Source organism: Nyctibius grandis, chromosome 8, assembly GCF_013368605.1.
Source record: "Nyctibius grandis isolate bNycGra1 chromosome 8, bNycGra1.pri, whole genome shotgun sequence".
NCBI lineage: Eukaryota > Metazoa > Chordata > Aves > Nyctibiiformes > Nyctibiidae > Nyctibius > Nyctibius grandis.
This window is the reverse complement of record NC_090665.1, coordinates 36,496,966-37,008,043: the sequence shown is the minus strand read 5'-3', so window position 1 is coordinate 37,008,043 and position 511,078 is coordinate 36,496,966. Positions and strand designations below refer to the sequence as shown.

General features: G+C 37.9%; 9 protein-coding genes across 32 annotated transcripts; 5 read left to right on the top strand and 4 right to left on the bottom strand.

Moving 5' to 3' along the window:
- Nucleotides 1–10,776: 10,776 nt before the first annotated feature.
- PIGK (phosphatidylinositol glycan anchor biosynthesis class K) lies at nucleotides 10,777–83,136 on the bottom strand. Of its 2 annotated transcripts, XM_068406667.1 has the most exons (12): nucleotides 83,021–83,136; nucleotides 81,276–81,329; nucleotides 78,912–79,003; nucleotides 75,169–75,304; nucleotides 73,782–73,893; nucleotides 73,328–73,424; nucleotides 72,846–72,963; nucleotides 71,955–72,065; nucleotides 67,278–67,450; nucleotides 34,270–34,345; nucleotides 12,155–12,319; nucleotides 10,777–10,934 (listed from the first exon to the last, which is right to left on the bottom strand). In XM_068406667.1, exons 1-11 carry the CDS (start codon nucleotides 83,111–83,113, stop codon nucleotides 12,203–12,205), a joined length of 1,179 nt encoding a protein of 392 aa, XP_068262768.1. In that variant the 5' UTR covers nucleotides 83,114–83,136; the 3' UTR covers nucleotides 10,777–10,934; nucleotides 12,155–12,202. The 2 variants fall into 2 exon arrangements, with proteins under 2 accessions (XP_068262768.1, XP_068262767.1); XM_068406666.1 differs by having other exon boundaries at nucleotides 10,777–12,319.
- Nucleotides 83,137–98,970: 15,834 nt separating this feature from the next.
- AK5 (adenylate kinase 5) lies at nucleotides 98,971–194,558 on the top strand. The gene is made up of 14 exons (XM_068406123.1): nucleotides 98,971–99,091; nucleotides 100,979–101,165; nucleotides 102,138–102,305; nucleotides 108,436–108,605; nucleotides 108,726–108,839; nucleotides 121,733–121,924; nucleotides 148,346–148,436; nucleotides 155,058–155,134; nucleotides 168,649–168,691; nucleotides 169,798–169,842; nucleotides 178,448–178,611; nucleotides 179,602–179,718; nucleotides 183,672–183,860; nucleotides 193,070–194,558. The coding sequence occupies exons 1-14, from the start codon at nucleotides 99,032–99,034 to the stop codon at nucleotides 193,178–193,180; spliced, it is 1,728 nt and encodes a 575-aa protein (XP_068262224.1). The 5' UTR covers nucleotides 98,971–99,031; the 3' UTR covers nucleotides 193,181–194,558.
- On the bottom strand, nucleotides 194,454–263,497 carry ZZZ3 (zinc finger ZZ-type containing 3). Of its 4 annotated transcripts, none has more exons than XM_068406118.1 (13): nucleotides 263,349–263,497; nucleotides 237,499–237,655; nucleotides 233,430–234,991; nucleotides 218,675–218,813; nucleotides 217,138–217,285; nucleotides 216,937–217,055; nucleotides 216,565–216,636; nucleotides 216,284–216,385; nucleotides 214,871–214,966; nucleotides 204,421–204,573; nucleotides 200,885–201,019; nucleotides 198,044–198,144; nucleotides 194,454–197,679 (listed from the first exon to the last, which is right to left on the bottom strand). In XM_068406118.1, exons 3-13 carry the CDS (start codon nucleotides 234,938–234,940, stop codon nucleotides 197,535–197,537), a joined length of 2,721 nt encoding a protein of 906 aa, XP_068262219.1. In that variant the 5' UTR covers nucleotides 234,941–234,991; nucleotides 237,499–237,655; nucleotides 263,349–263,497; the 3' UTR covers nucleotides 194,454–197,534. The 4 variants fall into 4 exon arrangements, with proteins under 4 accessions (XP_068262219.1, XP_068262221.1, XP_068262220.1 ...); XM_068406120.1 differs by having other exon boundaries at nucleotides 194,454–194,855; XM_068406119.1 differs by lacking the exon at nucleotides 263,349–263,497 and adding an exon at nucleotides 262,840–262,917.
- Nucleotides 263,498–275,934: 12,437 nt separating this feature from the next.
- Nucleotides 275,935–320,121, bottom strand: USP33 (ubiquitin specific peptidase 33). 7 transcript variants are annotated; one of them, XM_068406051.1, is made up of 25 exons: nucleotides 319,894–320,121; nucleotides 316,221–316,284; nucleotides 315,480–315,617; nucleotides 314,378–314,431; nucleotides 312,276–312,338; nucleotides 309,649–309,801; nucleotides 307,282–307,381; nucleotides 304,709–304,778; nucleotides 303,269–303,382; nucleotides 302,439–302,517; nucleotides 299,856–300,276; nucleotides 298,192–298,332; nucleotides 295,244–295,356; nucleotides 293,759–293,931; nucleotides 293,553–293,647; nucleotides 292,949–292,982; nucleotides 292,072–292,117; nucleotides 291,147–291,327; nucleotides 289,756–289,882; nucleotides 287,593–287,762; nucleotides 286,109–286,190; nucleotides 283,568–283,676; nucleotides 282,045–282,147; nucleotides 281,264–281,332; nucleotides 275,935–277,134 (listed from the first exon to the last, which is right to left on the bottom strand). In XM_068406051.1, the coding sequence occupies exons 3-25, from the start codon at nucleotides 315,558–315,560 to the stop codon at nucleotides 276,977–276,979; spliced, it is 2,736 nt and encodes a 911-aa protein (XP_068262152.1). In that variant the 5' UTR covers nucleotides 315,561–315,617; nucleotides 316,221–316,284; nucleotides 319,894–320,121; the 3' UTR covers nucleotides 275,935–276,976. The 7 variants fall into 7 exon arrangements, with proteins under 7 accessions (XP_068262152.1, XP_068262149.1, XP_068262151.1 ...); XM_068406048.1 differs by having other exon boundaries at nucleotides 315,480–315,591; XM_068406050.1 differs by having other exon boundaries at nucleotides 293,553–293,623; nucleotides 315,480–315,591.
- Nucleotides 320,122–320,257: 136 nt separating this feature from the next.
- MIGA1 (mitoguardin 1) lies at nucleotides 320,258–361,915 on the top strand. Of its 3 annotated transcripts, none has more exons than XR_011048660.1 (17): nucleotides 320,258–320,454; nucleotides 321,423–321,593; nucleotides 324,350–324,527; nucleotides 325,071–325,207; nucleotides 325,466–325,592; nucleotides 326,080–326,216; nucleotides 326,986–327,109; nucleotides 344,886–344,986; nucleotides 353,048–353,166; nucleotides 353,347–353,419; nucleotides 353,755–353,841; nucleotides 353,965–354,063; nucleotides 354,389–354,523; nucleotides 356,005–356,058; nucleotides 357,062–357,178; nucleotides 357,517–357,899; nucleotides 359,706–359,783. XR_011048660.1 is itself a non-coding variant. In XM_068406609.1 (17 exons), exons 2-17 carry the CDS (start codon nucleotides 321,495–321,497, stop codon nucleotides 359,799–359,801), a joined length of 1,728 nt encoding a protein of 575 aa, XP_068262710.1. In that variant the 5' UTR covers nucleotides 320,258–320,454; nucleotides 321,423–321,494; the 3' UTR covers nucleotides 359,802–361,915. The 3 variants fall into 3 exon arrangements, 2 of the variants coding, with proteins under 2 accessions (XP_068262710.1, XP_068262709.1); XM_068406609.1 differs by having other exon boundaries at nucleotides 357,517–357,561; nucleotides 359,706–361,915; XM_068406608.1 differs by lacking the exon at nucleotides 359,706–359,783 and having other exon boundaries at nucleotides 357,517–358,663.
- A 1,870-nt stretch (nucleotides 361,916–363,785) lies between these two features.
- Nucleotides 363,786–386,578, top strand: NEXN (nexilin F-actin binding protein). The gene is given in 17 exon segments (XM_068406482.1): nucleotides 363,786–363,874; nucleotides 371,157–371,234; nucleotides 372,439–372,530; nucleotides 372,532–372,579; nucleotides 372,581–372,626; nucleotides 372,768–372,848; nucleotides 372,934–372,994; nucleotides 372,997–373,082; nucleotides 374,450–374,464; nucleotides 374,467–374,493; nucleotides 375,616–375,807; nucleotides 375,886–376,059; nucleotides 378,424–378,609; nucleotides 382,766–382,963; nucleotides 384,214–384,435; nucleotides 385,561–385,746; nucleotides 386,207–386,578. Coding segments are annotated over 16 exon segments (2,013 nt in total). The 5' UTR covers nucleotides 363,786–363,874; nucleotides 371,157–371,207.
- On the bottom strand, nucleotides 377,690–414,532 carry FUBP1 (far upstream element binding protein 1). 9 transcript variants are annotated; one of them, XM_068406470.1, is made up of 22 exons: nucleotides 414,322–414,532; nucleotides 413,101–413,191; nucleotides 412,046–412,108; nucleotides 411,168–411,206; nucleotides 410,785–410,824; nucleotides 410,000–410,049; nucleotides 409,835–409,906; nucleotides 409,495–409,552; nucleotides 407,711–407,873; nucleotides 407,534–407,632; nucleotides 407,398–407,451; nucleotides 406,583–406,685; nucleotides 406,398–406,498; nucleotides 405,645–405,786; nucleotides 404,333–404,493; nucleotides 403,344–403,498; nucleotides 403,177–403,256; nucleotides 400,138–400,266; nucleotides 399,408–399,482; nucleotides 393,083–393,228; nucleotides 390,517–390,564; nucleotides 377,690–377,888 (listed from the first exon to the last, which is right to left on the bottom strand). In XM_068406470.1, the coding sequence occupies exons 1-22, from the start codon at nucleotides 414,433–414,435 to the stop codon at nucleotides 377,871–377,873; spliced, it is 2,001 nt and encodes a 666-aa protein (XP_068262571.1). In that variant the 5' UTR covers nucleotides 414,436–414,532; the 3' UTR covers nucleotides 377,690–377,870. The 9 variants fall into 9 exon arrangements, 8 of the variants coding, with proteins under 8 accessions (XP_068262571.1, XP_068262568.1, XP_068262570.1 ...); XM_068406467.1 differs by having other exon boundaries at nucleotides 407,350–407,451; nucleotides 414,322–414,531; XR_011048651.1 differs by lacking the exon at nucleotides 377,690–377,888 and adding an exon at nucleotides 388,012–388,227 and having other exon boundaries at nucleotides 389,491–390,564; nucleotides 407,350–407,451; nucleotides 414,322–414,531.
- A 71-nt stretch (nucleotides 414,533–414,603) lies between these two features.
- Nucleotides 414,604–444,906, top strand: DNAJB4 (DnaJ heat shock protein family (Hsp40) member B4). 3 transcript variants are annotated; one of them, XM_068406475.1, is made up of 4 exons: nucleotides 414,604–414,908; nucleotides 435,741–436,026; nucleotides 438,800–439,374; nucleotides 440,982–444,906. In XM_068406475.1, exons 2-4 carry the CDS (start codon nucleotides 435,816–435,818, stop codon nucleotides 441,213–441,215), a joined length of 1,020 nt encoding a protein of 339 aa, XP_068262576.1. In that variant the 5' UTR covers nucleotides 414,604–414,908; nucleotides 435,741–435,815; the 3' UTR covers nucleotides 441,216–444,906. The 3 variants fall into 3 exon arrangements, with proteins under 3 accessions (XP_068262576.1, XP_068262579.1, XP_068262578.1); XM_068406478.1 differs by lacking the exon at nucleotides 414,604–414,908 and adding an exon at nucleotides 416,311–416,586; XM_068406477.1 differs by lacking the exon at nucleotides 414,604–414,908 and adding an exon at nucleotides 422,704–422,817.
- Nucleotides 444,907–450,137: 5,231 nt separating this feature from the next.
- Nucleotides 450,138–475,207, top strand: GIPC2 (GIPC PDZ domain containing family member 2). Of its 2 annotated transcripts, XM_068406480.1 has the most exons (7): nucleotides 450,138–450,458; nucleotides 450,804–450,971; nucleotides 460,342–460,527; nucleotides 464,099–464,279; nucleotides 466,843–466,952; nucleotides 467,698–467,779; nucleotides 474,809–475,207. In XM_068406480.1, the coding sequence occupies exons 3-7, from the start codon at nucleotides 460,345–460,347 to the stop codon at nucleotides 474,994–474,996; spliced, it is 744 nt and encodes a 247-aa protein (XP_068262581.1). In that variant the 5' UTR covers nucleotides 450,138–450,458; nucleotides 450,804–450,971; nucleotides 460,342–460,344; the 3' UTR covers nucleotides 474,997–475,207. The 2 variants fall into 2 exon arrangements, with proteins under 2 accessions (XP_068262581.1, XP_068262580.1); XM_068406479.1 differs by lacking the exons at nucleotides 450,138–450,458; nucleotides 450,804–450,971 and adding an exon at nucleotides 451,908–452,297.
- Nucleotides 475,208–511,078: the final 35,871 nt, after the last annotated feature.

Sequence of the window (511,078 nt, the reverse complement as noted above, 5' to 3'; positions counted from 1 at the left end):
TATATGGAACCTCACAGTGTGAATTACTGCATTACATTTGGCTTGTGAATAAAGAAGATTTCAGTTACGGTATTATTTTTCCTTTTGCCACACAAATATTAAATCTCTAATTTCTTCGAAGTAATCACTAGGAGTAATTATTGCATGAAACATTGTACCTCAGGTGACGAAAGGTGTCTCTTATTAGGCAAATACTAAAGCTAGAACAAAGATATTACCTTAAAACATCTAAATCCAAGAAGCTAAACCTCAGAGGCAATACGTAGAACTGGGACCAAACTCACTATCATGTAAACCCACTTACAACCCACAGTCTTCCTCTTTCCAAAACTGGACAATAGCTGCAGCTGCCCTACAGACATCCCAAATCTCTGGGGACAAAGTGAACTGCCCTGTCAGGGGCAAAACAGTGTTACCCCTGTAACACTCCATGGACCCAAACAGCAGGCCAAGAGCCACTCTCCTTGCTGCAGACCTCCCCACTATCAAAGGGTGAGAAACTATAACCTGTTTTGCCTTAAAAGATTTCTTTTGGTGTTCTTCCTGGTACACATCACTCGGCATACAAACTGAAAGCAAAGCTCTGCTGTTGCCAGTTGCTTGTAACCTGTCTCTTGTCAGCTGGTGTTTAACTCTCCCTCTTTCACTGACTGTTTTATTCCTTTCACTTGATTTCGCAATGTTCTACAAAAAACAGAACGGATTTTGAACTAATGGTATTTTGACCATCCCTTTCAGCATGTGTGCTGGGGCGTGTATCCAGCATATATTGCTCAAATTGATGAACTCTGTCAAACTGATCTACAGAACATTTCTAATGTGACTGCAAGAGATGGTACAGATCACAGTAGGTCCTCTGATGCCACCATCCTTTTGTTATTTTATTAGCGATATAATAAAAGGATTTTGTCATTCTAAAATAGGCTCTTAGTTTTTCCATTAATTGAGGGCTGCAGGATGTGTGTGCTAAATGTCTAGCTATTGTTAAAACCAGATCATTTTAAAATAGATTACACTGATCTACTTTTAGTATTCAGTGGAAACACAGGGACTTGCCAGACTCCGTTGTGCTCCACATGCTTGTTTCCTGTCTGCAAGAGTGGTCAGTACCAAGTAGATCAGATGAAGTGTTAAGAATCTGAAGACGAAACATGGGATAAACTGGCATTAGATCTCCTAACTTCTGAGAGAGTGAAGCTAAGGATTGTAAATATTCCTTCTTTGGTTTCTGTTAATAACAACTATGTGTTCTTGTTACCCTTACACACATCCAGTCTGCTAAACAAAACAAACCCCAAATCTCACTTGAGTCTCATCGACTTCCTGTGAAGTTTCAGCAATTCCTCCATCTAATTACAAGAAGTATGAAGTATTTTCTAAGAGTAAGTCACACCTGTATATAAAAAAACTCACTGCAAAAGGAATTTGATGAAGCCAAGGAGACGGCAAGTTTTAAATAGGATTGATCACAGAGATTTACATGGAATATAAATCCAAAAAGCACAAGTTATAAGAGTGCAAAAGAAATGTAAATAATTTTTGAGGTGCTGCAATTTTAATTTACAAATTACTGATGTATTTTTCTACAAAAGCACAATTTTGAACTACAGCATATCCTGCTACATTTTGGCCTGAAGTAACGTTTTATGGCCTAGTTATAAAACAGATTTATGATAGAAAATGCTGTCAGACCAGAGATAAGTAGTACAAACTAGGCACTGTTGCCATTCTGTGGTTTATGCTGTCATCTTACACTCTTCGCTATAATTTGGATCGATTTCATGATCTTCAGTGCGCATGATTTTCACATATTAAAAACTGTTGCAAAACAGTGTTTACAGACATCAGCAGTTTTAAGATCTATGTTACTTTAGTTCTGAACTCCTGCATACCTTATGCTTTATGCTTGGCTTCATCAGAGTAAGCTGTTTTTTCATCTTGAAGAAACCGCTCTTTATGCCGTGATACATGCAACTGGAATTGAGAATGATACAGAAAATATCTCTGCAACAGAAAAGAACAGAAAAATACAACCATTGCTTTCTGTTAACTTTGGCACAATGGTTGCAAGATGCCCAGCTAACAGCATGATGGATACAAAGCAAAAAACACGATGCACTTTGAGAAAACCTTCCCATCCAGATGTGGTGCTTAGGAACACGGTTTTCGTGGTGGACTTGGCCAGTGCTGGGTTAACCGTTTGGACTGGTGATCTTAAAGGTCCTTTCCAAGTAAAATGATTCTATGATTCTATCCAAAGTGTTAAAGCACCTCAGAAAGACAAGTTAATACTGTTTACTGCTGAGTAAGGAAACTGAGGAAAGGGGAGGCTGAGAAACTAACACCAAAGTTACAGCCTTAGCACTAGATTTAGAAGAGATTCAGGTCTGCTGACAGCTACTCCTGGCTCTAGCCAGTAGAACACACAATGGCAATTTCATATATTATATATATACATACACACGAACAGGAGTGTAAATGGATAAAATTCTACAGGAGGTGCTTACATGGGTCTTGTCCTGCAGTATTTCTCAGGCAAACTTCATAGGGAACTAAGTGATTTTTTACCTGAAGCAGCTCTAAGAGAGCCAGGAAACATGATACAAAAATAGCTGGAAGAACACTGGGGGATGGGGTGAGGGGAATCTAAAGAGTACGGAATAAAAACACGGTTTGAGCTATCCAGCTATATTCCCCTGGAAATATGAAGATCAAAGTCAGGCTGGAGCTGACAGAGTGCAAAGTTGTGGCTCAAGAGCAATAGCTGCCCTGCAGAAACTTCTTCTCAATATTCTACAAATCTATCACGTGCCACAAAAAAAATCCTTGAAAAATTCTGATAATCGCCTCTGATTAATGAAAGGTTAATTATTTTCTTTGATGCAAGGAGATGTAATACCTAGTTCAATTAAAAACATAGCTTAAGGAATAAAAATACATAAAGGAAGAAACAGTTAAACAGTGAAAGAGTACTTTTTAAGACAACAAAATGTAATGCAAAGAGAAGAAAGTACAGAACACTTACAGGTATCAATAATTCACCTTGCCTGGTGCATCAGTTAATGCTGATCACTTTGAGTTTCCAGCTGCCTACTGCAAGCAAACCTTATACATGACAAGTATAAGATTCTATAAGGAGAAAGGAGGAGAAGAAAAAAAAATTTTTAAGGACAATCTCCTTTAAAAACCCTAGGAAATATGAAAAGGCAAGAGTACGTACATGGTGAGACAATTTCTCTGTACTGAAGCAGAAATGTGTAAAACTCAAAGGACGTTTTATAAAATGGCTGTAAAATTGCTCTTGCTTATGCTAAAATACCGCTAAAACTACTAGACTGTTTAAATGTTTTTCTACACTGAAAATTACAACAAAACATGAAATGTCAAATGATACCCTTTGACCACTGTGAGGATGGAGTTTCAGTATCACAGTGGAAACAACGATGAACTTTTATCACAGCTGACTGTAGAACATGCTCCATGGCAAATGCAGATGCGTGGAAACAGACTGTGAACCAGCATCTCCTTCCCTTCTGTGGCACCTTCCCAGGGGTGCCAGCAAGAGCGCACAGCTGTCACAGGACACACTCCTGCACTGCCAGCAGAAAAGGGAGAAATTTCCATGTGTTGTCTGTCATTGAACACCAGACCAAGACAGATAAACTTACTCAGCAGATGATCAACATACAGTGTCCTTGTTCACTGTGGAGTACTCTGACCAGGAGTTATCTTCAAAATCAGGCAGAGAGAATGACAGGAAACTACAGGCAAGCAATCCTAGCATGTTCTAGACAAACAGATGGAAAACTAACAAGGCACAGAATTATCAGTCATAAAAAAGATACATTGGCTGAGACGTAACGCAGCTTTGTAACAAAAGCCATGCCTCGCAAACCTATTTAGAGTTCTTCCCTGACGCAAGTGGACACAAAGATCCAGGTGGTGAGTCCACTTGGAGTTTCACAACTAGTTTTGCAAGGTGTCTCTCAAAATACTTCAAAAGAAGCTACGGTACTACAGGATGAAAGAGAAGATCCTCACCTATGGAACCCATCTGAACATCAGAAATAATGGCTGAGAAGATACATCCTTCAGCTTAAGGTTACAAGCAGAATTCCACAGGAAAATGTCTCAGTATATTTTCTCTGCTTTTCTGTACTCTTCCCTTGGCATCTACCACAGTCACTCCTAGACACAGGGTACAGGGGCTAGACTCTAAATAAAAAAATAATAAATATGAAAAAAATAAGATCATAAGATCTAACAACAGTAGCCGCATTCTCATTTTACTGAAAGCAGTGTCAAAGCATCTAGCTCAGATGGAGAGCAAGACTGGACCCTTTTTAACAGCCAAGGAAAGTCACCTTAATCATTTGGTTTCTCAGAACAGGTTTATCTCCCTTAGGAGATGCCTAGTGGTATTTAAATCTGCCAGCTTCTTTATGCAACCCAGACAACTGTTAAGGTAACATCAGTAGCTTTTAGAACACTGGATACTTCCTGAAGTACAGGGAAGATAAAGAGAATAATGCATATTCAGCAAGGTGTAAGGTTTTAGGACTTTGCTGACTTCACTTGGGCTATCAGATCAGTTGGAGCTATCAGGATCCAAACATTCAACATGGTGCAAGTCTGTTAATAGCAAAACAAAGGAAATTTTGAAGGGAACCATTTGGTGTGGCTGAGTTTAAGGCAAGAGCTTAGGTTAGGTGTATGTTTAACAAAAAAGACAAAATAAGGGAACAGATTTATAACCTATGAGGATATGCTTCCCCTCATTGCATCCTTGCTTTAACCAAGCTGCACAAAATGCCAAAATTGAAAGCAGTTACTGTTCGTTTGTGCTGGGCAAAACTGGAACATTTCCCGCTACAGCATTTTTTGTTTTCTTTTAATATGGCTATACATCTGTAGATGAGCACTACATGAAACACTGAAAAGCTTTTCCTGGTCAGTCCACTGCAGAGAAGGAGCAGCTATACAGAAACCAGCAACAAAAACAAGTGCAGAAAACTTTCAATACGCACACAAAAAAAAAAAAAGCAAAGATAGGGACTACTGCAGAGAAGGGCACGTAAAAGAACTGTACAAAATACAAACATACACTGATGGTGCTATTTGTCATTCCACTTGCACTACAAAGACCAAGGGAGGTAAGGGGATCCTAAAACCATCACAATTTTTAGCCATAATATTTTGAGCTACAAACTTAACCTGGATAGGAAAACCAGTACAGGAAAAGTAATTAACTTAACAAAAACCAAACAGCAGTATCTAACGCTTAGTGATGCTCTTCATTGGTAAATATCAAAGCATTTGCCAAAGGAAGGAAGTATTGGAACTGGATATAAAGGACAGCCTAAGCTTAAAATGCCCACTACATGCAAAACCAGTGGACCTCGCCAAGCATTTAATGTATAATAGTGTTATTCCAGTAAGTCCTTTTGCAGGCAAGAAAGGAAATATATTTGCTATTTCAGATAGCCAACTTTGACATAGGGACTAGTATGACATGCCATGAATCTCCCAAATAAACGACAGCCCAGTGGCCTGGTCCCTGCTGTGACACCAAAGCTATGTCATGGTCAGCAGGGTGAAAAAAAGTCACTTCATAAGAAATAGCATCTACGCTAGAGCTTTGCCAGCAGCACTGTTATGCTATCGAAACAGTCTGTTCTGGTATAGCTTGGTTTGTTCAATGGATTGCTGTAAACAATGCCACCAAAATAACTTCTGCTGACACAATTCATATCTCTAGTAAGCCTGTTGGCCAAAGCAGCAAAACTGCCTTCCGTTTTGGACAAGGCTTCAGTGTTCTTTGTGCATATACATTAAAAGAAAGAAAAAAAAAAGATTAAATCTGAAATTTGCATGGGGAAGAAGACACGGCACGATCAAACATTAATAGATGTACATAGTCATAAACTATGAACTGAAACCTTAAACACTATCAATTTAATCTCTAAATCAGGCAGAAATCCTCATTAAGGGAGAAAAAACTAATTCATTTTGAAGAACTTGCAAGTGAAATTAGTGCTATGAAACGCTGATTTCAGAGTATGTTATGCAGCATATACAGTTTTCATCATAAAACACCAATGCTGTCAAGATGCATTTCCCTACAGCATATCATTTTTAAAAGTTCATGGAAAGAGGGATAGCAGAAATAATAGTAGAGTGCACACAGCAGAGGATATTATCTTCCACAAGAAACACATTTCCCCATTTTTTTAAAAATTTGTCTTTCACCACTTAAAAAATGCAAAAAACATTATGCTCATTATTGTACAGAAGTGTTGAAGTGATGGTTGAGAAGACACTTTCATTATATACACTGCCATTTTCTTTAATTCATAACTTTATGGATAGATTAGTCTCGTGGGTAAAATAGTTTATGCTTGTCCTCAGTCCAAAGGTGAATTAGTCTGGAAGCACGATAAAATTCTACCGGGTCACACACAGCACTCTGACAGAGACAGAGCTGGAAGATCTGTACCCAGGGACACTGAGTTTTCTGATGGCCCCAGTCTTTGTTCCCAAATTGTACCATATACAAAGGCTGTTGTCTCTCCAAATGCTGCAGACTCCATGAAACACACCATTGCCACCTTCATGAATTGCCTTCCACTTCATCTATTTTTACCAAGTCCAAATAATCCTTAACTTGTAGAAGCTTTTCATTTCACAACACAACAAAGTACTGGATCAAATCCAACTATTTACTAGCAACTGGCAGCATCTCATTTCCTCATCTATATTGAAGGGGTAATTAGCTCAGTTTTTGGAAGTGTTCAGACCAGAAACGTCGTTTTATTCCTTCCCTCTAAGCATCCATCAAAGAAGACAAAGCAGCAGCTCTCATGCTTAAAAAAAACAACCTTGAATGACATGCTGTTGCTATCAGGATTCCCAGGGCTGCAGACTTCGCTTGTCTGCCTCAGTGGGACAGTTAGTCCTGTTTTTATCATCCATGAGTATTCTAAACAATGTCTATGAAATCCATTACAAGACGTGTCAATGCAGTTACACAGTACAGGGTGCAGACATGAACGAACAAGATCTTGCAAGCACGTGCATGCTTGGTTCACAGACCTGTCTATGTAGGCTCACAAAATGCTGAAATTTAATTCTGCTCTGGAAGTTTCTATGCAAAGAAACATCAAGAAACTGCTATCTGGCTTGTTTTCTGTATTCCATTAAAAGATCATCTGTGCACAATGGAGGAAACATCCATACAGCATGAAAAATGCAACTAGTTTCTGAATGAGAACAACCTGGCTGGTTCCCAGAGCCCAGATCCCAAACTGAGTTTGAAGGGCTCTCAGGGAAAATGAAAATATTACTGACTTTAAATAAATAGATATAGAAAACACATTTACCTGCAATTCTGTAACACTTCTGTACTTGCTTTCAGACTAACTATTCAAGGAACATCATTTACATCATGGTCAGGTCCCACACTATCCAATACATCCCTCATTAATCAGCACCCCCTCTCCCATTCTCTGATACAATACACAGATATCATTCCCCCAGTCTATGGACCACCCCTGTAAAATGTCCACAAAATGTCCAGCAAGTTCATTTAGTCCATGACTCTGGGTTCCATCTGTTATAGTGGTCACTCAGGACAGGAGAGGTGGTGTGTTGTGTGGAGTTACTGGGCACCAACACCAGCTCAGGTTGGGTCACTGCTGCACTTGCATTGCTTCTTGTAAGGCTTGTCCTCCATTGGTTCAGGTGGTTCCTGTTGTAATTCATATATAATTCCCACAACATGCAACTCAAATCATGGGTTACCACAATTTAAAGGTATTTCCATTACCGTCTCCACCCCTGGTCCATTTGGGCCAGCTTATAGGGTTTAACATTGCAATGAACTCCTCCTCTTGCCTCTACTCTGGCTTGGACTTACCCACAGACTGCAGTCCCTTAGGGTTGTACCTGCTCCAAGTGGAGCCTTATCTATGAGCCACAGTGTCTCCACGGGTACACCTGCTGCGGCATAGACTTATCCACAGCCACAGTTGCTCTGAGGTGCACCTGTTCCAGCATGGCCTTCTCCATAGGCCACAATGCCTTCAGAGATATACCTGCTCCAGCGTGGCCTTACCCACAGCCACAGTCCCTTCAGAAGTAAACCTGCTCCAACATGGCCTTACCCGTGGCTGCACTCCCTCCAGGGCTGTGTCTGCTCTGTCATGGGCTTATCCATGGACACATGCTTTGAGGTGCGCCAGCATGACCTCATGCACAGCCACTGATGCTTCAAGGTGTACATGCTGCAGCATAGACTTATCCACAGCCACAGATGCTTCGAGGTGTACCTTCTCCAGCGTGGACTTATCCTTGGGCCACAATCCCTTCAGAGGCATACCTATTGTTGCACAGACATAACCACGGCCACAGACGCTTCAAGATGTACCTGCTCTGGGGTAGACTTATTCACAGCCACAAATGCTTCAGGGTGTCCTGCTCCCACGTGGACTCACCCACAGGTCACAGTCCTTTCGACTCAAATTCACATTGGGAGTTCCAGCCCGTCCAGTACAGCAGCACAGAAACAGCAGCGATGCCCTGGCCGGCTGCCAGCCCAGACACATCGCCATTGCTGCTATCAGAATGTTCCCAGGCACAGCAGAGGAAGATGATAAGCACTACAGCAGTACAGCGAGCAGCAAAAGCAAAAAGCAGCCACTAACGAGTACTAGGCTCTAATTTACAATAAGGCAAGCAAGCCCCACGGCAAGCACAGGAGCCTGACAATTAATAGCTAAACAGCAATAACAGCTATAAATTGAATCTAGCACATTCCAATCAAACCTGTCGTTATCTTGAACCCTTCAAGCCTCACGTTGGGCACCAAAAAGGACTGTCATGGTTTAACCCCAGCTGGCAGCTGAGCACCACACAGCCCATGTGGGATGGGGGAGAGAATCAGAAGGGTAAAAGTGAGAAAACTCGTGGTTGAGATAAAGACAGTTTAATAGGTAAAGCTAAAGCTACACATGCAAGCAACGCAAAACAAAGAATTCATTCACCGCTTCCCATCAGTGGGCAGGTGTTCAGCCATCTCCAGGAAAGCAGGGCTCCATCATATGTAACTGTTACCTGGGAAGACGAATTGCCATAACTCTGAACGTCCTCCCCGTTCTTCCCGCAGCTTTATAGGCTGAGCATGACATCATATGGTATGGGATATCCCTCTGGGCAGCTGGGGTCAGCTGTCCCGGCTGGGTCCCCTCCCAACTTCTTGTGCACCCCCAGCCCACTCGCTGGTGGGTGGTGTGAGAAGCAGAAAAGGCCTTGACTCTGTAAGTGCTGCTCAGCAGTAACAAAAACATCTCTGCATTATCTACACTGTTTTCAGCACAAATCCAAAACATAACCCCATACTGGCTTCTATGAAGAAAATTAACTCTACCCCAGCCAAAACCAGCACCAAAAGTCATCACTGTATAGAAAATACTGTGTCGTAAGTGTAGCACAGGCAACTTTATGGTGACTCTGAGAACAATCTATTTCAACTCCTTACTTTGTGCATATAAAAATGTTACAAATGCCCAAAGCATAGTTTGCTGCATTCCAGTCCAATTGTTGTTCTCACTTCAATTTAATCACCTTCACAGGCACACTTACTGAGTGCTTCTATTCATAAATTGTATTTTAATAACCTACCTAATTGCCTCCTTTTCCCTAAGCAGATAAGCTTTTAAAAGGACTGCATCTTTGGTATCTTCTGCTACTTGCAAAATTCAGCTGAGTTCTGTCAATGTTTCTATCTGTCACTTCCTGCAAAAGGTGGCTGAAAGAGGGAAAGAGAAAAATTGAATATGGTCTAAGGAGTCTGAGTAAGTGTAATTGCAACTGAATCAAGGCACAAAGTTCTATCAAATTCACTTTAGCCACTTTTTGAAGTGTCAGAAAACTTGCCTATAAAATAAATATTTGATCAAAAATATTTGTTACAATTGAAAAAGAGTATCAAAGGCTGGATTAAAAAATGAAAGCTAAGCAAATCCTCTAAGAAATTCTATAGGATTCATTTCTATACCATGTCTACACATTTCTATAGTGTCTCTGCATTTCTATACAGGCTGTCTACAACACATCTTAATTGAATGTTGCATTAGAAATAGCTGAGGGGGGGAAAAAAAGGTTTTCTCGTTTTAAGAAAAGTCACCATTGTATCAGATTTTGGATATGAAGTCATTGCTTATGCAGGGTGCTATGCAAAAAACAGCCCCAAAACCCAACACGTTTTGAAGAGATCCAGAGATCCAGTACTGGGAACGCTGCTCAGACCTGTTCAATTCCTCCCCAAGAGAGGCACTTTCAACAAACAGAGCTTTCATCTTTCACAGTTAAGTGGTGGTGTTGTTGGCAGGAGATACCTGTGCATCAGTTATACAAAAAATTCTCATCAGCAAACTGGGAAGAAGTCTCTAATATTTATCTATTATTAGAAGTCTCTAATATTTATATATTTATCATGGAATATTAGTTCACAGAACTATAAGGACAGTGGTGTAGGAATGCTTTTGTTTAAATACAGATTAATTCCTGTTCTTGGTGCTTAGCACATGCTACTGAAAACAACTCCTGCTGTTCACCAAAAAGTGCCACAGAAACTTCTCAGTACCATAACTTTATAGTGAGGTAGAGGTGTAGCAGGCAAGTGCTTACCTCCTGATAAAGGATCATTTTTGTACCTTTATCCTCTCCAAGCCTACAAGATGTATGGAGGAAAAAAAAAAGTTTTTCATACTCGAGATGTACTGCACTGCTGGTTTTATTGTTCTCTGGCATCAGCCCTTAGAAACAGCTGGAAGCCTCCATGGCTGCCTTCTCTGTAGCCCTCCCAGTCAGTGCATACACACAGCTCTCTGACAAGTTCGCTACCCCTAACCCGAGGCTATGATGCCACAATCAATCTGAAAGAGAAGAAAAAAGGACAACAAAAATGTTTAAGCACTGAAATTTGTATGCTCTCTGCAATAGGGAAATGCTCAATACCATATTCTAAGAAAAATATATTGGCCTTGATATTATATATGATTACAAATAATTCCTAATAGCTTTTAGAGATACGTATCTAGCATTTACTCCATGTATGCATCCTGTAAGCTTTATTATGATTAAGCTAGAGAACAGGTTCCAAAAGCATACTGCAAAAGCTTCTCCTTACTGACAGACTTGTTTCTATACATGCACAAATTTGCTCTTCTCTTCACTAATATTAGAACATTATACAGACAAAACCCTTTTAGCATACATTCATCAGTAAATGTCCAAGAAGAACAAATCGATATGCCAAAACAGAATTTACAAAACCTAGGAGATAAAGCTCATTTTCCAAAGGCTCAGAAACTACAATAGTACAATTTATAACATTTTTCGTCTTGAGGCCAGAGTCAATTTTCTTCTGTGCAAAAATCCAGTGCATTGAAAATCCTGAAAGCATCCAACTCCATATTGTATGGAGTGAAAATACCACACCTATGAAGGGTTCCTAATGGACATGGTGAAGTCATAGCTTCACTTTTTTTGGCATTTTTGGGAGTAGATTCAGTGAGGTCATCATATATTTTTGTGTCACTTTCACCAACTCAGAATCCTAGACTCAAAACTGCCTAAGGTGAAAGGACTGATCTAAGGGTTGTATTTAACAGGGAAGAATAAAAAAAAAAAATCAATATATTCTACAGTATTTTTATTTTTGTGAAGAAAGCTTTCAATACGTCATGCCAATGTCTGCAAAGTGGCTTAAGTCTTTATTGATAAAATGACATCTTAAATAACGTTCTGCACAATGTCTAGTTGTTTAGTGACAAGTTGACTACTTCTAAGATTTACTTTGAAGTATGAGGGAAAGAATTTGCCCTTTTACAATCGACCTCGGAAATTCTGTTCTTGTGTTTAGGTCTCCCCTCTTTTTTAAGTTTAACCAGAAGGAAAAATTGTGCAGAAAAGCATTAAAATATGTTTAAAACAAGACAAAGTAAAAAAAAAAAGTCTAACATTAAAACCATTTGTTAGACTCCTTTCAGAAAAAGGGGCAGAAGAAATGACTTCAAAAGAAACTTTAGAAGCGAGATCTCAACACTGTTTTTCACTACAACCATAATACACATACAGAGCACTCGGATGATACCAATGAATCCACAGTAGCCATCAATGCAATCATCTTGCTTGCTTGAATTCAGAAGATGTGTTTCATGTGCTTGATTCCATATGTTCTGAAGAAAACCATGATGATTAATGCCCAGAGTCCCAAAATAAATCCTCCAGGAGGATGCCAATCCTTTTGTTTTGGTTTCTGGAAAAAAGAAAAAAAGAGAGAAAAATAAAGAATTGGTACTTAGTTTTCACATTAAATAGGCACTGTGTTTATCAAATGCAAAAAAAATAAATCTGTGCAGTAGAGAAAAATGCCAATAAACTGTATTTCTTCATAAAGTAGAAGCATCTTTCTTCTTGATGTGGTGGAAAGGCTGATGGGAGGTGAGCTGCCACTCAAGCAGGGAGGTTAAGTACCACAAAAGGGCCACTAGAACTGTGCCTGAGACACCACGTTGACGGTGCCTATCAGTATCGTGGGACATGTTCACACTCATTTGTTTGGACAGAATTTCTCGTATCTGGCCTCATGTTAATACAAGAGAAAATGTTGCGAGTACGAAGAACAGCTCCTACGAGTGAAAATGAAAGAGAAAAGACAGTGTTGTTTTTCCACTACTTACAATGTTTTCTCCAGTTCCTTTCATACTCGGAATTATGTGAATAAACAGATATCTAACCACATAAGGAGCTAAGATTCATTATTACAGGAATATCATAAAACAAAATAGGATTGTTGTTAATGTCAATCACATTTCCCAGGGGCCTCATCGAGTCTAACTGCCTTTCCTTAATGTAGAAATATCTTCTGCAATTCAAATACCTGTCCCTTCAACAATTTTTTCATCTTCAGTAAAAAGCAATACACTGCAATTTGTTAAGGCCTTTTCTATCTCACACTTAGCAGTAAGACAAGATAAAACTTGTCTGTCCCTTTCCTCATCATATTTAAAAAAATCTCAGATACTCCATATTCAGTGAGAAATGGATTGCCGAAGATGAGAGCTGCTATATGCCCCAAGATCTGTCTCTTAGGCTAAGAATAAGGTGAAGCTATACGAACGCAAAATTTCAGTTAGGAATATAATGACAAAAATATAAGAATTACATTATTTAGAAGTATAACTCAGTCCCTCATGTCTATGCCTAGTCTTGCCCTCAGCAGGTATGTTTTTCAGATCTTCTAGGCAGACAGAGATGATTTACCATTACAATAATAAATCCTGAAGTGCTTGCTGAGCTTTTTTTTCGTGCCTTGATGAAAGATTTGCGCTATTTTGTCCTTGTATAGAATGAGACACAAGGAGCACAGAGTATTTTGGTTTTGTTGCATTTAAGTCAAATTTAAAATTCTTTCTGGCACGTGAATAACTACTACAGAAGATGGTACTGTTTCAGTTTCTGCACGAATCTGCGTACTTCCGTACTTCCACTAAATGTACCAGGTGGCTGGTGAACTTTAATGCAATAAGGAACAGTTTGCAGCGTCTGTTCTTTCAAAACAGCTTTCCTATCAACGAGAAAACAATGTTTGTTGATTGCTCAGCTCCCATTTTCTAAGCTACATAGTTTTAGTTTTAGGATTTTTCTTTTAAGTATCATGCCTGTAATTAAAAAGTATAACAAATAGCCATGTCACCTGAGACACCCAAAGAACTTGGCACTCTGAAATATTGATGATTTTACTCTGCTTTACAGGAATCACAGAACTGGCATTATAATTTACATCAACAACAACAAAACCAAAGATACGTGCAGAGATGGTGTCTACATATGCAAACCACTCAATTTCCCAAGAAGCACTCATCAGCCGCAGCGAACGTGCTGTTAGTAATCTGCCACCTCGCTGATGTTCGCAACTACACATCTCCATATAAACACCTCAGAAAATCAGCTCTGCATGTTCAAAAAGGCTGCCTGCACACCTCGCTTCTGAAAGTAACAGCCAGCGACACCTCTCCACACAAAGGAACTTTCTTGTTTAAATCCTCCTAATTAACCCCTAACTTTGTATGCATATTGCAGTGCCCGTTTCATCAATCTCTTTGTACTATCAATCTTTGCTTTCTTGGATCTCAGACAAATTCCTTACCACAAAGTGGCACCTGACCCTTCTAGACAAATTACTTCAATTTGCAGCCAGTGACACTAAAAGCCTCTCTCTCCTATTTTGTATAGAACACGTAATTTAATTTCTTTAAAGAATTTATATGAATAAATATTTATAAGGTGATCTACGAGTATGGTTTTACATTTTGTCATGCCATGTACCGAAGCCTCCATGGAATTCCACAAGCGAACGGATGCCAGTGCAGCAGTGGCTCCGTGCTGGGAAATCAAGGACAGACATATATATAGTCAGTTTAAAGCCATGGGATGCAATCTTAAAATGTGAAGGATTAAAAACATGAAGGCATGACAGAAAATACAGATAAGACTATACAAGAGCTACATACATCTTAAAAATAAATTATCTCAATGAGAAGGATTTACAGACCCAGAAACTGAAATCTACACATAAATATTACACCACAATAAAAGGGCAAAGAGATGCAACTCTATTGTATATCTGTAAGTCAATAGTGAGGTTAATTGAGCACAAAATTATACTGAAATATGCCAGTATTTTCCACTAGGGGCATACAGACATCAAAACCTTATGCCTATCTAAAAGGGGATTACACAGATTTATGTTTAAACCTACAAAGTACACCTGTAAGAGCTGAAATATGTAATTTTCTTTAAATTAACTTGAGCATTGATTCCCAAGAAAGTTCATCGCTGAATTAAAAATGTAATTACCTTTTGAACTGACAAGTTCATCCTTCTAAAATTGTAACAGATATAAAAGAGAAAACTTCAATAACAAATCTTTGACCAGCTGGGCACGTCAGCTAAGCAGCAAACAGCACTGACGTTCCTTTACAAAATGCTGCATTTTGCACCTGTGAATCACACGTGTGAGATGGAGTCACTGCTTCCATAAATTATGCCAGGAATTGTACTTGTAACACAGCCTGGCAGAGAGCTGTCGGCCGGCACCGTTACAACGGCAGACCCAACAATTCTTTCCCCTTGGCACAGTTATGTCACTGCCACAAGCGCTGCCGGTGTGGCTGTGTCAGCGAGGGAGCACGGCATCGCTCCGAGCTGTCACAGCTATGCAGCACTGTCCCGTAACGCGCTCAGAGGCCAAGGCAGGACGCCCATCTACAAACCCACGCGAGCCTCAACTGCATCGCCGCAGAGGCTGCTTTGGCTATTTTGTGCAGGCACACAGGGAGAGTCACAGAGATCTCTCCTAATGGGAAAAACTATTAAAGTAAGAAAGAATCACTTTAATAGCAAATGAAAAAGCTTCCTTTTGAGATCCACATGCTGGAAAAAGGTTTAGAAAGGACAGAATTTCTTTCTATGCTTACACATGTTCTTCGGCCATAAGCAATCCCTAGATAAACTGTCCCTTTATATCAATTTTAGGACTCATCAGAAAGCATTAGTGAATATAAAGTTTTTCCTAGATTCCTAAAAAAACAATAATCAGTATTTATCCTATGATCATTGCCTAGCTTAGGGTCTTATTCCAACTTCTGTGAAACTGAGCAATTTCTGAAAGTCAGGCATTTTCTCACTTGTGAAAAAATGCTAAATGGACAAAAAATGTTAAGTGCTGCAGTATTTTAATTTGCAATTAATTATGTACCTTTATTATGCCTAAATTGATGGGAGAATGTGTACTATGAAAAGACTACAGATTGACTGCAGTACTTACAAATTATCCATAACTTTCTCATATTTGGGACTCATCTGGAGGAGCAGAGGCAGCAGCTCTTTTGGCTCAAGTTATTTTGAATTTCATTGTTGTAATACCCAGCTAAGAACTTACTATACCACGTACTGCTTATGTAACTGATGTCTTTAGGTTTTGTGATCTACGCCACAATAGAACCCCATTATAAACGCCCTCTTTATCCCTACAATCACGGCAGTAACACATAGGTGAAATGCACATACAAAATGGTACAATGTGTCATGGACAAATACATGTAGCAGCCTAAGGGCTAGGCGTTATCGAATTGCTGGAGATTCCAAATTAAAAAGATAAGTAGCTAAGCAACAGCAAGCTTCCTCCTGTGAACAGTTTTCTGTTGTACACTCTCTGCTTCTGGTAGACTCATTATCTAGTAGAACTTAAAAACAGTTAACAGAGAGTTTCTCCAAGTACTGTAATTAAGGAGAGGATTAAACTGTATTTTCAAACGGGATGGGTCTGTAGGGACCCAAATAGAAAGTACGCAAGACTTTCAATGAAGGTGTTTTATAAAACTTTCAATACTCATTAGTCAAATTAAAATGAGTTTTATGCAAAAAATAATAAAAAAATACTAAAGCTGAAGTGGTAATTAGATTAAGAATGGTTTAATTTTAAAATGTTACATCAGAACAGAAATAACGTGTATTAACATTTCACATGGCAAACACTCTGTTAAATATCATTATAATCCAACCCTACAGTCCTCTTTCAACAGAACTCCCTTTGCCTTAGTGTCCTCAATAAGGACAAAAATACCAGTACAGAAAGCTTTGAGCTAAATTCAGAATCCACACTGGGACAGTAACAGCAGAGAAAGCAGTGCACGCACTATTATAGTCAGGAATGTAGTAATTCCCCAACAGAAAAAGGATACGCAAATTCTTCAGTCTGCTCCAGCACCTTATTCCAAACAGGGCTTTAAGAAAGTGGGCAAAACCTTAAAAATGAACGTACACATCATCCTTGCTGTGGGGGATGTTCTCCCCAACCTGAGGCAGAGGGGGTGTGTTTCTACGAGGGCAAAATACCCATATGTAACTGCACAAAAATAAAACACTACAAGTGCTGTGTTCCAACAAGTCAATTAAAGTAGCAGCTATTGTATTTCAAATTAATCCCTGCTTGATTCTCTGGAGTTTCAGCGTAGAGTGCCCTAGACCCAGTTTTGGCCTATTTATGGCAGCGCACGTGGTATAAAATTTCACCCAGGATTCCCAGGCTTCCTGGCAGACAGCGGCAGCGACAGTGCTGGGGGGACATCCTGAGCACCATCCTCTGGGGAGTTCTCCACCCCTACTAGTCTCAGGAGCCAGCAAGCACTGGCAGGGAAGCGAAGCACGCTTGCTGCTTGTCTGTGCAGCGCTCACTGTCATTATTAAATCATTGGGGTGAATTTTATGTATTTTGAGGTGTCAGTTTCCAAGTTTTCTTCTTGGTCATTCTGCATTTAAATGAACATTTCTATTTCTCCCATTGCCATACTAAAGGTTTTCTTTCTTGTTTCTCAAGATACCTAATTTTATGTTAGGGTCTGTGTTAAAGACCAGTATTGAAATCTGAAAAAAAGAAAGATCCACATTTCAAAACAGGTCTTTGAAATCCACAGCCAACCTCAGATCCAAAACTGAAATGACCTGCCTGCTTCTCGTCTCAGAAAAAAAAAAAAAACAGCGATCTCAAACTGAAGGACAAGGAATCTCCTTGGAAAAGCCAAACTCTACTACGCAGTGCACCGTGCCAATAGCTCCTAATATATTTCCTAGAGGCACTCCATAACAATACTGTTACTTGCAATTTAAAATTTCAAACTGGGTAATCCTCTCAATTCTTATGACAAAGCACACAACAAAGTTTAATTTCAGAATGAATTTCTGTGTATCACAAGCAAATCACAGCATTAAGTATGTCCTCAAAGCTTTTGATGGAAATGTGCGCTTCTAATTTGTCAGTTACAGTTTTCATTTGGGGTCCTCGCAGGGGGGTGGGCAAAATCAAATAATTCCAGCCATCTAGTAATAGTTTAATCCTCTTTCATTCCCACAGCACGATTAAAGTCATAAGAGAACTCCAACATAAATGGTGCCTGTGAATCTGCAGAACAATTTAAAGCACTTTTGTCTAATCTCCCAGTTTTTATTTATTAACCACAGTGCCATGATTACTGATATCTCCAATATTAATAAAATAATGAAGAAAGTTCACTCATCAACAACAAAAACTCATGAAGGATACAGGAAAGAACAGCAGTTAAACTAAATTAACATATCAATGCCAACAACTGCATTTTAAATATTTACTTTGAAAACAGTGTAATCACCATAATATAAACTAAAATACTGCTACAATAGCTTTGGTTTTTAATTTCCTTCTAAAATACATAATCTATAAGGGCTCTTTAGAAATGAACTTCTACTTCAAAAATGGCCACTTATTATTTTCTTTCAGTGTTATCTCTCAGCATTACACAGCACTTTAATGAATAATTGTGAAACCACTAAAAGCACTTTAATCTTCCAACCTGTGACACAACACATAATATACTACTTCTAATCAACGGGAGCTTTCCCAGCACCTGGGACCCAGCGCAGTTTAATTCCCAGACAAGCCAGCGCTCAGATGAATGCTGCCCGCCTGGCAAACACAATAGGGATTGTACCAGGGGTCTCCAAAGCAAGGCGTGGGATTTGCTACATCCAGAGCTAACACACACAGCTCTGTTCTGGCAGCAGTAACCATCCGCATCTATCGGCGATGCACTGGCACGGGGTGGAGGCACAAGGGCTGAGCTCGTACCTGCTCAGCTACCAGTGAGTTACATTCTGGAACTCATGTATGCTTTAGAGTGGAGATAAAAAAAGTCACAATATAAAGTTGCATTTAGAAAAAAAAACACAACTGCATCTATTTAAGGTATATTAAGCAAATTGGGTTTTATATTTTAACCAAATTCATACTCTTACGTGAAGCCATGATCATGATTTTACACAAAAGGGCACCTAAGTCCCCAGCAAATATATGAATTACATTTGCAAACACAAAGCTTCATGCCAACTGAAACATGCAGAAATAGATTAGTAGCTTAATTAAGTAGACTCGGTACTCAAAACTTGGCCACTGCTACTTTGAGAAGCATCCTTTTTTAATATGTTTATATTTAATTAATTTAAACAACAAGAGGATTATTAGCAAAAACAAGACTAATGGCATTCAGCACACAGTGCCATGCCACAAACAGAAAGATAAACTTCTTGAGGTCCTTACACTAGAGGAGGTCAGAAAACAACAAAAATACCCACTAGCGAGGCAGACCTCAGTGGAGAGACCTCCAAAAACGATCGGATATAAAAGCAGCTTGCTGCTGCCCAAACTTTGGGTTAAGCAGACAGAAACAGGAGCTGCAAAGAACAAAGCAGGTGAAAAGGGTGTGTAGAGGCTGCTAGAGGGACAAAGATATTTTGTATTCACAAAACTACAATTGTGTAACTAGGGCCACGCTATTCTCAGAGCACCATTTTTCCCAGCAGCATGCGCTGCTCACTTTCTCCTGGGAAAAGATTATCTCCAAGTCTTCTGCGGTGCATCTTGTTCATACAAACAACGTCGTGTTGCCAGGGGACGCTGAACCAGAACCAGCCTCTCAGCTCTGCAGGGACAAGGCAGAGTGTGCGTGAATGGGTCCTACCTGTTCCAGTCTGGGATGACTACTCCAAGCACCAGCCTCACCCAGCCCAACCCTTCTGAGGAGCACAGCACTCCCGCTGCCTCCTTGGAAATCTAACTTGGATTTCCCACAGCATCTCTCTGGACCACGAGATGAGCCCATTCAAATGCTTTTAAAACAATATGCTGTAAGGCAGGTTTTTTTCTTAATCTCATAAAATTAATTGTATGCCTTAGAACTTCCATTATGAAGTATAATTTTGATCATTCAAATTCAAACGACGTTGTTTCTGTTTATATGGAGAAACCACGATGTTCGTAAATTATTATGCTATTCCCTTCAAAGTAGTAGTGATGCTTCTAACCACACTTTTTTTCTGGATATCCCATGAGTATCTATTCATTTATTTCCAGGTGGCAGGCTGCATTAACAACAGATGTTAGACAACATTAGATCTTGTACTCAATATGCCATATTGAGTACAGAATCTAATCAAATATCTCAACAGCTACGTTTTAAGAAACTGGAATCCAAATAAATATTCCTCCAGCTTGCACAACTCAAAACAGCATTACATTTAAGAGGCAGGCATGAAAAAATGGATGGAGGGAGAAGCAGGGCTGAGGCAAAAGGTGCCTGCACATTTATATGAGCAAGATCAAATATGACTGTGTTTTAATTTCAAAACATTTTCAGTTTCAGTGAGAAACCAATGTATTACAGCTGCTGATAGATCAGTTTGCTCCCCACCACCATCGACCTTTAAAGGCAGTTGTTGTTTTCAGCAGTTTTGCACTCATATGCCAGACAAGTATTCTCACCCAGGTTTATTTTGTATATACTCTCTATGTGAGCAGAAAAAAAAAAGGAAAAGGAAAAAGAACTATTCTGAAATATCCACCTAATACTTTTGGCTACTCTAGCTGCTATACAACTTCAAAAACAAATCACAAAATATGGACACAGCAGTAATACAGACACTTATTTAGTGGTTGCACATAATTACACCTACACTCGAAAGCCATTTCTGTTATGCTTGGTATGTCAAAGAACAAGGAGCTGCAGAGAGCTGATCCGTTCCTGTGAAGAGTTTTTGTAGGCAGCTGCCATTAAGAAAGAATAGCAGATTTATGGTATCATAAATATTCACTGTTCCCACATGACATTTGCATGACACTAGGTTCATCAGTCAAATGTTACGACCACCTTTCTGGAAGAATGAATGAGTGTAGCTGAGTATACACCCCCCTAGACTACCACACGTAATATGTACAGTATCAACATCGTTCTGAAAGGGTGAGTCTTTAAAAAAGATAAAACCACAGATGGTCTTATCTAGTGGCAAACCAGTTGCACCTTTCCTGCCTACCATCCAAGCTAACCACAGGTTACTGCCCTACTGATTGATGTCATGTTGTCACTCAGTCCCCTGTAAGTACTACTCACCATCTGTTTGTCAGCCATGTATTTGTAGATGGTCTTCCGTGTTAAGCACTCCCTCCTGAAAATATGCGATCACTCACTAACTCACAGAGCCCCACCACTGGAGTTGCGCTTCTACAGGAACTCTGAGCCACAGGAGACAGCCATCAGTGTGCAGGGCCTCTCAGCCTGGGGGAAGGCGAGAGCTAGCTATGGTAGGGTGCCACACACCAAGCAAGAAAACCAGTCACTACGGGAGTAATCGCTTGCACAAAGCTGAATCACAACCTCATGCAAAGAATTTGCACAGGAACGATGGCATGGGATGCTGTCTTGTCTGTCCAACAGTATGAACACAACTGCTCCATTACTGGAGTCTTCATTCATTTACCTCTTCCATTCATTCTTCAAATGGAAATGATTTCATCAAACTTCAACCCTCTGAATTATTTAGGAAAACAATTCTAGACAGAGCACTAGAGAGCAGCCTGCCAATATCTCTATCTCTGGCCATTCATCAGCCCTGTCAAGAGCTTGAGTTACATTGCCATGCTCCTCACAGCATGCTATTGAAGAGTAAACAAAATATAATTAACTTAACACAAAAAAAATCACCAATAACACCTCACTAAGTTTACATGGTTAAGTGGGATAAATGTGTGAATATATTTGGAGCTAACAGTGCCTTCACCTGAGGAAAAGTGTTCAGAAAGGTATGTGCCATCACAGCACTGCAAAATATGCCAAGCTACAATTGATAACATTTATATTTTTTCCTTATCAATGTGAGCTTATTGTTAACAGCTACTTTTTATGCTGCATAAGCTCAGAAGAAATATAGTAGATGCAAGAAAAAACCTGTTCCTGCTAATTTTACTGCTCACTGAAATACCACTTAAATAAACACTGTCTATCAGAGAAGCTTTCACATGTAAACAATAAAAAAAGTAATGATTAATAAAAACTGTACAAGGTTATGTGAGAAATGAAAACATTACAATACACTGAACTGACACCAGAAAATGGAATTAAGTCTTCCATCTTGGACAACCTACTATAACATACTTCAGTAATCTGCTTTATATAGAAAGGTCCTGATCCTGCATATAGTTTGTTTTACCTGTCACTGAATAAGTCAAGAATTTAGTCTTGCACTCAAATTACACATGTGCTTACATACACACACACCCCAACATTGTTTCTATGCCCAGTGCAATCAGTATTAAGCAATAAAATAAGGAATAAAGACTAATTTGGGACTAGGGGACTTTGCCCTTTGCCTAAGGATCTAAGAGCATCCCCCCTCCTTGCCCTCCACTCCGCACACACATCCATGCACGCACTTGGCTTTCTTATTCCTGGCATTAGTATTCCAGGGATACAAATACAAAACACCAGAAACCTGTAAACTGCAGCACTGCTTTAACAGCCAGAAGGGATGCTGACCCTCCTATCCAGCCCTCAGCTCACAAAAATGGCATGACTGTATTGTACTTTTAGTTGGGTAGTTCCCATTCACAGCTTTTGGGGAGGGAAGAGCGAGCTAAGGAAGAACCAGACCACTCTAAGGTACAAGTTAAAAGAAACTGAAAGCGGGTCTTAACAGAAGCCATTCAACAGCGACAGGAAAAGTGATGATGCAGAATACGCCTCATCCCTGCAATACAGCAGACCTCTGACTTTTCACCAGTTTCTACCGCAGACAAAGCCAAAAAAATTCTGAACAAGTTGGGCATAATTTGGGGATGCCAAACACAGCTCATCTATAGCCCAAAGAGGCTTCTGCAGAGAAATTAGCTGAAAGGTAGGAAAGAGGCCCTTTCTCTGCGCATGAAAACAAAAGTCTTACTGATCAATGACTGCTTCGGACTATTGCTTATTTTCCAGTAAGCCTCATTCCAAATGCAAAGCTTGTTCCACCAAAGACTCCTCCTATGGAACAGCAAAACTGATCATCAAAATGAAAGCAACTGTGGAACTGTATTTCTTCTGTTAAATACTGCATTTACTAGAAGTCATTTAATTTACCATTAAAAGGTTTTGCTAAATCATTTTTTCTTTAATTAGGGAAGTCCTAAAACTTGTTTTAGTTCAAGCATAATTTTTAAACTACTACCCTAGCACTTTATAGGCTGTTATGATATAGACGAGATTTATAATTTTTTAATTCAATAAAGATTAACAAAATAAATGTAGCAGCAGCTCTTCATTCCATGATATTTTCAGGTTTTAATTTACATTGAAAGACAATGAATAAAGTTATTAAGTAACATTTTTTTTATGTAGACTTTTACTGCTACTGTTTACCATAATAATAATGAAGATAAGTCTCTACAACCCCAAAATTCTACTGCTAGGAATTATATTTTCTCACTAAGGTTTTTGTAGTTTAATTGTCTTCATGTAACATTAATATTTGGTACTTGGATGCAATTAAGAATAGGGGAACCACTCTTAGAATACTATTCCAATCCATTAGGTGAATTTTCTAACTATGATATGAAAATTTTAACCTACTTAATTAGCACACTTAATTCTTCTGAGCCTAAGTGTACCTAAACTATGCTTTATGATGGCCCAAGGAAAAAAAAAAGAAACCACACCACATCAATTATGCCTCCACTCAATTGCACAACTATTTTAAAATGTGTGAACAGTTACAACAAAATTGAAAAATTACCATAATAGGCTTTTGACACTTCCCTGCTTAAGCAAAAATTAATTCTAACTCCCTGTTTTTATGCAAAGCCTTTATAATTTCTCTAATCTCGAGTTCCCATGAGAGAGAACACAATACTTTCAAGTACAAGAGTGTGAGGCTTGCCATCTTCTCTTTTTAGTTATGCAGTTCATTTGATGGAAGTCTAAACCACTAAGCCTCCCTTTGTGCTTAATATAAGCCATCCTCAGTGGAAATGCAAGTTAATTTAAGTAAAATGAAGTTTTAGGAAGAATGCATTCTCTTGCACAGAAAGCTTCACTAAAGCAAAGCTTTTTTAAATGCAGCATCTGTTTCCTGAATTGCTCTAGAACCTGTAATAAAAATAAACTAGAAAGAAGCAAAATTTTGAAAAGGTACTTTTACACATGAAACACCATAAACATAAAAACAGTCTAATGGAGTTACTTATTTAACATTTTACTGTATGTTTTTCAGTTTCATCTTGCATCGTGCATGAAGATGCTCTATCAATGCAATGAATTAGCGTGTTCTAAGCGTAAGACATTAAGCATCTTCTGTTTTATTAATGTTGAATAGTATTAAAACCTACTGCTTATGTTACAAAAGTAAATCAGCTACATACTTCCATACCCAGTAAGATGTGTGGATCACATACTAAATTCACAGAGTTATTTCATACATTTCTTTGCCCTCAACCACAGTTGAAATATTTGTACATTAGATACTATGCCACAGCAGCACATGGTGTATTATGATGCTTACAAACCTATTAAGGTCACAGAAAGCTTGTGCATATATTTAGTCTATACCCATGAGAGCCAGAGGTATATTATTTGCATACCATTATGCACTGAAAAGCTATTCAGTTATCCCCACTGGAGACAACTCACCACAGTGACCTAAATAGTATTCACTTTTCCAATATTTGAAGGAACAGCAAATAAATGGGACCCAGTACAGACAAATCCAAAAAGACTCAGAACATCGAAGAATCCAGGCTTATAACTGACAAACGCAAATGAATGCAGACCAGTGTATCACAAAAAATCTCATGGAAGCAAAGAATGATGAAAAAAGTGAATTATATGCTTAATAAAGGACTACAATGTTGAGAGTGAAAATGGCTGGAGAGATAATTTTAGTAAAAAAGCTCTGACATTAGCCAAGCTTATTATGACCACAAAGGACAGCAGAGAGTCTCAAGTCACAGAACTCGCTTAAAAATAACCTCCTTACATTTGCAGCGACAGTAGCAGTTTAATATCAGCTGCTCAAAACAAAGCGAGATGGCTATTGATATTTTATCTATAGCACAGTGCAACAATTCACATGATGCTGGCAATTGAGACCCCTGGGACATGTACATATCGCTTCTTCAATAACAGCTGTAATATCATCTACACTTTCTGTAATCATGTGCCTGTACTAACATGCTCTAATTGTCTTCCTCATTTATATTCCCCCCATAATTACAATATTTTGATTAAACACCTACCAGCTTCTACTCACTCCCTTTTCCTAGTCATCCTTCCTGATTTCAATATAACCACAAAGAAGGGAGAATATAAATAAAGTATCTAGGTACTCTGTGCAGAAAGTCAGCAGAGATTAATATAACGGTCCTTTACAGCCTTCCTCTGCAAATCAGAATCTCTCACTGTTAACCTTGTTTTGCTTTTTGCCCACATGCTATGTGAAGTTTCCTTTAAGCTGTAAGCATTTCTGAACCTGTCTCTGAACATAGCTATAGCACAAGAGAAACAGTAACCACAGTCTTAAAATCACAGTTGTGAGCAGGTTGAAAAGCACAACAAAAGGGGATCACGCACGATCAAATCCAAAGCCAAAATAAAGACATCAAAAGATCAATAGTGTGTATTGAAAGGTTTGTGCATACAGGATCGTCAAACACACGGCTGATTCAGCTGAAAAAAAGCAAAAATCATTTTTTTTAATATAAGAAATATAAGTTTTTAGAGTTCATGGTTATACAGCTACTACCGACCCTTCAAAAGCAGTTATTTGAAGTCCAGGTGAGTGAACCAAGAAGATCTACAGCACTCTATAGTCCGACATGTTACAGGCACTTCCTGAACCTCTTCCTTCACTATTTCATCTTAGATAGTGCTTATTAAAAAGAAACTATTACAGGAATCACCTCTTAAAGAAGCTGCAAATCCAACACGGCACCTCTAACAATTATAGCTACTATAGAGCCAGGGTCTCTTTTAATATATTTTTTAATAGTACATCTGACAGTTCTATATGCTGGTGGGTATGAAACTGATGTCTCATAATCCATGAAAGGGATGGTGTTACATTCACATATAACGCCTCATATTGCCAGCATTCTCAAGGGCAAACTGAGTACTCCCATGATATGCACAAAAGCCTTAAATTTATTTCCATTTCAACTTTCCAGAGTAATAATTATTTTCACTCCCTCTCACCTGTTCATGAGAAATCTAAACAAAAATTTTCAGGGAATATACATGCACTTTGTCAATGTTGGCTGATACCACCTATTCTAGTTGGCTTTAGAAATTCTGTAGTCACATACCCAGCCAGGCTGAAAAATGCCTGCCTTTTTTTTTTTTTAGCAGTAGTTTTCAGCTCACTGCTGTGGTTAATGAGCACATAACTCTTAACAGGAATGGGGGAGAGCAGAGTGTGGCCACTTGAGGGGCAACCCCTAGTTAAATTACTACAACTGATCTCCCACCCTGTGCCAAAGAAGAATGAAGATACAATGCAAATATTTAAATGTAAGGGTTTTCACAGGTCATGGAAAGAGAAATAAAGACATGACCTCAGAAAACTGAACAGTTTGGTGCGATACTTCTTTGTGCAAACTGGAGGATCTGTACAGCCTAAAATGGCCATTTTGAGAACACTGCATCAGTTGCATCCATTTCTGCTACTGCATCTCCCCGAAGAGGTGACTGTCTTTGAGGGATAGCATGGTCCTAGGGGTTACCATCACCCTGCAGGGTGCCGCTTCTATGAAGAAGTGATAAATCCACATTCCAAGACGTAACACCAGAGACTGCACCCTACTGATGCCCAGACAAGCTAATAAGGCACATGCACATCAAACAGAACATTTTGGTAACTGCTGAACTAACTGTTCTTAACAGAGCTGTGTAATAGGAAAAAAAAAAGATAATTCTTTTATTGTTTTTAAAATATACTTTGGTTTCATTTTAAAAAAATGCAAGGAAGGAGGTAAAGTTACATGTTTTAATGCATAAACAGCAAAGAAAGGACAGACCGTGCATGCAACATTTCTGGAAATAAAAAGTTCCCATCCTCCATCTCCAATGTCTCTGGGAAGCTGGAACAGACCATGGCAAAGTTTCCCCTTCTTGGCTTGCAGAAAACATTCAGTGTGGTATTTCTAGTTGGAAACAGTTAAAAACAAGAACCCCACAACTGACTGTTCAGGTTCCTCATGCAAGATACCTTTCAATGCATTTAGTTATTCAATCCATTGTATTCAGCTATAATTGGAAGAATTTAATACTACATTCAGTTCCCCTGTAATGCTTGGTCAGCAACAAAAAACACTGACGCTTCTTTTCTGGCTCTGCCGAGCAGTGTTGTGTGCATTCAAAAGAGTTCCCCATGCACGAATATTTCGGTAGTGTGTCCTTACAGAAATGGAAGTCCCTCATAATTACTGCTAAATTTTTAAGATTTGGGAGGCGCCATTTGAAAGAAAAATAATTCTAAGATACTTATCTTTATTGTGTCTTGAAGACTAAGAGCTTCCATCTAATATTTCAACTTAAAGAGATAAAGAAGCAGAACCTTCCCTGTGGTTGAGAAACAGCAAAATAATGATCCTGGATAGGCAGAGAGCAATCACCCCCAACAGTCCTTTAATAGGAAGACAGAAGAAAAGAGACTGCTTTACTAGGTCTCTGCTTCCAGAGGGTTTCCCTTATGCTCAGATGAAAAACATAACAAAACAAAAGCAGCTGTGCCTTGCCTGTAAAAACAGATCATCACTAATTTATGCTAACTTCACATCATTGTCTTCTGTGATCAGAAAGCACCGATGAGAAAAACAACAGCAAATTAAAAAAAATTAGTTTAAATCTTTTACAAAAATATTTTATGCTACACTCAAATACGCTCTAGTTCAGGAATGTTATGACTTTGTTTATGAGATTTCATTAGGGTAATGTGCTACTTAATTTCTGAATAAGACAAAAAAAGAGAGACAACCTTATTGTTTGTGTGGACTACCAGCTTACGTATGAGGGTGCTGAATACCATCACTGACTCTGTAGTAGTTCACTAGAAAAAATGCCTGAAAATGTTTCTGGTTTAATGTTTTGCCAGTAAAATATCTGTACCAGCTACAACCAAGTCAAGAATGTGTTTGGTGATTTCTTGGAGTGAGTCAGAGAAACAGAGGACTATTCCATTCTTAATTTATTATTTATAGAAAACAGTACTATCAAAATAATTAAGCACTCATTCTCTAGATTTAAAGGTACACATTGCATCCATTACATGACTCATACAAGTCACACAGCAAGACTCTGCTACTAGTAATTTTTTTAATCAACCTTAATATTAGAAGAAATATTAGGGAGTGAACTTCAAAGCACCTATACGCACCAAGCAGCATGCAGCGTGGGGAGGAGTATTGTAGTTGCTCTGTGACGTGTTTGGTTTGGTGGTTGGCAAAACCATGCGGTAGCAGCTTTTCACAGAAAGCTTGTTTTGCTCCTTTCAAGCGCAGAGTTTTCTACCAGGTAGCATTCAATTTAAAGGAAGCCAAAAGAATTTAAATAATTTCTAACTTACACAACAGTGAGAGAAATTAAATCCATGTACTGTATATAATTTAGGGAAAGAAGCAAGTTCTTATTTACTGGATAACATCCAGTCATGATTCCACTTGAGAACACTTCCATTAGAGTTATAAAATGCAGGCAAACCACCTCTAAGTTACACAATTCACAAAGATATATTTAATACACAAAAGAAAAGGAATTGCAAATAACAAAAAAAAAATCTTAGTAAAACACATTAATTTCTAAGTCCTATACATCCCAAGTGCCCTAGATGAAGAAAGGCTGGTTCAGCAGAAGGTGTAGAGCACACCTGGGTTTAGTTCTGCACATGAATATAGTCAGAATGCACGAGCCTCAAAAAGGACTTCAGGGCAGCTGGTGAGGAAGAGGATGTTGACAGATTTCCATGGCATGCATCAGAAGCAGCTTTTCTCACCTCCAGTCTGGAGTAGAAGAGACCCCCTTGAAGCGTGACAACTGCTATAGGGCTGCTACAAGGCAAGGGGCAAGGCACCAGTGTGAGCCCTGAATTTTAAAGTTATGCCTTCAGGACCTTATCAGCATGTGATGGGTTAATTTTCATATTGAGCACTTCACAAAGATCATAAGCCACGGAAAACCACTTTAATTTAATGTTTGTTAAAACATTTAAGTCTGAGAGCTAAAATTATTGTGTTATAGATAATCAAAAAATACTTCAAAAAAATCTATACAACATGATGTGTTCTATTTTCTTAATACTGCTTCAACAACTTCTGCTAAATGCTGCTAAAGAAAACCTCTCTCAATTAAATCAGCGTGAAACAAGAATAACATCAACAAATGCAATAAAGTAACACTCCTCTACTATGTGAGAATGAGGTCCCCAGACTGAATAAAAACTAATCTTCAAAGCAAAAGGATATTATTTGGGGGAGGCTCGTTACAGAAGCACAGAAGTTATGGAAACAAAGACCTTCTTGCAAGACTTAATACAGAACTGCAACTCTTACAGTCATCTTTGATGACCATCAGCCTGTCCATCTATAACTCTGGAGATCCCTCTCCCACCTTCTTTCTTCAATTTCTTATTTAATTTCCCGTATTGTGGACTGCAGTCAATATCCTCAGACTAGACTAAATGTGGCAACTCCCTAACGTCCTCTGAGTCTAAACTCAGCAAAACTAATGGTGCTCACGTGAGTTACTCAACTGGAATCTGGAAGAGACAGACATACTCAACAGGGTTAGCACGATCTCCCAGTAATCTCCTGAGATTACAAAAGGCATTTTCCACTAAGGCTTCTACAGAGGGGCTACAGAAACACATTGGTTAAAAACTCTACAAAACAAATAAACTTAACACATACCTCCAAAAGGAAACACAATCTAAGTTAATCAGAAATTATATCTAACATTCCCCCATACATTCCCCTACATGAGAAAACACCTAGGAACTCTTTATTTTTAAGTAAATGTGCAACTGTTAGCCATGTCAAATTTTAAGTAAATTGTGCAGTCGCCACTATGAGCTGGAAGTTAGTTTCCTGAAATACCATCCAGTTTTAACAGCTCGTTAATTTATCTGCTTAATATTTTACAATGGACTAAAGGAAGTATGCAAGTTGATAGTAGTCCAAATTTGCTGTTTCATTTTGTTTTCAATTATAACAACATCAGGAGATGTGGCATTTATCCACTGAAATGTGCCTTTCATCAATAAAACATTCTTCCATCAGTAAGACGTCTGTAACAATTTAAGTCTCTTCCATATCCTAAATCCCAGTTAGCCAAAATATATCAACACATAGTGACATTCAGAGCATGAGCACTGGCACTGAAGTTAGGTACTTTTATTAAAATACCTTGCTGAATTGGAAGGCCAGCACAGAATCACAGAATGTTAGGGATTGGAAGGGACCTCGAAAGATCATCTAGTCCAATCCCTCTGCCGGGGCAGGATTACCTAGACCGTATCACACAGGAACGCGTCCAGGCGGGTTTTGAATGTCTCCAGAGAAGGAGACTCCACAACCTCTCTGGGCAGCCTGTTCCAGTGTTCAGTCACCCTCACTGTAAAGAAGTTTTTCCTCATATTTATGTGGAACCTCCTGTGTTCCAGCTTGCACCCATTGCCCCTTGTCCTGTCAAGGGATGTCACTGAGAAGAGCCTTGCTCCATCCTCATGACAATGAATATACTTTACGATAAATGAAAACAATCTCCTCAAACGCAGTTTCTCCTGTTCTTTCACCAGACCTGTTTCAACTAAAGACAAGTGCAGAACTAAAGTACTCTCTCCTTTTTCTCTTTTTTTTTTTTGGCCTTACTATTCATAAACTTATTTTAAGTAGCAGCATTGTACGCACAGCTGTACACAAAGAACTTCATTAAAAAAGCTGTCTTATGTGGGTATTCCTCTGAAGGCTTAACTTGCCATTTTCAAAGTTTATATTAACGACTGCATTCCCTTACCAAGCACTAGTGGTTTTTTATTTCAGTTAAAAGCACATGTTATTCCTTTTTGTTTTTGAAAATGGAGAAAGCTACTTTATTTACAAATGTCTGATTTTGGTTTGTGTCTAAAAATTAGTGGCTTAAATGTTAGTATTTGTTTTCATTCTGCTATTTATTTTCATTTCTTCACATTTGCCTTTTTAATTAACCATGGTCTAATGCATTAAATATAACACATTTCTGAGAATTGGAACGGTGAACTTTATAGGGTTGTTATTCTTTTGTTTTTATACTGCTATAACAATAAATAATTACTAGTGCCATAAAGTTTAAGATCAATTCCAAAGTCAGATTCTGGGTCTCCTTTCATTAAATAGTTTAGGATGTACAAAGTCTGAAATTTTCTTGTGGAATAATCAGATTAGAAATCAAAAAGTGATTTCTGTTCATTAGTATAATGTTTTTTAAAATACCAGAGATGAAGTACTGAAGAGAATGTTAGAAATGAGATGTAAATGCCCCAGAAAAACATGTAGACTTTTACTAGTGTTCAGGAGAATAAATTTACAGTGAAATCTGGATAGAATTAGTGGCCATGTTGGCTACTAACTATAATTAAAATGTACTTTGCCATTATATTGATTTAGGATACCTGTCTACCATTGTGAAGTTTTAATATATATTTACGCTAGACACATACATTACTGATGCCTTTATTTCTGCCTAGAGGTAAACAAAACATGGGTTAACATGAGAGAACAACAACAAAGGCCCATACTAAACACAGGATTACCCATTTGGATAAAGCACCATAACACCACAAATACTCTTCACTGTTTTTACTCGTGCTATTTTTTATTTCTTATAATTTCTTTCTTTTTTCTTAAAGTAAAAAATATTTGTTCATATAAACTTAACATGGCCCTTGCACTACATGTCCCATTTGTCCCAGGTCTCTCAGAAATGACACATTATAATCTTTGCAGTGCTAACTCACCAGGACACTGGTGCAGAGAACACTTAGCTGATTACAGCTCCTTGAGGCTCAAAAAGAGCATCACAATCACACAAAACCAGGGCATGATGCCCAACAGCCTGACATAACAGCTAAAGAACGGTCATTTTGTTCTGTTTCTCTACATCAAAGACATTTGCAGTTACGTTGGGTCTCTTTTGCTGGCTTCTGTGGACCACAGCTCTATACTACCGGTAAATTTGTTACAGCAAACAGATAAGAGTACATAAAAAACAGATTTTTGCCTTTCCACACTGCAATATTCTATTGCAGTATAACACACAGGAGCCAAATGGGCCCTCCGTGGTTATTACCCATCTAATGTTGTAAAAATATTACTATGACATTTCGTCTGGTCGACCATCTTAAAGGTTAATTCTGTTTCCTATTTGAGATTTTCCTCTAGGTGAGCCATTCCATGCAGTTTCTATTTACTGATTCCAAACAACCCCCAAACTGTTTCATTGCTCGCTCTCACTGTTAAGAACATATTGACTGGCTGCCTGCTCTGCTGTTTAATTCATTTATGCTGAGAGTCAAGCATGAAGACAGAATTTTAAATGTGACATTTGCAGGCTGTTGGGTCATTTGAAGCTCTGACAACACCAGGGAGTTCCTGACATACAAACTGGTCCTGATTTCCAATCTTCCATGTTCTGAACACATCAGAGATTCTTCCCGAAGGTGCAGATTTCAGCCAAAAGTTTTAAAATCCCTTGTGTTTACATCTCGCAGAAAAGACCTGTACACTTCAAAGTTTTAAAATAAAGCTTATGTTTCATTTAAGGCAAAACCAGCACTGCCTGCAGCGTGTGACTCAACTGCCTAAAAACATTGATTGACAAAGGTATTCAGAAAGATCTACAATAATAATTAATAGTAATAGGATTTTGTAAGCAACTTCAACATTTAGTGGACTTTTATTTGTTCCTGTTGATCTTCAAGCGTTCAAAAACAGCCCAGCCTGAAACCACAGCTTTATCTCACATTGTCTTTCTGGCTATTGCTACCCTGACCAACATGAAGTCCCAGCTTTCAGGTTGGAAGTTTTCTTTATGTCAGGGCAGTGAATGGACTGTACCATTTTGTCTCCCAAGATGAACTGTCATTATCTTCCCCAACTTTCAGGTCAATTTTTCAAGGTATACCTGATTACCTGAAAGATTCCATACTGCCAAGGTACCATTAGGAAAACAGTAATCTGACCTATTCAGTCCTGACTTAGGAAAACTATAGTTGCCTGTCTCTGAAGGAGGACTCACATCTACAAAGTTAAAAAATAATCATTTTTTGGAGAAAATTCCAAACGACTACAACAGAGTAGGTGTTTTTGCTTTCTTTAAAGCATCACCAAGAAGGGAGATGCTAAGTCTCAATATTCATGTTTTACAGTACATCACAAGTTTTATGTATGTTACTTGGCCATGAATGTTTCCACAAAATAGGCAGAGCCCATTGTGGCTAATAGTGAAGAATGAGAATACATGTGAATGCAGGCTGGGCGTCTACTCTACCAGCAGGACAGACTGAGAATCAGACCTTGAACTTTGAGAAAAGAGCAAGACGGGAGTATAGAATCTTCTGCACAGAAAAGATCTCTTCCTCCTCCTTGCCATAAATTGGAAAAAAAAAAAGACAGACATGCTATAATAAAAACTGTAGCCTGCTATTCAATGCCAGCTCAGATGTCCACATCATCATCCCTCATTTGTTTACCTAAATCAATGGAAGAGTATTGATTTTAAATAAAGACATAGTTATAAGGCACAATCCAGGCAAAATCTCAATCTCTGTTTTTTTTTTTTACTGTGCAAAACAAAAAGCAAACAAAAACCTGTGTGCAAAACAGAAAGTATGATGACACTGCTATAGTTAGAAATAGATTTAGTGCTAACACCTCATTTGGAACTGTATTAGGAAGCAAGATTGTTTTCCCTACTCAACTTGTCATGACAATTATTCCACAATAATGATTCTATATTTTGGCTGCTTTTTCAGGAAGGGGAATATGATTTAAGTCAAGATGCAAATTCGAAGAAATTAATGGCTTTTTTCCTTTTATATCAGTAGACATACAACAATTTTAACAGCAACCGCTGAAGTGTCAACTGTGTCATACAGCAAGCATCTTTTCATTGCCATGTTCAGAATAAGATTTTTATAATTTAATAGTTGTCATCTGAACAAGAGTATGTTGTTTTTACATACTTCCAGCATAAGGACATTGATTCTGTATGACCTAGAAAAGCAGTTTAAGTATTATAGATGTTGTTTATTCTCAAAGAAAACTCTTAAAATAGAAAGACATACCTGGTGTATTATCTGAGCTACAGGAAGTTGTTCAGCATATTTTAGCGGTTCTGTTGCCAGCTCATCTTTTGGAAGCCTGGGAAGAAGTGAAGTTAATATTTATCAAAGTTAGTACAATGTTTACCGAGCTAAATTACTGAAATTTAAGAGTTTCAGGTACACTACTTTCAAAAGTGTAGTATCTGGGAGATTACTTTGCTTGAGATGAAGAAAAAGTGTATTTTAAGACCTTAATTGAATATATTTCTTACAAAGTTGAGTGAAAGAATAAATTCATAGTAAACAGAAATGTGTGTAACACCGTGGATTTTTTTCCCTGACCAAAGCCCAGAAAACACAAATTTAGCAGCAGAAACATAAGAAAACCTTTAAATTTAATTTTAGACAAACAACACGTTGGTGAAAGCTGGACTGAAATCCACACAGAAAAGAAGTCCTATGCATTTACAAATTCAGCACTGTTAACAATATGAGTTTCTTCACTCAATCCTGCCAACATAATTCAAATATGACCATCTCAAAAGGCAAGAGGGATTATTCACCGTTTTTAATTTTTGCTCCAAGTGCACATCAGTGTTCATCTGTGGTAGAAGCTCGACACCGCAAACATTTGTGCACTTGCCAGCACAGTAGTGTGTACTACTGGTTTCAAATAAGCCAAAGAACTAGCGTGAACAAAAAGAATATAATACTTCACAAAGAAAACGTATCATACCCCTTTAAACTTCGAATAAACTGTAGTTGCAACTGAAAATTCAGAATCCATAAGCAGTCTCTTAAAAGAATATTTAAAAGATAGTAAATTAATATGAAGCATGTTTTAAACCCTTCAACCATACATGCTTTCTTCTACTAGAACTGCACAGCATGTGCTACATTTTCAAAGTATCATTAAAGGTTTTCATCAGTCATTCCTCAACCTTTCTGAAGAGTTCTGAATATAGGAATTTGAGTAATATGACAAGAAATGAAAGGGGGATAAAAAAAAGATCCCTATGAAAACAAGGCATTTCTATAAAGTTAAAGCAGAATTACTTCCAGACAAAAACTGTGGCCAAGACATTATTTTCCAAGTTCAAATTACTACCTTAGACCCATTCTAGTCAAAAATGATACATGCTTGCTGGGTTAATTTACCTGCAGACTGGCTGCCAAGTAAGAGCCAGAAACTACAGGCTGAGACTCTGCACTGGGAGTCAACGGGCTGTGGAAAAGACAGGACAATAAATGCACATCTCTTCCCTTTTCCATTTCTGAATTTCTATTGGTTTGGAATGCTTTTAAGCTCCAAATAAGTGCCTGAATACCCAGACATTTGTCATGAACAGAGTATGAGAAAGTATGTAAGTCCTACTGTATAATAAATTTAAAAGCAGAGAACAAAAGAAATGTGGTGATATCTCAAAGATCGTAGCGACAGTCTGTCTAGAACTGTTTAATGTGCTTAAGAAAAATTAAGTAAGCAAGCTCTGAACTACTGAAGCTGGCCTCCTGAAAGACCTCATTTACTTATATGGTTTTTAGAGGTTTTGGACTGTTACGGCAATGATGAGTTTGTACTCACAACACGAAACGTACTGCTGTTATAGTCCAATACAACCACCAGAGCTTAGAGTGGGCTCACAACTCCACTGCAGTGTGTAGAAGGAACCTTTCCACTCATTTCCTTTCTACTTTCTATCATTCGTGGAGTCCTGACTGGCAAACATACCACTGTCTATTTAGCTGCCCACAGTCAGTGTGAATTTCAGATGACTTCTGTTCTACTGGGAGCATGCTAGCTGACACATCTTGATTTACGGATACCAGCTACCTAAACCCATTTCTTACCCATAGTTCTAGATAGGAAACCACTGTACACAGAACAAAATATTCATTAACATCTTGAACATTTATCTCCATAGTCTTTACAGGGACACTGCAAACCTGGAAAAAAAAGCCAGTATCTCAAATCCCAAAATTAAATACTTGAAGCTGCAAGTAACAGCTACAATTACTATAATGTGAATGTTAGCAGAAAAAAAGAAAAAGGCTTGTCTGTTCTATCAAGGACTTTGTACATTTGGCAACGTTTTCTGTCTAGACAGAGTCAGCATTCCCTTGCATAGTCAAACACCTTCCTTGTCAAATGCAGAAAAAAAGACCTTTCTTCAAATGTCAAAGGATTAAAAAAGATAGAGAAAAATTATCAAGATAATTTTGAGCTTTAGGAAGCTTTACTAAAAAAACAGGGAGGGAAGAATAGTATAAACAGGTACTTTAAAGCAATTAGATTTAAATTTAAATTAGGCTGATAGGAGCCTTTCAACATCAAGACAGACTAGTTTTTATTTTTTTCTAATTTACTTTCAGAAAAAAAAATCAATTGAACATTGATTCAATTTTATATGATGTATTTTATATATATACATTTTATATATATAAAACTATAAGATATAGATTAGATAGGTACATGTTATAATATATACACATACATGTATCTGCATATATGTACCCACACTATATGTATACACACATGCACACTGGTATTTTGGAAGAAAAGTTCAGAACTGTTATCTCAAAATTTTTGCTTAAATGCTATAAACTTCTTGTATATGTACTCAGTGATGTACTAGCTGTCAAGTCCACAAAAGAGTCTTGATTCTTCTCTCCTGCAAATAAGCCTTCTCAACTGGATGAGCATGTATCTCAATCTTTTATATTAAACTGCATAAATTAAAGCGTGGAATCTCAAAACTCTTGACAAAAAAGCTGTATGAAATATTGCCCAACTATATCCTCTACCTGGAGCAAGTCATTAACTTGAGCTAGCAGGTATGATAAAGCAATGTGTCAATAAACTTTGGGCATTTGAGGCTACTAAATAAAGTGCAAGAATAACTCACAGTAAATGATCTTTGCAAATTTGACAATAATAGTGTAGTCATCATTATTACAATACTGCAGTGCTATCATTGAAAGCCATTGCATGGCATTTTCTCAAGTGAAAGAACATACCACCTCTTCCTAGTACCATACACTCAGATCCGTCTAACAAAAATTAACTGTGAAAAGGATATGCAGATTATTCAGCCAACCTAAAACATAAGCAAGTTCTTACTGCCCATGACTGATTTTTTTTTGCCTAAATTCATAAGCATATATATGCCTTCATAAAGGTTTTCCTGAACGCTTTGTTCCCAGCTCTTTTCTGTTCTTTGATCAACTATCAGAATATTTCAACACATATTTTTCCAAGGTTATTCTCATCCACTTCTACTCATGGTTCTGACATAGAGTCAGATCTGAACTTCTATCATATTCACTGCTCATAGCTATTTACACATTGGAAAATTAAAGCATCTAACACTAGTGACATTCTTTTTAGCTAAAAAAGGGAATTACCCCTAGAAGTTATGTTGTATTTTAAGCAAATAAAAGTAAAATCTTCATGAGAAAAAACACATTTTTTCTTGATTTATCTTTTTAATTTTCCTATCAAGTGATGATACCTGTGACAGAAATGGAACTTTATGACAAGGGTACCTTCCAGGTCTCAGTTTTCAAGTACTTATATACAGTCAGTTTGGAAAAATGTTTCAAAGTGCTTCAAAATGTCCATCACACAAAGTTCTACCAGTATAACCATGTCAGTTAGCAATACCACTTTCAGTATTCATTTTAACAGATGTAAGCAATATAAACTCATTTGAAGTGAATTATATTACTATAAAGGCTCCATAGATCTCGTTTTCATTTCTCAGAGCAAGCACCAGTTTACTGGTCTAAACATTTGTATAACAGGTATAAGGCAACTTCCTCTAATTTTCTTTTTGCTTCTTTTATCTTACCAACGAAACCTGTTATACAGTCATTCTTCCTAACAAAGGTGAAAACTGGATAATGCAACAAAAAATTGCTATCCTATAAGCAGCACAAAGGATGAAACACTGCATACGAAAGGCTTCTATGAAACAGCATCCATCATGAAAACTCCAAGAACAGGAGTAAAGGCAAGACTTGTGTGTCCTTAGAAAAGGTCAGAAACAGCTATTGGAGCCTAAAATCCCCTGCAAGTGGGCACAGAGGCTGTATTTTAAATAGTCTTTTAAATAAGAACCGAGACAGCTCGCTGTCAGTAAGATCAAGAACATGACGTAGCTCACAACTATATGGCTGAATTCTTTCCCCCAAAGCAGGGGCTGCATCCAAAACTGGCTACTCTAGGCACACTTTATGTGCGAACCACACACAAACATTGTCCAGGAGAGTGCCAGCTGGCATGAGCCAAAACAGTGTCAGGGATCGTGCTAACAATTAAACATCACGTACAACTGCAACACAGTACATCAGTCTGTCTCATTTACAAGCCCAGAAGTAGCCTCATATTCTGTCTTTAAGAGAGAAATACATGGGTTAGCTTGGTCAGTTTTGCAAGTGGATCAAAGAAAAGCCACAATCAGGGCAGTTAGTACTGAGAAACAAACTTGTTGCAAAACTGCTACTTCATTTTACACTAGTCTTAAGATTAGTAGCCCACTAACATTGGGCATCCTAGACTGGCAGAATTACCTGTAGGAGGCAATCCTCTTCTAAAAAGCATAAGGGATAGGAAGGTCATGACTAGAGAGGAGAAAAAGGTCAATACAGAAGAGGCTGTTCTGTTCTACTTCCTCCTCTTTTGCAGGGGGGAGGAAGAGAACAGGTCAGGAGAAAGATCATGTTCCTTACAATCATCCTCACCTTGCCTCTCCCTTTCACAGAGGGATGCAAGTAAATTAGTTAGTACTCTCCTTCCAGAGATAATTTCCTGATGCCCGGGGTGGGATTCACTTTTGCTCAAAACCAGCCATGTCAGGAAAAAAAACAAAATACAACAAAAAAAATCTCAGTTGATGGAATTTGTGCTCAAATCACCTGTGGCAATTTGAGGCTGTAACTTCACTGTTTAGTTCACTTATATTTGATACTTAAACCTTTATCAAATTAAGGACTAATTTGTTGTAATAAAAATTTCCTTGTATATTTAATTTCTTTCAAAACAATTCTATTACAAAAACAAAAGTCATTTTTCATGAATTAATTTTCCAGCAAGAAATGGTCCTTTCTGTCTCAATTGAGCATGACAGCAGAGCGCTGCCAATGGTGCCAAAGCAATCTAACACAGTGGCGTATCAGCACATACAGCATCATGCCTGACAGCTGGTAATGCAAAGCATAAGGAGATCTTGATTTTCAGGGAGAAGACCAGAAAGAAACATAAAATCAGAAGAGAAGTGAGAAGAAGTAAGAGATAGCAGAAGAGGAGGATCTCAAGAAAATTCAATTTAAAAGTTATTTTTATACTGCCACTGTGACTGCTCTTAGATGAAGGAAAGTAAGCATGAAACAGAGACTGTGGAAAGTGAATCTAAATCCAGCAAAATGTGTCAAGATATTTAGTGAAAAAATCTTACTTGTTATTTATATTTCCATGCTTGGTCTTATGGGAAAAATCCTGAGAGAGTCAACGTGTGCTAAAGAAAAATAAATCCCTACCATCAAGAGGTGGCACATTTTGCCTCAAGTGCTAATCCAGCCTACGGTCTACTACACAGAATAGCTACAGTGCCTTTAGGGCAGAGATGTATTTTCTCTCATGCAAGTATTACAAAAACACAGGAAAAGAAGAGCAGCATGTGATCACTAACTGGTTTGCTCATGGCAGAAATGGGCTGTTAAGACAATTCAAGAGAGAAAAAAGTCTAGGTAATAGGACAAGCCATAAAACCTGGCTCTCTGGGCAAATACAAACATTCACTAATTATATGAGGCAATAGCACTAAAGCCAATATTTCTTCCTTCCTATACAGTCTCTAGATTTGATGGTTTGGACAGCTCACACATTCTTTCATGCACATGACCCATGCATAGGTAATACTGCACCTCTTTGAAACTATTGTTCCTTGATAGTAAGTCCTAATATATAACCACCTTTCTTGGAAACTACACAAAAATCAAAGTCAGAGTGTGAACAGGGTAAAGAAGAGGGTATCACAGACAAAAATGCATTATGGAAAAAGGGATTTGGGGATTACCTTCTTTATTTGCTGTAGGTGTCCAAGACTCGTACTGCTCCTAAAGTGAAGCCTGGTTTGTCTGACAGATAACTTCTGAACAGTATGAATGAAAATACTGGAACGGATTGTCCCACTTCCAGAAGTGGCTCAAAAGCAGAGAAACTGCAACTGATTGGACAGTCAGCATGTGACCAAAGGGTGAACATAAGACAGCAGTGGCCTAAATCGAGACACCTCAGACTGAAAGGTTGAAATTATTAACCTAAACCTGTGTATATCACTGATAGCTTTACTGACTGTAAATACATGAACACGCTTGCATCTGGCAATAAAAAGAAAACAAAACGCCAGAGCTTTATGTACCACATCAGAAAAAGTTATTAGGTTTCCTATTAAAGAGAAACTGAGATGGGCTATGTCGGGTTTGAGTGAATAGTTTTTAAAATTGGCCATTGAGAAATTTATCTACCATGTCCATACGATGGAAGATTACAAATTAGACCTTGGATTAACGCCAGGTACTTGATCTATCTGCTAAATTCTATCTTCACACATATTTAAGAATAAGGTATGTTTAAACAACAGAAGCACTAACGTACATGGAAAATGCCAGAGCTTAAAAAGATGAGATCATGGTTAACTCTGCTCTTCCCCAAAACATGTGCTAATCAATCCTTTTCCCATCTTTGTAAGGGAATGCAAGATTTGCCTATAAGCATGTTTACCACATGGATAGCCACAAAGAAGAGAAGCAAACACTCAAGACTATGACCATTCCAGGGAACTTCCTCACAACGTCTCCTTCATGGCATCAGTTTCTTCAGTTAAAGGGTCAAAAGAAGTTTTTTGGCTACTTAAGAAAGCACTCAGTGTACGCTTCGTTGCTGTAATCTTTGCTCAGGTGAGTGTGGATGTCCCCCTCTAAAAACCTGATATACCTTATAATGCAAACAATTTCATTCACTACCATAGTACTGAGCTTTGGTAAGCTGGACAGCTGGCAGCTTACCTTGGGTGACCTTGCAGGGCTGTCTAGCAGAATGCTACTGTGCATCTTTTCCAGTTCATTGCTGTGGAGTCTGAAAGTCATGTCTTTGAATAGGTAAGTGATTAGTGCATATTCAAAGATGAGGAGAGGAGGGAGCTATGTCTACAGTGGAAATATGCAGGCCCTTCACAAGTACAGCCAAGCACACCAAGATTCATTTGTCCATGAATGCTGTGACCTCCAGTTCATAATGCCTGTAGAGTCTAATGCAGCAGGTGGCATACTATGAAAGATGGCTTAAAAAGAAGATTGCACAAAAATGAACAATACAATATGGAGATAAAGGAAAAAAAACTAATTGAAGGCAAAAATGATCTTTGATGCAATGAAAAACTAAATCAATGTTAGACACAATCAGTTTCATAATTATCTGAAGAAGGAAGCTACTGACTTGCATTGAAAAGAAAAAATATTTTATTTTGTTGTGCTGGCCTTTACAGAGAGATATTCCTGTAAAATAAAGCAGCAAAGCATCTTACGGTTTAGAAATGCAAAATACCTTCTGTAATCTGTTCATTTCTTTTCAAATAAACGTGAAAGATTTTGACCCAAACTAGTCATACAGACTTACTCCTGGAGTTTAAAAAAAATACCTTAAGTCTCTGAATGCACAGTGATTTCTGTTGGACTTGATCGTAAACAGGTCTGCAGGTGTTCCCAGAGTCTGCCAGACACACTGAGTTATAATCTGTTGCTTCATAAACTGAGTAAAACTAGACTGTAACAAATGTTTCCTTTGTCTTTCCATGATCCACACATAATTTCTTATCTAAAGAATTTCAGGTGATTCACCTTTGTCAAGCCACATATTCTTAAACCATCCCAAGATCCTAAAAAGAGGTAACAGAAGTCTACAGTGTGTTTTAATACAGGTTGACCGATATTGTCTCTCTGCTCTTTTCTAGCCAATGACTTTTGTCAAAATATGTTTAATCACTGAATGGACTCTCTGTTCTTCCTGCTCCTATTTTTATACTTAGGCAAGACACAAGAAAGGAATTAAAAAGAATATTAGCTTAAGTAAGCAGAACTGACTTTGCTGCTACTGGAAAACACATGACCTATAGGGCTTCATTTTGTTATCTCAAATATTCCACATTTTAGGTAAATTAGAAAATCTCTTTTGAATTAATTTAAACTTCAACATGATGATGCTGCTGAAGCACAAAATGCTAATCAAAAATTGGAGATAAAAAGACCAGCTAAGTTTCTCCTCTGTCACTGAAAATCACCATTTGAGTCCACAGCTACAACAAGGTACTCATTGCTTAATGTTAATTCATTCTCACAGCAGGCAGGGTTGGGGCAGGGGGTGGGGAGAACAAGTGCCTCCATCAAATTTCCCAAACTCAGGGCATGTTTATATAGACAAGCCCAGCAATATCAGAGGACCTTCCTCTGATGGTCCAAACCAGTCAGAAAAGAACATCGCCCACCCAGCTGAGCAAATGTTCAATCTAGTCTGAAATGTGCATGTGCTATATCTAGTAACTGAGGCTGCAAATTTCTCCCTTGGACCTGGTCCTTCCTAATTGCATGGGAAAACGTTTAAAAACCCACAGGTTATTATCACCCTATGACTGGTAGCTTGGAAACCCGTGACTGAATTTCACAGTAATCTCAAAGAAAAAAGACCAAATCCTCTCCTGCCACCATATCACACTTTAAATACTACTACCAGTACGTTAGAATTATGCTTTCAGCTGGATAAAAGCAAGCTTGTTCATTTTTCATAACTGAAACTTTATCAGCAGTGCCTAATCTTTACGTAGACCAAATCAATACCACCTGAGTGCACAGAAAGTCAGAAAAATCAGCAGGAAGATGTTTTTAAAACAAAGAATTAACATGGGAATGTGCCAGGATAGCAATTCCACTATTTAGTGGCCACAATTAGTCTTTACAGCGAAGCTCATATTTTGTTCAATACCACTCTTTCTTCCTGCATATGTTCAAATTAAACAATATATCTGTATTTGTTTATATTGTTACACTTTTCAGCAAGCACCTTCTAAAAACCCTGTAATACACACATTTTAAGTCCCAGCATTTCTACACTATGGTACATATTTCTATTTTTTCAGTTCATGAGTCACGTAATGTACCATCCAGCTATAATTTCTCATGAGACTGCTTAGTTCCCTACAAGAATCTGTCAAAGTAGCAGGGGCAACGTCTGTTCTCTGCCCAACACCATCCTCAGACCTTTTACCCTTCCCCCTCCATTTCAAGCTTCCTACTTTACTTTTTTTGCCCCTTTACTCCAATTAATCAATGCAGATAACTACACAGAATTACAGAAATGTTGTTCCTAAGGGACTTCGGAGATCACAGAATCACAGAATCATAGAATGTTAGGGATTGGAAGGGACCTCGAAAGATCATCTAGTCCAATCCCCCTGCCGGGGCAGGATTGCCTAGACCATATCACACAGGAACGCGTCCAGGCGGGTTTTGAATGTCTCCAGAGAAGGAGACTCCACAACCTCTCTGGGCAGCCTGTTCCAGTGTTCAGTCACCCTCACCGTAAAGAAGTTTTTCCTCAAATTTAAGTGGAACCTCCTGTGTTCCAGCTTGCACCCATTGCCCCTTGTCCTGTCAAGGGATGTCACTGAGAAGAGCCTGGCTCCATCCTCATGACACTTGCCCTTTACATATTTATAAACATTGATGAGGTCACCCCTCAGTCTCCTCTTCTCTAAGCTAAAGAGACCCAGCTCCCTCAGCCTCTCCTCATAAGGGAGATGTCCCACCCCCTTAATCATTTTCGTGGCTCTGCGCTGGACTCTCTCTAGCAGTTCCCTGTCCTTCTTGAACTGAGGGGCCCAGAACTGGACACAATACTCCAGATGCGGCCTCAGCAGGGCAGAGTAGAGGGGGAGGAGAACCTCTCTCGACCTACTAACCACACCCCTTCTAATACACCCCAGGATGCCATTGGCCTTCTTGGCCACAAGGGCACACTGCTGGCTCATGGTCATCCTGCTGTCCACTAGGACCCCCAGGTCCCTTTCCCCTACGCTGGTCTCCAACAGCTCTGCCCCCAACTTGTACTGGTACATGGGGTTGTTCTTGCCCAGATGCAGGACTCTACACTTGCCCTTGTTATATTTCATTAAATTTCTCCCCGCCCAACTCTCCAGCCTGTCCAGGTCTCTCTGAATGGCTGCACAGCCTTCCGTTGTGTCAGCCACTCCTCCCAGTTTGGTGTCATCAGCGAACTTGCTGACAGTGCACTCTAATCCCTCATCCAAGTCATTAATGAATATATTGAATAGAACTGGTCCCAGAACCGACCCTTGCGGGACTCCGCTAGACACAGACCTCCAACTGGACTCTGTCCCACTGACCACTACTCTCTGGCTTCTTTCCTTCAGCCAGTTCACAATCCACCTCACTACCCGATCATCCAGACCACACTTCCCCAGTTTAGCTGCGAGGATGCTGTGGGAGACCGTGTCAAACGCTTTACTGAAATCGAGATCATTCGGTTCAATCTCCCAACACCAGATCAGGTCAGCCATGGCTTTGCCTAGCTGAGTCTTCAAAACCTTCACAACTTCTCTCTGTTACACACTTTAGTGCTACTTTACCCTCTTTGCAAAAAGATTTCTCCTGCTGTACAAGCTGAACCTCCCAAGCCACAACCTACCAGCCAATGCCCCTTGTTACCAAAAGAAGAGTTTACCTTAACCATCTCCACAACTGCATTTCAAACAGTTGCAGCCTGCTATTATATTTCCCGTCACTTCAAGGCTAAGCAAGCCCAGATCTCTCAATCACCTCTCACAGGTTGTGTGCTCGACCCTGTAGGATAGGTTGGCCTACCCTGATCATCTTGGCAACCCCTCTCCACTGTCTCAGCATCTTTCTTGAAGGGGAAGGCCAAAAGCCAGACGCAGTATTTCAGGTGGGGCTTCACCAGCATCAAAGAGAAATAATAACAATATTGCTCCATCTGCTAATCATATTCCTGCTCATGCAGCTCAGTAGGCAGCTTGCCATAACTAAGATGATGGCACTCTGTTGGTTCATATTCAACCTGGTGTCCACCACCACCTCCAGATCCTTTACAGCAGGGCTGCTAATCAGCCTGTCGACTTCCAGCCCCTACTGATATGAAATAACAAGAAAAGACATCAATTGAACTTCCTTCTACAGGTGTATAAAAGAGCATATATTGGTATCAATAATAGAGCCAGGTTTTCTTGAAAGAAACATGCTATACACACTGGGCATTCAGAAAATTAATCACAAAAATTACAGTTCTGGGCTTTTGAGAAATGGTTTACTGTGCGACCAAGTCTCCCCTGAACACTAGATGTTGCATTCGATCTTTTTGGATACAACATGATCAGTAACACATTTCCATAAACCAGACAGCAAAAATACACCAAGGACCCCAAAACACTATTACCACAGAAATTAACCAACTGCTTTCCCTTCTTTCACCAGTACTGTTCCTCTCTGTAGCCAACTATAAGAGTCCTAAGGGTGGCCATGGCAGACAGAACTGAGTAGCATTCCAATCAGCTAGCATTCAATGCTTTAGATCTGTCAACACATGCACCTAAGCAACATTATATTGCTAAGCACATTAGGAGGGCTTTTCTTCACAGAAAGCTGCACAGAATGTATGTAGCTCTTAAGCTTTTTATCAGTCTCATCTTCTGGACCGTGCTTTCCTGTTATTTATAGATGACTCATGCACTTTTTTTGTCTGGATTCTGGTTTTATTTGTTCTTGTTAATGGAAGACAAAACCTCAAGTTCAAATACAAACACTTAGCTATATTATGTTCTCTGAGGCCAAGGTACTGCAGGCTACTGAGCCTGCTGATGTTGAACTATGAATCTGTTAATGTTTGACCCTGTAAAGCAGCCACTCTTTTTCTTCATATTGGTATTTTATGGTCTGCCTTTCTGTCCTCACTGATTTCATAGTATCAGGAGAAAGGACTCATCTGTCCACCACAGACCACTGCATATTAAACAGAGTGCCCTATATTAAGTTCAGTGACTTTACAAACTTTACAGCCTTTAAGCCCGAAGGATTTTAGTGGTCCGCTCCCAGGAACAGAAGCAGTGGCAGCAAGTCATATTTTTCCTGGGCCAAGTACATGGCATGCCACTTGCCAAGCTCCCAGCAGGCACACAAACTTGGGAATTCCCCTGCCTATCCAGGCAAGCCACTAGGTCTGGGGTCTGTGGGACAGAGAGAGGAACACTCAGTTCAATGCCGTAGAAGTTCCAGCATCAGCCAGCTATACCTGTGCAAGACACGTGCCTAGATCTGCAAGTTATCTCTGCCTGCAAAGCCAAACAATAGGCTGCACAAGCCAGGTTTCTAACATTCCAAGGTGATTTCTAAGCCAAATACCTGACATGAAATCTGGCATCTCAGACACCTGCCAAGTCCAGATTTCTGATTACCTCGCCCTCTTCTTGCTGGGAAGGGACAGATGCAGTAGCTCCGAGCGTGCCACAAGCTATCAGCTCCCTTTCTCCCCGCAGTCTCTAAGGGACAAGGCTACAGCAGGAACAGAAGCAGCTCTGAGGGCTACAGGCATGTCTTAGTCTTAAAAGAGGAAAGTGGATCAATAGAAAATTCTAGAGCAGGCCGAGCTGGTTTTACAATCATAATCGCTACCAATTGAATCAGGTAAAATTAATTGCCTCCAGTTGCTTATCTATTGTGGTTATTTTTAAGAATTCTGCTTCAGAAAATGTCTCTTACATGAATGCATTTTAAAGGAAGCATCACAAAGCATTTTATAGCTTAAAATGGGTTTCTTTGGAGTGTGGGTGACAGCTGAAAGACATAAATGAAACATTCAATAATTGCACGCAACTGGGGAAACCCTGGTGGTCCCACTAGGATCAATTACAGGCAGATGCAGGGGATGCCGCACCTTGAATACTGTGTCCAGTTCTGGGCCCCACACTTCAAAAAAGATGTTGAGGTGTTGGGAGCAAGTCCAGAGGAGGGTGACCAAGCTGGTGAAGGGTCTGGAGGGTCTGACCTACGAGGAATGGCTGAGGGAGCTGGGGTTGTTTAGCCTGGAGAAGAGGAGGCTCACAGGTGACCTTATTGCAGTCTACAACTACCTGAAGGGAGGTTGCAGCAGAGCGGGAGTCGGCCTCTTCTCCCAGGCAACTAGCGATAGAACAAGAGGACACAGCCTCAGGCTTCGCCAGGGGAGGTTCAGGTTAGACATTAGGAAGCATTTCTTCTCAGAAAGGGTCATCAGACATTGGAACGGGCTGCCCAGGGAGGTGGTGGAGTCACCATCTCTGGATGTGTTTAAGAAAAGAGTGGACATAGCACTTAGTGCCACGGTCTAGTTGACATGGTGGTATCAGGGCAATGGTTGGACTCGATGGTCCCAGAGGTCTCTTCCAAACTGATGGATTCTGTGATTCTGTGGGAGATGATAGAAGGTTAAAATATGCCAAGTGGCAAGGAAAGGGTGAGAAGGGGTGACTGTTCCTGCCACCTAATCTTAGTCTTTATCTCATTCCAGTGGTTGGGTCTTCCATTATTTAAAAGTCATTTCATGCAATTGTTTACAATCTACAGAACATTGTATCAGTAAATCTGAATGTTAAGACTACATTATCAGTAGATACTACCAGCAAGAGACTGTGTAAAGCAGAAAACATCACAATGCCGATCTTTCACCCAGCTTTTAGAACTTCAGGCTCTCAATACACCTTATGTAAAAGAAAAAAGTCTCCAGTGCTGCTAAGGTCCTTCACAATCCTATATAATCCTATATATTGTGTCCTACAGACACAGTATGTATGTGCCTGTGTATGTTTGTGTATATACACATATACGTAAAAGGCAATTATGAAACTAAGGCAAGAATTAAAAGTTTCTTGCTTCATTTAGTACAGATAATGAGGCCAGATTTCTCTTTTGCCACCTGTGTATGGAATAACTATAGAAACAATGGAACAACTCCTACTGCACAGTAATACGCTCAAGAAAAAAAATCCAAAGTGAGGGAAGCAAAAGACATGCAATAGCCAAAAGAAGATTTCTTTCTACAAAATTTTGCACTCTGCATATTATCAAATAGATGAAACTCGTAAAGAGCTTACATTCTGTCCTGCACCTTTTAACTTCATAATGTTTTGTGGAAAATGAACTTGATGTCTAAATCATCCATTTTCTCTCACATTTTCATGAATGTTCAACATATCTGTCACCAAAATTGTTAAGAGTACTTTGAATGTAAGCATCATGGTGGCAGGTGTGTATCTTTCTTGTACGTGTTCATTGCTCAGCTACATTGGATCCTCATTCATGAGTGGGACTCCCACACACTATTGCAATCTAAGTAACCAAAACAATAGGCAGCGATTTTTTTTCAGCAGGAATATCAAAGTATTTTAATATACATACTATGAAGCCCTTCTACTTGCATCATTATATAATTTTACTCTGGTTTTGCAGTTAACGATAACCAAATGTGTATGATGGCAATTGAGTATGCTGGTCCTCTCCCCAAGGAAACTAAGAGAAAACAATATTTTCTTTCTGCATTTTAAATCTAATACCTCTGCAGCAATTTTTCTATGTCTAGTCTACAGAGGCTATACATGCTAACAAAATCTTATTGTAAAACTCAGAGTATGTGTTGACTATTTGTGGCTAGTATATGTATTCTTTATGGCTGGTGGTCAATTGAGATTTCATGGGCACAGGCTTTTTATACTTCAGTGTCTCCCTGCCTTATTTCCTAAGGAAAACACCAAAACAAAACAAAACAAAAAAACAAACCAAAAACCTGCTTCTGCTGCATTTATCAAGACTAGGATGAATGTGGCAAACACACCCACTGATAAATATGTAAGTCACTTTGAAATGAAAAATTTCCATTTCAGTAAATATACTGCACTGTAAAGTACTGAACTTTCACTAGAGAGCTGCTTAGTGACTGCAGCTATTGTCTTATTACAGAGTCCTGGACTGAAACGTGATAATACAGTATTTACCAATGCACTGGATGCATTAAGAGAGAAAGGCCTGAAAGATAGATATAGTGGGGAAAACAGCAATAAGAACACCACCTCCTATCTCAAGCTGACTGCTAACCAGCCGACAACATTTTCACGGCAGCACTCGCCCTTTAGCACAGGCAGGGGTTTTCTCAGTATCACGGCAGAATCCTGATGCCATCGCCTTCTCAGAAGAGCTACAGCCCGGGGACCACTGGAAAGCCATACAAACTCTGGTAAAATATGATTTATGACAAGAAAATGACAGTGCTGATGGCTCTTCATAAGTGGAAGACTCCAGGAATTTCTACTTAATCTCAAGAATCTGGGTTTTTTTGTTATTCAAATAATTTTGCTACTGATCTTATAGCTATAAAAAGATGTTGATCAACTGTCGGCCAGCACATCTTCAGTAAAACCTCCATTACGTAAGAGGTCTTTTCAATGGAGGGGAGGAAGAGGAGGAGGAAAAGAAAAAGCAGTTAAAAAATGAGCTATTGAGAGATTATATAGTCTGAATTCCAGACAAGTGCAACTCAAACTGATAATGTTATATTGTAATCACCTCCAGGAATACAATGAAGGAGTGTTTCCAGGTTTGGGGTTTTGTTTTGTGGTTTGGTACTTCTAAACAAAACATAATAGAACCACTGATCTATCAGACATGCATTAACCCTTGCAGACCAACTGTACACATTACATTTCAAAAATTATTTTCTACTGGAACCTTTTTCACTCCACTTCTACCAGGACAGTAAATTGACAGTACACTATTGTAACTTACTGTCTGAAATCTGTTCTTCTCATGAAAAAATAGTTCTAATTGTATGTAAAGGTAAGCAAATCCAAAGCGAAACTGGCAGAGGATAAAGTGCAACGAGAGAGATCCTGAGAGAGAATTCTCCAAGCAGATGTTAAGTCTGAAAACGCCTCAGTAAGCCCCTAGGAAAGGTACTATTTCACAGCAGCCACTTCTGATAGCACAGCGAAACACAGTGGAAGTCCTCTGCTACTTCCTCTGTGAGCCACCACCCCAGCTATGCATACAGCATCGTGACACGAGCCTACACTGCAAGAAAGGCAGATATGCAAGTCTAAGCCAAAACCAGAATGCACTTTTTTCCTTGTATGTGGTAAGAACAGTCTAAGACAGAGTTATACGTTAAATTTTAATAACTATTGTACATAATCACAAATGAAAAAAACAAAGACTATATTTTAATTTAGTGAAAGACACCCTTTCCCCAAATCTATTCATCTAGAGAGAAGCATTTTGCAAGGTGATTTATTTGCTTGCACCACCTAGTGGGGTTTAGTCTCATCTACCAAAACAGTCAGCGCTCAGTCGTGTTCCTACCTCGTGACATTAGTGACAGACTGCATTTTCTCACAACATGCTTAATATTTCAAGCCTGCACAACTCACTAGCAGCACTACACTTTTAAGTTTCCACACATCTATAAACACATAGCACAAAAAAATGCTAGAAAAGAATACTTATTTTGTTTGTATTAAGTTCTGCACTAAGTTCCGCATTTCACTTGTATTAAGTTCTGCAGGAACTTAACAGAGATGCCATAGAGAACTGTTTCACAATGCAACGTTTACGACTTTCTAATCTGAAGTACACGTCAACAGTATCTTGTCAGAGAGTACCATACACAATCTCAACAGTTTTAACAGATTGCATTACACGATAACAAGGCCGCACACTGAGATTCGGAAGATTTCTACAGCCTTTTGGATCAAACCTCTGCACAGGGTGCAAAGGGCTCACCAGGGAGCAGCAGCCACCTGTGATAAAGTCCAACTGCAGCAGGAACAAGCACCTACGCTGCCTTTGTCATAACGGCTCCTGGTTGTTCCACTCCTCTTTGTGCTTATAAACTGGCTGCTTTATAATGCACTGCCCCAGCAAAAGACTTTACTACGTGAAGTCCAGCCACACTGGAAAGTTATTTTACCAGGTCAAACCCCAACCTGATAATAGACAAGAATTTATTAAATACACCATTTCGGACTTGTATTTAAACACTGAACTGATCCAGAATACGTTTTTCTCATACTTATTCCTAAGTAAAAATTCACATACTGCAGTAAGAAGTCTGTTGCATTTAATACAGAGCAGAAATCATGCTAGAGAGGCACTATGGAATTTCTTTTAGATGGGGCAATTAAATAAACAAGAGATCAGTGCCAAAGTGCTTTTAGATCTCCCACCTGAAGTTTCCAGAGTAGGGATCTTAGGCAGGTACAGAAATTCACATCACCTTTCTTTTTTACAATATTATTTAATGATTTCAGCTTAATTAGTTTCCGTTCTCACTTCTGTATAGACATATATTTGTAACTCATACAATATCAGAGGAGAAAAAAATACTATGCCTGGTTTACAATAAGGAACTCATCACAAATGTTTAATTTGGATTCACAGGAAGACTTTGGGGAATAATGCAAAAGTTTTTATCCTTTCACAAATTTGCGTATGAGAGAACAGGAGCGGAAAACATTTTCATTTCACAGTGGTTTATAAAATGACCAAAATCTGTTTATTCAGAAACAAAGCCCTTTTTTTCCAGAAGAAACAGACACTAGTAACAACTGCACTGACACATATGCAAAGCCCGAGGCTATGGTACTGCACAGGACAGTTAAGTACTATCTACTACTGTACGATAGAATCATATTCCAACAATATCAGAGGATAACTGTGCCGCAACCAAGCAGACGCCAACACAGTCCTTTGAAGAGAAGGCAAGAAGTAAGTCAGACTGTATTTTAAAGAAAGGACAAAGTGTTTTTTGTTTCCCTTTGTGTACTCAAACTTTTCAATTGTTTCAATACTCATAGAAAGCACTGTTCCAGGACAGAACATTGAAGTGCATTTTTCATAGTTTTCTTATTTGCTTAAGGTTTCAACATGGGCCATTTTGCTCTATGAGGACTAAGATCAAATTTAAGACTTAATAGCTGCATAGGAAGTGGAAAAGAAACGATGCTTGCAATTTTATCCCATGTACATTTGATGTTCACCCACATAAAATCTAATTCTGAGCAACTGTGAAGCAATATATAGGAAAAACACTAGACTTCATACTCAGTATCAAATTACTGCAGAATGCTGACTCCATTCAAAAAGACAAAAAAAGACAAAAAAAAGTATCAAAGCTCAGCCTTTAAATTAATCACTGATATCAGAACGTAGGTTCAGATACAAAGGCACAAGCAACTGACTGCACACATTATTTTTCGTAAACCTGTTATGTACGGGCAACTCGCACCCCTAAACTTACCAACACTGCTCTTTCTTGAAGTTTTCATGTCCAAGATTTTTAAATCTGCCTCTGTCACTCCCATACTGAGGGAGTACTACGCAGTCAGTTGACCCAACGTACCATCCCATGAAGAACCTGTGGTATTCCCGCTCTGGGACCATGTTTATTAGGAAGACTTTTGGTCATGTTTATACCATGAAAGGCATTTTCAGAGCCTACTCTACCACACAGTTAGGACTGCAGTTACTCCCAAAATTGTCTGTAGAGAAGATAATAAGGAAAAAAGAAAACAAACCCTCATACAACTTTCACCCATTTCTCACCAAATTCACTAAAGTATCTCCTTAATAGGGTCTAACGGACTCTAACGCTAAAACTTCTTTATTAATAGTGGTCCTCATATTTTTATTTTAAAGACAATCTACTTCTTGTCAAGGATTTCTAAGTGATAAAAGCTGAGCATTAATCATATTTGCCTTAAAATTTCATTTTTATTTTTTAATGCTTTATGAAATGGCCCTCATATTTTCTGTTACATTTCTCCTCTTTTACTTAGCTTCTGCCTAAAGCACGGGTGGTTGCTATGGTAACTTTGGCTTTTTTCTCCACTCTTCATGCAGGTTTTCATCAAACCCAATGACTTTTTTTCATCTTATCTGCTCTATAACAATAGTTCCTTCACTAAGGTGCTGTACACTGTACCAGATGAGAATCCTGCTGTTTCACAGTATTAATAGAAAAATGGTAAGTTTTGCTAAATTCTGAAAACTAGGAACCGAAGTGGGTTTTTTTAGGGGGTTTGTTTGTTTGTTTTTTAAAAGTCTGAGCACATTTCTTTCTTTCTTTTAATCTGAATATTATTCAAGTAAAATATACTAATTAACACACCAGTAAATGTAAGATAAAGCAATTTTTAAAACCAGTAATGCTTAAGGAACAAAAGAGCTTGTGTGGTAACTTTTTTTGAAAGAAAATTAATCACTGTTGTTTCACGTAGACTAAGCAGGACATAACTAAACAAAATGAGAACCAAGCTATTTTCTGCACTACCACTGCAGATTAATATCAGTTCAAATCTCCCTTTCACAGAAAAAAATACTTCTGGACACTTTAATGAAATATTACAGCACATAGTCTGTTATCAAGTTGGTCTATAACCTGCAGAAAACAAGCTGCATATGCCAACAAACAAATGAAGTATGTGCAAAGGCTTGAGCCATTTCCAAACACTCTTCACTAAGATTCTATTTTAAATCTATTTTTCCAAGAATATTTAAGTTTAGGGCTAAATTCTTCAGTGCAGATTTGTTCTTCAAGTTTTGCTTTTCCTTGAATTAATGCAAAGGAGATGCTCTCTCGATATTTCCTACAGGACAATGTCATCTTTTTCTGCTTCAGACAAGAAGCACCTCTCACGAGTACTTACCACCTTAGTCACGAAAAGTAACCCAAACACAGGAATTCAGTCAGAGCTGATTAAACAATTACACAAAATTCATCCAAAATACAGGACATTAAAAACACAAATCCACACCAAACTATTAGCAACAGATTAACTACTTCACTCACTAAATAAGATCCAAAAGTAGCATTCCTGGCCTAAAGTTTTACTCTGATATGGTGACCTGAACCTGGCCCCTAACTTTACTCTGCAGTGTATACAGGCAGGGCACTGCTGGAAAGTTTGGTCCAGTTCAGTTGAGTAGGCTATTGAAACAACCTCTGGTAAAATTAATTCACCTTTACTACTGTCATCCTCTTAAGCAATATCAATAATATGACCAAAACATAGAAAGGCTTTACAAACTAAGAAAATTACTATTTGACAGAATTCAACCCTGAGAATGATTTTGCATTAGTTTGTTTGGGGATGGGCTGCATTCAATATCCGTTTGCCTCAACAATAATAATTCACCTTTTTGTCATACATTACGGATATGGAAATTTTCCTTAATTTCAGGTTTTATAACCAGAAACACATTATGTTTTTTGACTTGGCTAGACTAACATGTAAATTGCTGTTATTTCTGATTATATTGATTTCCTGATTCTCCTCTCCTACTAACTTTTTTGTTTTCAATTCCGTTTGAAAAGAAGCATACCTAAAAATTACTCTTTTATTTTACAAGGGCAATTATCAGTGAGAATAAATAATCTACAGTTTGCTTCACTTCATTTCAGCAATTTTGTTTCTTCTCAAATTTCTGGTGAAGTTAGCTTTATTATACAATTATTCTTTTGTACAATTCTGATTACATTTAGCAAAATAATCCGATTACTAGATGAGCACAGTAGGCATAAAATGTATTAATACATTAATTATTCCCTGTTTCAATTTATATTACACTGGCTTATACTGAGACTTCAGTTTGTCACCACGTGCAGGATGCATATTCATTTGGCACATTAAAAGACGGTGGGATTTCCTCAGTAGGTGGGATTTCCTCTCCAATGATATGTGTATCAGTCATAGTTTCTACAGGTTTCTCTTATGCTCACAGCCAGATATAGGCCACAGTCACATAGCGATTAGGTCTGTTCCACAGCTGCATTTTATGATATAGTCACTGACATGTAAAATGAGCGTCCCCCTCCCCTCTTTCTTTTCCCAGTCTCAATGTGTCTTGTAAAGGACTTCATTTTACATCCAGAGAAGGTGGAAAGAAACAGTTAGAAACCAGTAAGAAACAATTATCTAGGATACCTAAAAACTCAACTAAGTACCTCTTGGGTGATGTACTACCATAAGTAAATTCCATGTCACACTACTAATCACTATTATTCTAAGGCATCTCTTGCACCTATTATTACCAGCCATAAAACTCAAGCATGTGGACACAAAATTCAATGCAGTGATAATGATAATCTTTTAAGAACTGCATTGTAATTTTAAATGCTTTATATTTAGTATTAGCTGAATTTAAGAACAGTCATAATTTGGCACATAATTACCAAATGACTCATGTATACTCTCTCATGGTGTTAAAGAAGTAATTATGTTTGCATAAAACCCTGATAGTGCAATATAACAAGAATTCTGTGACCAGTAATGGAAGCCCTCTGTTTGCAGAACATGTACACCACCAGTACATTTTTTGTCCACACTCCATCACCAAACTGGACGCATGTCCCTCTCCATAACCTTTCAACAGCCACCAGTGCTGCTGGAAGCATCCTCGAGAATGGCAACTGGGCAAGCTGTTTTCATGATGCTTCTTAGATGTTTGCTCATTACTAACTGAACAAACAAACATCACTTAAAATACAACAATTATTACTATAAAATATTTAGTGACCACTGACATAAACCACCTTTGAATCTATGGCATGAAAAGTCTTCCTGCCACAGCTAGCATAATAATTTCTCCTGTCCTTCCTAAATTACTTTATAAACCCACAGATTAATAGGCAGTCTAATATTTTTCAATAGTGCCATTAAATTTGCAAACCACATAGAAATATGCTGTTTTAAGGACAATTTTCCATCTAACCACATTTTCTGTGCGCATACACAGTTTCCAGTTTTAAAACATTACAGCAGAGTGCAGATTTATCCATTTTACAGATACACCATATATTTTTATGGAGACATTTGTAAAAGCTCCTAAGCATCTAATATGATATCAGTCAGCTCAGAATATTTTGTAATAAAGTATCTATTAGTAAAAACTGTATCAGAGGGAAACCACACACAAAGGAAAAAGGAACTAGGGCACTCTATTTGACAGTGAAGGAAGAAACAGAGGTTACGTCCTCTATGGCTGAGATTTAGAGCAGTTTCACTTAGTGGCTGTTCTGCTCCAATTCCCCAGATAAAATTTAGACCTACAGCAAGAAGTCTTCATTCCTATTTTATTCTAGTGGGAAGTCATGGTTCAGACTCTTAAGTAACCAATAGGAAAAAAAAAAAAACAAACCCTAGTCAGTGGGGAACTATGAAGCTTAAATATTATGTTACAGTTAAATTGAGATAAACCTTACAGTAACTACAGAGTTCATTATATTCTTACAAACTAAAATGAGTCATAAACTGCTAAATATGTAGAGATGTAACTTTTGTCCTACTATTTCAAACAGAAGAATACTACTGAAATTTTAGAGCAGCTGAAACATGCCCATGGCAACATGCCTCAGTTATACATAACACAGAACCAGAAATCATCCTGGAATACAAGTAACCCTTTCTGATTTTTATCTCATTTGAATTATTTAATGCAATTATAATATTATATGCACTATTCCACCTGTCAAATTTAAATAGCTACTGTGTAACTACAGGAAAAACATACTCTTATCTGCTTCTTTCCAACAGCTTACACTTAAGCAATCTTTCCGATTGCACAGAAAAATCTAACCAGTTCTATTCACTGCTCAGGAAGAAATTCAGATGTACAATCTGAAAGCCAGATTTGTCCCTAGTTTAGGAAAGCTTCTGCCAGCAGAACCGTGGCCCTGGACTGCAGTTTCAGGAAGGCAGCCATGGGGAAAACATATTGGCACCAAGCAGCCCCAGCCCTCCTGTCCTTCTAAGAGCCCACATGGGGTCTGCGCAAACTGAAAAGCAAGTTGTGCTGTCCAACAGGATGCCTTCAGCCACCTTGGCTGGCACGGCCCAGCCACAGATTAACTCTGCCCCCTCCGTGGCACAGTGCCCTCCGCGAGGGGCAGAAAGACCATCTGTTCTCTCCTCGCCGTTCATCCCCCTCCCAGTGAGGGCACCAGGCTCTGCTATGCCGGCAGAGTACAAGTTATACAGACTAACAACCTACCTGGGACCAGGTATGGTACAGATACGTAACATGGGATACACATCTCAGTGGCTTACTCTGGTAGCCAATGTGGCTTTTCTGAGCAGAATAAATGAGCCAGCTTTGGCTTAAGAACGTGCAACGTCCCAGGCCAGCAAAACCACTTTCAGTAACGGTTAACTTGATGGGGGTACTCGAATTCCTGATGTTAAATGTGAATTCAAACTTTTCGCAGAGTAAGCACAAGAGGTGGCCCACTTCTACAAAGTGCCCTTCCACACACCTTCTGAAGCTGTACGAATCCAATCGTCTGCCATTTATCATTCACGACTGAAAAACCAATGAACATTTTCTAAATTATTGAGATAAGAAACATAGTAAGAGTGAAAAGATACCATCAATTTAAAGATTATTATCCTTCAATCAGAATGTCTAAAAATGTACCAATACAAAGCCAGTATTATTCAGTCTTTTCCTCTGCATCTGGTCCCTGCAGAATTGATTTATTTGTGTTTTTTGCATAGCGATTACAGAGAGGATTACACAGAAAATACCACTGTAAAACTAAAAATCCAGCAACAGGAGGCAGGAGAAAGGTGCAACATTGTTAATTTTTTCAGTTTCTGATCAACCATTCCCCTTAGTATTGGAACAAACCTGTATGTCAGCTAGACATCAGCAACAGGGTTTTTTAACCACTAGGAATAGAAACTTAAAATAGCTACCATATAATTCAAGGAACTTATGCTAAAGCAATTGTGAATACCAATACTCAACATTTATTCTTCCCTTCCCCACAGGAAAGGAAATCCTAGCCTCCGCTGTAGTCTTGCCTTCTCTTGGGAACTACCAGACTGAACTATTCACGCCTGAACGCTTTGCAGGGGTGGGAGGGAGACACACTCTCCCTCTCCAAATTTGCTTCTAAATCCTCATCCCTGCCAGTCATCAGAACGCTATTCTGGTAATGCTGTGCTCTCGCTAATTCCGTATTGCATTTACAAAGTAAAAGTGGAATTCCCTAAACAATACTGGTGGTTTCAATTTATATTTTTGTAAGTCCAATGATTTGAACCATTCCCACATCCATAAGAAACATAAATACAGTTTGGTTACATAAAAACCTAGTAATTTCAGTTTGCAATGAAAATGTGTTTGTTCCATTTATGACATGAGAATATACTGCTTTTGGTGGTAATAAATTCTGGTGCTATATTACAAAAAATGAACACACCTCTACACATACACACACAGTAGGAACTTCCAGTTCATTTTGTGAAAGAGAAATCCTTCCTGTCTTAATGGTCCAAGTCAGATCTGACCTCTAGGCAGATGACTAAGGGGTTTTCAGGCATTTTAGTTCTTTTTCAATGTTATGTAAGGTTGTGGCCAATTTAGTCTTGCTTTTTTAACAGTAACTGGCACAATGGAGATGGGCTGTAACCATTCTATAAAAGCTGAACATCCACATTTGCCACTATATTTCCTTGCAGCCCCAGGAACCTCTAGATAGTAACTGGAGCCAACTGAATTAAGTTTGCTAGGATTCAAAAGACACTACAACATATCCAGCCCCTGAATAGCTATTCTTCCAAGTCCCTTTGCACCCCACTTTCCTCTTTTCTTTTTCTGCTTCAGGGGATGCAAAACACTCTATTGTGTTTCATTACCTTTTGTTTATTTCTCCTGATATTTACCAATACCAACCTTTCGTGCAATCATGGTCTTCTGCCTGCAAAAATCCCATTTTGCAGAAAGTTCTTTGCTTATACAATTACTTTCTTTTCCTGGAAGATCAATCTCACCACACAGCTAATATTCTGCTGTCCTACAAATTTCACACAACAATCTTAGCAGTAGCTTGGATACTTTGGTAGATGTATTCAGCATCTGTTATTTCCCCTCCCACAGTTTCTATAGATTTCTGACACCCTTGACCAAGCACATAAAACAATCTCATTTTGTGAAGCAACATTAAACAGTGTTCAGCAAGCCATCTGTAAATCCACTTCTTTATGTGATCAGAATCGCCTTTTGTAATCACCTCTAGTTCTCTTTCCATCCTTTGATGCAATTGTGACTTCCTTGCTCTCCCTTGCCAGAAATTCACACTAGTCTATTCAAACAGCTAACTGGATAGAAAAGAGATGCCTAGCAATAATGCAATGCTTTTTTGGACTTCAGCTCTGCTCCTCTCACAACTCATATTTCACTTTTTTGCTTAAGAACCAGGGCCTTTAGTACACTCGCTATGAAGCTTAACTTCTCTAAGTGTAGTAGAGCCTCCAGAAATACGTAGTGCAGGGAAACACCTTACTATCTTCCAGACCATCATGCAGCTTACCAAAATCAACAACAGGGCTTCAAGGACTTGTATTTAAGTAATAAATTTAATAGCTCTATGACAAGAGCTTTGGTCTACCAGACACCTGACTTGAGAAAAGTCTCTCCTGTTGGGGGGGCTGGGAGGTACAGATAGACATCATTTTATGGTCTTTCAGCCATCAGCTATACAAATGTGTTGTGAAGGCAGAATGCCCCTTTCTTCCCCACAGCTTTGGACAAGACACGAATTTTCAGTGGCAGAAATCTCTGACCATCTGGAAGGTAATCCCTCAGGCACTCAAAAAACAAGTGTAAGCTTTTTCACAATGTCAAAACAGGGGAAGACTGAGAGCATTTGCATATGCCTTAATACCATATTAAAAAAAAAACAAAACAAAACAGTAACATTGCTTGAGCCCCAGAGACTTAATAGTTGTGTGCCCAGATTAATTTCTGGGGTATAAGGAATGCTAACGTATGCTTGGCCACTAAATTGCAAAGACCTAACAGTCCCATAATCACTGCTTCAAGCTGCCTGTTTGCTCTTTGCCCCCAGTTTTTCTACCTCCTAAAAATTTTCTTCTTAATCACACAAAAACTGTATCCTAACAAACATCAACAGCAGCTCTGGTACTTTTGACAGGAAGTAAATAATAGTAATAGTATTTTATTGAAATTATCACGCTATCTCAAAGTGCTGAAAACATGTCAAAATTACATGAATATATTTCCCGGTCAGACTTATGCCAAATACTACAACTGTTTGCATGGTCCTCTTGAATGGCAACATAAGAGTACACAACTACAGAAGTACCTCTAAGAACAGACATTGATTTCTATTTAGCACCTGGACAGCAAAGCAAGAAGATCAAGCCAGGACCTCCATATGAAGAGCATTAGAAAGACTAACGGGCACTTCAGGAGTTATAGAGCTGCCTACTCAACTGCAAAAATAATAGCAGGTAAAGATCACACAAGGGAGAAGAGGTGAAGAAGAAATAACGAGACAAAATAAGAATGCTACATAGGAAAGGTGTAAAAAGGAGTAGGTAAAGGAAAACAAAATAAAAAACCTAGACTGAATATCCTATGATTTCTAGATAGTCTCAGCTATCTAGATGACATTAAAATTTACTAGATTTACTTAAGACCTCCCTCTAAATCTGCCATGCAACAATTTCAGACATTACCTGTCCATTACCTAACACTATGATGTGCACAAGTCAATTGGCATGTGCAAGTCACTTACGAAGAACATGTAGCTTCCAGACTTGATTCAAAAGCTGAAGTTAATAAAAATATTGCCATTGACTCGTATGTGCTTCACAGCACCTCTACAGACCAAGAAGTTTGTTTTGATGTCAATGCCTACTAAAATTATACGTAGGAACAACTATATGTAGGCTCAGCGAAGTAGCGTTCTACTGAAAACAACGTGAAATGATAGAAGCACAACCTGGTACTAACAGTTGAAGGTTTCTCATAGAAGAAATGCAGGCTGCCGCACAAAACCCCACTAAATGATGGAAGAAGAGGGGAAAAATCATCCAAGACCAAAGAAAACCTGACTCGAGAGCTATAGTTTTGCAACAAAACATATTTTTTAACCAAAAAAAAAAAAAATCTGGCAAAAAGCATGGTCAAAAAAATCCTTCCAAATGAACAAATAATATATTGTTCAAAACTGCTTTTTAAAATACCTTGCTAAATAGAGACTATAATTACCAAGCATAACACTTTAGTGTATTTAAAGTCTTCGCAACACAATTTATACCTGCAGTTTCTTTTGATATTGTCAGTCATCCTTATTTATTTTATACTGATGTTATACTAGGGAAATTGTACCCTCCTATATAATTTGTCCTACTATAGCCTTCATATTAATTTTAGTTGCATTACCTTGAATAGTTCTTTTACACTAACAGGTATAGGAGCATATGTATATGTGCATAGGTATATATTGATCTATCTTTAGGCAAGCAAAGAAAAACCAAACACATTTACAAAATACTTTAAGAAATATAGCAATAATATTTAACACCAAGTATTAGTTCACCCATCTTTTTTAATTACTTGTAGGCTATTAAAACACACATGGATCAAAAAATCCACACCTACAAATTTATTCTCTTATAATGGTAAGACATTAGAGGAAAATACACAACATGTGTAACTGATTAGCGTGTTTCATGACAAAAAAATTATGAAATCGACCTGAAGGTGTTTCCAGAAAAACAACGCTACCTGGAATTAACAGCCTCATAACCCCACTGCCAATTCAATACAGATTAGTAGAGGCTGCTAATTTGTAAGTACTTTTTCTATTTACACATTACTCTGAAACTGAAACACGTTACAGCTCCACGAGGCCGCCGTCCAGTGGGAAAAGTGGAAAATAAAATAAAAATCCTACATTATCCCCTCACATTTACACCGAACAACACAAACAGTTCAGCTCCTCCTTTCCTTCCCCATCTAAAGTCATTTCACACAGATCACACGAGGGGGGCGAGGGGTGGGAAGCACAAAGCCCCCCGCAACCCGCCCCCTGCCAGTCCCGTGAGGAGCCGCGGCGGGAGCGCGCCCGTGCCCGTGCTGCCCCCTGCCGGCGCCTGCGGGCACCGCCGCGGCCACCACAGGGGCACAGAACCACAGAACCGTTTAGGTTGGAAAGGACCTTTAAGATCATCGAGTCCAGCCATTAACCTAGCACTACGAAGTCCACCACTAAACCGTGTCCCTAAGCACCACATCTACAGTCTTCTAAACACTTCCAGGGATGGTGACTCCACCACTTCCCTGGGCAGCCTGTTCCAGAGCTTGATAACCCTTTTAGTGAAGTAGTTTTTCCTGATACCCAATCTAAACCTCCCCTGGTGCAACTTGAGGCTGTTTCCTCTCGTCCTATCACTTGTTACTCGGGATCAAACACTGAAGCCACCTCCTGTACTGCAGGGAGGACAACCCAAACCTATCTCTGCAACGTAGAGCACGTGGTGTCACCAGAACAAATACAGCAACTTTTATCTTTCAAAGCCTTCGCATAAAGGATAGGTGGAAAACACAAAGTGGGGGGGAAAAAAAAAAAAGCGCTGATGTGAATTTATCACTGCCGTAACAGCAAATCAGGATGCAAATGAGAACTGGGAATTTCTCAGAGAACAAGAGCTTTCAGAATTAGTCCTAAAAATGATTTATAAAACTTAAAAGAATCACGGTGATCTCAGAACAAACCCAGCCTTTTTTTATTTTAAGAATAGCCCACTGAGCTGAACAGCATCCACTAGCCAAAAAAATTACCTATTGGTTCACAAACTGGATCCCCATGGATTCAGGAACACACAACAGCAGCTTTCCTTATTAGGCACATCAAACTGAAAATAACTCATGGAAAAGAAGAAAGGACAGGAAAGAGACAGAAAAGAGACACTAACACAAAAAAAATAGATTGAGAGAACATTAGCCATTAACATACTGCAAACGAACCAATTGCAATTATTCTCTGTTACACAAGCATCCTTCTAATGCAAGTGGCCAATTTATTTATTTTTAGAAAAACAGTCACTGCCAGTAGTACCAAAATTCTTCTTAACAGAAGTATTAAATATGAAGCCCAATCCTCAAAAGCAATGAAACTAGGATGGTTTTATATGACACTGTCTTTAATTCACTTCTTACTACCCTCAAGAGAAATATTCATCCCAATTTCTACCAACACTTTCCGCTGACACACATCTTTCCCTTATGATAGAAGCTGAAAAGGAGAAAGTGTTCCAACTGGCTGTAGAGTTACAATCCAAGTTTAAGAGAGACACTCTTAATTTACTAGATGTATTAAACTCTGCAGGTTCCTTCTCCAAAGATGCAGGATTTCTTCTACTCCTTAATGTTTACTTTTTGCTCTTTCATGGGGATTTAGACAAAATACAATCAGCTGAAGCCCCAGAACCCCTGGACTGTCAGGTTTTCTGCTAAAATTGGCAGCTACAAGCACAGTCAGGACTGCAGCAGCTGGAGAACAAGCCCTTTGAAGTGAACATAGCTTAGATTGAAACAGCTATGAAGAAAGGAAACAGCAGAGGATACTTTTTATTTTTTAAAGCTTTTACTCACAAAAATTCACCCACTACTATGTGGATAGAAAGAAAACCTTTTGGTTAATTAGTAGTTGTTCGCCGTAGGAGTCTCAGCCCAAGCCACAGGGAACTTCAAAGGCCTAACTCGTCAAATGTCACGGCTTGTGCTCAACATGAAACTGCCAGTTCTGATCTGGTTGCACAGCTATAGCTCATGCTGAGCTTGGGAGCGGATCCGCATTAGGAAGTAATTGCTAAGCAATTGTGTAACAAAAGAACAAACTTCTTTCCAAAAGATTTGGCAAAGTCACAGCAGTGGGTTAGATGAAAATTTGAACAGTCTGCCAGTAGTATGATCCCAATACGTGTTCGTGCCTCATGCAAGAGCATCTTCTTTACCCATTATCTGTGTAATCAGTGGTTTACCTCTTTTGTTAATTTGTTTTTTTAATGCCCTTATCTGCACATATGACACTTGCAACTTTAAAACAAACAAATCAGATCTAACGTGGACTACTTAAGACTGCATCAAGCTGAGGTCTGTATTTCATTTTCTAGATATGCTCCGTAACACAAATATTCTGTAGCATTCTACTGCCACCAACATGTAAAAGGAAAAGGAAAAAGGTATCAAGCTAACACTGAGGGACGAATAAAACAAAGAGGAAATGATTCATAAAGGAATGAAGCCAAGAGACTATATCAAATATTAAAACCAATAAAACCTCTGCAAATTATCTTTTAGGGGAAAAGAAGTAACTGGAATGCAATACAGAAAAAAGGAAAAGACTTAAGATTCTCTACGATTTTGTCAGAACAAAAAAGATCTGCACATTCAGTAACCAATGTGATACATCAGAATTTGTATTACTGGTATATATTTATGATCTATCAGATACTTCCCAGTAAATACTTCTTGCAAACCTTTAAGGGGCACAAGTTCAATTCTACATGACTTTTTTTCCTCTTCACAAAAGCTTTTAAAACAATATTAGGCATGAACAAGATTACTCATGACTATTTTGGAAGGATTATTCATTTTTAATAAGCTTGGTTTAGGTCTCTCCCAATGATACCAAAAAGAATAAACCAGGCTGTGTTAGCCCCATCTTTTACAGAAGAGTGCAATCTCGGGTGTCAACAGCCGTCACATTCCCAGAAGGTACAGAATGGTTTAACTAACACTAACAAGTTTAAGGATATGCACTCACATTCTTTCATTCAAGGGTCATTCTTATATTAATTTAGGACAATCTGGGTAGTATATATTCAAAGATCACATAATTTGTGAAGTGTTCTGGCTTCTTAACACTCTCAGAAATAGATGCGTGTAACAATCAATTATAATATTCTTAAAATAAAACCAGAGTAACTAGTTCTTGCAGAGTAGACCCTCCAAAACTGCATTTTTAAAAAGCGTTAATATTTTTAATTAGTGAATTCTCTTCAAGCTAGAATTCTTAATTTGTTGCAGCGAAACAGATCTCTGTCATAGCAAGAAGTACTGACCTCAGAATTCTGTTCAAGGAATTTATTAAGTACTCCACATCACTATCTATGCAGATATACTACAATTTTCCAGCACTTTTCGACAAAGTCCATACTTTCTTCTCCATTAAAAACACACTCTCTATAAACTCTTCCAAAGTGGTAACAAGAAACTGAGAACTGAAGCACAGTTTTGGAAAATGGTATCTGAATATAGGGCAATGAATAACTTACTGTTTTACATAAGACCACTTAAAAATGGCCATTCACGTTACAGAAGTGAGGCAGTATTCCGTAAGCTGCTGCTGTGTGCTTCCATTCCTGGGCATACATGTTCTCAAAGACTCTTTCAAGCTAAAGGAGAACTATTTAGTTAATTAAACAGCATGTTCCCATCCCTTCTAATTTCACAGATTTAAATTAACCAGAATTGCCATGATAATGTAATACAGCTTTCATTTAATATCAGAACATTTTACAAGGATAATATTCCTCTCTGTGCATGAGTGCCCGTTTCTCAACATTGCGTCCATGTGTCCAATTCAGTAGTGTGTCAGATAAAAAAAAAAAAAAGCTGAAAATCCCAACCAGTCATTTTCTGTTTCAGAACAGTAACGTTGTCCAAAACCTATTTCTCCTTTTAATTGTCCATAAATTCTAAACCCACATAGGTAAGTTTTCATCATGGTTTTTGACTGGCAAAATGTCTGTTATTTGTCAAAAGCTTTTTTTGTTCTTCGGAGAGAAAACAAATTTAGTGTCACTAAACACTATTCTAAACTAAGAAGTCACAAATTTAGCCTAAGATATATATGGTTAGTACTAATACACATGATACAGTATGAAAATAAAATATGAAACACACTAAATCGTGTAGAGAATTTTAAATATGAGGAACAGAGTTACTGTTATCTTTAGAATAGAATAGACTATTTCAGTCGTAAGGGACCTACAACGATCATCTAGTCCAACTCCCTGACCAATTCAGGGCTGACAAAAAGTCAAAGCACGTTGTCCAAATGCATCTTAAACACTGGCAGGCGTGGGGCATCGACCACCTCTCTAGGAAGTTCGTTCCAGTGTTCGACCACCCTCTCGGCAGAAATGCTTCCTAATGTCCAGTCTAAATCTCCCCTGACTAGTTTAAAATTAATAAAACTGCTATCCACTAACTTGTTCTTTGATTTGAGCAACAGTAAACAACAAAGTAGACAATAGTTTACGGGTTGAAAAATATTTCATCCCTTGTATAGCAGACTATTTCAATCCTTCTTTTTTTTCTCCTCCTAGAGGACAGTATCATGAAACATAAAAGATGCAATAAGAATGGAAGTATAATTCTAAATAAACTCTACAGTACAAGCACATCTTCCTTTACATGTTCCCAATAGGTGGCAACAGAATACCAAAAATACAAAGTAGTTTGTAATTCTTTCTTCACCCACAAAGTAACGGAAGCCCCATTACAACTTCTATCCATGAATCTGCACCAGCAATTTTATTCAGATGAATCGTTGCATCTCAGCAACAGAAATTCTCAGGACAGTTAATGTCAAAAGCCAGAGAATTCACAGGATAGAAACAAAGCATTTACTAAAAAGCTAGTTGTTATGAAACAACTAACTGATTGCATATACTCAGAGCTTATCTGAGGGAGTAAACTATTATAAGCAGGAATTTACAGCAACAAAATGTTTCTGCACATTAAAGAAGAAATGTTAAGGAAGAAAGAGAATTTTAGACTAATTTTTTCATTGTTGACATCCACACCCTGGTGTTTAGCAGTATTTATTTACAAGACTGAATAAAGGGGTGAGCTTTTTTATACAAAGTTTTCAGCTGACAAACCCCAACTTTATCAGTAGTAGCAGACCCATACAAAGTCCCTGATTCTTTGTAAGAAATGACAGGAAATCAGAGTTCTTCTTTCCTTGACAGTTACACAATTAATTTGTTTCTCTGGCACAGAGCTATACAAATCAAGTCTAAATAATGACTACTTACTTGCTTTCAAAACCAGCTAAGTCACGGTCCAAAGAAATCGTCTCTGTCGTAATTTCCACCTTTCTCACACTGCCGAAGAAGTCTGTTATCAGAACACTTTGCGGGTCTCGCTGAAAGAGATCAGTTCGGTGCCCTGGCGTGGAAACGCACAAACTTTTTGGACAGACCTGAAACTGGAAACCAAGATGGACAATCATAACCTGTTCCTCATTCATCAATGGTCTCTACACATATCTTCCAAAATGGAATCGCTATAAAAAGAAAGATAAATGCCACACATAACTTGCATTAATTTCAGTACAAGCTCCACAGCTGAAAAAAAAAAAGATAGAACAAAAATGTTAAAAGGCATAAACATCTTGATTATGCATTTCAGAAAACCTTTATCCTCACAACTATGCCGTTTTGAGTTTAGAAATGCTTCTGTGAAAGCCAACCATCAATTACATCTAATTGATTAAATGCACAAACGTATTTCTGAATATAGATGCAGCAATGCCGCTATAACCTTCCAAAAAGCACAAGTGGGTATAAATTCCTCTCATTTACCAAAGGAAGGCAGTGGATAAGGAATTGGCTGGATGGTCACATTCAAAGAATTACGGTCAACAGCTCGATGTCCAAGTGGACACCAGTGACGAGTGGCATTATTCAGGGGTTGGTATTGGGATTCGGTCCTGTTTAACATCTTTGTCAGTGACATGGACAGTGGGATTGAGTGCGCCCTCACCAAGTTTGCCGACGACACCAAGCTGTGTGGTGTGGTCGACACGCTGGAGGGAAGGGATGCCATCCAGAGGGACCTTGACGGGCTTGAGAGCTGGGCCTGTGCAAACCGCATGAAGTTCAACAAGGCCAAGTGCAAGGTCCTGCATGTGGGTCAGGGCAATCCCAAGCACAAACATAGGCTGGGTGGGGAATGAATTGAGAGCAGCCCTGAGGAGAAGGACTTGGGGGTGATGGTTGACGAGAAGCTCAACATGAGCCAGCAGTGTGCGCTTGCAGAAGGCCAACCGTATCCTGGGCTGCACCAAAAGCAGCGTGGCCAGCAGGTCGAGGGAGGTGATTCTGCCCCTCTACTCCACTCTCGTGAGACCCCACCTAGAGTACTGTGTCCAGCTCTTGGGTCCCCAACATAAGAAGGACATGGACCTGTTGAAGTGAGTCCAGAGGAGGGCCACGAAGATGATCAGAGGGCTGGAGCACCTCTCCTATGATGACAGGCTGAGACAGTTGGCGTTGTTCAGCCTGGAGACTAGAAGGCTCCGGGGAGACCTTCTAGCAGCCTTCCAGTACCTGAAGGGGGCCTACAGGAAAGCTGGAAAGGGATTTTTTACAAGGACATGTAGTGACAGGACAAAGGGGAAAAGTTTTAAACTGAATGAGAGTAGATTTAGATTAGGTATTAGGAAGAAATTCTATACTGTGAGGGTGGTGAGACACTGGAACAGGTTGCCCCAAGAAGTTGTGGCTGCCCCCTCCCTGTCAGTGTTCAAGGCCAAGTTGGATGGGGCTCTAAGCAACCTGGGTCTAGTGGAAGGTGTCCCTGCCCATGGCAGCGGGGGTGGAACTAGATGATCTTTAAGGTCCCTTCCAACTGAAACCATTCTATGATTCTATGAATACAGCATTAGGCTGCTGGTCCAGGGAGACTTCAGCTCACTTTTACCTTTACTTTAACCGAAGCTTATAAGCACACATATCCACTGAGCTCTTTCCCAGTGCCCCTGTTGGCAGAGTATCAGACAGCTGCTAAAGAAATATATGGGCAGATGAAATCTTTCTGTTATCCTCCCTGTGAAGTGAAAATGAACTAGACTTATCAGCATCATGCTTCCCATACAAAGCCACTTGTCAATGCACACAAACCCTCTTAAGTTTCAGTTTCACCAAAATGCAATCAATTTTCTTCAACTCTGCTCCAACTAAGGGCACAAACACAAAAACTAAGTCTCTGAAGTAAGCTATAAAAGCTAAGTATTTGTTTTAATCCTGCTATTTGATGCATAAATCTATGCTTCAGTTATGCCATTGTCACTCTTCCAAGCTCTCAAGAGAGTGCAAATGTCCCAAAACAACTGCATCAGTACTGAAAGTGGGAAATTGATACTGCACCCAAGTGTTTCTAACCTGTCTCACAACAATTTACTACCATAAGATGCTCAGATGAAACTTGAACAAAAATGGGCAACAGCACTGAGAAGAAGACTTCACTATTAAAGATCTACCTATCCAGTGCCAGTGTGAGAAAAGATTTCAAAGCAATTACATCACAGCAGACTAACACTAATAACCGAGGTCTTCTGACAAAAGAAGGCAAAGGCTAGCTAAGTGAAACACATTTGTTCATCAGTTGATTTTTCCAAATTTCTAAAATAAGATGCTATTCAAATAAACCTCAACAATTCCCACAAATGGGAACTTTGTTGACTTTTCTTAACATTTTTAGCTATTTTATGACAAATGATATCTCATTTAGAAATGTAGTTGAATCTTATTTTAAAAGTTAAAATCTGTGACATTTCAATTTAGTCTTTACTTTTTTGGAACTGTGATCAAACCCAAAGTCAGTCATTTGCACAGCTTTATGCCATCCCTTAGCAACACAGATGGAGCAGGTGGGGAGTAGGTGGAGTGGATTATGAAAAAAGATGTCTCATTCTTTGCAGGAATGTAATATCCAAACCTTAGGTGGATGTGAAGAGAAGCTGTTTTAAGAGCGGTTGGAAAAAAGTAAAGAGGTGACATGACAGACGCGGTGTAACACACACACAGTACTTCTAAAAGAGTAGATATTTGACATATCAGAATATTAGACAACTAAGCATTAGCTAATAATCTTAAAGCTAGTTAGAGAGCCACTTAATGTTGTCCTGAGTTTGGAAAGTGTCAATTTTAAAAAATCAGACTTGGATAAGCAGTATATCTTAATTCGTAAACCAGCACAACACTAACAGTGCTTTCCAGTGCCGAAGTATCCCCTGTAACTGTTGGCAAACAAATAGGTTTATATCCTTACCACGAACTAACCATATGTCATTCTGAAACTCTTAGATGAAGGCCTGAAAAGCACTGACTCGAAATCAAGAGGTCGTTTTTGCTGAAATACGTGCGTATTGTGACTCAGTACCTGATTATCACAAATCACAATATATTTGGGTCCATTCTCTTCCCTTCCCAGAGCAACAATAAGGAGATAGACGTATGATAAGTTGACTTACATGACGTAAGGAATTTACCAGTATGGGATAACTTCCCACAGCTCTTCCTGAGTATTTGGCATACAAGCAAAACCAAAAATGCAAGGGAGAATGTTTAGATATCTTCTCCAAAGAGCTCGAAAGATAAACTACTTGGCAAGCTAACAAGTTTTCTATACTTTTCACAACTGGATGAATATCTAGCTGGCTAGACCAGTTATACAACTTCCCAGATGGTGTCTTTAAACAGTAGAAACCACTGTTCATTTATGACCTTTTTTTTAAATATCAATTCGTTTTCTGGTTCACAGAATAGAGTTCTGAAGTGCTGTTTGAATGAACTGGCTAGAAGAAGATACTTAATCAATAAAAAACTTATGTAGTCGTCTTTTTATTTTAAAGTTACCTCTATCCCATGATCAGAAGGTATTAAATTACAGGACAGAATTTCATTCCCATGGTAGTAAAAGAATCTTGAATCTTAGTCACTGAATCAATTCTGTGTCAACATAAAATCTGTCAAGTGTGGGCTGTTTACAGTGAATTCTACTATACATCTAGCAGCCAGGCTAACACCATCCTCTGTAGACAGAGGGTGGCATAAAACTTTTGAGCAGCTGCTCCTTTTACAGAAATGAATCAAAGACAATGTGTTCTGTAAGTGGTGGCTCTTAGATCACTGACACAGCATGTCAGGATTTACAGCTACAAGGCACCAAAGCATAATGTATTACTACAATGAAACTAATATTGGAACAGGTATAAAGGGTTAATAGAGTAAATAAAATATGGTTACTTTTTATGTCATCTCACCAGTGTATATATACACCAGCCTCTATAACTGTTATAGAGGCATTTTCATAAATTCTGTCACAGGTTCTCTGGTTGTGGTAGTTTTTTTTCCTCCTCCCTCATACATGAAAGCTACAATATTTACCTAAGGTATAATTAACTACAAACACTGATGGATTTGGACATATTTTGCTCTGGAATCTAAGCAGATATACAGAGAATTTAGTCTCTGTAGGCATTTGTGAATGCACAGTTAGAATTTTAACTGTTTAATCACCTTTGCAGAACAATATAAATGGTTGCCTTTCCAACATCTGCAAAGTGTCTGCTATCCATTAACCTGATTTTAGAAGCTTCCTACTATCATTTTTCAAGTGCAAATACTTCATTCTTTTGAAATGAATATTTAATTAATACTTTATTCATTTTTCAATGAATAAAAATCTGGCTAATTTTGGTTATTTTTTCTGTAGCCAGCAAACCACTTTCACACTGAGGACAATCCTTAAGGTGTTACACTACGACTACATTTAATAATAGAAAAAAGACCCTCCTCCTAAAGCTGCTTCCATAAGAAACAGCAGGAGAACAAAAAGCATTTGGAGAACCCTATGGACAAAATAAATTAGTTCTGAGACTGTTAAAAGTCATTAGCATATTCATGAATGTTGAGTTTTCTACTTACTAGGTCATTCATATTTGTCTGACTGGCTGGATGAACTTCTTCCAAGAACTCTAGCACATAGAACGTGTATCTGTCCATAAGATGAACGCCAATCCCAAGATCAGGTTGATGCTTAAAAACAACACACAGCAGTTATTGGGCATTTGCAGGAGAGAACACAGTATTAGGAGAGGGAACAGAAGTAATAGCATGTTACAAAAGTTAGGCATAATTTTTTTTGCTCTTAGGCAAATTACGCAAAGAAAATGACTAGCGCTAGAGAAACACATTGTTGACAAGCTGAATAATACAGTTTATCTTCATTTTGCTAGACTATATCCTGGTAATCCATGCTTGCCAAAAAGCAGGGAACTCCTTCTCCTTAATGGTCCAGTACAGATTTGTGGGCTGCCCCGAGCTTCTTAGGACTTGGAAAACAGGGCTGGGAGAGACTGCTTATCTTACAACACTGTGCAGGTTCAGGTAATCCTGACCAGCTGGTTTTGGTCTGGCTAGGATCAATCCCCTATCACTCCTTCTGTAATTCAGCTGGCATATAATTACAGCAGATGAAAGGTAGTGGGTATTTTTTTTGTATATCAAGTGTAAGAAGTCCTAGATGGAATATTCTCCACACCTCAGTAGTCTTCCCATAAAATTTCTTCCTATCCTAGGCAATGCATAAATTGGCCAGCAAGCACAGAAATCCATCATTAGCCTGGTTCTTTGGGACAGCGCACAAAGACAAGCAGGAAAATACACTTACAACGTTTATCAAAACCCCGCTTTGTAACTAAACACTTTACACATTCAACAATTAGAAGGGAAATTTTTAGTTAAAAGTCAATAGGACCTGTGCTTTTAAATCTAGCATTCTGAAAATTGTCTTCAGGATTGCAAAAATCTACTTACTGATAAAGAATCTTCTCCAACTTGGCTGCTAGCCAAGGCCATTATATTAGGTGAATAAAATCGTTCATACATGGATGCTCCTTGACAAGTGTCAATAATAAACAACAATTCATTGTACCTGAAAGAAATAAAACAGTCTCCTTACCCATATCTCTTCAAATTGAAACAACATATACCTATTTTGCTTTTTAGTTACCAGGACAGCTGCTAGGAACCTAAGGAACAGAAGACTTCACACTGATTGACTGTAAGATGCGAGTTTAGTCAAAGCAATACATTTGAGCAGCTGTAACTGCAGGAAGCTGAAAACAAAAATTAAAACTCTTCTTTCTGAATGCAAACTTTCATGAAATTTTATGGACAACAGATGTGCTGAAGTTAAGTGAATTATCACTGCTGAAGGTAACCAAGGTCTACCGATAAGACTTCAGACACGTTCATGAAATACACTATTTAACCTCTAAATAATGCTTTTTTCTTACCTTCTTTTCTGCCACATTTGTTCAAAGGCATCAGCAAGTTCTACATTTGTGATTTCTTCAGAATCTTGAAATTTTAGGAAACCATTTCCACCATGGCCTGACAGAAAAAAATCAGAAGTTAGGTAACTATGTAGATTAAAGGAAGGTATTCAGCCTGGTTGACCATTTTTCTAAAAAAAGGCAAACACAATTCTCTTTTCACCAGACTCCAGCAAAAGAAAATATTAGTACAGTCAAAACTGTACACATACATCATTTAAACTGGAAACAATACTTGCTAACTACTGCCTTACACTTTTTTTCTTAATTAGTATGACATGCTAAAAAAAGAACAAAAATCCTTTTGTTGATCCTTTTGTTTGTTTGGACTCCTGATGGGATTTTGTGCTTTCAAACAGGCCCATCTAACTGAACAACAAACATCAATAAATTGTATACAGAAACCTGTAATTACCTGTCATATATATCAGAATATTGCTTCTGTCATCAGAAAGAAGACGTTTAGATCGTGGTGTGCTTGGTGGGATTCTTCCTGTTAATATGCGCAAGAAATTTTCGACAGTAACCTATGAATAGAAGCATAAAGTAGTTTTCTAAAGAGAAAAATATTGATTAACAACTCTAGGCTCGGTTACATAAATTAAATAATGGAACACTAAAATATGCAGTATATCTAACCAAACGTAATATTGCACAGTATAAACTGCATAAACAGACATTTTCTGTTTAAGGTTTTACTGCAGGTCACAGTCACATGGTACCTTTTACTTTATCCCACTAACATCAGCCTGTTGCTTTATTATATCCAATAAGTCTACTACCATTATAATTTCTAAGTACATTTTCATTGACTTGAAAACCTGCCAGCGTATAGCTTTATTCTGCCAAAGCTGCTCATGTACTCACAAAATGCTCCAACATTAGTGTGTTACCATGGAAAAATAAAAGTTTAAATTCCCTCTGCAACTCAGGAAAGGAAAAACAAGATCAATCGCAGTTACTAAGTCTTTGAGTGATCAGGTAAGACCCATCTGGATAGTGACTGTAAAACATCCTATAAAACACCACTTCCTCTACATGCAGATGTACACAGCTCAAATGCTAGCAATAAATCCATACTCAGGAAAAAAACTGATAAAAGGAACATGTCTCTATTTCAGTATTGTATCTTCACTTCTTTATACAAAGCTTCAGAGAAATAAAACATCTACTAAAGACTTAAATATGTTCCCATAAACCTTTAGTAATGATGATATAGCACTATTAAATTATGCAACTGATGTCCAGTTTAAGATCAACTGGTAAAGACACTGTCTGTCTGAAGGAATATTACACAAAAATGAAAAGGTGATAGAATACAGATTTCTATATAGTAATTGTTTTACAGTAATGATTAGGTTATGGCTTCTGTTTTATTTTGATAAAAGCCATATGCTTAAAATTAGAAATTTAAGTAGGTCTCCCTAATAAACACAAGTTTCACAGGGGTGTTTAAGTGTTTGTAAGATGAGACACTGATCAGTCATTTCCAAAGAAGAGAAATTTCAGTAATATGTGTGTATTCCTAACACATACAAGGAGTTCCATATATTCTTTTAACTGTGGAGATTCCATTATTTAAAAGAGCCAATACACGTTTCTAGTATAATAAATTTCAAATACAAAACCAACTATCAAAGGAGGGAAGGGTGTGTGTTTTAAATCTGTAAGTTGACGATAAAAGCCCATCCCCAAACCAGTAAAGTGAATAGAAAGACTCCCACAGACTTCACAGATGTTGTATAAATCTTTAAACCAATGCTAAAAACAAAGATCCAATTATTTAATTAAAGCGTAGTCACCTCATAGCTTCTGTAATCCACTTCCACATCATCTCCATAGACATTTAGCTCCATGTTTTTATGACTAAACACAGTAGCTGGTTTGGGATTTCTGGGATTACATGCCATATCATCTGCTAGCATCAGGACAATGTGACTATGGAAAATAAGACAAAAACATTTCAGCCATTCTACTTTCACATAACAGTCAAACGGAAATTACACCACCACTGTCCCATGATTACAACAATAGCTTACAACATTAAGAAGATTCCTGGAATTGTAAGTGAAACTTTGCTTAGTTATAACCCTATTTCCTTATGTACATCCTCACTATCATAAAGATACCACATATGGAAATGCAGCTAGCTGATATTTATCTACAGGACTAAGTTGGGCCAAAAGATGAGCACAAGGGTAGTTGACATTAGCAACTTTATGATACGGACTTGCCTGGACCTACGCTGGCAGAATTCTTTATAAAAAATCTGGAGATTTTTATAGGGCACTAAATGATTTCATGCAGCTCCACGGAAGAAATCCCAGCTTGTTTGTACCCTCTCAGACAGATCAATTAAAAACATGACAATTTTTAATTAAATTTGAGGAGCTCCTGAACATTTCTCAAATCGTTATACTACATCTGATGCCCTATTGTATGATTATCTATGTTAATGGAATTTTCCTTGAAGAACACAAGTGGGCTGACACCAGACATTTTGTCTTCTTCATAGTACCAAGAAAAAAAACAACCCAGCATTTCACAGAACCAAGAAAAAAACCCCAGCACATTATAAAGCTGTTCCAAATTGCATGCAGCCAAAGATCTACATTTCACCTGGCAAGGTCAGGTTTGGGTCAATATATGAAATAACAAGTAGCCACTGGAGACTGTTAGCACTAGGAACAATGCGCCAGAGATGTCTGTAACAAGGTGAAGCCAGTGCTTTCTGTGGATAACCCTGTCTTGGATATAGTTTCTCCTAGACTGTGACCTTTGTGTTCTCCAAACAATGTTTACAAACAGAAAGCTCTGTATCCTGCAAAGAATGCTGCTAATTCTGACTCTCCGGGACAGGATTATAAATTAAACTGTCTCCTGCCATTTAAGCACCATTCCTGCGCTTATCGTTGTGCGCCTACATGTCTGCATGAGCACTTTAAGAGTGAAGTTATTCTTTATTAAGTGCTGATACACGCCACACTGCACCAAAAAAAAAAAGAGAAATTCTGTCCAAAATAACATAAGCATAAATCCTCAAAAACAATCAAAGTAAATTATTTCAATGGGAATAAAATACTGGCATAAATATGAACTGCAATGACAGAAGTCAGAGGAGGACAACTACAGAAGAGAAATAAAGATTTTTTTTCTCCACACATGAACAGCAGTACAAAACTATTTTTATAAAAGAGTATCATTAAAAGGAAATTAGTTGGAAGCAAGTGTTGAATACACGCCTCACAGATTTACTGAGACAGTCAGGTGTACACCCATTTTTTGTATTACACTCAGAAGAGAATATTCCAGACTAAGCCATCACTAGGCCTACAGTTTAGCACTGTATTTTTGCTAGGAATATGTCTATTAACAAAAAAAGAATTAATAATCACACGTAGTAGTAGCACAGACAGGTGAACACAAACATTCAAAGTTTGTATACTGTATGGCATTCTTAAAAGCATATGAAATATCCCACGGTTAAACAGAACCACTGTGTACAAGTGGTTCATATATGCAGCAAAACAATCTAGGTGTTAACTTGCAGTTTAACTCTTAAAGTAATCTAACCATATATTATATTAATGCTATTTTCATGATGTAAACCTCATACTGCGTAACGATTCCAGGAATCAAAAAGAATTTCTGGATTCATTCTGGCTTTATTTTAGTAAAACTTTTCTTTTATGAATTGGAGCATTGTGCCCACATGTCAACAAACCAGAGCAACTTACACTTATAAAACCACAAATCATTTTCCTAATGAGTTCTGTTGTTGGATGACAAATCCATTTAAAATACCAAATTGACACAGTTCCATTCAAAATGAGGCTATGCACAAACCCCTCCAAAAAAAAAAAACCCTAAGAATCACAATAAATGTTTATTTTTAAGATGTGATTTGGGTTTTTTTTTTTTAGTGTTATCAATATTTTGAATTAAGTTTTGCAGCAAAGAAAGAAAAACAGGTAGAGGAAGAAGTTTGTCTAAGGGAGAAACCCACTCAAATCCATGTAAAAATTGGTGCAAATGGGAAAAAAACAGGCGTGCTCTCTCTCTAGGTCTTCTCCAATGTCTTATTCTTGACCTTAGTCTAAAGCATTGCTGGCTTTTTGAGATTAACTTCCAGATCCTTGGGTATGGATAAGAGACAGATCAGGCTACTGAACAACAGAAATCTCCAGTCATGCTGTAGTTTTTGCAGTATTTCTAAAACTGCCACTTATTTTGACCTTAATGGTGAAGATGGATTGATGCAGAGAAGATGAAAGTTCTCACGTAAGGGTAGAACTAGTGAAAGAATTTCTAACGTAGTGCCTAGGGCACATATGCTTCAAAGACTATACAGGAAAGAAGACAGATGCTTCTGAACGAGATGTGCAAAAAAAATGCCACATTTCTGTGGCTTTTCAGCCCATAGTGCTTAGGTAGTACATCCCCTTGGATTTACAGCCCTCAAAAGCTTCCAAAAATTAGGTTTCAACATCCCCTCTTTCAAAAACTGAGAAGTCACTCTTTTTTTTTTAAATAAACATGGGAAACGGGATGATACTGCCACTGCATTCACAGTTGAGTGGAAGCTAAGCGGGGACTCCAGATACTACAGTTCTGGACTTGGACGAAAAAATGCCATACAAATTTAATTCAGCAGAATATGCATTTTGCAATGATGGAGTGGGCCGTACCTCTTCAGGCAGACATGCTGGAGAAAACACCAGTCGTCTAAACTAACATTAAAAACCAGGACCACCAGGATTTTCATAGGAGCCTATGGATACATATAGCCTATTATTCAACGGATGTTGGTGCCTAAAATTCGCTTCCACAGTTCTGATACAAGTAAACTGCATTCCAGAACAGCTGGATGGAACTGTGCCAACACCCCCAGAACTTCCAGTAGAAACACAACTAAAAGACACTTCAGAACAGTTTGTTCACCTTCCTAATCCTGTTGTCAAAGAAGGGATACTACTTTAACCATTGTGCTGTCGCTAAAGAAGCACAATTTGATGGACAAAGCTTCTGGTTTCTCTTCAAACATCACGCAAAATGGATTTTTCAAGGCTACTTTCAATATGTAGGAGCTGCTTTGTTCAGAGCCTTTAGTTTAGAGACCCTCAGTGTAGTTGCACATGTGGAAGTCTTACATTTTAGTACAGCTAGCGTTGCGAACATCTCCACACTGAAAGGAAAGTACAGCAGAAGCCATCTCTCAGAGCACTATTGTCATTGCTGAATGCATTTATCAATTTTCACATTATGCTTCCACCAGTTTATTAAGTGGTACATTTTAGTACTCAGGCAGTTCCTTATGTTCTCAATTCAATCATCCATTCCAACTGGAAGTTTTATATAATAACTTGTTACTTTTCCTTTTGAACAACACTGCTGCGCTTTTCAATACACTGATGTGATCACATCCTTCCTTTTTACTTTTATCCAGTTAAACTGGGAACACAAATGTATTTTTATACTGCTTCAGACAACAAGCGAACTTTAATAGCACATTTGTAAGGAATTGTATTCACCAAGATTCACTCACCTATCAGGAATGCCCAGCCTCTTGACACTTCTGTATACTGAAAGAGTATTTGCTACGTGACGATAATTAAACCAGAATCGAGACGTACACACCTTGAATTTTTAAGGGGAAAAAAAAAAAGCATATTAAATAGCGTAAAAGATACAAACTGACCTGGCATATTGCATTAGAAGACCGTGATCACAGGAGAATCAACAAACTAGTAACAAATCAGAACAAACACAGCAACACCAAGAAACTCATGATATAAGCTATATAAATCTTTGTTGTACCAAAGCAACAAATGCTGAAAACAAAAGTTTTTTAAAAAAAAAAAGTTCTTAACATATTGACTCATGAAAAAATCGTCATAAAACCCAACTAAGTATAGAAAGTGGCACTTCAGGGAATAATTCAACAATAGTAGGTGGATAAGCTAAATTTTTTTTCATTTGCTTTCTTCATATCAAATGGAAGAAAAATCAAAGTAAGAATTCTCATCTCAATAGCAAACCCATTCTGGGAGCATCCTTGCACAAAGGAGTAAGTGAATTCATGCAGAAGCCACACATAGGGGAAAATACACTGAGGACGTTTGCATTCAAGGAGTCAAATATAATAAAGTAACAGCTAAGTGAGCTCTAACAGAAATCTGAACACAAATTCTCAAAAATCTCAAAGGAGTTCAGGTTCTACTGTTCTAACAGGCAAAGGGCTGGGGATCAGCCATTCCTGTACTTCAACTATTCCTAGGTCAGATATTATTTAATCTGTCCTCAGAAACCTCAAACCAATGAGATTTCAAAAACCTCCAGAGGCGATCTGCTGTAGTGCCTTACTAGCCTTATCATTGGTCTTGCGTTTAACTTCAGTTCACTGCTTTTTGACTGTTCCACACCAAGCACAGCAATTCTGCTTTGGAGACAAATTTCCTTCGCTTTTACAAGTCTTTCAAACAGACAAAGGAAGCAGCATTGTAGAAGAGGTGACTTTAAAACCACAAAACCAGAGAAGAAGGAACAAGCATTTAAGACAGTATTATAATTTTTCAGCTTTAAAAGCACAGCTCTAATTTAAATAGAAACATCTTTATGTTACACTATGTGACATCTTTTTCTCTAGCCTTTTCATAAAAAGAAATGAGTAGTAGCTTAAATAATAATAGAAATTCAGCCTGAAAAGACCCCCTTGTGTTTCAATCATCCTGTCAGTTAGGAATTTCAACAAAGCCCATGGGAATCAGTCCATGAGAACATCTGCCTTCCAGTGAGATTTAAAGCTCTGAAAACTAACTGTGGCCAATCTAGCTGTGACATTTCACGACATTATCATCTGCCCCTTTCCTCCATTACTTCCCTTACAACACGGTGGAAAAACGTGTCTATGCTCTAAATGTAGCTATTTACACTGCAGCATATTAATTCAAACGACTGATGAGGTGGGACTGCAGTACGATCCTAGCCTTGAAGCGCCTGATAGCAGTAAAACCCTCCCTATTTTACTGCTTAAAAAATTAGTAGCAATTGTTATAAAGCTTAATCATGAACTACTGAAAAAACATAACCAGCAAAGAATCTGTTGAGGACAGAAAGTATAGCTCCTTGGACCTAATTCTCCACGTTCTTTGTGTGTTTTTACGGGTACTAATAAAAGGACCTATTTGTTAACAGTATTACGGTAGTACTTGATGTTTTAATAGTTTCAAGTTTGCACATTGTAGAATATAGAAATTACTCCTTATAATTCAATTAATTACTGTTAACTTTCCTTTTATATTGCTCAATTTTAGTATCTGGAAAACAAACAGCTGCTACTGAGTAATTACACTAGTGTTCTGAAACAAATTAGTCATTAAGACCTGAATTGTGATTAAGAAACAATCGTGTAGAATGATTCAAAGCTAATAAAAGATTCATGGCAAAGAAAAAAAAAACTAGGATAAGAACAGTTGATCTAAACATTATGTTGCCTGAATTTATTTTATTCTAAGCCTGTTAACACAAGTTAACAAGTTGAGTAAGAACAAAAATCAGAAATAAATTGTATATTTCTGATCAAAGAGATATACTTCTCTTATATCAGAATTACACTTTTGTTCAATATGCATTATGGTACTTTAATTGTTTTAATGCTATCCGAACTTTTGTTTTATGAATCCTGCCATGTAGCTAGATGTTTTGAGTACTTGAAGTGCAGTCATACTGAAAAGATAGTTTTATTATAGTGTAATAAATTTGCAGGCACAATTTCAAATTTATTCATTTCCAAGTATTTATCTTTCCATTTCTTTCAAATGAACAGAATTCTTTAATGACTGTTGCAATTACGGCTCCTGATGAAAAACTGTCAACTTTACTGGGAGAAGACAACCTGGACCACACTTACCAAAACTGCCCAGTTATTTGTATGTCCACTTCTAAAGAACTGTTCTGCTTGATCCTGAAAGATGGAGAAAATAATAGATTTTTTTTTTCAGAAATAAGAAAGAAATGACCACTCCTATTTTTGTTGTTTCCACAAAACAGTGTTCAATGCATATGTTTACCACACCTTAACACTGAATAAACCTTACAAAAGCTTCAAAAGAGGTATTTTTTCTTATTCCATTTTGCACATTTCATGCAAGCTAATTGCTTCAAATGTTTCCATGAAACTTGCTAAATAACAAAGGAGAAAGAACTATTAGTCACTTTCAGCTTAGTTAAAACAAAAAGCCCACACATCTCTATTCCAAAGGACACTCCAAGAACAAAATAAAATGATTATTGACCTACAGTTTCTTCCTTAATGAGAAAAGGGGCTTGGATTAATTTCTATTTTTATTGTTCTTCTCATCTTTTCAAAGGCAGGTAAGTGAATCTGCAATTTTAACCATTTTAAATCCAAGGTGGTTACATTTATTTTTCAAAATCAGGAGCTATGACTGCAACAACCTTCTCTATAATGTGTTATCCACAGCTCCCAGCGTGTTTTGCAGAGGAGAGGACTGTTTTTCTTTAATAGATAGCATAAATCAGGACACAGAAAGGGGATATGACTTCCCAGAGGTAAGGGAATGAGCCTGTCACAGGACAAAACCCTGACTTGCTGATTCTTAATCAGTCTCTGTTAGCTCTCTGAGGGGTACTGGGCTGACGCCTACGGGCTCACATAAAACACACAGTAACAGAAAAAGTGTTTGTTAAAATACACATAAAGCACACTCTACTTAAAGCAGAAAACAATCTGCAGTATAATTAGTAATCCAAAGACTCTAAAAATATTTCTATTGGCTACTTTTTGTCCTATTTGTAATTTATTTCAAGTATAACAATTTGTTAATAACGCAGAACTCAAACGCAAACAACACTCCAGATGTAGTGTGGGCACTGCGCAAAAAAAGAGTAATTACTGAAAGATGAAATTACTCCCACTTGAAAAAAAAACATTCGCTCTTTCTGAGTGTGAAATGCCTCACACCTGTGAGAGGGGCACACGGCAACCAAGGCCAGGTGAGCCCGGGCAGCCGACACCTCACCCTGCTTTTTAACTGAAGAAGAAGATCTATAGACACACATAACTTTGCCAGCAAACGTCCGGAAAAGCAACATAAACAGCGACTACCGAAAGTTACATCGCACAGCCGTACGTCTGCAACCGCGTTTCAGAAACCTGCCAACGTATTAAAAGACAGGTTTGGGCTTTTTTTAACTTTAAGCAGTTTAAACAAGTTAGATGTGTCTAGCAAGCCCCGTTGTTTCTGGGACACACCGCAGCACAGCTTACAAACACTGAAACCCCCGGGCCGGGGGGGGCGGCCGCCAGCAACCCCCCGCGGTACGCCCACGGGGCTGGACGGGGCGGGGCCAGGGGAGGGCCCAGGGCCCGCCCGGGGCAGGGAGCGCGGCGCAGGGCACCGGCCGCTCCTCCGCTCGGGGGACCGGCTCACGGCTGGCGGCCGCCGATGCCGGCACGACCCCTCCTAGAGCGCCTCGGGGCAGCCTCACCGGCGCGGCCCCCAGAGCGGCGGCGGGCGCGGGCTCTGCCTGTGGAGGGGAGGAGATGGGGGGAACCAGCAGCACAGAGCCTGCGGCGCGGCCCAGCGCCGGCCACCCCTTCTCCCTGCCAGCCGCTCCCACCAGCCTTCGTACCTGGACGCCGCTGGCGAGCGCTGCGCCGCAGCACCCAAGGAACAGGGCTGCGGCGGCGCGGAACCAGCAGCCGCCCGGCACCGCGGCCGCCATCTTGTCGCGCCTCTTTCGCAAGGCTCCGGCCGCAGCAACTGCCGGAAGGGGGGAAGCGGCCTCTGCGCATGCTCCGCGCCGCCGCCTCAGGGCGGGATGGGGAGCGGGCGCTTGCTGTCTGTGCACCGTCTCCGCCCCGTCCCGTTCCCCGCCGGCGCTTGGGGGCGGCTGTTCAGCAGGAATGGTGCCCCCGCTCTGCGTCATGCCGGGCGCTTAGTCACATATCAGAGCTTCCCCGGCCTGGCCAGCACCTGGGGATCTCGCTTTGAGTTCGGTTTTTACAGAGCGGAGGCAGTAATGGTAGCAGATGGCACCATTGCCTTGAGCGTCCGCGTTCGCTGTGGCACTGTTGTGAGGTGTAACGCAGCCCTACCCTGACCTCGTCCGTCCCTTGGACAGGCCTGGCTGTCGGCAGAAAGCTCTGGCCTCACATCTTGCTTCTGGCTTGGGAGGCTCCTGGGGATGCAAGAAGAGCCATTTCTCTCAGCCTTCTACCAAAAATACACTCCAATCACTGGGCTTTGTTGAAGTCACCACAAGGGCAGGGCGGGGGCATGCCAACCTGTGGGCCAAGGGTGGCCTCAGGCCTTGGTGGCTGCAGGGCAGAGGTGCCTTGGAGGGTGAAGGGGAGAGCTGGGGAGAGGGACCACCTTTGGTGGGGAGAAGGGGGGGATCTGAAAGTAGATCTTTTGTCAAGATGCCTTGCTATAGCCTCGCCTTTGGTGCATACATCCCTCGGAGCTGATGAATCACCAGTTTTTTATTTCAGTCTATTGAACCACTTGGTATGATTCTTTCATTTCCACTAACTCATCCTGTCACCACCTTTGTTCAATTGCCTGATGCCTTCCATTAGTGAAGATTCAGAATCTGCCCTGAACCATGGAAGCTATTTCCTGCTCTGTGTACTTGTCAGCAGTAATGGTTTTCTCAGACAGAAGCATATTTCCATGTATTGATGTTGGAATTTCAATAACATCACGTTTGCTGTTTGAAAGCATCACTGGTTTCCTTGATAAAAACAATCACTTGTGATTAGATCACCTTTTCTTTTTGTGCCTAAAGCTAATGAACTTACTCCCTTTTGAAGACTATAGCAACCAGCTGCTGTCGTGCCTGAACACCTCTCCTGTGTGAGCCTTTTATGAACCTACTGAGAGTGCTATAAGCATATGTCCCTTGGTGGCTGCTTGTAAGCTGTGCTATTTATCTTCTTGCTCCAGAAAACGAAATGAACTTAAGACTAGGACCAAGCCTAAGCTTTTTCCTTGCCCTTTCAAATGCTTCCACTTAGGTCTCCAATCATTCTCGGATGCATTCAAGTTGTGTCAGTAATTCTGAAGGATAGGCAGCTATCTTCCAGAGCATGTACTCATGTAGTTTTACAAACTGGTGAGTTGATTGCATGCGCTTTAACTTGGATAGCTCCTCATTACTTTGCAGCTCCCATGTGGAGTTGGTCAGATAACAGGAGGTCTCAACCTTTGACTGAACTTTCTGTTAAGCTTAGTTCTTTGCCCTTTGCATTTATTACAAATATTCATCCTTTGGTATCATGCGTTTTGGTCAACAGCTTTTCCCATAGAAATAATGTCATCAGCTGTATCCTGATGATGCATCTTTGAACCAGGCGTAAGTCCTGATGTTTGTACCAAATGAAAAGTTAGGTCAAATGTTACCAAAAGGTAACTTCAGCTTACCCAGAAATGTTCCTGACATGAGAAGTAATGAACATCTTTTCTGTGAATAAAACTTTAAAAAATCCTAGTCACTTAAAAACTCATGAACCTTCTGAAATGTGTATCACAAGTGACCTTAATTTTGTCATTCTCTGGAATACTTGACTTTGTAGTTTTAATAACATTCTTTTAAGGTCACTGTGTATGATTTGCTACATAAGAAAAAAAGGAAATGGAAAAACCCCAAATTTCTGTCATGTAGCATTGGAATCATGTAAACATAAGTTATCACCTCTGGACTCTACAAGCAAACATCTGCTACTTGTGCTGAGCTATTAAGAACTGTAGCAAATTATCCTTACATGAAAGTTCACTTATAGGGGATGAGACATTTAAAATACTAGGTTTCAGCAATAGTCAGAGTAGTTTAAGCACACTTGTCCAGTCAATACTGTTGCTATCTCTCATGGGTTATATGTAGTTGGTTCTGCAATCTAGAGGAAGGTTTAGCTGGCTCTTGATGTAAAAACAGAGCTGCAAACTCATCAGTCTTGGGTCACGTGCTGCCTGCTGCAGCGTGTGAGCAATGTTCGGATCAACTACAGTCTCACTGCAGGTGTTATTCTTTGTAGGTGCTCAGGTCAGGTTGCTGCCATCTGAGGGGAGAGAGAGCACTGAGTTAGAGCAAACTCAGTTTCACAAGCTCACTGGAATATTCCAAAAGAATGGCCATTATTCCCTCTGATTTATATGCCATCTAATACAGTGCATAGTTCATTTTTTTAGATCTGTCTCTGGTTTGCCTTCTAGATTCTCTTAGCCTGCTTGAGTGTATGTTGTAATAGATCTATTTCTTCTACTTCTGGCTTTTATTTCTTTATAGTCTCAGTCTTTCATGGGCTTTAGTATTCATCAGACACACATGAGTGTGCCAGTGCTTCAGGCATTATTCCTGGAGGTGGTATCATTTCTTTTTTCCCCATTAAGATAGTACCAAAAGCTTTGCCTTTGTTTTTTTTCATCTTTATTCCCTTAGGCAGCTCTCAATATAGACTTGCTGTTTGCTTCCATGCCTGTACAGGATTTATTTGTCTAGAAATTAAGCTCTATGCTGCCTGCTTCTGTTTCTTCATTCTGCTTTGTTTTCATGCTAATCACAGTATTTTTCATGCTCTTGAGTCTCTTTAGCTTGACCTTTGCCACAATGTTTCTTGTACCTCCTGCTGAGTAATTAGGAAGGACACCAAATGTGTAATTAAAACAACTGTTTAAAAAGCTACTGTAACTGCAGCTGTTATTCACATTAGTGCTCTTCTTGGTGCTCTTCCAGATTCTTTCCTCCTCCAGCAGGTTGCTCAGGCCCTAATCCTCTAATCTATACCCTCTGGATATTGCCCTCTAAGAGCCATCTGTCAGCTTGCTCCTGTCCAGCATGGAGCAAACAAACCTAGCCTTCCTCTGAGGAGAGGCAGCAATCCCAGGTGTAACCCCATAAGCTCCTAAAACAGGGATTTGTGCCTACTGGAGTTTAGCTGACACTTTTTGACCACAACCTTTTTTTTTTCTATGCCAAAAATACCAATTATCTTTAACTGTGTTTGTATTAACCTTTATTGCCTATATGTATCATAGTGTATCTCTTCCTTCTTCTATACTCTTGATCCTTGTTCTGTGTTTCTTTTCCCATTTTTATCAGACTTGCATGTACTGCCTGATAATTTTCTGCTGTACAAGATAAAGAAATATGTCTTTGGCTGTATTTATTATGCTTCAAAAGGAAAAATGAAAAGCAACTCTTGCAATGAAGTACGTCAACAAGACTGATTTTTAAGGAATCATCAATAATAGCTCAACTGTTATTATCTCACAAAAAATGCAAATTTATTACTTTCTTCATTTTGACTGTCAATACAATGCATTAAAAAATCAGAAAACTCCCATTTTTATATTGCTTGAGGTTTTTGTGCCGATCAAACAAGTCTGCTACGGTTTGGTATCTGAGATGATAAAATGGCTATCTGCAAATATGGAACCTAAATGAAACAACAGTAATCAAATCAATGATTGATCTTATTCATCTGGGTTTTTTCCATTTCTGTTAGTGGAGGACTGGCTTGACTACAGAATGTTTGTACTTTAAAAAGATTTACAATAGTAACATAATACTGTTAAGAAATATGCAAAAAGAATATGGTGAGAGTAATAGATACAGAACTTCCAAAGGAAAGTAACTTGAAAGAAGTCTTGCTTCTAATATTATCAAGCTGAAACAATTGTACTGAACTGTGTTTATCAATAGATTCTTTTTGAACACTGGTTAAACACATTAGAACATACACTTTTGTTCATCCATAGCATCAAGTTGCTTACCTCTACATTGGAATCAAACTAGACAATATTTTTTACTGTTATTTACAAAGCGAGATTATAGACATCATTTTGTGCAGTGCCTTTTGAGGTCAGAATAGAACACAGGCAAAAACCTTGAAACCTACAATGAAATTCAGTTGACATTTGTTCTTAATGAATTAACCATTTACCTTGTCATCAGTTCTGTCATTAATGATGCAAATATCACCAGGCATGGAGTTTCCATAATGTTGAATTGTGTAATAACCCAGTATTTCCTTTTCAGAAGACATGAGGTTACAAACTGTTCCAACAGCTTATCCTGTTGGTAAAATAAGTAAAATGTGAGAAAACAAAATATGAAAAAACAGTGACAACTTGTTTACATAGTTTGTTAGGTATAATGGCAGTCATGAAATCTGAATGCACATCACATTTGGTCTCAGTGCATCAGTATTCTTCTCAATAGAAAACATGCTGAAAACTTTTGTCAAAACACTCTCATTTATTTATTAAAATATGTGAAAAATACAGCAGTAAAAAAAGAAATTTATCTTTTTAAATTTACCCTCTCCATTGTATTCTTCCATTAATATTTCAAAAGGGTTCATTCTCAAATAGAAAATTCATGGGCTTCTTAATTAGGAACAAGGTAAGAATCTTAATTAAATTGCCCTAAATAAATCTAAGTTTATAACCATAGCTTTACTCTTGATTTCAAGCAGTGGATATAACACATCATGTCTTAGAATCATTAAGAAGTCATCATTTTTATTCAACTACTAGTTCTGACATCTCTGTGATAAATCTGTCACGTATCCCAAGCACACCAAGTATCTGAATGTCGCAGGAAAGTCCTCCCTGTAGTGAATGAGCTGAAGTGGTCTCAGCTCTGCTGGTTAAATTAACTCAAGTAAAGGGCCGCGTTGCTGATGGACTCATTTTAGCTCCCAAACCATTACTTAAAGCTATTGTGTATATTCTTAGACTACTCTACAGCCTGCAATCTAAATATATCCTTCTGTCTTCCAAGTGATTTTCTTCATTCGCAAGCAAGGGTTTTTTTACTCCACTGAGGACTACTCATCAGCTATATGAGAAAACAAACACAAAAGTTTTGAAAAGTAAAAGCTGAATGCACATCAGCTTTACCTGAAAAAATATTAGATTTAATATTATGAAAATGGTATTAAAGTAATGTATACAGTGAGCACTGAGTCAACTTTAAAAAAGGTTACTCACGCACCAAGTACAATAACATTGATTAACATTAAATATTTGAATAGTAACTAAAACTGAATCCAGTAAATTGCTAGGTTATGTAGATCACTGTGTGAGGAGAGCTGAAATGTTATTAGAACTGATTAGTGGAAGATTGCACTCGAGACACAAAATTTAAGAGAAATCCAAAAATAGGCCATTAAGAAATTTAAAGAAATGTTCTCAACGGAAGGAATAATTTAATTTTTAAAAACGTAAATATGTGTGATTATTTTTGTTTTTCCAGGAGTCATGGGGTAGAGGAGATCAAAACAGCCCCAGACATTTTTAGACAAAAGCTCACTTGTGCTTTTTAGAGTAGCTGCTAGGCTGTGAACAAAAGTGGCAGTGGATCAGCAAACCTTAATAATTTCCCTGACTACTCAAACTGTGTAAAGCAGAGCATTTGGTTCCCCCTTTAGTTTCATTTAGCAGGATACCGTAAGAGCTGCTACAGATCAGGTGGAAAGTACTCATCCTGAACTAAGCATGGAGGATCCTTCAATATACTATCAGTTCTAACTGCATGCTCTTTGAAATTAAAAGTACCTGTTTCTTTGAGCATATTTACGGGAAGCTGTTCCCAAGTAGAAATGCTAGAATGACTTCATAAATTGAAATCATAATGCTTGGGAGCCAGATTTCACTATGATTTATGAAAATGCAGCTTGTTGAGGTTTCCTTCTGTGCAGGAGGTCAGTAAACAGCCTTTTCACCGCGACTGTGCTGCCACTCAGTGCAAGGTGGGATTTTAGTTAAAAAATCGAATGGGCTGTTACTAAGCAGAAAGTCTGGATGAAACCAAATAACACATTCAGCAAGAAAGTAAACTGGTGACTAGGCAATCCCCCAAATTCTTTCTTAAAAGCCAAATTGTGCAGCCTAAGTTGATCAGGATATTGTGCCAGCTGAAGAGAACTGCCTACACGAGAACTCATTCAGTTATGAAATCTATGCAAGTTTTTCTATATTGTTCTGCAACTCTCCCATGAATAAAAAAATCCAAACACTTTCTTTTTACCTGTCTTTATCTTCATGTTAAGGAGTGTATCCTGATGAGATTTTTGTTAACTGAAAGAAACCATCAAGAAAAAGTCCTAGTGATAACAGGAATTATCAATAAATGAATATGTGCCTGTTGTTTCTGTGTATCTGTCCTGCTCTATGACGTGAACTAATTGTTTTAGCTGCTAAATATATATTACATGAAAATATAATACATACAACACTACAGCGTTCAGTGTTAATGTCATGTCATCTCGAAACCAGGAGACTTCAAACCCTATTTAAAAATTTTGGGTGTTGCTACTATATATTCATTTTTGCTCTTTCATCTGATTCTGTTTGCCTACATATTTCCACAAGATAAGGAAAACAATTTCAATTTTTTTGGTTGTTGTATATTATCATGTTATGAGAAGCATTTTTAATACAGATTCTCTTCCATGGATGGATTTTTATCACAAGATTCTAATAGAGTATTTAAAATTAAGGAGGCAGAACATATTTGCCTGCCTTATGTCCTAATCTAAGAACCAAAACAGTATAAACCATCTTTTCCACTTCCTTCAGTAATTCTATATCTAGTCATGATGATCTAAAATCGCCATATTGGTTTTCAAATCCTTTTGTGAAAGAAATTCATCCATTAGGCTATTTATCTGCTCAGAATTCTAGAAACCAAATCTATTTTCTCTCTCAGAGGAGATCTTCATAGGTTCAAAAATGAAAAAATTTGTTTTGGAAAGAGAGTATGTCTGTGTGTGTATTAGTAATATTGAATGGTAAAATCAGTCTTTTTCCCAGAAATCGCGCATAACGCTGTTTCCATAATAGAAGTTAGCTGGGAAAGCTTTACAGTCTACCTCTACAAGTCAAGATTCTCTTTTCCCTAACACAGAGGCTGAGGGAATAAAAAGTTTCAGCAGAAAGACAGCAAAATGCAGTAGAATATCATTAATTGTCAATCAACTTATGCAGAACAATAAAATGTCAGCTACACTACAGGGTAATTTCAAAATTCTGTCCAAAACTGATGTGGAGGTGATCTAGCTGCATAATGTAGAGAAAGAAATAATTTAAGAGATCTTTGAATATTCAAATCTTTTCCAAATAGTACCAACTCAGCTATAAGCCAGCAGCAAAAGAAACAGTAAAGGCTATAGCAAAATACCTGAACCTGATCCATTTGTTATACAGCCTATGCCCACTACAGAAAAAAAAACAAAAAAAAAACAACAACAACAAAAAAGAAATAATTACTTGTTTGGTGTTATTGCTAGTAAATTAATTTCTGATTTATCAGATACAAAGTATTCAAACACATGGTAAAGTTAATAACATCTTAGTTTCTCACTGTCCCAGTGTAGTCTGAGAGCTGTGAAAGACATTTTTAAGACTGCAAACTTTGAGACAGCCGTACTTTCAAGTTTTTTAATAAATCAGGACAAGGAACATATTAGTGATTCCAATTTTATAAGATAACTTGAATAAAAGGAAATAAAAGATGCTGACAAGGCTTGCTTCGTGAACCCACTAAGATCTAGAATATACAAGGAAAAACATTTGAAGCAAGTGATCACTTTTTCAAATACACAGGAGTCAAAATAATACTTTTTTTTTTTTTCTGAACATTTATGAATAAATATGAGAGCTGGAGCCACAGAGTTAGTCATTTTGTAGTAACCTGCCTCTTGAGACAACGAGTTCACATAGGAGCAGAACTTTGTAAGGAGTTCTCCTGGAAACAGCTGTCCTTAACAAGTTTCCTCTGAATCCTGCCTTGTGTCACAACTCCAACACCCAGACAGGGTGTATTTGCTTTCCAGAAGACGATTGCCTCATCTCTTAAGAGATATTAGTGAGACAGGGCCAAGGGTCCTGTTCAGCACTGCAGCTAAACAACTACTTAGTTTTATTGGATAGCATGACAGGAAAAAAAAATTGTGCTGCTGATGATTAGTAATTTCAAATATTAAAAACTATTCGGTATCAAGCTGGATCCAATATCAGGCTAAACTCTTTTCTTCCATTTAGCAAAAAGTTTTCAACCAATGCTTTGTTGAATCTGAGTTCAAGTTCAACCATCATATGACAGTTTCATCAACTTGTTATGTTATCTTTGCTAATAAGCCATCTGGCAGGGTGTCATCTTCTACTGAAAACAGGTGTTTGATCCAATTCTCATTTGTTATACTGTCAAGAAAGCATTCACTGAAGTTGGTGACTAAATTCAGGCAATGTTCTTGTACATCAGCAGAAAGTCAGGATGAATTTTGAATTAACATTAAAATATTTCCATGGTTAAAACTTTTCCCAATTTCTCTCATGTTGTCTCTAAACTCATCTCATTGTATCTTAAGATGCAATTTCTTCATCTTGTCCTTGTTCTATATTCTGATTTTTATCTAATTATTATGTAATGTGCATATTTTAATCTCTATATATTGCATTTTATTCATTGTGCTGCAAAAAGAAAAAATTAAATGACTTCAAGAACTTTAGATCATTGAAAAAGGATTTACCTCAATCAAAATTAAAATTCCCCCCACAAAAAATTTGTTCCTTACAATAGAATTCATAGTTGTGAGCCAATACCTGCCTAAGTTACAGCCTTCCTGCGTTTAGAAAAGAGGGTTTGGACAGTCATTTCCCACTTTATTATGAAAAACAGACAGAGCTTTAGCTCTAAAGAAACTAAGTTCTTCAACATGAAACAACAAACACCAGTGGCTGACTGACATTTTGGCAGCTACTGCTTTGTGGTGAATACTGAATACACACTGAATATGGAAATAGATAACTCTTCACTTTTTACCAGAACACTACAGTTATTGCCATGATCACTCTCAACAAGAGCACATGCCAATGTTATTCCATTGTGAATCTTAATTATAAAAAAATTGCCATGTCACAAACCAAGATTTTTTTTCTTAACTTTTATTTTATTCTTCGGCATACATGTACAACCTGACCAAAATTAATAGTACTTTTCTTTGACTCCAGTGAAACAAAAATATGTATTTGTAAATGTCCTATGGGCCCTTTCCTACTTGAAAAAAGCCCAGTTGGGAATCCTTCTTGACTCTAGGTAAAAAAAAATTATATCAAAGTAACTTGCACCTTTTTCCCAAGGACGTGACATCATAAAGTGTTGTGCCACTGTAAAGATGTAAATATCAAAAAATGTTGAAGGTTTCTCAATGTGAGCAGTCCCTGAAATCATGGTATGACTTCTAAGCCCTTCATGTACGAAGTTGGCATTATTTTCAATTCATTTAGCTTTCTATTAAAAAAAAAAATCAAGAGGCTTATCTTTTCAAGAGCTGTCCTTTGTATCAAGGTGATTTTCAAGTGGGGAAGATTTTCACTGTATGATTGAATAACAGGTTATAGAAATAATGTCATAAAGCACTGGTCCATTACACCACTGAAATAAAATCCAAATGATAAGTAGCAGCAACTCATACTTTCTAACAAAAAGCACATCTTATGCTCTGTAGCGTTCCCAGGACAAGGTGTAATTGCTGTGCTTGAATTCTTTTCTACTCTCACCACCACCACCCACAACACATTATTCAGTTCAAGCCTATTTTATGAACTGAATTTTGCTGTTTCTTTGTGGGTTTTTTTTCTACAGTTACCAAAATTTCCTTAGTTTGTAAAGAGTAAACAAGATGAACTGAAATTGCTTTATTGTCAGTATCCATTTGGGGACAATTCATAGATTAGAAGCTTAAAATCTGTGGTTGGATCCTTAGGATGAAAAGGCAAGGAAATTAAGACTTTATTGGAAAAAAATAGCAAAGCATTTCCAAGTCGTTGAAAATTCAATATCAAATTATTTGGCGTGTTTGTTAATCAGATACTAAAAAATGGTAACAGAGGAAAATAAAATCCTCCCAAAAAAACAATTTCTATAGTAGCATTGGGGGTATGGGGGGGTGGAATTTCAGTTTAAGTGACATCAAATAAAAGCAAAAAGCATCAAGAAGCTGTAATGGATCAGTCTGAAAGTCTGTGTTCTCACCAATAGTGACCAGCTGTCTTAGGGACTGAATTAAGAACAAGGAAAACTCTACAGGATCTCCTGCCTTCCATCGTGCTGAGGCTCAAAGACTTCCTGAGGTGGTAACCTCGAATTTATTATGTTACATAATGCCTGTACAATATCCTCATACTATCTAATTATTATAAGCCAGTTCGAGCATACGGACTTAAATAGAAAAATATGCATGATAATTGGGAATTATTTAAGAAATGCTAACAAAACAGCCAAAACACTAACAACCTATGACTGAAAATAAAAGACAGCACAGATTAAAAAGCACTTTGGCTTGAAAATAAATATACATAAGAATAAGAAAAACATCTATAACAAATACTAGAAGCTGCAAGAAATATATTTGAGAGATTTAAGAACTGCAAAAAAATGAGAAGGGACACAAAATGACATAAAACCCAATGGTCAGACAAGGGGAACAGCATTTAAAAGAGCACGTTAGACCAGTACTTTCAAACGGTGGTGGCACAGGGAATTACAGGCTTGTCCATCTAATATGGAACGTAGACAAAAACCAGAACTGATAAGAACATACCAGAATATAGTTTATATGGAATTGAATTAATGCTCGTCAATGCCAGTTTTTGAAAAACAGATCCTCTCAGATCTATCCACAGACACTTGTTCAAGAAGGTTTGTTTTGGCTGATGAATTAAAAAGTGCTGATCTGAAGGCATTTTTTAGTGCTGCAGGGTATTCTGCTTAGGAAACCTGAGTGAATCAAAATTAATGCACATACATTTTATGACTAATTGACTGGTCTCAAAAGTGAAGTGTAAATGGGAAATATTGAGTTTCTGGTTTGGTCCCTTGGGAACTCTGGTTTGGCCATGTGCTGTATAACAGTTTTATTGATTAACAAAAAAAAAAAAGGAAATCACTGGTACCACTGGCAGGTAACAAAGACTAGGGAGTGGTAACTAGCAAAGGGGACAGCTCATTGGTACTGAGCAAGCTGATTTCTTGGTAAATTGGCTGCAAGCAGATATATGGAGTTATACATCAAAGAATAAAGAGCAGGTGTTGATCCTAGAGTGAAGGAATCTATGTGAGAAAACAGAGTGGAAAGCAGAGCTGCTGGGAGCCTGCTAGATAATCAGCTAAAGGTGAACCCCATTGCAACACCAAGGTCAGTGCACAAATTCGGTCCATCAGTGTGAAAACAACAGAATGAGAACTGTGCGGATGTTACAAGCAGGCTGAAGCGCATCAGTACCTGGCACTGGTGGGACCATTTCTGGAACAGTGTGTCCTGTTGGATGCCTTCGCTGAAGATGACTGTTGATAAATTGGAAAGAGTCCAGGGAAGGGTCACAAGAATGATTACACTGTAATTGGAAAATAAAAGGTACAGCTATTTAGTTTATCAAAACAAAGGTTAAGGAGTGACTTGATCGTAGTATTTTTATTTTATTCTATTCTATTTTATTTTATTTTTCTCAGCAGATTGAAATATGCATCCTCAAACTTTTAAGTGGCACAACCTTCTTTGTTCCCTCCCAGATTTTATTCACCTTGGTGTCTAGAGAAGTTACACAAAATGGCAGTTCTGAGACTCAGTGAAAATTAGATCCAGAAATTAGATTTTTCTAGGTAGAATTTTCACTACCTTTCAATTAGTGATTTAATTCACTTAAGTAACCTGTTTAGATATCAGCAGAAAAGAAAGAAACGTTCAGCAAAGTGGAAAAGAAAGGGGAGGGAAAACAGCAGGCTTAAAGAAAATGTTAACAACACTGTAGCAAAGAGTTCAGAAACAGGTTTCTCATTAAAATGAAAAGATCATTTTAGCAATCTTGGATTAATTTACACCACACTAGGCACAATATGGGGTTGCAAATAAGTTCTGCATTTACATTAAAATGCATATTATTTCTGGACCAGAAGCATATAATTCAGCATATTTTATTAAAAAGCCTAGACATAATTGTTTTCTTTACAGAATCTACAAATTCAAACTGTCCACATACCTTGCATCGCCTGTATAAGCGCATCAATCCAAGGACATCAGTTCTGATTTAAAAAAGACAGCTAGCAGAGCAGCAGCTCATGTGAAAAATGACAGCCAGTAGTGCTCAAACAGGCACTAGACAAAAAACTAGAAGACTTATAAAATACTGGGGGATTCTGAAGTGATTTTTGAAAACATAGAACCTAATTAAGCTTTGACTGAAGGCTATGGGTGTTAGGTAATTGGTTTAACCAAGAAGAAGAGAAGGCCCCCAACAGCCTATTCCAGCTGATCCCATAATAATTTCATATTAGTTCAGCTTCATGTATTTACTGGAGGAACCAACGAGAATGAGAATGGCGTCAGCCCGATGGTATAGGATCCATAAGAAGTTTTCAAGATGAATCTCCAGAACTGTTATCATTTTGATAGCAAAATTTTGTTCTTTCTACTGTAGCTTCTTCCCCTCCAGAAGAGGTAGGAAGTGGTAGAAGTATAACCAAAGTGAGCCTTCAGCCTCACCCCATTGCCGTGAAGAGCTGCCTGTACGATCAGGAATAGGCAGTGCTCTGGACTCCCAATCCATGTTCCCATTTCTGTGGACTTTTTTTGCATCCTGTGTTATTTTCTAAGGCAGTAAGACCACTTGATTTCCATCCCCACTCTTGATCAGATACTGTTACACAACAAACAGCTAACCTAACAGCTGCCTTTATGCCTACATACCTGAAATGACAAATAACCCAGCTTTGTATTTAGTTAATATATTCTTAATCCTTTGCTGCTGATGTTCTTCAGAGCCTTTGAGAAGCATCCACCTGTGACCCTGTTTCAATATGGGGATTTTGCCAAAGGCAAACACATAACAAATTACTTCTAGAAGGAGGTACCATATTATTAGATTGAAAAATATCCTTTCCAGACACATTTCACGCATTCTGTCTGACAGATTTCCTAAATGGCCATATTTTTTCTGAGGTGGTAATTTCTGCAACATAGAATTTGATTTTCTGCAACAAAAATCATATTAGCTCGAAATCACTCTTTTTTGGAACAATAATTTAGATGTGCATAATGATAATAGTTTTACGGCAGAACAGTGAGAATTCTTATTTTCTGTTAGCATTATCTAACTGAGCGAAATGCCTGGGAGCCTACAGTAAAAACCAAACATCTCAGACAAGGCTTTACACAAAAATTTTTCACATTCCTGAGGAAAATGCCATGGAAAGCATGTGAAAGGAAATATTTTTCTCTATCAATCCAGGACATTGGATGAGATACTAATTTACCCATAAATGTTGAATATATAAAAATATATATGTTGAAAGCCTATAAATGGAATTTGTCTGGGACAATGATAATACAGCTGATTTTTTTTTGTATAAACTAAAGAAAAAAAAATTAAAACCACAAAATGTCAAAACCACAGCTCTGTCTTCCTAAATAGAATGGCATCTTCCATTAGCCCTCTTTAGGAAAGATCTTATTTTAAGAAAATCTCGCTTTAATTTAATTCAGTCTTCCTCTTGTCAAGCTTCATTTAAGGACTTTTAAAAGCAATTATATCTCATATCTTTTGATTAGGACATTGGAGCCTACTCTATTATTTTACTCAATCAAAATTAAGATACTGTGCTTTTCAATGAATTTACATTTGGATGTATTAAAATCTTAGCAAGACAAAGTAGGGTTAAAGCCACACCGAGAGTTCATGAGAGGATGAGAAACACTGCAGATTAATGCTGATTAAACTCTCACTGTGATTCTGTGATTCTCCAGCAAAGACTAAGTTTTTCCTTAAATGTATGAGAGGTGCCCGTTCAGTGACATTACTGCAGCTTCCCTAAGTGGACACCACTGGATTCACAGAAAATGGAGCCGGAAAGGATCTTAAGCTGTCTAATCCAAACTTCTGTCCAGAGATACTTCAGCTGAAGTGGAGAACAGGACATCCATCAGGGGACTGCTGCGAAGGGACGTTAGTGGCTGCCCTTCCAATGGAAGCTGCTGAGAGTAACTGGATGACTTGGAAAACTTTCCAGTCCGATTTGTCAGAAGAAGATCATGAGACTGCCCCTGGGGCAGCGTTCAGGAGTTCGGGGAATGAAAAAGGACTGGAAGCCTCTACAGGAGAAAGTGTCTACATAAAAAAGCTGGAGGCAGGGCAGAAGAAGAAGAGGGCAGTTCAACTACAGAAGGAGCAAAACAAGGAACATGGCTGCTGCTGAGAGGGAGAAGCTTGTCAAACTGATATTGATCCACAAATCACACACAAGGGGGAGAAGCTTCTTAAAAGACTCCTGAAAAGACCTATCCTATGTCTGAAAAATACGGTGATATGGAAAGCCGTTGCTCACTGTTGTTCATAAGCTTCCACTTATGTAACCTATTGCTGTTAGGGTGTACACCAGTCAAACTATGTGGATGTTGTGTTAGAAAAGATAACAAAATTAAAATCTAATTGGAACATCAGACTTGATATAGGACAATTAAGCAACTGAAATAATCTCCTCTGACTTCCAGTATGCTGCAGAGTATCACAGAAGCTACCCCCTACTTAGCACTCCTCAGAGCATACCTAGAATAATCTGTCCCGTTTTGGGCTTCCAAGTAAAAGAGAGATGTTGATAAACTGGAGTGAGTTGAGTGGACAGCCACAAAGATGGTCAGGGATGAGAGCACTTGCCCTTGAGGAGACATTGAGGGAGCTGGGCTTGTTCAGCCTGTGGCAGGCTTAGAGGGGACATAATAGCAACTCTCCAGTGCTTGTGAGGAGGTTGTTATGAAGAGGGAGCCAGGCTCTTCACAACGGTGCAGTGGTGGGCAAGAGACAAAGCGAGACAAGGTAGGTGCTAACTGAATAGAAGAAAACCCTTTCTCACCACAAGGCCAACCAAGCACAGGTTGTCCAGAGAGACTATTCAGTCTCCATCCTTGGAGGTTTTGCAAGATGAGACTAGATAAAGCCCTGAGTAACCTGGTCTGACCTCAAGAGCTGCCCATGCTCTGAGCAGGAGGTTGGGCCAGAGATGTCTTCAGGTCTCTTCCTGTGAAGCGACGATCACAGATGCTCATGAGTGATCATAGTTCATGGCCTTTTACCAGCCCAACGAGTATGACATGCCTCGCTCTCCAAAACGCCAAAAAACGATGCCAAAGGCAGAGACCGCGCTATACCGGGAAGCTGCCACCACCTCTGCTCACCCCCGTGCACAGCCCTCCCGGCGTGCGGGTCGCGCCTGAGGACGGCAGCAGCAGACAGTGCCTCCCGGGGAGCCGGGGTCCGGTCTCTCTCGGGGCACCCTGCCCGCGGCTCACAGCCAGGCACAGCCCCTCACCACCCCCGCTCGCTGCCTCACCGCAGGCGCCCCCTGAAACTTTCCCCGCAGCCTGCGCACGCTCTGCCTCCCCGCCGGGGGAAAACGCGCTCTCGCTCCCTCCGTGCCGCGGGGACGGGGAGGCGGGCAGCCTGCCTCCCTCCTCCCCCCGGCTCCGGCTCGCCCGCCCGCGGAAGCCTCGCCGAGGCTCCCGCATTGCACCGCCGCGCCGTGCCGTGGCTGTGCCGTGTGCGGGGCTCGGCGCTGCCCACCCGCGCCCCGTGCCCGGCTGGCGCTATGAGCGCCGGCGAGGCGAAGGAGTATCTGGCCCGCAGGGAGATCCCGCAGCTTTTCGAGGTAGGCGAGGCGGGGGGTGGGGAGCGTCTTCCCGCCCCGTCGGGGGGTGCTCTGCAATGGGACGCCGCGGCGCGCAGCGGGCTGAAGGTGGCTCGAAGGACGGAGCAGCCAGAGGAGGCTGCGGCGCGCGTATCTTGCGCGGGGAGCCGCGCCGCGGAGAGCTGGCCCCCACCCCGGGCCGGGGGGCGCTGCCGGGCGACCGCGGCTCCTGGGGCCGCCCAGCAGCACCCGGCGGGCTGGGGTGGGAGCTGCCGGCTGCGGAGCCGGCGGCGTAGCGGCCGCTGGTGCCCACCTGCCGTGAGCCTCCGCGGGCGCGCAGGCAGCCGGGCGGCCGCGCCCCTCCGCGGCGCTGCGGGCGGCCGCCTCTGCCCTCGGTCAGCCGCCTCTGCCCTCGGTCAGCCGCCTGGGGAGGGAGCGAACTTGGGTGCCCGCAGGGCAGAGGACCCGCGGGGACGCGCTGCCGAGGAGTTCAGGTGGGGGTACCGTTCAGGTTTACTCCAGGTTTTCGTCGGTCTGGGAGAAAAAAAAAACCACAACTGTTCAGTGAGGTTTTGTTTAGCTTCCTACAAGTTACCTGCTGATAATGGTTGATAGTTACTGCTCTGTGAAATGTGGAGATTTTTTTTTTTCCGAATCAGACATCCTGCCATCTATACAAAACACACACACACAGAGAAATATATGTATTTTCCCCGGTCTGTTCTGAGGCTAGGCATTTTCTTATGTATTTGAAAATTACAGGACATAGACCATGCTAATGGTTTACTAACACGTTTAGAATGTGAAAGGTTTAACAAGAGATGCAAACAAAACTGTTCTACTGTAGAGGCTGAGAGCTTGAGCTAGCAATTTTTAAAAAATGGCGCATGTCTTCTGGAAAAATATATGACTAGTTGCTGTGATCGGTTAAGTAGTATAATAAGGGCAGAGATACATACAAATTGTATCCTATTTTTATAAATACAAATGTGTGTAAATAATTATTGTATAAACTGTAGATAACAAATAACTGAGCAAATCCTGAATTGGAGCTATTTATGTTTATTCCTAATATCAACTGTGACCCTCAAGTTTATTTGCACAGAAATTAGGAAAAGCACAAAGGAGCAGAAATCATCCTGAAAGGCATTTATTATTAAGGGAAGGTTGGATGCAGTTGGCTTGTGGAGAGGTGAGATGATGACTTATGTATCACTTTGTCAAGGAAAATCAATTACCATGCGTCAGAGGAGGGCCTGGCATTCCTGCTGCCACGGTCCCCATAATGCCCATAGGTATGATGGGTGCAGAATTAATACTGTAGACAGGGGTTTTCTAATGGCTGGGAATTTCTGGTCAATTAAATCTGGAAGCACCTATGAACTCGGGTTTGGGTTTTTTTCCCAATACTGATCAAGATGATGTTTTGAGTATTTCTTGTGATTTTTAATTTTTTTTTTTTGTTATTTGTGTAGGTGTTGACTCAAGAATATGGATAAGATACTTGTGGGTGCACTGGTCTTTAAGGAAAAGATACGTTTCAGTCATCTAATAGGCTACACAGAACATGTAACTTTTGGGGCTATCTAGCTTGTGCATTGCTCTGCATATATTTGCCACTGGTAGTTCTAAGAAAAATGTAGGGAACGGTTTTACTATTTTCAGTTTTTATTACAGTGCAAGCAGACAAATATAAAGACATAGCCACGAGCTTCCTGTTCTGAATCATTTTTGTGACACTGGCAAACCAAAATCATACAATTTTTGCAGGCCTAACTCTCACGCATTGGCTTGAAATGCTGATTCTGAATATGGGGTTTCTCTGTGTAAAGTAAAATTCAAAGTAAAAGTGCTTGTTTTTTCCTGGCGTCTATCATTATAGTGTGTATTTCTGATCTTACATTGCAGAGTCTGTTGAATGGATTAATGTGTTACAAACCCGATGACCCAATTGAATATTTGGAAAGCTGTTTGCAGAAAGTAAAAGAACTTGGAGGGACAGAAAAAGTGAAATGGGACACTTTTGTCAGCCCAGAAAAGAAGACCCTGCCTCCACTCAATGGAGGACAATCCAGGAGGTCTTTTTTCAGGAATGGTAATGTATTAAGTATAAAAATGATTGTATTTCTTGTGCTGTGGGTGGTTTTACATCCACCACTGAATTATTTTATACTCACTTCTATAGCAGATCATGCCTCATACTGATTTTCCTTAGGTAGAGCACTCAAGGATTCTCTTTCCTTGCATTTTGGCATTTGTTTTTCTCCTCCCATAACGGATGTTGTGCAGGAGAGGAAATTGTGATCATTTTGCAGCCTAATGATAAATGTTTGCTGCGTAAATGTTTGTTTAACACATTAGTGGAGAGATCTCTCGTATCCTACCTAAAATATTTGCAAAGATAGGGGCAAAGTTGACTCAGTGCACTTGGTTTATTTGTAGTTGGTCCTTAGGGATGACGTACATAATAACTTCAATGCAGTTACTCTAGGTTGTTTTCCTAGTTTATATTGGACCTATATGATAATTTACTAAATACAATGTAAATGCTAAACACTTAGAAAAAGATGCGTCTCGTAAAATCTAAGCAAATGTCATACCAATACCTGTAATTATTTTATTTGTAATGTTAACAAAGAGTAATTAGCTCATCTTTCAGTTGCCATAGTTATTCTTCCTTGCCATCCAGCATTTCATTAAACTAATTGTCAAGAATACTATCTCTGTCTCTGTGTAAAACATGTATCACCAAAAGAGTTCTGCTTAATAGCCCAGGTTACCTGCACAATACAACACTTTTCTTCTCAGGGGCCACTGCTGAGCTCTGGGTGCTATGGGCAGATTTTCACAGAAAAGCTGACATGGTTGTAAAGACACACCAAAGAAAATTTACAGTTTAATAAATCAGCTAAATAGAGGCAAGGAATATTTAATATAGTAACAGCAAGCGCATTGTAAAATTAAGAGATATTTATACTTTATTATACTTATTTAAATCTGTGTAGACAATGGATTTTGAGTTTTCTGTGTATTTCCACAATTTCCAGTTTATCTTACTATTTTACAGTGATGCCTGATAATTCTAACTTCCCATACCGACGGTATGACCGACTCCCTCCAATCCAACAGTTTTCAATAGAAAGTGACACCGACCTCTCTGAAACTGCAGAGCTAATTGAGGAGTATGATGTGTTTGATCCTGCAAGACCTCGACCAAAAATCATCCTTGTCATAGGTATGAAGGCGGAGTCATTTTGGCAAGATTTTATCTTTGTTACTTTGCCTTTTTATTTGTACTGCACATACACTGAATGCCTATATGTATTTAAATACAATTTTTCCATCTGCTGTAGCAAGTGGTGCAGCCCAATTAGAGTGTATCAGAAAGTGGAATTGTTAGTGCTGAGGATAATGCATCCCAACTGTAAGCATTTTAGGGGTTACAGTGAGCACCTGTGGTCATGTTCTGTAGACTGGATGCCTGTTAGCAGCAGGAGAGCTTATGGTTTGCTTATGGAGCACATCTGCCTGTTTGGTTTAATCTAAAATGAACCCGACTCATGCATTTCAGAACAGCTTCACCATGTGAACCAAAGTGCTCTTCCAAAGTGTGCTCTGGATCTGAACTAAAACACTATTGTAGATGTAGTCAAAACTGGTCACAAAAAAGGATATTTAAAAATATTGCATAAGCCAGCTCAAAAAGGTGATAGGGAACTGTTGTCCTCCACATTTAGAACCTTGAAAACTGATCGGTATGTCCAGCTGGAGTGAGCGTACATGGTCACTAGACCATTGCATTAATAAATTAATCCCTAGATCTATTTGGTGAATGAATCCTGTGCCATCTTCAGGGAGAGTGAGCGATCAGTTAGCATTAGTTAATTGTGCTTTCTCCCCACGTTCTCTCTTGTGTGCTGTTTAGTGTCCTTTCTAAGCAGCTCGTACTTTCCAGCCTCAGACAAGCATATACTGCTTATTAAGAAATCACTGCAGTTTTAAGTCTAAATCAACATTTTATCTGTTTCTGAATTTAAGTTCTTTGAATTAGTTTCCTTGTCATCTGGGATAGTTGTCTTTTGTATTTTTACCACCAGGACTAATTCTCTAATTCTCTGGACTGTTTAAATAGTTACAGCACAGATGCCAGGTGATGGAGAATCGCATTTTTAGTCTATAAAGCCTGATTCATATTAAAGAGAGATATTGCTTCCATAACAGAGAATAGAATGTAGTATAGTAAAAGAGAATAGAAACGTCTTCTCTGTATTATAGAGTGGGATCTCTAAGATCAGCATGTCCTCTAGGCTCTGCATCCTGCAGTTCTCAGAAATGTGATATTGCAATATATTGAAAACAGAAAACCAGGCATTTTTCTAGATATTTGTGGTGTGCCAAAAGAATTGCTTAGGCATTTGAATTTTCTTAATCTTTTGTTTCGGAATTGCAAATCTCCACATACAAATCTCTCCATGCACCGTTGAACTATAAAGCTTGCATTAGATGGAGAAATAACACATGCCTTTCTTTCATCTTAATTAATTAGCTAGCCTTCCTTTTCATAAAGGAGAAAAACTGTCTCCTTTTCAGTAACTGCAGAAGGCTCTTAATGCATTGAAATCCATGTAGCTCTTTTGCAGTAGAGTGACGAATGAAGGTTTGATCTAGGGGAAATAAAGAGAGATTGACTTTCACCTCTGGAACTGAGTGCCAGGGTATTTGAAGTTAAATCCTTGAACGCCAGCATATAGTGCACAGACCATGGATTTTACAGAGCTTTTCTTTCCCCCCATTATTTAGGGAACATTATAAACATTCAACAAAGGCTATTTCAGGTTTATTTTCTGAGTTTCTCTGAATCTGTCTATTATAGTGTGATCTGATAGAAATACAATTTGTCCAAATTTGTACAGTGTCAAGAAAATTTCTTCCAATTTCAACTTTCTATTGAGAAAGCACATAAAAACACACACCAGGAAGAATAAAAGAATAACTAATACACTGAATGAAAGAGAAAAAATGAATAAAAGTGTACTATTAATTTCAAGAGACAAATATTGTGCACAAAAAATATGTTGCATATTTTTCAGTTTGCATAAAATGTGAAAACTTCAGTTAAGCAAGCTATTTATGTCTAACTAGCGATAACTAACCATACTGCCTAGCTCAGATGGCACTGGTCCCATTCGTTATTGGGGACTGAAATGAATAGAAGTTAAAGACCTGTCTTCTGCTTCACATATTAGGTGAACTTTTATTTAATAATACATTATCCCAAGATCTTTTTAATGCTTCCATAAAGGTTTTTACAACTTCTTTGCTTTATGAAATCTATCATCCTTATAATGAACTAGGTAGCTCCAAGGCAAAAGAGAACTCACGTATAAAGGTGGGGATTTTGTTCTTTTTCTGTGTTTGCAGAAAAGTCTTCTGGTGAAATGTAAAGCTACAAAGCTGCAAAGTGAGTATATCACTGGATGTTAGAAAAATCAGATGGAAACAACCAAGGTAGCACGCATCTGAATCTGCAAAATTAAGTTTCTGAGGCATTATAACACTAGGAAACTAGATTGGGTTTAAAAATGTGCTTCCTAACATATTTTGACAAACACATTTTTACGATTGATACAGCCTGAATACAAAGATCTTAAAAAATAAATTACCTCGTGTCCTTAGCCCCATAGTTCAGTATGTTTTTAAACTGCATTTAATTAAAATATTAGTTAATATTAAAAGAACATGTTTTCCTTTTATAATCAAAGTTTGATGGATAGATCAAAGATAGTGCTGTCAGCAGTCAGCTGGCCCATTGATTTGTTAAATCCAGTCCCACAGCTAGACTTTAAAATCAAGTCTTTTCAGAAATCTTATTATTACATGAATTTATTTTGAATTTACAACATATAAGCAAAATTGAAATTTTGAACTCCCAGTGACAGAACTAGATTAAACCCACTGCTTTAATAAAACTTTTTGGGCATACAAATCTTCACTTGAAACCAATTGGCAAATGTAATTTCAGATGCAACAAATGTTCCCTAGTCTAGACGTCTTCTGAGAAATATGTAAAATAATCACGCTTTTCTTGAATAATGTATAATCCTAGAATAAGTGAAAAGAATGAAAAACAAAAGTGATTTGATTTTCCTTTCTTGTGAACAGTTTGTCAGTATGATTTATGAAAGAGTCAGGAATGGATACATAGTTCAATAAATTATAATGATTTGCTGTGGGAAGTAATTTTGTCCTATCGCTTTTCTCTTATTTTATTACCTGAATGTTTCCTCTTAGATTGTAAATGGATAATCCCAGTTTGTCGTAAAGGGATATTTTTGGATTGAGAAAAACAAAGTATATGAGAAGTTTATGAGCATTAAAGCTCATTACCTTTTTCTGCTTGCAAATCTAGATTGAAAGAACAGAAGTGCTGAAATACACTTTTTTTTCCCTCCGTCTCTTTAATGGCAAAGCAAAGCTCTCCCTAGCAGGAGGGTAAAGTCTATCTACTCGGTTTCAGAAAGTTATTTTCAGCTATTTTATGGTTTTACAGAGACTGATATTTTTTCAAGTAACAGTTCTGTTTTTCTGGCATCTTTTGTATCTCAGCTGGAATAGGGATGCTATTGTCGTTGTTGTGAAATTTTCTGTTTCTAATTTTCTGCATGTTACCTATATATGTTTTGCATCTTTATTGTTTCTGGGGTGCAACATAGTCTGTTTCAAACTTGTCCTGAGTCTCCAGGGAAATAAACTGAATTTCCTTTCTTGGAAGTTTTGTATCTGCAGGAATTAAGCACAGCATTGGCGCCAGTATGTTTTATAAACCCTTTGATCCAAAGCACAGTCACAACGTACCACACTTGTTTTCCAGTATTGCCAGTAGATAAAGCCACATAAATTCATAGTTATAAATGCTACATGTATGTATAAACACACACATATGTATGATACATTAGTTATATGTTATGCTCATTAGATTGCAGTATGTGGCTTTATAGAGAAAGACAGGGTTGCTTATGGAAATCTTTACACAGAGTGAGTAGACATTGCAGTAACAAGTAATAATCCTGCTGTTCATTCACCTGCAAAATCTGTTCCATACAAACTGGAGTAATCATTGAACAATTAACTGCACTTCTTTGTGCTGTTGTTTTCGTCTACGTAAGAAAAAAAGACACTGGGGATCAGTTACTCCAAACCTACTATCATTCTAATTACCAAGAGCCTGTATTAAACTGTAAACTGCATGGAATTACCTTGTTTGAACATTTGTATCAGGTACATTTTTGATACAGGAGTGAAACACAATGTAAGGTTTAGTGAAATGCATTTGTCATGGGGAAGGCTAAGCGTGCCATCAAAGGGAGCGGGGAGAGCTAAAGCAGAATTGCTTTGTAGCTACTTTAGTGGAGGACATGATTCCTAGTATATCAGATGCTTGCGTATCTACAAAAGGGAAACATCCTTTATTCTAATGAAGATGATAGCTAAACTGTCTATGAAAGAAAGAGTTCAAGCTGAAAAACTAAGCCCATCTAGATCACCTAGAAGAACTGAAATGGAAGAACAGCTGTAAAACCTAACATAATCTGCTGAAAGAAGAGAGAAAGCACGTGCCTTCTTAGGAGAGAAACAGCAAGTTGACTGAATGAGGGAAAAATATTTTTCAGTTGTAACCTTACTGTACAGAGATAAGATATAATTTTTCTTTCATTTCTTTGCTTGTGTGTTTTATGAACGTCTGTAGCTGTATTGACTGGTGGGATGTTATAGATAAGTGCTTATATTTGCATGTTAACCTGGCTTGATTTAAGAATTTTTTAAACTAACTGGATAATGATAAAGCCTTTTTTTTCCCAAGGGTATAACTAAACTGTGGGCAGGGTGTGGGAACACCTTAACAATACGCAAGTTTCCCTGTGCATTCTCTTCAAATGGGTGCCAATCTGAGTTGCAAAGGCCAGGTGGAGAGTTACCATCACAGCGTCAGGGGTACAGAAGTGTTCCTAGTGACTACTGCTGACACTGAAAGCTCTCTGACATCTAATATTGGGGCACAGGTTTGAACCTGGTTACACAGAGAGTGTCATAACCGTATATGAAGCAGTATTGTAAATATTATCGTACAGTCAAATCTCTACTAATTATATAAATGCCTAAAAGCTACTTATGGGAATAATACAGATAATATAAGAACGAGTTATGTGATTACTAACAAGAAGCTCTTTGTATTCATATTTACTTCCATTGCATTGCTGTATTTTTTAAACTTTGTAGAAAACATGTACTATATTTTTAATAAATCTTAATTCTTTGTCTGTTGAAATAAAGTTCAATGTTCTCACACACAATTCCCCAAAATATAGCTACTTAGTGTTGGGAATTAATATCAAAGCATTTGGTTTTGTTTTGCTTTGTTATGCTATTCAGTAATGTATACTTTTCTATATATAAATGTTTATTTTTATCAAAACAATTCTGTATTTTTACATGCTGGATTCCAGTTTCTCTGTTTTTTGCATCATAATGTGCACTTTTAGTTCAGACAAAGTCTGAGGTTTTTTTTACATGCATTCTTGCTTCTGCTGTCCAGCTGACCTTCACTTCAGCATTCCCGGCTATGTAATGTAGCTGTTTTCTGCAATTTTGATACCTGTTCCCCCTGTGCTATATTGAAGGGTCTCTTTATTCTTCAAGTTGTCCAGCAAGCTGAACCTAACAAATTGCTTCTCTATCAGATGCTCTAAGCATCAATACCAGAAGTATGTGTGGCTCAATAGAAGACCTCGTACCAAATCACTATGGAAACATCTCAGCTGATTATTTAATATTTTTCTGTATTTTAAAATTAGAAAACCTCAGAAACTCATGCAAGCATATTTAGGAGCAGATTTTATTAGTTCCATTTCATGACTAGTCCATGAATTTCATTGGCTGAATTTCATTGGCTTATTTATCCAAGTATGATTCTTTCTGACATGAATATGCTTCAGACTATCTGGCTCTGTCTTTGGATTCACAGAGTTTAAGAAGGGACCAGTTCGTTTGCCTCTTCCTCTACTACAAATCAAGTAAAATTCCTTTCCAGGAACAGCTTTAAAACGAGGTCAAGCCTAAAAGACCATGTTTGGTTTTAATTCACAAGTAGATTTGTATTTTTTTTTTTTTTTACTTCATTTTACAAACTGTTGCCTTCATGATCAGTTAGATGAGACCCATATCTAAATGGCTGGTAACAAGTCACGCAACTGCAAGATTTGCTCTAATAACGGTTGGAAAATTGGTGCCAACAGCAAACACTTCATATGTGATTGGGTACTTCAGATGAAAGTTTAATTTAATGTTTTGCTTATAATTATCAATAGGTGGCCCAGGAAGTGGTAAAGGAACACAGAGTCTGAAAATAGCAGAACGTTATGGATTTAACTACATATCAGTTGGTGAATTGTTAAGGAAGAAGATCCATAGCACAAGCAGCAACAGAAAATGGAGTCTGATTGCCAAAATAATTACTACTGGAGAACTGGCCCCTCAGGTACAGCATATCCTGTGTTACTGTTTACTTTTGAAGAATTTGTACATGCTGTGTTAATGTACGCCATCAAGAAAACCTCATTTACAATATTAAATAAAAAACTTCTTTTCTCTGTGGAAGGAAACAACCATAACTGAGATAAAGCAGAGATTAATGCAGATCCCTGATGAAGAGGGTATAGTGATTGATGGATTTCCCAGAGATGTTGCCCAGGCAATCTCCTTTGAGGACCAAGTAAGAGATTTTTTTTATTCTTAAAATAACTTACATATCTCTACAATAGTTAAGCTTCTTGAAATCATCAGTAGGTTTCCAAGAAAGACTAGATGTTATTTCTAACTGAGCATTGCTCTTTAAATCTTTGCAAATACGTAATTACAGGTTGACAAAAGGTTATTCTTTTGGTTTACCTTATATTACTTCTGTCTTAGTAGTGAAAATCCTCTCAAGATGAAGAAGAAAATAACATCAAATCTAACAATTAATGTTTTTTGTACCTTAGTGATTTAGAAAGGGGGAAGACACTATATTTCCATATCTATTTGTTCTATTTAATCTACATTAAGCAAAACATACTTAAATCAATGCATACCTTCACAATGCTTTTAATCTCAAGTTTATTACAGTACATTAAAAAGACTGGAATAACATAAGGGTTAAAACTGCCCATGTTTTGCAAGTTTTTGCAAACCAGAAATTATGCTCTTTTTTTAGAAATTTAGATCATTTTGGTTGTTCTAAACTAAAGTTCTAAGGTTTAGTCAGCTAAAACTGTATTCCCGAGTTCTATTCACATGTTGTTTTCATGTGTGTATTTTAAACTAATCTAAAAATACTTAAATTCAGTGGAAAAACAAACAGCTTATGTCTTTTTCTGATCAAGTGCTGTTAACATACAGTTATGGTCACCAGGAAAGGTTGCAGTTTCAGTGCTGAGTTTTTAGAGTGCCCTTCATGCAGAGCATTTCGAAGTCCTTCACAATTGCTGGTGTACTACCATTTCTGTACTTTGAATTCTAAGTGGCACTGCCAAGACAGAAGTAACAAAAGAAAGCAGCTAATGAAGCATTTCATTAGTGTGCTTTTATAAGGTATTATTCTGGGCAAAATTTAGGAGACTGAATTGAGGAAATTAAAGGAAACAGACAAAATAGTTATTACAAAAAATAGCCAATGACTGCCAGCTATATCTCCTTATAATTAACAAAAGAGGAGATTGACTATTTTATAAATGAAACAGCAGAAATTTAGGCTTAATGGTCATTTCCTCCCCTCATTTTTTTGTCCAGTGTATTGTGTGATAGTGTGACTTGAGTGCATTTCTTGGTGCTATAATTTGTGCTGATGTTGTGTTTGATGAAAGAATGGGGGATGTGGAACTGGAAGAACTAACAGGAGTTAAATTAAGTGCTTCGAGTTATCCTAGGGTCAGATTCTCTTTCTACAAAGGAAAACTAGTTCAACAACACTTGAGCACCCATCATAGGGTCAGTTAGTAATACCACTAAGTCCAGGAGGACTCAGGCGATACTGTGCGTAAAAGGGGAGAAAGATGGACACTGTGTTTCCCATATGTCTGAACCCTCCCTTTGCACCACTCTAATATGCTTTTATAGTGTTTCCTCATTTAACTTGAAATATTCCCCTTTGCCAGCCTGGTTGTTGACTATAGAAAACTACGTGGAAAAAAGACTAATAGAATGACAGATGATAAAAATCCTAACTTTGGTTCCTTTTTAGTATGTACTATTGCTTCAAGGATGATGTAGATTGGTCTCTAATTATTTTTTTAGAGAAAAGAGAGGATGGATTTAGTCATTTTAGACCTGACTATATTCTCAGAGCGTTCCTTTGTTTTCAGTTTTATGGGATTTGCTAAATCATATTCCTCAAGCCCTGATTCTGCCTGAAAGATAGATGACCATATGAGTCTCAAAAAATCCCAGAGCCCTTCATATAGGGGCACCTTTCAGTCTTATCTGTTCTAAAATAAATATGGGAAAGGAAAGAAGGAATCATAGAGCTTTTATAGGAGCATAGGAAAGAAAATTTGGTCTGTTTAGGCTCCCTCTTTTTCACCTTTCTTTGTAGCTGAACTCTTATATGAGCATATCTAAGGCCATGGAAATAAATGTATAAAGGATGTACATATTTCAAAGTATAACATCTGTTTAATCCAGTAGGATACGTTCAGTGTTTTATCTTGGCTTTATATTTTAAAGAAATAAAATACGTTCGTTATTTCTTTAAAATTCCGTTTAGTAAGCCATAAGGCTACACACATAAGAAGGAAGATCTTGTGGTAAGGAAAGGGGACTATCAGCAGACGTGGCACCCCTTTTCCTTCACAGAACGAGGCTGACAGTAATCCATGGCATGTCAGGTTATTTACATTAAACGTGCTAACATTTTTAAGGCACTTGGGGATCCTTCAATGGGAAGTGCAATTGAGTTGTGGAGAATTCAGTAATTAACTGTTGTGATAATTTGTGTAGGTCTGCAATGAAAGATGCTATGGGTGTTTTCCACAGCTTAGAAATGTTATAGCTTTCTTGCTAGCAGTGTGTAGAGGAAGAGAACAGAATTGTTCTCATAAGTCAAAAGTGACAAGATAAGAAATAATTAGTTGAAATTTCAGCAGCGAAAGTTTTGATTAAATAGGAAGACACTTTATAATTAGAAGATCTATTAAGCAATGGAACATCCTTCTGAAGAAAATGGTGAAATCCCACAAAATGTAAGTAGTCAAATCACATTATTCTGTAATACGTATGCCTTATTCTTACAAAGACATCCCTGTAGAACGCTGAGATCTGTTGATAAAAAGTTCTGAATAAGAACTATTCTTATTGTTATCATTCATTTTGTCATGGGTGAATACTTATTCTTACACACAATCCCTTTAAGACCATTACATGCTTATGTACCTGAAAACAGCAGGAGAGGTTGTATGACACAAGCCATTTTAAAGGTTACATTTAGGGGAACTACCAAAAGATGCATGAAGTAGGAGTTACTATTTATTTAACTGTTTTCCCTCATTCGTGATCCCTTCACAGCTATTAATTGTTTTGATTACAAGGGTTCTAAAATGCTATTGTGTTCTTTTGAACAGTGACTTTACATTGTTATTTGTTCCATAAAGCAGCTAGGACACGTTTGAGTTTAATGATGTAAATTAAAATAGTGATGGTATGTTTGTGTAAAGGTAAATAGAATATGCTGGCTTTCTCGGTTCTTTCAGCCATATAGGGTATAGAGTAGATGCCAGTGAGAGGAGTAAGCAGCAGGAGCGAGGGTGACTGTTCATTTATCCTTTGTCATTCAAGTGTGATGGGATGGGTATTCACTTGTAGTCCCATGGAAGCTTGAAATAAACAAAGCAGCATTCATTTTAGAAGCAGCATTTTCCACTGTATAGCCTTTCTCCTTTGCCCTTGTTTACGCAGATGGAAACAAACTCCAAGAATATATGTAATAATACCAAAAATAAATTGTGGGGGGAGAATGTGAAGGACAAGTTATTAAACTGAATGGAAATAGAGATGAGTAATACAAGATATTGAAAGAATATGTAAGGCTGAAACTGAACATGAACAAATGTGAGGAAAATAGTCTATAAACCAAACAGGCTACAAAAACCTAGATCATTATAGGTCAAGAAAGCATGTCTGGTCTTTATTAATCATAAGAAGTCTATATCGTTTTGTTACCCATATGTTGTTCCTCTTTGTGAGGCGTGATGCAGTGGAGTCAAGAAAGTATGTGGACCCAATGTCACATAAAGGGCCAGGAAGTCAAAACTTGGACTGTGTGTGAACTGGACACAGTAGTCAGTGAAAGATGGACCAAGAGAGAGCCTGTACGGTTTTTGGTCTAAGCCACATTGTCTGCCCTTTCTCCACTAGTGCACGTTGTGGACAGTAGGTGATGAACAACTGAAAGGCAAAGCACAAAGGGCATAAAATCTGTCTTGCTCCCAAACACTAACACTATAGTTCCCTGAATGCTGTTTACTGAACCTTTTTGTATCTATTATTACATGGCTTTCACCAGTAAGAACTGTGCTGAGTTATTGTAAAGGTAAACTGATTTATATTGGAAATGGTTCACACATGTAACACATTATTTATGCTAAAGTAATCCCTTCAGTTTTATGGCTCACATAACTTATTGAGATTTGACATTATCTGAGGTTTCATCATCTCTTCATTTTGTGAAGAAATTAAATGGATACACATATGTCTGAACTCTAGTTGCAATACGTGTCCTGCATCATATTCTAGTATAGCAATACACAATGATAATGAATTCTTGTTGAACTTAACTTCTGATTGCTGTTGGTACTACCAGCACATTTTTATCCCTTTGACTAATCCAGAAGCTGAACTTTTCTCTGGGGAAAAATGTTATTTTTAGTAAACGAGTCAAAGCAAACCAACTTACACTAACATTCCCAAACATAGGTATAGCTAAAAGATGACGATTTCTTCCTTATTATGTTGCCAGACTCTTGTAAGTTCTCAACGTGTTGCTAGGCAGAATTGTATTAAAACACATTGCATCTCCATGACTAAACTGCTGAGATAAAGCACAATGTATCATTTGCATCACTCACAGTATTTCTCTTTCTGCTCACATCTAGAAACCAGAAGTAACAAACATAGCTTCTAAGCAATAATGTCAATCTGGAATAAGTGGATTAAAAAGCACTTCACACATCTGAGGAATTTTACATTTGAATTAAAGTTTTTTTTTCCCCTCTCTTTTATTGACTTTCGTTAATATCACTGTTCCTATCATGCATATATTATGAGCAGGAAAGAAGTCTTTGAAATGGCATCAGTGATGTTCTCAGATTTTCAGCAGTGCTTGCCAACCAGCAGCAGCTCTGCCATTCTGGTCACTTACTTACACTAGCTTCATTCCTTAATGGTCAGCTACTCATTGCAGACTCATTGCAGCCTGTGAGAACTCATAGCCATGAGCACTGCATTTTTTTCTGAGTTTCTCTCAGTTTTCTCTGAACTTCTTATCTGAGTTGAAACAAGGCCTGTATTTTTCTCTTTGAAGACTGAATACATGACCTATAACTTCTCTCATTGTACATCTTGGGTTGTTGCCAAATCCTGACTCTTCCATTTCTTAATTGCAGAAAGCAGAGTCAATACTGCCAACACTTTTGATAGCGGTACTTTTAATAAAGCCCTGAAGTCATGTGACTATGAGAATCTCAGCTCTCACTTTAAAACAAAGTTTCAAGCAGTCATGGTTGTGGAGAAAAAATGAAAACATCTCTGCTCTTGTGAGACCCCACCTGGAGTACAGCATCCAGCTCTGGGGGCCCCAATGTAAGAAGGACATGGACCTGTTGGAACGAGTCCAGAGGAGGGCCACAAAGATGATCAGAGGGCTGGAGCACCTCTCCTATGAAGACAGACTGAGAGAGTTGGGGCTGTTCAGCCTGGAGAAGAGAAGGCTCCGGGGAGACCTTCTAGCAGCCTTCCAGTACCTGAAGGGGCCTACAGGAAAGCGGGAGAGGGGCTTTTTACGAGGGCAGGTAGTGATAGGACAAGGGGTGATGGTTTTAAACTGAAAGAGGGTAGATTTAGATTAGATATTAGGAAGAAATTCTTTACTGTGAGGGTGGTGAGACACTGGAACAGGTTGCCCCAAGAAGCTGTGGATGCCCCCTCCCTGGAAGTGTTCAAGGCCAGGTTGGATGGGGCCTTGAGCAACCTGGTCTAGTGGAAGGTGTCCCTGCCCGTGGCAGGGGGGTTGGAACTAGATGATCTTTAAGGTCCCTTCCAACCCAAACCATTCTATGATTCTATGAGTTTTAATGTCTTAAAAGCAAACAGAACTTCCAGTTTATGTATTTGTTTTAAACCTATGATAATTTCTGGATTTTGACCATTTTGAAATCCTTCTGCATAGTTGCGCGGATTTAATACTGATATATTTAGCGTTTCAGTTTGAGCCTAGGCATAAAGCTATCCCAAACCACAAATTTCTAAGGTATCCATGATCTCTGCTGAGTGCAAATAGTAGAAAGTTGTTTAGATTCCAAGCACACATTCGAAAATGCCAAGGAGAAAATGGTTTATTTACTATTAACCTGTCAGCTTGAAATTCAGCAAGTCACCTACAGTACCAGCATGCTCAAGCATGCTAAACATCTTCCTTTCTGGTAACACTGTAACGAAATGCCTCTGACTGGTGTATTGAACTCAAATGACTTGTGAAGAAGAAACTGCAGTTTGACTTTCTGTGTAATCTCTCACATGGCAATAAGTTTTTTTACCCTTCCCAGGAGAAACAATGTCTCACTTCAGTATTTTCCAGTTAATTTCAATTACTGCTTTGGTTTGGTTTTTTTTTTCCCCCACTTTCAGTCATCCATGCATAACTTTCCTTCCGATTTCAGTAATTCCTTCACCAACATTAACCCTGTCAGTTTCAATAGGGTAAGTACAGATGAAGTTTGCTCAAAATATATTAATTGTAAGTTTTGTTTGTGAAATGAAATGTGGAACAGGTATTAGAATTAATGAATATTCTTTAATGTACATAATTTAATTCCTTGACAAAAGAGAAAGACTATTTTTGTAGAAATTATTTTTAAAATATTTTTGTGTTATATGGCCTAGATGTCAGGACTATATTTGAAGAAGTAAAATCTTAATTTAAATAATAAACAGAGGCAGTAAATTTTATATGATTCTTTGTTTAAAATGTCCTTAAGAATATTCATAAATGCACTACACCTACAAAGAATAACTAGTTCATCTTAGCTGTGATTTGAGTTAATTTTTTAACTCCCAAGTATATTCCTTATGAAAATTATTATGAGAATTAATTGTGCTAAAGTAGAACAGACTATGTAGATAGCACCATATAGGATGCTGGGAAAGACTGACTTGCCCTCTCACATCCTCACAGTCTAAGGACAGCAGTCCTATTCCTCCAAGTCCGATACTTAAATCTCCAAGCAGAAATGATGCCTGCAGTCCCCTCAAAGTTTGACATAGGTGTTTGTGGCCAACTGACCTATGGCGGTCTGACTGCCAAGCTCATGCTCTGCAAAGAGCTTCTCATAGAAAACCTGCTCTGTCACTGGCCAAGAGTGTGGACTCCAGAACGATTAAAATGAATGCAACCTTTCTCTGAATCTTCTTAAGGGGAAAAGATCTGTTCTTTGCAATTAGTTTTTGTTCTGGTAAAGGTATTTTTTCTGCATGATGGTCTATGTCTTCTTCATTTCATTGCCTCTTCAACTTCTATCTCCTTTCTCCCAAATCTCCACTTCGTTGTTCCAGGCTGATAAGCCTGAGGTACAGTCCCCTCCTGCATATATGTACCCAGTCATCTGTGTGCGGAGTGGGAGGGCTAGCACGTCAGCAGTCTACATTGCTGTGATTCCTTTCATTCATTCTCTTTGGCCCTGTGAGTTTTACATTGCTTTTTTAAAGCCAAGCCTGAGCAGGAAGCCTGTGGAACTGTCTTGTCATTGTCTGTCTTCCCTGGAAGCTAGAGCACTCTCCTGGGAAAGGCAAGCAGTGGTTCAATTTTCTGCTGGGTAAGAGACCCTAGACCTCAGGTTTCCTATTTTTCAGGACAAGGGCTCTTCTCTGCTAGTCAATCTAGCCAAAGAAGAGCTCATCCATTGCTGGTCCTTAACCCTCAGGAGAGGACCTGAAGTTCTGAATTCAGAGTGGATGGAGGTGCCTGCTGAGCAGTGCTGAACCAGAGGTCTGCTTAGACCTTTCTTTGTATTATTAGCATTAGTGTTTACAGCTAGGGATTCATATCTACTAGCTGCCCTACCCAGGTGAAAATCTGAGTCAGTTCTCCCTAAAGACACCTGCCTCTCTCAATCAATTATTAGGGGGCCTAATTATGTAGTCTGGGCAATTTGCTGGAAGCTTATTTCTTGGGCAGTGTGAATACGGTTCAAAAGCAGTTACCAGAAAAAATTCTGTCAGCAGGATTCGTTCTTTGGCAACATAATTCATGATTTTCCTTTTCTAAAACAAGAAAAAAAAATATGCAAACAGTCTAGTAACCCAGCAGTGATGGAACTATAAAAAGCAAATCCATAATTACAAGGGAGAGCACCCATACAATGGACATAAACTAACTTGCTAGTAACCTTTACCAATTAGAATAAATTGCACTGTTAATGTAATGACTATTGTTCATGAGCTGTCACTTAGGTTTTCTCAGGAGTATCTAGTAGAACATACCAGAAATTAAGAAACAGAGCATTTTCGTCTTTTGCCTAATGAGGAATAATGAGAGAGAGTGTAATCATCTAATTTCTAGCAAACCACCACACTGCTCTCACTAACAAGAGGAGATGTAGATAATATCCCCAGAGAGAAGAGAGCATCTCTCCACTTATGCTGCTTTACGTCAATAACACCACTGACTTGCATGAAATTACTTGCAATTTACTCCTTGTTCCACTTCAGGAAGAAGATTCAGACCCAAAGAGAGTAGGATTTACTTACTAGTAAATGCTATCCTGAAAAATGAGAGGATGTACCCACCAGTTTTATTCTGAGTTGATGCTATACGCTCTTTGTCTCATTTAAAATTCAGAAGGTTGTGAATAACCAGAAACCTGTCTGTTCCCATAGGCAAAGATTCTCCCTTCTTCCAGGTTCCAGTTAGTAAGTAGTCAAATTCACTTTCCTGAGCACCACAGTCCCTCCTCACATGCATTTCTGAATATGAATAAGACCCTCTGCCTTCAGCACAAGATAAGCATGCTATGGGAAATCAGCATGAAGGAATCCAGTTCTTCTGTCTGTGCTGGTGCTGTACACCTTTTCTATAAGCTGAGTCTCAGAATAAAACTTATTCCCTAGTCATAAAACTCAACAACAGTTAGTTCTGATTTAAAAAAATAGGTTTGTTTTGAAATGAGTCATAAAAAAAACTTTTCCTGTGTTAGAAAAAAGCACTTTTTACTCATATTTATGTAGGAGAACTAGATATGTTTCCAGAGAAGTAATCCCAGATGTCCATATGTTCACACTAGCCTGTTACATTCCAACTTAAAGTATTTATAAGCATGTCTTGCAGGCAGGTGCAGTTGAGGTAAGTGGAAGCAGAGTAGTTCATGAAAACAGGAGTGAAATATCAATAGTATTTCAAGGGTTTACCCTGGAGGTTGTAAAAGGATGTAGGAGAAATATATTAAGTGCTATTAGGTCTGTATGCTTACGGATATAGAAGAGATGTTACCCTGTTGTGCATCTAAAACCAAGCAGAGGCTTGTGTTTATTAAATGGTTTTCAGCTACTTTCTGATGATAAAGATGCATATTCTGTAGGTAAAAGATGAATTCATAGAGGCATCACATAATCAGAATCTGCTTTGTATTCCTACCTCAAATATGCTTGAATTACTTAAAAAACCTTTTAGACAATACTTCATTTGAAACTAGGCTTCTTGAACTGAGAATTAAACTATTATTTTCATTGACATTTTATTTCTGTGAGTGAAATGTATTTCAAATTGCAAATGCCAGAGTGTCAGAAAAAGTAGTTTTAGTTCCTGGGATTCTGTGTTTTGTATTGTTGCTGTTACTAGTAAAAAAATTAAGAACACCATGACTACTCAGCTCCTGTAGAGAACTTTCTATTTGAAAAAGCAATAGGAAATAATTAAAACCTAATGAATTAATTTTCCACAGTAATTACTGTGTTTTACCTCATTATTATCCTAATTTTACAACTAGAAAAAAAAAAAACAAACAAAATTAGGCCCAGGGCATGCTTTCCCATTTTCTTAAAAGGGAACTGACCTCTGAAGCCAGTACCGTTTGTAGGAACTAAGCCGATGAGAACTGCACGCCTGATGGCATCGTGGTGGCTTTCAGATCCTTCCCTTGCTGTGAGGCTGTGCTTACTTAGCCACAGTTTGTTTCTTTAAAGAACTGAGACTGACTTTGGGAAGCTTCATTTTCATGTTTGTCTGAAACAGGAGGAGACCTTCCCTTTGTCTCCTTCTTCTTTTTCCTTTAGGGCTAATAATTTCATGAGAGATCTATTTATTGTAAGTATTCTCTGTAAGGTTTGATGCTATACGTGAAGTTATGTGATATGCAAAAGCTTAGGTCCTGCACTTGAGGAGTTCCGATATGACTTCACAGATCTGAGCGCGTGGTAGATGCTAGTCCTGAAGTTGTTTGGGAGTGAGCATTAAAAGTGAGGAGAAGGCCAGCTACAACTTGGAGCATCTAAAGATTTCTTACCATCTTTCTTCACTATTATTAGGATCCACAGAAATGGAAATACTGAATAAAACTACTGACTTGTATAAACTCCTTTTGTCCTTCACTTTACTAGTTCCCTGCTTTGCAGTTTTAATTTCTGAGTCCCTGTGCAATGTATGTTAGGAAGCTCCAATCAGCCAGATATCCACACTGGGACTTGAGATGTCTCTGTGCTCAGTCCGCTGCAATGTGCATCAGCCATTCCCTTTCATGAGATAGTGTTCCATGACCTAAAAGGCTTTGAAGTCTGTAGCATTTTTTTTCAGAATCTGTGTCATAATTTGGATTTCTTTGCTTCTGTATGCTCTTTAATTCCCACCTTCTGATTCCTCATTATGCTTCTACTATTAATGAAGCAACCTTAATTTAACAGAGCTGCTTTTAATAATGTCCATATTGCATGGAAGTCTAACACAGAAACTTACTTTCATAGGCTTTCATATGAGTCATTATGTGCCTTAAAGCTATTATGTGGTAGTAAAATTAACTGTCATAATTAATTCATCCCATGAAAGAACAGAATAACTCTGTCAATTATGTATTTAAAATAGTCTGAAAAGGGGGGTGGAAATTACTCTGGTTTTGTTGACATTGAGGTACATGTGTTAGAGGTAGGAGAGAGCTTCTCTCCCACTGGCAGTTATTTTAAAAAAATAGATTACAACGTTATTTGTTTCAAAATCTAATAGGTACTTATTAAAAATTGCCAGAATTTGCATTTTTGAGGTTTGGTTTGTAGTTTGTGTCCTCATGTGTCCAATAATCTACAATGTGCATAAAAAATAATTTGATTTTCTTTAAAACCCTATTTAATTTTCTGTAATGATAAAAAGGCTACCATCCTGCTTGCTAGTGCTGCTTATCAGACTGTCCTTTATTGTTTGAAAATGGCTTTGCTTTTTAACCAGTTTCTACTCGCTCATCTCCATATCCTACTCTATCAGTGCCTTCTTTGTAAAGGCTAATGACCATCACCCCAGTTTTGAGAAGTTGTGTTTGTTTCTTTTGACTTCAGAAGAACCTTTTTGTGCTCAGACTGTCAGGAGAAAAGGCCAGACTGTACTTCAGGTTGTATTCCCCAAATGACAGAAACCCAGCTAGATGGGATTTTTTTTTTAAACTTGGTTACTAATATCCCGGATTGTCCACCTATGAAGTCTTGACTATTCAGTCTCAGATATGATTGTCTTTAAGCAGTTTAACATCCTTGGGTAGGGGGAGCTAGATATAGAGAGTATTCAGAAGCATAATTGGTTTGTTCTGGCCCTCAGTAGCAATGTATTAATAACTGTATAGTGAACATAAAGATATAAATCAGTTCCTTCTTTACATGGTAGTAGTTAGAATACATGTAGATGTTTTGATGATACTTTTGTATAGCTCAAATTTGACTATCAGATTTACTTAGTATCAAGCTGAACAAAGACAAAATTATTCTATAGATAGAAAACATCATGAAAAAAATGCCTGGTTAGCATTCTTGAGCATCCACTATCATTTAATGTAGATCTAGTAATGTAACTAGATTATATCATTTCTAGAACATTAAGCTAATTTTTTTACTAATATTAGTTAAAGTATGAACTTTTTTGTTCAGGTAAGTAAAGACAGCAGAAATAACTTTGTGCTTGTATGTGAGAACAAATAAATCCTTTCTAAGCTGTAATCGGATAAAAACGTGCACAGTACAATAGGGTTTGTTTTTATCTCAAATGCTTCTTACAGAGGATTTTAGTATGTTTTAAAAGGCAACAACATTAAGCTAGTGAGAAAAATATTTTTAGATGAGTCTTTAAAGAGAGAGAATTCTTTGTGACAACCAGGTAGAAGAAAGAAAAAAATCAGATCCTATGAATATGGTTAATACACACTTGTAGCTCCATTTTTAATATCCTGTGAATTCAGGTGTCTGAGCAACTTCTGTTTTCTCCACCATGTGTACTAAATAGTGGTGACCTCTGAAGATTGCTTGTGGACATTTAGCAGCATTCCTAAGAAAGTGGGGCTATCATTGCTTCCCCCCACCCCTCAAGCACCAGAGGTATCTCTTCTATAACTGTTTGATAGCATGAGTAACCCAAAAGTTATGAAGAACACTGGAAGACCTAAGGGCAACCTGCATTTAACTGGGAAAGAGCTAAACTTCCAAAAAAATTTTTTCTCATTGCCATAAGGCTGTACTTCCTGAACTTCGGCGCGGGGATGGGTGTGAGATAAAACAGTGCTTACCACACAGACCAAAAAGGATAGGAGAAATTAAAATCCTCTTAGCTGCTACAATCAACCTCTTGAAAAATGCACTGAAGCTTGGGTGAGATTTAGAGAAACAGAGGAAGTGTTATAAGAAACTGTGGATCTTGGAACAGGTCTGTTTTCACCTGGTCCTACGTGTCAGTCAGCTTCATAGTGGCTGCTGGATTTTAAATACCACCTTATTTAAAGGCTTTGTAGATGGAAGCCATACAACCATTTTCCTGCAGAATATGAGACATTTATATTTTGCTCTTTTTAAAGATTTTAATTTTAGCTGGGAGAACCTTCTGGTAATGCAAATGATGAACATAGTCTAGAGAAGGTTTCTGGGGTGAGGTAAAAATCTTTCATTAAACTTTTTTCTTAACATTTCAGGTGAAATGAATTGACTAACCTTCACATAAGACAAACGAGCCCCTCTTAAGCCTATGAATTTCCCTTAAAAAATGCAACAAAGTTAATGACTTCATCAAGTTCCAACTTATGCAAATGTAGCATATCTGAGCCTCACCTAATAATGGAATTGCTGAGTCTTGTAGTGCTGGATAGTCAGCTTAATCACAGACTTCTTTAATTGCTCTTTCCACAGATCTGTACCCCAGATTTGGTGGTGTTTCTGGCATGTTCCAGTCAAAGGCTGAAAGAAAGGTTACTGAAGCGTGCTGAACAGCAAGGGAGACCTGATGATAACCTGAAAGCCACTCAAAGACGACTAATGAATTTCAAGCAGAATGCTGTCCCATTGGTTAAATATTTCCAGGAAAAAGGGCTAATCATCACAGTAAGTGCTGCAGTATATACCTCTGAAAACTTAAGTGTTTTTGTGGTTATAGTTGACTTCTTAGACCTTTTGCTTTAAGATAGGCTAGATGAGTCAAGTTATGTTTTAGGTATACACCATGGTTACTGAGAGCAAACTTTCAATTTGCTGGGAGAGTGTTTTCTGCAAAACGCAGTAACACAGAGCAAAATTCATGTGCATGTAGATGACATGGTAAGCACCATGTCAATTCTTTGCTGCAGGCGTAATTTGCTTTGCCAACTAGTTGCAAACCCTTTGCTCAGAAATTATTTGCATGAAAGAAAAGCTTGCTTTGAAACACTGGTTGCTATTCCAGTGCCAGCAGTTTCATCCCTTGCAAATAGTCATGTAATCTTTGGGTGGTTGTCTTGAGAGGGGAGGAAAGCAGAAAAAAAATACATTCTGACAGAAAGCACATCTTGAGTTGGATTTAAATCAATACAAATTCTTCAAGGAATAAATATATCTGGCTGTTGACTGTCTCCAGTCAAATAAAAAGTCCTTAGATTATCTTATCGTGGGTTAAACACTATATGATCTCCTACAAGCTTTAATATTTCAGATGAAAATTTTGATGACAAGAAAACTGCAATGTAAATAGACCACTTGGATATCAGTGAGAATACTGATTTCTGCAATATTTGGGGCGAGAGAAAGTATCTCTAAACACAGAACATACCAAAAGCTGCATTCATAAATAAAGCCAGAAGTACTTTATGGAAGCAGGGCTAGCAAATACAGCTGAAGTATTTAAGTGGTTAATGATGATGAATTCAATGAGCAGTTGACAACAGTTGAATTTTTGACATGTTCTAAATTATGGACTGTGTCTGGTTGTAAGAGTGCACCGAACTTCGTACCACATATGGTACCATGAGAGCACAGATGGCCTATTTTGTTTCTTTTGATAGCCTAAATAACTTAGGTAGTGCACATTGGTATGTTCTCCTCATGGCAAATATGACTAATTCTATCTACTGGTCAGATTCATGAAGGGCCAAAGCATTCTTAATTGCAAAGTCATCTAATGATGTTGGTAGCCTTAATAATGCACTTCAACATCTTTCTCAATGTCAAAATGAAAATACCAGGAAATTATTACATTGTTTTCTCCAGAGAGTATTTTTTCTGTTTGAGGATTTTGATTAACTCTGTTTGGAAGGATGAGAGGACTGGAATTCTTGGAAGTTGTTCTTCATTATTAAGGAAGCGTGTATTTTGTGACATTTCTATAGCCTTTACAAGTGCTCCTCCTACGGAAAGCATACTTAGTTCTTCAGGGGAAATGTGCCTTTGTACATAAAGCATGCTTTGCAATGTTCACCTTAGATATCTCTTTTCTTTTTGAAGAATGCAGATGTTTGTGATGGGTATGGAAATAGTAACATGGCATGTGAACATTATATTACTGTCCACTACAGGACAAGGAAACAGTCTTTAATATGAAAAAAATTTGTAAGATTTGAATTTACTCCTTAACTATATGGTATCTACTCAAATTGTGTTAATATAATTTCATAGAGATCTAGAAATTACTCTAGATTCACATCGGTAGAAGAGAATTAGACTTTGGAAGGGAGACTCTGTTGTTCACCTGTCATTAGAGCTGCTACAGTGCAGCTGCCTTTCCCTTGTTGCAAAAACAGGATGCAATAGTAAAGCCAAGCCCTGAGAATTAGATGCATGAGTAATTTCACAGCCAGTGGATAAAAAGATCCCTTTTTGTAGATGATAAAGAATATATATGGCAGACCTAATTTCCATAGAATTTTATTGCATACGGAAGGTAAGTTTTGCAGTTCCCTAAGGCAGCTGAGTTAGTGGGAGATGAAGGAGAAAAAGGAGTAGCTGGGAAAGGAGTAATAAAAAGAGATTAAGCATGCATACTCCAGAGCAAGTATGCAACTGAAAATTTCTACAAAAGGACATTTTTTAAAAGCACACTCCTTGAAACAGAGGAAATGTATGCTAAGTCCACATAGGTAACTACTACTAGAGCGAGTTCTAAATTTTAAAAGTGTTTCTAAAAAATGGTTATATTGTCACCATTTGTTCCTTTACTTAGTGCTCAATTTACAGATCAGCATTATCTATGGAGTTTTGATATTCTTCTAACAACATAATTTCTTTTCATATGTTCATTTTGTTGGAAATTCATTTGTCCAATGGAAAATCTAAGTATGTTTCTGCCAACATCGTGTCCTATTGTTTAAACAAATATCAATGGAGATAACGAATGTTATTCCAAATGGCTTTGATCCCATTGTCTTCTTCACTGAGGAACTTGAGCTTTCTTTTGGTTTTGAAAAAAAACCAAATCATATAATTTTTCATAGCCTTCCATCAGTGGAAAAGACAGAGTTTTCTTAGAAAGACATAGGATCCGAGAACCATTGCAGTCTTCACCACCTTCTCTTGATGGAAGCCTTGCATCTTCAACTTGCCTTTACTAGTATGTATCTGTATAATACACACGTAATATTAACACTTCTACATACATGTGGTGCACTTGTGCATGCTATTTCTCTACAGGAGGAAGCAAGAAAGAAAATCACATTTATCCTGCTGGTTATAACGTTGAACCTGGAAAGCACTGAAATATTATGTTGATGAGAGCAGTGTAAGAACTAGAACAGCATAAAATAGAATTACACTAGCCTGATTCCTAGAGGAGTGAATCCTTGAGGCAAGGTGAGGCCAGGTCAATGCTGACCAAGAAGAAAAAAAAGATTTACATTTTTCTTAAATCCCTACCTGCACCTTGTCACTGCTATTCAAAGCTTTAAATCACAGACATTTCTTCTACCCAGCATCATGATTCTACTCAGGGAAAAGAAACAGAACCGTTTGTCTTAGGGAGAGTTACAGTTTTAGAACCACAGCTCAAATTTTAAACATCTACTTAAATATGTTGTTCTTCATCAATAAACAGACTAAAAGAGAAAAGAAAAAATCACTGAAATCTAATTAAATGATTAATGAGCAGTCTACTGTTAGACACTGTGTGAGTAATAAAAATCTAAATTCCCAAAGAATAGTAATTTTCCTGCTCCAACAGTTATTCCATACTGTTTTTAACATATTTGGTTAATAGAATTAAAAACCATGTTCTTCATCTCAGCTCTTATTGATTAGGTTGCTTAGGTGTAATTCTTTCCCTTCATCTTTTTTTGTTTTCCTCTTGATATTTGATAATTTTATAGAGTACTTAGCTTATTCTTGTTTGCTGCTCTGTATACCTTACATTTTCAGTCTGTGTGTGATGTCCCTGCTCTCAGACTCTGATCCTGATTTCTGTTTTCAAGGAAATAAGTGAGGGCCCAACTATAGTACTTCTAAGAAATGGGAAGATATAACTCTGTCCTTTCTGAAAAACTCCTTCTTTGGAATAATGAAGTTGGAACATCCAAAATTTTGGATTGTTGTTCAAATTGAACAGAACTGTAAATTTCATTATAATTAAGGAAGAGAATATCTGATATTTTCATGAACACACAGTCTGTGCTTAAAATTCTTTTTAGCAATCTACTAATCTTTTAGTAGTTCCAACAAATCAAAACCTTACTCTACTTAATTCAAATTTGATTTGAGGAAGTATCAAGACGACAGTGATAGATATCACAAGACTGGACATGGAGTATATAAATAGATGCATATGCTGCCATTTATTGTATCAGTAACTCTTCAAAAATCTTAGAACATTATATATTGTTTATCTAGACAATAACTAAGAAACAAACTAAAGGGGGGGCAGACGTTAGTTAGATTAAATTACAAAAGGGAGAAAATGTAAATGCCTAGATGATCTGCAAGTACTCTAATGTTTAGCAGAGGACTTCAGATCAGAACTGAATGAGAATCATTGTTAGGTACGATTCTATGATTTTTTTGTGGTAAGGGTGGCAAGACACTGGACCAGATTGCCCAGAGAAGTTGTGGATGTCCTATTCCTGGAAGTGTTCAAAGTCAGGTTGCACAGGGCTTTGAGCAACCTCATCTAGTGAAAGATGTCCCTGCCCATGGCAAGGAGGGTTGGACTACATGATCTTTAAAGGTCCCTTTCAACCCGAACCATTCTACGATTCTATGATTCTATACTTTGTTATTTTGGCTACAGTACTCCTAGAGATACAGTATGGTGTCATTTCAGTTTCTAACACTGATTTGTAGGGGTTTCCCTCTTTTGTTTTTAATTAGATAATAATGAAAAAGGCAAAGAAAGAAAAAACCCTAATCCCTACGTAACTAATATGCTTTATTGCTTTTAATGTGGTTGCTGTCCTGAGAGAGAGCTAGCTTGCTCTGAAAAAATGTGCTGTGAGTTACAAATAATAAAAAGCGAATCCTTCTCTCTACCCCCAACCCCTGGTACCCCAGCCTAGATAAAATGAGTTTCAGGAGAAAACTGGTTTGTGTTAGCTGAAGTTCTAGTCCAGCACATCTTTGTTGTCTAGTGAGAACTTACTGTTAAAGGAGATAATTATTAAAAGATTTCCTTAAGAATCAGCTGAAAAATTCAACTGAAAACTGTTTTATTATTTTGTTAATTACAAAATACATTTCTCTTCTGGACATTGTATTGATGTTTCATCATTATTAGACCTGCTGCTATGAACTTCCTAGCCCTTAAGAACCATCAGATAAAGTTCAAGAAAATCACATTCACTGACCTTTGAATAAATTACTAGGATGTAAAATTATTCTAACTAGGACATTTTTTCATTTACATCCCATCTGATGTAATTCATCCTACTGCAGGGAAGTTTAAAGAACACACCAATACAGCATGGTAGACCATGATGAACAAACCGTTGTAGCGCTTGTATCATAATGTTCCTAACTCTTAAGTCGTGAACAAAATCTCCCACAGAAAGCAGCCTCTTTGCCTACAAGAAATGTTTTTTTTTCCGCTCAACTGACTCAGTTAAGCTGTTCTCAGTCATAGGGATGAGCTATATTCTGGAGAGAAAGAAATGAGAATTCAGAGGATAGTGGATGGTGCCCACACAGTGAAAAATACCAGAGTTATACTTTTTTTTTAACTGCTGATTCACTGAGGAAAATGCAAGAAAAAATTAGGGCTACTTATTTGTATAAAATGAAGCCATTGGTAACAATCAGCCATATTCAGGAAAGTAAAAATTCTGACCATGCTGTGGTTATTGCTGTTGTGTTTTTATCAGAGGAAAAAATTATCAGAGGTGAGGAGGGCAAGATAATATGCAGGATTTGTATCTTCAGATAATCTGTATTTCAGAAACTAGTTGTTTGTATCAAACCAAAACTAATTGTGGGAGGATGGTAGGATAGAGGAGAAGTTAGATAGAAAGGAAAAGGCAATTAAACTTCAAGTCTCTGCCTTGTTCAGATGGATTTTAAATCTCTGCTATTCCCACCACAGTGACACCCATCACCCAGCTATTGGTTATTTTGAAAAGGGTCTCTAAATCTCCACTTTATCTGGACTCTAATCTGGTATAGATATTGGTATAGTTAGTGGAGAGGAGATCATTGGGTTACAAAAATCTTTCAGTCACAGTTATTAAAGCTGTTCTCAGAGAGCTTAGCTGTTCTTTGTAGAACATATCTGTTGGTCTAGACAGAAAAAAATTTTACAGAGCTCATCTTCATAGCAGTGGAAGTTTCTCTTACTGGAGACAGGATTAGGCCCAGTCTACCTTGTTTATAATAATTCTATGTAAGCATAGTGCTTCAGTGTCAACCTTGTTTGTTAATAAGCCTGCGTGTATTTAAAAACAAACAAAAAAAGACTGGATTTAGTGAGACAAAAGTGCTAAACTTTAAAAGAAGGCTCTGGACCCTATTTAAACAGCAAGGACGGGACAGCATCCTGTGGCATAAAATGCTGATTTCACCGATATCTTCATTCTCTTGCTTGTCTTTTTAGGAAATTTACCATGCCTGTGCAAAACATTAAAATGACATTCAGATTAGTCAGAGAAGTAAAGAGAACCCAGAAAAAGCAGTTGAAGCTGGAAATGGATTTTAAGCACATATTTAGAAGTTGAATAGTTGTGGGTGAGGGAAATAGCTTATATAGCTGTCTGCCCTCATTAGCATCAAACAAGCCTAATGGCTGTCAACTGTCACAGAAAAATTCCCCACAGAACTGTTATATAAATTTTTCTCTTGATTTGGTTAAAAAGGGGGTTTTGCTATAGTATTGCACACTGACATGAACTTTAGCTACAGGCTGTGACTTCCCAATACGCTGACGAAAATATCAGTTATAATCCATTTCTAAAGTTTCTATGCTATCATAGCTGTCCAACTTGAGGTTTTGGGTTGGGTTTTTTATTTATTTAGTTATTTAGCTGTGAATGCTGATTCCAAAGGACTTTCAATTAGTCGTTCCTTCTTTAATTCCAGGCCCCTCCCTGGACAAATGTGGGTCCTGAAGTCCATTCAGCAACTCTCAAGATCCATCCTGATCTTATCGATAGCAAACTGTTATGCAAAGGCATGATCTGAACCTCCACCCTACTTCCAGGTCCTGATGGCACCCACTGCCAGGCACCTCTCCCAAACCAGAATCCACCTCCAAGAATCTTCTCCTCAGTGGAGGAACGTGCGTCTGGTTTGGCAGAATGCAGAATGACTGGCTGCTCTTGTTTTTATGATGGTGGTACTTGCTCTCATCTGTGCAGTTTTGCATTAAGCAATCCTTAAGAAGAAAATTAAAAAAATCGCACACCCCCTTCCCTGAAGTAATGCTAGGAATAGAGACTGTTAGCCACCACCTCCCCCGCGTGCTCTCACTTCTCCGCTGCAGGCTCAGGATCTCATTTACATGCCATCTGATGCCTTGGATCTTGCATTTTTGGCTGCAAAGTGATACAGACTTGGCAGGAATGGTTTCACTTGAACATAGGCTTGTCTGTATCTGAGCATAGCCTTTCTCTGCACAAGTCACAGATGTAGGTTTGAACTTGCTTTGCTTTGTAGAGGGTACTGAACTGAGATTTCTTGTTGATTGGCCCAATGCCACCAATATATTTTCAAATGCCTCTCAGTTGTTTTAAAAATACAGTAGTCATGAGCACAGTCTTGTAAGATCATGTTAGATGTGCTTTTGACATGACTACTACACTGGCTCTTCAGAGTACTTCTGGTTTCTTGGGCATGACCAAGTAGGGGTGTGAAGAGGAACCCAGATAGCTTTGAATGTCAGCTGGAGCAAAACATCAATGTTTTAGGAACTTTTCAAATTAAACAAGGAATGTAGGCAGCTATTTGTGGGAACCTCAAGACCAGAGGTTTTGTTTGAGATTCAGGACTCTTCCTCTGTTTTGCTGCACGGTTCCTAAATCTTTATCTGTCTCCATGAATGTATATGCTTATATAATAATGAAAAAAATTTCTATACAGGGAAAATGAGGTGTGGGATGGGAAATAATTACTATCAATTTTTCGTTTTTCAGTGATTCACAGCAATGAAAGGTAAGTTGGAGCCTAGAACAGGTAACCAGGTCTCTGCAGATGCAACAAGTCAGCTATCTGTCATTGCAAATGAAGGGTCTCTGTGTCTATCCTATGTTTGATAGCTCTTTTGCAGAAAAATTGGTATATGAGAAAGGACTTGGAACTGTTTCCTGTGGAACTGCTGGACTAGAGAAAGTTTATGCATGCTCTCATCACTGCTAGGTTTTACACTGTGTCTCAACACTGTGTTACTACTTTATGAAATATTTTGAAGAACACACAAAAGAAGGTATATAAATGAAATTTATGTAGAAATGTGTCTAAACAAACTTTGTAAATATATGCACATTTTATATGAGAAAGGTAGATGAGTAATTTGTGCATATGTGGAAGAATGTGCACCATATACACTTTACAGGCTTCAAAATATTTTCAGTCTCTGATTATATGATTTATGTCAACAAGTTAAGTATATCAGAAATACTAATGTCTGCCAGAGAATGACCAAGCTTGGAAACTTGCCATCTGTGTATACATGCAAGCATGCAGAGAAACCTTGAGGGTGGAAATTCTTTGCTGAGGTGAATAGCATTGGTGCAACACTATGTTCTTTTTTAACTTTGGAAGCATGATGATTTAAATAAATACCAGCTTTTTGAAACCTGCCCTGCCTTCTGTACCCCAGGTAGTTTGAGTGGAGAAGTAGACTATGAAAAAAGAAATAAACTTTGACAAGTCTGGCTGTAGAATTAACCATTGATGAGTGCATGGGCTGAGCTGGTTTAGGAACTCCAGAAAGAGAGAGGGAATGCTGCTTCTGACAGCCATACTACCCCAGATTTATCGATTTCTGGCACTGTGAAGGCTGATACATGTTTAAAGTTAACAGACTTTTTTTACAGATCTGAAGCTGAAGCTGAGATAAGTAATTAAGCCAAGTTATCATGCAGAGAAATGAACTGTAAGACATATTTAAAAGAACATGCCCTATATATTCTGTTAAACAGTTCATCTTAAGGTAATTAAGCTGTGTCCTTTGGGTGAATATTAGCTTCTAATTTCCTCTTTGTAGTTAAAGTGAAGCTTAAAGAAGATTAATTTTTCTTGTTTAGAGGAAACTTATATTAAGAAACCAGCTTGGAAAAAATACCTCATCTCTGTCTAGACCAATGGATATGTTCTACAAAGAACCTTTCATATTGAATCAGGAATACTTGCCATCCATAAGCAAACTTTCCTGTCCTAAACCACATCTGATTTTGTGAACATCCAGCAGAAGAACTAAAACTACATTTCAGCCATGCTTTGCTGTAAATGTTAAAATACCACTTTCTTACCAAAAGTTCCATTAGTGATTTCCAGCTCTGATTACCACTGGTGGATCTTCCCTGTGAAAAGTTTATAGTCAGTGACTTCCTGATTTTATGGCAAAACCATTTTGCTGCCATTTGATGGAAAAAATTTGAGTATCAACTCACGCAAGTTGCCACATCAGTAGAATCAGGATGGTCTTTCAGCTCTTACTCTCACAGTCCTGTTAAAATGTTACATCTGGTGGCTCGTGCCCTACAATTCCAGTATTTAACATCCTTATTTTCTGAATCTTAAGTTGGTATCATTAGCTATTGTTAAGTATTTCTATTTCCTTATGCACATGACAACAGAGTGTTTGTTCTGATATCGACCATACTCAACTTTGATTCAGATGGGTGAAATGAGACTGAGTGGACTGGCCTCTAGTCATGCAATCTGGTATCAACCTGTAATTATTTGAGCATTTGCTCCTGTTCCTCCTTTCCTGTAGATGTACTGCGTGAAAGAGAGGGGAGACATAAAAGATTACAATTTCTTATTTTTTAATGCATTATAAAGATAAATTTATTCACATTTGTGAGTGCTCAGGTATTATAATGATGGAAGGTGTTTAACTGTCAAAAAGGAGAAGAGATGCTCAGACTGTCAGCAGAAAGTCTGATGCAGTTAATCTTCTGGACCCGTTCTGGCATTTTTCTTTAGCATTCTGGAGGCTTATTTCAGCGTTTAGGCTCAACAAGACAGGGTTAGATGCAGCTACGGTGTTAGTAGAGAACTGAGAAAGCTGAAGAGCTACTCATCTGTTGTGTGACTTGGGGAACACACCACACTAGACAGTACTAAAGTGAAAACTTCTCCTAGTACATCTTTCCCTTTGCAGAATATCCTTTTGAAGGTTTCTGATAGCTCTGGAGGATTTTATTGCCTAATATAACTAAAGAATATCTACCAAAAAGTGCTTTGAAGAACTGTATGAAATAATTCAGAATTAGGAAACACCTCTATAGTGTTAACTCAGCACTTCACTGAAGTAATACATCCTTGCTTCTTAAATTCACTGATACTTACACATCAGGTAGCCACTAATATGGCTAGTTTGTTACTTGTAACTGTGGTACATCATTTAGTGTTAGCACAAACATCTCTGCACAGCGTTGCCTTGTATCACGTAGACATAACCTAAAATTCTTGGCAAAGACTCTCTTGTGAATCCTCTACAATTTGTCTTTGCTGTAACTAAGCATGTTTCCTTTATCCTTTTGCACAATTATTATCCTTCCTACTCCCAGGGTTAACATTTGTACCTTTCCATCTGATACAGGACTGCAGTTTTTTTCATTAATGGCCAGTGAATATAACTATCTGTTCATTTTGTTGTCACCATATCACGTTCTGCAATTCAGTAGACTACTTAAATAATAAAATGGGAAAAGAAGGCTCACAAGACATGACTATAACACTGCAATCACAATTATCATTGTAATTTTCTGTGAAGGAAGAACTGTTGTCTCCATTCTCAATGGTTAATCTCTTTTTATGCCAACAACATGGTCATTCATGCCAGTCATGGTATAGCAAATAGAGGACTTGATGTGTAAAATGGGGCATCTTTTCACTGTAACTTGTTATCATCAGTTATTTGTGTATTTAGGATCGTTCACACATATGTTATCCCCTTGATCCGTTTTGTTAAAAATATAATTGCTAAAATTACGTTGGTGTTAGGCAAATCTTAACATTTTTTCATCATGTCCTCCACTGGATTTCTCCTCCAGTCTTTAACAAGAATGTCACATTGAAGCTTCACATTCACGTTTTCAATACCAGCACTCCAAAATTCTCTGCTCTGTCTAGCATGTCAGGTCTTGTCTTTTCTTGCACTCTACCGTGCATTGTGTTTTGGTAATAATATAGTTTTTGTAATGCTGAGGTCATCTCCCTCTCCTACCACTGCAAGATGCCAATTAGGCAATTTAAAAATATACTCTTCACTAGTTTCCTACTGTGTCCTGCCTTCTGTGCTTTTTTGGTCTGCTCTACAGAAAAGAACAGACTTTGTATAAATGCGGAGTCCTTACTAAAAGGGAACCTAGAATGTGGGCAATACAGTTTTTAGTCAAGTTACTTATTAAATTTATCAGTCCTTAATACACTGGAAAAAAAGCGCCAGTAATTCTATTTGTATCTGCACCTTATTGAAAGAATTTCACTATATAGATTCTACATAATATAAATTCACATAAACCCAAGGCAGCTCATTTCTGTTTCTTTTACAAGAACATTATCTCTGCTGTCCTTCAGGCTGTGTATGTCGCTTCAGACTGCTGTAATGGCCATTAAAGGTTTTGTGGGTACTTTAGCTTTCATCTCTGACCCTGTTCATAGGGTACAAGACACAAATGAGCTCAATTCCAATACTGTGAACAGAGGCTTCTCTTCATTTATGCAATTCATGTTCTGTCATATCTCTTGAACTTTAGAAAGAGGGTCAGGAGCCATGTGAATTCTGAAATGAGTTTGGTTTTAAGAACTATTTGTTATATCCTTGAACTACAGCCAAGAGACCACTCCTCAGAAAAATCACTAAATTTAGTAGGGTGAGTATAATACAGAATAAGTTAAACATATCTGGATATTCTCTCTTAGGTTAGGACTTGGTAACACAAACCATGTCAGTGTTTCCTGGAAAGATGTCTCTACTAAAACCCTTAGCTTAACAACCAGTTATGCTAGAGAGAACTTTCAAGAGAATTTATTTGATAGCCTCTTGTTAAGGCTGCACAACAATTTGTTATAACCCCATTCTGATAACATACCTTGTAAATATTAATTATTCTTTAAGTTAAAGGTCACAGTTGCTCTTTTTACATTGAGCAAAGTTAAACAAAATCGCAAAATTCATTTTTTCCCCATGAATTGCACAAGCATGGTGAACTTTGCTGATTTAAAAAAAAGAAAGTGCCCTGAAAAAAAAGATTTACTAGAAAATGACTGACATTTGAGGCATGAAACAAGACCTAAATCTAACCCTTTTTGAGTGCACGATTTGACATGAGGATGAAAAAGGACAAATAAAAAAAGTCTAAAGCAGGAATAAAAGCTTGCGATAATTTATTCACTAGAGTAAGGATGGGACATAAGTATGTAGAGAGTGTCACTCTCTACCTCAGTGACTATGTATTTACAAAAGTTGTACAGCTCTAAGAGAAGGGTATGTAGGAAACCTTTTGCAAATTAAATCACAGGCAAGTACCCAGCATCTTCATTACATGAGGTAAGAGAGTGTTGAGTTCACATCAGGGAATCAGTTAAAAATTATCTCTTTTGCAAAATCAGTTGCTTGCAGAGCCACCATATATAAATGGACTCTGTAGACTCTTGCTTTCCACTCTGGAGGAAGGAGGTAGTCAACAACATCCTAAGACCCAGTGGAGGGCTTTTAATGGAAATAGGATCTAGTTTGTTCAGTGTAGACTGGTCCACATCAACTTTTCTTTGATGGGGTATTTGTATTTGGTCAATTCCACTACTCCCTTGGCATAATTTTAATACAGAGTAAGCTTTACAAATAATTAGGATCTGCCTTTAAATTATTTTTCTTCTTTTACAGTATATACTACTCTCAAAATTAGTAGAATCAAATAAGAGATTACAGTTCTCTGGAAGTTCAGACAGTGACTTCCAAAAGTTTCTGGGAGCTAGAACACTATGGTCCAAGCTAAAGGAAATTTTCCTTTCCCTCTTCGCAATAATGACTGTATGGAATGCAGTCACTGTTTCAACTTAAGATTTTGAAAACTGGTTTTAAGAACTAGCATATCTGAACTGTCTTGAAAACTCTGCAAGTCCTGTCTGTGTTCTATAAATTATCACAAGTCCAGTTTTAGAGTGAGCCTGAGTATTGATACTTCTTGCTTAACATTTTTCATGCTCTTTGGAGAAGAGTGTGTCCCTTAGAATGAAAAAAAAAATTACCTTTGATATAATACTCCGTAAGAGTTAGAAGATCTAATAAGATTTATGATATGCAAAAGGAAGGAACTGGAATTGTATTAATGATTATTATTAGGATGTGCTTGGTGAGACTCACCAACTAAATTTGACTATCTGCACACTGCAATGCCATATGTTGTATTACTGAAAAATGGGACAGGTAGCCAAAGAATGCTAGAAAACTGAGTTAACAGGTTCAGGCTTAAGATCATCTGAAGTTATTTTTTGTTTAAAAAGACTTTTACTGTCAGATTATCCAAGTCATCTTATTCAGAATTAAAACAAAAAAGTTATAGAAAGAGAAAGGAATATTTAAAATATTTTATTTTCCATCTCACTACAGCTTAAACCATGTGAAAGGAGAGTGGGAACCTAAAATCCCCTCCCAAATCCCTTTTGTAAACAAAAGAAATTGGGATGTATGCACACTGTCTTTTTTCCGCTTTAAGTAATTTCACTGCAAAGGTAAAGAAATCTTCATTTTCTTGAATGTCTTTTGTTTAATTAGAATCTTAAACAGGAAAAAATGCAGTAAAAGATATCTTTAAGCCTAGTATCGAATTGAAACTAAACATCACAAAACTTAATAATAAACTTGTTTTACTCTTATAAATTGCATCTTAACACTTCCTTTATTTAGTGAATATATTAAAAATAGACTAAACTGCTTATACCAATTCACACTGCAACTTTTCAAAGTATCTTGACTGATATGAACTATAGATAATTTTAGAATGTCATATCTATCTCATTTCTTATATTTTCATGTCTTAGAAGCATGCAAGAATACCCATTTACACTTGAGTTGCTTTTAACAGTGCTTCCATAAGCTTATACTGAAGTCATTTTCAATTGCTAACATAAACATGCATTAATTCTTAGTCATAATTGCATAGCTGTTCTTTAACTGTTTAGAAGTAGAAAATACAATCAAATAAATGTTTTCTTCTAAAACCTATCCTGAATCCAAACTGAACCTGTTTTCTAGGGTCCACAGGTGTGTCAGAGCCTATGCCATTCGCTCTGTCTGGATAACATGAATGGTTTTAATAATAATTTTATCAATAGTAAAATTTAAATAATAAAAGAAAGGCAAACATAAATCAAACATTCATTATGTTAAGGTAAATAAAAAACAACAGATAATTGTTACATGTTCTAAATAGCTATTATTTCTAGGCACCGTTGGAGTTCTAGTTAGTACTACAACATTGGTGAAGGTTGGAAGAAAGAAGTACACCTTCCGTACACTTTGAGCTGACTTGTATTACAAAAGCAGACACTTTGAAAACACTTAATTTTGCAATTCTCTGCCCAGGTTTTGCCAGAATCCCAGTAGATATTAATATCACTGTGCAGCTGTAAGATTAAAATTATTCTGCTAAAATAAGCAAGGCTTGAAACAGTCAGAAAAAAACCCATACTAGCACTAGGCAGCAAATGGAAAGGTAGAAGCTTCACAGATATTTGTTTGTCTGCAATTTCGCAAGATTACATTGACAACCACAGCCTGAGAAATGCCATGATGTAGTCTCATCCGACAGAAGATTATAGCAATGGTGAAGGAGCTGCAGTGATGGAGAATACTAGCCAGAAGCTACTTTACTACAGAGAAAAACCCCAGTTTATAAAATAATTACTGTTTAGTAAGTGTGAAGTATTGGATTCTCCTTCAGTATATCAAAAGTTCTAATTTTCTGTGTAAACTGAAGCAATGGTCAGTTATAGCAGTTTTTATAGATAATGTATAAATACTCAATATAGGTTGTTTGGCTTGCTTTTGCAATAAATTATTTATAACTCAACAATGTATTAATACTAGTGTTAGAGTTTCAGGTATTCTGTAATTCACTTAGCTCAAACGAACAGGTAGTGAACAGCCAAAGATAAAGTTATGAAATTATGTTAAAGAAAAGATTGTGGAGGCCTCATTTTGATCTTTCCTGTTCTTTTTTTCTTCATCTTTCTCCTGCAACATACGCTATTGTTGCATTACATGCATTTCTTGACAATATCCCTGTCCCTTTGCAGACTTCATTTCCTTAGTCAGGGTAAGTGAGCTGCTCTGGTTTGCTGATTTGTACTTTCTATTTCCTTGATCAATATAGTGGCCATTTTCTGTACTACTTGTTGACAACACATCCCTTGGACATTTCTCATGCATTTTTTATAATAAACCCATTATATTATTTAGTGCTTCCCTAAAATTATGTTTCATTTAATAGCCTCTGGGTAGAAATATTGTCAAAAGCTCCTGAAAAGTTAAATAAATTATGTCAATCAGTTCCACTCCATCCACTTTTTTTGTTATGATATTTAAAAAATGCTTTCAGCCTACATAATCACCTGGGATTTTGTCCTACATTTGCTTCCAAAAAAATACATGCTAGATGCAACAATGTCATATTCCGTGATGACTAAAGCAATAGTTTCTGTCAGTATCTCCTTAGCTTGCCAACTTTCATTTATAAATCAAATAGTCTCCTTTGTGCTCTGAAACAACACGCTCAAATAATTTAGACAGCTAAACAGAACTTTCTGGTGCAGAAATTAAAATAGCAGTGCACTCACTTCTTGCTGCAGGAAACAAATTCATGTCCTTCCTGAGGCAGCGCAATTGGAAGTTGGTTTTATGAGCCCATCTTGAACTCAAACTGACATTTGCTGAATATTGTCCTAAGTTTAGTGTGAGTCATGCTTCTAGAGATAAATAATTTATTTCATGAAAATTTAGCACTCTTCAGAGCTCAGGATGACCAAGGGAGTGCTTATTATCAAGGATTCCAATGCCATTTACAAAGTTTATTAATACGGAGACCACCACTGGAAACACTACTTATCCTGGGTCAGAATTATTTAAATACACAGGAACTGTTTAGCTGGGAAGTAAAATTTATTTTTGTCTTCCAAGGAAAATAGAAAAGCTAATAATTTTCAAATGTTGTAGTTCTTCCAGTCTGAAATTCCACTTTGAATAACTACAACTGTTGCAGATGAAATTATCTATACTGCTATGGTCTTAGACACCTCCCAATGTCAAATTATTTCCTGAATTAAATGCAGATTTTGCATATAAAAACCCCACAGCAGCAAATGTTTAAGCCTATGGTATACCCTATGCTTGTTCTTGCATCCGAGTCATTAGTTCTCATGCTTTATTAACTAGTTAAATTTGCAGTTTAAATTAACGCAGGACTTTTCTCGTTAGCTTTCAGTTGGTAGCATTCTTCCTTAGAAAACTATGATGATACATAGGCAAAAAGCATATTTTTGGTAATAGCTGTTACCACATCATCTAATGGTAAAAGGACAGCCTACAATATTTTAGTATTTTTCATTCAGAATCTCTGCTGCAAAAGCCAACAGAAGAAATGCTATTGATCTTGTAAGGGAAATATTTGGTGTATTTGGCAGCAGTATCAGTGCTTTTCATTGAAGCAAAGTGCAAACTATCACTGGAAGAAAATAGTATTTATAGGAAGAAATGTCTTTTATTTCTGAGTTTTTCTAAAATTTGTTTTAGTTGCCTTATTTGAATTACAGTTGTTGCTTGGATGGACCTTTTCTAGGAAACCAGTGTTGCTATATATTTATTTGGGATGCCTGTCTGCAATCTGTATGTGCTGTGGGAACTGATGCTAGAAAATGATTTGGGTTTGTTTTAAACAAAAGGGATGGTGACACAGGAGCCCCAGGAGCACTACAGGTGGGCGAAAACATACATTTTTAAACTTCATTCAGGGAAAATCTGTCTACACACAAAACATATTGGTTAATGTTTTGTAGCTTTAGGGCTCATTCCCTCTGAGAAGTACTATTGCACTCAATATTAAAACCTAAAGGTATCGAGGAAAGCATTTATTTGAACATATTAGTGATCAGAGCTCTTTCATTGAACTGGGTGCTCTGGGAATGGGAACATTGCAGTACTCATATGGTGGCACTGGAGGAAATAGAGGAATTACACTGTAGCAACTGGTCCTTAGCTGGTTTATTCACAAAAAGTCTCTTGGTTTATATGAAATAGGATGAGCTCCCAGGAATTCTGAAGAGCAAGGACACATCCAAGCCACAACAGAAGTCTTCCTACATAGAGATGGAAGAAAAACTACTGGAGAACAAGCATTATTGCTGTGGCATGAAAAAAACACAGGCATTTGGAGAAGAGTTGGGTGATTCTAGATCTTCCTGTAATGTTACTGGGCTGTGCAAACTGACAACTACAGCTGTTATTGAATGAACTTCATGCAGCTTGTTTGTACTGCTCTGCCCTTTGTTTAGGTTTCAAAACACTGAGTTTTATATTAATGCTTCATGATTTTCAGCATCACTCTGAGCTCCAGTAATGTAAGAGGCAAGAAGGGATATTGCAAGCTAAGACACAGAGGGCTGTTAAAACTGTATGAGGATTTGGACAGCATCCAATCATACCTGACTCTCTGTAATCAATAATGTCTTTCCCCTGCCTTTAGGGTTAGGTGCATTGAAGTAAAAATCAAACAATTTATTCTAGACCCAGTGAAGGTGAGAGTAAGATAATCTCTCCCTCAGGCGGAATGTTTTCCTGGGTTCTACAGGAACAGAGTAACAAATAAATCACGAAGCATCTCCTAACTCAGACTGTAATTCAGTTTTCCGTTCAAGCTCTTCAGTAGTGATCTGTCTTGATGCTTGACACCACTGTTCTGTTTCTTTGTAATACCCTTTGCCTCTTTAAAGGCTATTTCCTTTAAAAAGTAAATACATAGTGAAAATTGCTCTAACAGTGGAATGCATATTTTTTAAAATAACAAAAAGTAAGCGTTTGTGTTTTCAAGGTAGAAAGGGTCGCTATATGTGCATGTGCTAAAGGATCTCTTTAATTAATCTTCAAAAATAATAAATATAGTTGATTTTGCTATAGAAGCTGCTGGACAGAAGTAATACATGTCAAGGTGCAAGTTTTCAATCATTTGCAAAGTGAATATGCATAGAGAGTTTATATGTAGAGATGTTGGCTGTATTTATAGCTTGAAAAATTGCTTCTAGAAGTCGACAAGTCAGATAACCCGGAACAAAGCACACAGAAATCCTGTCCCTTAAATACTATGTGAACTAATGCATATGCTGCCTAATTCAGTTCTGATTTCTGATGACAACTTCAGAGAGAAATAGAATATTTATTTTAGAGGTTATAGTAGTGTAGAGAAATGGCTGAAACATTTTGAATTGTTTATTACTGACTACGTTAAACTGACTTCAGCTTAAAAAAAGTTAGAGATACAAATATAGTGGAGGACAATGCCTACTGGAAGCTCAGAACCCCTCTGAGGAAATGGAAAACATGAAGCAAAAATTATTTCAGGAACAAAACAGTGATATATTTGCTTTCTACATAACAGACACCAGCGCTCCAGATGAATGTCCTTATTGGGAAAAAAATTAACCAGCCAGTGCTCTTTAATATCTGCTCAGACAGAAAGGCTTTACGTCTTAGTGTTATGAAAAGTATGCGTGTTGCAAAACCGCTGTGGCACCACTCTCCGCCTCCATCAGCTTTCCTACCAAACAAGTAATTGCTTTCCCCCAGTTCATTAATTTACTACCTACCATACCACCAAATTATTGATTTCTCCCCTCATCCCCAATCAAATCTAGCTCTCCTTCAATTTGCCCATTTTTTGCTCTACAAGGGCCCATAATTACATGGTGTCTTTCTCATCAGCTCTCACCACCACATTGCCCAAGGCACTCATTTTTAACAACTGAAAACTGATATAAGTCAGAGTGTTGCTCAACATGATCACAGCATAAAGACAGGACTTCCTCTTTCTGCCTATCAAAAGCTATTACTCTGCATAAACCTACAAAGACTGTTAATTGTTTCTTCAGATAAGACACACCATTTACTTGGTCTCATACTGTTATGTATTACATGTATGGATGCTGCCTTGACAGAGTTTTAAGGTGAAGGGAATTAAACTGTCAGAACATCTCTACGCTTGTGTGCCATGGCACTAAGTTCTTGAGTTTAGCATGAAATAACGGAAAATCACTTTAATAACAAAAAACCCCGAAGCCTCTCTTTTGTAGTAATTGAATTGTTTATGTACTGCCAAATTAATAGAAAAGGGAGATGAATAGCAATCGAACAAGTGTCCCAAGATATCCTCTTTTGTACTAATGTGGGAATGGGCCAGTATCTGACATTTCCATTTCATATCAGCTATAACAAAATCCCTAAACCTACTCAAAGTCCACCTCTTTGTTCTAGAAGAGCAGAGCAGGTTTGATCTGTCTGTGTGCATGTTTGTATTCTCACGTTTTGTGGTATAAGGCAGTTAAATTAGCTCATAGTTTCCATAATAACTGTGTATTTACTCTTTTTGAGGGTCATTCCAGTTCTCACTAATGTAACTGGAAGGAGTTATTTGAATTTGATGGTTTAATTTTATTTTTTTCTTACCACACTCGATTCTGTCTATGCACCTAATGTGTTCAAAAAATTACATAGTGGCTTCAAAATGTACCTATTTTTAGTAAATGAGTTTGGGATGTACAAAAGCTAGCAGCAGCCCCTGCAGAACTGTCAGCTCCACTCAGGGCTTGTGAACGTTCACCCTCATGCTTTTTACAAGTAGCACTCACAGCAATAAACACTCAGATGACAAGTGGAACTTGAGAAACTCTAATGATAGAAGTATGGGGACTCTGCAATGATTTATGAATACTCTGTGGAACTCCTGTGGTAAAAAGTAAGGTGTTAAGTGGTTTATTTTAGATAGCCCAGAGCATTCCTTACAATTTTAATAATGGTGATAAAATCTCCAATTCAGTTTCTTTTCTAAATTTCTGTCTGATAACAATTTATGACCTCTGCTAATTGCATAATTTTTTATAAATCACTGATGAGCTCTAGTGTAATTTCAGTTGTAGTTTTTCTTCTGTAAGTGATACAATATCATATAAAAAAAATCTGAAATTTCAGAGTATTTGATATAAAAGATAGAGGATATTAGAATTAGAGAATGTATTACAGAGAAATATCTCTGCCCCATTTTGTGGTGTTTTGGAGGTTTTTTTGTTCATGTTTTTTTAAAGGAGTATCATTGGAAGTACTTTATAATAGGGAAGTGTTCCCTGAGCTCCCAGTCTGCACATTCCAGCTTCGTTCCTCTGCTTATTATTTTTTCTATACAAGTCTTCAACTCTTTTTTCCTGTCCTCCTTTCCCAATGGTTATTATATCCTACCTTATGTTTTTGTCGACATGTATTTCTTACTGTTTTCCCGTGTTGCTGGGGTTTTTTTCCTTTTTATTTTTCTGCAGTTCTCTAGAAGTAACTGCACAAGTCAATTAGCTTGTAGTTATTATGACAAGCAAACTAGGGATGGAACAACAATAATAAAGGGATTTCTGTGTGGGTGTCCAAAAATCATAAAGCAGCACCTATACACTCGAGTGTGTGTCTCACTTCACCTTTTTTACCAAAGGTAAAATAAAACTAGTTATTTGTTTTCACTTCTTCAGGAACAAACCCCTGCCTAAACCAGTCTGAATAAAAATAGGGAGTTCTTCTTGTCACAGTTGTAGCCACTGCCACCTGAAGATCATTATAACTTGCTCAGTCTTATGAATCTCTTTATGTTACTCACTAAAGGATTGTCAAGTTTTCAACCAAAAAATACCAACACTTCAAGGACAGTGATACAATCTAGCTTCTAAACTAGGTATCTCTCTTAAAAGCATGGGATAACTGTGATACAAGAAGCCGTATTCTCTTTTTTTTGTGGCTTACCCTCCTTTTTTTATTTAAAAAGAAATTAATCCTCCATTGCAGGTGATAATACATGGGTGATTTGTCCACTTCCGAAACATGGACTGTGTTTTGCTTCCATGTATAGCTGGTTAATGGATTATAAAGCCAGAAGTGACAGCTATGGCTATGTAGAGCAATTTTTAGACTGCAGACTTTCCTGAATTCCTATTTGAATTTGAATGTATTACTATTTTTCTTTTTAGGAACAATCTTTAAAATTTTCAAATCATGGGGAATCCATTGACACTTATGCTTAATTAAGCAGTAAAGAAACTGTCATCAGAATAAATTTTGCTGTTTACTTCAATTCTGAGTTTGTCTTACTTGCTCTTCATCCTTGCATCTTACAGTTTTGCCTGCTGGATATAATAACATCTTTAAAATTTCTCTTTCCCATGGAAAGGTACAGGAAACACTCATTTTACTGCCTTCTCTGATCTCAGCCCTAATTCTTCCCTTATTATACATGGTAGTCAAGTAATCATTCTCGTAGCACATCTGGAAGTCCCTCCAGTTTATCAGCTGTGGATATTAACACTGCACTGAGCATCCAGGAGCTGCCACCCCTGCGCCAAACACCATGATGTTACATTATCACTTGGCTTACATTCATCATTCCTGTTCATACATCTAATTAGACCCTCTGACTAAGCAGCACAACCCAACTCCTGTTCGCTTATTTGTTCACTATAAGTCTCCCTTCAGAAGTTGCTTTGTCTGAAAAAAAAAATCCCCTATGACTGGAGGTCTGACGGCCTTTTTTCCACGGCCAAAGATCAGTCAAATATCACAGAAAGGACCGTACCTGAGGATGTGACTTAAAAGAACAACTCAAAGCAACACTGTTGGATTTTTTTTCCTGACCAGCATTGACTACAACAGTTAGAGGTTTAGCACTCTGTACTCACTTCTGCTCTTGAAGACCAGCAACAAGTAACTTCCTACTGAGGGAAGACCAAGAGGTCAAAAGAGTACATAGGAATACCATCTTGCTTGTAGCAAGTGGGTCTGATAATCAGATCACCTGTACCTTTAAATGTACAATATTTGAGGCATTTCGTCAAGTGACATAATATACGTTTCAATGACTGAGAAAACACTATGACATCTATGAATTGCAGTTATTGTTGGAGTCTTTGCCTACAAAGAGAGTGAATAGAGCGTTCATCATCCAATTCCTGTAATCCTATTTGATTTTGAAGTGGATGGGAATATTGCCATAGAACAATTAGCCCAATGTTGTCATTTTAATTTAGACATGGCTTAATTTTCTTTTGACATCCATCATGTTCTAAAATAGAGGAAATTTTAATCTACTGTTGCAAACGCCTAGTAGTTAACATGTAGTTAAATAGCTACACCTATTTGCTTGGGGTTTTTTTTATGCTTTCTCAATTTCTAACTTTATTTCAAAGTGCACAAACAAGAATTCCCTGCGAGTCTGCTGCAACCAGATTTCTTTCTAGTTTTCCTGTACTCCAATTTGAAAGGCTGCTATGATCTCCCCCTGTTTTGGGGCTGTCATTTTGGATAAACGACCTGCAAAGACCAGCAGTGTCACTGGGAGTGAAACAGTCCTTGGGGGGCAGTGCCAGGCTGAATGACTTCACCAGCACCCAAAATCCTAGTTAATTGTTGTTTCCTTGATGTTGGCCCTGACAGACATGAGGAAACAGCTGAGCACTTTTTTCTTTAACTCAGTATGTGGTATTACCAAACCTCCATTTATCATCATTGACCAGTGAGATCCGCAATGTTCAACAACTTTTCTGCGAAGCTCCTTCTGTTGGCTAGGATTTGTTGGGTGCTTATTTAGAAACACTGATCATTTTCTCTCTGAGAGCAGCAAGTACAACCTGCTTTCCCTAGAACACTTATTTACAACACAGAAGATCTAGAAAATATTTTCCATCATTTTTATATATAACACTGTGCCAGCATCAAATCCTCTAATTCAACAATGTTCACGTGAAACTGGGATAAACTTCCCAGAAAAATCCATCATTATGCCAGTCATCTTTTTTTTTTTTTTTTTTTTAAATAATCAATATATACTGAGGTACATGACTTCTCCTAGTCATTTCTTTACTAAATCATTATGTCAGAGCAAAGCAAAACAATTTGAAACTCAACTAAAAGGAAATCCTGGAGACTTTAAAGATCTGTTCTTGTTCCTCCTTTAATCCTTGGTATGTGTTCCCCCAAACCAGGCAGGAGCAGAACAGCATATGGTGTAACTGCAGTGTGTGGGCGTGGTAAATTCACATCCTCCCAAATGATGCTGTGTTACCTCTTCCTCCTACAGAAACACCATTATTGAATTGACTGAGGAGAGAGAAGGTAGAAAAAGCCTCTCGTACTTCCCTTCATCACAGGGAGATAAATCTTGGAGGCAGGACCACTTGTAGAAGTGATGTGGAGATTGCTGCCCCACAGCTTCCACATGTATGTGTTAGGCAGGGGATGGACATTACTAGATTCTTACCAAGAATAGCCCCCAAATGTACTTCAGAAAGGTTTGTGAAACCTTTCTTGGCTCAGAGAACGGGGCTGGTTTCTTAAAGAAATGTGATTCTCTTGTCCTCTGAGGTCCTCCCTCATCTTTTTCTGCCTCAACAAAACAGAAATAGCAAAGTACAAAACCCCCATTAGTGCCTCACTGTAGAGTTCAGACTTCAAACTCCAATGACCTCACAGGGAAGAGATACTTTGCTTCTTCCTGCACCACTGCTCCAGATAACAATACAGTTAATGTGTCTTGTGTATTGCAAATGCTTTCAGTGGCATGTTTAATATAATTCTATTTCTATAAAACATAGGCCTTGACTATAATTAAACTGAGCCATCCATAAAGATACCAGTAGATAATTTATTTGCAAAGAGCTATGTTTTGAAGTAAGTAGGGAAAGCAACCTATTGATTTAGACATGTTCTGCTAAAAATATGAGTTTTACAGCTGTTTGTTCTTTATGAATAGGGTTGTTTGAGTACCTTGTATGTTTTATTCAAGCCTCCAATATTTATCAAAGGATTTCATTTTAAAATGTTTAGCAATTTAACAAAAGACAGAACTCACACAGCTACTTAGTTTCTTTCAAAAATATTTTTGCTGTGAAAGCTACCTTGCCTTCCTGTGGCTCAGGGAATTACAATTCTCATTTTGGGAGGGGAAAACTGTGTCTATGTGCAAGCTTCAAATAATTGGTTTTCTTTGGATGACAATATAGGCTTTCATTACAAAGCCCAGATTTTTCAGAGTACTGAAGCACAGCTGGTGTTCTTTGAATGGGGGAAGTTGATGTTTCAAATTCTTGGAACCTTCAGAACGTTTTGACATTGATCATGTGTTTTTTCATGGTAAACTGGATTATTCAGAGGAATGCTACTAATGAGAAAGTGAGCCTGTCATCTCTCCAAGTGTGGTGTGACCTACAGAGTAACAATCAGACACAACCTGATTACAATTTACTGCGTTTTATGCATACACATAACCCACAAACATCATATTATATGATATATCTTCCCTAGCATATCTAATGAAACATGTACATTTTTTGCTGAGAAGCAACAGAAGAAAAGCATATCCCCACGTTTCTTCGGAGACAGATGTGTGCAGAAGAATTCACAGGGATCAATACTCTTTTCTTATCAACAAGGAAATTCCAAAGCAGCTCTTTGTGCATGGATAATAAATTGTCCAACAGTAGCCCACCAGCTTCATTTAAGACCTGCTCTACCACAAGCCTCAGTTTTGACACAAGTTAGGATGTAATCCTTCTGATAGGTAAACACAAATAAATTTCTGCTTTATAAATAAAAAACAATGCTTTGTGTTTTGATGGACACTGAAAGGCAAAAGAACTCCTCAAGAATAGATAAATTTCTGCCCAGACAGGTGTACAGCTGGGCTGCATCACAGGATGAACTTCTTAGTGGTCCTCAGGGTCAGAGCCAGAAACTCCATTTCAAGAACCAGTCAGAAAACTCCATGTATTGATAATTATAGTAGGCTCATCTATGATGGAAATGAACTCTAGGGCTGAGCTGAGCATAAAGCTAAATATTAAGACCTTAAAGATTTAAATGGGGACTAATACCAATTTAAGATTTGAGCACTCAAGTGATGAGAATTAAGCTTGTTGGCAGCAAACTTTCTACAATGGTTGCCTCTCTCTGGTATACTCTGGCCTCCCCCAAGCTTCCATTTTCTTTTGTTCACACAGACCCAGTTTGTAGAATCATTCTTTGTCTCTTTGATGTTCTTTCCCTATTTTTGAACTATTTCTGACATCTGCCACTCTAAATAATTATTCTTGGGCTGATATTTGTCTCTGAGTTTACCTTGAGGTGCTGATGGAAAATTCCATAAGAAAGCAAGTTTCATTACCTGTGACAGAACAGCTTAAGTAATATAGATAATACATAAATCATCATAAGGCATAATGAAAAGAGTGATATTGATTTTGCAATGGTGGGTGTTAGACAAGCAATTCAGTATCTCTCTAAAATTAACTCATTAAGTATCATGCTGTATTCTGAGAGAGATATTTGGAAAACAACTTCATGTCTATAAACGTTAGCTTCTGCAGCAAAGCCCCTAGTAGGGTCTGAACTTCCCTCTCCAAGGCTTTTCCCTGCCTGTTATTTTTACCGCAAGACAGGGAGGTAAGGGTGAGACATCTGAAAAGCTGCTCAACAGTCTTGGACTTGGAAGAAAGAGCCCACTGAAGTTCATGAGCTTGCAATCACTAGTGTAATGCTGTTGACCCTGGGGTCCATTCTGCATCCTAAAACATATTACACTGAAGATACAGAGTGATTGAAAATGGTGATTCTTATACAGGGGGGCAGGCACTGAATGACAATCATCTTGTGTGACCATTATTTGCTTGCTCCTGTAACTTGAGGTTACAGTATTCCCTTTTTCTGTAATAATGTACCTGGCCTCAATTCAAGAAATAAGAAAAAATCCAGAGCAACAGTAATAAAATGTCGAATTTTTTCCCAAAGAAAGCCTCAAGAAGTGATGATCTAAATTAATGAAGCTTGATAAATATGATAAGAAAAACCACAAACCCACTGTCAAGCATGTCACTGGGCCATAAAAAGAACCAGTCAGACAGACCTGAGAAAAAACTTGGGAGAATCAGTATCAGAATTCAGGCAAAAGACAGAATAAATGAAAAAAGTTTAAAATGGTAAGAAATTAATTGCTATTTTAAAGGAGCTTGGCTTTCCTGATTTTATTAATTATTTATCAATGAGACAATACACTTTCTGCTAGTGCGAGAGCAAGGAAAGCTTTCTTTTCTATATAATAGGGGACTTTCAAAAATACTTTACTTTTTCCTAAGAATTTTGCTCAAATACTTGAAGAAATCCTACACACATACATGTCACAAATATTGGTTTCAGACAATTCAGAAGTTGCTGAAAATTTTTCACTTACAAATTAAATAGTTAATTATGCTAATCTCTGAAAAGAAGTGTCAATAAAGTAATCACATTTCTGGTCTCTACACTGTCATTTTTTTCAACCACTCAATAGTTGAAAAAGTAATATGTGTTACTAGTTTTACGTTCTGCTTTAAAACTTAATTCTCCGAGAGCAACAATTCTACTGTAGCTTCTATCCCTGACAAAATATTAAAAATAGGCAAAATGGTTTACAAAATTAGTTTAGTTTTCAGTCAAAATTAAAATTATTCATACCTAAAGCAATGGACAGCACACAGAAAAACAGAAAGGTTCCTATCAAGAAGGCTTGGGGTGAGAAGTCATGTAACACGTTGATGTTCAGCCAAGTAGCAAGCAGTGTCTGATTGCCAACTTTTTTTTTTTTTTTTTAATAGTTTGATGCAGACAGAGATGAAGAAGAAGTGTTCTTTGACATAAGTTCGGCAGTTGACAATAAACTATTTGCAAACAAAGAGGCTGCAGCAGGTGAGTTAATGTAAGATTTAAAGAACCACATTTTTTATACTGCATTTGATGTTAGTGGGATGCTTTTTTTCTTATTCCTCAAGTATGGATGTATGTCCTGCAGCAAAGTCTTGACTGACCTCAAACATTTGCACAACCCAGGGCAAAAAAAAAAAAAATCTCTTTACACTTGGAAATTTCATACAGCCCACCTAACATCTTGGTTATCTACAAGCTCACCTTAAAATACTATAGATAGTCCACTAAACAACTATATGATTAATACAAAAACTTTATAAATTGGTCAACTGTTGTCAGCTATATGTTTCAGTTCCAGATGATACCTCAGTGTTCACCAGAAAACCAGTCCTATGAGATTAATGATCATAATTCCTCCCTAAGAATATATACTAATTCTGAAACTGTGTGTGAATGTAAGTCAGGCATTTGGGGGTTTTATTTATTTATATATTTATTATTTGTGCTTACTGAGGCTTGAATGTCTTCAAAGAAAAAGCCTTTGAGGGACAAAGGACTGCAAAAGAATTGAAGCTAAAAATCAAACCATTGAAAATCCATAACATCCGTCAGAAATGTTTTGCTTGAGGGAAACAGGAAAATACTCCTTGGTAACTTCACAACTTTTTTATTTACAGATGTCATCCCTGTCTGCCTTCCAAGTAGACCGTGAGGGTTATATAGGTAGATGAGGTTGTAAATGTCTTGTGAAACAGCACACACACAAAAAAAGAAATTTCTAGGTGAAATATTTTCCTGTAAAATTTACTAGCTTTATTAAAACAAAGATTAGATATGTATAGTAGAGAAAATTGTGTATCTGATCTCTTCTCTGTTTAAGGGAAAACTCATCTGCCATAAATTGGCAGACAGGGTAGCTTCAGTTATTTATAATCGTGAACAACCGTGTTGGGGCTGCCAAGGAAGGAGGAACTGATGAAGCACAACGAAGTCTAGTAGTAGCAATACATCTATTATCTCTTCTTAACAAAGGGGGGGATTACTTTTCTCTACTAGCAAGGCATTTGCAGAGCAGTGCTTCAGACAGAAAGATTAGGTCATATTTTGAAGATTTGAAGGGGGGTTCCATGCTAGCTAGCCTACAAAACCCACCTATAAGGCTATTTTTGATAATGTTCAAAATGAGATAAAGATGAATTATCAAAGGGGGGTGGCGGGAGAATGATAAAAAGTGCATTAGTTAAAATAACAGGTTTCTAGTGGTCAGCTTTGAAATAAGATGTACACAAGAATAAGGACTACTAGCTTTCTCCGTTAAGTGGCACGCTTACCTCTTTTGTTTTTAGCCTTATTCCTAGATTGATTCCAAACCTAAAATGGCATTCCCACTGTATAGCACTGTATTGATAATTACCTGTGGATTCCCTAATTAAATGAGCTAAGTACTGAATAGCAAGAAGAGGAAAGAAGTGGCACAAAGGTGCTAGCTCTGACAAACAGATTGACAAAAGCTAAACAATTTGCACAAATTGGTTGTGATTCTGGATGAGTTCCAGTCAGCTCCTTGAAAGTCTGATCTACTTAATAAATTCCTCACCAAAATAATTGGAGCACGATGAGCTTTATCAGAAGCCATGCCACAATCATCTGATTGGTGCCTAACCTGAGCACCAACAGTAGTAAGGAGATTCTAAGTAGGATTTCTAGAGATCCTATGAGACCAGATATTTAATTTCTAGAGGTCCCAATTCCAGCATTGCCTTCATCTCACTTTTTGTCTCTTAATCTTATTAGTGATATTGCAATATATTTTGGTTCCTGGTGGCTAACGTAAACATAGTATTTCTAATATTTTCATGCCTTCACAATCTAATTCATATGCTATACCTGTAAAATCCAGTTGTAATCAACTGTGTAACAATATATGCTGAAAGAAAACTGAATATTTTTATAGATTAAAACACAATTTTCTCATTGTTGCCTTATATGACATATTAAGACTGTTGCTAAGAGCAACAACCTGTCATGAAACTCAGTGTAAGACTGCAATAAAATTTATATTAGAAGCAACTTCCTGAGAGCAAAATTAAAATATAATCATTCTAATGCTAATCAGGCCTTCAGTAAATTATTTCTATTATATTCCACTTGAAATTTATCTTCTAAGCATTTGTCTTGCCCAAGTGCTTATATGCAACATATATTAATTGAGTTATTAGACGGTGCTTCAGAGCATTTTCCTTAACATAAAAAGACATTTTTATTTTATTGAGCTTAAACATGCTATTAAGAGATGCAACATGTTTCACACGATAATCTTAGGTTACTTTTATGACAGTGTTGAACAGTGCAAATCCTATAGTTGTTAAAATATGAGTATGGGCATATTTGAGGCAATGAACCGTATTAGATAGAATTACCAGCAGGATTTGAAATAAATAACGGATTTAAGCAAGGATACATCAGCTGATTTGCCAAGACGCAAATGGTCCAAGGAGCAGGCTGAATTAACTCACATGATGTGGTATAGCTACCTTGTAATGGGAAGTTAAACCAACTGCAGATACATTTAGACAGATCAATACAATTTAGTTTCATTGAATATATGAATTTAGTAATCTGAAAAAGCAATGCTCGACATTCACATTCATGAAAACTTAAGGATGAACACACTTTCAGAGAAAGTAACACGCACCCAAGCTCAGAACACTGAAATGTTTTATAGGACCAGAGACATTTATGGCCATGACGCCCTCAGATTTGGGGTGCATTTCTGTGGTAGGAATCATACCTGCCCATAACAGCCATACCCTCTCAGCTCTCCATGACCAATCCTGTGCAATTCAGCTTGGGAGCAACAAACAATATGTAAAATACAGCATAAAATTTACAAGTACAACCTCATGGTGAAGGAAGCAACGGAGCACAGGCCTGCACCTCTCCAGGGACAGGGGAGTCATTCTCCCTGGCTGTCAGACCTGGCAGGGGTAGCTCCTGTCAGCATACCCTTGTACAACTGCAGCCACCCATTAATTCAACTTGTCTCTCAGTGCTGTCTCATTGAATCCTCTTGGGTCCCTAGCAAGACAAATCTTTATAAATGATGCCTTCGGTATCAAGATATCAAGCCTAGCAAAAAAAGGGAATGCATTCTAGCTGATCCGCTGTTTGTTTTTTCAGCAGTCTGCTCCTCCCTTGAGAGCTGATTATTCAGTTAACGGGGATTCAATAAAAACTTCTAACTGATTTATTTTTTAATTGTGCAGTACTGTACCTAATAAAATCCTCTGTGTTTTTTCCCCAAAGGGAAACACAGGGCACATGAAAATGACCACGTTTCCCTTACCTCAACTTTATGCATGCACTGAAATTGAGAAAGTGTATTTTAAGTCATAAGAGTACCTTTTCAGATCACGTGCTTGCAAGCTATTTCTCCATGGCAGTAGAGCTTTCATGCACTTTCTTAATTTCTTTTTAACTGTTGAGTTTCCCCTTTTGAAGTTGATACAGTTATTCAGATAGTTTGCAGTAGGTTCGTACAGGCACATGAAGGCTCTAAGTTAATGAAGAGCTGAGATTATCTGGTGGAATGGGGCATCCCTTCAAAAGGAATTAGGACAATTCAGACTAAGACTTTCCTCCTAATGGTAAACAAGTATTAATTTTTTTTGTGGCCTAGTTCTCAGTGTAACAACTTATCAAAGGAAAAACAGCACAACTCATAAAAGGCAATGGAACTTACTTACGATCAGCTGTTTTATCATCAGAGCATGAGACGTGAGTCTGCAGACTTGCTGAAAGCAACAGGGCATGTTTGCTTCCAAACACTTCAATCAATCCTTCTATTTTCCTTAAGCCAACATTTTATGTTTCTTCTCTGATAGCTGAAGATTGCCACAAATTTTACATAAAATGTTGCTGATTGAAACTTGGGCTTAGAAAACCTGAGCTGAGTTTTGAATTATCTACTCTTTCTAACACTCTCCCCTTGGCGTTAACCTTGTCAGTAGCTTTGCCTACCACCAGTAGGTTACTGACTCCCAGTACCTTGCAAAGTGGCTATCTGGTACGCTTCTGCTGCCACGCATACTAGCGATTAGTTAGCAATCCTGTTGTCCTCCCCTGGAAGACCCATTTTAGCAAGATTTAGTCCAAACTCAGCAAAATATGCTCCCTCCAACAAAAAACTGAGCTGGAGGATAGCAAGCTACTCATGCTTATTCATACTCCTCCAGGGATATCACAAGTACTCTTATGTGTCCCCTCATTACTTTATCTTGTCCTGGGAGTAGCTATTTGCTTCAATTTATTTCTAGTAGGTTTGTCTTTAGGCAATTTGAGAAGGGTAGAGAAGTCTGTATACTTTTCAATGGTAGATGGTTATGGGGTTTGTTAGTTTTCATTGAACCAAGAAAGAAAAGACACACATTTTCAATTTTCCTGACCTTCCTTGAATATACCCTAGAGAAGAGCTATGCTTCCCTGAGGAAACTGGTGTCCTAGCTTAAGAAAAAAGGCCTTAAGATGCTTGACCCTATTAAAATTGTATAACCGTTATGGCTTTTATCAGTTAAGATACATTATGCATGAGTATTCATTTTCAGCCTGACCTTTACATTTAAGTTTGCAGCACCATATTTCATATTAATGTTTCTAGCTAAGGTTACATACTGGTCTTGGTAGTTAAGTGACAGTTAATCAAATACTTGCACACAAGTGCCTTTAAAAGTGATTGATGTGTCAAGGTAGGCCAGTGGTGGTGCCAACTGAGGCTTAGTTAAATTATGTTATCAACAATGACACAATCTTAAGAGTGATATGTCAGCTGTGTAAAATAAATAAAAAATGAAGATTCTCTCAGCAGTTGTAAGTCTATTTGGTTGCATACATCTTTTACAGACAGGTATTTTCAAAAGACCATAAAGTGTATATGCCAGAGAACATGCTGCATACATACATGTAACATTCTACAGTAGCAAGAGTATAATCCCTTTCTGTTATTTTGTTTTTATAGCAATCTGATAAAGTATACGTGAACATTTGCAGGGGATTACGGTGGGGAATCAAAAACACCAGCAGATGGTAGACCCAAGTCTTTCCCTTGTGTCTCTTACAAAGTCCAAAGAGTTGCATCAAAGATTGATTCACCAGCAATTGTAACATAGATTGCAAATTAAGACACCCTGGAATAATCATCTCTACCAAGCAGTTATGGTTTTAGTCATCATGACATCCAGTTCCTCTCCTCTGTTCTCTCTCTTAGTGATGTTTAGTTCACCACCTACATAGATTATTACTATGTAAACTTTAAAGGCAAACAAAAGCAGATAATGCGTGAATGCATCTGGCACAAATTGAACTGCAAAATCTGTTGTTAGTAGTGCTTGTTAGAGAGCCACCCATACAAACATCTCTAATGGTAAGAAAACAACTCCAGGTCAGCAATTGTCTTAAAACTATGTATCCTCAATGCCAGTGCTTGCAGGAACGTCATAGCAGATAGAGACACCTGTAACCCAGGAAGGAGGGAGTTGTTTTGCTCATCAGTGATCTTGTCTGACTGGGGACATGAGGGCACAAAACAAAGCACATCTTGTACTTCCCCTGGTGTTACCTGTTGCTCCCCACATGAAGATAGCGATTGGACTCACCTGTGCCTACTGACTGGTTACAATTTTTAGATCTCTGTGTGTCATTACAGTATTTTTGTTATTCTCATCTTAATAATGCTGTGAGAAATACTCCTGTAGTCACATGCCTATCGACATTTTAATGTGTGTTGAAAATGTGCAGGATTTGGTTTAGGGATACACCATCTGGAGGGCACAGGGGACTCTTTCCTTCCTCATTGCTCAGGGCTGAGATATTCTGAATAGGGTGATAATGCCAGAATACGAATATGATGTCCATGCTACACCCTTCCTATATTTATATAGAAATATGATTAGTGGTTTATGCTTCCATTCTGGTTTAGCAATGACTAACCCTCTACAAGACTTCTTGAAATACCAAGCCAAATTTCTCTTGTCCTGCACCTTCAGCAGTTCATCTGAAGCTGAACTGTAAAGCTCAGCCAGGTCAAGGCTTACCAGCAACTGAATTTTGTCGTCCCAAGTGCAAGAGGCCGCATGACTTACTGATCCTGCCACAGGAAGATGATGGGGGGAAGGGGCGGAGCCACATGGTCACCTTGGAAAGGGGTAGGATAGAAAAGGGGACTGTTGCTGCTGGAAGCATGCTGCTTTGGTTCCCCCATCAGTGTCACTCCAGTATCCTTATCTGCTAATCACCAGTTAAGTCAGTATTTCCTTTCTCTTTCCTGAACATGGTTTGTATTCTGCCCTGAGCCAAGATCCCTGTGGCAATTTTACAATTGCAAGTCGTGGCACGCAGAACACCCTACCCAATAAATTTGCAATCTAGCTGAAACAATTCACCACATAGTGTAACCATTCCTTATTAAGATTTGTGGTAGCTTTTATGGATGCTTTGAAGGCTTTGTTAATGGAGTAACATTCACCCGGGTGCTCTAGCACATCTGAATGGTTCCTTGGATCATAGTTTTTGCATGCATACAGACAATTGGAAATATTATAGTGTTCCGTCACATAAAGTGAAAATTTCCAATCCATTTCTGAAGTCTAATTTTCTTTCCTGTTTTAGGGCCAAATGAACTTGATTGCAGTGTGATTATGGATTCTGGAGATACTGTTTATACAGAATTTGACTTTGAAGACCAGGTAATTTTATGTATATACGGCCTCCTCTAGACAGTTTTCTAGGTTATGTACATACTGTGCTATACAATTTGTCTGAAGAAGATGATTGGCTTAGGTACCCTTAAAGTTCCAAGGGCTTTTTAAGTGCAACATAAGTAAATTCATGATACACAGAGGTTGCTTTCTGGTTATGAGAACAGAGTGAATATTATTGGGGTATTAAGAGCCCATATCTTCCATTACTCTACATTGCTGAGTTTCCTCCACAAATTTTGAAATGTTGGAAAACATGGCAAATAGAATTGCTGGAATGCACTGTAAGTCTACTCTATATTTAAGAAGAGGGAGTAAAAGATTTTTCAAAAGAGAGGCATGAATGTACGAAAAGTGTAAAATGTAACTAAAACCAAATCAAACATTCTCCCTTTGGAAAAGAAATGTGTTTCTAAGAATAAAACAACAAATGCTTACAGTGTGTTGAAACCAGCCTTTGTACTGATCCCATTCTCTCCATATCTAAAAACTAAATTTTGATAGTGTTTTCCGTGTACATAGGAAGAAAGAAGGCTAGAGAGGGAGAAAAAAGGTTGTATACATCTTTCCCCTCAGCACTGCTAAGGCCACATCTGGAGTACTGTGTCCAGTTCTGGGCTCACCGGTACAACATAATGGAGCTAGAGAGAGTCCAGCAAAGGGCCACTAAGATGATTAAGGGACTGGGCCATCTCTCCTGTGAGGAAAGGCTGAGAGAGCTGGGAGTGTTCAACCTGGAAAAGAGAAGGCTCCCTGGGGAATCTCATCAATTTCTACAGAAATCTGAAGGGAGGATGCAAAGAACATGGAGCCAGACTCTTTTCAGTGGTGCCCAGTGACAGGACAAGAGGCAATGGGCACAAACTGAAACATGAGAGGTTCCTGCGGCTTGGATACTGTGCTAAGGATGAGCGTTATTCTTGTTACTGTGCTGTGGATAAGCATTAAAAGAATGACTCATAATTACAAAAAGCATTTTTAAAGCCATCTCTCTATCACACCACCACACTTAAGGGTGGTGGTTTTTTATGTTTTGCTTTCTGCCTTTCACTTTTGCATGACTGCTTGCGTTTTCTTCACAAATACCGTAGACACTTCTCTAGATTTGTGAGCAGCTTGGCAAAGAATGTTATTTTGTGTTTCTGTTATCATTCAACTAAATGCAGTTGCGAATATTCTCACCTTTTTCCTTATTATTCTCAGAAGATATCTTTTCTTGTGAAATTTTAAATCTAGTGACAAAATCAGGACCAACAAAACTGAATTTTCATTCAGTATCATCCGTTCATTCATTGGTTTTCTTTCATAGTATTCAATGCAACACTTTATCCTCACCTGAAACCCTTCGGTCAAAGAGAGGTATATAAATAAGCAGTGGCTGACAATGACTCTCTTCAACTGCAAATTGGTATCTTTGATTCTTATTAGTGATATTTTTAAAAATATAAATATTTCTATTACTAATAAATATTTTTATACCCAGTTCATATGAGATGCCTTGTACGAATATCAAAAAAATATAAAGGAGAAAGCAATTGCAACCAAAAGCCCTTACTGTCTAAATTTTGAAATGGTGCAAGCAAATATTAGATACAGAAGCAAAGAAGGGAGTGGAGATTACCATAAAGTCATAATACCATCTAGCTACCCATTTTGAAAAACAAAATAGAAATTACTCTCAGGAAGAAAAGATCAATAACTAAATTCAGGAGTGAGGAACTGCTCACATTCGAAACTTGAATCATTTTGACTGTGGCAGTGATTTAATACTCCAGTCATTTACCACATGCTGTTTACGAATTGCACGAAGCACCAACAACCTTTACTCAGAGAATCTCAAGTGGAAAAGGAACGCGTGTCTGGATACAAATGTGTCATGCAGTGATGTTATTGCATAGGAAATCTGTCATGAGAATGTGGGGGATAAGAAGGCTGGTTTCTAAGCAACCTTACACAGCTGAGCTGCTAAAAATGGCTGAACTTTAGCAGAACGTCTTGGTAGTCACTGAACAAGAGGAGTTGGGGGTTAGAGCAGTACACAACATGTAGTGAAGACAAAGCCACAGCTGGGGATAAGTATCACTTGGCACAACCAAAGTGGATGTACACAGATACCTTTGCATTTTCTCATTCTTGGAATGAGCCAGGAAAATCTCCAGTGTAAACTAAGCCAACAAAGAAGTATCTGAGTTCTTCACATCTATACTACTTCTTCCAGAATAAACTCTCTTACTGGCAGGCAGGAACAAGGAGGAGTGGTGTGGTTCCAACTACTGATGTAGTCATCAGCTCATCTCTGAGTGCTCCAAAATACAGAGAAGTGCTTCGAGAAACACTTGGTACCCGTTGTTGAAACGGTGCAAAGCAACACTAACGCAGGCTAAGATCTGGATTTTCTTGAGGAGTATGCAGGGGAAATTGAATTAAAAATAACTCAGAATAAACTTGAGCTTTGTACTCTACATTTTATAAATGAACGTTCTATTAAATTCATGTAACTAAATTAAAAGCAAGCTGGTTGTTTTCTACTGGCTATGCATGAATGCTTCAAGAACTAGAACACTTCACTAAGTCCCTGCAGCATTGAAAGGCAGGAGGGAAATACCTACTTTTTCTTCAAAAAACAAAAACCAAACAATTTTTTTCTCCAAATCACTAATAACTATTTTTCTGTTCTTTCTCAGATCTGTGGCTGTCAGATCCTGTATTACAAAAGGAATAATCTAGGTTTTTAGAGTGACTGCCCAAAATACATTCTTCCAAAAAATAAAAATAAAAGCAGACAGTACCTCTCATTGAGAATGCCTTGTGGAAGAACCAGCCAAAGTTTCACGTGGCAGCAATCTCTATAGCTTTTTCTGGAGTAATGATTACATTACCCATGACTTGACTGAAAAAAACATAAAAGCACAGTAAACTGGTAAGTTTCAGATATTTTCACCCATACGAGACATCAGGAATGCATTTTGGGCCACTCATTTTTGGGTGCAACAGCATAGCTTCTAATGAGGGAAGGAAGACCTGTGCTTTATAGAATATTCTCAATTTGTAGAACTCGCTGTCATAACTAGCATCTGGTTTAATAAGGATTGTCTTTTGCTGCTGGAATGTTCTAAAGTGTGATACAGGTTTTCACTGCTCTCTGTGCTCATTTATACTTGCCATTCAGTTTCTCAACTTTGCCAGCGAAGCTGTCAATATAATGCCACTTGTTTCCAGAGATCAGGCAAATTCTTTAAGAATTGGATTTTTAATTAGAAACCTACCATTTGGCTTATTTCAAGTGCATTCAGGCCAAAAGGGAGTATTGAAAAGTTGGCATCAGTTTGATAGGATTCTTTGAATCCTATCAAAGAACTCCAGAAGAAAAGAGCATCCAATTATTTTCTCGTGAAAACAAGGCTTTCAAGACAACCTTAGCTAGTCTGAGGAATATTTAGATTAATTAGAGAAAGAGTTAAAACATACAGTCAGATGACTGTAGAGTGAATACACTCCTGAACAAGTGCTTATAGACTTGATAACTTTAAAATTTGGAAAACATGAAAATCAGGGAAACTTCAAGTAAAAATCTTAAAAATATACTTAGCCTCTTCTAATATTGGGGGGGGGGGAGGGGGGGCTGAATATATTTCACATCTACAAAACATTTTTGTGCCTCAGAGGAAGTTACCAGTTCATAACTGAGGCATTTCCATGTCCTTCCAGAGTCAGACTGCATTTATTTATGCAATTAGGTAAATGCGATGGCACATACAAAGGAGAGATTGCCTTTCCCCCCCCCCCCAAGTGTGTCAAAGACCTAGGACAAGTAGGTGTAAAAAAGACTGAAAGATAATAAAAGGTTTTCTGTTCAGCAGTGACAAGCAATCTATTGAATTAAGAAAATTGCATAACCCAATCTTTGCTGCAAGTGCAGAATGTTTTATAATTAGCAAATGTGACAGCTCACTGGAAAAGCAACAAGCAAAACCAAAATGAAGTGGAGGAAAAAAGCCCTCAAAGAGACTAACTCTCATTGTAACGAGAGGAAACAAGCTGTTGATTAAAAGTTGTTGCCATGTAGTGACAATTCTTCTTACGGCTTGCTGTCATTTCCCACCCAGAGCACATATAAATCTAGGCTTTAGGTGAGCAGGAGGAAAGCTTTAAGTGAACTGATGAAAAACAGACTCCATTGCTACCAAGACTATAACAACATTTCCAGCCTGACTGATTATCATAGCTTGAAACTTAAATATTCAAGAGAGATAATGGAAAGGCCCTGAAAGTCTTTTCAATGTATAAGCAGATCACAAATATTCCTCAAACTGATGGGCAACAGCAAATTGAAAGCCTCATTTAACTAAAACCCTGTGGATTAAGCCAAAGACCATTTTCCTCCATTTATTATGTTCCATATCAGTTGTCACTGTGTTTTGAGTCTGTTTTTTCTACATCGAAGATTCAATCCAAGTAATTTATTTAAAATGGCAAATGGTGGTATCAATTTGAATTACAGATTCTGGGAAACTGATTGAAACGGGTCTACGCAATAGAAAAGAAAGTGGACTCTAGGAAACTCAGAGAATGATTGTGAAACTCTGTTCCCTCAACATTTGTTTTTGTTAAAGAGCACAGAAAGGTGGAGTCCAATCTAGTTTAAAGATATCTGCAAAAAGAGATAATGCATAAGCATCCAAAGAGATGAAAGAGCTGGCGAGGCAGGCCTAACTACAAAGAAAAGATGTTTAATAGAAATGTACTGAAGTCAATGAACAATCTGTTCAGTTCAAGTTGCCATAGAAACTATCCTATTAAATGCTTAAAAAAAATCAGTTCTAGAAACAAAGTACTACAGTTTGCCTGTTACAAAGTGCTCCCTTAATAAGCTCAAACTAAGTGTCTTTTGGTGCTTCTATACCATTTTGTAAGCTTGAAGAATTTTTTTTCTCTTTCACAATCACCATTGTACACTGTAGTAAAGGCATGTGAAAGAAAGCCTGCTGCTCTATTTCCCGCATGCAAACCACAGCAAAGCAGGCAAGAACAATTGCTGTAGACTCAATCTGCACCTTTTCTTTGGAATGCTAGAAACAGTTGTTTGCTCCTCCTTTCACAGGCGTTATTTGGATTTGCTTTCTGATGGTACGTATATTAGGAGGGACTGAACTGCCAAGGTTAGTTGAAGTCTTTGCATCTCCATTTCTTTTATGATTTTGAACAAAAGTTGCTGCCTGCAGCTCCTGTGGGCAGTACAGGGCACAAGGACTTGGTTACAAGGATGGTGAGCTCACATGAGTTACTGGAGATTTAAACAGTGACAGCATCATTCTTCAAGATGTGCTGCATTTATGCACCACTGAATACTTTTGCAGTAACTTTAGAAGCTCTTCTCTGTGGCTTGTGGAAGGTGTCTGTAGAAAAAAGCATTCCAGTTTACAGTATCTCACCCTCATTTTTTCAGGCAATAGCACTAGGATAGTGCATCTCCTTTCCTCACACCAGCTTGCCCCTCCGCTGGCAAACTGAGGACTTATCCTCTCATGCACAAAACATAACTTTTCAGCTAAATTTATAAGTTCTGCGTTTTAGATGTCTACCTTTAAGCCCAGAGAACCTGCGTAATTCTTGGGGAATATCAGGCATCCCACATAGTTGATGCAAATAGGGTCCACATCAGAACATTTCATATTGCATATAAAACTGATCATGAAATGCAAAGGTGTATTTTAAATCCCCTGCTCTCCACCTCCTAGATTTAGACACCTTACTCAGGGCTGTGGACGGGTTCTGTTCACATAGCCCAGAATCCCTAAAGACAGCTACCAAAGCCTGCCCTTAAAAATATTTGTAGCAACAATTCCTATTTTAAAGCACTGAAGAAGAAACAGCATTTTATAAAACTTATTAATATTTCTTAATCACTGTCAAGTACATACTATAGATTTTTACATTTACATATTAAACTGTAGTGATTGCAGGAATGCTATTTTACTATATGGGATACAAAATTGATCTTTAAATAACTTATTTGTATTGTTTTGAAGCAGAAGAGTGGCTTCTCTGTGTACACTGGAAACACTTTAAAAAAAATTCCTCTATGTATTTTTAGGGAGCCATATGTTTCCTAATTGGTATCTTTTTACTCCTTATGTATCCCATGATTGTGCAGTCAGCTGTAGTCAATCTGGGCTTAAATACCGGTCATAAGGAGTAAGAAGTGGCCTAGTTTTAGAATTCTATCACAATAGTGCATCTTAGATCAGTGGACTGTTTATTCCCATTGTTAAATACCTTCTTAACAGAGAATTTCTTTGTAAATACTATAAAAGTTCCTTATTGAAAGATATAAAACTACCTAATATAACATAAATAGCTGTTTTAGTAAACCTAAAATATGCTTGGTCAAACGTTAAAGCAGAGGAGGTGTTTGAGAGGTAAAATTTGAGCACAGCTGTCAACTTTTATTTTAATAGCAGCAAATCATAGGATCTGAAGCCACGCGCTGGCCTTACTTTTACACCACCCTGTTCTTGTCCTCTGTGCCAAGATCTCTCAGACGATGCTCTACTTCCATATTTTAAAAGGTCTGTTCTCATTAGCTACATTTCCTGGGTCTACATTTCTTCCTTCTTTCTCTCTGCTGCAATTCTGTGTGTTATGTGTCCGTGAATTACGTATCTGTGCATGTGTCTTTTTTTGTAAACGGCTAATGTGATCAGGGCACAGCCCTTACTCACTGTCTCAAAACCTGATCATCTGCCACACAAGGGAAAGGCATCTACTCGTTTTTGTGGTGCCACCCTGAAACTAAACAACCTCTTTCTCTTTTTTCACTGGCAGTGCTAAATTATGACTGGTAAGGTAAAGAACAGAGCTTTATATTAAACACGTTACTATATAGAATCTTGGGTGAGTGCTGCAATGTGTGACACTGGGTTTGGGCTAGAAAGAGCTTGGAAGGGGAGCAAAACATTTCTGAGCATACTGCCCATTGTAGACATACATAATAGAGGACAAATACTTTCATCTTAAAGAATGAAATAAAAGAATATATATATATATATCTTAAAGAAAATTAATTGTCCATAGAAAATTCAGATTACAAGTGAAAGTTACATTCTGCCCTTGACTCCTTTGCTGTTTATATTCCTAAAGACAGTTTGAATTCCTGTAACAAATCTCTAAAATTAATGACAGGTTACTACTTACAGGTTACTGCACCTGTCATTGAGTTTGATTTTCATAAAATAATGGAGCTCATGTTAACAAAATAAATGGGTGGTGCCATGGTGATGCACAGAAGCAGAAGCATAACATTTTGTAGGTTATCTGGGGAAAGTAACACCTTGAACTTTCAGTTCTTCCAAGAGGAGCAATTACTGAGTTCTACCACAACTGAATCTTATCAAAGCATTTGTATCTTTTTCTTTTTGGAAATGTAATTGAGATTGGCCTGCAGACACTCTGTGTACAGTGCCAGTGGTGTATGATTTGAGGGATCCATTCATTAGCTTTGTCGTTAGCAGTCTAAGGAAAGGAGCTGAGCAGCGCTGAGTTTGCGGTTTAAATGCACTGAAAGGTCCCCTCCTGCATTTCTCTGCTGCAGTGGCTTGATGTGACAAGAAGCCCCTGGGAGAATTTATACCAAGTGGCATAAATACTCCACATAGAGAAGAATCATTTAAGGAGTAAGGGCTGTTTACAGAAAAGAAGAATGCTAAAGCAAAAATAGTGATATAATGCTGTCCCTTCTAGTTCAGCCTTTTAAACCCAATATAAAAATTGCAAATGAAGTGTTTCATTCACCAGAACACTCTTATGCTGCTCTGATCATCCAAAATGCTGCTACCGTGCTGGGAGGGGTGTTCTTATTGCATACCTTGGTTGGTAAGTTTGCCCTTAAAAGTTAATTTCTTTGAACTTTTTTCCAGTTTTCTAGTGTCTGGAAATCAATGTGAAACTAAATAAATTTTGGTTTCTTTTTCATGCTTAATAATCACATGTATTTTTTTGTCATTAAAAAAACCTACAGAAATTAACAAAAACCCAACCCCCACACCCTGTGGCAAACAGATTTTGATTTTTCCCCTCTGAACAACCGATAGGTACTCTTATTTAGGCTGTCAAAGAACAGGAAAGAAAAATCTGAAAAAAATCTTGCCTCTCTTTAAAAGCTAGATAACTCAATCTTGATTTACAAGTGTTAAAAACCAGTTAATCTTTACCTCTGTATAAGTATAAATTTGTTTTATTTTCAGAACTGTTAATAAGGTTTATTTTAAAAGAATAATGACATAGATTCTTGTAATTAAAAGGGAATCATAACAATCTAATAATCTGTCAGCATTTTGTAGACGCTATTACAAACACTGATTTTTTTCACTTTCTAGTTGTATGCACGGCAAACAAACAAAAATCACCTCAAACAACATTAGTACTGATCTCTCATCTTAATTACTATTAGTCCCTTTTGACACAAATAACTCCACTCTGATGAGTAGTATGAACTGTATAAGAAGATATTCCTTTTGAGGAGAGAAAAGCCTTGAAGTCTGAATGTATTCATACTGTATCTTATCTTATTTACACATATTCATTAGTTCTGGACCAGAGGAGGTCAGAGCACAGCCACCCCTGCCTTCTAGAGGCATACTTTAACACTCAGCTTGCAGAAAGCAGCTCAGCCTCAAAAAGTGATTTGAATCATAAATCAAATTAAATTGCAAGCAACTGTATGGCTCATAAAATCCATTCCCAGGGACCATTACCCATACATAAAACCTGCAGCTAACCCAGCATCTCTCATAAAAACCAAACATTCACTCTTACATGGAGAAAACAGGAATTCAAAAGACAAATTCCACAACTGGGCTCTGACTAGCCCCAAATCATTCTGATGCTTAACTTTGCCTAGCTAAAGCTTGCTCAGGGTCTTACGTTTTGCAATATATGTAAGGACACCACTCAGTGATAACTACATTTTTATAATTAGAGGCTTCATACATCTAATCTGAAAGACCAGCTTCTGTGATTAGGTATATGCCTATTAAATCCAGCTGCAAACACATGTCAAACTCTAAAACCACACAGATTGTGACAGACCAGACTGTGCTGAAGCAGACAAATGGTATATGCAGACAGGGCTCAACAGACATTTCATACTGCTTTCTGATTCCCTAAACTATCCTTAATCAGAGAGAGAGTTTATTCAATTGAGAACTAAAGTTGATTTTAAGGGTAGATGTAGAAGCATCATCTGCAAACATTTGAGATTTCATTTAATATTTCTTTATTAAGGACTAAGAATTCAAAGTATATATACTACAGGGTAAGGGGGTAAAAGTGGAAATCTAAGTCCTAAACCTAGTTCTGCTTCCATATATAACTGTGTTTACATCAACAAGTCACCCAATATCTCTGCTAAAATGGAACTAAAGCCCTTGCCTCTATTCCCAAAGGAAGTACAGGTAAGTTTATGTGGAACTGTAGTGTTCTTTGAAGAAGTAAAATGCTACAGGAGTACAAGTGCTTTGCACACCTAACAACAGCAAAGGGAGAATCACACAACTACAGTGTGCTGAGAAATTGATGGTTATATAGCTATATTCCCATCAAAGGGATGCTGATGAGATCACCATGATAAATCTACATAGTCAGTTCTTGCCTGTACTTTCTACTCTATACATTATGTCATTCTGTATTAAAGTTATGTTTGTCTATGCTGCTTTTTTTTTTTTTTTTGCTTACACATTAAGTTCAATTCTCAACAAATATTTTTAGGCACAGAAACATGTAGTTTTTATTTCTTTAAATAATTTGTGCCTGACATGTTCCTTTGAATATTCAGTCTCAAATTCAATTTTGAAAATTGAGCATAATTTTAAGCAATAATCATGCTGTATTTTAAATTCAGTTTCACTCTACTGCCTCTTTTCTTCTTAATCTGTAATTATTTATCCTCTTCAGTAAATTTCTAGGAGGAACTCTCTTACATTTTAGTCAGACTTCTATCAGGCACTTTTCAGCATGATTTTCATGAAGCGTTCAAGCAACAACAAGGTGAAAAGAGAACTTTTTTCTTTTCCATGTTACAAAAAAAAAACCAAACCACCACACACACCAAGGACTGGAGCAGATGTTATTAGTGGATAACATAAAAGCTTTCTCATTTCATCAGGTAACAAACATTCACAACAGTTGTCGTTAAATCCTAATGAAGAAAATGGCCCATCGTTAGATAAAAAAAAATTTATTGCTTTCTTTAAAGTGATATGACTTGTGAGTCCTAATTCATTGTAGCAAAACTCAAAGATCTGGAGAATTCTGTATAATTTCCTTATTATATGCTGTGACTTACTGTCATTTTCTTTTATTATGAAAATTACTTCACAACCTAGCAATGACAGGCAGTAACTTAAACTTATTAACCTGTGAAGTACCTACTACTAGTCAGATATTTACTAATAATAAGCTAAATGGCAAGAAGTCAGAACACAGTCAGAAGCCTGCATTTTCCAACTCCAAAGGCAAATGTCAGATAGGAGGTTCTTTACAGGTAGCAAACTTCTCTATTTAGCAATCATTTTAATGTACTGTTGAGATTCTTTTAAGCAGTTACATAGTCAGATATGCCCCACTAATTGATATGTTTCCAGATAATTTTTGTAGATATAACCTGGCTCTAAAGGCATCTGAAATGACAGGCTACCCACCTTTCTTCAGAGCTCATTACATATAAGATTCTAATCCTCCTCACCTTGCTTTCAACTAAATGGAAACAGCTACACTGAGAATACAGGGACTGTTCTGCTGCTAAATCACTGTATTCCTGATGGCAATGTGGTGCAAAATACTATTAGCAATCTAGTAATTGGTGGGACTTTTCCTCATGTGATCACTTGCTAAATCCATCAGTTATTTTCCAAAGCACTTTGGTAACCAGGCAGAACAGTGCTTTCAGGCCAATATAGGTTAAGACATTCACAGTTTAGAGACCTACTCACTAGAAAGACACAATTAGAAATAATTGTCAAAGGTAAATACAAGGGGGCTGGCATTAACCAGGATGCCAGTCTCTGTCACTCTCTACAAGCCAAACAGTAAATCTAGCTCCTCACTCAGATCAACAGAAAATCTGGTTGTACTTTTGAGGATGTTGGGAGGAAAGGGTGAAGGGAAATGATTCTGAGTTTAAGAATAGTGAAAACTCTGTAGGAATACCTTGTCATCAAAACCAACTTAATTGTAGCCCAGCTATTCTAATTTGTTCCTCCTGAGTTTTCTTACAGCTCCCCTAGAGACCAGGCTTTCAGGACCTCTTTCCACCCCAGCTGGGTGCTGTTCAATTCTGTCTGAAAAAGTGTTTTTATGGAATAACTTATTCTCTGAAATGTGAGGAAGCTTATTTTGTCACGGAAGTTCAGCAGGGCTAGTGGTCCCACTCACATCAAGTTGCATGCTGATTTGTCTTACAGAATTATGAAAGAGATGAACTTTGAAAAAAATGTGGAGAAAAAAAGCAATTCTTTGAAAACAATATTTCTGCACCTGAAAAATGAGCAGTTACAGTTATAAACAGAATTCATTATTTTGATGTTGTGGGTTCTGATCAATGTCATAGTTCCTGTTTACCCGCCTTTGAGTTGTAATTAGAATTCACTTTAATGGCTTTTCATAGCACTTGTTCCATATGTGAACATGGCTTGTTGGTTAGTTAACCTGTTGTTCTATTAAAGCAGATACAGTTGGTTAAATAAAAGCACCTGATCGCTTACTTAGCTTCAAAGACATGATAAGAAGCTGAATCTAAAACCAGGCCTTTTATATGTAATATGTGCTTTGCAGGGTCAAATATTTTATTGTATTATTACATTAAAGAAAAAAGCATGCAAAGTTAATACTGTCACTTGGATTGTAGGAAAAAGCTTAATCTCTTATTTGAAAAATGTTTTTTTTTTTTTCCTGAAATACTCTCCTGCAAACTTAGTGGATCCAGTTGCTTTTTAAATTTCACAGCCCCCCCCTTTTTTTTATATGATGGCAGTTCTCTTGCTGCAATGTAATAGGCTGAGATTTACTGTGAATCAAAAAATGAATATGTTCTATGTAGCCAATGTAATGGTACTTCAGCCTGATGAAGAGTACTTCTGTTTCAGTGATAATGGGAACACAAGGAGAAACCTGCAAGTGTAGTGCAAGAGCCTTGCAAATTCCAGTGGCCAATAGTTTACCCGTTCTATTCACCATGCTGTTCATTTCACTTTATCTATTCATGCAGCTATACAAGTTTCTAACAGTGGCTACTTCTGACAGCATGCTGAAGCAGGACTGTAAGAAACTACAGCTTGATAACCCTATGCTGTTTTGAGAGGACTAGCACAATGTATTCCATGCTGATATTACACAGTGATGATGCAATACAAACATGTTACTGTCAATGCTATTATTGATATTTTATAGACTAGATTAAAGCACTGATGGTGTGAGTATATCGACACTACATAAGCTAGACTATGTTGTCCAGCACATATATATTTCTGATTTATAACAACAACAAAAAATTCCCACTCTGACACTCTTGCTGGCCAGTATTTGTAATTCCTCATGGTCGTACTATACAGTATGTGACAAAATAATTCTAAGTGGCCAAGTGTCAGGAAAAAAAACATGCCAAGCTCCCCATTTCCCTGGTTTAATCCCTCTTTGTAGTTCAGCAGCCTCTGTAACAACTTGTAGCTTGCGTTGCGTTCTGAAGGTAAACACATTCGAGTTGGTTTAGACCAACCACTAATTACATCTTTATATTGTAGCTCACTTCTAGAACTTACTCCAACATTGCCTTTCCACTGCTAACAGCTTATCATACCATATTTACTTCGGAAGCCATTCAGCACACACGCTGGTTGCTTATATATCATGAAGAACTGTGCAGTTGGACAATCACAGAATCACAGAATGTTAGGGATTGGAAGGGACCTCGAAAGATCATCTAGTCCAATCCCTCTGCCGGGGCAGGATTACCTAGACCATATCACACAGGAACGCGTCCAGGCGGGTTTTGAATGTCTCCAGAGAAGGAGACTCCACAACCTCTCTGGGCAGCCTGTTCCAGTGTTCAGTCACCCTCACCGTAAAGAAGTTTTTCCTCAAATTTAAGTGGAACCTCCTGTGTTCCAGCTTGCTCCCATTGCCCCTTGTCCTGTCAAGGGATGTCACTGAGAAGAGCCTGGCTCCATCCTCTTGACACTTGCCCTTTACAATGATAAAGCTGTTTCTCACAAAACCAGTATGGGCCAGTTAATCATCTCAAGTTGTCTTGAGTTCTCCATGCTCATGTTCTACCAGTTGAAACGGTACTAACAGCACTTCTGTGACATTGTTAACCATATCTCAGCACAGATTAAAACTGAGAGGTTAGAATATGGAGAAGTTATTAAGATATACATATAAGCAGATATAAGAAGAAATGCAAAATATGCAGAATATCCATTTCAATGTGTCAATTGCTCAATTAACAGGACGAGGATCAGTCAAGTTTTTCTGGTTATGAGAGCACAGGAGGTGAGTTTCTTTTTCAGTATCATTTGCCATTTAATTTTGAAAGCTTTGATTTCCCCTTCCATTTAAATAGTTACTTTGAAGGTAAAGTGAATTCAGGTTATTTATATTGTGAAATTTATGTCTCAAAGGATTTTATCATATGAATTCTCTTTGAATGCAAATTAAAGTTCGTAAAAGACATTTCTACACTGTTTAGGCCAGTGGATCCAAAATTATTGGAAAATATTACTGTTAATCAGCATCAGATCTCATAGGTGTTTTCAGAAATTGGCAGTTATGAAAAGCTTGTTGGAAAGTATGAGCTGCTAAGAGTCTAAGAGGAATGAAAGGATTAATCAAAACCTTTTACGGCTAATGATATCATGTAATAAGAGATGTACATGCCACATAACAAAACCCAAAACTGTATGTAGTAAATGAATGTGTCTTATAAGTGATTAACTCAAGATAGAATAAAATTCCAGCAGGCTCAGATGGTGCAAAATCGCCTTCTGTACTGGTATAATCAGGCCAATGACTGGGACTCAGACTAGAAGGAAATGCTTTTTTAAAAAATACAATTTCAGTCAAAGGCAAAGCTGTAGTACATACAGTAGTTTTGGTGCTAAAATGAGACTAATAACTGGATTTTATTTAAGATTATTATTTGGCTGAATTGGAGGCTCAGGGGAATTTAAGACTACATCTCAGATGTAGTGCCCCAAATATAAAATCTGAATGGGATGTGGACAAACTTCTATAGCAATTATAATGTAATGACATATTCAGAGAAAAATACAATGGCTCAGGAGGCACGTTATTACATCGAGATGCATCTGCTTCTCTTTGTTTTTTTCCCCCTCTCTTTTTTAAAGAGCTGATGGGTATATGCAAGGTCTAATTTTCAGGTAAAATATTTTTATCATTTCTACAGTGAGGACTATGAAACTGAGAGATAAATAGGCTTGTGGATAATAGCTCCTTTTGGAATGCAGAGCATTATAGCAGAAAACAAATCTAGTAAAATCAGATCAACTTGCATGAGTGTCACACAATTCAGTGTGGAAAGTAGCTGAGATTAAAATCAGTAGCTCTTGCCAACTAAAGAATTTTTATTTTCATTTTAGATTTTTCAGAAGATCTGAGGAAATCAAACATAATTTTTGTAGTCGGTAAGTAGGATTCCTAATTTAACTGCTACATTTGAAAATCCCCATGTAATTTAGTTTTCATTATATGATTTCTTTTAAAGTTTAACAGAACAGTTTGGTTAAGAGTATTTACATGACAATGGTGGTTTAGTCTTTTGAAAAGGAGTTAGGATTTAATTTCATGTTATTAATCTGGGTCTGACCATGCTAACAACAGTTGTGTAAAGCTCAGAGCAGGAGGTATGTTTAAGTGTGAACATATTTGAAATTACTGTAGTTCTGCGGTTACAGTGTGTGATCTCCCACAGCAAAGCTGCTTCACCAGCGTAAGTTAAAACATTACTAGATTGGATTTATAACTCAGAATTTTAAGGTTTAGATGAAAAAAAAAAAAAAATCAGGTCTCTTCACCTCTTCACTTGTAAGACAACTTTTTTAAATACAGGTTTCAATTCTCCATGTGCTCAACATGCTGTTAAAGAGTCAATGGCCTGGTCACCATACACGATGCTTAGCATGCACTGAGGCTTTGCAGGTTCAAGATTTATTTTATATTTACTTTCTGGAAGTCCACAGAGGAAAAGCACCATGTTAATGCTCATTATTATATAAATTTTACTAATGTAATTATTATAAACTTTGATCAGCCTTTTAAAACAAATTATAACCAGAAAATTGACAAGTTTCTGCTTAAAACTTGGTACTAGTTACTTGGAAAGAATAATTGCTTTTGTACCAAGCAGAATTTTTCAGAACTGCTTTACAATACAGAGCAGGAACAACACATTTCCAAGGACCTAAGGACAGATACTCAAACGTGGGTAATGTTACATAAAAGGAAGTCAGTTTGTGCATTCTTTTTCCTAAGAGAAAAAAAGAAGTGACTTCTGAAATCAGTCATAAATGAATGGAAGTTTCATTCAGAATTCAGAAGGCATCTAAAAACATTCCAATACCAGCAGGTTGAGGGAGATGATCCTTCCTCCCTTTTCAGCACTGGCAAAGCTACATCTGGAGTACCATGTCCAGTTCTGGGCTCCCCAGTACAAGAAAGATAATGAATTACTGAAGCAAGTCCACAAAGCTGTTTGAGGGACAGGAGCATCTTTCATATGAGGAGAGGCTGAGAGAGCTGAGACTCTTCAGCCTGGAGAAGAGAACGCTCCAGGGAATCTTATTACTATGTGTAGATACCTGATGGGAGGGAACGAAGATAAGGGAGCCAGAGTCTTCTCAGTATTGCCCAGTGACAGGACAAGAGAAAATGGGGACAACTTAGAATACATGAAATTCCATCTGAACACAAGAAAACTTTTTTATTGTGAGGGTGGTCAAAGAGTGAAACAGGTTGCCCAGAGAGACTGTAGAGTCCTGAACAGCCTGCTCTAGCTGACCCTGCTATAACAGAGGTGTTGGACTAGATGATCCCAAAAGGTTCCTCCCAATCTAAGGATTTTGTGAAAAGATAGCATGTTTATGCGTTGTATTCATATCGCACTCTATCTTATACCAAATACAAGTTGCCTCAATTTATTGCAAACCTATGTTGGATATTATGTGTTTGAAAAAGTAAAATTAGGTTACTAAAGAGCTCATTGGAGACTTTTCTTAAGGGAAAGATGCATAACACTTAATTTTCAGTCTTTAAGCAAACTGTAATTAATTCCATGCTTACTGAAGTACATGTTCCTGCTGTTTGCTACAGTGACAAATTTTCATTCTCTCTGCCTCACATCTTATTGGAAAATTATGCTTGGGTTTGTACAAACACAGATTTAAAAAAAAAAAGTGAAGACGCTCAAGGAATTTTGCCTCTGAAATTGTCAAGCTTGGGGTGGAGGAAGGGTGAGGGGAAAGGGAAAAATAAAGCACCACAAATTCTCAGTGGCTAAGTACTCCATCGCAGTGGACAGCGCTAGAAATGTTCGTCCCATGATACATTGACTAGAAAGAAAGCAGACAAGATGGGTTGGAGCATGCTGCTGTAGATACTTGAATGCAAAAACCTGTGTCAGTCTCAGGTGTCATTAGGAGTGTTTACTCATTATATGGATGTATTCATGAGGAAATAAGATGCTTATAAAGATGTTTTAAAACTAGAGTTCTAAACATGAGCATTTGAAGTAGTTTACACGCTAATTGAAATAAATACATCATCTGCCGTAGCTGACAAATTGAGATACTGTTTGTAAAACAAAGGGGAGAAAAAAAGCAGACATTTCCCTCCCCCACTAATGTCCCTTGAAAATTGTCCAAAAAGGGAAAGAAAAAAAAAATCTAATTAGCAAATATTTACATTAGAGCTAATGTAGGAATTAATTGGAATAATAGTCAGCTCAGATTAATTAAGCAACAATGTCAATGTTTTATCCAGACAGCAAAGCAGAGATGTAGAACCAGCAAGTCAAAAATATGGGACATAAAACCAGGGTAATAAAAGAGGCAAAACCAAGTAAATTTTGCCTGTAAAGTAAAATTCAAGAGAAAAATAAAAAATTAAACAGATGCAAAGATAAATTTGGGTGATGCTCCAATATTCAAAACTTACTTAATTATTGCCAGTCACTGAAACAAAAAAAAAAACCAAACACAAAGAAAAAACACCGCCCACCAACCAAACAAACCTGTTTCATCAGAGCAACATGAAAAGTAAAATCTTAACCACAATGAACAATGTATGATTTTATCATTCTTAACTAATGAGATACTCTATATCACATCCAGAAAATTGTCGTACATAAAGTTACTGGGAGCATTATCCCTCCCTATCCTCCACAGGAGTTTCATAAAACATAGCCACATTTGGCTTTGGCTGAGGCTGAAACCAAGGGAGTTTTCAGGCATCTTTCTGCACTTTGGATCAGAGACAAACTCCCCACTTACTCTTAAATGTAGTGTTTAAAACTTAGTCAATGTAACCAATTTTCTCTGCAGAATCCTTGTCATATTCTTGCTGATGAACCAAAGCTGGTGGTGGTTTAAGCCCAATGTAACTAAGACCAGCTTTTCAGCTGACAGTCTGAAGATATCCTTTACAAGTAAAACATAATCCGCTGCAGATGCTAGCTTCTTGTGCATACAAAAACAAAACAAAAAATCCACCACCACCAACAAAAAAACAAAACGCTAAACCCAAAACTCTTTATTTGTCCAAGGTATGTCAGACTTTGAACAACTTGATCTTTGAATTTAGCTCTGCTTTGAGTAGAGGGTTTTACCAGATGAGGTCCCTTCCAACCTAAATTATGCTACAGTGCCTGTATTACAGCCCCTTCTACAATCAGATAGGCATAGGCTGAGCAGTGCCAATACTTAAAACCCCAGTCAGTCCAAGCACTAACTGTAGAAGGTGATGAAAGCTGCTTTCTCTGACTTTCCATGAAGTGAACTCCACGTTTCCTTTAAGAGGGATGAAAGCTCAGTGATGTCTCAGGACATCACATCACTCTGCCAATACGTGCTCCATATATTGGGAGATTTTTGTTGGTGTTTTTAAGTAACAGCATAATTTCTGTATGGCTTCGCTCAGACTAAGATCATATATGAACAACAGTTGAGGTGCTATTGAGAAGCCTTCAAAAGCCATATTCTGAAGCTAAGGCTTATTTTTATTTGTATAAGTAATCCAAGTAGCATTGATAGAATTGCCAACCTGATCAAGTCCTCCAAAATCATAGCTTAAATACAAGGATAGCTTGACTGGGGTTATTTTGATTTCAATTCTGACTTCTGAGGCTCTGTTGTGCAGATAGGTTTCCCCTGCAAGCACCTTTCTATGATACAGGGATGATACTCATTATGAAAATAAGGTCTAGAAATTCAAACATTTTTAAATGAATGGTGGGACTCTCTTGTAAATCCTGCTGCTGGCATTTTATGTAAATGTTCATAGTATTTTGGTATACGATAAACTCATAAGATTTGGCAAGTTTAAAATAGAGACATCCAAGTCTATTTGTGTGACACTTCTGGTTCATTAACTGCTCACATTGCTTGTTCCTGTCCCTGCTCTCTCCCAGTGGCAGTCCCAGCTCCCTCTAGCATCATTAATTCATCTGCTTGTGATATTGTGCTCTCAGCCAGCCAGGTGCATTTGAATCACACGCCTAGGCTTGTGGTCTTTCACAGTCTGGGGGGGATTGGGGCATGAGGGAGAGCAGGTGTAAGAGACTCAATTTCTTGAACAGATCTTTCACTGATCTAAGGCAGGCTGCAGTCAAACATTCAGAAGTGCTGCTTGGGCAGTTGTCATTTCTCCCCACCCACTGAGACCACTCTCTTTCTCCCCTTGAAGTGCTCTCTGTGAAGCATTTCTGTGTTCAGTAATTAAATGGAGAAAGGTAACCACCTAAGTCAGCAGTGCTGCCAGAAGGTTATTCACCAGAAGATCCCCTTACACAGTTTCACAGGCAGCTGAATCAACATAATGGAAGGGAAAACTGCGCTAAGGGAGTACATACACCTTTTAATCCAGCCTTGCCTACAGAAAAGCAATATGCAGAACTGCATTTAATTTTTATGCTGTCTAGTACCCTGATTCCAGATACTTGCTTACTGTTTCTATCAGAAAGCACAAAGGGACACACAAAGGATTCAGTTTCCAAGAATAATCTCATTGATTGATACAACATGCTTAATTTCTGAATCTGCAACTTATTAATTGAATGAATGGTCTTTAAAGCAAGATGTGCTTGACTTAGCAATGCTAGTACAATACAAAAGCATGCTAATATTGAAGAACTGCTGGTAGTTCATCTACGTTCTCCTACAGGTCACAGCACACTCATAATTCCTCTGGCCATTTTCTAGGGTTTAACTCTTTATCTTCCTGTCATATATGAAAATCGGAAGACAACATTATTCATCTGAATAGCAAGTTACTGTGAATCAGTCTGTCACTGGTTAACACATTTTTTTTCCAAAATATACGTAGGCAGAGTAAAAGATGACAGCACACAGAAAAAATGACAGTGTTCACAAAGAATCTTGTGCCTTCACAACAAAAGTGGGAACATATTTTCCTCCTCCTAACAACTGAGCCATTGGGAAAACTTCACTACCTTTTTCAGTGTCTCAAGTTTTTTCTGTTTGAAAAACAACATAACAAGTTGCAGTGAAAGCTTCTTAACCGAAAATATCTTTGTGCCAGCTTTTGTTATATTTAATATATATTTGTTATATTTAATATGCAGCTGTTGTTCCTTATAAACTTGCTTCAATAAAATTATTAAATTTTTCTCATTTTTTTAGAAAGATGCATAGATTTAGTAAAGAGACCCTCTAAAAAGAATGAAATACATATTTTGCCACACTACAAATTGATAATAAGCCTTATGACTGCAGGGTTAATTTGCTGTTAAAACTGCTTATGTAGCAGTCCTACGAGTATGCACCCTCTGCCAGAAGGAAGTATCTAATGAGTAAGGAAATGCACTTTCACATTCTTTCCCACCTAAATAGCTCTTTTTCAGTCACATTAAATACTGGCCTTCAGAGGGAGACAAGACATTAACTAATACTTGAACTTTAGGCATGTAAATTAATACTGGCATAAAAGCTGAGTATGTGTTCAGCCTTCAATGCTGAATTTCCTGGGGGCATTCAGCCTCTTCTCAGATAAGGCCAAGCAAGAACTGTGGTCTCATTTGTTGATAAGAAAGCACAGGACTTTGTCAAGCGGGTCCTGTACATTTATCAAGCAGTAGGATGCTTTGCTACTCATCAAATGATACTAAATTAATTGCAGAGGCCATAAAAATTACCATCTTCAGCACATAACTTATTTAATTATGTCTTTTCATCTTTAAAGAGCTCAGCATTTTAATCTCAGCTTTGTTGGAACTCTTCTTTAAGAGATAAACATGGTCAATTTTAATTAACGTTTTGGAGGCATGGTAATGCTGGCTATGGTGTATGCCCTGCATAATGGTCATTCTGACAGCATTCTTTTTAAAATACTAACAGATAAAGATATTGTGGAAACACATCAAATTTTCTGAATATTTACCTTCTAGCTAAGTAACCAAAAATTGTCCTTGTATTGTTACTTCTAAGAAGTGTTCTAGTTTATTTATTATATGAAGGGACATAATAAAATTTCTGTTTTGGCTCTACATTCAGAAGAGAAACAGTTATATAAGAAACAGAATAAAGTCATCTTTATAGCTGTTTCTTTCTAATACTGTGCATATACACCAAATACATAGGATTAAATTACCTCACTACTAGTATATTCAAGGCCTGGAGACAGTATGTGTAAACAAGCACATGCACACACAAACTTACTAATCTAAAAAAACCAAAACAGACCAGAAATAAAATTAATTGCCGCTACAGATATTTAATGGTCTCATTACAGATAATTTGCCTATAATTTCTCTGTATCTATTTCTCAGTAGCCACACTTATTTATTCCTTGCTTTCTTTCAATCGGTGCTTTTACAAAAGAATAATTTTCTTTTTATTAAAGCAATAGAAAAACAACATGCAACCCACATTGAAAAGGAAATGAGACTGGGACAAAGATATTTCTAGCTAAAACTGTAGCACAAGTGTGATTCTCACACCATGGGCTGATAATTGTCTTTGTGAAGCTGACTCCAGGTTACAGTAGACAAAACTGTTCCTTTGATGCTACTGCCTTATGACCCAATTTTTATTCTCAGCTACAGTACTGTAACTTCTCTGAAAATTATATGCTTGGAGCGACTATTTCTTAAACTGAATGCAAAAGTTAGTTAGACAAAAGTTCAAGTCAGGAGGAATTGGTGCCAAAGTCACTCCATTGTGAACACGTTATTCCTATATTTGTTCATGGAAATATAAACAAAAAGGAAAATCACATGTTTTCTAGCATCTTAAATCCACACAATAGAGCCGTGTAGTCATATTTGCAAGTCCCAACAGTTGATAAATACACAAGTCACATACTTAAAAAACTTGACTGAAAAGAGGGTTTGCTTTTTTTTTGGGCCTTACCTCTCCTTTTGGTTTCTGAGCACTGTCTCCCTACAAGGGTATAATTACCTCCTACTGCAGTAGATCTTCTGAATAGATCCATCAAAGATTGTAAAAATGCTGCCACACACCTTGAAATTTCTCCCCAAATCCTGATATTGTCACAACAGAAGTTTGCTTTCCTGGCCTTCCCCACCCTTGGCACCAACATGGCCACTCAGCCCTCCCTGCCCGCTTCAGCCCCCTCAGGGTGCTCACCTCAGCTCCGCCGGCAGCTCTGGAGGCCACAGACACAGACACGGGGTCCCCAAGAAGTAGCTTCCAGCAATTTCCATGGACTGCCCATCTCTCCAGCCGGGTTGGGGCAGCTGCAGCCACTGTACGAGCAGATGAAGAGGTGTTTGGCATTTCACAGGGTCAGCCTTCAGGGTAAGGAAGAAAAAGTGGCCACCTCCATTGAGGAGGTGGGACAGGGCAATGCCAGCACCTGCAAAGCCAGGAGGTGTCTAGAGCCTCTGAGGTGGCCCCAGAAAAAGGGCACTTGCCAGAGAGGCATCCAAGAGAGGCAGAATTTTGGGACTCTTGAGGTGGTGGCAGCTCTCGTGCTGAAGAAAACAGGGGGGCTTGAGGTGCCATTTCTGACAGGAGGCACCTTCAGCAATCGCCCAAGTCACTGCCCTTCCTCTCCCGCCCTGTCTCCCCCCAGGCCCCCGGGAGATGCCAGCACCCAGCCTGCAGCTGTGGTGAGCAGGGCAGGGACCAGCTGCAGGTGCCTTCCCTTCAGCCTGTGGAAAAATCACTTGAGCAGCTTCACCTGAGCACCCTGTCAGCTGACGCTGCCCTGCATCCCTCTGGTTGTTTGACTGGGCCTGGTCAGACACCATTTCCCAGCTCCTGACTGAGCAGTTGTGGAGGCAGAAAAGCAGGTGGTGACAAGGTCTCCCTGTGCCCTTCATTGCAGAGCACTTTACCCTTATGCTTCCCTGCAGCATGCACGGAGGGCTAGCCAGTACCACAGCTGCATGGAGCGGCATGACCCAGCCTTCATCAGCGTTTAGCAGCTTCAGTCCCTGGCTCTCTGTTATCGGCAGACACACCAGCACACGAGAGCTTTCCAGCTCAAAGGGAAGGGGCACAAGCACAGCGAAATTTTGCTCTTACATTTACCACAGTGCAGAAGGGTTTAGTTACTATACACCTACATGCATCCCACGTAACAGAGGCAGGTTTTGCCATCTCTTTGCCTATACCTTTCCATTCCATAAAGGACAGCAAAATATTTCCCTCACGAGGATGCACTGAACATTAGTTTGCTAATATTTGTTGCAGCTGTTGAGCTGAACATATACTGAGTCAAATACCCTTCCCCCCAGCTGGCCGTTTCATGTTTTTCCTTTTCATGGTAATGGTGTTTTAGGAACAGATTCTCTTCTGCAAGAGATCTCACACTGATGTGACTCCTTCAACTCTGGTACACATTTTTGAGTCAGCAATGTAGTGTATCGGAAGGGAAGTGTATAACTGTCCTACTGTATAGAATGTCTTTGCAAAAAAAAGAATTGCAAAATAGGCAGTCTCATCAATTTCCTTCTGTTTTCTTGGTTGCTATAGTTTGAGAAAAGGCAGATATTTATTCTTTTCTAATTCTAGATATTTTTCCCTCACAAAGGTGGTCCTGGCTCTGGCAAAGGTAGCCAATGCGAACAGTTAGCCAAGAAATATGGTTTTACTCACCTGTCCACTGGTGACCTTCTCCAAAATGAGTTATCATCATTATCAGAGAGAAGTAAATTGATCAAAGACATCATGGAATGTGGTGAACCTGTGCCTGGCGTAAGCGATGGTTTTATTTGGGGTCCTAATTGTTAAACAAAGGCAGTGGTGGATTGTCTAAAAGGGTGGAAATAAGAGACTAGAGCTGGTGATTCCCATTTAAGTAAAATTAATCTGCAACTTGAGGGAGAAGTTTCCTCATTGCCAGATCTGTGACACTTCTTTCCCCTTTCTATGCCAGTATTTCTTTACATTTCAGGCTCTCATAGGCCACAGATTAGTCATGAAATACAGTGAGACAGATGCTGCGCTATGCATTGCAAAATGCACAAATAAGTACAGGAAACAGAAACTTTATAGCTTCACATTTCAGATTCAGAGCTGGTCCTCCTGGCAGCTATTTTAATTTACAATACCTGCGGCAGTTCCCTGCAGAGCTGGCTGACATCCCAGAGTAGCTGGACTACAGTTTGTTGTTCTCAGCTGGACTTTTACATGGCAGGTCCACAGCCCCAGCTCTGGGTGGGTCTTCAGCAAGTACAGCTAGATCGTAGGATGTGTTTGTTAATGAAAGATACTGGGAAGTGCTGCTCAGGGGAAACTAAAAGCTGTGCTGAGGCTTGATTTTGATTGCTTTGCTCTTCAGTGTGTTTTGTCAGATGGGTCTCTTATCACTTTCCATGTAATATAATTATATCAATGACATAGCAAAGTGCAATCAGATTGGAAAATGGTGCAGCAGTACTCCAAAGTTGCAGAGGTATTAACACTAATTTTGAAACTATGAAATATTCCCAGCTATCTAGAGGACACTTTGGGAACTCTTGTATGGGTTGCAACACTAGATCTGTGTAGCAAAGCTGGTCCTGAGAGAAGAAAAAGTGGGGTGCCCTGCTACCTGCAGGACAAGAAAAAATCCTGCACTCACAGGACCTGCTCTTAGCAAAACGAGGCAGTTCTTGAGGGTGTAGGGCCAAAGTCAGATTAACAAACGAAGGTCTCAGTCTTTCTTATTAATTAACGAAGTAACTCCCTTTCTTTCCAATGCAGGGTATTGTCCTAGAGCTACTGAAGGAAGCCATGATTTCCAAGTTAGGAGACACAAAAGGATTCCTGATCGATGGGTATCCCCAGGAGCTGAAAGAAGCAGAAGAGTTTGAGAGCAAGGTGACCATATAATTGTAATGACGTTATAACTCCTGCTAAGATACAACTGTACTTCTGATGCTGCTTGGGTCCCCATCTTTAGCTGATTGCAACAAGGGCATGTAAAGAGCCAATCCAACAGTGTTGTGCTGCTGACCACTGAAACTTTGGCACCCCATCAATATAGCAACTCCAGCTTTTGCCCTCACCTACGCAGACTCTGTAATACCAGAAGTAAAGGCTGATTTTACCCAAATTTAATATAAACCAGGAACAATTCACATTTAGTTGAAAGCACCATTTTTAGAATCAGTTTTCTAATTCTAGCGGATGGCTGCTGTACTTCTCATGAAAATCTCATCAAGCGCTATTTGATGTAGGTTCATGAAAGCATGTATCTTCACAGTTATTATCTCTTACCATTGAGCCGGCTCTGCTAAGGCTTGCTGCCACTTTGAAACAGCAAAACACAGATTAAATTTTAGTGATAAGTAACAGGTGGCATAGCCATAAAAAGAGCATTTTGCAAGTGACTGCGTGCCAGTTCAGAGCGTTATCGATTTCCTCAGTATGTGCTAAGACCTACTGAGAAGTCTCAGCTGTACATTCCTCAATCTGTAGAAAATAGTCTATATAAGCCCTATGAATGAATTTGCCAGCGTTTAGGAGAAAATAAGTGGTGAACTAGGGGAAATAGTTAAGTGTATATTCTATTATATCACACTCCACAAATGTCCTATACAAGTTTGAAAGGTAATAAAACTGCTTTATTTAGTTGATTACCACAAAAACCTAGCAACATTTAGGCATCAGAAGCTGGACAAAATAACAGGCAATAGGATTTGCGATAGAAGCCATTCATAGAAGTGTTGATCTGTTAGTTCTTTTACTAAAATGCCACAGACTATTAAAAAGGCATTGGAGATTTCTTTCATTTTGTGTGGAAAGAGGAACTATTTCAGCAGGGCAGCTTCTCTGTCAGGCATATGTGTCGTGTCCTGTGAACACTGGTGTAAGCTGTGAAGTAGGACTTAGAGATTGGAGTGTCCTGGACTGACACATTGCGTGGTAAACAAGTCTTGATGCATCCAATGCAAAAGCAGAGCCCCTTTCAGTTCCCGTTGACACTGTAGCAGCAAAAGATTCTGTAGTCCTGATCTGCCTTTGACATTTGGATTAAAATACCAGGACCCCAAGTGATAATTTTGAATGTGCTAAGTCATCCCTGTTGTATCCATGTATCCGCTTCAGTTTTCACAGGGTGAACTTGGCTGGCTGTAAGCTGCTCTGTAAGGCTGTGAAGTTTTTTTAAATGAGTCATTATTGAGATAATGCTTTGCAGTTCTTTCTAAAGGGCGATGAGAAGTTCTTCCTACATTATAATTGAATGAAAAGCAGTGGACATCAGGCTTTATTAATTGGTGGCGGCAAAGTGCAAATGAATAACGCTGCTTATCTACGTGATGTGTAAAAAGCATTATAATTGTTAACAAAGAGCTGTTCTATTTAGAAGATATCGGGAATAGTGCTTATACTTAAAAGCTTGACAGCCCTAAATAGAATTAGCTGTGTAGGAACAGCTTATTCTCCAGCCAGTTTTGCCCAGTTCCTTTCTATGATATAATTGTACTTTTACCTAGCCATAATTTTAGAGAAGCACATACCTCCTCATTCCCTCCTCGGTCTTTCTTCTAGGTGAGAAGTAGAAAACAATATTAAATTATAAGTTCCACATCCCCAGGTGGAAGATACCCAATAAGATAAAGGCCAGTACCTTAGACTTGTTTGGCTTCCTGCAGATGTCCCCACAGCATGCCTTATTTAAGCTAAATTGTGTCAGGAAGACAGTAATTTAAAAAAAAAAACCACAGTAGTAAAAATTGCTGTAATATCTGATAGGGGCATTGCTTTTACTTTTTGCAATTTTTAACTTGGAAGAACGACATTTCTGTAACGTTTTGAATGCCAGAGAACAGCAATATTGAAAGTTTTAAGAGAACCACATAGATTTTTTCAAAGGGAAATCAGACCTGGTCTGTCAAGCAAGATACTATTACCTAATCCTACCAGTCAGTAGCCTCCTTCATATGCTCATTGTAAGGTGATGATATGACTATAACTGATGAAAGGAATCATTCCTCATTTATTTTATTATAATTTAGAACAGACCATGGAATTCCTCATGTGAAGCTGAGAGGAAATAACTTCTCACCATCCTAGTCCAACTGTACAAAAAGGACATTTGTTTTAATCATTGATTAAGCCCACATCTTTCTTAACTTCTTGATCTAAGTGTCTTGCACTGTTAAAACTGCCTTGTTGGCTTTTTTAATCCCAAAACCCCATACTGCTGCTGCTAATAGCATTAATGTTTTCTGAGCTGTGTGGAAAAAATGGACAGATCAAAGCCTGTCATTGAACTGTCTGATATAATCTTTTGGCTTCAGCTGGCTGAAAGAAAGTTGTTAAGGTAGGAGAAGGGTCAATATAATCCAGACACCCTCAGTCAAATGCAGAAGGCCTAACATGAAATATTTACCTTTAGAATATTTCTTCCTTTAAGGGCTGTTAACAAAGGTAGCAATGGCAATTTCCATGTATCAGTCATTTAGACTTTCTTTGCTATAGCCAAGGTAAAGGCATGAATTTCTAATGGTCACTAGTTTGAAGAACAGTCATCTTTTCTCAAGACAACTCTTGAGACTCACTTTTTCCTAAAAGGTGTTCTCTCAATCCCTGCTGGAAAGGGAAGGAATGAGAAAAAGCCTGAGAGCATCACTGAAGGATTTAATACATAACTGCATGGAAAAATTATCACATTACTTGTCTCTGATCCTGTAACACCTTTACTTTACTTGATAGAGTGGAATTTACCCCTTTAGACTCAGCCCATCAGTTCCTCAGATAAAACCTTGTGTCACAGAGAGCTGTGCTTGAGCAGTGTGCATGACAGGGTATTGCAAGATTTATGCTAAATGACACGCATATTTTTCAGCATCTTGGGGAAAGAATTATGGGGATTTGTGTTTAGAACTTTTGTCTCTCTCGTAAAATATTATAAGGAACATTTTGCTCTTTCTTGCCAGTTCTGTTTCACCCATAAAGTACTGCAATATCTACTACGAAATGTAGATAGAGACAATTATTTACTATCTTTGCCAAGGCCTGGGGATAAAAATAAATAAATCCATATTTATTTTGTTTATAGAAAAGGACAGACTCTCCCTTACGACTCTGACACTAGCCAAAAAGCACTAAGTGATGGGCTTATAGAATTCGGAAATTACTCACCAATTTGAAAATGCTGAGAAATACATCACATCCTTCCTTTATGTCATGGGTGGTAATGATGTAGAGTTACACTGCAAATATTGACATAAAATCGTGTGTGACATAAGTAATTCACAGGATGCATTCATCTGAATTCATCCATTAACAAGCATTTGATGGTGTCCCTGAGCCTGTGTGTTGCTACTCATTTCAATTTCAAGTGGGCACACTTTAATTTGGACTTTTCCTTCTATTGCCTCTTGAAATTCTAAGCTGTAGTTCACCACTCCCTGAATGAAAATATATTCTTCAGAGACTGAACAAAGGTTAAAAAAATAACTGTCAAGCATTCCATGAGTCCAGTGTTGTTTACATCAAGCTTTTATCAAACAATTGCAAATAATAAATGAACTAATAATCTTCAGTCCAAGTAGCCAGAATATTTCAGATCATGTCTCTTTTTCTCTGTATGTGCAGAGCCCAATCAAGTATAGCCTTGATCCTGAATATGGGGATCTCTAAGTGCTGCTGCAATAAAAGGTGTTTGTTACTAAGCATAATTTCTGCATAGACAAATATGAAAGTAATTTGCTAATAAATTCCTTGATGACTCTTTTGGCAGCATTTCTTTTTGAAATTATCCAAACAAAATCAGTTTTACCAGGCCAGTGGTTTGAATACTTATTGTTTTTCTTTGTCTCTAGATTGGGGAACCAAAACTTGTGTTCTGCCTGGACTGCTCTGCAGAAACCATGAGCAGTCGCCTTCTGATGAGAAATCAGAGCAGTCAGCACTCTGATAATGCCGAAACCATCAAGGAAGGAATCGAAAGCTATTACCAAGCATCAAAACCTGTGATTGCGTACTATGAAAGGAAGACACAGTTATGCAAGGTAAATTGCTTGACTTTTTGAATTAAATTATTGCTTTTTAGTTCCCTTATATGAGCCATATTTGTAAAATACTGATGCGACACAATTTGTGAACTCGTATTAGTTTCTGCGCTTCCCAGTTTGTTCTCATCTTACGCTTCCCTGGTTTGTTTGCAACTTCTACAAACTTCTGAGTTCCGCAGTACAGTTTGAAAGGATAAAAACAGATTTATCCTGAGTCTGAGAACATATCCTGAATCACTACCTCATCTGTATAAAATCTCTTATTAAACATTAATGCTGGAAAGCTTTTCTTTAAGTATTAGGATTTATTTCTCTATAAGGGCTTTCAGAGTTAGGATGAAAGATTATGTTAATCCAAAGACCTTTAGTTAAATTACAAAACTGACAGTGCACACAAGACAGATCTTTCTGCTGGAACAAATGGCATAGTTATATTAATTTCAATGAATTACTTCAGTTTACACCTGCTGAGGATGTGATACTTAAAGCATTCTTTTTATTCTGTAACCAATACTTTACAGACAAGCAATAAAAATTCCACCAGTGCAATTAACTGATGTATATGCTGGCACATCTGTAAACTCATTTACGTGGGATGTTTATATTTCTTCTTATATATTTCTCTGCTCTGTCATGGCAAACTATCTCTTATGTTCAGCTACAGAAAGATCTAGTCCTTCTGATCCTTCTTGTCCCAAAAGGGAAAGAATCCAGTAACAGTTTCTGGTAATATTATGTGAGCTTTTTTCTAGAGGACGTAGCAAGCATGCAAATCACATATCCCAAACCTTTCTCCTCTGCAAAGTTCCCGAAAGAGAAACATGCAGCTAATTTATGCACTTATATCCTGACCTGAGAACAGAGTAAATGACATAGTCCTGAGAAAAATTATATTCAAAGGGAGAGTCCTGATTTATGGCCTTTGCTAACCACACAGAAAGTGCACAGAAGGCAAACTCTAGAGTGGCAGAAAAAAAAATCCCCAATTACTTTTCACTTTAAGCTTAAGAATGATTATCTGGTTTTATTTGTATTTTCTTTGACAAGCTACCTTGCCAACATTGCAAGGATGCGTCTAATTAAGAATTCAGTACAATACACCAACACAGTGCGATGCAGAGGAAACCAGAGCTCTCCGTATCTCTAAGATCTTATTCCAGTGGGCTGTGCCTACCACAGTGTTTCCCTTTTTGAAGCATCAGCGACGTGACAGCCCCAAAGAGAATGAAACTACACTAAATACTTTCACACAGATTTTGCATTCATGGTCTGCCTTATTTCACATGATGTGGACTCTCCTTGCCCTTCCTTCTAATTCTGCTGCAAGTTTCTGTTCCACCTCCTATGCAATCTATGCAATGGCAAATCATGCCGTCTTTTTTTGAAAGCTCATCACTCATTAGCTCCTTACGGGACTTGCCTAGTCTACGGGTCAGAGCTGGATATGTGCTTTGCGCTCGTTTATCATTAGTTTTTGGGGGAACTGACACTGTGTGTTTGCATGTCAGAAAATACTCGTGCATTGCTTGAACAGTGTTTACACTTTTTCTTACAATGTCTGTACAGTGTCTGTACTTGCTTCTGATGAATGCAGGTCTTCAACATACTTCCATCTTCTGGAGGGAATTATTGGGTATGAAAACTCTGTAAAAACAGCTTTATAAACATTACCATGGAAAATGTCCTTTTAAGGTTGAAAAACGTGTTCTGTTTTTCTTGAACACAGGTACTCTGTATTGAAATGTCTGCCTCAGCCACTTTGTACTAAACTGATAAAATACACATCTGCTATCGAAGATGTGATTCCATTATGGATTTAAGTAAAGTAGGGAGATGCCCCCTCCCCCCAACACTTATGATGTAAACAAATACATGTCCAGTTATGTATCAGCATTTAGAGAACACTGCCAAGATACTCAGCAGAGGTAGGGTTTTAAAATTAATCCTCCCAGGCTATCCTTGTCACCCTCAGCCAGCCTCGGGTACAAGCCTGCAACCCTGGTGCCTGCGCAGCAAGGAGCAGAAGCAAATGTAGTTTTCATACAAGAAGCATGTTAACGTTTTATTGTTCAAGGGTGAGAGAAGTGAGTTTTTTAACCAAGTGGTGTTGCACAGTTGTGGGAATCAATTTTAAGGTTTACTTTGCACCTGCAGTCGAAGTGGAAAAGTAGGTCTGAGCACTTTTTTGCAGGGGGCAATAGACTTCAATAGCTATTCTGATCCAAATATTCCCTGTCAGTTCTGCAGTGGACAGTGCTGGAATGAAAAAAAAAACACTATTCAGTTTTGGAAATACACTAAATAGTGTGAAACAAAGTAATTTCTTTTCTGGAAGGAATGCTTGTTTAGGAAATCTTTCTAGTCAGTTTTCCTGGATAAGTGAACTCAAAGAGTTCAATCATACATTCTGACTTGGTCAATGACACAGCTCAAGCAGAGTGCCTGGCATAGTGGCATCCTTCCAGTGCCCAGTCCTGCTTTGAGCAGGAGGTTGGACTAGATGACCCACTGAGGTTCTTTCCAACCTGTATTATTATTCTGTAAATGCACATCTTACAAACCTATACATTATTTGGCTCAACAATTTGAAGAATAAAGACAAAGAAAAAACAGTTAAGACTTGGTCAACAGCTGTTTTGAAACAAAGAGAACTCGATAACACAAAAAGTGTAACTGTTAGCTATGTGGGAAATTAAGAGAAAATAGACATTTAGATTTACAGTTTAAAAACTATTTTAGTGGTGAATGTGTTTAGGCTGCATGTGTTGAAGAAAGCAGAGAGTAAAGGGGAAGTTTGCAATTCCCAGGACACAGGGTTAGTTTCTTATTTATAGCAACGTATTTTACAGGCTGATAAATGTTGACTGCTAATGTCACTCTAATGTTCTCTGAATGAAGAAAGGAAATTCAGGTAGAAAGCAGAAAAATTATCAGTAATACTTCTAACTGCAATTTTTTTTTTTGTGTAGGCTAGTCTAAAATAGTCCTTGGTTTTTGTTATTTGTAGTATCATACACATACACAGAAGATTGAGACTTTACCTAGAGGCAGTCTAACATGTTTAATATTTTTCTTCCTGATTTTAATTATAACACTGCATGTTTTCAGCTTTGGGAATCTGTTCATTCTTAAGTGGGTTTTATTACTATTGAGCACTGACCAGCACTGGTTGAAGATGTTAATGCTCCCATTAAGATGCTGCTGCCTCTATAATTCTGCTCACTGAAAGAACTGTGTATGTTTCCTAATCCATTTCAGGCAAAGCCACCAAAGTTAATTTACAAGTGTTGATTAGAAGACCCCTTAAAATAAATTATCTCATCTACATTAATGGATTTTTTAAAATAATCCATGGACCTTAATGTAAATACAGACCACAGGCTTGTGCACTCTTTTTCTCAGGCAAAGCTGGTGGGATCCCATAGCTTCAGGGAAGTGATGTCTTACCTGCAGGTGCTTTTTGCAGATCCAGATCAGTCGGTGATCCCAGGATAAGTGATGGCCAAAGCATCTGTAGAGAAGCTATACAAGAGAAGAGAAGAAGGGTCTAAAAGAACCTTTAGTTGCCACCTTCTGGAAAGTTAGTCCTGCCCAGGCTTGTTTTTTCAACAGAAGCAGCTCTTCAGTGGAAGGCCCTTGTGAGTTTCATGTCCCATGAGATTCCAGCCATGCACTTTCTTAAGAATTCAGAGGAGTGGATGCTGAGATTTTTAAGAGGAATATTAGAGTGTAAATCCTGCCTAACTGCCATGAAGATTCAGCATTAACCTTTTCTAGACAGCTTACTGCAATATGTGACTAAGCACCACTAATAATTGTAGGTGAAATAGTGTTTAATTGTATAAGTGATCGTGTCTTGTAGGGCTTTACTGTAGCACCCAGTTCCTGCTTTGCCACATAAAAGAAAATCAGAATTGTTAAGTAGACTTGTTTAACAGGAAAATAGGGTTGGCATATTGGTATCACTTGATTTCTCCATTTTAAGTGTATTTAGAGCTGGGCAAAGTTTTCCACAGATTGGGAACAGTACATGGCAACGGTGCTACGTGTTTATTGTCCTTTCCAGCCTAAAAGCTTTCAGTCCTGAAACAGGCAGATTAAATATGCAAATGTAAAATTCAGTCCTGGGCATAAGGCCAGCGGAAGGTCTGGTGTGGGAATTAGATGTTGGCTAAGTGCTCAGTGGAGGAGGAGCTGATCTGTCACACCATATCAAGGTGTGCTTGAGACTACGTTGTCAACTTAGCTTTCTCACTCTCTGCATTGGAACGAGTGTTACAGCACAGATGGAAGGAGCCTAATAAATACAGTAGACAGAAAAACTCAAGTCTGACCTAGCTTCCTCTGCAGTCGTTAGGAATTCTCTCTTTGCTTTACTTGCACAGAAGAGACAAGGGTATATGGTTGTAATAGTATTCCCATTTTAATCAGTGAGAATTTTGTGATGTTCGCTAAACATCGATGCATTCATAGATAACTAATATGATATTTGGAAATGGAACATTTTTCGATTCCGCTGACCTCAGAACAAGAACAGTGACCTGATAAGGCTGCCAAGAGATCAGGACTCTGTTTGAAATTTCCCTTTGACCAAGATTACAAGGGAAGATAAACTGACTGAAGAATGAAGGGCAAAGAATGACAGTGTCCTGTGCTCACTTTTGTGCTGAGGCATTAATTTTCTAAATTGTGTTCTGGAAGGTAAAGCAGTCGTAACAATAAGTTAGAATTTTTCCAATTAATTTTTTAAAAAATCATGTTTTGGAGATATAGTTTAATATTCCATAATATCTTTCATAGTCAGTTATAGAACACCCACCTGCTGCTAAGAACAGCAAGTGGGTGCTTGTTAACAAAGACCTCACACTAGAAATGCAAGGGCTGAAAGCACTACTCACAAAAACAGTTGCAAGCTGCCTGATTCTGTGGGAATCACATGTTTCAGATGAATGAAATGAAACAAAACCCACTATGGAAGCTGTAGTAAGCAGGTAGATACTGTTGTCTTTAGATTTATTTCTCAGTGATTTCCAAGGCAGCTTGCAAGACAGAAAAGTGTGTCTGAAAATTTAGTAGGCACCTACTTGTGTTTTAATGTGGCTAAATGTAAATACCTTTGAATATACGGCCCTCTGTCAATTGAGAAGAGAGGGAGAAAAAAACCTGATTGCTTTTAATATCTGACTCATCCTTTAAAGCTTTTTTGAAGTGACAGTATGTAGGAGGGTAGTAAGTAATGGAGAAGAGCAATGCATTGGTAGTCAAGCAAGACAAAACTGATCCTACCTAGCTAACGTAAGACACCTAGTAGGTGTCTTAAATACAAGTTCCCTATTCAAAGTCATCTGAGGAAAAGGGGCATGAGTATAACAAATAAGGTAGGCAGTCCAGAGCAGAGGATTTTCAAGGATGTCCAAAAACCTTCACTATTTCAGATCATGCACTATGGAAGCTTAGCCTACAAAGTTCAACCAAAATGCATTTCTTTTTCTTTTTCTTTTTTTCTTTTTCTTTTTTTCTTTTTCTTTTTTTCTTTTTTCTTTTTCTTTTCTTTTTCTTTTTTCTTCTTTTCCTTTTTTTTTTCTCTTTTTCTTTTTTTCTTTCTCTTTTTTCTTCTTCTTTTTTCACAATGTTGTCCTATTGTTTCTTTTTAAAATCAGTTGAAGTCACATGCTGGGTAAGCAGTAGTACTAGATTCTTATCACAAACATTTTCCATAACCATTATGAAAGAACGAGTGACCATCCACCCTGTAACGATTTTCCACTTTGCAGCCTTCTCATACTGATACCCTGTTAGAAGTTTCTGTGGGGAGGGGCAAACGTGTACTTTTCCCTTTAGAGAAGGGATAATCAATGGTAATAGTGATAGCAGGTATGTAATTTATTTCCGTCTTTTGAAAGGTTGTCAGAGAATCATTAACCCTGGTAGGTAAGTAGGTGGGGAACAAAGGAACAAGTGTTTCTATGTTGCCCCCCTGGGTGGTTTGTGACCCATTAGATGAGACACCAGTCTAGAAAGATACATCAGAAACATTAGCAGGGGATTATAGATAAAATGCAATGGTAAATTCATGCCAAATGTGAACAGGTATCAGAGCAGCATGTTTCCATGGGATTTCCAGACAGCTTGATCCATTGCTTTGAGAACCAGGCACTGCACTGTCTCCGAGACATTTTTAACACTCTTTTTCATGATAAAGGCATAAATGTTAGTGCCAACACAGCTGAACCCGACTGACTTCCAATAGCAAGCTTCTAACTAGTGAGTTTATTCCAGTCTCAGTCTGTCTTGCTGAAAACAGTGGTTGGTCCTCGGACGTCGTCTCTACAGACAGTCGGGTTTTTCTCAGTGGAAGAATACTGGGTTCTAAATCCCGAAACCTACAACAAATGGAGATTTGATGACAGAAAATTTAATTGGCTGATTTTAATGCCAAAAGGAGCAACACTGTACTATGAAGATGATTACTCCAGTCATTTTTCATATGAGCTCATTAAATTTCTCTGTATTTGAAGTTACCTAAAACCATAGTGGCATTTCAAAACTGGAAGCACTATGAAAAACTGTATCTGGATCTTGCTTTTATGAGAAGACAGTAGCCTTGAATAACCTTGAAAACAGTCCTAATTTATGAGGTTTGTTATAATCTGGAAAAGAGAAATACAGTTTTCTCTCCTGGAGCTGCAGAGAGTGTCATTGCATTCCTGTGGTACTAGCTGTGAATTGTTGTCACATTAAGTTAGTTTTGCGCCATGACTTTAAGTTAGTTTTATGAATTGGACCTTTGTTATCTAGGAGGCCAGCATGGGAAGCACTGGGGCTGTCATTAGTCACACTCATTCATATTTTACTGTGACTGTTAGGAAGGCAGCGCTCCAGCCAGTCATAAAGGGCAGCTATTTCCACACTCACAAACCTAATTCTTCATCATAACTGCCCAAATCTAGACCTGAGTATCAGTTCCAGTTCTAGAAGAGGTCACCGAAAGCCAATGGCAATCAGCTGTGCTGATTAGGTTAGATCGGTTATCCAGTGCAGATGTATTTATGGAATAAAGGGATAATAAAAATACACATTAAGACAAGAGAGCTTTGAAATAGCTGCAGCCTTCACCCTGTGCGAAATATATCTCCTGTGGGATAGCCATATGAAAAAAGGTGTCTTGGCAGTTGAGACGCACAACACAAGCTGCTTTACAGCAGCTGAGATGGGAGTTGCTAGTTTTATTGTAAGTGGAGAAGGTAGGCATTTGGTCCAGAATGGTTCACCCTTCCCCTTTTCTCTTTGCTGCTACTAAGAAACCCCCTCCTAAACCCTTTGTTTCTGTGGCATGAAAAGCTTCTGAAAGACATGCAGCCCTTGTTTGAGACTGACCTTTCTAAGGCACTACCTGCTGCTTCACAAACTATTCCAGCATGCGCCTACTTCAGCATTACATAAACAGCAATGTCAGCAAACACCAACGTGACAGAGAGCAAGGGAAGCGAGAGAACCGTGCTTCTGAAAGCTCGCCGGGAGGGGAGAGGGTAGTTCAGCTCAGACTGTAAGATGCCCTTGTGGTGAGTGCAAGGGGACTGAACCCAGTCAGGCATGGCTCCTTAAAGGCTGGCCAGGCTGGTCACTTCCAGTGCTGGAACTGCTGTGTGTGGAGGTAGACTGGCTGGGTGTGCCAGCACTTTTGGCAGGATGCAACGAGGGACCAAACTTTGCAGCATGTGTGAATGCCACCAAGAGCAAAACCAAGCTACAGAGCATGAATGCAATTCCTTGGTGGATCTCTGCAAGGAGCAGCTGCTGACTCCCACACAAGACTTAGCACCGAGGGACTTAAATGTACACAGAGTGCAGTCAGACTGTAAGGGAGCAGGCTGCAAGCCAACACCATATCTGAGAATAATTTCATGACCTATTTCAAAAATACATTTTTTTGAATTTGAAATTCCTTTTATTCTGCTGCAGAATAAAGAGGTGGCAGAAAGTATGATGGTCAGGAACATTCCCTTCAAACACGGCAATCTTCTGGCATCGTAGTCAGCAACTTGGAGATGAAAATGCAGCACGTAGTTCAGAAAAACAGGCTTTAGCAAAGCTGTTGCGGGTCCAGTTAAATGTGTGCAAACTCCATGGCATGCAGGCATGAAAGAGAAGCAGAGAGGAAGCTTGCTTTTGAGTAGAAAATTGAGGCTCTCATCAGGCATTTGAGAGGAAAGGAATAATCATCAGATGCAATCTGCGTGGTGTACCCAGTCAGCATGAAAGCTTCTTCTGTCACTACTGTGAAGGCAAAAGACAGCTCTCCTTGCTCAAGTAACGACCCGCATGACGCTCACTGCATGGGATGGGCATGCAACTCATCGCTCAGAAAAGCTCGGTGCTACATTACGTTTTCTAGGGAGCACACAGAAGTATTACTGGCTACAAACATCATTCCTCTTTGCTAAAATGCCGCTCGCTCTCCTTCAGCATAGGACAATAAATTGTTCTTGTTTTTGTTGAAGTCCAGTCATGAAAAACAAACTCAAACAGCCTGGACAACCTCTGGCCAAAACAGAACCTTTGGGGTGTTAAAGAAAAAAATTTCTTCAATGAAAGGGAGTTCTCATACAACAAAACCGGTGCCACTGTAAAACATGCATTGCCCAATGGTCATCATAAAACCAGAACCAGTTCACCCAGCTTGCAAATACAAATGCACAGAAACACACAACCTCGCTGAGTTACTGCCATTTGAAAGCTTTTAGGTCACTCACAGCATTACATACTCTGACACTTCAGGCGACAAGAAACAACAAGTCAGTGCTATTCATCTCATTAATGGTGCGATATCGAAGTTATTCTATGAGGTTTCTTCTGGAGGGTATTAAATGTTAAAATAATTTCTAGAAATCTTTGGAAACTGTTCTGTATATCAAAGGTGTAATTTTACTTTAACACGAGTACTTAGGAAAAAGAGCTTAAGCTCCCTCAACTCATTAATGTACTTTGATACAGGTGATGGAGCCTACAGAATCTTCTCATATAAATCTGTGGTAACACAGCAAATAATTTGGTTTATGGAAGCTGCTCCTCTACAGTAGCGTCCTTATAACATGAAACAGAACAACTTTTATTTTATATTGGACCAGTTTTTTGTGCCAATGTTTAGATTCTGAGATAATTCTTTGTAACTTAATCAAAAGTAATGGTTTTTGCCTGCTTCACAGGTTGATGCAGAAGGAACACAGGAAGATGTTTTTCTGGAAGTCTGCAAGACAATTGACTCTTTTCTGAAAAAGGAAGAGGCAGAGTTTTCTTTTTCAACAGAAGCGCAGTAATGGTGTGTACACAGCCTCACCGCACGTGCGCTTGACAGTCACAATTAAAATGCTGTTCAAAGCAATACTGCTTTCTTGAGAGGTATCTGGAATTTGTGCGTGTGGTATGATACTTTAGATGAAACCTTTTTTCTCTGTGCTGACAATACACTCAATTGAAAATGGTCTGTATGCTAACGCTACACTAAGAACTGTATCGTGTTTTATTGGTTGTTTGCTCTTCAGGGGTTAAAAGCAGCATGGGGAACAGCAGCTCTGGTTTGTATTTCATGATCTCATACGTTTGATTGGAAGTCAGACAGTGCCTGGCCAGCAGTGAGCTCTTCAACCATATCGTTCACCAGTTAGCATATTAAGATTACCGCGTACAAGTTTCCCATTGGTTATTATTTTAATTACCAGTATTAATTTTTGTGGTATCACTTAACTTGTTCTTGGGTTTTAGTGACTAAAACCTGTCCTCTGTTACATGCAACTATAAGACAGCTGGAATCAGTCAAGCTAAAAGTTAAAATAAACTTTTCACACGTCCCCAGAACACTATTACAAGAGGCAGAAGAATTAATTGAAGGTGAAGATACGCTTGAATATTGTGAGTCTGTCAATCCATTATCGTGGAGCAGACACCATTTTTGAGACAGCCTTGTCTGCTGCTGGGAATTGTAGGATATGATAAAAGACAACTTCCCAGTTTTGTGAGCTGAGGTGAAAATAATGGTTGTATTGTTTAGTTAAATCCAGTAATTATGCATATTAACAGCATTTTACTATTAATGAAAGTCTCCATATAAAGTTGACTATGAGACAGAATGTATGAAGATGTCTTTAAATCATACTTCGGAAGTTTTTCAAATGCAAAATTCAGATCATCATCTGTTGTCTTGTACTGGCATTGCCAAAACTTGGGCGGGGGAAGGGGAGAAAATGTCAGGGATTATTTGATTCATATTGCTTGCACCTTTAGTAAGCCATTTATCTGTAATAACTGCAAAAAAGTCTGTAAAAATCATATCGTATTTCCATTAGGTTAACCAAAATATTGTGGAGTTTCTTTGGTATTCTGATAGCTAAATAAAAGCTTGTTTGACATTCCTGTAAAGTAATTGCATCCTCTTACTGGAACTACTGGTTGAATTCACAGTTGAAGTGGGTTGCATGATTGCTCTTACTGTCCAAGGTGTACTTCATGCGGCAGATTTGTATTTTTAAAGTTACCTTTCTTGTAATGAAGACATAATACAAATAAAACATGTAAAAAGACAAGCAGTAATGATTTGTTACAGTATATGTGGGTTTAATCCTTTTTAAAGCACAGTACATGACTTGAAAATATAGTTCAAATTGGCATGCTTACAGAATAGGTCCTTTCTCCATTCACAGCAGGTTCTTCTGTTTTCTTTTTCTTCCTTGGCATTTGCCCTGTAAGTGCTAGTTCAATTATTTTTTAAGGGACTGTTCTTATCCTTCATATCCTGGATATTCCTTCTTCCCTGGGTCCTTTTATAACCTAGATTTTACCTCTGATGCTCTAGGAAGTGCTTCTCCAGCTCCAGACCAGTAACGTCTGCAGTACAACAGCTGTAAGCGAGAGACTTTCATAATGCATCAGCTTGAGAAGGCAGGTTTTTCTAAACTGAGCCTTGATGCACTAGCAGCTGTCTGGTGTGGTATTTTTCTAAAGAAAAAAAAAAAGTAAAATATAAAATATTCTGGATTTAACCATGGAGTTGCAAATGCATCTGGATAGGCTTTCTGGAGTATTTTTTATTACTTCTAATTCAAATATAAGTTAAAACGTGGAGTATCATACTTGTGCAGGATGGAAACAAAGGCAACAATCAGCTGCTTTTTTTTTTTTTTTAAATCAAATTACAAAAATTATTTAACACACAGTTTCAGTTTAATTTTTTCTTTCTGCTGCTTCTGGTCTTTTCTGTGGAACAAAACAAAAAAATTCCCATGCTTGATTGGGCGTATGTGCATTAGATTTCTATCTGCATGTGTTCATAATGTATGCAAGAGAAATAGCTGTATATGCATGCATATGGAAATATAAATATTTATACATATTCAATAAAAAGAGGACTTATCCAAGACACTTCTTTCTTGGGTGATTCAGACTTGAAATTCTCCTTCTGCTTCCAATCTCAAATTATACCATGGCTTTTTGTTCTCCCCTAGCTATCCTAAACTGATGACTGAATATTTGCACTTATCACATCTTCACTAATGTACTTTCATTTTTCTCTTCCAGTAATTTTTTCAGGGTATCAAAAGAAAACAAAGATTACCACAGATTCTCTCCCTGATAATATGCTTTCACCAGCTCTAGCTTCCTATAAACAGCCTGAATGATGTGGAAAGCACATTTTTTATTCTCTTCGAGAGCCTCTCAGAGCAGTATCTTTTCCAATTAAAAACTAAAATACATCATGTGAATTTGTGTTGTATTTTTTTAACGTTTATTAAATTTATCTTAAGTATACTAAATACGTGAGATATGTTTACATATGATACTTGCTCAGTGTTTTAGTAACTGTACTGTATTGCCTTCTAAATAGATTAAATGCTTAAAATTATTTTTTTCTGAAGCAAAAAATAACTACACCTAAATTTATTGCAAAACTTAATACTGATCAGTTTATAATTAAAGTTAGTAGGTGCAGCCAGCCAATTATCCTTCTTATTGCCATCTTTTTAAGTCAAATTAGTTTCTTTTCTAGCTAATTACTCCGAGTATTCAAGTTTCAAAGCAACTGGAAGTCTACTACAGTTATAAAAGTCAAGTGTTTCTGAATCACAAGCTATACATTTCAATAAAAAATATATTAACTAAAATATGTCACAATAATTACAAAGCTTCTCAGACAATAGTATACAATGTACCAAGGCTACAAAATCTGAATTTTGTGCAATCTGAAAAAGAACAGTCTGAGTAAGAGATGAGAGAACTAAAATGCTAATCCTGCAAAAGGCGAAGCATATTTTAGTGGGCACAGAGCACCATCAGTTCCCATTGCAATTAACAACAGAGGAAGGCGCTGGGCATCTTGCAGGTCTGCATAGTGAATATTTGTATGACGTACTAAAATGTCCTTTTAATGTTCTGCATCTTGATTAAAAAGTCAGAACTACACAGAAAGGAAGTCACAGCAAGCATTCTATATATAAACAGACTGTATCCACATAGTTTATTTCTCACAGTTCTCCTGACAATTGAACATTATTTAAGAACATACTGTATACACAGATAAGAAGAAACATACAAAATGTTTTAAATGATGCACAACAAAATCCAGCAGTATAAAAGAATGCATGTGAACCCTTGCTCACTGCTCAGGCTAAATTTAATCACTGTTTAAACAGTAATAAAAATACAATCTTTCATGGATCTTGTGCAGACTACAAAAGAGGAAAAATTATTACCATATATATGATTTATATTAGGCAGTTTTCTTTGATGAGTTGCACTAACAACTCCAAATACAGAGGCAGAAGGCTGTGTATTTTATTTTAAAGGAGTTAATGTTGAGTATTAAGAGACTTTACACAGTTACTACCACTGGCACTTTTCACCATATTTTGTACACATCACATGATCATCTTATATAACATTACATTTAAAAAATATATCTGAGTGACAATTTTATAACATTCACACACCATGAGCTGGTTAAGGAAGCAATGCCACAGTTGCCCCCTGTAGTGCTTCACTGTTGGTAAATAGAGTTCATCGTGGTTTTAAAAAAAAAAATTAAAAAAATTGAAAAGTCAATGTGATTAAGCAGCTCCAATTTAATAAAGGCCTGTAACTGACCATCGCTGAGACAGTGAGTATTTTTTAGAGTACATCCTAGAAGCAAACACTGTCATTGGTTAAAACCTTGCCTAAAGAAGTCAGTTACTGTGCTGAAAACTATTTCACAACAAAACTGCAAGCTACTAAACTGTTTTTATATAAATACTTCATCTCCTCTGGATCTCATTATAGCCAAGTTCTTCAAAGCCTTTGGAATTTACTCTATCTTTAATGTGTGCTCTCATTTCTGGCTCACCCTTTTGTATGTTTTTCTTTTGTGTTTAGATTCACCACCTACAAATGACTAATGTGGTGAAAGAAAAGTCTCCCAGCGAAACCTTCTGCACACTAGGAATGTTCAGCTGCTGTTCAGTGATCTAGAACCATGACAGCTCGAAGCTGTAGTTTGACAAGTACACCCAGGAAGCTGTCATGCTGTGAGCGACATTTTAGGGAAAGCAGAGTCTTTCCAAAATGTGCACAGAATTAACAATGGTGCCATTGTTATTTTTCAAAGAGGATAGTAAACCCAAGATGGTAGATCTGCTTCCCATGTCATCTATTTGCTGGAAAGTAGTTTGGGTCAAGATAATTGTAACTGGTGCCCTGGGACATGCAGTAGTCTCTGTCTAAAAATGTCTCTGCTCTGTAAATAGGTTCTAACTGATGATCTTCCTTATGAATCTCTGTTTCATGCAGACTGCAAGGGAAAGAAAAAGATAACAGTTTAAAAGTCAAATATTTTCCTTATCTTTAACTTTCAGAAACAGTGACCATATTAACAGATTCATACCAAATTTGATACAATTAATTCATAAATATAATTTCCCCCACTATTAACAGTACCAAACCTATCTGTCAACTGTATTAAGAAAAAAAAAATTATACATCCAGAACACATAAAATATATCTCCCACAAATATATGCTAAAGTATCTTCCACTTCACCCAATACAGGACGTATGTCCTATGCTGGAGCAAAGATTTCCATCACACACAGCAATTAAGCCACAGAGAGATACTCAAGCTAATTACAAGTAACAAGTAGAAGCAGATGCTGCTCACCAGTCAGAACAAGAATCACAGAAATCCAAGGACATTTCTTGAGGGCAGTCTTGGCAGTGCCACCGAACACCCTGGATAGGTTCAATTCCGCAGTTATCACACTGTGATGGAAGAACGTTGAAAAAACAGCAATGCTCATCACTTACGTTAGTAACAGTATACATCAATACACCATATAGAAAGGCATGTATGTAGGTCAATTACTACTAGCCCACACAGCTGAATTCTTCTCACCACAGTCCATAAGGTGTTCATGGACAAAGAAGTCCTCATACTGGAGGAGAGGCCCTCCAGTGCCCTGAGAAGTGATCAGTCTTTCTCTCACTTTGCTTCCCACTCCCCAAGTGCCCCATGTTGACATTATCCTCCTGCCCAACAAGAGCAGACCTAGTCCTGCCTGCAGTCATCACTCCTTATCCTCACACGGCTGTAAGAACGGCTGCGACACATGAATGGGATGTTTCTATAACTTAAATCCAACCATGTGAAATGTTTAAGTATAGATTCACTTTCCATGGCAGAAGCAAGCAGTGGGACTAGACCAGCAGAGCTTGTGGGAGCCTGCTGATGGGCTGCAGGTCAGGACATGACAGGTCAGACTGCTGCACTTTCAAATTCAGGAAATACAGTAACACATTATAGGTGGGCTGGAACTAAAAGCCAGGTGGCTGAGAAGGAAGTGGGACGACATATTCAGGGAAGGGGACAGAAGTCTAAAACTAAAGCTGAGCAGGAAGACAAGAACTAATCCCCTGAGAAGAATCAGGGACAACACAACAGCAGCTAAGTGCAAGAAGAGTGTGGCACGAATAGGATGAAATCCTGTCTGTAAGGTGTTTGTAATCCTGAGTGGATTAGTGACAGCTGGGAATGAGCTGCTCTGAGAGTGGGTTTCGAAACATCAAGACTGGATGAAAAATTCATGATGGTAGAGAACAGGGGCAGAAATGCAAAGGCATTTCATTAAAAAAAAAAAAAGGAAACCTGGAAAACTGGACTTGGAGGCAAGGAGAACTTTTCAAAAATCTAAACTTCGTAAGAGTGCTGCAGAGACAGGATTGAAAAGGAAAAAGTGTGGGAAACAAGCCTGTGCTCCCATAGCTCATCCTCCTTCAGAACCTGAAGTTCTCTCACAGCATCTGTGAAACCCACTCGCAGAGCAGCTAGTTCCTGGCCACAAGTAATCCACTCAGGGTTACAAACACCTTATACCTTAGTCACAGCTCTATCGCTTCCTTCCACAGATGGCTTTCAGAGTTTGAAGGCTGATCATGAGGAGGGACTAAGCATACTTCAGAGCGGTTCTCTGAAAACAAGTTCAGTATAATGCTAAATACTTTAAAAAAATAAAAAATGGTTCCAGTTATCTCAATTTGAGAACCAAGATAGTGGAAACCCTTGACCTTAATTTCTGTGCTCCTGCTTCCCTCTTTCCCCTGTGAAACAGAAATAACACCGTGCCTTTCGTTTTCTTAGAAAGAAAAGGATTTGCAAAGTGCTCTGATATTATAGCAATGAAAGCCATAAAAAGCCCACGAGGGATTCAATAATTCAATATTCAAAATAGAGTTTGAATAATGTGTAGTAAATGAGGCTGAAGGCCATGCAGAACCAAAAGTGTTCTGCATGATTGCTTATCAGGTGAGTTCTATCCAGCCTGTGCACTAAGCGAGGCAGGACTCCTGAGGGAAAATAGTATATAATCATGTAATTACTATAATGCATAATAAAATCAAATTCAGATTGCAAAGAAACTTTTAAACTTTAAATGCTTGACACTGCATAATGCCAATTTATTTTTCAGAGTAGTTTCATGTAGAAAAAGCAACTAGTTTGTTACCTAGAAGTCTGGTCTGCCTCATCAAAGTTTTAAATTCTGGGGAAGACAATGCTAACTTAAAAAAAACAAACAAAACAAAAAAAAAAAACACAAAGCCCCCCAAAAACCACCCAAACCCCAAACCAAACACACCATGCTAACTTAAAAAAAAATAGCAAAAATAAAAAGCACCTTGGTGGTCTAACACTGTGATTAAGTCTGTCAATGTCAACTAACGAGGCTGTCTTAATTTTCCAGTCATTTTGAACTAAACTTTAAACTGAATATCTTTGCATTCTTATATAAATGGGTACTAGAAAATAAATCTAGCTGCATAACACTAAACATGGTGAAGAAACTGTTCCAACATAGCAACCAGTTACACAGAAAACCCCTTGCAAACCTGAAAATATAATTTAGAGAATACCCCTTCTTTCACGTCAACTATTTAATGGTTGATACTGAGACAACACAACAGTTTAACTTAATGTTTATTTTCTTAATTTCACATAACTATTGTTTCGTGTCCTTGCTTCAACTTCTGCTAGTTATTACTTGATAGGAAGTTAGTACAAAACAAAAAAATTACTAAACTATTACTGTTCTGATTAAAAATCTTTGTCCCTTCTTTGGCCTCAGATGGAGGCAAAATGACTCCAAATTCATAATCAGAGAATTATCATCGATGAATAATAGTCAAAACAGACTGTAGTGTCAAATGGAATTCTATAATGATTTAACCTAGCACTAGAGCTGTATTTTCATAATATGAATGAGGAAAAGACAGCATGCTTATTAATTTTCATACAATATCAGTATTCAGTGAAACCTGAGCTATCGGAAAGAGTGAATTACTTGCGTTGTTTTTATTAAAGAAGATGAGATAAAGCAGACACAGTGAACAAGAACCAAGGAACCAAACTTGCTATATTAAACAAAGCCTTTTTAGGAAATCCAAACCATGTTATCTTTGAAACCTTCTACAGTCCACTGAGTAACAGAAGATCATCTCTTAAACTCACCTTGAATCCTACATGCTGTACAAATCCACTTTCTGCATGCATCTGCTGGAGTTTCTGTTTCTTCAATTTTTTAAACTCTAACAGTTCTTTGTATTCAGGTAACTCTCGATATGTTATTGGAATACTCTCTTCATCCTGTTCATGGTTAAAAATAAATGAGAAACATTCTTTACTTTAGAAATATAGTAACTAGTAAGAGATATATTCCATAATCACTATGTATGATTACCTTTGAGAAAATGCTGGCAATATATTCTAACTAAGAAACATACTGGGAAATTATTTTTAAAAACATAGCACAAAACAGCACATACAGCTAACTTACATTTTAATTTGTATTATTTATACTTTATTGTTTGCATTAAAACAAAAAACCATTATCCTACAAACAAGTTTCTTCTGGTGAAGAGCTTAGCTGTAGTATAAAGGAGGCAGCAGAGCCTAACTAATTCCTAGGTTTTTTCTCATCTTAGATGCCTAACTGCAATTCGCATACAATCCACTTGTCCATACACTGCAGGCAAAATGACAGCTGCCGTGAAAGACTTAGCTTTTGTTTAAGACAAAGCTATTTTATTTCGGTTTTAAATAAGTGGCAACAGATATTATACTTGAGAATTCAAATTTCAGGTCAGTTTTGTCAAGTTAATTGATCTTTCTCTTTACTATTCTGTGGAATGGAATGGAATACTACTATTCTAAGGACAGTTACCATCACTGCTTTGAAGAACTTTCAAAGCTGTGAAAATATTAAAAACAAAGGACACCCAAAAACTTTTTACAGTTTTAAGAATTTTTGCACAAACTCAGACTTTTAAAAGATCCATAAATCAAGACAGTTCCCAGCTTCCATTATATGTATGGAGACAGTCAATCTTAACAGTATTAACTTCTCACCTTTACCTGTAAGAATAAAAAGTGATCAGAAGCATCATTCCATGACCGGAAGAGTAGAAGTTTCAGCGTTATCCAACTCCTTCATCCCTTTACTTCATGCTCTCTCTTAATAGCTTAAGAAAATAGATTGCTATTTTTCCTAAATTATGAAAAAGTTTGTCTCCCTACAGGCTGGTGCATACAACTTTGACAGAGATTTATAACAAAGGATTCTCTCTTTTTAAAGAAACACACCATGTCTGTTTTTTCTCATCCAATTTCCTTCAACAAAGGTTGAGGACCTCTACGCTATGAGAAGACAGAAGCTCTCATTCTAATTCAGATGCCCATTTCAAGATGGCTATTTAATTGTAGGAGCTGTACATGGTAGATGTCAGCTGTTTTCAAAGATGCCAAGTGTTTATTGATGTAGAGCAGTTTTCAGATCCTGTGCTGATAGGAACATTCAGCTATGGAAAACAACTACAAGATAGTAATCAAAATTTTTCTAATGTAGCTTAGATAATAATTTCAATTGCTTTTTACAAATCCATGAAGATTAAAGAATCTTTATTATTTAGTAAGTTTATTAAAGGAAGTGAGGGAAAGAGGCTTGCTCTGTAGCGTTAAATTTCTAAAGGCCTAAAGGTAATTATGAACCTATATAAAGGACTAGACTGCAAATGTTCAGAAAAATCAAGGTTAAATGACATGATTAAATTGCGTGGTGATAAGCTATATTCTCCTAATATAAAATAGGGATTCACCTTCCATGCAAATCTCAGAAGTTTTTCTGAGAAAAACTGCCTGGCACAAAATAACTGTGTATTGAATAAACTACGCTATAATAGCTCCCTGTGTGGACACTTCATTCTGGAATAGTAAGTAGTTCACTTAGGAATAACTCATTTATGCTAAAACAATTTTTCAGGAACACTTATGCCAGTCAAGCTGACTGGTAATACCCAGGCAAAATCTTTTGTCTTTACAGGGAACAGCACCTGGTACTTCCACTGGAAAGAACTCTAAGAAAACCTTTCCCATAATTTTCTTGCTACACTGAATCTCTCCTCCACCATGCTGATGCAAAGTATTTTTCTCCACGACAGTGACTGTCACTAAGAGACCCGACTTTTAACATAAGAACAGAATCTTGTACATTCATTTTGAATACAGTTCATGATCTCTTTTTTCTTCCAAATTGCTTCTATTTTGCACTGATAATGGGGATCTTTTTGGTAACTGAGCTCACCTGTGTCTTTCCAGAAATATATCCATCTGGAAATGCTGCACTAGTGAAGAAAGAAAAGATTAAGCCAAATTTCCAAAAAAAAAACCAAACCCCAAAAAACCCAAAAAACAAACAGGGGCACAAGTCCACCATTATCACTGCAAAAGAGCAAACCAGTAACTTCTACCCAAATTAAAATAAATCCCAGTTAATTTATGGTGCCTGTATTTATTAAGAAGTAGGACACCATAGCAAAACCAAAATGTTTTAGGAAAATATTCAGAGGAGTTAGAAAACACGTATTTAAAAACAATACAAAATGAAAGAACATTTGCTCAAAAAACAGTTCCATTGAGATAAATAATAGTAATCTGCATCTCTTCTAATATGCATTTTTCTTTCAAGGCCTTTTAAGGTTCTTATTGGAATATGCAAAGTTATCAGGAATGTCTGTAGATGAATCAAAAGACCATCAGAGAGAGAATACAGAACATGAGTGAAGATGGGATTTAAGACTGAGTAACAGATTAGTAAATTTAATAATAGGGAAGATTATGCAATGCATGTAAAAAAGTCAAGAAAGAAAATGAATGGACTTATACTGGGTGGCCTTAATACTTCTGTTATGCAACAAGCTTTTCACACAAAAGATGTCACTAGGCTCACAAAAAAAAAAAAATTTAGCAAGTCAGGTTCTTCAGTCTAAGCACAGTAAAGCCACAGTGCTTCACACCAGTTGTGATTCTTGTCCAGTATCCTAGCAGTAGGACATAGCCCCTCTGTATGGAAGTGGGAAAGACATATGTCTAAATTCTTGAAGTATTATCACATGTGATAAATTAGGAAAGCGGTACACTACATGTTGTAATAATACATTGGGTTAGGATGTCTACTAGAATTTGCCTCTAAACACACACACATTTGCTGGTTGACAACTCAGTCTGTTAGTTCACGCTTTGAAGCGGATTTTTAAAAAATCCATAATTAATTCAGTCAGTGAAGGAAGACAAAGAGCAATGATGCCAAAAGCATTCAAGTTTTACCACGGCTCTGTGTAACTTTTCTAATACAACACATCTTTAATAACCAGAATTGTAACTATATAGTTTATATGATTTTCAAACTGTTCTCATGTCAGATCACTTTTTGAAAATATGGAACTAGACTTTTTAGAGCTGTTTCAGGACAAAACCATTTATTACTTCTTTTACATACTTCCCTTCTGATTTGCTCTAAATTTTCTGCAGTTGGGGGCCTTTATATTAATGATGTGTTTATAATTCAACATGGCTCATGAATCTTACCACGGCTTAATACTTACTTGATGATATTTATTTTATGGCAAAGATGCTTAATCCTCATATTATTCATTAAACAAGGTTAAAATGACAGTAAGCAATACATTCTCTGACTGATTTAAATGACATACCGATACTTCCTCTTCTGCTGCAGTATCCATATGGCTCTGAAAACTGGATCTGTCATCATCTTCATCCATATAAACTGGAGGTTCATGAGATGTCATGAAAGTTGAAGGTTTGAAGAGATGTTTATTTAAAGGATGCTGCCGCCTACTTGACGACTACAGTGAAAAAATGATATATTTTTTTTAAAATTCCTTGGTTATTATTTAAGTAATCCTCATCGATAAAACCTTAGCAGAAATTTGCTCTTCTGCACTAAACAGTCTATCATATTTCCAATTATTTTTAGTTGAACCTCTCTATCAGAGCCTCATACAGATGGAGACTTTCTCCCTCGTAACACGTGAAATCAGAAGAACAGTGCAACACTTCTTTGGTAAGAACCCAGTAAGAAAGAGCTCTTACCATAAAAACCCTGCCATCTAAATAAATGAGATGGACAACAATAGAAAAACAGAAAAAAAAAGCTGTTAGAATTGTGAAGACTGAGAACCAAAGTGCAGAGATACCAAAAGACTTCCAAGAGTCATGAATGGTATGAGTGCAAGACTAAACAAAAGTAGTTTTGCACAGGTCCAAGATCCAAGAGACCAGTTCATGCTTGACACTTATCATCAACTTCTTGTATTAATTTGTGCCTTAGAATATAGAAGTCTAGGCTAATTGTCCAGATCTCTTTCCTGGTCCAAGGAGACAAAAAGGCAATTCATTCCACCATAAAAGAGGTTTCTAAGAGTTATAAAAAATTGCTCTCTGAAGGTTCTTTTTCATTGCCACTGACTGGAATATGAACCTAAAAAATGTTAGATGAGATAAATTACTCCATTAGTGTATATCTAAAACCTTTCAACTTTAATGCTGTCTGAGGGTGTAGAATGCACGGCAGTTTAAAAATAGATTACTTAAAGGCACTCAGCCCCTATTACTTATTCCCCATGGAAGAATATTAAATATAAAAAAAAGAAGAATTTAGGGTGAATGAAACCGACTCAACTTTTTACTTAGCTACTTTCCACACCAGCATTTTGACATCTTAAATGTGAAATCTTACATTTCTCAATTTAAAGAAAACAGTGTGAATCACAATTCAGCAGTAATAACAAAGTAAAGAGAGGATTGTCTTACGCTGTGTTTAACTTCTGTCATACAGATAAAGCATAAGGAATATTTACAATAGTTAGTACTTTTGCTTTTTACGTAAGACTTTTTATCCCGAAGGTTCCTAAATCAGTTACAAACCTGTAATGCTGTAATACAACCGTTTATTCCTAAAGACGGATTCAACCTCTAAAAAGCGATCTAGCATTATTTTACAGTTGTGCACAGTTCAAAAAGTAAAGGCAAAGATCACACAAATTTTCTTAGATGGAATGTAGCTATGCAGACAGAATTGTAACACGGAACTGAGACTGGCCCCATTCACTCTTAAGGGAAGAGATGAAGTTTGTAGTCACGATTGGAAGCTGGTACCTCAGATCTGCTGAACAACTACAGTGCATAGAATAAAAATGAACATTTTGTCCTAAGACTAATGTACTATCCTTGTGTAGTATCCTTTCCACCTTCTGCCTCATGATCACCGACTTGCTGTGTTTTGCTGCTTTTCTGGCTTCCTTTAAGATTTCAACTCCCCCAAAATCCTTTCATTTATAAGGCTAGACAGTATTCCAGCTTGAGCTGACACAGTGATTTAAATTTTCTGTTAATAGAAAAGATCGCAATTCAATACTACATCTGAAAATCAAGAAAGGAAAACTGTGTCTACACTTAAATAGTAGCAGTGTTATGCATACAGTTATGACCTAGGAATTTAACTGAGGATTTAAATTCTCTTTTTAACATGATTCTACTTCTGGTGAAGAATGAACTAAAATACTACATAAAAGCAGACAGTTAAAAAATAATTTTTCCTGTGGGAAATATATCTTCTGGATTAAGCTTAAAAGCAGGTGCACTAATGATATTGTATAAGCATTAAATTGAAAATGATAAGCCATAACTGAAGAACTGAATACTAGAGTCCTAAATCTCTGTTTCAGTTTTATTTTCACCAGTAGCAGATGATGGTTATACAGGAAAATAAGCGGATGCATCCTGTTTAATTTCCTGTATCACTTATCGGAAGAGACATTATGCCATATGAGGAGATATACACAGTAACTTCAACAAGATGTTCAAGAACTGAATAGGCTTCTCACCTCCCCCATAACCATTTAAAAAAGGCATCCTGGGCAATCCCCATGGAGAAATGCAAGTACCTTCTTGTGAAGCATTTCTTTTGACACAATTATTTACATTAAATACATCTATGTTTTTTATTCTCCCATAGATATGTGCTTTATGTATCAGCATCCAATTTTCATACTTCTGTTACTGGCAATAAAGCAGATACCGCAGTTTACAGCATATGTGCATACTCAATATCAAAATAAGGACGAGCACAGCATAAGCATTGTGGGGTTCCCACGGGACAATGGTGGGAACGAGGTACTGAACGAGCTATGTCCAGGCATGTCCAGGGGGTGGTAATGGGGTGGTAATGAACTAGCCAATCATAATAAAGAACAAGGACTTTGGCTATGAGAAAAATAAGATATGGGGAAGTTGAAAAATAAGAAAGAATGCTGCACCTGCAAGATATAGCTTTTTAGCATAAGCCAATCAGAACTAATATAGAGGCGTGTGAACAAAGCATACTAACCAATCATAATAGAAATGACATGTACACAGAGTGTGTACAAAAATAGAACAGTATAAATGCACCCTCAATGGAATAGTATAAATGTACCCTCAGATACGTAAATAAACGAGATCTGCTTAACGATCATATTGGTCTGCGTGCATTTACTCCACGCCCTCTCAACAAGTGGCGCCCGAACAGGGACTTTCCCCCGGACCAGGGGCCTTCGGCCGGAGACTGCGGAGAAGCAGCGGACAACGGCACGAAAGGAAAGGGTGAGAGGAAGCCAGCTGTAGAGTGCTGCCCCGGCACTGGATTTTCGCACCGGCAGGAACGGATGCGGTAAGCCTGAGTGTTGCTAGCAAAGGAAAACCTGGGTAGGGCTTCCCAGGCAGCTGGGGGAGGAATGGGGTCTACCCTGACCAAGACAGAAGTGGCAGTGGTGAAACTCCTCCAACATATACTCTCTGAGAGAGGAATTAAATATGACGAAGCTGCGTTAAAGCAGTTACTCCTTTGGGCAAAAGACAAAGGACATTTTACAACCCTTAATGATGTCTTTGAAGTGCCTTTATGGGAGAAGATTTGTGACTCTCTCTGGAATGCGGTGTCAAGTGGTGATAAGGAAGCCTTTAAATTGTCTGCTACATGGAAGCTGGTTAGTGAAGTGTTAAAAGGAATAAAAGCAGAGAGAGAAGTTACACATTCAGCTTTTATGGCTTTAGGACCGCAGACGTCTACTACCCCCTCACTGTTTGCGGGACCAACACCTCCCACGGCCCCGGTGGCTGTACCGGTGGCAGCTCCTTTATCGCCGTCGGTACGGACGGCTCTGAAAAAAGCTGAGGAGTGGGGAGCGAGTAAAATAGATAGAGATCTATCAAAAACGGTAGTGCGCCCTACAGATCCATCAGAACCGGTAGTGCGCCCTAAAACACGAACTCGATTTGGACTAATTGATTCAGACGCTGAACAGGAGAATTGGCCAAAACCCCCTCCTCCTCTTATTGATCTGTCTACGGATGAGGCTGAGCAGGAGGACAAGAAGGAGGGTAAACCTGCTTCGTATCCACCTTTACCGGATTCGCCGTTTCCTGAGTCTGTTGAACAAAGTTTACATTCCGGCGCTAAACGACCACCGTTAAAGTTGCCGTTTAAGGAGTCAGCAGTACCAGAGTCACAAGGACTTAAAGGACCGTTACCATCACGAAATGGACATGAACTTGACATGACAGAGCTTGGTAGACGACTGGAAGAATTAAAGACGGAATTGCAGCAGCATCGTACAGCCAACGCCTCGGGACACGTGACTATGTCTCCCCAAAACCCCCCCTCTGTGTTCGGGACAAGTATTAGGGCCACCTCAACCTCCTTTGCAAATCCCTACTCCACCTTTAGATCAGGGCGGGGGGGGGAGGTTTGCGTCCATCTGGTAATGTGGGAGGTGGCGGAGAGGGTCAGCGTCTGCCCGCGTATACAGGGGAGGGGGGGGGAGGAGTGAAATGGAAAGGGATCATTTGAGATGTGTTATTAGGAGTTATAATTCCACAAGCATATCCGGTGATTGTGGGTGCGGGTCCTGAGGGAAGAAATATTTGGCAACCGTTAGATTGGAAAATTGTAAAAGAAGCATTGCCACTATAGTTGGCGAGGGACAACACAGGTGAGGACTGCAGAAAAGTTGTTGCAGGGATGGCAAATCGTAACGCCACCTTAACTGAGCTAATGGATGCTTGTGAGAAAGTAGGAACCACCATATTTCAGATGGAGTATTTAGCAAAAACTTTTGCGGCGGCAATTAAGGTAGTTCATCGTTGTTATACATGCGAGCAGGAAGGTCACTTTAAGAAAAACTGCCTTAAGAAGTTGAAGCTGAGTGGGAGAGATAACTCTGTTTTGATGTGTCATTGCTGTGGGAAGCTAGGGCATTTTGTGAAGCTGTTCAGGTCTCAGTATAATGCTCAAGGTCAGCTGATAACAACCAGCTGCAGAATGCAGGGCAGGGGAACCGTATGCTGACACAAATGAATCTTCCCAACCAGTTCCAGGCCTATGCAGTTAACTCGCAGCCCAAACCGCAGGGAGCGCAGGACTGGTGTTTCCATGCAGGGTTAACCTGTGCGGCTGCCAAGCCTTGGACCTGTGGCAAACAGGGATAATGCTAATGCTGATTGTCAAAAGATCATTGAAGCTTTACCTGGAAAAACAGATTTGAATGCTATGATAAAGGCATGTGCAAAAGTGGGTACTGTGGAACATAAGGCTCAAGTTATGGCTGTGGCCGTACTTGGGGCTTACGTCGTCACAATTGCAGTCTCTATTCCAATTATTAGCAGGGGACACAACTTTAACAGCACCACGACACACTACTTCAGAGATACAGCAACTGATTACAGAAATAGAAAGCAGGCTACATTCCAAATTTGTACATCGTATTGATTTGAATCAGGAAATACAAATTATCACTTTGTTTGATAGGCAAATTCCGTATGCAATAATTGGTCAATGGAATTCAGAATGATCAGATTCGTTACAGAGCTATTGGCACAGATTATTCATCAAAGGACGGATGCGATGTCGGGAGCTTGTGGCCAGAGATCCCTGCATCACTAACCGTTCCTATTGCAGCTCAATATTTTGAGTAGTGTATGGCTAATAGCTTTGCTTTGCAAACAGCTATGGAGAATTTCTCGGGACAGGTTGTTTACCACTTACCCTCCCATCCTGTCATAAAATTGAGTGTGGAACTTCCAATTGCCACAGGAGTGTGGTGCGCAGACACTCCTGTGGATGGAACTACCATTTTTACGGATGGATCTGGGAACACAGGCAAGGCAGGCCTTGTCTGGTATTCTGATGGCAAGTGGGAATCTATGGTAGTACAACAAAAGGGTTCACCTCAGGTGGTAGAATTATGAGCTGTATTAAAAATATTTCAGAATTTTCCCATTCCCTTTAATTTGATTACTGATTCAGCATATGTAGCTGGCATTATAAAGCAATTGGATAGATCTGTTATAGAGCATATATGTAATCAGTGTGGTTTTGAATTGCTGCGAGCTCTGTGGCAAGAAATTCAAATCCGAACTGCATTGTTTTATGTTTTACATGTAAGAAATCATACTAATTTGCCTGGGTTTATTGCAGAAGGCAATGCTCGAGTGGACTCTTTGGTTTTTCATCCTAAAACAACAATTTGTACCAGAGTGGAAGCAATAGCACAATTGCTTATCAAAGTACATAAAAGGATTACAGACATTACCGGACTAGACTCAGATGCTATCTATTTACCTATCAGAAAGGAATATCTACAGTGGTTAACAAATCAGTCAACTCTTTTTCAAATGGCCTTACAGGACTTTACTGGACAATTGGTAACACATTTGCCAAGAGATAAAAAGCTACAGTTTATTTGCAAACAGGATTGGGAAGAAAAACCTATCAGATCAGAGATACCTGTAACTGGACTAACTGTTTTTACTGATGCAGGAAAGCGATCACATTCAGCAGTTATTACCTGGCAAGAGGATGGACAATGGAAACATTGCAAATTCTCAGGACAAACTGAGGACTCATTGCAGACACTTGAATTTTTTGCAATATATCAGGTTTTTGTAAAATGGAAGGATTTACCTGTAAATATTGTAACAGACTCTCTTTATGCAGCAGGCATTGTAAATCAAATTGAAAGAGCTTTTATACGACCAGTGAAGAATATGCGACTTTACACCATTTTGTTACAGTTGCATCAGGCAATAAACCTCAGAGAGGTACCTTATTTTGTTACTCACATTCGTAGTCATCAATTTGATCAAGGTTTGAGCATTGGCAATAATAAAGCAGACACACTTGTGTCCTATACGCAAATATCACCAAATTTATTTGAACAAGCTCGCCTATCCCATCAATTCTTTCATCAATCAGCGAAAATGCTAGCGAAACAATTTCAACTCACCATGGCACAAGCACGTGAATTAGTTAGTGCTTGTCCTAATTGTCAGAAAATTGGCGTGGGAATTGGGATAGGGGTAAATCCTCGAGGGTTGTGTGCGTTGCAACTGTGGCAAATGGATGTTACTCACATTGCAGAATTTGGAAGGCTCAAATATGTTCATGTATCTGTTGATACGTTTTCACATGTGATATGGGCAACAGCACAAACTGGGGAAACAGGTCGTCATGTCAAACGACATTTACTTGCTTGCTTTGCAAGTCTTGGGGTTCCACAACAACTTAAGACTGATAATGGACCAGCATATTGTTCACAGATTTTTCGTCAATTTTGTCAACTATGGGGTATTACACATGTCACTGGGATTCCTCATTCGCCTACGGGTCAGGCGATTGTGGAACGTGCTCATAGTACATTGAAACAGCTTCTGCAAAAACAAAAAGGGGGAGAGGTGACTGAACCTTCTGAGAGACTTGCAAAAGCTGTTTATGTACTTAACCATTTAACTTTAGCAGGAGATAAGGAGCGACCCCCAATTGTAATACATTGGGAGGCAGTTCGACAGGGAGCAAGCTATGTGAAAAACAAAGGCAAAGTGTGGTATAGGGAACCAGGTACTAACGAGTGGTTAGGACCAGGGGAACTATTACTAATGGGTCGAGGTTATGCTTCTGTCTCTACAGGCACAGGAGTACGGTGGTTTCTGATCAAGTGTATTAAACCATATGTGGAGGTGGAATCTAGATCCGGAGATCCGACAGAGAGTAGCAGAAGACGGCAGGGCAATTAGGGATGCAGCAGAAAATAGTTGGCTCAACAAAACATGGGTTGTGTTAAGACAATCATTGAGAATAGTATATGGAAGTAGTGAGATAATAAATCTAACTACTTCCAAAGGGGGAAATTGATACTGGATGGTTTAGCAACGATTTAGCAAGAGTAGGCCTCAGAGTAGGCTCTAAAAGGCCTGCTCTGTGTTACCTTTATACAGAATCAGCTTTCCTGTCAGTAATTTTCCTTTCAGCTAGAATAATAGAGAATAACAGTATGTTCTGAAGCAGCATATGTAGCCAAACTACATGTTTTGTAGATAGAGTTTACTTATGGGAATGTTTATAATAGGCATTATCCTACTTGTGTTACCCTGTTTGTTTGCATGTTTGCAGAGAACTGTACAACGAATGGTCAATACAGCCTTTTTGGCACAACAACAGAGAGCAGAATTTATGGGTAACCAAGGCTGGGATTCTCTGACCGGGCTCTGCGAGACACAGGGAATCAGGATTAAGTAAAAAACAAAGACAAAACAGGACATAGCTCGTTCAAAAACAAAAAGGGGGATTTGTGGGGTTCCCACGGGACAATGGTGGGAACGAGGTACTGAACGAGCTATGTCCAGGCATGTCCAGGGGGTGGTAATGGGGTGGTAATGAACTAGCCAATCATAATAAAGAACAAGGACTTTGGCTATGAGAAAAATAAGATATGGGGAAGTTGAAAAATAAGAAAGAATGCTGCACCTGCAAGATATAGCTTTTTAGCATAAGCCAATCAGAACTAATATAGAGGCGTGTGAACAAAGCATACTAACCAATCATAATAGAAATGACATGTACACAGAGTGTGTACAAAAATAGAATAGTATAAATGCACCCTCAATGGAATAGTATAAATGTACCCTCAGATACGTAAATAAACGAGATCTGCTTAACGATCATATTGATCTGCGTGCATTTACTCCACGCCCTCTCAACAAGCATGACCCAGGCTTCCAATACACCGTGCATTTCCTTTCTGCCACATTGTGTTATCTCCATTGGAGACTTGGGAATAACTACAGCCCAGTACAGTGCTGTCAATCTGTGCTCTAAGTAGACAGCTATATTAGCAGACTGAGAGCTCAATTCCCCACATACGCTATTTGTTTGATCTTTTCATCTGCTGTATTTCTTACCTGGGACAGAAATATAAAATGGAGACGCTACCTTAATACAAACCAGGGCACAATGACCTTACTCTTATGACTTGGTAATAAGGATATGAAACATACTGTGAAAACAGACGTAAGTATTAGATTTGTTCTACATATAAGCTTAAGAAAAATCTGTAGCATGGCAGCATTACCACTGCGGTATGAGAATGTTAAGAATTTTATAAAAAACATGCTTCACTCTTGGTTATGCTGGGTTTGTATTCACATCAGTGGAGTTAAAGAACTTTATGGATCACTGTTCAAATTAGTGAAAACTATGGTTAAAATGTCACACATGTACTGATTAAATTTTCCCACTATTTATCAAATACAGTGATCTGCTGCCTGGCAGCACTGCTCACATTCTGTACTAACACTCTTTCCAAACTAAGAGGAAAGAAGAAAAGACATGTGACTAAGGTAATTTAAAATGGTAAGGTGACATAAAGAACTCAAAGGATTATAATTTCAAAACTAAATTTGCAACCCCTCTTGAAATTAGCCCCACAGTATGGTAAACTGTACAAGTAATTTAGAGTTCTAACAGATGAATCTCAGCACAGTATTTAAGGTAACAATGTTTCCAGCTGTATTTTTGGTTCTTCTGCCAGAAAGCACTTTTCCAATAGACAAGGTGCCAGACAGAGCCATGCCTGCACCTTCCCTGCCTCTGTTTATAAAGCACAATAGTAGATTAAAATCCTGGTGAAAGTAAAATGGCATTGCCATGATGGATGGCAAACTGGACAGCCTCTGATACGAGCACGCATTGTTTGCAGTAACTTCAGAGAATACTAGGAGACAACTGGAGGCATGTAACATTTTAGATCATTAGAGATGAGCTGTGGTAGAACTTTCTCTCAGGCCCCTCTGGTAGTAACTTTTGTTCCCAGCCTTTCAAGGGACTAAATCTGCAAATTTGCCTTTTTGCAGAATCAATGTAAGGCTTACTCTCATCTTAATCAGAAAACATCACAGACACCTGGATACAAAAAAGTAATATTACTCTACAAAACACCATTGTAACAGGTTTTGAAAAACTTTTGTAAACACAATGGTAACAAAAAAAAATACCCAACAAACAAAACCCCCACAAAACCTAAGACAGCCCTCTTCAAATATCTAGGGTCCTCATTAGTACCCAAGAGTACAACATTATTTAAATCAAAATACATGACTAGTCCGCACAGAAATCTAGAGTCTTTTCTTTCGCAAATTAAGAAGATTTCTCAGGAGCTCGTTTCTTGTCCCTTCCAAGATCAGGAAAAGCATCGTATTTTAATGGTCATTTATATGACCATTCTGTTTTAATGGTCAGGTATGTTGCAAGTCAAAGACAGACATGGCATTTCAGTCTTAAGCCTATGTTTGTGCCAGTTCAGTATGCTGTTATACATAATTTTCTTTGGTTTTGTTAATGAGAAGATGACTGTACAATACGAATTATAGGGCTGCTTATCCTCTTTCAACAGGGTTCTCATTATGCTCTTCTAGATCAAGTACAGTAAACATACAAATGAAGAAAAAGTACCCCAAGACCAATCATTCAACCCTGTTAGTTCAGCCTGTGATCCAACTGCTGTGTTCTCTTTTCTGACACTTCATGTCCCTGACATGATCCGATAGAGGTAATTAACAGATGTTGATGAGAAACTAGAGTAACACCCAACTCACTCTACAGTGCTAATGGCAAAAGACTACTTATTAAGTAAGAAATGCATGCAAGGTGGAACTAGTTAGTAAGAAAGCACTAATCAAGACTTAAATCTATTGAAAATATTAATGATTTAGACTCATTTTGCACATAAATGCAAACAGAAATACAGAATTTCTGCTGTAATATTGTCTCACCTTTTTGGAGTATAAATATAAGTTTGGAGTTCTTCCTGGAACTGGAATACCAGCTTTAGTCAGTTTAATAAAATATTTTTGCACTCTACTGGCAACCTAGAAAAACCAACATGCGACAATTAAATGTCAAATGAAATGTAGCAGGCCTTCACTTCAAAATTTTGCCAGCATTGATACATGGGTACAAGGACAAGAAATCCTCATTTTGTACTTTGCAACAACTACTCTAACCATTACCTATCTTGCAAAGCTGCATTTGTAATATTTCCAGATACTTCAAAGGCTTTGAGAGAAAAAAACTACCTTTGCTTAAAAGTAAACAGGAAATCTAGCAAAAATTGTGATAGAAAGCAAAGAGTTTTAGTATTTTGCTACCTGCTGAAGCTTAACAATGACAAATAAATTATGCATAGTTAGCATACAGAAAGTACTTCTACATTTTATTTATTAAATAAGTAAGCATATATTTTAATTTTTTCATGTATGGAGAAATACACCTGTAAGTAAAGATATGATCAGAGATGAGGTAATATTGTATATTGAAATACTTAAGTATACTTTTACCTGAAAGTGTACAACTGAAATAGGAGAAATTAAAATACTGTGAACACAGAACAACAGCATTTTTTACTTCTGGTCAAAATGCAGAAATCATGTCAGGTGCAGAAACACTCTGCGTCTCCACATCTGTGTCCTTTTGTGGACCTCAGCCCCAGTACAGAACTAATTCTTCTGTCTGCAAGTATTAAAATGTCTGCCCATTCTACAGTATTGAGGTGCAGAAAATTCAGCACTCCAACGTAACTCAGTCTGGGAACAGTTGGTGTCACTGTACTTCCTATATAGAATTAAATGCAAGCTGTCAAAATCTAATGAACAGCTAGGTCTGGGAGCTTTGTCATGGGCTTTGGGGCACTTTTAAAATTCTATATTTGAGATGAAGAATAAGGGTCGCATTGTTATTAGTGAAATGCAGACCATGCTGTTACATTTTTAAGAAAAAGAGACTACTGAAAAGATACTGGATTTTATTTGTTGGTATTTCAAAAAAAAAAAAGACATCTATAAATAAATCTTCTGTGAATCTGTATCTGCTAGGATATCACCGCTAGGATGCAGTGACTGACATCACTACCACCACAGCACAAGCACTCAAACAATCCCAAGCAGTCAAATCTTTTTTCTAGTAAAATAAGTTTTATTGCTTTAATTATGAACATTTACAAAAAATAAACCCTCTTTTTTAATGCCTCAGTTTATGAATTGGTTTTTTTTGACAGAAAATTAGAAATAAATTACTTAAGAGATTACATCCATGTTTCTCGTCAACACTTATCAGTGCTTCCTAAAAAGCTTTTAAAAAAAAAAAAAGTCAAGGAACGGGATTACTTCTCCAAGTGTTTTACTTGTTACCTGCTTTGCTGTTCTATTTCCCAGTTCATCAGCTATCTTCTGCCACCGTCGGGACTCTACTTCCTCTGGTGGATACTTCAAAAGCAATTGCTCAAGTTTTTTCTAAATCAAACGGGGGAAAAAAAAAAGAAAAATCTTTCCTAGTAGAGGTATGAGTTGTCAAAAGATGAGTATCTACATACATGTGACTCTAAACTTCTAAGTGCTTAAACATCATCACACAATTTGCTTTTATTCTCATGTATGTTACCCACAGCTACAAAATGGAAGTTCCCCATTACCTGTTCCTCTACAGTCCACAGCTGGTTAAAAGTTTCAGGTTTGGTCTCATCGCAAAGTCGTCCTCTTATCATCTGCTCAAATACAGTATACAAAATAGAATGTGTTTAGAAAAAGTACAATTATGATAACCTGATTTTAACCCTTTTTCTACCTAAGTGAAACCAAAACCAAACCAAATAAACACATGAAAACTGGAAATAAAATTTGCCTAAACCAAAAATAAGTTCTCTGATTTGAGCATGAATGAAATGTCATCACCAACATTAACATTTGAAGTAAGAGTTAAGATTACCCACATACTCAAAAAAGAAAATGAAAAAAATTCAAAAGTAAATTTTGTAACATTTTATCTTTCCTTTTGTAACAACTACCTGTGGACGACTGTTTGTAGAACCTTCTGGACCATCACTTAAAGGCAAGACAGAGTATGAAACAGACTCTCCATCCTTCTTGGGATCCAAAGGACTTTTTGGTCTTGCAGGTATACCTACTGTAAGCAACACAAAAAAGGTATTATTAAACCTCCACACTGGTCATTTCTTCCTTGTAACATATGCCCACTTTGCTTTTACCTTTGTCAAAAATCAGCTTCACTCTCCTACTGTTACGTTTTCGGTTTTTGAATTCTCTCTCAAAGTTTCCAAGGCTAGTGGTGTATTGGTCCCAGGCAATCTCAGGGAGCTGAACAACTCTCTGAGGATATGGAAGACCCATATCGACCTGAAAGAAAGAGTGAAAAGTGAAAAGCAGTATTTAATGCAATTGCTGTATATCCAAACAAAAACCTATGAATCCTGGAAAGTTATGAAAACCTAATATTGCTTTTCAGCTAACAGTAGAATTAAAAATTAGAATTTTTAAAGTGCCATGCAGCACAGTCTTTTTAAGGAGAAGATATCTTTCAAGAATAATACAGAAAAGTGCATATAAAATATGCAGCGGCACGGTCAATGATGGCTTATTGAGCATTAAACTCTAAAGCGTGTATTTCACAGTTGAAATCAGCTGTTTCTGACTTCAATATCCTGTTACTGTCTACCTATCTTTTATTTTGTTTAAACATACTGTTTGCTCAGGATCTGTACCTTTCTTAACACAGAAACCTATAGGACTCCTCCCATCAAAGAAATCAATGTATTTTTTACACTGATTTTACTGTCTTCTGCCTAGAACACAACTGTTGCAAAGCTCACCACTTTATTTAAAGGGAATGATAATTCCTTCATTTTGGAGACAAAAATACACCAGATACTTTTAACTAGCATTAATATTTCCCCATACAATGATTATCAAATGCAACACTATTATACCATGCATGCTATTAACTCATCTCAAAATTTAATGGAAAGACAACTACTGAAACCAACGGGCTTACATCAGACCTCTCTTTAAACCTAGGTCCCTACAAACCTAGAAAAAGAGTACCATAAAACACCTACTTCATTCCTCACTGAAATACAACATCTTGCTACCAGACTAGAAGGTCAAGCCTGTTTGTCATTGGTAGACATGGCAGTAAGAAAGTATTCAAGCTTTAAACACTTTTTCAATATCCCTCTTACTACAAATTTTTTTTAAAGCTTGAAAAGAAAATGTTTCCTTATCAAAATTAATTCTCCTCCATCAGACAATATTCTATTATGTTATCCAGAACTCGGGCACGTTTTCTAGCATTCATTTAGGTTTTAGGCTATGAACTACATTTTCTGCTCTTTAAAAAGTACCCTACCAAATTCACTCATAGCACAACATTTAATTTCTCTTACGAGAAAAGTTATGAATTCTTGATCTGATGCCTTACTATGAAGTACCTCCAGTCACCAGTAGATTTCAGGTTGTGTTAAAATACCTATATTACAATTAGAAATTTAGAGATTACATTTCTATATAGCAAAAAAATGAAGAAAGCATATCTAACAAAATCATTGAAGACCTATGTCTTACAGATGCAACAAGCAAAGGGCCATTTTTGCTCATCAGAGAAAGGATTTTAAACTCATAATGTTTACACAAGTATACATAGAATTCTTTGGTTTCTACAGATGATGAATACTAGTTATTAAAAAAAAAAATTCCGAGTAAGACTTCAAGAAAAGCCCATTGAAATACCTTCTTCTGGAGTCTTTCCACAAATCCAATAGGATCTTTCAGTGCTTCTCTCTGGTGTCTGCCTAAATTTTCAAGGTCTTGAACTGCTTGAGTACGTTGAGCCTCGAGTACAGCAATCGTCTGTAACAGTCTCTGATAACTACAGAGACAAAGGAAAACATCTCACTAAATTTGTCCTTAAAAGTGACACCCTCCCCATCTAAGCTAGCCACGATTATCTACTAGTATCTACCAGATTTCATAGCTTACCTGAAGAGTTCATAGACATTTTTACTGTATTATATAAAAAGTCAAAAATATATATATCAAATCTATTTTAAGTAGTAGATGAATTTATATAAATCCATTAAAAACCATATTTAAAACCCCCAGTGATTTCCTTTAAATGAAAATTCAATCCTAGCTAAAACAATATGGTACTAGGGACAAGCTATTCATATTCTTAATAGCTATGACCAACAAGCTTTGCTTACAAAGTTAAAAACCACACAAACAAAACGACCTAGTTTCTCTTCCACTTCAAAATCAGCTTCTTTCTACCCCAGTACAAATGACTCTACCACAGAATTTTTACATTTCACTCAACCACCCACCGGGTGGACAGGAATGACTTAGAAACTGTATCTAAACGTTTCATATAAGCTTCACCTTCGAGCAGAATACGAGAATCATTTACAAAACATAACGATAAACTAAGGAGTAAGTAATTTGCAAAATAAATACATACAAAAGATACTCCTCTAAGAATACAGAAGTTGAATGAAAATGTCAGCATTCCCTCAAATCTGCCATCCCAGATGCACACACAATTTTGATTTTCTACTTAACAGATACATTTGAGAGTCACTGAGGTGACTATCATACCTGTACCCAATAACATATGCTTCCCAAACTGTTTTCTATAGAGCTAACTCAGGGTCAGGAAATCATACAATATTTTAACAGCCTTTTACCTTAAAAATAGGTAACAACATTTAATACCTTTTATTAGCTTTATAGTTACAGTTGTCCACTTCAGTTTCTGAATCATGTAGTTACTCATGGCTCTTATTGTTGCAAATTATTATGGATCAACTTAACTTTTTTCATGAAAATGTTTTCTGACATTTAATACTACAACTGTAGTTGCAAAAAATGCAACCTAACGTATATTAACATCAGGTAAGATATATTCACTACTACACTATTTCAGTATTTTCTTTCTATTTTCTTATTGCTAAAACAAAGACAACCCTAACACGATGAATTCCACATGTATTACAGAAAAGATCCAGAGGTTACCGAGCTAATGCAAGTTTTTCAATTGACTTCACTGGTAAGTGGGTAGGGCTTTAAGTGGAGGCAAGCGAACAGCTTCAAGGCAAAATACAGGCTTTGTATTATCAAATATTTACGTTTCTGCCTAGACATTAAACTGCTGCCTCCCCATGAAAAAGGGTAATTTTCTTTCCACTCAGCTGTAGTATTTGAAAAACATAAAATATAGCCATACGCTCTGAAGTTTGAAACTAAAATACTGAGCTTGTTTAGAAACAGTAGGATACAATTCTGTTATGAATTTATTATTAAATTTGTCTGCACATATACAGGTTTTTATGCAACTAAGACCTAAAATGCTTGTTGAATAGCCCATTAATATTGGAACAGTAGTGGAATATTTTCCCTACTGGAAAACTGCTCCGGTTTCTTCTAAACAAAATTAACTTCACATAAAGCAAGATTATTAATGGGGCTGTTCTTGAACAGGCGATAAACAAACTTCAGAAATAACTTACAAAAGTAGTGAAGGCACATCAAAATTGGCCTGAGACAGTATCGCAGTTCAGATTGTTACAGGCGTACAGGAATCATCATAGGTAGAATTAAGATCTTCACTTATTTTTTACAAATAGTGCCTGATTACTGCCTGGCTTTGCGCTGGGCAACCTCTGTCCGTGCTCAGGTGGACTGACAGCACTTCTTACACAGAAGCCTGCCTTGCACGCTCCAGAGAAATGAAACATAGGCAGGCTGCTAACATGTCTGATGGAGATGCAGCTGTAACAATGCAGAGGACCTTAATGATATCTGGGGAGATGATTTAACCTGCACAACAGAAAGCCTTTTTCTATCAGCAGGTGCCAAACTTGTATACAAGTCTCTGGAGTTAACTCTAGTCACAGTAACAGAGGCTCAGTAGCGTACACAAAAGTTTGCATCTAAGAAGATGTTAAATAAATACCTGCCTTTCTTTTCTTGAGGCATTTTACCTCATTTATTCAAATTGTATTTAAGTGATTGCTTTTCCAAATGAAACTGAAAGAAAATAATAATTTCACTTAAAATATTTACATACATAGAAGGAAAAAAGCAACAAAATGTTGGCAAGTAGATGAAGTGCTAATTTAACGACGATTCACATGGGTAAAGTGGGGGAAGAAATCATCTTAATGAGGTGGCTTCAAAATTAAGTCTGAATGGAAAGAGAAGAAATTACATTCGTGGACAAATAACAAACAAAACAAGAATATTGAACCCCAATTACTTCCCTCGTTAAAACATTCACGGGACCTCACTGAAGTGATCACGGACTTGAAGATAAATGGTTCAGAAATGATACCTCTGGTCCTCATGGAAATATGTAAAATATTACAAGAATGTAAGGATCATTCAAAAACATATCATATGATGTTGATCCGTGGCTATATAGCACTATTATAATGAAAAAATTCATGCAAGAAAAAGGTTTTTTTTGAGCAAACTGTTCAGACAAAAAGATTTCCTGGCACTTTTTTATATCTCCGTTGAAGAAATGTATTAAATTGGAGCTATTTACTTCAACTTCCGTATTCATTTTTTATGAATAAATGTATTCTGAAGCCCAAGAATAAGAGTGCAATTTTATCAAGTGAATACCAGAAGTACTGAAATGCATGAAAATGTGCATTTTGGGGCCCTACATTGCCAAGAAAAAATTGAGAATACTAATCCTAAAATACATAGTTTACGTATTCCATATGCATTCTCCCTAAACCACTGCACGTCCTTTTAAACTCCAACATGACTTCTTAACTGACTGTATTATAATAGGTCTGTGTATGTTCTTTTAAGTTTTGAACCACTACTGTTTTCACAGGTTTGTACAGGCTTTTAGTTCTCCGGCCCTACGTGACTGTAATAAAGCCAAGTATTTCTCTGAAAAAGCAGTAAGCCAAATACCAACGCACATGTTGAGCACTTTCTCGAAGTCTCTTCTCTGTCTGTTCTGGCTTCTTACTCTCAAACAGTAACATAATACTTCTGCTGCATTAAGCAAAAGACACTGTGTGCATAATTTCCAAGACACTAAAAAAAAAAAAAGTGGCTAACAATTTTACTATCCATCTTCCAAGGTTCTTTGTAAACAAGCACAACAATTATGATTCAAACTACCTCCGCAGTTGCATTAACATTCTCCAAAATGGAAAAAGCCAAACGAAGGTAAAGAGAAAGTAACTGGAACTTTGCTCACTAGTCTGCTGCAAAACTGGCTCCATCCTTTAATGAGGCAATCAAAGAGCAACCATCTCGAAATTATCTAGCTACAGTTACATAATGTTCTCTGAAAGATCTGTGAGGAATTACCAAGGAAAATTATCTCACATCCTCTGCCAAAACAAAAGAAACTCATACAACTAAAAATGCATAATTTGAGTAAACTCACAGTCAGTCATATCCCTTACACTGACTGAAGTTACACTTAGTTCTAATTACTAAATTGTTAGCACATAAAAAACCCAAAGCAGTTTTCTTTGTAGGACAACTTTCATTCTACAGCATTTAATTCTGTGTTTCCCTAACCCCAGTACTGAAACACTCCTGTAATTTCTTATTAATTGCCAGGAATCTTCCAGATGAACACTTGAGTAATTCAGTATAGTACAGAAACAGTTTACGTAAGGCTATGCTGAAAAACCTTGATTAAAATGGGTTTTTGAGGGACCAATATTTAAAAAAGCAAAGCTACTTCTTGAAGATTGATACTCATCAGCAGGGATTCCTGCTGATTCAGTTGTTCTGCTGCAGTGATAACAACTCCACTCTCTTGGATTGCTCCATAAAATAATTATCACACAGCGGAGCCATATCTCTGAAAGTCCTGACATAAGCAATTAGTTATTACACTGTTCATTTCTGTGAACCTTGTTCTAATAGTGATTGTCTCTCTTGTCTGTGATAAAGCTTCAAAACAGCGTAGCCAGTACCTTAATGAGACCCATTTCCCTTTCGATCCAGTTTTCTGAGATCTACTTTCAAGATGCTTTCTTTTCCCTATTCTTTCCATCCTGTGGTAACAGTATTTACATTTCCAGATATATGTACCCAGAGTTACATCACAGATTTTATTTTCTTTGAACCAGGAACTAACAACGAGCTTTAGAAAGCACTATATATATTTGCAGTCAATCAGCCTTAAGAATAGCACATTTCTTAAGTTTACTCTTATTTTTTTTATACTAAATGACTTAACACTAGCCTGTACAAGAGGCCACGTCATTCAGCATTTTTAAATAAATTCATCTCAGTATTACAATAAGAGTCATTCAGTCACAGAGGCTAGTCTCTCTGGGGTTTCTGAAGTTTCTTCTCCCTTCAAGAGAAGAACGTACTGTACTTTAAACTGTAAGTGAAAGACAGATGTGAGAAACTGATATATAAAATGAAGATTTTAACTTTTAGGTAGCTAAGTCAAATTGGTGGATTGAATAAAATAAATAAGTGAAGCTTTTCAGTTAAATTGTGGTAAATAAATGTCAAGAATCAGTTTCGTCCTGTTGGACAATGTTAAGGGGCAGACATAGAAGTGCCTGATGGTAACATTTACCAAACACCACAAAAATGCCAAGCCGTCTCTAAAAACAAGCCCTCTACAAAGTCCTAATGCTCAAATGTTTGAGAGCACTTGAGAAAATTTTCTGCCACTGGTCTTATCCATAAAAAGAATAACTTTCATCTTAAGTATCTTCATCCAAAGCACACTTACACACAAACCTGAAATTAGCAAGAGGTCTCTCAAAAACACTACTGTGCACTATTTGTTGGACTCTCTTTATCTAACATTCCAACATAATTATAATGCATTCTTCTCACCTTTTAAGCTAGGGACTTAGAAACAGCAGTGTTACTTCTACACTCCCCTCAAATGAAAATACATGGAAGGAGGTCCTTGCCAGTCCGAAGTTTAGCCCTTATTTCATCTTTTTCAACCTTACATAATCACCTCTGAAGCAATGATATGAATATTCTCACATTTACTTATATATATATAAACTCACACAACTTTGACCGCCTCAAAGTCTCACATGGCATTCAGACAATCTTACAGACATGTAGATAAATGTTTATTACTTGCTTTTAGTATGAACCGTATATGGATTTAAAACACTTGCATTGTTAACACAATGATTATTTTTTCCCTTATTTAAATATTTATCAGTTAGGTCACTAATGCAACTCTATTCAGTATTTTTTAAAAAGCTGACATATATAAAATAGTTTTATAAAGCTAGCAGGTGACAAAAGTGACACTTATTAACAATGGAAAACTCTAGAAAGAAATTATTTGTAATTTATAAAATAAAATCAGCATACAGAGTTCTCTGTAATTTATTGTCTGGATGCTCACAGAAATTACTTGAAATAAAAAAAAGTTATCTTGTCAACTATACTTGCCTTACAATCATCATTTGGTACCTTGCAAAGACATGTACTTTGATGCCTAATTAAGAAGTGACTTATCCTCTTGACTGATAAATGCTGTGCATCACAGCACAGCAAAGTGAGTGGTCAAAGTGAGCAAAGGAAAGTGAGTGGTCATCACTTTCCACTCCCAAAACTAACTGCACTTCTACAGTTGTGAGAATATAGTTCACAATATGATAAAGAGTCTAGTAACGTCAACTTGGGGGATGAGAAGGTAAAAACGTGTGTGCCATAATTTATATTTTGTATTAGAAATACTGATTATTTCTTGTGCAGGTAGGACTTGTTTTAAATGAAGGAGTATACCCTTCCCATAATAAAACATGGCTAAAATATATATAGAAAAAATATCTACTTCAAAGCAAACTTATTTAGTGTTTCCAAGAGCTGTGACACAAAATCGGTACGTGTCAGTAATGGGGAGGATCTGAGCAAGTCTTTGTTTTATTGCCATCTTCTGGCGCTCTAGCAAAGTACAGATTAAAACCTGCTCTCCTGTACCTACTCGTTCAGCACTCTGGATCTTGGTCTACTAAAAGCAATTCAGAAAAAAATCCCTTATTAGATGCTAAGCTAAGAAAGTATTGGGTATTAAACGTGTTATATTATAAGACTGCAAATTACTGTAGGAAAAGGGAAACATTACTTGCACTTAGAATTTCTAAGTTATCCCAAGGCAGCTGTAGTAAGAGACTGGCGTCCCAAAGAAATCTTTAAGTCAGATCAAACAGAATCTTCTCATTTCAAAGAAATGAGTGTTTTGTTTTGTTTGGTTTTTTTTGTTTGTTTGTTTGTTTCAGTTCAGAAATATCAGATAATGCTCCCAGCTTTTAAGTTTGGCTTGAAGTCTTTGCCTGTGTCATGATACAATAATTTTGACACTGTAGAGTGTCTTGCAAATTATTCTGATGTGCACCTGAGATTTAAAGTCTGTTGCTGCACTAGGGAAGAGTGCTGGGACTCAATGCTAGATTTGTAGAACACACATGACAGCAGCGAGGAAGCAGAAGAGACTGATGAAGAGGGGCCCTTCTTTGATTTCCCTTCAGAAACAGAAAAGAGTTTAAGAGCATAATAAATAAGGGCATATATCAACTCCTGTCAGGACTTATAAAAGCACCTTTGCCTGAAGAAAGCAGCATATGGTAGGTTTTTCCTTACCTAATGCTTAGATACTATGACCAAGGTAATCTACTTATAGCCAATTCTGCAACTCATTATGAAATTGTTTTCCACTCTAGCTTAACATCTTTACATATAATTTACTGTACTTTATCCATATTTAATATTTGTACTTCAGACCTTTTAAAAGACTTTTGAGATAAGTAAATAATTAAACTGTATCTCCACTTTATACATGAAACAACTGAAGTATAAAGTGGCTTCTCCAAGTCTACCATGCCAGTAACAGAAAAAGAAAAATCACAATTTCTGAATGCCAGCCTCAGGCTGTAGTACACACCTATTTAAAACAAAACAGAACTAAGCCAAAAAGCACTTTTTTAAAAGGACATTTTTAAAAAAACAACAAAACCTAAACCAAAAGAGAAAACCCTACTGCAGTCTTTTAACTGGATGCAAAAGAGACATTTTCCGCTCTAATTTCACCTTCCTTCTAAATTTCACAGCTCCAGACTTCATATTTCAAGCATCTGAACAGTAGTTTATTGGTTATGAACTTGTGATGGCCCTTTCTTTCTTAAATCCTTAACTCTGCCTCGGAAACAGAATGCCCACTCATGTATTTCTATAGGCTTCACTCTTGTCAAGAGCTGTCCACCACACTCAGCAGGATTTAATATTAGCTGTACAAAAGCACCTTTATCAAATACCCACATTTCCAGCAAGTTTTCAAAATTTGTAGTGACAATTAGGTCTCCGTGCCTCTGAACAAACATGTAACTTGTTTCAGTCTTGTCAATGTGAAAGGTTAAAACATCATCCATCAGTCCTCCCCCAGTTAACACATTTTAATATACCCTTTTATACCCTTTTATACCCTTTTATAAAGGATATAATATATCCTTTAACAGCACTTTCTAAAGTATTTGCCTGCAGGACAGTGACATTCAGTTGGGAAGAAGATACAGGTCCCTGTCATTCCTCTATTTTCAAGGCTTGGAGCGATGTGAGGAAATGGCAGTAAAATTGTCCTCCTCACAAGGGGACCAGAAAGACAGACTGACAGCACATCCCCAACTCTTTCTCTTCCACTCTCATCATCTCTAATGAGAACGGTCCCAATTCCTTTGCTGAAAGAAAATACCACAGAGTTTCCTCCAGTATCGCCACTTAGATATTAATCTCTAAAAAGACACTGGGGAAAGCAACCATTCAGAAGGGGCTTTCTTCCAGAGACAAAATAGGAGCAACCCATGTTACCATGAAACTGCCCCAACTGTACAGAAATCCTCCGCCAAAAAAAGCTGAGAAAGTTGACAACACTGATTACTGAACTCCTTCAACTGACTCTATGATAGTTTATGCAGGTTTTCACTAAAGCCCAAGGAAGAAACCCTCCAATTATTCACGTGTATATTCTTGCTGTAGGAACAAATTAACATATTCCTTCAAATATTTCGTTCCCAGAATACCTGAAGATTGTAACTGGATTACAAGAACTTGATATGCAATCATGAGAAGCTGATTGAACAGCAATACAAAGGATCATTCACTCAATCTTTTTTGGGTAAAGAAGGGGAAGAAAAGTTAGAAATTAGTAAGAAAATGAGTAAAATGTGTATTTTTATTAGTATTCACTATGATAATATACCATGGACAAACACAGTTGGTCCGTGGCTTAGGAAGCATAAAATTTTCAAAGGCTGTTATACAAAACAACAGCACATCTTCTCCTTGAACTGTGCAAAACAAAATAAAGATGTGCAGTAATGAAAAATTAAAAATCAGCTGGCTATTCCTACCAAGAACAAAATCTAAATGAAATCAAAAAGTAGGATCCTTCCTCCTCTCAAAATAGCACAGAAGTACTTTCTAACACCAAAGAAACACCTATCTTGATTAGAAGGTACTGCTGAGACTAAAACCAGCATTAATACATACTGCTTGTACAATTCCTTTCTAAAAGATACTGCCAGTCAGTTTTGTAATTCATGATGGAGGTGTTGTCAAAACTTCATGTAAGACCACAACAAATACCTGACACTGGTAATGGATTTATCATTTCAAGCTAGGCTAGTCAAAATTGAAGAGAGAATATACTCGCTTTCTCACAGCACATGCCAGTCACTATGTTCTTGCTTTCTTGGGTTCATCATTATGCTTACTAATATTCTAGTGAAATACTTGTGCATCCCTACCAAGAAGGCAATTATATTAATATAATTTATTCCTTGTCCCACCAGACATACACTACACTGGTATAACTGGTATAACCACGCTTTACGACTTCTATTTTTGTGAAGTGTCCCTTGTGTGCAAAACACAGCCAGAGCCTTACTCTCCACATAACTGTGCTGGGTGAATACAATACTACCCCATCTTTTCTTGGTTTTGTTTCTCTTTCTTTTAATCAGGACCATTTTTATTATTTACTAATACTTAATTTTCCAGTTTAGATGAATTTACTAATGAGGATCCTTAGAAATGGTAAGCATTTCCAAATGAACAGGCAGAAAAATAAGTTTCTACCTTTTTCTATATTAATATAATAAGTTTGTATTTTTTTTTTTTTTAAATTTGTGCACTCCCCTCCTCCCCCATGATTTTTGATCTATGTTGATCAAAGAAGTTGGAAAGCCAAGCTGAGTTTCTCTATGTTCTCTAAAAACTGTCAGTTTGGGAAGGGGAGAGACCATAACTACTGTCTCCCCAAGAAAAAGGCAAGCAGAATTCAACCGTTACTCTTCACATTCCCTGGTCAATCCATCAGCACACACATCCTACCAAGCCAGACAGCAGGGAAGCAGCTCTGCGCTGGAGAGCTCCCTCTTCCAGGACAGGATGCTGCAAGAAGGACCCTTGGAGGTGAGAGCGTAGGCAGAAAAAGAAAAGCGGGTATCAAGCAAATCAGGAGAGCAAGAAGCAAAGAACGCAAATCCAAAAGAAATCAAGCTTTGTTTTCCACAGGATGCATTATTTAAATGAGGATTGCACTGCGTTTGATAGTGCTGTTCACTAGGATTGTGCTGTGGCTGACAGCAAGATAACTACCTTCAGAGAAAGAAAAACAAATTGGACAAATGTACTTGCCATTTAATGGCACCTAGAGTAAGCCTATTACTAGAGAGAGAAAGGTACATGCAGCACATGCCCAAGGCATTATCTCTTGCAAATTAAAAACTCTATTATTTAGTGTTTATTGAGTAGTTTAAGTAATTATAAAACATGATTCTATGATTACGAAAATACTCTTAACTAAACCTTAATCTTTAGTCCTGCAATAATTTTGCATCACTTATAACTTTTCCATTGATAAGTATTTATAAATACAAATGATCTTATGAAACATGACAAAATAATAATGCTGGCAGCAAACAATTCTCAAAATACTTAGTATTTTAAGCTGGTGTAAAATATAACAAGGATTTCATTAATAAATGTGGTTCTATGCCCATTACACTACCACAACATGTTTTAATAACAGTTATCTGCAAATACCAAACTGCAGTTTATCAGAAACTCATATTAGAAGTTTCTAATTGATTTCCATTATATTTCTATTTTGCAGATGCACTAGTTGCAGTGTTCAACTTCTACATTAAATGAGATTTTTGACTGAAAGCCAATTTAATTTTTTGTTACTTACTAAGAACATAGACCCATCTACCAGAGAGCAGAAACTACTCTCTGAAAAAAGTACCAATCTTCCATATGTTTAAGTTTTACATTAATAGGTAATTTAAGACAAATATCACTGTATGCCATACCACTCTTCTGTGGAACAAGGGATGAATTAAAACACATTGTAATCTAATATACAGGGCATATACGCACTTTTAAAATAATTATTAACTGCTATTATTCTTCAACACTAAAAATGTATACTTCATCAATTCTTCTGTGTTGATGATATATTCTATAAAGTACTCAGAGGTTACATATGTATCCAATGATATTAACAATACTACTAAGAATTGTCAAGTGTTAAATCTGACTGCACGATAGTCCTGTCTTTCAAAGGCCTCTGCAACAATACAACCCATAGTAGGTAAGAGTTCACAAGACTGTTTTTTAAGAGCTGTATTAAAATATTTTGGTTTAATCTGTCTTCAGTTTAAATATCAGTACAGCTATTATGATTCTAAATATAATAAAGTAATAAATGAAATGAAAGATACATGAAAATATCTATTTACAGAATAAACGCAAGGTCCTAACTCCCACAACTGAATGCCTGCATGCAAGTGATCATGCATAATTCATCTATTTCAGTGGGCTTACCTACAGGCCTAAGTGGTCCCTATAAAGCTAATCACAGTTTACAGGATCCTAGAAATACACTGTATAATGCATTATATGCACATGAAAACTCAATTCCTCAGTTACATTTTCATTTAGAACTCAGAGTGAAGTGCTAAACAAAAATTTTCCCTCACAGGAAAGAAGAAAAAAAGAAAAAAGGGTACTAAATGAAACACTGGGCAAAGGGGAAAATGCACTGAGAATAAAATATTGCATAAGATAGAAAATAAAAGTAAGCTACTGCACTGTGAGAAAGAATTAAACTATAAAAAGATATAGCAAAGAGATACGAGAAGCTCTTGAGGAAAGACATACGCAAAACACTAAGCACAGCATATGTAAGTTAAGCAGCGCAAAAAGATTTAAATAAACAAGTTCAGTTTTGACGAAAATATCTCAAGAGAAAACGCAAAGGTTTCTGAGCTAGAACATATAAGCAAAATTCCCAGTTATGCATCAAACCATATTTTTCTGAGAGGAATCAATACACAAAAATTCAAATTGTGTGTGTAATAATAGAAAAATTAACGTTAACAACACTTTACAATTTTACAACCCCCTAGATCAGTCTGTTATTATCTACATCAATGCCTATGCTGCAATAAAATTTCTGTTTAGAGATCTCAGATCGGTCTTTGTAGGAAGGATCTATTTTATTAAGGAGGTTGTGGAACATCCATCATTTCAGCCTTCTCTCTGAATAATAATATTCCATAATTTGCTTTCTGTGATGATTACTTTTCCTATTATATCAACCAGTTTTCCCAGAAATATTAATATATGAATGTTGTTTAAACATGACAACATTCAAAAAGCAACAAAATTCATACAAAAATACCACAATACGCATTTACTTGTCTTTCTCATATCAAGTCTTGTCAACAGCTGTTGAAGGTTTCAGTATATTCATATTTTACCAATGTTACAATAATTTCTTGGAGTGAAAATCAGCTGTACAAATGTGTATGTCATCAAGCTATGCAATATAACAAGAAATAATGTAAGTTTACAGACACATCAAATTGCTTCTACAACACAGAGGAATATAACTTTTTGCCGCTGTGGAACATCCAAAGAATGATACTAATGCCACCTTGGAGAAACCTGCCTCCTCGACCTAGCCATGATGCTAATGTCTCTCTGAATTTGCTTTTAAAAGAGAACAGAAATACAAACTAGAGGAAAAAAAATCATCCATAAAGACAAGTTTAATCACAAACTGATGAAGGACAGAAAAACAAAGCTGTGTACCATTTGAAGATCCGATAAGCAGACAACCAGCACACTTTGCTCGGCCAGAAATATCACAGGCAAAGCAAATAGCCTTCACCTGACAGCATGGGAACCCTGGAATTCTTTGCATCTGACTAATCAGAGAAAACATTTCTGCTAAAACCTTTTTTTTTTTAGTTTAACATTTTAGAAAATAAGCACCAAATTAGATTAAACAAGGGTATAATTAAGACACTTAACACATCAATTAGGAGTATCCTCTAATGAACTTTGGTGGTTTTAAAATTTGAACAAGGATGTAGTGCACTGTATTTGATTAACTCTTGAACTACAAATTCCAGATAAAGGACAACTGCACTCAAATATCAAAATATAGACTTAAGTTCTTTAGAAGAATCCTATTACCATGAGGAACCATCAGAATACTAGATTTAGTTTCTTACAAATATAAACAACAACAATGAAAAAGACTGCCTGTAGTTTTCCAATTACATCAACATTTTTTTAAAGGGAAAAAAACCCCACCTAACACTACCTTCAGTATCACTACCCTTCTGAAAAGCAGAAATTTTTCTGTCTTGATCTAGAAGAGAATTCTAGCTTTGACTGTTGTTGCCACCAAAAATCATTAAAATACAAAATAGGATAAAAATAACAGAAATTTCTTTTGGAATTCTGCATTCAGGCAGCAAGTCAATAGCAAGCTACCAAGTCCTAGTTGCAATTACAAAAGCCCCCCAACAAGCTCTCACAAACAGGTTGCCAATCTGAACAACAACTAGTCGTATCTTCAGAGCAATTGTATATATTCAAAAGCTAACACTGCAGCACGTTCCTGAAATTTTTCAAGAACAATTTAGATCTGTGTTTAATTGTAAAAAGAGAAAAATTGCTTTCATATTTACAGCATTTACATTCAACTGCAGAATTTGATTTTTAAAAACTGCATTTCAGATGTGTTTAATTTGAAAGAAGTAAAAATTGAGGCTACATCTAAAAATCTGATATGATCTTTATCGCTCTTTTCCTAACAAATACAAAAAAAAAAAAAAGACAATTACTAACTTATCTTTGTACTAACATAACTAGCAAAGTCATCCTACATAGATATACAAAAACATCCCAAAAAAGGTCAAAAGACAACAGTCCATTTTTCCCATTTATAATTTATAGGAAACAGCAATCTTCTCTCTATCAACCAGGAAAAGTGTCCATAGACTTTGGGCTGATAGCTGAAACTGCAAATATTTAATCGTTATTTTGAAATCATAGTTTGCCTGAACCATGCTCTAATTCAAAACTTTCTCTGATTAAAATAATTTATTCATATCCAATATTGAACAAAATCTCATTATAAAAATAATGCAACTCTAATACAAAAAAAAAAACAGTCAAACTTCTGGATTAAACAACCATCGGTGCCTTGTGCTCCATATTCATAATTGTGCTGCTCTTATTTACAGAAACTACTAGCAGTGGTTTAACTCTTCATATGAAGCAAACTGAAGATCATCTGCATTTGGCCTTTCAGTACTCACAACAAAATGCAGAACATCTACTAAAGAGCAAAACACAGAAGTCAAAACAGTGTTACAAAGACGGCAATAAAAACTGAGGCCCGACCTGTGATTCGAAGGCCAATTTCTCCACGTAAACTTTCTTCACTGAGAAAATTGCCCTTTTGTTTCAAGAATCTATTTCACAGTTACCAGAAATGTATGATTATCACAGTTCTACTTACAGACATTCAGACGATAAATATAAAACCAAGTTAGTGCTCTTTTCTAATAATAATTAGAACATACGATATGTATATTTGCATTTAATGAATATAAACAGCAATGTAGACATCATTTACTCTGGAGAAAGTTCTTAAATCACTGCATTTGATCAATTTATCTTCCTTAACACAATAACGGTTAAGTCTTTCCCACGACACTGAAAATAGGTCTCTAACCTTAAATTCTATGTAACACAGAATGCTGATTTCATAAGCTGTATGTGCTGTGCCTACTGGATATGCTGATAAATAACTGAACTCTTAATTATGGGTTATAATTTCTTTGGTTTTCTTTCCAGCTAGTTTTTTAGAGAAAAGAGATAACAGGTGGGTTTTTTTTAAAAAAAAACAAACAACAATTTCTGGCTAAAGAGTTCATATTGCTAGAAACGTATAAACCACATTGCTGTACCATACTGCATATTAAATAGAGTTTAATTTTGCTTGGGGTAGAAACAAGGAAGAAAAATAAAGACTGAAGAGTATGAAAATTATAAAGCACTTAAATTTTTCTGAAAGTACTTTAAATATGTATTAATTTTTCTATTTTTGGTAAGAAACAAAAGCAGAATTCATGGTTACCATAGTTACACATACTCTTTGTTGTGTTTCAATGCCACATGATCTGATTCAAAGTAATACACATCAGGCTCTTCCTCATCATCCTCTGCAGTGTGGATGTTGGCACTCTCTTTGACAGATGGTACACATCCAGCAACAAGCCTAGCCTCAGAAAGTGGCTTTCTTAGTCCATCACTCCCACGATCTCCCGTATTACAGTTTCTCTCTTTTTCATTCTGTTTAACTTCTTCAGACTTTTTGGGAGATCCATTGATATTACTAATACCTACAGGGACATTCTTTTCAGTGGGACTAAGATTATTTTCCTCAACCTGTCCGTTTTCTCTACAAGGAGAGTTATTTTTAGTAGGGCTACTTCTGGCAGGGCCAGCCCTTCGTGGTGAAGTTCTCAATGTATATCTGTGTTCTTGAAGTTCCGACACAGATGTCATTTGAGCTGAAACACAGTCCAGCACTGAAGAATGTGGTTCAGGTTCACCTGAGACTGATGCACTGTCATGATGAGTATTCGGGTTGCTATTGGTGGTTTCAGCACACTGTTCCTTAGAGGCACTACTATCTCCTACAACATCTACCTCCTCCTCCGAATCCCTTAACAAAGATGACTGGATTTCACAAAAGGACCCTGCAGCTGGCTCATCCGTCTGATTAGCATGCTCCTCAGGCAAGCAGTCATTTATTATTTTGTGGTCCTCTAACTTTACCTGTTCTTGAGAGTTTGTGCAAGGCACATAATGGTCTACAACACTGTCCTCCTTGCTGCTATTAAGCAACAATGAAGAATGGGCAAACGAGTTTCCGTTTTCTGCTACTGTTTTGTCCTTGGGCATACAGGAACCAGCACTGTTTTGCTTAGTGTTCCCATCAAGCTGACAGTCATCACAGTTAAGGGAATTTGAGTCTCTCTCACCAACTCCATTGACAGTCTGATAGCTTGCAATCTCATCAACTACTGCAGAATTATTAAATCCTTCTGCACAGGCATTCACCTTTTTAACTTCCCTTTTGTCACAATCATCCAATATAAGACATCGACAAGCTCGCTTAGTCCCTGTGGAGACTGCATCATTGTCCGACACTAAGCTCTTATGCTCCAATGATTCCTTCTCTGTTTTAGTAGGCAAGTCTTCTTCCGAACTGTTGGGTGCCTCTGAACGTAGACAGCGCTTAATTCTTTTCAAAACTGGTGAAACAGACTCTGCTTGTTTTTTTTCACAATTTTCCACAGTTTGTTTATCAACATTATCTTTCTCCGAAGTAGACAGCCCTCTCTTTCTAGGGCTCACCCATGACTCCCGAGCACTCTGTTGTTTCAAATCAGTAGTTCTTCCGCCGTTACTTCCCTTCTGAGTTTGCACAGACTCTGGCCTCTTCTTTGGCGACCTTGATCGTATTTGAGGATGGGGTGAAACTTCCTCTGGATGAGCAATACTACGGTTTCTTAATGTTCGACCACAAAAGTTTTCATCCAAACCATTTAAACCCACTGTAGATCTTGTAACACGAGTAGATCGAGAAGCAGCCATACTATGGCAAGTCCCTAAAGTATGTTCATCATGATCCACTCATTGGGAAACCTTCAAAAAAATGTAAACAAAACAGTCAAAAAATATTTAAAAAACACCTACAGACACAGCACATCTGAAGAATATATTGTCACAAATGTACCTAATATAAAAGTGAATATGCCTATGCAATGGATTAATACCACTTTTTTATGTGCCAATAAATTAGGGCATTAAAAAAGTTTTTCACCTAAGCTACAAAGTAGCTGACTCTGTATTTGCAGTTGTTCTGGTTTTAGTACTTGTGTGTGAATGTTGTTCATATTTATGCCTTATGTAAGGCTGGAATGTTCCAGTTAAGCTCCGGTTACTAAAATACATTATTTTTATGTATTGTACATATGAGATAACGTATTGGTATTATTATTTAAGTTTGTCTGGTCAAATGAGAGTTATCAAATCACATTCTTAATATCCCACAGTTTCCAGTTAAATGGTTTCACATACCAAGAAAGAAACCATTAAAATCATATTTGCTTGCTCACTTGTTGCTTAAAACAAAAAAAAATTGCTCATAAATAACAAAAGAGAAGTGCAATTCTAATTTAACAGAGGATTAAAAAACCACCCCAAAATCACACCAGTAAAAAATAGGTACAGTCATTAATAGTAAAAATGAACTGAAACGAAATGCCTGAATCAGAATCATAAAATCATTCAAGTCTGAAAGGACTTTGGGAGGCCATGTAGTTCAACCTCCTGCTCAAATGAACATCAAGACTAAATTCACATTTAGTTACACAGGACATAGTCCAGCTGGGTCTTCAAAACCTCCAAGTACAGATATTCCACAACTTCTCTGGGCAACCTGTTTCAGTGTTTAATTGTCCTTATAGTGAAAATATTTTTTCTTACATTCAGGTGGGGCGTCCCCTATTTTTTCATCATTTACATCAACAAAAAGCCTGCCTCTGTCTTCTCAGTAATCTCCTCTGTGGCACTAGAAGGCTGTTTCTCAAGCCTTCTCCATTTTTAAACTTTTCATACAGTTGGTGAGATGAATCATCACCTACACTGGATTTAAGTAAATTCAGGCTCAAAGCTAAGTTTAAAATACCCAGTTTGAGAGTGTCTGTATTTCTGATTTCAGGGTGAAATGGAGGAGTAATTGACTTGCCCAATCTCAAAATAACATTTTTAATAGAAATCAGTTCAGTCTTATCCTTCTATTCATTTCATCTTTAAAATTTCAATGTGTCAAACTGCATATCACCACAAACCCACCATAATATCCCTGATAATGAATAGATTCACATTCGTACATAATGGCATACCTTCCCTTTTCCATCTACCCGAATTCCAGATTTTACAAACCTGTTCAACTGATATGATGTGAAGACTTAAAATTTTAAATATGGAATCAAACCTTTTACATGTTATTTAGAAAGGCTGAAAATGACAAATGGAGGAAAATTGTTTCAATAGGTGTTTTTCATCCTCAGTAAAGGAGCGGGGGGCGGGGGGGGGGGGAAGATCATACATTCTCATAAATCTGCTATTTAGCTGTGAGATGGTCCTAGAGCAGAAAAGAGAGAACAGGACAAGACCAGTACACCTCTTAAGCAATACAATTCTGGTTGACCATTAACAGTAATTACTATACTGTGTGTTTAGGTATTAACAATGCAAGTATTATTTCTTAATGAAAGTAATGTATCCTAAAAGTACTGCTTGGTATAGCTCTAGATATAACTGTATAAGACAGCATACCATTTTGTGTAACCGTGGTATAGCTCTAGATACAACTGTGTAAGACAGCATATCATTTTGTGTAATGAAGAAAAGGCAATTACAAAGTGGAAGTTTCAAATGTTCTCAAAACTGTGTTGTATTTGTGATGCTACAACGCTCCTGCCTGTTAGCTATTCCCGCTGCCTTACATGAAGGCCTAGAAAGGTGCACTGTTTGTACTCCTGGAGATACAGGTAAAGAATTGCTGTCGTACTAACTTCCACTCTTCCATTTAAAAGTAACGATGCAGGACAAAGTGTGAGATGTCCAATGAACTCTGTCTTAAGAGAAAATATAAATAATACGACAAACAGCAAATGGGCAACGCATCAGTAGTTGAGCTGAAAAGACAAAAACCCCATGTAACTATGTATTGTCTATAATGGCTGTTTATACCTATTTTCTACATGGATAAACATGCCTGTATATTCTCCCCTTTTACACACAAGCTCAATACCTTCTAAAGAGTGATCTCAATTGGGGTTGAACCCAAACATGAAAAACCGGGTCATTTAGATATTCCATTTCACCTAGGTGGTTCTAATTAAGGCTGGCACACATTAAGGATGAGTAACTGACATTTCAAATGACTACCAATAAAATAAATTAAACCAAATTCCAATGTACACTTTCGTGAGTAATTACTGCTAAACTCGACAGGCATTACAAATAATATGTAAGACAGAAATCTTTACTGATTTGCTGGTATATTACTTTCTAATGAAATACACCTTACATAACAACTTAAAAAGTTATTATTTACTTAGTACAAAATGTAAAAAACTTACCATTGCAAAACTAGAAGAAATATAAACTTGTAACATTTCATTCAGCAGACTCTCACTGCGCCACTCGAATAATATCAATCACCATTGCTGATATCCATGACGTAATCCAAACGCCTTTTTACTAGTTTATGCCATCAAATTAACAAGACTTTGAAAACTGTTGAGAAAAAGACAAAGGCATCAATAAAACATTTCATTTCATCAAAAATGAAGACGAATGCAACAGGACGTATAAAGACTAATAGCTTTTTAAGAAGCAATCATCAGTTTTACAAGTGTCCTACACAGAGAACAGTACGCTATAAAGTAACGAGGAACGTGAAACGCTAATTTAGGTTTCAAATGTAAGGTATCTACCTTTGTTATTTTTAACTGATTCACTGTATCACACTAAAGATGTGCAAGCAAATGAATTCCCAACAGAGTCATGAGTTAGGGTGTGCAAACCTCAGAAGATATTTGAAGAGACACAAGAAAACAAGTAGTGAAAGATATTACTACAACTAATGAATTATGAAATGCACTGTCAAATGTTTTATAATTAGACACATAGTGAAAAACAATTATTTCTGCTATTTAATTTTAATCAACTAAGCAGAACACAAAACTTACGTTGGCTCCAAATCCCTGAATAACCTTCATCTACAAAAGAGGAGTGAAATGCTTTCCAGAGTTCGCATTAAACCTATTCTTCACCCAAAGAAAATAATGTATACTACCTTGTTTATAGTGCAAGTGAACCAATTTTGATATTGAAAGACAGAAATAAATCTATGGAACAAAAGCCACACAATGCTTTCAGTTGTCTCCAGATTTTGGGCATCAGTGCCAATGCCCAACAGCTATTACTTGAAAAAACATACCCGGAATCGCATTTAATTTAAGAACATATAGTACTATGGAGGCACCATAAATCACTATAGAATAGTCATTACTGAAGCTTTCTTTATATTCCCTTGACTTCATAAAAGTGAACTTATTTTCATATTGACAATTCAGAAACTTCATGATGCAAAACACAAGCTGACAGGTTTCTCCACATTTTTCTTTCTACGCAGTTATTATATTTAGATTATATATGTCCAAAGCCTTTGCCTTTGGAAATAGTCTTCTTTACTTTCAATTTACTTATGATTTCATACCAGTTAAGAACAGAAAACAAATTCCCCGTTGACAATTCAAAATATAAACTGAGCCAAATAAGAGGAGAAGAGATTAATTATGTCTAGTTACAGCGAAATTCAATAATGAAAGATATTTCTACAATGATGTTACATGAAGTATCGTAAATTCTATTATATGGATAACGAAATCAAATTAGATTTCAATTATTCAGTGAAATTTCTTAATTTAACAAACGGCAGAGAACTGTCGTAATAAAAGACAAACAAAGAATGGAAAAACAAGAAGGCAAGGAAAAATACTTGAAAATGCAATAGGTAAATGACTGCAAGGAATGAGCAAAACGGAGCAGTTGCTCCTTAGCAGTACCAGGAATGGAACAAGAAACAGGGAGAGAGATAAAGAGCTCCAATACCAAGTGACTTCAGCCTGTTATCCCGCATCTGCCCAGCCATCAAGTTTCTTCTGTTTTTAATATTCTCACTCTCAGTTACTTAAACCTGTATTGTTGCCTTTCCTGTAGATCCCTTTAACTGACAGGAAAGACGCCTATGTAGATACCAAAGAGAGATTTTGACAGATTATTACGAAAATCAAACAACACACCCCAACAAAAACCCCATAGCTCAGTAACTTTGGTAAAATACAAATTACAGAAAAAAGCCTGAAAAAAAATATAACAGTGAGTCATCAGAAGGAGGCCTGATCTCAAAATTTTTAATTACTTTAGCAGTCCATAAGTAAAGAACGTTTGCATAACTTGTTTCAGGAACGGCTGAAATAGTTATGTCAGTCTTTCCTCAGATTTGTACACTTTATCTCCCCTAATTTTCTTTCCCCCCAAACAACCCTATTTTACTCACAGCAGGAAAGACACAACCCCTGCTGTGCCTAAGTTGCCTTTGGGGAGAGCAAGAGCATTTTAGAAACCACAAAAAGAATTTATAAGTATCACAAGAGGAGAAACCAAGGTGGCGGTGGAAAAGTTTTACCTAGTCAGCATTTTTTGTTTAGTAGCAGGTGGGGGAGGGCGGATAAAAAAATTAGAAAATTTTAATCAGGATACACTGAAATGACTTAATTACTGCTTAAAAACTAGAAAACAACATTCACAAGAGCTTACTAACAATTAAATAACTTCTCCCATAAGTTTCCTTGGAAAAATTGTCTTGAAAAGAAACTATTATTTCTTTACATTTCACAACCAATTAAAATTGCTTTTTTCACCTAGAACAACGACATCTTCCATGTCAGAGAAATTCAATGGAAGAGCAATTTAATGTTTTGGACAACACTCATTTTAGAAGATATTTATGAGTTGGAATAAGGAGTGCAAGGAAAACTAAATATGCTTTAGGTCTAAGCCATTCTTCAGGGAACCACATCAACATTTAAGAAAGAGAATATTGCAGTAAAGACTCAAAAGTCTAAAGAGAAAGAATCAGCTAAGAAACAATATGGTCTGGTTTGCAAAGCCCACTAAAAATGAGGAAGTTATAGGTGAAAGCAGAATGTAATGCAGACAGACAAAGCTTTGAAGTAAGAAAGGGACTGTGAATTTGTCTCTTGTGGGGAAGAACCTGTGTAAGAAGTCAGCGAGCAAGTGTTGATGCTGAAACCTTATAGGGAATGGTCATCATACATTAATCAGTATGGAACTTCTTCAGAGTGCGACTGAAGTTTGACTGCTTACAGAAATTGTCGATACATCTTACATACAACCAAGAATTTGACGACAGCATAGGATGGAGTTTCAGGATCTGTATTTTAGTATTTGAGAATCCTTAAAGTGTTATATAGCTTTAGGTGGACTCTACTGATACACACCATATCCATATAATTACGCTAGAATTTTTATTTAACTTAACTAGAAGCCTATTTAGCAAAGCTAGTGAATGTTGAACTGTGTGTGTGAAAACCTCTAGCAACAGTGGAAACAAATTTACATAGAGAAGGAGACCACCAGTTAGAAACAGCAGAATGAGGGAAGTCCTTCCTAAATACGCAGAATAACCAATTTCTTCACTGGGTTAAGCAAGTACTGGGTATCTGGGAACTGAATACAAGTCAATTGTTTAAAGGAACCCCAAGAATTAAGAAACATGTACATACAAGTACAAGTATGTTCAATGTGGCCCTAAGCTAGAAAAGAAATAGTAAAGAAAAGAGGGCAATATATGGACATACTGGGTGTATCAGCATACAGGACCTGAACGCAGCAAAGCAGCAAAAGCCTCTACTGTAATTGTGTGGTAGTGCTTTTTATATATATGGTACTTATGATGGATATATTAACATTACATACAACATTAAACAAACCAAAAAAATCATGTATTGGGGGCGGGGCGGGGGGGGAAGAACAGACTATTGCAACAGGAAAGTCTCCAATAGTCATCTGATGTCACTATTTTATGAAAATGGACAATAGTTACAAACTTCCAAAACAGTTCAACCCTAGAATATAGAACAGTTTGTTCATCTCATCTAGAGTATATGAATCATCACCTTATATGAAGAGAAATAATCTGTTCTCTTCCTGTTAGTCTGAGTCTCACCTAATAACCCATTTCCATTCATGCTCAACAGTAACACTGCACGGTGATAAAGATTAAAACTTTTTCCAGTGTTCAGATACTGCAGCTGTGGATACCTGATAGCAGCAGCATTCTCTAGTCCCATACAGAGTAAATCCCAAAATTACTTCAGAAACAGTATCTGTTATTAGTATAGTTACCATTTACGAGAGCAAATGTGACACATACATAATTGCCCTCTCCTGTTTCATTTGCATTCTGCTCTAAATCTCTGGGATCTTGACTTCCTCTGGCTGAAATGAATGTTGCAAAATGTTTTATTTCAGTCATAAGACTCTTTGATCATACTTATTTCTGTCATCCAAACTTGGGAGTCCTTAACATATATTCCTTTTTTGAAAGCATCGTATTTTATTCTTTTAAAAGTCTGCATCAGATTTTACATTATCGTTTTCAAATTGTAACACTTCAGAAGAAACAGCACTTTTACACACATCTTTCTAATACTGAAAAGCAGAACCTTTTCTGGGAAAGAAAACAAATCAAAACAAATCTGTATCAATGACAATAATACCATGCGATTTGAGAGTATAAGACTCTGCATAATTTAGCTAGTTTGAGACAATGTACACTCAATTATTCTACATCTCATCCCAAACTATTTCTTTAATTTTGAAATACTGCTTTCATCGACCTAATGATTTTCTAGACTGCTATTATAATGCACTTAATATAACTCTATTAAAATAACTGTGACTTTTACATAAGAATATAGCAGAGTTTGCTATATTTCTGAACCTATAAACATTGTCTGTTTCCTTCAGAATCTCTCAGAAACCACCCTGAGCCATTGGCCACTATTTACATTTTAGGAAACATGAGTCCACTAGGAACTAACTTGCTACTCATCTATCTCAGTGCAAATACGGAACCGATGGCCAAAACTGGCTTTTCTCAGGCCTCTTCCTAAATCTCACTTCTCCCAAGACTCAATCAGAGTTGACAAAACCCGAGTTTGACCTGATCCTGTATCTGTAACTCAGTCTTCTACATGAAAGTGGTTTAACAAAGAAAAAGCATAACATTTATCATGAATCTCCTATTTGTCATTACCTTCTATTATGAGCATGTCATAAATTTTTAACCAATTACTGCATCCATACACTAAGCATGCACGCACACTATCTTTAATCATTAGCAGGACCCTGTATATGCTCCATGCTATGGCCCTTGCGGGGGTCAGGGGAGCAGCGAAATTACATCTTCTGGTTTTGCATTTTCCACAGCGAATTACACCAAAGGTATCTTCAATAAGCTTTTGTGTTCTTATTGCCTAGAGACATCCTGATCATTACACCATTATCTTTCTTCTTATCAGCTATACACTCCAGATCACATTATTTCACCGACATAGAAAAGAACAATTAGACTTTACACATTTTAAGCATGCATGGTATTGCTTAAGTGGGTATCTCCAAAGAAAATAATATTCATAGATGACTTAAACTTATAAATAAAACCAGTGTATCTCTGTGGTATAAAATAGCAATTCTTAAATTCTCTGCAAAGCAGTAGTATGTTATTTAAAATAGTATGTTTTTTAAACTGGAAAGCTTATTGTATAAAATTAAGACTGCAGAAGCTATTTATGTAAATAGAATCTAATCCCTTAAAGAAGTATTTGCCCAAGATAAAAAAATTAGCATCTTTGAACAGAAGACAACCTGCACAGACATCAGATTATCAGGACTTAGGTTTATCTCCACATATAAAGTATACCACTTCCTACCAAAGCGGTATTACTAAATTAGGGAGGAATTGCATTTAACAAATTATATTCACCAGTCTATCACATCTAGAGTATGCCAGCATCTCTTCCCACACATACTGAGCTTAGCCTAACTACATCAGCAAGAAATTAGTTTTCTGGAGAAGTCACTATTTTTTTCTGATTTTACATTACATCAAAATCAGCTACACTTCCAAATGATAGAAATAATCTCCATCAAAAGACATTACAAAGATTTTACTTGAAATAATATATAACAATAAGCAGCTTAAAGCTATAATGAAAGTTTAAATGCAATAAAAGCAAAAATAAACAAATGTTACAAGGCTCCATGATATGGAATTACTCTGAGATTTCAGCCATCTCTGACAGAGTAAGATTATACTACATATGGTCAAAATACAGTTTGTCAGAATGGGACTACTTATATTTACTTTATCTTATATATATAAGGATAGCAAGATGAAATAAAGAAAACAAAGGAAAAAGAAAAACTTAGAACAGTAGGAAAAAATTATCAACAGTTTTTAAAAATTATACCGCTCCAACCTAGCAGGGACACGCTTTACCAAAAACTAAAACTGCAAAGAACTGGAATGGATAGTTCAATATGCTCATTTTCTTCCCTAAAATAGATGGGTTCACCAGGCCAGACAAACCTATTCTTAGATAAGACGGGGAAAAAAAAAATCTTTAGAAAAAATCTTTTTATGGAAAAAACTGTTTCTAGTTCTTTCTGGGAATAAAAAAAAAGGAACAGACAAGTAAACAAGTAAGCTGAATCTGGTACTTAAATAATAGGATGTGTGAAAACAAACAAAAGCTTAACCTCCTCCTCTCCACCACTGTCTTACACTAACCCCTCTTTCTCTAAAATCTCAAAATAAAAAGGTCAAACCAGCAAGTCATATGACAATGACTAGCAATGCACCTCTGTTCCTTTGTATCCCTTCCAGTCAGCAGCAGGTTACCAAAATGGCTGACTGCACTGATATTTCTCACTCTTCTGGTCTACTTACATGAGGAAATTTATTGGGAGCATGGCTACGACGGAGGCATCACCCCTTTTCCAGCCAAAGATTCCAAGATAAGGTTGCAAAGTTACTTCATATAAAACTAAATATGAATTTTACAAGTGTAACTGTACAGTACTCTAGAAAAGTAACCTCTCATAATTTCTTCTTCTTACAGACAAACCCTAAACTGCTTCCAGTTTCTTTTATCTTGGCCAAATTAAGCATTTGCACTGAAATCATACATTGAAGCATCTGCCTCAGACTGATATTCCCACCCTGCTGCCTCTCCCCTCAATTCTCAGTCAAAGTAGTCATTCTGTGCACAAATATTGAATTTTTTTTTAAAACCCTCTTACTGCTTCAGACACATCTGACTTTTTCTTCAAGAAGTTTTTCTACCTCCATGTTCTGGAGTAAGAAATTGGAATTTAGCATAGAGAAACATTTGCCTGAGAACAAAAATCCTGGTGGAGCTGTGATGAAGGCAGGCTAAGGGGAACAATAAACATGAATAGACAGGTAAGGAGAGCAGCTACATTAGCAAAGTGAGTGGATGCTGACTGGAGAAAGAGACAGACTGTAAATCCTGAAGAACTGATAGAAGACAGAAAGATCACAACTGTGAAAGAGGGAAACTGGAACTGTGAATAGCAGAGAGGCAGGATCTGGGATCTTACCTAGTCACAACTAATCTATATACACCACTGCAGCACCCATCCCAATTATCTGTCACAAATACTTGTGACAACTCTGTCAACACAAATATTTGTGGAACTATACTACAAAATGAATCTACAAATAGGTCTGAGATGAAAATATCACCTTTTCTTTTTTTCTTTTCATATGGGTCCAGATGAATCAGTTTTTCCTGTGGGTCATATTAAAGGACAATTTGCTGCAGCACAGGAGTGGGATCATGTGGCCAGAACCAAAGGTGAAGATGTGAACTTTGTAAGGTGGTACCACAGCCCTAGAAACAATAAACTACATTCCACATTTCAACACACCACCTTGTACTGCTTCATCTTAACTTATTAGAAAAATGCAAAAAAGGATCAATTACTGTGACATCATTTAATACAAATTGCATTTTATATGAATAAAAACAGTAACCTTACCCTTACTGAATTTACTAATCAGTCAATAAAGTAATCGTTGTCTGATACAATTAACCTACCAAGAAAACTAAAAAACAGACTACACAAATAACTTTCACATCCCACTTCAAAAAACCATGCTTATCCTCACTTACTGACCACCACTCTTTATCCTTCTCATCCCACCTACCCACTGCACTGTATCATCCTAGGTGAAGTCCCTCTCTAAATTATAATATGCTTTTCATGTGAAACCATTCAGCTGCTAAATAGCTTTGCTCTTATCCAAAGAACGTCTCCTGTGCAGGACTACTAAAACATGTGACTAATATCTTTGAGACACATTAAATTACACAGGTTCTTGAAAAGCTCATTATAAAATTAATTACATTAACTTGATTACAGTAACCATTTATCAAAATGTTATTCTAGTAGAATAGACTCCAATAGTATTTTATGTCTTAATCACAGCTAGAACATAATTTTATACCAATAAATAGGAAAAATATTATTTATTTCCTAATGAAGTTATTATTGAAATATGCAGAAAATATCAAGCATAAAAAGACATTTCTTTTTTCCTACAGGTAGGCTGCAATTGTAAGGGGTCATCAAGTGCTTAATAATTCTGCTAACAGCTTACAGATGAAAAGGAAGTTAAAGAAGAAAAACATCGCTCTTTTAGTTTCTTAAAAGCCCCAAGAGAAACCAGGCTGTTTATTTTTGTAGAATACTACACTGGAAATACCTACTCTGCCTGGTTTACTTTCAGAACAGTGATTGCAAACACGCTACCCTATGAAGTACACTGTAATGTGCATACTGTGTGAAATACTGTATAGAATTTATTTTTATCCCAAATGATTTTCAGTCAAAGGCATGCATTTGAAATACATGAATTAATATACTTTTTATATACGAAATTACAGCATTAGCAACATAAGCCTCAGAAGGCTATCATAATGACAAACACTGACATACAAGATAGAGCAGTACTACATACACACAACCAGGTATTCTGCATGGGTTGTGCTTAGAAGTGCTCTTGCACGGGTACTAAGGCAAGTACCAAATCAGAGAGTTTGGAAAACGGGAGCATGAGGCATGCAGCGCTTCCTGTAAAATATTTTGAGTGTTGCATCAGAATTAAAATGTTTTTGTTCTCAGCTTTTCATCAAAATTTAAAATGTCCCCTCTGCCACCACAGAAAAAAAAAAAAAAGGCGAGAAGGATGGATGTTTTTCCCATTATCTCCATTAATGAAAAATGTTTTAACCACTTATTTTCCTTCTGATAATACTTTTGACTCCATCTAGGAGATAAACATGTTATTCTATAAGCAGACCAGCAAAACTGCTATGCTATGGGTTGGCTCTTTGTAGCCCTAAATGCAAGCCAGTTCTGCCAGACATCCCATCTCACCTCCAACATTTTGAAAAACTTCATGTTCCTCCCTGTGACCATCTCCAAAAGTCAAGGATGGTGTGGCCAATTCCAATGTATACAGGTACTGACTAGATTGCTAGCAAACCATGTATAGCAGGTAACTGCTGGGCTCCTTGACTTAACAATACAATGGTAGTCTATTTTCCTTTTTTATTCTAATATATATAACTCAAATAGGACTATGATTGTATCATGTGTAATTTTGTTTTGCTTGACTGCTATTTTGCTTTCTTCTCTTGCTCTGCTCAGAAAGTCTTTGTAGGCCAGTACACTCACTGATAAACAACACATTGCATTTAATTTCCTGGGTTTTCTGTGTTCTGCCTTGCCTATGCTTACAGTACTAACTGGAAATACAAAGAAAGTTCTGTTTGGCCTGCATTTACATTTAAAAGCTCAGCCTTTTAGGTACTGCTTACTTTCTCAATATGAACATTTTTTTCATTTGAATGGTTTGGCATAAACCGCCATTATCACCATGTAAAAAATCCAGAAGAAGAGTATTTTTTTTCCTACCGTAACTACAGGTCTTTGCTTTTCTTGTAACCACTGATTAATAATCTTTAGGCTTCCTCCACTCACATGTTTCATCTAGATGCAGGCTTGATCATCAGTTTTTCAGTTTCTACAGCCCTTGGCACAGTAAAAACTCAGACCAGTCTGATTCAAGCTTTTTTAATCTTTAAAAGTCACAAATTAATTATCTTGAAAGATTCAGCCAGAAGAGTAAAACTTTTCACACAGTACAACTGTGCATCAGCTGTTTTTTCTCCAGCTATCTTATTAATTTGTTGAATATACATATTTCATACATTTAAAATGCATTTCTAAGCATTTCTGAGATTTTACAGTTACTCTAAACCCACCATTAACCTGTCAACACACGGCTGAAATACAATTACAGTTTACCCTCTGTATGCTTTTCTTTTTGCTTCCTTTACTCAACTTTGTGATAAAACGAATACCCAGGTATTCTGCTTTGATTATTATTTTCTTCAGGGTTGTTTTGTTTTGCAATACTCAGTTTATGATTTCCTGCACCTACATGAGACAACTTACTTTCAAAACTATGCTCACTGTTCAAGCATAAAATGAAACACTGCCTAAAAAGTGAAAAATTCATTCCGATTCTATTATCCCTTCCCACTTGCTGAATACTTTATCAAGCACTTTCTAAATATGTTCCATGCTCCAGATACTGAGATGCTGCCCTACATTTACAGAGCAAAAGGGACTTAATCTATTACCACCTAAGTACACGAACATACCTGTCACGTATCCATTCAGTTCCCTTTGTATGTGAACTGACTATCCATTTTCAAAACTTCTTCCTCATTAACTCTAAAAGCAAATAAATTATTTTAAACTTTACTGATTTCAAACCTCTTTCCTCACACTGAGTCAGACCAAAGGTCTATCCAGTACTTTGTCTCTAACAGCAGCCATAAGCAGATGGCTAGGGAAGAGCTGCTGTATACAACACCTTTCCAGCTTCCAACTATTTCTAGCTCAGGGTTCTCTTAAGTCATATGTGATTTCTATCCATTTACTAAACTTCAATGGATTTCTCTTCCATGAATTTTCCCTGTCTTCCCTTGAGCTCCCATGAATTTTTAGCATTCAAGCTATCTCATTGATGTATTTGTAAAAGAGAATTTTAATTTTTCATTTTTACAAACGAGTATAAAGACCTATAACCTGGCAAAAAGGAAGAGCTGCAAGGTTAAGATATCCAATGCAACTCTCACAGCAACTTCAGTTTTAAGTCTTTCTCCTTACTGCTTTCAATTGTATTTTTTTTACTGGCAAAACAAAATTTTTGTGTTTTACCCAGAGCTGCCCCTTCTGCTTCACTTTTAATGACTTTAGATATATTTTTCCAGGAATAAAGGAAAAAAAAATCCATGTTATTTTCAATGATGGAAAGCTACTGCATAAACAAAACATGCCTTTTCAACTACGATGTCACAGATGTTTCAAATGGATACACTCAGTACTAGTAACCTAGGTCTATGTTTGCAGCTTTACCTACCCTAACAGAACATATGAGACTTCAAGGTTTTAAATAGCATCGTGCCTTTTCTCATCTTGATTTTCTGCAACTAAGGTAATTTCTGACAGTTTTGACTTCTACCCATTGTCTCAAGACAACACAGCTCATGACAGTAATATTTCACTGATTTTATACTTCATCAGTTATTAATTCAATAATACAGTGTGAACTATGACCACATTTTAATAAAATAATAATTAGAGCATTTAACCTTTTATATAAAAATATATGCCTGGATATGGTGTCTAAAATTCTTCATAAAATCTATTTCCAAAAATAAAAAGGAGATGCTCATTCTGCCATTCCTTGCAATTACCCTGCAACAGCAGGTAAAAAAGACTGAAGAAACATAAAAAGGCTATTCAAGTTCCAGGTTGAGCCACTAGAGAATTTCTCGAAGTACAAGAATAAAGGAAAAGAGAGCTATCGTCTACCTTCAGCACATCTTATCACAGATTCAGGGAACAGGAAGAAGCTGCCAGAAGCTGTGTCAGAGTGTGTGAATTACACAGTTTCCATACCTATCCTAAGGAAACATGAGCAGACTGGCAGAGTTCAGATAGTTTCCCAAATGGCTATCACAGCAGTACCAAATCTGCACTTGCAGTTAAGTTCTTGCTCTCCACAGGCATGGGCTTTGCCTCTGAAATGTACACCAGATTGCCAACACGCTGTATCAAGTGGCAACACATTATAAAACTTCTAATTTGAAGAAATTAGCTAAAGCTTAGACTAAATGACTAAGTTATTTACTATGGACTTATACATTGACTTACACAAATATAATGTAAAATTGACTTTTTTCTGATTTTTATCCCTCTGAAACATTCCGTTATAGAGATCTGGTTACTCCAAATGCTTATTTCTTACAAGACCAAAACCAGTTTGACCAGTAGCTTTCTGAGTTTGCCACAGATACAGTTTGGAATCTTTATCATATGAATTTGAAAATAATAAAAGCCGTTAGAAAGTTAGAAATCACATTCATTCATTTTGACAGTCATATGCACATTTGCATTTATAGAGTAAAGATATCAAGCAGAAGACTACATTGCTCTTTTTTAATAATAAATCACTTACAGTTTGCCAGTGATGTCCTAAAAAAGCCTTACTGACCCTTTCTAAGGCACAGTTTTTTCAAACTATTCTAGGGAATTTAACAGCGCTATGTCAAACCAAGTGCTATGCTTATTCCTTCCTTAATACCTCTGAAGAGCTGCCATCAAGCATTAAGTAAGGATTAAACTGACAAATGTAATTTACATGCCATCCATAAAACTGCTTAACCTTTTTTAAAATATTATCAAAAAATAACTGATTGTCAGTTCTTTTAGAGAACATCTAAAATTTATGTATAAAAATATGAAATTATTCAGCTATGCACAACTGTATTACCCATAGCACAATGCTGTAAGCATAAAAAAAGAAAACTAAATCCAGCAAGAATAAAGCCCCTAAGCAGCCTTCGCTATATCTTGAATATACAAAGCCCTCATAACTCAATGATATATTATCTCTCCTAGGGCAATAAGCAATTAAACACTTCCTTTCTTGACAACAAGAGAAAAAATACATAAAACCCCTGTAACTTTAAAAATTAGTTTCACTGTATCTAGGAACACAGAAAGTACTGAAATACAGCGACCATGTACGGCACGGCGGACCTGAGGACACACCTTTGCTGTGCACTCCCAGAATTAATGGATATTTGATTTGGCTTATCTCCTTGGTGCTCCGCATAGAGAAGTTATCCCAAGCCTTGATTTTTCTTGTTCCCTTTTTCTGTGCTAAGTCTGGCAGAGAGATCAGTGTGGGATAATAATATTCAAAGCATGGCCTATCTATGTAATGGATTTTTACCACAGAATAGTAATGCTTTATATTATGACCCCTTTCTAATACTACTCAACACTATTTACTTTTTTTGATAGCCAGTGAAAACCAAGTTGATGGTTTTACAGAAATGTCTATCGGAACACTTTCCTGAGCAGTAATAGCTGATTTAAAGTCAGGTTCTATTTTATCACCCATTCACTCAGTTTTGTGAGATCCTTCTACAACTCTGACACGAGACAGTGGTGAAGTCAAGGGTCATCAGATTTGTATCATCTCTAGACTATCCCTGTCTCTACGGATGTGACAAGGAAGGCTAAGGCCCACTTGGAATTATATGTGGCAAGCGACACCAAGGACAACACGAAGGGCTCCTTCAAGTACATCAGCAGCAACAGGAAGACTCGGGAAAATGTGGACCTGCAGCTGAACGAGGACAGTGCCCTGGTGACGGAGGACACAGAGAAGGCAGAGTTACTGAATGCCACCTTTGCTTCTGTCTTTACTGCTAAGGCCGGCCCTCAGGAAACCCGGGCCCTGGAGGTAAGAGAGAAAGTCTAGAAAAAGGAAGACTTTCCCTTAGTTGAGGAGGATCGGGTTAGAGATGATTTAGGCAAACTGGAAACCCACAAATCCATGGGTCCCGATGGGATGCATCCACAAGTGCTGAGGGAGCTGGCAGATGTTATTGCCAAGCCACTCTCTATCATCTTTGAAAAGTCATGGAGAACAGAAGTCCCTGAGGACTTAACCCCATTCCCCTGGAGGAATAACCCCATGTAACCCAAACCCCTCAGGCTGGGGGCTGACCTGCTGGAAAGCAGCTCTGCAGAAAAGGACCTGAGTGTCCTGGTGGACAAGTTCACCACGAGCAAGCCGTGCGCCCTTGTGGCCAGGAAGGCCAATGGTACCCTGGGGTGCATTAGGAAGAGTGTGGCCAGCAGGTCAAGGGAGGTTACCCTCCCCCTCTACACAGCCCTAGTGAGGCCACACCTGGAGTACTGTGTCCAGTTTTGGGCCCCCTAGTTCAAGAAAGACATGGAACTACTGGAGAGAGTCCAGCGGAGGGCTACAAAAGTGACTAGAGGACTGGAGCATCTCTCTTATGAGGAACAGCTGACAGAGCTGGGACTGTTTAGCCTGGAGAAGGCTGAGAGGGGATCTTATCAATGCTTACAAATACCTTAGCAGCAGGTGTCTAGAGGATGGGGCCAGACTCTTCTCAGTGGTACCCAGTGACAGGACAAGGGGCAACGGGCACAAACTGAAACATGGGAAGTTCCACCTGAATATGAGGAAAAACTTCTTTACTTTGAGGGTGACAGGTTGCCCAGGGAGGTTGTGGAGTCTCCTTCTCTGGAGATATTCAAAACCCGCCTGCACGCAACCCTGTGCACTGTGCTCCACGTGAACCTGCTTTAGCAGAGGATTGGACTAGATGATCTCCACATGAACCTGCTTGAGCAGGGGATTGGACTAGATGATCTCTACAGGTCCCTTCCAACCCTAACCATTCTGTGATTCTGTGATTATTCGAGGGTTTTTTTTCTGCAATCACTGAAATAATTTTATTAAAATACCACTACTCTGTAAGTTTTGATTGAAATTAACAGCTCTGACCATCTTCTAACATTTAAAACACCTGTCTATTTTGACTGAAAATCCCCCTCTTAAATCATGTGCCAGCTAAGGTGGGCACTACTTCCTTTCTGGAGTTCTGCACGCACACAGTTTGCATTATTCTCGCTCACTTGAGGAAAACATGAAAAACTTTTTTTATTCACTCTTAGTAGTGAGGAAGAGCAACTCTACAATGTCCATGTATTTAAACAGCCACTAAGGAAATAAAACTGTAAATCCACGTGTGAGTTAGCAGAACCATAATTAAAAGCATGTTGTGCCAGTCCAGGAGCCTATGTTGAAGGTTACACATTCATTGACAATGAAGGTTATGAAGATCCAATGGCAAACACCTTTTTAGTGACTGAACCCTCTTTCAGCAGTTGGCTTGATGTAGAAAGGTTTCCACTGTTACCCAAGCAGGTAATTCTCATGAGGATCTCATCATTTCCATCCTAATTACTGCAATGCTCTTTTCTCTACGCCTGCTCCACTTATATCCATTTAGATACTTCTCCAAAGAGCATTTCCTTAGTCTATTTCTTTGTTCAAGGAACCACTTTCCCTATACCTTTCTAACACAGCAAACAAAGCCACATCCATCTGTCATCTCACTCCTTAACAACAGGGTTGATTCACACTCCGGTGAGCCTTCAATCATTCTCTCTTTAATTTTGCATCAAGACTTCCCAGGTGAGGTTTCATTTTACTGTTAAGTGATTTAATCTACGAAAAGGAGCAATCCCACTCCCCTGCAACTCTCGGGCGCATCATCTCGATTTTTCCCATGCATTTGCTTTAGTATTCAATCTGATCTCACAATGAGCTGATTTAGAAATACAAACCCCTACAAAAGAGCCATTATTTTTCTGCTGGTTTAGCTCCCTAAACAGGCTTACTGTAGTGGTCAAATAAGCACAAGTGCCAGTGGAAAGCAGGGGTCATAACTATGTATTTTGGTGACAGACAGCCGTTGGATCAGGTTAGCTGTAATGTGAAGCCTTACTCTCAGGCTCTCACTTATGCTTTGTAAGCATAAGAAGCACAGTTACTTCTTTTAACTTGGAACTCTAATCTTCCATGATGAGGATAAAAATATTCTATAACCGATGCACAGGAAATAATTTAACCATCTTACTGTTTCCATCTATATTATACTGGAATTGTGATCTCCTTGGGGGAAAAGTTCTCCATGTCTGCTTCTGTAAAGCAGGGGTCATAGCATCATCTGTTTTACTTTATTTTCATTCTGTTTTACTGTTTACTCGAATATAAAACTGTTAAAATTCTATTGAAAATTTAACTGAAATCCAGTTGATGCAAGTCTTCACTGAGAGAACCTGAGGCACAAAAAAGGCATCAGCACGGGAAAAAAAAATAGACCCTCTATATTCTGATTTGTTACTGATTCAAACCCTTGGGCTCTTTTTGACATCTTCTCATTACGGAAAATATAGTTAGCGAAGGTCAAAAAGAAACAGTTGTCCACACTTTAACAGAAGTTCATTTCTAAGTATAAGAGAAGCAAACTTTTGTTTCAAAGCAGTAGCAAGAGCTAACCAACTAGGGAAGCTGTAACTATAGCCCACAGGTAGTAAATGACACATTTAAGGGAGGAGAAGCAAACAGAACTTAAATTCTGGCTCATGCCACTTCTGCAGATCAGGCCTACTGACTGATGAGAAGAAACGTCCACATGATTATTTGGTACAAGTCATGTAACAAAGCTATAGTGACACATGAATCAAAAGTGAAAATGGTACCAAGAATATTACACAATAGGCCTCTCCAGAACTTTCCTGTTTCTCATGGAGAATCTCCTGACCTTTTGGGATGGTTTCTTTGGGAGAATTTCTTGGGCCAAGTAAATACAGACATACAACAATCTAACAAGAGTCTTTTTAAAAGGCAGTTGATTTAACTGCAACTAAATTCAATTATGAGCTATACCCTAAAAGCAGGACACAAAGGTCTGATCACCAGAGTTACTTCTCAAGTGGAAAAATCAATGAGACATGAGTCACACTGGATAAAATGAGATTAACTGGCCTGCCTTTACCTCCATATCCTGCAAAAGATGCCCTCTCTACATTCGGAATTTCGATAGAAGAAAAAAAATAACCCTTCGTGCAATATAGGAAGTTTCAAAAAACCTACTTCTGGGCTGTAATTAACCAGGGATATTTTCAGATCATGAGTGACATAACTGAAATTCACAAAAATGAACAAGAAATTAATTACCTATACTGTTGGTGTGGGGTTTTTTTGAGGGGTAGACATAAAACAACAACAACAACAAAAGACTGTCTGTATCTTAACATGAAGAAATCTGTTCCTTTACACTGATACACTTAGATAACTTGAATGGTCCTCACAGAAAACTGTACTCCAAAAAGCAATCCAATTACAAGAATAAAATATAGAGGATTCTTGAGGATTTGCAAAACTCTCTTTGGTTCAACAACAACTAAGACCTTCAAACTACATGTCAAGAACTACGCTGAGATACGACTTAGCATTTAAGAAGTCTTGAAATGAACTGTAAAGTAGGAAAAGAAATCGGAAAAAGACAGACTTCACTTTGGGGGCGGGGAGTGGGGTGAGGAGGGGGGGGAAGCTTTATTGGCACTAGGACATCATACAAAGAGTAAACGTTTCTCATTGTCCTTTTCAGCACTGGCTGTGAGATGGCAGCTATGGGAAGAACCTTTTCCATCTGAAGTATCTTAGGAGTCCTCTTAACAAAGGATCACTGGATTCCCAATTATATGATCCAGAGAAATTCTCAGCTGACCTTACTGAAGAGAAATGAGATAACTACACTTTGTTCTATTAGTCCTCATAGATGGATTTAAATCTACACAAGCATATATGAAAAGTAACTGCATTACTGCAGCCTCCACAATGATACTGTGAACAATCATTTTTTCAGCCTTTCTGCACTTTTTGCAATGCACTGGATATAGCAGAATTTCCAGAAAATTGACGCAATAAACACCATGATTCTGCTAAAAATAGAAAACTAGTTTCAAAAAAATCGTAAGCTGCAGTGGTTTCCTATTTTGCCTATTTTTCCAGGGCAAAATAAATTAAAAAAAAAAAAATACAGAAAAGTTGCAGACTGAGGATTGAAAAGAGCTGAGAACTTCTGTTTAGCTTCCTCATTCCTGAAGCCTAGCTTTTGAGGAAATACCCAAAGAACAGTGCTGGCAGCATAGCAAAGCACAGAAACATTGTTAAATTTTTTCAAGGGACAATTTAGATAAGAGTAGTTACTAACAAAAGCAATACAATCATGTATACGTATACCTAACCAGTAACACCCACTGCTAGTTATACTCTGACTTTCAGAGACATGTACAGAGAAAGCACAAGTAAATGAAAAGAAGGTAGTGGGTGGAAGAGAAAGCATGTACCAATATATTCTAACTTTAGAATGATTAATAAAATACAATTCTTAAAGTTGCCAAAGAAATTGTATACACTTGGAAACAGAAAAAAATAAGCAAACAAACCCCAGCATCTGTTGTAATGTTAATAGATTCCCACTCCAAGTCTTTTAGTCAGTCACTGTCTATGTACACCCCCAGTCCACTCTGCAAGAAATACTTCTCCAAACTCCAGGTTAAAACAGCCTTTTTCTGACAGTTCTGACAATTTCTTCTCAGTTACAGCTCTTCAGGTGGAGCTTAGGGAATAGATGCATCTGTGTCTGCCTAAGACTTAAGCCTTTGTGCCCTTACTGCATGAGATACTATGACCCCTTTATAATACTCTACAAAAAAGCCTCTGTACTGCAGTGATATATATAAGGAAAATCCCTGGAAGACTTAAAATATTAGAGGAAAGGAACAAACTCCTTTTCTGACATCATTCTAATAGAGTGAACAGTGCCTGCTTTCTTCCTTTATTGATTTTTAGAAATAGGATTCTCATTAACAGCTTTGAGATCGCATTTATGTCACCGAAATAAAGTGTAAGAAACCTTTAGGACTAACTTTCACCATGTCCTGCTGCACTTGGAAACATTGCATCAGGATCTAAAATCAGTGCCATGTCAGTTACCGACACCTTGTTTCTCAATGGTTTAGTGACCAATTTCCCATCAATTACAACAAACAGAGTGATGATACCCTGTGAAGTTAAAGTGTATACAAATTTTAATCCATACCATTCGTCAGATGGAAAAATGCCCTAAAAGCCTAATTACAATTATGCAGTAATAGATTGACAGCATTATTTTATCTAAATCCTCTACACTTTTTAAATGTCGAGAATGTGATAGAATTTGTTTCACTTTAAGCCTTTTCGTAATTACAGAGCACATACATATGTGACACAGAGCCTAGCCTTCATTCGTCATGAAGCCCAAGGCAGCTTTGTCAAATTCAAAAATCAGAAAAACTTGAACAAGGTCACGTAGAACGTAGGTAGTTGATTTTATATAGAAAAAGTGCAGAATGATTCATTAAACTGAATTTGGTTCAAAACACAGTTTTATCAAGTTGTCCAGTGCTTTCAATCCTAAAAAGCTTTAACAACTCATTTGTATCAAGGTTAGTTCTTTCAATTTAATCAAATATTTTAAAATCACGTAAAAAATCTCAAAGAAGAAATTTTTTTAAAAACTAGTATCTGTAGCAGAAAGCATATATTTCTGTTCAGGCTCTTCCATATTGTGACTATTACACAGCAATGGGCGTGAAAGACTGAAATCTATTTCTAATTCATGGAACATAAACCAATTTTAAATAACAACATATTTATACAACAAACTCTTCAGGAACCTGAAGATACTCCATAAGTGATGATTATCCCTCAAAATAAATCTCTCAGATAATGACTGTTACCTCTATTTTACCGAAAGAAGGTGAAGTTGCATGATTTGCTGTTTCAGAGCCTGGGATGCACCTGATTCCCTGGCTCCCTAGACTTAATCTTTTGAACTTTGCTTCTCTTCAATGAAGTCTTGTGAAAGGCTTTGACTCTAGCTCAGTTTACGTCTATTGGATGATAAAAAAACCATAAAGGTAAGCCAAAGATATAAAATCTACAAAGAGGACTCTATTATTTTCAATATTACATTACAGAAGGCTTTAATCAATGCTTTATAAAAACACCTTAACTAATATATTTGACAATTTTTAACCAAACCTTATAAACTGTCACATCACAATTTTTTTTTCTCCACCATAAAGTTTTATTTGTTTTTTTTTTTTCTAAATCATGGCCAGCAAAACTACAAAAATCAAAAATGTGGAGAGAGCTAATGCGGACAAGTCATCCTACCTCCTGTGCCAAGGACAGATCAACTATACCTAAATCACCTCTGAAAGGAGGTTATTTAACCTCTTCTAGAGCACTTTCAGCAATAGATATCCCATTACCTCCCTCAGATATTTAACCCTGTGATTATCTATCCATAGAGCTGAAAAGCTTTTCCTAACATCAAAATCTCTTTTTGTGCTCTTTAGGACCATTATTTCTTATCCTACCCAGAGAGAACAGTTTATTACGTTCTTCTCTATAGCAATCTTTACTGTATTTGAAGCCTACTACTATGTCTCCCGATCTCTGCTACAGACTAAACAAGTGCAATCCTTTCAGTCCTTCCTCAAAGGTCATTATTACAACTCTTCTCTAAATACGCTTCAACTGGTGCAAATCTGTTTGAAGCAGAGTAACAAAAAATGGAGACAGTACATCATCTGAGGCCTTACGCCAAGTACTGCAGAAAAATTTCATATCTTACACACAACAACAATCCTGTTCATATATCCCAGTACGAACCTTTTTTTATAGAACTGTCATGACTCCTTTGTGTTCATTTTGTGACACAGCTGCTTATTTGCAGAACTGTCGCCCAGCCAGTTGTTTCTCATATTTATTATTGCTACCCAAATGTATTATTTTGTGCTTCTCTTTACTGAACTGCATCCCATATAGTTCAGATCACTCATACAATTTGTCAAGACCATTTCACACTCTAATGCTTGTATTCCCTCCTAGATTTGTACTGTCCAGGCAGTTAGTATATCTGCTTCGTTCTATCATCCAGGTTACAAATTGAAAGACTAAACAGGATTAAATTCAGAAAATGCACCTGCACAATTCTACTCGATGTATGCCTTCAATTTGAAATGTCCTTAGAGCATCTCATTAATAAGTAACTAACCAGCATGGTAAATCTTCTCTGACAGTATCTATTTTTGGTGTTTCTAGATTCTTTAGCTGTGGAGATAAAAGTCTTAACTTCAACACTACTATACAGGCAGAGTATCTTTTAAACACAAATATACAGGGGAGGCTCTACCACTCTCCTTCCCCTTTACTCTATTTGTATGTGGCACAGTAACCCAGTTTCATAGCTCCTCCAATTCTGAATTTGGGTTATATCCCTGTTTTTCTTTCCTATACTACAGATCCTACAGAGACACTTCAATTCACAAAAAAAAATCACTAGCTCTGAAAAATGAAGATTTTATTTACATATATATATGCACCAATAAAACAAAATCAACAACAAAAAGCAGGACGTTACCATTCATGTACCAACAGGCAAAGTCTCAGGAACACTCATTTCCTTTTTGACTTTTAAATTTTCTAACTAAAATAAGCGTTTTAAACAAAGTTCAAATCACTACATTTTAGGGACACGAATCAGGTATTTCTCATGACAGCTGTAAAAGACTGACAAAATCCCTCTGCTCTACTACTGACATATTCTCTAAAAGGTAAGATTTTACCCTTTCTACCACCAAGTTTGTCTGGCACATGTGCACGCACTACTCAAAACAAATATCTGTGTTTAAATACTGTATTTAAATCTGAACTAGTTAAAACATCTTCAAAATCTTGGACAATCAAACTGTCCATTTTGCCAACATTCATATTCCTATGTCCTATGATGAAGTTCAGTAGACCAGAAAATATGGAGCGCAGTTAATGGCAATCTAATAGACAAAACGTCGCTATGAAGAGAATCAACTGTTTTCTGAAGCGACAAGACACAAAGTAATCAATCAGCTTAATGCAAAGCAAAAATATTTAAAATGAGTATCAGGTAAAACTTTAACCAGGGGGTGATGAGCTGCTGAAACAAGCAACACAAAGAACTTCATCATCAGAGGGAATGACTTTGGTACACTTTCAAAGGGCAGAGGACTGGACTAGCTATCTTTCTCCATTTCTACATTTAACTGAATTCATTATAAGCATTAAAACATTAAAGTAACTTTAAAGAACAGTTATTGTACATTGAGCTACCAAGCTTTTTGTCTGAAGTTACAAAAAGCTCTTGTATGACAAATTGTCTGAATAAGGGAAAGCAGATAAATGCAAACTTGTAAATAATACACAAATTTTAAACACAAACTGTACAAATTATCAACCTATTACACCACAAAACCAAAACAGAGTATTTTGATTACAAAGGTGTACCTAATCAGAGAATCTTTTTTAAAGTCTTTTTGTTTGAAAAAGTGTCCAATAAGAGAACACACTAATATTCAGCTCTGCGTTTCTTAAGTGTTCTACGCGTTACTCAAATAGAAAGGTCTTCACAAAATTAAAATAAACTCTCATGATGGTTCTTCTACAACCAAGGCAGTTTTTGAAGCAGAAACTATATTTACAATGTTGTTACAACTACAACAATATACTCTTAAGTGTTAGAGAGTAAAGTTTACCAGAAGCAAGTTTTTATAATCAGCAGCTTGATTTCCAGCAAAGAACACTTAATTTGGAACCTAAAAAAACCCCACTTCCTCACTACAGAAGTGAGAAAGTTTCTCACTTTCTGCAACTTCACTCCCACCTACACAGGTGGAAGAATTTTTCTTGTTCAAGGTTTTTAAGGAGAAGTTCTACAAATATCTGTCTGGAATAATCTAAGTACGTTTAAACCAACCCTAAAGAAAGGGAACAATAGGTCTTACACTACTGCATTCCTGGAACTGTAAGGGCAATGTAAACGTATGGATACAAGCAAGTGCTGAATACTTGAAAAATAAGTTATCTCTTGCAAATCTGGTTCTTTATGACTGAACAGACCTGTATCATCAGTTCCCACACAATGCAAAGGCTTCCATTTTTGGGAAAACCAAAACAAAGCAAACCCCAATAGATTAGCCCTAAAGACTTTAAAGAGAGCTTTTCAAATGTGAAAGACTGATGTAAAAAAAAACAAAAAAACTCCCACAACTGAAAGTAGGACAGACTGCAAAGACTTCTGTTCCAACTTCCAGAGTACTTTTAGAAACATTCAAGAAAACATTTCTTATTTCCCTTATCCAACAAGGTGGTAAAAGAGGGGAGTAAAAATCTTTTCACCTTGTGTCAACCAGACAACTCTGACCAGAAGTCAACCTACTCAAAGTACCTAGACTGACCTGGAAGAACCAGAAACAAAAAAAGTCCTTAAGTCTCTTGGAAATACTGGGAGAGTAAAGCCTTCATTCTATATCAGACTATGGACAGCAGACTGGAATCTCACTACACAAGTATGTTAGAAACAATGATAAATATCAGAGCAGTCACGTGCTGTTCAGCTGTAGAACAGAAGCCCATACTAGGATACATTCCCAAATTTTGTGAAATAGAGATCTAGCTATTTTTGCACATTAAATGTGTAATAACACTGAGCTGAAAAATCCTGTTCGCTATTTCTCTTTTTCCAGAAATGTTAAAAATTGTGAGACAAAACACAGGATTGAACTTCATGACTAAATATCTAACTAAGCTATTTAATACAGCCTATCTCTTACTAATGATACACTTGGAGTAAGCAATGCAAAGGAAATCATTTTGGTTAACAGTGGCACAACTGAGAATTGCAACAACTACCTATATTGGACTAAATAACCAGACACATTATCAACAGGATTTCAATTTAAGGTCGTAACTGCTGTTCCTTACTGACACACACGGTTGTACTGTGTAACAGTCCTTCACAAAAAGCCTTACTGTAAATTCAAGACATAGAAAATTTTTATGAAATAAGCATGACGGTACTGGAGAAAGCCTGCAACCAAAGCTGTTCAGGTGCTGAACGACTTGCTAGAAGTCACACGTTAAAGTAAATTACTAACTGCTAGCCCCTTCTAAGGCAGGAGTTTCATAAGTGACTTCAATTGGGTGAAAATTTCACCTGATAGCTGTTTTTTTTAACATTTTACCACACACTCTTTTCTTCAAAAGGACTGAATTCTGCTCCCCTACTTTTTAACACACACCATCTTTTTTCCTTAAATAGACCTTTTTCCAGTTCTTATTACGCAAATACTAGTATTATTAATCTGAAAGACAGTACAGTAAGATTAAAAGATACTTGAAAACAAACTGCAACAGTAACTCGTCAATTTATTTTCTGAAAAGTTATACTTGCTTATGAAAATAATCAAATTTTGCTAACCCCAAATCTACCAGTCCATATGGGATCACCAGTCCTTGCAGCAGCTAGGAGGCAGAGGAAAGCATAATACCTAACCATGTTAGAAATACACCCAAATATTCTCAAAAGGTTGCACAAGTTAGTATTTACTATGGAATAGAGTACACTTAGAGCTTCACCTTAAAAGTCTAAGTGAATGATCGCTATGCTATTAGTACAGTAATAATGACAATATCAATGGAAAACATGCAAATATACACAGAACCACTGAAAAGCTACCACGATTTGTTTAATAATTACTGCAAGCATATTTCCAAAATAAAGCTTGGAACTTCAAAGCCTGAAGAACATACTCTTTTACAGAAATTTAGTATCAGTTATGTGGCAGCCTAAAACCAGACTAGTAAAATAAAGAGTTATACTCCAAGAGTACAAAAACTGCCAGCGTTCCTGGATAATCAGGGACAGAATACAAGACACGATAAGGAAGAAACAGAACCATATGCTCTCCCTTAAGAGAGATCAGGACTAGGAGACAAAGAGGATACTGCTGAGCTGGGACGCTTAGATACTACCAGAATTATTTTTCCAAATACAAGAGAAAACAGAACGTATTTTACAAGTTTGGGATGTAACAGGACATATATCATAGCCTCAAGAGATCAGATTTGTGATGTTAAATCTCTTTTTGGACCCCTGCATCCTTAAACAACAGCGTTCCTACAGGGTAGGTGCAGTTTGGGTTCAACAGCAGAAACCTGAAGGAGCACAGAAGCAACAGCACAGGACAGGTGTGAAAAGCGAGCCGAGACAGCAAAAACACCACGAAGTGCTTGTGGGGGGCGAGGGCACGGCCCGAGGAAGGGCCGAAGGACCTCGGGATGTTAACACAGACTGGATGCTGTGAGAGCAGCACTGGAGCAGACAGAGGCACGGCCAAGTTACCGCTGCGAAGGTGGGCACCCTGTGCAGGAGGTGACACGGCATGACAGCGGGGGACAATCAAGGGGCACATCGACGGGCTCCGCGGGGAACGCCCGCCCAGCCCGGGACGGCGCCAGCAGCACTGCCCGCAAGCCCGGCACCCGCGGCCGGAGGGTCCCGGAGGCAAGGGCAGAGGCGGTGCGGCGGCAGGGCGGGGGGAGAAGCGCAGAGCGAGCAATGGGACGCGGCACGGGCCACGGCACTGCCGCCTGCGCTCCTGTGGAGAGCCAGCGGCGAGGGGGGGCTGCTGCGGCGCGGCCCGGGCGGGGGCAGGCGTGAGGTGAGCTGAGGTGAGGCGGGGCAGGGCCGGGGCGGGGGGAGGAGGGAGCGGAGCGGAGCCAGTCGCGCTTCCCCGGGGCACCCAACCCCGCCCCGCTCCCCGTGTGGCCCGGGGCACGATGGCGGGGAGGAGGCTGGTCGCAGGGTCCCCGCCCCCCGGGCCCCCGTTACCATTACCCAGCACGCCCAGCGCCGCGCCGCCATCCCGCAGCCGGCCCGCTCCCGCCGGGGCCGCGCGACCTCGCGAGATTTCCTTCTCCCCCTGCACGCCCTCAGCCCCCCCCGCCCCGCGACCCGGCCCGGCCCCGCGCGCGCGCACGCGCACCGCCCGCACTCAGCTCAGACCCAACATGGCGGCCGCGGCACCGCGCACGTGTCCCCGGCCCCGCCGCGTCAAGCCGGTCGCGCGCATGGACACACACACGCGCACACGTAACGCTCGGGGCGGGGGGGAAGGCGGGGCCGGCGCGCACGCGCACGAGGCGCCGCTGCGGGCCAGCTGATTCGAACAGGGCGCGCGAGCCGCCACCTCCTCCCCGCACGCGCTGGTCACGTGGGGGCTTCCCCCCTCTCATTCCCTCCTCCTCCTCCTCCTCCTTCTCCTTCCCCCTCCCCTCGCAGGTTCCGAACTCGGCACCGTCCGGGTCCCCCTTCCCCCGGGGCCGGGCCCGCGCCCGAGCCCTCACCTGGCGCCCGCTCCTCGGCGCGGCCGGCCCGCGCAGCCCCGTGCGCGGCTTGCTCCCTCCGTGCTGCCCGCACCAAGCAGCGGCGGCGGCGCCGCACAGCGCCTGCTCCCCTCAGCGCGGCGGCGGCTCCTTCCGCTTCCTTCCCCTCCCCCTCCAGCGGCTGCGGCGGGGACCCGCTCCCTGCAGCTCCGCCTGCTGGCAGAGGGCGGAGGCGGCCGGCCCGGCCTGCCTGCGGCCGCGGCCCAGGGCCAGGGGCGGCCCGCTGCCCCCGGGCGGGGGTGGGGGCCGAGCGGCGCCGCGCTCTGGCAGGCCCGGAGCGGGGGGCCGGCCCTACGAGGTGGCGGGGGGGCGGGACGTGCCCCCGTGCGCTGGGGCAGGTGTCTGGCGGGGCGCCCTGAGGGAGGGGGACGGAGCTCCGCTGGGCCCGGCCAGGGCGGGCGCCGAGGCGGGAGAAGAGGGCGGCGCGGCCCGAAGCAGCAGCCAGCGGCTGTGGGTGCTCTTGCCGAGCCCGGCAGCGCCGCGGCCGTCCCGCGGGCCGCCTCCTCCGGCGGGCTGCTCTGGCGCCGAGCCGCGCCGGCAGGAGCCGGCCAGCGCCTGGTGACTTGCAGGTTTGCTGCGGTCAGGAAGGGGCACAGGGAGCAGGGCTCAGGGGCGGTATTCTGCTGACTGGAAGCGCCGCTTCCCAGGTCGTACAAGGCAGTTCCCGCCTCCGCAGCCAGTTTTGTGCCCCGAAAGTGGGACTGTTCTGTTCGTGGCTCCTGAACGATTTCCAGCGCTCTTTCCCCAATTTCTCACTTCAAGCAGCAGCTCAGGAACAGGCACCGTGGGCTACTCTAACCCTCTAGATTATGACTAAAAATGAAGCAGTCGTGCTTTCAACTCTTATTTTTGGTAGCCACCTGTTTCTCTGCTAACGTGTATGTGATCACCGAGAGTTACTATTTAATGCACGCAGTCTGCTCAAATAGATAATTCACCTCTGTACTCCTAGAGCGAGAGGAACTACTGTGTATCTCTTACCCTCTTTGTAACATCATTGTTTTTTTTTTCCTGATATACCATGGTTATAACGCATCTGGAAGAGCTTCGTGTAGCCAAGAAACACAAAAAGACTCAAGTTTTCTGTTAAATGCTTATGAAATTCAAGAATCTTTCCCTTAAGAACAATTAACACATTTCCAAATTGCTAGAAAATTCTAAGCTAAAATACTTTTCTGTGAGAGAAGATAAGTACTGAAGAATATTTTCAATTGCTTTTAAAACTAGTTACTGACTCTATTATAATTCAACTGATTCTTTTGTAAAGAAAGCAGATTTAATAAAATCCTCATTGGCCAAATTGCAAGGCTAGTCCTACACTCATCCTGCAATGCCAGTCTGCAGAAAAACCTCAGTAGCTTTTCCACTTCGCCAAGCAGTTCTCACTTTTCCCTATGTCTTGCTGACTTGGAACTCTTCTCCTGTGATCAGACTCAAAACGAACTGAAATCCCACAACAGAGGGAAGGAATTTTTTTTCTTGAATCTATGCCACTGCTCTCATCCAATCCTCTGTCTGCGTGCCCAACTGAAAGAAGAACAGAGCTTTTTGTGTTCTTGCAGGAGCACCTGTAAGCTCTAAGCTGATGTGAACTGCAATCCCCTTAGAAATAACGTTCACTTAGCTAAACAGCTGCAGTGGCTGAAGATATTACTGCATTTCAGACAAGTGTTAGTGCTTTCACAGTAGAACTGTGGGTTCTTTGCAGCTGCTTCAGTGCAAAATTGATTGGGTTTTTTTGGGTGGTTGGTTGGTGGTTTTTTTTTTGTTTTTCGTTTTTTTTTTTTTTTTTTTTACCAAAATTCCCATGGCCGCTTAAGGGTGCAGTTGAGCAAAAGAGCTGACCTAAGCCGATGGCCTGCTGCCACACGAGGCAGCACTCTTGCCCCTGCTTCCATCTTCCCTGCCCCACAGTCTTTATTGCTGCCCACTCTGGTGCTCATCTACACACATGGTAAATCAGTCAGACTTCCTAGACCACCAAGAAACTGTTCCTGTTCCTGGTGTGTTAGTTTTCAGCTAGAAAATAAGCTGCCTTGGCTCACCGTAGAGACCGACAAAAGAGCCAGCATGTGAGATGGGGGTGAGGGAGCATTGCCAGTAGAGGGGAGGAACAAGACAATCCTCTTTTGGCAGCAGTAACTTTTTGGCAACAGGATTAAACCAGTCAAACTATATTGTCTAACCACACCCTACACCAGGATTTGCCTTGAATTCACTGAGGACTTAAATATTATGTTCTGCCATCTTGCCTAAGAAGCAATAATGTCTAATGATGGGATGATAACAAACAGCAACTGTTGTTAATGGTGTGATATTTCAGGTAATGGTTCCTGCTAATGAAAGGGATACTCCCGAGGCTCTTGCCCCACCTCTGCATGCCCCCTGCTTTTCCCTGGATTGAATCCAGCCATTGTGTATCTACAGGGTAGTTTGGCTCAGCTAACCTTCCAGAGGAAAATTAACAATATGCAAAGAAGAAAAAAAGCAGTCCATGTACAGTAAGGACTGAGATCAAGCAGGTTTACTAAGACCTCCGCCCAAGAGACTTTACATTTAAACCTGGAGAAACCTGCTTTGTTTGAAGCTGGCTTGTTCTCTACATCCACTCTGTTATCCCCACAGCTCAAAATCTCTTTTTCATCCACTCATGCTGTCCTGCAGACCCTTCCCCACAGTATCCTATAGCAGCTTTCCTCTGTGCTACAGCATCTATCTCGTACCAACTGGTAGCTGCATTTATATCAAGGGCAGCCTTGAGTATTACTCATTTATAGGGCAGTAACAATTTCTCTGGCCTCATCAATGGCAGTTGTTAAAAAACAAACTAAAACAACCCACTGTTCTGATCAAGGGAAAATGGTGTTAATGACAGCTTTGGGACAATGGGACAAGCTAAAAAATGCTACATCAGCCCCCCTGCCCCAAGTCAGTGCTTTTACAAACTCAGGAGCCGAGATGTTTTATATCACTCCATGTCATTGAAACCTCAGCTCCTGTTTGTGCATAAAGAACTGCCTAAGACCACAAGGTCCAGCTTTGATGAAGCTGTTACATGGCTCATGCTTTCAGTGGTAGCATCGCTTTTCTACCTACTTCAATCCATGAAATAGCTTAATTGCTTCTCCTATTATTAGAGCAAATTAAATGTGATTTTTTTCTGACAAAAGATTAGCAAAGTTCACTCTTCACAACTCAGCACAATTGAGAAGCTGATCCTGAGGACATCTAGGTTAGTTCTGTGACAGCTACTCTGGTATCTTTACACCATGCCCCAAGAACAACATGAGCAAGTTATTACTGCTTGCTACCCAACACTGCAGTTAAAACAGGGCTTATGTTCTTGGCTACCACTCCAGATCTTCACTGGATCTTAAAAAGGGCATGCAGGACAAAGAACATGATGATAGCTGAATTCATCTCCAGAGTTCAGCTAAAGCTGATTTGTTCTGACTCAAAGGCAGCTGTATTGGACTGGCTGGTTGTGTGGAATGACTCGGGTGGCTGCATGGTAAGCCCTGGACAGGCACAGAGGGACTTCTCCTGAAGCCAGCTTTGGTTCAGTAGGGCCAACTTCCACAGTACGGCCCAGACCTAATAAACCATCCTGGACTGGATACAAGTTGGCTCAGCACAACACTCGGAAGTCTCTGCACCTGCATTCTTGAGAAGAAAATTCCAACAACAGATAGTTACAGAAAATAAAGTTATAAAAGGGGAGTTTTTGTTAAGCTAAAAGAAAAAAAAAAAACCCAGAACATTAACAGTGTTAAGACCATTTTCTGCTTAAATATGCATACTTACACAGAATCACTTCATGTTTTCTTTGTTATAGGTCCTCTATTTTGCTGCTGTTCTGCCTGCTGTACTCCCTTTTTTCCATTCATGCTACCATATGTAAAGAACAAATATGAGAAAGGCTAGATTTCCCTTAAGATCATCAACAACAAAAAAAGCATTTTCAATGTCTTTACCTGAAGCAAAATGCTTTAGATAAATAAAATTGGTTCGTGTCCAAAGTTTAAAAATTCTGCCTGAAGACATACCCTACTGACTCATTTAGGTGTGGCTTCAGTAGCCAATTTACATCAGAGACTGTACAGGCTTTTTGCCACAATTTCTATTAAAATGTACAATATTATCAATTCAGTAATATAGTAACAAAATGCATGTTTGTAATAATATTTCCACTACTTCAAATACACTGAAAGACTTTACAGTAGTTATGGAAGTCAGCATGTCAAAATTATTAATAAAATCATAATTGGAAAAAAAATGCAGTTGTGGTAAATCATACAGAGTGGTCATCTGGTCTAGTATCTACTAAAAATAAATCCACTCCAGCCATAAATTTAGAATGCCTGTTTTTATAACTTCTTTTTTTTCTGTGGGAACAAGGCAAGGGGAAATCAAAGTTATAGCTCTTTATTAAACAGAACGCTCTCCAGTCATTGATAAAGGATATGTACATTACACAGTTTAGGAGTCTCATAACCCACACAGACTACTGCAGAGTTGACTTTGGTTACTGAAAGTTGTCATATTCCATGTTGAAAAAGCAAGCTGCCAATTACAAAAGTTAAACATATGTAGAAAGTTATTAGTTTATTTCCATTTTACGTCCATATATTTAAAGTAGGGGCAATCTAACCCAAACCGGTCTAAAAATTTGCAGTTGAGTAGATCTGATACTTATTTTTAATAATTAAATTAATTAGGCTATATTCAGTACAACGTATAACCACTCCTCGCTTGTGAGGTATTCCCATTTACATGGCTTTTTCTAATTTCAGTAGAGGCTTCAAAGTCAGGTAGATATGAAATGATAGCTAAACTGTAGTGCATTATTAAAAAAAAAATATTCCAGATTGGAACGCATTAACATAAAAGCAATATACAAGAAGAAAGCTCCTTGTTTTTCAGAAGGGATTCTACTTGTTAGTTTTTAGTGCTAAAGAGGGAGGTTTTATATTTCAAAACTGAAATATTGGTGTCTAAAATATTTCAAGCAACTGTATTTTTTTATTTGTTTTATTTCAGTTACTTTGAGCATGTTGTTATTCTAGGGTATAAACTTTGACTCAAGCTTTAAGAAAACAACAGTCCAGAGACTTGCAGGTTCTGGAAGATTTCACATATGTGAAACAGGGAAGTTTTGACTAAATGGGATTAGCTGGACCTATATGGGCACAGGTGGTTTTGCCTATGGCTACTAAAAAATTGAAATTCATATTAATCATTACCTTACTGGAGTGTTCACATCAGCACTGACTTTAAGAGTGAGTTAGCTTACTCTAGAAGTTTTACCCCTTACAGATGTTATGAACTCCTATCCAAACAATCACTTTTATCTTTCCCCTCTCCTTTAGAAACTTCCCTTCGTTACATGTATGGAGCACTCTCAGGTATTAGTGGTTCTGCATTAATACTTTCAATTATGTACAACCTACATAAAGATGTGTCACGTCATGGAATATCCCTGTTATGACTACCTTTCATACTCCTTCAGGTCCCAGACCAAAATAAAGGCCTCTCTTGTTACTGAAACTGAACAGCATGTAGTATGTTCAATGTAAACCAGAAAAACACAGATTAGAAGTTCTCAACTAAGATGTAGGTGTCTAATCAAAAAAAAAAAAAAAGACCTGGCACATTTCTGCCTTAGTCTTCTGCTTAAGCACATTTTTTTCCTAACAGAAAAGTTTTTTAAAGACAAGCCTAGCCTGTGATTAAGGCCCTCTCATACAGGGTATGGAAGATTGAATTTTTATTTAAACCTAATTGCCATCACACAGGAGTGGACATCAGCACCACTGACAGTTTAAGAAGGAGAGATCCCTGTTCACAGCTCAAATCCAGAGTGCATGGGAGGCAGTTTTCAGATCTAGGTTGACAGTGCGATCAGGAAGCTTAACATCTTCTGGAGGAGGCTTGCAGAGCAGGAGTCAAAAAGTGCCTCCATTATTGGTATCTTTTTCAATAGCTACAGAAGGAGCCCAGGAAGACTAGCCTCTGGACTTGAGTGTGCAAAGTCAGGGCCACACATGAAGTTCAGATTGCTACTGATCTAGTTTAAGAGACAAATCACCTATCCTACCCTGCTTGGTTGGAAAGCAAATTAATTACACTACAAACAAGGTAAGAGCAAGTACATTTCCCTTATTAAATTATTCAGAAGATGGGACACCAAAGAAGAGTTCATAGCTAAATAAATGTCTTATTTCTTGCTTCTGCAGTTAAATTGTAAAGCCAGTCTAAATATAAAAACCTCAGTACTAAACTAGAAGTTTAATGGAAAATACTGTCTAACTGAATTAATAGGTACCAATCAATTAGCATTTTGGCATGTATGAGTGCATTTCTTTTGCTATAGCTGAAAAGCTCAAGGTAATCTCACTTCTGGTCCTAAAGAGAAGGTGTGTGCATTGGTGGAAACAAACACGCGTTCACAGCAGGAGCAAGTGCTGCGGCTCTGTTCATTTGGGTTTGGCATTTTAACAGACACCCGGGGGGGGAAGCAATGTATCACCATGGTAACCAGGACATCTTGTTTTAGCATGTACATTAAAAACCACACAGGACAGAACAAAATTAGTCACCTAGAAAAATATTCATTTCTGGGCAAAACTATTCATGAGCAATGAAAATGAAAAGGTCTTAGCATTGTCCTGTGAGATAAATGACAAAAATTGCTATTTCTTATTTTTGACAGCTGACAATTTATTTTGAGCTAAGTTTTTTCTTACTTCTAAGAATCAGATTCCTCCTCTCTTCTGCCCTCCTTATTCCTCTCAACAAAGTACTTTAAGATTTACTTTCTCATGTGGCAAGTTATTCCAAAAATGGATCTCACTAAAGTTCTTAATGTATAATAAGTTCTTTGTGAGTTCCAAGTGAGAAAGGAGGAACATATCTGGAGATTAAATCTTCTCAACTTCGTTTATATTATGAAAACATTTTCTAGATAGTGACTTTTATTTTTGCACCTCCGATGCTGCTGAACAAATGACTAGTAAGAAAGTGATTTGAGATTCACTAGCATTGCATAAAGGTGTATCAAAACTGCAAAAATAACCAGTGTATTCCTATTACTCCAACTTTACTTTTATACTGACAGTTCATTTCATAATGGTGTATAATCAGTAAGTCAAATGTCAACTGTATTTCCTCATGTCCACTCATTTCAACAACCAGAACTTGTATTTTACCCTTTTAGCTAATCAACTCAATCTTGAAAAAGTCAGAAAATGAAATTTCTTGCTTATTCATCTCATAAACATCCTATTTGAGTGATCAAGTTCCTACTGCATTTTAAAGTCCACATATATACCCATCTACAACCCTTATAAGGAAACGTCATTGAGTGACTTGGCATGTATTGTCACTAACAACCCATAAAACCTATCAGACACATCAGTGATATATGTTTCTCACAAAGGGACCTTCTTTTTCTAGCTGCATGTCTCAGCTGACATTTAGAAGAAAGAGAAGTTTTGTGATGGAGTTAATAATAGCAACTTTCTATCAAAAACACAACTCTTGCTATCGTAAGCAAACATCTGTAATATTAAATGTTTTATAAACAGACAACGTTTTATCTTACTGTGTGGCAGCGTTCACGCTTTTTTATGGAGAAACAGCCTTGTCACCTTGTAGAATGGCTGAAAGCTACGCTGAAGCTATTCTTAATTTAACACAAGTCACATGCTTTAAACAGCTATATATATTATAGAATATATACAAGAAAACAAGTTATACTTTTCACTGTTAGTGCGAATAGCCCTTTTAAAATTTTTTACTGAACAAGGCTATTTTCTAATCTGCTAAGATTTTGAAGGCTAATATAAACCAAGTTTGTTTGCAACCAGATCTCTGTGAAATAACGCTGAAAGTGATTTGTCTGTGACACTTCAGAAATCTAGACTCTTATTTTGCTTCCTGCTACTAATTGTCAGCTCTGGATGGCTTAAGTATAGAGGGAAGCCAGAAAAGCCATCTGTTTGGAAGAATGAAAAAGCCTAGTTGTTTTACTCATTTCCTGGGCAAAATGAACAGCTGAAAGGTTTTCAGTGAGAAAACTGCTTAGACTGCACTGAGCCAGATGTATATAGGGAATTCAAAAGGAATAAATGGGACAGGATTTTCTTAGTTCAGTATAAAATAGTTGTATGGCAAATATGAAGAAACCACTTGTCCCTTTAAGCAGATAATCTGTAAGTTTTTCTGTAAATTTTCCAAATCTCATGTTTGCTTTTCGAATTAACTTGTATGATGAATAATAGGATAATTTATCAATACAAAAAAAAAAAATCAAACATTAGCAGTATCATTATAAATAAATGCCTATAACAGTAACTTGAAAGAAACTTCATGGCTTTAGTCCTTTTAAGAAAACCTACGATATCTTGTGTTAGAAAAAGCCAATCACTGTATAAGTTTTGAATCTGAGAAGCAGGATACTTACATAATGCATTAGCATAGCACATCAAATTATACCAGATTTCATAAGAAAAATTCAGGCCTACATGGGCGTATTTAACTTTTGCTCCACAAATGAAACTGCTTCATCCGCATAATACATTTTATAGCCAAACATATTTCTAACACTTTATGCTGATATCCCTCTGTCAGTGAAACACACTGCTAACTCAACAGATACATATGTGAAATTACCCTGCTCCAGGCAAAATTAACCTGCTTTACCAAAATACAGGACCATACAAACTTACAAAAGTCTCTAAATATAAATTCTTTCAGATGTCACTGAGTGTTGCACTCTGCTGGAAGGACAGATTTCTAAGAGTACATTACCATCTAGCCTCAAGAGTAGGGAGCAACGCACTACTTGTTAGCTCCAGTCTTCTGACATCTCTACTTTGGTAGCTTGGTCAGAAGTTAATTCCTATCAGCATAGCTCTGTCAATAGAATGGTAAGCATTCCACATGACTATGTGACTCCCAGGCACAGCTAAACAGACTAGAACTTCCACATCAAATATGTTATTGTCAGAGAGAAGAAATAGATTAATTAAAAAAAAAAAAAACCCTAAATAAATTAGCTTCCATTCACCCAGCTGCATACAGCAGGTGTGCAAGTCATAGTACAGTATCTGGACAGAGCAATAAAATTCAAATGCAAGATCTCTTTACCACTGTCAGGGATGTGTAGCAACAATGGCTGTGGCTGTTCTCCCATGAATTCAGATTTGGCAGGTTTGTAGTGTCTCCCCACAAAGAGCTTAGCCTACAGCAGTTTTTGTCAAACAGATATTAGAGACCACCTTAAAACCTGCTTTTGCTGCATTCAGGCAGCTCAACAGCTGACAATGACAGTAGTATTCAAATAAAATATGCAGAGTTATTAAAATGGTTCTGAGTTTGTCCGATATGAATTAATAAAAATAGCTTTTGCCCTTTTTCATCTTACCTTGATACAGGTTTTGAACAGTGTATGAAGTCTCTAACTTACCTAGCAAACTTTCAGGCCATTACTGATGGGAAGGCTGACACCCGTTAACAGCAGTCAATTGAGTGTCATTTATCTATTTGAAAACAAAAAACAACCTTTATCGGATGTATCTACTCAAGATCACTATTCCAACATTGAACCAAAAATAATTACTGTAGTGCCTCCAGCCACAGTTCAGTGAAGAGACTGGAGAAATGGATTATGTCCATTTATATATCTCTATATATATCTGTCCTTAGACACAGGACTAATTCAGATTATACTTGCAGAAACAGCTTTCTGGACTACCCAAGTTAAACAATGAATCTGCATCACCGAATTGTCTTCAGAACTTCCTTCATTTCCTTATGTTCCAGTCACAGGAAAGGAAGAGACTGGCCTTTAAGTCAGTAAAAGTATAACATGGGATAGTTTTACAGGTGACAAGCAGGTAATTTTTATTTGCTTTATTAAGCAGATGGACTACTTAGCTCTCACCTCTGAAGCGTATTATAAAAGTGCCTTGTTTTACTACTAAGCAATTCAATAGCTCTTCCGCTAATCTTTTGCCCTCCATTTATACTGTTCAGCTACATCACATAGTATCTGAGGCACTCTCCTTGACATCGGGGGTGCAGATGAACAATTAGCTACACTACTTGCAAAAAATCTTCAGAAATTTAGAGAAATAAAGCTTTGAGCTGGTAAGTCCCCCACACCCCCCATGCACTTTTCTCCAGAAGAGAGGATTAGTTACCAGAATGAACACCAGACTTTTAACAGCTCAAATCTAGATTCCCAGGCCTAAAACAAGGACTCCACTGGATTTTTCTCGTCTTGGAATGACCGCTTCCCTCGTACCCAAACACACTGCTGTGTTTCCTCAACTGGAAACAAATGAACAAAGAATCCAAATAGTCTGGTGAAAGGCTTATGGAAAAAAATAATTTCCACAGCCCCTTCCTGAGATGCATTCTTTCTTTGCTGCGAATCAGACAGCTCTTGACAGTAAAGGCTTCTCCTTTACCTATACTCTTGAAGTGTTGCCTTCCCTTCAGCATACACAAGCCATCCATCTGCAGTTCTCCCACACTGTCTTACTTTAAAAGGCTACTTCCATTTCTCTGGCATAAAATCCTTTGTAGAGCTCTCAAAGGGCTAAAAGCAAGACAGCCATCCCTTTGGAACTGTCTGTCTTGAACACAAACACATCTATTTCATCTCTGCAAACTCATGATTTCTTTTTTTTTTTTTTTAAGCATGACAAACAGTTGTAGTGTGAAGATGCCTTTTACTGTGGTGACAGAGCCATTTCTCATACTCTAGTTTAAACTCAAGTGTCTTGTTACTGATCTATATGCAATCACAGTTTACGATTATGTTTGACTATGGATTCCCAGTGGAAAAGGTTGACAAAACTGCTAGAAGATTTCTAGATTTCTAATAGGCTCCCTAAACCCAGCACAAGTCACCATTGCTAAAGCTGAGGCAAATATTCCTACTCATCTAGGAAAAATTGTTCACTATTATTCAGAAATTATTTCCACATCGGAAGTCTTACTTCTTCAGCATTCTTTTAAGCAAAAGAACAACTTCGTTTTCAACGCTGAGTCTTGTTGCTCTTCTCTGAAATAACATCTCCCCAACTTGTATTTATCATCATATATCCAAAATCGGCAACAGTACAGATGAGATCTCACAACAAGCACAGCACCAAGTAGAGCAGAATAATTACCTCCTGTGCCTCACATCTGATGCTTTTGTTACTATTACTCCGAACAGGTTTTGTTTTGGTATCACTGCATTTTAACTCTTAGTCAGATCTGCTGTAATACCCAAAATATTCAGCACAGAATGCTTCATTCCCCCAACAAGCTGATGTCCCTAACACTCAATCCATTTTTCTCTTTCAAGTTTTACAGTGGCAGTCTGTTCCACCATCCAGATTATTAATGAAAACATTGAATAAACTGGTAAACCTGATCACCATACAGTTATTTAGCCAAGAACGTATTTCCCAAGTTTCCAATTAAGAACACCATGTCGGAAAAATTCTTCCTAAAGTATGCAAACCTATTAATTGTTATTTAGCTTTAGTATGTTAGAGAACCTTAAGAATAGCTTAAATGAGATAAAACTTTAGCAAAAAAAAAAAAAAAAAAAGAAAAAGAAAAAGTTAAAATAAGACAGTATAAATCCAGGTTTAGTTTAGTCACTCTAATATAAAAAAAGGACAAAAATGGAGGTGCAAAGTTAGGACAGCCTTCCACAGGCCAAGGTCAGCAAATTACTATTGACTACTCATAAGCAAGTTAACTTCACCTTAATCAGTAAGACAAGTCTGTAGTAGTAACTGTTGTGTTTGTTTACCTTGTACATACAGACGTAACTCTATATTAACTTCAAGTTGCCTTATCTCCTAATGTAAAATTGTCCAAATGCATTGTCGGACATTAAGTCTCTGCTCACTGTTTCTTTACATTTACACCTATGTACCTGCAAGGCTTCTGAGCTGCCCATGTCCCATGACCTAATCTGGAATTTAAAGAACACTTACATACAAGTTCAGAAACTTAACAGGCTGGCCCAGAGTTACCTGCGATACAGTTTAAAATTGAAAAATGTTTTCCTTATGTACCAACCACATAATCATTGGTTTCATACTGATGTCCATTTACCCCTCTTATTTGCACTGCTGTGTTTTTAGCTCTAGTTCTTCTCAGGTAGGCTGAGGAAAATTCTGGGATTTACATTCAGACAGAACTGACTCCTCCTACACAGCACATTAGCAAGTACTTAAGGTTAGAAGACACTTTCTCTAGGACTCTTACAGGTGGCTTTTTAACCAGAATAGCTTTAAGTGCTTTACAAAGTTCAAAACCAGTTTGATTTTATACTAGATACAAAATTGTCCAGAAGAATGTTATGCCAGCGTTTTCTTACTTTGGAAGTAGAACCGTCAACATCATTGCCTAAACATCAAGTCGTCAAGAAATAATAGTTATATGGGTGTGAGAGCAGTACCACAGTATTACTTCAAAAGTTTTTGTATTGATGTAATAAATGAAAAACGTTTAAGAAAGGTTTTTTGCCCCCCTCTTCCACAGTTTAGGGTTTTTTTTTATTGATCCAGCCTTGTATAATGCTGCTTATTTGGTAACAATATCAGGCAAAAACAAGAGCAAGTGCCATTCTGCATTCCAATATGAATCATTCAGTAAAGTTTGGCAATATATACATTTTATCCAGCTTCTGACATTATAGGTCATCATGCCAATGCAATTTTTTAACAATACAATAAAATCCTTCAAATGGAACTGTTTATGAATGTAAAATTCAAGAGACCAGACAATTTAATTTCTGAAATTTATATCACTCATGTCCATAATAATTTTACATTTCACACTTCATGCTCTCAAACGTTACCCTAGAGAAGACTAAATCTTTTTGTCACATATACTATTAAAGACACTAGCCAGGTTTATAGAGTTACAGCAGACTATAGTAAGATGTAAAATTTAGTAGGTAATAAGTTATCACATTTGCTGACTAAAACAATATTCAATCTACACTAATGTTTGATCCATTCAAATACAATAAGTATTTGGATGTTATATACTACCCATTTCATATACTTACAGTGCAAAATAAGTGAGAATTTTTTTCCTGAGCATTTAGGAAATTCAAATCCTTTTCCTTGTCACTGATTGCAATCCATTTAAAATATACTCCCCGTATACTTAGGCTTGTCAAGACTGTACAATTAAGACAGGCAAAAGTTTGTAGATATAGGAAGCCCAATCAGGAATCAGAAGGGTCACTGAACATCTCTAAAATTTGTCCCCATTTTTCAAGTCTAAGGATATAACAGGATTTTGACTTATACCAAAAAGTTCAGAAATTAAATTTTTTCCATTGACCAAACGCTCAAAAATGTACAAACCACATACCTTCCAAAACAGAGAAACAGTCTCTATTTAAACAAATTGTAATACATATTTCAACTTACTATTCTGTAGTTAATGTAATGCCCAGTGAGCTGTGCCTCCAACAGACATAAGAGAATAAAACTTTTAGGAATGTATTTTGGGCATTTTTTAAGGAAGCCGGATTCCTTACAAGTTCATCTTTTTCTCAATAGCTACAGACCATGAGTTTCTAATTCAATCTTCTCCTCTGTTTGCAAGATATCAGGTTCTACTGGAGGAACAGGTGGTCTGAGTATAATCTCTGGACCTCCACCATAGATTGACTGAAGAAAATTCCATGTTTCTTCAGATATTTGTCCAGAATCTGCACCTGAAAACATTTTAAAAATTTTAATTACTATTTAGAATAATTCTTTCATGATTTCTTTGAAGTCCATAACAGATACAAAAAGAAAAAAATAATATAGATTCCAATTTAAAACCCTAATCTGAATTTGTGCTTTATCTTCACCAGCTACCAAATCCAATGACATATTTTGTGTTAACTTTATACTTCTTGATTCTTACAGCTACCTGCCCTAACTATCTAGTACGTAACACACCTCAAGCATAAAACACATGAAGGTTCTATGATAAACATTTTATCTGATACTTATCAATTAAGCTGACAACTGGTAGCTCTTAGTACACAGGAAACAACAATTTACATTAATGTAAGGATATGCAGTCCCATCAAGTACACTGTAAAGTTCAAGGATTGAAGATTCTTGTTTCAGCAAAGAAATCAATATTGATAGTAAAAAAATAAAAGTGTGAGAACCACAGTGAAATTTTCAGAATATCAGAGTGAAACCACTATTAGGACATCAACAGCCCCACTAATGCTCCTTGTATGTAGCACTGATGGGTCAGCCTGATTTCTTTTCATTCACTGATTAAAGTCTTTGCTTATGATTCCATTACCCTAGCCAGAGATCCCTCTCCTCTCAGGTCAGCATCCAACAATCGTTTCTGATTTTCCATAACTTTTTATAGTGGCAAAGGGCAAGGGAGCATCAGCACATCTAGGGTTTAACACAAGGATCCTGTCTGATACAGTTGAAGTGATTTCTTCACTCTAACCTAGGCAGAGAGCACAAATTTCTATTCTATCTGAATAAATCCCCCGTTCTTTAAGCAACTCATTAAAAACCTGCTCCACAGCAAGTTTCGCCCAATATCCTTATTAGATACCATTAATCCGCCTCGTTAAGCCTACTTTCAGCACCCTCCTACTTAAAAAAAGAAAAAAAAAAAAGCACCACAACAAGGGTTAGACTGGACATGGCACTTAGTGCCATGGTCTAGTTGACAGGGTGGTGTCAGGGCAACGGTTGGACTCGATGATCCCAGAGGTCTCTTCCAACCTGGTTAAAAAAAGAAAAAAAAAAAAAGGGGGACTTGCCCCCCCACCTCCTATACTTTTCTGTCCTCACCACCTGCTCCAGCATGTCTACTACTGTACTTTATGTATAAAAAGTTTCCAAAGAGGAAATGTACAAAGAGCTGCACATTTGTTTATTGACTCAACCATGCTTCATCTGGAAGTCATGATGCAGATCCTGTGCCAGTACTAATGACGTTATGCCTCAGTTTTACCCATTTAAGTTCAGATACTCAAAAAACAACTCCATCTCTGTAGGCACAGGAACAGATCTTTGCTCCCTTATCCAGACCTCAGCTTTTCTAACAGTCAGGTTTAACTGAACAGGCACAGTGAACTAATGCACTGGCTTCAGGACCACTGGATCACAGAAACATGTAATACTGTACACTACGCAGTGGTGCTCCCACCTCTTCTCTCATGACTTAAGAGACAGATTTTCCACAGCCTATTTGTCTTCATTTCCACCCAAGTTCTAATTTGAATCAATGTAGCTGAAGTTAACAACTGTCTAATTTACTATCAATTATTGATTCTAAAATGATTTTTTTTTTTGCTACACCAGTCAAGGTGCCTTACACCTTGTATCTGAATTCTACATTAGCGCTTCAATCATTAAAATATACTGCAAAACTCACGAGTGCAAGAACTCATTCTTTTTTTAAAAACACTCTTAACTTTTTACAGTCCGTGAGGTTTATGCAGGGCCTAGGGGCCTCCAGTGAACTGCCACTGGTAGGTCCACTGTATGCTGCAGCATTAAGTTAAATTAGGAAAAAATCCAGTTAAATAAAGGTTATTTAATCCAGTAAATTAATGCTGCAATTTTTAATTTTTTTTTAAAGCTGAGCTACAATGAATTTAAATATTCATAGGAAGTCTAAAATCCTCATAAAGCAGGCCATATTAAAATTTTTTTCCCTGTACCTACAGGTACAGCTAAGGCCTCCTTGGAATTAAACCTGGCAAGAGAGGTCAAGGACAACAGAAAGGGCTTCTTCAAATACATTGCAGCTAAAACCCACACTAGAGGCAATGTAGGCCCACTGATGAATGAGGTGGGGGTCCTGGAGACAGAGGATAAAAAGAAGGCGGAGTTACTGAATGCCTTCTTTGCCTCTGTCTATACTGTTGGAGGCTGTCCTGAGGAGCCCTGGACCCCTGCGGCCTCAGAAGAAGTCAGGATAGAGGAGGAATCTGTCTTGGTAGATGAGGGCTGGGTCAGGGACCAATTAAGCAACCTGGACGTCCATAAATCCATGGGCCCTGATGGGATGCACCCGCGGGTGCTGAGGGAGCTGGCGGAAGTCATTGCTAGGCCACTCTCCATCATCTTTGCTAAGTCGTGGGCAACGGGAGAGGTGCCTGAGGACTGGAGGAAAGCGAATGTCACTCCAGTCTTCAAAAAGGGCAGGAAGGAGGACCCGGGTAACTATAGACCGGTCAGCCTCACCTCCATCCCTGGAAAGGTGATGGAGCAACTTGTCCTTGGTGCTGTCTCTAGGCACATCAAGGATAGGGGGATCATTAGGGGCACTCAGCATGGCTTCACCAAGGGGAAGTCTTGCTCAACCAACTTGATAGCCTTTTATGAGGATGTTACCCGGTGGATAGATGATGGTAAAGCTGTGGATGTGGTCTATCTCGATTTCAGTAAAGCGTTTGACACGGTCTCCCACAGCATCCTCGCAGCTAAACTGGGGAAGTGTGGTCTGGATGATCGGGTAGTGAGGTGGATTGTAAACTGGCTGAAGGAAAGAAGCCAGAGAGTAGTGGTCAGCGGGACAGAGTCCAGTTGGAGGTCTGTGTCTAGCGGAGTTCCGCAAGGGTCGGTTCTGGGACCAGTTCTATTCAATATATTCATTAATGACTTGGATGAGGGATTAGAGTGCACTATCAGCAAGTTCGCTGATGACACAAAACTGGGAGGAGTGGCTGACACAACGGAAGGCTGCGCAGCCATTCAGAGAGACCTGGACAGGCTGGAGAGTTGGGCGGGGAGAAATTTAATGAAATATAACAAGGGCAAGTGTAGAGTCCTGCATCTGGGCAAGAACAACCCCATGTACCAGTACAAGTTGGGGACAGAGCTGTTGGAGACCAGCGTAGGGGAAAGGGACCTGGGGGTCCTAGTGGACAACAGGATGACCATGAGCCAGCAGTGTGCCCTTGTGGCCAAGAAGGCCAATGGCATCCTGGGGTGTATTAGAAGGGGTGTGGTCAGCAGATCGAGAGAGGTTCTCCTCCCCCTCTACTCTGCCCTGGTGAGGCCGCATCTGGAATATTGTGTCCAGTTCTGGGCCCCTCAGTTCAAGAAGGACAGGGAACTGCTAGAGAGAGTCCAGCGCAGAGCCACGAAGATGATTAAGGGAGTGGAACATCTCCCTTATGAGGAGAGGCTGAGGGAGCTGGGTCTCTTTAGCTTAGAGAAGAGGAGACTGAGGGGTGACCTCATTAATGTTTATAAATATGTAAAGGGCAAGTGTTGTGAGGATGGAGCCAGGCTCTTCTCAGTGACATCCCTCGACAGGAAAGGGGCAATGGGTGCAAGCTGGAACACAGGAGGTTCCACTTAAATTTGAGGAAAAACTTCTTTACTGTAAGGGTGACTGAACACTGGAACAGGCTGCCCAGAGAGGTTGTGGAGTCTCCTTCTCTGGAGACATTCAAAACCCGCCTGGATGCGTTCCTGTGTGATATGGTCTAGGCAATCCTGCCCCGGCAGGGGGATTGGACTAGATGATCTTTCGAGGTCCCTTCCAATCCCTAACATTCTGTGATTCTGTGATTCTGTGATACAAAGCCAAAGCACACTTTCACCATTTTAAAGTTACTCTGCACCTCCTTCTATACTCTCACATCTGTACTTGGATTAGTCTATTACAATTACAGATACTAATTCTTTAAGAACAAGCTGCTCCCCCAGCAGCTGCTCCCCCAAAAACAGGCACAACACAGATACACTAGGAATTGCCATTTTATGGTAACAGTTAAAAAAAGAATTCATAATAAATTTTCCACACTTCAGCAAAAACATCGTAAGGAGCCCAAAGCTGTAGCAATATTGGACACCTACCTTGTTTTAGCACAGCATTTCCACATTTTGTTACTGCAATCTTAGCATTATCAATAGGACCAGGAGGATCTAGTGTGACAGAAAAGATGATTAAAACTAGGAAAGCTGAAAACAAGTGGCTGGAGGTTGGAGGTTCTTTTTTTCAAATGGAAGGAAAAATAGCTTGTTTGTTTACTGCTTGTTCTTGTACTACTGAGCATTTGTGATTACAGTAAGTCTTCAAGCAACATAAAACACAAATTAATCCTAATTCTTACCCCTAGCAAAGCTGTCCTAGAGCACACTCATACAAGATTGTAGAACTTTTTATCAGTGTTTCCATTTCAAAACTTTAGAAGCACCTAAAGTAGGCTAAAGTGATATCATTACAGTTGTTACTCAGTTATCCATGAGTTTAGGCTATGACAGTGAGGTCACCTTTCCTCCAGAAGCTGTAGCATTATCTATCAGTTCACACAGCAAAAAACATCCTCCCTTGTACTCAAATCCAATTTTCCTGCTGCTGCTAACAGCAAACCCCCTGCAAACAAACAACATTCTTTCCACAACTATCCCATTATCCATTCCTGTGAATTATTTGGCTATATCCTGTAATTTGGTTCCTGGATATATTTGTAACCTATAAAACCCGTGTCTCAGATGTTCATTTCAAGAGCTTTTGTCGCCTTCTCTGTTCTTTCTACATCCTTCTGCCAAAGCAGAAACGATTTACTTAAACAGTACCACTACATGACAACCAAAAAGAAAAGATTACCCATATCTGAAATGGAGCACAACTTACCACTGTCTTTACCCTTTACAAATCCTTCCCATTCTCTGAACCACTGCATACTGATGCAGTAAAATGTTGATGGAGATTCTTCTTCTTGGAATGCTCTATTAAGCTGAAAGGAAAAAGAATCCATGTTTTTCTGCTTTTTTTTCCTTTAAACTGAATTCTTTTAACCACTGCAATTATTAGCAGCATAATATTACACTGCTACAGAACATTTTAAAGACCTACTCGCCATCAAAACAGTAAATACCTGGTGAATTCCTGAGGTGATATTTTTGATGTAGTGGTTGCCTTCAAACAGCTAACTGAAAAGTCTCAGTTGCATTTAACTGATTTTGTTTCTATCATTGTAAAAAACATATATTTTTTTAATAATTAAGATTTTAGAAAGTTTAACATTTTATTCTTTTACAATGACTACAGGTCTTTTCACAATGTTATTAAGAAACATGCAAAAAAGTCACTTAAACCTTTAAAACCATTATCTTTTAGCTCTCTAACAATATAGCTATACTTCCACCTTGAAGCCATGAACCTAAAGCATAAACACAACTTCTTAAGGTTTCGGATAGAATAAGTTTTGCAATCACTCCTCTAAAGCAATCTTTATAGAGGATAACAGAATTTTCTGTTTGCTAGCCAGTACCAGTACTTGCACAACAGTGCACATATAATCATTGTTTATACTGGAAAAAATACTGATCACTAAAGCAAATTAGGTTGACTCAATGTTAATAATAATTACTATCCAGTGGTAACGCAGACTAAGAAAAAACAATTACTAAATTAAAGAGCAGTTAAAAAACAGAAAAAGCTGACACAATCTCTGAAGTGTGATTAAAGCACAGATAGAACTAAAAGAACAGCTGCAATGCTATTTCCCTCCCTCTCATGAATTAAGATAGCAGAAATGGGACTCCAGTATTTCTGCATTTATTTTCACTGAAAACTTCAAAACACATTTTTAGTTTAAGAATCGCAAAATCATTACTACTAGTTATTTTACCAGACTCACGCACATAATCTCTAACTCATGGCAAATATAGTAGCTCCTTGATATTCATCTTACAGGTACTAATACTAAGGTATTTATTTCACACTGAGTTATTTATGTTTGGTTTTGTCTCTAATGATATTTTAAAAATTAGAACTAAAGATTATGATTAACTTTTTGCTGGTGTAGTATTATCGCACTTAAACCTTATCAGATTGCACAGAACAGATCACTGGCGATCTATAAAGAACAACTGCTCCTGTGGCTGTACTCTATTTCCATACTATAAAAAAGCAATTTAAGAAACACATTAAATATTTTGTCTAAGTACATTTCCATATAAACAGTTATCTGGGATATCACAAGAACATTACTGTTGCCAGCAGGGAAGAAGGGATTCTACATAGGTATACAGATACTTAACAAAGTTCATTTGTTACAGGAATCACCTATGCACTTCTGGTAACCCCTTGGGTCAAGTCATGAATATCAGGTGATGTCAAAAAGCAGAATGAATAAATGTTTACTTTTTTACCCGAATAAACATTTCCAATTCATTTTTCCTTCTTTTTTCAATTCTTTCAGACTCTATTTGGCAGGTGTGACAAACATACAGATGATTAACAGCTGGTCCTCCTCCATACCTGCAGTAAAAGTAAAAAAAACATTAACCTTGTGGAAAATGCCATGTAAAAAGATCATGCACATGTAGACAGCGCAAGTGTCAGCTTCTTCTAATATGTAACAGAAGTCTGATACCTGCCTGTCACACTGATCCACAAATGCCATCACTTGTTTTCCTAGTAGTATTTTGTACTCCATCCTAAGACATCACCATCTTCCAAGTTCTGACTGCCTAAAGCCAGTACAAATCATCTCAAACTCTGCCATATCACATACTTCAAAAGGCGTTACTATGGGGAGCAAGTATTCTGTTATATGTACACCATGTGAGATTTTATTAAAGGCCTCTAAAAAACAGGTTATGGAAATGTTCCAGCCAGTTCTATCTCAAATGTGTTCCTCCATTCCACTGCAGGCTCTTCATCAGTTTGATACCTCCCTGACACCAGCCTCTAAACTTGTTTATTGTTTTGTTCTTAAAAAGTTACTCTCCATGAGCCTCGTGTGTGTGTATGTGTGTGTGTAAGAAAATATTCTTGAATGACTAGCAGCCTTAAGAGATGCAGTTACTACAACAGAAAGGTCAAGTTAAAATAGGCATTGAGGTAAGGATATTCCAGGTTCTGCTTCCTAGTTGAATAATTATTTTTGTCAGGGCTGTTTTTTCTTCCAATTTTGTTTCTCTTCTAAAACCTCAGATTTTATTCCAAAAATCTTACATTAAATGAGACAAAAGAGAGTGCTCTTAGCATTCATAGCAGCATGAATTAAAGTTCAAAATATGAAAGTTCTTAAGCAAGAGTGAAAAATAACTGTTTACTTAGTGAATAAAGTCAATCAAACATCTGCCATGGAAGGCATTGCTTTTTTTCCCTTTTAGACTTGTATGTTTGTCAGTCCCTAAAAATAATTTGGGATGCCATTTTTTTTCCCAAAATACAGAAGTGTTGTATTTTAACTGAAAGTATTATTTCAGTAAAACAGCACTTGTACATAGAAGTTTTTTGGTATATACTCAAACATCCCAACTTAACAAAAACATACGTTTCACAAAATGGCCACCTACCACTTAAATTGCACCTCTGAAGACGACACTTTGACTTTAGACTGCACTGATCAGTTCACAAGTTTTTAACTGAAATAGGTCAAGTATGGATTATACTATACTACCTAGAAGCAACTCTGACCCCAAAGTATTTGGAATTGAATAGTAGTGCCACGTGAGCAGCAAAATAAATGTTTTTGGGACATGGATTAGCAATTGTCATCCTAGATGAATATCTCCTTTTCCTTAGTACTATCTCAGTAAAAGTCAGCTTCCACCATAGCTGGCTTCCTCACCCTAAATTCTCACCCACTGCAGCCACAGTACTCTCCCATAATTCCCAGATAACAGCAAGACAAAAAGCAAAAAATGGTTCCTTCAGAGCTACTCTGTGTTGAAGGCTGCATGCACCAGTCAGGAAGCCAGACAGAACAGACAAATGTTTAGCAGTAACAATTCATACCTCTTTTCTACCTAGTAGATTACTCTCAAAATCTGGAGGACCCTATCATCTCTGGGACTTCTACCTTTTATTAAACCACTGAATTTTGACATCTTGTTAAAAAAGTTTATAGAGAAGGGAAATCAAGTTTAAAACTATTTTCCTTCAGATTTAACAACTATTTCTACATACAGAAAATAGATAATGCCTTTGTCAGTTAGAAGAAAAATTCAGTACATCTAAGAAAGTGGAAATAAGCTGGAAATAGCATTGTTTTCTATTTTTCACTTGTGTCCATTGAAACTTTAAAACAAAAAACCGCCAACCCTTTAGCTATAGTGCTTAGCTAGCAGGAAATTAACAGCTAAAAATATTTAATGCAAGTACAATGCAGAGTCCCTAAGGTCATCAGCAAAGCTCTTCTGTAGCTTTTTATTACTTTAAAAGGAGACATATCTTGTAAGAATCCCTCCTTTATAAGCAAGCACTTAAACCTGACCTACATTAAAAAGTGTGGAGTAGTTATACAGAATGCTTAGGTATAAGTTATTCTGAAGCAGTACTGGCAGCAGAGGCTATGGATTCAAAGCCAGCATAAAAGAAAAGCTGTCTCCAGCCAACAAGAGAACAGGAAGCTGATACAGAGAGCTCTTTCAAAATACCTCTTGCAAAGCATACTTTTGCTGACCTACTTTGTGTCATTTTGTACATACCATACATGTTTATTGGTTTAACAGTCAAGTATTATCCCAGTAACACACTACTTTATGTAGGCTTTTAGCATTACTTTGCACAAGCAAATTACATAAATCGGCCGTTTGCAATCCATTCACTTAGCTTTGTGCCTAGAGAGTATATATATATTTTTCTGAGCCACTAATTCTAAAGTGTGATGTTGCTGCTTGGCACATATTTGCTCTCAAACCGTATCATTGGATTTTTTCCAGTTACAGTACAAAACTTACCTGCTATACAGATTATCCCATATATTTTGAGGTAGCATTACAACTAGGTCCTCTATGAAGTTAGCTTTGCGTGGAGGAACACCTGCAGAAGAAAAAAAAAAAAACAAAAACAACGACTTGTGGATTTTATTGGGGAGGTGGGAGGGGAGGAGACTATATCAGAGGTATCTAAATAAAAAATAAACAAACAATCTTTCAATGAATTCAGAGAAATCACATGAAATAAGTTTTACCACAGTATAATCTATTACTGTATTTAAAGAGACCACTCTAATTTTAGTCTTTTATGAGGCCGAAAAGTTTATGAAAAGCAGAAACAAACTACATGAAAAATTAAAATTAAAGGGCTAGAATCTTTTTTAGATACTGATTGCAAAATGCTTCTTAAGGTATGCAATTAAAATGTTAGAGTGATTAAGTATTTTGTTTATGCATTTAAACACACTGGCAAACTGCCTATTCAAAATTCACTTATTTGCTGTAGACCTTTTTGAATTACTTCAAACAACATGAATCCTTGAAAGCAGCGAAATCTTGAGGGAGGCAGAAATAGAGGGGCTTGCAGAATTAGAAGTGCTGAGTTGAAGCACATAGAAAGCAGCAATGTGCTATGCAGGAATTCTTTTGAATAGGGAAAATCTAGTAGTTCGGGCACTCATACAACAAGTCATCTGCTGTAACCCTACAAAAGGAAAGCCGCAGCCACAGGGGCTCACATGTACACACTCTGCAAATTGCTACAGGGGCACAATATTCCTATGTTAAAAGTTTGGTTCAGCAACAGGGGCAGCTTCTCTAACTGCTAATCTGATACAGCTGTATGTTTTATTAGAAAACAGGTATAAGAACACCACATAGTAATGATTTCTTAGAATGTTAGCACTCAAATATGGATATTTTCCCAAATACGTTTTGCTTAATGTAATTCTCTCATTTTTTTAACATTTAGTACAAAGTAAAATGTTTATGCTCCTATACAAAATATACAGAATTACTACTCTATTTTCACACTGCTGTGCGCTGGGTACTCTGCATCAGACCAACTTCTTGTTCTGCAGCTTTCAAACCTTCTTGTTGTATGTATGTTATGTTAGCATGTAGCTGAGAAAAATACTAAAGTATTAAGGATGATGATAAAGGGACAGGATTTTTTGAAATGGGAATATACATGTTTAGGAAGCAAGCAGATAAACCAAACTGTTCCTCTTTAAGAATCAAAAAAGCATATAAACAAAATCAAATGTGCAGAAAGAAAAAAAAATTAGAAGAACTTCACACATTTTTATTTCCAATTAAGTCAGCTACTAAAATGAGAGAAATAATTTACTTAGAAGTTATAGTTCTAATTTACCTAAGAAGTTACAGAAGTTATAATATTAATTTACTATCTTCAAATTCCTTTAATTAAAACAAGTGTACATCCCTGTATAGCTACAAGTCAACAGACAAATTCTTTTTAAAATTATACTCAGATACAGTCTCACCTCCATGCATACAGAGAAAGTCATTATTTGAAATTGGGCCTGGCTCTGCAAAAGTCTTGAATTTATTTAACCACTGTCTGGAAACATAGAACTGCAGAAGACTTGGTTCCATCATATTCAGTAGACCAGATATCCTCCGTCTCTCCCTCTGTGCTTCTTCACTGCTCTTTCTATTACCAAAATAGAAATCATTAAACACCTTGTGTACAGTGCAGATAACTTACTTTGTGAAAAGAAAACTGTACTTTCAAGTAAATTACCTGGGCCATGTCTATACTTCAAAGTTCTACTAACATAAGTAGTTGACTTAGCATGTGAAAAAACCTGCACCTTTTATGCACAGCCAGAGTCACCATCTAAATTTGTGACAGGAACCTAGACTGTTGTGTTACAGAACGATGTGTCACGAGAGTCAGTGCAGCTACTACAGAGCAGGAAGGGCAAAGACTACTTGCTTTGTTAAACCTATGCTTGTCCTTCGTTCTGACAAGCCATGGCACAGGTGTTATCATGCTTACAAGAAAACTTTTGCCTGATTAGTTCAACAACTCAAAGACTCCTGACAGTTCCCGTTCAACCTACCAGCCCAAGACAGTGAACAGTTGGACTGTAACAGAGACAGCAGACTATAAGCCAGAGGTGATTACTACCACAGGAGGAGATAAGGCTCTACCCATCTGCCCATTTGCTCTATGCATCTTTAGAGCTAAAGCTTTGCAAGCTGTCCTCCTTGGGCAGATGTTCCTTGCTTACCTTCAGAAGTAAGTTTGAACAGTAAGTAGACTGGGTAATCCCCCTACTTTTCTCATTGAGGCTGTTGCTGCTGTCCAACTGGAAGTATCTCAGCTCTCCCGTTTTTAGATTGAATAGAATCTCTCTACTCCAAAAGCAGGTTTGAACCATTCATTCCATCCTCCAGAACCCTTACCTGAAACTTCACCCAGCATCACACAAAATCTGGGCCACCTCAGTTAATTTAGAGTCAAAGTTGATTCAAATAGCTGATAGAAAAGCTGCAGGTAGACCTAATGGCTATAGCAACAACGCTATTGATAGTATAGCAAAACAAGACTAAAAGAGTAGGAAAAAACAAATGCTACGAACCCAATTAAAATACATTACCTGTTTAAATTCAGATCAAAATTATTTAACAAAAACCTAAAAACTCTGAAAATGAAATTCAAGTAGGTAAGTTTACTTTCCAGCTGTAATTTAAAAATGCATACGTGTCTCCACTAAGCTTCCTAAAATGCATTAAAAGAACTATTCTGTGTGTGTGGTAGTGTTTTGTGGATATATTCTTTTTTAAAACTAAATTTTATGAATGCTATTATTTTATTATTTATTTTAATATGTTTGCCCACAATCACGTACAGTGTTCTTTCTTGGCAATACAGCATGACTTTCACATTCCTTTTAAAAGACCTACTGAGTCAGACTCACAGGCTTAGCTCAGACAGTGGCAGGTATGGGTGCTCCTAATGAAAGTTAAAACATTCTCAGAACACATCTCATTTCTTGTGCTACTCTGACAGAATCTATTTCGCGGTCAACTTTTAGTGGAAATTTGATCTTAGTACCAGAAATTTAGAATTTGAAAATTCAGTTAAGTTGCTTTTAAGTTGCTTTTATTATTTCAAGTACAAAAATTCCTTAGACTGAAGATTATAATAACATGACTTCTCGCCTTTCATTTCAACTTTAAGGAAAAGACCAGCCTATAAATTCCCTGAAATTAGATTACAACACAGTAAAACCTCTCTTGTTCCACATTGCATCTGCTAAAGACTTTCCACAATTCCCTTTAGAGCTCTACCAGCTGGAGTCTGTATGCAAAACCTCCCCATGTGCAGAATTCCTTTCCTCTAATTGAAAACAAAGTAACTGGCAGCCAGTTCTAACAGTTGCTTAAAGTTCTCTTTCTAGTCATCTTCCTATACTTTGTTTATGCAATTTCATTTTCATTTTAAGTTCTATACATGGTTTAGCAGTGACAGAGCAAGTGTTAAGGACACAACTGAAGGATTAAGTCTCTCTCCAGCACAGGCTTTTCTGGTTGGTCAAATTCTGTGGGGCAGCTAATTTCTGAAAGCTGCCCAATTACTCAAAAAGTTATTTACATACCTGACTAATATGAGCATGATTGTACTTTTAATTTCTTACCTGTAGAAGAGAACATAGGCTTCTGCATTTTGCACTGTGGATTCTGATACTTCTGTGACACTCTGGTCATCAAATTCATACCACAAATTATTTAAATTGTTGCGACAATAAGCTATATAATGTCCACCTAGAGTGTTAGAAAGAGTTATTAAAAAGTGTCCAGAGCTGCCCATTTTACTTCCTTTTCATGTCTTGCATAAAAGCAAGTCTTAAATGGGAGAAACATTAAATCATTAGCAGACACGACCTAGATATTAACTTCTCTCAAACTCAGGATCAGCTTTTTTTTTTTCTGAATTTCTATCAGCTAGTGGAAAGTTGGGCACTGCTTTCAGCATAGTCTTGAACGCTTCAAACAGCTTGTTTTCTAATGCACTCCTGAACCATGATATTCAAATCAGAGTAAGACCATCTGAACAATTTACCCTAGTCAGTTTACACAACGAACTCCTTCCAAATCTTTGTATGGTTTATAATAGAAATTAGCATAGATGTGTAACAGCTACATGATATCAAGACCATACTTAACTGTGTTTTGAAGACTATTCATAATATATTTTAAATTATTACTATTACGAAATACATATTCAACCGTCAATAATTAAATAATCAAATATCTACTAAACTGATTAAACCATCATTCAGCAAGCACTAAATGGAAGATGAAAAAGCATCTGGAAAAAATGGAAACAACTTCATCTAAACAATGGATACCTCAAGTTTGGGAAGCAGGAGAGCATGGGTAACTTCTGTAAAAATCTATGAAGTTTCTGGCTTCAAACTTTTCTTTCTTGTATTTTTCCAATTCTTATACTGAAAGCACTAGGGCAGGAATGAGCTTGACATATAGCAATAAGACATTTATTCAGCTACCCATCATTACCCATAAATAGCAGTTACTGCCTGTTTTGGGGTTAACTGGCAGCTATCACCCAAGAACACATCTTTTTAAAAAAAACGTACTGGCATCTTTGTGGTGTTTTGTGAATTCTTTCAAAACAAGTAAGGCATACAAAGCATCAAAACTCTAAACAAACAACAGCTATGTAGAACAGCCGATCAGCTGGTCATCTGCTGGCAGGTAACACTACTTGTACATTTACACTGTTCACTTTCAATAGTGCATATAGGTTTTTTACTTAATATTCCAGGATCTGTTAATTTTTTTCCACCTACATTTTTATTTGGGTATGCCACACCATTTCAAAGGTGTGTCAACTCTGTAAGAACAAGCCATCTTCTGGCTCAAGGTAAAAATCACAGCATTTATCCTTCACATTATAATTACCAATGCTCATCTATTTACCCTTCAGTATATGGATATCATCCTTAAACAGAAGTGCTGATGTGAATATCAACTGCAAAGACAAAACAATCAGCCTTGTACTTACTGCTGGCAGTTCCATGATGGCAGATGACAGACAGGAGATCGTAAGTCACTATTTGAGCTGGACTGTCCTTTGCAAGGAAAGGCTGAAGATCAAGGCCTTCCAAGGGAAAGGACACATGGGTCCCAATTTTTGTGGAAAACATAAGTTCATGTCTAAATCTTTTGAGATGAATGCACAGTATCTGTAAGAAGGATCAACAGATTCATTTAAGAACTATACATGCTACTATTTGATATTTAATAACTACACTGTGCATGCCATCTTTTCCTTTTTATCATCCCAAAAGGATCACTTTTCTGCATGGCCTGAGGCAACTGTCATAAGCTCTGTGTTCCACAGAATTTATTTTTTTTTTTTAAATCAATTACAGCTCAAGGAGTTAGAAATGAATTTGTAATTATCAAAGACTTATCTTACTGGCAGTGTAAAAAACCAGTCCTGAACAGTTACTAACACTGATGCAGCAACAAACAACATACCTTTTCTCTTCCTCAATGCACCTATCGCACAATCTTGTCACAAGGGATGTTAATTCTTCCTGATTATTGCAGCCATCAACTCATGTTTTGAAGTGTAAGATTGGATTACATTTAAAACGCAAAGTCACAAGCATTACTTATAGAAAAGATTTCCAATCTGGCTGTAGTATTTAATTCTATGATCTACAGTATAAATAAGTTCTGCAGGCTGACAGTAACAACATAGAAAACCCCCATTCTTCTAACTTCACTTGTCATGTACAAGGCTCACTTTCTTACAGAGTGAATAATCAAACGTTGCCTACATTCTTAAAACAAAAGCCAATATGAAGATATGCTTTCATCATGTAACATTATAAACACAATTTACTCCAGGCAACTCATCAGTCTTACCACATTCCTAATCATGCAGAAAAAGTGCTTTAAAGTGCATGTAGTAACAGTACCTCAGGAAATTTTTGCACTTTGCAGAATTTCACTCCGTTTCTTAACCTAAGCAAAGAAAAAAAAAAACCACACAAAACAACCAATACTTAGTTCTGAAAAGGTTTTATTTTATTGTGCTAGATCAGCAGAAGTCTAAGCTGAACATTACATTAGTAAACCCAAAATATTTCTGGAATGTAGACTAGACATGGAGTAGCCAAAATGATACAAACAATGACTCTTCAGAAGAAAAGACAATCTGTACTACTGAAAAATTAAAAGCAGCAAGTACAGATAATCAAGTTCCACCTAGCTAACAGTTTCTCTTAACATAAAGGAAAGAACTTTAAGCTTCATGAAAGCTGATTATTCAGTGAAAAAGAAAAAAGAAACCAACTAAGTTTATTTAATAAATTACCTATAGCAGATCACCAGTTGTATAGCAAGGAATAACACTCCTTTTCCATAAAGGGCTTCGAGCAGTCTCCAGACTACTTCTGTTTCTTCATTCTTTAGCATTTAAAGCCATAGTATATTTATTTATTTTTAACCCACTGAGCTGACCTACTCCATATCAATGAACATCTGCTAGTAATATAAAGTGCTAAAAGCTTTTATTTTATCAACCAAAAACAATTTAGAAAGGTCTAAAATTGTAAGGAACATGAAAAAGAATTAAGCACATTTGGTTTGCAATATGGTACAGTGAGTCAGTGGTTCCTGACTCCCTCACCTTTGTAATACTAAATTTCTGAGTTTAGCAGAACACAAGGTAGTATCAAAAGGTTAATAGCATTGCAACATATCCAACACAAATAAATGCCTCTTGACTAACAGAAGCATTAAAGCACTAAAATTAAGAGAAGTTAAAACAAACAAAGGTAAAAGCCAGCTTACTTTTTACACCTTCCACAGCTGTACATGTTATCACCTGCAAATATCAGGGAGAAGAAAAGCAGCCATTATTCTCTAAATCCAAATAGTTATCCTTCAAGTGCGTTCATTTGATACATAAAAGTTTCAAGGGAATTTATCTTTAGGTCATCATAAGGGTGTTGACATAGCAACTAAATAAAAAGGATCCTAGGTTTTATGGCTTTAACTATGAAGCAGTACAGCATAATCTGAAGAGACGATGCTATATAATTTAAAAGGGAAATAACTTACTAAGTCCAAATTAAGGTTATAAGAATGAGTATTAATATAGTGGTTTTTGAAATTTTTTATGAACCTTTAGTTGATACCATTTCATTAAATCAAATTCAGATTTACTTGACATTTCTAAAGCAGCTTTCATGGGCATTTCTTGCCTCAAATATTCAGTTGAGTGAGAAGCTTACCTTTTTGAAATGAATGATCCCATAAGAGCAAGGAATGACTGTATTACAGTCTAACAGGTGGCCTTTGCTTAATTGCGTGAAGCTAAGATGATACTAATCATCTTATTGTGATAGAAGGAAAAAAACCCAGAAGAAACATGCTCATGTAATTAACCTCTTACCCTTGAGCTCATCTCTGGCGAAAAAGGCAGCAAGACAGTCTTGTAAGGTTACAACTGGACCCCAAAACCAGCTAGGAACACATGAGACAACAAACCTGAAACATCATTGACAGAAAAGAAAGAAAACCAACAAATGTTCTGCCAGAAGAGCAGAAACTGGAATTTCAAAATAGATAAACAAATAAAACAAGGTAAATATTATTTACCTTTTGAAATATTCCATAAAAAAAGCTATCCATCCCTGGGGGGCATATGCTTCTCCACATGACCCTGCCTTGACTAGAGATGTCTGATGACTTGCAGAATGGAGTTTAGCAAGATCTTCCTTACCTGGAATAGGCAAGGATAGATCCTGAAAGGTCTCCAGGGTTACAGACAGCTAAAGAAGAAAACAAATGAAACAAAATAAGAGTTAAGTTTGAAGAGAAACAGCAATTAAATTGAAATCTGTAAAGTTCACCAGTAACTAAGTCACCGTATAGTTGAAAATTCCACAAGGTAGCAAATTAATTATAAATAAGGAGATGTAAGAATTCATTTTCTAAAAAAGAGGAAGAAAAAAATAACATTTTAGAGTGAACTTGCACATTGTTATCACTGAAACTTTTTTTAAAGTCATTAATAATTATTTGTCTTCCTACTATTCATACAAAGCACTATGATTTTTTGCCTTAGGCTCCTGTTACATAAGCTAGTTTCAGAAAGCTTCAGCCCATTGTTTTGACAGTATTTTACTTTTACATTATCCTGACCTGAGGTAACTGGACCCACTGCAAAAGAGACCCAGCTGTCTGCAGTGATCACATAGTCACAGAGTAAAACATCAAGAAAACTTAAAAAAAATTCTTATTTGTTGTTTGAACTTGCTCACCAGATTACCCTAAGGTCTCAGTATTCTTAGATCTAAAGCAAGGGAAGCAGTAAGGGCATGCAACTGCATCAGGGTTAGGTTTATCTTGAGAAACTTGTCCCCAGTGCAAAGATTTGGATATCCAATATTTGATACTATTGCTTTGAAACTAGAGTGGTCCAACAGACGTGTTTAGATAATTGACTTTTTTTAAATGATCACATGTGCTGTTCTAAGTAATTCTATGAGCAAATAGTACAGAAAAAAATCAACTGTTCCTATATTGGACCACATCTTACAGTAGAGGACAACTTCAGAAAGCAGTTAATGATTCATATAACCTGTAAAAGTAAGTGTCTTTACCTGGATTTTTTTAAAGACGTGGATTTTCTTAGCCTCAATCTACCTGACAAAGACTGTCACAGCAGTATGATTGGACTACTGTCTTTTACTTTTCTTTGTAACATTATGTACCTGAGAACTTAACAACAGTACCAGGTACACATTAGGATATTCAGAATATCACTAGAAACTAATTATACCTAAGCGAAGTATAGGAGCAAGCCTCTTTCTGCATCCTTGCTCTAAACCAATTCTAAAAATGTTATTTTTCAGCTATGAGTAAATATCCAGCTCCATGAAAGCAAGCTAGTCTAAACACAAAGTGCTGGTAGTAACTGCTATTACTGTTTGAGTGAACGAGTATGAAACAAGCTAACCTTCTGAGGAATCTGCCACAAAAGAATAAAATTACCAGAGAATGACTGTATTCATAAAACCATAAGTATTTGTATTGAGGAAAAAAACATATTAAAAGCTAGAACTTCCCCTCCTTACTCACCCGATCGCAAGTCAAGCACTGTACTGAGCTTATTATAGTCCCATCAAATATATCAGAGATAACACTCCTGTACTTTTTGCGCTTCTTCCTTTTTGGTGATGATACAGTTGAAACTACAAAATGACAAAAATAAAATGCTGAAGGTACATCAAGACATAGTGGATTCTGATTTCCTTCAACTTTGCATAATATAATTAGAGATCACACATAGTTAGGATTAAATTATGAGTCAAGCCCTGTTTTCTATTTACTAAATATTTCTTAGAAATTACACAACCAGATTACTGCTAGTATCAGGCAATTCATGTAGGTTCCTCAAGCAGTTTATGGGGGACAAACATGAGAAAACTTTGCCTCTGTTTAAGTAAAACTTAAACTGCCAGTCTTGAAATCTACAGCCTATTGCTACAAGATTCATCTTGGCAGGAATCCCCCAAAGTATAAACTTAAAAAGACACATTCTGTCTGACATTTAATTTGATCACATCTTTCCATGTCAAATTTTAACCATGTTGGGCTGAAGAGCTCATACACAAGCTATTGTATCACAACACTGATGACAGTGGGTTGAAGTAGACTAAATTTACTACTAGAGTCCAGCCTAACACCAGCTTATTAAAAAAAGATAAAATAAAGTGAAACTCCAAGCCAGTAACGTGTGCTCCTCACTCAAATCCACTACTAACTATGTAACACACTAGAACAGGCTCTTGGGCTCTATAGATTACTGGCATGGTAGGCTAAAATGAAGACCACAAAGCCTCTTCTGGAATAAGTACGTTACCCAAGAGACCACTCAAAAGGCTTGTAGGAGTCAAAGGCAAACTCTGCCAAAATACTGACAGCCAGTAACAAGACAGGCAGTTGAACATGGAAATAATTACAGTGAAAAGGAAACCGAATTACTCCAATAAATCTTTCACATAGAACACAACCTCTCAAGGCTCCTTTGTACATAAAGAGTTTGCCCATAAGCAAGTACTCTTGGATCTTTACTGTCCAGCAGTATTATATATTGTCTCAGTATCATCCCATATGTAGAAAGAGATCTAAAATAATAGAAAAGTCTGAATTCAAAAGTATCTCCACCAGAAAGAACAGCCATTAGAAGTAATCTGAAAAACCCTCTTTTCCACAATGCATCAGATGTATTTTATTTATCATGAACACAAACTGCCTCACACAGCATTTTGCCCAGAATCCTGTAAGGTTCCTTTCACTTATTTTGCCACTAAACTGCTTTAATATGGTTCTAAAGTCTGCATTTATCAGTGATATGGAGGATGTGCTGTATTTATCCACACTAACAAACAGCAGGAAGAAATGGAAGACACTGACAAGCAGGGGCATCATAGAATTGTGGCACCCAAAAGATACCACATGCTTTCAGCAAGGGGGAAATGGAAGAGAAGAAGGGAAGAGGTGTGTTGTAATTAGGCAGTAGCCCCCAGACACACTAAGGAATTCCCCTAGTGGGGTGGGTGATTATGGGGAATTATTAAAAAACAAACACACGCACACACACTTTGTGAGCTTGCAAATGGCTGCCACACTACTCCTCTACTCAGTTCTACTGCATACATATCTGTTCCCTCAATACTCAATAGAGATGACCAACAGTTAAATTATTAGGAAGTGACAAAAATCAGTACTCCAGATTGGAAGAGACTGGTACAGTCTTTGTCCAAAGCAGCTCTATTTTGAACATCCATCTCCAAGAACCTCAGGGTACCTCTGGGCTCCCACCTCTGTTCTGGTATTCAACCACTCAATGGAAAGATGTTTTTCCTTCCAACTAATAGAAATTTTCCTCTCTGCAACTTGCTTGCATTTCTATTTGCTGCATGGCTTCAAGAACAGTCTGGCTCTGACTTCTCTATAACCACCCATAATGCTGATGACAGCAACAGTTCCCCTTTAGCTTTTCCTTCTCTAGGCTGAAGAAGCCCAGCTCTCTCAGCCTCTCCTTGTACATGACAGGCTCCAGCCACCTAGTACCTCTTCTGACAGACTCAGTTCAGTTTGTCTAAAACCTTCCTGTAATGGTGAAGCCAAAACTGGAGGCAGTAGTACAGATGCAGTCTCAAAACCACTGAACAAATGAACCAAGAAGGTCAATTATTTAAGTCCATTAAATCACTGTCATTCAACATCAATGCTAAAGCATTAAAAAGATAACATGAACATTTTCAGAACTCATCCTGGACAGCACAATATTAAAGCTGTGCGAGTTGTTTGGTTTGGTTTGGTTTAGTACTAGCCTTAAAAGCATGTTCCAAAAGATGAGCTTTTATTAAAATAGTCTACTTTTAGACAAATAAGGGCAAAAAAAAAATCATATATTGTTCCTTGTGCCCTAAAGTGTGCTGCACTGTCTTGTATCTAAAGGCAATAAAAGTCTAAACATTCTGGATGCTGATAAAACACATCATACTGGGGAAAGTGCCAAAAGAAATACTTTACACTGCAAAGACAGTAACAACCAAAAAGCAGCTAGCATTTACCAGTCTATCTACATTATAGGTACACATGGCTCCTTACACCTTAATAAAGTAAAATGTTGACTTATTGAACTTCTGCTGAAAAAAAAAAGTGCATGTTCTTTGAAAAGCACTACCTTTCTGTGGGTACTAACTTCTCCCATGTTTTCCCTCTCTCCAAACCAGTGTAATTGAGAAAGTTGTCTAAAAATATTATTCCATTCTCCCAAAGCAGAGGCAAATACTATTCATGCTTTAAAAGAATCAGCATTTCACAGAAGTAAAGGGAGTCTTATTATATGTCCAGCTTATATAATGCTCCCTCTCCCCACTGGGGATAAGGGATAAAAAAAAAAACCAACCCTACAAACAACACTGCATTGCTACGCAAGACATGCGAAACAACAACATGAAAACTGTAATACAGAGCAATTCAGTACCAGAAGGGAGAAAATAAAGGGCCTATACCTTTTTTGTGGACTGCTGCCAGTGAAGAGCACGATGGGAATGACTTTAGAGGACTGTTTGATAAGCGTGTGTTCATCCCTTCATTTGATGATGGGATTTGGGCTGCAGATATATCATTCATGTGGACATCACTGATGTACTCTGCAATTAATATTTGCATTATTTCATAAATTCTACCAAAAAACATACTGCAGAATGAGCAGACAACAGTTATGTAGCTTATTTAACCACACTGTCAGGTCACTGGACATTTAGGAATGAAGCACCATTTCAATTCGCATAGAATCACAGAATCAACCAGGTTGGAAGAGACCTCTGGGATCATCGAGTCCAACCATTGCCCTGACACCACCATGTCAACTAGACCATGGCACTAAGTGCCATGTCCAGTCTTTTCTTAAACACATCCAGAGATGGTGACTCCACCACCTCCCTGGGCAGCCCATTCCAATGTCTAATAACCCTTTCTGAGAAGAAATTCTTCCTAATGTCTAACCTGAACCTCCCCTGGCGAAGCCTGAGGCTGTGTCCTCTTGTCCTATCGCTAGTTGCCCGGGAGAAGAGGCCAACTCCCACTTCACTACAACCTCCCTTCAGGCAGTTGTGGACTGCAATAAGGTCACCTGTGAGCCTCCTCTTCTCCAGGCTAAACAACCCCAGCTCCCTCAGCCGTTCCTCGTAGGTCAGACCCTCCAGACCCTTCACCAGCTTGGTCACCCTCCTCTGGACTCACTCCAACACCTCAACATCTTTCTTGAAGTGCGGGGCCCAGAACTGGACACAGTATTCAAGGTGTGGCCTCACCAGTGCCGAGTAGAGAGGGACGATCACTTCCCTAGACCGGCTGGCTACACTATTCCTAATAGAGGCCAGGATGCCACTGGCCTTCTTGGCCACCTGGGCACACTGCTGGCTCATGTTTAGCCGGCTGTCGATCAGCTCCCCCAGGTCTCTTTCCGCTGGGCCGCTTTCTAACCACTCTTCCCCCAGCCTGTAGAGCTGCATGGGGTTGTTGTGGCCGAAGTGTAAGACCCGGCACTTGGTCTTGTTGAACCTCATGCTGTTGGTCTCGGGCCCATCTATCTAACCCATCCAGATCCCTCTGTAAGGCCTTCCTACCCTCCAGCAGATCAACACTCCCACCCAGCTTGGTGTCATCTGCATTTTTACTGAGGGTGCACTCAATCCCTACGTCTAGATCATCTATAAAGATATTGAACAGCACCGGCCCCAGAACTGAGCCCTGGGGAACACTGCTAGTGACCGGCCACCAGTTGAACTTCGCCCCATTCACCACCACTCTCTGGGCTCGGCCATCCAGTCAGTTTTTAACCCATTGAAGAGTCCACCCATCCAAGGCCCGGGCAGCCAGTTTGTCTAGGAGGATGCTGTGGGAGTTATTAAGAACAAAACTAAAAAACCTCACTCTTCTGGGTTATCTGAAGCCTTACCCAGTACAAATCTTTAGCTTTTCAAGGGAATTCAAACTGAATTCAGGACACCTAAACTGAAAAAATAAATTAAGAAGGTACATTGTTTACAAGTAAATCCACCTACCCCATTTGACCTATGCCTCTCTACTGTATTCTATAACTCATTTCCACTGACACAGATACGCTGGCTAAGAATTTGACTATTTCAACTGCACATTAGTAATACGTTACCTGAGAATCTGCTGTGTATCTGTACTTTGACAGTTCCTTGATTATTTAAAAATTCAGTGGTCTCTGAAGCAGTGTTTGTGTCTTTTTCCAAGTCTTCCATAGAATTTGCTCGTTTAAGCTTGTTGCTTGATATTTTTTCTTTCTGCCAATCTTTGGATGTGATTGAGTTGCTATCCTCATCCTGAATTAACATGGTTGTCTCTGCAGGATCCTCTAACACAGGTTTGAAAATAGCATCATTTTCCGTTTTATCACAGGTACCACAGGATTCACAGGGCTGAAAGCCTACATCTGACTGGCTCTTGTCTTCTTCCATACTCTCTTCAACGCTCATAGGCTGGGCATCTTCCAGTTCTACAACTGGTTCTTTGAGTTCTTCATGAAGCAAATCCATTAGACAACGCAAAAATTCTTGTGCATCCTAGGATTTTAAACAAGTTTTACAATATTATTCCTTTTTATTTGGAAGATATTAAAGCCATATCAGGAAAAGATACAGATCACTAAAATGAAAGCTACAGCTGCCTGTTAAAGAAGAACAAGGTAAATTCCTCTGTCCCAGGTCTAATGTTCGAAAGAAATTTCATTTCCAGACCACATGTTGTTTCCTACATCTGTTTCTTGCATGTCACAAGTAATCTTATCATACAAGTTTCCTCCAAAACACTTCAATTCCCCAAAAGCTTATTTCAACAACTTTAACAAAACTACTGCCATAGATTACGCCAATGATAAATGTAACTCAGGCAACTACCAACAGTGTGATCAGACTCCAGCTTTGCTGGTAATGGAACATTTTAGGGACAGGTTTTTTTAAAACCTTACTCAGCATCTTCAGCAAAGCAGTCAGAGCCTTGCTTTCACTGGGCATGGAAGTACTTTATTAAAAAGTATTATGATGTACTTAGCCTGTCTTTCCAATTGCATCATACTGTCAACAAGATCTTAATTCTTCTCAAGCCTGGACAAGATTCCTCAACTATCAGTGTTTCCACAAAGAGCTGTGAAGTATTACAAGTCTAATCTGTGTTTGGAAATATTTTAAAAGCCACCAAATTTCAACAATCCATGCAGCAGCTTGGTTTCTGGCAATAGAGAATAACTAACAAAGCAAGCATGGTAGAAAACAATAGCCTCTTCTTGGCAACTGCTACTGCTCCTATTTTCTTCTCTTTTCCTTTTTGTATTTTGGTTGTTCATAATAATAATTTTTGCTGCTCAACATTCCCATCCATCATAGCAATTACTTGTTAAGCTCACAACTGCTGACTAGAAAACAATCTTCTTCTTAAAAACTACAACTATCAGATTTGAGTTTTGGGTTTGGGTAATGAAAAAAATCTAATATGCCTATTTGCTGGTAATCCTTTTACAGAAAAAAAAAAAGACGACTCAAACCTTGAGACACGGATTAACTCATAAACATTCTTCATTGAGCAAAATAATTCCTTTTTCTCACTGAATATTGGACATGGCTGCCGAAACTGGCTGCCCAGCTTGCGATGTTAGGCAATAGGAGAGTGTTGTTCATGAAAGACCTGCTTTGTTTTAATTGTTGCCATGAAACCTACTAAACATACAACTGAAGTGTGATCCAGGCAGAACCTAAAAAGGTTCTAATTATGTGTTGCTCTGCATGGAAAAATACATTCTTGTCAGTGTTCAAAGCTGCTAGAACCAAGTTTCCATACAGTTTCTTTTTGGTTATCAAGACTGATTTTCTACTTTTCCAGAAATTCATGTGGCTCTTAAGAAATTCATGAGTAAATTAAAAAACATTGTTATTACTATTTCAACATTTACTTTACAGCTACATGCAGCATTTGAACATTAAAACGTGTTCTAATCCTCCACTCCACAAATAAGAAACGTGCTAACTGAAACAGCAAAATTCCTTTGAATAACAGCAGATTCCTGGAAGATATTCGTAAGCTTTTCTAATTACAGGGTTTACATTTTTCCTCTAGCCCAAAAGCTTTTAATAAAGTACTGCAAACTATGAATGCAGCAAGATACTGTATGAAGGATCAACTGAAGAATGCCTTTACTATACAATAATCCATGCCTCTTTAACAAGTTACCAACTTACAGTTCCCACAATACTGCTTACAAAACACACAGTGGTGGGTTTTTTTTTTTTTCAAAGATACTAAATGAAAATTGGATGCTGTGTATTTAATTTTTTTAAAAAACATAAATGGTAGATGAATATTAAAAATCTATTATATTTTTTCTTATTTTTGAACACCTTTGTTTTCTGGGACTGCTCAAATATCAGCAGCATTATTTCACACAAGGGAAAAGTTTTAGCTACGTATTATTTTAGTTTTCCTGAAAAAAGGGAAAAGGAGTTATTCTCAGAAGTTGAAGGCCTTTCAAGAATTTGATATAAACAAACACAAAACCTGACTTAACTGTTGACAGTTCGGTTTCAGATGATCTACATTTGAAGCATATAAACTAAAGTTTACGGTGCATTTGCTTTAAACAAATATAGGAAGCATAGTATCTTAAGCATTACATTTAAAAATAAGAGATAACTTTATGGCTTAGGCATATTTAAAAGACACCAAAAAGTTTTACCTGTTGCGAGTAGCCTCGAAACGTTGGATTAACAGCTTTAATTCCTTGAAATAGACCAGTAGGAACAACAGAACCAGGCCTAAAGAAAAAAAAGTTTCAAATATAAAAATATACCTAAAAAAGCAAGCATTTAAGTGGAATTTTCTGTCTTTACTGCGATCATAATTTTACTTGCAACTGAACAATAACACTTCTAACAACAATAATATTAATCTTAACCAAACATAATATTGGTATTAACAATTAACAATACAATTTCTTTAAAATATATCATCCAACAGAAATAGAGACTGTATCAGGACTTTTATGCTACATTTCTTGTCAGAGAATTAGATGACAAATAAGACATACTCTTGGCACTATGCACAATTACTGTTTCTTTACCTTTGTACTTATATTTTGAAGTATTTTCTTAGATACAGATAATAGAAATTCCATATGAAGAAATAAGAGATATTGATAAAACATTGATACAGAATGAAGGCCACAGAGAGGATAAAGTAGTTAGACATTTTAGATGTATTTTTGGCAGATATAAACTTACTTTTAAAAGCTTAATGCTACTTTGTATAGTGTTTATTGTCTATTTCTTGTCAGATCTTCCTTTCTACAATTTACATCAATTATTTTTCCTCTCTGTGGTAGATATGGAAAAGAACAGATTATAAGGAGCATTTAAATCCTGCAAGTCAGTCTTTCCTTCCTTAATTTATAGGAGTAATTCTGTGATACACACAAAAAAAAAAATCAGAAAACTAGGACAGATTAATACATCCTTCATGGCTCTGGAGTTTGTTTATAATCATTTCATCACAAAAACGATGCAATACCTGCTTTTGTGCCAGAGTTCTGTCATCAGCTTGAGGTAACTTTTACAAATTGCTGGTTTCTTATCTGTTCGGGCCAAGCCTCCACAGTCAAGAAAAAAGTACGTCAAAGGTGGGCTGATTAAAAAGAAGAAAATAGTATCTTTTTCAGGTTGTTTCAGGTTGTTAAAATACAAGAGGAAATCTGCATTTCATACAAGATCATTAAAAAACAAAAGTAATACTATTTTGTAATTGAATAATTCCATTTCCTACATCCTTAAATGCTGCAACCAAACATTTCCTAGTAAGACAAATTCATCAGTAAAGCATCATGGCTCCTCAAACATATTGTGACATTTGTTAAAGCACCAGAATTGATTCAAATTCAAGGCAATACCTACTAGCCATCACAGAAGTACACATGTACCACTACAGCAACGATCACCATAAGCCTAGTCCAGAAGTAGCATCTTAAACATATCTTTTCTCTAGATTCCAATAGTGCTACATGACGTTTGTAGGTAAGTAATTTATACTTAAATGATTATTTATGTTTACTTCATGCAGTGTTGCCAACTCACATACTCTCTTACTTCTCTATATTCAACCCCCCTCTTGAAGTCACAATCCATCATACAGATTGGACCTGTTTTTTTCCATGAAAGCAGAGCTCTCAGCATACTTGCTAAATTTGGCATTTCTCAACAGAATCATTTCCTCATGATTCGATGTCTTGTCCACTTCGTTACCTTCTAGAGGGATTTGCCTCAGTCTCCTCTCCCTCAACAAAGGATCTCAGTGAGGTTTGCTTAGCCCTGTATCCTGTCTTGGATTGCAGTCAAAAGCAGATGCATATAGTAAGCACATATGATATATGCTCAAGTACTATCCCCACCTAACCATTTCAAGTACAAGAAACTTCAGAGTTGGATAGTGTTTTTGTCTCTTCAGCTTTTGTAGATTTCTCCTTTGTGAACTTGTCTGGTGTCCCTGTGGGATGAGAGGATTTTGTATTCTAGCCATTCCTAGGATGATTTAGCATAGAATGTCCCAGATACATTGTTTATAAGGACTGAATTTGGACTTTTTGATCTTAACACGTCTCCTTTTTAATTAGGGTTTTTTCTTAGGCATTTCCTTTGATTTCTTCTGTAGCAGAAAAAAAAAACAACCCACAAATTTAACAGCTTTTATCAGATTTTCTTCTAATTTCTAGAACTGCATATATTTATTTAGGACAGTGAGGAATTCGAATGCAACAGGGAAAAAGCTGAGTAGCCCATATACCATAATACTTTTTTATCCTATCAGTGACACAATTGTTCGTAGTATATAAGACTGAGATTTAACAAATACACATCTTCTTCCATGGTACTGCAGCCCTTCAAAATCCTTAAGTCCATCTTGAGAAAATGCATGTATAAGCAAATATAAAATTACATTTACAACCATTTTCCTTACCAGTTGGAAAGAGCTTGTAAAGCTGCATTCATGTAACAAGTGTTTCCAATATTTTTTAATCCGGTCAGACCTGAAGAACAGAATGAATACTCAGCAAGTCTGTTAATCCACTACTAGACATATTAAGGAAAATACTTCCTAGAAAATATGTACAAATTAACATACTCGTGTAACACTTCTGATGCCAATTATAATACAGAATTGTAACTAAAAGAAACACAGGACTCCTAAAGGAATAATTACTACTTCTAGTTAGATTAGTAAGTGTTTTGATTTTGGCTGACTAAAACACTTCAGACAAGTTGATTGTATTTCATCTTACTAACTTCTGATGTTCTATGACAGCTGCAGATTGTAATTTAAAATACATTTATCAGTATTTAAGTTCTACTTGAAGTTAATGACTTACCAGTTCAGTTAAACTGTTCCTATGCTGTGTTTGTAACCGTTAATCACATTACCAAAAGCTTCTCAAGGAAGATTTCATTCTTCTGTCTCAAATTCATGCTAGTAGTCAGATTACGCTAAACACTCAAAACCTACTCAGCATGTGATTATCTCAGAATCAGAATTATAATTACCTATGATCAGTCTTTTTCTATGCCAATTATATACTCTTATTTTTATACACGGACTGCTCAGTTTAGACTTCCCCACAGAATTTGTTTTCAAGCCCGTATTGTTTACTTTCTTTACTGATATGCACATATAGTTTTTCCACACACATAAAAGTTACAATTAACATTTGTTCTTTCAGTGATTACGAAGTCATGAAAAATGCTCTCTAAATATTTGAGGAGAGGCTATTTAAGCAAGTCGTAATTATCATATGATCTCAATTTAAAAAAATTAATCTGAAACACTTGCTATTCAGCTACTAAAGTGTTAAATTAATGAAGTAATTAATTTCAAAATAAAATTGCTTTTGTGTGAGAAACCAGTAACATTTATAAGCAAAAAATCAATAAGGCTGGAAAACTTAAAATATTCAGCAATCAACACCGTTGGCTCTATGCAATCCTTGAGGTATAGGAACCACCTCAATCATTTTAGTTTGTGTCAGAAAAATAAAACTTACTAAGAAAATCCTTTTACATCTAAAAAACAGTTTGGTTACTTCAGCTGAATTTTCTAATACACAGAACTTCATTTTTAAGTTCTAAAAGGTTCTTCTATCTGTCTGAATAGAAATACAGCCCTGCTTCCCACATCTGAACCTGCGTTCTGCCCTTCCAATTTTGCTACAAAAAGGATGGTCATTCTTACTGAAATTGAAAGTAAGAACAGTCATAGGATTTTAAATTTTTTTTTTTTTTATTTTTTTAACAGCAGATGATATATCAGGAAGATACTCTCATTGCAGTTTTCCAGCCTGCAGTGTTGCAAGTAAAGTTTTTGAACAGACTTCTTTTCTTGCAAAGATATATTCTAATGTTTGCTTCATCAAAAGCATTTCAAAAGAAATTTTAATAACAAAGTTAAAATGGAGCTAAAGAAGTTTTTTCCTTTAAATTTGAGAAATGTATTAACACAGTCACATCAATATTACTGGAAACTGTAATGCAATTCTACTTGCACATTACTTGTATAGAAGTTACATCCCCAAAAATATTAACAGACAAGAAGATACATAGATACACACATTAGTAGGAGAAACTAACTAGGAATAAAACACATGGTTTAATGATTTTAGGGCAGATGGCAAATTAGTGGGGTAGTGACATATACAGAAAGACTGTGCCAGACAACAGAAGGGGCAACCTAGGTTTTTTGGCTAACGCCAGCAGACTTAGGAGAGGGAAAGCTGGTAGCAGGTGAGTGAAGGAGAAATAAGATCCATAAATTAGAATAACTCTATCAACAAACTGCCTTGACATACGCACTGGCATCTCAAAAACAGCTTAACAATCTGCTGGTCAGATTTTTCTGAGAAAATGGTAGTTAGAAATATTTTTTTTACTAACAAATACACATATCCTTTTTAAAATTATCAATACCAATTTGAAATTTGTAGGAAATAATAATTACTATGTTCTCTTATGAAATGAGAAATTAAGGCTCCACTGTTTGGGGTTTCACCCACTCTCATTTTCATCTTCACAACTGTTTAATATTAAGGCGGGGTAAACTTTTATACCACAAAGTTTGGCAGTGCATGAAATCCATTACTGAAAAGGAGACAACAAAAAAACAAAACCCCATACTGGGATGCTACAGGCTCAGAAAAGGGTTACCCAAAATGCACGAAAGCATTCAAATCAGGAACCTTTTAGGGCAAGAGAAAACATTAGAACAGATTTTATAAAAAACCTACTTTTACCAGAGTGGCTAGAACACCAGTTACAAAAAAACATTATTCCAACATGCTTTCTTATTTTTGTTGCTGTTTGCACAGCTGCATTACATTTATCACTGCAGCCTCTGCTCTGAAGGTAAGTAAAGATTGCTGCAATAAAGGTGAAACTAAAAATAAAGATCTTAGTTGGAGAGAACTAGTATATACCTGGAGAACAGGCTTGGAGACATACACATGCAATAAAGGGCAATAAAGTGCTGGATTTTGCTTTTATTACCTCTAGTCTTTAATTCATCTTCTTCCACTTCTATATCTAAGTCATCAAATACAGCTGCTAGTGGAATCTTCAGTGTGGGATTACTAGGTATTTTAAAATCCTTATAAGGAAAAAAAGAGCATACACATATTTACTTGTATTTATAAATTTTCCTCTTAATTGAGCTTATGTATAATTTCACCAACAAATCTAGGAGCTGAAAATCATGTGAATGCATTTTGAAATCTCACTGTACACAAAGTGAGAACAACAGGATTCCACAGCTACCCTCATAAAGGTTACTAAGAAAAACCCCAACATTGCATGATTTTATGACAACATCTGAAGAATCAAAACAAAGCAAGATACAGTATTTCTTTCCCTTGGATACCAAACAGTAAGCCAGCACTGAAAACCTAACACAGTGGTCATCACATAAAAATTAGTGTCCATGGTTTTGATACGCCACCAGATGGCTCACTGCATTTAACTAAGACAAATTAAACTGTTGGAAGCAAAATGTGCAAATAGAGAAACAGCATTAGGCAGGCAGACATCTATTGCATGACAAGCTCTTTTTTGTGAGTATATAAATAAAAGTTCTAAACAAAATGTTTGACAGAATTTATAAGTTCTACTGATTTTTCTGTATGTTATAAACATTTCCTTGGAAGATTAAAACAGGTTAAGTATAATAGAACAGAAGTTCAGAAGTCTGAACCCAGCTTTATATCAAGTCATCAGAATTTCTGGACAACAGAAATTTAAAAAAAATATTCCAATTGTACTATTCCAATTGAGCTGCTGCCATTTTATGAGAAAATGATCAGATTATATTCATATTAAATACTAAACTTTGAAGTGAAAATATTAAAGGATATTTCCTCTCTACATACATTGAAAAACTGCCCATCTTTCTGTCCAACCTGTGCATAATGGTATCTCTTACATAGCTCTATGCCTCAAGCAAAACAATTTTAGAAATATAGTACTTGTACTTGTGTCAGTTTTAACTGTTACCTGCCACTTTTATATAAGTACATTTAATATACAATAAAGAAATAACACCTTTTTTTCAGATACATGCGTTATGCCAATTATACTTAAGAAATTGCAGCATAACTTTCTCCAAGACAACACTTATCTAGAAAAGATATTATCAGAGTGAACAGTACTGACACCAGTGAAGACTAATGTAACCAGGAGATAACAACAAACCAAACCTAAACAAACCTTGTTGAAACTACAGAAGAACAAGACAAGCAAATAGCATATTTCAAAATTCTCTGTATAATGTCTGCTTTGCTCATTTTTTCCTCTAACTTGCCTCCAATACTAGCTAATGCTTTATTCATTATCTTACTCTTCAGCTACTATGCTAATTTTTAATAAATGTGGAGTTAGGAATAGCTAAGCACTTTTACAAAGTCTTGTCTTTGATGCCATAATCGTATAACACACTACAATCTTAAGCTTGTGTTTTACTCTACTAATATCAATTTCCCAGATACTGGCCATATTTTTCTCCTTGGCATATTTGTACTCCTTGGCAATCCTAACTGCCATAGAACACTATAGCACTCTCCTGATTTCTAGTTTGATAAATATTTTTCCACATGAATCTAACACCATGTATTTGTCATTCTACACCAAAATTACACACATATATAGAATATACATAGGTTACTACTGCCACCTTAGTAAACTCTTGCATAGTAGTTAAATGCTTAACTATCCAGGAGTGTTTTTGTGTATACTACTCCACTGGAAAATTTTCCCTTGCACATATACATACACAAAAATTAAGACCTTTTCAGTGATTTATCAAAACTGAAAACTAGACACAATTAAACCTCTGAAATTAACTTATAGGAATCCCTTTAAGTGTCTTATATTACTAGCTGAATGAGGTTAACAATTAGCATATATTTCTCTAGAATTACTGTACTTCTATGAATGAATTTGTATCTCAGGCAAGTATCCATAAACACATACTAAGGCATTCTGCCGCTCACTCGAAGTCAGCCAGCAATTACTGTAATGAGTTTTGTAAATAACATTTTCAAGAGCTGACAGAATGGGGAAGCACAGGTGAACTATTCCAACTTTGTAACCTTAAATTTAACCCTGTGCTTTTTCTGTACCTTACAGTTTATTGTAGATTACAAACAATTAGACAATAAGATGAGAAAAGCATTCTTAGGAAGCATGCAGTACCAAGAGACAGAACATAGAAGCTGGGCACTGTTTTTTAAAAGAAATTTGTAAAATAGAGAGAAGCTAATAGTTCAGCCACAAGAAAGGAGGAAAAGTCAGTCTCTCATGAGAGAAGACATAACGTTTACTGCAAAGCTACAGCTGCCTTTGTTTCACTGTGCTAAAAAATACCTGCACGCTATTTTCTTGTGCTTGGTGAGACAGTCTTGCATTTGGTAGGAGAGAATGAGATCCTAATTTTCTATCCAGGAACACTTCCTTACTACAGGCATAACACCAAACACGGAGTGTAGTAAGGTTGACAGTTAGACAGTGTTTTGTCTCCTAAAACAGAACAAAAACCAAAACTGTGATTCAGAAATTTGGAATAATTAAATACTGTTACATGCAAGCTAGAACAGAAGTATTAAAATTCTAGATCTTTCAACAATGAAACAAATACATATGTTAGAATATTAAAAATAGCAATTCAATTACTGGAATTTTAGCACAAACTATCCAACACTCATTTTTAGTACACGTCACTCAAATTAGCAACAAGGGACAATCAGAATTCAAGTCACTGTCATATCTGACATGCCTCTGTGTAATTCCAAAAATAAGAAGAAAGCCTGTTGTCAGAAGTGTTATACAATTCACAACAAACCAATTTTCCAGGAATGTCTGCTATTGGTCATAATGGCAGCCACCTCCTCTACAGTGAGGGCAGTGTTTATTTCTACTGGTTTGCTGTAGGAAATTCAAGCTATTTAACAGTCAATCAGAAGAGTAAGATAAGATTTTTAGTTCAGTTACAGCAAGAGGTGCTCATATCAAAACAAACATTCTAGACTCAACTTTTTCTCTTGTTGACAGCTTCATACTGTGAAGTGATATAAGAATCTGACAGATGGAGAATATTTTTACTGTTCTAGCCTTCATTTTTCTTTTTTTAACCTCTTTGCTTACTGTAAGCTTGTGTACACAGTTGCTATTGTCCTCCAAATATTTCCACCAGTCCTTCCTATACTTCTTCCTTATATGTCGGCACCAGCCAGGTTTATAGACAATGAGGGATTTGCTAGAAATTAGGAAAATACTACAACTGCTGCAGGATGCCCAAGTTCCTCCTCCCCTCATTTAATAAGGCCTTGTACATGAACAATGTTTTTAATACAAAATGTGGGCTACAATTTCATTAAGTAGCCCTTCCTCTACTAAAAAACATCAGAAACATCAGGTTACGTAAATATCATGAGAATATGCTTGATTCTGCAGCTTCAGCTGCATAAATAATTACAAGTCTCCAGAGCAACAGCTTATTAATTTTCTTGAAGTGGACACAATGAACATGATTATTTGCAGTACAGGGAGCCTTGCTGGTGGAAACTATAGTAAGCAGAAATAAACCGATCCATGTCAACCTTGTTTCTCCCATTATTGAGATTTCTACTGAAAAAAAAAAAAAAAAAAATTCAGAAGAGGGCTTACTACCCAGAAATTAAAATTAAGTAACAAGAAAATCAAGACAAGGATGTCACTGACAGCAAGCAAGCTATCCACTCCCTTTCTCTTACCTGCCAAGAACATAACATCGCTAAACCAGCATGTAAATCAGGAATAAACTACCGTAGAAAGCCAAGAGGTATAAAACTCTTGGCAAGAAATTCAGGGACCACCTGTTCCCCAATTGCACTACAAACAGCTTATGTATATATCTATTATAAAGGCTTTAGAACTGTGATTCAGCTAAGATAGCCAGCAAAAACATTGTATTTATATAGATTTGTATTAATGCACTATTGATTTGTATAAATATACACTCTCTCAAGGCCCTGCTTCAAAAAAAATAAGGAGTGGTGATAAAATGCAGTCATAAAATGTACTTCTTGTAAAACCCTGGTATATACTATTTGTTCATTTTAATATTCACCACAGCTTCTTTTTTTTTCAGTATTTTTACTAATTGCTCAGTATGGAACCTTAGCTGTATTTTCTGACAGACGAACTGTAAATCGGTGGCAAGAAGTTCATTTAATCGGAAAGTCAACAATTCTGAAATGACGTGTTAATAAAACTGCCATCCCTCTGCACCCAGTATATTTGTTAAGAGAGAATGATATATCTCATTTGCTTCATTTTGGCGAGTGTGCACAGAACAGACAGTGAGTTTAAGACCCAAACAGATGCATTCAAGCTGTTCAACCTTGCCAGAACCTGGCACGCTGAGGAACATAGTGCACACACTCCACTGCTCCTACCAAGCTGGATCCAAAATCAGGACATAGCAGGAAAGGATATGCTCAGCTCAGTCTACAGGTTCTTCATCTGTAGCCACTGGAACAGGGAGCATAATGCAGAAACAAAACACCTGTCTCTTGTAACTTATACTTCCTATTTTACACCTGTTCAGCTCATCTTCATTAATCCAACTTCCCTCCCCTTATCCATAAGGCAGCCACAATCCTAAAAAGTTAGACTGAAGTAGCTAAGTACTACATATCAGCTGAAGTACTCAAGAATTCTTTTGTACTGAAAATCAACAGCAATTGCTGTTCTTTTTAAAATTTTCACCATGTTCTTTTAAGGAGCACAATAATGTCAGAATTACATAAATAATCACGCAGCTGCACAAAGACTGTAAACTCACATACTCCTAAATTAGTGAGACCTGCTTCTATAGACGAAAAACAACCACAGCTAATCAAACTCCCACACAGCTATGCTAACACAGGTTGACTTCACTACAATAAGTAAAAAAAGTTCTCCGATTCTGCTTCACTGCTTCAAGTGACTGTATTACTAGCAAATACACATACCTGGGAATGGGTGGTACTGTGATCAACATGGGATTCACCACAGCCAACATATGTGCATCTGTTCTGTTGAACAAGATATGAAGAAGTATACAGAATTAAAGAGTGGTGTCAAACAGGTTTACAGAATAGGAATATACTGCCAGTCCCTCTAAAATTCACTCAAGTTGCAAACTTGCAGAGTCCTAAACAAACCAAGGGACATGCACAATAAGTGTTAAAATAAATATCACCTAAAGCAAATAAGTGTGCTGCAAGATTTAACTCAACTCCTCTCACTGGTAGGCAGTGTTAGACATTTCATGCATTTGGAATATAGTTTTTGGCCATTTTGATATATTTATTCAGATTAAGGTCAACATTTATTTTTTACAATTCATGATTTGGTAGAGATTGTTACAGAAAATATGAAGTTAGCCCAGTGTCTAAAACACTAAATTGCAACAGCCTCAGAACATGACACATTTATACAAAAATGCCTGTATGCTCCTATTTGCAGTGCCTATTTATCAGAGTACTACTTCCCAATTAATTAGTTTTTTCACCTTTAAATAAGAGTTTACAGCACTATATGGTTAAGTACTTACTACGTTCTAGTTATAACACGCAAAATAATTGTTCATTTTAATTGTGCTAATTGCAAAACATATTTGGCTGAGTTGAGTGTGGAATCTTGCAGCTGTCAATCTTCAAGCAATTTTCATTAATTCCTCATTTGCATGAGTCAGGACAATCACAGAAGAGGGTACATGTTATCTGTATAACTCTCTAAGCATGTTAAGTTATACAATCAAATAGCTGAACACAGTCAATTTTCTATATTAAGTTACAGATAGCTACCATGCTGGGATCTCACCATGTTTTTCTACTGAAAAAGGTGAAGGCAAGATGACAGTTCATCCAAGAGGAGATATATCACAGCATGACACTAAGTGTCCTACTGCAATTAGAAAACTCTCCTGTGGAAATGTTGGTATGAAATTAAGTTTTTCAGTAACAGTTTAAGATCTCTAAGTGAGAAATAAAAAACATGTTTTAAGCTTCACAGCATTTCCCTACCTGCGAGGCTGATGCATCCCTGAACACCTCTTCCTACTCCCAAGAGAGTTTTTACACGTAATTAAACTTCAAGCCATCTAACAAAAAGACATTAAATACTGTTTCTTTCCCCTTTCGTTTCTATCTCTTACTGATAGAAGGAGCAAAATAATCTGATGTCTTAACTGTTACCATAATCCACTTAAGGGGAAACTAATGAAGTAGATTTTAAAAAATCCTTATACATACACCTAAAGGTTGGCATCTCAACCTAGATACCTTCCCAACAGGACTTAAACAAATGTTGCCAAGAAATGCAGTCAAGCCTATAGAGAAAAATTTCCATCTCTGGAAACAGCTGTATGTCTGAAGAACTCATGAGACATCTTAAAAACTAAATTAGCTCTATACTTTCCTATTGGTATCACAGATCAATCAGAAGCAACACTTTCAGAGCTTTTTGTTTTAAATACATTGGAAATTATGGTTTTTTGTAGACAGCAAGAAAAGTAAGGCAAAAGCGTATTTAAGGAAGAACTATATACAGGGTAAAGACTGTACAAAACACACACAAATTTTGAAGAATGTTTATACATGCTTCCACAAGTTTCAAAATGAGTTTTTTCTTTGTTTTGCTTAAGAATAAAAAAGTCAGCATTCACTGCTAGATGTTATTACTATGAATGCTAAGAGAGGCTTATAAAAAGTAATTTAATTCAGGAATAAATTATTATTTTTCAGTTCTACAAACCTGGGGAAAAGATTAAAAAAAAAAATCTTAAGAGCTAAAAAATATCATAACTCAAGATGAAACCTTAATACGCTGCTTTCTTATTCAAAAAAATCACATTTTGAACACAGTATTCTTAAATTACAGGAAATATGTACCTGATAAAAGGTAAATAATTTAAAAAATAGAAAACTGCACAAGAGGTGTTGCTTTTAAATAATAACTTAAAGAAACTAATTTAAATAACTTCATTATAGTTGTTTCTTAAAAAAAAAATACTACCACTTTATCTACAGATTACTAGAAAAGGATCCTACTAGAGAACAGAGCAACTTACCTCTAAGCATGCCCAAAGGTTGGGTCCTCTGACTTTACAGTCCTGACAAGTGCCCTATTAAACACACAAGCAAAGTATTATTTCATTTACTTTCACCAGTAAACCACAACTTTGAGACAAAATACTGTAAAGGTCAGTAGCAACTGAATAATTTTAAGACAGGAAAAAGGATTTGTTGATAACCAACCCAATTTTTGTTTTGCTTTACATAATCTTAAGATCAGCATATTTTTCCAGTAAAACCTTGTCTCTCTCCCTTTCTAAACAAAAAATTGTTCTTCTAAATAAAGCATAAACATATATCATATTATTATTAAAAAATCCTCAAAATTGGTCTTCCTATCAATTTAACATAAAAAGAAATCAAAGTAATAGAACTTTTAATAACTGCATATTCCTATTTGCAGACAGTTAACACTACCAGCAAAGGTTTACAAAAAAAGATGCAACACTAGAGAAATGCTATACCCCTCAGCAGTGAATTAACTGTTACACTTTTCAGATAGAGAAATTTAACACCATGGACAGAAAAGGTTTGGCTTTTCATCACCTCTCAGCTACTAAAATGGGTTACAAGATCTTTCTTTGTTTCATTTATTAATATTAGCTGGAAACCAAGAGTTCAGGTAAGGGCAGCTTCACAAACTGTAGCTCCTTCATCAAAAAGTCAACTGTTATCCAAGAAAACCTTAAGCATCAATTTCTTTGTTACAGTTTCTACTCAAAGTCAAGTCAGTTATACTATATTACATTAACATTCCAAATAACTAACTGATACAATGACAGTGTCTGAAAATAAAGTTCAGCTTGGTGTTATGTTAAGTCTTTTAACTAGTATTTCCATTAAAACATCACTTGCTTTGGAAAACACTGCTGTGAAAGGTACTATAAGTGTTAAGTTCTGAAAAATAGTTTTTCAGTTTTATCAAGTCCATAATTCTTCCCGTACTTTGTTTAAACCTTACTATTCCAGTACAGAAGATTTTACCCATGCTTAACACTTAAATGCATCTTATAACTAATACTACGTGACAAGAAGTGTAGCTAAAATAAGTGACCAGAGTTAAGTGTGACAGGAAGAAAGTAAGCTGCTACAACTTACGTGAGATTTCTGTATCAATTCCTCTTTTGTTATCTCACCAACTGATTCCAAGTGTGGGCAATTGCTGCCGGGCGATGACATTTCAGAAGCTGTATTTTCTGAGATCCTGTAGCTGGGATTTCCAAAACCAGGGAATCACTTGTCAATGGAAGTAAGAATGAGTAAAACCCAATACCTTACAGTAGGCAGCAATATTAGATATCCAATATGCAACATATACATAACTTTTAAAAGAAGTTTTTTCAAGTAAGTAAGTATAAATAACTTTATTGATGGTAAGAGAATATTTATAAGTATTTATATATTATAATTATTAATAATTATAAGTAAGAGAATAAATAACTTTATTAATAGTAACAGAAGTAGTCCAAATTAAACACAGCTGACTTATAAAACAAAATCCTCTGATTTATAGGGCATAAACTAACAGAAACCTGAGTGGACCAGGGCTGGTTTGGATTAATTATTTAACTTCCTGGGCTCTACCATGGCACCCAAATGACATAAAAATTACAGTTTTCAAGCCTACCCAGAACTGACGGTGGCTTTGACTGTATATTCTGGAAAGGGATCTTATGCAACACTGCTGCAGTGTGCTGAAGCTGTGAAGGCTAAAATGCAGGATCACGTCTTGCTTGTCAGAGGAGAAGGAAACTTTATCTTGGTTTTATTTATTTACAAAGACACATTCTAGATTCAGGCATATTATATATCAAAAGCAAACTGAAACTTGTAACTCACATGTAGTACTGAATGCTCATCGAGCTCTTCTCTTGTTTGAGTTCTGTCTGTCCATTCAAGGTCTCTGATACAGACACAGAAACTTATCAGAAACAAAGCATGCTAAATACAATCACTTCGTCATTATTATTTTGATGGTTGCACAGAAAGCTATGATGTTTTACAGAAGGAAAATTAAAAAATAAACTCAGTAACATTCTTTTTATATAAATACTCTAATTGACTCATGCAGATAAGAACCACACAAGAACTTTGTTCCAGTTTTGTCACTTAAACAATTACTATTGACGCCTCAATCTCTCTAAAGCCCAAGAAATCTTAAGCTTTCTTTGGCCACTTATTATCTGCCCAATTTAGCATTCCTTTATCCAGACCTGTAACTAAACTTCCATTCTAACTCAGTGATGCACACTCCTTGATCTGTCTGCAGCCTTTAGCACTGTTATCAACATCTCTTTCCACTTTGCCTGTCTGCTTTGGCAGCTTTAGGTCTGTTCCTTCCGCTATACGACCAATCACTCCTCTGAGTACTAAGTAACCTAAAGCTTTGACAGCATGGGGGAAAACAAACCTTGCCTAGTAGGCATCTCGGACCCACTTCCTAGTGAACTTCCAGTTTGTTATCTTTGGCTTGGTCTTTACTTCCACTGCCATGCAATAAGATCCCTTTGAATCAAGAGGCATTTCAGTTCCCTTTGATTATAAAAGGGTTTTTTTTATGTTTGTGTGTATGTGTATAAATAGTCTACATTATTCCTACAAACATTCCTATACAATTAATATTATATATATACTTAAATGTATTTTCTTCATATAGAAACAATTATTTATATATAAATAAAACACAAGATATTTATTATACATATAACATGCATACATACATTCAAGTATGCGTGTGTATATCTTTCAGTATTTTTAAATGTCATGTTAACAGTTGTTCAATAAAATATTTAAGAACTTATCTCACAAGACTGGAAATAGTAAATTAATAATTCAGGATTTTTTTCAAAATGAGGTCTCAATTCTCTTCCTGGACCAACAGCATGACATTTAAAAAGCATTACTCTCAAATATAAGCTGCAGCTGGAGACGTATTTCCTCAGTTCAGTGTCTATTTGTAATCTATCTGCAGCATTGCTGAAAGACACTTCAAATATGAAAACGATAGTTTTTCACACCAAACCTCCTCAACTTCAATCATATTAGCAATTCAGCTTTGAACTGTAAAGTTATTTTTAGAACAGAAATGGAAACATGAATGTATGTTTCATCTTGTACATTTTGCAAGGTCTGTTAAAACATTTAAAAATGGATAAGCGAGTTTCAAATAAAGCCCTGACAACTTTAAAAAAATTCAATGTGAATTAATGCTGATTTGACATAAATGCTTTAGAAAGACTGGTATAATGGACTAGTAAAGCTTTAGGCTTAGTTTTGTTATGGAAGAAGCTTTCTGAATGCATTATTCCAAGTAATACAAAGCAATGAATGGAGACTTCACCTCATGCTACGAGATTTGTATTTAATAGCTACTTTTCACACCTGTAACCACACAAATCCAAACCTGCAGTCTGGAACAAACTCAAATCCAGGAATTCTGCTCACAACCGATAAATTCATATGAGATATCAAGGTACTTTCCCAGTACAAACTATCACACCCACAGAAAAACCCCATCAAACACTAAGAGAATTCAACTGATCTTGAAATTTATTTTAGGCTCATGCAGGAAGCCTAATACTTCCTAAAGAAACATTAACAGATTTTACATTCTCTCAAATTTTTTTGAATTAAACTTAATGTTTTCATCTGCCTACTTATAGTAGTTAACATTTCAACAGATGTTGAAATAAACAAATATATATCTTTATTCCGTTGATGTCCCTAAGTATGGAGCCATTTTACCAGATCATTTTACAGGGTTCAGTTAGGGAATGCTGGTAAAATACTTAAAAGAATAAAAGGATTATTCTGAAGATAGCAGTTACCTGAAGCAGTACTTGTATCTTCATTAGAGGCTTTTATTATTTTGCCTGTACACCTCTGAATAACAGCATATCCAACCAGCAAGCTCTAAGTTCAGGTTTCTTATTTGCACTCTCAGTTATTTTACTAGTGATGCACTAGAACGATCGCATTTAATATTTATTTTCATTTTATAGCAACAAAATAAGACTGACACGGGTGTGCAATTTTGTATCTGAACATTTAATTACTTAGAATACTAAGGAGATCTGGAACTTCAGTAATTACTTGTCATATAGATATTCTTCACACTTCAGAAAAAAAAACCACCAGCATTCACTCCAAACTATACATGCACACTGAAGCTACAGCCTTAGACATACGTATACAGATTTTTAAGATTTACATTTTTCTATCAGTTTTCTAAAGAACAGTGTTGCTCTTTAAAAACTCTACTGGATTCTTTGACAATTATGACAGAAATTACTTCAGCATAACAATGTACGTGAATAATATTGTTACCAAACTTGAGAACAGTCTTCTTAGGTTGAGAAATAGGGAAGATTAATCTTAATTTCACACACTATGTTCCTTTATATTCATTTAATCAATACGTGGTTTTGACTTTCATTTCCCATCTCTCCCTATTTCTACATTTTTCATCAATTCTAAATACGAGTATCCCATTTTCTCGGAAAAAATTACAACAGCAGAACTGACTGTGGTAGAAAACTTTATTTATTTATTTAGAATGATACCTGCTATTTTCCCAGTAAGTGACAAAAGCATACGCAGTGAGCTGATGAAAAACACCCGGTCCTTCTCTTAGGCACCAAGAACTATCCATCCAAACAAGACACAATTTTTTAAGTCACTTTCATTATTTTTTTTCTGTCATGAAGTATTGTTTCCAAAGAGAAAGAACATTTAAAAAAATGCTTGAGTTGAGGGTATATGCTCTTACAGGGCTAGCCATTTTTCATTGTATGTTGCCTTTTAAGGTATATAGACTGTCTATTCATTTCTTTCTTCCACCACTTTAAATCCTAACTCTGAAACCCATTAGCTGACCTTTATGTTTCTAAGAGGATTTTCCTAACTCAGGCTCTGCCTGAACGCAAGGACAAGCCCACGGTGATTTTCCACTAGGTGCTACACCCGACTTCTTTCTCCAGCCTATTTCACCCCTCGTACAGGGGCATCTAAGCGCGTAGATACCTCAGGAAACGACCAGAGTAATTTATAGGTAAATTACTGTTTTTAGGAATTGCATCGTATCTACAACACCGTCGCCGCATGGCTTCAACTTTAGAAGATACTTGCGGAGGTGGGTTCAACGCTCTGCGGCCGCTTCCAGCGGGCGGGCGCGCAAGCAGGCGCACCCACCCCGCCCACCCCGCGACCCGCTGACCCGGAGCGGGCGGCCCGGGCACCGCCGGCCCACCGCCCCGCACCTCAGCGGCCCGGCGCGGGGGGGCGCAGGCCGCACACCGCCGCCGGCCCCCGCCCAGCCCTCCGGGAGCGCGGCGCCCCGGCCGCTGACACCGCTCCCGCCGGCGGCCATCACCGTGCCAACACGCCCAGCGGGCCGAGCCGCCCTAGACTTCGAGACTGGCCGGAGACACCGCCCGCCGCGCTCCTATCCCTCCGCACGGACGTCAGACCCGACCCGCCTTCCCCACCGCCGGCAGGACTCTCCTCCTCTTACCGGAGCAGCCGAGAGGATGCACCGTACGCGGAGCCTGGAGCTAAGCCGGGCCGCGGCCAGCCCCGTGGCTGCCACCGATGGCGAACCCCAGCCTCCGCGGACGCCGCGGTGCGGAAAGCCGCCGTGGCGGAGAAGGCGCACGCCCAGGCCGCGGCTCCGCCGGCGTCTCCTCACACAGACCGACAGACGCCCACCGGCCGCCGCTGCGGCAACACCCGTCGCGGGACGCGCCCCGCACAAAGATGGCCGCGCGGAGCGCCTGCGCCGCTCACGTGAGCGTTGCCCCGCACAAAGATGGCGGCGCCAGGCTCTCACCCCACCTTGCCCGGTCGTCCGTAGAAGGCGGCTGCCCTGCGTAAAGATGGCCGACGCGGACTCCTGATGGAGCGGGTCACCCTCACGTGGCAGTGACAGGGGCTCCCTCCTAGCTGACCCCCGCTGCTTCTCGCTGGCCCGGAAGCAGATCGCCTGCCGGTGTCTTAGCAGCTGCCGGTGCGGGGACGGAACAGCCCGCGAGGGGTCGTGGCTGCTGGCCGTGGCACTTGCCCCGGTGCTCGGCAGGTAACTGAGAGCGGCGGGACCCGGCCCGGGCCCAAGGAGAGGCGCGCCTGCCTTTGCCTGGGCGGCTGCGGGGACGCGGGCTGGCGGGCGCGCGGAGCCGGCACTCCGGCTCTGTCCGTCGCCCACCCGCGGCGCCGCAAGGCTCGGGCACCCCCGACTGCGGTGCCGGGGCTGCCTTGCCTGGGGAGAGCTCGGCAGGGCCGGAGGGAGGTGGCTTCTGCCCCCACGGCGGCCGGCTACGAGGGCGGTCCGGCCGGGCCGCGCTCCGTGTCCTACCGCGGGAGAGGCCCCTGCCCTGAGGCAACGCCCCCGCACAGCACAGCCCGCCTGTGCCCGCAGACGTCGGCAGAGGGAAAGGAGCCGGTGGTTAAAGCTGGCCGCTCCCTCGGCGTGTGGGCCCGCCCGTTTCTTTCACCTCGCTCCGGGCCACGGCTGCGGTCGTGAATGTCACGCGTCAGGGGCTTCGCCTTGTGCTTAGCATCGGGCAGCAAGGGGGGTGTTCCTCTTAACGGGGGAGATTACGTCAGGCTGTAGTATTTATTCCTCACCATGTGTCTGCAAAAAATTGAAGTTCTGAATGAGATAAGCTTTTTCTGGCTGCTCTCAAATCTTTTAACTCTTTTATCTGGCAAATATGTTCTTCCAACCATAGTAATCTTAGAAACAGGGTTGTTTCCTTGAATGATTTCGAGGATATCATAAGTGAGCTGCCAGCTAGTAAAAGTAGATCGAGTCCTCTGTAGATCCTGGTTATACATATACAGGTTTCTGCACAGGGCAGTTGGAAGGAACAGGGCCTAAGCTGAGCCAGCAAATTTGCTGTCTTCTCATTGACCACAAGTCTTAACTCTACTCAGAAACATCCATCAAACAAGTCATGTACCTGTTATATAAAAGATTAGAGCTAGTAGAAGGAAGCTATCCTGGGCTTCTATTGCATAATTTAATATGCATCCTTCATTTGACAGAGTATCCCAGAAACCACCTGTGACTGTTTTCAAGATAGTTCCACTTAATGATGTTATGGGAGAGAAGGAGCCATGTCAGAAGAAGCTGTTACTGAAGCACGATTTTCTCTCAAGACTGTAGCTCTACGGGTATTTCATCTTCCCCTTTCTTGGTATTATTCTCTTAATCAGGTAATATATACGTTATCTGAATATTGTCACTTTTGATACACATTTAGAAGTTTAATTGCAATGTTGTACTCACTCTTCTGAGCTTAATATGAATGAAATTTGTGTAGAGTATCTTGATTTTCATTTTATTTAGAACACTGAACTAAGTGGGATTTTTTGTCTTTTTCTGCTAATAGACACTCAGTGCATCATTATACATCTGACTGAAGAAATTGCTTTACCTGCAATGTCTGTATGTCTTTGTTTTGCAACAGCACAATGATTCTCATCAAATCAAATATCAAAATCCTCCAGTAGGATTTTGTAGATTTTTTGAGGTATTTAAAAGCTAAACATAACTGTTATTAAATTTTGTATAATAGTATTGAGTGTGGTCTGAAATAATTTCTAGAGTAATTTGGTGAGTGGTATTGGCAATCTGAATGATAATTAATTAATGCAAATCAAAAATCCCTTGTTCTAGTTTTCCAGTTACTTCTGTTTGATTAAATAATTGGCATATGACTAAAACAAGGCAGTGATTCTTTAAAAACAGGCTGTTTTTTAAACCCATTCAGTTCTTTTGGCTGGTTTTGTTTGTTTTACTTACAGATAGATCTTTAAAGCAAATCTTAAGCCTCTATTAATCGCAGTATTTCCTTTTATAGATGGCCCTGGAGTGATTTCTTTTTATTTTCTTTCATTGATATTATAGGCTAGTTTTCACTATATAAATAGCAACATGGATAGCAGTCACTCAAATCTGGGCAAAGAGTACATTATGATCTTAGTTTTCAGGTTGACAATAGCTACAAGTATTGTGAAGCTGATACTCCTTGTCTGCAGGGAATCATAAGATTTGTCCCTAGAGCACCTTCATGTCAAAGTCGGGGAGGAGGAGCTGTAATTGTATTGTAGAGATTCAGAGAAGAGAGGTCTTAGTTGCCTATGCCTACATATGTGATAAATGATAGAGTGAAATAAGTCAGAATTACTTGAGAAAACATTAAGCCCTCAGCGAATACGTTTATTGAAGAGTGAGCGATATTCGTATGCCATAATACACAGCAGGAGAAAAAAGGATTTCTAGTTGGCCGTACAAAATACGGTCCAGTAGTTGTTTTCATTCTGTGTATGCTGAATCATTGTCAAGGATAACTAAGTGAAAAAAATTGTTTATTATTAGGAATACCAATAATATTTTTTTAAAAAATAGATACTAGCAGGTCCTAATAAACTTCTGCTTTTAGAACACATGTCTTTAATGTGGCTGTATTTTATTTTTATCGAATTAGATGCTTGTAAGCAAAAGCTATGTCATTTTTCATATTTGCATGTAAATGCTTTTCAGAGTTTTACTGGGAATGAGATATTCTCAGTCGGAGCTGCATCTGGTTATTTTCACATTTTTTCTATATTTACAATACTTGAAAATTCTCACTGCAAGATCAATGATTTCTTTTTTACGTTGCAGCATATTCATATCCTTTTTAAATACCATGTGCAACTCCATTATGTCCAACTATTAACTTTCTCCTCCTTAGTAATCTTCAGTTGACTGTTAATCTCTTTATGATCATGCTTGTAGGCACAGACAAATTTAAAAAAATCCACTTACAGTTCTTTGAAACTTTCATTCTAGCGTTTAATTCTGTGAGCTTCAAGGTTTTAATCTCAGTTATCTGGTTATTAAGTCTTTTCTCTTAAATACAATGGTCTATTTTTAAGTATGTGTTTGTGCTGTGTTTCAGGGATTTCCTTTTACTTGCAGAGTACAATGCTAGGTTTTTGGCCTTGGTCAAGATAAAGTACCACTAAGGACAGGGTTCTCCAGCCAAAGCTGTTTGACTTGTTGATTGCAAACTCAATGCAGAGCAAAGCTTTCAATGCCGCTTCAAATTACACAACTCTGATAGTATTAACCAATTGCACAGCAACCAGGGGCTGCCAGAGTGCAGTGGCATGTGGAAACATGTTACAGAAACACCATATTAGCCCCAAGGACTGTAGATCTGGTTTTCTCCCAGCAGTCTGTTTCTCAAGCAGCATGGATTTCCTAAAGATTTTGTGAATGCAGACTCTAGTTTTCAGTTAAATGGTTCTTTTCTTCCTTGTGTATCTTGTCACTTTGAATTTTATAAACTTCGTTAGTGACTTTTAATTCTGGTTCCTTGTATATGTGGTTCTTATGTGCTAATTTAAACGTTTGTAAACCTATGACTGATCTATATCCAAAATAAAACATAACAATTAAAACAAAACCCCCACTAGTTTATTTAGAGAAATATGTTTAAATACACGTTCTTCCCAAATTGAAACACGATGCAAATGTTAGCTTTTAGATCCTCCACTCTTTCACAGTGCAAGAGATTAGTTGTGAAGGGTGAGTTTCTTCTCAGTATTTTTTTTGCTATTAGAGAGTTAATTGAAGCCCTGCATTGTCCAGGCATCAAAATACTTAGATCCCCATAGTTTGTGGGTTTGCAATGAACGTTATAGTTCTTCGTGCTGCAGTATTTCTCTCAGTGCAGCCACTCACTTAGTCCCACCAGCCCCTTTGTAAGTTCTCTCACCTGCTGGCCGTCACACATTTTGAGAAGCGGTTAGGCTATGTCTTTAGTCAGAGTTGGTTGTTTCTCAGGCTATGTGAGATCAGCATCTCTTGTCTCCCTCAGACAAGCTATAGCCTAGGTTGAACACAGCAAAAGGAGGGTAGGAGGAAAGGTGCGAGTTAAGGAGCATGTATTTCCCATGAAGTCACACTCTCTTTTTTTCAGATAAAGCTTTCCCCTGGGTTAAAGAAGCTTTTCACGGTGACAGCAGTGAGCGCAATATCTGTTATTTTTCTGGCCCATCATTTTAAAAGAAGACGTGGAAAGAAAAACAAGAAAGTGCCACCATGGGAACCAAGTCATCTAGTATTAGAGTGCACCAAAGCAGCTGCATCAGAAAAAGGTACATGAAGGAACCTCCAAGTTTTTTTTCTTTACGTCTTGGAGGAGAAGAGGGGTGTGAGGCAATGGGTGTGCATAACAGTGTGTAGTACTAATGCAAACTATTTTCCTTTAATGCTGAGTAGGTTTGAATTGTTGAAATAGAAATTGTGCAAATTAGGAAGAAAATTACAGTGTTTTATAAATAAGCTGGTCTTGTTCTCAAAGCTGAAGTTTTAATCATGAATTTGTATTAAAACTTTTTTTATAAATAGTATATAAACAATGGAGTTTTCAGTTCTTGTGGACATATCTCAATACTGAGAAAAGCAGATTTAAATTTTTGTAGGATGGGAAAATAATTATGCTCAAATGCATGGTTATTTTGTAGTTATCAACTGCTCTAATTTGTAGTTTCTCGTATAGAACTGTAAATAAAAGAATAATTGTTTGCTTCTAAACTGGATTTTATTGAAAAGAGTAAATGCAATTCTTGATAGATCGTGCTAACAAAAGATACAATGTTTTGAGTTTGCAGCAGCTTTAAAATCACTGTATCTGTTAGGTTCTAGTTGTTCCAGTAGTCGGCAAAACTTGACTCTTTCTCTGAGCTCTGCCAAGGAAAAAGGATCTCAGTCTTGTATCTATGCAAATGGAGGACTTTTCAGTAAATACTCCGGTTCTGTTCAGAGCCTGGCCTCGGTAAGTAAAAATGTTTTAAGGCTCTTGAATGTCTATTAACTTGCACTGGATATGCACCTAATGGTTTCACTGAACTGCAACAACTTTCCTGAACAGGCTGCACAGAAGGCTAGAGATGCTGAGGAGGCCATTGTGCTTACTATATAGTGAAAATAGTTTCTAGGTAGATAACTTGGATGTAATGTACTGTGGCAGGAACGTAGTTTTAAAGATAGTCTGTATAACAACACTTCCAAATTTGTTTATTTTTTTTTTAAGGTTCAGAGTGCCACCTCTTGTCACAGTTGTGCTTGTGCCAATTCTAATTCCTGGGATAAAGCAGATGAAGATGATATTAAGCTTGTCAATATTCCAGTGACCACACCTGAAAATTTATATTTGATGGGTAAGTTATAATAAGAATATTCAGCATCTACCATCAATGAATGTAAATAATTTATTGGTTTTTATGGCAAAGTGACACTTGATATTATTGTGATGTCCTTTCAGTGTCCTGTGGGCATGTGTCTAAGAAAATTTCCATAAAATAATGAAATCTTACTTGATCTAGGATTAGGCTTTCAAAACACATATTTTTTTATTCCTTTATTTGTAGTAGTAAGCCATAGAATTATTTTAAAAAGTAAATAAGAAAAAATACACTGAACATCATTGCTTTAATCATATTGTGAACTTCTTTGTCTTCTTAAAAAGGCAAATGGGCAAATGTCTTTTTTTTTTTTTTCTTAGACTGCAAATTGCCATTGTTTTAAACACTTACTTCTCTGCTATAATCATGCTTATTAGCTGTGTAGTTCCCTGTGACTCTAAAATGTGAATACATATGGAAGCTGTGTATTTGATGGAATGGAGGTATTCCTGATCTCCCCTAGGTATGGAGCTTTTTGAAGAAGCACTGCGTCGATGGGAGCAGGCACTAACTTTCCGCAACAGGCAAGTGGAAGATGAAGCAAGTTGTGGTTCCATTAAGCTGGGAGCGGGAGATGCAATCGCAGAAGAAAGTGTAGAAGTGAGTATATTCAATCTATAATCTACTGTTGCTGCCCTGACAATTCATTGCATTTTGTTACCTGAATCTTTTCAACTTCTAATTCAATTACCAAAACTGAGAATGAATTCAAATTTCCAATTTAATGGCATTGCATTTAAAGGACATCTAACTTTGTTCCTCTTGATTTTTTTGGTTGGTTATTTGGAGGAGGGTGGGGGAGAGAGAATTAGCTTTATTTATTTTTTGGCAATTGCTGTTGCATCAGTGCTTGCTTCTGAATGGTATTATCAGGCTACCAAGCATACTAGTTCTCTGCACAAAATCTCTTGGGTCACCCCTTTATTTTATGACTACGTGAGAAGATATCTGCTTAGCAAAGATAAACGTCTTGGGAAAGATGACGAATTTATGAATATTCACAAATAATGTGCTTGAACTTTATTTATAGTCCTTTGTTCTTATGGGCTAAATGCTAAAAATATTTTGAAATAAACGTACGCCTCTATGGCTTTCATTATTTTTGGTGCAGTAAACATCACAGATAATTTTAAAGTATTTTTAAATTTAGATTTTATTTTTATTACACTAAATAAAATATGTATATGTTTAGAAAAATGTGTATGTTTTGGATGTTGAAGTATTCATCTGATGGTGTCCTTGTGCAGTTTGTAGGAAATTAATGTGGCACAGTTTGCTCTTTGAAGGCTTAATGTTCTTAGATTTTACAAAGGAATCTTACAGACTGTAAATAAATAAAAAAAATCTTCTAATATCTGTCTTCTTGCAGGATATCATTAGTGCTGAATTCATTCATAAGCTTGAATCCCTTCTTCAAAGAGCTTATCGTCTTCAGGAGGAGTTTGAGGCTACCCTTGGGGCCGCTGATCCTGCTTCTCTAGCTAATGATATTGGTGAGTACTCCTATTTTACATTTTTATTGCTTATAATAATGACTCTCGTGGGGGGGAAGTCACTGAAATATCCACTGAGCAGAATTATATTTATCAGTAAATAAACAGAAAAAAATTCAGCTTCTTTACATAATTATGTAATATTTGATGTAGTGCATGTATTTTAGGTGAAAATGGACTGAAAGGAAAATTTTTTCCTTGTGGCTTGTCAGTATGCTTGAGAATTTTCATAATACTTCTCAGCTTTCTAAAGTTTATGTTGACTTGGGTATTTAAATATTTATGCAGTAAGAATATGTGACCCTTTTTATAGCATGGGTGTATTAGAGCATTTCAAAAGAAGTTTTATGTGTCTTTTGAACTGTCAAACTGTGTATACATGTACCTTTTTTTTGTGTGTGTTATAATATTTTACAGAAACCCAAAATCAAACCAGAAGGACTTAGTCTGAAACAGATATCCATTACCAAAGCTCTTATCACTGGTGATTGAAATTTATCCCAGTTATGAGTGACTAAAACCAGGATGTTAAAATGGCAAATACAATGAGTAGTTGCTGCCAGACATACTGATTAAGTATAGATAGTTTGATTATTTTTATTTAAAGAAGTGGTTAAAGATGTTGTTAAAGACTGATACTATTATGCTGTTTCATAATTCAAGATCAAGCATCTGATCTCAAATAACTGTCAGACTTTAAAGGCAGAACATGTTCTGGGATTAGTTTTAGTCAGTAGTCTTGTTTGTTAGGCTTCAGCTTGACTGGCACGAGGTGGCAGTACTCTCATCTCTTAGCCCTGTTGTTATCCTGCAACTACTAAATATAGCTCTGAGTAAGGTGAAAATTAAATTTAGGTCAGAGTTGGCTTTCTGACATATCTGCATACGCCTGTTAATGTAATTCTTAAAGCAGAAAAGCGGTTGAATGTTTTATTTTGGTGTCTGAAACCATAAGCCTTAAATAAAGTTGCGTTGTATATCCATGATTAAATTAGAAGTTTATTTGTAATTTCTGTCTTCAGGCAAAGTTAATAAAATGGTATTCAAAGGATTCAGTGTGATGTTCAATGTAGTTAGTTATTGTTTTGTTTGGTTACCCTGGAAGTATTTTAAATTGATATTTTATTTTTTCAGATGTGATAACTGGATTCTTGTTTACGAAGAATGTTTCAAGAATTTAATTCTTTTCAAATGTTCTCTGTAGAAATAATTTCTGATCTCTTGAGTAGATGGCTGTTACTTTATTATGAATTATATTTGTGCTGGCCCAGATGAGTGAGGAAAACAAGTAATGAAGTTGTTTAGTGAGTAGTATTTTCACTGTTCAGGATTTGGGGCTTTTTCATCATTATCTTGAATTTGTGGCTTTAACAGCAAGTAATATATTAAAGAATGCTTCACTTTTTCCGAATGTTCTAGAACAAAAACAGAAGAACATCATCTGCTTCCAAGCACTGTGGTGCTTGGAAGATTTAATACAGAGGATGTTCTTGTTCAATATTTGATATAAAAACATTTAATGACTTAAAATTTCTCAGATAATTTACTTTCCTGTAGGATATGACACTGAGTGTAGTGTATGAATGTTTGAAGTAGGATGTTTTTGAGATTGACTTTTTTTGGTAACTTTATTGGGAGACACAGAAAAGTATGTTTGGGAGAATCCTAGAGGCTCTCTTACGGGTTTATTTCCCCCCACTTTTTTAATATTTGGTAATCTAGTGAAAGAAAATGAAAGCTGCTGTCAACAGACTTTCCTTTACCCCAAAATGCACACGTTAACATATAATACTTATTTTGTTTCGCTTCTATTCAAGGCTTTGTATTACTCTTTTAGGAAGTATGCTTGTATAAACATTGATCACACTTTTCCTTTTTGTGTGTGTGTGTGTGTGTGCATGCATATGTGTGTGTATTAACGACAGGACTGGAAGGGTTCAAAAGCCTCAAGAATAAGCAAGTCCAAGAAAACTAAGAAATCCCAGTGGCCAAAAGAAATAAAGATAGTACAGCATTTTTTACACTACTAAGAATAATATTGTACTGCAAAATACAAATGACGGTTCTGAACAGAAACAGCAATGAAGGTGCCTCTGCTTTGTAGGAATGTATATCATTTGTGGCGAAAGAGACAGCATCTGCTAAATCAGAATCAGTAGTCCTGGATGGTTTATACCCAAAACTTAAAAAAGCTAGATAAAGAAAGCACTATAATCCATCATTTACTATTCACTAGTCTTGGAAAGTGGAAAATGTTCCAAATGATTGGGAAATCACCAATTGAATTCCAAACCTTAAAAAAAACAGACAAGCAACCCCAAATCTCCAACACCCAAGTTAAGCATTATGCCTGTGAAATAACAGAGTTGCTGATTTGCAGTTCTGTTACCACAAACAACATAACAAAAGGTGTAATTAGTGCCGGTTGATGCAGTTTCATGGTAGATTGTTTTTCTTGGACTGTAGGTTTTTGAGAGCTCTGCAATTTGGGGGAATGATATAGCACACATTAGAAGATAATAATTACCTCACTGACATGAACACTTGTTTATACTTATCTCCACTGTTAAGGGAAAGGTTTGCATTCTAGGAAAGATGGTTGGTCAAATGTGTAATTTTATCAACTATGTAGTCGATAAAATCATTTGTAGAGCTGGAAGTTGATAAAAAAATTATCATTTAGGGCATTAAAAGCATTGAATTAATGAAAAGGAAAGGTTAGTAATACTGATGTGAATTATCTGTTTAAATGGTTATAATCTAACAAATCCAGACAAGTATGGATTGTGCATATAGATGAGAGTTTTTAAAAGAAAAATAATAAAGAAACGCTCTTGGAATGCATTAAGAAAATTATGCATCATAGTCAGTGTAATTTCTCAGCACAGTGCTTCAGAAAAGACCATTGCTAATCTTTGGCTGTGTGAAAAGGACAGCAGCAGCACAGAGGCAGAGATATGATCTTGGGTTTTATGGTTTTAGAATACTGTGTCCAGTTCTCTTTATATTTCAGAAGATACGGAAATAGTATACAGCTCAAAACAAGCCATAAAAATGTTCCATGTTTTGGAAAAACAAGCTAGTATGTGGTTTAAGTTGCATATGTCCAGCTCCTTATTAAAGAAAATACTGAGAGGTGACTTGTTCTGAATAGCTACTTACAAATGGAAAAGGTATGTTGTACTGAGGGATTTGTAGACCTTATTGTCAAAGTCATAACTAGATCCAGTTTCTGGTTGTTCTAGTGAAACAAGCTAACTTCTGAAGTCAGTTGCCTCTGAAGCATGTTGAGGGTATTTCAGTGTTTTAGACAAAGATTTTTTTTTTTTTACGCTGTTTTGAGGGATGTTTTTATTTCTCTTTGAGAGGAAGGGATGGACTTGGGGGTAAATGGTCAGTGTGGTCTTTCTGGCATTTAAGCGTTTCCCTTTACTACTGCTATTTTTTTCTTCTTTCGTGGGCCTTGGGGTGAACAAAAAAAGCCTTTGTTGTCCTTAATAGGTTCATAACACTTGCAGCTTGTCATTAGAATGCTTATAACCAGATCTTATGCTTCAGGGTCTCAACTGTTGACCCACAATAGTAATCAGAAAATGTTTTGCTTTGTTTTTTTCTCTGATACATATCATGGTTAGATATGGTTTGTGGATTTTTCTTCTGTTTTCTCCATCTGAAGCACTTGTGATTAGCCACAGCTGGAGACAGGACTCTGACAGTTGGACAAATGCTATCAAGTCTTATAAAAAGACTTGCTACGTAAATGTCTGACTAGCACTTCTTATTCAGAAACCCTGGGTTATAATGAGCCCTGGATTTGGTTAGGAAGGAAACTTTCCATTGATTTCTGGTTTTCAGCTTTCTCTTTAAAATCTTCTGTAAAACTTCTGGGGCTCCTGAAACCACTCTCTCCCCTATTTGTCTACTAGTCACAGATGTTACTCCTTCCTAAAACTTTTAAATGTTATTCTTCCCAGCTCATCATTTCCCTCTACCTAGTCAAATTAAGATCTTAGTGCTGCCATTGATTGATCATACCACAGACTTGCTTTTCGTTTTGTGATCCAGCTTACGAGTTGAAGTTGGTTGGCATGATAAACAATTTGCCAGCCATCTTTGAGAAGTAGCCTTCTGGAGGAGACTGTGGTAACATGCTACATGGGATGAGTTACCTGGGACCCTGTTGGAAGACAATACCTTGTCATTGCAACCACTGTCTTTCATGATGTGGCCTGAAGTGCTTCTCTTCTGTCTGCTATGACAGGTAAAAGGTGGCTTGTCAGAGCAGGCAATCATCACTCGAAGTGGTTGCATGCTGTAGTCTAATTGCCTTTTGTTTGATTCTTCCTCTGTAAATTAGCACCTCCAAATGCTTTTTTTTTTTTCCTAGTTATATGTAAATTATGTATTTTCTCTTCCAGATATTTCTAAATATTAACCTCTAGCAGTGCAGAAGATACACGTATAAATAAATACCTTTGCTCCCTGTAGGTAGAATTCTATTAATAATAATAATGCTAATAAAAGTAATTGCAAATAATCATTTTCAACTCTAAGCTATTGTTGAGTTATAAACAATGAATACAGCCTGGAAAAGACTTTGAAGGCAATTATGTTCATTGTTGTTGCATTCTCCACTGAACTTTCAGAATTATCACATAAACCAGCAAGCTAAAATAGGATTTCTGCAGCAGAAATATTTCTGGACATGAAATTAAAACAATTGTAGAGGGCTAAACTGCTGGGTTTTTTATGCTGATCTTTTTAGGACTGTGAAACAACATGGGAAGCCTAGAAAACAAGCTTTCCTGAGGCAGGCATAACTGGCACTGAATCAGGAAGGAGCAAATTGGCAGAAAACTGTGAAACAAAATATTCATCTTGTTATTTCTGAGTGGCGAATGTGATGTGAGGGGGTAGAGGGTTAAAAGCTTCCAATACTTTCTGTAGTCTGTCCTTGAAGAAAGTTCTCTCTTTTTTTTTTCTTTTTTTTTTTTTTTCTTTTTAGATCTTTTAGAAAAGATCTAAATGTTATTGGAGCTAACTTGGGAGGAATGCAAAGAGTTAGCAGAGGAACAATAGCTTTACTTACGAGCAGAATTGCAGGTCAGAGGGGAAAATTCTCAAATTGTAGGGCTCCTTGTTAGTACTGAATTCCTAATACTTCATACTATTATTTTGATTTCTGCTGTAAAGAGGAATGCTGGCACTCAAACTAAAGATGATTTGTGTACACTGACCCTTAAACTTCTTGATAATATTGAAACCTATGCATTGATTACATTTTTATTTAAAATATATTTACTTTTCATTTTTTATTAATTATACAATTTAAAATTATTTTAAAAATTAATTGTTTGAGCTACTGCAGTAAAAGATCTCTCACAAAGGTCTCTGTTGTTGAATGGTTTTGTTGGAAGGTTTGTCTGTTTCTTTTTTTAATTTTCTTCTCACACTCAAAGATATGTGTGGCATTTTGGAAAGAATGAGCACAGCCTTTAACCTAGTGACAAAACTCTTCGGAGAACATATTTACATATTATAAACCTTTTCTCCAGCAGCTCTTAAACAAAAAAATCTTTTATAATCAATGAAGCTGTTGAAAGCTCATTTTTATATATTTTATTAACACAGACTTCTATAATGTTTTACTGTCCATGGATGATTATCTAGGGCCTGTATTTTCCTTCCTGCCTCTGAAATGTTAATGGAAAAATTTTAGTGTGAGAGTATTGTGTTTTATTTGGTTATGCACAAGAGATGTTTCTAATGCTCAGGCTCCAAGGAGGAGGTGAGCAATTTGTAATAATTCACTTAGGTGACTTTTTACGTAACTTTTTACGACAGCTTCAAAACTCTTGCTTACTTTGTGTTCCTTGAAGATAAATTTACATTAAATGATATCTTTGTTTCTTGGAGAAGTACAAAACCTTTTTCTAGTGGCTGAAACAGAATTGACATCAAAACAAAAGAAAACAATAGCTTTTTCTTTAAGTGTGGAAATATATTCATCCCAAGAAATGCTCTTATAAAGGAAAGAAAACAGTACTGCTAAGGGAGGAAAAGCCCAGAAAAGTTATTCTAATCCTACTTTTAAAAAATCAATGCATATTGTGAACATATTGTGAACATCATTTAGCTATTATACTTTGTGGAAGTTCAGTAACTCCTGAAGCTTACTGTGTTTTACTGTGAGGTCTCTTGTATTGCAACTTATTGCAGCAACTCCTTATTTCTGACTCGTAATAGGTACTCAAAGGGCAGATGTTTGAATTGGATAGTGTGTCTTCTGCTATCAATAGTATTTAAGACTTTCCTTTATGGGTATATTTGTCCAACATGAGTGACACTTCCTTTATAAATAGTCTTCAGCAAAATTCTTTACCAGAAAGCACCTAAGCACAGAATGTTGAATAGTAGAGTAAGATTGGTAGTTAAAAGTTCAACTTAAAACTGTAAACAAAAATATTTCTGCAAATGTTGTGTCTATGAAAAGATTGTAATGCTTGGCTTTCTCAGTGATACTCTTTAATTTTGGCAACACTATACTAAAAATGCAAAATAGCTTTGCATGGACCTGCAGTGAAGTTACTGATACTGAAAACTATTAGTATTTGATAATCTGTATCTTTATGTTGGTATTTTATAACCTGGAGTGTATGTTTGTGTTTATCTTAAAAGCTGAAGCTTAGATGCTGTTTCATTGCATAGTAAAACAGACTAGCTGAGGTCTTCAGCAGTGGCTCAAAATAATCTATTTTACTGTACACTGAACCAGCACTGGAGAACTCAAGGTCACTTATTGTATGTTAGCTGGGGGGTGATATGGATAGAAATTTCTGAAAACGCTTCCGATAAGATCAGAAAGAGAGTCTGTTTCTGATTTTTGAGGACCCTGGTTACCATTTGCCCAACAGCTTTGCTCATAGATCCATCCATGCAGGCTATTTATACACCTTGTTGCTTTTCCTTAAATGGCATCCCTGAAACCTGTCGTCTTTCTGTCCACACCAAAACTCCTGTTTAAGCCCTTGTCTCTCTCACTTCTTGACTCCTGCCTTGTTCTCGTGTCCTGCCTTGTCTGTTTGAAACTTGCTTCTCTCACATGGACTTAACTATTGTTTATAAAAATCACCTTTGCTCATTTTTCTGAACAGATTATTCCTTTGCCTTAAACTGTCTCTCTCCATCAGGAGCTTTTCTTAAAATGGAATACAAGCTATTCCTTCTTTTAGTTCTAAATTGAGCCACAATCCTCCTAACTGATTTAATTTCCCAAACTTTGTTCAGTTAGCTGTTCCTGTGCTTCCCTGCTCAGTCCTCCTGACACAAAATCCATCCACTATTTCTCGGCTGTTTCTGCTTGTTCCTTACAACAAGTGAGCAGCTGCAATAATCTCTTTCCCCAGATCTCTTCTTAAGCGTGAGATTCCTAGTTCCACATAGTTACCTGGGCAAACTCCAATTAATTTCTCCCCCTTTTTCCTTTCTTCTCTGCCCATCAATTTTAAATCCCTGATAAAAAGGGGAAAATATAATGAAGCTGTTCCAGTTCCTTACATGAGTAAGGAACACTTGTGCAGCAGTTTCTGTAGTCAGGACCCTACAATACTACTCAAGTGGGACTGGTTAACATGTGCTGTATTATCTGTGTGTTTATCACTAACCCCACAACAGCAAACACACATGACTAACACCACTTTAAAGGCATATTTTTGAGTATTTCTTTGCATCTTTTTTGTTGTCCATCCTCATGTTTAGTTTTAGTCAATAGCTTCTCCGTCTTTTTTTTTTTAAACATTTTAAAAAAGTACACATATTTAACTTTTTTGTGTAAAGAAAAGTGATCATTTTCCCCACACATCAGGGCTTGATTTAATAACCACTTGCCTTCGTTTTGAACACTTTTGAAAAGTGGTGTATGGAATAAGTGGAAACAGCCTTCCCAAGGCAGGGAGTTGCTTCCCCCCACCCCTCACATGTTCTTGTGGTATATTCTTAACAAGTTATAGTTTACAAATTCTTTTTCTTGCTAAAAAGGATGTATATGCACTTAACTTCTATGTGTTTATATACATTGTGAGTATAAAAGTTCCAGAGGTAGGAAAAATCATACCAGACAGATGGCAAGTAGTGAGGGCGGGATAAGTGTTTATTTTTCTGGCTGGAGTATCGCAGTGTGAGGTTATATAAACCGATGATCAAGAACATGTTTTGGCCTGTAGGGCTAATTCCTGTTTTAGAACTTCTACTAAAACAATTTATTCTTGCATTAAAGTCTATTTTTAAGAGAGGCTTGTCTGAAACATTCTTGGGCAAAATGGAAGGAAAGAGAGCCAGAATGGGGTGGGGGAGATACAGACAGTGGTAGCTTAGAGTTTGAAAAAACTTCAAAGGTAATCAGCTCTCCTGGCTTGGTAGCTTAATCTTGAAATTGCAGAAACAACATTTTGAGCTTTTCTGATTTGCTTTTGAGCACAATATCAAAATGGAATATTGACAGAATCGTATAAAATCAGCAAATGCAGCTCTCTGCACTGTAGTTCCTTTATTAATTCAATAGTTAGTTGGGACTAAAATAGATAAACTTCTGTCTGCAATTTATTTCAAGGGCTTAAAATGAAAACATTGTGTCTGTCTGCACACATGCAAAAGCTAACAACTTTTCTTAACTAATGTGTCTACTGTGTTTGAATCTTGCTGCCGTTTAAGTCAAAGGCTCTGGCATAAATGGTTGTAGCATGTCCACATAGCACAGTCTTCAATGATTGCTGTTTACTGGGCTTGTTATTTAACACTAGCCATACCCCATCACTACAGTAATACACATTTATTTACCAGGCACATAGTTTGTGGGCGTTTTTTAATTGTTTACCCTATAGCTGAGAGGCTCAAGTAGCTTGTGTAAGCATTTCATTCCTAAAAGCTTTATTATATCTCACAATTTTCTTAAACTTCTGTTTCAGCTTAAAACATTTCTAAGTTGAACCTGTATGTGGGAGTAAATCTATTTCTGTGGAAAGTTACAGCAAAAGGTTCTGTGAACAGTAACAACATGAGGGAGTAAAATTTATTACTTGTATGTCATTTTTTTCATGCATGTATTTATGCAGTTAATTACTAAAACTGTTAGAAAAATTAACTGGGTGTGAGATGTGTTTTATTTCCCTTTTGATGGCTCAAGCTAAACTTTTTTTAATAAATTACTGTCAGTTTTCTAATTCTTTGAGATATCTGGTCTGTGCACTATGTCCCACCTTACCTAATAATCCTGTTTATAGCAAAGTGCTGTAGTGTAGCTGATTCAAGAGCACATGTCGATCACACCAGGCTTTATTCTCTCTCCTGCTATTTAAAGCTGCCCCTGTTCTACATGCATATGCTGCAGGTATTTAAAGATAAACATATACATATTTTCAGATAGGCTAAATTATGTACATTCTCTATTATTCAAGCTTCGCTTTATTTTACTTTACTCTAATTTACCATGAATAACTAACATATTGACTAGGTAGCAGATTTAATGACATCTGTTTGAGTAGCTGCTAAGTAGTGTCAAGCTGTCTTCCAGGGTCAGGTTGCACTGATCATTACTTACACTATAATTCAAGTATTAATATGGTGTTACTAATGCATTTAACAACCTTATAGTGTTATTAATTTCTTTTTTAAGTTTGGTAACTGGTGTTATTCAGTAAACTAAAGGTCCAGAGGAAGAACTCTTAAAAAGTTGTATTGCATGAAGGATTCTTATCTCATTCTTTCCTGCTCTTGGGGGCAAGTGGAATGCAAGCAGACCCTAATCAGTAGGGTACTTAAGATATTCTTTAAGTTTTATTGTTTAAAGTTAAGCATGTGTCTTGCGAATTTAGGTTCTTAAACTGTACGCTGTGTGCAGCTGGGTTTGCAGAAGCCAGTTACATTCCCCAGCAGCTTCACCGGAGTCCGCAGAATTCTGTAAAACAGTTCTGCCCTGAAATTCAAGTGAAGACTAGGATTATTATGCTGTCCCTGCAGAGTTTGCCTGTGTCAAATATGCTAGAGTCTCTCCATTCTAAATACAGAATCCAAATGTTAGTCCAAATCAAATATATATATTTGTATCGTTTTATGGTTATTTCATTGAGGATCACCAGTTATATGGTTGATTCTGTCTTTCTATCTTTCTATTAATTCCAGGGATAGAAAGATATCAATCTTTCTTTTCTGATACTGTCTTCACACGTGCAAGCGGATTTATCAACGACTAGACAGTATATTTTTCTTTTAATGGAAGAACAAATGAATATGTGGGTTCCTTTTGTCAGTCTGTCTCACTTGCTTTGTAATGTCAACATCCCTGAAGCATAATATACTGGCTAAAGAAAATCCTTTCTAGCAATCTTGTGTTTAAAAATCTTACTTTGAAGAGAACATGTTGGATGATCCCATACCCTTGTGCTGCGTCTAGCAAAATAGTCTATACGCTAGCATACTAAACTGTTTACTCTTTCCTTTTTTTATATAACAAATTAGGAAACTTTGTAAGGCAACAAGTTTCAGGAGCTGGGCAACAGTTGCTGGTTTTTCTTGTCCTTTTTCATCACTGAGTGTGCTACTGCCTGCTCTTCTATCAAGAGGTACATGGTGGGAAAGCCAAGAAGGTGGCAGTGAACTGCCTTGGAAAGAAGCAAGGGATACTGCTAGTAAAGCACTTGTGTAAACATCTTGCTTTAAGTACCAACTGATTTCAATAGATTTACACAGGTGTAGTAGAACTGAGGCCAAAGGGCTCAGTTCACTTACTTTTGAGACTCCTCTCTCAAGTCTGGTGAGAAGACTTTTCTACCTAACCTGCTTATGGAGGCCTCTGGTGTAGAAAAGGTATTAAAGGAGATAATTCTAGATGTGTAAGCCTCAAAGTTAACCTTGTACTTCCTTCTCCTGTAAATATGACATTACATTTTGAATCTGCTCTGCATCACAATGAGTTAACATACTACCACACTGAATATGGTTGAACAGACCATTCCGTTGTCACTAGAAAGTGTGCAAAAATAGTGGTAGGTTGTGCTTGTTTTTAGAATGTGAAGAACTAAGAAAAGGCAGTGACGTTCGAATCCGATGACTAAGGTATCTGGTAGTCTTCACAGTGCTATGCTATAAATCCCCAGTGGACAGCCTACGTTTTAAAATAAGCAGCACTGGAATTTAAACTAGACTTTGCTGTGGACAAAATAGGTGTGATGCTTTCTGAACTACAGGAGAATAGAGTACCCCGGTGAAGAGGAACCAGTGACAACTTTGTGTTGCACATCCATCTAAATAGACTCTATGCAGATTAGACAGCTGAGCAAACTTGATTGCCAGATCTTCTCTCTCCAATCAAATACAAGTACAGAAACTGTTATCTAACCTACTAGACTTTAAAACAGGAGGGTGGTCAGAAATCAAATTTTTCTGTAAAGGGTAGGGATTTAAACCTTAAAATCAGTGAAGATTCACTGATTGTTAGCTTCAAGGTAAAGAAAAGAAGTTGCAGAAAATTGTAACCCTGTGTAAATGTAGAACCTTATAATGTGTGGTGACAAATAATCAGAGTTTACGTTTTCAAAGAAACAAAAATCTGCATGATAGGGAGAGACCTAACAGTGACACATGGTTTACACAGGATATACATCTCAAATCTGTTTCAGGATCATATGTTTATGTCAAGCAGAGATTCAGAGCAGTGAACCAGAGAAGTGAACATATGCATACATTTATTTTGTGTTTACTAAGCTGATTTCTCAGCTGTCAGCACATATGATGTGTAAGTTCAGATTATAAAATACACATTAGATGCTGCTTTATTTTCTTAAAATTCAGATTTCAGCAATCTAGCACCATGTATGTTTACTTTGCCTCTTCCTTGACATTTGAATTGCAGAGTTCCTCATGGTGAGATCTTTTGATTTTGAGATTTTGGTTTTATAATAAAGCATGCCACAGTGATTCAGGGGCACTATCAGAAAATATCAATTAAGTTATCAAATTTATGGAAAAGTTGTTTAGCAGATTTAAATCTTGAAAGAATCATTTGATTTATCCCCATTCCAGAATATCAAAGCTATATAGTATTTCCTAATATGCTTGAGTTATTTAATATACCTATGTCTATGGATTATAGGAAATAAATTATGCTTAAATTTCTTTCTTAGGTATATATGATTTTTACTTGTTGTGCACAAATATTTTGTGCTGTCTTTACCTTTGCTAGATGAGAGCAAGAGGTACTTGATTTTACTATTTTAGGATATAAGGGCAGTAGCCATGTTGTGTTGTTTTATACATCATTAAACATGTGGTGCCTAGCAGATAATATAACTTTATGGGCAAAGTCAGTATCGTGAAAGTCTGAAAATAACCTAATTATTATAAACATCCCAGAAATTGCTATTATTTCTTTCCAAAGTATGCGGAAAAATCTCTTGGAGATTATAAGGTTATTTAGGCAAGTTGCATCTTTTTCCAGATGACAAATATTGCAAATTGGTGCATCTCTATTTTCAGGTGGATTTTATTGCTTATGTTTCTAAACTTAATGGATTGTACTATACAATTTTTATGTACATTCTCTACTTCTATTAAAGCATGAAGAATCTATTACTGTCATCTATACAGATGCTTTTAATTCAGCTTTTAATCAGCTGGACTCCTTTTGTCTTAAGAATAACATCAAAGTACTAAATACAGAACACAGTGTGAATGAAGAACATCTTGTATTTTCATAATGATAGTTAAGTGAGCATCCACTGTCTTGGAAAATGGGCCTTTTTATACCTATGTGAGAGTATTGTAGGGAAAGGCTTTTATGTGGACCTTGAAGATTATACCTGTACTTGAGAACAAGTATGAGAGCTCTGTTGAGTCAGCCTTTACTGAGGAAGTAAGATTTGGCCTTCTGTTTGCACAAAACCAGAAGATTATTCTCTGCATGAAAACTACTAAGGTATTTGTTAAGGATGTAATCTGAAGGCTCAGCAGTTAGCTCAGCCAAAGCTTACCTTGAAAGAGGTCTGTGAGTACTAGGAGGAAGGTAAAATTGCAAATACTAAGTACTTGGTGCTGTCCCATACTCTGTTTTCCCCAGTTGTTCCTTTCCATTAGACCACTGCTTTGGTTGCTGAGTTCCTAGTCAACTACTGGTGAGCGGAAGCTGTGTGTTCACAACAGGGGCCGGCGGGAGGTGTGAGCACATACCGATGGCCAGGCTGGCTGATCGAACAGCACTGGAGTGTCTTTTTGTGGGTTTGGTGGGTGGGAGGAGTGTTGTTTTGTTTCTTTAAAGGAATCTGTCACTTCAGTTTGCATCAGAGCAGTCCCAACAAAGAACCATGAGACACGTTTAACTCGTGATACATGCTGATGTACTGGTAGAGTACAAGATTTGGTTAGGTATTTTTAAGAGACCCTGACCTGAAATGTATTTTTATACTGAAGTCAATAACAGCTTTGTTTATATACAGTGAGGTGAGATGCCTCCAGCTACAGGCACTTTCTTGAACCCAGATATTTGTGTTACTGGTGAATATAAACACATATTTTACCAATAACTGTTAAATCCGGAATGGTCTGTGTGGACACCCTGCTCCATTGTTGGCTTGCCTTTTTTAACCTGTTGCTATATGACCCAGTCATTAGAAGGTGCCATCTGAAGGTTGGGATTCTTTTCTTTTTATAAATACAACATAAAGTAAAATTTGCTGCTTTCTAGGTGCATCCTGTAAGACTTCATGTAATACACTAGTAGCTACTTGGTAGGACTGATGATTTTTTAATGAATATTCAGTCAACACTCTCAGAGTTATGACTATTTATAAACATAAATAAAGCTGCTTTTGGATGCCTTAGCAACAGTGGTGACAAGCCACTGGGCTGCTTGTGACACATTCTCTTGAAACTAAATTATGTAGTAATTCATGCTTCTGTGCTCTCTGAGCTTCATTATTGTAATTCCTTTGTCCAGGCCTGAAGCCACACATCTAAGGGGCTTGACTAGCACACAACACAGTGGCTGCCTGTGTGGTAGCCTGGCAGAATACTGGGACCCCGCTGCTCTTGGGGTACCCTGACTTTTCATAAGTGGATTCCTTTGCAAGGTTTTCTCATCTTTGGAGTCTTGTCAAATATCTCCTTTCCCATTCTGCTTTCCTGCTTGTGATGTATTACTGGACTGATGTTCCACTGAAGTGGGAGGGCTGGGGAGAATAGGAAACCATGGCTTTAACGGTGGCACTCAGAGCTAAGTTCCTTAACTCCCAGTGAATTCTTTGCCGGTGGGTAAGCGCTTTCTTTTTTTAACTGCTGCACGTCAGTGCCAGGCTCACTTGCGAACTCATGCCATGTTTCATTCAGGGTTGGAGGGAAGATAACATATAAACAGTTTTCAGAATTTTAGAACACTATCTGATGGTGAATACTTCCCAATTGAATGCTAAAAAGTTAATTTGCGTGCAGTTCCATCTCTAAGGTCAGATTTTGCTCTGAGAGTTTAGAGGGTTGGTTTTGTGGTCTGTCTTATCACACAAACCTACCAGAGCAAAGACAAATAAATATTCTAGACTAGTACTCTCTGAATAGCTGTGAAAGTAGTTTTGCTCTGGTTTGTTGGGGTTTTTTTAGGCTGCATAGTTTCAAATAAATAGTAGTTTGCAAAATCTTATAAAGCTAGGATTAATCTCACAAGCTTTAGCAATACTCCATATTCTTAGTATCATGTCTGAAACTCTACTTCATCCTCTTTACAGATATAAATGAACCCAAAATAACTCCCTGGCTTCTCAAATAAGTAAAGTATATTTGAAGCTCACACACTCACTAGTATTCCTTTCCTGAAGGTATTAGACTACATAAGAACTAGGGATGACTCTATGAGCAGTTGCAGCCTCTGGTGGGTGGGTTCCTCTTGCAGCTGTTCATTCCAGGAGTCTCATTGTGCTGCTGGCTTTTCTTTTTTTCTCATGTTCTTGTGTCTAAGAATGTTCTCCTGGTACTTGCATGGTATGTACTCCAGCTGTAACTTAATTTTCACCCTAACGTTTTCGTAATAGTGTGCTCTCTGCACAGCATGGGTATTGATAAGCACCTGCTTGGCTAAGGGTATTTTAGGGTATTAGGGTGGTGGTGGCCTGAAAGTCAGAAATAGCAGACAAGGCTGTTTTGTTTTCTTTGGGAAGGCTGTGCTTTGCATGCACATATCACTTGCCAAAGCTATTATTTCACTCAGCATTACCAACCTTTTTTTAATCATTTTTTTTTGTCATAACATGCAAATTTTGTGCCTTTATTTGTAGTAGAGAGAATTTTCTTTGAGTGAAAACACAGATATTCCATATTCAACTAACATGTTAAAAACATACTGGCTAGGTGACAGTTTTAGGCCCATATTAGAAAGCTTGGAATTGTGACTTCTTCAGCAAATATAGATGTATTCAAAATCTTATTATCTCTAGAGCTTCATGTAATCTGTAGCAGGCTGGATGCAAACTCTACAGAAGAACCTCTGATTCTGTGGTATTCTGGGCTGGAAACTCTGGGGTTCCTTCACTGGCACCAATTATTTTTTTACATATATGCAGAATAAATTTTAGTTAAATAGCATTATTCCCATTTATAGGTAATCAATCACATAGCCCAGTGTTAAATACTTCAGTGTCAGTTTGGGGATATGTGGTTGTCACTGAGCTATAAACTTGCATATGCCCACAACAGTGCAGTAATTATCAGACAATATCCAAAGGCTTTGAGGCTTCAGCCCGTGCTATAGTCGAGACTTCCCTGTGAGGGTGGTGGAGACGTTCCTGAGTTGTGAATAAGTTGATATATGAGACTACTTGACAGCTGCACTTCATGTGCATAAGAGTTGAGTCCTTATCTTAACATCTTCAGTACAGCCATCAGTAAGATCTCTATCAAATGGCCACACTTCACTCTTTGTAGGGAGTTTGTAATTTGCATTACTGCTTAGAATATAGCTGTTTATTTCTCATGAAGTAAGTGGTTGCATGTTGCCTACAGACTGGGAGGATCAGGAAAATAATACTACTTTGGATTGCACTTGAACCAGGTGCTAGAGGGCTTTTCTAATTGTGAGATGTAGAAACTTTTGCTTTAATTGCAAGTTTATTATGGAAAACAACTTAGCCGAAAGGAGAGATTCAGTGGAAAAATCTGCAACCAGGCTGTGCATCCCTGTACTACCCTATGTTTAACAGTATTATTGCAGTTTCAGCAGCTGCTTACGTGAAAAAGTGGTATTAGAAAATAATTTAATGTAATATTAGAAGGGGATTTATGCAAATCATGAGCTAGAAATAAGAGGGAAACATCATGTTACCCATCTGCTCTTACCAGACCTCAAGCAAATGCTTTACAAACCACAGTTTGTTTTTTTCTTCCAGCTCTTCAAATTCCAGTATGTGATTGTTTCTCAACCAACTTGGATGCAGCTGTACTTTTGCTCTTGGTTTTAAGGGGTCAGAAAAAAGAACAAACTATTAAGAATGATCTGAAAAAAATCAGAAACTTGCATATGAATATCAGTGAAGTTGTGATTGCAAGTTGGAGTCTGCCTAACTCAATCTAGTAAAATCTTTGTCCAAACTTTTAATAATTTTTTCCCTCAGTGAATAGTCTCGAAGACAGATATTTATTGTTATGTGCAATTTTTGAGCTGTCATTCCAAGTCCATAACTAATAAAACCATAACAACCACTGAAATAATAGTTAAGTTATGTGGATTTGTAGCATTTCAATTGATGAGTAAACCATTCCAGTATATGGGCATTTGGCCACTTTGCAATGTAATAGTGTGTTTTGTGGAGTATTGCCATAGCAACAGATCTGGATGACATTGGGTAGCTGGTTGCTGCTGACTGTTGGAAATAAAACAGACTTTTAGCAACACATGTGTAATGTCTGAAGGTAAAGTAACCCAAAATAAATGCCTGTGCTCTACTGAGAATGTAGTATGGGGCACATCAAGCCAAAGTCTGACTTCCTGACTTATGAATTTAATCCTTCTGTGAAAGTGTTTCTGTATGGTGAAAACAAAACGATGTATACTAGTAATATGTGCAACAGTTGAAATCTGAGAATAAAATGAAGGAAAACTAAGATGAACTGTATTGTAGATGATTTTAAGCATAAAATATCAGTTATTTTAAAGGTGTTAAGAATTCTAGTACTGTAGGAAATGCTTCTAGATGTGTTATTTCAATGGAAAAGCTTGGTGGGGAAAGAGGATACAGGGAAGATTAAAAACTTCACTTGCTCTCCTGAAGAACCAGCAAGAGAAAAAAGGCATGAGAAGCAGAAAATGAAACGCATTCAAGTGAAGCTGGTTTTTATTAACAGCTTTTATTTAGAACAGTATTTCTTGGTTACTAAAACATTAAGCATTTGTTATATAACACAGCCAAGTTAAAGACTTAACAGAGGATTTAGAACAATATAGCAAAGTAAATTAGATAGAGAGATCTTCAGAAGTCTATCGAAGAAAAGGCAAAATCCCTGGGGAAATATTTTTTCTTCTCTCTCTTCATTGCAGATGATGCTTGTAAGTCCACGTTAAAGACAGAAAAATAAAGTCACCTTCATACATGTTAGCAGGTCATAGGAGAATTTACTCTCATAGTAGTACAACGTTGTGCCTTCCAGATGAAGTACTACATTAAAGTATACCATGAAACACCTTTTTAAGACTTAAATGGAATTTTCTGACAGTCTGATAATCAGTTTTGTTTTCTTTATTTTAAAGATAAAAATACAGACATTACTGTAAAGGATAATATGGATGATAGCTGCCTTCGGGATACATTAAGCATTGCATCGACAGACTCCTTTGTTTCCACAGCTGAGGTAAGAGTCTTAAAGGTTGCTTCTTTAAAGATTCATTGATCTATTTGAACAGTGAATAAAAAAAATCTTAATTTTTTGCAGATTATTGTAAGCAAAGTGTATTTGTCTTATGGGGGGAAAAAAAAAAGAAGCTTTCCTTGCTTAGTTGTAACCAGCTTCATAGCAGTTCAAGTGATGAAGTTGGAATCAATTTGCTTCTTATCTTTTTTTTTTTTTTTGTGCACTGGCAGAATGTTTCCCCAACTCCTTCTCAAAGGAAGTTGCTTTTGAAAAATATATCAGATCTTCGTGAGTGAAGAAGCACAATCAGTTGTGGCTGTAGTAGTTCCTTTCACCATGAACTGCATTTCTCTTTTCTCTTCCCCCACCCTGCGCCCCCTATTCCCTTACCATAATATAAAGATGTATGAAGAAGACTTTGTCTTTTTTGGAGTTGTGGGGTTTTTTGAGATGAAATTATTAGAAATTGACAGCTACCTATTTTAGTACATTCCATGCACAATATAATATAGTTCATCTAACTTTCCCTAATCTTCTTGGATAAGTCACAGAGGATACATAAAGAAATAATCTTTGGATAGCAAGGCATTGTCTATTAGCTGAAATCTGCTACAGCTCCCTTGAAGTATTTGAAAGAGTTTTATATACAGCAGCACACTTATTTGAATGAGGAATATCTCCTTTTATGGTCTCTCAGGAGCTGAAGTGATCCTGACTAGCACTCTTCTCGAAATTAGAGGAAAGGCAGTTGGTCTCAACAGATACATTCTGTATTAGATATTGCTATTATGTATGCACTACAACTAAGCTACTAAACTCAGTCGTAGAAAGAGAGAGAATTGCATACATGTTCTTTGCAATTATCTTTTGACTGTCTGTTGTATGGTTTGTTTTTCCATGGCACAATTACCTTGATTTAGTAATTCACATTAAACTGTGACTCACTTGATTTAGTAATTGACATTAAGTTGTGATGGTATGCCTAGCATTCATTCCTACTAAGATTGTGTCTATAGAGACTGGTTACTCTTTCCTGTAATTTGGACAAGACCACAATTCAAGCTTGCTTCAACTCTGTTAGCTCTTGAGAGGACCTGTAAACCATTATAGTTTGTACACTTTGTATCTTCCCCCCTGCCATGAACTTTCCAACTGTTTTTGCAAGTATGTGGAGATGGGAACAACCATTATGCTCATTTGTGTTGCTTGGCTTAAAAAAAGAAAAAAACAAAAAACTCCAGGATGTATCACCTCAGTGGAATAACCGTCCTATCCTGAAGCTAGATTGTCTCAGTATTTGCTAAAGGAATGTTTGAGTCAAAATTGGCAACGGGATTGTCTTTACATATTCTGAAGGTATTCTCCACATTTTGATACCTCAAAGACACGTCTGTTATCTCTTTCTTCCAGAACAAAGTTAGAAAGACTTTCTCTTCCTTTCCAGCTGTTCTAGCCTTTGCCAATAGAACAAGCTCTCTGATCTCCTTTCTCAGATTTTATTGAAGAATCTATTAAAATTCTCAGCTGATAGGAGTCCTGAAGATTAACAAAGCCATAAACAACTTGAAGTTTGGTGTTCAAACCAGAACACCATCAAAATTCTGGATTAAATATAAACCACTGGGCTTAAACTACAGGGCCAGTTAGCTCTCTGGTAGTAGCTGCTGAGACATCATTGTGTGGCGCAGGTAAAATAATGCTGTGAATTGGTCTTCTCTTATGAATATAGTGTTACCTTGATGTAAAGTAATAACTACTAGTCAGTGTATTTCAGCTATTAGTATAGAACAGTGATCACTTTGATGTAACTGGATTAGAATTGACATAACAGATTTTTTTTTTATTCTAGGCACAGTGATGTCGGATAGCTGCTTCTTGCTTATCTACTTCTTTCATTTTGTTATTCTTGCACTTGCAAAAAAGTGGACTGTTTCAGACTCAGAGGCTTGAGGCTTTTCTGGCTTTGTATTTGTGTCAGCTAATGGGCAAACAGGCAGTTTTTCTTTTGTCCTGTGCTCCTTGATTGCAGTTGCAGTTTTAGTAACTATCCTAAACTCTGTGTGCTGATAGAAATGTTTAGCAGAGGTTTTAAATCTGAAATTCATGTAAGTGTGTATACTGGTGTGTGATTTTTGCCCTACTGGAATCATTAGTATTTTCACCTTCTGGGAAATTACAAAGTAGCAGCATTTTTTGTGGTCACATCATGCTACAAGCTGTATGTTGGCAGTTACTCATCTTCCTTCTACATTGCATGCTGTCCCAAGGAGCAGGACTAAGTATTTTGTGTGACTCCGGTCCTAGAGGCTGGAAACTATTTCCATGTTTCAGTGCTGACACGCAGTCAAGTCAAATTTAGTTCACTGCCCTCAGGAGGGGTAACAGCAAAGATACAGGGAATCCTAAAACAAGACATAGGTAGATGTTTTGATGGAAATTGACAGGGATACTGCTTAGGAGGCAACAAGAATATTGTGCTGTGTTATATTAGGACAAAACATAGGAAGATGGCTTTCAAGAACCCTACGAAACTGGGACAGTTGGCAGAGTTTAAATCACATGCCCTTTTGATGAGCTCTACAGGATAGCAGTAGGGTATGCCAAAACTTCATCTTGGCTATGGCTGATAATCAAGAGGATGCTGAGGATCATGTACTTGATGACTTCTCATACAGAATTGTGCCAGTCTGGACACCTACAACACACAGGTGCCCAAATCCTTGTAAAGGTGATGATTTAGACAGGCAGTTGCCATTCTCAAGCCCAGACAGACTTCCATTTCTAAACACATGTAGGCTCTTGGAAGCACTGCAGAAGGGATGGTAAGCACAACCATTTGCCCTAATTAAGTTATTGTTACTATGTACTGTGATAAATAATGGTATTTTCTTCCTCATTTGAGACTGTCTGCCATCAACTGGTGTTTATGAGGGTTAGTATCCTTTTCGTATTCTTGCTATCTTACCTACTGTGTGATCAAAATAGCTTCCACCTTTGGCAAGAATACAGCAGTGAGTGTGCCAGATAAAGGTCTCCACTCTCTCTCTCTTTCTGGCTTCTTTTCCATCTTTCCAATCGAAGCTCTTTCTTGCTCTTCCTGACAGTGAGCTTTGTTGCTGCCTCTCCATTGTCAGTGCACTTGCATTTATCATATCTTATTTTCATATCTTGATTAGAACTGAATCTGTAGTTCTATTATCAAATAAATTTTGCTTTATTAAAATGTTAACTCAGTCCAAAGTTTAGGAGAGTTTTTAGACTTGTGAATAAAGCCTTATCTGCTCTTTTTTTATCAGTAATTGCTTTACTAAAGTTGTCTTTTTCTCAGTTCAAATCTATTAAAACAAAACAGTGCAGAAAGGAGCAGGCTTTGGTAACAGGGAAAGAACACCAGTTTCCATATGCCTGTAATTATTCGTATATGGCACCAAAACCTTCGAAGTGACTGAAATTGAATTTTAGATTCAGAAAGTGCCCAAAAAGAGCCCTGTCACTGAAAGGTAGGGTTACCTTTTCCCTGGTTTCTAGATCGAAGTTTTATTCCTTTCCTGAAATAGGGAATGCCAGATGAAATAATGTTGGCAAGTAATAGTAAGGTGTATTCCTATAGCATAAGTGAGGGGTTTGGTTTGGTTTTCTTCCTGTTTCATCACAAAAATCAGAGACATGCCTGTATTTTGACTGCCTTCAGAAGTGTGGCCGTAATCTGATCTTCTCAGGCCTTATTCTCATCCTGGTCACTTCCTCTGTGTTCATGTCATCTGTCCAATTTGACATGGATTATGGTCTTGCCTCAAAAACAAAGGTAGTACAGCAGTCCTGCAGTCTAGCATGCCCTGGGTAGCAAACTGTAAGGAGCTCCCTATTCTAACAACTTTAACGAGGTGTATGCAGGTGCCTCATATTTATAGTCTTAAAATGTATGGAGAAGGAGAGGAAGGAATTAATCCCTGAAGTCCTTCATTGTGCTAACAGTAATACTATTTCTTTGGAGAACCTGTCCCTGAAGTGCCACTAACCGCTGCCTACTACTTTGGGCAAACTAAAAAGATTTCATGGTGTCCAGTGAAGCACAATATCCAGTAATAAAGCTTGACTATTCATCTCATTGTCAGAAGCTTTCCACCTCCCAATAATGTCAGTGGTGGTGTAGGCAACAGAAAAGTTCTGTTCCACTTTGAGAAACACCTCCCATTCCTATGTCCTTTCTAACAAATTCCTCAAATTTCATGCTTCATTTGTGTTGTTTTTTTTTTTTTTTCCATTATTTGTCTTCTGCATCCTAACAGATGTAGCCCCAGTTAAAAAGATTCCGTTGTGGGAAAGAGTTTTCCCTGTGGCAATGAAGAGTGGTCAACAGGAACCAGATTCCTTTGATTCCCTCCAAGAACAACTTTGGTTGCTTGCTGTATGGCTATGAATAGGAAAACTTAAGCTAACAAGTCATTAAATGGTGCTCTAAAAGCTTTAAAAATAATAATAAAATATAAAAATCTGGGGTTGATCCTTGTCCTCTAACAGAAACCTTAGCTATGTGTGGTATTTGCATAGTATGTTAAACGCTATCACTTGTAGGACAAGGAGGAGTTTCATCTAATAGCCAGTGTGATCCTATACACTGACTGCTCCTACTGACAGTTTTTAATTCTTAGGAAATATATGTAATGTTTGTAACAAATCTATATATTAGCACTGAACTAATGCTTAAAATTAAAAAAGTTGCAGCAATAATTCAGATAAAATCATGTTCTGAAAGTGTATCACGTGTCTTGTATACAAATAAGTATAGAAGGAGTTCCTGAAAATACATGAACTTCCTTCCTGTCTTCTTCCAGATGTTAGGAAGAACACACCACTTTATCATTTCAGTTTATTAAAGTACCTTCTCAAATGTTTTAGTAATCACCATCACATTTTTCAACTCCCAAAATATGGTTCACACTCATCCTGCAGCTACTTATGTTTAAAAAAAAACCAACCAAACAAACAACAAACTTTTAAAAGATAAAGATAGCCAGAGAAAAAGATCATCAGCAGCATTTCTAATGTAGGATAAGCATCGTTTCTCAGAATGTAAGGAATGCTGACTGTGCCAGTAAATTGACCTTTTTATTAGGGGGAGCAAGCAAGAATTCCTAAAAGGTCTAGCATTGTTTATTTTTGTTACATTCACGTAGGTGGTTATTTTTGTAGTCAACAAGGTCTTGATGCACAGCTGAGAATTTTTTCTATTTATTAAGAAACAACTTGTGGGTGGCAAATAAGAGTACCGAGTCTGTTCATTAGACCAGAGCAGTCAGGGAATCCCAGGCTTAAAAACTATTGCAAGTTCCAGAGGTTTGATGCTTTACAACGCTTTCAGCATCTCTTTACTAGCAGATGCAGCCTTAAAGCTGAACTGTCCAGAGAAAACTGATTATCATCTGAACAAATCCAATCCATGTAATCTTCAGAGGCTGCTTTGCAGCACTGTGTGTAGAGACAGACGTTATCACTACAAGCTTTGGACTTTTGAAGATGTACATAGTATTTCAACATAATGAAGTTAGGTATCCACTGCAGGTTGTCATAAATGTCCTGTGCAGTGGTCACCAACTACCATCTCTTTCTTGAGCCTTCAATGGACAGAAGTAAAGCATTACAAGATTAGATTGCTGCTATAGAGTGATTCATCTTTTCAGCTCTTTGTCTGCATTTTCCTATTCTTCTTCATGTAACCCCACATGACACTGAAGAAACAGCAGACATTTAGAGGCTGGCACGTCAGGTCCATCATCACAAGCCTCTGTGTTACACACTACCAGCACTTTGGGTAGCTGTACATGGAGCACTTTTTCATCCTTTGTGGTGTGTTAACGGTTTCAAAATGGCAGCAGCTGTGCAACGAAGTGTTCACTACAGAGTGGCAGGAAGGGACTCAAGGAGCTTTCAAGAGTCCAAATTACCTGTGATGACAAGACGTGGGATACCATATCTATAAATATATTTTTAAATACTAGAAAGCATCAAAAGAAAATCCATGATGACTTGAGGAGCATTATGATGCAGCTTCAGCGCTTGTCTGGAAATCACTTTTTCTAGTTAACTTAGAGGTCATTTCAGTTTCTGGTTTTAAGTTTGTTTTGTTTTTTCTCATGTCCTCTTTTTACATGCTAAGAGAAGTCAGTGATAGAGGAATTTACACCCGCTTTCCAAATGTTATTGTTTGGGACTAACTTCAACCTGTAATCAAAGCCATCTTTTCAGCAGAAGAATAGTTACACCCTTCTCTCCTGCTTAGTAGCTGGTTGATTTAACTGCTTTCTTCATTTGAACTCAATAGTACACATCACAACAGTAACACAGCTATTTTATTTCATCTGCTAGCATGAGAGGAAGTTTAAAAAAAAAAAAAAAAGCTAAATATAATCAACGCCTTCACCCACCTCCCAGGTATCAGATTCTATGCTAATCTGTAACCACAAAGGCTACGATCAGGCATCTCCATGTGCTAAAGATGTTATCATCTCAGGCTTGCTGGCAGCAGATGGAGATTACCTGCATCTAACCGCAGAAATCACGAGTCCCAATTCAGTCATAGTCAGTCAGTTTGCCTAAATATCTGAAGAAAGTGATTTGCCTGAAGTTCACTAGAGAAAACTAATGCAATCCCTTTTACCACAGAAATGATAACCTCCAAGAGAGGGGCAGCTGTTCACAAGTGCATATGTGTTCACAACCTATTTCTTCTCATGCTTTGCAAATGAAATAAAGTAAATGGAATGTTTTATGGCTTCAGTAATAGCTGTATCAGGTAAGAAATAAATTAGTATATTTATTTGTGTTCTGTTTTGGTCTTTATTTTGGAAAATATATGTGTATTGTTCTACAGTAAATACTTTCTTAACTATAATGTAGAAAAATTCTGGAGTAAAGATTTTTCACTGGTTTATAGCAGTTCTAACTATTACGCAATATATACATGTGTATATATATGTGTGTGTCTCTATGTATATAGATTTCTTATATCTGAAAGAAATCAATATAGTCCTGTTTCTTCCATTTGGTTAAGTTATTCCTTCCTATATATTTTCAAATAAAGCTGTGTGGCTTCCTTTGTTTAATAAGAACATAAATTTTCAGGTGGGCTTTTTGAATCAGCGAATCCAGAACACAATTTGGTGCTATGAGTAATACTGTTAAATTGGAATAAAATCTTTGGTCTTAATAGCTGTAAATCTTTTTTAGGAAGTGAGCTTATTCTACTCTGTTGTTCCAAGCAAAACACCTGATAAATAAATACGTACTTTTAAAGTGGAAATACTTTCATGCTAGATGAATTCTGAAAGTGTACATTACTCATTTAAGTATACCATTTTGTTAACCTTAAAACTTTTATTCTTTCACTTATTCCCTAGCTGTTGTCTCGTCACTTGAGTCTCAATTTGAGAACTCTATAGAAATCTGTATAGGAATACAGATTTTTTTTTTTTTCCCCCCAAACAAATCAATTTAAAATGGAATCTGACAATTTTATGAAATTTTACTTACAGTAAAAGGATACTGCATAATTAAAACCTTTTGGGGGGCCTGTAGTAAAATGCTGGATGCTCATGCTTCATACGATATGCTTTGGTAACTAGCCGACATTTACCAGAGAAACAAAAACAGTGGTGGGAGAATGTTACTATTTCCAGCTTCCTAAAGATTTGCATGATGCAATCATTCTGTACTTTGTGTCCTGAAAATTATTTTTCTTTTAAAGGCTTTGAGACCCATTAGATTTAATGAGGCAAATTAAAAACAAAACTAAGCTGCCTCTATTTTTGTAATTAAACTTTTGAAACTTGCAAGCTGAAACTGTAGCTTTCAGGTTTTGAAAGTTACAAAGTACCAGTCTTGTTAATAGTGTGGTGTTTCTCTTCTGTTTACTAATTGAGTGTTGCCTCTTTGTTTTAAGCAGATTCAGAAAAGGATACGTCTTCCAGTAGAATATCAGGAAAACTTCTTTAATTTGTTTTATCTTTACAATAATTATGTTAGCAAGCTCTTTAATGAACTTCAAAAAAATTTTTTTTTCAGCTTACAGAGCACAGAGAGATTCGTAATGCGTATGGTCTGGATTCCCTTTGCCATTGCCCATTGTACGAAGAAGCTATGCACTTAGCAGAAGAAGGCAAAATTTATTCACGAGTGTTAAGGTATTGATTTATATCTACTTAATTATTTTGAAGAAAAGCAAGAATTAAAGTTAAATATTCTATATAGAACTCATTTTTTAGAAGTTACTTGTACTAGATATTTTTTTCTGGGAATTAAACTTAGTTGAATTTTCGTGTCCTTTTTTTAATGGCCTTTGAAAACTTTTCTATTTTATATAGGACTGAAATGTTTGAATGTCTAGGAGACAGTGACTTCCTTGCTAAGCTTCATTGTATTCGACAAGCTTTTCAGGTAAATAGTAAGGAGAGTGATTTGACTGTCTGTCTTGTTAAGCCTAAAGTACATGGCACTGAAACTATCAATGCACTACCTGTGCAAGCATTTTTGTAACATATTCTGTAATTAAATATTTTCTTGTTGCTTTTACATTTATATCATTCTAAAATGGGACGTATTTGCAGAGGAGTCCCAGTTTTGTGATTAGCTTTGTAATCTTTGCACCAAAGGCTTATTAGGAACTTGCTTATTATACTAGAGGTTATGATATTAAACTTCATTGAAGTGTTTAAGGTCACTTAGTATAACCTGTGAATGAATATGTCTATATTTTCTGAAACCTTTTCTAGGTAATTCTTTCAGAAACAGCAAACAGAATATTTCTTGCTGAAAGTGGAAGAAAAATCTTGTCTGCTCTAATTGTGAAAGCACGAAAGGTAAAAGCCTTTTTTAACTCATGTTTTATTGTTAATTTAACTTCTACCATAATTTACTTTCCAGAGTAAATAAACCATTTCTTTTGTTAAGTTTGCTTGATACTCGTTGCTTTTACTTTACAGAATCCAAAGAAATTTGAAGATGTCTTTGATGAAATGATGTATTTTTTAGAACAACCAGATCACTGGGATAATACTGAAATGGAACTTGCTGCTAGAGGAGTGAGTCTGAATTTTTGACAAGTGCTTTTACCCTTAATTATGAAAGCTGTAGCATCTAAAAATAAATTTTTACAGTTTAGAATTGTGGGAAAGGCAACTCTTTTTTTGTTTACATTGCCGATTTAGTGGCATCCACCACTGCAGTTTAGTACCAGAAAGCACATAATATTTTTTTAACTTCTCCTTTACTGACAAAGTACCTTTAATATTCATTAAAAACAATTGTAAATCTGCATGTTAATACAGAGTTAGAATGTGGTGCATGCTGAACTCCACTGCTGAAAGAGAAACTAGGTTACTTAGATTGTGTTCTGATTTAATATAGGTGAAAAACCTGAATTTTTATGATGTTGTTCTGGACTTCATATTAATGGATTCATTTGAAGATTTAGAAAATCCACCAATATCTATACAGAATGTAGTAAATAACCGCTGGCTAAATTCCTCTTTTAAAGAAACAGTAAGTATTTATGTGTCATTTTCATAATCATTATTCTGTAGTACATTACAATAAGTAGATGGTATGACCAATATAACATTGGTGTGAGCATTCTGATATAAAATTTCTGTGTATACTGAAACTGTTCTTCCGGCCATCTGTGCTTTATATTCTTAAAGCACAATGTAAAAACGAGAATAAATCCAACAACTGCAAGGTAAAGACTGTATATATCATCTTGATAATAGCATTAATTTTGAAGAAAAGAAACTACACCATCCTTCACTGTAAAGTCTAATTCAGCTTCCATTATAACTGAATATGTACCTGAAACATTCCTCAGAAAAAATAAACAGATTGTATTATCAGGTTTTTCATAATAGCAATTTAAAAGCTACAAGTCTGGACCCAAAATATATAGAATGATTGAATGTATTGGAGAAAATACTTTAACTTGTCCTGCAAAAATGAGTTTTCTCTGAGAAAGTAGGATTTTAGAAGGGAAGTTTCTGTTAGCCACATCTTAGATATTAGATACAGGTTTTGGTTCATGTACCAGAGATTTGGCAATAAGGCACAAAGTTGCAAGCAAACAAAAGTAAATTAATACAGCACAGGCATTCAAATGTTGATAATATTTCACACTTTTTCAGGTGTGCCTGTTTATTTGTCAAATAGATCTCATCCCTCTGTTACAGACATACAGCTACTGCCGTAGTCAGCTGGTAGAGATACTGCTGTCATTTCATCCATTTATAGCTATAAACTCCTAGTTTTCCTTTTATTTTTGTCTTTGAATTGAAATGTTCCCTCTAGAGGGGGAAAAAAAAGGTAACATGCCTATATTTATTTTTGTAGTTACGTGATAACATTGTGTTTTGTGAGCAGTAAACTGCCTTGCAGTACTGAAGGAGAATCAGATGCAGAGAGTTACAAATCTTAGTACTGGTACCGGTATATTGGATTTCACAGATCCATATTTGGACAAAACTCCTTAGCTGAATCTGAAGCTATTGCAAGAATGTTTTTGCTAAAATGAAAAAAGGATATTTCAATGTGTTCACATGCTACTTAATATCTAAAATAGTTACTTATGTCTGAGCATGCACTTTGGTATATGAGACTGGTCCTCAGTTAAACCCAGTGAACGTTGCTAACTGTTGAACTGTAAAATCAGTTAAGGATGCCAAAATACATTTGAATTAAACTAAAGAAAATGTTACAAAGTAAGATCTGAAAATAACAAATATGAACTGCATACAAAATTAGTTATTTGTATCAGCTGATATTTTATAGCTTTAAACTTTGTGTTATCACAAGATTGAAACTGAAGACAATACAAGTCTCCAAAATATAGAAATACAGTATTCTGCGGATCACTTTTGAGATGAAAGACAATTTCTCTTATAATGAAGTTACACAAAGTTCTGGGCTTTTTTGTTTTGTTTTGTTTTTTGTTTGTTTGTTTGTTTTGTGGGTTTTTTTGGGTTTTTTACATTTAGGCTGTGGCTTCAAGCTGTTGGTCAGTACTGAAGCAGAAAAGACAGCAAATGAAGGTAAGTTGCCTTGCAAATTATGTGGACCAAAGTTGTTAATCGGCTCCGAAGAACTTGAAGTTATGTCCTGTAATTTATTTTGCCAAAGCTACAGGTCAACCCTTAATCCTGTAGACATGTCAGTTTAGACAAGAGGCTGCCAATTGTATAAGTTCAGCTCATGGGGCCCTAATACCAGCTTTTTAGCAAAAAGTCTTAGCTGAAACATTTTCAGCCTAGTTTAGGTCCAGTCAACAGCGGTGACAGTAATTTCTCTGACTTATGGCCCCACACGTGTACCTTGGATTTTTGCAGACCACGGTCATTAATCTTGTATCTCACCTGCGTATGCTAGGATTCTTGACCCCACCTCCCTGCATCATCTCTACAGCTAAATAAAATTCAGTCATGTCCCTTTACCTCCCCGAAGCACCATCTTCCTCACCAGCAGCAGGAACTCTGTTGCCCCTTCTGCATCCTGACCTCTCAGTGAAGAAACTCTGCAGATTTCGAAGGAGAACAACTCTGCACCAGCAGCTCCTTACTTCTGCCTTTGGAGGCTTTTATTAGACCTAGCAGGCAAATGCCTCATCTCAGTAATAGCCAGTCCAAAAGCAGATGGACTTTTGTAAGGTGTAATTTTTTTTCCATTCAAAACTGCGCAGTTTGCTTACTTTTTGCAAGTTACAGCTAAACATAGTGTATAGGGGCTCAAAGAGGAATAACTGAATAAAATTATCTGATCTGTCATATGGGAGTCAGAGTAGATTGTTCATGATCTTTTTGGGCTAATGCCTATTAATCTTAAAATATTTAAAATACAAAGTACCACTGAAGTAAAAACTTTCTCTTAAAAAATCATGACACTTGTTTGGTACAGTTGCCGTATAACTTAAAGGAGCTCAAGTTACCACAGCCCTGAAGTAGCAGGTGTTTTAGGCTTTTCTGAAGACTTAATTTTATATGATAGAGATTTATACTAAATTTACTGTGTAACTTCTGTCTACAATTTTTACATCACTAGGTGCCTGATGGATTTTTTGCACATTTCTATGCTATATGTGAACATATCAGCCCTGTTTTGGCATGGGGCTTTTTGGGCCCTAGAAATACCCTTTATGACCTATGCTGCTTCTTCAAGGTTTGCAACTTTTTTTTAATTACCACTTATCTTAATTTAAAAAAAAAAAATCTTTCAGATTAAAAGAAATGAGGTTCTTATTTATAGACCTATATTTGCATTTTCCTAATATTAAGACTAACAGTAAGAAACCATGAAAATAAATATTTTCATATTAATTTTTTTTTTAAGCCTAGAATTGTTTTGCAAAGTCTCTTTAGTGCACTTCTATCTTAGCACCAAAAGAATGCATAAATGGATGTTCTTAGGAAATGTGTAAAAGAAATAACTAGCATGGCATACTTTTTTCTTCTTGTAAGTGAAAATAAGTTTTTCCTTTTTTTTTTTCCCCCCACTAGGATCAAGTGCTTTTCTTCCTCAAAGACATTTTTGATTTTGAAAAGGTGAGATACTCAACTATGGAGAGTTTGGCTGAAGATCTTATGCAATTATTAATCCGACACACTGAACTTTTAATGGCCTATCTCGGAGTAGAGTCACTAAGACATGTCGGTGCTTGTGCCAGTGGTCATGGGCCTGTCATGACCAGTGGGCTGCTAGAAGCAAAAGTACAGTAAGCTTAAAATCCATGGCAAATGAAATGGAGCGCACTCCTTCCCACTTTTCTCTCTAACCCCGAAGCTATCGTTGCTGTTACTGAGCAAGAATCTGAAAATGTATCACGTGGCAAAGTATGGAAAAGGACTCAGGGAGGTTAAATGTACATCTGCGAAAAGAACTGGTGAGCGTATGATTGTATATACCTAAATTAAATTTGCAGCTCGGCTGTCCCTGTATTTGTACTTAATGTATCCCAAAGCTTTTTTCTGTAATATTTGGGTAAAGTTTATTTATGAAATACTGTACTTTTGCACAGACAATTTGTAAGTGAAGCTGATGGAGTTGTTTCCTTTAAAGGCTTATAGTATCACAGAATCACAGAATGTTAGGGATTGGAAGGGACCTCGAAAGATCATCTAGTCCAATCCCCCTGCCGGAGCAGGATTGCCTAGACCATATCACACAGGAACGCATCCAGGCGGGTTTTGAATGTCTCCAGAGAAGGAGACTCCACAACGTCTCTGGGCAGCCTGTTCCAGTGTTCAGTCACCCTCACAGTAAAGAAGTTTTTCCTCATCTTTATGTGGAACCTCCTGTGTTCCAGCTTGCACCCATTGCCCCTTGTCCTGTCAAGGGATGTCACTGAGAAGAGCCTGACTCCATCCTCATGACACTTGCCCTTTACATATTTATAAACATTAATGAGGTCACCCCTCAGTCTTCTCTTCTCCAAGCTAAAGAGACCCAGCTCCCTCAGCCTCTCCTCATAAGGGAGATGTTCCACTCCCTTAATCATCTTCGTGGCTCTGCGCTGGACTCTCTCTAGCAGTTCCCTGTCCTTCTTAAACTGAGGGGCCCAGAACTGGACACAATATTCCAGACGCGGCCTCACCAGGGCAGAGTAGAGAGGGAGGAGAACCTCTCTCGACCTGCTAACCACACCCCTTCTAATACACCCCAGGATGCCATTGGCCTTCTTGGCCACAAGGGCACACTGCTGGCTCATGGTCATCCTGTTGTCCACTAGGACCCCCAGGTCCCTTTCCCCTACGCTGCTCTCCAACAGGTCTGTCCCCAACTTGTACTCATACATGGGGTTGTTCTTGCCCAGATGCAGGACTCTACACTTGCCCTTGTTATATTTCATTAAATTTCTCCCCGCCCAACTCTCCAGCCTGTCCAGGTCTCTCTGAATGGCTGCGCAGCCTTCCGGTGTGTCCGCCACTCCTCCCAGTTTTGTGTCATCAGCGAACTTGCTGACAGTGCACTCTATTCCCTCATCCAAGTCATTAATGAATATATTGAATAGTACTGGTTCCAGTACCGACCCTTGAGGGACTCCGCTAGACACAGGCCTCCAAGTGGACTCTGTCCCATTGACCACCACTCTCTGGCTTCTTTCCTTCAGCCAGTTCACAATCCACCTCACTACCCCATCATCCAGACCACACAGTACAAAATGTTCATTACAGAGTGTCCAGATCATTTGGTGTCTAGACCTAGAAGGTGTTTTGACTGGGGTATATGCAGTCTCTGATTCGTGTGACACGTGCAGTAAAGTAATCACACTCACAAAATTCAACATGTTGCCACTGCCCTGAAATTGCATTCGTGTTGGTGTCAGCAGTCATTCTGTACTACGGTGTAATAGAGTGATGCAGGAAATGCAGGAATGACTTCCAGTATGCATTTTTTACTTTATTTTGTTTTAAAATATCTAAACATCATGAAGGTGTTTGAGAACACTTATTTATATTCAAAAAGCTATGCTAGCTTCATCAATTAATTTACAACTTTTCCTTTTTCTAAAACTGTTATTGCTTTATTTACCACCACCATATAAACTAATACCATTCTCCGTTCATATGTAGCATTTCAAAATATGTTTTTAAATGAGGATATATGATGAGAACTGTTAATCATGAAACAGAATCAAAGGCAGCGTTTTATAATTAAAAGCATTTCCATCTTCCTCCCTTCCTTGTAGGAAGTCAGCTGTCTATTTAAGAGGAAATCTAAGCAATTGTGGCCATCTATGTGCAATGCAAAACTGTGGCTCGGGATATGGAACCCTGAACTTTAGATAGGAGCACAGCACAGTAAGGAGGCATGAGGACACTTGCAGTGACATGTTTTCCTGTACTAGAGGTAATAAATAACGATGATCTATAATCTTTGAATTTCTGTAAACTGAAATAATGTTTCATAGTTAGCTTAGGCTTTTAAACTACACGTGCATATGCTTTGCCACACAAAGCCAGCCCACAAGAATCTATCCTGTGTCAAGTAATACAGATTAAGTAGTTGGAGAGTAATTCTAAATGTTCAGATACTTGAGAAGCATGTTGTTAAAACCTAGCATATTGAAACAAACATCGATTAGAAACATTTCAACTTCTGTTGCAAACACAACCCAAAATGATGATATTTGAAAAGGGGGGCCTGTGTAATTTCATAGATTTTACTGAAGCTGACATTTTGCTCCTTTGTTGTACTCATTTGATAAATATACAACTGCTGAAAATGTGTCATATGACTTGTGTGAAATGCCAACTGATTACAGTTTATTTAAAAAAAAAAAGTCTACTCCTATGTGTAATAAAACAGAACTTCCAAATGCTGCTGTTGGCCTATTTCCACCATTCAGGTTGCTGAACTTGGTACCGTGCTCCATGCTATACTTTTTTCTCCACCAAGTATGTCTTCAATACTAGAACGTGAAGTTTTTTTTACCCATCTCACTTAGCTTAAACGTACTTATCTCTCCTGATCATACTACTCAAAAGTATCTGTATTTTGGCAGCTTTTTACAAGTCAATGAATGAAATCATATGCAACAGTAAGGTGTCTCCTTGGGTTCGGAATCAATAGGAATAGCTGGAAATAGAAATAACAGAGTAAACGGCGTGTTCCACAGGAAGTGTGCTACCTGGAGGTTGCAGTGTGTCAAAGGAAACTGTCTGCTGGGGTTTGTCTGGTCTAATAAAATGATGAGAAGAAAATGACACCTTAACATTCATCACAGAAAAACAGAAATGAAATTTTTCACAGAAGTAAATGTGTATTTAAGTGAGCGATTTTCATAGCCTTTATAAAAAGCTCTTGAAGAAAGTGCAACAGTGTTGCACATGAGATTATAAATGTTTCCAGATAATCTAAAAGTTGATCTTCTGTCAAAATAGAAAGGTTTTTTTTTAAACAGAATAATGAAAAAGGTCTAATGAAACACAAAAATATTTAGAAAATGGGTAAGAACTTCATAATATCTGGCTTAAACAAATATATGCCTTTAAATCAGGAGCACTTCCACACACTCATAGAGCTCTCAAAAGTCCATAGAGTCAGGTTGGAAATTGGACAGATTAATTTCCCATCCAAAATAAGAATTACAGTGTCTGCTTGCTGTAAGATAGCACCAACGACTATTTGATTCAGAAACAGTTAAGAAAGGAAGAAAGAAATAGAGGAGGGGGGGAAAGGGGGGGAGAGAGGAAGAGGGAAATGTGCAGGTACCTGTGTGTAGGCTTTTGATCTCTGGGTTGCTTTGGTCCTTTTCCCAAACAGCATTCACATACACTGTCCTGCCTAACTCCAGAGACAGAGCTACACATTTAAATGGGAGATAGCTGTCTGCTTGCAACAGAGAATTGGTGTCAGTTCTCTTCTAACCTAAGGTTTACACGCCTTAGCTAGAAGGTGTATAAAGAATATCTGTTGATAACCAGCCATGTGGCAAGAATTTCAAAAGTCCACCGTCTTTGAAAACGCAAGTGCCAGAGCTGCACCAAAGCGCTGATAGTATGATGCAATTCTACTTTAGTGAATGCATAATCAAAACCAGAATTTAGTTTATAATCTCTAAATTTTTAAATAGTTTTGAATGCTACTTTCCATGCTAATAAGAACAAGCTAAATTTAAAAGCCATCCTCTTCTGCCATAGCTGTACTCCTAAGATCAGAAATGTTGAATGTGTAGGGATTATACAAGAATCAAATATTTATATCACTTGTAATTTAGTTGTAATAATAATCTCACTTTTAATGTGTTATTAATGATTATTATACTGCACTTCTGTAGTCTTTGGTTTCTGTCAAACTAAATGTGTCAAATCAAGTGTCAGAGTAAGCTTATTTGTGAACTTTCTATTGCCTAAATGAACTGCAGTTGTGTATATTAAATAAAATAATTCAGTGAAATGACTGTTGCTCATATAACTGTATCTAAAACTTGAATTTGCTCCCTGAAATCCAACAAAAAAAAGCTATTACAAAGTTTATTATATACATGAAAAAGAAACCGAATGGGTACAGCTTTTGAGCTGATTTTGTCAACCTGTTTAATTTTGCTTCTATTAAATGGTCCACAGCATTGACAAATTTTCAACACATAGGCCAGTGATCCACCGAAGAGTCAAATATTGGTGTTTCTAGTCTTGGAAGTCAAAAAGTAATTCAACCAGACACCTTAAGAAATGAAGAAACCCCCAGCCTAAGGATGGCTATCGCGGCCTGCCGGCATGATGCAGGCAATGTCAATGCAAGTGGTGTGACAGAGGCAGTGGTTGGTCAGCTGGCGAGATCCCTGCCTGCCACGCTAACCAGAACGGTTTAATTGCATTCGTCGCTCCATGCCAAGCTGGTGTCTCGTCTCTTGGTTTTAGGAGACAAGTTTTTCAGGACTGTTTTCAAATCCCACTGTTACAGTGAGCTCCACTCCTGGAGTAAGACTTACTTTGTGGGGTAATATAAATAATGAAATGGAGAACATAAAGTGTTTAATCCTTACTGCTGTAGAAGGGCAATGTATGTATGCTTTGAACTGCCCAAATACGTTATATGTGTTTGTCTGCTGAAAACTTATTTTACTGAGAGTGGAAAGCCCTACGTTAACCGCAATCTTGTGCCTTTGCTTCAGAAATACAAGTACAGCTATTTTGAGGGTGGCACTGGAGGAAAGTTCCTGTGTTGTCCTTCAAAAGACAAACACATTTTGTGGTTTAACTTTGATAGCCATTGTTCAGATTTGCAAAGCCTAAGGTCATGTGGTTATTGTCCTAATATTTAATAAATCCAGCTGAAAGTTAGGCTCCAGTGTGGTAGACCCAGTACAAGTGAATAGGAAGAAAAAAGTTCTGCACTGGAGACCTTGCAATTGAACATGTAGGAAACATGTCATCTTTCAGCAGGAGAAGGAATGTATTCAGATGTAATAAAATCGTGTTGCTGCTTCTACTTTACAAAGTTTCCAGAGAAAGGCGCTGTTTTAAACCGAACGCGCTCTCCGTCTCGCAGGTCTGGCACTAGCTGGATTCCTCTCCGCTCCATCAGCTAACTGTCACTTTACTATTATTAGCTGTTTGCTCTCCATGTGCCATAAAACGACTTCGGACCTGACCACCGTGGGTATAAAGCGTCCCCCTGGCAGGGCACGACCCGACGGCGGAGCGCTCCCTGCGCGGCCCGCGCTTCCCCCCGGCTCTGACTCGGGGCCGAGAGGCGAGAGCGGCGGTTCGCTGAGGCTGCGGTGGCGGTAAGTACGCGGTGATAATTCGCTGCTGGGGTGCCGGACCCTGCCGTTACCTGAGGCAGGGATCTCTGGGGACGTGGCCGTCACACAGCCGGGGTGCCGCCGCCCCAGCCGCGGGCAGGTCAACAGCGGGCGGGCTGCGGGGCGGCGGGTCCCCGGCTGCACCGCCCGCCGAGCCCTCGCCCGCGGCTCGTCCGCGTCCCTGCGGCAGGGACGGGCGCGGCCAGGGGCGCGCTGGCCGAGCGGCGGCCCCCCTCCCCCGGCTATTTATGGCTTTTGGTGCCTCCAGCCCAAAATAAGCCTGTTGGCCCGGGCGGTTGTCCGCGGAGCGCGGGGGGGCGGCCGGGCTGCGCCCCCCGCCGCGGTGAGGGGCCGGGCATGGCGTGCCGAGCCGCGCCGCAGGGCCAGGGCCGAGGCGGGCCGGGCCGGGCCGGGCCAGCTGCCGCGGGCGCGGGGCTCGCCTGGAATGCGGGCGCCGGCCGCGCGTCGCGACTTTTATGGAAACTCGCAGCGTCGGAGCGGCGGCCGCAGCCAAGGGGCGCGCCGCAGCCAAGGGGCGCTCCGCTCCGCAGCCGCCAGCCCGCCCGCCGGGACCGCGCCGAGCCGCAGCGGCGCGGCAGCGCTCACAGGTAAGAGCGGCTCCGCCAGCCGCGGATGGGAGAGGGGGCTCGGGCGGGCTTCCCCGCCCCGCGTCGCTCCCTGCCGCGCACAGCCCGGCCCGCCCCGCGCTCGCCCCCCTCCGCTGCGCCGCTCCCTCGTCGTGGCTGCCCGGCCCGCCGCCTCCCGGCGCCCCTCGGCGGGAGCCGCTGCGGGAGCGGCGTCTCCTTCCGCCGCCTCACGGCCCCGCCGCCAGGGAGTCCGCTCCGCCGGGCGTCCCCTCACAGCGCCGGGGGCGGCCGGGCCGAGTGGCAGCCCGGAGATCTGTCGGGAGAACGAACCCCCTTCGCGCCGCGGTGGGCGAGGGCCGCCGCCAAGGCCCCCTCGGTTGCGGTGGCAGCCGACGGGGCAGCGCCTGGGGGTGGCTCAGCCACAGCCTCGCGGTGAGGGGTAACGGGACGCGCCGAGCGAGGCGGGCGGCGGCCGCCGGCGGTGTCTCCCGGGGGTGGCGGGGCGGGGGCCCCCTCACGGCCCGGGGGCCGGGACAGGGCGGCTGAGCAGGGGCACGGCCCTGCCCGCCTGCCACGGGTGCGACGGACTGTAAATGAAATCACGAATCCCGCGGAGTGAGCGGCGCCGCTCGCCGCGCAGCCGGCGGCCCCGGGCCAGCGCGGAGCCAGGGCGGCCGCGGGGCAGGTTTGGTGCCGGCATCAGGAGCGGTGCGTGCGGGGACCCGCGGTGCGGCTGCCCTCGGAAGCCTGCCGCTCGGTGGTGTGCGCTAAATAAAAGTTATCTGAAAATCCCTTATGTTCATAAACGCACGTCTCTGCGTACGGAGGAGCTCTGCTTTGTTGGTGGGGTCTTCAGCAAGCGGCAGACCGCGTTTGTAGGTTCTGCTTCATCCCGAAGTGTTGACTGTCAGACAGCGTGGCTTGGAAGAAAATATTGGGCTTCCGCGACAGCTTACAAACTATTTATTACCACGTGTGTTTTAGGTAAATAAGAGCTTCTGCTAACACAATAGACATCTGTGAAAAAAGCATGTTTAATGAAACGTATTAGTATTTCAAAAATTAATGAAGTAGCTGCATGCTATAAAACTTACTACTCTTAAGAGACCTTAGATGTCTTAGAAAAATGTCCAATGAAATGAAACTGTAAAATAATAATTAGTCTTATAAGAGGGCCGAGTGTATTAAGGAACACAGAGGTATGAGAGTATGTCTGTGTATGTAGAAAGCACACAGTCTGGTGAAATACAAGAACTGGGTAGACGGTTTAGGATATGCCTAAGAAATACTTTAACTGCATTTGGAATATTTTCAATGAGTAGTTTCCTCCGTGAATGAAGCCAGACAATCTGTAATTTACCATACTCAGATATTCAGCTTTGAAACTCCTTTAACAAGGAATGCTGCCGTGGCCGAGCTCTCTGGAAGGTAACTGTGGGCAAAGGGAGGTGAGGGCTAATGGCGGTGGAAGAGCAGTTCAGGAAGCAATAGGAGTGACCCTTTGCTGCACGCTGAAGGCAGCCACGTCCGCTCAGGTGAAGGTATTACACACGATCTGTTTTTTATGGGCATCAGTGCTACCAGCGGAGTGGGGTTAGTCAATTGGGAGCAGCAGCTGATCTCCAGGTAGCCAGGAGACCTCTCCTTTGTGGCGGAGTCATAGCACGGGCACAGTGACCACCACTGTGTTGGGTCTGAGCTGACTACGGGGATTTCAGAGAAGATGCAGACAGGCTGTGTCCTGTCGTCTGAGAAGCAGCAAATTGCAGTAGTGCTTCATGTCCAGTATTTTGTCCCACATTTCAGCACCCTGATCTCTGAAGTCCGGTCAGTGAAGTCAACAACAGTTGAGCTCAAATCATACTGTTTCTGTTCAGCTGCTGTGACACAACGAGGGATGAAGGAACTATGGCATGGGCAAAATACACTGGTTTTTCTCTTGGGGACCTCAGTTCACAATTTACTGCCACCCGTTATTAGGATCAGCACATATCTTGGAACATGAAATCTTGGGCCAGAAGATTTCAGCAGGGGTTCTCCCATAACAACGCAGTCTCTCAGCCCCCACTACGTTAGCTCTGGAGCTATAATAGTATCTGAAGAGAGTAAGGAATTAACAGACAGACCTTTTCTACAGAGAAGGGTGATTTGATTTTTTTAACACAGCAGTTGGACTGCATGGCACTGTCACATTAAGAGTATTTACAGTTATATAAACAAACATAGACAAAATCCTTTATAACAAATACGTTTTTATAAATAACATCATATCTGCAAGGACTATTCTGCTATAATATGAGACTCAATAAATGTTGAAGTGCAATAAATACAAAGATTGAGGAATAGATTGTGTATGAAATTGAATTATCTGTGTCAATTGTCAGTAAGCATTCTAGTCTTTAATTATAAAGCCTTAATGAAGGAAGTACAAGGAAGTGGAAGTAGTTTTGTATTTTGTATTTGACAAAATGTGAAGTTGAGACAGCTGGTGTTAATTGTCATAACTCATTGGCTTCAGCGGAGCTGATGGTTTACGCCAGTTCAGGATCTTCCCCCATGCACGATAATTTTAGTATCTACTTTAGTATCTGTAATTTAGTACAACAACTGGTAGTGTAATTCCAGACGAGTTACAGTAAGGACATAAATCATGAGCATCGCTCTCTTTCCCCTCCTCTTTCCAGTTCTATTTAATATTTTGTTAAATATTTTAACATTGTGGACTCTTTTCCTCCTCTAAGTGCTTTGGCTACAACTAGTGAGTTTCCAACTCTCACAATATGGTTTTCTTATATAATGGAGCCTTCCCTGCAAGTAGATCTCAAAGAGCAGACAGATGGTAAATGTAACGTAGCCTGTGCCATGAAGGACTTATTTATAACTCACAGTAGCCACAGGACAGCAGGGGGGCCTCCCGACAGGAGAAATCCCAGAGGAACTAGACTTTTTAAAGTCCTGGCTTCGTACTCCTATTGTAAAGAGTAGTATTCAGTTCAGGAAAATGCTGGTATTTTTCTGTGTCTCATGTGAGGATGTTAATCACCCCACTGAAAATCAAGAAGAACTATGTTTTCTAATGAAGGAGAATTTTATTATTTATGGGAGGTTTTTTAATTTGGTTAAAGCTGCACAGCATTTTTTGAGCAGTTGAGGACTCTGACCTCCTTTCAGGAATGGAAATTAATTAAATTTAAGGAGATGGGGTTTGGGACTTGTGAGCCATCAAACCTTCTGTGTCGCCTTAATGGTTTCCTTTGTTCACTTTGATTATTTTGCCTAGAGTAAGGTTTTAGGGAGTCTCTGTGAAAAGTTGAAAAAGTGCTATGATCGTAACAAATGAAGCCATATCGGAGGTGATAGCTTAGTCATTTACAGCAAACAAATGAGATGCTTGAAAACAGTAGGGTTTTTTTTTTCAGAGTATTTCTAATCATCTATTGCCTAGTTTCCTACACATTGTTGGTTTTGTATTAAATTTTCATGTGAAACTTCTTAGAGATCACTCTCTGCATTACAGCCAGTTAAGCCATTCTAGTAATGGCACTTTCTCTTCCATTCAATTCCAGAGGTAGGACCATTGATCAGAGGATGGAGGTTAAATTTCTCCTCTAGGAAAAATAGACGTAGACCTCCTTTGAAAGTGGAACTGCAGTCTAGTACTTTCAGTATAAACATTATAACACCAGACTAACATTTCCAGAGATATCTCGTTTAATCATAGGAAAGGTAGAATGTGGAGAAAGAAGAAATAGTGTCAGGTGAATGCTAGAGCGATGAGACTGGATAGGCAAAGAAAAGCCTAGTAACAAGCTCAGTTCATTTTTTTATCATGGTTGTGTTCAACATTATAATCTGGGATTTTTCTGAGTGAGAATCTTCAATGAGGAGCTCTTACAGCTTTTCCTGAGATCAACAGACCTCAGGAAATAAAAGAAAAAGATGAGAATGAACCTCAAGGTTGGACAGCTTCGTAATAGGAGGACAAATCTCTTCTGAAGTAAGTACATATACAAGTAGATTCTTGTTGCCTCCAAGAATAAGCAGTACTTGTATTAGATGAACTCTGTGGGAAAATTCTTATTACAAAACAAGGATGTATATACAACTTAAATGTATAACTAGTTCCTCTCAAAAGGGAATTGGTAGGAAGATATCTTATTTAAAAGTAGCTATTGTTAGAAAATAAAATATGTCAAAGTTTCTTGGGTTGGAAAATTTATTACCACATGCTTTGTGCAAAGCCCATGATGAAGGCACTGTTCTTCCATTCTTTGTAGGCGTCAGGACTTCTTAACTTAGCCTGTTTGGTTTTCTCAGCAACAACACAGTGACTGTGTGGATCCTCTCCTAATGATAAGGCAGATACAAAGGAGCTTCAGTCCACTGCTGTTGTTCCTGAAGCAGCGGTCACAGCCTCACACACCCAAGCCAGAACTCGAGGAGTCCTTTTTTCTGAAAGGTACTAAATTGTGTTTATTGGAAATTACTCGTCTGCCTTGAGGGGTCCCTGAGGTAGGGTCCTGCTGCTGTTCCTGCTCAAGGTTTAAGTGCCATGGAGAGGGAAGAAAGTGCAAACATGGGTGGTACCATGTTTAGTAACGCCCTACTGCTTATATCTTTTAGCATCTAAGGTAAAAGTAGGATGACTTGCAGATGCAAAATGTCCTTTGAGACAGCTGGCTAATCTTCAAGCATATTAAGAGTGAGTGATGCCACAGAACTGGAAAGTAGCCTACGGTAATAGCAGAATATGGCAGTAATCCAGGTGGCAGAAATGTACCTGCCATATTGAGGGCCCACAAGCCTGTTGGACTGGCACATTTTTGGAAGTTCAGACAGCAAGAATTTGCACAGAAAATTTCTTCCAACAACTGCACTTCTAAAAAAAAATTCAGATTTGTTATTTGAGGGCAGGTCTCACTGCTGTCAGCAATCTCAGTGACACTGTTGAGGGGTTCAGGTAAATGGAGCTATCATCAGAAAGGTTCCAGACAAAGGTTAGCTCAAAAGCTAAATTGTGTTCTCAGACTTGTAGACATAATCTTCCTACAATGAATTGCACATAATAAGCAAATCAGACTTCGGAATAGTCAGTTTTCTGATGACTTTAAGATGAAGCCATACAGATAGGGTATGTTGCTGTAGTGAAGGTTAGCAGTAACCTTCTCTTGAGGTGTTTAGGTGAAATGGAATTCCTTGTGAAAGATTATCTTTGGGCCTTACTTTTCTGCTCCAGCCCTGTATGAAGGCTAGAGGGTCTAGATGTCCCAGGCTACTTCAGTGCATGAATTGTACCAATGCATGCCGTTCCTTTGTTTTCTGAGGGGTTCATACAGTAAACCTTTTATTCAGCTTTTGTATTTTGAGTACAAGGCTATCAGCCACAAGCAGGAAAGAAGAAATTAAAAAAGCAGAGAAGCAAAAGAAGAGAAGAACTTCTCTAAGACCTGCTTAGAAAAATGAGGAAGTCAAAGGATTTAACTAGTTTTAAGGTTCTACTGATCACAATGGTGATTTTTACTTACTTGCATGAAGTAAGCTAAAGCTTACAAAGACATGCAAATCCAACTGCACAATATACAAATGTGTATGGGGACCTTGAGACCACAAGAATGCTAGTGAAGTTACCTGCCTTTCTAGCCACAACAGAATTTTAACATGCTATTGCTGCTCTGAAACAGCCTAAACAGGAGGTAACACTTAGTACTTTCATGTTCATGTGTTCACAAGTGACAAACTGACATACCTTGGATTCCTATCAGTCTACAAGTGAGGTATTTGTCAACTCCAAGTTGGGGGGGGGGTGACTTTCCATACTCACACGTGTTGAAAAGGGACACCCAAGTGTTCTCCAGAACACCTCTGTTGAATTTGAAGAGTTTGGAATTTGTAAATCAGGGCAGGGATTGGTAGCTAAATGCTCTTGTTTCATATGCTGTGACTGCTTTCATTTGGAAAGATCCCCAGATATCCAAGAACCTCATCCAATCTGTATAGCTACAGCAGCACCAATGAGCCTTGATGACATTGGTGTATTTTTGAATAGCTTATATGACAACTACTCTTAAAGTTCATTATTTTTAACACCACATAGAAATTCCCATGTTTATAATGTTTGTAATTAAGAACTAGAGAACTTGAAGGCTAAGAATGACTAAGAACTTAATTTTCATATCATGAAATGGCCTGACTTCAGTTCCTCTAAACCACACGTGAGAAGTCCCTTCCAGTAGTAAGCTACTTTTCTAGCTACTTTGAGCCTTTGAGTCCATTTGTTTGCACCATGTTTGGCACACTGAGTTTTTAGGCTTGCCTGGGACTCAGGGCATCGGTACAGTACAGACAGCAATGGCACTGGAGTCATGTCATGATTTCCTTGCTCCCTCAAGCTCTAATAGACCTGATGACTTAAAAAAAAAAAAGGGGGGGATGGAAGGAAAAGGCTTGCCCTGAGTTTGAAGTGCCTTTCCCTTAGGTTCTAATAAGTAGCGTAATATAAAATTTGTAACACTTTTCTCTTAAAAAATGCAGTGCAATTTCCAGCCCACAATTAAATGATATAAATAGTTTCTCTAAGGTGTGTAGATGGCTTACCTAACTCATTTGATGATAGTTTTTAGCACTAGTTTTCTCTAGAATAGCCCTAGGAGAAAGGAAAGAATTGTTTTACATTCCTGTATTGGGTGAAGAGCTGAGAGAGTTGCCAGCCCGGCCGAGACTCAAGCAAGAGCATTCACCCAGGCAGGAGATCCAGCTGCATCTCTCAAATGCAGGTAGGTCCCCCTGGCCACCGGGCCATATTTCCTCCTGCCAGCCATATAAAGGCGAAGCAGCGTCTCCAGGAGGCTGTGGAGCCTTGGCACTGAACACTCTGCAACACTTCATGCAACCTGAGCTCCCTAGGCTCGTACATCAGACTGAAGTGGAGCAGCGGAGGTGCAGAGCACATTCCTTTCTGCTAGCATGAGCATTGAGAAAAACAGTTTCATAACACACCAGACAGGGCAGCCAGAGCTTGGCTCCAAGTTATTTTTTCTTTTTTTTTTTTTTTTAAATGGAAATTAAAACCCAATATCTAGGACTATATAGAGGGGTTATGAGCATGAATAGTGAATCATAAGCTTGTTCTTTTAATTACTGCTGCATACTTAGAATCTATTCATGTCTTCAAGAGCCTCAAAGGACCAAATGAAATTGTGATACATCGATTTCAGCCTCTGCAAACTTATTTACAGGAAGATGGTTAAAGCATCATTCAAAAGGAAAAGAAAGGAATATAACTACAACTGTTTCTTTCAGGTAGAAACTGAAAGCAATCTTAAACATACCAGGTGCAGAGCACAATACAGTAGCCATGAATGACATTGCACAGAAAACTGAGGTATGTACTAATTTTAAAGTAATCAAAGTAATGTAGTAATTTACAACTGATGCTTGCAAAAAGAGTAATTACAAACAATTGTAAAAGACAAACGATTATACTGGAAGTCTGCTGGTATTGCTGTTATTTTAAGACAATGGAAGGGCACTTGAAAGTAGCTTAAGGAAACTATCCGATTTGATAGAATCTGTGAAATATCTTCTGTTATTAAACAAAAACCCGAAGGAGGAAGGCAAAATAAAGGTAACAAAATATGAAGAAACTTTAAGTGTTGGGGGGGAAATTCAGGGCAACAATCACATCTAATTCTAAAATGTAAATATTAGGCTACTTCAAATATTTCTTCTTTTACATAGACTCACTGAACAACAGGAACAAAAGCAGGATCCAAAAACTATTGGTTAGGTGGAAAAATATGAAACATGGAATGTTTTCAGCCAGTTTTCTCAGCATTACTGTATTGAGAACATTCCTGTAGCCATGACAGTAAAAAGAGAGTAAACTTTACAGTAGTTCTGAAAAGTGGGAACTTCTCGTACTGTTTGGACACACTCAGAGTAGGCATTGGCAGAGAAGTGTCCAGTCGCTGTATCAGTATTAGAGGCCTACAAAGCCAGTGATCTTGACACTTTATAACATAAAATCACTGGACTTTTGAGTTTCTCTAAATAGTAAAAAAGTAAGTATATAATGCTCTGGAAGTTTTAAATGAACAAATAATACTATTTATTTAAAAACCATATATGGCTGTTGAAGTGTTGCAAAAGAAAACATACATATTGTATTATATGTCTGTGTCTTTTTATCTGTTTTAAATGCTAGGGGTAGAGAGGCTCTTTGGTGACTGCTTATGATTTAAAACAACAATATAAATCTGTATCTAATTTTTAAAGCCATAGTAATGGAAAACGTGCATTCACATAGTTCATATACTTAGTTATGTAGCTATTGATTACAATTACTTATAGCCTAAGTTTAATACAATGCTAAATGTTTTGGATATTTTAGTATTTATTACTATTTATGAACAAATACAATGATGCTTAATAGATGATGGCTAGTGGCACGAAGTGAAGTTCATAATCCCAAATGCACTTCTGTTTTATGTTCTTACATTCTTCCTAATCCAGTCTATCAGAATATTTCTGTCCATCTGTTTCAACTTTCTTTTTCTTATCTTCATTTCTTCTATATCTTCACCAAGATTCTGCTTTCTTCATCTAAACCCGTCCAAAAAATCCTATGTGCCAAGCTTCACAAGGGTGATGTAAAGGATAAATTTGAAGCTATGCAGAAGCAAGGGAAGAAGAAATCAAAGGAGATCTAGAGATGAAAAGCAAAGAAGAAGAACAATATGTTAGAGAGAGAGAATGGAACAGGAGAAAGCAGGAGGTTATTTTCTTTGCAAATATTTTGTGTTATTTTAATATTCAATATTATATGTGAAAATATTTTCACATTATTTTAAGACAATAATACTGGACTTCTATTTAAGGTATAAAGACAGTTTACTTTCTGTGTTTCATCAACTAGATGAAAGAACTGCTTGGATCTGATGAAGATGATGACACAAAATCATCTAAAATAGAAAAGGTTATGTTCCAAAGCTAATAGGTAAGACAGGCCTGATTTTAAAGACCATATAATTCACTAGGTAAGTATTGATGTAACTACTGAACTGTGTGTTTCATATGCACAGGGAACTGTGAAAGGCAAGTTTGCAGAAATGGAGAAGCAAAGGCAAGAAGAAGAAAGAAAAGAATGGAAGAAGAAAGAAAGCGGAGAATTGAACAAGATATGATTGAGAAAAGAAAAATTCAAAGAGAATTAGCAAAAAAAGCACAGGAGGTATGTTCGTCTGATCATAATAGTCAGGATGTAATTGTAGACAATCGACACAAGAAAAAGCTTTGTATTGACCAGAAAGATTTGATCTTAAGATTTCTGATAGTGGTGACTTATATGGGAGATGCTCAATGGATGGAAGTGGGGAATAATGGTCAGAGAATCTTCATCTTCACTTCTTTACAGTAACAATTTTTTTAAGCACTAAATTTGAGTTACAGGTGAAACCAGGCAGGCATAAACCTAGTCGGAATTGTGAATCAGGCACAAATTTTAGTGTCATATGCATACAAGAGTTTATAGAATTTACTAAACTAATTTAAAAATGTTTCTTATATTTTACCAACCCTTACTTTAGACAATTTTTGTTTATACATTAGTGAATACAGTTCAGTGAGAGATGAACTAAGGCAAGCAATAAGAAACAGGAAAATGCTATTGTAGGCAAAGAGAAGAAGAAGATACTATGCAGTAAAAATCATGACGATTCAGATCATGTTTTATTCCTTTGGCCACTTTGTGAATCTTTATTGCGTATCTGTGTGAACACACTCCAACTTTTGTTGATGCCAATAAAGCAAATTTTGTCTTTTGTAGAATTTTGCATTGGGTATCATATTTAATTCCTTTTGTAAGTTTCCTTCAGTGCTGCAAATACTGCGGTAAGAGTGAGCATCTAAATGATAGACTAGAACCTGCAAATTTTTATTTAACCACAAAAGACAGTAGTACTTGATTAGGTTTGTGTTTGTTGTAAGAAAAAAAAATAGTGCTATAGGAGGAGTCAGTTTTCAACAAGGACTTGGACAGTAATTTTCTACAAAAGACTTCTAACATTGTTAAAACTGGACTTTTAACTGGAAATGTATCTAGCATATATTTAATCTACTCTGAAAGGCAGAAGTATGTACCACGTAGAATTTTAGAAAGTATGTTAGTTTAGACAGTAACATATAAAGACACGATATGAAGCAAATACAGCAACAGGCTTTTGGCAGGACTTGAGGGGAAGACAAATGTCACTGGAATAAGAAATAATCCATGAGCTTGCTTTAGCTTTTTTTCTTTTACAACAATTCTGGATTGCTTAAATGAAGAATGGACATCTGCAGTACCCTTCTGGGTTCATGACCGAAGTGTTAAGAATGCTTTAGCATACTTTTCTGTATGATGTTTTATGTCATGTTCCTTCTTCCTCAACAAGCTCATCTATCTGAAGTATTCCAACCAAAGGTTCAATCATTACCATCCCTGTGAATTTGAGTGCTACATACATATCACTGATATAAAAGAATTTCCAGTTCTATGTTTGCAAATCTAAGGCAAAGAGCCACAAAGTAATGTAATCATATGAAATTCTCATTTAATAGATTGATGACTTTAACTAATGACGGGAACTGAATCAGCAGCAGAGGTAATCAGCATTTTTTTAAAGAAATGTTCACCTACATTTTTATTCACTTTGTTTTATTATTGTAATTTGGGCTGAGGAAAACTTAGAAAAGAGCACACCAAATACCTAATTAAAATTCAACCAAGACCTAAACAAATTTTTAAAGTATATGGAACTATATGTCTGTATTTGAAGTTTAATTTATTTAGTTTGAAATAGAGTCTGCACTGTGAATACTTTGTGGTTAGTTAAAAACATCTAAAATGTGAATATTCAAAGCCTCAGAATGATTTGAGGTATACGGGCAATGATACTCTAAGATCCTCTGACTTTGGCAAGTATAATCTTAAAAGCTCTTTGCCTTAACTTGACAATGAAAAAGGGGAGTCTGTCAATATACAGATGTTTGAACACCTTACTCATTTAACTGTTTTGTTTTTTTTTAAATTGACTATTTTACCATATCAGTTTGGATTTTAAGTCTTGCAGATAAATGTTTAATTTCAAAAAGCTAGGTCCAAAGGTCCTATTGTCTTTACCACAAGAAAATCACATTCCTACCACAGTTTTGGAAAGACAAACAAACAAAACCCCATTAGTTTTAAGTTATTTGACAGTATCCCCGTTAATCACGGTATTTTGTGAAATAACCTGGCTAAAATGTATTTTGGCAAGTAAGTTGTGAAAATAGTTTTGAAGCAGCAACGTCCTTCAAAGAAATTACTCTGCCTGACAAATTACATATTGCTCTCTAGAACTACTAGCTTACTCCAACCATAGTATATCCCTTACTTAGTAAATATAAGACTGAAACTAGAGTATGGCTACAATTGCTATATATTCAAAGTTTCACCTGTTCTTCTCCAAACTATGAGTAGTTATAACTAACAGTTAATGAAAATATGTAAAGAAATAAAGGAGTTTGCCAGCAGTTGTGTTTAAAATATAATTCAGCCTTGACGCTCTTCAGACATTACAAGAAAACTAGTGACTGCCTCAGGCAGATGGGTTTATTCTTGTTGTTAATACAAGTAATTCTTAAGCTTTGGTGCACAAAGTAAAACTCGCAGTTTCAGTATGAAATGAGTCTATCTAGAAGTCAAGCTTTATGAAAAATATTATAATAAATATCTTTTTGGACAGGAAGGGGATGATTCACTGCTAGTTACAGTAGTGCCTGTAAAACCCACCAAAACACCTGGGAAGATGAAAATAAACTTTGAGAACACACGAAAGGAGGGAGCAGAACAAAGAGAGAGACAGGATGAAGAAACGAAGCTAAATATGAGGAACAAAACAATTCCTTAAGGAAACCAGTGCCTTTCATTTGCCATGGTAAAACCACTCATCTAAAAATACCTAAGAAATAAAGATGTATTATTTAAGATATAACTATTTCTTTTTCTTACATAGAGTGAAAATGAACAGAATGAAACACAAGAGCCTTTATCTCCTGGTAAGCTGAAAGTAACATTTGAAGAACTTGAAAGACAAAGACAGGAAAATCAAAGGCGGCAAGCAGAGGAAGAAGCAAGACAGCGTTTAGAAGAGGAAAAACGTGCCTTTGAAGAAGCTAGACAGCAAATGGTAAAGACATGTTTTGTTCATGTTGCTACAGAATTTTCACATAGGATATGCTTTTACATTCTTTCCTGTATCTGATTCTTCTTTTTTCTTATTCCTTAACTATATTTCAAGCTGTTAAGAGTCTGAAAATTGTATCACCATTATTTTTTGAAAGACCTCTTTTTGACCTGAGTTCTAACTCAGTAACCACACTGGCATAATGCTTTAAACGTTCTTTTAGTAAAACCAGGAAATTTATGTCTTTTAAATTTGCCAGCAATCTTAGCAGGTTTTATATTTACACTTTGTAGTACCTTAAGCTGTAAGTCCTCAAGAAGATAATTAGTTGTCTGGTTTGTTCTTAAATAGTGTTTCAGAGGTCTCACTAACCAGTTTTTTATGAAAACATTCTGTAGTAACAGAATGCTATTTCTTATTCCCACATTTATTTATAAATATGATAGATAAAATCATCAATTACAACTTTCCTCTTATGAAGAAAGGGAAAAAAGACAGGTCACCTCTCTTGTATGTACTGTCATAAACAACGATATACTAGAAACTACTAGATTAAGCCCCAAATTGTCAGAAATATTGCTCACAATTCTGGTTTGTATTACTTACAAAAACTGCCCTCCATATGTGTTATCATAAGCCAGACCTATTCTAGATCAACTATAAACAGACCTCACTATAGTTCATTCATTGCTCATACTAAAGGAATCATACACTTAGTATTAACATAAGATGTACCAGACAGTTTAGTTCTGTATTTCCTCCCTTTACTATACTCCATTTCCAAAACCATTTTTTAAGTTAAGTTCTGTATTTAAATATCTTTCCCCTGGACAATCATGATTATTATGACTTTGTTAATTCACAAAGAAGATTAGTGAGAAATTAGACTTTAATCTTCCATGAAATCTTTGAAAACATTATTTCTAGGAATTTGCTAACTTTAACTTAAAAAGAATATAAATATGGATGGACATTCTTGGACAAACAGCTCAAGATCACTATGTTGACTATATTTCAAAAACATTCAAGAAATTTATATTCTTCAAGAAAAAACAAAACAAAACAAAACAAACCCACCACAATCTCCAGAAAGCTGAAAGACTGAAATTCCCAACTGGTCCAAATTGAGAGGGTTCTAGGTTTAGGCAGATACCCAAATTGTAGTTTACTCCTCCACCCCCACCTCCAATAAATCACTTAACCCTTCCGCACCAATAACCTTGACATTATGTCAACAGTGCACTTTTTTCTTTTATTTTTGGGTGAGCAGGGGATACTAGTGAAGGAAAAGAGGGGAAGAAAATGAAGAGAAATTCATGACGTCACTAGCCATTCTAACTGAATGTTTGTTCACATCTCCCACCCTTACATATATGCTTTTATTAACCAAGTAATTTACAAATTCTCTATTTGAAAATAAATTTTCTAACATGCAGTTTTACCTGGTATCAGTGGTTGCCAAAATTTGAAGTCCAAAGTTTTCTTAAAGGAAGACTTCAGCAATTGATTTCCCTCAATTCTTTCTTTTTTCCCTATGAATTCCAAAGAAAAGATTTCTGTAACTCCCTTAACTGGCTACCCCACGTACCAGTCCCAGGGCTGCTCGCAGTATGCAGGAAATCTGGATTATCAATGCTCTGACAGTTCCCAGTCAATTTCCTCCATTAACAAATAAACTACTCTGAGATATCTTCTGAAGATGGTTCGTTCTTTGCTCTTGATTGCAGTTTGCGAAGCACAGGCTTCTCTTAGCAGATAAGTGTTCACTGCAGACAAGCAATAGTGAAGAGAGCAGAGTATCTCAATTCCCTTCTTCAGTGATGATTAAATGTCTAAAAAGAAAAGAAACAAAAATCTCAATCTGTAGTAATAGCAAAATGTTAATTGATTTAGTTTTGCTATAAAACTCTACAGCATTTTTTTTAACTGTAAGTGCATTGGTGAAAACAGTTTATATGCAAACGAAAAGAGTTGATGGTATAAAGGTCTATGGAAGTGATGTAAAGAAAGTGAATAGGGAGTGATTTACAGTACAGGATCCAACCCTGAGACCATAAAATATGTACTTAATTGTTCAGCTTTTTCCTGATAACACATTGTTCTTTGAATTACACACTCAACAGATTTTTAAAAATTATAGAAGCTACATACAGGATACTGAAATAAGTTTATTTTCTCCCTCCCTTGGCTAAAACCAAGACTAAAATGTTTCTTATAGGAACCAAACTGTTGATACTTTTTTCCCCTTAGGAGAAAAAAAAATATTTATAAAAGATCAGAAATGAATTAATGGAGTATTTAGTTACTATAAAGAGTATTTTTATGTTTGGATAAGTCTTTTCTATTTTTTCCTCTCCCTCTTTGAAGATAAATGAAGATGGTGATGAAGAATCTGAAAATTCTGTTAAAGAATTCCGTCCTGGTAAACTCAGACTCAGTTTTGAGGAGATAGAAAGACAGAGGAAGGAAGAAGAAAAGAGGAAAGCAGAAGAAGATGCAAGACGACGCATAGAAGAAGAGAAAAGAGCATTTGCTGAAGCAAGGAAGAACATGGTATGGCATTTTTGTTTAGTATATAGTTCAATTTTTACCTAAGTCTCCGATGAACTAGAAAGCCGCTCTGGGAAAAAGCTTTAAATACAGTTAGGAATGAGCGCTTCAGCTCCTTCATTGCATAGTTCACCTCACTGCTTATGAGAAGGTAGGGGAGTAAACTAATCAAGTTTGTTTACCAAAAATCATCACAGAACAAACCCTCCTCACAGCGAGCCTAGAAAGGATTTAAAATAATTTAGTCAAAACCAGATATTGTGTCCAATGGGTATCATTATGACAGATGCAACAAACTTGGAAAGCAAAATGCTTTCACAAGAAGGGTTTGTTGGTTTTTTTTTTGAGGGGAAAAGCAATTCCTTTTAATTCTCCAAGTTTATCTCTCTGTCTTTACAGGGTGTCCACTAATCAGCTCTTACTAGCTAAAGCATAATTAAGGCATACTAGAAAAATGCTCACTACAAGTACAAATTTTATAGTCATCTGTGGCCCTTTAGGAAGGAAAAATTAAGGCGGCTGAACTCAGCTAATACATGTTTTTATTGTATTTCATTGCTTGTTCAGAGAAACAGAAAAAGTAACTTGTGGCATTTACCATTAGAACAATTTGTAATATGGAACTTCCTTAGACAAACAGGGATTTCTGTGATATGCAGTGACTTCTAAAATTTGAGTTAAGATTATACTGAAGACTAATTTTCAGGGACCTAGGACTGACATACAGACACTACCTGGAAGCAGAGAAAGATGCCTGATTTCAGAGGGTGGCACCGTTATTTATAAAACATAACCAGCATGGAGCTTTTCACTATATTCTTCATGCTTATTTCAACAACTTTAAGTGTCAGCAGGCTTTTGGGTGTAAGCCAGTTAGTCATTGGTGGATGTTAGGAAATACAGTAATAAATTCCACAACTACCAACTAAAACTAAGTATTGTTTGTTTCAAAAGGAAGGGCAAGACATGCTGTACAGAACTGTGGAATAACCCGCCAATTTGGCAGTGTCTTTCTACATTCCCCTGTGTGGTTTTATTGGGAAACACTAAGTGCATGCATAATAAAATTTTCTTCATCATTCCAAGCAATGCTTTTGAGACAAATTAAAGCTTTGTATGTGACTACTAATATTGCTAGCAGTGCTCCCTCTGCCTGAAAATTGGTCCAAAGACAAGCCCTCTACACTGAGACACTACCCAGAGAAACAACAATGTAAATTTATACTGTACTGGTACGCGATTATGGAAAAAAAGTGTCTGTCCATACCTCCAAAGAGAGAAAACAGAAGCTAAAGCCACTGGAAAAAAAAAAATAAATGAGTGCTGCCGGATGTCTGCCATTATAATTTTTATGAAAAGCCAGCAGACAACCAAAGGACAGCAAAGCAAGTATGTGTGTTTTTTTCCTGCTTTCTTGAGAATGTCTTTTTTTCTGCCTCAGTGTAGTGAGAACCTAACTAAGCTCAAGTGTCTGGGCAAGAAAAATCTCACTGATTAAACAGGGTTTGATCCATTAGATGCAGCACGGAGTCTATGATTGCACCATAACAGCTGACAGTGAAGATATTCAGTAATTTAAAAAATTCACTGAAAATGTATTTTCAGCATATACATATTTGAACATTTTCTGTTAATTAGCATCCTGAATATGAACACCACATTTCTTATTACTTGTAATAGAAAGTATAAGCCTGTGCTTTCCCTATTTTCCACAGCTACACAATGTAGCAACAATGTAGATGTGTTTTCAAATATTTTTAAGAACATATTAGTCATCTCTTTCAGAAGTAGTAAAACCTCACATTCAATTTTTATTTAAGCATTTAAATTAAGTAGTTATTTTAGAACTTTTTTCATGTTCATTAATTTTAATTTAGTTTTGAAAGTATACACACAGAAGTACTAATATTGTTGCTGGAAAACACAACCACCGCCTGCTTTTGGAAGGATCTCCCTATTTCACGTTTACTTGTGCTACATTCATACTTCAGTGCTTCCCACCATCAACGTGATCACTTTCAGACTGAAGCATTCATCTTTCATCCCTGTCAGTCTCTTTCTGTTAGAGACTGCATAAAGAACCTGTCTTACCACAAATAAAAAAAAAGTTCTACTTCGTATCAGTCACTGTTTGCCCACTGAAAATTGGTTGACTTGACTGTACTGCAAACTATGGTTATTACAGGACTGCTTCTCACTACTGTCTGTTCCCACTCTGCAGAAAAAAAAAAAAAGTATGGTCTCACATCACAAAATATGGCTAAAATATTTACTGAATTAACCACAAGGGTTTTGTGCGTCACACAATTCAGCCAAATCTTTTCCTGTGTTTTTTAACCAGGAATAAGTTGTCTTACTGTCTTTTCATAACTTACCAATTTAAAAAATACACAGCAGACAGCTGCTAGTGTTTGCTCATATGCATAGCTTTTAAAAGTTTATACATACATGCACTGGTAAATTGTGAATTAATGCTTCTCTTATTCACTTAGTTCTATATCTTCTTGAAGTGACGAGCATATAACTAATGCATCACAAGCAAGAGGACACTCATGTTTCTTTGCTAATTTAGCTGTGGTTAGCCTCTGAAAGCTATGTGGCTATGCATTGTTTTCATTAAAGGAAATAGTTTACAGCTTTGTTTGACTCCACTTCTCCGTAACACAATTTCAACAAATATGCTCATATTATGCAAAACGAATGAGGAATGGAAGGAATGGTGGGGCTGAAGTCCAACTGTAAGCTTACTCATTGGGAAAATCTGAAGGAAATATATAGTGAATAGCAGTATTTGAGTGGGATTGGGCCAAAAAACTATTGAAAGACCTGTGACAAATAAAACGATATGGGCAAAGTAGGTCAGATAGTGGTACGAACTAGGATGGCACAAACAGCAGTGAAGGTGTAAGTTACAATGGCAGTAAGTGGCAATAAAGAGAAAAGGGAGTGCCAAAGAATCTTTTAAAAAATATGTTGATTTTCTGTTTCCTTATAAAGCTAGTCAAAACACTTTCCCTAAATGGAAGTTTTGTTCCTTTAATTCTTTCTAGCATTTCACTGATTACTACTGTTGGGAATGCCTACAATTTAAGGCACATTGGGCTCTTCAACATTTGCCACAAGGCTTTTCAAACATGCGCTGATTAGATAGCGCCTAAAGCCACATCACCACACAGTTCTAGATCAGTATCTGACCTCACCTCACACATTTATCTACAGAATGTTCCTGTTGAGACATTCTCTGTTAATAAATTTACATAGTTACATGCACAAACATACATTTATATAGGTTTTATCAATAAGTTATTTTAAAAATCTTCCTGCATAACTCATGTCATGCTACCTGGCCATTTTTGTAGCATACAGCTTCATATTTTAGTAATGCTTTGCTTCAGCAAATTCTGTCTTATAAAATATTTGTTCTTACACTTCCTGCTTTTGGAAGTAATGAAAATTGCCTTTCCTAGGCCCTACTATCTTCTTATGAATTAGTCTACAAAATAAGCAAACTGCTCATGAAAGACCGTCAAAGCCCAACGCAACCCTGAACCCTGAGAAAAGGACAGGGAAAGGAGGAAGCTCTTGCTGTTGGGTTGTACAAAGCAATGAACTGGCAACATAACTTCGTATAATCAATTTGTGCACAAGACTAGTTTCTTGTAGAAAATTTTGTTCAGTTATCCTTACTGGGAATACTAGTATTGCTTAAGAACAGGAATATAATTCATTTTGCTGAGAAAAAGATTACAGATATACGTACTTCAGCATTAAGAGCAATGACATTTAAACACAAGCACTTTGTCTAATGTCAGTCTGTGAAGTAAACAGGAATGAATTGTTTCAGGTCCCAAAGCTGCGTTTGGAGGACATCCTCTCCATCATCTCGCAAAAAAGGCCACATTTTAATAAATACCTTCATCTTCATTATAAAAGTTTAGCATTGTAATAATAAAGAGCTAAAGTCAAACACAAAACCCCCCAAACACGCTCCCTCCCAAAACTTTCGAGGAATACCCACATTGTCATATTGCATCTCACTGTACTGGGGCAGACATGGCAAAATACTTGGGTATCTATGTACTAGAAGGGACCGAGCAACGCTGTGATTTCATCACAGGTACCTTCAGGATGTATCATTAATGCTCTGGATTTCCAGCAGGTGCTGGATGATGGATCGCCAGAAATGTTTAAAACAGTTTCTCAAGAATCTCTCGTACCTGGTAAACTGGAAATTAATTTTGAGGAGTTACTGAGACAAAAAATGGAAGAAGAAAAGAGACGCACAGAAGAAGAGCGTAGGCAGAAGTTGGAAATGGAAAAGCAAGAATTTCAACAGTTGAGACAAGAAATGGGAGAGGTTTGTATATCAAAGGATATGTTAAGCATGCTCTGAATAAAAATATAATAATTTCAGTTAATTACTAAAATTGGTAACATTGTATATAATAAGATACATATTTTTTTATCACTAGTCTAACAGGAAAATGCTTTTATCACTGCCACCCTTAAAGTAAAAACCAATTTCAAATTCGTAATTTTTAGTTTGCAGTCACTTCTGAAAATTCTACAGTATTACGAAAACCATTATGTAATATTTACAATATTGGGAGAACAGAAATATCTAGTTCCCAAAGAATATACAAAAATGAAAGTAGCAAATTCTTGCTTTTCCTCAAGGAAATGCTGTGTTAACTAATTAGGAAAGAATGACAGTGGCCTCAACTTACTTCTAATCAGTGTATCAAGGGCTTGAAGATGGTCACAGTTGACTTTAAAAATCACACACAAAATTTGCTCTGCATACCAAATGTCTAAAAACTCGTGTTCATGAAATTTACACTCCGATTTGATTGGTGGTGGGTGGCAATTCTTTATTACTCCTTTTGAATATTAGAGGACTACATTATTTTTATTTATTTTTGTTGAGCAAAGCTAGAGTGAGTAATAAAGGCCCTAGACTGCAAACTTTTCAAGTAAATTTTATATTACATCCTGGGGAAGAAGTGAGAGGTAGGGACGTCCAACTAAAATGTATATACATCTTAGTTACTGTCAGTCAGAGGCCATAGAAGGAGGGAGTAAAATACCAACAACTACAGCTTCAGATGTGGTTTGACTACAGGATGCGGAACTGCCATTTCTTTTCCAGCCATGACATCCTGAAATCTCATTTGCTTTTTACTGAATTAAAGAAAGTAATGATTTTCTGTTTAACAAAGTAGCTGTATTTTAGAAAATTATTTCATATCATATTGCAAGTCAGAGAGGTAAATTACAGATCCAGGATAACTAAAAGCTTTTTGTATTGCTAGGTGTCTGGTTTTCTGAGTCTGTGAAAGGGGGTTTGTTGACAGCAATCCTTGAATAAAGGGTATGTTCAAGCAAGATATTTTACAGTCTGTATCTAGTTTAGTTGTGACACAAATGCAGTAATCCTGAGAATAGTGAGGAAAAAAAAAAAAATTAGAGGGAAAAGGTCTCTCTGCTGATTTCCAATAACTAAGAGAACTGTTCAAGTGTAGTAAGTTACACCTAGGCGTGGGGAGAACAGGTAGTAAAAATAACTACGGCATTTTCCATCTTATGCATTCTATAATTTCTGAACAGCTGGAAGAAGAGTCTGAAACTTTCGAGCTAAGTAAAGAATATGAAGAATTAATAAAGCTAAAAAGAAGTGGTTCTATTCAGGCAAAGAACTTAAAAAGCAAGTTTGAAAAAATAGGACAATTGTCTCAAGAAGAAATACAGAAGAAGATTGAAGAAGAGCGAGCTAAGAGAAGAGCAATGGATGAAGAAATAAGAGAAAGGGAAGCTGAAAAATTTCAAGAGGTAAGTTGCACTCTGTATATGCTAATGATATACTTAACTAGCACTCTAATGATCCAGGAGTGGACAATGCTGCTGCTTTCACCAAAGTTTTCTATATTTCCAAAATTAGTTTCTCCCTTCTTTCCTGTTTCCTCCCTTCAGATGCATGATTAAGTCTCACCTCAGCATCCCTGAAGGAAACAGCACCAGTTTATTATCAGGTGTCTGGTCAAGCAGAGATCTGCTTTTCTGCTTAAAGTCCTCAATTCAGCATCTTAACAACCTGAAACCTGCCAGACTGAGGGTTTAAAACATTCATATTTGAGAATTAATCTGTTAAAAATCACACGAATTGCTTCTCCTTCTGAACTCTAATTCATTCTCCACTGTATGAATTTAAAAACCCCGCCAAAACCAAACAATACCACTTGAAGATCAAGTCTTTTTATCATCTTTACTCAGTTCTCAGGGTAGAGCAGAAAAGGATGCCTCCTTATCTATGCTTCAGAGTGGAACCTTTCACATTTTTTCAGAGGGGAAAAAACAGAAATGAAGCCCTCAGTCTAACCAATAAACCAACACTATTCTCTGTGACCCAAAACACCAATGGAGCTTTCACAACAAAATTATGTGGCAGTGCAGGAAACTTAACAGTAATAAGTCTGATCTGAGCCTTCTTCTGAGGTTCCTGTCCACAGCAGTCAGTCACTTCAGTTATCAGCTCAAATCCTATCTTTGATTTTTGAGCTTTTAATTTAGTGACTGACAATGTAATTATGTTTCTGTAAGGTCAACCTGCATTAGGTGTTGAAGCTACCATAACATGGCATGAAAGCCAACTCACTAAGGATTTACCATTGCCACAAGACAGAATTCAACTTCTATATGAAAATAAAGCTTTAGGAGTATTTTTCTACCTAAAATTTTTGAAATTACTTCTGTAAGTATTTTGCCTTATCCCCGGGATAAACTATTACAAGACTCGACCTTAAACCCAACATTAAACAAACCTCTGACAGAAAGAGGACTCTGGGTGGCTTTGCTCAGTTAAGAAGAACTACTTCTCCACAAAACTGGTTTTATTATCATACGCACTTAAAAGGTAATAAATGAGTTAAATCCTATTTTTAATTTTTTCCCCCCAAGGATGACGAGGTAGATGTGAGACCAGCCAAGAAATCTGAGGCTCCATTTACTCATAAAGTAAACATGAAGGCCCGTTTTGAGCAAATGGCAAGAGCCAGGGAAGAAGAGGAGCAGAGGAGAATTGAAGAACAGAAATTACTACGCATGCAGTTTGAACAAAAAGAAATTGATGCGGCGTTACAGAAGGTATAAATTACGAAGTACCTTTTCTTCAGGCCTAAGTGTCAATTAACTTAGCATCTGATTACCACTGATGGCAACACTGCCAGAGGTATAAAAGGAACATTATACTTGTTTTTAACAGCTGCTGTGAATTGCTGCAATAATGTAAAATTTATTTTGGTGTTTTCATGTGTTCTTTAAGAGTACGAGATACTGCAAAGAAAGTTCACTCTATCCTTTGGATAGCCTGAAAATGGAATCTACATTCACGCCTATATTGTAGTCCAAGATTCCAGCCTCATTAAAATCCTTTTTACTGCCTGTTCCATATCCAGATTCAGTGCATTATGCTATCTAGTGAGGATACGTGTGGCATTTCCCCTTCTCAGAAACGTGGTAACTTTTCTGTAATCAAATACATATCACTAGCCGTCATACTGCTATTGCGACTTTAAATGTTCTAAATCGACTTATTTTAAAACAGAAAAGGGAAGAGGAAGAAGAAGAGGAGGGAAGCATTATTAATGGTTCTACTTGTGAAGACGAGGAGGATCAAGCTCGATCTGGAGCTCCCTGGTTCAAGAAGTCACTGAAAAACACATCAGTTGTTGATGGCGAGCCAGTGAGATTTACAGTTAAAATTACTGGAGAACCAAAACCTGAAGTTACATGGTGGTTTGAGGGGGAAATGTTGCAGGACTCTGAGGACTATCAATATATTGAAAGAGGAGAAACCTATTGCCTTTACTTGCCAGAAACCTTCCCAGAAGATGAAGGGGAATATATGTGTAAAGCAGTCAACAACAGAGGCACATCTGCTAGCACCTGTATTCTCACCATTGAAAGTAAGAGTTAGCATTTTAATTCGCTTAATTCTCAAATATTCTTCTTGTATCCTTCCTATTATGAAAATTAATTATCTGTTTCTCTTAACCCTTTTATTTTCTAGCTGATGACTACTAATACTCTACTTTAGCTGGAATCTTTCTTCCCCTCAAAACTTTCTTACTGCATCATCTCTTTCTCTGATGGGGCCAACTAAAGAAAGCAAGGATATGCATTGATTTGTCATTCCTGCATCAGATAGGAATAACCTTCAAATTGTGAGTGTCCGGGTTCCTTGCTCAAAACAAAAATTAGTATTAAAGGCTAAGAAGGAATCAATGTATGAAAGATCAGCTAAAGGAAAAAGCTGAATTATAATAGTGCTCCCACATTTGAAGACCAACTGTTGTGTAATAGTATACAGCTAAATACACAACCTGGAAATTTGTGTAGTCGTGTAAATCTGTTGGTATATTTTGCATGAACACTGAGTATTTAAGCTGTTTTACTTTATCCCAGAGGCATTGAACTGGCAAAAGGAAATACTTATTATTTTAAATCCCCCCAGTGTACTATTTTTAAAGAATAAAATATTACATAACTGCTCACTTTTGTTGTTTTGTTTCAAAGAGCATTTTGTTCTTTTGGTTTCAAATGGGCTTGCATTTAAACTGTTACGCTCTTACCAACCTATGCAGTCGATAATCCAAAAGTAAAAACTATCTCAGTAAGGCTTGCAGTAGTCTTTATAGTACCAACATTTGCTTGTAAAACTTATTTTTTCATTGCTTAAATGAGAAGAGGAACAGTTGGTGACAAAATACAAGCCTATCATAGCTAAGCTGGTAGGAAGCGAGCTTTAAGAACAGCACGTTCAGAAAGTGCCTAACTTCTCAATCTTTGTTCTCTCTCAATGCAGTAAGTTTACTGCTGAATCTCTAAACATTGTCTTCCTAAGGCTACTGTACTATTTTTCTCTAAGACCTCTTGATATCAACACTAATGTTATTGTGCTAACACCACCTGAATTGTTCAGCTTAAGCTTCTGTAGGAGTAATTTTACGAACAATAGTCACATTTTAAATCAAAGAAAATGTGTATAAGCCTTAACATAAAGACAAGGTAAGCTGCAGCAAATTAGATTTATGCACTCACTTAAAAAAGAAATTTCCTGTGGTTGAATCTGCTGACTGCTCTTTGTACATTTACCTACTGGAAGGAAGTCACTCTTTTGCCTCAATAAAATAGTTACAAATTCAGAAATGTCTTGAAAAAATGGTAATAAGTTGCATGATGTTTTGAATGAATATTTATCCTAATAGCCATACAAATACATTCTACTTCACTTCACGTGGGCGATGTTCATTCTCAGAAATACTAGTTGCTGCAGTATCTTTCCTCTGAAGCTGTTATTTCAAACTAACAAAGGCAGGGATAGGAGCATAAAAAAGACAAAAACATTGCTATTATTATCCATGTTTACATTTATTGAGAAAAACCATACAAAAACCATTATACAGTTAACGTGTACCCATATTACATACAATGTCAATGCAAGCTCAAAAGCACATTTTTGTAAAGCATTCAATTTACCTCAAGTCCAAGCTGCATCTCCCTAAGACACTGTTCCCATCACAGTTGCCTTTTAAAGCCAATCTTCTTTTTACACACGGGTAGTTTCTGCAGAGAACACTTTTCTCAGGACGAAAAGGCATTTCACATGCACGCAAGAGAAATATTTGCGCATACGTAAGAGTTTTATAAGCTATTACTAGGGAAGAGGGAATCCTGTCAATTGTATGCTTTCTGAAAAGCCCAGACCTCCCTTCCTCCCCCCACTTTCAGAAAAAGCAAAATAAAAAGCTTTTAGCATGCAATGGAAAACTTAAAAATTACTTTGGAAGAGAACAGGGGAGAAACAGTTTCTATCATCCAATAAAATACCGCTAGTAAAAAGATGAAATATTTCAAGATAGGCTGTGCAAGCGAACGAGGATCCTGTCTGCCTGGACAACTTAAATAGATGACTTATGATCAAGCTAGACTGAAGATTATCCACCTGACATTTTATTTCATGTGCTATTCAAGTATAGGCTGCAGAAAGTGATACGAAAATGCTTTTCCTACTTTGAACATTATGCTTCCTTTTCAAAATTTTTGTACGCTTCACATTCTGCTTAATTTGTGGGACTCTAAGGGGGGGGAAAAAACCAGGAAACATTTCAAGACACCTTTTGACAAGTTCATTTCATTGCTAAGGAAGTCTTATCTTTCTGGATAAGGACAATGCCAATAATCTATTTTCTGTTCTCCTAAGAACTATGAGTTTGGAGACAAAGTTGAACAATAAACACTATGCTTAGCACAAAACAGCATGCCTGTAAGCCCAGCAGTGAGACAGCTGGAAGTCGATACACCTCAAATGCTACACACAAGAACATCTCATCTTTCACACACTAGCAACATTCCAATAAACTGGCTTTTTCTTCTTTACCTCCTCCCACTGGCTAAATTTACATTTGAAAGACTGTTAAGATATTTTAGCAACAACAGTTGAAGAAAAAAGTATCATGTAAAAGGAAGTGAACAAATGACTAAATTCACAGTATCAAAATCCAAATGGTACATACCTAACCTTTTCTCACATCAAAAATGAACTTACATATTAAACTACAGATGAAATATTAAGTGGCTTGAGAAACTGAAGCACAACTATTACTTTAGTCCAAAAATTCAATACATCGAAGCTTGGCTGTCTAGAAGAATATAAATTAAAATAGATGGCTTATATTATTAAATCACAGTTTAAAAAACTTAACAGATTATGGAACATTTATGGTCAAACAAATAATACTTTAAAGAATGAAAAGTGATCAGAACAAAAATTATACCCTACACCATTACGTATGGGATACATTTCAAATCTGTTTTTGCCAATTTTACCTTCTACATGGAGCCCTTCTACGGTCCATGCTCATCGGCTCACCAATGGCATACACTCAAAGGATTCCTCTTTACTGGTAGTAACTATCTCAGGACCTGATTCTATGAGCTATGATTTGGTGCTTGCAGCATCTTCAGCACTGTGTGTGAAAATGAAGGCAGTATTTTTGAATATTTTTCTTTGATGTACAGATAAGCAGGACTTTTGAAAGAGGAGCAGCACATTTTAGAAACAGAATAATCAACAAAAAAACCACATAGATGCTGCTTTAAGCTAAAAAAAAACCCCAAAAACCAGAAACAAAAACCTGTACCAGACCATCTATAAGACATACAAACATTTTAAACTATCAAAATATACAGCAATTCAGTTAAAGTATCAAGAAACAGGATACACTGACTGCTATATAAAATATTATTTGCTGTACTGTTAACATTTGATTGGTGCACATGCTTTTTCAATTAGAACATATTAATCTCTGAAACTCCAGAATCTGTTTTCCTACCATGTCAAGTATGAATAAGCAAACTAAATTATCTAAAAATTCCACTAACACACTATAACTGTAAGACAAGTTATCAAGTTCAGTGATAACAACAAGAAGTCATATTCTTTATATTTAGGTCTTACAGGTTTAAGTGGGAATAGTGCCCTATTAATAAAAAACATTTGTGAAGGCTGTTGATGTTTCTAACCAAAGTAATTACTGCATATTTTAAAGGCTTTGATTCTTCAATTGCAACAATTAGCTATGAGAAAAAAATAACAAAAATTCCTTATTCTGATCAAGTTTAATTACTGCAATCTACTAATCTTTTCTAAAAAAAAAAAAAGAAGATACATATTTATCTAGAATATAAACAGTTGTTTAAAAACTTAAAAGACTTTCCACTGAAATGGAACCGTAACAATGCATTTGGGGAAGCAGCAGATTGCTTTTCAATACACAACCACAAAGATCTCACAGGGACAACATTAATGTACTGAAATATATTAATTTATATACTTCCTTAGGTTGTGCTTACCTGTTGCTTTTTTGCAGCAGAACCTAAGGTGGAAGGTCTGGGAAGGCACTGTGAAGTATAAATAATTGCACTGTTTGCAATTAATAAAGATTTTATACCTTAAATGAATCAAAATCAACAGCCTCCATTTTGTGAATGATAAAGAATCCAGTGAATTTAATTTTGCTCAGTTTAGTACATAATAAATGCACCACTCTATAAGGTTATCTACAAAATACCATGCAAAATATCTGAACTATTAAACTTCATACCCTACACTAAAGATAGCAAATACTGTCCTAGCCTTGAGCTACCAGAATAATTCCTAATTTTAAGGGATAAAAATAACTCCTTCTATTTCTACAGCACAATACATACATTGCTAATTACCTGAATAAACTACTTCAATTTTGAAGCCTTAACTTTTCCTTCTCTGTGCAGCCACGCTAAAAAAAATTATTCTCAAAGCAACAATATGGTGTTCCAAAAGATAAAGCAAGTAACAGTTACAGAATTACTTAAAACATTCCTACATCACTACATATCTGCAAACTATCTGAAGACAAAGACAACTTCTGTCTAACAAGTGGTTCCAAAGACTTTAATGTTATGATATGCATACTTTAAAACACTGAATGATACAGCTGTCTCAAGAGTACTAATGAAAGAAAACTATTACTCAGATAAACAGAAACATGGTTTTCTTTAGCTATTACTAAACGTTTCAGGAATACTTACCCACAAAGCTCATATTATGTGTATGTGTATATATATATATATATGCAAACCTATGTTTCTGAATCAAGAAGCAATTATGATTTCCTAAGATATCAGCACTGTATTCCAACATAATAGTCACACAAGTATGGCATTTTCATTATGTGGAACATTGACAAAAAGATACTGTTGCAGTTCATCAATTTGTCATTCTGATGTACTTACAGTGCAATGCTCCTTGAAGGAACAATCAAGGATGATACACAGCACAGTCCTCCTCACCCCTATAGAGCTAGTTCTATACTGGCTGGATCAAACCTGCACTTCAACAGACAATGGCAAGACAAGACTGTATTGCATGTAGTCTAATATATGCAGAGAGCCAATAAATATGCAAAGAGCAAACATAGGATTTCAAGATAATTAGATTTTTAGTTATGAGCATTAGAGCAATAAGAAGTTTCAAGTATATAAAAAAAATAATCAATTGATTCAAATACTTGAGTATTTACAAAAACAAGTTATCTGCGCTGCAGGAAGTTCTCAACCACTCCCCATCACTCAAACGAAACAGCGTTTTAAGGACAGATGCAATTTTTGTAACTACTATGCATACCACATTGACTTTTCTACACTGAATTTAAGTGGACTACTTTAAACTGAAGGCTTCAGCACATTACACTTGAAATAAATTTTATAACTAGTCTGAAAAATCCATAAAGTAGTTATGCAGGAACAGTTTTGAAGTATTCCATTAAGAACAAAAGTTATCTGTTATAGCAGCTGCACAGGTCTGAAACAGTGGTCATGTATAAAAGGAAATTTCACTGTTAATGCAATGGAAGTATGCCAAAAGATCACCTTCTTAAACACATGCAGTTTTAATCAAATAGAAAGAAAATTAAGGTATCAAGATTACTGGAGCTAGGCAGCAAAATACAATGAATGAAAGAGATCCTCCATCTACAACTATTCTGCAACAGGGGAAAAACATGCTAACAACAAGTTTTTAAACTCAACAAGGTTTCATGGGGGGAAAAAAATAATCTTGTTTGTGTACAGGTACCTTGACTCAGCGTTGCAAATCAGTCCTAAATTCTTTATATACCCACATATCCAACTTACCGACACAGGAGGTTTCATATTATTTATTGTAAAGCACAAAACAGGCATTTTAAAAGTGATAAAGTATACATTGAAAAAGTACATTTATATCACAAAGCATTGACCACGTAATTGCAAATACATTTGCTGGAATGTGTACATCTACACTAGTACTAAAAACAAACCATTTTTCATTTCTACACAGAAATATTACCTCCTATCAGTAGTGATAGATATTTTGTACATTTTCAAAAACACTATTTTTTTTTAACCAAACAAAATTAAGATCTTCATCAAGGCGTCTGCATCCATACATTTAACAAAGGTTTTTTCCCCCACACAATGAAGCAAATACTGTATTGTCCACTTCTTATTATTGGCCCTGTGCAGAAGAGATACATAAGAGATACACAAAAAGTTAAAGAAAATCCTTTAAATCGAGCTAATTCAGGAGCGAAGCCTTTAAGAAAGAAAAATTGGTTAATGTAAATGGTGGTGGCTTCTTGCATGGTTTTCAAAACCCTGGGAGGAGAAAGTCTTTTTTTTTTTTTTTTTTTTTTTAAAAAAAAAAAAACCAATCACCAAACATATGGATAGATACAGAACTCAAGTTATCAGGTAAACAAAGTCATCTATTAATTATTCTGATAGTTATTTTGCTAGAAAAAGATGCATACTCCAAAGGTAACAAAGCAGGAGACATGCAAAAAAAATATCTATAACCACTGAAACAGAAGCCAGCCAAAAGAACACTTAAACTTTATACCTGTGGTGCTGGAGGATGTTGGGGCATTCCCTGTGGGCTTGTCTGGGCGTAATATGCTGCCTGTTGCCTGTAGTACTCAGCCCATGCTGCACTGTAGTCTGGCTGACCGCCTGGCGGAGCCCCAGTAGGGGCAGGAACTGCTTGACCTGCAAGTAATTAAAATTATAGAGCTTTGTTGCTGCAATAGAAATGAGAAAATTTCACAATCTCACTGCCTAACAAACATCACCTAGCTTCCCGCAATATTCCTCCAAGGCTTTTGAATAATCTCGTGGCTGCTTTTTTTCACAAAATCATAGAATGTCCTGAGTTGGAAGGGACCCACAAGGATCATCGAGTCCAACTCCTGTCCCAGCATAGGACAACCCCAGAATTCACACCATGTGTCTGAGGGCATAGTCCAAATGCTTCTTGAATGCTGTCAGGCTTGGCACCATGACTGCTTCCCTGGGGAGCCTGTTCCAGTGCTCCACCACCCTCTGGGTGAAGAACCTTTTCCTAAGATCCAACCTAAACCTCCCCTGGCATATCTTCCTGCCATTTCCTTGAGTTCTGTCACTGGTTGCCAGGGTGAAGAGGTCAGTGCCTACTCCTCCACTTCCCCTTGTGAGGAAGTTGTAGACTGCATTGAGGTCTCCCCTCAGTCTTCTCTTCTCTAAGTAGAACAGACCTAGTGAGTTCAGCTGCTCCTCGTATGGCTTCCCCTCTAAACCCTTCACCATCTTTGTGGCTCTCTTCTGGACACTCTCTAGTATCTTCATATCCTTTTTATACTGTGGCGCCCAAAACTGCACACAATACTCAAGGTGAGGCCGCACTAGCGCAGAGTAGAGCGGGACAATCACCTCCCTCATCCGGCTAGCAATACTATGCTTGATGCACCCCAGGACACGGTTGGCCCTCTTGGCTGCCACGGCACACTGTTGGCTCACGTTCAACTTGCCATTGACCAGAACCCCCAGATCCCTTTCTGTGGGCCTGCTCTTCAGCCTCTCACTCCCCAGTCTGTATGTACATCCAGGGTTGCCATGTCCCAGGTGCAAAATCCGGCACTTTCCCTTGTTAAACTTCATGTGGTTGATCGTCCACCTTTCTAATTTATCTAGGTCTCTCTGCAGGGCCTCTCTGCCTCGGGAGTGTCAACAGCTCCTCCCAATTTAGTGTCATCCGTGAATTTGGAAAGTAGTCCTTCAAGTCCTGCACCCAAATCATTAATGAAGATATTGAAGAGCACTGGCCCCAAGATGGATCCCTGAGGAACCCCACTAGTGACCAGTCGCCAGCCCGATGTAGCCCCAACCTAATCACTCATCCTATTATTTTAATGTAATGATTCCCATGTAAAGCAAAATTGAGGAACTGTAAGGACAGTTTTTTCCATGTCTTGAATCACATTCCAGAGCAGAAGTCTTTAAAGTCTGCTGACGTAAACAACCAGTAGCATTTAAATTAAGGTCAACAGGCAAGATTACTTTTTGTAATCCACCTAGACTGACTTTATCTTATTGTACAGGCTGCATTAATTAATTCACCAAATGCCAATTCATTCAGTCCCCTAATTTTGGCCTCCTTAATGCAACTGCTAAATTATTGCAGATTTAATTTTTCAAAAACAGCATTAATTTTCATAAACATTTACTCCACCACAGAACACAGGCCTGAAACTTCTCCTTCCAACGTTCGCTTCAGTTCCGATCTTCCAGAAGGCACAGCATGTACACACATACATGTACACACACACTCTCCCAGACTTACAGCTGAGAACTACTGGTCCTTTCAACAGTATCAACTTGCAGCTAAAAAACTCTATAAAGATGATATACACAAGGACTCTTTAGTATTAGTGTATCAAAAAAAACCCCTACAGCTAACTTTTTAGGACCTCAGCCATGCTTTTCTTCCAAGGAAGGTTTGTTGCAGACATCTTTACTTCCTCTTCCCCTTATTTCAGAAACATCAAGCACACTTCGCTTATTACCACTATGTTCTTCACAATTTTTTTATCTGAAATATGCTTTTGCAGTTACCACTACAGAATGCACCTGACCATAAGCAGAACAACTCTTTATCCAATCGTCTGTTCTCACACTTGCATGCATCCAGACAGAAGGGTTTTATATGGAGTGCTCAATTTTAAGTTTCTTGAACTTCCTAAATGGAACAACTATTTGTACTGTGGTATGACATTTTTGTGATCTACATTCTTAAATGGTTATTTTTTCAAAAGTTTCACAGTCAGAATTAAGATACCACTGAAAAACCACCACCTCCAAGTTTTTTTCTAGGATACTAGAAACAAAACAAAACCAAAACACCCTATCCAATCAAACTACATCAAACAAATGCAAGAAAAATGCAAGCCTACACCCTGTACAATTTCATGTGCACCTGATCTTCTGTTCTGCTATCAAGAAAAAGGGGCACCTTCCACAGGATGAGTGCTGAAAGTCTTCAATCCTACCTGAAACCACCTCGCCTTTTATTTGGATATAAGATCGCTGAGCAACCTTCTGGGGAACATGAGTATCAAAGATTCTAATGAACTGTTTTCTAGGCTATAGATAGAAGGTTGGTTTTGTTTGTTTATTTTTAAAATACTTTTACACAGAGAATTCACATGAAGAATACTAGCTATCCACAGCCCTCTTACCTATATGTGCATTCTCCCAATCCTCTCCAAAACATTGTGAGCAGAGAATCTGAACATTTGGCAAAGCACTGTCCTGAACATCTTCAAAATACAATCTTCCATTTTCCAACCCTTTATACAACTTACATAGTTTTTCTGTTTACACTGTAGATATATTAAAAAAACCTCTCCATCACTTTTTGGGTTATACAGTAAAGCAATTGTTTTCCTAGAAAAAAAATACTTAAAATTCTTCAAATCTTAAGAGCTGAAATCACATTTTACAATTTATACTTATAATTTACAACAACTTACAATTTACACTTCTAATAAATTATTTTAACCAAAATGATCTCTAATATGGTTACAAATTATCCCAGGATACACTTTTCACAAGTTCGCTATTAATTTATGAGATAATAACTCTACTTACAAATTATTTAGCTATGTCATAGCTGTCAGCACAGCTGAATGTCAAAGATGAGGCATTTTTTATGCATTATCACCCAAGAATCTTATGACATTCAGCCATCTATCCCAAGGCAGTTTTGAAATTCAAATAATATATCAAATATAGGAAGTCAAACTGGACTTCTGTCCTGAAACGGGTTAGTAAAAATTCAAAGTATTTTAGCTCCATCATTCTCCTACTAAGTACTGCAAGTAATTCTGAACGTACAGATGGAATTCAGCAGTTTAGTCAAAACTTTCTTTCAGTGTCCAGAACTGCACTGAAACAGTACATGCTCACTAACATCCAGATTCAGCTGGAACACTAACAAACAAGATTGATCAACTACACACAAAGGAAACAGAAGAAACACAGAATACCTCCTCACTAAGGAAGGCTAAGAAAGAAAATGCCAGATGATTCTACAGTTCTTCCACTACTCAAATCATCAAGGGTGATTCTAGTAAGAGAAAACTCTTCTTTGTCCTCTCTCCCACTACAGTGCTGAGGAATCATTAAAGAACAGTTCCACTACTTTATTATGGAATCCCTTAACTACAGACCACACCCACAATATATTAGAATGACTTTAAATTTCAAGATAACAGCATCTATATGTCTTAAAAAGCTAAACTACTGTCTTGTTACCTGGTAATACTCAAGGGAAATGTAAAACAAATTTTCTGAATTTATGAAGTAGGGTACCAAGCAAATAGGTGATCTGGGTCACCTACAAGATCCATGTACAGTAACTTACCAGTGTGCATGAGTAATTTTACCATTTTCAATTCTATTTGCTACTCAAAGCAATAGTCCCTGACCAAAACAAGAGTTTGGGAAAGGAGATGGACTTTGCCACTATATTTGCAAGTTGGAAAACAGGTTATTTTCAAGTCACTGTTCTATACACTTTAAAAATCAGTAAAGTGTTCTCTGTGATTAGCAGAGTCATACTGCACCAGTAGGAAGCCACTTTGGGAAACAGCATTATGGTTTTGATGGGACTATTCAGGAGTGCTTCAGTTTTCAGATCACTCGTACTTGAAGTATGAGAAAATCCAAAGCACTAATTGCAGTACCACATCCAACTTGTTCAGCTCAGAACTGTCACCCTCATAAGTTTGCCACATGGATTATCAAAGTGGTTTTCTTCAGCAGCAAAAATTAAAACTGCCTGGGCTCAGCAAGTCTCAAGTTTCAGTTCAGTTCTCCACAACAGTTGTTTGTGTAATTATCTGTGCTGTGAAAAATCTGAAAGAGTTGAAGAGTGACTTGTAATTCCTACCTTCCTCCTTTTGCACAGGTTAGCAGGGACAGAAGCATTACAGTACTGTAGGAAGCACTAACAGTAGTAGCTGTACTTGAGAGCCCACAGATCACATGAACGTGCTGATAGACAACCTTCCTGTTCATCAGATCTTCCACTACTTCTTAACGCTGTTGTTAAAGAGGTGGGGAAAACCACCTCCATTTAGCACTACATCAACTCTAGGTGACTTCTCTGCCCTTCAACCTCACTTGGTCAGTTCTTTCTCTTTTTTAAGTGGATCTTAAGAGAAATTATATCTTCGATACAAAGATTTTCAACATGCTGAAGAAGCAAAAAGTTCTCATGATTTACACAGTCAAGTTCTACAGGTCCAGGTATCAGGAGTTCTCCTTCAGGCAAAGGACTCAATTTGAACTAGAAAAAGAAATGAAGATCAGAACTGCCATTCTGTTTTTCCTCTTATTTGACTGTTGTCTTGCGAGTTTTTTTAATTCTGCATTTTAAAAGCAATTCTTTACATCTCCCAGTGTCTATCTTTTTTGGGTTCACACTCCTCTTTGGACTTGCTCCCAGAAACTCTATCCCAACACCTTATAACTAGTCATTATTTAATTAAAGCAAATACAAGACTAGTGCAACCCAGACTTTGCTTTCCAGAGATAGCAAATGAGAAAGATGGCAGAGCCCCTGCCAACGAATTACATTATTCTTAAAAGGGCAGTGAAAAAACCCCACAACTTTGCATTGAAGAATGTGAGCTGAACTAACAGAGACAGTAAATTGAGAAAAACTAGTTAAATGAAACAGAAGAGGAAAAATGGAAAGGTCCATCACATCTTAAAAATCAGGTGCTTGGGAGTTCTGTTGCAATTTTCTTAGTCTGATACACAGTTCTTGAAGTAAATCATCATATATTTTCTGTTTCATTTCATCGCTTATGCTGTGCCAAAATAAAGAAGAATAAAGGCAGTTATGTCTTGGCAAATAATTTATATCAACCTGGTAGAAGGCTGGTAAGAGGAATTAAACATGCTATTAATCTTAACTCCAAATGGTTTTTAATATTCCAGGAGAAAACAGCATGCAGTTGGAAGAGGGCAAAAAACTCACAAACCCTCCCGCCCAAACACGCAAACAAAAAACCCAAACTAGATGCTGCTGTATGCCTGGTCAAACAGAGATATCAAGAGAAAGCACTGGCATTCATAAACCTAGTCCCCAGCATACAAACCTACATCAACTACAATATCCATGGGAGGACATTGTGGACAAAACACTGACCTGCAAGACATACCATGATTTAAAAGATAACAGCAGCTTCTGCCAGTGTGTCAAGACCACATATTCTTTCCTTATTCAGTAAATGATGAAATCAACTTAACAAGCAAATACATTTCAGTTTTGTAAGTCAGCTCAAGCAAAATGTTTTGAAAAAGCTAACAACATATAACCAGCAGTTTAAACACAGCTCTTAAGTGCTGCAAAGCAAATACACTATTTAAAAAAGGGTATGACATAAACAAAAGTTAGTTATGATGCTTTAATAACCTGAAACACAGAAAGCAAAAAAGTATCCATAGTTTTAAGAGCATTAGAAAACAACTACCACACAAGAACAGCAGCTTCATGAAGTAAATCAAAGTTGAACCCCAAAACTCATGAAAAATACTCAGATTGAAGTATTTAAAAGATAATGTTTCCCAAAGATCAGACACATCTCATTAGGTACAAACTATCTTTGCAAAGCTAATTACTAGCATGAGTACAAGTAAATGCCTTAAAACACAACAACAAATTTTTAAGTCTCTTTCTGCAGGGTTCAGGGCCCCTAGCAGTATATGGTTCAGAAGACATATGGATTGTGCTTTTTTTTTTTTTTTTTTTTGGTAAAAACCCCATCTCATCAAATGAGACATGCAAGTCTCCTAAAACATTCTACTATGCAACAACAGAAAAAACAAACATGCACACATACCCATTTTTTTGTAGTACTCTTCCCAGGCCTTGGTATAGTCAACCTGCCCTGCTGGTGCTGGATTTGGCTGATCTCCTGAATTACATTAAAAATAGTATAAATAAAACTACTGGGTTTTGTTTCATACATAGAACAATTAACAAATAATCAGTTTAATTTTTCACTAACAATCCCAAATCTGACACTATAAACCTATGTGGTACAAGCTACTACAAATATAAACAATTAGTAAAAGACACCACAAAGAAACAAAGCATTGTTTAAAAGCATTTCAGCCTGTTTTCAAGATTCAGGAAATGCACACCACTCACAGTACAAAATACTACCTAAAATTTAAGTGGTAAGCCTCATCCAGGCACAACAATTATACAACTAAATACAATTGTAATTGTCCTAAAACCACTGGAAGTGATGCAACTGTTTAAGCAAATGACAATCAACAGTTTGGCTCATTCCATTTTTACTTATGACTGACAGCACTATGTAGACGTTAATTAAGCCAGCCCAAGGTGCAGCAAAATTCTCTTTGGAGTATAGTACAAGATAAATACATTACCCTTATTACTGCTGAAGTTAAGAAAAGCAATGTTGGAGGCTGTAAGCAAGAGTTTTCCAAGTAAACCAGCTACCTTCCAATAAATTTACCCAATATATGAAGACAACAATAAAAAATAATAGAGCATCTACACCCCCAGCAATGAGAAATTTATCCATTTTACTAAACAGCTACCTTGTCCATTAGTTTGGGTTGTAGCTGGTCCACCAGGAGGGGCTGCAGGTGGTGGCTGTGCTTGCTGCTGATAGTAGTGAGCATAATAAGCTGCCCACGCTGCTGAATTGGGATCTGTTCCTGGCTTACCTATGAAAACAAAACATAACCATTTACAAAAGTAGTATGAACAGAATGCTATCCTAAATAAACCCTGTCCTAAGCACTCATTTTCCTCCAAGGAAAAATCCATCTGAATCAAACAACCATGTACATCCTGGAAGTATCTTTTCTTTCTAGCACAAACTTTTGATCAGGTTTCAGACAAGTGTATTGCACAAAGTATACTCTCACAGAACTGATGAGATAAAATCATTCTAGAAACCTTATTACTACAACATCATTTATTAATTTTTAAATCTGATAAACAGAAACATTTTCAAGTTTATCTGAACAGTCATGTTACTAAATGGTAGCAACAATGAATCATTCTAGCACCAAACAAATCCAGTGGTTTTACTTTTGTCATAACCTCACACTAATGACACTGGCAGAGGTGGAGGAGGCATGCCAAATACAGATTTCTGAAACAGAACAATACAAATCCTACTAGGTATTTGCAGTGCTTGTCAGTTAAACTTTAAGGTAACAGTAAAACAGAAACACATAGTATTTTAAGAATCTGAATCCCCATACATGGCTATAAAGCATCACTGTTTACTTACAGCTTTTTAGTATAACAAATAATAGCAACACTTGCATCTTCTGCAGCTATCTCCATGCTTCCTTTATTTTTAACTACGTCTAGGTAGACCAACGATGCCGCTTCCTAGAGCCTTACTTCACTGTTTTTCACATATAGCCTTTAGGAATGGCTTATTCTTGCTGAATCACAGAGATTGATTACATTACCAGACTGGCACTCCACAGAAACCTGCAAATCTACTGTTAGAGAATATAATGTTCTGTAACACAACCAGCAACCTTTAACATTATTTGCATCCTTAAAGAATAAAAATATCTGCAAATAAATCCAGCCAACTAAGGAAAGAACTTCACACAAAGACATTGACACAACTCATACTTTAGAATAACTATACATGGGAATGGAAGTATATTTCCCCCCAAACACAAAATAGGTAAGGCAGTGACTAATGAAGACAAAGAAGAAATCCCCTGAAAAAGGCATTCAGGGAGAAGAAATCCACAACACAACAAATTTCTTGCAGTATTTCATTCAGCATTAAAGTGAGATGTAACCACTTAAAATGCAAAAAGTAGTATCAGCATACAGAAAACAATGTTAACACACTGCTTCATTTTTAAATTACACTGCTTCCACCAGCAATTGTGGATTTAAACTAATATGTACTATTTTCTAAGGTTACCTGCAAATATAAAATAAGCCATTGCTCAGTTTCACACCCCCCCCTTCCCCTTAGTAGCTACGTCTCTAGAATAGAAGAACACAGAGCAGGATTCAGTAAATTTCCAAAGAAATCTGACAGTAGCAACTAGCTCCACTTTCATGTGACAATAGGCAAGCATGGTTCTGGAGAAAGCACCTCTGAAAAAAATACTAAAATAACCCATGTGTTACACTGAAATGACCAACCAAGTGGACAACTGTAAAAAACTCATCCAAATAAACGCTAGTTGAAAGAAACACCAACTTCAACTGCACATAGGAAAACCTCATTAGATTTTTAAGAGGAGTATTTATTGAAAAAATGGTTATAAAATCATCATCAAGATGACATCAAGGCGAGTATTTGCCATTTTTCTTACAGATCTTTACATAAAATTACTTTATAAAAAACAAAAAGGTTGTATGAAAAAGGCTGTAACATTTTGGCAGTGGTTTTGAATTAAACGACACTTTTGGTATGCTGAGACTTCAAGTCAAGTCACTGTGAATCATTCTACTTTTAAACAATGATATTAGGTGTTTTTCAATACTAAACTGAATGCATGCAGAGCTACCATTTATAAAAGTTAGGGAAATGAAACCAGAGACGGTTCTTTGCCAAGAAAGGATATATAAAGCACTTGAACGTGAACAGAACTCTCTGTAGATTGTAACATCCTCCAAAGCCCTCCCCTTTTTCACTAATTGAACTTGTGTCAGGACCAGTGGCTAGCAGAAAATATTTATTCCACTTGTTTCAAAAATAAAATTGAGATCTTCTGGCTGAACTTCTGAAGAAGCTCTACCTCAAACAAACGGGGTACAAGTGACTCAAGCATCTAGCCTTACCATGCCTTCTGTGACTGCCGTTCCGTTTCCCCATATGCTCTAGTCCAACCAAACGATGTAACTTAAAGAAAAGCAGGATACTAAAACTTCGGGAAGTTGTAACTAAGTAAAAACTCCCAGTCTTGACAAAGATAAACAGAAATAGAAGAAACAGATTCTACAAAGATGGGTTTCAGAAGAAAATACAAAACTATTATAAGCAAAAGCTCAAAATACACAATCCTAACCAGTTTTACTCTATTAGCAGCAGTTCAACAGAAGTTTTATCCCTCAGAAAGGACTGAACAAAATACATTTGTATCAGACTGAGAAGCAATCCTCACATAGGCCAACAAAATATAGCATAAACTGTGCAAAGTCAGGATCAGTGATATTGTAATGGTCACTGTTTAAAATAAAAATACAAAGTCATTGACTATAAGGGGAAAAAAAAAAACCAACACATCCTCATTACAGAACTTTATGTAAAAACACTCATTGTAAGAAAAATGAACTGAGTTGCACAAAATGAGTTAACCAAGAGTCTCGCAAAAAGTACCATAAATTGGGATGCAATACCAATAACATTTAGTAAAGAAGCATATTCCAACTGTAACAACTGAATCTCAACATCTCACAAGCAACACGTGGGAAGTATAAAATATACGTAAACTGACGATCAGTAAAGAAAAGCCTGAAGCACAGGAGCTTTTTCAGATTTACCAGTGTAACATAAAAGTATATATATTTCACAATTCATTTAAGGACAAAATGGACATACTCGAAGTACAGCCACACTACAGTACAACTGTGACATTTCTTACCTGGATCCGGTGGATTTGGTGGCTGCCAGTGCGGATAAGCATTTCCCCATCCTTGTGGAGCATATGGAGCTGGAGGACCACTACAAAAGATCAAGTCATACATATACAGTGAAAGCCAATCCCAGGGTCACCCTACAAAAAAGGAAGCTAGCTGAAGCAGCACTTACTGAGGTGCAGGGCCAGGAGGCCCTGGATTATAAGGAGCTGGGTTATACGGTCCCATGGGAGCACCAGGACCTGGTGGCCCAGGAGGTCCATGTGGGCCAGGAACAACACCATGGGGTCCATGGGGAACAGGTGGACCCAGTGGATTTACTGGACCCTGTAACAAGAGCAGTACACAGGTGACAATCAACCTTGAAGTTATCAATTTTTTCAACAGTTTAGAACCATAAATCTGAACACTTTAAGAATATAATCTAAAAGGCTTGATTGTTTTTAAATAAAGACATTTCCCTGGAGAAAAAGTCTTTCTGAAGATTAATTAGGCTTATGGCTAGTTAAAGAGAGTTAAAAGCAGCCGTGGCAGTAATAGCAACCAAAAAGCTGCATTTATTTCAGTTCTTGAGGAAATGAAGAATATTACAAATAAACATGGATTTTTCCAAAAGTTGCATTAAAAAAGCCCCACAAACTAAAGCAAGACTATCAGTGTGTTAAAATAAACTGCTACATCTAAATCTAGCTAATCTTGAGAATTAAATCTGTTTGTGAGATCAGGTACAAAAACAAGGTAGTAAATTTGATTACACAGATACACACACAAACAAAAATGCAGTTGCATTAAAACTCTACCTAAACATACTGAGACTGAAAAACTAAACACACAGTTTAGTAGCTTTAACAGTATCAAGGATATATTTGAAGTTGTCAGTTTTTTCATTATGCACAAAGTGGGCATCTAAAAGAACATATCATTAAAAAATATACTATATTACATTGAAGAAAGTAACTGTTTCTTTCCATTTCAAGTTTTTGCTTCTTTTGGTGCATGAAGTTACGTTTGTATTACTTTAAACCCAATTACCATTTATTATTATCAATTTATTACCCGATAAATAATCTGGAAGTAAAATGGAAGAAAAGTCTCCACAAAGGAGACTCGCTTCCTATTCTGTTGTTGTAATAGTAAACCAAAATATAGTTATACACTCACTCCAATCTTTTCTTCTATAAGTTGTCGTGCATAATCTATTTGCTGGGGTGTTCCACGGATAGTAAACATCTTCATGTTTGGATCTGCATTAGGTGGAGGATTTCTTTGAAGTTCTATTCTAGCACCAGACTGCTGGCTTATGCTTTTAATAGTTTCACCACCTACAATGCAACATACAGCTTTTATGACATGCATTAAAGTGAAAATACTAAGATTCAAATCAGAGAAAGTCAACTGCATTGAAGCTGAAGATAGAGAAGTGAGAAGACACCTATTCTTATGAGCCATACAAGAACATTCCAACAACAATTTTAAAAAAGCCTCTTCAGTGTAGTACAGAGCTTTGATTGCAATAAACTAGTAAAAATACATTTTTTTTAAATGAAAGACCACAATATTGTCACTCAGAAAGAACAGCAAAGAATTCCTTTGTTGTCTGTTTTTTATCCATTCATGTAAAGATGTAAGATTAGACATGAATAACAACCGATACCCACGGTTATCAGTAAACAGAACCTTAAAGCCTAAGCTCCCTATAAAGCAGCAGGCAAGCACAAATGACAAAAAAATCCAGAAGCTGATCAGATGGTAAAGTCCACATTGTTTGCAGTGCACTAAAACCAGAAAGTTAAATTCCCTGAACTAGTTCCTCCTCTCATAGGATCCTGAGAAGTTGTATCAGTAGTAGGGACAAAATTTGAAAAATAGGGGTAATTTGGCATTCAAAAATATATTAAAAAATAATAATTTGTTGTCTCTGAAAAACACATTACAAACAAAAGATTAAGATAACTCAAGCATTTCATTTAGAAGCATATAGTATATTATATTTAAAACAAAATTATTTGAGAAGTGATTATTTTAATAGACACACACACATATAAGAAACTGTTAAAGGATTCCACTGCAAAAGATCTCCACTGGAATATGTGAAAATTAGTTTCTAAGAGTGAGTTACAGAAGCAATAACACTAGGCCAATCAAGTAGTATAAAATGCAAGTTAATTTTAAGATACATAATCTAAGAATCTACCAAACACTACCAATGTAACTCAGTACTTACTACTTTAAAAAAATGGGTTAGATAAATGGATTGGTTCTTGACTTTTAACTACTGTGGTATGTGTGAGGAAAATCTGAAAAGAATATTAGGAGTGCTATGATTTAGCAGTATTATGTTGCTCTACTGTACACGAAACTACTTGCAAAGGCTTCTCATGAAACATCTCTCTGGTATGGCTACTTGTACAAGTAGAAAAGCTAAGAGTTTTTCTAACTACATATAGGTACACATATATATAAGATATATTGCCTTTGCCAATGATTAATCCAGTTTTGCCAGTGGGAACAATAAAATTGAATTCCTGTAATCCACCAGGAGGCCCCATGTTCCAGTTGCCTTGGCCTCTACCCCTTCCTCGACCACCTGGTCCTGGTCCACCAGGGTTACCAGCCTAAAAAGAAAAAGCAACAAATTAGCATGTTCTATAAAAATTACTGCAAACAAATTACTAGTGTCAACGGGTTACAGCACATCATTTGTTCAGAAAAAAATTATTTACTATTCAGACAGTTTTGATAATTAAAGACCTAAATTACATTTTAAAAGATGTTCTGTACAACTCTGTATATGAAAGATGAAGAAGGAAAGGATACAGAAGCAAGCAGAAAGGTTCACATGTAGAAAATACACAATTTCGGTCTGCTTTCTGTAAATGCAGTGGTGAGGGTCATCTCAAAATAAGCGTTTAAACTGTCTTTTAAACACCAATTACAACAGAGTAACAGCACATCAGCTAGTGATACAAGACAACAGAAGAAGCACCTCTAAAACCAGCCAGATCAAGAACTGCCATGACTTTGAATTAGTATTACCATTATCATCCTGACACTTACAAAACTGCAACGGTAAAAGCAAACATTCATATTCCAGACCAATTTTTGAAGTAAATTCAAATTACACCCATCACATTCTTTTCTTTAGTTACACACTCATTTTTAACATTTTAAGTCTTTCCAAAGGTCTGGCAGGAAATTTTAAATGGTAAGCAACATATTACCCAACCTGAACACTTCGAAGGAGATCTGTTATAATTTCTGCAGCATGCTGACATCTGTCAGGAGGCCCTGTGATTTGGGCTATTCTATCTGGAGTTGTTCCATCATCTGGAATAAAAATGAACTATTCCAGTATATGTAATCCAGTAAATTTACACTCAATTCACAGAAACTTATGGACATATTACCAACCTGGCTTAAATTGGATCCTAACACCAGCATCATTCTGTATCTTTTTTATCATCTCTCCATTTCTTCCAATTACAATACCCACAGCAAATCGTGGTATGGGAACCTTAAAGAAAAAAAAAAAAGGTCAAGATGCCGATGATGTGAATATTCCTACCAAACTCACACAGTAAAAGGGTCACATATTAGAATGGTAAACTAGGGCCAGCCCTATGTCACTTAAGGCTTTCTGAAGTGTGGATTTTTTAATATCAAGTCACAAGCCTAGCAAATACTGGATGAAAGCATCAAAAAGAAAGAGATCCTATGCACTACAAGTTCTCATAGCGGCAGCAATTCCAGTGGATATTACGCTTCTCACAATCAAAGAACAAAAGTTCTAATGGGCCTAGCATACAGATTCTAGCAGATCTAACTTTCAGCCTCACCTCTGATGATAAGCTCATGACTTGCATAATAAGTGGACTTAAATATTCTTCTGTAAAGGCCAAATTCCAATTCCTCTAATGACATTACATACTTAGCCTTAGAACTTATTTGCTTATTTGCTAAAAAACTCCAGCTAGCTGAAAACTGTTCAGAACTGCTGGTGATGTAAAGTGAATGCTGCACACCACTTAAAGTCATAATTTCAGCAACGATCAAGTAATACCTACATGCCACAACTACTTTTGGAATCTGTTTAAGAGCTTTCTGTGGTATTACCCAGCTTAACATTTTAATGTTAACATCTCAAAATACAGTGAACAAGTTTTTTCAACCATGCTTACGTCTATCCCTTCATTTCCTCCTATTCTTGACCCATATTCGTTGCGCACCTCTCTAAAGCCACCTTGATCACGAATTAACTCCAGCACCATTTCCTTGGCTTGCTAAAAGAAGAATAAAGCTCATTTAGGTACTGCAACATCAGAATGGATTTTAAAATGCTCTGAATTCTGAAGGACTCCTTACTTGAACTTTATAAGGGTCTCCAGTTATCCTAAGGGGCTTGTCTGCACCAGTGTTCTGTGGACCATCTTGAATCATGACCATTTTGACACCTGCCCGCTCCTATTTGAGAAAAGGAGGTCAATACCCACTCAAATCCAGATTCAATATTATCACATTTAAAAGAAGATACATTTATACCTGTAATTGTTTAATTGTCTCTCCACCTTTTCCAATAACTAGTCCTGCTTTACTTGCTGGAATCATTATTTCTTGGACTGCATTTCCAGGTCCATCACCATGATGAAAGCCAGGTGCAGGTCTTCCCTTTTCCACTATCTGATCAAGTAATCTTTTTGCTGATCTGTGAAGGAATATATACACTTATAAATACACTTATTCCTACAAGTATCACTTGCCCACACCTATTCTACTTGGAATCCTTGTTTTTTTTAATTTGAAAAGTTTCTGCAGAATATGATTACTATCACTAAGAAATATACGGCAAACTCAGTAAATCTGTAACAGTAACTTAAGAAACTAATTGCAAGATAATGTGGTAGACCTAAAACCACCCCAATGTCAGAATACTAAAGGTGGTTCTTTACCAAACACAAGTAAAAGTTACCACCTCAAACATGACCGTCAACCCTGAATATAGTTACATTGATCAAACCTTAATTCAGAACAAAAGATGGAAACCTTGCCCTTTCAAATATAAAAAAAAAAAAATCCACGTTAATTAGAAAATTTGAAATTGTTACAATTTACTTTTTTTAGTGCATTAAAAAATCATCAGACAGAAAGCTTTTTCTAACTCTGCTTAATTTCAGTAGTAATTCAGATAACGTCTCATTTGACAGTAATCTTTCTTTCATCTACTAACAGCCAATCTTAAGTCAGATCTATTTTATGTTAAGTTTTATAAAAACGCAAAAAAACCCAGCCTGTAAATAAACCTAGGATTAACACTAAGTACCGTGATAGCTGCTGCTTGATTCAGCATGCAAAGTAAGGACATTTGTATTTGTAACCATTACCAGAACAGGGTTCAAAAGCAAGTATGTGTGTGTGTATATATATATTCACCACACATGTTAAGTCAGTTGCCATCAGAGTAAAATCATGATTACAGTACTAACATTAGTTAAAAACTCTTCCCTGTAATATGTGAGCAGAATAAACTATAATTAGAAAGAAAATTCCCATAAAGGAACGACTTAATAGCAGTCTGCTCGGCTGCAACATAAGCGGAGAATGCCATGCTACTTTCCCAAAGGAAAACATGTCACTGCAAGCCTTACCTGCAAACATGAAGTGGGAGCAGCCAACATAAATGAGGTAATACCCAATATACTACTACACTTAAGATCTTTCCTAGCAAAGCCAGGATAAGCCGGTCTTCGAGTAGTTATATAACCTCTGTGCCAGTAAAAACCCCACATTTTCATTGCTATCATCCTCTCCCCTGAACACAGGAAGGCTAAAGTTAACTTTGCTGATAGGTATTACATAGACATCGCTCTCATAATTTTTGGTATACGTTGATTTATACCAAAAGCATTTAAGAACTCTGATGGGCTGGGCTTTGAGTAACTCCTACTCTTACACATCAGTGATTTCCCACATTTTCCCTGTGATCTTCCAATGCATGGTTAATAAAGAGCTTCTTTTTAGCATACATTCATACATTTCATTCTCAAGCTGAAATGAGTGCGTGGTTAGATAAGTATTATCCACAACAAGACTTGGACTTGAGAAAGTTGGAAGTTCCATATTTTTGTCTTAAAATTCCAAGTATGTTGAGGGATCTGACTGCAGGTTCAGGGCCTTTTTTTCTTATGTATACATTTCTTACCAGACTGCCTCTTCAGTAGAGAAAAAACATAATATTATAAACATACTCTCTAGATATTATACAGAGATCTAAAAAATGAAATGGATTGCACAGTTAAATATGAACACGTGGAATTTGTTTTACTTACTGAACAGACTCTGGTGTTCCAGTTAGCATACATGATCTTTCAGGCAGGCCTCCACTATCTATGATCATAAATAAAATCAATTTAGCAGTAGCGTTAGGTCAGAAAGAGATTACGAAATTAAACATAATATACAAACTAGTGAACTTCACTGAAGTAGAATAATCAGTGTATCACAACAGTTTGCATTTCTTTAGACCATGATAATCGCAATTAGCACAAAACATTAAAATATAGCTTAAATGAAGGTTCAGGCAATTAGAAGCAATGATGACCCTTCTGAACTTTCTACCAAAAAACCTCACCAAAATAAACAAAGGAAAAAAACACCACAAATAGTTACCAGGTGCAATCTGTATTTTACAGCCAGATTCTTGCTGTATACGTGAGATCTGCTCTCCACCTCTGCCAATTACTTGGAGAAAGAAAAATAGAGAAAGATTATTTGTATTAACAGCATCTGCTAACATCCCTCACTATACTACTACACCACATTCATACTACTTACTGAAACCAACCATCCCATCTGGAACTTTGTACTCCTCTGTCATCACAGACCTACAGAGAATATTAAATCACACAAAAGACAATGACCATTCAGAGACCAAACTGGCATTAAATTTATATATATCCTCCCACTAAAGAAAGCTAATTCTCCCACTATCACCCTGGCTTACTTGCCTCCCATTAACTCTAAAAGTCATTATGCAAGCACAGTAGTAAGTAAACAAAAATATACAAAATTGATCACAAAAAGTTCAAGTATAATATGAATCAATCTAAGTTTTCCTTCATTCTCTTTAGTATTAATAGGTGTGTGGTACAGAAAAGGCCAGTGTAGCATTTTAAGTTTCACCTGTACATCCATCAAAGTATGCTGAAAATACACAAATTTCAGCATCTCGTCTACCAAAACCAGTCAAAGCATAATAGTTGCATGTGGTTGTTTAAGGAAGAAATGAGTGGAGAAGTACTAAGTTGTAGCAAATGTAGCTGACTGAGCAATACACTCATTAGCTTTTATTTTTATTTACAAGATAGTGTCAACCCCTTTCCCTTCAGATCTGCTTCCAACTTCTGGTTATGCTACCTATGCTCAAGTAGTAAAAACCAGCAACACGTTTTCCTTTTACTAAGCCTGACGCACAGCCTAGGCTGTGAAGAGAAAGAAAGAGACAGCAAATACAGAGTAATTGCTTTGTGCATTGATACCACATCTTCAGAAAAGTTTCTTGAGACTGCTTTCTTTCAGAAAAAAAAGAAAACTCTACATAAGAGTAGTGTAACTCTTACCTTTGCTGTTGATGCATCGGTGGTAGCTGATTTCCAAAAGCTATAAACAAATATTGTTAAAATTAAATTCAAACAAGTAGTATAATTTACAACTAAGCTTCTTCTTTGATAATAAAACTTAACTTTTGTCCAAGTTGACTTTTAAAGAAGTGTTATCAAGAGCTTTAGAAACAGCTAAAAAAGGTTCTCAGCTGTTGCTAACATCATTGGCCGTTTTACAAAGCAGACTCGCACTGCTTCAAGAAAATAAGACAGAAACACCCAGCCATTCTTTTCATCTTACTCATTCAAGTATCACCTACCAGAACAGTGTTTCAAATTCTTGTTCTGACAATACTACACTTGTTTAGGTTTTTTTTGACAACAAAATAAAAATTACTTACAGTCATTCTGAGGAGCAACTTTCTTAGCATCTGGTTGATCTGCAAAATTAAGATTTTTTAAATTTTTTTGCCAAGAAATTCAAGAAGTGTTTACACCTTTTGTGTGAATTGTAACTTTCCAGTGTATTTTAGTCCCCCTTTTTTTTTTTTCCTTTTCTTTCTTTTTTTTTTTTCCTCCAATTTCAGGGAGTTGATCATCTGAATAAAAGAAAGAATCTCACGAACACTCAGCACTTGGTTAGTATAGCTGAAAAGATGTTAGGTTTTTCCATGTATCTATTCAGTAGTTTAACAAAAGGCAAATTGCAAACACACCGTAGATTGCTCATAGATACCCAGTCACTGAAACTTAACTAAGACAAAGAACAAAGTTTAGCTCTGTTGGTTGCTCAAGCTAATGATGCTTCTATAGTAAAAAAAGAAAAAAAAAAACCAAATCCATACAAAAATCAACAATAATTTGAAGAAAAAAAATTCCTGACAATGACCACAAATCTAGATCAAACATCTGAAAATATAACAGTATCACATGACAATGCATTCTCAATCTGGATGTTGGTATGAAATTCCTATCGAAATATCAAGCATTTCATAGCATAAAACTTCAAAAAAAAGCAGATTCAAAGCAACTACATCACTATCATCCAAATCCTTTCTGTACAGTAAAGGAATAAAAGGCATAATTAACCTATATCTGAAAAGATAAGACTTCAGATGCTTCCTTCCCACCCCAAAATAAAGGTCATATGAACCACCATAATTTATGTGAAGCAAAAACCTCAGACACATTCCAAGAAATATTTGTGTCAATCCAGAAAGATCCACTAGTTTATGTCATGTTTACATACTAAACACAGGTAATAAATAAAAAGTCCTGCCTTTAAAAGGAGAGGGCATTCCCTCCCAGTGTGTTGTACTGCTCGGACTTGTCCAAGAGCCATCTACACATAAAATAAAAAGAATACATTACATATATCATCTGAAGCATCATTAGCTCATTTTTGTATATTAAAAACCTCACCGTTAATAGGAAAAAAAACTTTATCACAGGACACAAGAACTCCTGATATAAAGCCTTAGTTACATTCTGTAGACTGAGTTTCAATCCACTTAAAAGGAAAAAAGGCATTGCTCTTTTGTGAGACCTATGAGAACATTTCAACAAGCTCAGAGATGTCTTTCCACAATTTAGCCAGGATTTTGTGTGTATATTAAACATACCAAACCCTGTTAAGTTCAGGCTGGCTGCTTAGTAAGAGACAGAGGACGACACACACGCATTTCAGGAGAAAACTTTACTGCAGTATAAGGCAAATCCAAAAAGCTGCAACAAGTCAGATGATTTAAGTATGATCTTATCAGGGTTCACACATGCTATAGACTTAAATATTAGACTAAGCCAAAGTGCCTACAAGGTAGAAAATTTACTTTCCTGTCTTTTTTTAAAGTCCTATGCTTTTACAATGAAATGCATTTAATACTTTTATTTGAAACTGTGTGGTAATAAAGTATGTGAAACAATCAAATTTAAAGAGTGAGCACTTCCTACTCTAATTGTAATTTACAAACCGTAAATCAGTCCTAGGCAACAACAAAAGACTTAAATGACATACCTGGGTAAGCGTTTCTCAACTAAGAATTTATCTGCCCCTCTCCCCAGCATACATTTTCCTCTTTACAGCATTTAAACCACATTTAAAATATTTTAAAACAGGCTTACATTCACTTCAGATTAGAGCACAATGGTTTAGAACAAATTTCCCCATTAAACTGAAAATGAAAAAGCATGTCATGATCTATAAAGGGAACAAAATGTTTTTATGCTGTGCTATGGGGGAAAAAAAAAAAAACGCAAACAAAAAAACCACCTGCAATCATTCTGGCACCGTGGCCATACTCAACAAAAATAAATGCAGCAGTAATGAGTGCATACCTCCATCCTCAAGAGGTCTTTTTTGTCCTCCATAACCGTAGTCGTTTGAATTCATTGATGTGCCAGCATCTCCTCCAATTTTTGCTGCAATCTAAACAAAAGGCAGATGTTGTGAGTTAAAAAAAAAATCAGTCACACCTAATTAATTCCAGGTTTTTTAAACGATTTTAAGCGCTTTAGACAATACATATTAAAACGACCCTGTCCTGGTGACAGGTCGTGACAGACCCCAATAAATAAATGGAAGGCTGCTGCTAGAAACAGTTCTGCTCACAGAAATCTTATTTTTTAACGTCTTCAAGGAGACTCGTGCTAATCCTTCAACAGCAAAGCTTCCTGTATTTTCTTCATCGGCTGAAAAAAAACCCAGGCTGCCCTTCAAAGACCAGAAACTTTTTTTCTAAAAGGAGCTTTTCTTTTTCTACCGTTCTTCACAAAACACTGCGGTATCTCACAGAGGGCCTGACCGCTAAAACTATTTCAAACCTTAGTAGTTTCGACTACACCAGGTCTTCAAATATTGCCAAAACCGCGACGGGTTATTACCAGACGAGGCGAAAATTTTGCCCGAGAAATAATGAAAACATCGCCCGTGGTGCAAAAGCTACAAATAAAACTTCGGGATAAAGAACTTCCGAACAAACCGCCCTCGCTCCGCAGGCCGCAGCGCTCCCCAACCGGTCTGAGCAGGTTAGCGGGCACCCGGGGCGCCTCGGGGAACACAATACGGGCCGCGCGGCGGAGCCGCCCTCCCTCCGCCACCCGAGCGGCCCGGCAAGGCGCCGACCTCCCGATAACGCGCCGCAGCCGCCGGCCCAGATTTTGCCTGCCCGCAGGCCGGCAGCAGGGATCCCGCCGCCCCGCGATGGCGCGGATCACTTCAGGCCCAGCCGAGACACTGCGGGCGCGCAGTCGGGCAGCGAGCAATGGCGGAGGACAGGGAGCCGGTGACTGACTGAAAAACCTTCCACCGCCCGAGGAGGGCGGGCGGCGCGGGCGCTCGCCGCGGCGTGCGCGGAGGGGGGTGAGGGGACGGGACAAAGCTCCCCCCCCACCCACCCGGCAGACACATATTGGCGGACAGGCCCCCTCCTCAGCTCTCCCCGGAGCCGAGCGTCGTCAGGGCGCAGCCCGCTCACTCAGGCGCCGCGGCCTGGTCAGCAGCTGCCTCCAGGCCCCGGGGGCCCATTGATCTGGCAGAGCCACGTTACACACACACACCTGCCTAGCCCTCTGCAGCGCGTCTTTAAAGGCATCGTTCACTCCTCCACCTCCACCGCCGCCTCCCCCGGGCGCGCCCGAAGCAGGAGGGGGCACCGTTGAATAGTCCGCCATACTCGCTGAGCCACCGCTTCCTGCCCCACTCGCTGCCTGCCAAGAAAGAAAGAAAATGGCGGCGGGCGGGAGCCTTTCACATTCCTGCGCGGCATCGTGCTCGGGGAGGGGGGAGGGAAAGTGGCGTAACCTCGCGAGACCTGGGCGAGATTTCGTAGGGGTGTCGGAGAACGGCGGAGAAACCTCGCGGCGTTTCTCGCGGCCCCGCTCCCCCCGCCCCGCTCCCTCCACAGCGGCGGAGGCGCAGCGGGCTCGTGATGTTTCCATAGTAGCATGAGCTGTTAGAGGCAGCCGGTGATAGGGCCGGGAGCGTCACGTGGCGCGAGGGGAGGGTGCAGCGCAGCGCTGCGCCCAAGGCGCTGTGGGGGAGCGCTGGGCGGATCTCGCGTGAGTTGGTTTCGAGCCGCGCCTGAGGTGTGGAGGCTGCTGGGAGTGAGCTTGGCCCGGGGGGTGTCTGAGGCAGCGTCAGTTGGGTGAGTGCGTGAGGGAGGTAATGGAGGGGGGCCCGAGGGCAACCGGCAGCGCTGCGGCTTGGCAGCCTGCCTGCGTTAGACCGCGCCTGGGGAGGCGTTTGGCGCTCTGGTGTTTCTGTTCCTTCCCGACTGGTTCCCGGGCTGGCTGAGGAGCGGGCGGTGGGGGTAGCAGCGGTGCTGTGTCCTAAGCCCTGAGCGGAGGGGGGGAGCCGCGCCTCTTTCCCGCCGTAGCGCGGCGGTGCCGTGTGGAGGGGGCTCCTCGTCATGTGCCGTGGTGCCTCGCGTTGCGCGGCCGCCTGACGCTGTCGGTGTGCCCGCCGTGTGACGCGGGACAGCTAGCGAAGATAATACAAGCTCCGTTTCTGGGGGAGAAACCTTGGCGTCTAGTGGTGCAGGCTTTACGGTAGCTGGAGAGGCGAGAGGCGCCTCGTCGGGCTTGTTTCCGAGCCCCGCGGAGAGGCAGAGCCGTGAGCCGAGGGGGCAGAGCCTGCGGCCGGGGCGGTGAGGCGGGGTGCCCGCCTGTCCCCTCCGCCTTGTCCCTTGAGGCGCGGCCCGTCGCTGGTTTTGAACGGCTTTTCGGCTATTCCCCCGCCCCGCGACTCGGAGCAGGCTTTTTCCTGTCCCTTTTCAGGGAGCTTCACTTGTCTCCTCCTCCAGCGTCCACGGTTGTTCCTTTCTTAGTTGAAAGTGGCCGCTACTATTGTACAGTTTTTGCAGTTGGGGAATTTTTTCCTGACTGCGCAAGCATAAGCTTTAGTGAAAAATTGGAGCTAGTAATGCTTTAATCTGGGCCCTGTTTAGGTCCTGTGACTTGGTGGGGATGAACTGTCATGCTGGGTATGGATGACGGTGTGTTGCAAAGGCTTCACATCTAGATAAGGTCATAGAATATCTACTTAGCTGTCATAGCAGTAGAGGCGAGGTAATACTGACGGGGAACTAAGCTGTATAGCTGCTTTCTGTACTGTTCTGAGGGGATGCTTTGCAATTTTTTAAAATTTAGTTATATGCATCGAACTGTAGCTTCTTCACGGGCTCCTGGATTACATAAATATCATGCCTTTTTTTTTAAAACATATATACTTTTAAACTGAAGTGTGGGACATCTCTTCCAACCTAAATGAGTCTATATTTCTCTGTTGTCAGTACTTTTAATTAAGGAACTGTTGTTTTGGACTTTGCCTAGTTTTGGACTATATGCAGGGAGGAAGCAACCCTGTTGAAGTTGTATAAGAAAATGTGTCTTGCTGTCTTCTCTTTTGGCTAGCCTTTTAGTTCCATGCTGCCTTAAGAAGTTCCTGATTTCTCATTGGTCCCTTCAGTTCTGGCTATTTATAAATGGGATCATTTTAGTAGACCTTAAGACACAGTGCTGCTGAGGTCAGATTATCCTGCGTCTGCAGTCCAGATAACTCCACCAAAGGAAGCTGAAAACCTGTGCTAGATTTTTTTTCCCTTCTAGAAAACTTTTGAAGTAGTATAGCTCAAAAGGGTTTTAAGATGAATATATTCCACAAAGCTAAAATTCCTAGATGCTTTTAGGCAGATTTCAGTGTATAATTAGAGCTAGGTGAAACTTGCTGCTGAGACACTTCTCCTGAAAAAGCCTGTTCAGAAGAATTAGCATATACTTTCCATTAATGTATCTCTGGAGGAGGAGCGGGGAAAGCAAAAATAGGTTTGGAAAGTGGGAACTTCATTTTCGTGCTTGATTCTTTGCTATGTCTAAACAATAATTTGACCTTGAACTATTTTTTCCGTTCCTTTGTTATTGAGAATTCGGCTATTTATACCAGCCATGATATGCAAATAAATAAGTTGAGCAATAATAGTTGACTATGATGCGTTGAAGCTAATACTGTCTGCTGGCTATGTCTTTTATGGCTCTTCGCTTATTAGAAGATGGGGAGCGTCTATGTACTTTGCTTTTTATTGTTACAAAATGGGATAATGATTCTTTGCTAAGTTCTGTGAGACAAGCCAGTAGCTATATAACACTGATGATATTTTTAAGCAGTTATGCATTATGCATTAGCCTTGGGCTAATGCAAACAATCTTGTCTGGTACTGTAACTGTTCTAGTTGGATTTATAAACAACCAATGATAAACGAATGTTAATTTTGGAATTTTTATCAGCTTTTAACTACTATTGGAGGAGACGCTTCATTTGAAAGATGAGATATTTGTATATATATGATTTCTTAATATTCCAAATTCTTGAAGTCACTGTGTACTGTGTAAATACTATGCCCTTATTTTCACTGTTCCTAAGTTGATATCATGATCTTGATCAACAGTTAGAGTTGCTTCTATCTGTATTTCCCATGATGGCACTTAGAACCTATCTGCTAGAAACCCATGTCTCTTAAGGACTCTATCTCCATTTTCCTTTATTAAATTATACTTCTGTTGAGAAAATTATCCCTATGGGATTAAATCCTTCTCCTTTTATCTCTTAATGGAGTGGGGTGAGGATGTAACCCCTTAACAGTGCTGACTGCAATATTCTTTCAAATGCTCTGCTGACTTGTTACAGCAGCATACACCAGGTTGTTCTGCTTTCTCATTTGCAAAAATTATTCCTTGCCTGTTTTCTCAAATCTGCCTTCCAAGAAATTAAATGTAGTAGATTGGTAAGCAAATATTTGCACTGTGCTGCTAGAGCAAGAGAACTTTTGTTTTGCTGTGTAAAATAAGCCTCAGTTCTACAATAACTCATTCTTACTAAATGATCTATAGTAGAGAAATCTTCTACCACTTATTTTTCAGAATTTTAATAATTAGATAGTAGACAACATAAGAGGCAACAGAGAACATGGAGTTTTAAAGTGTCTTTCAGTATTTCTTTTGGAGATTGGAGGAAGATTTCTCCCTTAACTAAACTTATTAGATAATGACATCTCTCACGGTTTTCAGGCCATAGTCTGACTGAAAACAACAATAACTTGAACATTCTGGTAGATGTAATTACTGAGAAACAGCTAGTTCAAATGAAAACTCTGACAAAGTCAGAAAACTTTTTATGTAGTGTGGGTTGTCACGTATACTTAAGTAATGGAGAGTTCTGGGGGAAAAAAACCCACAAACCACATTTCTCGTTTATGTTTTTTTTTGTGGTTTTATGGTTTTTTTTTTAAAAAAAAATCAAATATTGTGTGTATGAAGGAATCCTTACTTCTACCAAAAGGTACTAGGGGTATTTCTAAATTAGCTAGTTCAGGTGTTGCAAAAGCATAGATTTAAAAGTGTGGAACTGGCCCATATCCTCTGCATAAGCTGAGACACTTCAGTGCATGCTTGCATTGAGTTATTGTTTGGGGTTTTTGGGGGTGGTTTGTTTGTTTGTTTGTTTGTTTTTTTCCCCTTTAGCAGTTGACTTCAACTTTGATCTGTGGTGACCAAAGGGTAAGGCAGTTCGGAAAGAAGTGGTTTGCTAGTACAGGTGAGGAGACCTCTCGCAGGGCCATAAATTAAAGGATTACATTTCTTATAAAGTTGCCTCTGCAGTTCTCTGGGTATCGTGTTTTGTTTAGCTTTGCCTCAGTACACTAAACACCTATACAGGAAAAGTGATTACAGTCTCTAACTATCAGATCAGGATAACCATTGTGATAGCTTTACATCTGCCTGCTATGCTTTCTGCAAGTCATTGCTGGTGTGGGGAAATTTGCAATTGGCTTCTGATGATTTCATCACTTTGAGAGATTTAGATCAATTGATTCAGATCCTAACTGTCAGCTGGTGCGCCTGCACTGGCAAAGGGTGTCCGGGATCTGCAACATTATCAGTAGAAAATTCCCTTATGTAACTGCTGAGAAAAGATTCAGCATGTCCTCTATATCCAAACAACTGTTGATCTGTCATGAGCTTTCATATTTACTACAGGTGCACCGAAGTAGTAATTACAAATTTCAGATCCACAATTTCGATCTGAAAGAGAATGTATTGGTGGAAAAACGGTGATATTAAAGCATAACTTAAACTGTCTACAGAATCTGTACCATGCTCATAATTAAGTTCTCTTCTGAGAGAGATGAGGGTCAAGGGGAACAGTTTATACAACTGAAAAAGTAAGATGACTGTGCAGAATTCACCTACCCAGGATGATCCAAGTGATGGTCAGCTCAGTCTTCCTAGTCAGCAAGTATTCCTATTATGCTTTGTTCCAGAGAAATGCAGAGGCATGGGTTGCTACTGAGTAATTGGAGGGGGTAGGAAAAAGTATTTGTGGGAGGGGATGGGAGTGTTGAAGAGGAAGGGCAGCCTGCTCTGCTGCAGCCACTGTCACATCTGCCTTCACTCAGTGATGATAACACAGCTTTCCCCTTGGCTTCTGGGGGAAGGGCAAGAGTGAATTTGCTCCCTAAGCCCATATCTGGTCCCCTGTGTACCAAATTTTATATAGTAAGCTTCAAAAACCCCAAGTCTTCGGGGTTGTTGGCTTGCATTTAGTCATGCTGCTTTTCTTAGCAAAAATGTTTTACTATATTAAATTTGAAGAAAAGCTGTGTAAATACTGTAGATTCTTTAGAGAACTTGTCTTGCACATTTTAATCTTGTGAATCTTGTTTCATCTGTATTTGGTTTAAAGCTAGAAGTGGGTTGAAGCTGCTGAAAGGGAATTTAGTAGTAAAACTTAAAAGGGAAGATGAGGTTTTCGCCCCAAGGTTTCTGTTGAGGTCTAGCAGCTAATATGATTCTGGGCTTGAGGACAGTTGAGCAGTAAAAGATTAACATGACCTAGCCTCTGAAATTTTGACTAGCTTACAGAAGGCTATCAAATTGCATTAGGCACCATTTCATTAGATGTGTCACAAATACACAAGGATAAATCGGAGAACATGCACTTCTTCCTTAACTACAACTGAAGTATGCAAGGAGACAGTAGATCACCATATGGAATGCATGTAGCGCAAAAAGGCAGCTGGATAATATTAGTCAGCGAGATAATGTGGTCATCAATCTTCAGTGTCCTACTTGTTCAAGGGGGTTGGATGTTTTTGTGTGGATGTCATGGGAAGGAACATTTCGAGAGCCCAGAGAATTTGTTTACTGTTAGCATCTGCAAAACCTCTAGCAGATGAGGGAGAAAGTGTGAAAGGCCTTGTTTGAAATAAATTGTTGATGGAGCTAGGCATGGAAGTTGCATATGAATGGGGGTTGAGAAGGGCGGAGATAGGGACTGAGGGACTTTTAAAAGGAGAACAAATAATTATTGCAATAGTAGCTGTAGAGGATAGAAGTGTCTACTGTATTCCTCTATCAGAGCGCTGAAGAATGTGCATTCAAGTCCTATTAATAAGTGTGTAAATACATATTTTGTTGAATTAAGGCAGTGATGTTAAGAATTCTCATCTCAAAGTGAGGACGAGCTTGATTAAAGAGATTGGTGTACTTCCCTATTACATAGGCCTGATCCCTAGTAGTATTCTTTCTGATACTGTTTAATTACAGCTAATTATTTGTTAATTTGTGAGTCAGAGCACCTTATTTTTAACCAAATTGTGCATATATCACAGAATCAATAAGAAAAAAAACTAGCATAGAAAGGTAAGTATCTTCTGAGGGTGAGGAAGGAAAATGGAAGAGATGCTTTAGAAGCTCTAAATGACTAATCCATTCAGTCTATAAAACCATGATTATGACAAGCTTATCTAAACTGAAAATCCCCTTAGACTTTATTCTAAGGGTTACAGGGGAAAAATAAATGTTTGCAGTGAAGTTTGTGAATGTGTAAGGATATTTTTTCTTTAACAAATCAATATCCAGAGGCACCTTAGAGAAAGCTGTAGTCTAACTGCCACTTCAGTATCTATTGGTGGTTAAAAGTATCTTGGTGTAATCATCAAAGGCCAGGTTGTATTTAAAAATGAGCCTTCAATAACAGTGCTGCATAGACTTGGAAAGGGATGAATGTTGCTGGGTTAATCTCAGGTATCACTTGGAAAAATCAGTGATGTGGATGTCATGATATGACTTGATTTGAAGAGTGAGAAAACAGGAGGTTCCATAAGTTCAGCTTGCACAAGCTAAAAATCATACACCTGTAAACCTTTTTGACTATGGATTGGTATTTTCTGTGGAGAATATAAAGAGGAGATCTTTTACTTCCTTTGTACAGGTTGTTGTCTGTTAGGATTATGTCCTATCAGTGAACTGATTCTGTGTAATGTTTTCATTAAATAATGATGGAAATGATAAATTTTATTTGCAGGTGTCCTCTAATTCATCACTATTCTTTGTACTGCTTTTTTTTCAGAAGGGACGGGGAAAAGGTTAAAAAGGAAATATGTTGCTTTCTATGGTGAAATGTCTTTCTAGGACTTGCTACCATGCAAAATTTGAACTTTTATTATGAGTTTGAGGGAAAATTTTAACGGAACTGTAGAATTTCTGTAGTGTGTTAGTAGAATAGATGCTGAAATTTGCTATCACTTTAAAACATTATTGCTTCAGAACACCTAGACATTTTTCTGCTTAATTGTTCATCTTTCCGTGTTGTACCTTCTTTACCTAGCAGCACTTAATCTAGATGAATAATTTCAGAGATTAACTGCAGCGTAGGTCTGTCGAACTCCCCCCCCTTCCATCTTTTCCCAAAACTCTTATAGGTTGTCTAAGGGGGAAAAAAACCAACTAGGAAACTATTTGAGGTTGTGTTTGAAACATTTGAAAGACTAATGAGCAACTACTTTGACTTCTATTACAGCAGATTTTGATAAATATATCTAGGGCTGCCTGTATTTCTGTCTTCTGTAGGTGAACAGAAGTACATTCTTATTGTTTCAAGTTAAGTCAAGTGAGTTTAGGTATGCTGACATATGTTCTCCTTTCAGGTTAAACGGGGTTGTTCTGACATCTCCTTATCAAATTCCTGCCTTTATACAACAGTTCAGTGCATGTGTTTTCAGCCTTGCATGTAAAACTAGCTGTGTGAATCAGAGCAGCTGGGTGGGATTTTGACCAGAACACTCTGGAAAAAGTATCTAGTGTGACCATCTCCTTTTGCTTATGTAAGAACAGCATGATCACATGTCCACAGCAAAAATGTGTGCAGTTCCTTATTTGGTCATGCGTTAATAACAATCATCTTGTTTGAGTATAACAGCAATTAAAAAGACTGCAGTGTAGCTGGGTCGCTTTTCTAAGTGGATTTGTTTGTTTTGCAGTTCCTGTCTTCATCAAGACTGAGAAAATAGTTTATTTCCTACTGGAAACTATTAATTTCTGTCATTACAGGGAAAAAAATAACAACCAAGTAAAAGTGTGGATAGGGATTGCGCAGGAATCTTCCACCTACCCTTGTTCTTACATGTGACCCGTAACTGTGATCAGTGTCACGTTTATCCAGTTTTTTCTCTCAGCTGTTGTTTTTACTGATAGCTTTTTAACTATGTCAGAAAAAAATGTAATACTTTTGCAAGAATTAAAAATGACTTGCAGACATGATTTCTGTCTGTTCCTTAATTATGGAACATGACTGAAGCAGTGGTACAACTCTAGATGAGCCTATCGGTCTTCAGTAGAAAGCTGTAGAGTATCTTCACTGTTAGGAAAATATTTCTAGAATGTGTTATGCTCCACTAATGAATGTTCCAAACTGGCAGTTTGTTGGGGCTGTTTTTATTTAAAATAGAATGAATCCAAATACTTGAGTGATAGGCTGAGAACTATTGGAAAGAAAGACTTCAGGTTCAGATCAGGTAACATCTGAGTCATGTCAGTGCCAACTTCCCAGAGATTTTTAGCAAGAGCTAACCTATAAGGACTGTCTTTATTCTACAGGTGCCCTGAATTCTCTGCTGCTGCCTCTTTGCTGAGACAACAGGTTGCTAATTATATTGTTTGGTGGAAGTAACCCCATAGGATTCCTTTGCTGTGAATGAAGGAATTGCTACCATAGTTAAGGTAAACACCAAGAAATTGTTGTAGGTGGCTGATACCCTCCCTTTTCTACAGGTGAAATGCTAAAAAAGGAGCTGTTGTATGCTACTTCTATTGAATAGATATTAAATGAAACAGTCTGCCCATCCTAATGTTTCCTGGGTGATAAGGTAGTTGTAATAACTAACTTTATGTAGGCTATTGAAATAAATGCATTTAGAATGCCTTTTAAAACAGTCTTTTTCCGTTCCAGTTTCTTGAAGTCAGCAAGGGTTATTGTGGAAACTAGCACTATTTTTCCATTGTCCTTTTCCTGTTAATCAGTACATAGCACTACTATTAGGTCACAGTTCTCCTGCACCAGGATTCAGTTGGTGTAAGAACTGGTAGGGAGCCAATCACGGTTCCCGGGGTCTGAGCTGGCTGGCCTTGTGTCCAGTCTCAGCTAGCCCAGAGCAAATGTTACTTTGTTTTGTGCCAGCTGGCCCTGGTCCGTGGGGTGGAGAATGCTGGAGTGCACAAGGAGTAGCATATGAGCTGGCTATTCTGTCTCTATACTTGTAGGGAGATTTCTGCCCCTTCTGTGCTGCAAGAGTGGGGCGTTAGTGTCAGATTAAGCCTCACTCTTATTGAAAACAGGAATATTAGAAACATTTAAAAGTGTTACTAAGGACCTGTTTCAAAAAAATCTGTTTATTGTAAGCAACACCCCTCTTTATTTCACTTAGATGGAAAACAATACAGATATGCTTAATATTCATTGCTTATTATCCAAGGTTTGTATAATAAACAGATTGCAGGTAGGAAAACGAGGGTAGAGGTCTACATATCTCTTCAATATTTTTTTTTCGTGTGTATGAATTGCGTGGGAGCCTATAGGCAACTGATACTTTGTTCCATAGCAACAGTTGGAGAGGTGGCAGGAGAGAAAGAGGAGGCAGCGATGGTTGCAAGTGGTACCCTGGATTGTAATTTCAAGTCAGTTTTAAGTAACATGCCTCTAGTGTATGTACATTTGAAAAAAACCAAAGCAACAGCAAATCACCAACCCCCCAAAAAACCCAAAACAAAAAAAAAGCCTTCACCAACCCTCCTTGGCAGTACTAATAAATGAGTTGAATGTTTTTTTGAACACACATACAAAACAGTACTCCAGTTATATGACAAGGAAGGGTGCTAGAATAAAGAGTACCCGAACACTTTTCTTCTAATACCTTAGTTGGAGCAGACCTCTGGGGGCTTGACCAAACCCGTACATTTGGACAGCATTTGTCTGTCACAGAGATTGATTACATAGTGCCAATGCTCACATTTTAAGCTTCTGTGTTGTAAAGTGTTCATTCTTTAGAACATGGAAGTGGCTGCATTGTATTATCTTGAGATTTTCATGAATCTAATGAGGGTGCTCATCTAGAGAATGCTGAACTGGTTGTCCATTTAGTGGTCTGTTTAGCCCAGTAATTTGCATTCAAAAGTGGGGATAAGTAGATGCTTCAGGGAAAGTTGGAATAAAGCAAACAGTTGGTTCTCTTTTCCACCTTCCTAGCTTCCAAATGTTTGCCACTTGAGGAATTCCTGCTTTGGCTTCCCCGTCAAGAAACTTGCAGTGGATCTCTTCTATGGTATTTTTTCAGTGTCTCACTGAAACCATTTTTAAGTTTCCAGTGTCCTTTGGCAGGGAATTCTATCGCTTGTAGAACTTCTTAATTTTATTGTTGAAGCTGGCTTCTGCTAGTTTCACGTAATGGCTCTGGCTTAGATGGGAGTAAACCATGAAGAGTTCATGTCTCCTCCTCCTTTCTGCATCATTTATAGACCTTGTAGACCTCTGTGCCTTCTTTCTGTCTTTCTTACAGACTGAAGAACTGAAGCCTCCTCAGTTGTTTCTCATGTGGAAGCACTTTCATATCTTTGATCATCTTTTATGGTCCTTCTGTGAACATTTAAAAAATACTATACTTGGTTTTGGGGAGTTGAGGGGAACAGAAATGCTCGGTGTTATGATGTAGATGTACTGTTCATATGATGCTATAATAATGTTTTCAGTTTTGTTCTCTATTCCTTTCCTACTAACTCCTAACACTTCATTTGCTTTTTTCCCTGGCTACCAAGCAATCTTGTATTCTTTTTGACACTAATCAGCATTGATCAGTACTTCTTTTACCTTTTTTAAGCAATATGTATTGTTATATGGTATACTATTCATGCTGAGAAAAGTGTAACATGGAAGCCTGTGGCATATGTATAAAGTGTTATGTATATCCGATAAAATACTCCTGTATGACAACATTGAAAACATACTTGGGGTCTGAGTACGTTAGCACTTGAGAATCTGGAAGACTTGTATTGCAGCAGTATGTTGTTTCTTAAAACAATTACCAGAAAGGCTATAAACCTTGAACATTAATATAATTAAATAAAAAGCAACTAGTGTTGGAGGGACACTGAACAATTACGAAGCCTTAAAGTGTTCATACTAAACATCTTTACTTGCTGTATAACCAGTGTGGTAAGGCTGCTGACATGGGAGAGACCTGACTGGTACAGGGGGATAAATGTGTGATTAAGTCTAACTCTTCATTTGCATATGGGCTGTTTCAGGACAAAATTCCTAGAGTCTTGGATAAATTCCTGGGTGATAGCAGTCAGAGCTAAAAGTAGTTGGGACAAAAATCCAGGTTTATTGTATGTAAAATAGAAAGGAAGAACTTTTGACTACTGTTATTTTTCTGCTTTCTTTGCCCCTAACTGATAACTTAATAGTAAATTGTACAGAACTTGTCAAAACAGAAAGTTTTCTTGGAGGAAACAGAACTTCAGCTTCTGTATGAATTTGATTTTTTTGGTAATAACAGTGAGCAGATATTTCTCCTTACCAACACAGTACACTTTTCTATATAGATGTTTACAAAAGTATGTGTGGCAACAATGTTGGTAACTACTTGAGTTTATAATAGTGAGTGTTGTAAATAGGCATAGTCAGTAATGTGAGGGAACCTGTTAAATGTTTTGTGTGATTGGCATTTTTCCTGGTTGACCAATCAACTTGTTTTGAAGAAGAGGCCTTTTACAGAAATTTATGTGGGTGGGAATGGAAATGGTCACTGACTCTAAGGAATTGAAAAGGACTTGTGGAATCTATATTCTTTCAGAACAGGGAAGCCTGAATCTGTAGATGAAAAAGCTTCGTGTGGATGTTGCTTTGTGTGACCATACTTCGTATGTTTCATTTGTTTTTCTAAGTGCAGTCTGGTACTTGACTGAAGTAGTTAATCACACCATTGTGAAGTAAGGGGAGTTAGTTGTGTTTTCATCAATGCAAAGATCATAGCCAGTGTCCTAAGAACTTTGCCTCCTTGCAAGAAGATGCTCATTCCCTCTCAGCAGTGGAAAGTTAAATTTGGAAAATTCTTCCAAGTGTATTTTTGTTCTTCAGCTATAGTAGAGATTGTGACTTAGTAGACAGGAATCAGGTATAAGAAAGCAATTCTTTAATGACATATAGGTTTGCTATGTTGTGATGAAGGATCAGTGTGCATGTGTGACTAGTGTCCTAGTCATTTTTTTGAAGATAGTTGTAACCATGTTTAATATAAAATGTACTTGAGATTTAGATCAATTTACTTTTTTTTTTTCTGGTATTGTATGTACTTCTATGTAGGTCATAATATATAGCGGGAATAATCATTTTCTGAAGAGAAGAACCCAACCCTAGAACTTAATATATAATAAACAATAGTAAGTTTTAATGTGAAAATATGATGGACATTTTCAGTTGTGCATAGCATTTATAGCTTTCAGTTCATCGTTACAAAAGTAACAAGAAAAGTAAAACTAATTAAAAAAAAAATTCTAACAGTACCTGCTGACTTGTCATGTAGATTTTCCAAATAAAATTGAAGGCTGCGTGAATCACAGGCTTAAAAATTAATTTTGAAAGTTCAGATGTAGTAACAGTATATCTCTGGGTGATAGCAGTATATGTTTTGAGATTTAACATTGAACTTGAGCTGTAAATTTGGTCAGCTCTGGAATGTATATTTAAAGTAAACTTTCCCACAGAAGACCTTAAAAAACAACAGTCCTTTGGGCTGTTGGCAGGAGCATAACTTCATGTATATGCCAGTACTATAAACGTTATTTTGAAGCAGATACTGCCAATATAAAATAGAAAATATTTTTATTGATGCTAGGTCTGGTATAACTTAAATGTAATGAATTTAATTGTCTTGGGTAACTTTGTATCCTGCAGTTCTATTTAATATCTCTTCTTGAACCAAAAATAATCAGACCAGATCTTTCAGGACAATACTATCAACTTTTAAATATAGAAAGGATAGTAGATATGTGTCCTATGGAGTACTGTTTCACAGTGACTTAGATACATCTCTAATGGAACCCGGGTATTTTTGTAAGCATGACTATACCTATCCCACTACATTTCTTCCTTTTTAATCTGTGAGGAAATCAAAAGTCAACAAGTCTTTTTAACGTAAGCATCACAGAATCACAGGGATTGGAAGGGACCTCGAAAGATATCTAGTCCAATCCCCCTGCCGGAGCAGGATTGCCTAGACCATATCACACAGGAACGCGTCCAGGCGGGTTTTGAATGTCTCCAGAAAAGGAGACTCCACAACCTCTCTGGGCAGCCTGTTCCAGTGTTCGGTCACCCTCACCGTAAAGAAGTTTTTCCTCATATTTATGTGGAACCTCCTGTGTTCCAGCTTGCACCCATTGCCCCTTGTCCTGTCAAGGGATGTCACTGAGAAGAGCCTGGCTCCATCCTCATGACACTTGCCCTTTACATATTTATAAACATTAATGAGGTCACCCCTCAGTCTCCTCTTCTCCAAGCTAAAGAGACCCAGCTCCCTCAGCCTCTCCTCATAAGGGAGATGTTCCACCCCCTTAATCATCTTCGTGGCTCTGCGCTGGACTCTCTCTAGCAGTTCCCTGTCCTTCTTGAACTGAGGGGCCCAGAACTGGACACAATATTCCAGATGCGGCCTCACCAGGGCAGAGTAGAGGGGGAGGAGAACCTCTCTCGACCTGCTGACCACACCCCTTCTAATACACCCCAGGATGCCATTGGCCTTCTTGGCCACAAGGGCACACTGCTGGCTCAATTGACAGTGAATTTCACCAAGCCTCAGGAAAGAAATTACGATGTATGTAGTACACGAACTGGTAGATACTTTGGGGTGCATTTCAGTTTGAATCTTTACAAGTAGAGTGTTTCAAAGACACAATGTATGTAATATGAAAATATAAGTGCACCTACTTAAGTATGCTGTTTAACAAAGTTAATGTCACTGTCTATTGTAAATTAATAATTCTATTAATTTTTTAAAGTTTTTCTGTGATAGTTAATTTTCTTGTATGATTATTAATTTAGATGTAAAATCAGCCTCAGAATCCTTATGTACAGTGAACTTTTTACTTCCATCACAGCAGCAGGATGTTCTGCAGAGACCTGCAGTAAAAATTCGATAAATTTGGGTAGTTATTTGGGTATGAAGTGCGTGACTAAATGAAGCTTTTCTTTTAGGGCCATTGACTGATTAGAAAGAACTGTTACGCTTTGCATTTTCTGTTAGTTGATTTTTTTTATATATCTATTTGTTGCTTCTGTTGTAAACTCCAAAGTTTATTTCTGTGTATGAGACCAGCTACTGAATATTTCTGTAGTGAAGCTCTGTTTAATGAATTCATGAATGGGGTTTGCATTTACAAGGTCTTATTCACAGTCCAAAAGTATAAATGTAGCTCAGTCAACAGCTACATACAAGTTAAAGATGGGAGGAGAGAAGTCACTGTCAACATTTTTTTCTCTGGGAAAATAATGGATGATCTTACAGGAAATTTTACTATTGTATATGGATGTACTTTTCTTCAAAACACTGTAGGCAAATGTCAATTTATTCCATTCATTAATGTGGGTTTGCAAATATTATGATACTTAATTGTGAAAGAGCTTTTTCTGGGGAGGGATTTGGCTCCTCTGCCTTGACATTTACGTGCATATGTATATTTATAGTTGTGATCTGTCTGGAATTTGCCTTTGTGGTTTTGTTTGCTCTCTAACTTATTCTGTGATCTAGTCCTGTCTTTTTCAGTTTTATTTCTGAGATTAGATAGGTGAGGAATGCAGAAGAAATGGCTTAATTTAAAGGAAACAATAAACATTTTTATTCAACCTCAGATACTTAGGGAATGACACTGTTCTGCTTAGAAGCTTTTCCTTAAAATAACCTTATACTGGTGCTAATTTATGATTAATCTAGAATTTGAGTTCCGTGTAACTATTACTGTGAGCATTTCCTTGGCTGTATCTTAATTTGTTTCAGTTGTTCTCATGAAGGCTTCTTTAAAGAAAGCAATTAATTCAAATATAATATTATCAATGCAACTATTCTAAGACCTGGAAGTGGTATGACCTGGCTCCCACTGTTGTGCCAAAGTTATGATGTGTAGCACTTGTTCATATGTATGTGAGTTCAACTGTAGTTGTTCAGAGAGAATAATGAGGAAGATATTTTAAAGCAACAGTTATTTCACTGAAATACTGAAGTGGAATGCTGAATATGAGGGGTCAAACTCAGACTCAGAAGTGAAGGTGAATGGTTGAAGGAACAATTTTCAGCTTCCTAGTGTATACTTCATAAACATTTTTGGATAAAAAAGGAAGTCTTGTATTACAAAAGTGAATGCCACTTTCATGTTTTTGATCAAAGAACATAGAAAATCCTCTGTAGATAAGAGTGGGCTAATATTAGGCAAGTTCCGTATGGTTTCAAAATTTTATTCAGTCTTCCTGAGAATTAGTGAAATATTTTAATAAATTGCCTATTTGGCTTTTTAGTAATTTGTTACAGTTGAAGATGCACCAGGTTTTTTTCCCCCCAGTCAACTTTAAAAATCTTGAACTGAAATTCCAATTTAATTTATTCGTTTTTTAATTTGGACTGTAACAAATAACACTGAAGTGCTGAACAAATACAGGCTGCTAACTTTCTCAGTGCATAATAAGAGTGCCCTAAAGTAGGTTATAAGAACAGGAAGACATGTCTGAGACTGCCTAGTTTGGCAGAAAATGGCTTTACAGAAATGAGTATAAACTAAAGCTTCATAAATACCATTTGATACTACAGTGATGATAACTTTTTTTCTCTGTATGCCTGAAAAGGAATGCAGCTGTTGTGTTTGAAGACTGTAAACAAAGAACTGATGATGTAGATGGTTAATTGATTCATAACATGGTATATCAGAGAAATATTGATGTGGTAGAATGAGGAGGAAAGGTAGCTAGTTGATGGTGGTTTTTTTTTAAATGTATTATGTTTTTGAGGTGGTGTCACAGCCAAGTGCATTACTGGATTTGTATGTCTGAGAAGTTGCTTAGCACTCATTCAGGAGTACTCTTAACCAAAGTCTTAGATTATGGTCTTACTAATTTTATAGATAAATAGTTTAGTGGCTTGCTTCTGGGAGGCTTGGGTAAGTTGCAGGATGCACTACTGCTGGCTTGTCACAGCTGAGGCCAGCCTTGGCTACGTGGGATCTATTGGGTTGCGTGCTGTTAATGCTCCCTAAACAAATCAAATCACATCAACCACCCCTCCTTTAAGTAAGAGGTAAACGTCCAAATAGAGGGTGAGCACGCATCTCAGTATGGTGCAATTAGAACTCTGCATGAGCAGATGTGTATACAGTGCAGGTACCTCATGACACTTGGATACAAGGTGTCAGACTCTGAAGTAAGGGTGACTGAAATGGAAGGACTCTGGGAAATGGGCTTGCTGACAAAATACCCTGTGATGTTTATAAGTTCTACTATGAAAGAGGTAAACCTCAAGGCAGAAATGCAGAAACTTGTAAAGAGCAAAATAATCTCATAAATGAGTTCCTCTGTCCCACACTAGGTGATGACCTGTTTTTGTAGAGGACACTTGTTCAGGCGTTTAAACAAAAAATAAAAATCTTGTTGAAACATAGAGTCATTGAGCGCAACTCCCTGCTCCTTGCAGGACTACCTAAAACTAAACCATATGATGAAGAGCGTCGTCCAGATGCTCGTTGCACTCTGACAGGCTTGGAGCTGTGACCACTTCACTCGGGAGCCTGTTCCAGTGACGGACCACCCTCTCAGTGAAGAACCTTTTCCTCATGTCTAATCTGAACTTCCCCTGACTCAGCTTCATTCCATTCTCACATGGTCTACCGCTGGTCACCCGAGAGAGGAGATCAGCACCTCCCCCTCCACTGCCCACCTTGAGGAAGTTGTAGACTGTGATGAGGTCACCCCTCAGTCTCCTCCAAGCTGAACAAACCAAGTGACCTCAGCCGCTCCTCATAAGTCTTGCCCTCGAGGCCTTTCACCATCTTGGTCACTCTCCTCTGGACACACTCTAATAGTTTGATATCCTTCTTATATTGAGGCTTCCAGAACTGCACACAGTACTCAAGGTGGGGCTGCACCGGTGCAGTGTAGAGTGGGACAGTCACCTCCCTTGACCGGCTAGCTGTGCTGTGCTTGATGCACGATGCACCCCAGGACACGGTTGGCCGTTTTGGCTACCAGAGCACCCTGTTGATTCATATTCAACTTGCCATCAGCCCAAACACCCAGATCTCTTTCCATGGGGCTGCTTTCCAGCCTTTCGACCCCCAATTTGTGTGTATAACCAGGACTACCCCATCCCAGGTGAAGAATCTGGCACTTGCTCATGTTAAATCGTACAGTTGGTGGTTGCCCAGCTCTCTAGCCTATCCAGATCTATCTGTAAGGTCTCTACCATGTTGAAAGCAGAACGTTTTCACAGTCTAGAAGGGTTTTTTAAATACTTCAGTTTCTAGGTGTATATGGTAATGAGGAAGATAAGACTACAGCAGTAAAACTAAATATGTAGTTCTTTTGTTTTAAAAGCTGTTTTGTTTTCTGTTTATCTCTGCTTATTTGAAGGGACTTTGAAGTCCTTGTTGTGGAGAGTATGTGAAGGATAAGAAGTAAATGAAGGGCCCCTCACTACAAGAAAGACATAGAGGTGCTGGAGCACGTTCAAAGAAGGGCAACAAAGCTGGTGAAGGGTCTAGAGCACAAGCCTTATGAAGAGCGGCTGAGGGAACTGGGTTTGTTTAGTCTGGAGAAAGGGAGGCTCAGGGGAGACCTTATTGCTCTCTACTACTACCTGAAAGGAGGTTGTAGCGAGGCAAGTGTTAACTCTCTTCTCTCAAGTAACAACTGATAGGACGAAAGGAAACAGCCTCAAGTTGTGCCAGGGGAGGTTTAGATTGGATATCAGGAAAAATTTTTTCACTGAAAGGGTTGTCAAGCATTGGAACAGGGTGCCCGGGGAAGTGGTGGAGTCACCATCCCTGGAGGTATTTAAAAGACGAGTAGATGTGGTGCTTAGGGACATGGTTTAGTGGTAGACTTTGGCGGTGCTGGGTTAATGGTTGGACTTGATGATCTTAAAGGTCCTTTCCAACCAAAACAATTCCATGATATTTCTTTCTTTTCTTTTCTTAATAAGTCTGAAGAGGAATGTGGGATAAAATAACAAAATGAACATAGAGAATTGCAAAGATCAGGTATTCAGAGTTCCAAAAATCCAGCAGCTGTGACTTATTATCTGTCCTTGAAACTGCTCTAATACTCGAAGATTGGAGGATGTGAAAACTTACCACACTTAGCACATGGATTTCACTGTCTGAAGAAGTGCTGGTATGATCAGATGTACCCCAGTGGTCATGAGCATGATCACTAGATGTTCATCTTGTGCATGCTAGTATTTTAATTAAAAAAACCCTATTCACTAATTCTAAGAGAGTCATATCTCTCAATCTATTGCAAATTGTTTAAAGAACTCGATAAGCATGTGAAAAGAACAGGAGCCTACTTGTATTTCCAAAAGACCTCTGATTATATGATGAAAGGAAGGTCTTAGCATGGAAAAAAAGGAACGTGCTTTCTGAAAGGAGGTGCTCCAGTTATCAGCTCTTAGAAGATATGAGATTTTGGACTGTAAATTAATTCTGACACTAAGATCTCATGCAGGGCAGGAAGTATAAGTAAGTAGTCATTGCTGTACATCTCAGAATCTTAAGTAATTTCATTTTTAGGGAATAACTTACCTAATTAGGGTATAACTTGTCACTTACACCAGAATAGCATGTTCTTCTCTGTAGGGAGAGAAAGGATGCCTGAACACTTACTCACTGTGATTGTCATTAAAAGTCCCAGTATGATTTTTTGTTGTTACCAGAATTTGTTCTGTAAGTTTTGACATTCGAGGGGAAGAAACTTTTGATTTAAGAAGAAATCCTGACTATTGGGTTTTTTAATGAAACCTGGGAAATCAATGACTAGGTTTTACAAAATGGGGGGGAGAAGGGGAGCGCTAAGCCTTGCTAATTGCAGCTCCTTGAGTATTCTTTTGATGTTTAAAAGAAGAGATAAGTGTTTAATATAATATTCTCAAAGGGGGAAATTTCTTATACCTTGTTTTTTAAACTAGCATATGCACCCTTTGCCACTTCGATTGACTAGAGAGTTTGAAAAATGTAATGAAAAATACAGTCCTGAAACTAGTCTGAGCTATTGCTATTCTGGCAGTTCTATTATATGATGACACAGTGACACAAGTATTATGGGGTCCTTGTCAGATACTCACTGGTGGGAATACTTCAAGTGATGTAAGTTATGACCACACCAGAAGTTACTCAAACCATACCATGGGAGCACAGCTGAGCCTAGTAACTCCTTGTACTGCTAGTTTTGCAAGAGAATTTAAGGCTGCTCTAAATCTTATTCTGTCAATAGTAATAAAATTAGATGCTGTTGTAGTCCAGAGTTATTGTAACTGCTGGATTTGGATGGTGATTGTTCGTATTTGCAACCGTTTCATGAGTGTGGTGAATTTAAAACTGCCCACTAAAACATGTGTAACTAAAGTAGTTTCTTACAGAGTGGTATTATATTTTGCATTAAATCAGCTGAAGTCCTGCTTTAATTCAAGCTGTTGTACCTACTCCTTTCAGAATTCCATTGTGGAGAAAATGCTGAATTTAGGACATGAGTCTACAAGAATTTATCTGTAATACTAATAGGAAATTAACAAAAGCAGCACTTTTTAAAGAAGGATGAAAAGGGGGATTAGTAAAAGACTAGCTGTATTCTGTGTGGAGTTCAGCAACAACTTCCTCCTTCAGCTGTAAAGATAATTGATTCTGTAACTTTGTGGCTCCCAATATTCAAAAAATGCAAGTAAGTCCTGAGGGACTTGGTGGCAAGGGGAGCTGATTCCTTCTTTCAATACCCTTTGGCCTCTGTTACGTTTGAAGTAATAACTGCAGATACGCAAAAGTTCTTGCTTTCTCAAATATTGTGGTGAAATCTCATCTTTGTACTGTTCTGTCTTTATCTTTCCCACCCTTATTTCAAGGCTAATTTTAAAATAAAATAATTAAGCAAATCCTGGATACATTGAGGGAATCTGGTTAATTCTAGTGCAGAAATTGGAACAGATATGATGTGAGGAATAGGGGGATGATACATTAAGAAAAGAAGTCCCAAATCTTTTTCTAGTACTCTCCAGTTAAGGAGAAATTCTCTGTCTCTTCTAATCAGCCCCCTTTTAAGTTAGACTAGGTTCTGGAAAACAACTTCAAATATAATGCTCCCTGAATCAGAAGATTAGCATTCTCCGCTAGAGTTTGAGGTCCCTTGGCTGCTATATGCTGCTTTGCTTAAACTTCTTTATCATTAGAAGGAAGCCAATTGAGCCTAATTTTCTTCATACAGGTAAATTCATAACTGAGCCTAGAGATGTCTTCATACAGGTAACTTCTAGATATGACCAAAACTGGTGTGTTTTAATATTTTGTTCCAGGGAGGAGTATTTTTCAAGCTATGCTAATCAGTCTTGAATTTTATCACCATACTGATAAGTAAGGATAATTTCTGAGAGACAAAAGAAATCTTGCAGGCTGAAACTTCATACCATTCCCTCTGCAGAGCATGAGAAATACTTCAATAGTAAAATTTGCACTATGTATTGTAAAACAAATGTGTAGGAACCAGATATTTTTCTGTTAGCTTTCATCTGATGAGATATTAGTATTTGCTTGATATATTGCCATACTTGTGTAATAGTCTTGATACTGCCTCTTGTGTAGAAGGGCAGGCGACCCCAGTTTTGGTCTGCTTTAATTGAGTGGCTTGAGTTGTGGTAAACTGAGCGGTATTTTTTGCTCATATTCGATTTGTTACTGCTTAATAGTACGTGGCTGCCGTCAGCTCTGGTTGAGGTTGGCTTAATTTTATTTTTAAAGAAATGAAGTAATGCTTTCTGAAGCTTTGTAGTTAACTTGGGTGTAAAATACTTCATAGTCTTTGCTGGAAAGGGTACAAATCCATGCTGATATATTTGGAAAACAGTTACGTGTACAGTTGTCTCTATAGAAACTGTGAAGTAAAATACTATAATTACTTTATACGGGCTACTGCATTTCTGTTGGGGCAGTTATGTCTTTAGAGCTGACTGGATTCAGCCCTCCTGGTGAAAGGCACTGTATCACACTATTAAACCTTTAAACTTTCAAGTTGCTTGAGAAGGGGGGAAGGAGAAGTTAAGCATTTTCTCTGTGTGTGTGTGTGTCCGCATGCACGCATGCGAGCGACAGAGAGTGAAAGCTGTGCAGACTGTTCAGCTGGGGCAGTCGGGGAAGTGACGTCCTGTATTATTTGTCGTTCTAGAAAGAGCGGAGACATGTACTGTAGATGGGAGGACTCTAAAGAGGGCTGTGTCTTGTCCAGCGTGTATAATTATTTATAAATGAGTAACGGGGGAAGGAATGAAATACGGAGAAGCTGTCTAGTGTTTCTTTAATGTATCAGAGAGTTTGTTGATTTGTAACAGTGATTTTTATTTTTCCTTCTCTAGCATCTCCACATTGCTGAGACACTGGACACTGATTTCTTTATAGCAAGGAAAATCTGAATTCCTCCAACACTTAGGATGGGAAAAGATTATTATTCTATCCTGGGAATTGAAAAAGGGGCTTCTGAAGAGGATATCAAAAAGGCTTACAGAAAACAAGCGCTTAAATGGCACCCAGATAAGAACAAATCTCCCCATGCAGAGGAAAAATTCAAAGAGGTTGCAGAAGCTTACGAAGTGCTGAGTGATCCCAAAAAGAGAGACATTTATGATCAGTTTGGGGAGGAAGGTACGTATATCTCTGTTATGCTCTGATCAGTCACTTTCATTATGTTGAATGAGGCAAAATAAACATAGATGATGCATGAAAACATAGTATGTATTGATTTTTAGGCAATATATTTGTACTGCTTGGAAGTTTGACTCATCAGCTTTTTTAATGTAAAAGGTATTGTACATTTTTACTGCTGATGTAGTTTTAATTTCTTAATGTGTTTTTATGTTTTTTTAAAAATTCCAAATACTTGACAGGCAAAAAATTACTGAATTGAAAAAGTTTGTATGACCCATAAATAGTTTTCTGGGATCTCTTACTGCTGTCTTCCCTTGTCCTAGCACTTTTTGAGGTGCAGTTGGAGATGTATTCTTTTATTAAATTTTTGCGAAAGGGCAGTCTGCTTGATCTAGGCAGGACAGTCCTTCTGAGCAGAAGCCCAGGTGTCCAGTCCGTGGTTGTCCCTGGCTTCTTGCCTGGAGAGGAAAGAATTTGGCTGATGTCATGAAATACCAGAACAATTTTTTAGCTTTAATTGTAAACAGTGATAACATGCCAAGAGAATGAGGCCTCAGAAATGTCATATTTATCCTAAAATGGTTATCTGGAGAGGATGACTTTTTTTTTTTATTTTTGACCAATATAACTTTCAGTCTTATGACTGAGCAACAGAGGAAGTCATTAACATCCCTCCCATTAAATGTATGGTATCAGAAATTCCACATGAATTACTTCCGTTGTGACAAGTAGGTCCACTCACTCATTGCCATTCACTCAGGGCCATGTTTTTTACTAATATAAAGGAGGACACTTAAATAGCACTACTTTGGGGAAAATTGTGGGTTCTTATGAATGCATAATAAAATTTGGTCCTCTGTTATCCTTAGGACTTAATGCAATTGTTAACTTCCATAAATTCATGTAGACGAGCTTCAGCTTCTACAGAGGATGCAGTTTTTTTGGTCTTTTGTTCCGTTGCCTGTGTTCAAAGCTTTAGTGCCGTTACTGAAACATTCTAGGAAAAAAGTGTTTATATAGATACCAGAGACCTCTGTTGCCTCTTGGGTCTTTTGCCTTCTTGCACTTCTTCCTTTGCATCCTCTGCCGCCTTTCTGTATATCATTATAAACATATTTACTCTGTGATTTCATTTGCATTTTAGATTCCTGTGCAGCAGCTCATCCTAACGGCTTTCCCAAAATACCATTTTAGTCACTTTTACCAAAGAGCTTGAAGTATATAAAGCAATGCAGCCTTTGGCATCCTAGTATTGCATACTTGAAGGCAGAGGTTCAAAACATAGATCTCAATTTATCTGGGGAATAATATTAAACCAAAGTATGAATTTTTAGCATGGTGAATCTGGAAATGCCTCCTGATGCCTCAGTTGCTCTCTAAGCTCATCAGTTGCATCTGAGAGTGTAACTAGTAGTTGTGAGGGAAAGGCAGGGGGTGGGGTGGGAGGAAGGAGGAGACCTCAGTGTTTTTAGAGCCAGGAATTTGATGTACCTTCAATAACTTTTGGCTAGCTATTCCAGGAGATGTCCTTCTACTATCACAGATTGGATCCACTGATCTGCTTGTTCAACATTAACAGTACTGTGATAGAAGGATGTACTACATGTTGCTAAGTACTTTTAATATGGTCTGGTGTTGAGATGGGGAAAGCATTCTCATTCTAATGTCTTACTTGGTTACTGTTGATAACCAGTATTAAGCTTATGCATAGAAGGTCTAAAACACTGAACCAAAAAAAAAAAACCAACAACCTTTCAAATTTAGGGAATGCATGCTTCATTAATGTAAGCCTGCACATTTTTATGGCTGTGGAAGAAGACTTTCAGTCTTTCATCTTAAAAGTTTGAGAAATTACCCTGAAATGGTCAATGCAGGAGAGCACTATTAGGAGGAAATACTTAAAAATCACCTATTGGGAAGGAGGCATTTAAGAAAATTGATTTTAGCTGGGTTTGGAATGAGAGAGGGACTGTTCAGTGAGAATTGTAAGGGAAGTCTTACCAGGAAGAAATGAGATGTAGATCTCTCCTTGTAGAAGACAGAAGAGAAAGAGCAAAGCTATTGGAGAACATTCTGATTTTTTGTGCAGATGGTGACAGTATATACAAGATTTTTGTACCCAAATAGGTCTTAGGAATGTCCAAGGTATTTTTATTTGTGGCTGAATTTAAAAGAATTCCCAGGTTTCTTACCTATTTTATATCATAGGAACACAGACTGTGATAAGATTGGCATTCTGAATTGAATGTTAAGGAAGCATATGTCTGCTTGACTATTAGCATATTACCTTTTCCTCAAACTGAATTGCAGGGAAACACTGGGTTAAAGCTGAGCTATGGAAACTATGGAAAATGTTACCTGTGATACTGCATAATTTTCTGCAGAAGTGATCTTGCAGAGGGGTGCAACTCCCAACAGGCTTTGCAGAACATGAAAAGATAAAGTCAAGCAGACCTGTCTTCTGTTTTAAGATACTAATTCTTTGAATAACTGGCTTCAATCATATGAGATAAAATCGGCAGTGTCAGAATACTTGTTCTTCTGAAGTAGAAGCCATTCTAGAGCTTCAGAAACTTTGTTGCTGTTCAAGCTATTGAATTACTACTTGGTACTGCATAGTCTGATGGTGAGTCCTCATTGAAAAGGAGACCTTTCACTGTGCTGCAAAGACCTTGTCGACTCATCAGTTCCAATATCGTTACACCCTACAATAGGAAAGCTTATACTAATAATCCATTTATTTTTAACTTTGCTTATTTGTCTTATTTAGGTCTGAAAGGAGGAGCTGGAGGACCTGATGGACAGGGTGGCACCTTCCGGTACTCCTTCCATGGCGACCCACATGCTACATTTGCAGCTTTCTTTGGTGGCACAAATCCTTTTGAGATCTTCTTTGGAAGGAGGATGCCTGGTGGCAGAGACACTGAAGACATGGAGGTGGATGGTGATCCATTTGGATCCTTCACTAGTTTTAGTATGAATGGTTTTCCAAGGGAGAGGAATACAGTTGGTAGCCAATTACGTCGTAAACAAGATCCCCCTGTAATCCATGAACTTAAAGTGTCATTGGAAGAGATCTATCATGGCTGCACAAAAAGGATGAGGATTTCACGTAAAAGGCTTAACCCAGATGGTAGAAGTGTCCGAACAGAGGACAAAATTCTTACTATTGAGATAAAAAGAGGATGGAAAGAAGGCACCAAAATCACTTTTCCAAAAGAAGGCGATGAAACGCCCAACACAATTCCAGCTGATATAGTTTTTATCATTAAAGATAAACCTCACTCTCACTTCAAGAGAGATGGATCAAATATCATCTATCCTGTTAAGATCAGCTTAAGAGAGGTAAGTTTCTTTTTTGGTAGAACTCTGCATATTTAAACCTGTTACAATATGATACCATGGCTATGCTGCACAAGCTGTATGGCAGCAGTAAATTTTGGTGGGTTTTTTGAAAAACAGTTTCACTCTTGTAAAGTCAAAGTGTGGCTTATTTATAGTGCAAGCATTAGCTGTTTTGATATAAATGGAGTATTATTTCAAGCTGTTTACTATAGAGGTGGAAAAGAACGAGGATGGAAGGGTAAGAGTAAAGGTTGATACATTTTAAATCTTCATACTTTACCTTTCTAGCTAAATATATATTGGGCTGAAGTAACAAACACAAATACAATTAACAAATACATCCAGTATAGCATGCTCCTTACTGCTGTGATATGATTGCTACTTCTGTAGGACAAAATAGAAATGTCTTAGAATTTGTTGGCAGTGAAAATATTTAAGTCTGCCTTTTTATGTCATAAGTTATTTTAGTGTGATTTCTAAGGTCATATTGATTTCATGAGGATAAATTATTGTGAACAGGTGTTATAGGAGCTATATATAACAACAAAAATGGTATAGCTTTTTAAAATTCCATTCCAAATCAAAACACATTGCCTTTCAAAAGGGAAAATCGGAACGACAACTGAGCAGAGTTCTTAAGAGTGTGAAGCCTTGACGTGGTCATCATTTAAAAATAATGTAGCTCTGTGTGTGTGTTTTGTTTTTTCTTCTTAATTAGCATTAGGTAGAGAAATAAACTCTTGCTTGCATTATAAGCTCTTTGTGTACATTCTGAGCTCCCTTCTTAAAGGATTCTTAACTAAAAATACATCTGAAGTGAGGTGAAGCACCTAAAATAGGATGAGGGAGGGAGAAAAGACAGTATTTAGTGTTGATGTGGGTAATACAGTTCCTTCATAGATAAAAGCATATTTAGGCTCACTGCATTGTTATGTAAATAGGACATTATCAGTATAGGCTAGGTGTGCTGAATCAGGTGAAGCTGAAGGAATCAAAGTGTTATTGTCAGAGATCTTAGTGATGAAAAGAAACTGTGGATAAAGCAGGAGAAAGTCTGTGACATTTTAATTTTGGTGCACCAAAATAGTTGTTTGCTTTTCTTTGAGCACAACAAATGCACACCTAAGATGGCTGAAAATTGACATGCCTCTGCTTATATACACTTAAATGATGTTCTGCAGTTTGGTATAATATAGGTTGATAGTGTATTACAGTAAACTCCTGTGTAATGTAAACAAACAAAAAATTGAATGGGACTCTAAATTTCCATTGGAAACTGAGAAGCTGGACATCTCTAGAGAAGTATGAGTAAGAGTTCACTCTGTGCTCAACTACCTTATTATTTGATAAAGTTTTTGAAGGATATATAAGCTCAATTGCCCTCCAGTGGCCATTATGCAAGACTGGAAAATTCTGTGATATTCAATGACAAATTGAAGCCTTCCCTTTCTAAGAGAGGAACGCTGTATTTGAATTTTGACATCTCAGTAGTGCACAGTGGAAATACTGTTTAGAATGCTAGTCTTTTCTGAATAGTGCGAATTCAGTTGTAGGTACAAATGAAGTTCTGACCAATTTCTTTTTCTTGTGATACAATTTTTCTTTAGGCTTTGTGTGGCAGCTCTATCAATGTGCCAACGATAGAAGGAAGAACCATACCCATGACAATAAATGAAGTTGTAAAGCCTGGGATGAGAAGAAGAATTATAGGATATGGCTTGCCATTTCCCAAAAATCCTGACCAACGTGGAGACTTAATTATAGAGTTTGAAGTAATTTTCCCAGATAACATTTCTCCAGCATCAAAAGAAATACTTAGGCGAAATCTTCCAGTTTCATAAAATGAAGACTGTGTACGTCAACTGTTTAAATAGGACACTGGAAATGCAGAAGACTGGCAAGTCTGTGCTTTAAAAGTGCAATCTGTAACAACTAGTGGAATATTTGGGGTTTTTTTTTGTTTTGTGGGATGGGTGGGGGGAAAAACTGTAATGCTGCATGAGAAGAAAAGTGTTAAGTACAAGTCATACAGGTGACTTCTGCAGTAAAATTTACAGGGAAAACCACTCATTTTATTTTACATCTTCCTAATCAGAGAAGTTTATTCATTATTTTGCCTAATGTAAAATGTAGTTGGTTTTTACAAAGTCAGTGCATATTTCGGATACAGTACTTGAGCCTCCAAGTACTTTATTTCTTATATCCCTACCATATCTATAACATTACCCATTTATACAGGAATGGGAGATAGTAGTAGAAATACACAAGTGTATAAATATTTTAAAGAGCAAAAAATGAAAGATATCATTTTAGTATGTTGCCTTCCACTGCACAAAGCATAGGCTGGGAAAATCAGCTTGGACTCCTGAACTGCTCCCCAGTGGAATGAAAATATTTTCTTTATTGTCCCAGAATGTGTGAGGACTGCCTTGGGAGTCTAGCAAAGGGCATGTGGCTTGAGGAGCAAGAGTAACCATTTGCTATGGGATAATTCCTCAGCCTTCAGGCAGAACAGCAAGAAAGGATTCTACAAGTACATAAACAGCAAATGGTGGGCCTGCCGTCAAATGGGGCAGGAGAACTGGTAACAAATGACATGGAGAAGGCTGAGGTACTTCATGCCTTCTTTGCATCAGTCTTTACCAGTAAAACAAGCCTTCGGGAATTCCAGGCCCCTGAGACCAGAGGTGAAATCTGGAACCTCAGTGATGGAGGACCAGATTAGGGTGCACTTAAACTGGAAGTCTGTGAGCCTGCCAGGTTGCGCTCATAGTGCTGAGGGAGCTGGCTAATGCCATTGCAAGACCACTCTTAATTGTCTTTGAATGGTCGTGGAGATTGGGAGATGTTCCAGTAGACTGGAAAAGAGCAAATATTGCTCCTATCTTTAAGAAAAACAAGAAGGAAGATTTGGGGAGCTACAGGCCAGTCAGCTTCACTTCAATCCTTGGGAAGGTGGTGGAGAAAATCCTCCTGGAAAGCATTTCCAAACGCATGAAGGACAAGAAGGTGATCAGGAGTAGTCAGCATAGATTTACAAGGGGGAAATCATGCTTGATCAACCTCATTGCCTTCTACAGTGAGGTGACCAGCTTTGTGGATGATCGGAGAACAGTCCATGTTGTTTACCTTGACTTTAGTAGACAGACTGACAAAGTACAGGTTAGATAAGTGGAAAGTGAGGTGGATTAAAAACTGGCCAAATGAGTGGGCCCAGGGGGGTGTAATCAGTGGCACAAAGTTCAGCTGGAGGCAAGTCAGTAATGGTGTACCCTAGGGCTCAATACTGGGGCCAATACTATTCAACATCTTCATTAATGACCTGGATTATGTGATGGAGTGCATCCTCAGCAAGTTTGCAAATTATGTAAAGCTGGGAAGAGTATCTGGTAACACCACACGATGTACCGCCTTCAAAGGGACCTCAACGGGCTGAGAACTGGACAGAGGATTCTCATGAAGTTCAACAAGGGGGAATACAAGGTCTTGCTCCCTGAGAAACAACCCAAGGCACTAGTACACCCTGGGAGCTGACTGGCTGGAAAGCAGCTTTGCTGAGAAAGGCCTTGGGGTACTGGTGAACAACAAACTGATCGTGAGCCAGCAATGCACCCTTGTGGCTATAAAGGCCAAAGCTTTGCTAGCAGGCTGAAGGAGATGATCCTTCATCTACTCTCAGCACTGATGAGGATGCATCTGGAGTACTGTGTCCAGTTCTGGGCTCTCCAGTACAAGAAAGATACAAACTTACTGGACCGAGTCTAGTACAGGGCTGTGTATGAGAGGCTGAGAGAGCTGGAGCTCTTCAGCCTGGGGAAGAAAAGGCTTGGGGAGATGGTATCGCTGCGTATAAATACCTGATGGGAGGGAATGAAGATGGGGGAGCCAGGCTCTTCTCAGTAGCTCTCAGTGACAGGACTAAGAGGCGGTGGACCCAACCTGACACACAGAGGATTCCATCTAACCCAAGAAAACACCTTTTTACTGTGAGGGTGGACAGACACTGGAACAGGTTGCCCAGAGAGGCTGAGTCACCAGCCCTGGAGATACTCAAAACCCAACTGTACATCGTCCTGGGCAGCCTACTCTAGCTGACCGTGCTTGAGCAGGGGTGTTGGACTACGTGATTTCAAGAGGTTCCTTCCAACCTAAATGATTCTGTGGACTTGGACTTAGCACTTTTCACTAGACAGTGCTAGGGGCCATGTTCTGTAAATGAGGCTTAGCTTAAAGATGAGTGGTACTGATGTGACAACTTGAACCCCTAGGGACTAGGTCTATGCTTGAGTGGAAAGATGCACAAAGAACACTAAAAGCATTTTGCTAGTGCGGGTATTTAAAGATCATGCTGATCTCAAGTATTCATTCTTTTCAAAGGCTGAACTTTACTCCCATGAAGAAGAAGGAAAAGCCCAGGTCCTAGCTAAAGGAAAGTTTGCTTAAGACACAAAGTAGGATGAGGGTTGCCCATAAACTTTCACATGCTTGAATTGAGTTTTTTTTGAATACAAATATGAGTTACTTGTCTTTAGAGTTAAAAGGTGAATAGAGAAATGGAGAGCCCTCTGCAATAGTCTAGTTTTATAATACAGTAATAGGGCTGGTTCCCTTCATTGCGGCATGATTTTTGTGAGAGAAATGCCTTGCAGGCGTGCTTTATTACTTGAGTTTAAACCATAATACAGTGCTTTAATAACACTTTCAAAGGGTTTTTTTGGTTTGTTTTTTTCTTCATAAGAAAATATGTAAGATTTGCTGTCAGCCTTTTGCCTGTGGAAATTTCGTAGTTACCTGCTCTGTTAGGTAGCTTAAGAAATAGCAGTGTTATCTTCATGTATGTGATTTTCTGTGGGAAAGTAAATCATATGGAAGTTGGGATTTAATTTGCAATAACTTTTTAATGAGCACAAGAAGAATCCCATTGCTGTTATTCAAAGGAATAGAATTTCTGGGAGATGCTATTTGAGTCAGTTTTTCAACTGCACATCTCTTCATACAGTGTCGGTTAGTTGTAGTCCTAAATCTACAAGGAACTAAATTGCTGGAGCAGTATCACAAAGGGAGAAAATTTGCTGCTTAGTGCTTATGCATATTGTTAACACTATATATTGTTTGTTCAAAAAATTTCCATTTCAGTATGTTTCGTAATGCATTTCTTATGTGGTTTTTAGGTAAAAAGTGTAAAGGTTTTTAACTTTCTCTTATCTTTTGTTATGATGGCAGATGCTATAAGCTACACTACTTTAAAAGCATATCGTCCTAAAATACCTGTTTGTCAGTTTAAAAGCTAATGGAATTGAGCATTTTGTAATCCAGGATCTTGTAACCATAGTCTGACTTGTTTAAAAAAAAAAAGTTACAGCAACTAGGACTACTTTTTGTAACCATCTTCAGGTAAGAGGAGTAGTGTTAAATTGAGGAATTGCAGTATCTTGTGTATTTAGAGGTGTATATATATATATATGTATAGCAAACTAAGCTTTTCCAACTGTTTTCATGCTCAAAATACATAACTATCGGACTGGTATGAAATGCTTGTTTTTCTTTTCTTATGGAGAGGTAACAAAGTATATGTTTCAGAAAATAGCCTGTGAAATTACTTCAAAATATGAGAGGGAGCATTAATATCTATCTAATCCAGGATTCACAAAAATTAATATTTTTCAAATCAAAAAATGTGCTTAAAAGCTATGTTTTAAAAAACACTTGATTATTTAATAAAGGCTACTTGGGAGAAGGAGGCAAATACTCAATCATCTACTATATAACTACTGAAATACATGGAAATAAAATGGACATTAATGAAGTTGGGACAAGAAGGGTATTATGATCTCCTGAAGGTTGCTTAGGTGCCATAGAAAGTAAAAGTTATTTGGTTACTTTGGAGGAGTTCATTCAACAAGTCTGTGAAAACTTGTTTCTTTTTTTTAATCTCCCCAACATCAAGCTTTAGGATAACCTCAAGCTGTTGGAAGAGTAGGGCAAGCTACATTACAACTGTTTCTCCTTTCTGCCATGCAGTGATACTCTGTGATTGATCCAGAGCAGGCTTTCTAATGTCATGAGGATGTTAGTATTCCACTCTTCCACTGAGCCTTTTTTGTATTATCTATGCTGAAATTTGTTGAAGCCTGTTTGTGGTGTGTTGAACAGATGTTGTGGTTTTAGTTGGGTTTTGGGTCCCAACCTGTTTACTTTGTTATGGAAGTAACAGATTGTAACTGGGGTTGGGTCTCCAGTGTTGTTCTTACCATGTTCATCTTGTAACTTTCTGTGTACTCACTTCTCTTTGCCTTTCACAGGGTGGAAGCTTTCTCTCCATTTGTATGTCCTCTTCTAGTATTCACCCCTATTCTCAATACGACCTTCAGTCCAAACCTTAGAAACAGTGCTGAAGACGAGCAATATGTATTTTGATGATCAGTCAAATGAGACTGTCGGTGTTCTAATTCTCAGATGTGATAGTTCTAGTATTTTTAGTAAATGCTCAAAACAGTATCCGTGTCTGATTCTCAAAAATCCCAGCATATTGAGGAGGCATCCGTCAGGTTGATGCATAGTGCATTAAGTGAATCAAGCTTTTGGACCGGTTGTACCTTCAATGCTAAAGAGCCAAAGCATGGGTGAAGAAAAGGGTCTATAGCTAGCTTGATTTTAAAGACCCTGGCTGAGCTGTGCACAGGTATCAGTGTGCCATGAATTCTTGACCTTGCATAGTTTTGCTTAGAGACCAGAGGGGAGACCATTGTCTTGACTGGATAATCAACTATTAGTTGTGGATTATTTTTTTTTGGAGGGCCCATTCCAAAATAAATCACCAGCTTGGAAAGGGACTTGTATTTGGCCAAGAACCAGTTCTGCTTCTTGGTAAGTGCCACTAGCCCTATACTTGCATAAACTAAACTTTCCATATTAATGAGTCATGCTTTGTGTTAATATTTTTTTTTTTTTTTTTTGAGACATACTGGGTGCAACTGGCTGGCATTTAATTTTCATTGAGAGAAGAAAATGATAGCTCTTTCCAACCCTTATTTTCCTTGGCCTTTAGTTAAAGCTGTATGATCCTTGACACATTTACATTTTTTTTTTTTTATTGTTAGCCTATAACCCTTGAGTCTTTCAAAATAAGTTAGCTACAAAACCCCCCAAATCTTTAAGCCCTTGTGATGCTTTTGCTACTCCCCAATGACTTGGTCTCACTAATGTGATGATGCAGTCTTAAAAAGTTATTCTAGGAACTATATATCTGGGATGCTACAGAGCTAAAGGAGTGAGGTCTGTAGCCTTTGTAAGGGCTTTGCTCTGTTCGTGGACAATTGACTGATTTTTATAAAAAGTGCTAGGCTGGTTAATCATAATGTCTCTCATCCTGTCGTGACAGACTTACTTCACTGCTTTAGGCACTTGCATACTTGATGACAACCTGTGTGTGTGGCTGACAGGATTATCCAATAGCAAGTACTTCATAGGGGTTTGAGAGACTGATGTGCCTGACTGAATGATTATCTGTAGTGTCAGATGGCAGAAAGAGTGGAATGCACAATGGAAGGGAAAAACTCAGATGATTGTGGAGAACAGAAGTATGTTTGTGAAGATCTGGTCAGTTTTGCATTTGAAAAACACTCCCTGCCAGATCCAGAGTCGCTTCCCCTGACTTCCAACAGTGTCAGTCCTATAGGTATCCACTTACAGAGCTCCAAGTTGTAGAGGTTATGGCAGCTCTCCTGCTGACAGGTTCTCCTGGCCCCCTTGATTAGTTTATATAGTTGATGAAGCTTCTAAGAAGGTCTGGAGGTGACTAGACAACCGACAGCTCATTAATTGAAGTCAGTAAAATAAGTAAATACACTCCATTCCTTTGTAGCATGCCCATCTTATGCTCTCATCTGACTCACTGGTAACATACTTTGGGGGTAGAATAGGTTTTACCCCACCAGTGAAATGTGCTATGATTCAGGGTGAAATTCTGTGCACTTGAACTCATATGCTAGATCTAAAATATATGGGACATGGACATGCTACTGGAAATATAATTAAGAGACAATTTTCCTTTTCCAGTCAATAAATGCTAGACCTCCTTTGCAGGTGACATTAATAGTTCTTACTATATTGATTACTGAATAAATCCTATAGAACCAGAGTATTCGTATATTCACTTACTATTTGGCGTGCAAACTAGGCAAATGACAGTACTAATCTTCTCATGAAGTACAGAATCTCAGCTCTTCATTTGTCAAATTGCTGAGCAATGGACTATGGCAAGATGGCAAGATATGTTTTCGTCAAGCTCCTCCAATCAATGGTTTTGTTGTTTAAAGAGTGAAAGTAGAGGTCTGTTGTTGCTCCCCCTGGGTCCTAAAGCTATAGCTGTCTGGTGCTTGTTTTGTTCCCCTGGAATTACTGGCTTACCCAAGGGAGGAGCTATACAACCATCTTGTTAGTCATGCCTGATTGCTTTATCAAGGACAAATTATCGTCTTCACACCCCTGCTGCCCTACGTAATTAAAAAGCCAAAATCCCCACCCAGCCAGCTCCTGGAATACCATATAGCATTTCCCTGAATAAGTACTTTACAGCATGCTCCAAAAAAGTGTCTGAACTGCTTGTATTTTATATCCAAAGAAAGGCTGATAAACTGGGTGCAATGAGAAACAGCCCTTGCCAGAAAAGCTGTGACCAAGTGTAATAAGGACCTAGAACCGCTTCTGAGAGCAAGCCAGGAAAACCACGTATTTTTATTTTTTTCATATGCCAACAAACTGATTTTAAAAGTAATAGGAAGCAGGATAAAAATCCCTGGGATCCCCTTCTGTTCCCTATCAAGTCACAATTCCAAAATTGAAGTCAGTGTGCAAAGTGAGTGTATTGCTGCTGCATGGACTTTCAGAGGATGGTTTTACTAGTTGATATTTTTCAAGTGTCAAAGCCAAAATATGAATACTTAATGTAGTATGGACAAACTCTCAAAAGATCAGTAAGTTTTAGTAATGGAGTTTGGTCCCTTCCTGTCACAGGCGACTAGTCCTGTTTGAATGCCTGTCTTAAAATAGAGGAGGAAATACAATCTTATTGAAAGGCCTTGTTTTGCAGTATCCTCTGATGGTTTAAAAAGTAGTTTTTAACATCATTTATGAGTAGGAAAGTTGTTTTATCAACATGCTTTTGTTTAGATAGTTTATATCAATTTAATGCTATTGTAGATACTTATAAACACCAACTATGTTTCTTCTCAGCCTTATTTTGATTAGACTAAACAAGATAAGGTCCTGAAATATCTTAAAAGCAGCTCTTCATTCTCTGGTTATACCAGTAATTCTTTTAAGCAGTTGCTTTGTTTGGAACATGGATGACCAGAGAGATAAAATATGCTACAGGTAAGAACTGCCTAAGTCACAGATATATATATTTTTTTATGTGTAGTGAAACAGTGTTGTATACTGATAGTTTGCAGTATAGCACTGTGGCATTTCATATCCAGTAACATTACTCTGTTCTATTCCACATACTTTGTCCACAAACTTTTATGGCTGTTGCATGCCACAATTCTCACATCTGCAGTACTATGGCTGAGAAACTGAAGAATGTGATAAGCTGCAGTGTGCAATGTACTCATAGGATAAAAGGACTGAAACCCATTTTTTCATTATCTTTTTTTTTAGTACATAGTTTATTTTTCCTTCTAAAACCAAGGCTAATAGTGGATTATTAACATTTTTATTTAAATTGTTAACTCTCCGACAATGTCACTTACCAACAGTGAAATTTAAGTAATTTTTGGATCCTCACTATCCTGAATTGCTGGAGGCCTATTTGGATTCATGATCTAGTTTTGATGTGCATTACTTAATGTTGGCAGATGTTTCCCTAGTGGGTACACATTCAAGGAAGCCTGAGAGCAGGACTGGTTGTAGTTGGAGAAAATGTGTCCATTATAGGCTTTTCTTCTTTGATGTTCTCAGCAGGCTGACTCACTTCTAGCTCTACATATCACTCAGTCAACACTGTTATGCTGGTTAAATCTAAATAGTTGAAACTGCTAATCCATGATCAGATCAATATTAATAAAGTGCAGCTTAGCAAAAAATAAGTACATGTAGCTGTAGTGGACAGGTGAAACTGTTGAACACTTCTTTACAGTTTCTTGCCAAAGCTAGGGGCTAATGACAATTTCGAGTAGATGCTGTTCAGGTTTGGCTTTTGAGAATAATTTAGCATTTGTGCAGTGTTATCTTTCTCTGATTTAAACAACAACAAAGAGGTTTAATTTCACCTGTTACATCATGTAAATAATGATGGCATATACGTGCTCCATACTGTTTGTATTAAACAATACGATGTGATCTTCAGTTTATTCGGTCAGCTCTGTTGGTCCCATCATTTTTTCTTTCTATAGTTAAAAGCTGATGCTGTTCCTCCAAGCTGTAAGTAGGATCAGCATAGTTCTTGTACAACTTCAGCTGTCTTTTTCCATCCATCTCCATACGAAACATGGAAACATTAACACTTTCACTGAAGGAAGTTTTGCACCAGGTATCTAAATTAGGGCTATGTCAATGTCCATGAGTTTTTAAAATACAACAAATCTCCACAACCTCTGTATGTCACTATATGGAAACTTGACTGTTTCATTTACTTTAACTAAACTGTTAACATCAATAATGACCGTAAACAGTACTTGCTGTTTTTCAACATTGATTCAGTTATCTTTTCAGAAGATAAGGAATGAGTTGGTAGAGATCAAGATTGGTAAAGACAAGACATAAATGCTTGTCAATGTTGCCAATTCCTTTGTAATATATTTTAGTAAATAGGAAAAGTCATGTTTTAAAGGAAATTACTCGTTTAACATTGCAAAACAGTAAAACTCCCTAAATATCAGAAGGAACATGAACAGTTTGGTACTGTTATTTAATCTATCTCATTTCATCTCACTGCAGTCTCATCTGATTTATGCTAGCATGCTGTCTGAATTGCATTGCAATAATGGGAAAAAGTACACGCAGTTCTCCAAGTTCAGAGAAATCTTCAGTTTAAGTATTCTGGTTTCAAATTGGACTGGAAAGTCAACTATTAAAGTGTGATGGTAAGTTAATTCTGTGGTGTTTTTTTTAATTGATGGAAATGACTAGAAAATTAAGTCTTGAATCCAGTTGTCTTAGATCAGAATTGGATAAAATTTAGGCATTTTTGAGTATTCAGTTAAATCTACCACATGCTATCTGGAAAGACTGAAATCCAGCTGGCTTCAAACCTTTTTTTCCCCACAACATGAGCAGTTTAAAAGTTATATGTATTTTCTGAGGTGCTCTAGGTACTCCCTGATCAGCTATGCTAATAACTTTTGACTCCAGGCTGCCTCACCGTGATTCACTTCTCTGTGCCTACATGTGCCAGATTTTTTTTTTTTTTTTTTTTTTTTTTTCCCCAGTGGCTTTTTTGTTCTGAGAGTCAGAAGATGCGGTAAGGCAATGCTGCTTCTCTCTGCAGCTTTATAGCAGATGCCTTTAGAAGTGGTGGATGTTGGCTCATGAAATTTCCACTCTTCACATCTTGAGTGGATTCAGTACACCAGTGAAAATGGAGCAATTCCACTGAGGTGAGTGTAGTTATATTGGAACGCAGAAGATGTCTTCTGTAAAATGTGAACATCTGACTCATTCTATATAATACATTTATCTATTACATGGTGAAGGAAACATTTTAAATCTACTAAATGTTAGAAAATACACTTTTCAAGTAGTTCTGTGTTAAATCTCAGTATTTCAAAGCTGTTGTCCAGTTCAATAGGATGCCTCTTAAACTTTGCTTGTATGGCTATTGCTTTATTAACCCTTAGAGGTTTATAGGTACACTATGTACAATTGTGGTAAACAAGCAAGAGTTGGCCGAAGTCCTTGCATACTTCATGTTTTCTTTTATATCTTGGATATAAACCTATTCTGATCAATATTTAGTACTTCATTATTTGTAGAAATTCCTGAACTGGTGAGTGGGAAGATGGCAAACTTTTTATGATCTGGGTTTGTGTACAGTTTAGGGAAAGACTTTAAAGGTATATAAATACTCTTTACAGTATACACTTTATATAATACACAATTAGGAAAAAGTGGAAGAGATGTCTTTGCATTGGCCAGAAAATGGACCATACCAGACTTTGGCAAACTCGGCATTCTTGGTGCAGTCTAGTTCAAAGTGCCCCTGGCTTCTTTGTAGGAAAACCAAACCACCTCAAACCCTTCCTAGTCAATATCAGGGACAGGAAGGATTATTTACTTATATGAATAGCTTCTCCCCCAAGTCCGTGTTCCTCTGCTGTAGCTACAGCCGGTTGTGGTTTCTGTGGTGGGCAGTGGGCTCTGGGGGTCCTCGGTGCGCGATCCCGCTATGGCCGAGGCTGAAGGGGTGGGGGCGCTGGCAGGGCCGGGCCCCGGTTCGCTCCCCAACGGCCAGCGGAGCGGGGGGGAAGGAGCGGGCAGGGAGGAGGCGCAGCCGGGCCGCTCCCGCGCCGAGCGCTTTCCGCCGGCTCCCCCCGGCGCCGGGGCAGGCAGGCGGGGCGGTGTGAAGGGGGCGGCCGCCGGGTCCGGGCCTCACCTGGCGGCGGCATGGCCGTGCGGGGCCGGGGCGGCGCCGGGGGCAGAGTCCAGCGCGGGGAGGCGGCGGCAGGAGCCCGGTACAGGCGCCGAAGATGCCGCTGGGGCTGAGGAGCAAGAAGAAGGACAAGTCCAAGGAGACCTTCAAGCTGGTGGAGAGCGAGGCGGCGGCTCCGGTCCCCGTGGCGCCGGCCCCGGCAGCGAGCGCGTCGCGGCTGCAGTTCCACACGCAGCTGGCGCACGGCAGCCCCACGGGCCGCGTGGAGGGCTTCGGCAGCGCCCGCGAGCTCTACGCGAAGATCGCCGAGGCTTTCCGCATCGACCCCGCCGAGGTAGGGCCCGCCGGGCCGGGAGCCGGGCGCTGCCCCGGAGCTGGGGGCTGCCCGGGCGCGGCGGAGCGGCGGGGCTGTGCGCATGGTGCTGGCGCCGTGCCGCTGCGCTCCGAGGGTCGGAAAGGGGCCTCGAAAGACGCAAAAAGGAATTGGGGCAGTTCTGCACTGTACCTGCCGGTGGGCATTTGTTTCAAGTTTTTGTGGACGTGGGTATTTTCTGTTTTGGGACAGAAAAAATTCCTCTTGTGATTTCCAAATGAGCGTTACCGTACGGGGAAGAGCATAAGCATAACTGCATTTAACTTTACATGGAAAAACAATGGTCTTTTTACACAAAATATCTCTAGCGTCTTCCTTAACCTGTTGCCAGCTTGCTGTTTAACACAACTTAAGCACTGGGTAAAACCATTTGTATTACAGTTGAGTGGAATAATTATTTCCAGTGCAGGAATTATTGACTGTAGTGATTCGTTCCAGTTAAAAAAAAAAAAATCAAAAAAAAAAAATCAGTGTATCCCTGAGGGTAAATACCCAGAATGAAGGCAATGGGAGGTATAAATGCTTTAAATCTGACTACATTTTAAAATTCCAACTGAATGTGATATTTGGAAAGTTTTCTGCTTTGCCAGGTAATTACTGTTAAAGGGCCTGCTGTTTAAGTGAGGCTATTTAAATCTGTAACAGGATTTTTTTTTTTAAACTCTGATGCCTTTTTGATCTTTTTTTCTGAGCCAAGCTTTAAACATTGTTTGGATAATGATTCATTTGTGTTTGTAAATGCATTGTTTTCTCTTAGTTAAAAGGTAGTGGCCATATCAAGTTCTTGGTTCTATGAACCTTAACCTCTGAGAGGCAAACTGAAACGAAGTGCTAACATTTCGTTGTGGCTTTACAGCTTTACTTGTTTTCTTGTTTGTAGCTGGCTGTTTTAAAGTAGTAAAGTAGTAAAGACTACTACTACAGGCTTTGCTTTGTTCTGAGAGTCTGCTGTGGCCTGACCTAACAGCATTTCAAACAGTAAATTGTAAAAGAAAAATGGCAGTAGCAGTGAATACAGTTTAACCAGTCACTGTTGCATTAAGTAATTAAGAAGTACCAGTACCGTTGCCAGCCAAAGCACCTACATCCCAGACCTTCCCAGCTGCTTTCTGACCTTCTGCTTCTCTGTTTTCTTTCCGTGCTGAGCTGCTGTTCCCCTTTTGTTTTGCTCCATCTCCAGTTATACTCTCAAGTTCTCGCAATTGACAGATTATCTTCTATTTTAGTTTTCTTCCTTCCACTGTTGAACTTTTGTTACTGATCTCTTGGCTCCACCGACTTGAGAAAGAACAGCATTCACCAAGAATTTCGGTTTTCTGTGAATTGTGCACTCCCATTTCTCCTGCTAGATGTATAATCTGACACCCCCAAAGGTTTTAGACGAAGCACCATGTTTCATGGGCGTCTATTGCCAGCATTGTGCTAAACTAGAGAAGTTTCTTTCTGCTTTTCTCTTTTTCTCTCTACTGTCCCATTACTATTTTTTTTTGTTTTTTTTAAATGTAGTTTATTGGTAAAAATTGAAGGCACTGAGCTTAAAATCTTTTACTCTGGAAATTCAGTTGGCTTTAAGAAACTAAACTAAGTTGTACGAAGTAAAAATAGTGATCAAAAATATTTCCTGGTGTAAAGGTGGCACAGCTGAGTGAAGAACCTGTACCAGAGAGTCTTGCAACAGAATTTTGGATGGACAAGATAAAATAGGATAGATGAGTGAATAGCAAGGGGTACTATGAAATGTGAATTTATTAGCAACTGCTGAGCTTGCTGGAAGTAAGGAAAGACTAGACATTTTAAATGGTATTATCTATTAATTAAAGCTGCTTTTGGACAGACAATCTGGTGTAGAGAATAATGCCAGAAGCTGCAGCTGAGCAAACTGAAAGACGCTGAGGTACTCAAATGCCATTTGTAGGTGTTATCTCTCTAGGAAAGTTTCTGTGACCCAGCTATCCTGAAGCCTATGGGCAGTGCGATACCCAAATGCCTTCGGAAACAGGTACTATCACAGATCTCTGCCCTGTAGTGACTGAGGTGGAAAATAGTGTGGGGGGGTGAGGAAGAGCTCAGTGTAGAGAGCATTTGGCTAGCTGTTGCAGAATTGAATACATTTAATATGATTTGTGAGTTTCCTGCAGTGTAGGCAAGGGTATGGATTCTTGGATAAGTTTCTACGTAAGTGTTTTAGTACAGTTCAGGATGAGCTATACTTGTAATCTGTCACTTCTCCTTTTGACTCCGCATGGTTACAGCACCTCATTTCCTCTTTGTGTCACATCTTGCAGGACCCACTGAGTTTAGCGTCTGCTGGAGAATCCTTTCCAGGATCTGTGATTGACTACCAACAGTGACAGAGCAAAGCTTGTATAAAACACAGTATTTGTGGGACAGACACTGACAAAATCTTCTGTGCAGACCTGGATCATGAGTAGGGTAGGATGAGGACAGAACAAGACAGGTACAGCTTCAAAGGGGACACTCCTTCACTCCTATGATGTTTGCTAGGCATCTATGAAGGAGTGAGCTGTAACAGCAGCTTTCTGAGGCTTTTCCTGTACTCATCTTTTCTTGTCTAGGTATTTCATTCTTTGTCCATCTTCCTAGGTGAATATATATCTCAGTTATCCATTTTGAACCTGACATTTAGTCTGCATTTCTGCCTACCTCTCTGACTTTTACCATGACTAGCATTTCTTCTTTTCCTGGTCCAGACTGAATGTTCTTGCCACAGGGAGTAGTGAAGATGTCTTCTAGCAATGGATTGCCTGTATCATTAATATGAGTGCTGTCTGAGGTAGATCACATTGTTCTTGACTTTTAACTTAATTTCCTCACCAGAGTTTCAACAACGAAGCACAGAGCTAAAAAAAAATATAAACAGATGCAATTCTTAACTAACACCACAACCCATCCACAGTTATGTATATGTTTCTACTTGCGTAAATAAGACAAATATCTCCCCCATTTTTTCTGTAGAGGATGAAGCAGAAAAAAGTAGTTGGAAAAAGTGTTTGTGTATGGTCTTGGCCATTTAGGATTACTCCTCCACCATGACTATAAGAAAATGTGGCAGGGAATGTTATGTTCCCTGTAAGGGTAAAAGTGCTAAGTGCAGCCTGTGTGATAAATGAGCACTGACCAAAGGACAACATGGGTCTGTTAAAGCATTTGGTGGTGGTGTGCTCCTGTGAGAGCACATGGTGGGGCTTTAAAGTATTCAAAGTAGCTATTCGGGCACTGGGAGTGTGGATATTAAAGTCCAACAGTAGCGGGGCTATTTCTTGATCAGATGAGAAGGGAATGGTAAACCACAGAAGCTATATGGCCTTTCGGTTTGTTTACTCATAATTGGCACTTTGATTATTTAGTTTGCTTTGGAAGGTGAAGTATGGTGGGGCTGGTGAGGTAAGTCGAATGCTCAGTGGGTGTGTCTGCCAAGAGCCCATGGAGGCTGGGGTTTCTTTCACAGTGGAAGGAATTCTGCTTCATAAATGGAATACAGGAAACAGGAGACCTTCCTGGTAGCACCAAGGGCAGAAATGCAGCTCCCTCTGTCTCTTCCAGTAACAAGAGTTCAGCTGCTGAGCTTATGTCTGGGCTGTTGCTCCACGGGCCTTGCCTCCTCATGCTGAACAGTTAAGTATACTGTGAGGCTGTGCCCCATTAAACTTTTGCAGAAGTATTTGATTTTAGACCTGTTTGATTTAAACTTTTATGAAAGAGTACTGAAAAATAAGCCACTGTGCTGAAACTTAGGTTTCTGAATAAAAGTGACTTTATTACAAGAAAAAAAATCAAGTGTATTTTAGGAGATTAGAGAAAAGGGTCAGCTTGTGAAATCCTCATCAACAAAGTGTTCAAAGTTTTAGAGTATATGCTTATCTGTTGAAACAAATTGTTCACAATCTTGCCTACAGATTGAAGACTTTAAATGAACAAACAACACTCCCTACAAACCACCTCCTCCCAACCCTGTGGCAACAATTGTTTGCTTGCAGTTCCCCTGAGCAGTGCTTAAATTTTGCACGTGTGTTACGTGTGATGCTTGCTGTGTCGATGGTCTGTTTTTCAGAAATTTTTTAAGCTGTATGGAAGAACTTACACTGTAATTCTTGTGCGCTCTGGATTTAAAAAAACTATAAACCATGAAATGCTTATTTTATAGTACTTTGAATGTATTTGAGAAGGCAAAGTTGCATACCTGATAAAGTACCAAAAGCACACAAGAGTTTGGAAGACTTGGTTACTCTTCCTGTTGCTGCAGCTAGTCAAGACTCCTACATTTTCCTCAGGGAAGATAAAGTGAGTAAGGTACCTAGAAAATGCGTTGATGATTTCTTGATAAAATGACGTCTACATATATGGGGAAATATGTCAGTGGGTGTTACATCTTGCTTAGAAGTAGAATTCCCATTTCCCCACCTCTTAAATAGAGAAAGTGATTATGATCTCCTCTGTAGAGTTATCTGAGATGTACTGATTTTAAAAGCACTTTTAATAGCTTCTGAGTATGTCATCTATCAGTCAACTTATTTTTGAGTTCTTCTCAAGGTGTAAGCTTAATATGGAAGATGAGAATGTAATTATATAGGATATGCAGTATGGTACTGCATATATACTTTATATAACATATAGACCCTCTTTTTCTTAGCTAATACAGTTTATTTATATAACACACAGTGTTACCCTGTTTTTATTGGCTAATGTAGTCTCTTCCTATTGAAAATACTGAGACAGGGAATAACCTGTTAGTAATCTTATCTGACAGATCTATTTTATAAGGTTGTGCGTAAGCCCCCAGTCCCTGCCAGCTGAACAGAATTTCCTTGTTCTGTGTGCTGCACAAGATAACTCTCTCAGTAAAGGAGGTATCCTAGATACTTCGTGACTGATGTAAAAGTTATGATTTATAATATCTTGCTAAAGTTGGCATGAAATGTCACAGCACTGGTATGTTGAGTTAAAGATCAAATGCATATGACGGTTGAGGGTAAGAAGAGAGAGAAAAAACTTAACAATGAAAATTGCACATTGAATTTTTTTCTTGCTTCATTTCTGGGTAAGAAAATTACTATTAAAAATATACCAAACTTTGAATGGAAGGTGTGCTATAGTAGCTGTTGTTTAAGTATATAAGCTGTTATAGCTATTACTAGGTACCTATATTAAACTACATGTAAAATCTGTGAAAAAAATACCATTTTTGAATTGGCACATCTCAGTCATGTACAAATAAAGCTGTGCTGTAACTGATAGATGGTGTAACTGTGTATTATTCTGGGTAGATACGTCTTTAGTACATTACTCTGCGTATATCTGTTCTGAGAAAAAGCAGTTGTTTGCTAAAGAGGATAAAGAATGATTTAGGTTTTATTTTTGACTGACTGATGCTCTCTCAGCCTTGTGGTTAGCACAGAACTGACTCACAGAAAATTCTGCAGACTTATAGGCTGTAGTAGGAATGCCATCGAGATGAAGGTCTAAAAAGAGAATCTCTGGATCGAGTTTCTGAATATCACATTTCTGCTCTGTTGCCAATTTTGTCTGTTCAAAGTTGTGACAGTAGTTACTAGATGATTGTCTGTTTGACAAGGTTAGCTGAAGGGTGCTAAGGTCTAAAATGTAAAGACATAGTGCTTGTTGTGCGTTGTAAAAACAAGGACTGAGTTGCAGTTGCAAACTGGCCAAGTTATTATGTAGCTTGAGAGAGCTGAAAAAGTGTACATGAACTTATATATAGTCTGGTTGAATTGAACCTTCTTGGTTAAAAAAATATGCTGATGATTAGAGATTATTATTATTTGTAAAATTTAATTTTCTACTTAAAACAAGCTGAATTTCTCTAGGTGATGTTACTGCTTGAGTATTGGTTAACTGAAAAACTGCATTACCCGAGAGAAGAAAACCAATGTCTCTTAAGGGTGTGCTGTTACGACTGTCACTGTTAAAGTAAGGCGTTAGATTGCAGTGGATGTTTGATTGATTATATGAGATAAGCAATTAGCCTTTGAAATAGGGCTCTTTTTTTTTAAATTATTGGTTAAGAAAAAACAACTAAAGAACCCCCCTCATCAAGAAACACCATCTCACTACTAAACTTTCAGTTTTTAAAAACAAAACCCCCATAGTTATAGAATCTAAGTTCTAGAAAGCTTCAGAAACTTAAATGCTCCCTATGAAATACATTAGGAAAAGTATCCACCCCTCATTTGACCTGGAATAGATTTGAATAGGTTGGTGGCTTTCGTTTCAGTTTTCCTGCTGTCATCCAGGAAAGAAAAGGCATTTGAAGTGTTCTGGTGTGGAAAACCCCATAACTTTTACAAGCGTAGCGAGGGAAGCCAGGAAGGCGGAAGGAGACCCTCCATTCCAGCGCAGCACCGGGGGGGTTCAGCAGGCCACGGGCACAGGTCTGTGCCTGGGTTTTGGGAGGTTCGGCAGGCCACGGGCACAGGTCTGTGCCTGGCTTTTGGGGGGTTCGGCAGGCCACGGGCACAGGTCTGTGCCTGGCTTTTGGGGCAGCTGGCCTGGCCCACTGCCCCCCAGGGACTGCCACTGGAGCAGCAGCAAAGATGGAGGACACAGAGCGGCATCCTGCCGCTGTTTTTCTCAAATGCTAGGCTGGCTTCCCACCGTGCACTTCTTTTCACATGTTGGCGCTGCTTTTTCCACTTCCTGATTCAGAGCTGGTGTGTGCATTGGGCTGCAAGGGGGTCCGAGGTGAGCTCTGAAGGAAAATAGTGTCCAGCAGATACAGGCAGGGGGTACAAAAGTATCTGCTTTCTTCTCCTGTCCTGCCAGAGCCACGGGCACACTGCTGGCAGCAGAGCCTTTGTCTGACGGCTTGCAGCTGTGGCTTTGCCACCTGTGCTGGAGGGCCAAGTGGGATGGCAAGTCTCCTTCTTTTCCCCTGCTTCCAGTTGTGTGTGAACGATGGTCTTTAGGGCCACTCTTTGCCTCAGTGAAGCAGATTTTGGGATTCTCCGAGTTTCTCCAGCTTGGAAAGGAGTTGGGCAGGTGTAGTTACTCTAGCTGTAGCAGGGAGCACTGGATTTGGGTTTTTTCCTTTCTTGGCTAGGCTGTTCAGTACAGCCTCTACTGAAAGAGCAGACAGCCCAAAGCCTGCCCAGACTGGCCAAGTTCCTCCATGCAGCACCATGGGGGGCAAAAGCATCGTATCTGTCCCTGAGCAGTACAGCTGCGTTAGTCTCATCCTGCGTATGCCCAGGGCAATAAACCTTCCTGTTAAAGAACCACTAGCATAAATGTAGGGAGAAAAAGGAGTGCCTAAAACTCAGTGCTGAAGGGAAATCCCTCAGAAAAGCTCATTTATGAAGAACCAACTTGCCCTTTTTCTTAAGCCTTTCTTTTACTAAGCTGGAACAGAGATGATTCCCACTTGTGCTGGAGGAAGGCTAGGAAACTAAGCAAACCCATCAGAGACAATGTGCTCTGAGCTAATGGGGGAACACATGGAGCAACAGAAAACATTTTGTGCTCTTTCATGACCCTTTCGTTTTGATAAGCTCAATTTTTTTCCCATGAAACTGCTTTCAAGCAGTTATGTTTTAAAGCAGTCCCTAGTGATGTCGGAATCCTGTGGGGTTTGAGGTGGGTGAACAGTGAAGCAAAAGATGGTGGTGGCTCTTTGGTTTGCTCACTCCAGCCTCTCGAACAAGCTGTTCTGCTGTAGCTGAAGACGGCAGAATCAGAGTTGGCGTGCTGAGACAGGCCGTGAGAGGCTGCTCACACAGATACGTCTCTTTCCTTTGCTCCCTGCCAGCTCTTATCTGCCGAGTTTGAGCTACTGATGCTTCCTGTCATGTGTGTGGATGGAGACTGTCACCTCTCCTGGGGCAGCTGGAGAACAAGAGTTATCATCATTTCAGCTATGGATCTGTCAGAGAGGCCAGAACTGTGCTCTCCTTTTATCTTCCTATTAAGCTCACCAAACTTAATATACTGTTAAATTTAAAGATCATGTGTTTGTTTTCCTCCTGCACAGATCATGTTTTGCACTTTGAACACTCATAAAGCTGATATGGACAAGCTCTTAGGTGCACAAATTGGCCTTGAAGATTTCATATTTGCCCACGTAAAAGGACAACGAAAAGAAGTGGAAATTCTGAAAACTGATGATGTTCTTGGGCTTACCATTACAGACAATGGAACTGGCTGTGCATTTATAAAGGTAAATTTAATTACCAGTGCACTGCTTTGTTCTGCAGAAGCTTCTGTTACTATAACAGGTTAATTATTGGTTTAAAGATACTTTAGAACTATAAAATCTGTTATTATCATATATATGGTGAGTAAAAAATAAACTTGTTTTTCTTTAGGTACATCATTCAAAATTAGTTCAGCTATTTCTATACTGCGTGGCATTCAAAATGAGTTCATTTGTTCATTGCTCCTGTAATGTGTATCAGCTTTACAATGTGACTGTTGTATTTTCTGACCTACCCTGAGGTGGTAGGTGTTAGATACTGCTTGGATCTGCACCCTCCTTTTTTTAAGTGATTTTCTGATGTCATTGATTAGGTGCTTATAGAACTTCTGTCACTCATGTGATAATGAGATCATGTTCTTCCAGTCTTTTTGACTGTTCACAGGGCAGAAGCCTTTGTGCTGTATAAAAATAGGTGCAAATACAGTGCTTCTTCAGCTTTCCAATATTGTTGCCTTAGATAGGTAGGGTGAATTAAAAGTTGCTAAGGATATAGATGAACATGATTTGCCACAATTAACTTGAGTAGCAACTATGGGCAGTAATGTGTACAATATATTAATCATAATTGCTTTCCTCCTCATATTCTATATCACCTTCAGATAGTATGTTTTGAGACAAGTAGAGGCTGAGGAAATGATGCTACCCTTCTTGCTAGACTAGGTATTAGGAACCTTAATCACATTTTCTGCCTTTTTTAGATACTTTGCTCTAATCTACTCCAGTTATCCATTATTAGTGAGGCATTGGCAATTATCTTTGATTACTGCTGTCCCAAATGCTGTTCTCGTTGCTACTATAAACAGAGCTTCTTGTATGGAGAGGTTGTACTCTCTAGTCATTCCTTACCTATGATGGATATAAAACAATATTTGGCTTAGAAATAGGTTTGTTGTGGAAAAATGTGATTGAGATCATGCTTGAGAAAGTTGAGATGCAGTGGAGGTTTCAGTAAGCAGTTTGGCAAAATCATAGCCTTGTTTTTCTGTTATAGACACAGAACTCTGAATTTCTAGTGTAGCATCCATGCAGCCCATAACAGTCACGCTGCTGCTTATGTGACATTTTAAAAGAAGGCATTGAAAGCAGTGCTTCAGTGATTGAAGTTCACATGTGCACCACGTGTACAGAGCGTTACTCTCTCTGTGCTTCCTTGGTAATGTGGGGAGAGAGAACAGCCGTCACATAGACTACTGCATAATTGGAGCAGACTGGAAAACCCTCACCACATTAGCAAGACAAGCTGTAATTTCCAGTAAATTGTATAAAACTTGTCTGAACAAATATATCGTTGTCCTTGTACTGGTCTAATTAGCAGTATAATGAATATGGTGCAGTCTTTGTGGGAACACATCAGTTTAAAGGCATTTCTAGGAGCTTACTTTGCTGTTGCATATTTAGCTAATGGATTTTTTAAAACAGCATGGAAAATACATAAGCAACAGTAAAAGCTGCGTCTTTTTTTGTACTTGATTGTTGAGGTAAATGACTAAGCAGAGAGACTACTTTAAAGCTTGACAGAATTATTTTTGTTTATATATTTACTTTCCTTGATAAATTATTACTATGTTCCATTATTAATTAACAATTAATGTTAGATTTACCTGTCTGTGGGTTGTTGAAAGCTGTTATGGGCTATAGTCATTTTATTGCATTTTGAATAACGGGGCAGTTTCTAGCTCTGTTATATAACCCAGCCAGATTTTAAACCTGACACTCTGAGCTGCAGGTTCTTTTCCTATGAAATGTGATGTTGTTTTGCCTTACTAAGAACAAAACCTGGTGTCATGCTACTTTCACCAGTTTGTTTTCTGGATATGTAGCCAGATGGGGAGATGTATTAGGGAATCAAATTAGCCATTCAAAGAATAACAGTAGAACTTGAAGCATGACTGACTGGTATATACGGAGACATAAAATGGGGTGGCACAATTAATTTCAGGCATTGCATAGGCTATAGAAATATATATCCTAGCTTCTAAATGGACTGTAGAGCACTTGAAATACAGGCATGTCAGTTGCATCTTAATTACTGTGACAATGTGGCTTGACTGTCTCTGGTCAGTTAACTTGGAGTGATGATAAAAACTCATATTAAAAAAAAAAGTTTGATATGACACAAATAACATAGCCAGTGAATATCACTTAAGCAGTTTTGGCATTAGGATCCAAATGAAGAATAAAAGCTAAATGAGAATTAATTCAACACATAGACTAAACAATAATTGAAGTCTGGTGGCTCACTTTTGAATCCTGGCATCTGGTAACAGACATACATTTGGGACCTGGTTTCTGGTGTGTGTACAATACCCCCTGCTCTTGATTCACCATGAGGTTTCTTTTTGGTTTTAATCTAGGTTGAAAAAAAAAAAAGTGCTAGAAAGAGTTAAACTCAGCCTGAAGCTAAAAATTGTCGCAGTGTGTTATAGGACACTGAGCACTATCACACTTCCCACTGACTCTCTCAGATGAAGGCACGTACGTGGGCTCAGACGTGCGCATATGAACTAGAAGCAGGTTTCTGAGATAGTTATGCAGCTAGGCTAGGTGTTATAGTAGTAGGTGATAATATGTTTATCTCCCTTGTCTCACTGTTATCTTGATCAAAGTTAGCCTGAACAACATCAGTATTTACTGAAAAGTACATTATTCAGGAAGATACTAGAATGAAATTCATATATCTACAAAATATAAGGTGTTCTACTATGTCATAGCTTTTCTATTAAATAGCAATAGGATAATGGCTTACATGGTATAGACACATGAAAAACAAATATGACAGTATATAACAACAATAAACAGAATCACTGAAATTTTAAGTGTCTTTTAATTGACTTGATAAATCATAGAGATCTTTTAAAGATTGATTTGTTCCTCGCTTTCAAAATTCTACTTCACAAAAACTATAAATACCAACTTCTGTTACATTTTATGACCTTTAGACCATTTGTATTCCATGAGATGGCATTTGGAAGACTTTCTTACTCTTTATTGTTCTTTCAGCAGAAATACTTTAATATGCAGCTATGTAGCTTGATGAGGAAAATGGTAGAAGTTTTATCACTATACATGCATCTCATTAAGACTAGCCCTTTATAGTGTGTCATTTTTAAGTATATCACACACATTTTTTTCTGTCCCTGGACCATACTTGAAAAAAGTTCTGTTGCTGTGCTTATCAAGCTATTAAATCAAAATAAAACCCCAAAACTCAAGTAAACATTCACATTACTGACATGTTTGGGTTCAGTTTTAAAGCACAAAAATATTAGCTTATTCAGAAGCCTTGATTTCTAAAGTATGATTGCATTCTTTTTTTTTTCCCTGTTGATTTTATAGTCATGCTTATTAAAATAATTTGTTTGAAAAATAATGCTTTCCAAAATACATTTGAGGATAATCTTATAGACAAAACACACTGCTGGTATAATAAGCTCAATGCCGTTGATGTTGTTAACTGACATTCTTGGAACTGTGGCGTCACCTCTTTACCTGTTAAAGAAATGTTTCTTTCTTTTTTTTATTTGAACAACAGCGAATCAAAGAAGGTAGCCTTATGGACCAAACCAAAACGATCTGCGTGGGTGATCACATAGAGACGATAAATGGAAAAAATGTGTCAGGTTGTCGGCATTATGAAGTTGCCAAAATGCTAAAAGATTTGGAGAAAGGTCAGGTGTTTAAGCTGGAGTTGATAGAGCCTAGGAGAGCATTTGGTGAGTTACCTGACTGTCCACCTTGTTCAATGGATATTTGTTTTCAGATTGCAGCCAGGTGTCCACCCAAGGTAACGTAACTGCTACAAGAAAGTACTTTTTTTTTTTTTTTTTTAGTTTGAAGCGGGAAATTTATGAATGGATTTTCCTCCATCTTGCTTTCTGCAGCAGTCATCCTGGCGAGGGCTGCCTTAGCCTGAGTCTTGGTTGCTCGATTCCTTTGCCACCACATGATGATGCAAAATAAGTACAGGAATTGTTTCACAGACATAGTTTTAAAGCGTGGCTCACTTCACTAATGCGCTGATCATTGAACCTCCTCTTTTCCTCTATTGATACATAATCCCTGTTCAGCTGTATGTGAGATTTTTCTATTTCTGTATCGTTTACTGGTGGGGACTGCTCTCGCTGATGCAGAAGGATGCTGCAGAAAACGCTGTCTGGGGTTTCCTAGAGCACCTCCTTTGCTGCATGCTTGCCTACTTTCCCCAGCTTTTTTCTGGATCTCTAATCATACAGCAGGTATCCTCAGAATTGGAAGAAAGCAGTATGGCAAAGCTCTGTCTCTGCCTACCACCTGCATGCTATGAGAAAGTGATACTTATATAGAAGGAATGCATACCTACTGCTAATCCTTATTTGTATTAGTTTTATCAATGTGGTAAACAAAAAAAAAAAGAGTTGGTTTAGCTCAGGGAGTCAAAATAGACACTGAGTATTAATTTTTATTTTCTCAATTTTTTTATAACCCCTCCTGAACCATGTGTCATTTTTCTGTAATAAAAACTTCAAAATACTGCTAAATTATACGTGTTTATGAGTCCTTGTGCACATCTGTGCTAACAGCAAGTTCAAAATCACCATATTCACCACAACAGCAGAAGTTGTCTCATTGACTGAAATGCTGCGAGAGAGAGCACTGATGTTTTTGTTTGCCCCACGTAAATTATAAACGTGGTAGCTGAGAGACATTTGAAATATTTTTCAAATCTTTTTTTTATCTGTTAGTAGCTTACAACTGCTGTCATACACCAGTCTTGACGCTTGGTGTCAGAATAGCAGCAGAAATTGAAAATCAGAGAAATTTGAAGATTTCTTTTTGCTTTCAGTGCTTCTGTGAAGAATGAGGGTTAGGAGTTAAGCTCTAATGCGTTTGGATATAAGTTGATACTCCTGTTAAGTAAATGTGTATGTTACACATTATGCTAATGTAGTATTACATATGTATAGTATTGCAATTAGTAATATAGGAATACCTTTTTAATATGGGTCTATAATTTGTATTCAATGCAAAATGTGTTACATAGTCTATATTTGTAAAGACCAGGGTAAGTCAGCATTCAATTGATGACTTCAGCCATTATTTAATAGCAATTACTTCAGTGAGGTGATTAAGATACCTTTTGGTCTGCCTGTGATGTAGAGAAGGAAACCTGCTAATTCCATGGCAATACCTTTTATCTGATATTGAATTAAGAGGCAGTCAGAGCTTTTTTGGACAGACTTTTGGAAGATGCACATTATTTTTTACCCTACAGAAATTACTTTACAAGTTGCAATGCCCAACAGGTTAGAATATCCTGCCTCTCCTCTTAGGTACAGTTAGGCTTTACGCACAAATTTATTCAAGAGAGCGTTTAAGCTGCAGGATGCTGAGAATAGCCCCAGAGGAGATGACAAACAAGATCTAGATCATCCTGGAGAAGTAGGTGCTGAATTCCTGTTAGTTTCAACACAAGTTTGTGAGGGTGTAGAAATAAGAGACAAGTCTCTGTGTGGAATGACTTTTATTTTTCCTCCTCTCGTCAGAATGTGAAATAAATATAATTTACAGGTTGGATGTCTTTCTACCATGTGCACACAGGCTGCCTCAGCTACTCTAGGCAAAGCTTGTAGCACAGAATTAAAGACTTGCCTGAATTAAGATTGGTCCTCACCAGTCACAAGCTAACCCTCTACAAATTGGTGAAAAATGAATAGAAACAAAGTAAAGGCAGCATAACACAAACTCTAAATTATGTGAATATGAAAAATGGTTTCTGTAATGGCCAGAGAGCTTTGATCTGAAGTATTGCAAGTAAAGGTTATGTCAAATAATGAGTTTTAAGGTGCTAATGGTGACAAAACTAGAAAAAGGTGTATGTGGTATCAGGAATGACTTTTTGAAACAAGTCCAGCAGAAATGATGACAATCTTAAGGATGTTTTAAACTGTCCTTGAAGCAATAAAAGCATTAAGGAAAAGTGTTGATCCTAAGTATATATGTAATGGACTGTGCCATATGTATTTGTTAAAATAAAAACAATTAACATTTACTTTTCAAAGTAAATAATCTTTTATACTTTATGCAAGTATCAAAGTTTGAAGACAAGAAATTGTCAGCAAAGCTATACTTAGAATACAGTTAATTTATAATTAAATTTTTACATACATCTAGATCTTGATTAGAATAAAAAGTGAAGGTAATGTAATAGCCAAAGCAGATACATCATATTCTGATGTACCATATACTTAGTTTTGCTTGGTATTCTTTTCTTTTTGTTGTTGTTTATTTTATCTTTAGAAAAGCTGGAACCAAGGTCCAAAGGTGGAACTCTGCCAGCGGCTAAAATCTCCAGAGGGAGAGAAACACTTCGGCTGAGAACCAAAGGCCCTGCTACTGTGGAGGAAATGGTATGGTTATTCTGGGACCCTTCAATAGTTTAATCATCTAGCACCTGATTTATTCTTCCGAAGGTTTATAAGGTAAAGTAGGAAGGAAAAATCTGGACGTTACAAAGCTCGTGGGACTTAAGAAAATGACTGCCTTCTGCAGGGAGGAATGCTTGTATAAAGTTGAAGAGTAGCAGGGATAGGATGGGGCTGAGGAATCTGGAAACAGCAAGCCTATATTTAGATGTCATGCGTTACATGGATGAATTTTAAGGTAGATTAGACCAAGCAGTGTTGAAAAGAGGGAAGGAAGGGGAAAAAAGGGGGAGGGACGGTTGAAGAGTTGGTTCTGTTTCTGATGCTGCAAAGTGTACTGGGCTGGTGTAAGGGTGGTTGTTAGGAGAGGCTAGTAACAAACATTGACATGAATATGTGTAAAACCAGGACTGGGGTTTGGAAGAAGAAATGTTATTTATTCTGGGTTCCTCTAAAGCTGATGAGGATTTGATGAAGATCTGTATTGTCAGGAGACATAAGGCCCCTGTTTAGCTGGAATGTGTGACCTATGTGGCTTGACGTGAGGAGGAAGGCTCAGGTTTGTGAGAAGAGGGGAAGAGAGTGGAATGATGTGTTTTACTTGTAGGTTTTGTAAGTCTAGGTGGCTAGGATGGGAGTAAGGATAATCAGTGGCAAATTGCTGGTTATTTTGAAATCTTCATGGATATAATCATACCTTTGCTCTTTTTCTCCCTTTATTTTAACAAAGCCAACTGAAGTTGAAGAAAAAGCAATTAAAAAAGTGGATGAGCTTCTTGAAACATACATGGGGATAAGAGATATTGAATTAGGTGAGTTTTTAACGATACATTACTATAAGATTAAATAATTTCTTATTTTCTGTAGTCTAAATTTATTGATTACTTTAGTCTCCGGATGTAAGTGAAGCAAAATTTGTCCAGGATGCAGTCTCAAAAACTTTCCTGTATTTCTCCAAATGTGTGTGTCTGATGAAAGAAAGAATCTCTCACTACAAGCCTTATGATGTAATTAATTAATCCTCTGTTCTTCCTGCACATTATCTGTACACTATTGTATGAATTATTTAGTTGTTTGCCACTAAATGTCATCAGTGTATTCTTTCTGGCATATATTTTATAGTGGAGCTTGTGTGTTCCACATTTCAGGATTGTTAAGGATAAACATGTTTATTTGCTTTTTTGCTGTTTTGCCCTTGGCTTAGACGCATCAAATTTGATCACTGAAGTTTGAATCTGAGATCTTCGTCAGTGAAAGGGCAACTGTTTAGCATGGGAAGTGAGAGAGTAATTGCACAAATTTATCAAATTCTCTAAAGCCTGTGTTCCAAAGAATATGGGAAATTTTCCATAATATTTACCAGCTATCACAATCATCAATTTATAATAAAGAAACTGTTCAACCCCAGTATCATAAGTTTCTTAAAACTGCACCAAACTTGTCGTTGCAGCTGTTGCCTCTTTCTGTTAATCTGACAACAACTAAATAGGAACTTCTGTTTGTATGGGAAGAAGCTGCAGTCTAGCTGAGTAAGAAGTGCCACTATAGCCAGCTGTGGCTGGGTGTAGTCCTCATATGGTATTGTGGAACTGCTAATACTGAGACAAAGAAGAAGGTATTTATTATGGTAATATCTAAAAAAAAAAAAAAATGAGCCAAGAATTACGAGAGGATAAGCTAAATGGAAGGCAATACTGAAAAGAAAGCTTTTAGGAGAGAGAAGTGGAGGAGGCAAAGCAGAAGAGAAAATAGGTCTGGCATGAAGCTAAGGGCAAAGCAGGAGGGTTGGACCAGCAGCAGTTAGCACGGAGGAATGAGAGCAATAGGAGATTATCTGAAAGTCCTTTGTTGGCTGCTCCTACCAGCAATCATCTGATTGGCAGCTTCTACTAGTTTTCTCACAGGAAAAATTGTAGGTAAAGTATTATTTGTCCCTCAGCCTAAGGTAGCGGTGGGCTTCCTGGCATAGAAGAGAGAGCAGAGCTGCCCAAAACTTGTGAATTCTGTTTTGTAGGTAATATCTAAACATTCCAATTCCCAGAAAACTAAAAAGTCTCAAAAATTCTGTTCCCAGCAACTCTAATATGTGATGCCCCTGCCATGTAATATGCTCATGGAAGCCCTGTGTGGTGCTGACCCTCTGTTTACGTTAGGGAGGATCCCATGTCTGTAGCCCTCCTGTAGCCTCTGCTGCTCAGCCTGTCTCTGGCTCAGGCTTCAAAGCTCCAAGTCTTGTGCCAGCTGTCCCTCTGGGAGCTGTTTTTGTCCTGCAGCTGTTGCAGTCCCAGCTTGAGCTGGGATTCTGGAGGCTCCTGTCCTTGCAGGTTACCTCCAAGCTCCCCAGGCTCCTGACCGTACAGGAATAAGCAGCTATGGACATTCTGGTTTTGGTGTCCATAGCCCAGAACCCTGAGATCCTAGGCCAGAGCATGGTTTCTTGGCATGTTGAGGTGTGCTATGCTCTGCTCTGGGACAGGGAAGCAAGTTCTTGTGGGAACATCCCTGTGTAATGGGATGGCTCTTGTACAGTAGACTGAGGAGTTCAGCTTTCAGCACATATAGCTGAGCTGATTGCCAAGCACCTGGTAGAATTTTCCCATGAACGCCTTGATTTTTTTTTTTCCAAAAGATCTAATGTCCTTCATCTTTCAGTATATAGTTTGGAAAGTTTCAAAGAATGCCTTAAAAGAACACTCAAAGAAGGAAGAGGTCTTTGTCCTCAAAGATACTCTCTTCTTCCCACCCGTGTTGTTGTTTTGCCCTTCACCTTTTCCTTCTCTTCCTCTCAAAAAGTCAGTGAAACAAAGAGAAACTGTCAGGAATCAAAGACTACAGGGTTCAGGTAGCTTTAGTTTGCACCTTTGAAGCAATTTCCTAAAGTTCAGATCTTAGCGTTGAGGGCCAACAGTGATGACGAAAAAGAAGTTTTGTAGTTTTTAAACAATTAAACAGCTCTAGGACTCTCTAGGAAAGGAGAGCTAATCACCTGTCACAAATTATTCAATTAACATATGTCAGTTTTTCATATACTGGATGTGATCAGTCACCCATGAAAATGAAATATGAGGAAAGGATTCATTCAGAGAGTGCCAATCACCACTCAGCTAGAAATTTCACTCATTACTCAAGACAGATTAGTTGAAAATGCAAGTCATCACAATGCGACAGCTGACAAGTGATTAAGATCTCAATCATTGCTCACTCCCATGCAGTTCTGTTTGTCAGAAGCTTTGGATGTCAGTTAATATTGGTCTTTCATCTCCATTAAAATGACACTTCCATGGTGTGATTGAATTCTGAAACAGTGCCCCAGTTTTAAGCCAGAAGTTAGAAAGAAAGGAAGGAAAAAATAATGTAAAATTACAGACAGAATTAAAGATGAGATAAAGCCCTTCATTTTTGCATAGTTAAGTATCCTGACAGTTTCAAGAATGACTGACTAAATCTACACACAAATCCCTAAACTGGAGCTAAAATGCTTGGAAATCATTTAAAGGAAATGCATATACTACTTCTTTTTTTTTTTTTTTTTTTTGAATGCACTTTTACCTTTTTACCTCTTTACTGAAAACTGGACCTAATCTGCAGAAGGGAAACTTGGCTCTGGAAATGTATTCCTCAGCCATTTTATGGGCACATTGGAAATTGGGCCAAGGCTTGACTTCAGCCTTCTTTAAAACATAAATGTGCCATTGAGAGATAATTCACGTTATTTTAAATCCTCTCAGTGATTTCTGGTAAAGGAACGTGAACAGTTGATTAATAGGAGGGTTCAGGAAGCAGTGTTGGTAAAACATACTGGTGGCATTTATTTTTTCAAATCAGTGAGGCTTGAATTGTTATGGACTGTATTTGTTCCCAAAGATTCTGGGTGGGAGGAAGCCTGGATCTGTGGGATCCAACCCCATAATGCTACCGATGGAAAAATGATGGCAAAACGGGATTCCTGTCCAACTTTTTCCTTTCAGCATCTTTTGGCTAGCTCTTCATCCACTGATATTTTGTTCTATTTTAATGCTTTTGGGTGATTATTTAGTTTTTGATGTTCCCTATAATATTGTCAGACATTACATATCTTTGCATATTCTCCATCTCTGTTTAGAAGAATTCCAAATCTACTTCTCCATTCTTGGCTTTACTTTTTAAACTTATTGTCTAGTCGAAATGTCCTAACAGGTTTAAACTTTTTGTCACCTAAGCTACTTCTCTTGACTCACTAATACAACCCAGCAATATTGGATCGTTGTTTTTATCTTGAAATGCTTTGACTGAAGTGATATTCTCCATGAGTCTGTTGTGTTCTGCTCCTTCTGTCACCACACTTGCTTTCCCAAAGGATTTTATTGTGTACACTCTGGGGTATATTGTTTATGACTGTTCATTTACTCTGAGAGAATAATGTGAGTTTTGTGAAAAAGGGAAAGGTAGCAAGTCTGGTTAAACAAGAAGACTTCTCCACTTCAAGAAGAATTAGTACTTAATAACAAGAAACAACAAGAAAGGATATTTCTAATGGTTCCTTGAGTGCCAGACCTGACAATGTTCAACATGAAACTAAAACCAAGTAATGTTAAACACTGGAAACTGCAATGACACGCTTCCTTTTCTGTCATGTCATAAAGAAGCTGAATGTGAAGTTTAGCTCTTTTAAAGTGTCAGGCCAGAATAATAATACTTGTTATTGTTTGATGAAGGGAAAGCTTCTGATAGCATTACAGTTAAATAAATATGGAAGTTTCTGTTAAGACTTCTGAAAAAGTTTTTTTTTAGAAGTTACAGGATCAGATATAGGTAGCAAGACCACTATGTAAGGTGGATAATAACAATGGCAGGCAGATCGTAGCATTCATGGCTTGTGCCCCATGTGTCTATCGAAAGTGAAAATAAGGATACTTCGAAGTTATTTTAAAGAGACTAGGTTTAAAAAGCCAACATACTTCTTTGTTCATATTCTGGGAAGCCTGATACTGAGCTTTTCAGTTAAAGTTGAGAAGACTTCTAATTCCTTTCATCACTTTTAAGTTTGCTGAAGTTTTCACATTTCATGTAAAAATTTGTCAGGTATAAGCATTGCCTGAAGTGGGATTTTTTAAAAAAAAAAAAAAAACAAATCCGAAAACAATTGGGGCTATATGGAGTGTGGAAAAATATTCTGTTGGAGTAAAATTCCTGTAATCACTTATTGTGCAGCTGTTACAAGAAGCAGTGGGGGAAAGGGAGGGGAGTGGAGGCAATTTGGCACGGAGCTGTCACCCTCTGAGAACCAGTAAAGTTTCCTTCAAGTTGGCAAGTATCTGCTACATGCCTTGGCAATCAGTAGTTTTTGATTCGCCTTGGGAATTATGCATTGTAAATGTCATTGTGTAAACATGCCTGATCTGCAGAGTGGTGCATCCCCGCGGAGGGGATGGCATCCCGTGCCTGTGTCAACTGCCTGGGGAGATAAGAATGTGGACAAGGGGTGGTAGAGAAGGCTGGTCAGCTGTTTCTGTCTGTATGATGCTAATGAAGCGGGGTTCAGCTTTGCATATTCGTATACACTGGTGGTACAGCTTGTGTGTAAAATTCGGGAAGGATGGCTTGTGTCTCGGGTTAGGGCTTGCTGCGGGGTAACACACCCCGCCGGCACCGGGGCTCAGCACCGTGATGCCGAGGCGGGCACCTGGCAGCACCGGGCCTGCAGCCGCCCCGCAGAAGCGTGTTTCGTTACATCAGGTGAATCTGGAAAGAGGAATGTGCTTTAATAAATATAGTCTGTTAAATGTACCCTGATAGTGCAGGTTACAGTTGCTCGATACAGTTGAAAACGCTTTTATTTGAGGCTGCTGCTCTCGCACGGCGGTGACATTCTGACTCCTGCTGGGCTGGGTTGAAAGTTGTCTTGATTGTGGGAGTTTAGTGAATTTTGTTTTTGAGTTTGGTCAATCTATAGCAAACTGTTTTTAAGGTTCTGTTTCATAATTTGCGAAGCTCAGTCTTTAAAGAAAGTGGTGTTTGAAGTAACATTTTCTGTTAATGACAGAGTTTATTACTGTGTAATTCTGAGGTTTCAGCTAGGGCAGCTGGACTGTAACATAATGCTGTGTTGAATTGTTTTATTGCTGCTGTGTCGTATGGCTCTTTTATATATCTTGACCAATTTATCTTAAAACTGGCTAAATTCCTTGCTCCCACGCTTTCTGCTGGAACACTTGTCTAGATCCTCACACTGTTGATGGCAACTTTTTTTTTTTATTATCTTGTGTAACTATATCTAGACATGTTTGCTCTTGTGTCACCTTGCACAGCTTTTCTCCCTCCAACCCTCTCCTGGTGTCTTTATAGAGTAACTTCATATCCTGCTTCATATCCAGAAGAAATCTGTGAAGTTTAAATTACACCCTTCACCTCATTACTACCAGGACTGCTTCTCTGCAAGTACCTCCTTATGCCACAGTGTCAGGAGATATAGGGTGGTGTTGATAGGACAAGTATGTATTCTGCTTGTCAAGAGCAAGAGTCCCCTGTTTAATGCCTGTTTCCCATCCAGACTCCTCTGAGTCAGTGTCCCAGGAACTTCACAGTGGGCACAGAAAGAATCAACACAACAGAGATAGGGTTTCCTCTGGCAGGGAAACAGGTCCTGAGAGTCCTTGAGAACCACTAGTGGTGCCCGGGAAGTTGGGTTATGCTTGAACTGTCTCGATCACAGCAGTTTGTTTGTCAAGATTTATGTAACTTTTCCTTGGACTGCTTTGTGTAGTTTGGCACACTGCGATTCTGTTTGGAGCCTCATGTCTGAACGTAGTTAAAACCAAAACATCAAATTTCTTCAGAGTTACCGTTGCTGACGTCTAAAATGTGGAATATGGCTCAAGTTTTATCACAGCTTGATACAAGTTTGCATAACAGCAAACACTGTTTGCCAGAAGTTCATAACTGTCAATAAACTTCAGCTGAGTTCCAGGTCAACAAAATGTTAAATACACTTAAGAAAACTTCAGAGCAGGGGAAATTTCTTTTCATTTTTCTCAGAGAGATTTTGCCGTGTCGATACAACACAGTGCATGCAGCAGACAGCAGACTGTCCCAGTGAAGATGGTCTTCTGTGGCTTCAGAATTTCCTTCCCTTTCTCAGGCACCGTAATACATGTTTTTCATTCAGATATCCCTCTGAGAAAAGGCTAGAAGCTTATCAAGTCCTTCAGCGTGACACTTGAATTTGGTATACTTATGAAGAAAGTGGTGGTTACTTGATGTATAACAAAAGATGAAGGACATCTTGCAGTTTAAGGCAGGCGTGTAAAGTAATCACGAAATGAAGCAGACTTCGAGGGTTTTATCTATTGTACAATACTGTAATTTCTTGTGCATATGAACAGAGGCTGTGGAGCAGAGATACAGCTCAGAAAATGAACTGCATTCAGCAGTGCTGTTTGTGCTGAGTCTGTTTTACAGAGTCTTCTGCATCCCTCAAACCACGATAGCCTGCTGCCTGTAGTTCTTCTGGCCTAGCTTAACCAGGAGAAACTCCTGTGCTGACAGTTTTCATCTTTCAGGGAGGTGCAGGTGCCATGACCAAGAGAGGTTTGAATTAAAAATTAAACCTCTGTCAAACAAACAGAAGAATATATAACGAGCACTCCAAGGAAGCTCGCCTGTTTATCAGAGCAGAACATAGCTAGTGGGGGGGGATTTAAGTACGTAATTCCTATTGAATCCTAAATTCAGTAGGTAAGCTTTACATTTCCCTAAACTGACCTTACCTGGTTTTGAAAATAGACATTCAAAAACTATCTTGGCCGTATATGTTAGCTGTCAATTTAATGATAATTACATTATTTTGTTTCGTTGCTTTTTAGCCGCAACAATGGTGGAAGCTGGGAAGAGAACAAAGAAAAACCCAGATGATTTGCAGTGGCATTGGATGAAACCCTTGGAGGACGTTGCATTTCCAGATGAGTTTGTCTTTGATGTATGGGGAGCAATAGGTGATGCTAAGCAAGACGACTGGAATGAGAAACTGTGCAGTTTATCATCCCTATTTTAAAATCCAAAATTATTTTCAAATAGGTACATCAGAATTTTAATACTTTTAATTGATATGAATCCAGGGTGCTGCTCTGTATAAGTATTCTTATCTGAATCTTTTGCAAAGGAAGGTCTCTAATAGAAATATGAAGATAAACCCAAAGTTCTGACAACCGCACATTTAAAACAAACAATTTACATGTAGAAATCACTGTGAGCAGGGGGCATCAAGGTGGATATATTTATACAGATGTTTTATGAAAATTGGGTATTTTTTATTGTACATACACTTTGATATCATATTCTGAAGAGTGTTAGACATATGCAACAAGAGGGAGTTTGGATCCTTTTATGTCCTTTTTAGAAAGGTTTATAACCTTGTTGAAATACTGCGTAGCTACACGCTGCAGTTCCCTGGTCTTCTGTTGTCCTTATGTATTCATGTACACAAAGACCTGTGGAAAAACCTAAAGCCTTAGGGTTTTTTTACCAGTTTGGCCCGAACATAGTCTTTCTGTAGGCAGAGTGGGGAAGAAGCTACCTGTCAATACTTGTTTTCTGAGAACCTGAGTTCAGGAAAAAAAAATTCCTCAAAACATGAGTACTAGATCTTTGAATGAAAAAGACTTGCTTTTATTTGAGTCATGATACGCACTGTCTGGGTATTACTGGAGATGAGTAAGTATAGTAGAAATGCTTAAACCAGGAATGCTGCTGCTTTATTCAGATGCCATATTATTGGCAATAAGGAACTACCATAGGAAGAACAAATGTTGATTTTGATTACTATTAATATATTTGAATAATATCTGTGATCTGGCACTGGGAGACTATAGTATATGACTAAGTGCTTAATTGATCTTTGCATATGCTAAAATGACTTGCTGAAGATCCTATGGAGTGCCCCTCTTGTGTGTTTTTTGTCAACATGGCAACATAGGAGAGACATTGAAGGTTTTTCAAACCTGGCAAGATATTATTGTAAAGTCACAAACAAATCGCAACAGTTTGGAATGAAAATGCATGCCTAAACCCTGAAAAATACATTAAACTAATTTTAAGATGTTAGGATTTCCAATTATATTGTACATAAATGTTTATTTTAACTGATAATATTTTACTAATAAATCTCAGAATATTAAAAATTAACTGTCTCTTTTAACACATTCTGCTGTGTGTGCATTTATCCTCCTTTTCACATACTGTATTTAATGAAGAGACAATGCAATAAGTTTTTGGTTTTACTCATAAATAGATTCTTTATCAGTTTTTACTGTGTTGCTTGGTTTTTAATCAAGACAGATATTTGCTAATTTGTTTAGAAAAAGCTACTTTAGCTACTTTGAATGGGATTATTATAGCCAAATACATGTCATGAGTATCCTTGAAAAATGAAAATTGAAGCAAGAATGTGGGGGCCTGACCTGGGAAGGGTGTACAATAGCTTTTTAGTATTTTATATTTGCATAGCATATAAAATAATAGGTAGTTACAAAAGTTTTTTCTAAAACCCTACCTAGGTTTACTCTTCTTCTGAAGAAATGTCTTGCACTATCTTGCAGAGATCTCTTTTAAAGTAAAGACTATGCCAATAATTCTACATATTCTACATCAGTGATTTTTTTTTTTTGTCGAAAACCATGACAATTATGAAGTATCATTGAGAGAACAGGTCCTCATTCCTCTTTACTATGTTATTTAAGGAAGGCTCCTAACTCCACCTCAGTCCTTTTGCACATGTTACAATAAATGAATAGTTTTTCGCAGTTGTGAAATATTGCATTAGAAGTCTTATAAGTACTGTTCATGGTCTTTCATGGAGATAATCTCCAATTTTATAAATGCTGTTGTGAATATTTTGCTCTTGTATCTGTGACTTAAGGACAAGCTTTCACATAATAGAGATATTCCTTTTTATGAAATGAGTAGATACAGACCAGTATAGAGGTAATACATTTATGTATTGTATTTAAGCAGTTCAAAGGTGTCAAAATTTCTCTTAATTATACTAGTGCCTCGTATCACCAGTGTGGGATAAAATCTATATGTATCTTCAAACAGTGTTGATCATTATTAATTGCTATATGTAGAAATACATACAGAGTAGAAGAAATTTCAGGCTATTCTCAGTTATGAGAAGTAAAAATATATAATTTTACAAGAAAATTTGAATTTTAGTAAAATCTGAGAGATAAAATTAAAGAAACTTTGTAAGGAGGTGGTTAAATTTTATACATCCCATTGCTCAACTGGGGCCATGAGGATGTATTATTCTGAGAAAGGAGTGTAATTTTAGGGTGGAGAGCACAAGGTGGATGGCATGTCTCTGTATTTAATAATTGCAAGTCTGAGCCCACAATCTTCTGTTGCAGTTGAGCACATCTCTGTCTTGCACAGGGCTACTTTAACGTACTCTTCGTAATGAAGGGTTAAAGTACTGTGGGCCATATAATTTATTCTTTAAACTTTTTAGGTGAAAAGGAAAACCGAAATGTCAAGAATTCCCTGTTGGGTTTAAATCCTTTTATATAAAACTCAAATGTCAAATTTTGTGGAAGTGTTTATATACACTAATGTAAGTAACCAACATGCCACTGATTACAAAATCAATTAAAGTTAAGAATTCCTTCTTAAGCAGCAAAAAAAATGTACTACGGAAGAGTTGTATTATAAAATAATACATTAAATGTTACCTGTAGCAGATAACCCCTCATGTGTTTTGGCTGTTCATTTTATTTTGAGAAATTAATGTTGTTCAATCGATTTATCCTCAGAGGATAATTTGTCCTATTACACCAATAAAATAGCGAGATAAAAATAATCTCTGAAGCTCTAATTCTGCACCGAGCTGTCTCTTGTCATAGCAGCCTATCTTTGTGGAGTTTATTTCAGAACTATGATTTAAATAGCGATTGCAATTTTACTAGCATTTGCTACAATAAAGTATGTTGATATATCTTCATAATACACTATTTCCAGCACATAATGGTACTAGCACATAATGGTACCAGTACCCAGTTTAGTAGATTATTTGCATTTTTCAGCTACACATGAATAAGTTGTCCCATAAAAATCACACTGTCTTATAAAGTATGATTACTTCTCGCTCTTTGTAGTGATTTGTGTAGTAAATTAATGTTTTACTAATGAAATACAGCCTGCAGATCCTTTAAAACCTAGTCAATAACAACACTAAAGCATTTGCATGCTTTGTAGGGTGAAAATATCATTAAATGTCACTACAAAAATCTCCCAAATTAATTTCAAGTACTAGTTCTAGTCAATATAAATGCTGATCAGATATAGGACTATAAGCATCTTGTTATTAGTGTGTGTTGCAGGTGGAGGTGGATGTTGGTGAATAGTCCTCTCAAAATCTGAGGTGGAATGAGACAAGGTAGTAACGCAGCCTGAATGCTGTTCTGAAAGTAGCCGATTCCTTATTCTTATAATGTGGTACCCAGTTTGCAGGGAGCTGGCAGCTAGATGCAATTGTTTGTGTCTTTACTTCCAGACTTACTGCTATATTCAAGATGACAGAAAATACACCAGTATTTTTCACTGTAAGCAATAGTCTTTAGATGCAACAAGGGAATTTAATGAAATCTGGTGTTCATAAAGTTCTGAGCTCATAATCTTAAAAATATGATGAGCGATGAATATTTCACACTTATAAATGAACTAGTTTTGCAAATTACAGATACATCTTTTGCGACACCTTTAGTATGCCAGATGTTGCTTCAGTTAGATCTGATTTTATGCATCCCTATTCATAGTACAGTTGGTATTCAAATAGCTATCAATATAATCAGTGTATTTGGGAAAATCTTGTCTGCTATTCAGATTTGCACCTTGATTTGAATAATGCATATATTCTTATTTCTGTATATGATTTTCTTCACAATTTGTCTTTCCTTTTTATTATTTTTGAGATAAATGTGATATAAAGCTTTGAAAATCTTCTTTGTATTGGAGAGTGAAATATTAATCTTAAAGTTAAGCTAATTTATAATATTTTGTTAAGAAAAAGCTATCAGGCAAGATGTAAAGCAGGGTATAAAGTTTGTAAAAAGGTATAAAGTTTATTTTGTGATGACAAAAAAGCAAATTGTAGATTTTTTTTCCTGCTTTTTAAAGTGAACTTCTCCTACTTTTCAAATTGCATATTGTTTTTCATGAAAACAGCTCTGAGAGTTTCAATTCCAAAGTCTGAATATTGTAGTAAAATGATATATTACTCTTGGTTTTCTTTCTGCTAGCAGATATTTCAGAACAATTAGAAGTCAGGGTGTTGACTATTTGCCCTTTTGAAATCAAATGCATGTTTGCCATGAACTTCAGAACAGAACTCTAGCAATAAGAGCTTAATCTGAAATTTATATTCAGTATTGTTTTCTTTTTCAGTTCTCTGACTCCCTATGTTTCTAAGGCATTTTGCCTTTAGATGTTGTTATACTTTGAAAGATCTGTGATTTAGTTTATGAAAATATGAACAATTTTACAGGCTTGGAACTCAAAGATAGGGAAAATCTTCAGCATTTCTTGAAGAAACTTGGAAATAGTCTGATTGAAAAATATGCAGCCTGCAGTAAAGACTTTGTCCTCAGAAGAGGTATATTCAATGTGTGAGATTCAGGGAATGACAACTAAAAAGAAGGAAAAGATTGAGACAGCATAAATGTAAAAAATACATCTCCCTCTTATTGAAACACATGCACTCATGGCTTTAAACAGAACAACACAATGTCTGTAGATCGAACAGAAGCAACCTCGTGTTGTATTTAGGCTGCCCTATCTCTGAACTCCTGTTGCTTCTAAACAGAGAGGTTGTGAACAGCTTTTTCAGTTTTCTTTAAATAATGGCAGTCCTTACCTAAATCTCTTGCTATGTCAGAGCTCTTTTAGAAAAATGTAGCTGTTGCTTCTGTAGCTGAATCATTAGTCTGTGGGGTTCTCCCAGTTCCCTGAAAACTAATGCAGATTTTCACATTGTCATAAACTTAATTTTACTATATAGTATTTGAAAGAGGAAAAAATCAGGAAGAAATAAATGTCTACTTTTCTTTGAAATGAAAGAGTATCTGGCGGTTCCACTTTTTAGAGTCATTACTGCAGTACTTCTGCTGCAGTGACCTCTGTGTAGGATGCTGAAGAGTAACAGGGAATTATGATACCTGGTAAAAACTTTTGTCTGAAAACCATGCCAAAACAATCACCACGTAGTAAGAATGCTTTGTAAATTATTAGGAAATCATCACTGTGGAAAAAAGAGTAACTGCTATTCAAAAGCTCAACAGGTAACCCCAGCTTGTGGCATAAGGTAGAAGTTTTCCAAGAGCTCAGATGAAGAACATGGCTGATCACGGGAACAAATCCAAACCTTTCTTCCCAAATCTTCATCTCACTTCCTTTAATGTTGCTATCCTAGTCATGTTTGCTGAGTGTGATCTCTGGAAATTGATAGATAAAACTATGTGCAAATGCTCACAGCCAGGCAGAGAGGGTAGTGGATCAGAAAGGAAAGGGAGCTGCTTTGCACAGGATGAAGTGCTATGCCATTGCAGTTATGAGGATAATCGTTTGTTGGTACACGTGAGGAACTGGTCCTATGTTCCTTCTCCCCAGTTTCCTAACGTACCCACCAGACTGGCTGGAGTATATAAGAATAAATATATTATGTATTTATATATCATATATAATATATATCATATATAATATATGAATAAATAAATATGAGGAAAAACTTCTTTACGGTGAGGGTAACCGAACACTGGAACAGGCTGCCCAGAGAGGTTGTGGAGTCTCCTTCTCTGGAGACATTCAAAACCCGCCTGGACGCGTTCCTGTGTGATATGATCTAGGTAATCCTGCTCTGGCAGGGGGATTGGACTAGATGATCTTTCGAGGTCCCTTCCAATCCCTAACATTCTGTGATTCTGTGATTCTGTGAATGAGTAAAGATGGGAGTCCACTGGCTGGATGCTTTGGTGTATAGCATTTCCAACTGCTAAGGGGGGACTGAGTCTGTGGGTCAGACTAGAGCTAGTGAAAGGTAAATCCCTGATACAGGATTAGTGTGGATGTTGGGTACTCGGCCCCGCTGCTTTCGGTCAGCAGACCTGCTTCTGTGGTTCCTTGACTGCTTGCCAAGGTGCACCCACTATCCTGCCCTGTTAATGTTTACTGGGAATGTGGGCTCATGAATGTAGCATATAAATTAATGCATAATAAGTTTTGTAAGCCTCGGTGTTTTGTCTTGGAAATTAACTGTAATTTTTTTGTCTTTGGAGGGAGATAGGTTTGTCAGAACCTAAAGGTTACAAACAACGGTCCCCTCTAGCCATTGCATGTCTGAACTTTTCACATAGGCAGGGAGAATGAACGCAAGATTCACTATAATATTCAAATTTTTGATTACTAAATGTGCTTTATAGTGACTTGTTTTTTCCTGTCTTCTTTTGGGATGAATAGTTAAATATTTTGTTATTAATGTTTCTTTTTGGAGCATGAACTGCATTAATTAACTTCGTAAAAGAAATAAGGTATTTGAATTTCAGATGAGCTCTAATTGGAGAAACATATTGCACCACAATACTTGTCAATATCCAAAAATGCAAGTTTCTGCTTACTAAAAAGATTGTTTTATTAAGTATCCCCAAATCTTTTTCTTTGTTCTTTTAATAAGGAAATAAGTTTACAGAATGGTGAACAGCCAGGGAGGAAAACTTTTAGTTTAGTGGAAAAAGCTTTTAATGACAGACTTATGGTTACAAGTTGTGCTTGTAACACAGATGTTCTAACAACGATTTGTGTAATCCTTTTACTTGTTGACTCTTCCAGTAAAGGCACCAATTTGTACTTCATACATATAAACTCTCTCTGGCTTGAAACAGGAAAGAAAGCACGGTAAATCCATTGCAAGTCATATTCTCCAGGCATTCATAGTATTGAAACCTCTATCAAAACCCTTCACACATCCTTTCCAAACATCCTTATTTTCACAATGCAGATTTTGTTTCCAATGAGGATTTTTACAGATAATTTTAATTGCTGAGCTTAAGTTTTGAAACCAGTAAGCCTTTTTTGAAGTACTTCTAGGAAGCTAGATTTTTAATTATCAGAATCAGAAACTGATCAACAGAATGACACAAATTTCAGCTCTATTGGTAAGAATACCTGAAATGCCCAATGGATGTTTGTCATTAGCATGAACAAACTTGGTAGTGAACAAATTCTAATTGTAGGACTACAAAAGTAGAGGTTGACCTTGTCCTTTCTATGTTAACAAAACAAAATAGCATGTTGTTTCATGGTTGTTATGTTTTCATTATCTATGAAGTTAACCAGGAAAGAAAGGGACCAACTATGATCATAACAAATGTTATAAAGTTACAAGTATGACCTCTTTCCAGGACCAGAAGTGTTGTGAATTGGGGTGAAGCTCTAGATAAACATGATACCAGTGCAAATGCTTTCTCATTTGGTAAAGGATAGGGTAATACTTACCTTTCAATATCGCAGATAAGTGAATATAACTTTAATGTTACTTATGTGTTCAAATATAGTGAACTGTGTACTGTCTATTGAATGTGCAACTTTCTTGGCAAGGTTCTTGGCTGGAGTGAATTGCCACTAAGGAAAGATTCATGCAACTCAGCTCAGATTCTGGTTTGGTCCATAAGGTCCAAGGCAGCTAAAGCATTGCCTGAGAGGGAAACAACTCTTCTCTTGAGCTGTGCTAATCGTCAGACTATTGAGCTAGAGAGTTTACCGGAAGACTTACTCAAGAATTGATCTTGGGACTGATTTCTTTTTTTAAAAGGAAAAAAAAAAAAAAGACCTTGGCACAAAGAATAGGCTTAGGTTAATGAGATTGCTGATGACACAAACTGGGAAAGATGACATGACTAAAAAGAATAGTGGAATATTATCCAAGAAGATGGCCTTTAAAACTTGACTAATAGAATTTTAATAGTTTAAAATGAAAGGTCATAACTTCAGGGACTAATAACTGAGGGAAGTTCTTAATTTGAGATGATAGATGAAAAATACCTTGATGCACTAGTCATTCATAGAATGACTGTAAGCCACCAGAGGACTGCATCTGGGGAAAAATGACTATGGTGTGCATCACAGGGAGGAAATCCAGGAGAAGCTGGAAGGTAATGTTGTTATCCAGGGCAATGGTGAGATTTTTATCCACAGCAATGTGCTCAGTGCAGGCTTCCCCTGTTTGTTTAAAAGTTGGACAGATTTAGAAAAAAGGCCTAATAAGGTGATCACAAGAATCTTCAAAGATCGAACTAAAGAACCTGCATTCTTTGGCACAGTAAAAACAACAAAGTGTATTAGGATGGCAAAAATCTTGGAAGAGAGAAGAGTTCTTCAAGCTAACCAACTGCATTGCCAATAATACAGGTGCTATTACGTGGCCATGAACTGCCTTCAGTCTGGAAACACTTAAGGAGGATTTCTAACCGCAAATGGAACAGTGCAATGGAAGAGTATGGGGACAAAAGCCACGCTAGTTTTAGGGCAGAACTTTAACCTTTATGAAGAGAAGTTATATGATACAGTTGCTGGAGTACCAGCAAAGATGTGATCCCTTAGTAGGTTCTTTCTAGTCCCAACAATTGTTTTGGCTGTGTTGTATTACCAGGTGTTTCAAACTTTCTCAGGCTCATTTAAATGTGGACAGATTTGGAAAAGGCAAGTGGGATTATAGAGTCTCTCTTAAGACTGAAGTGAAGGAACTCTCCTTTTTGATTGAAGTGCAATGCCAAAGTCAACTTGAGGTCCCTCAGCAGTGTAGGCAATTGTGGATTTAGCTGCTCGAGAGGTGTGAAGGGAGATGGCTAAGCCAAGGCTTTCCTACTGTGTGCCAAAAGAAAGAGAGCAGTGTCAGGGGAGGGAAGGAGATGTCTCTGTAGCGTTGAGCTTGCTGCTCCTGCTGGGGCTTGGGCTGAATCACTTCCACCAATAGCTACTGGTTCTATTGACTTTTCCTTTGGTGTTAGCAGCTGGATCCTGATTTTTGTATGGATTTGATGCACTATGGTCAGTTTGCTGTCCTAGACCTATGCTTAAAGCCAGCATTTACAACTTTTGAATGTGGAGGAATCTGCCAAGGTTTCATCCTATCTCCAGGAACAGCTGAGAGAATGTTCAGGTGCAGGCACTGAATTGCCCAGGACATATGTGGGGGAAGAGCTAAGTTCTGCTTAGCTTCTAGCTACGGTTGAAAGGGTGCAGATAACATAGCATCTGTTGGTTATGCTGCAAACTGTTGCTCGGGACACTATTTTCTCCATTGTCTAGATTTCTAGTCCCTAGTAAATACAAAAATGTCTGAGACTTGTACCCTGCTAAACTCATTACAGTATGCTCTTCCCTTGAATTTCTGGCCTTTCAAATTTGTGGTTAGTCTCCTGAATGATCAGGGGAAAAAGAATTAGTAAATAGCTTTGGCTGTAATCTGTATTCAGCTCTGTGTTTAACATCCATTATTTTTATGGCTATAATAAAATGAATAGCAGTGTAACAGCTGCCTTGAGTTTTCAATTAAATGCATTAATACATATGCAAGAACATACCCTGTCTTGATAGTATTTATAGGGAAGGAATATTTTTCAAGATTTGTTGCAAATCATTATTATGTCTTATTTATATGGCATTTGGAAATGTGAGAGTGGAGTTGCAGGCATGCTGCTTTATTACTTGCAGGTGGAATGTGTGATAATCAGCCTGACCACTTTGTAATATTTCTTAATGATGACAATTTTCATTGCATAAAAATATGGCTTTATAAGCTTGATGAACAAGCCTGTAGTCAGTGCTGGTTTTAGTAAGAAGGTGGTTAACATTCACAGAAGGGCCTGAATGTGTATTTACAGCTTTGCTGCCTTATTTTTAAAAGAAATGTTGATGGCATGAGTGAAGTGTGTAAATGCCTGGTTTATTTCGATGGTTTGAGGGCAGGGGGTAGTTGCTTTGCTCATTGTTTCCAAGCTGTTTTCTCCAACGTGCTTTATTTTCTTCAACTTTGCTCCATGTCAGAATCATGCCTTTGACAGTTTCATTTGCTTACAGCTTTCATTCTTCTCCTTTGTGCCTCTAAGCTTGCCAGACAACGCTGCACAATAAGGGAGTCTCTTTGTCCACCCAGCTTAGCTTTTGTCAGACTTTGCACTACAGCTCATTTTTCTATTCTTTCCAGCCATATCTTGTATTTGGGGCCTCACTGTTCCTGCCTATGAGTCTGAAGGAATGGCCTTATCACACTATTTTTACAGATGTTATTCTGTGTATGTGAACGATAGACTGCCTAGTATCTACTAATATTTCCACCATAACGAATGCAATGGCAAAAGTAATCTTGATATTGGAGCATGGAAGTTGGCTGATTAAAAAAATAGTAATTGCCATCCTGCTATTTTATCTGCTTCAGCTCTAAGGCAAGTAGGAGTTTGGGAAGTATGTTATTAAATCTTCATTCCCATATCCAGGGTAAGTAATAAGGCCTAATAGTTAGCAAAAAAAGCCAGCTAGGATTAGTATGAGACAGCTAGTGTTAAGTGTGGGATTCAGTCATTGTACTCTTAGCACTAAACTCCATTTATTGAAGTGTTTTACTGCAGAAAGTATTGAATCTTCTATTACTGAGAACACTTGAGTAAATGAATGAATAAAGTAATGAATAACCTTGAACCATTTGGACTGTGAACTTGACAGCGGGATTGCAATCTTCTTTCTTCCCAGTGCCACTCCATCTCCTGTGATCTCATATCCAAGATCCTTTGTTTTCCCAGTTACCAAATTGGTGTTTGCTAGTTTACACAGAAACAGAGGTGGGTAACAGAAATTTGTTTATTAATTAGGATTTCATACCGTTTCTTTATGCATCTTCTGAAATTGTTATCTTCTTAAGTCTCATCATGTAGAAAACAATTGCCAAAAAATTAAGCTAGACTGGTGTGTTGGATTGTTGCAAGAGATCCTCATCTGTCATAAATAGTTCTTAAAGCATTACCCTCAAAAATCATTACAGAAAGTACTTTAGAATCTATAGCACCTGGCTCAAAAGCATTAAAAAACAAACTGAAGTTATTTATACCTGATACTGTCAATGTGCAGATAGAAAACAGGTCCTGTGACACATTTAAGTGGACAGACAATGCAGATTTTATGAATCTGAGATGAGTTTGAAGTTTATTTTCTACAGCCCATCACCATGAACTATTTATAAGGGAGTGATGACTGATGACAGGGTTAAGTAAGCAGAAAAAAAAATTTTCTATTTAAACACTTCAGTTTATGGAACAGGAATGTATTTACTTTATCTGGCAAAAGAATTCTTCTTTATTGTTTGTAGTTTAGTAAACCTGGATTTTCATATCAGGTTTCTACTGTCTGAAGAAGTACATAGATCTACTCTCAAGCATCTGTCCTGTAAAGCATGTAATCTAAAATGAAACTAGCTATATATAGACAAAAGCATAATGCAAAATAACTAGGGAACTGAAAACTAGAGATTAATGGTAGATTTTTTCCAAATGCCTCAGGGCATGAAGATTTTCAACATTTTTCCTGTGTCTCTCAGAACATGTTGGACAGAGCGAGCTGCACGACTCAGATCTGCCCTCATCCTGAGTGGTTTTTCCCCTAGGCTCTGTTTTCCCTCAGTTCTGTAGGATCAACTCTTAGTCACTATGATTTATAATTAAAAAAGTGTTATATTTACTGACAAACATATGAGAACAAATAAATGAGCTCTGCTTTGTCAGAGTTCAAGAAGATGCGGGTAAGATAATTTCTCCTGGAAAATGTGGAATGACAGTTACTTCTCTGTCAAGATTAAAACAACCTTTTCAGCAGTTTCTTCTTCATGCCTCTTCTCTCAGATTACTTCCAGCCAGCTTCTTGTAATTACCTCCTCATTATGTTCCTGTGGGATGGGAGTTTAAAAGATGACATCACTCAGCCACATATTGTGATATGTATGAGTAATCAGCAGTTAACAATGCAACAATTAATTCCTCTGTGGCATTTTAGTTGTCACTTAAAAATATTCCTTTGACTCACAGAGTAACTCATACCCTGCAGGAAAAAATCTCAGCTCATTAGAGCTGATCTGCAGTTATCACTTGGCTAATATCTCCACTGAGGTTGCTGGGCCTCATTTATTTTAACCTCTGCTATCTCGCTTCTTTTTTTTTTTTAAATGTCATTTTTTTTTTTCACAGTGGAATATCTGTCTTGCTTCCAGGCAAAGCAAAGGAATACAATAACATTATTAAAAGCAAATTAAAAAAAAAAAGTGGGCTTTTCTTTTAGCAACAAGCCTGTATGACAAAGTAGAAAAATGGATAAAATAAGGTATGCCACTGCATGAATGTTTCCTCTGAGCTTTAGTCTCAGTGCAAGAGGCATCAGTGTCTTCCACAGTGTCCTGATTTGCACTTACTTGTCTTTCCTTCTAGCTTCTCTGTGGATTTACTTATTTCTTTAAGAGTTCACGCTCACAAGAGTAAAACCTTTTTACCTCTTTGCCTGAATCGATTTTAAATATGGCAGATGAAACTGAAAAGCCAATGACATCTGTTTCAAAAAAAACATCTTGAGTCTTCTATATTAGGTTTATCTGCACAATAAAGATCTTTTGGAGTACTTTTTCTTTTTACACAAGGGAACTCCTGAATGGCATGGTTTCAGCTCTCATGTGGCCTGAAATGCGTAGGGGTAGTGTTATGAGGCCTTGTCCAGAGCGCCTGGGAAAGGTGCTGTCGTGCGGGTGGGTATATGTACAGCAGCACTCTGAAGGTCTTTGCTGACTGCTGTATTTTGGTCAGTTCAGGCAGTCTCACTTGCAAGGATTTTAGAGGATCCTTGATGTTTTTGAGTGAAAAAGTTAATGTGGCAAGACAAGGATCAATGTTGGGCTTCTGCATCCACGTGGGGCTTCTACCTCGGTTTGCTGCTTGGAGCGTGGTGCTGGACAAAGGAGCGTGCAGCCACATCACCGTTCATGCGGTGAGTCAGTTGCATTTGGGAACCGAAAGCCAGCTGGGAAGGCAATGGGGGTGTGGGACCGGTAGAGAGGAGGCTTGTGTCCTGCTTACTCTTCACCAGCACCAGAGCTGTGCACAGGGTGTGCGAACAGGGACTGGGCAGCTAATGCAGCAGTTGATGTGAAAAGGCACACTTGGAGCCCCGGGGCATTGCTTTGGGACCGATCACCCCAGTGCTGCGGTGGTGGTGGTGATGGTGACCTCCAGAAGCTGGTACCTTGCGCCGCTGGAGTGACCAGCTTGCACACCTTGCACTTGTTCCAGAGGGAGGGCAGGGCTGTGCGGACCACCTGCTGATGGAGGATGCAGGAGAGGCTGAGGTACTCCTATCTTCTTCGTGTCAGTCTTTTCTGTGCAGTCTGCTCTCTGGCAGTGCCTCGTGGCAGTAGAGGAAAAGGATTTTTCAACTCAAGTTCAAAAAAACGTTTTTTTGGTGTGGTGGAGAATGCTTTGTCATCCCCCTCTCTTATCATCAAATGAATGCAGTATCAATCAAATATTTTACATGCTGTATATAAATGCATCATTTAACACTGGGTTATGTAAATTCATACCCCATACAATTTGCCCTCTAAAGTGTTTTCTCTATTAAATCTCAAAGTCCTTTTCTACAGTAAAACTTGCTATACGCTATCATTATTCTACACGTCACGCAGCTGAGGCAGTGATGGAGTAAGTGGCCTACTAACAATCTCACAGAGGCAATCAGAGTGAATCAGAGGCAAAGCCACTTTTACTCTATGCAGGTAAAACATGAATTTTTACTGCCAAGTTATTAATATATTGCTAGAAATAGGAAAACAAAATGAGTTAGAAATGGATTATAAATGTGAAGGCAGCAAAATATTTTATCTGCATGCAGATAACTACTGTGTACTCTAAGTGAAATTCCGCATATTCTTAAGTGGCAATGCCTATTTAGAAAGATATCTGAATCATGCTTAAGTGCTGCAGTACACCCTATCTGAAATTATAATGGTGGAGATGGTTACGGGTAAGGTAGATTTATTCTTTTGATAAATCTGGTCTGATAGACTTTTTTTTTAAGCTGAAAAGTCTTGATTTGTCAAAATCAAAACTTTTTCTAAAACTATTTGATTCGGTTTGATAGCTTAAGGTATTCTGTTTATACAGGGTTATGCACTCTTTCAGCCAGAGAACAGCTAATCCCTTCATTGCAAGGTGCACAGTCAAGCTGGTGAAATAAATATTTTATTACTTATAAGAAGCAGAATAGCTCAGTCTACCTAGAAAGCCTAATGACTTAAGATGTGCAGTGAAAGTGGAAAAATGAGGTTCAGTTCTCTAATCATGGAAAAGAGGGTCTGGAGGCAGGTTGGTCATATCCCCAGCAAATATCCCCCACAAAGTTGGTAGAATATGTGATTGTCTCCCTTATAAGATCTTGGGGTTGTTTCAATCTAGAGTAGAAAATTTTTATTTTCTTTCTCTTTTTTTGGACAGAGTTTCATACCCAGCTCTTGTTATAAAGCCATGTGAGCAGACTATGTGGGCAAAAGCCCAGGAGCGTATCAGGATATCTTCCGAGAAATAGCTTTAGGAACATGCTGCAGCGAGAGGCTGGGACCCAAACCATTGACAAAGGGAAAGGAAAATAGGAGAAAGATTAGAAAGATATGAAGCATCAAAAGCACAAAGGGCAATTAGAAAAATATGGTCTGGAAAAAGGACAATCTGCCAAATGTGTGAAAGTGAACCATGTACAAATTTAAGAACAGGGCTGGGTAAGCTGAACAACTGCCATACAGAGCAATCTGCATTAGCCTCTGAGAGAAATGTTTGTGAAAAGGTGTGTTTTTTATTAGAGCAGAGAGCTTGCCAAAATGTAAAGAAAAAAGAAATGGAAAAAAAGTCCATTTTTCCAATTTGGTTCGTCGAATGTGCCAACTTAACAGAAATACTATCAAGGATCCAGTCAGAGCAATAAAATGACTTTCAGTCATTTTTGAAAGTTGGGCAATTCTAGCCTCTTGCATAACACCTTAGTACTGATCTGGTAATTCCTGCATCCATCTCATAACTTCTGTCTGAGCTGTTAGCATATCTCTGAAATGTGTGGATAGTGATATAAAGGGCTTCAGGAGATGAAGGATCTACTGTGTTGCCAGGTAAGGTGATTTAATGGGTCAATTCTCTTCAGTTAAAAGAATCTCAAACAACAAAAGTGCCATTTCTTGACCTAACCGTAAGCTTCCCTGTGGCTCTTTCTATTATGAGAAATGTCTTCCCCAGTTTGATCTTCTTACATAAGCTGGTGTAAGCCTCATGATTTAAAGGTAATAGTGCTTCTATTTTAGTGCCTTCCATTTGTGTATACCTGTTCCTGTATCCCAGAAGTACGACTACAATTGCTTTCAGCAGAACATGTGAACTGAACGTTTCTAACTACATCCGTGATGGTTATATTATGCCTTTGTTCTTGGCCTTGTTTAAATAAAACAAGATCAGATGTACTACTCAACACAATAAATAAAAAATCAGAAGGAAAACAGCCAAGTGATTTTTAGAGGAAGCTCTTGATTCAGGTGTGGCTGCTAAACAGCTGTTTTACCTTGAATAAGTTCAGATCCTCTTTGTTTATAGCCATTGGTCAATACATTTCTCTGGCAAAATGGGGTTTATGTCTGTGAAGAGTTAAAGTGAATGGGTTTCAGCTTCTCTTGTGCTGAGAAGTGAGATTACACTTGGGAAAAATGACTGATGCTCGTTCTGAATGTTCCCCTTTATTCCCGCTGGCACTGAGGAAAGCGGGAGGGCCAAACCGGTGCTCGGCATCCAAGGGATGCGTAATGGGAGGCTCTGGAGAGCTGGAGGGCAGCAGGCTTGAAGTCAGTGCTGCTCAGCCATTGCACAGTCTCCCTGCAATCTGGAGACCCATTTGCTGGAGGATGTATGTCCTGATGTACATTTTCATGTGATCATTTCAAGGCTGCAGCTGTTCTGTTTACTATGGATATGAACTCCCCTCCCTGTCCTCACAAGAAATACTCAGAGATATGCATGTCCCTGTTATTTTTTCCCAAGACTATATATGTGAAATGTGGAAATTATTTGAAAGACTGAAGATTTAAAATATTTTAAAATATTTTCAATATTTTCTCTCAGAATCAACAGTTAAAGAATTTAAAGAACATTAGAAATATTATTAGAACTGTAGTTCTGTTCCACAGAATGATTTCCGTTACTTATGAAGAATGTTTTAGGTCTCAGTATTTGTCAGACCTTAAAATTATGTTGTGAATATCTACAACACAATGAATATATATAAAAGGTATTTTAAATGGTAGTGGAGCGTGAGACTCTCTTCATGTTCCAGGTAGATTAATATGCAAAAATTTCTGATTACGTCTTAAGCCCATTTTTTTATGTCCTTCCTTTATGTTTAAAGACAATAAAACTTGTATTTTTTATTTTCAATCTTTTTTCTCTTCTTTTTTAAAGATATGTTAATAGGTAAAACTACATATAAATACCTTAACATGCAGTGCAGCTTTACCTTTAACAGCAAGTATACTGACCATTAATTAGATGGAAAGACTGGGTATTTAGCTGTTTCATAAATACATCAGGACTATGTTCTTTGTGCTAATTCATTAATCAGAACACATTTGAAACTCTGAAATAAGTAAGTTAAGTTGAGGTTTAGTAAGTAATTAACAAAAATGCCAGCCAGGATGTACTGCACATAGTTCAATTTCTTTCCAAATTCTTCCTCTCACCACCACCACTCCCCCCCCAAATTTTCCCGTATTTTCAGAAATGTATTTCAGTTGACTACTACATTTTAAAGATTGTAATTGTGAAGACAAAACTTGGTGAGCTCATGCTTTAGTTAATTATTTGTTTTGGCTTTATCTTTAGTAACAGCTTTGCAGCTGTTTCCAAATCATCTTGTATCAGTACAACATTATCAGTATAATAACTTCTGCCTAGGAAGCATTGTATAAGATACAAGAATTGTGTAACATACTGTTTCCAGTCATGAGTTATACTCATATGCTCATTATACTCGTCAGAGAGATTTCCAGCCCTTTGGACTGTCCCTTCTGCTGGGGTTACACCAAAGCGTTAGGGAAAGTACTGGGAGAAGTCCACAGCCCTAACACATCAGAGCCTGCTGCCTTCCCTGCTCCTCCTGCTCACCTGCCCTGCTCACCTGGAGCCCCCCTCTCCTCCCAAGTGTGCTGCTGGATCCCTGGGTGCAGACTCATGAAGATGCAGGTCTGACCTGGAGTGGGATTGGCAAACAGAAGACATGCTTCTCAAGTCATTGTTGGTGTATTCCTTGCTTTTCTTGTTCAGCAGATTTACATCTCAGTCTGATCAAGGGAAAACTAATTGATGTGATATAGTCAGCCTTTCCTTAGGATCAGAAGGAGAAATCAGCACAGCATGGACTAGGAGGTGAAGAGCTGGCTGGTTGTTCTCAGGGTGTGCTTGGTAGTGGGCTCCTGCCAGCGAGTGGCTGTGTGAGTCCAAAGATGCTTCTTAGTCCTTGGGTCTAGCATTTCAGGAGTGATTAGGTAGAAAACATTACAAATAATGAACAGAGGTTACACAAAGACTGAAAGTACGGTGAGTACTGAAGAGGCGGGTGTTTGGGATGTTGCGGACTGTTTGGTGACGTGGTTTTATCCTTGCATGGCTTCCTGAGGAGCTTCTCCATAGCACAATGTGACGTGTGCTCCCAGATATGGGGTAATGTGTATGTGGCTGTACAGCCGGGCCTATTGCTACCTCACAGCCATGTAATGATTGCATTTTCACCTCAGTGTAGCCAAACAATATGTGTTTTAACATGGTTAGAGCTAAAATCATGCTGCTGGAAGCAAAACAGGGAAGTGTTTTTTCTGTGAGGGAAGGCTGTCTTGGGAAGCAATGACTCAGAAAAGGACTCTGGGGAGAGGGAGCTCCCAGTACAGCATTATAGAAGTGATTTTTTTTTTGCTGTCTGAACAGAGGAATAGAAAATTGTTCAACCTGTAATTACCCACAGTACAATGGTTACCGGAATATCACATGCAGGTTTAGAAGTTTATTAATCAGGGAAGTCTAAGAGAGGAACTCCAAGGTTTGGAAACCTTTCTTTGCAGTGGGATCCAACAAAGTTTATTAAAGAGAAGATAAAGGAGCAGCTTGACTATATGAGAAGCAGAGATTTGATAACAGCAGCTCTCCTGTCTGGCTGGCAGAGGTATAATGAGATCTGTGCAATTAAATTTAAGTCTACGTGATTTAGATTCCAAGCAGGCACATCTTAAACAGTGTGAGTGATTTGCCAGTGTAATGATTTAATAAAGATTGTAATAAATTCACCTTATTGGAAATTTTAAAATCTGAACTGGATGCTTTTCTGAAGGAAATGCTCCAATTCAAACAAGATGGATACACAAAAGTCTTATGGCCCAGTTTATTCAGGAGGTAAGCTGGAAGATAAGAACAATCCATTCTATCCCTCTATTGTGCAAAAAAATGCTCAGTGGTTGGTCTGTGCGCTTTTGTCATGTGACAGGATTATTTCTTTAGCAGACCCAAAGTATATCAATTTAACAGAGAGCTCTCAAGACCTCTTTTGTGATTCTAGCTTTTGTACTAAAAAGAATGGTGGCCCTAACTCTTTTGGTTTTATTGCATTTAATTGGTTAATAAGGCTAAGAGCTGATAATGTGTTTAATGATCCTTATATATCTTGAGCCAGTGTGAGGCAATAATGAAAAAGGCAATTACTAGATTCAATTTGCAATTTTAAAAATCCACATCAGTGGAATTATTGTGCTTTTGACTTGAGGCAGCACAAACGTGGCTTCATACAGCTGTTTTCTGAGTAATGGTAACTGCTGGTCTGTGAGCTCTTCCTGCAGCGAGCTACCTCCAGATACTGCTAGGTAATAGGGAAAGCACAGGTCGCTGCTGTGGGTTATCTAGCAGAATGCAAATGTACACAGTATTTTAGAATTTTAGAAAGCAAAGTGTTCTGGAAATACACTGGATCAGCACGTCTGAGTCACTGTTTTAATGGCTCCAGACTGTAGGATCTGCCATTTGGCCCACTGCTTAGTAAGTGTGATTGCCATACATGTGGTTTGGTAAGAAATACTTAATATTTGCTGATTTCATTTAAGCTAGCTCCGAGTGAAGATAGATAAATGCTATCATGAACAGCACAGCAGTTAGAGGTGAATTTAATAAAAGCTGTTAGACATTACAGCAAACAAAAGAAAACATGCGAAGATGAAAGGGTTCAGTAAAATTGTTCCCAGTAATTTGTTCATGGATTGTCAAGGAGTGTTGGATTTAATTTCTGTTTCTTATAGATTATAATTTTTTCTTAATTGGAGTGGAGACTTAATTTGAGCAATTTAGGGTTTGCTTGTTCTTTCTAGAGGGAGAAGGCCAGAAAGTGGCCTAAAGAATATTTAAGTTCTGCATATTGATCCTTTTCAGACTTCATACCTCTGATAGAACAAAAATTTAAAGAAAACTGCATGATATTCATTGCAGATTTATACACTACTGAAAAATTATTTCAATCTGCAATCAGATAATGTCCAGAGTGGAAGAGGTCACTTTGAAGTCTCTTGTTATTGCTGCTTGTGCTAGAGCTGCAGTTATTCAGACTTTTGGTTTTGGGTCAGGTCACTAAGGGAGGTGTTATGGCCATGTATGCTCTGCCTTTCCCAGGGAACTTTCTGACATGACCAAGCTGGCAGGGGCTCTGCTATGTGAATGTGCCCCAGGTATGTACTTTCTTTAGGTGGAGTGGAGCAGCAGTCAACATTTGACTGAAATTCTTTAAACAGCATTCCCTAGAGGTTTTTTTTTTTCCCCTTAGAACATTGCATTTTTGATCAACTAGATTTAAAGATAATCAATGGGAATAACCTTTGTCGTAGCATTTCTGTAGATTGTTTCTGGGTAGACCCAGGACAGAGACAGACTGAACAATGCGGTTAGTTAACCACAAGCTCAAATAAAAGTGTTATTCTTGAATATGGCTTAAAGTTTTTATTTATTAATAGACAGAATCAGTCATGTGAAACACAGTATTGATTTACTGTATCAGACAAATACCATCGTTTGCCCTGTATTTGTTTTTTAAAAGCTATGCATAACTTTTGTACAGGAAACCAATAATGAACAACAGGTGACTTTGGTTTTGGGCAGGGCTGGGGGGAAGTAGGGGATGTTCTTCCTGTCCTCTGTCAATGAGTGCTGACTCATCTATGGTTTGCATCTTGGTCCCAGTGTCACTGAAATAAAATCATTTTGTTCATTACTTTCACTGCAAGTCAAACAAGACGTGAAGGATTGTTTTCTTTTCTGTTTACCATCCTGTCTTATATTACTCTGTCTGTTCCTGTGCCCCTTGGTAAACATCTGTTCTTTCCGGACCTTATTAAGACCCATTGCAAACAGAGAACTGACTTAGAGAACCTGATCTTCTAATTTGAGCAACCCAGTTTAGATGCTAGATGACAATGATGTCTCCTAATATTTCACACAGTGGTGTGTATAATGAATATAAAGGGGTTATATAACAGCACTATAATATTGAAAACAGTACTTGCTATCTCATTTCTTATGAACCCTACCTTTTTTTGCCTTCTATACCTGGTACAGGCTAAGCAGATGCTTTCATCTATGTACAGTGACTGCCTCGTCTTCTGCCTATGCGCTTATGATCAGTGTGGAACTTGACAACATGCAGTAGTAATTGGGAGAATTCCTCCTCACCTACAGCTCTTTGCATTTACCATTTGTCCTGGTTTGGCCTAAACCAGGCCGATTTTCCTTTCAGTGATTTTTTGCTTTCAGCTAAGTCTCCTCTAAGTAACTGCACTTTCTGAAACTAACTGCATGTTTGCAGACAGTGTCTGCCTCCAGGACTGATAACGCCCAAAGTCTGTAGTTATCGCTGAGGCACCGGTAGGGATCTTGTGCAGTAAGGCTCTTGCTGTACTTATTCTTAGAGAAACCAAGGTCACTGCTGAATTCCTCACTGCTTACAAGTGAAGAGCCGAAGGGGGGTTGCAGCTGCAGCGGGGAGCAGACAGGGCAGGTGACCCAAAATTGACCAATGAGGGTATTCCATCCCATACACGTCATTCTCGGTATAAACGGGGGGTATCACGAGGGTCTCGCTCTCTTTCTGCTATGGCCGGTGTCTAAGGAGGACTCCGTCTGTTTTCCTGCTGCCCCCGATCCCGATCCGTGCATCCCTGAATCCAGCTCTCGACCGTCGCTGGGCCCAGCCTGGGCCTTCCCGGAGCCTGCCCTGCAGTGCCGGTGGTGACGTGGCTGACTTCAGGGGAGCTCAATCTTGGTTTTGTATATATATTTGTATATATTTGATTATTTCTATTATTATTATTATTATACTCTTTTTCATTATTATAGTTTATTAAAACTGTTTTAACTTTCCAACCCGGAAGTCTCTCTCCCTTTTCCCTTTCCCTTTCCCTTTGGGGGGAGGGAGGGGGATAACAGAGGGCATCTGCCACAGGTTTAATAGCTGGCCCAGCTTTAAACCATGACACCATTACTGACTTTCATTTGTCTTCATGCTGCCCCTATGTTCAGCTGTGCTTAGATTTAGCAGAAATAATTTTTGCATGATTTTTTTGTTTTGGTATGATGAATGTTTTGTGCAGTTTTCCCTTCTGGCACTAGACGTGTGATTTTTTACAGTTCTCTTTTTGTTTTGTTTTTAAAAACCAACCCCCCCAACTTTGATTTTCAATTACGTGAAGGCATTGAAAATGAATTTTAAAATGGATGTAAGGGTAATTTATGGAAAGTTAACTGTGGAAAAAATCTCGGAAAGGAATGAAACACCTCATGCTGGTGCATCAAGGAGATGCAGAAAATAATAGTCTTTAAACATTGAAGTAGAGTCTCTTAAAGTTACTCTCAATGTATTTTTTGAGTGAATTATTTTTTCTGAAGAAATTTTTTTTTATGTTAGATGGTGACTTGTTTTATGAAGAACAAATTGTTGAATTTTTTTTTCTCAACATTTAAGGAAAAAAACGGTGAGTCTAGCTCACTAGTGATTAGGGAAGTTGACAAGGGAAAAGTGGGAGTCCTGACTTATCTCCTAGAACTATTTATAAATTTCAAATTGGATGTCCAGTAGATAAAATAATAATTAAAAAACATCCAAGCAGAGCCAGAAGAAATATATGATGAACCAACCACTCCTGTTGTGCAGATTTTTTTTGACACCAGGCTGAGCAACTTCTTTTGCTCTGCTGAGCAAAAGCGGAAACAGTCTCAGGGTGACTTCCACAATTCTTACAACATCTGTAAAGGTGTTGTCTTAAAATAGTGCTCTACCAGCTGTTAGTCCCTTTCTGCTGAGTAACACAACGAACAGCCTTTCCTTTCCTTCGAACATTCTGTTGCAGAACAAGAGTTTTCTTATCGTTTGTTGTTATCCCATTATATCAGAGTCTCAGAGGACTTGTGTTAAGGGCGCGTGTTCTCCTAAGTGGTTATAGCCCACAGACTCTGCACCCTGCATGCCTGTTTGAAATTTATTTCTCTTAGGCGGTGTTAAATTCTGTGTCCCTGTGCTTTGTCATGTCTTTGATTGCCAATGCATTGCATGTTATGGAAAAATACCAGGAAACCACATGCCCTTATTTGTTTAGATTTTCCATTCTTTCCATTTCAAGGTAAGTAGGAATTATGTTTTGAAATGGGTGATTCACGGGCATAATCATCCCAATTTGGCAATGATTTGAATCACAGCATCACATCCTTTAAATACAGCACAAAATTTGCTAGTATAAAGAAAATGGCCTTGCTTATATCTCTGAAACTTCCTTGGTCTTCTTGTAGCTCTTCTTTCTTAACTTTCTTAGTTCCCTCTTCTAATGGTGCTACGTATTCATGTAGAAACAAAGTCAATAAATCAGACCTTCCTATTTAGTCAGGTGTGCAAATATACTTGAGTAGTATATGAAGAACAAAGAAAAGGATTATTTATGATATAAATAAAGTGACACAGAGAGGTTGATAGGCTGACTCACTGCAATTAGCAGGAAGAACATTTCTAAATGGAGGGATATAAATGGAAGGTCTGTGAGGCCCTGTTGCCCTCACTGAGTGGGCTTTACTTCAATGGGATTCTTATCAGGGGGTTTCTTATTTTTTATCTGAGGCTTGGCAAAGCCACAATATTTTTGTTCATTGCTTCAGTGGTTTTAAATTATTTTTGCTACCAGAAAAAATGAAAAGCTTCGTCTTTGCACTGGTGGTTATCATTTCATTTTGTGTAGATATGGTTTTGAAACTCTTCCAAGGAAGCACAAGCCCATGTAAATCCCCAACTCAGTACTTGGGTAAGATCTCATTGCTAATTAGTCAAGCTAAGTGGCTGTCACATTTAGCCCTTTAAACAGTATGAACAGACAAGCAATGGTGTCTGTGTAAGCATGACTTGGTAGGGTATTTTTTTCATATCTGTCTTTACCCATACAGATACAGTAAGAAATCATTATCATGAGATTAACTCATTTACTTGGAAGAGCCAACTTCTCCGTTTGGCTCTCTTTGTGACACTTGTGTGTTTCACTCCCGCAGCATCCTGGAGGAGCTGCTGCGGGCGGCCCTGGCGCGCAGCACTGAGTGTTCTCGCCCTGCCAGCTCCCGGTCAGTGCTGGCTCCCCCTCTTCAGGAGGCTCTGTGGGGGATGAGAGGGACCATTAATGAGATCTATTACCCTCAGGAAATTCTCTCCCAGTTCTTCAGCATAAGGCAGTTGAGAGACATTGCAGAATTTGTTGCTGAACTTGAGAAGGTGCATGGTGTGCTTGGGATGGGGAGGAGCTCTGCAGAATGAAGGCTGGGATAGCCTTTACTTTTACCATGGTGCTTAGTCTTATAGTTAATAATGGGTTGAAGAAAAAGAGCTTGCTTTACCTTCACTTGTATATGGCAGTCTTGAGAAAGAAGTAACCTCTGCCACCCAGACTGGTCATAGTCCAGATCAAAAATCTCAGTAGCTCGATAGAAATGGTGGGACCTGAATGCTTTGAGAATGCTTTGTATAACAGCCATTTAATATCCCCCAGCCTTAGTGGATCTTTTTCCTTCCCTCTGGAGCTGTGGTCATTACAACCTACCACTCTTCACGCCCTGGAAAAAGCTGTCAACAGCCTGCTGTCCTGCCCTGTGACTTCTTAACATTGCTTGCCATATGCAGGCACTGTGCTGCAGCATCCTTCTAGCCCCATCTGGCTCTCATTTAGAGTCAACAGACTGACCAGTCAATATCAGATCAGTAATCAATAGAGCTCCTGACTGGTTAGAACAAGAGAAGACATTTTTCTCGTTTTTTTTTTTTTTTTTTTCCTCATGCATGCAGTACTGCAATGGCAGAACTACCTCTGATTTTATTCCTGCAAGAGCAGAGCATACACACAAATTATTGTCTGATATGCTTCCAAGTTACAATTTTACCAGTTAGGTTTTCTTGCTTTGTTCCATTCCCTTGGTTTATTGATAAGATATAAAGCAAAAATTCAGATATGGTTACCTTGGGAGCCTCTACTGCGAAAGGGAAATGAGCCGTTTACCTTCCCAAGAACACCAACTTCTTTCATTCACCTTGCATGACCAGTGAAAAGATCAGAAGTTGGCAGGTGGTATAACTTTCTGAAGGCTTATTTTTTCACTGTAGATGCTTAATGTAATAGTATTTAATTGCTTCTGCTAAGCTTTTTAAAGTGAAAAGTAAGATGGATCTCAAAATGATGGATGGAGACAGGGTCTAATGTGCCTTTTCAGGCGACAGATGCATTGCTGCTTAATCCTCACTTATTCTGGCTTCACTTTCTGCAGCATTTGATCAGCTGGGCTGTTCTCAGCCAGAAGCGCTAGATCAACAAATGGCTGATATTGGCTCCCTGCCTGCCTCATCGGGCTTTGTCTTTAAAGGCTACAGAGATTTAAATGTTGAAGGTATGAAGCTTTCTTCAAGATTTAGCTACATTCAATCATTGGAAAAAGAAAGAAAGGAAATTCAAAATTTCAACTAAAAAGCAGCATGGTTTCTATTCTGCCACAGGGCCATTCGATCTGCCTGAAAAACACTTGTTAAACTTACCTGATACTTCAGACCTGTTGCTTTTCTCACATAACAGAGGGGAAGTAGCCTTCAGAAGCAGGCCACAGACCAAACTAATGATGTTACTTCTGTGCACTGAATCACACTGGGAAGGCAGCTCTTATATGTCCCTCTTAAAAACAAGATAATGTGGTTTCTTTTCCAGAACGGTGCTAGAAGAAATCACATTAAGTAACAGCATAGATTTCAACTTTCATTTTTTTAAGTCCCCAAATGCTCTGATTTTTTTTGGTTTTTGTTGTTTTGGTTTTTTTTAATAAATAATTTCTTAATTTAATTTTGAATTGCCTACTTTACTTGCTTAAATTCCTATTTATTATGAGTGAAATCACTTAGCAGGTCTGGCTCTTGCTATTTAACTTCTCTGCTTTCCTTTCTTAATGTGTCTGTCGTTGTAAAATGACATCTCTCTTTTTAGAGTGCGGTAAAGGTTATTTCATGAAACATTTGAAGGCCTTATAATCGAGTAAAGTCATGAGGTAAGATGTTGGAAAAAATATGTATAAAACATAATATTGAAGACGTTCTGACAGAAGAACTATCCATCCTGTGCAGTGCATGAGGTCTGGGAAAGAAATGTAGTTGCATGGTTGAAGCTTGTATCATAATACAGAATCTGCATTAGGCAACATTAAATCTGGCATTTCTTAACTTTAGGGAGTTTGGCTTTGCAACCTCAGTAACATAGTTTTTTCTCTGTGTGTAGCTCATCTAGTGTTGTCACCTAACAAGAAAGATAATAATGGTACAACAGATATTTATCCTGAATGAAGTTCAGGGTTCTTTCCAGTAAATCTAACTGAAGTAAAAAAGAACTAAGTTACAATAACATCCAGCATAAAATGCTTGTGTCTATATTGTCCTCTTTCACATCTATACTTTGTGTTTGCTGATTTCCTTTCAATGCTCTTGGCTAATTTCTGTCTTGATGTTTCTGTTAACAGACATGTTCTGAAAATTAAATGCAAACTATCATGTCTGAATTCTCAGTTGGGTAAATTGCTATGTGTCCATTTTTAAGTTAAGGTTTCCCTGAATACCAGCGGAGAGCCTACATGATAGTTGAAACTTTCGGACCTTACCGTTGCCTAATCCAAACAAAATGTTTGGGCAGTGCCTTGCCTGTGTTGTTTGGTAGCTGTATTAGTAATGTCACACATGGAAGTACAAAAAGGGGAGATGGGCTAGGGCAAGGGATGGGTTTAACCTGTGTCATACAAGATTGTTTCCGGAGACAAAAGTGTATTCAGCACATCACTGTGGTTGAGTTGCTTCTGAAAGCAAGTGGCTTCATGAAGACCGTATCCCAGAACTTCTGCAGTTTTATTACTCTGCACTTTTGTAATATAACCTAAGATTTCTCACTTTATTTCTAAAATTACTCATTTGTTTCTGAAATACCGTAAGTTAGTGTGTTGAATAATTGTTTGATTTTTCTTCAATAAAATACACTGAGAGAAAGTTTTCTTAATCTGCCTACAGCTGAAAAATAAAACTAAACCAACCTAGCCTGCACTGGTAGTCCTATGAGAAGATTACTTGGACAGGTTTATAAACTCTGTCTAGCATTCTTGGTCCAGAAAGAACAGTTTCCCTAAGTCTGCTTAGGCTTTTCTTTCTCTAATGCCCCAGACATTTTTGTCCTGGTGTTTTGGAGCCTCCAGACTCCAAAAAAGTTCCAGTTTATCTTTTGCTTTTCTTTAATTATAGACAGCTTTTTACTTTGACTTGGAAATCTACTTAGTACAACCATGTGATTTGTATTCATCTATTTTTCTTTTCCACTCACTTAACAAACTGTGGAAGAGAAGTCCAGGGACAAGTTAAAATGACTAAAGTGAGTGTGAGCTTTTCCATTGGCTTTAAAGGATTTGGACTGGATCATTGTAGTTCAAAAAGATGAGGCTAATTTTATGCATATGCACTTAAATTTGGCTACATCCTTCTGAGGAAGAACAATGACTCATTTTAGCTGTGTAACTAATTAGGTGTCTGCCACTGTAATGGAATACTTCTAGTAGCCTGTTAAGTGAAACAGCTAAGCTGTTGCATCGTTCTTTTCTTTCTCTCTGCCATCCTCTTGAGGGATAATACCTATAGTTTTTTTAATATCACTTTTGCTGAGTATTTGTTAGAGAATGTGAGTTGGAGATGTATGCTTTGCACTGGAGTAAGGAATGGGGAGGTTTGTGACAGCTTTTGGTTCCAGGTACAGACTGGACTTAGGAAAGGGTCCTTTCTTTCTAAGGAATATCTTAAAATGAGGAGCTGTTTTCAACATCTTTTCAAAGATGTTCAGTGATCTTTAAATTGCGCTATTTTGGGAAACCGAGTGCCCGGAGTAGAAGACCTCAGGTGTAGAATTTGTCTCTCTATTCTTTGACAAATGAGTGTAGATTGTGAAGAATAGGTTGCTATTGCTTCAGTTGTTGAGGATACCAGCTGCAGTGTCCTGGACTAGCTAGAGTTTGCTAACAGTGATGGCTTTATGCCCAAGTAAATTGCATTGTTTGAATCCACTTAGGATGTGACTAAGGGACTTAATACCTAGGCATGGTCATAATTCATAAAGATGGGATAGTTATGTCAGCCGTGCCAAAAGGGCGAATGTGGTTGTTGAGAAAGACAAAAATAAGAGTACAGATGCTGCAGCAGCTGGAAGCAAGGTATAAATTTAATATACAGAGCTAATGCATTCAAAGGGAATAGACAGTCTCTTTTCGCAGGATTACTTTTGCAGTTCAGTTTCATTTTGCAGCACATTTCTATCCCCAATTACAAATATAGCTCTGGACTTTCATTTTTTTTCAGCCTGAACTCTAAGCTGATTTACAGGCCAGGGACCACATTCTGCTGAGAGATTAAATACTGCTCACAGGAAATAGTAGCATCATCCCTTAGTTTGCTTTGAGTTATACTTTCAAACTTACATACTCTCTTTCTCCTAACCCTAACCTTAGGCTCGTCCATAGGAAAGGCATAGTGATTCCAGCTCATCCCCAACATACAGGAAAACCTGGCATGTTAAGGTGCACATCTGCTGGTTCTCAAAAAGATCTGCTGAACTAGAGCTAAAATATAACAATTACCTGTGGTCTAGCAGGATAGAAGGTACCTGTGACAACTGCTGACACATTTCTGTTGTTTTAATGCATGTTTTAAAATTATTTTTGAAAGCCAAGAGAAGTCAGAAAGAGATAAAAGTTGTATAAGAGAGTACTAATATTAGGAAAGAAGAACTGGTTGTCCTTTAGCATGGGGATGATAAAGACAGGAATAAATCTAATAGAGTAAAGTTTGTGTACTTGGTTGTCTTCTATAAAGTGGGAATAGCCAGACATGCTCATACCAGAGGAGAAGGAAAACTTGACTATTCCTCACGTGCAAAGTGACTCAACCAAGAATGTACTACAGCCATGAAAAAGCAAAAATCTTTCTTGGACATGTTAAGGGAAGTATTACTGGTGAGGGCTAGGAAATATTCAAGTTGTACATGTCAGTTAATACATAATAATGGTATCTGCTGCTTTTACCATTGTTGCTTAAGAACGACTCATTCAAACTGGGACTGGATTACAGGAAAAGAGATTATATTTCATGAGTTATACTAAAATACTTCAAGTTGTTTAGACAGCAAGTGAGGATGAAATGGCAATATGACTGCTCTGTTCAAGTGTTTCAGAACAGTTTCAGTTCCAGGATGGGAGAACAGTTGAAAAAAAAAATCCATGCAGGAAGAGGTGGCTGAAACCTCCTCCTGGGTGCAGGGATGGTGGGAGGTAGATAACCAATGAGATATTGACTGAAATTCCAGAGCAGGGATATGGCGACCAACTGTGGAGACAGGGTTTGAATTTATGAATAGGATTATGTTATGTGATTACCTGTTTACAGCAGTACCACAGAGGCTCTGTTGGTAGGGCTGAAGAGAATGAAAATAATCCAGACATAAACTTAATTTCCTATGAGTTAGAAGTAAAATGTGTTTTTGATTATGGGAAGAAACTTAATTTTCTATGAACTGTTTCCACTGAGCTTGTTTTTAAGGCATGGGACTAGGTTTTTAGCTCTGCCAATTATATCCTATTTGATAATCTATGCAGTGTGTATTTCTCTGCCACTTAGTTTCATTTTATGTTATTATTCCTAAGTTTTTATTTTAAAATGCTCTCAGATCTTGAAAAAAGTCTTATAAATACTATGTATTACAATTATTATTATTAATCCTGACTTTTGGGGATTTTTTTCTGTCTGTATCTTTGCAGTTTATTGACTGTTCTGTATTTTTAGTCCTATTCTGAAATACAACTTGTATGTCAACATATTATTGCAAACGTGTTTATTCTATCTCACATGCACAGTCTCTTGCTCTCTAAAAGCAATGGAAATTTTACTGAAGTCATTAGGCTGTTTTTCCACTGTTCATATATGCACATATATTGATCGACAATATTGTCCAGGTCAAAAACTGTGGGAAGCTTAATGCAATGAGTTTGGAAGAGCTGATATGTCTGTTGGATGCCTGGGAAGAAAGTTTTGCTTTGCTCAGCATACCAGCCCAGAGCTGCAACACAGGTCGGACAGCAGCTCTAGCTCTGTTGCATGGAGATCACGTCTGTACTGTGGAGGAACCAGGTGATCTGTACTCACAACTAGAAGTGCTGTACTATATATACAAGGGAAAATCTGTTACTAGAGAAGGTGAGAAGGCATCATTATTAAGGCATTAAAACCATAGCAACAAAGACACGACATTATTAGTAGTAGTGGAGATTATTTCTCTCTTGGTATCATTTGCTATGCTTTGCTTGAGTACCATATACTTTACAGCTGGGTGAAGCCTGGAAAGACTGGTTTCTGCCACAGCATCTCCAGTTTACTTCACAAATAGTAGAAAGAAATGGATCCTGAGGATTTCACTAGCATCTCTGGTTTAAGAGAAAAACACCACTTCTCTGAGGCTCCATCCTTTCTTCACCTGCTCTCTTGACTGACACCTGTTCATCTGTACCCTAACAGCAGAAAACTTGTGTGAACAACAAATACCAAACAGCAAATTCTTACACTGTGCCATTGTGGAGGCTTCACTGCTGTGCTTCCTCCCACCACTTTGTGCTGGAGACTGGAGGAAAAAGAGAACTGGTATAATGTTGTGAGAGTAAAGCGAACTTTGGTGAGATATTGCTGGACACAGTGAAAACAATGGATGAGGCCAAACAGGCTTGGGGAGAATGGCATATGGAAGATGACCTGATGATACTTAAGAAATCCTGAGTTGTGTTAGATGATTTGTGTGAGACAAGAAGTTGCTTTGTTTTGCAGCTATTTTTACAGAAAAGTGGTCTGGAATTTGAAAATTTTATTAAAAGAAAAAGACCTGATTTACGTCAATAAGGCAGTAGTGCAAAGCTGCTGTAAAGTGGACATTCATCCATAAAGTCCATTATATCTGAAATATATAATTTTTTATATATTAATTATAATATATAATAAATAAATATAATATAATTAATTCTAATACACTAGAATTTATCCACTAGACAATTCTAGTGGATAAAGTGCAGTACTGCAAGCTCATACAGCTAAATAAATCACAGTGTAACTAGACTGAATTTATTTAAAAAACTGTCTTGTTTTCTAAATATGATTTTAATGGTCAGTTTGTTAATTTTCCACAAAACCTTCTACTTGCCTTAGGAAGGCTCACTCCAAGCACCTTAAGCAGACATTCCCATATAGTTACTGAAAATACATTTGTGTTATGAAACATGACAGGTTCCAAGTTGCTTCATGATATTATTTGAATATTTTGAAAAGAAATATTTCTGCTCTGGAGGAAGGCGCAAATGTCAGCAGCACCTGTGGAGGATGGCTGAGTTTTCAGACAAAATAATTTTCATATGAAAACTGAGGGTACAAATACTTGCATGCAGATAAGGACTAGATTATTCCCAGCAGGCACCTTCCTTTGCTTCCCATTTCAGGAGGGAAACGTCATCATCACTGTTCACTATGACAGAAAGGAGGGCAGAAAAATAAGCAAAATTGAGAAAGGATGAGTCCTCCAGATGATGAAGAGGTAAAGGAGGGAAAGAGAGAATTGATGGAGAGAAGGTAATGGTCCTTTCAGTAGGTGGGGGAAGCAAGCGATTTTGCTCGATGGAGAGGTTCTAATCCTATTTTTAGCTGATACAAATCAATATACACAATCAATGTCTCGCACTTCTCCTCTAAGGCCTCAAAAAATTCTTTTTTACAGTTGGATAAATGAAGCTGTTAAGTTTTCATTATTTGCCAAAGACTAAACTGAAGTTAAGGCGCAGTGTCCAGGTTTCCTGGCTATAAGCTGAATGTCCTCTCTAATGAGATTATTTCAATTGGAAAAGATCTCTACAAGACAGACGCTAAAAATAGAGTGTCTGAAGATAGTTCCTGAGATAAAGAGAAACTGGATTATATTCCCTTCATAGGAAAAGGTCAGTAGATGGAAATTAAATATGAAGTCACAGAATTATTTCACACTTTAGCATCTAAAAGCGTTATTTTCCTTTCCACTTAGGTTATGGATACTTGTTTTGCCAGTGCTGTTTGCTATAACTTCTGGCTTACCTGGCAGCTCCTGACAAAAATTTCCTCAGTTCAAAACACGTGGTTTTCACAGTGTTATGAATGTGCTAAAAGATGCATTTGCTTGATTTCTACCTCCATAACAACTTGTCTATTTGTAATTGTATTGGGTTTGCATGACAAGATTTTGGGAGTGGAGGGGCTACAGGGGTGCCTTCCGTGAGCAGCTGCTAGAAGCTTCACCTATGTCCAACAGAGCCAATGTCAGCCAGCTCTGAGACGGACCCGCTGCTGGCCAAGGCTGAGCCCATCAGCGATGATGGTAGCACCTCTGGGATAACGCATCTAAGAAGAGAAATAAAACCCATGCAATTGCAGCCAGAGAGAGGAGTGAGGATATGTGAGAGAAACAACTCTGCAGATACTGAGGTCAGTGAAGGAGGGAGAGGAGGTGCTCCAGGTGCCGGAGAAAAAACTTATTTATGGAATCAAGAACGAAGGCAAAGAATGTTTGAAGATTATAATTTTTGCTAATTAATTTAATTTAAACTTACTCTTTGAATCTTTTCTCCTCTGTAGCTTTCATGCAATAGTATTCTGTTTATTTCTGTTACGTTAAATCTCTGATATGTTTTCTCTCAAGCTAAATAACAGATCATTCAAATGAAGCAGAAAATTCAAGATGTGCTCCTGCTGCCTTTTCGGTAAAACTCTGCAGAGGTTTTTGGGTCCTTTCTGCTTGCTTTTTGCTTTGGAGACAAGAATTGTCTGATCTACCGCTACCTACGGGTTTCAGTGCACTGTATTTTGTGTCTGCACTCAGCTGAGAGAAAAGCCCATCCTGTGCTATCAGAGGTATTATCTGTTATGACCCTTTTAATTGTATTTTAGAGTTTTGCCTTTGCATCCAGCTAAACAGGCTTGGAGGTTTATTTTGACATTGAATTTTCTGATGTTTTTGATTTCATATCCTTAGAAACTTCCAAGTTGCTTGTGGTTTTGTGGGCCATTTTACTTTACAACAATGCTGTTGTGCAGCAACTTTTCTTGCTAGAGCTCCAAGAGTTTCAGTTTTTAGCGTATTATGTTTCCTACCACACAAGGCTGATCAATAACTACCTTGTCAATAAAAATATAAGCCAACTTTGCAAAAAGTTCTCGTAAAGTTCAACTTGGTTAAAATAGTTGGGATGTTCTATACCACAGTTTATATACACTATGAACAAATACTTTTATAATTAAGAAGCCAGTTAGGAAAAGGGATACACTGGTAAAGGATATTCCACTTAAAAAAAAAGAACAAAAAGGGAAAAAAAGAAAAAAGAAGTTTCTTTTAGGCTACATAAGTTTGATCTGGGAGCTTATCCAAAAGGAATCATGAAACATCTGGCCAGTTGACTCGAGCGCCCATAGTTCTGAAATCTGAAACATCCATCCTAGCCTAAGATGTCGTAACAGCGGAGGTGTACTGGCATTGCTTTGTGGCTGTGTTACCATGATCTCATGGTGTGATAATTCTTCCTTCTCCTACTGGGAAAGGCCCGTTGCGATGACTTAGAGCAGAATACTATGAGTACAAGGGTGGAAACAATCTGGGGAGGTCATCATATGGAGCTGATAGAGCTCTACTGTGACAGTAATGTCAGGTTCATGTGGGTCACGTAATTAAAACACCAACAGAGCCAACTGGGGGTGCGTGTGTGTGTTAGTCTCTCCAGTGCTAAGCGCAATTGCCTCCCTGTTATATATAGGAAAATAATTTATTTGCAAGATGAAAATTAGCAGCAGCTAATGGATTGCTCAGTAAATAGCCTGGAGGATCCTGGATGAGTCATGGCTGTCCAGCAGCATAATGGTAATACACAAAACTTCTCTACCATTCACAGCTCTTCCACTATCCATGATTTTCTTTTTTTATTTCAAGATTAATGTGAAGAATTCTTATACACCAGTTATATACTCTGTTTCCTACATACTCTTCCTATGGAAGAGATCAAGTGAATACAGTGTGTCCCTGCTTCTCCAGTAAGATCACTTTATCGGTCTGGTAACTGTTTTCTTTCATGATATAAATTTTGATAAGTACAATTCTCCCCCTTTTCCTTACATAGTCTTCAGAATTAAATCTGGTTTGTCAATGCTGTCTCCTAGGATGTTCAGTATTTAGCTGACGCTTATGTAAGTCTGTGACTCGTTCATGGTAGTAAGTCAATGAAGCAGTATTGAGATTTCCAAGATGATGATGATCATGTTGAGAGTCCTGCTTTATTCTTGCTTTTGCAGTAGTTGACACAGTATATGTTAACTAAGTCAGTGAGCAAGGCAATGCTAAATAAGGTTGAAAGTACTTTTATGAAAAGTACGTTCCCAGACTGGATTCAATGGCAACAGTATTCCTGATTGGAAATGGAATCATCCTATATTTGGTTATTGATAATTTTTTCAAAAAAACCCACAAACCAAACACAAAACAAAACCAAAAAAAACCCTGTAGAGCCTCTTACTGGGATCCTTAAGATGGCATTTTTTAGTGGTGGTGTCCTGGAGGTTGAACAGATTCAGTGTTTTAAAAGAGCAGGCTGCTTGTTAAGACTGTTACATTTTATACTTTGAAATTACGGTTTGCTGAACTGACTTATCTGTACTTGCGACATAATATATGGGATAGAAGAAGCTATTTTGGCAAATGAACTTTTTTTTTGATTTAACTGCTTCAGGAAGAGAGACCCAGTGAATCATTTAATTGTTGCCCAAAACCAGTCATCACGTAGCCTATAGAGAAACTGCCTCTACTGCAGTCTGTTGGTCAAAATAAGCAGCATACTGAAAAAATTACCACATTACTTCAAGTAACATTATTTTATTATCCACATGATGGTGGTCGTCGTAGAAATCAGGAATATGGCACAGTAGAATGGTTGTATTGAAGGTTTGAGGGAAACAAAATTGCAACTAGAGTCGCTTTGTTTTGTTCTTTATTTCCTCTTAGAAAATGTAATTTGAAAAACCTATGTGAAACTTTTTTCTATAAATACCCCTCTTTTATGTCAGTGAGAGGTGTTATTAATTACAAGTACTGCAGATCGATTTTTTTAAAAGCCGTAGGCAATCACAGCATGATTTATTTCTATTCCATGGTTTTAGAATCATGTAAGTTTTCTTAGCCTTGAAGAAATATTAACTGTTTTTCCTACAACATACATGTATTAATAAGTTGAATGAAATGTAGGGATTTCCCAGATAGAACTGAACACTGGACACTTAAACTGGTATGACGAATGCTTGCATGTAACTTCTGCGCTGTGGTGTGCTGCATCCTGAGGAAGAAGTTGAGCTCTCACTAAAAGAAGAGATAAACGGTCTCAGCAAAAGGACGGAAAGTCATTACTGAATGCAAATAAAATACAATCAAAGATGAAGTGGTAGAAGAGAGAGTCTGAGACTGTCAAAGATATTTTCTTTCACTGATTTTTGTACCATGCACTAGAGAGAAGAAGGAGGTTTCTCCAGAGTATAGTCAGCCTGTTGTGTTTGTGGAGCTTTCAATTACAAACCGATTACAAGGAAGAAATTCTAGACATGGTCTGTTTATGGTTTTACCTCAAACTGTTTCTTCCTGTCAAATTATGTATCTCTTTTCAACAAGAAAGGGTCATTTCATTTATGCAAAGAGTGACTCTGCAAATGATTCTGTATTTCTTGCTCTTATTTGCATAAAAGCATAAACAATGCCATTAACTTTAAAAGGACAGTCATGTCAAATTAAGTACGGCTTTTTTAGAATGAGACCCAGTTACCAATTTTTATCATGGTTCTAATCCGTACAACCAAACACAAGTAGTTTGCACAGAATCTGTGCTAATGGGTAAGCTGAGTTATACCTAAAATACAGAACAATTCTAGAATGGTTTTAAGAATAAATTCTTTCCTGCTTTATTTAAATCAGCAGGTTAATGGTATATGCCAACACATGTATTTGATTTGGGTACATTTTCTGTTCTGGACCACTTCATATTCTTTCTTAAGAGCCAAGAGTGAGTGATCTCATATTATGGCTTTCCAAATGGTGCTAATTAAGGAAGTTCCCTGCCAGGTGCTCAGCATGCTCTTCTCCTGTTGCTTTCAGTTGTGGTTGAGGGCATGCTGCATTCTCTGGGATACAACCGTATTCTTCATGAGTTTAAGTTAGCATTGCCAAAAGGAATACGGCATTAGAAAATAAACAGCACTGAGGTTTACTTTGAGGATCCCCTGAATTAGCTGTTGGTTTTTTTTTTCTTTTTTCTCGGGAATATCAAAGTCTACATCTGGAA

Excerpts from the sequence above, each read along its gene's own strand:
- ZZZ3 (XM_068406118.1), bottom strand. The coding sequence starts at position 234,940 with ATGGCTGCTTCTCGATCTACTCGTGTTACAAGATCTACAGTGGGTTTA. Across the intron at positions 218,814-233,429 it reads GCATTGAAACACAACAAAGA|TTATCAGAGACTGTTACAGA; the intron begins GTATGTGTAACT and ends TTGTCTCTGTAG. Across the intron at positions 214,967-216,283 it reads GAAATAGAACAGCAAAGCAG|GTTGCCAGTAGAGTGCAAAA; the intron begins GTAACAAGTAAA and ends TGGTTTTTCTAG.
- USP33 (XM_068406048.1), bottom strand. The coding sequence starts at position 316,240 with ATGAGCATTCAGTACTACAT. Across the intron at positions 295,357-298,191 it reads GGCAGCAGTCCACAAAAAAG|TTTCAACTGTATCATCACCA; the intron begins GTATAGGCCCTT and ends GTCATTTTGTAG. Across the intron at positions 287,763-289,755 it reads GCCTATGTTCTCTTCTACAG|AAAGAGCAGTGAAGAAGCAC; the intron begins GTAAGAAATTAA and ends TTTTGGTAATAG.
- MIGA1 (XM_068406608.1), top strand. The coding sequence starts at position 321,495 with ATGTCAGAAGAAGCTGTTACTGAAGCACGATTTTCTCTCAAGACTGTA. Across the intron at positions 325,208-325,465 it reads CTGTTCAGAGCCTGGCCTCG|GTTCAGAGTGCCACCTCTTG; the intron begins GTAAGTAAAAAT and ends TTTTTTTTTAAG. Across the intron at positions 326,217-326,985 it reads TCGCAGAAGAAAGTGTAGAA|GATATCATTAGTGCTGAATT; the intron begins GTGAGTATATTC and ends GTCTTCTTGCAG.
- DNAJB4 (XM_068406475.1), top strand. The coding sequence starts at position 435,816 with ATGGGAAAAGATTATTATTCTATCCTGGGAATTGAAAAAGGGGCTTCT. Across the intron at positions 436,027-438,799 it reads TGATCAGTTTGGGGAGGAAG|GTCTGAAAGGAGGAGCTGGA; the intron begins GTACGTATATCT and ends TGTCTTATTTAG. Across the intron at positions 439,375-440,981 it reads TTAAGATCAGCTTAAGAGAG|GCTTTGTGTGGCAGCTCTAT; the intron begins GTAAGTTTCTTT and ends ATTTTTCTTTAG.
- AK5 (XM_068406123.1), top strand. The coding sequence starts at position 99,032 with ATGAGCGCCGGCGAGGCGAAGGAGTATCTGGCCCGCAGGGAGATCCCG. Across the intron at positions 102,306-108,435 it reads AAAAATCATCCTTGTCATAG|GTGGCCCAGGAAGTGGTAAA; the intron begins GTATGAAGGCGG and ends AATTATCAATAG. Across the intron at positions 121,925-148,345 it reads AAAAAGGGCTAATCATCACA|TTTGATGCAGACAGAGATGA; the intron begins GTAAGTGCTGCA and ends TTTTTTTAATAG.
- PIGK (XM_068406666.1), bottom strand. The coding sequence starts at position 83,113 with ATGGCGGCCGCGGTGCCGGGCGGCTGCTGGTTCCGCGCCGCCGCAGCC. Across the intron at positions 81,330-83,020 it reads CGCTCGCCAGCGGCGTCCAG|GATCAAGCAGAACAGTTCTT; the intron begins GTACGAAGGCTG and ends TCCATCTTTCAG. Across the intron at positions 73,425-73,781 it reads TATTCTGATATATATGACAG|GCCATGGTGGAAATGGTTTC; the intron begins GTAATTACAGGT and ends TTTTTCTGTCAG.
- GIPC2 (XM_068406479.1), top strand. The coding sequence starts at position 452,061 with ATGCCGCTGGGGCTGAGGAGCAAGAAGAAGGACAAGTCCAAGGAGACC. Across the intron at positions 460,528-464,098 it reads CTGGCTGTGCATTTATAAAG|CGAATCAAAGAAGGTAGCCT; the intron begins GTAAATTTAATT and ends TTTGAACAACAG. Across the intron at positions 464,280-466,842 it reads AGAGCCTAGGAGAGCATTTG|AAAAGCTGGAACCAAGGTCC; the intron begins GTGAGTTACCTG and ends TTTTATCTTTAG.
- FUBP1 (XM_068406467.1), bottom strand. The coding sequence starts at position 414,435 with ATGGCGGACTATTCAACGGTGCCCCCTCCTGCTTCGGGCGCGCCCGGG. Across the intron at positions 412,109-413,100 it reads AAGACCTCTTGAGGATGGAG|ATGGCTCTTGGACAAGTCCG; the intron begins GTATGCACTCAT and ends TTTTATGTGTAG. Across the intron at positions 400,267-403,176 it reads ACCAAATCCACCGGATCCAG|GTAAGCCAGGAACAGATCCC; the intron begins GTAAGAAATGTC and ends TTGTTTTCATAG.